Source organism: Macaca mulatta, chromosome 4 (assembly GCF_049350105.2).
Source record: "Macaca mulatta isolate MMU2019108-1 chromosome 4, T2T-MMU8v2.0, whole genome shotgun sequence".
Classification (NCBI taxonomy): Eukaryota; Metazoa; Chordata; class Mammalia; order Primates; family Cercopithecidae; genus Macaca; species Macaca mulatta.
In genome coordinates this window covers 179024362-179601077 of record NC_133409.1, presented here as the reverse complement: position 1 = coordinate 179601077, position 576716 = coordinate 179024362, and the positions used below count along the sequence as shown (strand labels likewise).

The 576716-nt window shown below is 43.7% G+C and overlaps 5 protein-coding genes, 7 long non-coding RNA genes and 7 pseudogenes across 39 annotated transcripts; 11 read left to right on the top strand and 8 right to left on the bottom strand.

The window, feature by feature from the left end:
• Positions 1–36698: 36698 nt before the first annotated feature.
• On the bottom strand, positions 36699–37095 carry LOC114677725 (mitochondrial import receptor subunit TOM5 homolog pseudogene; annotated as a pseudogene).
• Positions 37096–60689: 23594 nt separating this feature from the next.
• On the bottom strand, positions 60690–90422 carry PXDC1 (PX domain containing 1). Its single transcript, XM_015135486.3, has 5 exons — positions 89940–90422; positions 76841–76932; positions 75883–76000; positions 65639–65750; positions 60690–61820 (listed from the first exon to the last, which is right to left on the bottom strand). Exons 1-5 carry the CDS (start codon positions 90193–90195, stop codon positions 61703–61705), a joined length of 696 nt encoding a protein of 231 aa, XP_014990972.2. The 5' UTR covers positions 90196–90422; the 3' UTR covers positions 60690–61702.
• Positions 90423–131046: 40624 nt separating this feature from the next.
• Positions 131047–131400, bottom strand: LOC100428069 (small ribosomal subunit protein eS27 pseudogene; annotated as a pseudogene).
• Positions 131401–176348: 44948 nt separating this feature from the next.
• On the bottom strand, positions 176349–180040 carry LOC144340761 (uncharacterized). Of its 2 annotated transcripts, none has more exons than XR_013417079.1 (2): positions 179041–180040; positions 176349–177308 (listed from the first exon to the last, which is right to left on the bottom strand). It is a non-coding gene; the product is annotated as an uncharacterized LOC144340761 (long non-coding RNA). The 2 variants fall into 2 exon arrangements; XR_013417080.1 differs by having other exon boundaries at positions 176349–177482; positions 179041–179065.
• Positions 180041–190836: 10796 nt separating this feature from the next.
• FAM50B (family with sequence similarity 50 member B) lies at positions 190837–192731 on the top strand. The gene is given in 2 exon segments (NM_001267791.1): positions 190837–190929; positions 191229–192731. A coding segment is annotated over 1 exon segment (978 nt). The 5' UTR covers positions 190837–190929; positions 191229–191251; the 3' UTR covers positions 192230–192731.
• A 27391-nt stretch (positions 192732–220122) lies between these two features.
• Positions 220123–222654, top strand: LOC144340684 (uncharacterized). The gene is made up of 3 exons (XR_013416931.1): positions 220123–220570; positions 220663–220885; positions 221560–222654. It is a non-coding gene; the product is annotated as an uncharacterized LOC144340684 (long non-coding RNA).
• An 8623-nt stretch (positions 222655–231277) lies between these two features.
• On the bottom strand, positions 231278–380607 carry LOC144340585 (uncharacterized). 2 transcript variants are annotated; one of them, XR_013416853.1, is made up of 5 exons: positions 380477–380607; positions 293015–293165; positions 236359–236456; positions 234843–234983; positions 231278–233190 (listed from the first exon to the last, which is right to left on the bottom strand). It is a non-coding gene; the product is annotated as an uncharacterized LOC144340585 (long non-coding RNA). The 2 variants fall into 2 exon arrangements; XR_013416854.1 differs by lacking the exon at positions 231278–233190 and adding an exon at positions 233380–233894.
• Positions 256670–267438, bottom strand: LOC144340587 (uncharacterized). Its single transcript, XR_013416856.1, has 2 exons — positions 267264–267438; positions 256670–258137 (listed from the first exon to the last, which is right to left on the bottom strand). It is a non-coding gene; the product is annotated as an uncharacterized LOC144340587 (long non-coding RNA).
• LOC144340586 (uncharacterized) lies at positions 276744–294190 on the top strand. The gene is made up of 2 exons (XR_013416855.1): positions 276744–277540; positions 290230–294190. It is a non-coding gene; the product is annotated as an uncharacterized LOC144340586 (long non-coding RNA).
• On the top strand, positions 331567–335083 carry LOC144340584 (glutaredoxin-3 pseudogene; annotated as a pseudogene). Its single transcript, XR_013416852.1, has one exon. The product of XR_013416852.1 is annotated as a glutaredoxin-3 pseudogene (transcript).
• An 80-nt stretch (positions 380608–380687) lies between the features above and the next one.
• Positions 380688–424426, top strand: PRP4K (pre-mRNA processing factor kinase PRP4K). 15 transcript variants are annotated; one of them, XR_001444014.3, is made up of 21 exons: positions 380688–380853; positions 390877–392073; positions 396240–396413; positions 399651–399806; positions 401667–401748; positions 402992–403202; positions 406998–407071; positions 408440–408530; positions 409163–409310; positions 411045–411182; positions 412082–412235; positions 415636–415750; positions 416347–416498; positions 418163–418249; positions 419844–420117; positions 420447–420579; positions 421091–421136; positions 421651–421737; positions 421995–422067; positions 422507–422552; positions 424244–424426. XR_001444014.3 is itself a non-coding variant. In XM_015135488.3 (15 exons), the coding sequence occupies exons 1-15, from the start codon at positions 380813–380815 to the stop codon at positions 420045–420047; spliced, it is 3024 nt and encodes a 1007-aa protein (XP_014990974.1). In that variant the 5' UTR covers positions 380688–380812; the 3' UTR covers positions 420048–424426. The 15 variants fall into 15 exon arrangements, 1 of the variants encoding a protein (XP_014990974.1); XR_013416851.1 differs by lacking the exon at positions 420447–420579; XR_003729175.2 differs by lacking the exon at positions 421995–422067.
• A 3794-nt stretch (positions 424427–428220) lies between these two features.
• Positions 428221–439781, bottom strand: FAM217A (family with sequence similarity 217 member A). Of its 2 annotated transcripts, XM_028847866.2 has the most exons (6): positions 439261–439781; positions 437870–437963; positions 435098–435182; positions 433953–434027; positions 433795–433862; positions 428221–429760 (listed from the first exon to the last, which is right to left on the bottom strand). In XM_028847866.2, exons 2-6 carry the CDS (start codon positions 437914–437916, stop codon positions 428539–428541), a joined length of 1497 nt encoding a protein of 498 aa, XP_028703699.1. In that variant the 5' UTR covers positions 437917–437963; positions 439261–439781; the 3' UTR covers positions 428221–428538. The 2 variants fall into 2 exon arrangements, with proteins under 2 accessions (XP_028703699.1, XP_028703697.1); XM_028847864.2 differs by lacking the exon at positions 437870–437963 and having other exon boundaries at positions 439261–439395.
• On the top strand, positions 436905–436995 carry LOC114677919 (small nucleolar RNA U13; annotated as a pseudogene).
• TEX56P (testis expressed 56, pseudogene) lies at positions 439633–500561 on the top strand (annotated as a pseudogene). Of its 2 annotated transcripts, none has more exon segments than NR_199081.1 (5): positions 439633–440084; positions 458158–458356; positions 491757–491854; positions 499936–500156; positions 500280–500561. The product of NR_199081.1 is annotated as a testis expressed 56, pseudogene, transcript variant 2 (transcript).
• On the top strand, positions 469382–475281 carry LOC106997775 (sorting nexin-5 pseudogene; annotated as a pseudogene).
• ECI2 (enoyl-CoA delta isomerase 2) lies at positions 484480–505375 on the bottom strand. Of its 5 annotated transcripts, none has more exons than XM_078000987.1 (11): positions 505209–505375; positions 503324–503476; positions 500563–500661; positions 500167–500355; positions 497686–497755; positions 495968–496070; positions 495083–495203; positions 488589–488678; positions 486110–486253; positions 485001–485135; positions 484480–484802 (listed from the first exon to the last, which is right to left on the bottom strand). In XM_078000987.1, exons 2-10 carry the CDS (start codon positions 503429–503431, stop codon positions 485046–485048), a joined length of 1014 nt encoding a protein of 337 aa, XP_077857113.1. In that variant the 5' UTR covers positions 503432–503476; positions 505209–505375; the 3' UTR covers positions 484480–484802; positions 485001–485045. The 5 variants fall into 5 exon arrangements, with proteins under 5 accessions (XP_077857113.1, XP_077857111.1, XP_077857112.1 ...); XM_078000985.1 differs by having other exon boundaries at positions 503324–503486; positions 505312–505375; XM_078000986.1 differs by lacking the exon at positions 485001–485135.
• A 410-nt stretch (positions 505376–505785) lies between these two features.
• Positions 505786–550712, top strand: LOC106997776 (uncharacterized). 3 transcript variants are annotated; one of them, XR_013416847.1, is made up of 5 exons: positions 505786–505956; positions 507071–507115; positions 526911–527019; positions 533869–534110; positions 535532–536302. It is a non-coding gene; the product is annotated as an uncharacterized LOC106997776 (long non-coding RNA). The 3 variants fall into 3 exon arrangements; XR_013416849.1 differs by lacking the exon at positions 507071–507115 and having other exon boundaries at positions 505820–505956; XR_013416848.1 differs by lacking the exons at positions 505786–505956; positions 507071–507115; positions 526911–527019 and adding an exon at positions 549321–550712 and having other exon boundaries at positions 533834–534110; positions 535532–535677.
• LOC144340583 (uncharacterized) lies at positions 507497–519631 on the top strand. The gene is made up of 3 exons (XR_013416850.1): positions 507497–507831; positions 518400–518601; positions 519040–519631. It is a non-coding gene; the product is annotated as an uncharacterized LOC144340583 (long non-coding RNA).
• Positions 550713–561480: 10768 nt separating the features above from the next.
• Positions 561481–563958, top strand: LOC106997777 (N-alpha-acetyltransferase 40 pseudogene; annotated as a pseudogene). Its single transcript, XR_013416846.1, has one exon. The product of XR_013416846.1 is annotated as an N-alpha-acetyltransferase 40 pseudogene (transcript).
• The last annotated feature ends 12758 nt before the right edge of the window (positions 563959–576716 follow it).

Here is a 576716-nt window from a genome sequence, read left to right as displayed (position 1 = left end):
CAGTGCCCCACATACTGAGTCTTGGATGTGATGTGCTTTTACCTTGTATCTGCTCAGGTTTCCTGGACTCCTGTGCTTCCCGGGTCCACTAGAATTCTGTGCTCAGAGGGCATCCCGAGCGCCATGTGTGAAGGGGGTGGCCAGGACCGGGGACGTGCGTATTGCTCAGGTGCTGCTGTACTGTCCCACCAGGCTTACAAAAATCTCAGAGATGCGATTATGAAGATTTCAAGACAGCAACAACAGAGCATTAAACCAAGCACAGGGCTCTTCTGGGTGTGGGGCCTCTTGCAACTGGGCACGTCATGCATCCAAGAAGCCAGCCTTGAATTGTACAGAACAACTGAGAGACCAAAGAGAAGCCAGGTCAGCTCTGAACAGCCACAGGGCAGATGATGCCTTCCCCCAGAAATTCACCAACAGTGCATGAGGTGCCCATGAAGAGAGCCCACAAAACTGTCCTTACAGAGGAGTCCCGGCAGTTCAGAGACCATGCCCACCCCACACCTCCCCGCAAGCCTGGCCTCTCCACTGACCCCAGCCACTCTGGCCTTCAGGGAATGTGGTAACAGAGTCTGTGGGGCTGGTGGCCCTCAGATGTGCATGCTTCAAAAGAATGACTAGAAGACAAAAGTGAAAAAGAGGGAGAAACTCCGGCATCTTGAACTTTTGCTAAATAAATCAGCAAACGAATGACTGAAAGAGTGAACTATGTGATGTAATGGAGCCCTCGTGTAAAAATTAGTGATCAATATATCTGTTGGAGCTGTTTGCAAATTTTGAGAATCATCTCATGGAAAACAATGCAAGTGACAAAACTCTGGGAAAATCGAGGCTGTACAAAAAAGGGAGTATCACCTTAATATAATACTGTCTCAATGGCGGACTATTTCATCAAAAAATCCCAAGTATTGACTTGATTTTAAAATGTGGTGATCAAACTATTTGGGGACCTAAGGAGAGAGAGGCAGGCAAAAGAGAATTAAATAACCATCTAGGATAACACAAATAGAATATGTTTAACGTGGATGAATCAACAAATAGAAGAAAAAACATTTATTTGGACACATGAAGGTAATTAGCGAAATAAAATGATAAAGGAGTTAATATGTGTTTGAGCAGGTTTGGAAAGTGGGGATGGGTGAAGAAGAGACAGAAACCTATTGGTATCATTTTTATTTTTATTTAATTATTTTTTTGAGATGGAGTCTCGCTCTGTCACCCAGGCTGGAGTGCAGTGGTGTGATCTCTGCTCACTGTAACCTCCGCCTCCTGGGTTCAAGTCATTCTCCTGCCTCAGCCTCCCAAGTAGCTGGGATTACAGGTGCCTGCCATCATGACTAGCTAACTTCTGTATTTTCAGTAGAGACGGGGTTTCGTCATGTTGGCCAAGCTGGTCTTGAACTCCTGACCTCAGATAATCTGCCTGCGTCAGCCTCCCAAAGTTCTGGGATTACAGGCATTAGCCATGGCAACCGGCCCTGCAGTGGTGTTTCTAGAAGATGCAATCATTAGGACTCTCATGTCCTATGTTATCTGTCCTGAAATGCTTGAAACTTGTTTGCAATGAATTTTTGTATATTACTTCTGTAAACCAAAGAAGAATAAGATAACTAAAAAGAGAAAATCTCTGAAAGAACAGGAAAAAAAAAAGTGAGATATGAACACATGAACAGCATTCGGGGTGGCCCAGGTACGTAGTATCATGTTTAGAGTCCACTGCAATAGCCTGGTTTGTCTATCCCCAGCACCAGCAGGTGTTTTACAAAATGAGCCATCAATGTCCTAAACAGCGGAAAGTAGCTGTTTGAGGGTAGCTTTCATTAATATTTGATAAACACAAACCAGCTCCATTTCTGGCCAGGTGGTATGCTAGGTACAATGGAAGTAGTAAGATGCATCACAAATGATCTCCAGTATTAAATGGGGCGTGGTGTCACGGGAGAAGCTTCCCTTTCTTAGTGTCAGAACACTGATTTTCTTCGGAATGGCAGCACCCCCAGCTACAAGACCCATTTTCTAGTCTTTCTTATGCTAAGAAAGATTGCTTTAAGAGAGCTGATTTAGCCTAAAGAAGATATTTTTGTCCCCTCTCGTCTGCCACTCGGACATGGATATGATGGCTGGTGCTCCAGAAGCCATTTTAGACCATTAGGAAAGCTTGTGTCCAGAAGTCACAGATGGAAGAAGACAAAGGAAAGTGATAGGATTCTGTGTCCCTGATCACACCTTGGACGTACTTATGACTGATAAGTGAGATTGTTTTGCTTGTAAGAGCAATGTATTTCTATCCTGCTTCTACTATTGTTACTTAGAAGTTTTCTGCTGTCGGCCAAGTCTCAGCCTCAGTGATACTGAGGCAGGAAAATAGGGTCTGGATGCAGGAAACACAAGGCTGATTCACACTTCAGCTATGACAGGAAATATCCTCTCCACAGAGCATAGGCCATAGATGACTTTGTAACTTTACTTCATCCTCTTCATTTACATAGGGCATACCCCAAGTAGAGGGTATTTAAACTCCCCAAAATTCTGTAACAGGGCCCTTGAGCCCCTATGCTCAGGCCGGCTCCCACACTGTGGAGTGTACTTTCATTTTTAATAAATCCCTTCATTCCTTCCTTGCTTTGTTTGTGCATTATGTCCAATTCTTTGTTCAAGACGCCAAGAACCTGGGCACCCTCCACCGGCAATAATACTGTACCTTTTGCAGCTGCCCCTCACGCCCTGCCAGTTATGCCAGTCCTCTGAGGGTAGAGAGGCATCCAGACCAAGAAAAACACAGTTTCCAGTTTTCCTTTGGAAAAAAAAAATCTGAGGAAAAGCTTTGAACTGGAATGGGCATAAAATTATATTGTACCCCAGATGCCCATCCTGCAAAATAAGGGTAGCAGTGGAATAAGTTCCTCCTTTAATTTCCAACGGGAGATTATCCTGGAAAGTGTTTAGTCCCAATGGTGTCTCCTTCCTCATTGCTTATTCACAGCTCACCCACAGTGTATTAAGAGAAGGGGTGCGTGTGTGCGGGAAATGCTAACTCAGGTGGCATTCTGGCAAAACAAGATTAGGAGAGCAAATCTCTTGCAAAGGCAAGTCATGACGCTCTTCACAACCCGGTGTCAATGACGTCCAAGTCACCTTCAGGTGGCAGGCTCACCATGCTCAGATCACCTGCCGGTAACAGGACCCAGCTTCTGAGAGGTCCCTGGAACCTCCACAGCACCTGCTCTATGCTCAGCGACGCGATACCTGTGGAAGGACTGCCCAGGTGGCAGACACGGTCCCACTCTTCCTGAAGCAAACAAGTCATCTCCGTGGAAGTGGCTGTTCAGTATAGTAAGAGTCCAAGCTAATGCAGTGTCCTCAGGCCTCAGAAGCCCAGGGTGGAACAAAGTCGATACTTGCCTGGCACCCATTTCTCCCAGCCCCACTCCTGTTTCCCAGATGGGCTCTGCCTTGAAGCCAGCCCCTGGAGCCACCTCAGCTGTAGGCTGGGATCCACGGCCCGCAGGCTGCGGCGCAGGGCAAGATCTGACCTCCTGGAAACACTGCTGCACCAAGAGCACACAGCCCTGCGAGGCGCGTCCCCCGAGGGTTCCAGGCAGAATGGGTGGGCGTGGATGGGGTGAGAAGTGTGCAGGGGCTGAGGGCAGGGCCCCTCTACCACTGAGTGTCCCAAGCTGCCAGTTTGGCCTGGACTTGACAGTGAGCGCCTTCTCCACTGGCCCACGCCTCTTTCCCGTGTGTAGATCAAACGTGGTGTCTGAAATTGGTTGTGGTATAGACTCAAACCCTGGCCTCCATTTCCCTGCCTGAAGTCTTTGTCTCTCCTGGGCCTTTGTCTGTCAAACTCTTCCTTCCCTCCTTCCAGCCGCAAACAAAGCCCTCATTATCAGCTGCCTAAATTATGGCTGGAGGGAGCTGCAGCAGCAGTAATCAGAGGTCATCTCACTGGGCTCTGCCCCACTTGCCCAGCAAGGAAATAAATGAGCTTTCACTTCTCCCCACGGCCCAGAGCAAACCACTCCACATAAGGGGGTGATGACCATGTCTTAATCCTCTCGGAGCTCCTGTGTCTAAGAAGATGCCTGGCACACAGCTGGCTGCCGGGGAAAAAGGGAGGGAGGAGGGAGGAAGACAGGGAGGGAGCTCCTCCGATACTTAGTAACTTCTGTTTGGGGCCCTTGTGGAAACAGGCGCAGTGGACAACGAGGGGAAATAGAGGCAGAAACCCTGTGACCCGCCTGGCTCAATGGTAACCTGCAGATGGTCCTCTTAGGTGTGACAGATTGTCAGTGATCTCCTCTCATAGAATGACCTACGCTCCTTGGCCCTCCTCTTCTCTCATGCTAGTCCTGCAAAGTCCAGTACAGTAGTTGCTGGCCACCAGTTGTTATTCAAATTAACTGCTATGAAATGAAATTGAGAACTTAGCTCCTCCGTTGCTCCAGACACATCTCTAGTGCTTGCATGGGGCTAGCTACTATCGTACTGGTGCTATCTTATTTATGACAGAGATACACCTGACTGTATACTGAGGCCTGTGATAGTACACGCCAGAAACCATAGCACCATATGTAAAAGTGCATTGTCACAACAGGTTCACAAAGCCTTGTTTTGTCTTCTCCTTCCTAACTGCACAAGCGCGCTCCTTCGTTTTCACCCCAGAGAGGAAGGGTTGCAGAGGGAACAGGCCGTGCAGAGCACAGGGGAACTCGGCGGAAGTCAGCAGCCCAGGAGCAGTGCGGGCACAGGGGAACTCGACGGAAGTCAGCAGCCCAGGAGCAGTGCGGGCACCTGGCACAGAACATCCAGGCTGCGGGTCTCAAGTCGGCACTGCTGACATTTGGGGCATTAGTCGTGGGGACTGTCCTGTGCACTGTGGGATGTTTAGTCATCCCTGAACTCCCCACTGGGTGCCGGTAGCATTCTCCCTCCCCCGATTGTGACAGGCAGTAGTGTCTCAGACATTGCCAAACGTGCCCTGGGTGAGGACCACTGCCCTCCATGACCCCCTGAGCGATTCTCACAGCTCTTGTGGAGTTCAGCTCTGTGCCTCCTGCCCTGGACTCTTGCCTAAGACTCAGCCCCACATGTCCAACACAGACTCAGCTATTGAGCTGCGTTTAAATGTCCTCACGCCATCTCAGCACACAAACATTCTATTTTGCTTAGGGAAAATTTACCTTTTTACAGATTTTTTGCGTTGTTCATGATCACGCAGAAACATTTGATGTACCCATCTTTTGTTTCTTCCATTTTTCTCTTGAAAATTAAAATAAAATTGTTAATAACCTCATTTTTAAGTTGCAGTAGAATACACATAAAATTTACCATCTTAACCACTTGAATTTACAGTCCAATCATATTAAATATATTTAAATTGCATACACCATATCCAGAAAGCTTCATGTCTTGCAAAATTGACGCTCTGTACCCATTGAACACCAACTCCCCACTCCTTCCTCCCCTCAGCCACCATTCTACTTCAGTCTCTGTGAAGTTGTCTACTCTAGGAACCTCATGTAAGTGGAATCGTACAGTGTTTGTCTTTTTGTGTCTGGATTATTTCACTTAGCATAACATCCTCAAGGTTCATCCATGTTGTATCATGGGACGAGATTTCCCTCCTTTTTAGGGCTAAATAATATCCCATTATACATATGGACCACATTTGGTTTACTCTTTCATCTGTCAATGGACACTCGTGTGGCTTCCAGCTGTTGTCTATCATGAGCAATGCTGCTATGAACACAGATGTACGGGTACCTGTTTGAATCCCTGCTTTCAGTTCTTGTGAGTGTATACTCAAAAGTGGAGCTGTCGGATCCCATGATAATTCTATGTTGAATTTTTTGTGGAAGCACCATATTGTTTGCCACAGAGGCTGTGTATGACATTGCCATCAACAGTGCAGAAGGATCCCAGTTTCTCCACGTCCTCTCCAGCACTTGTGATTTTCTGTCCTTTGGTAGTAGCTGCCTTACTCCGTTCAGACTGCCATAATGGAATACCATAAACATGGGGTTTCCAGGATATTTGATTGGAGAAAATGCCTTATGATATCATTTGGTTGTGTCCCCACCCAAATCTCATCTTGAATTGTAGTTCTCATAATCCCCATGTGTCGTGGGAGGGACCCTGTGGGAGGTAATTGAATCATGGGAGTGGTTACCACCATGCTGCCCTCATGATAATAAGTGAGTTCTCATGAGATCTGTTGTTTTATAAGCATCTGGCATTTTCCCCTGCTTGTTCTCACTCTGTCCTGCCGCCCTATGAAGAAGGTGCCTGCTTCTCCTTTCCCTTCTGCTATGATTATAAGTTTCCTGAGGTTTCCGAAGCTGTGCAGAACTGTTAGCCAATTAAACCTCTTTCCTTTACAAATTATCCAGTCTTGAGCAGTTCTTTGTAACAGTGTAAGAACGGACTAATACACATTACAAGGAAATTTACAATTGTCCACCACACGCCAATGGAGGCAAAGACAAGCTGTCTGGGCCTGTTTTACACACCTGGAGTCAGGTGCCCAATGAGTCAGATGGGATGCGTTTGGTTACAAGAACCAGAACACCTTGTGGCAAAAACAACAAGGAAGACAGGGAAGATAGGTTATCACCCATGAAGAAGTCCAGACATGGGAGACCCAGAGTTGGTTGACTCAGTAGATTGACAAGTTCAAAAGTTCAGGTTTGTGTCTCAGCTTTGCCTGGTTTTCCTCTTGGGACTTCAGTTCTAGGCCCTGTCCTGTTGGTGAATTTCAGATTGGACACATAGTTTTACCAAAATGATGGGTATAGAGATAAAGGGGTTGAAATTTCAGACACATGACACACCTGGCCTACAAAATTCAGAGGAATACCCGCTTTGCTTCCTGGCTATCTTGGATCATGAGACAATTCTCCCCATGAATCCAGCCTGTCTCAGTAACCCACCTCAAACTTTCTCTGCAAGGAGGCAGGCTTCCTCGGACTATCAGCCCCTATTCATCAGATATAAGCTGTTCACTGACTGTGCGAGCTCAACTGCACTGTGTGGAAATTTGTGAGGGGCTTGGAAGCAAAAGCAACAATGACTCTTCCAACAAACAATTGTTGAGTGTCTACTCTGGATAATTCTGTGCTTGGTACTATGCACACAAAGATGCAGAAGATGTAATTGCGACCCTAGCTCAGAGATTACAGTTAACAAATGCTGGCTCCCTCTCCAGTCAGCTCCCCCACCTGGGATAGTCCGATGGATACAAACTGGGTAGATTCCTCTCCCAAATGGTCTATCAGTAGTTTGTCCCTGTGATCACCTCACTTTTGCCTCATATTGAATTCATGACAGATGATTGGTCTGGGAGAGGGTGAGAAGAAAGTGACATCTCTCCAATTTTTTAATGCAAGGTTACAAACACATTGAAAACAGTGTTATCTCCTTTGCACACCAGCTGTCAGGTGACAATGCAGGGCAGATCACTCCACGGGCCCCTAGGCATCTTCCTGTGACTGCCTCTGGCCAGAGCCCCTGGGTACCACCACTGCACAGAACGTGTCTTCAGATTTCTCCCCCTATTGGTATGTGTCAACTGCAGTCAGCCCCGTAAGTCTTGCCATGAAGTAGTTGCAAAACATGAATCTGGTTTATCTTATCTGTTGGTAGAAAAAAAAATCAGTGCATTGCTTGTTGGAGAAATTTCATCTTGTATGAGATCAGGGAGATAAGCATTTCAGTCCTTGTCTTCTGTCCATGTCTTCTTCTTTTTTTTTTTTTTTTTGCATCTTTTAATTTTTCCCTCAATGCACATGCAGGGAGGTACCTGTGCGGGTCCTTTAACTGCCATTCCATTTCTGTATCTGGAGTCCACAGTTGGAAGCAGAGAGGCAGGGAACCTTGTTTTAGATAAAGAAAGGGAAAAAATTCCCGTGAGAGCTCTCCCACCCTCCCAGAGTGTCACTCTCCCTTCCTAAGTGGAGGCAGGACATCTGTGTGGCAGATGTCTGCAGCCAATTACGTTTAGTCAGGGCAGGAGACCAAAAGGGCACCCTTTTCCTATCAGAGATCTAAAAGTGCACGAAAACCTCCTAATAATACATGCAGATCTTGCGGAGGTCCAAAACAAATGTGATGTGGGTTTTTAAATTTTGCTTTGTTTTGTTTTGTCTTACCTTATATATACTATTTAACCCTTAGCTGATGTGATGATCAAGTGACAGAAACCCTCCATCAGCAACCTGAGTAGCCAAGATTGATCCAGGCAACTGTCCCTGGGGAAGTGGCCTAAAGGGAGGTAAAAACACATTTCTTCCACTGTGCCCACAACCACAATCCAATAATGCAAACATCAACTCAAGAGACACATTAGAGGCATTTTACTTACATCCCTAACCAAGGCACCAATGTTATAAAGGATTTCAAAGTCAACCTTCCATACTTCTATCTATTCTTGCAATGGGTGTTACATTTACTGTGGTTCTTGTTCATTCTGGCAGTGCTTACTGACTGCTAAGTAGGTGCTCCTGTACTGTGTTAGAGATTATATTCTCAAAGCTCATGCACTTGAAGGGCTGACAGCATTTTACAGAGACAACATATAAACATATAAATACAGGGGCTGGGTGTAAGATAAGGTATAAAGAAGCTGTGACTCCTGCATCCCAGTCTGGGCCAGATGGGAGAGGCTTGACTGGGAAACATTTCCTGATGGAGCTGAGTAGACTATTTGGGACATCACCACCAACCCCCGGGGACTTTTTCCCTGTCCAAGTAAAAATTCCAAATATATAACTCCCCAAACTAGGAGAGGTCTCCAATTCACGTTACAGTGATACAGCCTGAATGGCATTCCCAGCTCTTGTTTACAAACACACACACACACACACACACACTCTACACATATGATACAAATTCTCATTTATACAACATTATTCCTCATAGTCCCCCTGGGAACCGCACAATTGTTGATGGTTCTTACTGCCAACTTCGGTTTCCCATAATTATTTTAATGCATTACGCTGTGCCTTCAGTTCTTCATCCATTTCCTCTGGCATAGCTCACACTAGCCCAGCAACATCCCTCCCTTTGCTCCCACCCTGACCTGCCACCCCCACCCTTCTCCTGCAAGGAGGCTGCTCTCTTCACTCAGACATGTCTTGTAAATGTCACAGGTACTATTTAGGGATTTTGAATGTGGGATCACTGAGAGTCCAAAAAACCTTCCCACCCTGAGTCCTTTTCAATCATTCAGGCAACTGTTAAGATTCCTACTGAGTCATATACTCCTTAATATCCCCCAGTTCCCAAAGAGCCACATGTCTCACCTCACCACTTGGATTCCTTTCATCAAGGCTATCTCTCTTCTAGGAGTCTACATGCAAATGTCCTCTCTTTCTGGACTCAGTACATTGGTGTAGATCTGAGATCACCAATATCTTTAATTCTTTTTCAAAGAATCTCCCACCTGCACCCGGATTACCGTCTTGGTCAATTTTCTGCTGCTATAACAGAATGTTACAGGTCAGGTAACTTTTACAGTTCTGGAGCTGGGAAGTCCTATATCAAGGTGCTGGCATCTGGTGAGGCCCTTCTTGCTGAATCATCCCATGGTGGAGGATCTCTTTTTCTCTTCTTATAAAGCTATGACTTTATAAGTCATGGAGGTCCTGCCCAGATGACCTTACCTAATTTTAATTACATCCTCAAAGGCCCCACCTCCAAAAAGCATCAACATATGAATTTGGAGATTAAGTTACCAACACTTGAAATCTGGGAGACACATTCAAACCATAGCAATCTCCCCAAAACTTTAGCCACTTATTTAGTTGGAAGGCGTCTGGTTGCAAGCAGCAGAAAATTCACCTATCAGTGGCCTAAAACAAAAAGACATATTTTTATTTATTAACAAGAAGTCCTGTCCTAGAGCGGGTGGCCCAGGCTTAGTTCCATCATGACTTTTTTCAAAGACTCAGGTCCAATTTTCCCATTTTTCCAACCTCAGAGGATGGGAGCTGCTCCCCACCTTGATCACAGAATCACCACTGGGGCTCTAAGCATTGGTTATTCACATGACAACACCCAAAGTTTGACCAATCTCCTTTCTCATCATGTAGGGAGAATTGTTGCCAAAGCCCCTTCCCTGCCCAGTGTACTTCACTTAGATTATATTGGCCAGAAGTGATTCACCTCCCCATGCCTAGGGTGATCACTGGCACACAGTGGTTGCCATGATTTATTTAGATAAATTACAGCTGATCCTCTGGGTTGAGCACATTGCCAGCTCCTCTTTCTGAAAATTGGGATTCTATGAGAAAATGAGAAGGGAGAATAACTGTCAGGAGGCAACCAATAATATTTGCCACAGTTGCTTTCTCAAAAAGTTATCTAAATATAGCAACATTGAACAAATCTAGTATATGACCTGAAGGCTTCATGTCCACTCTTTGCCACAGCATCTTTGTGGAAGACTAGGGCAGTTACCCATGTCCTGCAATTCCAACACTCTCCTAAAACATTCTCCACCCCTCTTCTCATCCCTACCCTTTAAGTGAAAGTTTTTTTAAAAGTCCACCTTTAAAAAATCATGAGTGTAATCCCAGCACTTTGGGATCACAAGGTCAGGAGATCAAGACCATCCTGGCTAACACTGTGAAACCCCGTCTCTACTAAAAAATACAAAAAATTAGCCAGGCACGGTGGCGGGCGCCTGTAGTCCCAGCTCCACAGGAGGCTGAGGCAGGAGAATGGCGTGAACCGGGGGTGCGGAGCTTGCAGTGAGTGGACATCGCGCCACTGCACTCCAACCTGGGTGACAGAGCGAGACTCTGTCTCAAAAAAAAAAAAAAAATCATGAGAATAAGAAAATAACATTTGGATTTGTTTAATAAAATCAGGGAAGATGATTGGCAGCATTGGTATAATTCTAACAATATTATTCTGATGGAGGATCCATTGACTTAGCCATCCTTATTTGGATATAACAGATACTCTGGCATGAACACAGTGTCTCCATATCTGTGTTAGTTAAATGCATTAGTGCAGTACTAGAGGTTGGCAAAATCTTTCCGGATTCAAGCATGTTGACTACCATCTCTGGCACCATGTGAAAGGTCTTTCCAGGAGAAGGCAGTGACTCTAGATCCTACTGGGACCTCCAGGAAGGGAACAACTAACTGTGCCCAGGGCTGGTCGGGAAAGGCTTCAGAGAAAAAGCTATGTGTTCCATTGATCTTGAAGGGTGAGCAGGAGTTCACTGCAGGTGAGAAAGAAAGAAGGGCATTCCGGGCTGAGGCACAAGACACAAGGACACCAAAGCACAAAGAGTGTAGCAGATTCTCGGCCAGAGCAGTCAGGAGATGTGAGTATCAGCCTGGGAAAAGAGGATCAAAAGAGGAGGCTGAGAAGGTGGATGGAAGGCAGATTCTGATGAGCCTTGGCACACTGTCATAGTCTGTGCTGCTATAACAAAATATCTGAGACTGGGTGATTTATAAAGAACAGAAACACACTTCTCATAGTTCTGGAGGCTGGCAAGTTCAAGATCAAGGCAGAGGCTTCTGGTGAGGACCTTCTTCCTTCATCCTCACATGGTGGAGGTGGAAGAGCTAGAGGGACTAATGCTGTGTCCTCACATGGCAGAAGAGCAAAGAGAGTGACCCGTGCCCGCAAGTTCTTTTATAACAGCACTAATTCCTTCATGAAGGCAGAGCCCTTACGGCGTGGCCATCTCCCCAAAAGGCCCACCACACAACACTGTTGCATTGGGGATTAAGTTTTCAGGACATGAATTTTTGAAGGGGACAAAAACATTCAAATCACAGCATATGCCAAGCTTGAACTTTAAATTACAAAGAATAGGAGCAATGAAAGATTCTTGAGAAAGTAAGAGACATAGCCAATCTGACCAGTCTTTTGCAGGCAGGAAGGTTAAGATGGATCGAGAGTCTCCAAGGTTCCATGATTATATGACCTGCTGAGGTCTGAAGAATTTATAGCATGCTGTTCATACTGTGTCCTGGTAAGAACTATTCCACTTAGTACATCATGGTAATTGTTTACAGGCTGAAACTAGTTGAAATTGCTTGTATTTGAGAAATCATTGGCCTTCCTGGGTTAATTTAAAAGCAAACAAAACAAAAAACATAACAGTGAAGTTATTAAACAGCATGACCAGCAAAGCTTAGAAAAAGTCATGCATAAAATCAATAAATTCTAATCTTGTATAAGTAACATATCCCTTCTGAATATTGGGTTAAAGGAGAGTTGGAGAGTGGTTTGGGGTCTACTATTAAGGTAATCATATAAAAATAGGTGTAGGGAAGTGGCTATCCATGCAAGAATAGTTGTATAAATGCAAATGCCTACTGATACGCAACACATAATTTTATGTACACCTCACAGTCCCGTGAAATGTTCACATTGTTTAAATTCCAGGACTCTGTGAAGCTGCACTTTAAAACATAGTACTTAAAAATGAAAAAGAACTAGCGGATTTCTTGCCACTCTGATAATCCAGGTTAGAGGTGGCGGACAGCTTCAGCCCTCAGGCAAGACTGATTGATTGAACTGCATGGGAAAAAATTCCAGGACCATGTTGGGATCAGAGGAGAGGAGTGTGATGGAGTAGAAGTGCTGGCAAAAGTGAGGAGAGCCAGGCATCCCCATGATCACCGTCCCTGCCCTCCCTGGCTGAAGCTGTACCCTGGATGGTAGGCTGAATCGTTACCTGATGGGTCAACGTAACTCCTCAAGTTCCAGATTTTACCCTATCATTGAAAAAGGAAAACTCCCAGCTCTCCAAATTTTCCAACCCCGTTAATCTAATGGACATTCCTTCAAAACCCTGCCACTCATTTCAAATCAGCAGAAAAAAAATAGGTCTGTCAAGTAGCAAAAGAATAATAATGATCAGTTATGGTACGCCTACTGGGTGCTGTGTGCCAGGTCCCAGGCTGAGCTCCTTACCTATGTCCTCCCATTCGACCTCATAGCAATCCTGCTATTAGAGTGGCATTATCCCCAATTTACAGGTAGGAAAAGATACCACGGAGCAGTTAAGGAAGTTGCCTAAGTCACACAGCTGAAGAGTGGTAGGGCCAGCAGAACACAGGTCTGCCCATCTGCAAAGCCTGGCCTTCCCTACTTCAGCACACTTCTCGAACGGGGCAGGAACAGCTGTTTCACTCACTGGGAAGCACGCAATTTAAAGGAAATACACTAAGAAGTCCTACTTCATAGCCCATGCCCAAAGTATGTCTCACTTTGACATGGAATCTTCTAGAATGTAACGCAGGGCCTTTGTCTGCCTTGCTTCTTTAGTGTCCTTGTCCCTAGGAGAGTCCCTGACATAAAATAAGCACAATTCTACCAGGAGTAAGGAATTCTTAGACCCAAACATGCCCCTGGCATAATTTTCTTCCTTTAGCTGAGAACACCACATTTGGCCACTTTTATCCCATGTCAGCCTTTGATTCAATTACAAGAAACGGTGTAGCCCAGTTTCCATAGAGAATTTTCTAGCTTAAAGCCCAACAAAGATGTAGCCTAATCCAGCCAGAGTCAGAGTGCACGGTAACCATCAGAACAGAACCTACCCCTTCCTTAGGTGTCACTGAGCCAGCTTAGAACAGAGACTGGCTGCCTCCAAGGTGCGAGGGACTGGCCACACACACAGCAGCAGGGAAGCCGGCGCCCCTGGGGTCTTTCCCGGCAAGTTTTATCATCACAGATCAGGAGTGGTCAAGAGACACAAGGCAGCTCAACCTGTTAGCGATTGTTGTCTGGTTTTACAGCTGCCATAAAACAAAACTGATGAAATTCAGCAAACATTCCCATCATGGAAGTCACCACCTCCACCTCAGGGCACTTGAGCAAGGGTGTGAGAGGTAGGAGGATAGGGCAGTGGGGATGGGAGAGGAGCAGGTCCGGGTCTGTGGAGGGTGGTCGTCAGGGTTGTGCTGATAAAGGAAGGAGAGGAAAGAGTTCAGCCTTGCAGACCTGGTGGTCCTGCTTGATTCAGCCTGGCCTCCTCCCCTGAGATGATTATTGGGTATACTTGCATCATTTTAAGCCCAACTCTCAACTCTAGGCCCTTGTCCTTCACTCTCCCTAGTCAGATTAAAGACTGGTTGAGTGCCAGGCACAGTGACTCAAGCCTGTAATCCCAGCACTTTGGGAGGCCGAGACGGGCGGATCACGAGGTCAGGAGCTCCAGACCATCCTGGCTAACACAGTGAAACCCTGTCTCTACTAAAACAAAAAAACAAAAAAACAAAAAAACAAAAAAAAAAAAACTAGCCGGGTGAGGTGGCGGGCGCCCGTAGTCCCGGCTACTCAGGAGGCTGAGGCAGGAGAATGGCGTAAACCCGGGAGACGGAGCTTGCAGTGAGCTGAGATGCGGCCACTGCACTCCAGCCTGGGTGACAGAGCGAGACTCCATCTCAAAAAAAAAAAAAGAGACTGGTTGAGAAGGGGACATTTGCAGCTTGCCGTGCAAGAGGCAGTGAGTGGCACACAGTACCAAGAGCAGGGTCTTTGGAAGGACCAGGGGCCTGTAGCTTCCCTCAAGGTGCAAAAGCTAGGGAGCCAGAGGGCAAAGTGAAATCCCAGCTCCCTGTTTGCTCACTCTGAGCTCAGTTTCCTCCTCTGTAAAATGGGGCTGTTTGAGGAATTAACAGAGAATTTAAAAATCACCACTAACTGTCTGTGTGATTTGGGACAGGTTGTTTAACTTCTGTCCCTCAACTTTTTTTTTGTCTGTACAATGGGGACAGTGACAATGCCTAGCTCACAGCATGAAGGTTAAGAGCTGGGTAACATGAATAAAAGGGCGTTGTAATTTATAGATCATTGCAGCCCTGTGGGGATGGGCATGTCCATCGAGAATCCTAAGGGATGACGCTCATTTCTCTGACCTTGGTTCCTCATTGTGCCCAGCCCTCCTTTCCTCCTGGACCCCTCAACTCCTGCCCTACAGCCAGGAGGTATGGGCCTTGCACAACCCCCCCAACATCCTGCACTGTCCCTCCTGCACACCACTCACATCTGGCCACCTCTGGCTCGCTCGGCATGGCAAAGGAGCAGGGAACAGACAGCGATGTTCCTCCAAAGTTTCTCTGTTGGGAGGTGTGGTGGCAAGGGGAGGGCTGTACCCTGTGCCTGAGGCCTGCGCCCTGAGTAAGGGAGTTGGGGAAAGGGCGCAGCAAACTCCTGACCATTGCTGGCTCGGTCAGGAAGTTTGTCCTCTGAGGACCGAGAACGTGCCTGGCCAGAGGGGCATGAGGGAGAGAACGAGGGACCACAGTGGCAACCTGGACACCTGTCAATCCCACGCTGCTGATGTCAATGGATTCCAGAGAGTTAATGAAAGAAGAAAAAACTCATTCAGCTTTTGGATAAAAATGTGAATAAATCACTGCCACCAATGAAGTTTGCTTATCACTTCCGGGTACTTACCATGTATACAAACATCTTGTTACTGAATTAATGATAACATAGGAGTTATTTCACCATGGCACTTAGATCCATGATTGTCCTGCCTGCCGATGCCCTGGCATGGCGTCATCTGTTCATTCAGGGGTGTGTGCAACCTTTAATGAGTTAGCAGATCTGAATGGCGTTTCTCAACTTTTTAGGCATTTGATTTCTAATCACCTACACCATGACATTTTAATACCACAGATATGCTACATATCTGTTTACACACTGTGTGTATATATACATATGATTTATACATTAAAAGATTAAGATCTTTTTTGCCCCCTGATGACCAATGCTCTTCTTCTTGTGGGGGTGATATTGTCCCCACTGAGAATGCATTATCTGTACAATGCTCACCAATGGCTGTTAACGTCTCCAAAAAAGAGACACCAGGCATTATGAGACTCCTTTTGGAAATCTTACGAAACAACAACAGCAGGGACACCCAACAATTAACTAAATCTGATCACGCTTCTAGATCTAGCTACCAGTTTACAGGAAAAAATGGAGCACTGAGGAATGTGTTCAATGGCACCACGGGGATGGAATCAGCCAGACTGTGGAAAACTCTATCAGGCAAACAACGTTTTTCCAACAGGTATACTGCAAGAGAAAAAATGGAGAGAAGGAGCCCATAGATTAAAGGACTGTAGAGACACATCAACTACCACCTGCTAGCATGCAACTGCAGTTTATGAGACCTAGTGGGATCTGATTCAGCCGAACTTTAAAAGTATGCATGAGCCAGAAAAAATAATATGAACACAGACTAAATGATGTTATTATAAAATTATTATTAATTTATAGGTGTAAAAATGATATTATTATCTTTTAAACATACATACTGAAATTGTAGTGAATAAAATTATTAAATCTAGAATTATTAAATCTAGGATTAGCTTTGAAATAATCCTGAAGGAGGGGGAAGTGTGTGGAGATATGGATAAAACACGATTGGGCATTGGTTGATCCTTGTTGAAGTTGAGTCTCGGACACATGAGGTTCATTATATGACTCTCTTTAATTTTGCACACTTTTGAAATGTTCTGTAATTAAAACTTAATGAAAAATAATTAGGTTGCCACCCAGCGGTGTCATCTGGGGGAGCCATCTGGACTCACCGACCACCTGCAGTGGATCCTTGCTGGAGATGGCGTCTGCTGTGAGCTCTTTTCTTCCCCTGTGCTGTCCTCACTGTGGCATTTAACTTGTGTGAAGAATCACCGTCATGACAGAGTCCCGGCAGAGGTTAAGCAGCCTTGCCACATAGGATTTATTCTGCAGGCCCCATTTGGACAAAGGCCAAGGTATTCATTTCTTTCCTTTCCCAGAAAAGCTCAAACTTCCTTTTCTTATTTGTCCCCTCCCTTGTCACAGTGGGAAGAGCTTGGGTTTTGGAGTCAGATCAGCTTGCGTCAATCTCAGCTTTGCAAGTGGGGTCTAGGGGTCGTGGGACCTTGTTTTGTAACTGCTGGAGCCTGGCTTCCCCATCTGTAAAATGTGGAATGTCAGTGAAAGAAGGCTCTCATTGCTACCGATCACACCCACTCTGGCTGGCTTTCAGAACCCTAGGAAAGGGTATGAGGTAGCCCTTGGAATTGTCCTAGGTATGTGTGAAAGAGCTGGGTTTGGAGGCTTCTCAGAGAGCAACTGTACTTGAATGACACTGCTAGACTATCCCGGTGAGGCTGTGCCGCCACATGGCTGGAACCTGCCGGCCTCTGGCACCCTCTCCAGGGCTGATTCTGTGGCTGCTTCCTTCTCCGTGGCCTCAGCATCTAAGAGGAAGACTCCTGGAGGTGTTGCGGATTGGCTGAGCTCAGGCCCCACACCAGCACCTAGATGCATGGGAGGAATCCAGGAACATGAGTTCGGACTTCCAACTCCGTAACAAATGAACTCCTGAGGTGGGGGAGACCCAAACACAGAGAGGATGTGCAAAAATGCAGGTAACCAATGACAGCAGGAAACGTCTGCCATAGACATGCGTCAGAGCCTTTCCAGGGCCTCCATGCCCCTCACAGACTGGGTAAATTTTGGTCCAAACACACCTTCCAGACCCCGTAGTGTCTTCAGCATCTCTCACTCTCTGGATGTTCCCAGATCTGACCTCCTTGGGTTCTCCAGACCACCACACCCCTGTGTCCTCTAACGCTCTCTCTGCTTTTATCACAAGACTCTGACTATGGAGCCCAGCCCCCTGGCAGTTTTGAATTGAAAAGAAAAACAGAAATCTACTTGCATTAAGAGTGGTGGTGGTGGAAGGCGCCTTCTATGTTCTCTTGTGCTCGCTCGCTCTCTTACTCTCGCTCGCTCTCTTACTCTCGCTCTCCCTCTTTCTCACCTACCTCTCCTCCAATTTCACCTGCAGAAGGTCCACTGTTCTCACTCTTGGGGAGTTCAGGGATCTACCTTCTAACCCAAGCATTTTTCAAGGCACAATTTCTGAATAAATGCAATTCTCTTCCTAGGTGGAAATTTAGTGACTACAATTTTCTGTATCTCACTACAGAGGACAATTGTGAGGGTTAAATTAAGTAATGATTATAAAGTACTTACAGCATTGCAGAGTCTCAGCAAATTATTGAAAGAAAACTTATCAAGTCCACTCAGTATGTGGGGAAAACAGGGTATTTGCGTGATTAGTATTACTGGGTGTCTTGGTTGCAAAAAGTTGGTGATGAGCTCCAGAAGGCCTGGGCTTCTGTCACATCATGAGATTTATGTGATATTTAGCAGCTCAGGGATGGCTCCTTCCAACTGAGCGAGAAGGAGCCTCTTTGTTTAGGGTGAAAGTAAACAGAACTCCTTGTCTTTAAATCAGTGAAGATGGAATGTTTTTAATGTCAACGTCGTTTGCTCTACCCTGCAAATGAACAGGAAAGTCAATCTGGCTAGTGAGCTCTGTCTGGATTTCGTAGGCTTCTATGAAAGGTGCTTGTGCTGTCTCTGGGCTACGGTGCGTGACTGCACGGAATTTCCCAGGGCTGGCCCCACTGAAGGGTCAGGCTTGTTTTGCCAGACCTTCTGGTTTCCACTTGATCCTTTTCTTCAAGATAACTCACCTATCCAGTGATAAACCTACAGCCCAGCTTCCGCCCTCTCAAAAGCAATTTGAATGCTCTGGAATCCTCTCTTCCAAGCTACCATAAAATCACTGTGAGGCTTGCAACACGAGGGAGACTTTCTCTCTAATATTCGTAAAAGATTTACCCCAAAGCGTTCCCATCTCATCTGGAGCTGTTCCCAACACACCCCTCCACCTTCTACTAACAAGCACTTGGATTCCTACAGAGAAATAGCCAGCATTGCCCCATGTTGGACAAATAGCAGAGTCAGCCTCAACCAGAGATAGGTCAGGCCACTAAGGAGGACGGAGGCTGGAACATTTGGAGGCAATGTCAGATCACTGTTGCTTTGCAATCCATTTCTCTGACAAGAATGTGAAGTGATTATTTTTAAAAATCACTCTTGTATTGCTTTCTTCATGATCAGGAATTTTAGAAAATGAAAATCTCAGCATAGAAAACTGTAACAGTCCTACACTCCCTTCCTCATAACCCTGCAACTCAGCATCTTCCCAGTTTAAGTTTAAACAAAAGAAAAGAGGGGGTGGGGGTGTTCTATTTCCTGAGAGCAATCCCTGGCCAGGCTGCAGACTGGCAGTTCTGCTTGCTCTGGTGCAGACTGGCATCTACCCTAGGGCTCAAAGAGATGGCTTCAGAGCCGATTACCACCCTGTACCAGCCACCACAGATGGCATTAGCTGACCCTAAGCTTGGAGCAGAATTCAAAGAAGTCTTTTTTCTGGGAGTGAGCTCCCAGAAGCTTGTGCTAATTGCAGGCACTGTGCCTTACAGGGGAAGACCCAGAGCTCTGGGACTAGGAGCACTTGGCCTTGGCCAACCCCAGCCTACTCAAAAGAGAGGTTGCTGCTAGCCTCACAGGGCCCAGAAGTTCAGTGCCTCTAGAGAACGCATCAGCCTCTGGTTGGAGATGAGAGGATTCCGAGATGTTCAAGGGTCTCTGGGGTCACAATGCACATTCTATTTACCCTGCAACCATTTTGAAAGGGTAAACCCTTCGTGTTAATTTATACAATGCCAGGGAGTTTGATACAAGTTCAGATGACTAAAGTATCTTCCTAATGTTTGTGCCTAGGGAACCTGTGAGGAACCTTGGGGATTCCTACGAGTATGCTTGGAATCATAGTACTGGGTAGTAATATGAATAGTAGCACTAGTAGTAGTAACAGCCACACCTGATGCTTGTGTAGAGATTGGAGGTACATAGAGGAGGCAGGGAATACTTAGGGTAGACTGCATCTTCTGTGAGCTGTAAATGAATCTCACTCATTGCTCAGTCTTCACAACTACTGCTTACCCAAGGGAGATGGAGAGAAGAAAGAGAAGCAGGGAGTAGCTACCTAGAAAGCGGTTAGGAGAAGTGACTTACTGTCTCTAAGTCAGCTTCCTCATCCATGAAAAGGGGTGATAACTATCTAACGGGGCTGTTGGGAGGATGAGATCAGGTAGGTGTGCATTCGTCTAACAGATATCTCTTATGTGTCAGGCGCTGTTCTGTACAGAAGCCCCTGACCTCATGAAGGCCATGTTCTAATAGGAATAAAAATGGTAACTCATCAGGAGGCATAGCTGTCTTAAGTGACTGAATGTTAAAATACATGAAGGAAAAAGTGATAAAAAATAAAAGGAGAAATAGAAAGTTCCAGGGTTGTGCTATGAAATTTGAGAACTCCCTTCTATATTGATAGAACAAATCAGGTTTTTAAAAAAATCAGTAAGGAGATAGAAGATTTTACCAACATTATCAACTATTCTAACCTAATCAATATGTACAAAACACTATACTGTATAGAATACATATTCTTTTCTTTCAAGTGCACATAGAATGTTCTCTAACTCAGATCCTATGCTGGTTGATTAAATAAGTCTTAAAAATTGTCCAAAGTTTGAAATTTTACAAGATATGTTCTCTGACTACCATAGAATTTAAACAGGGATCAGTAATAAAATATCCAGATTATCTTCCCAGATATCTGGAAATTAAAAATACATCTAAGGAACACACGGCTCAAAGGGAAAATCACAAATGAAACTAGAAAGTAACTTCTAACTGGATGATATGAAAACACCAGACATCAAAATTTCTGGGATGCAGCTACTGCAGTATGGAGAGGGAATTTTATAGCTTTAAAAGCCTATGTCAGAAAGGAAAAAAGGTTCAAAATCATGATCTAAGTTTCCACATTAAGAAGTTAGAACAAGAAAAGCAAGTTAAACTCAAAGTTAAGGAGAAACAAGGAAATAATCAGAAAAAATCTGAAATCAATGAAATAGAAGACAAAGATTGATAATAGAGAAAATTAACAAAACCAAAACTCATTATTTGAAAAGATTTATGAAGTTGATAAGGCCCTAGAAATGCTAATCAAGAAGAGAAAACACAAATGATCAATATCAGAAATGAAAGAGCAAGTAGCATTAGAATGATAATAAGGGAATGTAGACATTAGAATGATAATAAGGGGATGTAATGAATACCTTTATGCCAATAAAATGCATATCTCAGATAGAATGGAAATGTTTCTAGAACAAAACTAATAAAAACCATCTCAAGAAGGAATTGCACATATGAATACTCTATATATTTAAGGAATTTAATTCATAATCTAAAACCTTTCCTGAAAGAAAACTCTGGGCTCAGATAGTTTCACTGATAAATATTAAATTTTAAGGACTAAATAATACCTATCTGATATAATCTCTTAGAAAACAGAGAGAAAATTATTTCATTCTATTACTTTTTATGAGCCTGAAATAACCCTGATACCATACACAGACAAAGGCATTACAGGAAAAGAAACCTGCAGACCAGTATTCATCATGAACAGAAATGCAAATATCAACAATACAATATGAGCAGATGAAGTCTGGCAATGTATAAGAAAAGACAATTCACCATGACCAAGTGGGATGGAAATACAAGGTTGTTGCAACGTTTGAAAATCAATGCATGTAACTGACCACTCCAGCAGTATAAATGAGAAAAATTATATCATCACCTCAAAATTTAACACTGAAATATCGAACATTTTCTCCCTAAGACCAGAAACAAGCTAAAGATGTTGGTTCCTATATCTATTCAATGTTGTACTGAAGTCTTAGCAATGAAAAAAGACAAGAAAAAGAAATGAAGGACAAGCAGGGAAAGAAAAAGTAAAGCTATCATTTTTTGAAGATATAATTGTGTCTAGATCAATGTATGAAAATAATATTTTTATATTCTAGCAGGAATATTGAAAAAGTAATTTTAAAATACCATTAATAATAGCATCAAAAACATAAAATAAGGATACATTTAACAATATATGCACAAGACCTCTATGTAGACAATGACAAAATATTGCCAAGAGAAGTTAAAAATATCTAAATACATGGAGAAATGTATATGATATTCACAGACTGCTAGGATGTCCATTTCCCCAAACTCATTTATAGATAAGCACAATCCCAATTTCTTTTGCTAGAAATTGACAAGCAGATTCTGAAATTCATATGAAAATACTAATGATCTAGAATAGCCAGGACAATTTTGAAAAACATAAACAAAGTTGAAGGGCTTGCACTTCCTGATTGTAAAACTTACTATAAAGTTACAGTAATCAACACAGTATGGCACTGGCATAAGAATAGGTATATAAATCAACAGAACAGAATAGAATCCAGAAAAAGACTCATGCCTCTATGAGTAATTAATTTTTGATAAAGATACCAAGGTCATTCAATGGGGAAAGGGTAGTCTTTTCAACAACCATGGCTGAAAAAGTAGATATTCATATTTTAAAAATTGAACTACAACCCCTTTCTTATCCCATACAAAAAGTTAATTCTATGTGAATTATAGGCATAAAAATAAAAGATAAAACCATAAAACACCTAGAATAAAAACATAAGGCAAAATACTTGCAACATGGGCACAGGCAAAATTTTCTTACACAGGATGCAAAAAGCATTAGTCATACAGAAAAACAATTGATGAATTGGACTTTATCAAAATTAAAATTTTCTGCTCTCTGAAATATACTGTTAAGAAAATGAAACCTCAATCCACAGGGTAGGAGAAAATTATCTATCTATCCACCTATCTATCAGTCATCTATATCTGGGAAAGGGCTTGTATCCAGAAAGTGTAAAGAACTCTTACAATTCAATAAAAAGTAGATTCAATTTTTTCAAATAGGCAAAAGCCAATAGAGACACTTTGCAAAAGGAGTCAAATGACCAATATGAACATGAAAAGATGGTCAAGAAAACTAGTCATCCAGGAAATAAAAATTAAAACCACAGTGAGATACCATTTCACCCCCAATCACACGGCTGATACTAAAAAGATTGACAGTATCAAGTGTTGATGGGCTGTGGAGCAACTAGAACTCTTTCTGGGGAATATCCAGATGTAGGGAGAGTGTGAAGGCATTCCAGAGGCCCAGAAATAAGCTGGCCCCAAAAGATGAGGTGTTATATGTATTACTTTATTTTGGTCCACTACAACTGTTAAGAAGCAATTATTATTATTATTATTATTATTATTATTATTATTCCCTTCCTTTCAGATCAAGACACTAATGGACAGGAAGCTTAAGGAATTGCCAGATAACTGGCAGAGCAGCAAAGTGATCTCAGTCAGTCCTTTGTTCCCAACTCTGTACTGGTAACATCAGTGCTATAAACCCTTGACTCCAGATTTTACCCCCTGAGGTTCCCCTCATGGTGCTTGATGGGCAGCACAATTGCTGGTGGAGAGCTAGTGTTAGATTGTCAGGCCAGCCAGAGGAGCAGTTTCAGGGCTGGAGCTCCATTCTAGCAAAGTGTGACTCGACTGAAAGGCAACCATTTAAACAAACACCCATTCCAAATTGGGGCCTAATCAGGGCCAGGGCCTGTACTAGGAGTCAGGAACAGTACACGAATGATCTGTGCTCGCAGCAGGGCATTTAAATTGTACATAAGATGGACTGATAATGTAAACAACCATTCAAACAAAGTCAGAATGTGCTGAAAGATGAGCCAGGTCCGCACTGTCAGTGGTTCTCACCCTTGAGCATGCATTAGACTCACCTAAAGGAGGACTCTTGAAAATGCAGATGGCTGGGCCCCACCCCCCAGAGTTTCTGACTCAGCAGGTCTGGGGTGAGGCCTGAGAATCCGCGTTTCTAACAAGTTTCCAGGTGAAGATGCTGCTGCTGGTTCGGGGGCCTCATTTTGAGAACAGCTGGTGCAAATGAATGCCTCTTCACCCTGGTTGTCTATTAAATTAAAATCATGTAGGAGGCTTAGAAAAATAACTGGTGCTTGGGCCCAGACTAGACTAACTGAATCTATCTCTTGGGGATAGTGCTTTATCACTAGTAGTTTTTTAAAGCTTCTTAAGTGATTCTAATTTGAAATCAGGGTGGAGAACCACTGGGGCAGGTGCTACTTTGAGCAACCAGCTGTCTGGGTGGACTCAGGGCTGAGGGGTTTTTGGAATGCAACACATTGAATGTTAAAACTTGAACAGTCCCAAGCAAAAAAGGATGAAGTCACACCCTGGATGCTACAGAGGGAATGTCTAGGCCAGTCGGTGGTGCTCCTCCTCAGCTGACATGGATGTCACCTGGAAAGGATTAAATAATAATCAATCCTCCCAGAGATTGTAAATCAATTGAATTTTTCTGGGTACAGCTTGGCATCTGAACTTTTAAAAGCTGCCTAGGCAATTCTAGTGTGCAACCAAGGTTGAGAACCACTGGGCCAGAAGAAAGGAACAGGATGTTGGATTGAGCAATTAAGACTTTATTGGTGACCTAAGGTCAGCTTTAGAGAAGTGTTTTAAATACCAGTCGCTTTTCAGAGGCCAGGGTATAGAAATGTATGAGTATGGGGAGAAAGAGGAGACAGTCCATAAAAGACTCTTCTTTGAAAAGTCTGGCAGAAAGGAATAAGCATATTTGGGAAAAATTTCACCCTTCCTCCATGGGTAATATAAAAATTTCCACACATATGGATTTTCAGTTAAATCTAACAATTGCCATTTGGGATTTTGTAGTGGCTGGCACAGCACCCAGAACACAGTATGCTGGGGTCCTGGCTGCATGGGAGGGAGTGGCCTTTGTAGGTGACTCTCTTGCATCCATTCCCCTCTGCCCTCACTGGACAGCATCAGTGCAGTGTGGGGAACTGACTTTGCCTCCCCGAGTTGGGGGACTTTGAATAAACCAGGATAACGGTGGTTAACGAATCCCCCTTTCCAGTGTTGGGTTCAGGAATCCAGGCCTAAGGCAGTTCATAAATAGGATTCCCATTGCAACAGATACTGGTCAGAAGTGAGAGAGTAACCAAATGTCCCAGGCAGACGAAGAGAAGATCCTTGTTCTATGGTTGGAGGAAAGACATTCTCCCATTGAAGGTGAGCCAACATGTAGCTAGGAATGCCACCAGCTGCCAGTCAATACCTACAAGGGGGACACACCAGCCTGAGCTTGGACTGACACTGAGGACATCCAAAGAGAAACAGGGAGGAACACAGTTCTTAAGGACATCATTGACCCACTGGAAGTCTGCAAGCCTGCTTTACTGCCAGATTTCTGGTTGTATGAGCTAAGGAAGAGATTTTGCATTGGCTTTTCTATTATTTGCAGCTGAAGACAGCCAAATTGGTTTGTGCAGTCAGTGTAGGGTGCAGGGAAAAACAGCCCAGATACAGAGGTAGCTCTGTGAGGGCACCCTGCCTTCCCAATGACAGTGCACAAGATAGGGCCAGCTCGAATGTGGTCCAGGAAAGTCCTTGGTGCTGGAAAGGCCAATCTTGTGGAATACAGCACAACAGCAGGAAATTCAGGCAGTGGTGAAATATCAGGAGCTGGGTGGGATGCAGGTGTGTGCTGCATGCCCCAGATCTACACAGTAGGCACAGCCACTGAGTGACACAATCCAGCCCTGGGTGAGGGTGGAGGGTGGGGATTCTTGCAAGAGCTAGTAATTCCATGATGATATCTGCTGCAGTTTATTACAGCCTTGCCGTGTGTCAGATGCTGCTGAGTGCTCTACATACATTATAGGATTTTTCTTTTTTCTTTTTTCTTTTTTTTATTATACTTTAAGTTCCAGGGTACATGTGCACAATGTGCAGGTTTGATACATAGGTATACATGTGCCATGTTGGTTTGCTGTATCCATCAACTCATCATTTACATTAGGTATTTCTCCTAATGCTATCCCTCCCCCAGCCCCCTACCCCCTGACAGGCCCCCGTGTGTAATGTTCCCCACCCTGTGTCCAAGTGATCTCATTGTTCAATTCCCACCTATGAGTGAGAACATGCGGTGCTTAGTTTTCTGTCCTTGTGATAGTTTGCTGAGAATGATGGTTTCCAGCTTCATCCATGTCCCTGCAAAGGACATTAACTCATCCTTTTTTATGGCTGCATAGTATTCTGTGGTGTATATGTGCCACATTTTCTTAATCCAGTCTATCATTGATGGACATTTGGGTTGGTTCCAAGTCTTTGCTATTGTGAATAGTGCCACAATAAACATACATGTGCATGTGTCTTTATAGTAGCAAGATTTATAATGCTTTGGGTATATACCCAGTAATGGGATGGCTGGGTCAAAGGGTAATTCTAGTTCTAGATCCTTGAGGAATCGCCACACTGTCTCCATAATAATTGAACTAATTTACATTCCCACCAACAGTGTAAAAGCGTTCCTATTTCTCCACATCCTCTCCAGCATCTCTTGTTTCCTGACTTTTTAATGATCGCCATTCTAACTGGCATGAGATGGTATCTCATTGTGGTTTGGATTTGCATTTCTCTGATGATCAGTGATGATGAGCATTTTTTCATGTGTCTGTTGGCTGCATAGATGTCTTCTTTTGAGAAGTGTCTCTTCATATCCTTTGCCCACTTTTTGATGGGGTTGTTTGTTTTTTTCTTGTAAATTTGTTTGAGTTCTTTGTAGATTCTGGATATTAACCCTTTGTCAGATGGGTACATTGCAAAAATTTTCTCCCATTCTGTAGGTTGCCTGTTCACTCTGATGGTAGTTTCTTTTGCCGTGCAGAAACTCTTCAGTTTAATTAGATCCCATTTGTCTATTTTGGCTTTTGTTGCCATTGCTTTTGGTGTTTTAGTCATGAAGTCTAATGCCTATGTCCTGAATGGTATTGCCTAGGTTTTCTTCTAGGGTTTTTATGGTTTTAGGTCTAATATTTAAGTCTTTAATCCATCTTGAATTAATTTTTTATAAGGTATAAGGATGGGATCCAGTTTCAGCTTTCTACATATGGCTAGCCAGTTTTCCCAGCACCATTTATTAAATAGGGAATTGTTTCCCCATTTCTTGTTTTTGTCAGGTTTGTCAAAGATCAGATGGTTGTAGATGTGTGGTGTTATTTCTGAGGCCTTTGTTCTGTTTCATTGGTCTATATATCTGTTTTGGTACCAGTACCATGCTGTTTTGCTTACTGTAGCCTTGTAGTATAGTTCAAAGTCAGGTAGCGTGATGCCTCCAGCTTTGTTCTTTTGGCTTAGGATTGTCTTGGGATTGTGGGCTCTCTTTTGGTTCCATATGAACTTTAAAGTAGTTTTTTCCAATTCTGTGAAGAAAGTCATTGGTAGCTTGATGGGGATGGCATTGAATCTATACATTACTTTGGGCAGTATGGCCATTTTCACGATAATGATTCTTCCTATTCGTGAGCATGGAATATTCTTCCATTTCTTTGTGTCCTCTTTTATTTCACTGAGCAGTGGTTTGTAGTTCTCCTTGAAGAGGTCCTTCACATCCCTTGTAAGCTGAATTCCTAGGTATTTTATTCTCTTTGTAGCAATTATGAATGGGAGTTCACTTATGATTTGACTCTCTGTTTGTCTGTTAATGGTGTATAGGAAGGCTTGTGATTTTTGTACATTGATTTTGTATCCTGAGACTTTGCTGAAGTTGCTTATCAGCTTAAGGAGATTTTGGGCTGAGATGGTGGGGTTTTCTAAATATACAATCATGTCATCTGCAAACAGGGACAATTTGACTTCCTCTTTTCCTAATTGAATACCCTTTATTTCTTTCTCCTGCCTGATTGCCCTGGCCAGAACTTCCAACACTATGTTGAATAGGAGTGGTAAAAGAGGGCATTCTTGTCTTGTGCTGGTTTTCAAAGGGAATGCTCAAGTTTTTTCCCATTCAGTGTGATATTGGCTGTAGGTTTGTCATAAATGACTCTTATTATTTTGAGATATGTTCCATCAATACCTAGTTTATTGAGAGTTTTTAGCATGAAGGGCTGTTGAATTTTGTTGAAGGCCTTTTCTGCATCTATTGAGATAATCATGTGGTTTTTGTCATTAGTTCTGTTTATGTGATGGATTACATTTATTGATTTGCATATGTTGAACCAGCCTTGCATCCCAGGGATGAAGCTGATTTGTCTGCGGTGGATAAGCTTTTTGATGTGCTGCTGGATTCTCTTTGCCAGTATTTTATTGAGGATTTTCACATCAATATTCGTCAGGGATATTGGTCTAAAATTCTCTTTTTTTTGTTGTTGTTGTGTCTCTGCCAGGCTTTGTTATCAGGATTATTTTGGCCTCAGAAAATGAGTTAGGGAAGATCCCCTCTTTTTCTATTGATTGGAATAGTTTCAGAAGGAATGGTACCAGCTCCTCTTTGTACCTCTGGTAGAATTCGGCTGTGAATCCGTCTGGTCCTAGACTTTTTTTGGTTGGTAGGCTATTAATTATTGCCTCAATTTCAGAGCCTATTGTTGGTCTATTCAGGTATTCAACTTCTTCCTAGTTTAGTCTTGGGAGGGTATATGTGTCCAGGAATTTATCCATTTCTTCCTAGGTTTTCTAGTTTATTTGCATAGAGGTGTTTATAGTATTCTCTGACAGTAGTTTGTATTTCTGTGGGATCGGTGGTGATATCCCCTTTATCATTTTTTATTGTGTCTGTTTGATTCTTCTCCCTTTTCTTCTTTATTAGTCTTGCTAGTGGTCTATCAATTTTGTTGATCTTTTCAAAAACCAGCTCCTGAATTCATTGATTTTTTGAAAGGTTTTTGTGTCTCTCTTTCAGTTCTGCTCTGATCTTAGTTATTTCTTGCCTTCTGTTAGCTTTTGAATTTGTTTTCTCTTGCTTCTCTAGTTCTTTTAATTATGATGTTAGGGTGTAGATTTTAGATCTTTCCTGCTTTCTCTTGTGGTCGTTTAGTGCTATGAATTTCCCTCTAACCACTGCTTTAAATGTGTCCCAGAGATTCTGGTACGTTGTGTCGTTGTTCTCATTGGTTTCAAAGAATATCTTTATTTCTGCCTTCATTTGGTTACTTACCCAGTAGTCATTCAGGAGCAGGTTGTTCAGTTTCCATGTAGTTGTGCAGTTTTGAGTGAATTTCTTAATCCTGAGTTCTAATTTGATTGCACTGTGGTCTGAGAGACAGTTTGTTGTGATTTCTGTTCTTTTACATTTGCTGAGGAGTGCTTTACTTCCAATTATGTGGTCAGTTTTAGAATAAGTGTGATGTGATGCTGAGAAGAATGTATATTCTGTTGATTTGGGGTGGAGAGTTCCATAGATGTCTATTAGGTCTGCTTGTTGCAGAGCAGAGTTCAGGTCCTGGGTACCCTTGTTAACCTTCTGTCTTGTTGATCTAATATTGACAGTGGGGTGTTAAAGTCTCCCATTATTATTGTATGGGAGTCTAAGTCTCTTTGTAGGTCTCTAAGGACTTGCTTTATGAATCTGTGTGCTCCTGTATTGGATGCATATCTATTTAGGATAGTTAGCGCTTCTTGTTGAATTGATCCCTTTACCATTATGTAATGGTCTTCTTCATCTCTTTTGATCTTTGTTGGTTTAAAATCTGTTTTATCAGAGACTAGAATTGCAACTCCTACTTTTTTTTTTTTTTTTTTTTTTGCTTTCCATTTGCTTGGTAGATCTTCCTCCATCCCTTTATTTTGAGCCTATGTGTGTCTCTGCATGTGGATGGGTCTCCTGAACACAGCACCCTGATGGGTCTTGACTCTTTATCCAATTTGCCAGTCTGTGTCTTTTAATTGGGGTATTTAGCCCATTTACATTTAAGGTTAATATTGTTATGTGTGAATTTGATCCTGTCATTATGATGTTAGCTGGTTATTTTGCCCATTAATTGATGCAGTTTCTTTCAGAAACGAAGGTGGAGAGGAACCAGAAGACTGGAGGTAGACAGACATGAAGCTCACATTGAATCATGGAAACAATGCAGATACCATAGATTATGACCCAGTGGGCTCCATGTGCATCCTGGGAAAGCATTGATACTGATAACCAGATGAGCCATCTGTGAACGCTTAGAAGGGAAGAGGACATCATAGGTGGCCAACGCCCATTCACCCAAGAACAAGGGAGGCTGGACTGACCTCAGACCCTTTTTGGGTAATATTACTAAACAGATAGATTGGGGTGGATGGGGACATGGACATAGTGTATTTGGGTTTCTAGAAGACAAAGCTTCTCATTATGTCTTTATGAAGGACCCAGGACCTTGCCTGGATCAGCAAATACAGCAGGTATGACTGTTCAGGGTGAAGGTGAGGGTTGGTCTAAATGGCTTCTGAAGCTCTTATCAACCTTGAGATAACACATCTGCAGAATTAAAAGCATCCAAATAGAACAAATTTTGTTTGGTTACAGGTTTGTTTTTTGTTTTAAATCATCATTTCCACGTTGAATTTGTTTGCACACATTCTTCAGCCTTTGGGACCTCCAAAGATCAATGCGTATGACCCTGAAAGTTACAAAAGAAAGATCAAATTACTTTAAATTTACCTTTGGTGATAAGTATGTTTTGTGATATCTTTATGTTTTTGTAATTTAAAATGGTATATACTGCTGCAAAACAAAGTACCCCAGAACTTTGCAGCTTAAATAAACAAGCATTTGTTATCTCATAGTTTCTGTGAGTCAGGAATCCAGGAGCAGTTTATTGGGTAGTTCTGGCTCCAGGCCTCTCATGAGGTTGAAGTCACGATGTCAGCCAGGGCTGCAGTCACATCTGAAGGCCCAACTGCTGGGCAACCTGCTGCAGACAGCATCATTGTTGGCAGGCCTCAAGTCTTCACTGGTTGTTAGCCAGAGACTTTAATTCTTTTCTCCATGAACCTTTCCATTGACTGCCTCAGTGTCCTCATACAATAGCATCTGGCTTCCCCAAAGTGTGTGATATGAGAGAGACGGAAGCCACGGTCTTTCATAACCTAGTGTCGGAAGTGGCATTCCATTCCTCGTGCTGTATTCCATTGATCACAAAGACCAACCCCAGTAAAGTGAAGAAGGGAATTGCATAAGGGGTGAATGGCTTACCTGGATAGGAAGACAGGATGTGTTAGCCTGTTCCTCTTGGGAGCTAGCTAACACAACAGATAACAATGAACCGATGGATTCACTTAGCCATAGTACCTGATTTCAGGGTGTATTCTGTATGAATGGAAATTTAATTTGATTAAACCTGTGAAGGACATTAAAATATCATGGTGGCTTTTAATATAACAAATTGCCGGTAAGACATGGAGTGAATAAAGTTGCTATACATTGCACTGATTCCCATTTATTTACATGTCACAGCTTTGTTTCACTAAGGCAGACCCCTGGTTACCATGGCAACAGCTCAGAGGTAAATTTCCCTGAAGCACAAATGCCATGTGAGAAGCAAAATTAAGGAGACTTAGAACAAAGAGCAGAAAAAGTGTCTTTATTTTTGCAAGTAGGCCTGGTCAATTTAAAATTGTGCAAGAAAAGCCAAAGAGAGCCTCAAAAAGAGGTGATGCATAGCTTCATTTAAAAGAAACATTTTAAAAATGAGGGACTTGATAGAAAGTACTTCAAAACACACAGAGCACATGCATTATGCAGACATTTAAATACAAATCTGGGATGGGATGGGGAACAGAGAGGAAGTGGGAGGTGCTGGGCAGAGTTAGGGGTGAGGAGAAGAAACTGGGTCCAGAGCAGGTGTCCTGAATCAATTTGGTTCAGTGGTTTGTTCCTGGTGTGGCCCGTGGTTTCAGCTAAAAAGTTGCTCAGTTGGCCTCTCAGCCTCTCAGACACCTGCCCTCTTCCCAAAGCTGCTTTCAGCAATGTTAGCCTGTTATTTTGAGGCTCCCAAATAAGGACATTGTGCCTGTGGAAAACGTCAGAAATCTCAAAACAGACCTCCAAGTGCTCTTTCTTTGCTTGTTAATTTTATATAAGAAGAAAGGGAAAAAATCAACACAGTCCATGTAAAACACATTTTTAGGGAAACAAAGAAAAATGTGCCTTAGAAGTTCGAGGTAGGAACTTCTTCTAAATGCCAACTCAAGGCCTTCCTAGAGCAAGTGACTTCCCCATCCCCTGAGAATGATGTTCTGGTAGCAAGTGAAAAAAGAAGGCAACTAACAGTGTCTGGCATGTTCATTAAAATTTCCTGCTATCATTGTGAGTTTGTCATTTCCCCTGTGTAATTGGGTCCATTTTTGTTTTTATACTTAAGGCTGTGTTTCAAAGGTATACAGATTCACCACTTTCACATCTTCTGTTGGAGAGTTGCTGTGATCATTAATTAATAACTTCCTTTATCCTATTACTGCTTTTTGTCTATTCTAATTTTTCATATTAATTTTGCTATGTCATTTTTCTTTGAATTAGTAGTGGTCTTTCTGGATTATTAAATTTTTGGTGTGTTTCTTGCAAACATCAATTGGCTCAACTTTCTTTTTCATCCAATTTCAGAGTCTTTATTTAGAAATAGATTATTTTAATCTATTTACATTTATTGAATGACTATTATTTTTTGATTCGTTCTACCACCTACTTTTTTGTTTTCAATTTACCATGCCTTTTTCCTCTTATCCTTTTGTTCTTTTTTCCTTCCTTCTATTGTATTAAGTCTTCTTTTCTTCTATAATTTTTGAGGTTAAATATTTAGTCTCCATTCTTTTTGTAGTTATGACATTTTTGACGTATTCATAAATTTATATTTTAAATAAAGCAACAAGTTAATAAATATGTTTGTCTTACTTCTCAAAAAGGCAAGGACATCTAAGCCCCTTCCATCCCTCCCCTTCCATGTGTTATTAAGTATTAAAGTTTCATCATGTTTTAAACTTTCCCTCCAGAGTGAGTTATGATTAAAAGTTTAAGAGCCAATTTTATGTGAATCTACCAGCAGACTGTTTTGTGGATTCATGTCTTTTCTTGATGAAGTATATCCTTTAGTAGTTCTTTGAGCAAGAATTCAGAGAGTAGTCAAATCTCTTAGATTTTATTCATTTGAAATGTATTAATTTACCCTCCCTCTTGAATGATGGACTTGCTGGTTACAAAAGTTTAAGTTTTCAATTATCTTTCTTATCCCTTTGAAGATACCATTGTGTTGCTTTCTGACATTTGTAATTGCTAATGAGGAGCCTGATTGTGACTTTCTTCAAAAATTTATTTCACTAGTTTTTTCTTCAGTAAGTTTTAAGATTTTTTTTTCCTTGGCTTTCCGTAACTTCATCTGTGTTATTCTGCTTGTTAGTTTGTTTCCCTCGAAATTTGGCACAGCTTTTGATATAAGGAGTCCTGTCCTGAGTTCTAGAATCTCAGCTATTTTCTACTCGACCCTCGCTCCTCCTATTTATCTCTCTTTCCCCCGTCTAGAATTCCCATAGATTAATACTGGGTCTTCTCTTTCTATCCTCCACATCTTTTATTTTTATTTCTGTATTTTATATCTCTTATCACAAATGTGTTCTGTTTTGGATGATTTCTTCAACTATACCTTCCAGTTAATCAATTTTCTCTTCAGTTTCGTGTAAGCTATTGTTCAACCTGTGAAAAATTATTGTTTCAGTGACCACAATTTCTCTTTCTAGAATTTCTATTTGTCTAATTTTTAAGTCCAATGTTCTTTTCCTTTTTATGTTCTATTATAATCTATTTCTTCCTTTGTTTAAAAGTTATTTTCTGATTGCTCTGCTATCCATTGTTCTTTCTATATTTTTCTCCCATTTATTGTGCAGTTAGTTAACATTGTTGTACCAGTGTTTGATATTACTTCCTTATCTGCCTTGTAATTTTTGTCTGTGAGCTCATCTTCAATAGGAATACCTTTTGCAAAGGTCTCACAGGTACCCTGAGTTGCTAAGGGCTTCCTATGGGAATGTTTCCCCACTGCCTCTGAAACTGTTCCAGAACTGGAATCGTTTTCTGTTAGAGATCTTGACCCTGTATAGGTAGTGTTAAGAATTCTAGCCACATATCAACAATCAGCAGAAGTTATGGCTTCCAGTTTCTAACAATTGATTTAATTTTCACCAACAGCCCAGGGCCAGAGACCCGCTTCCTGATTGTATCACAGGTCATATTCAGAGTTTTCCTAGTCTCAATTCATATACAAAATTACATTGTTGTGTGGCTCCAGGTATCATGGAATAGCCTAGTTTCAGGAGTTCCTAAAACTTTGACCCTAATCCGTAACATCACAACCCCAGCTCCTATAATGTATTTCCAGTTTAGTTACATTTATGTGCCATACAATTTTGCCTCTCACTCAGTGAAGTAGATTTTCTACTTTTTTTCTGGTACCTGGCAGCTTTTTTACTTACTTTCAGCCCCTAAACCTGTTTTAAGAGTAAATCTATGGGGCCGGGCACGGTGGCTCACGCCTGTAATCCCAGCACTTTAGGAGGCCAAGGTGGGCGGATCACAAGGTCAGGAGATCGAGGGAGACCATCCTGGCTAACACGGTGAAACCCTGTCTCTACTAAAAGAAATACAAAAAAATTAGCCGGGCTTGGGGGCGGGCGCCTGTAGTCCCAGCTACTTGGGAAGCTGAGGCAGGAGAATGGCGGGAATCCAGGAGGCAGAGCTTGCCCTGAGCCAAGATCGCGCCACTGCACTCCAGCCTGGGCAACAGAGCAAGACTCTGTCTCAAAAAAAAAAAAAAAAAAAAAGAATAAATCTATGGGGTCAGGAGAGAGGCTCCCTGCAGCAGTTTATTCTGTCATCTTGAGTTTAAATCCCAAGAACAATGTTTTTACTTAGAGCTCATGTTTATCTGGGTTGCTTTTCAGAGGACATAAGGGGAACTTAAGAATCTCCTCAAATTACTTTTTAGGGCTGCCGCTGTTGGTAGCTTAGGAGTGAGAACAGATCAGAGAAGGACACAATCAATATGTTATATTAGGCTATTTTTCCTGTTCTCTTTATTATTTTTATAAAAATTGATTTTAGGGGCAAATATACGCTGAAGATATTGTGAAGAAACCCCTCAGAAACTCTGTATTTTATGCTTCTTAAAATGTATCTTAAAGTTTACGTGCTTAATGAACTTTAATTTTATACTTTCATAACTCCAAGCTTTTAAAAGGAGAACATAGAAATAATTTGGTGTTTACAAAGGAAATGACTGGGTGTATATTTTACTAATACAACACAAAGCTAAACTTCCGAACAGAAGAAGAGACAACATGGCTCAGTTATAACAACAATAATTTTTTTTTTTTTTTTTAATGAAGTCTTGCTCAGTTGCCCAGGCTGGAGTGCAGTGGTGCGACCTTGGCTCACTGCAACCTCCCCCACCCGGGTTCAAGCGATTCTCCTGCCTCAGCCTCCCGAGTTGCTGGGACCACAGGTGCGTGCCACCACACCCAGCCAATTTTTTGTATTTTTAGTATAGACAGGGTTTCACCGTGTTAGCCAGGATGGTTTTGATTTCCTGACCTCGTGATCCGCCTACCTCGGCCTCTCAAAGTGCTGGGATTACAGGCATGAGCCTCCGTGCTCAGCCCACAATAATAACTTTTAAAAGATTACAAGAAAAGAAAGGGAAAAGGCTAGAATAAACCCTATGGTGTTGGATTTATGAAGGTATCAGTATGAACTCACACTTTTTAAATATAAATATAAATAGAGGGATGAATATCAATGTGAATATGTATGGATTAGTATACATGCATTTACTTCTAGCTGTGTTTGCTTAAATGGCCTGAAAGCATTGACACCTCTGTAGCAACGAACACATCTAGTGCCCAGATCTTGGTTTCAAAATACCACTCTTCAATAAAAGAACCAAGAATCCATGGAGAAGTGGCTGATTCCAGAGCTGGGGCAGGGAATATACAATAAAAAGTGCCTGGAGTGTCTTGAAATGTCAAAAAATAAGGAAATGCTCAAAAAAGGATGACACTTCTCAAAAGGACACTGGAACTCCTTCAGGGAGCAACCAATGACCAAAGAGGAAACAATTTGAGCAACAAAATTATAACCCACAGAATAAAGTCAATATCCAGGAACCTATACTGATAAATACATAATTAAAGGAATAAATATTAGAGAAAGAAGAGACAGACAGCTCTTCCTTACAGAATTCCAATTAGTCAATTAGAAAGAATAAAGGAAACAGAAAAACACTCTTTGTGTGTTTTCTTTTTTCTTAATTGGTACATTCATTAAAAACCTAGACTAAGCCAGGAGTGGTGGCTCATGCCTGTAATCCCAGCACTTTGGGAGGCCAAGGGGTGTGGATCACAAGTTCTGGAGATTGAGACCATCCTGGCCAACATGATGAAACCCTGTCTCTACTAAAAATACAAAAATTAGCCAGGCGTGGTGGTGCACGCCTGTAGTCCCAGCTACTCAGGAGGCTGAGGTGGAAGAATTGCTTGAACCCAGGAGGCGGAGGTTCCAGTGAGCTGAGATCTGAGATCACGCCACTGCACTCCAGCCTGGGCAACAGAGTGAGACTCTGTAAAAAAAAAAACAAAAACAAAAACAAAACATAGACTAATAATCCTGTGTTTAAATAGCATTGTGGTTGTGTGCTGACTTCCATAAAACATGACTAATTGTAAGGGACTCCATAAATACACTTCGTACAGAAGTAAAAAGGTAAACAGAAATGACTGACAAAACAGTGCCATTTCAGACATAGTTCTCTTAATTATTAATACATGCTAGAAAATGGAGTTTGACATTATTTACAATTATACCAACATTTACAGAGGCCAAATGTCACAAGCATAATGGCACACCCTGACCACAAGATGCCTTTTCATACCTCTCAAATAGTTTTATATTTTAGCTGTAGTTTTATATTTTGGCTAAGAACAAGCTTAGCTGAGCCAAACTTGTTCTTAACAAGCAGAATTTTTATACCCAACCATTAAAGAGTCTCTTACAGTTTTCTGGGCCTATTTGCTTGCAAAGAGTTGTGGAAACTGTAACCAGGTTCTGCATATTATACATTCACACGTGATACTCAATCTTCATATGCTGTGCAATTTCTTTAAGATAAAAGGAATGATTTGCAGCAGGGCCACGTAGATGAGGAAGTTCCGTATGGAGGAGATCACATCCTCACACACCTTCCATTTCATCCCCTCTATATCCAGCTTCTGCACAAGGCCCTGGATCTGGAACATTGTGACTCTGACTCACCAGCCTTCAGCTGCCGCTGAAAATCACTCTTAGAACACCACAGTAATCGTTGCAGACATGATCTGCTGATGGATATCAACAAAATTGAGCCAAAGTTTCAGGGTAAATGGGATATTTGCATAGTCTCAAAGTATCTACCCCCGCCCTGGATTATTATTAATTACAAAGAGAAAGATACAAACTTTAGAATGGAGAAGCCCAGCAGACCTGACCTTAACCACGTTGGCAAAGTTAATACCAGTAATGAGGCATATTGATGTCACGTGCCCTTGGATATGATGGACTGAGGAGAGTGCGTTGCTTCTATGATGTTCTTTTCAGAAATGCATAACCTCAAAATAATGAAACCAAAAGATGAACTCAAATTGAGGGGAAAACCTACAATTCTTCAAAATCGCCAAGGTTATAAGAAACAAGGAAAGACTGAAGAGCCATCTGAGGCTGGAGGAGACCAAGGAGGCAAGGCCAAGTGCAAGGTGAAATCTTGGATTGGATCCTGGACCAGAAAAAAAAAAAAGGCATTAGCTGGAAAACTGGGAGAATATGAAAAATAACTATAGTTTAGTATTGTATCAGTGCTAATTTCATAGTTTTGGTCCCTGAACTCTGGGTACAGAGACATTAATGTTAGGGGAGTCTGGGTGAAGGGTGTACAGGAATTCTAAGAAATATTTTTAAAACTTTTATGTAAGTCTAAAATTATTTCAAACTGAAAAGTTTTTTTTTTTATGTTGGGAACATTCTAAATCTTGTCTTCTAGCTATTTTGAAATATAGAGTTGGCCCTTGAACAAGTGTTGAGCTGTGAAGGTCCACTTGTAAGTAGATCTTATTCCACCTCAGCCACCCCTGAGACAGCAAGACCCACTCCTCCTTGTCCACCTCCTCCTTATTGTACTCAATGTGAAGACGACAAAGGTCAAGACCTTTCTGATAGTCCATTTCCTCTTAATAAATAGTCAATGTATTTTTTCTTCCATATGATTTTCTTTGTTTTAGAAGCAGGGTCTTACTCTGTTGCCCAGGCTCAAGTGCAGTGGTGTGATCATAGCTCACTGCAGCTTCAAACTCCCAGCCTCAAGTGATCCTCTCACCTCAGCCTCTCAGGTAGCTAGAACTACAGGTGCATGCCACCACACCCAGCTAATTTATTTTAATTTTTGTAGAGTTTTGGTCTTGCTATGTTGCCCAGGCTGGCCTTAAACTCTTAGTCTCAAGTGATCCTCCCACCCCAGCTTCCTAAGGTGCTGGGATTAAAGTCATGAGTCACTGTGCCCCACCCTTATCATTTTCTTAATAACATTTTCTTTTTTCTAGTTCACTTTATTGTAAGAATACAGTACATAATACATAGATGAAATATGTGTTAATTGACTATTTACATTATCAGTAGAACTTCTTGTGAACAGTAGGCTATTGGTAGTTAATTTTCAGGGAAGTCAAAAGTTATTCACAGATTTTCAACTGCACGAGGGGGTTGGCCCTCCCACTACTCCCACGTTGTCCAAAGGTCAACTGTACCATAAATTCTTGTTAACTATAGTCACCCTACTGTGCTATCAAACCCTAGAATCTATTCCTTTTGTCTAACTGTATTTTGTACCCAATGTTCCCAGCACAAACGTGATAAATGTTTGAGGTGATGAATATTCCAATTACCCTGATTTGATCATTACACACTGTATGCATGTATCAAAAAAACCCCATGTATCCCATGAATACCTGCAACAATTATGCATCAATTTCAAAGTCATTTTTTTAAGGGAGGCAGAGTTTGTGGTTGTGAGGAAACTTCTGGTAGTGTGAAGCTAACCATGGGGGTTTAGGCTGCTGGTGGGAGGATGCACTGTGGCTGTGGGCTCCTCCTGCAGCTAGCTGCCCAGGCAGAGGGACGGCTCCTTCCTCCAGCTGGGGAACAACGGTGAGGAGTTATAAAGGGAAGAGCACTCATTAATACAGGATGAGTGAAAGAGCTATGGGATTGAAAAGACTCATTTGAGGTGTTAAAACTGAACGTGAAAATGGAGATGCATGATGAAGCTTCCGCAAATCCTACAATCTCCAAAAGGCCAGGTGGGGAGTGGGAGAGCAAGGAACCAGGGGAGAAAGAAAAGTGGAGGAGCGCATTTAGGAACACTGAAGGCTAAGTGATTAGAAAGAGCTCTTCCAGCCTGGGGAAAGGAAAAGGGGCCAAAGGATACTTTGAGAAAATGTGATTCAACTCATCAGTCATTACTCAATTATAGATGATCAGATAGAGATTGTAAGGTAACTGTTTCCATTTTAGTGTTCAAATATTTTAAATCTTGCTCTAAATTGAATATTACATTAAAAATTTTTTTTAGTTTTGTATATTTATAGACATTTTAAAAATGCCTATAGATAGTTGGTGCTCCTTCTAACCTCAGCAAAATAGGGACCCTCCCCGCATGATGGAGAGAGGGACCAAAAAGAAAACTCAAACGAAGACCCTCGCTTCACAGAAATGGCGTGTCTTTTTTCTCTGGAATAAAATAAGTAATTTCATGGGCCCATGAAATGCAAACAGGCTTCTGATGATTGTGGAATGGAATCTTATGCAAAAAAAAAGAAAAAAAAGAAAGAAAAAAAAGAGTCTTTCCCTGCAGCCAGCCAGTGTTTAGGCAGCACCTGCCACACACCCAGGACGGGGACAGCTGCCTTGGAGAATACGCAGATGGTGAGTTTTGCTCACCAGAAATAATGAATAAGAATTTCTTGGAGAAGAGCTTTCAGTGCTACTGAAGGCCTGCACATCCCAGGGAGCTTCCGCCACAAAGCCAGCAGCAAAAGCCCTGACGGTCCCCTCCAGTAGGGGAGAGATAGGCGGTGAGATGGAAGGGAAGCAAGAAGGGAATGAGGAGAGCAGGGAGGCAGTGGGAAATCATGGGATGGGGAAGAGGGAGAGATGCAGGGGCTGCCCAAGCCCCGGTATGGAACTTCGGAGGAGAGTAACATCCAGAGGAGGTTCTGAGATGCTTATTTGGTGGCACACTATGCAAACCCCTTGGATGAGGACCTCACTTTTAAAAAAGCCTGCAGCACAGTTCTTCACTATTCCTCTGGGCTTATGTTCCTTTGAATTCCACTTCCTGCAGAGATTGGACCTGAGCGGCACTAGCAATTCAGTGGGGTTACAAATAACGGCCTTGAAGTTTCTTCCAAATGGAATATTCTATGATCTTTGATTATTTCTAGACAACAAAGCCAGGGCTACAGAAGCAGATAAAATAAAGAATCAAGACCTGTACTGAACACTTAGAATCCCTACGTTCTGCTCTAGAAAGAGAGGGGAAGTATTGAGTGCTCTGAATTTTTTCCGTCTCCCATTGCCACACAGGATGCAATCATCCTCCCACCTCATGCTTTGCTGTTTTCATGACTAGACATCAGTTTTTTCTTTGACTTGACCATGAGCAGGGGATGATGGAAACATGAACTGAGCCTTTCAGGTGTTAATCAATTTATTTTAGAGAGCCTGGATTCCTCCCTTCAGAGCCCCTCCTCTTTCCCTTCTCAGGTCTAGTGATGCTCAGTAGGGACTAGGGCTTGTATTCCTACTCCCCTATCTACTGGGCACCAGCACTCTAACAAAAAAAATTTTTAAGCACTTCTCAGACTGCTAAACATGAGAGAGACAAATCTTACCACATTTTGTATTTTTGGCCCTTTTCCCTCAACTTAGCACTGAGTTCACACACCCCCCCCCCCGCCCGACTGCAGTTGAATGTTGAGTCATCCATTCCACTCATGCCCTTTTCCCAGACTTCATAAGACTCATGTTTCAGAGAAGCTTCCATGGAGCCAGAGCAGGCCTGATTCTACAAATCTTCCCAGTGGTGCCTTCCCAGCAGTTACTGAGATGATGTGAGAGACATGCTGGAAACATTTAAGACCATAGAGCATTTAAGGCCTTCTACAATCTGTCCCAATATACCTTTCCAGTCTTTAATTTTCCCCACTGACAGAGCAGGAGCCTCGCCATCTTGGACAAGCACCACCATTTTAAAGTTGCCCTTGATCAAAAACCACCTAAATCCAAAAGGCATCAGCCTAATGGCTAAGGTCAGCATGACCATAAACCACAAATGACATCTCTGACCAGAAACATTCCAACCCTAAGATAAATCCCTCCCTGACCAGGGACATGCCAGCCCTGAGATAATCTCCCCTCCTGCCGGAGAGATGTCAGCCCCAAGATAACCTCTCCTCCAACCAGAGACATTCCAACCTCACAATAAACTTCTCCACACAGAAACATTCCAAGCCTGTGATAAGCTCTTTCACCCTAAATCCAGCGAATACTCCTAGTCTGTAAGAGAGAGCGCTCCTGACCAAAATCAGCCAGATGCCCCTCTCAGGTTTATTCTCCAAAATAAACCTGTGTTTGACTGTTGAGCTGCTTTTCGTGTTTATTTTCTCTTTCTTTAACTCTTACACCCATTATTCATATATATAACTCTTACACCCATTATTCATATATAGAATATATACAAATCACATCTATCAATCAAAGCAAATACTACTTGCCAAGAATTGAGCTACATGCTAAGGTTACAGTGGAGCAAAAACAACAAAGTCCCTTTCTTCTTGAAGCTTATAGTCTATTGGATAAATACATATTAAATATTTAACTGTAAAAGCAATATATTTCAGATGTGAAAAGTGCTGTAAGAACTGTAATATAATTTAAAAATACATATATAGCCTTTCTCCTCAGTTGGTACACAGCTTCAAAAACCCTTGGAGTTTTCTGAATGGTGGGAATGTCTTTGTGATGCTAATGAGGTGATGCCCAGTGGGCCTCTACATAGCCTCAGTATGGGGGCTGGCCACCAGAAAGACTAACCATGTGATTATAGGGTTGCACTTTCAGCTACCCAACTTCCAGGGAATGGAGGCCTCAAGATCGAGTTCAACTATGTGGCCAATTGTTCAATCTATCATGCTTATATAATGAAACACCAATAAAAACTCTAGACACCAAAGCTCATTGGAACTTTCTGGTTGGTGAAGATGGTATTGAATAAATGGGCTTGCTGCTTGACACACATAGAAGCCAATACTATGGCACTAGCTTTTGAGAGAAGAAAAGCTTTATTGCAAGACCAGCCAGCAAGGAGACAGGAGATGCAGTTCACATCTATCTCACTGATTTGGGATCTGGGGCAAGTTTGAAGGGTTGAGAGGGCAAGAGAAAGGATTTAGGAATGTTGACTTGGCAGAGTCTGATGGGAGAGCTTCAAACAAACCATTTACAGTAAAGATTTTAGCCCCAGATCTTCTGGGCCAACAGATCCCTTTTGAAAGAGTTCCAGCATTCAGGTTCCAGTCATTTCCCAGTCTTTTGATTCCCCAGAGAGGAATCCTTGTACCAGGTGTTGTTAAAGGTCAAACCTTTTTCTATTGCACATCCCTGGCCTACATGACTTGAAGTTTTCATTCCGTTATGCCTACAAGGTGACTTGACGTCCTGTTATCAACAGAATAGGCCTAGTTTGGGCTGGTCCTGTGGTCACAAACACAGTAATGTGCTGGGAGGAAGAAGTACCTGGATTCCATGGGGAGAGGGCTTGGGTGCTCTGTGTCCTCTCCACCCCATCCTATGTATCTTTATTTGGCTGTTCCTCATCAGTATCATTTGTAATAAAACTATAATTATAAGCACAGTGCTTTCCTGATTTCTGTGAGTCACTCTAGTGAATTTTTGAGACTGAGTTGGGGATCGTGGGAACCCCTGAATTTGTAGCCAAGTCAAATAGAAGTGCAATTGGCCTGGGATCTCCAAAGTGCACCTGTCATCTGAAAGGGGTACAGTCTTATTGGGGTTGAGCCCTTTAATTTGGGGGCTCTGCACTAACTTTAGATGGTATCAGAATTGAACTGAATTGCGGACCACCCAGCTGGTGTCAGAGCATTGGTGCCAGAATGTAAGTGCATATAACAAGGGGGCTGTCTGGATGGAGGGATCAGGAAAGGTTTGAGGAGTGGCATTTAGGCTGAGACCCACTGATGAGCTTGAGAGGTTGGAGAATACATTTCTCTTCCATCCCCTTCATACTTCTTCCTTCCTGGTCTTGCACTTGGAATTCCCCTTGCCTCAGTCTACCTAATTTCTACCCATCCCTCCAGATCCAGCTTAAACCCACATCCCTATGCCTTCCCAGCTGAGGTTGAGCCCCAGTGTTCCCATCCTCACTTCTACTACCACGACTTTTTTGTCTGCTTCACCCACTTTGAAACGCATGGATTGTTGTTCTTTTGCTGCATCCATTTCGTCCAAAAAGTAAGCAACTTGGATTCAAAGTCCATGACTTCCACACCGTAATAATAATGAAGTTACAGTCACACACAGAGCTGGCAGCTACTGTGCGGCTTAACTTGCAGCAGGTCCTATCCTACACCCTTCCCATGGGTTGCCTCCTCTAACCCCTGTGATAAATTTATGAGGTGGACATTATTATCCCCATTTCAGAGGTAAGGAAACTGAGGCCAGGAGAGGCTAAATAACAGATTTCCATAGCTAGGGGAGAGAAAAGCTTTAATACTAGGGGCCTATTCATATTTTTTATGAGATGAGGGGCTCTACAGTTGTAAGCAGAGCTAACTCCTGTTTTTATCATTTTCGCTGCACTTTTCTGCATGATCAAAGTTGCGTAAAGGCAGTCCATGAAAATCTAAAATTTTGTTTCCAGGTAACAGGTAACAAGAAAAGGAGCTGTGAAATGTCAGCCCTTCTTCTGAGGGGTGAAGCCCCTGGCCCCACACCAGAAACTCTTTGGGCCTTTGCGCAGGTGTGAGTCAGCATGCACTGCACCCAGGGGCAGGGGTGAGGCACCTACACCCAGGTGCTAATGTCTTTCTTCATTGGCCACTCCTCATTCAACAACTAGGCATGAAGTGCCTTCTGGATGCTAGGGACAGGAGGCCCAACCTGAATACAACACGGCCTCTGCTGTTAAGGAGCTAGCAGTCCTTAGAGAGAATGAGGAGTAATGAGAGATTACAAATCCAGTGACAATCCCTTCAAGACAGCATGATGCCCATGCAGTGCCTCTGTGCAAATCAGGAAAAGGCACCCCCTCTGAGTGGACCCAGAGCTTGACAAGTAGGACTCTCGGAGTGAAGAGGTGTCCCCCAACCCCTGCCCCCAGGGGAGCACAGGGCTGACTGTCAGCCTCCTCAGCCCCCTTGGTCCCCACCTGCAGAGCACTGGTTTGGCAGAAGTGAGGGAGGTACCCGCACCCCTAACCCGGATTGGCCAAAATGGTCTGGGAGGGATGAGAGAGTGAGGAAGTTAAGAATGGAGCCCTGGAATCGGAGTCAGACTCAGGCTCAAATCCTCCCACCAACATGATCTCAAGCAAGCAAATTCACCGCTGAGCTCAATTTCTTCATTCAAAAATGAAAAAGTAGAAGAAGGTGATGATGACGTTGATGTTGCCCAACTCAAGGGTTATTCTGAAGATTAAAAGAGGAAATGCGTGTATAGTTCTCGGCACAGAGTATACTCTTAATAAACATTAGTTCTTGTTGTTTTTAATGAGCTGAGACCTGAAGGATCAATAACACAGGAAGCACGCATGGGGAGAGAGGGGGGCTCGAGTGTAAAGGGAATCTGAGCTGCTAAGGTGGGCCCCCTTCCTGGCCCTGCCATCAACCGCAGCTTTCCCTGACCAACTTCTGCAAGTTCCTCCCGTGTACCCCAGGCCTTCCAGTGTTACAATAGGTAGCTAGCCAGGCACGAGCAAGGCAGGAGAGGGCTCCCCAACACCCGCCCACCAGAAATGTCAGGTGATGGTTTGGCAGTTGCCACACTGCCTCTCTAAAAATGAGACTCGGCAGACAGCACCAGGGAAAGGCAATTTCCTGGTGGCCCACAGCTGTCACACTAAGGTGATAATTGGTTGCAGCCACCAGGGAAAGGCAATTTCCCAGTATATAAAAACACTTGAAATTGGGAGTCAGAAGCTTCCAGTAAAATCTCATGGATCTGGGGAGTGAGCTTGGACATGCGCATTAAGAGACATGACCTTCAGGGGCATTCCACCGGAAAGGTAAGAAAGTCTCAGACAAGCAGGTGTACAACTCTAGTCAACACACGGCACGTGCTCACCTCCCAGGCATAAAGAGGGCACCGCGTGCAGGCAGCCCACACGAAGAGAAAAATGAAGGGAAAGGGTCGCAAGATGCCGGAAAGGGGCTAGCGTATAAAGTCCCAGGATCAAGGTTAAATGGAGCACTTGGCTTCCAAGTCGCCTGCTGGGATCTCTTCCAAGTGTACTTTCTTTTCTTTCCTGCTCTAAAGCTTTTAAATAAACATCGACTCTGCTCTGAAACTTGCCTTGGTCTCTTTTTTCTACCTTATGCCCCTCAGTCAAATTCTTTTTTCTGAGGAGACGAGAGTTGAGGCTGCTGCAGACCCATATGGATTCTCCACCAGTAACTTGGATATTCGCCGCCCCAACACGAGGAAGGGACCTGCTGTCTTGTCTTCCAAGGATTTCTGCAAGGCTGATCCATCTTCCTCCCGATTCCCAGCATAAAGATGTTCCGTGCATTCTTAAGGTCTGCAATGCCCAAGGATTGAACTCAGCCAGCCCCATTGTGAGAGGCGAGAGGAGCAGTGCCCGGGGGCAGCTGGGCAGAGACAGGTCACTTCTACTTCCTCCCTTCTACTTCTTCCTCTTGGCCACCAGTCTCCTCCTACTTTAGTGCAGTAAGAACTCCTTCCAGGCTCCTTCCAGTGCACTTTTGTGAATTAAAATTCAGAAAAACACTCTGATACATCTGCTGAGTGTGTGTGCTTGTGTGTGTGTGTGTGCGTGTCCGTGTGCGCATCTGTGAGTACGTGTTCCTGGGAGTGTGCTTGCGTGTGCCTATCTTGTGTATATATCTGTGTGTCTGTGTGTGTACATCTGTGTCAGTGTGTGTGCATATCTGTGTGTCTTAGTATGTGTGTCTCTGTGTGTCTGAGTGTGTCTCTGTGTGTGTGCATAGAAAGCACAGGGTCAGAAATGAGGCAGGAGTCATTTATTTAAACACACACTTTTCTCCATTGATCCCAGGGTTAGTCCCCGGAGAGAGAGCACAGAGGGCACAGGGTTTGCAGGCAGGAAGCGGGTGACTGAGTGGACCCAAAATAAACCCTTGCACACGCAGCCAAATGATTTGCAACAAGGGTACCAAATCATTCAGTGGAAATAGGGCAGTCTTTTTACCAAATAATGCCGAGAAAACTGGATATTCATACACTGAAGAATAAATTTGAACCCTTTCCTTACATGATATACAAAAATTAACTCAAAATGGATCAGAAACATAAATATTAAAGCTAAAACTATAAAAAATCTACAGGAAAACATAGGAGAAAAGCTTCACAACACTGGCTTTGGCAATGATTTCTTGGGTATGACAACAAAAGTGCAAGTGACAGAAGAAAAAATGATCACTTGGACTTAAATAAGATTAAAAACTGTTGTCCATCAAAAGACACAGTGAAAGGGCAACCCATGGAATGGGAGAAAAAACTGCCAATCAAAAATATATAGAGCACTCCCACAATGCAACACAAAAAATCCAAGCAACCCAATTCAAAAATGGGCAAAGAACTTGCATAGACATTTCTCCAAAGAAGACACACAAACGGCCAATAAACACATGAAAAGAAGCGCTCGGCATCACTATCATTAGGGAGATGCAAATCAAAATGCAAGTCAAATCCATAATAAGCTATCACTTTATACCCATTAGGGTGGCTATTATTTAAACACAAACAAACAAAATGGAAAATAGCAAGTGCTGGCGAGGATGTGGAGAAATTGGAACCCTGGCGGATTACTAGCGGGAGTGTAAAATGGTGCCCGTTGCTGAGAAAAATAGTTTGGCAATTCCTCAAAAGTTAAACATAGAGTTACCACGTGATCCAGCAATTCCACTTGTGGGTATACACCCAAAAGAATTGAAAGGAGGGGCTCAAATAGATACTTTGTTCATAGCAGCTTTATTCACAACAGCTGAAAAGTGGAAACCCAACGATTCATCAGTGGAGGAGTAGATAAACAAAATGGAGTATATTCACACAATGGAATATGATTCAGCCTTAAAGAGGAAGGAAATCCTGTCACATGCCACAACACGAGGGAAACTTGAGAACGTTATGCTAAACCAGCCAGTCCCTGGAGAGACAAATACCATGTGATTGCACTCGTATGACGTACCCAGAGGAGTCGGGCTCACAGAGACAGAAAATAGAAGAGGGATTGCCAGGAGCTGGGGGAGGAGAATTGGGAGTTAGCGTTTAAGGGGTGCAGAGTTTCAGTTTGGGAAGATGGAAAAATTCCAGAGATGGATGGTGGCAATTGTTGCATAACATTATAAATGTACTTAAATGCCACTGGCCTTTAGACTTAAAAATGGTTTAAATGATTAATTTTATCTATATTTTACCAATGATATATACACATGTGTATACATTATACATATATGTGTATTTATACACATATATAGTCTGTATATATATACTACATTATACACATATATATGTCTGTGTATATATGTACTATTTATACACTACATTATACACATGTCTGTGTATGTATACTGTATATATACTATATATACTGTATATATACTATATATGTATATATACTGTACATATACTATATATACTGTATATATACTATATATACACATATATACATGTGTATACATGTAGATATACTTTTGTGTATATATACAAGTGTATGTATATATACAAGTGTATATATACACACATCTGTATATACATATATATATATATATGGTTTGATTTTGTTCTTTTATAGGTTGCACAGTTTCATCTCATTAGAATCCAGCTTGTGGCCACGGGAGTGCGTGTCCGAGGCCAGCAGAAGGCAGTGTGTCTGGAGGGCTAGAGCGCGAGGCGCTAAGGCTGCACTGTCAGCATGCCTGCAAGTGAGGAGGCACCATGAGGAACTATGAGGCCCTGGATGATGGAATGGAGGGTGGAGGAGCTGGAGCCTCAGAGACACTGGTGCTTGGGCAGGAGAGAGCTTTTGGTCTGCAAGTGGTAATGCACAGACCTTGGAGGACATGGAAAATTAGCAGCCTCTCCTGGAAGCGGTGAAAGGAAAGTGGGGTCCCCGGAGCAAGCCGGGCTCTGCCAGGGTGAGGGGGTGATGTGGGGCAGCAGAGCGTTCAGAGGCCCCAGAGAGGCTGCTCCCGCCATCCAGGTGGGACGTCTCCAAGGACTCCACATGGGTCTGGAGCCTGGGCTCCCTCTGCTTGGCTCTGCCGATTTTCAATTGCATGCACTCCTTGCTGGGATGAGAATGTATGCCAAATATCTGCTTCATGACTACTACCGAACACATTTCACAACGAGCGATCAAGAAGCAAACACAAAAGCAACCTTGGCAGAGCCATCCTCAATTCAAGATCAACATAGCCTGGCCTCGGAGCCCAGCCACACCCCAGGGACAAGCCCTAACAATCCTTCTCCTCCTGGTCCAGAAGGTGTTAGAGAAGTCACACCTGAAACCCAGAGTGCAGCCTAGAAGTCAAGGGTAAGTCAGGACTGAAGAAACCCCTCGCCCAGGCATGCATTAAATTAAATTGGGCAGAGCAGGAGGTCCTGTCTCTGCCAAACTCTGTCCACACGGGCTCTTGTTTTACTGGTGAACCCACGCGCTGCACCCCCTGATTCATCAGCTTGAATAATTAATCTATCTGTATGAACAATTAAGGCTCCGTGGAGACCTATCTCTGAGAAATCCTGTAGTCATGTGGCTTGTTCTTGCAGTGTGAGGAAGGAACCAGTAATTTTTTGACAAAGGTAGGTACAGTGGAAAACGCACATCCTGGCACCCAATCCCACCAAGAGCTGTTGAGGCAGTAGCCATCTGCCACCTACTCGTTTGCTCAATAACACAATTCCACCTCTTTATCATTCACAGGCCAGTCCTGGGCTACGTGGGGCTTCTGGCTTCCTGGATCCCAACTGCTGCAAAATCATCTAAATTCCACCTTTTTCAAGAAAAGCAAAGTTTGAGAGGGCTTTAATAAGGAGGAGGTGGACACTCAAAGTCCTTGGACAAAAGAGAAGACCTATTATGAGCCAGCCAACGTGGCACTTCACACTCATTGTTTGTTCTTTACAATGCACTCTTTTGTTTTTTCCTTTGACAGGGTCTCACACTGTCACCGAGGTTGGAGTGCGGTGTGCAGTGGTGCAATCATAGGTCTCTGCATCCTTGACCTCCTGGGCTCAAGTAATCCTCCAGCCTCCTGTGTAGCTAGGACTACAATGTGTATCACCGCCCTTGGATACTTTTAAAAAACGTTTTATAGAGATGGGGGTCCCACTATGTTGCCCAGGTTGGTCTCAAACCTCTGGCCTCAAGCCATCCCCCAGCCCTGGCATCCCAAAATGCTGGGATTGCAGGCCTGAGCCACTGTGCCCAGCCTCACTCACTCTTCTTGACCAATATAGGGAAGCAGGTAGTAAACTGAAGTGTCACCATGCTTGGGCCAGATTCCTTCTTGCCTCAGGGCCTTTGCACATGCTCTTCTCTCTCTGGCTGCTCTTCTCTACGTCCCACCCCCTCACTTATCCTCCTTCCACATTTCAGCGCTCAGTTAAGTCACTCACTCATGAAAGCCCCCGTGGACCTGCAGCCACATGGGTTTCTCCATGGTACATGCACTTACCTGGTCACAATCCCTGTTGTAACTAACCATTGCATTGCATGTCATTCCAGCTAGAATGTAAACCCCCTCAGGGTCAGGACCCTCATCTGACTTGTCTATAGCCCCAGAACCCATGCAGAGTATCTGCCCTACACCTGCTTGTGAGACCAGTGATTGAATGCAGGCAGAAGGAGAATTTAAACCCCTGTCTCTCAGACTTAAAGCCCAAATCCTTTTAATTTCCAGCAGAAGGAAGACAGTGGAGGTGGATGGACTTTGTGGTCATGATCACAGCTATCCAGTGGTTTTACAGAAACTAAAATCTCTGCACCTCCTTGAAAACTCCCAAAATCTTCAAGCAGGAGACGGTATGGTAGGCCGGGGGCTTCCCTCACATGCTTGGCTTTCCATCAAGTCCGTTCATAGAGGAAACTGGATTCTAACAAGTCCGCTTGTCATTTCATCACAGCTTTGCTAAGACAATTCAGGGTCCATATTCAACATTTTCAGGGTTGACTTCTGGGTAGGACCAGGCATTTTCCTTTATTGTGACACTGATTCCCCACCCTTCCTCTGCCCACAGGCTGAGTGCTGCAATCCTACCATCAGAGCCTGCTCTCTTGGTTTGAGATTTTGACCCCTAACAATGTTTTTAATACCCAGGGAAGAGACGACTCCTTGTACTACAATCAGGGGTTTGTACCTCAAGGTCAACAAACAGTGCGACAGCAGATTCACTGAGTTAAAGGCAGCGAGGAGCTGGGCTGTGAAGTCATTCTGCGTGTGAGTGCCTATGTCTGGGGGACGAGGGGGCCAGGCGGCATCTCAGCTCCTCCAAGAGGGACAGACAGCAGGGCCAACACCCACCAGGGAGGCTGCAATTCTACAGCACGCCCCAGGGCCTTTCTTCCACAAGTGTAAACAGTGATGCACAAAAGCTGGTTACTTTCAAAACAAACTGATCTTCAGCTGCTTTCTTCACCCTGTTTCTCTCCATCCCGGTCCTACGGTACATTCTTCAGATCCGTGCTGAGCGTTTTCATCTGAATTAGCCCTGAAGAGATGAGAAAAGTCTTACTGAGTCTGAGCAATGACCCGTCCAGCTCACCGCACCAGCGAGCACAGGGTGCCCACGGGAGGGCACGGTCTGCTCCAGCCTCAGAAACGAACAGGCCCTGGCTTTCCCTCTGAACCCAGTCACACACACGCGAGCTGTAAATCACGCAAACCCCTCTTACACTCACTTAGAAATATAAATTGGTATACATTAATATGAACAGCTTGCTTCATCTGTAAGGAAACAAATACAAGTTTTTCTAGACCAAACTCTAATATAGATTGCTCCAAAAATAGATCTCTAGTAACAGACTCTATCTTTGGTGGGCCACGTATCCTAGACACTGTGCTAACAGATTTATATCCTTTATCTCATTTAATTCCCATAATGATCCGGACAAGTATTCTCTCTGTCTTCAGTTGAGTAAACTGAGGCTCAGAGAGGTCATGTGACTGGCTCAGAGTTACATGGCTGTTTAGTGGTTTAGCCAGGTTTGCACTTGGGTCAGTTTGATCCCAAAGACTGTACAATGACTGTGCTCTAGTGCCGCCTTTGTGACTTACCACAGCAGCTCTGACACTTATTAATGCATAACTATAGGCCAGGTGCAGTGGCTCACGCCTGTAATCCCAGCACTTTGGGAGGGTGAGGTGGATCACCTGAGGTCAGGAGTTCAAGACCAGCCTGGCCAACATGATGAAACTCCATCTCTACTAAAAATACAAAAAATTAGCCAGGCACGGTGGCTCACGCTTATAATCACAGAACTTTGGGAGGCCGAGGCGGGCAAATCACCTGAGGTTAGGAGTTCAAGACCAGCCTGGCCAGCACGGTAAAACCTTGTCTCTACTAAAAACACAAAAAAGTTGGGCATGGTGGCGGGCAACTGTAATCCCAGTTACTCAGGAGGCTGAGGCAGGAGAATTGCTTGAACCCAGGAGGTGGCAGTTTCAGTGAGCCGAGATCATGCCACTGCACTCCAGCCTGGGCGACAAGAGCAAAACTTTGTCTCAAAAAATAATAATAATAATAAATAAAAATGAATAAATAAGCACATAACTATAAGGGAATAATTACAGCAATAATTACTTCACTACTGAAGTATAGTAACAATTACTAATAGCAAGCAAGTAACAACAGAATGGCACTTGGACCTATCTGGATGAGAGAATCAGGGAAGGGAGTGAACGCAGTCAATCATTGTTGCCAAGAGCAAGCTTGACCACTTTGTGTATGAGAAGGAAAACAGCCAGGCTTGCTAAAGAATTGGAGGTACTCCCGCCAACCTACCAAGGAAACCATAATCTAGGCCCTGCTCAATGTCGGTTTTTCAGATTAATTATCAAGAAGATAATAAAGTCAATGATAAACTCTAATCAAGCCTGTTAGATGCGCATGGTGGCATGTGCCTGTAGTCCCAGCTACTCAGAAGACTGAGGTGGGAAGATCGCTTGAGCCAAGGAGGTTGAGGCTGCAGTGAACTGTGATGGCACCACTGCACTCCAGCCTGGGCCACAGAGAGACACTGTCTCTTAAAAAAAAAAATTGTGAAAATATAACTTTGTAGAGATGTTCCAGTCAATTCATCTCCAAAACTGGCTTCTAGCTCACTGTAATAGAGCCAGCCACACAGAAAGGGTGGTGTGGGTTCTGAGCTCTGTGTGTGTGTGTGTGTGTGTGTGTGTGTGTGTGTGTGTGTGTGACGGGGAGAGGGGGAGAGACAGAGAGAGAGAGAGAGAGACAGAGAGAGAGAGGCGGAGAGAGAGAGAGAGAGAGACAGAGAGAGAGAGAGAGAAGGGAGGTACAGGTTTGTAAACCCAACATATGAAGTGATGAATCCATCAGGAGCCCCGCTCCTGGTTATGCCACATTGTACTTGATGGATGACGGGGCAACGGTTCTGGGGGCCGTGGGCTTGGAGAGGGCACACACTCCAGCATGAAATATGGGAGCAGGATCCCTGGCAGAAGAAAGGCTGGGCATCAGGGCTCCACACAGAACAAGGTGGGTCCAGGCCAGGCTCTACCCATCAGGTGCCGGGTGCTCCAGCAAAGCCAGTCCGAAGTCCAGCCTCCCCATGGCACAGGGCAGGGGCAGAGCAGAGCCAGTGCCCCCCCAGGCCTGTGTGGCTTCCGGGGATCCAGACCACAGCCCACCTGCTCAGTGGGGGAGCTCCTGCCATCTGGCTGCTGCCCATTGGATGAGCTGGGATCTTCCAAACCTCAACTGCCGCCTTGCTTCTGATGAGCCCAGAAGTTAAACACCCTGTCCTCCACAGTCCCCAGGGGAGCATGGCAGGGCCCCCCCTTATCCTTGGGTGCTGGCCCCAAATGTGTTCCTTGAACAAATAAGCCAGACCCAGAGAACTTGTCATGTACACTTCCTCATTCTTTCTTCTTCTCTTTCTGGCGAGTGGGAGGAGAAATTCCAGTGAAGGAGAGGAGCAAATACCCTCTCACAGCCGCCCGGGACGACTGAAAATCAAGCTGGGAAAGAATGAAGGGGTCATTTCCAGAGAAAATTCAGACTCCCTGGGGTACCCTGGGTGCTTTGGGAAAGGCGTCAGCCTGTTCCAGACACAAGGACACACTCGCTTAACGCGTGGTTGTTTCTCGCCTTCTGTGTGCAAGGCGTCTTTTCAGAGTAGGAATGCTGGCACTGAGCAGGACACACCAGGGCTCTGATCTCATTTAATAAGATCCAAGGGCCCCTGAAGGAGTTCCTGGGACTTTAAGCTGCTCAGCTCTTGTCTGGATGCCAATCACATGTCAAAGGAGTTTAGCTTAGAGAAAGAAGTTTCCAGGCCACATAACTCTAACTCTCAAATCTGAGTTGGAAGTGTGGAGTAGTCTCAGGGATAAACAGGCTGTGGATCCTGCCCCTGCAGCCAGAAGTGGATTTGAAGCTCAAACTCTCCGTGAGTTGATGCTATCTGCAGGCGAACCAGAGACTGAAATAGTCAGGGCCTCTTTCAACAGTGGTTAAGAAAATCCTCCAATGCCCCATCAGGTAGTTGGTCTTTGACGTACCTTCTCACTACCCTTGTTTTGGTGTAATTCCTTTTGTTTCTTTATTTTTCCTCCTTCCCTATCTGCTCCACCTTCTCCTCTTCCTTCTTGATACCGTGTTTTTGTGGGATTTCTTACATGTTAGCTGATGTCTATTCAGGACTGAGACAGCATCTTATGTGTCTCTGTATACACAGTGCCTTGTGCTGTGCTTGGAATGCAGTAGGTGCTCAGTAAAAGTCACTTCTCTTTCTCCTCCTCTTCCTGCCCCCTTTCAAGGGCTCTCCTTGGTTTCTCAGGCCTGCATGTGGATGACAACATCACGTCACAGAAACACTCATGCCTCAAGGGTTGCACAGTCACTGTCACCTCTCTGCCCACACTCTCAGAAGACTAATTTCATGGATTTTATTATAGACTTTTCTCCCCAAAATAGCAGGCTCCTGGGCTGACTCAGTCAAGTCAACTCCATTTATGAAATGAAAAATATAAATTAGATGAGAACAAGGGTCAAAAAGACTATTTTCGATGAGTCAAAATTTCTCCTCAGTCACCTGACTGTCCCAGCATGATTCTGAAGGCTGTGGCTTGGATGTGGTCTGTTTCCACTGAAACATGTTAGCAGCTGAAATTAGCAGAGATCAAACCTGTCCTGCTGGGTTGTGTGGAATGCCAGAGGGATACCTGGTCAGTGAAGGAAAGAAGACAGCTTTGGAAAATAAAAATCTGTGTTTAAAGCCAGAAAGCGAGGCCATTCCACATTCTGCATAGTCCTGCACCCAATCCTCATGGCTCCATCACCATTATGAGTGGTCTCTCTACAAAAGGCAAGAGCTTCACTGTAAGGAAGCTCATATTCCAGAACTGAAACTATTGTGATCAGCTGCTTCAAGGATCATCGCCACTTCTAGCACAGTCCCTTGCTTTATCAATAAACGGACTAGAGTGGTAACCCAAAATACTTACCACAGAGAATTAAGATTAGGCCTTTGTGGCCCACCATGGATTGGTTGTAGTAATGACCTGGATTTGTTCATGCCTCCCTGTATCCATGCCGTTGGGTAGTGTCTTACCACATGGACACTGGACTTGACTTGCTTCAGCCAATGGGATAGTACAAATGTGATGCAGAGGCTTGAAAAGCACTTGTGCAAGGGCGTTTGGTCTCTGACTGCTCTTGAACCATGAGTTGCCTTGTGAAAAAGCCTAGGCCAGCTAGATGGAGGCTGATTGATCACATGGAGCAGAAAGAAGAAAACCACCCGGCTGAGCACTCCCACCCTAGCTGTTCCTCAACAAGCCCAGCCAAGATCAGCCCAGCCTGGCCCCAAAGAGCAGAACCACCCAGCTAATCCCAATCCATATTGTAGGCCCAAAGAACCAGGAGCTGAATAAACAGCTGTTTAGCCATCCACTTTGGAGCTTGTCTCATACAGTAAAAGCTAACTGATAACAAGGGCTAATTTCTTTCACGTGACAATAGAAAGAACCACTACAAATCAATCAGGATCTCTATTCTGCAAATATATTCTCATGCATAAGAAATTTTTGCATATTCAGGTATCCTTTGCTTCTTATTTTGCAATGGCAAAATATTTGAAGTAATCTCACTTTCCATCAATAGAGACTTAATTGTATTCACACATGTTGCTGATGGGAATGCAAACTGGTATGACTCCTGCGGCAATTTGCAACATCTACCAAATTATAATCTACCCTTGGACCCAGAAATCCACTTTGGAAGAATTGCCCTATAAATATACCCACACATGTATTGTGAAAAGGTCATTCACTGAAGAATTGTTTGTATAATCATCAATAAAACACTGGAGACAGCCCACATGTCTATCAACAGGGAACTAGTCAGGGCATGTCCATAAAGAACCATTGTACAGAAGACAACCAAGAATGAGGAAGCTCTTTAAGAACAGATAGGAAAGAGCCTTAGGATAGCTTAGGAAAATAGCAAGGTATAGAGAAGTATACTTAAAATGCTAACTTTTATGTAAAAAAGTATAGAGTGAGAATATATATTTTCCATGTATACTTATATTTGCATAAAAACTCTTGATGTATAAATAAGAAATTAATAAAAGTGGTTCCCTGGGTGGGGGTAGGGGTTCTGGGAAATGAGCAGATGACTGATAGGAGGGAGAAGGAGAAGTTTTACTATACACCTTTTTATTCCAATCATGTCTTTGCCACCCTCACCACTCCACTAAAAATTGCTGTTGTGAAGGTCGACAGTGACTTCGGCTGGGTTCAAACCTGGCATTCTTTTCCCAGCCTCATCGTATGTATAATAACTATCTCTTATGCACTGATCCTTGGCTGTTCCTTGAAACACTTTCTTCATTTGGCTTCCAAGACTCCTCATTCTTCTCACTTTTCTCATATTCCCTGGCCCTTCTCACTCTCCTTTTATTATTATTTTACTTACTGATTCATAGGGGTTCTTTGAATAAGAAAGAGGAGTAGGAGCTCCTTGCACAGGAAGGAAATTAGCCCTTGTATCAGTTAGCATTTGCTGCGTAACACAAGCTCACATGTACCTCACTCTGCTCTGCTGGCACCTCTTAATGTTGGGGAGCTCTGGGGCTCAGTCCTCAGAACTCTTTTTCTTTCTATACCTGCTCTTGTGGTGATCAAGTCCATTCTCATGGCTTTACGTATTTCCTCTTCTGTTATGATCCTCCCAAATCTCCACCTCCAGATCTGTCCTTTCTTCTCGGACCCAGCATTTTGGGAGGCTGAGGCAGGAGGACTACTTGAGCCCAAGGGTTCTAGACTGTCATGGACAACATAGCAAGACCCTGTCTTTATTAAAATTTTTTAAAAATTAGCTGAGTATTGTGACACACACCTGTAGTCCCAGCTACTTGAGAGGCTGAGGTGGGAGGACCACTTGGGTCCAGGAGGTCGAGGCTGCAGTGAGCCATGATCACGCCATTGCACTCCAGCCTAGGCGACAGAGGGAAACCCTGTCATTAAAAAAATAAAATAAAATCATAATAAAAGATTGCTATTTGTATGTTATGTTCCAAAATTGACACTTAATTGATTAGAATAAATGATACATTCAAATTCTTTTTGAATAGAAAGAATAGATCTTGAATTTTGGCTGTAAGACCTGTCTAAATGTACTGAAGTGTCTAAGGAAGAATGTGTTAGAGGAAGGGCAGTTAGCCGCAGTAGCATTGCCAAAGCAAACTTGTTCATTGCCCATCAAGCACCATCTGGTGGAGAGGAAATCTAGACCATCCCAACCAACTTTGAGTGTCTAATCCAGCAGTCAACCATAATAGTTCCATCCAAGAGGACACAGTTAGAGCATGGAAATATAAGTGCCCTGTCTTCCCACCATCACACTTTTCCTGGAGAAATGTTTCCCTGGTGAGCTGGGACTCTTGAAGACTAGGAAGAGGGTCCTCCCTCCTAACCCACATCTGAACATTTCAGTCACACTATTGGCAAGGCACTCTGACATGAGAGATACTATGGCTTAGACTTCCATGGGTGAATTCGTTCCCGTTGTCTCTTCATTCAACTCAGAGATTTCCAATACACTCATTGCCTATGTCAAGTTTTCACTTGTTCACAGGGTGAAAGAAAAAGCATGGTATAGTCACTTTTAAAAATTGCTTATTTATTGTTTTTTGGGTTTTTTTTTTTTTTTTTTTTTTTGGTGTGAAAATGCCTTCTGGGAAAACTCCAAAGTCTTGGTACAATAATATTTCCAGTGGCATTAATGTAATTAATTCCCTCTATTACATTTTCTATATTAGCAGAGCCAGATTTAGATCATTATTTGACTTTTCCCACTTGTAGGGAGTAAATACTCTGACAGGACATGATTTCTAAGTATTCTGATTTTGGGGTCAGTTATTTCTATTGTAAATATATACATGGGCAGCTATTTTGGTGTTTAGACATCTACCTCAAGACTGTTTAACATGAGTGTGCCCGCAGGAGACAAGTTTGCTTTCAAGGTTACTCTCTGTAAGATCAAGAGCATCCCCTTGGCCTGTGGCAAATTCACTGTCCTTGGCCACCTCCCCACCACCCCTATCCTCACCTCCACCCCCAAAACAGACAGGAGTGAATAACAGAAAGTGTAATGCTTTGCCCAGAATAATAATAAAATTACACTTAATATATGATGTACTGCACATCAGCCAAGCCCTTTAGAAGCAAAACTCATCAAGTTTGAGCAGATCATCTATTTCCAAAGTGCTTCAGGTAGACAAGATAGATAAACAGACGAAGATACAGATATAGCTTCAAGACACGTTATTATTGACCATAAATGTTAAATTATATAGACTCCAGAGGAATTCTTTTAGCTATTGTCTAAAAAGTGTATGCTTACATTTGTTTGGCATTTGCATGAAGAAATATTGGCAGGATATACCAGAAACTAATCCATTTTGAGGGGTAGAATAAGGACAGGAAGCAGAGTGATACTTTCTACAAAACCTTTCAAAGCTTTTTAATTTTTGGACTGCAGAAATATATCACCCACTCAAATTTTTAAAAGGAACATTTACATCTACACATAGCCTTGTTCATGTTGGAAGGCCTTTGGCATGAAGCATATGGGCATGCCACGTTTGGTTTTCTCTGTGTTCCCGCAAAAGATAAAATCAAACCTCTCCATCAACCAGGGGTCCACAGGGATTGGTGTGTGTCATCACCATGGTTTCTGGTTTCTGTATTTGATGCTTTGACATGATGGGGTCTTGCTGACCCTGGACTGCCCCTCCAGGAATTAGCCAGTTCCTAGAGATGATAAAGGACTCATCTGCTAGTTTGCTTGGCACAGGCACACCAATCCATCCAGAGCCCACATCCAACCACCCTTACTGGCTTCCACACTCTGGGCCACCATCCATCTGCCCTAATCACCCCAGGACCAGATACAAGATGACTAGGTACAGCCCCTATTCCCCAGAGTCTGCTGAAATTATCAAACTGGCCAATCTTGAAGACTGCTTAGTCTGCCTGCCTATCTCCTCCCCACAGAAACCACAGTAAAGACTCTTGCTATGCCTTCCCCTGCTCCTTCTGCCTCCTGACCTACCCTGGTGCTTCTCACATGGTTCCCCAGGGCATATGTGGCCCCTTGACTTGGGATCTGCCTATATAGCAAACTGTCTTTTCAATGGCAGCTGCCTCCTCATCTGTTGGCTTTGCCATCCTGAAAAATAATAGTGTCTGCATTTTAAGTCCTTGGGCCTAGAGAAGAATACTGGTCTGCAGAAGGCACAGAGGACACGGGACAGAAATTTTAGTTGTAGTAAAAAGGCTTATAATTTGACAGAATGCTTCTAAAATGAAAGCCAAGAATGTGTTCTATCCCCAACAGGAGAAACTAGTGAAGGTTAGCACACATTTCTCAGGGCAGTTTGGCTGCCAACACCCCCGAGTATACTTCCATTAATAAATGTTACAGCCATGAGAATTGTATGCTTACGAATGAGCCCAGAGTCGACTCCGTTACCAGGTAGCTTATGCTCATGTGCCTCCCCGTGACGAGGGAAGTGCTGGAGAGTGTCAATTCTGGAGAAATCATCACAAGCGGGCCTAGGCAATGTTTACATTGTGCATTTTTCACTTTAGGCAGGCCTCATACATGAAAATGAGCATTTATTACAAAACAGACAAAGAAGGGATGATTCCTCAGCCCATGCACAGTGTATGCTGAAAGCGCTTTTCAGATGGGAAACTTAGGTGGCAACGGGAATTTGTTTGAATCGCCCAGTACTTCACAGGAGCCTCAGGTAGTAAGTGGAGGTTATGACAGCAGCCTTCACACAATTGTCAGTGACTAAGGGCAGTGTCCAAGCCACTGCAGCCAAGGGTGTCTTAGTTGCCAGAGCAGCACAAAGAGCCTGAGAGTGAATTAGGAGAGAAGCCGGTCCCCAGAGGAATGTGTGGGCAAGAATGAAAATTCACACATGAACCTCAAATGCTCTGGTATCGATTTTCTGAAATGACAGTTTAGAGGCTGAAAATTCACAATTCTTTCGCTTGGTCAAGTTCCTAATCTATTTTTGTTTATTTTTACGTATTTATGTATTTTTTGCCAACACCTCAAAATTGGGATATTTCACAAAGAAGAGTCAGATTTCTAGCTTTTACTGAAAAACTAGGAGATCTGGCCATACTGGGCCCATACTTGCAGGCAAAACCACCAGCTAAACTGAGCAGTGATAGCTGACCTCATTGCGCACAGACTGGGAACGGTAAAACTTCTTCAGTGAAGGCTGAACAGGGGATGGGGTTGGGGAGCCAAATTGGAGTCTTGACAGAGGAACACAGCCTGAGCAAGGAGGTGGCCAAAGAAGCTGCATCAGTGACCAAATGGCTGGAGAGAAGCAGCTCTGTGAAACGGATGAGACGAGCCCGTGAATCAATCCTTGAAAGTCAGATGGCATTGACTGAACACGCTGATGAATTCTAACCTTAGCTACCAAACAGGAAGCCTCATCCTTGCACAGAACCAAATTTGACGCATCAAGAAAAACAAGGCAAATGGTCAACCCCAGAGTGAGCCACCTACTAGCCTATTTGAAATGGAGATGGTTTAAACAACACAGCTGGAAGGCAGAGGGGAATGCAAAACCAAAGGAAAGTCCGTGTGCTTTGCAGCTGGGCCATCAAAGGGATTTCCTGTGGCTGCCAAAAAGAAAAATGGAGGAAAAGAAACAAACCCTAGGTCAACCCCCTTCTCCTTCCAAAATAAAACAAGCTGTGTGTCCATTTTTCAATCCGGGCAGATCGTTTCCCTGGGGTAAGAACACAGCACACTTTCTCACTCACGGAATGTGACAGGAAGAGGGGGAGGGGCCAGGCCCGAGGAGTCAGTATTTGGTTTCCACCCTGTCCCAAGGCAGGGGACAGAAAGAACCATGCCGTTATACACAAACATCTTGGACAGACCAAAGTAGAGTCATAGATTTTATTTAATTAAAATAGATTAAAAACAGACTGTGTAAAAGAATTAGAATTCTCAATAATTTACTATTATTTACATTAGCAAATGTCGGTCGTTAGTAGACACTGAGCAGAGAAGCCTGAAGAACGGGGATCCTCTCCTGTGGGCAGGGGAGCCCCAGCTTCCCTCTTGAGTCCCATCCTTTCAAGTTCATTATGGCAACTCCGTCAACAAGCACTCCGGGGTGGTGTGGCTGCAGCACCGGGACCTGCGCTGAAGGCCCAGAGACCTAGCAGGTGGGGAAGAAATTTCTTTCCTCTGGGAAGAACCACCAGTGCTCAGTCCAAGCTCACATGGGCATCTGGTCAGCAATGCCTTCCCCGCCCTGCAGCTAATACCCCCCACTGTGCTGGGCCTTCTGCAAACACTCCTGGGGTTGACCCAAAGCCAGTTTCCAGATAGAAGATAAAAAGCAAAAAAAAAAAAAAAAAAAAAAGCCACACATCCCAGTTCTCAGAGAAATCCTGGATTACTAAACATCCCCTGCCTGTAGCATCTGGAACGGGCAACTTGCCAAAATCTCCCTCTAGACGATTTTGTGTGTTTGCCGTGGGAGGGAACGGTGGGGAGTCAGGGTGGCCGGGGGGGCGCTAGGCCACTTGACCAGGAGGGATGCACCTCCCAGGGAGCAGTAACAGTGAGAGCGAGCCCTGCAGGAACTGTCCCCGCCCCAGCAGTGTGCAGCCCTGTGGGCACCAAGCGGGGAGTGAGGACCCTCAGAACACAGGCCCTGTGGCCTCCGGCCATGACCTCAGCTTGCTGGAGATTCTGTGGTCAGCCTGGCCCACTAGGAGCCCCTGCTGCCCCACCTGCAGGACAGCTAGGCCTCCTGGCATCCGTGGGGCCTGGGACATCTGGGAGGTCCAGGGTTGGGGCAGCAGCTGTGACCATGGGGGCCAGCACAGTGGACAGCATCAGAGCTGGCAGTGAACAGCTGAGGTGGGGGAGGCCTGATAGAGAGGTTCAGTCCAAAATGTCTGTCTCGAAGGGCACCAGGTGGTAATACGACAGGTTGGTGACGTAGGCTGCTGGGTCATCCCCGTCCTCCAGCTCTGAGGGAAACTCACTGCCATTCTCAAATCTGAAATTAGAGAAAACAGAAGTGAGGGCTGGCTCATTGTTGGGATCAACACCAAATACCCGCCAGGCCTGTGAGCATGGCTTTCAATGCCCATAAGTAAGTGTGCAAAAAATCACAGCTACAAATTAACTGGTGAGCTGGCTCCTACTCTGAGACTGCCAGAGCTTCTGGTTTCCACTGCCTTGGAGACTGCTGTCTGTATTTGCTTAGACAACCCTTAGCGAGGCCTTCATCCATTCCTTCATTCACGGAGTGCTGATTTGCACCTCTTGTTCTGTGCCCAGCACCGCGGCAGGCTACAGGATCGGCAGTGAACAAGGCAGGCGGGGTCCGTCCTCAGGGAAGAGGCGCCTGCCTGGTGCTGGGCCCTGGGGACAGCTCAGAAAGGAGTGGTCACGGGCTCACAGCCTGACCACAGCCAAGTTGGCACATGGCGGCATAGGAGGCTGCGGAGGGAACAGGAGGCTGGAGAAGAGCCGGCGAGGCGCGTGGAGGTCGCAGGGACAGATACCTTCTAGCGGGGAAGCCTGCATGCGGGTACGTGTTTCATTCGGGCTCTGGCAGATGAGAAGCATCCGAATGTGGGGGACTTACATGGGGTGTGGAGAACCAAGGGAAGAATACAAACCCCAAACATAAGGGGACGAAAAGCCCGCAATACTGACTCCCCACACACTGGAACTGTTTCTACTCCCTCCGCAGCCCAGGCATGACCTCCTACATTACAAAAAGAGACTCCAAGTCTTAAAAAACGCGTAACAAAGAGAAAAGCACAAGAAGGACATTCTCCCCAGGAAGGGGGACAGAGCCGTGCTGCTTGTGGGATCTCCCTCAACCTATGAATCAGCCCAAACCCAGCAGGCTGCGTGGGAGTGTGGACAGAGGCAAGGGGCCGCCTTGCCCTCCTGGGAGTCACCTCAGGGCTGCCTCCTGTGCCGCCCCTAGTGCCTGAAGGTGGCCCTGGCCAGTGACAACTGTGGGAACTCAGCCATATCTGCAAAGCTTTGCCATGGCCAAGATTATCGCACAGTCCAGGCCCCTGGCCGGACACACAACAAGGCAGGGTGAGCACATGTTCCCCCAAACCTAGTACGTTGTGCGTATCCCGCTGACCTCAAGGGACAGGGCTGTGAAGACAGCTTTAAGGTGTGTGGATAAGAAGGCTGAGGTTGCAGAGGAGGCCTCCCCTCTGACTCCACGGCCAGGCCTGGGGTGTGTTGTCAGCCCCTGCCTCGGCTTCCCTGTGCTCACGGTCCTGGCAACATGAGGCTGGAACAGAGGCCGTGGCACAAAGAGCCCTAGCTGTGGGTGGGAAAGCTACGGGGGCTCACGGAGACAGAGCAGCTCTCTAACTTCATCCCAGGGAATGAAATCTCTTCCCCAGACCAGGGCTGGATGGAAACCCAACGGGGAGCCTTGGGTGTGCTGAAAGGCTCAAGCCAGGCGAGGGGCAGAGCCACAGCCCACCTCAAACAGTGTCCCACAACCTGCCCATCCTCCCCGCCCAGATCACAGGATGACCCTGAGGACATGAGGAAGGAGGGGCACTGGGATGCTCAGGGAAAAGAGAGTCACAGGGCTGAAGCTCCCTGAGGTCCCCACACAACCGCCCAGTGCCTCGGATGACTTCCCAGAAGCTGGGCAATCCCTTCACCAGCTGAGACTGTCACCGGCAGAGTCCCAGAAGCCCCCACTGGCCCCATCTCTATCAGATACAACCATTTTCTGAGTGCAGGGGGGTCTCTGGGCCCCGGCACTGGTGCCCACTTGCCCCTGGGGCCAGACTGGGGGCAGCCTGCCAAGACTCTGCTGAGGGGGCCCTGCCATGGGCCCAGCAGCACTGAGCTCACAGACTCGGGCCAGATGGTCAGCCTCGGGTGCCAGGGAGGACAGCCGTGCAGGGAGGTGAAGCCTCCAGTTCACAAACGGCATCTCTCTGCGCCCTTGGTTGCTGTCAACTCCCCACCCGACAGCGGAGGCCGTATAGTAACAGATCGTCCCTGCAGACACTGGAGCTGGACCATTGTCAACTCCACTGCACTGCCCGAGATTGAGCAGCCAGAGAGAGGCCCGGCAAGCGAGTCAGAACTCCCTCCAAATGCTCCCCTGAGCCCCAGGCGTTTCTTTGTTAGGCTTTCCCGGGATCGTGGAGATTTTCTCGGCCCTCTCTCCCTGTGAACCAGGAGTCCCGGAGCAGGTGGCCGCCTATTCAAGACCTGTCATTCCTGTCCACACACAGCCCGGGGCTGCCGCTAGAGCCACACCCCTGGCCCGGCTTTCTTCTCTCGTGCGTTTCTCCTCAGCTCCAGCCCGCTCACAGTTGAACCTGCCTCCTCAATCTGGCCTCATTCCAGGGTGCCGAGGGCCTCTTGCAGATAGAAAGGGGTCCCCTTGGAAGCACTGGAGACTCAGAGCCTGCACAACTGGTGACGAGAAAGGGTCTCCATCTGTCTTCTCCCCCAAGACAGTGCCTGGCCAGTAACTACCCCTGCCAAGCTAATAGGCCTCTTTCTTTCACCCGTGATTACACCCCGCCTTGTACCTCCACGGTGCCAGCCTGTTGGCATGGGGGACCCACAGGGAATGAGTGAATGAGCTATGTACAGTGGGGTCAGGGCAAGGGACACAAAGGGGCAAAGCAGGTCAGGAAAGCTGTGGCCTTGGCCCCACCGGGACAGCCTCTGCCACCAGCAGTTCATGACCCTGGGAAGGATTCTCGCACCGTCTACCTGAGAGACACACTGGTCAAGGTGGGAGTCTGTTAGCAGGAGCCAGTCCCACAAGCCTGACAGGGACCCCCCACCCCCCGCCCCCCGCCATGCTCAGTCATGGAGCAGGGATTCAGCAGAGGAGGCCCAGGCCACCGGCTGGAGCCCAGGTTCATGCTAGGGTCACAGCCCTGCAGCCCACAGGCCCGGATGTGGGTCTCGGCACATGTGGCCCATCTAGTTCTAGTTTCAATCTGCTGCTGTGGAGGGCTAGCAAATGGGTGGGGCAAGACCCGGGCCATCCCCAGGCTATCTCATTCCTGGGCCCACAGGGAGACTCTGCAGCCAGAGCTGCCTCTGTGGGGCTCTCAAGCGGGATGTTTTACACTCATCATCTGTGGTCTTCAACACAGCCCATGCTGAGACAGCAGAATGGCCCCGCGAAGGTAAGAGAAGTCAGGAAAGTTTAAATAACTTTCTGAGCTCAGTAGCAGCCTGGATTTGGCTATGTCAGGAAACAGAGGCCAGGCTGTCTGGGGACCTGGTGTCCCTGTAATTCACCATGAAGATGCCTGGAGAAGAGCCAAGGCTAAGGTGCTGCGCCTCACAGTGCCCCCAGTGTCGGGCTCTCTGGAGCATGTGTTACAGTCAAACCAGAGACAGAAAGAGCGGAGAAGACAGCGGTGGCTTTGGCTGTCCAGCCTCAGTAATCCAACACATCCTACACCTTCAGCACAGGGCCAGGCGGCCAAGAGGCAAACATGTCCCCATCCCAGGGAATCAGGACCACTGAGTGTGAGGCATGTGGCCCTCCTGGCCCTGGAGACAGCATCACACCCTTTAGGGCCCCACACAAACCAGGCCCCTAGCCCTGCAATGTCTCCTAAATGCCCCTCAGAGCCAGCAACTCCGTCCTCCACAGATTTACTAATCAAGATCTTACCAGACTCTAGGAAAGGCAAACTTTTAAAATCAGTGTCCAAATGCAGGCAGGAACTGCTGGGTGGCTCTGGGTACCCACTTCCTTCCAATAAGAACAGTGAGCCCCCATCCCACAAGGCAAACAGCTCAGGACAGTCTATGAAACAATATTCCAATCAGCGTACTTACAAATGCTCTGTTGGGTCCATGCCCAGGTGCTGGTCTCTTCCATTTGGTATACTGTGGTCAATAACTATTGTTTCGGTATTTGCTAAACAAAATCCATTGGACCTCATGATTTCTGAAAATCAAAGCAACAAGGTGAGTTCTCAGGAGGGTTCGGTGCTTGAGGTTTTGGAGCTTGGGGCTTACCCCCATCCCCCTACTTTCTCCTCCACCTGTTGCCCGTGCCTCGCTTCCACACTGTAAGAGAATGCTGTGCACCCAAGACCCATTCAGAGCTCTGCCCCACAAAGTCAGGGAAGAGGTCAACCCCTCAGAAGCCAGGCCTGCTGTGGGTCTCTCCCCTTACAAAGATGCTCTGGCTGCCTGAGCTCTCTCTCCACATGCCCTTCGCTGTGGGCTTAAAGCTAGAGTACAAAGAAGGAGTACTGGGCTCGAATCTGTGAGTCTGCACGTGAGAGCAGATCCATGGCACAGTGACGCGTGGCTCTGCCCAGGGTACCTCGCCTTGCTGAGCTCTCACTGTGGCTGAGACAGGAGTAACAATATTGACGGCCTGGGTGGTTGTTCTGATTGCGTGAAATAGGTCTGCGTTTTATTTTATTTTTATTTCAATAGTTTTGGGGGCACAGGTGGGTCTTGGTTACATGGATAAGTTCTTTAGTGGTGATTTCTGAGATTTGGTGGCTCCATCTTTTATCCCTCACCCCACGTCCCCAAACTCCATGATATCATTCCCATGCCTTGGCATCCTCATAGCTTAGCTCCCACTTCTAAGTGAGAATATACAGTATTGGTTGCCCATTCCTGAGTTACTTCTCAGTGTGCATTTTAAATCAAAGGGTGACTTTCACTGTTTTGCTGCATATAAATGTAATGATTTATGTAAATGATTTTTTTTTTCCAAATAAGCACAGATTTGGGTAATTTAGAAAAGCCAACAAAGAAAAACGACTTCCTACGTCCACACTGGCTGCATGGCGTGAGCTAGAGAGGGTGGGAGTCTGCGCTCGTCCTCGGCTGGAGGGGCTGGAACGGAGGATGAGGAGCCAGGACAATGAGCTCCATGGCCTTGGGACTCAGTTTCCTCCAATGGAAAATTTCAAAGTTGTATTAATCTCTGAGGATCCTTCTCACTCTGAAATCCCAGGAACTCCTGGATCTCATCATGCCATCTGGTCCACCCAGGCATAAAAAGCACGAGTGGTGGACTGTCTGCTGTAGCATTCGTTCGTATTTTCTGAGGGACCGCGTTTCCGTCCCCTCGCTCGGCAGATGAGACCTGGTAGCCATGGCCAGTTCTTGGCACCAAAGTCCTCCAGCTGCCCGTGAGGCTGCTCATCTCCGAACCTCAGTTCTAAGACCTGGACCACAGTCATCTGTTCTTTTGCATCAGAACCTCTATGCACCCCATCATGAAAGCCCTGCCTAAAATCTACTCCAAATTCCTGGTGCCTTCCCAAATCCAAGGGATTATCTTATTCCCATTCGGGGCACAGCTCCCAACAGCCCTCCCCTCCCCCGGCACGCCACACCCAACAGGAACATCGCTCACTGCCCGATCGGATGCCTTAGTTGCTTGGGGGACTGTTTTCCTTTATTTTTTCTTACACGTTACCACAATTTAGACTGGTTTATTCCTGCGTATGGATTTGCTTTTTTTGTGTGACTGAAATAAGTCACTTGCTGTTTAATCTTTCTAGGTATTTGGTTCTCAGTTCTTTGAACTGTTTTCCAAATGAAGAGAATTAGGGAAATTACACAAAAATGAGGAAAGAAAAACACATTTCCTCCTCACCCCCCATAGGATCAAGATGTCGATTCATCAGTCAGATTCATCAAGTCATTGCTAAAATTCTGCCTGCCTCTCTGGAGAAGGGGCCACTGGTGTTTCATGGGGACATCAGTCCTCAGCTCTTCCCTGCCCTCCTCCCTGTACCACTGCTAGGGCTGCAGGTCCTGAGAAGGAGCTCTACGAAGCAAAGAGGAATCAGTGCCCAAACTCTGGGATCAGCCACACTTCCAGGTGCCAAAGGGGCGAACGAGGATGCTTACCAAAGCCTCACTGAACAGGCGGACTGTGGAAACTGCTACATCCTAACAAGATAAACTAAGAGTCCCTCGCCTCTCTATCTAAAATGGGTGGCAGCACAGAACCACTCCCTTTATTGTTTTTATTAACTCTGACCCAAATCTGTCTTTCATGGGAAGCACATAAAACCTCAGAGCAACCTCCATACAGCCAGCTGACAGCCCCTCCCCTTTCTCCCACCCCTTTTGCAAAGGGAATTTGGTTGGGTGGTGGCCTACGAGTTAAAACAAATGTCACTGCTGCAAATCACTTCTGAATAAAATTCTGAAGAGGTATTTTACATGCCTAATCTTTCCTAAATGTGAAGTTTGGAGCTCTATAAAATGGGAGTCTTTACCAGTCTCCCAAAAAATAAATTTGTAAGAAATCATTCCTTAATTGCCTGTGACAAGGAGCCTCGTGCACATACACGTGGTTTAATTATTTGCAAGGCTGGCTGGGCCCTGGAGAACACCAAGGTATGTCTGGTGCCTCCTGCATGGACCTTGCTGTCTCAGGCCCGGCCCCGAGAGGGACTTCGCTTAGACTCTCATATTTCACTAAAGATGGTCCCTGAGAAGCTCCGGTTCCCTCCTGGATCCCGCCTCTGCTCTCAGCCCCAGAACCTCAGAAAACCTTGGGGTAAGCCAGGCTACACAGCTGGCAGGTGTGCAGCAACCTTTGCAACATTTATTTACAACTCGGGTTCAGAAAGGGATGGTTTATTGAAAAGCAAATTGTCTTAAAACCTAGGGAATGTACCCAGTTTTCATATGCCTGTGCTAGTTGAAAACGGAGCACAGATTCTATAACAGTTTACATTTTTATTTATTTGGTCACTTTAACAAAACAGTCCTAAGAAAAGCTGTACAAATTAGAACAGGTCCACAGTTTAAAAAAAGAAGGAAAAGCGTTTAGCTCTAGCAAGCCTCTAATTGTAGGGACCACTGGTTCAAGGAGATCATCTTGCTAAGCCTGTAGTCTGTGCCCCGTTTCAACCACGGACAGCAGATGTTTAAATGGGAGTTGACCTCCTGGGTCAGTTTTCACAAGAGGATGGTGTAGACCATGACTTTGTTCCTTCAAGCAAAAGGCTTCATTGAGATTCATTGCTACGGGACCAGGGAGCCTGACGTGTAACAAAGTCCACTGGTAACTTGCCATGTGCCTTCGACCAGAGCACTAGCAAGGATGGTGTGTCTGCAGTGTGGACAGAGCACTAGCAAGTTTGGCGTGTCTGCAGTGTGCACAGAGCACTAGCAAGTATGGTGTGTCTGCAGTGTGGAATGCTGGCTCCTCCGGAGGCATAAGCAGGTAGGAAAGCACACAGACGGTGCAGCTGGGGAAGGCTCTGCTGCTTACGCCTGCAGAGCAGGTGACTTCTTGCTCAGTTTCCTCATCTGTACGATGGAAATAAAGGTATCCACTCCAAAGGCCATTATGCAGACTGACTGAGATGATGTATGTCAAGAATCTAGCAAATGCTGAGGGCTCGGTGAAGAGTCCTGAGTAGTCTATCATGATCATTCAGTCCCCTTTTATGAACTGGCTAACGGGGCTACCCCATACAGTAAAAATAAGGTTGACGTTATACAGAAGCCAGATTAATGAGAAACAGTGTTCTATTTCCAGGCCCCCTAAACCTAAATAATCAGATTTTGTGGCTGAAATTGATGAGTCCAAGAGCCGTATCAAGGCTGAGGCCCGCATTTCCTCACAGCTATTATGATCATCGTGAGTATGTCCTCACATCCATTATGATATAAATAAAAAAGAACGGAAGAAAATGTTGTAATTCCAGAAAAATTGTAGCATCTGAGCCGCTCTTCACACATACAATGTGAATGTCTTAGGAGTCAGCTTAGTATCTACGGCAAGAATCTTTGACCGATGTAGCCATTTTAACCACATACATGAGTGATTCCATGAAATAGTTCACTTTCAAGCTATTTTTTTACACTCGTATTTTTCCAAATGAAAACAGCCCTGCCCTTCCATGGAAATTGACATTGGCACAACACCGTTAACTAAAGGAAAGACCTCCTTCACTCGAATTTCAACAGTTTTTCCACCAATGCTCCTCTTTTCCGTGCGGGCCCCAATCCAGGATCTCTTGTTGCAATGTGTTGCTCTGTCTTGGTCTTCTACGACCTCTGACGGTTCCTCCATCTTTCCTTGTCTCTCATGACCATAACACTTTAAGAGAGGACTGAGCTATTTTAGCAAATGTCCCTCGATTTGGGTTTGTTGGCAGTTTCAGAGTGATTCGATCGAGGTGATGCATTTTTGGCAGGAATCCCACACAGTGACACTGCATGAGACCTGGAGTGGCATATGGGCGTGGGGGTGATGCCGACAGGTCCTGCTGCTGGTGAGGCTGCTGTGGAGTGCCTGGTGAGGAGGCTTCTGCCAGCTGTTTCCACAGTGAAGTTACCACCTTTCCCTTTGTAGTTAATAATTGAGGGAGGATGCCTCGAGGCTATGCAAATCCTGTTTCTCCTCAAAGTTTCACTCATGAATCTTTGCATCTGTCAGTCAATGGATCTTCTTTGCACCAATGACCAGTGTGTCTATTTGCCTGATGGCAATTTTTCTGTTTTTTAGATGCAGCTATGTTTTCATAGCCCCACAAATGTGTCGCGACCCCTCACTTCAATAACTCTATTCCTTTTCTCAGCAGACACGCAGTCTCAGCCGTGAAAGCATTCACACTATAGCCTTCCTCCCTTTCACCTCCTCTCTCCCACTGTATTTCCAATGCACTCCAGCAACGGAACAAAACCCAAAGCAGTGTCCCTTTATTAACTGGCTAACTGGGCTACCCCTACACAGTAACACTAAGGTTGAGATTGGCCAGAAGCCAGATTAATGAAAAATAAAATTGTGATGCATTTCCAGGCCTCTTAAACCTGAATGGTCGGATTTTTGTGGCTGAGATTGACGAGCCCAAGTTGCCAGATCGAAGCTGAGGTTTGCATTTCCTTTTACATCGCACAGCTGCAGCCACGGGGCAGAACGCTCTAGATTCCTGCTTTCTTACATTTGATAAGCCTTGGGACAAAGCATGATTAGCGCTGCACTGGTTGGAAGGATTGCCAAGGGCTGCAGTCCATGCTGACTGTCCTCACCGTGGCCCCAGGATGTGCAAACGGTCGCCGCGACTGCTAGCACCAGGCGCCATCTAGTGGAACTCCTAACAACTAAACTGTCCTAGAAAAGGCACTTGGCGCCTGCAGGTCCCCATCGCCAGCCTAAATCGAGAGCAGAGACGGTCACAGGGCCTGTCCCCCATGGCACCGCCTCCCTACACGTATGTCAGTGGCATAAGAAATGGAGGAGGAAGGTGGATGCGGGCTCTCGGCTGGGAATGAATGAAATTCACCAGGACAGCAGTGGACAGGCGGGTTTGCACGAAGGACCCTGCAGGGCCACAGTTCATGCAACAGCTGGCCAGTCCACCCGCAGGAGGCTGAGGCTCTGGAGTGGAGGCGACAAAATCAAAAGGCTAGCATGGGCTAGGCTCTGAATGCCCAGAATGACCAAGGACTTGGGCTTGATTGTGAGAGTGAGCTTTTAAGACAGTTAATGAGCCAGATGCAGTGACTCATGTTTGTAATCCCAGCACTTTGGGAGGCTGAGGCGGGCAGATCACAAGGTCGGGAGATCAAGACCATCCTGGCGAACACGGTGAAACCCCGTCTCTACTAAAAATACAAAAAAAAATTAGCCGGGCGTGGTGGCGGGCGCCTGTAGTCCCAGCTACTCAGGAGGTTGAGGCAGGAGAATAGTGTGAACCCGGGAGGCGGAGCTTGCAGTGAGCTGAGATCGCGTCACTGCACTCCAGCCTGGGCGACAGAACAAGACACTGTCTCAAAAAAAAAAAAAAAGAAAGAAAAAACAAAAAGACAGTTAATGAGCCTTAGAGGTCAGAGCTTTGGGATGACTGGCTCAGTCCTCGGGTTCATGTCCTGGAGAAAGGTGGAGGCATGAGAGAAAGCCATGTGGACAGTCTCAGGTGATGCCAGGGCTCTCTGGACCTCGTGCCTCAGCCTGGGGACCCACAGATCCAGAAACATGCCAAATATGGGACGAAGACTGAGAACATGATGTGCCTATGTGTGAGCCATTTTCTCAAAGGGATGTTGGGGCTATTTATTGTCAATAGTAATTTCATTAAAAAGCATTCCTGAAGGGAGGTATCTGCCATGGTGTGGGTGGGCGTGTCACCTCACCACTGGCACGTTAAGCAGCTCTAGATTAAGAAGCTCCCTTAGACACAGTGAGGGGCTGGCTAGACTGGGAACAGAGATCGGAGGGTCTGGGGGGTTCAGAGAGGGAACATCAGACTCGGTGACCGGCAGAGCAAAGGAAGAGGAGGAAACACCCAGGGCACTTGAGGCCTCAGGTCTGCAAGGTACAAGAGGCCAAGCTGCCTGCCGCCTCCTGCAGCAGCACCTCCAGGCCCCAGACTTTGCACTGAGACTGTCAGCCACAGGCTGGTGCAGACTCCACGGTTAGGCAGCCCCAGATGTTCGAACGTATTCTGTGCTGAGCCAAAGTCATCCACAGTTACTTCTACCCACAGGCCCAGTGCCAGCCCCCACGTGACCCCTTCCTGTGGCTGCCCGCCAACACCTGAGGGTGGCATCCCCTGCCTCCTAGCTGCCCTTCCACATTTCCTTCCATTCTTTTGACCCCTGTCCAGCAGACACTCTTCTCTAGATACAATAATTCGTCTTGCCGCATCCCAGGGACAGTCTTGACTTGCATAAGGAGGCCAGGACCCCTGCCTTCCTAGACCTGGACACTGCACCCCCATCACACACGGAAGGCCACAAACAGCAGTGGCTGAAACCTGTCCTCAGCCCTTGCAAAAAGGCAAACAAAACATACTTTCAACTGCAACATGAGACTCTACGTTTCTCCCTGTTATATTTTGTCTCACTATGCTCGTCCCTTAGGGTACACGTGGGCCGTGTGTTCATCCACATCACTAATAGAAACAGGAGGCCAGGGCGGGCTGCAGCACGTGCCAGGCACTGTGCCTCAGGAGCTTCTGCATCAGAGGTGGCTCCAGGGAGCTCTAATCTGTCCCTCTCACTTGGGGGCCAGCACCTCCCACAAGGCAAGGCACTAGGAGGACTCTGTCGCTCCTCGATCTCTGGGTTGCCCAAACAGAGCAAAACAAACCAAAACAGAGACATTGGTGCTAGGACTCTCCCCACTCTGACTAAAGAACCAGGTTTCCCCATGCTCCATAATACAAAATGCAAAACCCAGAGCAATAGACAATTAGGACTCCAGAGCCCTCTGTGAGCCCTCTGAGATGAGGCTCCACAGACACCCAGCCAGGATAAAGGACTCAGCCATCCTCAGTCTCCCATAAAGGTTCTGGAGACCCACTGCCAGCTAAAACCGGGCTCCTGTACTCACTGCTCTTGTCTAAGGGCACATAGGAAGCTATTTTAGGGAGATATCAAAAACAGTATACCACCGAAAGCGATCTACAAATTCAATGCAATCCCCATCAAAATACAAATGACATTCTTCACAGGAATAGAAAAAAATCAATCCTAGCCAGGCATGGTGGCTAACACCTAATAATCCCAGCACTTTGGGAGGCCAAGACAGATGAATAACTTGAGCTCAGGAGTTTGAAACCAGCTTGGAAAACATGGCAAAACCTCATCTCTACAAAAAATACAAAAATTAGCCTGGCATGGTGGGGCACCCCTATAGGCCCAGCTACTTGGGAGGCTGAGGCAGGAGGATCACTTGAGCTGTAACTGCACCACTGCACTCCAGCCTGGGCAACAGGGGGAGAACCTGTCTCAAAACAAAACAAAACCAACAAACAAAACAACAACAACAAAAATGAGCAAAACAATCCTAAAATGCATATGGAACCACAAAAGATCCCAAATAGCCAAAGCAATCTTTTTTTTTTTTTTTTTTTAAGACAGAGTCTCACTCTGTCACCCAGGCTGGAGTGCAGTGGCGCAATCTTGGCTCACTGCAAGCTCTGCCTTCTAAGTTTATGCCATTCTACTGCCTCAGCCTCCTGAGTAGCTGGGACTACAGGCGCCCACCAGCACACCCAACTAATTTTTTGTATTTTTAGTAGAGATGGGGTTTCACCGTGTTTAGCCAGGATACTCTCGATCTCCTGACCTCATGATCCACCCGCCTTGGCCTCCCAAAGTGCTGGGATTACAGAAGTGAGCCACTGCACCTGGCCAGCCAAAGCAATCTTGAGCAAAGCCAGAGGCATTACACTACACAACTTCAAAATATATGACAGAGCTACAATAACCAAAACAGCATGGTACTGGCATAAAAAAACACATAGATCAATGGAACAGAATAGAGAACACAGAAATAAATCGATATACTTGCAGCCAAATGATTTTTGACAAAGGTGCCAAGAACACACAATGGAAACCACCGAAGTATCTATCAACCAATGAATGAGTAAAGGAAATGTGGTACATATGCACAACGGAATACTATTCTGCCATTAAAAAGAATGAAATGCTGTCATTTGTGGCAACATGAACCAGCCTGTAGGCATTATATTAAGTGAAATAAGCTAGGCACAGAAAGACAAATGTCACAAGATCTCACCCATATGTGGAATCTAGAGAAGGGGAGATCATAGAAGCAGCAAGTAGAACAGTGGTTACCAGAAGAGGGAGGGGCCAGGGGCAGACAGGGAGATACTGGTCAGTGAGCACAAAGTGACAGTGGGAGGAATAAGCTGTGCTGTGCTACTACTGTACAGTAGGGTGACTGGGGTTAACAGTACTGCTTTGTGTATTTCAAAATAGCTAGAAGAGAGGATTTTGCATGTTCTCACCACAAAGAAAAGATGAATGTTTGAGATAATGGAAATGCTAAATACTCTGACTTGATTTTTATACGATATACACATGTATCGAAACATCACACTTTACCCCATAAATATGTACAATAATTATGTGTCAGTAAAAACAAACAAAAAAGTAAAAAACAAAACAAAGCAGCAGCCACAGACAGGGTCAGGCATGCCACCACCCTGCACACACACAATCCTATTAATATCTACAAACCCATCTTCCACTCCAGGTTCCAGAACCTGCCCACCCCACCCAGTTCTCCCAAACACACGATTCGGAATCCCACCTGTGCTGTGGTCAGTATCAGCAAGGTCACATTCACAGCCAACAGCATCAATCACCTATCCCCATTGTCCTCTGGTGTCCCCAATTCCTTCTGAGTCAGCTCTGGGCTCAGACCCCCTCTCATCCACTCTTCTCCCTTGACATCCTTCTGAGTCCTCCATCCCTCCATCTCCCCTGCTTCCTCCACCATTCAGAAACGGAATGATGGACAAAGGCCCCCTGCTCTCCTTCCTGCAGACCACAGCGTCATGGAGGTGCTCTCCTTTGGCTGAGCCATGTCTCCTCTCATGAGTCCCCCCTTCCCTCCCTGTCCACCAGGCAGACCATGGCAAGACCACACGCAACTGTCACCTCTTATGTCACAAGGTGACTGCCACTTGCTTGGGAAAATCCAGTCCTAGAGACTCCCAGGACAGAGCTCTTATCCCTACAAAATCCTCCTCAGCAGCCTTTGCCGAAATAGTGCTGCAAAAAACAAATCTAGTGTTCTCATGACACCTGCAACCCAGATCTTAGTAAGTCACCAAACTTGGACTGGCCAAGAGGTCCCAGATTCCCCTTCCTTCCTTCCTGCGCCAGGAGCCACAATCCCACATCCACACTAAGGACACCTAAAGCCTGTGCGTCCCTTTGGTTACGGATGCCCCTAAAAGCAAGAATCAAATTCAACGCCACGTGACACGGGCTGTCTCGCTTCAGCAGGCTGAACAGTGGATTCCAGTAGTTTGCTTCAAACTCTATCATCAATGTGTCTGTTCATCGTTATACCGTTTCTGAAGTGAGCTCCAATTTACACGCCAAACAAACCCCTGAGGACGCAGCAGGAGTAGAAACCAAAGGAGGAAGCACACTGCTTAGGGGGATCAGGCAACAGCCTCTCCCTGTGCGTTCCCATTTCTCTCCGATTGTCTTTCTGGAAAAGCGTGGCCCAGCCGCAGAGACAGCCAACCGTGAGGGTTTCTGTGAAGCCTCAGCCTCAACAGCAGCCCCTCCCCCCACACCTCCCTTGCGGCTCTTACCTGATATTTTGACTGGACTTTGAAAGCTGGGTTGAATTTTATGTACATTATCATTTTTTAACACCTGATCCAGAGGAGATCTTTCGAAGAAAGTGAGCACAACTTCTGATCTAGAATACTGGGGAGAAATACAGGGATTACTAAACATGAACAACCTCCATATGTTGGCCCTGTCTGTCTACCAAGAGAGGGGCCCTGCTTGTCCGCAGAGGTGGCCCGTGTGATGCAAACGCCCCGGGAATGTCCAGATGCTCCCACAGCTGGACGCAGGGGCGGGGCTGCCATCACTGCACAGCCCTCATGTGCTCATGACCCAGGCAGCGGGAAGGCAAGGCCTCAGCGACCGAGGTAGTGGAGGGAATCATGGCTCCGATGTGCCAGTTTCACTCATGCCTCCCTCCATCTATAGTCCACTGTAGGCTGTGTCCATTCTCCCCATTTGCCAGAAAGAAACGGAAGCTGCCAGGAGCTAAGGAGGTCTGCCTGGCGCTCGAGTCCAGGTTTTTAACCACCACTCACGACAAAGCCCACAGGCTTACGTGGAAAGGGAGCTGATGGTCAAATCCGCGTGCAACGTGCCTCACTGTGCTGACACCAACATTCCGCTTGGTTTCCACATGTCTGTTCTAAAATCCCCTGAGCGAGACGGGGGATTCTGAGCAGAGGCAGAAAGCAAAGTCCCCTGCAGCCAGAGAGGCCCCACGCCCGCCTACTCATGCCTCCTCGCATCCCTCATTTTCACTCTTTCCCCAGGGAGGAAATACCGGGGCCACTGGAGCCCACAAAAGCCTTCCTTCTCCTGATTACACCTGCACACCTCCATCCCCGTCCCCATCGCCTGGTACTTCCGGGGTGGGAACAACACGGCTAAGTGAGATGGAGCAAGCAAGTCAACTCTCTGGAGGGACGGCCAGCGCCTCCCACCTCCCTGCCCAGCCCGGGTCCTGGCCGCACTCACTTTACAGGGCATGCTTATGATCGTCTTCAGCAACTTCTCCACCTCGTTAAGCCTGGTCTCTATGTCGTGGGCTTCCTTTATGGCAACCAGTCCTAGAATTGAGACAGAAATGCTCAAAGTCAGAAAAGCACACCAGGAAATAGCTTCCCAATTCAATACACAACAGGTGCCCACGAACCGCCGGGGTCGTCCTCTGTGATGAGACGTCGGGAACGTTCATTCAGCCTTATGCACCTATAGCCCCATCCTGGAAGTCCTGCTCTAAGCCTCATGCAATGTTTCACCTACCCAGTGACCCGTTAAGTCTGTGCTGGAGTCGGTACTGTCAATCTGAAAAGGGGATGGGAGGTGTAAGACCCCTCCAAGTGGGGCAGCCTGGTAAACTCCATAATCACCCCGGTCACAGCCAGAGCTCAGCCCAGGGCGAATCAGGCCCCACTGCATGGTGGCTACAGCCAGGGGTGCTGGCCCAGGACCGCCCCACCCCCAATGACACAGGGAAGACTCACTCTGCCGGCCCCGGCTGCTCAGATCGCAGACCCCTGGAAATGGAGCCCCTGTTTAGACCAGTTATTTACATGCCACGTTCACAAGGAAAAAAGTCAGATCTCTGCCTGGAGAAAACCAAAGTGGACATGACTCATGCCACTTTCCAGGAATCTAAGCCTCTGCGATTCTCACAGTCACCACATGCCCGAGTGGCTGTGAAGCAGTACAATATTTTATTTTTAAAATACCATAGCTGGAGGCATGAAGACGCAGGTGCTTTTCTATCTCCCCATGAGAAGCGCAGAGCAGAAGCCTTCCCATCACAGGTTCTATCCCTCAGCTTTGCAGGGATGGGGAAGTAGGTGCCCAAGGACACTGGCGTCTCCCCCACACTTGTGTGACTGAGGCTGATGCAAATGTGCCTGTGAGCGGCGATTAAACCACAAAGGCTTAAGTCCCAGAACTATTAATGGCAAAAACCGTGATTACTGCAATTACTTTTGCACCAACCTAGTATTACTGGTCATGGAGACTAGGTTTTTCAGAAGTTCTGGTCTGATTTTGTTTTACGGGGAAAAGCCTGCTCAGTTTTCAAGCAATTCATTGGATAGGTCTATAAAAGAGATAAAAATAATTTCTTTAACTTTCTGACTGAAATTAAGAGGTCCCAGAGCATAGAGTCCATGGAAACTCCCACCAGGGCTCCCCAGACATAGGTCAAAGGCACTTCTGAAAGAGTGGGCTACCGCAGGGGCACCCCCGTAACCGGGGTCAGTGGAGACCAGGAACCTTCTCCCCACTTCCTCAAGCACGTGCCAGGTGCCTCTTCGCCTGGCTCACCTGGAATCCCTGCTCGGCAGTGGGGCTGTCTGATCCTGCTCCCTCCACTGACCTCAGCCACACTGGCCCAGGCGGCCAGCTGTGCAGGGCACAAGGGTCCAAGAGGGGCAGGGTCCGTGGTCTGTGACTCAGCCACTGGAGAACCCTGGGGCCTCTGTCCATGTGGCCTGTGCCTATGCCCAAAGGAAGGGACTAGATAACCCTCTGCCGTCTTCCCCAGCCTCACCCCACCTCCCCACGTGCCCGGGCAAGCGGAGCGGAGAAAGAAGAAAAAGAGAAAACAACCAAAGTACCAGACTCTCTGGATGCCTCCACCCCAAGCCCTGCATTCCCTGCATAGAATTTCAAATATTTATATACCGCAATTTACCTAGAATTTCAAATATTTATATACTACAAGAAGTATATATGCACCACTCTTTCAACCAAAATGCTTTGATCCCCTGCTTGCTAAGGGAAGTGTACCAAGGAAAAGACAGCCAGTTCAAAATTCTTAAAAAGTTGTTTTTAAAGAGAAGATAATTATATAACTCATTCCCACAAAGTGCTTCTTTATTCTAAGACAAGTAAAACTGCTGTTATATTTCAACTTTTATTACAACTACAATACTAGTTTTCGGTTGATCAAATGAATGACACAGTAGTTGTATTCACTTTACAAGATTAGCTTCTTGCATAGTCAATGTATCCAGCATATGTATACCCATTTCATAGGACAGAAAGCATGATCTAACAATTTACAGGTATTACAGAGGTTTATAATGCTTGTATCTTTGCTTTGCTGACATATCTTTGGCTACATCTTTGATTTAATTAATGTGCAGCTCTTGGTTGGGTTGATAACCTCCAAGGGTAACATTAGGGAGATAAATATATTTTGCGGTACACTGATCTCCTTTTAGTATGGCCAAACTTAGCAAATAAGAACATGATGCCTAATTAAATATGAATTTCAGATAAACAATGGATAATGCAATAGCAGGGACAGACTTACACTAAAAACATATTTGCTGTTTATTTGACATTCAAACTTAACTTTGAGTCTGGTATTTTATCTGTCTACGCTATCTTCTTTATGACCCATCTTCCAGACTAAACTACAGAAAGGCAAGTGTACCTGGTCAGGCCTCTGGAAACTATGTTAGGATTTCAGCTGGGCATGCAGACCCTTCATGACCTGATCCTAGCCCACCTATCTCAGCAGCTCTGTGCCCTGTGAAACACACCCTTAAGCCAACCCCGAGAAACAGGGCCTCGCTGCCCAACAGCCTCTGGGCGAGCTGTCCGCCAGCCTCCTCCACCTCCAGGCTCACGATGGGGCAAAGCCCACTTAGGCAAAAGCCACCTGCTCTGTGACAATGGGACTGGGTCCTGCCTGTGGGCTCAGAAGGTCCATCCCACCTTCTACAGCCTCTTGCTCCTCTGCAATGACTGTGCCTTCACCTGGGGGTCTCTCCAGAGACTAGTGGGAGCCATAGGGCAGGAGGTACCTCAGGCTCATCTCCCTGTGACCAGCAACCAGCACAGTGTCTGGCCCACGCAAGGGATACGATGTTCGTTGGCTGTGCTGGCAGAATACACTTGCGTCAGATGAGGCAGAAGTGGACAGGTGTTAGTCAGTCTTCTGTGTGTGCTCCAGCTGCCCTGGGGCAGCCCCCAGTCTCAGTCTTCAGCCTGACCCCAGGCAGAACCGACCAGCAGGCTCTTCGGTCACCAGCCTTGAAGGAGAGTCTCGAGGGCCAAGTGGCACTAAAACTGCTGAGCCACGCTGGTTTGATTTTATTTGTGGAAATGTGCAGAACCACATTGCTTCCCTTCACCTGTTTTTATGTTTCTGAATGGAAGCCAAGTTGTCTTCCTTGGCTATGTAAACATGCTTAACAGCCAAACAAAAGGAGTCTGATAAAATTTAGATGGAGAAAGTGAAGAGCTGGAATCCCTCCCTGCAAGCACAGAAATGATGGCTGCTTATTTTTTAAGCTCTAGGCTTTTAGTTAGGGGCACATCCATTATTTAATTCCCCATTCCAGCTCCCGGTGGCAACCAAGCTGGCAATGTGGATCACCTTTCTCAGGACACCGTGGTCCTTTCTCCACGGAGACAGTTCACCTGAATGACAACAAGCACTGGTCCTTTCCCCAGGAGGGGCCGCAGCTGATTCAAGAAGTGATGAATTCTGCTGCACTGACTGAAACCCAGCTGACTGACAGCAGCACAGCTGGGCTGCGGCTGCTCCAGCTGCTGCCACCAGAGCTCCAGAGCACAGCAGCAAGAATGCAGAGCAGGGCGCCTTGAACAGCAAGGGCCTCCCCGCCCCCAGTGAAGACGTGGCACCAGCAAGAGACCACAGACAGCCTGGCCTTCTTAAAATGCCACAGCTCCCATTTCCCAACTCCCCTTCGATTGTTTTTAAAATGTTTTAAATACACTAAACGGATGGGTGTATTTAATGTGGAAGGAATACACTTTTTTTAAAAAAACTGTACAACTGTCCAGCGCAAAAATGAAAGAAATCTTCATCTTGCAATTCCTGATTGTTTCATACTCACTAAGGTCTCTCAGTTTCACAGCTGGAAACCTCAGACTCCTGCTGCCAGCATGCCAAATTACGAACACTCAAATGTATAAAGAAAAAGCTCTGAGCAGAATCCATGTTGAAAGACACTGCCTGATTCTCCAGGGACAGATGAGAAGAACTATGCGTTTAAGAAGTACTGCTTCCCCCGAAGCAAACTATTGTGTGCATCTGCGCTTCTTTCTATCCTGCCTGTTGTACTCTTCCTTTGTTACTCAAGTGCTTTGGCTTCCAATGGCTAGTGGAACTTCTCCAAATGTTGTCACCTGTTTACCATAAGCAATGATTTGAAAACTGGTTTTCAAAACTACACTTAATACAATAACAAGATTATCTAAAACTTTTGGTTTTTATATTCCAAATATTGTTGATGGCATGACAATTCTGTGGGGTTCCTGTCCGACTTAGCTTTACTGTCTGAGACGGCACGGATGAATACGGCAGGCGGGTTGAGAGGGCTGCCTATTCTCGTGAGCCTTAAAACGGAAGCAGAGCCTCTTGATTCGGCTCTTTCAGGACTGGCCAGCAGGGGGCACGCGCACTCTGCGGAAAAACCACGATGGCCTTCACTGCAACGCACGCTTAAGGAAGTCAGCCTCAGAGCTCACAGCCCCGGAAACTATTCTAATTTCTGATAAAGAATCACTAACACAACTTTAACTTCTAAAATTTCATCCTACCCAATTTGTGACATCGGAATTTCATCCAGATGTAGCCAAACAATTAAGAATTTGAAACCAAAAAATTGGTAGCACGATAAGTGGGCCAACTGGACACACATTTGGGGGCCAAGTATCAGCAGGTGTCTGCCAGCGTCACTTTTCTTCCTAAAGGAGTTTGGCCTCGAAAGTTGGAAACACAGCGTTGTATCTGTCAATTTGGGGATTAGCTGCTTTGTGCAAACACAAACACCTGATTTGTTCTTGGAATCAGAACGGAACGCACTGGAGTCAGCACAAAGATCTGACAGTGAGAGCCAACATTAACAAACGCGGCTTCTGAATCGCACAAACCTGGGTCCACAGTCCTACTTTTTTGGGAAGTGGAGGCTTCGGGCTCAGCACTTGTGGTAACTGACCCAGCTTCCTCCAGGGAGGACCTTGGCCATCTGACCCTGGCGGGAGAGCTTCCTGCTGCTGCAATTCTGAAACTAAAGGCAGGACGCTGCTCGGGTGCGCGGGGAGGTCGAGCATTAAAGAGTGTCCACTACCCAAAGAACAAGCCTCTCTGAGTACTCAGAGGACACGTTCCCATACGCACACAACAGACAGCCCCGGGGAAATGCTCTGCAAAGTGAACTTTCAAACTGAGTCAAACCATAAATTACATTTATATTGTTTCTTTTCCATTTAACAAATGTGCCCATCAGCACACTACACAGATGCAGGGGTGAGGGGGGACGCAGCCTCATCTTGTGTGCTGCACAGGAGACACATTCTTTAAAGGTTGAGTATAACATACATTTTGGAAACTAAATATCTCAAATGTTTTAGGAAAACCTTTAAAACTTCCTAAGTACCTGTTTTCTAAATAGGCAGTCAATACTGAAGAAGCAGCGAGCTAAGAACTGACTAGCGGGTTATTCGATGCATAACTAAGCATCCCAAGGAAGTTCTAACTGTCTGGGAACCTGAGGCTGCTCTTCACTCTCCGAGACTCACGCTTCCACCTGCGCAGTGTCATGCGGTGTAACTGTACAAGGAGAGCCAGCTTGCAGCTGTGTGGACACGAGGACAGAAGGCCTCCCTGCGCACCTCCACCCTGCGATGCACCAGGGGCGCCCAGCGGCTGGTCCAGTCACCTCTCCTCTACATCTTTCCAGGAGCGAAAAGCTGAGCTGAGAACGCAGGAGGAAGAGATGGAAGTGGCTGAGGAAAAACAGAACCCGGAGGACCCAAGCTGGGGGCTGAGGGAAGCCTGTCTCCCTCCCTCTGCAGCAGCAGCTGCCTCCTGTACCTTCGGGGTGACTCCTAGAGTGAACGGGAAGGAAGTGTTTGACTTAACCTTACTGAGCTCTGCTCTGCTCTTCCCATAATCCTGCCTTCTCTAGGCCTTTTCATGATTCTCCCCACCAAAAGCCAAATCCCCTTCCTAAATTTTAGACTCAACATTCTCCAACAGCCATCCACTTAGCCAGTCCATCCTGCAGCATCACAGGCACCCAGCGGGGGCAGTCCACTCAGGCAGGAAAGACGCACTTTGTTCGCTCTTCCCAAAGCACCCACGGCTCCTCTTCCACCAGGCTGGGGATACCATGGCTAACAAGATGGGATCCCGGCCTCCCAGCACGTCATGCTAGCCAGGAGAGCCAACAGGAGGCAAACGCAGACCACAAAGTGTCCCCTACCTGGCAAATCCGGGTGCTAGGAGGATGCACAGCAGGGGCAGGAGGCGACCTGAAGGGTGAGGAGATATAAGGGTGAAAGGGGTTGTGGAAAGCGGGAGTGAGATGGGGAAGGTGAAGGGCAGGGGTGGGGAGAGCTGAGACCAGAAAAGGACAAGCAGGGTCTCACAAATCCTGTGAAAGGGTTTGCCCATGAGGGGCAAGGAGGCAATGGCTTCCCATAGAGGTTCTGGCCACAAGAACTCTGTGCACTTGGCAATTCTTATTTATTTATTTATATTTATTTATTTAATTAATTTTATTTTATTTTACTTTTTTGAGACAAAGTCTCAGTCTTGTTGCCCAGGCTGGAGTGCAGTGGTGCGATCTCAGCTCACTGCAACCTCCGCTTCCAGGGTTCAAGCGATTCTCCTGCCTTAGCCTCCTGAGTAGCTGGGACTACAGGCATGCGCGCTACCATGCCTGGCTAATTTTTCTATCTTTAGTAGAAACGGGGTATCACCATGTTGGCCAGGCTGGTCTCAAATTCCTGACCTCAAGTGATCTACCTGCCTCGGCCTCCCAAAATGCTGGGATTACAGGCATGAGTCACCACAGCCAGCAATTCTTTCTTAGGATCAAGCCTGGATCTTAGGATCTTTCTTAGGCACTCCAAGCTTGGTCCACACCCAGCACCAATTCTAGTTTCTGGACCAGCAAGGCCACAGGCCCAGTCCGTAGGGATCCCACTGAAGTTCGGTGGTGAGCCCCGCTTTGTGGGCTCTCTCTTTAGCCAGGGCAGGGGTATTCTCCCAGAGGGAATGGGGGGCCACACCCAGAAGAGGGTGGGCACATGAGTGGGCCGCTACTCTCAGGAGCCAGCCTCCAGCACTCTCCCGCAGACCACTGTCATCAAGGGGACACGGCAAGTGCTGGGGCAAAGAGCAGAGGGTCCCAACGCCAGCAGCCCATATGTGTCCGGCTTGGTGCCGGGCACTCTACAGATACTATTGCTTTCGGTACTCACAACCACCCTGCGTGCAGATATTATTACTGCTATAGCATCAACAGTGCACCCAAGGCTTGAGGAACCGAGCCACTTGCCTGGAGTGACATGCAGGTGGCAAAGCCAGCATCCAATCCCCTAACCCCACCTGTCTGGGTCTAAAGCCAGTGCTTTCAGCCTGAGCCTGACCTCTCCTATTAAGGCCTGGCCATGTTCCCAGGTGGGGGGATCCCTGAGCCTCACCCTTCTCACTGTAATTGAGCAGTGTCCCAGGTGGCTAACCCCTCCTACCATGACCCAGCTGTGTCTCAGGTGGGTGATCCAGCAATCTGGCAGGGCCTTGATCTTCTATGATGAGACTGAGAGCTGCCACCTGTCAAAGTCTGAACTGCAAGCTCTTCCCTCCCCCTGCATCCCCTATCCACCATGTGTTTTCTGCTGAGTCTACATTGCACATCAGCAAAGTTTCCTAAAAATGGGAAGAAACCCTTGCAGGTGTAAGTTGGTAAAAGAGCTATGTGGTCTGTCTCATGTCCCCACTCCCTGTGGGACGGGGCAAGAGGGGGCACGGCTAAAGGTGTCTGTCTGCAGAAGAATGTCACCACACGTGGTGTACGCTCAGCTCCTCTCGCCACCAAGCAGGGAGCTCAGATCAAGGTGCTCCTGAGCTGAGTCCCTGGCCTGTTCTGTGAGGAAGCTGCGCTTTTCAGTGCCAAATGCCACCGTGAAAGGCAGTAGCCCTGGAAGCAGGTCTGTCTGTGGAACTGTCCAGTCTCCAGCTGGGAAGTGATCTCAGGTGTCGCCTGGGGCCCAGGGGCTCAGTCTGAGATCTGTCAGGGGCAGCAAACCAAACGCAGCCCAGTGGCCATTTGCGGAAAAGAGGATCCCAGGTACAGCAGGACGGGGGAAGCAGAGGGGGCGGCGGGGTTTGGGCTTGGGAAAGAAAAGCAAAGCAGAAGGAAGAAAGAGGAAGAGGAGGCTGCGTGAAGGTGGGTGGCCCCACGGGAGTCCTGGCAGGGCACCCCCAGTGCAGGGTGACTTGGTCAGGTCAAGAGAGTCAAAAATAGGTCTGAGTCAGAAAAGAAGATCCAAGTCCCCTGAGAAGTGGAACTGCCCCTCTGGGTGGGCAGAACGGCGCAGGTGAATTCTGCATGGGGTGGAGCTGTGGCTGAAGGCAAAGCGCAGGCCCACCCAGCACCCCACTTGCAAGGGTCCACTGGGTGGGGCAGAGATGGTGCCTCTGTGACCCTGCTCTGCTGCCCGGGACTGGTGTGGCCCATGATCATTTTTTAGCCACTGTCACTAAGAAAGTAAACCCTGTGGCTTTGCAGTTGGCCATCGGGTAACACAGGATCCTCCCTTATCTTTCAGGGTAACACAGGGCTTCTCCCCTCACTGTCTACCTGAGAACAGCAAGAGCAGGTTCAGGCCATGGGATCAAAGCACGCATCTTCCTAGAGCTGTCAGGGATGTGGGAGTCTGGTGGTCGCATCTGTGTCCAGCCCTTTTCTGGTAATGTCCCAGATGCCAGTCCCCTGGTACTCAGATCTCAAGTCTAAGAAGACAGTCTCCTAGCATGCAGGTAAGATGAACGTCTTTGGTGACAAAGGTGAGCACAGGGAGGTACATTAGTACCCCATGGGCTCGTGGGCTCGTGATCATGGCCTTACTAAAAGAAAATGCTAAAATGCCACCTCCCAAGCTGCCCTCCTGAGCCACCTCCTCCCCCATGCCAGTTCCTCCTGTCGACTCCCCCATGGCAGCAAATGGCAATCCTGCCAGTCCAGCACCTCAGACTGAAAACTCTGGGGTCATCCGCACACTCCTCCGCACCCCACGTCTGGCCTTGCAGTGCCCCTGTGACTCCCCCTCAATACAAATCAGCGTTTGCTCACTTCTCCCACCTGTTCTGCTGCACCACGCCCCAGCACCTGCCTCCCCGCCTCCCCTACTCTTTCTCAGGACAGCAGCCCGAGTTGGAGTCAGGCCAAATCACGTCTCTGCTCAGAGCCCTCTCTGAATAACAGCCCAAATGTGACCACGACCTGCCTCTCTCCCTTCTTGACCAACACTCTCCACACCAGCCACTACACCTCCTCACACCCCAAATCCACCAGGCACACGCCGGACTCAGTGCCTTTGCACCTGCTCTTCCACTGCCTAGAATCGACTTCCCCAGGCACCCAATGGCTTGATCCCCACTTTCATTCAGTTCTCTATTCAAAGGTCACTTGTCCTTGATCACCCTGTCTAAATGCAAAACCCCTCCACTGCTCCTGCAAGTCGGAGCCCCTTTCTTTGCTTACTTATTTTTTCTTTTGAACATGTATCACTCTCTAATATATTTTGCTACTTGTTTATCTTGTTTACTATTGGATTTCTCCCAACCAGAATATAAGAATCATGAGGACAGGGATGTTCTCGGTCTCTTGTTCACTGTTGTGCCACCATCAGCTACACATGTGGTAGGCACTATGCAGATATTTGATGGAATAAATGTAAAACCAAAATGTTGATAGTACAGCCACTAAGCATCAAAGATCACCTGACTACTCAGGAACACAATCTGCTGCTGCAGTGGCGACCTGGTTGACTCAGACATCACAAAGCCTGAAACTATAGAAACAATGATCAAAAAAGTCCAGGAGCCTCAAACTGCCAATAAGGAAATTCAACATGCTTATGTTTTAAAGCATAAACCTTCCTAGGTGTGAGACATGTAAATAAAGGGTGACCCTGAACCATGTTAGGTATCACACAGAGAGGATTTAAATGAAAGACGGGCACACCGGAAAACAGAAGAACGGAACACCTTGGTAACCTGGCGACAATACCCCCAGGAAACAGCCAGCTCCCTCCCCTAGGGCCGGGGTACAAGAAAGGGAGAGGGGGCATCTCCAATCCAGATGGAGAAGAAGGTCGGGTGGGAGAGCTGGAGTGCGAGGAAAGGGGCTAGAGGACAGAAGCTGGGCAAGTCCTGAGGTCAGCCTGGTCCGACCTCACCCAAACAGAAGGCCAGGAGAGTGCACTAGTGAGCACTTTGCCTCCACCCCAGGCAGGGTTGACACATCCCTGCAGATGTGGCACTGTGACACATACAAGGCCCAGGGATGGCCTCCAAGCACCACTCCACAGTGTGTGTGCAGAGAGAGAAAAAGCACATTCACCCCCACCGCAATAGTCAAGGGACAAAGAAAAGGGTTCAGCATCCCTTTAATTGCTAGCAGATTCAAAGCTGCAAGCGGGGCCAAGGCTCCCGCACCCTCCAAGGGCGTGCAGTCAGACACTTCCAAGAGTCACCAGCCCACTGCCAACAGAAGCTCAGAAATCCAGATTTCCTCACAAATCTCTTAAATGGAACTAGAGAATGCAAATCTAACTCATCCCAGAAACAGTTCAATACATGTAAACTGGGGAATCTGATAGGGAATTATGCAGAGAAGAGCTGGCATTGCAGCACAGCAGAGCACACACACCTGGCTGCCTTTTGTGTTGATAGTTTGTATATCCAGACAATCTTTTTATGCAAATAATAAATCTGCATGGAAATAAGGTGCAATCTGCTCTTACATTACTGGGATATATTTTACTTGGTGAACAATTTCCCTGGACTTAAAAGGATCAAAGAAAGGGAAAGGACTTTCCTGGCGCTGCACAACAAAACCTAGGTGTGCTGGGCAGGGACCGGCTAACTGTCCCTCAGAAAACCAAGGACTAGAATGGAGGTAGGGCTTACGGTCCTGGCTCTGGTCCCAGGCTCCCCTCTTCACCCTCTCCAGGGGGAGCCAGACTGTCCCCAGCAGAGGCAGCAGCTCCAACAGTTCCATGGTGTGCTGTTAGAATGCCCTTTACACCCAGCCGCTGGGCCTCACACTCACCACCCACCAGCCCTGCCACCATCACTCTGACCCCTATTTCTGATCTGTGTTCCCCTTGAGGTACTTGGAGGTAGCTATCATATCCCTTCTGAGTCTTTTCTCCGCGGTAATCTCTCGCGTCTTTAACCTTTCTTCACTCTTTGGACACACTGTTGCGTGTCCACACACCTTGTGAACGCATAACGGACCCAGCACAACTCAGGTGAGAGCAAAAGAGGCGGAGTCAGCGTGTGTGCGGCGCAAGTGGAATTCCTCACACGCCCCTCCCTCCTGCTCCAGGTGAGCTACTTCCACCCGCGTGGATGCGAAACCACACCCTCTTTCCACCGTCTGGCCCAACCCCTGCCAGAAGCGGCTGATGCGATGGTAAGGATGACAACTGGCATTTATGGAGAACCTGCTCTTGTTAGACCCTCTACCATGCCTTTCAGTCCTCACAAACGTCAGAGACCACAGGTAGAAAGCTATAGGTGGGGAGTCCCACGGGGAGCCCGCTGCAACCAGCCTGCCTGGGGTCACGGAGCTCAGACGCCTGACCACAGTGAGGCTCAAGGACTCCAGTGTGTTTAAGCCTCGTTCCAGGAAAGGTCATTGAATAAACCGCTGTTCCTTCACGATGCTTTCCTGATTTGGGCATTCATTTGTTAAATTTAAAATATCATAACAAACAGCAAATCCAAAGAAAACTGCTTCGATGCTTGAAATAACACCCAACTGTCTGGAGAACAGCTATGAATGTGAGGCTCTGGGGAGCAGAGGGAAGCCTGAAGGGCGGGCCTTCTCGCTCAGGGCCCCAACTGGCTGGCTGTGGGAGCCCTTCCAAAGGATGTGTCATGAGAACCGAGCTAATTATCCACGTAATTCACACACTGGGGTTGGGGCCATCACCAGGGAAAAGCAGACGTTATCTCAAGACCGCAGACAGACAGCAGGCTGGGGAGACTGCGACGGGCCACCCTCTGCTTCAGTAACTTGGCCCCAGGCTTTCAGGAGGTCTCCGCTTAGAGAAGGATTGAAGGAAGGCTGCTGGGCCACTGTCCCCATGCTCGGAGCTACAGGTGGTCACACGTGTCCGGCGGGGGGGACAGGGGTGCTGCTCGGAAGTCCTCCACTCTTCCCGCCCCTTCTACTCTCCTGGCCCTCCCAGGCGGCCCCCCTCCCCGGCCTGCTCCCTCCACCCCGCATTCTTCCGTCTCAACTCCAGCCCCTCTCTCTTGCGTCCTCCCCGCTTCCACCCCCTCAGCTTGGCCTCCAAAAGAAAGCTCGGGCAGAGCCGTAGGAAAAGGGAAGCCACCGCGGTTTCTGAAAACAAGAATTCCCGCGAGCCAGGACGGTCACAAGGCCGGGGAGGAGGCGGCGCAGCTGATCAAACTCGAATGGGGACCAGCCCTGGTCGCGGTGCGGGGGGGCCCTGGCTGTCCGCGGCAGCCGCGGGCGGGGCGGCCCCTCCGAGGAGGGACGGAAGGGCTGCGTGGCACCTCGTGCTCGAAGACCAGGGGTGCGCCCTCCGCGGGGAGAACTCAGGGGCGGCTGCCAGACCCGACGCGACCCCCGGCTAGGACCCTGCAGTTAACTGCTCCCAGACGCCTTCCCAGTGCGCCCGCCCGCCCGCCGGCCCTCGGGAGGTACTGGGCAGGGGCTAGGGCCGGGCTGACCCTGGGAGCCGCTCAGCCCCTGGCGCCCCCGCCCTCCTCGGAAGTGACTCGTCCTCGGGGAGAGTCCGGCTCCCGCCCTGCCGGCCTCGGCCCCTTTCCCGCCCCATTTGGCTCCTCCGCCGGGGGCGCCCCCAGGCCGGGCAGGCCGGCTCCGCGTCCCCCTAACCCCGCCGCCCGGGCACCCCTCGTCTGCGGGCGCGGGGTCCAAGTGTGCCCTGTCCAGCGTGGGCAGGAGGGAGAAGTCGCAATCTCGGTTGAAGTCTCTCCCCGCCTCCTTCGTGCACTTCAAGGTAGCCTCGGCCCCGCGCCCCCCCCGCGTCCCCGGCCCCGCACCTTGCCGCAGCGGCCCCCGCGCCAGCTCCGACCGGTCCTCGGGGAAGGCGTCGCGCAGGCGCTGCCACAGGCGACCCAGGTCCGCGAGGCTGCGATGCAGGTAGAGCACGCTGCGGTCCGACCACTCCGTGCGGATCTCGAAGAACTCCTCCTCGTCGCCGCGCCGGCTGACGATGAGCCTGCGGATGCCGTTCACCCAGCAGCCACGCACGAACATGTTCACGAGCGACGTGCCCTCAAACACCGCCGAGGCCATGTCGCACGCATGCCCCCTCCAAGGGCGCCCCGGCCCCGCCGCCCGCCCGGCCGCAGGAGGCGCGCCCTGGCCGGGGTCGTCCCGGGTACGTCCGTGGCCGGGGTAGTCCGGGGCGCGTCCGGGGCAGGAGTCGTCCGCGGTGCGTCCGGGCCCGGGGTCGTCCGGGGTCGGCCCGGCACTCCAGGAGGCTGCGTGCGGCCCGCGTTCGGGGCGGCGCGGCGGCGAGTGGCTCGGGCCGGCCGGGCGCGGCTTTATAAGGCGCTTCCCATCGCGGGCGGCGCGGTAGTCGACGTCGAGGCCAGGCCGCGTCCGCCTCCCGCCCGCCTCCCGCGGAACGGGCGCCGCGGGCCGCCCTGGAAAGGAAGAGGTCTGGCTGGCCGCGCCCCCGCCGCCTCCGCAGAGACCGCGCTGCTGCGGCCACGGGAACCCCCGGAGCCGAGAGCGGGGCCGAGCCCCGAGCGCCCGCCCCCGCCTCGCGCCCCCCGCGCCTCCTCCCTCGCGGCCCCGGAGCCGCAGGTCGGTGACTGGACCAGCCGGGAAGGGAGGCGGGGCGGGCCCTGCCTGCCAGGCGCTAGGCGCCGACTTTTTTCTCTTTCCGTTTCGCGATCCTCGGGACCTCCCAGGGCTGGGAGCTGCGCGCCCCACCCGGCCCGCAAGGGGATGGCAACTACCGGGGGTCCGGAGGCGGGGCTGCGAGTGTCGGGGCGGAGGGCGCGGGCTGGGCCGAGCGCCGCCCCGACCAGGGCCCAGGCCAGGCCGGCCCGCCCCGGGTCCCCTCCGTGCCCCGCGTCCCCTCCGTGCCCCGCGTCCCCTCCGTGCCCCGCGTCCCCTCCGTGCCCCGCGTCCTTGCCCTCGCGTCCCCGCCCCGCGTCCTCCCGCGCATTCCGGTCATGCCTCAGCCGCCCCAAGGCCCGGGACGCGGCCGGACAGACCGCGGGGCAGCCCTCGGAGAAGTCGGAAGAGGAGAGAAAACAGGGATGAGAAAGTCTCCTGGGAAAGAGCGCCCTGGGAAGCCGGACGCCGTGGGTGCGCTTGAGGGGCCTCAGGAGTGGACGTGGGGAAACCACCCGCCCTGAAAACTGACTCAGCGGCGCGTTACTGAGGCGGTTCCTGTTGGAAGAGAATTAATAGCACTTGAGAATTACAAGTTAGTTCCAGAAATGAATCCAGTGACCTTACAGCGTGTAGGCAGGGGTGGGAGAGCCAGGGCGAGCCCCTCACCTCACCCCACCCCCGCCCCGGCAGCGCTCTGGAAAGCCTCTTAAAGCCCAGCCCTGTGCAGAAACGTTGGAGGCCCAAGGCAGGTGGCCTGCCTGGACTCAGTCCCGACCCAGATGTCCACCCAGGTCCCTACCATTCGGTCCCACCTGCCTTGACTCAGTCCCGACCCGGATGACCCTCACCACCACGACCAGCTTTTATTCCGACTGTGCCGGTGACTTGCAGATAGCATAGCTTCAAAGTTCTTCACCTGGTCTGGGACGGTGAACAGGTCAAGATGGAGAGTGTCAAGAGACTTTGCTTTGTCTATGATGTTCTTATATACATTTGTTAATTAAATGAACGCATATGTTTCCTGTGTAATTTTGTATAGGGGAATAGGGGCCGTGGGAACTGGAAGTAAACAGTGTGTCAGCAGCGCTTGATTCTAGGTGGTGGGAATAAGTGCCGTTGCAGCCACAGGACCAGCCCAAACGAGGCTTACTCTGTTTATAACAAAATGTTGAGTTACCTTGCAGGTGTAACAGAGCCAAAAACTCTTAAGTCACAAAGCCCAGGCATGCACCCTAGAAAAAGGTTTGATGTCTAACAAACATCCAGAACCGACTGTTCCTCTCCTTGGAACGAAGAAGACTGGGACATGACTGGAACCCGAACATTTGAACTCTCAGAAGGGAAGGGTCTCTTGGCCCAGAAGATAGGGGCTAAAATCCAACTCAACATACCTTGCCATAAATGGCCAAAGTTGAAGGCCTTCAAACAGATCCTGCCAAGCCAACATTTCTAAGTCCTTTCCTTTGCCCTCTGCTTCCTTAAAACTTGTCCCAGACCCCAAATCAGGGAGGAAGATTTGAACCTGCCTCCTGTCTCCTTGCTGGCTGGTCTTGCAATAAAACCTTTCTTTTCTCAAAAGCCAGTACCCTGGTATTGGCTTCTGTGTACATTGATTGAGCAGTGAGCCTGAGGTAGGAAAATAGGGTCATGAGGCAGGGAATATAAGGCCAATTCACACTTCAGCTATAACAGGAAATATCCACTCCATAGGGCGTATGCTGTAAATGACTTTGTAACTTTACTTCATCCTCTCCATTTACAGAGCATAAGCAAAGTAACCAATGGAATCATCTAGGGGGTATTTAAACTTCCAAAACTTCTGTAACGGGGCCTCTGAGCCCCTATGTTCCAGCCGCTCCCATGCTGTGGAATGTACTTTCATTTTCAATAAATCTCTTCATTCCTTCCTTGCTTTGTGCGTTTTGTCCACTTCTTTGTTCAAGATGCCAAGAACCTGGACATCCTCCACCAGTGACAAGCCCATTTGCTTAATAAGATTATTATTTTCTTCTCAGTATTTTTTATTACTTATTTTCTGAAAGTGCCAGGAAGAGGAGAGCAGGCAGGGACCACCCCAAAAGAGGCCACCTGTGGTATCATGGTGACCTCTAACCCCAGCCCCCAAAAATATGAAAGTGATGACGACTCTTATGAAGTGTTGGATTTAACTGAGTATGCAAGAAGACATCAGCGGTGGAATCGAGTGTTTGGCCGCAGTTGGAGACCTATGGTGTTATAGAAAAATACTCAGTAGCTCCCCAGATCGGAATGTGTGGTGTGACAGGCTGGTATGCAGGATTTTTGCTCCCGAAAGTTGGGAAGCTTGCAGCAACTGCGGTGACTTCCAGATTGACTGGAAGAGAATTGAAAGAGATGTACGCAAAGCAAAAAGACATACTAAAGACTGGGCGTGGTGGCTCATGCCTGTAATCCCAGCACTTTGGGAGGCCGAGGCGTGTGGATCACGAGGTCAGGAGATCGAGACCATCCTGGCCAGCATGGTGAAACTCTGTCTCTATTAAAAATACAAAAATTAGCCGGGCATGGTGGTGGGCGCCTGTAATCCCAGCTACTTGGGAGGCTGAGGCAGGAGAGTCACTTGAACCCGGGAGGCAGAAGTTCCAATGAGCCGAGATCGCGCCACTGCACTCCAGCCTAGTGACAAAGCGAGACTCCATCTCAAAAAAAAAAAAAAAAAAAAAGACAGACTAAGAAATGAGCAAGTAAAGCAGCACCTGAAATCAACAATACAATTGAAGAAGCAACTGAATTTATCAAACAGAACTTTGTGACATCCAGTGGATTTGTGGGAGGCTTTTTGCTAAGACTTGCATTTTAAGGACATGGATGGTCTACCATAGTAGACTCAGCTGTGAGAAGTGGCGGCAACACGGTGTCCTCTCTCAACGGTACGTGCTGCCGAATCTCAGACGAACAACTAGCTGGACGATACTGAACTCGCAACTTAGCATTTTGCCATCTGGAGCCTGGCAAATGGGTATTTGCTGTAAAACAACTTATATGGTATGTGAACAGCAGTAGTTCTGAGCAAAACGTGGCTTTTATCATTTTTTAAAAATTGCTTCTCTTTAGAATTAGCCTGTAAAATAACACCATTGGTTGTAGATATGGAGAGAAAAGAAACAGCTACATTTATTGCCTGGTGAAATATTAATCCCTTTTTGTTTAAATAAGACGTTCTGGCTTGGCACGGTGGCTAACACCTGTAATCCCAACACTTTGGTAGGCCAAGGAGGGAGAATCACCTGAGGTCAGGAGTTTGAGACCAGCCTGGCCAACATAGTGAAACCCTGTCTCTACTGAGAATACAAAACAATGAGCTGAGTGTGGTGGAGGGTGCCTGTAATCCCAGCTACTCAGGAGGCTCAGGCACAAGACTCGCTTGAACCCAGGAGTCAGAGGTTGCAATGAGCCAAGGTTGCACCACTGCACTCCAGCCTGGGTGGCAGAGTGAGACCCTGTCTCAAAAAATAAATAAATAAATAAATAAGATGTTCTTCATTGTGGTTTACGGTATAATGACAATAATTTTAAAATTTGTATTACAGCTTCAATATTAGGACTGACATTTTTTTAAAGATATGTTTGCAATAAATTCAAGAACTGCAATGGCCCTTTGTGGAAAGCTTTAGAAATGATATAATTATTAAAGATATTAAATAGACAAAAGTAATTTTCTTTTTTTTTTTTTTTTTTTGAGACGGAGTCTCGCTCTGTCACCCAGGCTGGAGTGCAGTGGCCGGATCTCAGCTCACTGCAAGCTCCACCTCCCGGGTTCCCGCCATTCTCCTGCCTCAGCCTCCGGAGTAGCTGAGACTCCAGGCGCCGCCACCTCACCCGGCTAGTTTTTTTGTATTTTTTAGTAGAGACGGGGTTTCACCGTGTTAGCCAGGATGGTCTTGATCTCCTGACCTCGTGATCCGCCCGTCTCGGCCTCCCAAAGTGCTGGGATTACAGGCGTCAGCCACCGCGCCCGGCCAAAAGATAATTTTCTAATAACGATGGTGCTGAAAGAAGCTCTGAAGGGAGTGTTAGAACTTCTGACTACTTCTAACTATTGGTCCTGCCCAGCTGCTGATTAACTCCAATCGTATAGTCGCAAACTGCTCACTTGACATTTCTTTGCCTCCATTTGCCTTTCTATGAAATGGGAATTTAAAACAAAAATTAAAAAGCCCACGACTGTTGTGAGGACAAATAAAATGGTACATGGCAGAAAGTGTGCAGTAAACAACCTTTGAGGACTTGTGTTATATAAATGTCGGTAACAGATACAGAGGAGACGAGTGGTTTCGGGTTGTAAATCCAGCTGATGCGCTAGTTCATTGCAGGAGGCTACAAAATAGAATGTGCAAATGGAGAACAAAGAGGAGCTCTCTGGGTCACCTGCCCATCTTCCAAGCCTGGTTTAGAATTACAAAGGTGTAGCCAAGAAGGAGCCCTGTTGTAGGTAAGAGCTTTGGAAACCAGATACTTCAATCTGATTAATAAGAGTAAATAATGAGAACAAAAGACTTCATGAAACCCAAGGCCTTTTCTTCCCAGGCGGTGTTGGGGTGTCCTGTTTATTTTTCTTCGGAGGTGGTTTTGTTTGGATTTAGATTTTTTTTTTAGGTTCGCTGTATTCTCCCTGGCCCTCAAAGTGAACAGCAAGACAATGCAAAAGCCCGGAGGCATCCCTCCAGGTCTCCCTCTGTGACCTACTCATCTGGCATCTTGACAGCACAATAGGGAACTTGGTGCTGCTATAGTCTGAAAAATGAGATTAACTTCTAGAGCCAGGAGGTGAGCAGTGAGCGTGGGGTGGGAGAGGAGGTGCTCGCCCCAGGGCTCCCTAACCCCACAGGTTCCACTATTTGCAACCCCCACTCCTACCCCACCTACTTTACCTCCCCCGGCCCCTAAAGGGAGAGCTAAAGAGGGTTTTGTTTTTTTTTTTAAATCACTATCTGTGCTTGCAAAGAGTATGGAGCCTCATGTGATCGACAAGCTGTTCACAGGAGCACCATGATTTGCATGTTGAGTTCTGCCTCACCAGTTGTTCTAGACACGGTTAGATAGTTCATAGAGCATCCTGCAAAACTGCAGCTCTTGGCCGGGCGCGGTGGCTCAAGCCTGTAATCCCAGCACTTTGGGAGGCCGAGGCAGGCAGATCACGAGGTCAAGAGATCAAGACCATCCTGGCCAACATGGTGAGACCCCCGTCTCTACTAAAAATACAAAAATTAGCTGGGTGTGGTGATGCGCGCCTGTAGTCCCAGCTACTTGAGAGGCTGAGGCAGGTGAATCGCTTGAACCTGGGAGGCAGAGGTTGCGGTGAGCAGAGATCACACCACTGCACTCCAGTCTGGCGACAGAGCAAGACTCAAGTCTCAAAAACAAAACAAAACAAAACAAAAAACCCTGCAGCTCTTCTCTGTTTCTCTTCAAAACAAAAGGGATGGGACCTCAGAGTTCTGAATGTTTTCAGATACAGTCACTGATTTGATCCCCACAATAGCCCAAGGGGACAGGGAGGAGATCCTTGTTTCTTAGCAGATTCAAGAAACAAGGCTCCAAGAGGGTCTGGAGAGGCCCCTGGTGGAGGGCTAGTCCCACACCAAGGCCCTGCTTGGCCAGGCCCCTGCACATCCACTCACTGGTCTGGCCCGGGTTCCAGCACACTGGTGTTCCCGGTTTCCAGCGGTCCTGTGCCTTCCCTGGAGACCTGCTCACAGGCCCTTGGTGGGGAATGCCTGCCACTCCTGCCCTGGACTGCTCATTCCCATTCTTCCTTTAGACCGTGCTTTTCAAACCCTCCGGTGCCTATGAATTTCCTGGGAACTTGTTACAAAGTAAATTATGATTCAGGAGGCCTGGGTAGAGCCTGAGATTCTGCATTTCTGAAGGGCTGTCAGAGCTCATGACCGCCGCCGGCCACTCTGAGCAGCAAGGCTGATCCTAGCGCAAGCCTCGCTTGGTCTGGGATGTGTCAGGAGATACTATTATACCGTCTCCTGGTGCCCTGCATTGGTTCATAATTATAATGAGTGTTTGTTATGTTTTCCTGGCTGGGGTGTAATCTCCACAAGGTTAGGGACTAGAGAACTGTCTCATTCCTATTTGTATTCCCAGTGCCTAGCACAGTGCCTGACACATGATAAATGCTCACTAAATACTTATCAAATGGATAACTGAGTGAAAGATGAGAGCCAACACTGGTCTTCCCACGGGAACAATGCTGTCCCTTGATCTTGTGAAGGGACAGTAATGGGACATTGGGGAAAATTTCACAACCCATCATCAAATCCAGATTTTACTGGAGGCTCATATCCTAGGCCGAAACCATCTTAAAAGGGGTCAAACTAAAACGTTCATGGTGATTATCTCTCAAGAATGGGATTACTGACTTTTCTTTTTCTTTGTGCACTTTTTGTGTTTTCCAAATTCAATGCAATGAACAAGCACTAGTGCAATAATTTGGAAATTCATCTAAGCAAATTCTTCTCTGAATTATCTCCATGGTCACTTCTCTTTTGTCACTGCAGATGAACTATCTGTGTGGCCACGGCCCATCACTTGTACTCACTCTGTCTCTGTTTCCTCAACTACAAGGAAAGGGGGACTGCAGATGACCACCGAGACTGTCAGCAATGTGAATTCTCTATGAATGTTTTTATCTGTGTATTCCTTCTCAACCTAGCTACTCCAAAGCAATCCCAGCCTCATTCTTCACTATCTCATTTCTGCAAGTTCTTGCCAATGTGAATTAGGTTTCATGCTGCCGGCTCTCTAAGGATGGAATTTGTGACTCAAGGCCTGAGCTGCCACTGAGCTATTTGCTAAATTTAAGTTGCCATTTTTGAACACCCAGACTCCTAAGAATCAATGTGAAAACCCAAGCTGATCAGCGTTAGTCACAGCACCAAATAATCCTATGGATTGGGGGGTGGAGGGCGGGTCACTGGAGTTGTATGCTTTTCACATACTGGCATTCCAGTAAACATTCTTATAAACATATAAGCTGTGAGGTTATTCAGCAAACAGCCTATGGACAGTCACAGCGTTTGTACCTCCTCCACAACCCACTGTATTTTCCCTAATGGTATGAATGCATAAATACATAAAGTGATTTAACATTATTTTAGGAGCTGAAGTTAAACATTTTTTTTTACATTTGTTAGCACATTGAGACATTCACTCAGCCTACTTTCTGTAGGCTATCATGGGCAGAGTTAGTGAGCTTGTTTGTGGAAACTATGTAGGAAAAATAAGGAAAGTTTGGAGTTCAAATCTGAAATATTTTGAGATCAACATTGACTTGAGACGTAGTGACATAATGCTTGCCCATAATATTTATACTGGAGCTCTCTCTTACGTTACGACAAACATGGGATTCCTTTGTATGGTTAGATTAAATAAGAGATCATTATTACACTTTGATTCAGCATTGTGTTATACTCTGAATAGAAATAAAATTTCTGTGCCTGAACTTTGTTCTGACATGTTTTGAGCAGACATCAGTCTTTATATTCACCAGTAATATAAACCCCCAACAAGTAATATAACTTTAAAAATTTTACCACATGGATAGAGACATAGCTATTAATATGTAGATACAGATGTGTCTTATTTAATTCCACAAAATAATTAAGATGACTTGCCAAAATATATATACAATAAAAAATGCATGAATTAGAATTTAAAGCCTGGGAAAATGTGGAAGACAAAAAGGAGCTGAGGAAAACTGGTCCACGGATAAGCACGACATTGAAGTGCGTTGTTACTAAATGTGGGTGGCGAATGGCTCCCCTCCAACGCTTCCTGACTGAGAGTTAAACTCCAAAAACTTCACTTGACCTGCAAGGCTTCTACATAGCCTCCGCCTCACGCTGTCCCCCCAATCTTCCGTCTCATCCCTCACACCCCTACATTCTCTAGTCCACTCCTCCTAGATATGCCAGGTGGGTCCTAAGGTCAGGAGTTCAAGACCAGCCTGACCAATATGGTGAAACCCTGTCTCTACTAAAAATACAAGCAGTAGCTGGGTATGGTGGCGGGCACCTATAGTCCCAGCTACTCAGGAGGCTGAGACAGGAGAATCGCTTGAACCTGGAGGGGGCAGAGGTTGCAGTGAGCCAAGATCATGCCACTGCACTCCAGCATGGGTGACAGAGCCAGCCCAAAACTTTGCCCTGCGTCCTCCCAAATGACTCCCTCCCTGATCTCTGCTGGAATCCACCACCTCCTCAGAGAGGCCGTTCTTGGCCACCCACCTGAAAGCTCACTCCCACCCCTGCCCATCATCTCTTTCTCCATGCGTTTTGTGTTTCTTCAGAGTGCGCGCCGTGATACGTGTACTATGACCTGTCTCCTCACTAGCATGTAACATGCGTTTTGTGTTTCTTCAGAGTGCGCGCCGTGATACATGTACTACGACCTGTCTCCTCACTAGCATGTAACATGCGTTTTGTGTTTCTTCAGAGTGCGCGCCGTGATACGTGTACTATGACCTGTCTCCTCACTAGCATGTAACATGCGTTTTGTGTTTCTTCAGAGTTTGCGCCATGATACGTGTACTATGACCTGTCTCCTCACTAGCATGTAAATCCTGTGAGAGGAGGGCCTGCTTCTGTTCTGTAGACTGCTGTGTCCTGAGAGCAGCAAATGGTGAAGTTCCTGTTCTCTGGCCAGGGGAAGTGCAGGTATCTTGTTGGTTGAAGGCGTATCCACGTGGTGTTTTTTTTTTTCTTTTTTTGAAACGGAGTCTGGCTCTGTTGCCCAGGCTGGAGTGCAGTGGTGTGATCTCGGCTCACTGCAACCTCCGCCTCCCGAGTTGAAGGAAGTCTCCTGTCTCAGTCTCCCAAGTAGCTGGGACTATAGGTGCCCACCACCATGCCCAGCTAATTTTTGTATTGTTCAGGCTGGTCTCGAACTCCTGGCCTCAGGCGATCTGCCTGCCTCAGCCTCCCAAAGTGCTGGGATTACAGGTGTAAGCCACCGCATCTGGCCTCCAGGTGCTTTTAAAAGTAGCAACTGAGCACTCGGATTGTAGGATGGACATCCTTTCACGTAAAAATTCTTGTCTGAGTCTGATAATCCTCACAACATCTGAGGAACATCTTACGTCTATTTGGTGATGGGATGAGGAGAATCTGCAACTGAAATTTCCGGTAGACTGGGAGCTGTTCCAATGCATGAACAGCAGAACATGAAGACTCCAACATCATCGGCCGTAAAGTTGCTCCACCGTGATCTGGGCTGGGAAAACTTCCAGGTAACATTTGCTAATTGTTGGCTATATGCCTATACATATAGACAGTTCACCAACATGGATTTCTAGTGATCCTGCCAGGTAAACTTTGTTCTCAAATTAAAATGCCTCCAAGTAACTGATTTTAGAAGTGCATGTACCAGCACGATACTTTCAGTATTAGAATAACCTCTCAAGTCCTGCTTTCTGACAACAGAGTGAAGCAAAGTGTCAGTGAGGTCACTCCTAGCACATAAAAATGAAGCTATATAATAAGCGGAGAGAATAATTCTTAGACCACTGGGAAAACTTAAATATAAACAGGATACAAATGATATTTCAGAAGTTTTGTTTATTTTCTTAAGTGCAATAATGGTATTTTGTAATGGAAATGTTCTTGTTTTTAGGCTTTGTATGCTGAAGTTCTCAGTCATGAAGTGTTGTGATGTTAAAAACTGTCTTTCAACTGGCTTCGCAATAAATAAGTAAATAAGTAGGTAAATATAGGAAGAATATATAGCAAAACATGAATAATTATTGTATCTAAGAAAAAAGGATTTAGGACTTTATTATACTATTCTGTCAACTTTTCTGAATATTTGAAAAATTTCCCGAGAAAAAGTTGGAGAAGGAGAATAATATTTATATTTCTACTCCTTTTAATAAGCAGATAATCTAAACATTGTTTCAAGAACCTGTTGTCTGCCTTGAGAAACCATTTATTTCTTTGTTTTATTTTATTTATTTATTTAGTTTTTTTTTTTTTTTTGAAACGGAGTCTCGCTCTGTCACCCAGGCTGGAGTGCAGTGGTGCAATCTCGGCTCACTGCAAGCTCCGCCTCCTGGGTTCACGCCGGTCTCCTGCCTCAGCCTCCCGAGTAGCTGGGACTACAGGTGCCCGCCACCACGCCCAGCTAATTTTTTGTATTTTTAGTAGAGATGGGGTTTCACCGTGTTAGCCAGGATGGTCTCCATCTCCTGACCTCGTGATCCGCCCGTCTCGGCCTCTCAAAGTGCTGGGATTACAGGCGTGAGCCACCACACCCAGCCGAGAAACCATTTATTTCTACTGACATTCTCACAATGATATTAAGGCTCAGATACTATTTAAGCATTAGTGGCTATGATTTTTTTTTATCAAGCACATTAAAATTAGCCCCAAACTAGTTATTATTCACTGAGTCAAAGGGCAAGAAAAAGAACCAAAATTAATCAACACTGTGTCTTTTATGTAATACAAGTTCATAGAGCCGTGAACTTGTAATATAACCTTATGGAAGTATCCACAGGGTGATGATGAGTGTGGCAGCAACTGTTTCTAAAGCCTCCTTATTCCTGAGATGCCCTGGCTTGTTGTACGCCCCTCACCAAAACACGCAACAGCCGCTCAGCAAATTAAGTCCAGAATATTGCATTTGATACCCAAATGCCCCAAGATAGATATTCAACTAAACTTTAATAGAATCACTTAACATTCAAGCTGAAAAGGACTTTAGTGATCTTTTAACTATAGTGAATGTTGGTTGTAAAATCATTAATGCCCTGTAGGGCATGGATGTTGTCCTGACTGTATTTGCATGAGTAGTATCACATAACACAGAGACTTTCTAGACTGGTACCCAGTTGTGATTTTATTCTATGGAGTGAGTGAAAAAGGGATTGAGGTCCTTCAGTATCATTCAAGGAGTTGTGAAGGGTGTTTTGGGTTGATGTCTACCTCATTTGGTATCCACTCATATCTGCGTGTCCAGCATCTTGTTCAGTTTTTGCAGCCTCAATCTGATCACATATTGAGCCACTCAGGACTAGGTGAGCAAGAGCTCTTGGTTCAGAAAACTAAGGCTGAATTCCATTGTCCCTTACCTGATGGAGCAGACAGGCTCCTGGAAAGATATGGTTTGACTAAATTTCTATACATTTATTTGAATGGACATGAATTTGTAGCAGGTGACATATTTCACCACTTAGCCTCACCCACATAAAGGGGCTTGGATTTGTCCCCAACAGCATTTCTGAATAGCAAGGACCAATGCTGTTTTGGAGGGAATTGTACGGTTTGAGCCATTCAAGGCAAGTAACATGAAGCCATTGTGAGGCAGCTCATCCAGGTGTTTGGGCAGAGATGGGCAATACCATCTATAGTCAGTGGGCAGCTGGGTGCTCTTGGAGGTCCTGGCCCAACGAGGACAGGACAAACAGCTTCTCACTGCCTGCAATACACGACCCACAGACATGGTTTGGCTTCCATGAGGTGGTGGTTGGTGTATGCTGGCTGCCAGTCGGCCTTCTCCATTCCCAAGTCCCTCCCCACCCATGTCCAATGCCACCCCTGCCACCATGTTCCCTTCCACACCCTCCTGGGGACTTTAGGCTTTTCATTTCCTCTCTTTCCAGGGCAAACTTCTTGTTTCCTCCCTCTGGTGGCCTTTCTGTTAGAATCTCAAGAGCATTATTGGAGGGTGGGAAACCCTGGCTTATCTCTCTTTGTATCACTGACATAATTTTAATTCTTCTTGAAGGTTAGGCTAAGGAATTGGGGGAAAATTTACGTCGCGATGATGTTTGAAGATATCTTACTACAAGTCAAGAGAACATTAGAGTCCCACGTCACCCTCCTTTCTAAAACAAATAATCGCGTCCTGATTCCCTTTTGGCTTTTGTATGTATTTATATTTTCACCCAGGTTTGCTTAGTACAGGTAAGGGCATTTCAGTGAAAGCCTCTATTTTACCCTTCTCTCCTTCTCTCCTTCTCTCCTCCTCTCCTTCTCTCCCCTCCTTCTCTCCTCCTCTCCTCCTCTCCTCCTCTCCTCCTCTCCTCCTCTCCTCCTCTCCTCCTCTCCTCCTCTCCTCCTCTCCTTCTCTCCTCCTCTCCTCCTCTCCTCCTCTCCTCCTCTCCTCCTCTCCTTCTCTCCTTCTCTCTAGTTGGCCAGAATATTTGCTTCCAAGTGCAGCCCAAATTACTTACCTTGGTTGTCTGTACCTCCCAAGTATTTCAGCTAATTGTGGAATTGCTGCTACTCGTTGTCTTGTGACTGTATATACCTCAGCCACGGGGCTTAAATTCTGCCCAAGCAAAAAGGGTTTGGTGAACTGAAACCAGAAAAAAGCTCAAGGCAATGGAACAAATGCCAATGTCTTGGTTCAAGGAGGGACTTTTACAGAATTACGTGCATTCGTACCCGTTGTTATGATGAATTGTTCTGACACTCATCCAGACAGAAGAATAATTGAAGTTCTTTTCCCAGGGGTTCTCTAACTCAAACACTCAAAATGACCTGACCTCAGCCCAGAGCAGAAGTCACAAGTCCAAGATTCAAAAAATAAGTAAATACATTAATAAGGAGATACAAACTGCTTTCCGAAAACATCCAATTTGGGTCAATGATTGATGAAGAACTAAGAATAACTGGAACATTTGCTTTTTCTTATTTTAAAAATAATTAAAGTTACTTATAAATGTTTACATAGACCTCTGAGCAAGGAGAGTGTGTGTGTGTGTGTGTGTGTGTGTGTGTGTGTGTGTGTGTGTGTGTGTAAGTTTATGCTTGAAGATCTTTGTTGCTCCTCCTACCCCCGTCCTCCTGTGTATATTCTAGAAACCAGTGCTAGTTCTGATGACCAACTTTGGGCTAAACCACAGCTATACTTTAGAAGCTATGCAATTGCAGACTACTCTGCAGATTTTGCTTTTTGTTAATAACCTATTTTAAAGTTCAGCAGACTGGCATCTCTTTTGATGCTGATTATACTCCTTCTAAAACTCCACTCCAAGTTCAGCGTCAGCAAATCCCATTCTGACGGTAAGTAAGACTGTTCTCTCAGTTTGCCAGTGCGCTGCATTTCAGAGACAGGCTCAACCCCAAAGTCACTGCTGTGGCAGAGCCCATGCCACGCCCTTCGGACCACAGTGACAGATGGTTTTGCTTAAAGACAATCCCTCTGAGATAGCTCGTCTACCCAGGCGGCTGTGTGGGCGTGCTTCGGGCTTGGAGCCAGCGCTCACATGCTCTCCACGGAGTTCACATCCATAACCACGCCCGCATGGAGTTTAAGTACTGTCTGGTCTTCAGAGGCCTTTATGTAACTTTGCATTCAGTGAAAACAGCTCTTAGTGATTAATTTTGCTGCTTTTGGCCCCTTTCAGGGAAACAGGTTTGACACATAGTCTGTATTTTTCAAAGTGAGAGAAAATGGAATTGAAAAGAGTGTTTTCTAATGAATTAATTCCAGTGATGTTGAGTCCAACATTAGAAGAAATGTAATTCCTCCCAGAATGCAACTGCACACATACTGCTGAATGATGTATAATAACTATTTTATTCCAAAAAGACTTTGAAGTGGCTTCCAAAAAACGAATGACATTAATAGCTAAGGATATTGGGGAGAAACTGGGCATAGCCGATGGATTTCACCTGCCTGTGGTTGTGGTGGTTCATTTTCCTGCATGAGGTGTAAGAAATGAGGAAGGATGACTGCCCAGGGGAAAATGACACTGAATCTGGGAATACCCCTCCTTCAAACCAGAGACTAACAGGAAAACAGACAGGCCGGCACACATTATTCAGACCATTCTCAAATGTTTAATAACTGTTTCATATAAATATCAAGTTAAACACATTTTAGTAAGGTGGGTGAACATATTTGCCCATATCCCAAATTATCCCAAATCAGACTCTCCACTGTACAAGAAGCGGGCAGTGTCTCCACCGCCGCCTGCTTCACAAGGTTTATTCCTTAATAGCCAGACTTGTCCACTGTTCTCAACTCCGAGCTGTGAGGCACAGTCTTTTCAAACAAAAGGCATTTCCAGGAACTCTTCTGTCTGAGGAAGGACGAACACACAGTTCTCTTAGTTGGGGAGCGTGGGAAGGAGGGAAGCAAAGGTGTGGGGGACTTTGGTATTCTCTCTTCTTAACCAGTACTTGGTGGGCATTCTCCCAGCCGTTCAGTGGAACAACAAAATGGCAGGAAAACAACACTTAAAAAAAGTTTCTGCTTGGGTGCGGTGGCTCATGCCTGTAATCCCAGCACTTTGGGAGAATGAAGTGGGTGGATCATGAGGTCAGGAGTTCGAGACCAGCCTAGCTAACATGGTGAGACACCCCCCCCCACCCACCCCACTAAAAATACAAAAGTTAGCCAGACGTGGTGGTGCACGCCTGTAATCCTAGCTACTCAGGAGGCTGAGGCAGGACAATTGCTTGAACCAGGGAGGCAGAGGTTGCAGTGAGCCGAGATCGCACCACTGCACTCCAGCCTGGGCAACAGAGCGAGACTCTGTCTCAGAAAAAAAAAAAAAAAAGTTTCTATGAAAACATGTTATGAATAAGCACACTTCCTAAGGAAATGAAACTTCTAAATACATCGGTAATTTTATTGGTGATCCGGAAGTTGTCTTTTTTTTTCGGTTTGCTAATTATAAATCCAGATGCAAAACCTATGACTATTTACCCAATTAAGCAGTTTTTTTACATTTTTTTTTATTTTTTTAAATATATAGATCCAACCGTAATAAAAACATATTCTGTAACTGTAAACAAAAATATATTATCTCCCTGCAAACGTTCCTCTTTATCCACATTTTTCCATCCGTTCACCACTCATTCCTTCAACATATTTTTATTACCAGGTAGCAAACAGAGTAAGAACTGCATCAATATGAGCAGAGAATACTTCTGTACTCTGACTGTTTCTTACATAAAGATAAACAAAGGCCAGGCGCTGTGGCTCACGCCTATAATCCCAGCACTTGGGAAGCCAAGGTGGGCGGATCGCCTGAGGTCAGGAGATCCAGACCAGCCTGGCCAACATGGTGAAACCTGGTCTCTACTAAAAATACAAAAATTAGCGGAGCGTGGTGACAGGCACCTGTAATCCCAGTTACTCGGGAGGCTGAGGCAGGAGAATTGCTTGAACCTGGGAGGTGGAGGTTGCAGTGAGCCGAGATCGCACCACTGCACTCCAGCCTGGGCAACAGAGGGAGATTCCATCTATTTAAAAAAAAAAAAAAAAGATAAATAAGTACTCTGTGCCTTGGGAAGTAACTAAGTGGTCAGGGTTTCTATTATCTTTTTGAAATTTAGATTTGTTAGCCTAAGAGATCATGAATCATCAGGCTCTTGGGGACTGCGGGAAAGGAAAGATGATATTCTAGAAACCAATCATCTCGTCATCGCTGATAAGTTCACACACCAATTTTTAATTCCGCCACAGTTTTGTTTTCAAAGTAGAAGAAATTTGTATAGGTTGGTGTAAAAGAAATTGTTGTTTTTGCCATTATTTTAGTAGCAAAAACCACAATTACTTTTGCACCAACCTAATAGTGTATTGTAAGCAACCACCACTACATCCCTGCCTGGGATCAATATGAGCTCTGCATAGTGTCTCCTAACACTCAGTGTGTACCCATGGTTTCTATCCCTTCTGGAGAATGCTACCTGGAGAATAAGGTTTGGGGTCACACCCAGACATCAGACCATTTGTTATTTTCCCCATTTTCTCACCCTTTTTTTTTTTTTTTTTTTTTTTTTTTTTTTTTTTTTTGAGACAGTCTTGCTCTGTCGCTCAGGCTGGAGTGCTATGGCACCATCTCAGTTCACTGCAACCTCCACCTTCCAGGTTCAAGCAATTCTCATGCCTCAGCATCCAAAGTAGCTGGGATTACAGGCAGGCGCCACCATGCCTGGCTACTTTTTGTATTTTTAGTAGAGATGGGGTTTCACCATGTTGGCCAGGCTGGTCTCAAACTCCCGACCTCCAGTGATCCATCCGCCTTGGCCTCCCAAAGTGCTGGGATTACAACCGTGAGCTACCGCACCCAGCCTCACCCATTTAAGGGGAAACTTGCTTCATGGTAATGAGCTTACTTACAGATTGAGTTCATAATATTAAAAAACACTTCGTAGAGATGAGATCTCCCTGTGTTGCCCAAACTGGAGTACAATGGCTATTTCCAGATACGTTGATACTGCACTGTGGCCTCAAACAATCCTCCCTCCTCAGCCTCCTGAGTAACTGGAACTACAAACTTGCACCAGCAAACCCAGGTGAGTTCACGATTTGAAAGGCACTGGTTTTAGACCTTCTTAGTAAATTTTAAATGGCACATTGGATTTATCATAGCAGATGACTCATGTTCTTCTTCTAAAATTCACTTACACATTTCTCGTGCTAGATTTTAGTCAGACTATAGACTAGAGAGAAAAAGTCATCAAGCACGGAACCACGGATATGTAACTTTATGAACAGGAATGTCCCAAACTCCCGATCAAATTCTTCTGATACAAAGAATCATCACCATGCAGCATACTTCTGCTGTAGGAATTGCTGCTGGAATATGCTAATCATTTTAAGCAGTGAAGAGCATTGTGTCTGAAAGGCAAGTAGAGATACTCAAACACAATCAAGTCTAACAATAGATTGAGAGGAACCATGCCTAACCACAAGGGATAAAGATGAAAACCACCATTTCATTCTTTCTCCTCCTTTTGACTTTATTGCTGCAGCTCAGTTTGCATCTTGAGCACCCTGGTTGCCCAGCAGCCAGGCGGGGTTCATTTGCATGTGTCTTCCCAGGTCTTCCCCTTCAACCTCTGCAAAGCCAGCCAGGCGGAGAGGGAGCAGACGCGTCCTTGGAGGGGAGCAATTCGGAAACAGCCACATCTTTTCTTTAAGGAAAAGGGAGGTCTCAAGATTACTTTCTTTCTATTTTTCATCACTTCTCTAATAGATGCACACTGTATTTGCATAACATTTATTTGCACTGGGAGTCCATCCCTGGCTTCCTGAAAGATACAGGAGGGCATTTGAATATGTATTTTATTCTCTGTGATGTCTGAGAGTTGAGCCTCTAATCTCATTACCAGCTCGTATGCTTCCAGTGAGTTATTCTATGGTCTTTAGAATTGTACCTCCAATTTGTAAGCCTAGCTAACAATTACATTTTCATCGTGGAAAGACGTTGAATAAAAGATTGCTTTCAGTGAGAATTAAATCAAAGATCTCAGCATGTGCAGCTCCCAACCCCCAACCTCACTTCTTTGCTCACTTAATAGAGGTTGGCAACATAAAACTCCCTTTCTCTAGAACATCATCTTCACACAGAAAATCCTGCAGAAACTATGTTAAAAACACAGCATTGTCTAGCCTTATTCACTAAATGCTCCAACTTGACCACCTCAAAAAAAAATAATAATTTCCAGGCTTGGAGAGAGTGTTTAATGATTGAAGGACCAGCCGAGTGAAATGACATGGGATCCCAGACTGGTGGGATTTATAAAGAATTGTCCATCCCTAAAAAAGCAGGAAAACATACAGGTAGGTAGTTTCACAAAATACAATAATTTCACTAAGACAGGTCAAAGACAGCCAAAATCACTCTTCAGAACCATTCTCAGCCTCTCTTTGGGTTCTCGGTTTATGTTTAGCTGCTTTGGGTTTAAATGCTTTGCCTAGATGATTTTATTTAATCCTTACGGTACTCTGAGGACATTGATTTTTTTTTTTTAATCCCCATTATACAGACAAGGAAACTGAGGTCAGTAACTTTCCAAGGTTATGTAATAGGAGACACATCTGAGAGAAGTAATTGGGTCTACTGCATTGCATCTTTAAGCCTCACCTGATCCTTCATTCATCCCTTTTGGTTCTTCTTGCCTTTACCCCAGCTTTCTAGGATCTTCCATGGCAGGACTACATTCAGATCTGGCCTCCTTCTACCTAGCCAGTTCCTTCCTCTGCCAGCAAACGTGCTATTCTGGCTTCTTTCTGCCCCCGGGACCTGCTTTCTAACAAGACGGGTGTTTCCCACACCAGGTTCATCATCAGAATCATCTGGGGTGCTTATTAAAAATAGAGGGGACTGGCCAGGCGCAGTGGCTCATGCCTGTAATCCCAGCAATTTGGGAGGCCAAGGCGGGTGGATTACTTGAGGTCAGAAGTTCAAGACCAGCCTAGCCAACAGGGTGAAACCCCGTCTCTACTAAAAATACAAAAATTAGCTGGGCATGGCGGCACATGCCTGTAATCCCAGCTACTGGGGAGGCTGGGGCAGGAGAATTGCTTGAACCCAGGAAGTGGAGGTTGCAGTGAGCCGAGATCACACCATTACACTCCAGCCTAGGTGAAGAAGCAAGACTCTGTCTCAAAAAAAACCAACCAACCAACCAACAAACAAACAAACAAAAATAGAGGGGCCTGGCATTTCTCTTGGATACTCTGTTTTGTGGGTTTGGGTGGAAACCCAAAGTCTCTGTTTAACAAGTTACTGTGTGATTCCAATAATCGAGTTAAAGGAAAGAGGCTGTTTCCCATAAGTGTTTGGTCTATGAACCTCTTTCACACAATGTATAATATGAAAAGTCTCCTTCAAAATAAAAAAGCATTATTTTTACATGCCATTGAGCACACCTCATCTTAATGTTAGTAGCTTATTTTAGATCAGTGTATTAAAGGATGTCTTACAAAGTGTTTCGAATGTAATATTAATGATGATTGTAATTTGTTTGATGCATTCTCACTTTTCTCATTTAATGGGTGGTTTGTGCTATTTAACCTACTTGAATGTTTATATGAGTGTGAGTCTGAATAACAAACAGAGGAGGATTCTCCGAAGACAATGAGTGTATTTAGGAACGGGCATCACAGTGCTGAATATGTGTGCCATGATAAGCGATGGGCATATTCAGGGAGGGACGGGAAGACAAGTGTTTTTAAGGGAAAATGAAGAGGATTACACAAGGTGTGTTGAAACAATTATCCTTGACTACATGGATCAATAACAAGGGTGGTATCAGTCCAAGGCAGTTGCTGAGCAGATTTCCTTGCAGAATTATTTTTTGTGTAAGATTGCAGTGGCTTGGTTTGGGCAGAGTTTTTTGTGATAATTTTTGTTACCAGACAATTGTGTATGAAAACTTTTCCTTCATGGTTTTACCCAGCTCCATTTTGTCAGGGTTTGACACAAGTGACTCCATCTTGATTCTGACAAATTTCACATTTTTTTCTTTCTTTCTTTTTTGAGACAGAGTCTCGCTCTGTCAACCAGGCTGGAGTGCAGTGGCATGATCTCAGCTCACTGCAACCTCTGCCACCTGGGTTCAAGAAATTCTCCTGCCTCAGTCTCCTGAGTAGCTGGGATTATAGGGATGCGCCACCACGCCCGGCTAATTTTGTATTTTTAGCAGAGACGGGGTTTCACCATGTTGGCCAGACTGGTCTTGAACTCCTGACCTCAGGTGATCCACCTGCCTCAGCCTCCCTAAGTGCTGGGATTACAGGTGTGAGCCACCGTGCCTGGCCTCTTTTTGTTTTTTTTTTTTTTCTTTTTTTGTTTTTTAGAGACAGGGTCTGGCTCTGTCACCCAGGCTGGAGTGTAGTGCTGCGAGCATAGCTCACTGCAGCCTCAAACTCCTGGGCTCAAGGGATCCTCCTGCCTCAGCCTCTTGAGTAGCTACAACCACATATGGCTGATTTTTGTTTTTGAATTTTTGTTGTCTAACTATGTTGCCCAGGCTGGCCTCCAACTCCTAGGCTCAAGAGATGTTTCCACCTTAGCCTCCCAAAGTGCTGGGATTACAGGCCTGAGCCACCGTGCCCCACTTTCACATGAGAAAGCACAATTCATTGACAAACCATTCTTAAAATGACCTGTTATATTGTGTTTGATGAGCAAACAACAAATGGTAAAATGCAGCTTGAAGTGAATCATCCTTAGGGCATCAAGAATGGGTCATAAACTCAGTTCTCTAAAATGTTCATATTTTGTCTGAAAGTGCTAAGAGAGATGTCTCTTGTGGAGTTTTATTTTTAATAAACAGAAAAGCAATTGGATAAAAGAATCACTATATTTTCTCTTTTAGACAAGATTTTGAGACACCAGAGACTGATGTCCTTTAAGAGTTTCAATTCAATGAATGCAATTGGTAAAATATTTGAGGAATACTTAATATAATCGGAAAATAACATAATCATTATTTTCTTCATAAATGTCAGCATTTCAAGTGCGTTATTTATTTAGCCAATGTCCATTTTGGGTATGAATTAATCCATATAAAACTAAGACTAAGAATAATGTCTGGACGATGATCACTTGAGGCCAGGAGTTCAAGACCAGACAAGACCCTGGGTCTTAAAAAAAAGACAAAAAGAATATAAAATTCTGTGACTGTCAGAAGTACTCCCCCTGTCTGTACTCAGCAAACTGAGTGGCAAAATCTGAGCCTTCCTCTGTTGAGGGCCACATGGCCTCACTCGTGAGTACTTACAGGCAGCAAGCTCTAAGGGGACAATCTTGAAATAATTATTGCATACATTTATTATTTTAAAATGAAAATGGAAGCAGGTACCATTGGCAGCTCAGTAATAGGAACTCTCTTGAAACAGTCTCATGAATGCAAGTGGAGAAACATAAAGAAGAGGACCCGCTGCTCTGTGGCTCCTGGCGTGTCAGTGAGGGGGTCTCAGTCCTGACCACCCCTTGGAATCATCTGGAGAGCTTTTAAAGAACTGATGCCCAGGTCCTACCCCAGACCATGGAACTCAAATCTTTGGTGGAAGCTTCGAGTGTCCGGCTTGAGCTTTGCAGGTGCCTCTAAGGTGCAGCTAGGGCTGAGAATCACAGCCACAACCAGAGGGAGGATTTCAGATGTGATGACAAGTTTAGTAGGGGAAGATATTTTAGGGACAATCAGGCCTTTCTAAGACTGTAAATTCCATCACAAGATTCCAGCCAACTCCCCTAGGCCTGCCCCTGCTTCAGTGTCTCCAAGAAGTCCACATTGCTGTGGATTGGCTTAAGGAGCACCCCCATGCCCAAAAAGCATTCTGCCTGAAGGGTTTTGGAAGCTTACCGCAAGTTACTTTTAGGAGCTATTTGCAAATGCAAGTTTATGGAGGCTCACACCCAAGTTACTAAGGACCACAACCCACATCACTCCCCATTCCATTCCCCAGTACAGGAGAGCTGTCAGATCCTGGTTCCGTATAGATTATAGGGGTTTCAAGCCCAGCTCACACCCTGCGCTAACCAGCCAGTACACGCAGATGAAGACGTGACCCCTGCCCTGGAAGACTCTTCATTCAGTCACAGATAGATAAATCAGGGATTACAGCTGATGTGATGAGTTGTAACCAAGATGGCGACTGTGAGCTAGTAGTCTCTGCATCAGTGTCTAGATCCTATGGGAACCTCACCCCTTCCTCCACTCCAAAGTTACAAGGGCAGAGAGCCCACCTTGGAACAATTTCCCCTTCTCTCCCTACACAGATGTATTATACTTCATATGTGTGTGCGTGTGTGCGCGTGTGTGTATATGTGCATGCATGTATATCTGCATATATGTGTGTGTGTGTGTGTTTGTATGTATGTGTGTATATGGGTATATGCATATGTGTGTATGCATATGTGTATGTGTGTATGTATGTGCGTATATATGTGTATGTGTGTGTGTGTGTATATGTTTTGTTGTTGCCTACAGAACAGATAAACACGACCACAAAATATTCCACTGAAAACGTCTTTTGACTGCAAGTGATAGTTTATTTCAAATAGTCCCTAAATGTGTCATCTTTGGAGAGGGCTGGGCTGTGGCGGGCTTTGTACTTCAGGCTGGGATGGCTTAGAGGTGTTATTCTGAACATCATAAGGGGCCAACAGGAGCGTGTGTGTGTGTGTATGTATGTGTGTGTTGAATATGTTGGGTGTATTGTTGTATGTGTCTTGTATATGTCGTGTGTGTTGTGTGTATGTTGTGTGTTATCGGGTTTGGTGTGTGTTTGTTGGATGTATTGTGGGTATTGTGTGTGTTGGGAATGTATGTGCTATGTGTGTGTTGGATACATGTGCTGTGCTTGTTGAATGGATTATGTCTTGTGTATATTGGGAAATGTGTGTTTTGGGGGTGTGTATGTTGCATTTGTGTGTTGGGTGAATTGTGTGTGTTGGGTATGTGTGTGTTTTGTGTGTGATGTGGTCCTGTTGGTGTGTGGTGTGTGTGTACTGGGGTATGCATGTTGGGGTGTAAGATATGTGTGTGGGTGGTGCGTTTGTTGCATATTGGATGTATGTTGCATATGTGTTGTGTGTATATGTGTTGGGTATGTGTGTGGTGTGTGTGTTGGGTGTGTATTGTGTGTGTTGGGTGTGTGTGTTGTGTGTGTGTTAGGTGTGTGTTGTGAATGTGTGTTGGTTATGTGTGTGTGTTGGGTTTGTGTTATGTGATGTGTGTATTGACTCTGTTGTGTGATGTGTTGTGTGTGTGTGTTGGATGTGTGTGTTGTGTGTGTTGGCTGTGTTCTGTTTGTTGCGTATGTGTATTCAGTATGTGTCATGGGTGTTGGATGTGTTATGTGTGTGTTGTGTGTGTATTGGGGGAGTGTATGTTGCAGGTGTGTGTTGGATGCATTGTGTGTGTTGGGTATGTGTGTGTTTTGTGTGTGATGTGGTCCTGTTGGTGTGTGGTGTGTGTGTATTGGGGTGTGCATGTTGGGGTGTAAGGTATGTGTGTGGGTGGTGCTTTTGTTGTGTATTGGATGTATGTTGCATATGTGTTGTGTGTATATGTGTTGGGTATGTGTATGTGTGGTGTGTGTGTTGGATGTGTATTGTGTGTGTTGGGTGTGTTGGGTGTATATTAGGTGTGTATTGTGAATGTGTGTTGGTTGTGTGTGCTGAGTATGTGTTGTGTGTATTGGCTGTGTTGTGTGTGTGTTGGATGTGTGTGTTGTGTGTGTTGGCTGTGTTGTGTTTGTTGTGTTTGTGTGTTGGGTATGCGTTGTGTGTGTTGGATGTGTTATGTGTGTGTTGTGTGTGTATGAGGTAGGTGTTGTGAGTTGTGCAAAGTGTGTTGCATGTGTGTTGGGTGTGTTGGATGTGTTGTGTGTGTATTGTGTATGTGTTGTGTGTGAGTTGTGTGGGTGTTGGGTGTGTGTGTTGTGGCTGTGTGTTATGTGTGTGTTGTGTGATGTGTTGATTGGGTTGTGTGTGTGTTGTGTGTGTTGGCTGTGTTGTGTACATGTTTTGTGTGTTGGGGTATGTGTTGTTGGGTATACAGTGTGTTTGTTGGATGTATTGTGTGTGAGTTGTGTGTGTTGCATGTGTGTGTTGTGGGTATGTGTTGGGTGTGTGTTGTGGGTGTGTGTTGGGTGTGTGTTGTGTATGTTGGCTGTGTTGTATTGTGTGTTGTGTGTTGGGATGTGTCTTGGGTATGTTGTGTGAATTGTGTGTATGTTGGGTGTGTATGTTGTGTGTGTTGGGTGTGTATGTTGTGTGTGTGTTGGATGTGTGTGTGCATACCCACCCTCTGTTGGGGTGGGTGAGGGTGGCAGGGGCAGACCTGTCCTGGTGGACACCTGGCAGTGGTGTGGAGGAGGCACTGCTGGGGACAGTCTCTGGCTGGGGCAGGAGAGCGGGCAGAGGCTGTGTACTCAGGGCATGGCAGTGGAAACAGAGGAGAGGGGCCAGGACAGGGAACAGGAAGATGCAGGGACCTGGGAGAAGCCCACAGGCAGGGGCTGTGAGATTGACTCGCCACTCTGCAGACACCTCTGACCCAAGTAGGGAGTGCAGGAGGGGATGTGGGAGACGTCGGTGAGTTTGTGTTTTTGCCTCTGCTGAGTTTGAGGCACTGAATATTTTTGCTCAAGAGAACTTGAAACTCAAGATTGTATTTAATTGTTTATTTAAAATGTCAAGAAAATACTAGTTAAAATATCATCTAGGAGAAATGAGTGGGAGGAAGAAATGTTTCAGAGGGACAGGAAGGGGCGACAGCATGGAGTGGGCTCCCCAACTGTGGGTCCCTGGAGGAGAAGATTTCTCTGTGGTGGTGCAAACCCCGGGGAAGCTGAGCCAAACCTGAGAGAAATGCATTGTGCCCGGGCCTTTCCTTCCTGGAGACACGCTGCCGGGCACCGAGGCTGTGGGTGGCTGGCGCTTCTATTCATGGGCCTACGGGGTGGTCGTTGTGAAGGACAGCGAGTGCCAGGGCTGTCCTCTAATGGAATTCTACATCTCGCCGTGTGCCGCTTTGTTCTACGCACAGAATTTCAGAGAGAGCCTTTTGTGTCAGCTCTTTTCCCTCCAAATAAATAGATCTATAAGTGGCAATTGCCAGCCACAGGAGAAATGGTTTCCAACTCCACCGCACCCCTCCCACTGCTGACAGCGAGTCAAGAAAAGCCACTTTTGTGTTGTTTTCTTTTTCCCACCACTAACATGTAATTTTCATGCAGCAGCTCAAGGTCCTTTCCAGGAAAACAAACTGAGATGAAATCAGCAAGGCTGTGTAACTACATGTATGACTAAATGCTGATAGACTCGGCATGTGCCAAGCGTTTGTTCATCTCACCCAAGGCTGCCTACCTGTGATGGAAATGTAGGTCTTTCTTTTTTTTTTTTTTTTTTTTTTTTTTTTGAGACGGAGTCTCGCTCTGTCGCCCAGGCTGAAGTGCAGTGGCACGATCTGGGCTCACTGCAAGCTCCGCCTCCCGGGTTTACGCCATTCTCCTGCCTCAGCCTCCCAAGTAGCTGGGACTATAGGTGCCCACCACCTCGCCCGGCTAGTTTTTTGTATTCTTTTGAGTAGAGACGGGGTTTCACCGTGTTAGCCAGGATGGTCTCGATCTCCTGACCTCGTGATCCGCCCGTCTCGGCCTCCCAAAGTGCTGGGATTACAGGCTTGAGCCACCGCACCCGGCCGGAAATGTAGGTCTTTCTTGACTGCAAATGCGGTATTTGTTCAAGTGAACCCACTTCAGCCGACAGGAAGAAAATTCCAACTCATAACTGAACTCATCTACCTTTGAAGCCACAGTCACATCAATTCGTTCATACTATTTTTACACAATTTCAGAGCATGTGCCCCTTATAAAGGGTGTATGTGTGTTGTATGTGTGTATGTGACAGTGGGTGTGTGTATAGAGTTTTATTCTTTATTCAGCCAAAGATTACGTATTTATTTATTTTTATTTATTTTTTTGACGGAGTTTCGCTCTTGTTGCCCAGGCTGGAGTGCAGTGGCACAATCTTGGCTCACTGCATCCTCCACCTCCTGGGTTTGAGCGATTCTCCTGCCTCAGCCTCCCAAGTAACTGGGATTACAGGTGTGCACCACCATGCCTGGCTAATTTTTGTATTTTTAGTAGATACAGGTTTTCACCATATTGTTCAGGCTGGTCTCAAACTCCTGACCTCAGGTGATCCACCCGCCTCAGCTTTCCAAAGTGCGGAGATTACAGGTGTGAACCCCTGCGCCCAGCCTACTTGATTTCTTAAACTTTCCACAGCTGGGGACACCAGCAGTCCTGTCCTGCCAAACCTGCTGAGATTTGCACAATCAATATAAGGCCCCAAAATGCCCAGGACTGCAGACTATGACGTTATCCCTCTCTTCCTAGCAACAGGACACTGAACACTGGTCCCCACCAGCCCCTGATGGCCTCTGCCATTTAAAAATTAGCATGAAAGGCAATATTGCGGTATCTAACAAATTGCACTCATTCATATCCTGATTAATTCTATAAACTGCTTTGCTGTGCTCTGCTTCAAATCCTGCATGTCCAAACCAGCCTGAAATTACTCAGGGTGTCTGCATTTGAAGGTAAACAGCGATGATTTCCTTCTTAAAGCACTAAGTAGGAATCCTTTGTGCCCTGCTTGGAAAAAGATCTCAACTTTGGCATGACCTGGAAAAATGCTGCATGTGAAGTGCCAGCCTCTCCAGGGCTGCTCAGCAGGGGCAACAGCCTGCCGTTTGGCTGGTGGCAGACTCCTTCCAATGCTCTGGGTCCAGACCACACTTGTTTGGACTGTCCTGGAGGAGAGGAGGCGTTAGGTAGAAAGCTTTCTTTCCCTACTGTCACGGACCTGGCACGCTCCTGTGCCCAGGAGGCTGCCGCCCACCATTTTTGCTTGTTGCCAGAGCTGCCTCACTGTTGCTGTGGGGGTGCTGAGCATCTGAATCTCATCTGCCAGGGTACCAGGGCTGATTTGACCAGGAAAGGGCCAAGAAGCACAGGTCGCTGTGCGCTGGCCCTGGAGATCTCCACGGTAATGGTGCTGTCTGCTTTTGTTTGTTCTTACCTGAAACTATCAACACAAATAGAACTTATACCACAAAATATTTAACAACATGCCAGGCACATGCACAGAAGGATTGGACTGGCCATTTGCTGAGATGCTGGAGCAGGTACCCAAGCTCTCTGCTGTGACAAGGTCACCCTTTAAATGTGGGCTCATGGAGAGATCTAGGGGTGCTGGGGAGGCGCCACGTGGCCAGTATCAACCGGTGTGAATGCACCACAATGTTTTCACGGTCTCCACAGCCTTACTGGGTGGGACATGGGAAATTTCAGCCCTGACTCTTACCAGGGCTGAAAAAAGAGGTTTGCTGAGCAACTGGAATGATCCAGGAGTTTGACAAAGAGAAGATGCAAAGTAAATTGAGCATGCTCTTACCTTTGTACACAGGTAGGGTGGAGGGATACGCGTGCCTTCCCTACCAGACACAGCAAGGCCAGCGCTGGGTGCAGACCCGACGCCCAGGGCCTCAGGTCATGGACAGCACACAGCCCAGTTGCACTCAGCTGAAGCCAGAGGGAGGGTGAGCCAACCGGGAAAGGGTTCCTTCAGTGCACCATTGGAAGGGGCCTTGAGTATCGGTGGGCCCAGCAGCAAGAAAAGCAAGGAAGAACATTTCAGAGGGGCGGATCTCATGGAGTGGAGACAGAACAGAGCGCACTGAGCTGATGGTGTGTAGACTTGTCTGCTTAGAGCATGAGGTGCCTGAGGTCGGGTGCACCAGAAGTAGACGCTGAGACATATATTCACAAGCAAGAGCTTTATCAAGGAATTAATCTTGGGGAGACCTACCTGTGAGAGAGTGGGGAGCAGGCCGGGGAAGGAGGCAGCACCTCAAGGCTGCAAGCTTGGGTGGAAGTCCTATGAAGGTGGCATCAGCCCCATGCTGCAGGAGCCGTGGACCACAGGGTGTGCAGAGTCCCAGCTTCTTACACCAGCACCTGCACTGGCAGTCAGTGTTAAAGGGCTCTGGGCGGGGAGTCTGAAAGAGGCAGGTGGGAGGAAGTGGAACCCCTGGCAACCCGGAGACCTGCTGGTGAGAGAAAAGCAAGGGAGAGAGAAAAGGAGAGTGAGTAGAAGCAATTTATATGCAGTTTTCCTGCCAGGATGGTGGGAAGCCAGGGTGCCACAGGGGTGAGCAGAGACTGGGGAGAAAAAATGATGATGCCAGTGTGGCATATGCAGATGTTGAGGTCTCTGGGGACACTGGGGCGAAGGCCGACACAGGGAGCTGGATGCAGGTCTGTGACTTACGAGAGGCCTCAGGCCCCAGAGCAGCACAACCGGAGCCACGGCAATGAAGAGGCCCCTTGGATAGGATTTCTGTGGATTCTCCAAACTCCTGGACACGCAGGGGCTCAGTGATCGACAACAGACAGCACCTCCAGGGAAGGGCTGAAGCAGGTGTCACTCTCACGCATTTGGAGGGACTGATCATGAGGAAGTCATTAAATGGTACACTATTAACAGCTGGTATTTACCAAGCCCTTCCAGTGTGCCCCGTGCCCTGCACCATGCCAAGACCGTCCTGCGTGCATGATCTGATTGTACCCCTCAGGGCTGGGTCTGCTACTATTACTCAAACTCTACAGCTGAGGAAAGCGAGGCATCGTCATCAAGGCCATATAGCAAATAAATGGATGAAACTTACTTTTTAATTTCCCAGTTTAATCAGTGGTCCCAGATATCATTCCTTTAGGGAAGCATTTCTACAGTGGCATATCACACAAGTGCTTCTCTAGCTGTTTAGCTGCACCTCCTGCCCTTTAAACCTAGTAAACATTCGCCTGCCTGCAAACGGTTCATATCTCCAGCTTGTCCCAAGAGCTGGGCTGTTCAATCTCCCTACAGCAAATCTCCCTACACAATTATTTAACAACCGTTCATTTGGGGACATTTACTCTGCCCTTTTCACCACATGAGGCAATCTGATTCATGGTATCTTGTAAACACTAGAAAAGAGCATTTTTACATATCTAAATGGCTCCTAAGTGCAGCCTGCGTCAGCACAAATGTATACTGAGAGGCCTCCAACGTGGGTCTTTGCTGTGTACATCATTTTCTGAGCTGTGTGTGAGAAGAGTTTCCTCATCCCTTCAAAGGACAATGGCCTGGCACTACCATTAGTTTCGTATAAACAAAACTATAGAGAAGGAAGATGTAGAAGAAAAATGGAGTAATTTCTGTATGGCACAACGGACGTGATACAGTAAGGCTGTGGTGGCCTGTTAGAGAAATGTACGTGCTGTGAAGCTTGCGTGGATGCCGAGTGCACTTTGTCTCGACCAAACAAGGCACGACGAATCTCAACATTCTGCCAAAGGACATGGCGACGTGGCGTGGTGGCAGGGTGTGGTTGAGTGACCACATATCTGGTTTGCCCGGAGCTGCCCAGGGCATGCCTGCCATCCCTCCCTGGACAATACAATGTAGAATCGCCTATCTTTTTGTTCCGATTAGGTCTCCCATGCCAAACAATCTCAGAGGACAGACCCTAACTTCCTGTCCAAAGTCTCCAAGCCACCCCTTCCCCAGACTTGGGGAATAATAGGCCAGATAAGTCTCCCAAGATATGAACATCTGAGCCCTCGCTTTGGACTAATTATGATGCTGTGGCCAGAAATTTTAAATATTCACACTGTGAACATTGACCCCAAAATCTGCACCCAAAATCTGTGAAAGAACGAAGCTGACTCCCCAAAATAAACACAAGTCGAATCTGTGGATGGGACCTGATGGCTGAGCAAGCTTAGTCAGAGGCTTAGTCATCTGATTTCAGGGCCCAAAGGTGTGTCTGGGTTGAAGAAGGCCTGAAAGGTCGGACTCTCTGCCAGTGTGGAAGGAGCTGGGGCAACAAAGGGGGCTGCCGTGATCACAAGGCGAATGGGGGAACCATGTGTTTCCTTTGCACTCGTGCATGGTAGTTTTTCGGGAGTGGGGTGCAGATTTTGGGTTGGAGAGACGGAGTGGGGATTCCTGATTCCAACCCCTCTAGGCTGCCCAGGAGTTCACCCTCAGGCTTCCTGGGAGCAGGTTTGCATACCACTCCCATGGTGCGTTGCCGTCCTCAGTTCCCGGTGCCACAGCCAGAGTCTGCACAAGTGGCATTCTGTTTCCTAATGCATCTTTAGCTCTCACGGATGCCTCGCCTTTGGTGGTCCCCCCAACAGATCCACGGCAGCATGTGCTGTGATGCCTGCCCACCCCCGCCCTCCTCCCAGGAAATTTCTAAAGAACTCCATCTGGCGTGCAGCAGCTTCGTGTTTGTTCCTTTTATAAATATGTTCTGTGGTGAAATTCAGGGTTAGGCTTTCTGATCACATGATCCGTCCTGACTTCACAGTCATCCGTTCTTTCTGGATCAATGACATCTAAGTACTTCCATGTTCTCCAGGAGCTAAATCACAGCGCCCAGCTTCTTGCTCTGCACATGGCTGGGCCTGGCTCCCAGGACTCTCTGTCCTCTGTGGCCTGGTTGTGAAAGCCACACAAGAACCCACTCAAGAGACCACGAGTGGGCAGGGGCCCCTCCCCGGGGCTGGGTGCAGGCCTGCATCCTGGCAAGGTATAAACAAATGGGCATCTCGACAGCCGAGCCAGGGCTGCTGAGTCTTTCTGATAGGCGTGTTTTTCATCATTGAGTCACCACTGGGTATGTTCAGGTGACCATCTCTATCGAGTCTCACTTCTGACCATATATGAGAATCCTGGAAGCTTTCCAGACTCCCAGTGCCTGGACTCTACCTAGTACCAAATCAGTCAGAATCTCTGGGCATCAGTACGTTTTTAAACCTCCCCAGGTGACACCCAGGAGCGGCCGGGCTTGAGCACCTGCTCTATGCCAGGACTTCTCACGCTGTAATGTGCACACCAATCACTGCATATCTTCTTCAAATGCACATCTTGACTCAGCAGGTCTGGGGAGGGGCGTGATTTCCACGTTTCTGACTCGCTCTCAGGAGAGGCTGGGGCCGTTGATCCAGGTGCCACATCTGGAGTGCAAGGGCACAAGTTCATCACAGTGTGGCAAACCATGGCGGGTTGGCCAGTTTCGTTGTTTTTGGTTAGGTGGATGAATTGTCCGGCCAGTTTTTGTAAAAAGAGTTTTCATTTTTGTTTGTGGTTTTTTGTTTGTTTGTTTTGTTTTGTTTTGAGACGGAGTCTCACTCTCTCGCCCAGGCAGGAGTGCAGTGGCCGGATCTCAGCTCACTGCAAGCTCCACCTCCCAGGTTTATGCCATTCTCCTGCCTCAGCCTCCCGAGTAGCTGGGACTACAGGCGCCCGCCACCTCGACTGGCTAGTTTTTTGTACTTTTTTTTTTTAGTAGAGACAGGATTTCACCGCGTTAGCCAGGATGGTCTCGATCTCCTGATCTCGTGATCCGCCCATCTCGGCCTCCCAAAGTGCTGGGATTACAGGCTTGAGCCACCGCGCCCGGCCATTTGTGTTTTTTTAAGACAGAGTTTTGCTCTTGTTGCCCAGGCTGGAGCGCAGTAGAGCGATCTCGGCTCACTGCAACCTCCGCCTCCCAGATTCGAGTGATTCTGGTGCCTTAGCCTCCTGAGTAGCTAGGTAGCATGTGCCACTATGCCTGGCTAATTTTTTAAATATTTTTAGTAGAGATGCGGTTTCGCCACGTTGGTCAGGCTGGTCTCGAACTCCTGACCTCAGGTGATCTGTCTGCCTCCGCCTCCCAAAGTGCTGGGATTACAGGCGTGAGCCACCATGCCCAGCTGTAAGAGTTTTATTGGCCGGACGCAGTGGCTCACACCTGTAATCTCAGCACTTTGGGAGGCCAAGGCAGGTGGATCACAAGGTCAGGAGATCAAGACCATCCTGGTGAACACACTGAAACTCCGTTTCTACTAAAAATACAAAAATTTAGCCGGGCGTGATGGCACGCGCCTGTAATCCCAGCTACTCAGGGGTCTGAGGCAGGAGAATTGCTTGAACCTGGAAGGCGGAGGCTGTAGTGAGCCAAGATCACACCACTGCATTCCAGCCTGGGTGACAGAGCGAGACCCTGTCTCAAAAAAAAAAAAAAAAAAAAAAAGGGAGGGAGTTTTAATGAGACACAGCCATATCCCACTCACACTACAAGGCAGGGATGCAACAGAGACTGCATGGCCTGAAAGTCTAAAATATTCAGTCTCTGGCACTTTACAGAAAAAGTTTGCTGGTTTAGAACTTGCTAGGATTGGCGCGTCTGTCACGAGCTCAGCAGCCTGCATGGGCAGCCCAGGTGGGTAGGCCTCCCCATCACAACTGGATGTGAGTCAGAGGGTCACGTTCCGTCATACAGAGCAGTGCCCAGTCTTTTCCCGTGACAGGTAGCACCGTTCATTCACCATAGTCACCCTCTGACCGGCAGCGGTGCTGTTGACTTTGTCATGCCAAGGAATATCCAGTTCCGAGCACCTTCTGTTGCGTGTCTAAGACGCTGTGGGAGCCTTTGGGAGGCAGGATGGTTTAAAATGGGGCAGAGTTCCTTATCACTTAGACGGACAGAAGGGTCAGGGTGGATTGTGACCTCCCAGTGATTGTCAGCTCTTCTGTCCTCCTTTCAAAGCTTTCGGACTTGAGGATACAGTTTCGCTCTGTGTCCCCGCCCAAATCTCCCCTCAAATTATAACCCCCATAATCCTCAAGTGGCAAGGGTGAGACCAGGTGGAGGTAACTGAATCATGGGGTCGTTTCCCCCACGTTGTTCTTGTGATAGTTAGTGAGCTCTCACGAGATCTGATGGTCTTCTAAGCGTCCGGCATTTCCCCCGCTTGCCCTCACTCTGTCCTGTCGCCCTCTGAAGAAGGTATAGACTTCTCCTTTGCCTCCTGCCATGATTGTAAGTTTCCTGAGGCCTCTCCAGCAATGCAGAACTGTGAGTCAACTACGCCTCTCTTCTTTATATTTATCTGGTCTCGGGTATTTCTTCACAGTAGTATGAGAACGGACTAATGTATTTGAGTTTGTGTGTGTGTGTGTTTAGAATTACCAAAAGAAGTAGGGAGATGGGGATGGTTTACATGTAATCTACTCCTCTTAAAGTTACTGGAGTGCAGTGGTGCAATCTCGGCTTCCTGCAACATCCGCCTCCTGGGTTCAAGCAGTCCTCCTGCTTCAGCCTCCCAAGTTGCTGGGCTTACAGGCGCCTGCCAGCACGCCCTGCTAATTTTTGCATTTTTAGTAGAGAGAGGGTTTCACCATGTTGGCCAGGCTGGTCTGGAACTCATGACCTCAGGTGATCCACCCACCTCGGCCTCCCAAAGTGCTGAGATTACAGGCGTGAACCACTGTGCCCAGCCCTGGCTGACCGTCTTAAATTGTGCAATTGATGGTCCGTAAAACTCCAATTATTTTGCTGTCATTTAAATTTTTTTACTATTTAAAAATTTCACATGTATAATTATAGATTGTATATTTGTTGAGAAAACGTATGTACACACAGTACTTGTAGTCAGAACATCCGGAAATAACCACCGTAGTGTTTTAGTGTGTATCACATTTCAGGTCGTTTCTACACATAAATATACCACATGCCACAGAGTGAACTTTGTCTCTAGCCTCAGCTTTCTTTATCTCTCAAGTGGGGGGATTCTGTCCTGCTTCATGGAGTTGTTGCTAGGATGAAATGAGCTCGTATCAGTAAAGTGCTGACAGCACTATACACTATGTACTAAGTTTTGGAAATGGAATTTCACTGTTTTATAGCCTGCTTACTAGGGTTTTGGGCCAGACATAAAATTTGTGCACCCCACTTTTGTCACAATCCACTGCAAAGAGCTGAACCTCAAAGTCACACCAAACTCCAGGAGACACGGAAAACATAGTGTCCTGGGCAGGCTGACCCAGCACAAGGCCAGGACTGCAGAGAAGGGGAGGCAGGTTTCGGTGGAGAGCTGATCTCTGCCCCAAGATATTTTACCATGTTTCTATGTAAGTGTTACTATTTTGCTCTTCGATATATGTGTGTTCTTTATAAATTAGTGATAGCAACCTTATGACTCATGTATATTGCAAGATTTTTCTTTGGTGTCACTTTTCACTTGCAAAAATCTTCTTTGGTGTCATTTTTCACTTTTAATTTTGTTCATGGAATTTCCTATTTTTATTTGTTGTTGTTGTTGTTTTAGACAGAGTCTCTCTCTGTCACCCAGGCTGGAGCGCAGTGGTGTGATCTCGGCTCCCTGCAACCTCTGCCTCCCAGGTTCAAGTGATTCTCCTGCCTCAGCCTCCTCAGTAGTTGGGATGAGAGGCGTATGCTACCACACCCAGCTAATTTTTGTATTTTTAGTAGAGACGGGGTTTTACCACATTGGCCAGGCTGGTCTTGAACTTCTGATCCCGAGTGATCCACCTGCCTCAGCCTCCCAAAGTGCTGAGATTACAGGCGTGAGTCACCATACCCAACTGGAATTTCCTATTTTTTGAAAAAACTTTTTGAAATATATTCACACATGTGACAAAGATGCATTAGAAAATAAAATCGCTCAGAATTCCACAGCTACAAATGACAACTGTGTTAACGTCTTAATGTAGTTGTGTGTGTTCCTTACACACTTGGGTTTATACTGTATATTCTGTAGATAATATTATATCCTGCTTTTTAATTTGATATTATATTGTGAGAATTTTCCCGTGGAGCTGGAATTTATTTAAAAACATACTTTTATGACTGCTTGTCACAGCAGATGTCGTGCCTCCGGTGATCCTGGGCTTACAGGTGGACTCTGCTTGGTTTCCTTAGGATTAATTTCTGAAAGAGAAATTACTTGTGTCAAGGACACACAGAGAATGATAAGTGTTTAAAGTGATGGTTATCCTAAATATTCTAATTTGATTATTACACATCATATGCACAAATCAAAATGTCACATGTACCTCATCAATATGTACAATTATTATGTATCAGTTAAAAACTGAATACACCGGGTTCTACTCATCATGGAGATTCAAGCCCTTGAGGAAGCTGCTTGAAGACTGTGTCTATAAAGAAATGGACCACCTTAAAAACCTGGTCAAGAAACCAAGTACTTTGAAATCCACCAGTTTTAGAGTCAGAGATAAACCCCTGTTTGAAATAAAGAGTTGTTTTCAAATGTATTATTTTTAGAAGAATTCAGAACATCTAAAACCAGGTTATGTTAGAAACCAAACTTACTTGGTCCTGTCAGACACCTTGATGATCCAGTTAACAAATATTCCTAAGCTATGCTTATGTGTTCAGTTCTATGCCAGAAACAGAGATATTAGACATAGCCTCGACTCTCAAGGAATGCATACTTTAGCTGTTAAACTGGGCAAAAAAGAAGAAATACATGAGAAGCTACATAAAAATATGTGTTTGATAAAATCTAAAGAAAGACACAGAGAGAAGCTGAGATGAGGGAGTAGCTGAGCCTCATTAGTGGCTGATCATTGAAGCAGGAATCAATCAACTTCTGCTTCTGAGGGGCCAACATGAGCATTCCGAAGGCAGCACTGACTCTAAAACAAGCCTCTATGCCCCGAAGAACTACACTGTGATGTCCAGCGGCCCGCAGGCTGTTGTTCCTTTAGGTTTGTTTTGAACTTCCCTTAAAGAATAAACATAAGAAGCAGGGCCTGGTGCACACCTGTCATCCCAGCTATTCAGGAGGCTGAGGCAGGAGGATGGCTTGAACCCAGGAGTTCCAAGATGCAGTGAGCTATGATTGTACCACTGCACTCCAATCTGGGCGACAGAGCAAGACCCTGCCTCTAAAAATGAAATTTTTTAGAAGCCATAAAAATTTCTCATTCGTTCGTCATAAAAATGAAGCCATGTAAATATGACTCTTGGAAAAGAGCAGACGTTAGTGTTCAACATGGTAGAATATGGGATCTTCCATAGAGTGGCTGATGCAGTGAAAAATATATACAATTGTGGTAGTCAGTTCTGCCCCTAACATTTGTGGGGTACCAGGCAAGAGTGCACTTGGAGGCCCACACACCATAGGTTTAAATATGTAAAAGTTGCTCGCCAAACTGACAAATATGTCCATATCCTCCTGCCTTTGCAAATATACCTTCATAATGACCTGAAGACAAGGTTCAAATGTAAAATTTTTGGGCACTTTGAGGTTAATAGCACATGTGTGTAGCAGTGCAGGACATGCCAGCTCCTGGCCTCTGGCCTGCCCCCTCCTCTTCTCACCCCAGCTCCTGAGTGGGCTCTCACGCACAGGCTTGGCCTGCTTAGACCACATGCCCAAGCTCTATGCATGACTCACAACAGCTGCCCGTCTTCACCCCTCAGGCCCAAGGGTGGTGTCACCTGCAGTATGGTGCTCCACAGGAAGACAGAGCCTAAGGAATCCCTTCATGCAGGACCTGCAAGTGAGAACAGAGCATCTTGGGCAGGAAATTTGGGGTCCCAGTTACCTGGAATGTGGTCTACAGAAAGACACACGAGCTCCAGGTGGGCACGTCCTCACTCCAGTGGGTAGGGGCTAGATTGGGGCCCTGTAAAGCCTGGGGCCAGGGCAGCGCTGCGTCTCACTGAGTCTGGGTCGGCCAAGAGCCACCATTTGTGGAATGCATTCTGTGCTGTTTTGTGTGCTTACCATGTGTTGTAATTTCCACGTCACAGAGTTTTCAGGGAGCTTGCTCAACTCAGCTAATAATGGCAGAGCCAGGATTCCATCACTGGACGGCCATCTGACTCCAGAATCCATGCTCTTCCTTGCACTGGTTTACCATTTCTCATTAAAGGCTGGGAAGCACTGGATTGGATTATCTCAGAGCCCACTCCCTTCCCAGTGATACTCTTCAGCTGTGTAAGCAGGGCAGGCCCAGCGTCACCACCTCTGCGAGGAGGTGGTGGTCCAGACAGCCTAAGTTTCAGACCTGCTGACTTACATTACACACACTCCAGACTAAGTTCTGTTACTAAACACTCCAAATCTGGGTTCGTTGATCATTTGTGAGCACAGGCTCATCTGAACTTCAGTCTTCATCTGAACTTTCTCCGGATGATCTCCCTGAGTAAATGGGAATGTTGAAATGACTCCGCCCAGGTGAACTTTTCTCTTATCCTCATGGAAATTATGTGGTTCTTTCCTGCTGCTGGCAACTCACAGTGTGGAGTAAACACATTCCCTTGGAAATGCTCTTAATTCTAGGTTTTCCAACATGAAAGTATTTTATCAAAATAATACTTAGTCTAAGCAGTGTTTTTTCTGAGTTTCAACATCTTAGCTCTATGGATCATATTTTGACTAGGGCTATGGCCCAGTGTTGATCCCATTCCTTCGTTGCTGGGTTTAGGAGCAGTAACTGAACTACTAGAAAGCCTTTTACACTTCCTCTATGCAGACCAGCTCGGGAACTTTGATAAAGAACCTTGGGAAAAGGCAACCATTGTAGGGCTCACAGCCCCTCAGCAATAAGGCTCAATAGCCCCCAACTGTGCCTGCATGCTGCAAAGGCACATAGGATAACATTTCCCTAAATCAAATTTATAACGTATTTTCTATCCCCAATATTACTCCCCTAAGACCTAGTTAACGGGCAAAGGACTGAGTACTGGATGGTAGGATTTGGGTCAGCTGGGTAACAACCTGGCACAGTTCTAAACAGTACGCCTGCAGGGGCAAGTTTCATTTGATGGTCCACAGAGGAGCGATTTCAGTATGCATGTGTTTCCCTGGGCAGTGGCAGGATGGGTTCCTGTTTACTGTTCTCATTTGTCCAGTTGTGAAAGAGTTAGTTTCATTCTTTTTGCTTGTTAACATCTTCAGCCCTGCAGCAACTAACCTCTGGGCTATTCAGATAGTCTTGTGAGGTGAGAGCAGCAAGAATCCAATGTGGTCATTTTTAAAATTTTAATCTTAATCTTCTTTCCTTTTAGAATACTATTCAGTAACAATTTAGAGCCGTAGACCAGCACGCCTTTAGCAGAATGACCTCATGACTCGGCATCCCAAGTTGTGAGTTCTAGTCTTGGTTGTGCCACTTCCTAACTTTCACTTTGTGCCTCAGTTTTGTTAATGGTCAATTGGAGATAGAAGTGTTTGCCTCGTGTGTGTGGAGAGATGGGCAGGCATCTGAGGACCATTTCGACAGTCACGAATGAGTTAACCAAGGTGACAGGAAGGTGAGCAAGACATGGCCCCTGCTCTCAATGGAAAATCAACATGTCAATGGCTAATGATGGCCTGGTGTGTGGGTGAAAGAAATTGAGACTTTGAAGTACTTTCCATGAAAAGTTATTATTAAGCATTAATAGAGTAGCTTGGAAGGTAAGATGAACCTAGCCAGTCTGGGACTCTCAGACGCTGAATTGGCCCAAGTTAATGCCAGGCACCAAGAACAGACTCACGGTTCATCTGATGGCAGCTTCTAGGGCTGAGCTTGTGAAACACAAATCTGTGTAGTCAAGGTTTTGCCTACTCTTTTTGGAGTTGTTCATAAGCATGGTACAAAAAAAAAAAAAAAAGATTCTGAGTTCAAATAAGTTTGAGCAATGCTGTATACTGCATGCCCCTTGACTATTAATCTTCCTTCCTTCCTTCCTTCCTTCCTTCCTTCCTTCCTTCCTTCCTTCCTTTCATAGAGTTTCACTCTTGTTGCCCAGGCTGGAGTGCAATGATGTGATCTCAGCTCACTGCAACCTCCACCTCCCCGGTTCAAGCAATTCTCCTGCCTCAGCCTCCCGAGTAGCTGGGATTACAGGCACCCACCACCACGCTTGGCGAATTTTTTATATTTTTAGTAGAGACGGCATTTCACCATGTTGGCCAGGCTGGTCTCGAACTCCTGGCCTCAGGTGATCTGCCCGCCTTAGCCTCCCAAAGTGCTAAGATTACAGGCATGAGTCACCACGCCCAGTCGACAATTTCTTATACACATTAACAGTTAAAGATTCTGGAAACTGGAAAGTTTGGCATTAAATAAATCTGTACTTTTGCTTACCTCTGTTTAATTTAAATTTGTGCATGCAAGACTTTTTCAATTCCCCTTCTATAATACCTCGGTGAGAAGTGTGCCAGAAGGCACCAGTTTGGGAAACGCTGAATGGTAAATGTTATGGGAAACATCTGAGGTGATTATAAGAGAGTCAGATAAGATTGTAGATATGTTGGCTCAAATTTATTTCTAGTAGTAAAAAAACAAAAACAACCTAAAGCACATGACCTACAGAACGTGGGTCAGTAAATCAAAACAAAAACGTACGTGATCATTGTATTATTCATGGTTTATGCAAGATGTAAATGTGCTAATCCATCCAGCACTCTATTTCAACTTTCTTATTACCTCACCTGAATATTTCTTACTGAAACCTGATATTTTATTTTAGAGCTAGATTTGAATCTGTTACTTTTACAAATTTGGGTGAGTCATGTGACCCATTTACTTCCGTCATTTAACATGAATGACAATACAGGACTATTTTGAGGATAAGGGACACTACCTGTAAAACCAGCTCCCCCGTGCATGGCACACAGCAGCTCCTTTGTAAGTCACTGCTCTCTTTTGCCCTCCAAATTGTTATTAAAAACATTTGTGGTGGCTTTATGCGAAGTCGGTAGGATTTTCAAAAGAAGCTGTTACTAATTGTCCAAGGCCGTTGTAGGATTTAGGGGGAATTTTTGTTTCACGCTTCTTCCATTTGTACAGGCAAAAAAGAAAAACATAAAATTGTTGACTTCTGGTGCCACTTCCTTCTTAACCTAGGAAGGGAGACTGTGGGTGTAAGTGTGAGCTCATCACGGAAAGCTGAAGTGGCATGGCTGCCATTGTGGCTGTGGCCCACTCTGGAGCTTGGGGAGAGTCTTCTGTCTGTGGTGGCTGGCTATGGCCAGGACTAATGTCATCCAATAGGCTCACTTCCTTCATCCAGTTTTTCATTTTACGTATATGCTTACGTAACTTGTGGTGGAAAATTTTTGCCAAAAACCCAGAGGGAAGTGGCAATCTACTTTTGTTCTTATGGTGTCTTTGTTCTACAGAATCTCCTTTTTGAAAAAGTTGAGACCATCCATCCATGCATCCATCCACCCACCCATTCATTCAACCGCCAGCAACATCCAACATCACCATTTACTAGCACACCTACTGTGGAGTAGGCTATAACGTTCCTACCCTCATGGAGCTTATTGTCCAGAAGTGGTGACTTTAGCACTCAATGGAGGGCCCACACATTGCTATCTGTAGGCAACCACGAGGGACATTTTCTTAAGTGAACAGCAGTCTGGTATACAGCATGACTAAATTGTAGCTCTTGTCTGAAAATCTCAAAATGCACTTTCAAGAGAATAAATGAATAAAAATTGGCTACCTATTAACCACTGCTGGTCACTTAGACTTTTTATCTCCATCTACCAAGCAAAGTCTTGAGTCTGAGATCCTCTGATACGTAAGAAGTGATCTCTGCTTTCAAACAGGTGCAATTGTCAGCTCACACTCACCATCCAAGACACGTGACTCTAATGCAATATGGTTTTGTTTTACAAGGCCTAAAGCCTTGAAAGATGCATTCACTAAAAAACAGTGAAAGTGTCCAGGCTTCTGGTCAATCCCTGTGGGAAAAACCCATGACCAGGACTCACTGTCGTCCTGAAACATTTCCTGATTAGGGTGTGATAAGTACAAACCTTCTGGATACAAGAAAAAAAAGACAGACCTGTGGCAACAGCAAAGGATGGTGGGTGCATTGAAGCGTCAGGCATGAAGTGCTTAGTTCCAGCAGCTATCTCATTTAATGCTCCCAATGACTCTATAAAGTTGGTTGTATTTCCCGAAGAGGAGACTGAGGCTCAGAGAGGTCAATTAATTGACCAAGAAACCAGTCCGGCTATATCTGCCTTCTAGTGTATTGCCCTTTTAAGCTGTGCTACATGGCATTCTGTTTGGAAGCTTGAATATGGCAGCAAAGGCATCTGATGGATTAGGCAATTGAGCTATTGTACCCCAATCCCCTAACTTCTCTACAGCTGCAGCCCTACTTTTTTTTTTTATCCAAAATGTGTTTATTGAGATGGTTTCCCACTCATCTTGATTCAGAGTGCTTTTAGTGCTGCTTCCTCCTAAAGGAACATCCTTCTGTAAGCCTTGCTTTTCCTTCTGTAGGCTGGCAGAGGACAGTGGAGCAGCCAACACACAAGACTACCGCTTGTACATGGCTAAAGACCGTGGTGATTTTATAGCATCCTGGGCATTTCACATCCATGAAGAAGGAATTGGGGCTCTGCACCAGGCGTTTCTTCTTGTGTTTCCTATTCTCCTCTTCTGGAAAGGAAGGAAGGAGATCCTTTGCGAGAGGCATGTTCTCGTGTGGGTAGGTTGTCACCGCCGGAAAGGCGTACCCCTACTTTTCTGCAGCAGCAATCATCTGTCTTCACCCCATGGGGTTGTGGATTAAGAAGCCTCCGGAGGCTCCCAGGTGGCTCTGTCCTTTACCAGCTGGGTGGCCATCGAGGAACCACTCCCAATCGTTATACCTCAGTTTCCTCAGTTTACCAAAAAGGAAATAATACTACACTAAAATGAAAACATAACAATAAGGAGCACTGGGATAGGAGGGGAGAAGCTTCAACCTGAGAGTAAAGACAGACCTGCATTTGAATCTAGTGTCTGCCATTTACAAGTTATGTGACCTTGGGGAAGCTCCTTAAATTCTTTAGTCTTCAATGTCCTCATCTGACAAATGGAAAAAACAACAATACCCTCGGGGTGTTTTGGCAAGGATTAAATGAATGTACGTAAACACCTAGCGCAGTGACTGGAAGGCTGTGATTACTCAATGAAGTTAGCTACTGTTATTACCCAGGTTGACCAACTCAGAGGGCTGTTGTGAAGATTACTCTATTGTGTTACTTATCATTAGTGGTGGCAGTGGTTGTGGTTGTAATGAGTGTTTACTATTAATATTTTTTTGTGTGTGGTTACATGCTTGAAGAAGGGCCAAATGACACAGCTGTATCTTACCCTGAAATATATAGATCTCAACCAAATATCCCTAGATCTCAGGAGCAAAAACTATGAGATAAGAGCAAGTTCACCAAGAGTGGCTGTTACAGGTGAAGTAAGCGTTTGAAGAAAATATTGGGCCTTCCCATAACACAGTTGATCCTCGCCCCCGGCCAGTGCTGGTACTCACCAGCATTTATTCACAGGCCAAGGATTTGTGTCAATCATTTTGGCTGGAAAAGTGTGCCAAAGAGACAATCGACATCAGGAAAAGAACAATGCAGGATGGTGGTGTTTGGGTAAGGCATCACAGAAGCTCCAGGCCCACAGCGGTCCCTGCTGGAACTCCCCTGGTGTGCTCAGCCCTCCAAAACCAGACAAAAATGCTCTGCAAGGAAATGAAGAAGTTCACAAAACAGGCTGGTCTCTCTCCACAATGGGTTTGCCAATTGTGGCCCGCATGGAGACCATTCCTTTTCCCATGCCCATGGCAGTCATCACTAACCAATGATGTTACTCTTTCCTGCTGAGCCCAGACAGAGTTTCAGAATCCTTCCCAACAAAGCACACCTGGCACATGCTACTGAAAGATCAGCATTTTCCTGCAGGATGAAGTCTAGTGGTAATCTCACTTCATAATATCCACCTAGCAGTCTTCCAGCAGTTCTAAAAATGGTGGCAACAGCAGGCCCTACTGGTTTCCTACTAACAGAGACTCACCTATTCTTGGTCTTTCTTGGCAGAGTCTACCTTGCACTATGGAGGCTGAAATGTCAAGTATTCCATTCACCAGTCTCCTCTGCAATTAGGAAGGTTACATGGCCTATTCCTGGTCAGTGAGATACAAGGGAACTCTTTCTATATCACTCTGGTGATCATATTTTTGCTGATAAAAAGAGATGTGCAAAGAGAAACATGACTCTTGGAACTTGCATATGTGAGGCTGTAATGTCTAGAGCTGTGGCCATCATCTCCTAACCATAAGGACCTAAGCCTAAAGGCAAAAGTCTGTGCTCTATGGATGGTGGAGCAAAAAGATAGAAGGCATCTGGATTTTTTTTTTTTTTTTTTTGAGATGGAATCTCACTCTGTTGCCCAGGCTGGAGTGCAGTGGCATGATCTTGGCTTACTGCAACCTCCACCTCCCAGGTTCAAGCGATTCTCCTGCCCCAGCCTTCTGTGTAGCTGGGAGTACAGGCATGCACAATCATGCACGGCTAATTTTTGTATTTTTAGTAGAGCTAGGGTTTCAGCATGTTTGCCAGGCTGGTCTCAAACTCCTGACCTTAGGTGATCCACCCGCCTTGACCTCCCAAAGTGCTGGGATTACAGGTGTGAGCCACTGTGCCCAGCTGGGATCTGGATCTTTAAGAATATTCTTTGTCACTAAATTTACCAAATTTGGAACCACCTACTCCTGGACTTCTCATTATGTGAGAAAATAAGCCATTCTTATTAGGTCAATTTTAGTTGGATATTTATTTATTTATTTTATTTTTTAAGATGGAGTCTCACTTTGTGGCATGCAGTGGCACGATCTTGGCTCACTGCAACCTCCACCTCGAGGGATTCAAGGGATTCTGCTGCCTCAGCCTCCCGAGTAGGTGGGATTACAGGCATGCACCACCATGCCTGGCTAATTTTTGTGTTTTAGTATAGACAGGGGTTTCACCATGTTAGCCAGGCTCATCCTGAACTCCTGACCTCAAGTGATCCACCTAGCTTGGCCTCCCAAAGTGCTGGGATTACAGGCGTGAGCCACTGTGCCCAGCCTAGTTGGGTATTTTATTACTTGCAGCCAGAAGCATTCTCACTTGATTTGAATTCGTTTTCTTATGTTTATGGAATCCGCTACCTTAAATAGCAGAGCACACTCCTGGTAGCAAAGCTATTGATGCCAATTGCTCACTTTTTCAGCTTCCTATGCAATTCAGAATGGGCGTATTATGTAAGCTCCACCAATCATATGCACCTATGCCAAGCCTTGCTTAAGAAGCTCATAGCATATAGAAATAGAGGTGGTACACAATCCGTGCTAGTGAAGGAGCCAGGAGCTATGTCCAGCTTCCGCAGGCAGTCTTGATAGCGGCTCTGGCTGCAGCTGCAGCTGGAGTCTGGTGATGTCCAATGTCAGGAGTGCCGCTAGTGTTGGCAATGCCCTGCGGCATCACTGGTGGCATTATTTGGAGTGGGTAGGGGAGGGATTTCCTGGGTGCGTTACTTCCAAGCCTGGCTCTCCATCCTACCAAGAGAATTTTTGAGCTTCTCAATGTCCTTTTAATCAATCCCCGTCTTGTTTAAAATAGCAAAATTGGTTTCTGTTGCTACAACTAAGAATCTTAACTGATAACTCATATCCAATGGCAACTATGGATGACACCATCTGAAAGAAGTCCTTCGTCAGCAAACTGCTCGCTTGCCATCTCATTTGAGTGCATAAACAGATACATCTCTAAGTCCTGGTGTGTAAAAAATTGGAACATTTTTACTTTTATTAATTTGGATTTCCATGGTGAGGAAGGTATAAACTTAACAAAATTGTTAAAAGAATCCTCCAGAAACACACATGAGACAATTTTTTCTATTTCCTGGAAGGAAACAGGAGCTTAGCCTCTGTCTTTTCTGCGGTTGCTCAGTGTCCACAGTGACGCAGTTACCATGGTAAGAGCTTCCTTTTGAAAGCATAGTGGAGTCAGCCCATTCAGAACGTGTTCTAGCAGGCATGTGATTCTTTCCTGCTTCCATAGACACCAGTTTCATTGTAGGCTCTGTGTATTGTTGTCTTCTTCCTGAGACCTTGGGTTGGGGCCAGCAGAGTAGGTTTTAATAACAGCTGTTTCTCTCCTGATTCTTTTTTGATTTCTTTGATACATGAGGCTGCGAGTGAAGACTTACATCACATGCCAAAGTGACGTGAGAGCCAGGAGCAGAACCAAACCTCCTCCTGGAAGATTCTGATGCTATTTAGGCCTTGAGGGTAGACCAGATGGCTGACACTGACCCTGGAGCTATTCAGTAGTCTGTAGATGAAAACTGCCATAGGCTCACTTGCCTCAGATCTTAATTTCCTGTTACTCTTCTCATCCTTAAACCCTTTCTTCTTTAGTTAGTCAATAATAATAATAATAATAATAATAGTAACCTTTAATTAGTACATACTATCAACCTTCCCACAAGCTATAGGCTTTATATACATTATTTCATTTAACCCTCCTATCTCCTCTGCCAGGTAAGTATTATTACCCCCATTTTACAGATGAGAAAACTGAGATGCAGAGGGGTTAAGAAGTTTACATAAGGTCCCTTTGAGAGGTTGACATTATTTGTGATCGTCTCCTATGTCCATGCTTTATTTCCTAGACAGACTCTTTGAAAGCAGGAACCAGGTAACGTTGATGAGTCTCACACCCACAGTGTTAGAATGCCCTGATTTGTATCATTGGCCTATTTCCATTGTGTAAATACGCCCATCATCACTCATTTCAAGCTACCAGTGTGAACTCACTGGGAGCAGATGTGCACAATGGGCTCCCACAAGCCAGGGAAAGCCAGCTATGGCACCTTGCTGGCCCCTGAGATATGCAAAGATATCTAAAGGGTCTAGCCCCAAACTCTGCTTGTCTGTTTGGGTAGGATTTTGGCTCTGGCATTCTCTAATAGTTAAAAGCATAGTACCTTGGAAGAGTTTGCTAATGAGGGTGGTGGATACTTCACCCAAATCTTACTCTGTGCCCTCTCAGGGTAGGACACTCAAGATTTGTGCCAGTCCCAAGGGGGACACACCCCTCTGCAGGAGGTGATGTTTAGGCAGAGGGAAGCTGTGTGACCCTTGGCATCCCTTCTAAATAAAAGCAAAACAGCTAAAACAAAGCCTTTTTGCTGTGATTTGGAGTAATAAGGTGAGGAATTTCTTCTAAGAATGATTAACCATAAAGGCATGCAAAATATGTCTGACCGAACACAAAGTTTAATGATATCGTATTCTTCCTGCCAACGACAGACCTTTTCATCATTCTCTTATGTCTGAGATGCTCTTGTTTAAATGAAAACAAAACTCCTCTTGTTTAAGATCTGATCACACTTACCACGCTTACCCTCACCAACAGGAAGGTGTTTTAAAATACTTACGGTAAGAGATGCTGGATTCTATGTTTCTAAAACAAGTGTGCTTAGAACAACAAGTAAATATGTACATTATGTGGTTAGGAGGGTAACGGATTTCTAGTTCTTAGTAAATCTCCAAAGAGTTCCAAATCTCTTAAGGTAATGAAATTGGAAATTATATTTGGCAGCTCAGTCATAGAATGGCCTCATAGGTACGCATGCTTAGATTAGAGAACTCATTCATTCTTTCAACAACATTTTATTGAATGTCTCTTAGGTGCAAGACACTCCGTAAGGGTCTGGGGATATAAAGAAGAGAAAAACCCAGGCCGATGACTGGGGATGAAGTGGCTAAGGGATGCTTCCAGGGGTTGGCAAACCACAGTCTGAGGGTATAAGCCAGCTGCAGCCTGGGGTTTACTGGAGCGTGGCCACACCCGCCACTTATGCATCTGCTGTGGCCACACCCACCACTTACGCATCCGCTGTGGCCACTTCAACTCAGGCACCCAGTTGAGTAGCAGCTGGGACAGAGACCGCTTGTCCACAAAGCTTAAAGTACTCACTGGCCCTTGAGAGAAAGAGTTTTGCAGCCTCTGGTCTGAGGAGGAGAGAGAATGTAGGCCCATGCTATGGTGCTACGGGGAGCAGAGATGAGGAGACAGAGTGGGATGAACTTTAGAAGGTAGAATCTGTCAGGCGGGGAGCAGAGTGTAGGACCAAGGATAATACCCAAGTTGTCAATGGGACTTGGAGGGAGAGCCCTCTGCTTCCAGGCCACTTCCTTCCCACCCCGTGAGCCCTGGGTACACAGCACGCCCAGCATTTCCTGCTTCCTAACAGAGCAAACTATTTATATGCTTCTCAAAAAATCCCTTTATTTAATGTGAATTTTTTTCTCAGAGGTCTTGGGACAGTAAGTCTAAAATGAACACCTCTCTTTTTAAAAGTAACAGTTTATTGGAATATTGTCAACTGCTTTATCTAATGCTGCCATAGCAATCAAGGTGAGGCCAGCCACTTAAAGAAAATAGAGCAATATTGAACTCGGTAAATTAAAACCTGTAATTGTGTTTTTCATCATCATTATCATGACTGTACTAATCCAAAATAAGGCACTATCGGATAATTAATCTTTCATAGATAAAAATTTAACAAAGCAGTAGCTAGGTTACTTGACAGTAAATCTTTGCTTTATTTCTTTATCTTGATTAGAGAAATAACGATGGGTTAGGCTAAAGGCAGGTGAATCAGTCTGCTAGGGGAAAGGTGACCTTGAGGATTTGTTAACTGTTAACCCACCCAGAGGTCCTAAATGTCACACACTTCATGAATTATGCCACAGGAAGCTCATCAGTGCCAAACAACCTTATTAATGACTATTTGACCCAACAAACATGACTGAGGCCCTCTGGGTGTAGGCACTGCTGTGCCCATGCCCTGCCCTGGGGTGGCAGAAATACCAACAAGACCAACCACTGCCCTTTAACGAGCTCACAAACCAGTGTGAGAGGACGGAGCTTCCATAGGTGTTCCAAGAAGTCAAATGTAATCCCTTTTTAGTAGAGGCGGAACCATCCTGACAGCTAGTGCTCTATCTTCCCATCACGTCTTCCCAATGCTCCTGCCAATAGCACCAAGAGTCTCCTCCTGCCTCCCTGGCCCTGCCCCCACTAAGTGATTTGAATGGAAGCTGCTGCCAAACACAGAGCTCTTTCCCATCCCCGGGCCCCACTCTGATGCCTCCGTCCTGCCCCTGGGCTCCTTGGTGAATGAAGTTTGATCCCTGCCTCCTGGCATCGCTGCTCTTCCCACAGTTTGGTTTTGAGACCCATGAATTGCCCATATTTGCATAAATTAGTTTGAAGTTTCTGGCCCTTGCAGAACAATCCTTATGAATAAGAATGTGGCCAAGAAAGCCCAGGAGAGGGAGCGGCCATTTCCAACCGGGGGCACTGGAGAGGGTTTCTGAGACAGAGGCGGAAGGGCGTGCCCAGCAGCAGGTACTGCTCATGCAAAGGCCAGGCAGGGTATGGCGGATTTGGGGAGCAAGGCCGTGGCTGATGCAATTGGTATCTATTTGCGGGAGAGAAGGAGGCCACGGCTGGAGAGGAAGAAGAAAAAGAAACACAATTTAAAAGCCAGAATATCTGTGATAAACTTAAACTCCCCAAGTCAGAGGTCAGGAGTGCCATCGTTTTAGCCCTCCTTGGGTACAAATTACTCTTCGAGCAAGTGGCAATCTTAGGGCAGCATTAGAGAGCAGAATGCCATGTTCCGCTGGTTTTTCTCTCTCCTGTCTGACCTCTCACTTCTTGGTATCTCTGTAATTAGGGCTTGCTTACCTGTTTCTGATTGCCGGTGTCAATGACAAGATATCTGGGAGGAATAAGCTGTTTAACATGCACTCTACTCTGAAATAGAGTATTTTTGTTGGGCTTTAATTTGCCTGTGGCTGCTGCTGACAAGTTTTAAAATGTATATTCTGGGTCTGGCCCTTGAAATATAGAAGCTACACGTGAAAGCCACATTTTGTGTGTGCTGCTCACAAATGAATGCACTCCATCCCTAAACGTGAAGACCTCTCAGATCTTTGAAAGAAATGGACTCTCTTTGTCTTTGTTAAAGCGGGAGATCTTAGTAAAAAAGTATTGCATAGGGCCGGGGGCGGTGGCTCACGCCTGTAATCCCAACACTTTGGGAGGCCGAGGCGGGCGGATCACGAGGTCAGGAGATCGAGACCATCCTGGCTAACACGGCGAAACCCCATCTCTACTAAAAATACAAAAAATTAGCCAGGCGTGGTGGCACATGCCTGTAGTCCCAGCTACTCGGGAGGCTGAGGCAGGAGAATCGCTTGAACCTGGGAGACAGAGGTTGAAGGGAGCCGAGATCGCACCCCTGCACTCCAGCCTGGGTGACAGAGCGAGCCTCCGTCTCAAAAAAAAAAAGAAAAAAAGAAAAAAGTAGCGCATACGTTTTGAAGGCAGCTTCTGAAAGTCTGAGCCTCCTACACGTGGCTACAACAAAATACAGAAGCCAGGAGCACACCTAGGACCTCTCTGCACTATTTTTGCATCTTCCCCTGAGTCTGTAATTAATTTCAAGATAAAAGTTTTTTTTAATGGGGCAGAGTCTGCAGTTAAATACATATGGGAACTGCCGGACACTGTATCAACTGCTAGAGACCCACAAACCACAGGACCATTCTAAAAGTTCTGAGAGGTCCTGCAGCAAAATAACAAGATCCTTTACTGGGAGTAACAACTTAGTGCCCCCTTTGATATGTTTAGCTACACGCTGCAGAATTGAATTGTTGGTTTTCTCAAAGAGGTCAGTTTTTGAGAGGCCAAAATCAAAGCCTGGAGAGGCCATGGGCAGAGATTAGAATTCACGCAAGGGTTCTTGGCTGCCTCTCCTGAGAAGTATGTTTGGAGACTGCCAGCCCTGCAGCGTGCCAGGCATGGAACCTCCACAGGCTCAGACACCTAGCATTCCTTCCCGTTATAAATGATGCTGTTGGTGAGGCCTGCAAACACTGGCCTGTAGTATCCTGGAGGTCAGAGGGGTGAGAGTGAGCCCAGCCCATGTGCAGGACAGTGAGGAGGCCAGAATGACCAGGGCAGAGAGGGCAACACGCTGGGAAAGTGACGGAAATAGGAATCCGTCCAGCGCTAATTGTGTACTATGCAGTGAGGCACTTGCAGGAATATGACAGCTGCTGGCCTTAAGCAGCCTAATTGACATCTAATTGGTTGGAAATATTGGGACAGATTAAGCCAGTACACAATGAACTATATTACAAAGGAGAATATGAATGCCCTAACATGCCACAAGGATCCAAAGAGAAGGAGTCATAATTGTTTGGGGCAGAACTATTCTAAGAGGCTCCTTGGAGGAAGTGGTGTTAAGGAGGGTCTTGAGGAATGAGTAGAATTTCAAAGGCATTGTCTGTATTGTATCAGCTCAGACTACTACCGACTGCAAGGAATGGAAACCCCAACTGACAGGGTTCACCCAGTTAAGCATTACTGCTGTTTGACCATATCATAGGAAGTCTGGAAGTCAAGGGACAGATCTTAAAAACAGGCTAAGAGATCAAAAGCCCACTCAAAAGATTATGTGCTGTGCAACTCCATTTATATGCCGTTCTAGAAAAGGCAAAGTGATAGTAACAGAAAATACAGAGCAGTGGTTGCCAGGGCCTGGCAAGGCGTAGTAGTGGAATGACTATAAAGGGGCACCGGGGACTTCTGGGGGGGTGATAGAAACTGAGAAAGAAAAGAAACCATTCCTCTGAGGAACGTGAGCCCCTTTAAATGGTCGGGTCCAGAAAGACACTGAAATGTGACAGCAGCCCCGTATGCTGGACATGCCCTATAGTGCAACAATGCATAGCCAATCACTAATCAATGTTATTTCTGTAAACCAATGAGAATTCCTAACAAACAGCTTTGGTAATTGGCCCCTCTCCTGATTCATCCTTTTTTCTTTTGAGACCAGAGTCTCTCTCTGTCGCCCAGGCTGGAGTGCAGTGGCGTGATCTTGGCCGACTGCAACCTCCACCTCCTGGGTTCAAGCGATTCTCCTGCCTCCACCTCCTGAGTAGCTGGGACTACAGGCGCCCACCACCACGCCCGGCTAATTTTTTGTATTTTTTGTAGAGACGGGATTTCACCGTGTTACCCAGGATGGTCTCAATCTCCTGACCTCGTTATCTGCCCTCCTTGGCCTCCCAAAGTGCTGGGATTACAGGCATGAGCCACCACACCCAGCCTGTCGTTTTTTAAAAAACAAAAGCAAGAATAAAACTCAAGCCTCTCTGTGTTCTCTGGAGCCTTTCTTAATGTGTCTGGGGCTGCAGTCCTCAACCTGGGCCCGGATAAATTCTCTATTAATTTTGCCTCAATTTCTTTCTTTAGGTCAACAGAACATTCTATATGTTGGTTGTGATGGTGGTGACATCACAGTACATTTGCCAAATCTATAGAACTGCACCTTTAAAATAGGGTAAATTTTTATATATCTCAATAAACCTATTTTTTATTTACAAAAGAATATGTATCCATTGGAAAAAAAAAAAAAAGAAAATGAAATAAAAATACAAAAAGCCCAAAAGAGGAACATTAGAATTCCCCCCTACCCCACAATGTTGAGGTCTATCCTTCCAGTATTTGCTATAATCTAATTGGGATTATGCTGTCCATGTTTTATAATCTTTTTTTAAAACTTAAGTTTTAGTGTCTTAGGAGTACCCCACCATGTGAATATACCGAAAGTTACTTAACCAGTCCCCATTTTAAGGGAATTCATCATTTCCTTTTTTTCCTGATACAAATAATCCTCTGCTGCATCAGTATCCATAAGATTAGGGTATCGTGCATAGACCCATAATGTTCCCTAGTTGGTGTATTTGGTGAAAAGGTGTGACACTTTTAGGACACTTTTTTTGAGACAGAGTCTTGCTGTGTCACCCAGGCTGGAGTGCAGTGACGTGATCTTGGCTCACTTCAACCTCTGCTTCCCAGGTTCAAGCGATTCTCATACCTCAGCCTCCCTTGTAGCTGGGATTACAGGTGTGCACCACTGTGCTTGGCTGATTTTTGTATTTTTAGTAGTAATGGGGGTTTTGCCATGTTGCCCACACTGGTCTCGAACTCCTGGCCTCAAGTGATCTGCCCGCCTCAGCCTCCCGAAATGCTAGGATTATAGGCATGAGCCACTGTGCCTGGCCCTTTTAGTGACTAAGACACACATGTCTTGGCACACGTGAGTGTCATATCATCCCTCTTGGGAGATTCTATTTTTAAGTCATTGCAACTCGTGAAGTCGCGTCTCAGGAATGCAGGAGCTGGGCGAGCTGTGGAATGTTACGTGAGGAATATGTCCAAGTTTCTTGAAAGTTTCACAAACTGCTTCTAAAGGCAATTTCAGAAGGAGGGATCTTCAGGGCTGCTCTGAAAAATCAACAAACTAGGTACACAGCTTCACAAGACGATGACCTCTTTGAAAAACAGTTCTCATGTAGACAGAGAAATCCCATACATTTGCTCTGTAGGAGAGGAAAAAAATAATTTTCTCTGCCCTCCTGAGTCTTAGCTGGGATGGACTCCTGTAACAAAAGACAGATTAGCAAGAGAAAAACAAGCAGACGCTTACTAACATGTGTGTCTCATAAGCACAGGGAGATACCCAGAGACATGAGTAACTCTCAAAGAGGTGGCTTAGAGTTCAGGCTGAAATACCATCTTCACCTGAAACAAAGAAGGCAGGGTGTAAGAGGAAGTTGTGAGGATGGACCGGGAAAAGCACAGGAAACAGGGTAAGGTTTGCCATACAAATTTAAACCTGTGCCTTCTCCACTGATGAGAGTCTCTTGATAATTTACAGCCATTTCTCCTCCTGGTGCTGAGAGGGGAGCACCCTTACAGATAGGGATTTCCATTACAGGTATACATTTCCCCTACAAAAGGGTAACTTCTCTGTTTTCAGAGCTTCTCCTGTGTCAGCAGTTTCTCAAAATAAGTCTTACGCCAAAAAGACATATTTTAGGGCAGCCTAGTCTGGTCTCCTACAGTCATGTTTTGATGGTGGTCTGTAGCCCCTTTGTTAATATGTCAGTATTAGATTGCTGTGCTTTCATCTTGGATAGGTGTGTCCATGTGTATTTTATATAGGAATGTGCACTGTGTATGAATTACTAATTTACATAACGACCATAGCACTTGTCCTCACGTGATGGGAAAGGGGTGCAGAATCTTCTGTATTCACCGGCACACCCTCATTATGACTCAGCACAGGGTACAGAACCCACCCGTGCAGGAACTGCTCATCTTACCTGCGAATCACTGGGCCTCACCGGGCTTGTGCCATCACCACCTGGGATGAGTAACCTGGGAGTTTTTTTTTTTTTTTTGTGACGGAGTCTTGCTCTTGTCACTCAGACTGGAGTGCAATGGAACTTTCTCAGCTCACTGCAACCTCTGCCTCCCGGGTTCAAGCAATTCTCCTGCCTCGGCCTCCTGGGGACTACAGGTGCGGGCCACCACGCCTGGCTAATTTTTGTATTTTTAGTAGACACAGGGTTTCGCCACGTTGGCCAGGCTGGTCTTGAACTCCTGACCTCGTGATTCACCTGCCTCGGCCTCCTAAAGTGCTGAGATTACAGGGGTGAACCACCGCGCCCAGCCCTTGGGAGTTTTAAACTCCTGCGTGTCAGCCCCAGGTGAGCTGTTTCAGGGCAGGGCTGCTTCTTCCCGGATACTTGGATTCATTTCCCGTGGCTGCTGTAACACGTTACCACCAACTTGGGTGCCTTAAAACAACAGAAATTTCTCATCTGGTATTTCTGGCTGTGAGAAGTCTAAACTCAGGGTGCTGGCAGGGCTGAATGTCCTCTGCAGGCTCTGGGGAAGGGTCTGCACCACGGGTGTCTCCCAGCTCCTGGGACCGCTGCCAGTCCCAGGCACTCAGCTTGCAGCTTCCTTGCTGCAGTCTCTGCCTCCGTCTTCACAGGCTGCCTTCCCTCTGGACGTGTCTACCTCTGTCTCTTCCCTTTGTATAAGGACATCCATCGGTCACATCGGATTAAGGGCCTGCACGACTCTAGTGTGACCTCAACTTGATAACATGGTCAAAAGCTTCATTTCCAAAGAAGGCTGTATTCACAGGGGCTAGGGGCTAGGGCTTCAACCTACCTTTTTAGGGGGACACCATCCAGCCCACAATAATGACTTTACTTTGTCTCAGCTAAGCCAGCTTCTCACGATTACTGTTCATAGCCAAGAAATATTATCATAAAACACACATTAAATGTCAGCCTCTATTTTTTTCTTTTTTCTTTCTTTCTTTCTTTCTTTTTTTTTTTTTTTAGACAGAGTCTTGCTCTGTCACCAGGCTGGAGTGCAGTGGCACGATCTCAGCTTACTTCAACCTCTGCCTCCCAGGTTCAAGTGATTCTCCTGCCTCAGCCTCCCAAGTAACAGGGATTACAGGTACACGCCACCACACCCAGCTAATTTTTGTATTTTTAGTAGAGACGAGGTTTCACCATGTTAGCCAGGATGGTCTCGATCTCTTGACCTTGTGATCTACCTGGCTCAGCCTCCCAAAGTGCTGGGATTACAGGCGTGAGCCACCGCACCCAGCCTGCCTCTTGATGGACTGTAAAAATCATTCATTCTCAGCTGGGGGCAATTTTCCCCTTAGGGGTATTTAGCAATATATGAAGACACTTTTGGTTGCCAGGATTGATTGGGAGTGGTCGTGGTGCTACTAGCTCTAGTGGGTAGAGGCCAAGGACATGCTCACCATCCTGTTATGTCCAGGACAGCACTCACAGCATGGAAGCATGTAGTCTAAAGCGCTGGTGGCACTGCAATTGAGAAACTGATGTTAACTCAAACATCCCACGTTGGTTAGCACTTCAACATATCTTGTAGGGGGACGTAGTTCAATCTATAACAGATCTCCCATTTAATTTTATTCTGGCCTTACCCCAAGTTAGACATCTGAATCATTACAGTGATGATAAATGGTTGCTCAAATGCAAGGCAGTTTTACTTGGGGGGCATGGATGAAAGCTAGATGTAACAGGAAATGAGAAGCCTCTATTTTAAATATTGAATCTGTGTTAAAATCTTTTTTTTTTTTTTTTTTTTTTGAGATGGAGTCTCACTCTGTCACCCAAGGCTGGAGTGCAATGGCGTGATCTCAGCTCACCGCAGCCTCCGCCTCCCAGGTTCAAGCAATTCTCCTGCCTCAACCTCCCGAGTAGCTAAGATTATAGGAGCGTGCCACCACAGCCAGCTAATTTTTTATGTTTTTTGGTAGAGACAGGGTCTCACCATGTTGGCCACGCTGGTCTTGAACTCCTGACCTCAAGTGATCCACCCGCCTTGGCCTCCCAAAGTACTGGGATTACAGGCCTGAGCCACCGCACCCGGCCTAAATATTGAATCTTAATCACTGATTTCTGTGAACCCCTGCAGCAAACAGAAACACTAACAGTGCTGGGAGCAGATGTGTAGAAAATGTCCAACATCGTGTTGTATAATTAGGAAATGCCACTTTATTAGAAAAAATGCCGTGTTCCGTGAAACTGGGGGCTGCTTCTCTTTGTTCACGGCAGTATCACCAGCTCTTAGAGTGGGGACTGACACACAGTAGGAGCTCAATAAATCCATTTTGGGTATTGGGGGAGGAATTTTGAGGAAAATCCTTACCTCAGAGGCTTCGCCCTTTACTACTCAGAACGGAAATGACTGCAGCTCCCTTTCCAGGACGTCATGGAAGTGGTGTTTACAAGCATGAATTGCTACATGTGCAGATGACAGAGCAGAAGCATGCACATGTATGAAGAGGACAAAGTATTACTCAGATCACACATGAACATACACATAATTAGACAGTGTCCACCTCTGTAAACCTCCTAAGAGAATAGTGAAGAGGACACAGGCCGAAAATGGGAAGTCTGAGCAGAAGGACCAGACAGTGCCTGAAGGAAGACGATCTGTACCAGTAAGAAGGGCTGTTGGTGAAGCCAGGACCAGGGTGCAGACAGGGGCTCAGGAGGCTCCACAGCCACCACCGCAGCCAAGGTGGTGCTCCGGGCCATGCCGTCTGTCTTCCAACTCCAGCTGGTCTGGAGTCCCTCTCCTCCACACCACACTGGGAGGTGGTCTCCTTTCTTCCTGCCCAGCACCTTTATGTTCTTTAACTCAAAAGGCGGTGGAAAGACAAGACAAGGGCCCTCAGAGAGACCTGGGGAACTCGGAAGCCTTTGACTTTGTTCTCAGTAATTCTTAGTCGGCCTTGGGTAAATCTGTCGGCAGCAAAGTCCAACACAGCAGAGATAACTTTCCCACTGTGTCAGGCGAGGCCTTTACGTGCTGCGTGTTTCAAAGCAGGGCTGGGACAATCCCTAGGAAGGCACGCAGGGGACAGCCCTGCCTCTCACAGCCTGTCCAGCAGCCCCCACTTGCTCCTTGGGCCCCCGTTGCTCACGCCAGCCGATGCCAGGTCTTAGGACACCCGCCCCCTTCCATTCTGTCACGTCTAAAGCGTCTGACCCAAACACTAACCTCCCCCGGAGTCAGGAAGACTCCGCTCTAGGGACACAGCTGACCACGGCCCAGGCAGGAGCGGCCGGTTCAATCTCGTGTCCTCTGGGCTGCAGTCTCTGCCTCAGCGGCTTCCTTGGAATCTCACCCTCCCAAGGGAGTCCCACCCCACGGGGGCTTCTGAGCCCCCTTAGACTCAGCAGGGCTCTAAAAACAGGGGCTGAAGCATATTAGAGTTTTGCTACAAGTAATAATAACAATAAATGTAACCCTAATTATGGGCCTACCACTGTTCTAAGAACTTTACACACAGCCGGGCGCGGTGGCTCATGCCTGTAATCCCAGCACTTTGGGAGGCCGAGGTGAGCAGATCACCTGAGGTCAGGAGTTCGAGACCAGCCTGGCCAACATGCTGAAACCCCGTCTCTACTAAAAATGCAAAAAATAGCTGGGCATGGTGGCAGATGCCTATAATCCCAGCTACTTAGGAGGCTGAGGCAGGAGAATTGCTTAAACCCAGGAGACAGAAATTGCAGTGAGCTGAGATCTCACCACTGCACTCCAGCCTGGGCAACAGAGCAAGACTGTCTCAAAACAAAAAAAAAAGAAAAGAACTTTACACACATAAATCCATGTCGTCCTCCCAATAACCCTGAGACAGGCTATATCAGCGCCCCACTTTTCAGATGAGGAAACTGAGGCAGATGTCAATTAAAGCACTACTTGACACAGCTAGCAATTAAATAGTGAAAAGATAATTAGTAAAAAGATAGATTAAATACATTTTTGTGGGTTCATTTGAAAAGTTAATCTTCCATTTGTGATACTGTTTCTACAGAAAATGCTTTTGAATTTCAAACAATTACTTCCTAAAAAACTTTGAACCAAGGTCAAGCCTAGGCCTTCATATCCATATTTTAATAGTGGTGTTTTGGGTTTTGAAGTACCTTGGCAAGAAGAGCCTTCCTTCTGCCCTTCAGCTCCTACCACACAGCCGCCACCTCCTCTCACACCACTCCCCTGTGTCTCCCCCACCCCACAGCCTGGACACACTTCCATTAGAAAGTACTTGAACTTTTTTTTTTTTTTAGATGGAGTCTCGCTTTGACGCCCAGGCTGGAGTGCAGTGGCATGATCTTGGCTCACTGGGTTCAAGCAATTCTCCTGCCTCCGCCTCCTAAGTAGCTGGGACTACAGGTGCATTCCATCATGCCCAGCTAATTTTTGTATTTTTTTAGTAGAGATGGGGTTTCACCATGTTAGCCAGGCTGGAGAACTTCGAGAACTCCTGACCTCACGTGATCCACCCACCTCGGCCTCCCAAAATGCTGGGATTACAGGCATGAGCCATCGCTCACACAGATACATCTTTGCAAGAGCAGATCTTAATGGAAGAAATTACCACAAAATTATCCCTAAAATTTGCCAAAATGATGAAGTAAGAATTAGTCCATTTTTTTACGATAGTAAGAAAGTCTGGAAGCCGCAGCATCTCCTTAGGAGTCATGAGTAGAATGAATGAACGCTTCGAGAGGGAAGCCGATGGCAGGATCCCAGGTGGATGGGGAGGGCGAAGGTGGATGAAAGTTGATTACAAACATGTCCAGTAGCGAGTGGGAGGGGGCAGCCTGAGCCAGGAATTCCCAAAAGGTTGAGGGAGTTGTACAGAAATGAGTGAAGGGTCAGAACCCAGTCGCTGGGTCAAATTATAGTATCGTCTCCTGTGTTCGAAAGTGTGATTCATTACTTTCAAAGGAGTGGCTAGAAGAGGCCGTCCTTCCACACAGCAGGGACCCAGTCTTCTTTATGGTAAAGAAGGGTTGGACATCACTCTTGGAGCCCTTTCAGCTTCGAGTCTGTGAGTCAGAAGAGTTTGTCTACGAGCAGACACTAGAACCAAGCCACATACAAACACATTTTCATAGTGTTTAGAGAATGTATTGCTTGCATATTACGGCTTCAAAGTCAAAATACAACTCCAAATGACAAACAATTTAGTAGAGTCATGAAAAAGCAAGTGAACCTGCTGTAGGATTGGCAACGCATTGAGGAGGCCAGCCTAGTGGGCTCTGGCAGGAGGAAGAGCTCAGCAGACAGGGCAGGGGGCAGCGTCTGTTCAGCACGATGCTATCTAGGGCTGACCAGAATGGCTTCATGAGGGTGCCTGGGTGTGCACGTGTGCGTGTGAGTACGTGAGTGTGTGTGCACACATGCTTGCTGCAGTTACTCACTATAGTGCTTGTTTTTGCCAAGTCCTTAGCTCCCGAGTTGCTGCCTGTGAAGCTGGTGCGGTCTGCAGATGAGTTTTCCCTGTTTGGGCTCCTGGAGGCTCCAGCTGTGCCAAGCTAGGGTATGGCCACTGGTGACTAAGCAGAGAAGCATGTGTCCAGCTGGGTGTGCCTCTCTGGGCAGCTGCAGAGAGAAGTAATAGGCTTCTTTGCCTGCAGGACAAGCCCCTTGTCAGTCTGCAAAGAAGTGGCTGGTTCCTCAGCCAGCCACAGGGAGACCCTGAGGCATAGAGAAGAACCTCTCCGACCCTGGGGAGCTGAGGGGATGTTCTGTAGCATCGCAGGGGAGATTATGCAGGCTGCCCACGCTGTACAACATGGCTACAGGGAACATACAGGGGGATTGGTTCCAGGACTCGATGCAGATACCAAACTATGGATGTTCAAGATGCTTATGAAACCACATAGTCTTTACATATATCCTATGCACATCTCCCATATATTTATTAATTTAATTTAATTTATTTACTTATTTATTGTTTTTATTTTTTAGAGAAGGATTTCACTCTATCCCCCAGGCTGGAGTACAGTGGTATGATCATAGCTCACTGCAGCCCCAATCTCCTGAGCTCAGGCAATCCTTCCACCTCTGCCTTCTGAGTAGCTGGGACTACAGGCCCACAGCACCAGGCTGGCCTAATTTTTGTACTTTTTGTGGAGACAGGATCTTGCTATGTTGCCCAGGCTTGTCTTGAACTCCTGGCCTCAAGTGATCCTCCTACCTTGGCCTCCCAAAGTGCTCTCCTGTATACTTTAAATCATCTCTAGAGTACTTCTAATACTTAACATAAATGCTATGCAAATAATTGTTATGCCATATTTTTTGTTTGTATTAATTTTATTGTATTGTTATTTTTATTTTTTTTCCCAAATATTTTGTATGTGCAGTCAGTTCAATCTGAGGATGTGGAACCTGCAGATTTAGAGGATGGACTCGACCTGTGTGGTCATCACCTGGACTGTTCAGCCCACTTCAGTGCATTGCTATGTGCCCCTTCCCAAAACCGATACTGGAGCCCTCCACCAGGCCACTTAGTCAAGGCTACAGCTTGACTCCCTGTGGCCAGGAGTCCCCAACTACCCACAGCCATGGGACAGGGGAGGACAAAGCAGGCCTTCTTGGCCTCACTGCCCACCCACATGTTCCTCAGCCCCCTGCAGCCACAGCTATCTGTGACCCCCACTTGCAGTCTCTGTGTTTATAGTCTTGATCTCAGCCTGGGGGACTTCATTCAAAACCCAGGCCCTTGGGCACGGTGGCTCACACCTGTAATCCCAGCACTTTGGGAGGCCAAGGCAGACAGATCACCTGAGGTCAGCAGTTCAAGACGAGCCTGGCCAACATGGCAAAACCCCATGTCTACTAAACCACAAAAAATAGCCAGGTGTGGTGGCACATGCCTGTAATCCCAGCTACCCGGGTGGCTGAGGCAGGAGAATCGTTTGAACCAGGGAGGTAGAGGTAGCAGTGGGTGGAGATTGTGCTACTGCACTGCAGCCTGGGAGACAAACAAACAACAACAACAACAACAAAATCAGGCCCTGAGTTTAGTAGCTGAGTCTTGCCTTGTTTCTTACACCTAAGTTCTCAGCCCTATTAACTGAGCTCCCAGGAAGTTTGCTCTTATCAGGGCTCCCAGAATGGACACCTTGTTCCCCAATGGCTTGTCTCATTACCCCTCAGTCTTCCCGGGATCTGGGTGGGGTCTCCTTTGCCACTGCTGGGCTTTCCTGTATAACTTGCTGCCCCTGGCACCTCTGCCTCCACCCCAAGTCATAGCTTTCGCTGTGGCCTGCCCTCCGTGGTGTGAACACTGCCCGCTCATGGTCCCCGGGTGTTCTCCTGCATCTCCCTCCTGGTCCCCAGGTGTTCTCCTGCGTCCTGCTCCAGCTCAACTCTTCCACTGCCCTCTTTTGCCACGCTCCGGGGCAATGCCAGACTTGTCACCAGTTGCTATGGTCTGAACGTGTCCCTTTAAGTTCCTGTGTGGGAAATTTAATCCCCAATGCAACAATGTGAGAAGCTACAGCCTTTTGGGAGGTGTTTGTGTCACAATGGCTTCGCCCTCATGGATGGATTAATGTGGCTCTAAAAAGGGCTTATGGGAGTGGTTTCACTCTCTCTTCCCCTTTCACCTTCTCCCATATGAGGACATGCAAGAAGGCTCTCACCAGATGTCACCGCCTTGATTTGGGACTTTCTAGCCTCCAGAAGAATGAAGAAGTAATGTTCTGTTTTTTAAAAATTACCCAGTCTCAGGTATTCTGTTTTAGAGCACAAAAGACTAAGACACTGGCATTCGTCATGCTACCATACCCTCCATGTGGCTCCTAGCCCAGGCTGTCCATGATGCAGCCCTGTGATACCTTGGGATGCAGGGTCACCCTGCCATCACTATGTGTGCCAGCCCTCCAGCTGGCTACTTTCTGGGTTCCTCCATCAGTCAGGCAGGAACTTCAGCATGTCCTGCCTATGATGCGGGAGCTGCAGAACACTTGGTGGGTGCTACACTCTGGCCCTCCCTTCTACCCACCATGCTGCCTCACCCTACTTCCTGCAACTGTGGGCACTCAGCCAGTGTTTCAGCACATTGGGCTGCTATAACAAATTACCATGGAATGGGTGGCTTATAAACAACAGAAAGTGATTGCTCACTGTGCTAGAGGCTGGGAAGTGCAAGGTCAAGGTGCTGGGAGATTCTCCAGGTTCTGGTGGTCAGAAATCTGAGATCAGGGCTGCCAGCATGGTTGAGTTTTGGCGAGGGCCCTCTTTGTGGCTTGTAGGTGGTCATGTTCTTGCTGTGCCCTCAAATATTGGGGGACTGGGAAGCAGGAAGAGAGAGCACAATCTCCAGTATGCATTCTTATAAGAGCACTAAATCCCATCATGGGAACTCTACCTGCATGCCTCATCTAACCCTGATTGTCTTTCAAAGGCCCCATCTCCAAACACCATCGCACTGGGGGTTAGGGCTTCAATGTGTGAATTTTAGGGGGATACATGCAGTTCATAACAAATATCTACCTTGCAGGGTTGTTGTGAGAATTGAAGAGAGAGTGCCTCAGCCTGGCGCAGTGCCTAACGCCTGTAATCCAAGTACTTTGGGAGGCTGAGGCAGGAGGATCACTTGAGGTCAGGAGTTCGAGACCAACCTGGCCAACATGGTGAAACCCTGTCTCTACCAAAAATATAAAAAAATTAGCCGAGTGTGGTGGCGCACGCCTGTAATCCAAACTCCTCGGGAGGCTGAGGCAGGAGAATCACTTGAACCTGGGAGGTGGAGGTTGCAGTGAGCTGAGATTACGCCGCTGCAGTCCAGCCTGGCGATAGAGCAAGACCCTGTCTCACAAAAAAAAAAAAAAAAAAGAGAGAGAGAGAGAGCGAGAGATAGTGCCTCTCTTATAGTGGGCAGTGCCTTCCTCCAGCCATCGGTAAGTGAATATAGCACATAGAATTTAGCTCCACTGGACTCAAGTAGCCATCAATAGGGGACTAGATAAACAAGCATGTTAAACTAGCTAAATAAACTCAATGTGACAGAATAAGGAGTAACGGGCCGGGGGCGGTGCCTCAAGCCTGTAATCCCAGCACTTTGGGAGGCAGAAACCGGTGGATCACGAGGTCAGGAGATCGAGACCATCCTGGCTAACATGGTGAAACCCCATCTCTACTAAAAAAATACAAAAAAAACCTAGCCAGGCGAGGTGGCAGGCGCCTGTAGTCCCAGCTACTCGGGAGGCTGAGGCAGGAGAATGGCGTAAACCTGAGAGGCGGAGCTTGCAGTGAGCCGAGATCCGGCCACTGCACTCCAACCTGGGCGACAGAGCGAGACTCCATCTAAAAAAAAAAAAAAGGAAATGAAGTAACGAATTCCAATGGTACCAACATGGAGCCATCTTCAGTATACAGCTTCAAGCTAGCAAGGAAAGATACAGAATGCCACACATAGGAAGCCACTTTTGTGTACAAAAGGGTGGGAAACAAGAACACGTGTTTGTATTTGCTTGTGCTTCAATGAGGGGAAATGGGAGAGACTGATAAAAGTCATTACCTGTAAGAGAACAGCAGTGAGAAAGAAACGAGTAAGAGCAATTCTCAAGTTACAGCTTTTAGAACATCTGGGTTTTGAATCATGATATATTTCTATATAAAACATTAAATTACAACAGATGAACAAGTAAAAGGTTTTCTGCATTCCAACATCCACTGTGCGTAGGGGCAGGGCCTGGAGATGGTTGAAGCATTTTACCGGTGTGGAAATTGAACCCAGAGGGTCCCAGGACTTACCTAAAATCACACCGTGGGTGGCAGGATGAGAATCCTCATCTACTGACTCCTGCGGCGGGGGCCTCTCCCCGTCTTACCTTTCCATGGTTGAGGCTCTGTATTCACTCCAGGGCTTACTCAGATGGAGTGGAGAAAAGATAAATTAATCCCCTCTAATTTCTCACTATCGGGAAACTTCCAGAAACCAGGGATATAGGAATAGGAAAAATATAAGTTCCCTCCTGCCTAACAGATACAATCACAGGGTTTCATGAATGGCTCTCCACCTTTGCATGGCGTCGCCGTCGAGGGAGAGGCCCCCAGAGTCACCTGCCCTCGCTGGTCCAACCGAGCGCACAGGATACGGCTGCTTCCTCCCTGGCTGCTTTCCTCTGGTGACTCAGCAGGAGAGCTCCTGAAATAGCAGCCCTTGGGTAGAGGAGCTCGGGGAAGCCCTGGTGGTCTGGGGGAAGCACTCTTGTCACTGTCCCAGAGATAGCGCTCCCAAAATGTGTTTTCACCTTCCGGCCAGTGGGGCACTCCAACCCATGGGGTTTTAGGATGACAGGAAATTTGCATTGGAAAGTGCCTGAGAAATCTCTAGACCAGTGCTCCTCAAATCTAAAGTGTGCAGAATCGCGTGGGGTCTTGTTACAAGGCAGAATCTGAGTCGGTAGGTCCAGGGTGTGGCCTGAGATCCTGCATTTCTAACACGCTCCCAGGTGAGGCCCTCCTGCTGGTCTTTCACAATTTATGGAAGAAGGAAAGGAAGTCCCAAGAGACACAGAGGCTCCACCAACGTTCTCATGTCCCATCTCCTACCTTTCTGTGAAGGGGATACTTTTCCTGCCGAGTCACCATGCCTTGAATTTGGACCCTTTTTAAAGGAAAAACGAAAACCGTGGTCGCTGGCCCCCAAGATTATGTCTTATTCTCAGTCTTTATAGATTACAGACTTTTAATCTACTCAAGTCTTTTTCTACACCTTTGGCTGGGTGTTCGTGAGCTCCCATGATGCAGCAGGGAGTGAGGTCCTGCCTGGGAACAGGTCCTGCCTGGCCATGCGAGGGTGGGAGTGGGGCAATCGGCTGCCTTGGGGATGCAGGGCACTGGGGACATGGGGAACAGGGGTCCCACCGCCGCCACTGCTGCTCCTGCAGCCACTTTTGCTGCCACGGTCCCCTGCCCTGCCCCTGCCCCCGCTTCAGCCATGATGGCAGTAGCAGCTCTAGACGGCCCACCCACCACTGCCATTACCAGCACTTTGGAGGCCAAAGCAGGAGGATCACTTGCAGCCAGGAGTTCGAGACCCACCTGAGCAACATAGGGAGACTGTTGTCTCTACAAAAGTAAAAATTTTAAAATTAACCAGGGATAGTGGCACAGGACTGTAGTCTCAGCTGCTAGGGAGGCTGAGGAACAAAAATCGCGTAAAACCATGACTTAGAGGCCGAAGTGAGTGAGCTATGATTACACCACTGCACTGCAACCTGGATGACAGGGTGAGCTCCCGTCTCAAAAAAAGCAAAAAAGAAAGAACTTGATAGATAAATGCGTAGACAGATGACAGATACAAGCTGCCAAGCAGAGAAAAGCGTCTCTCCTTGTTGGAGTTGAAACGGGAGAGCAGGCATGAGGATTCGTAGAACCGAAAACTCGTGGAAGCAAGAGTAGAATGGTGGTCACAGTCTCAAGTAGCTAGGAGGAATAAGTTCAATTTTTTTTAGATTGATTGCATAGTGTGGTGAATATACTTAATAACTGAGCACTGTACATTTCAGTATCACTAAAAGAGTTCATCTCAAACGTTCTCATCACAAAAAGTGCCAAATATTTGAGGTGATGGATGGTAATTAGCTAGATTTAATCATTTCACATTGTATTCAGAATCATCTCATTACTTTGTGTCCCATAAATACATAAAACTACAGTTTGTCAAAAATAATTTTAAAATTTTTTAAAAGAAAAGCAGGAGACTCAACACGGCAATTGTATGGCCTTGATTCACCCCAGATCTTCCCCTCCAGAAACCTCCACAGCACTCAGCATCTGAAGGCCGCAGAAGCTGACCACTGCCGCATGCCCCAGCTCAGCCCTGCCTTGCAGCCGAACTGTGCCAGCCACAAAAGCAAGTGAGAACCAACCAGACATCCCAAGTGCTCACTGGACCAGGCAGTTCCTCTGCGAGTCCATCAGTGACTTCCAAATCTTGGACTAGGCCGTGCTCCTCGCAGCCCCACAGAGGAAACTAGAATGCCCACTGATAGATTCCTAAAGCTGGAAACCAGAAACTGAAGCCAACCCTCAAAACTCATAGACTCTCAGAGCCGGAGGGAGGGGAGGCCACAGTGAGGTGGCATGATTTCTCCTAGGTCACAGAGTGCAGATCGTGCTGCTGCTGCATAGCTCACTGTTTCAGTCACATACCAGTCCAGGTCGCTTCAGGATGAGGCCCCGAATTATCAAATATCTTGTAAGTGGATGAGCCCTGGTTTTGAGTCTAGTACTAATGTTTTGTTTGTTTGTTATTTGTTTGTTTGAGATGGAGTTTCACTCTTTTTGCCTAGACTGAAGTACAGTGGTGCAATCTCGGCTCACTGCAACCTCTGCCTCCCGGGTTCAAGTGATTCTCCTGCCTCAGACTCTAGAGTAACTGGGATTACAGGCGCCCACCACCACGCCTGGTTAATTTTTGTATTTTTAGTCGAGACGGGGTTTCACCATGTTGGCCAGTCTGGTCTCGAACTCCTGACCTCATGATCCACCCGCCTTGGCCTCCCAAAGTGCTAGGATTACAGGCATGAGCCACCATGCCCGGCCGTGAACTAATGTTTTATTGTGTGCTTAATAAATACTTGTCAAGTGAATGAGTGCTTGAATAAACCAATAATTCACACACCCCTGCATTCTAAAACTCTAAACAAATTCGATTTATGAGTCTACAAGGTTCCAATAGATTTGGTTTTAATATATTAAAATGTATCAAGTTCTCCTGCCCTCAAGCTAAAGGAGCATAGAGAGATTGTCCTTAATAGGCGTTAGGGATGGCAGCCCCCACTTTCTGCCAATGGGGCCATGTGTGGGATGGAGAGGGTGTGGGTGGACAGGAAGTAGCTGGAGAACCAATGGGCTTAGGCCTTACCTGTCATCGGACTTAAAACTAAATGACACAAACGAAACTTCATGGTGTGAGTGTATTCATCTGCTGAATGTCAAATGCAAACATTTATAATATATCACAGTTTCGATAACATTGTTTTGGCGTATCTTCCAGTTTTAAATATATCAGGGCAGTACATTCATTGCACCTGTGCCTGCGCTTACACACATGCACACGTGAGATCCAACCCTAACACTTCTGGCCTTGCTCTGAAATGCCCAAGAGCTTCCTGCTTTCTGGGTCTTGACAGTCTTGTTTATCAGGATCTCTTCCTATGTCCCGCAAGGAAGCAACTGCTGCTGGCCACAATGTCTGTAATCAAAGCTAAGTCAGGATCTGCTGGCTAGAAACAGAAGCAGTCATGTGACTGCTAAAAAACATATGACGGCGGGGCAGGGCTCATGGCTGTAATCCCAGCATTTTGGGAGGTCAAGGCAGGAGGATAGCTTGAGTCCAAGAGTTTGAGACCAGCCCAGGCAATATAGTGAGACCCTATCTCTACAAAAAAGAAAAAAAAAATAGCCAGGTGTGGTGACATATACCTGTGGTCCCAGCTACTAGGGGGGCTGAGGCAGGAGGATTGCTTGAGCCAGAATTTCAGTGCTTCAGTGAGCTTAGATCTTGTCACAGGACACCAGCTTGGGTGACAGCAAGACCCCACCGGAAAAAAAAAGTCTTGATATGCTGAGATACACACACACACGTGTAATATGCTGTGATATATACATACACACACATATATGTGTATATCATATGTATATTACACGAATATATGCTTGTGTCTATCACAGCTTATCAGGACTTGGATAGGTCTTGGACATCTCCTAATCACGGCCGTTTCATTTTACAGGACAGATCCAAAGAGAGTGCGTAAGTTTCCCAGGTCTAACTGCTGGCTTGTGATAAGATCTGGTCTCCAGAGGGATTTTTTGATCATAATTTGGTGTCTTCAATTGTTAGGAAGACAGAATTAGAACCAGGGAAAAGCACATCACATTCCCAGGAAGATTGTACTTATTTTTCATTTGTATCAAATATCAAATCGTTGAGAGCAATCTTTGCTAATATAGCCATCCTTGTGGAATTGCCCAAATACACGATAAACCAACCATCAGAAGCTTTTGCCACAGTATGCATGGGGAAGAACACGTCAGATCCACTTACTGGCTCTGGAGGCTTCATGGGTATCCCTCTTACCTTTTAAGCTTCATTTTTCTCGTCTGTAAAGTGGGGCTGACAAAAGTGCTTAAGGTTTGGGCCAGGTGCAGTGGCTCACACCTGTAATCCCAGCACTTTAGGAGGCCGAAGTGGGTGGATCACCTGAGGTCAGGAGTTCAAGACCAGCCTGGCCAACATGGCGGAACCCTGTCTCTACTAAAAATAGAAAAATTAGCCAGGTGTAATAGTGGGCGCCTGTAATCCCAGCTGCTCAGACAGGAGGCAGGAGAATCGCTTGAACCTGGAAGGCGGAGGTTGCAGTGAGCACCACTGCACTGAGATTGTGCCACTGCACTCCAGCCTGGGTGATAGAGCGAGACTGAGTCTCAAAAAAAAAAAAAAAAAAAAAGTACTTAAGGTTTGTTATGAGAATTAAGTGAAACTATGCATGTAAAGGCACTTAGCATAGTTTCTGACACATCTTCAATGTTAAGTAAATATTAGCAGAGGTTATTATTGTATTGTTGCTGCTGCTTTTGTTATTATACAGATGAATCCACTTCTCACGTAGGTGCCCTTCCCTCTCTCCCACCTGACCCTTCCCTCTTAGGAGGGGTCTCTTGTCCCCACTCCCTGAGTCTCTGTGGCTCTCAATATTTATTACCAACCACCTGCTTAAAATTACTGACTCTCTTGTACCCCATGATTTGAGGTTTTGTCTGCCAAAATATATTTATTAAGAAATAATTCCTTTTCCAAGGTCTAGTAGGATAAAAATGGTCACAAATTCTTTCTCCATTCTCTGAATCCATGACTTGATTTCATAGTAGAATATGGTGGAGGTGATGCTGTGTGACTTCCAGACAGGACCCAAAAGGCCTTGCGGCTTCCACTGGTGCTCTCTTGGAATGTTGCTATTGCACATAAGAAGCCTGGATTAGCCTGCTGGAAAGCCAGTTAACAGCCCCAGCTGACTCTCGGCCATGGGAGTGAAGGTGTCTTAGACCAGGCCCGGTAGGCCCTCCAGATGACTTTAGCCATGTGAGTGACCCCAGATAAAACTGGTAGAAGAACCACCCAGTTGAGCCCAGATCACAGAGCAGAATCTTTAGCAAATAAATGATATTTGCTTTATGTGACTAAACGTTGGTATGGTGTGGCGTACCAGGCCGCAATGATACATCACAGAAATTGTTTCTGGAAGTGAGATACTGGCATTAAAAAGAAAAAAAAAACAACTGCATGTACGTGACATCATCTTTGGGAATAGTTAGGCTGAGTTTGGAAAAGTGAGGAGGCTCTTAGCAACAGTTGGAGAAATGACAGACAGACTGTTCATGGAGGGTGAAAAACCAGTGAGGAGATTCTTATTTCAGGTTGGAAAAAAGGCAACACACGTTATATCGTGGCAGAACAACTGGGAAAATGTCACCTGTGGTAACTTAGAAAACAAAAAACGTATTTATGAAATTTGTAGCTCTGGTTAAGTATATCTCTAACACAGAACATTGAGAGCCTTATGAATGTTTTTAGCAGAATATAAGACACTGCAAAAGAGAAATGAGCTAAGATGAAACTGTTGAGTTTGCAAACAGAATTTAGAAGAACTATAGAGGGCTCAGGACTTAGTGGGTTAGAAAGTAGAATTCAGCTAAACTTTAGGGCATTGTCTCAGAGTGGCCTGACATGAACAAATAGAAAGAAATCTGTCTCAAAACCAATGTATAGTGTGGCTTTTGGGGCATGGAATGTATCCTATGTGATTCATGGGAAACCTACACAGTCTTAAAAGAGTTGTCCTGGTGAAGGTACCACCAGCCCAGACTAAAAGAAAACAAGACAGATCACATATAAAAGAGAACTCCAGACTCCCAAATTTCTTTCTTTTTTTTTTTTTTTTTTTCATGACAGAGTCTTGTTCTGTCATCTAAGCTGGAGTACAGTGGTTCAGTCATAGCTAACTGCAGCCTCAGACTCCCGGGCTCAAGAGATCCTCTTACCTTAGCCTTCCAAGTAGCTGGAACTAAAGACACATGCCACTGTGCCTGGCTAACTTTTTTTTTAATTTGGTAGAGATAGGGTCTCACTCTGTTGCCCAGGCTTGTCTCAAATTCCTGGCCTCAAGCAATCCTCCCACCTTGGCATCCCAAATTTCTTTTCTTTTTTTTTTTTTTTTTTTTTTTTGAGATGGAGTCTTGCTCTGTCGCCCAGGCTGGAGTGCAGTGGCTGGATCTCAGCTCACTGTGAGCTCCGCCTCCCGGGTTTACGCCATTCTCCTGCCTCAGCCTCCCGAGTAGCTGGGACTACAGGTGCCCGCCACCTTGCCCGGCTAGTTTTTTGTATTTTTTAGTAGAGACGGGGTTTCCCCATGTTAGCCAGGGTGGTCTCGATCTCCTGACCTCGTGATCTGCCCGTCTCGGCCTCCCAAAGTGCTGGGATTACAGGCTTGAGCCACCGCGCCCAGCCGGCATCTCAAATTTCTATGAGCAGGCAGCAGACTTGAGAAAGGCACTAAGTTTCAACCCTAGACTTGTTATTATAGAGAAGGAAGGACCTCTTGGAAAGTAGTTAAGACCTCAGAGGGCTGAGCCATGAGCCACTGAGAGCAGTGGACTAGAGAGCCACTTCCAGAGAGCAGAACTAGGCCCCAGCTAAGGATCGGCCCTGACCACCATGGTGGATTTCACAATTTCTGCGTACTCGCGATTGCCAAGAGCCGCTTGTCTTTCCCCTCTTCAATTGTGAGTGCTTACTGCAATTACCCTGGCCCTGTTTCCCCACTATGTGTGTGGGGGGGCAGGGAATTTGTCCTTTTAGTTCACAAGCCTCCAGATTGTAAATGAAAAAGTATCTGAGATGAGTCTCAATCAATTGAGAAGGTTATTTTGCCAAGGATAAGGACGTACCCGTGACACAGCTTCAGGAGACCCTAATGACACGTGCCCAGAGTGGTCAGGGTACAGCTTGGTTTTATACACTTTAGGGAGACATGAGACATCAATCAATACGTGTAAGATGTACACTGGTTCAATCTAGAAAGACAGGACAACTCAAAGCACGGGCTTCCAGGTCATGGGTAGATTTAAAGATCTTCTGATTGGCAATTTGTTGAAAAAGTTATTATCTAAAGACCTGAAATCAATACAAAGGAAGGTTTGGGTTAAAATAATTAGGAGTTGTAGAGACAAAAGTTTTATCATGCAGATGAAGGCTCCAAGTAGCAGACCAGAGAAAATAGATGGTAAGTGTTTCTTATCAGACTTAAAAGAGTCTGTTCTGTCCGTCTTCAGGTCTGTGTTAGTGTTTGTGAAACATATCTGACCCTTACTTTCCATCATGGCCTGAATTGGTTTTCCAGGTTAACTTTGGAATGCACTTGGTTGAGAGGAGGGTCCATCAGTCAGTTGGGGGGTTGGTTAGGATTTTATCCAGAGAAATTGTACCCTTCCACGATACTCTCCTATATCTGCACCTGCTCCAGGGCATGAGATGACAGATTCTGAGCCCATTTCCACAATGGGATGACCACGCCCTCGTCAGTGGTCTTGGGATGGGCGAGTGCATTTTGCCAGGGGAAATGACGTAAATAATGATGGCCATAGGGTGAAATAGGACAGGTTAAAAATAGCCACAAATTCTTAGCAGCTCCTCCCTTCAAGAGATAAAGTTTATTTCTCCACCCCTTGAATCTGGCCTGGGCTTTTGACTTTCTTTAAGGAATAGAATGTGCTGGAAGTGACATTGTGCAGCTTTGGAGCAAAGCTGTAAGAGAGCTGCAGCTTCCACTCTTGCTCTCGTAGAATGCAGATGCTGCTGCCGCCGCCACTGTTTATGAAACTTAAGCTCACCTGGCCACGCGGAGGAGAGTCAGGGCTCCCTAGAGGACCCCCCCCAGCTGAACAACACCACGGCTGACCCCCAGACATGTGAATGAGGCCACTGCAGACCATCCAGGCCTAACTGACCCACCAGGTAACTACAGCCACGAGCGTGACCCCAGCCCAATTAATTTCAGCCCAAATTGCTGAATCACAAGATTGTGAGCAAATACATGGTTATTTTAAGCTACTAAGTTACCGATCGCTTTGTTACATGGAAATAGATCATTAAGATGTAGGAAAATAACCAGTTATCACAGGTAATATATTTTTTAATGCAAAAAAACAGGATATTGCTGCTAGCCTGTGAATAATTTTACTTCACTTGCCCCTGCTCCTCTTCCTATCTGTGGATGCTACAGACTCAGACTGAGGAGAGCACAGGAGGGAGTCATCATCTTCACTCTGCTACTTCAGTTTCCCAAGGTGTTTCTGATGTGGGCTTAAGACACCACCTTTCCCTTCACCCCCATATAGATCTGGAAGCTTAAGGATCTACCCTGATTCTCAAACTTTGCAGCATATTAGAAGCAGCCCTCTAAAGCTGTGCTTCTGAAATCTGACTGTTCAGGCGAATCACCCAGGGGCCTTGTGGGTGTGGATTCTGACTGCATGTTGTGGGCTGGCCTGAGAGTCTGCCTTTCTCACAGGTACCCAGGTGATGCCCTGCTGGGGTCCATGAACAACACTGGGAGTAGAAAGCGGGCAGGGGGAATGACTGAAACACACAACAGCGGGGCTCAGCCTCGGCTGTGTTGAAACGGCCTCTGGAGTGTCATAAGATGTTGATATCTTGCCCACATTCCCAGAAATTCTGACTTAATTGGTCTGGGTGTGGCCAGGGACAGGATTTCTAAGTGTTCCCTTGGTGATTCCCACGTGCAGCCCAGGCTGAGGCCCCTGCTCTGAACGATGAGTCCTGGCTCTTTGGAAAGGTCCCCACCCAGGCAGCCAGCTCTCACCACGTCTGCAAAGACTGTGCTAGACCCCCAGTAAGTGAGCTCTTTTAACCCCTTCAGCGCACGTGGAGCCAGAGGACTGCTGGAGAGCAGTGAGTGGTGACAGCCACAGCCTGGGCTCCCAGCAAAGCAGGGCACAGGGAGGAGGCACGGAAGGGCTGACCACAGCTGTGTGGTTGGTCACAGGGCTGAGCCTGCCTCAGCCTCGCCTTCCTCACCTGTGAATAGAGTCTTCAGGCCACCTTTGTGGGGTTGTCCGCCAAGTACCTGACCCAGGCTACAGACCCCATAAATGGGAGCTATTATCCATAAACAGGGCATCCGTAGACCTGAGCAGCCAGTTGTGGAGAAGTTGAGAGCAGCTGATGTCTGGGATTCACATTCGCCAGTGTGAAAAACCCGCATGGGAAGCGATCCCTTCTGGTCAATGCGAGACCCTGCCGTTTTCTGTGAGGGTTCACTGTTATCATTACCTACTGCTGCCCTGCCGTGAAGTCAGGGCCAGAATGGCTTCATTTTAAAGACTCAGACAGTGAAAACCGAAGTATTTTAGAATGTAATGTCTTCTTCAGAAGGTAATCTTTCTGTGTTTTGAGGTGAGAGAATGTCATTTAAAAAAAATAAAAGCAGGCCGGGCATGATGGCTTATGCCTGTAATCCCAGCACTTTGGGAGGCCGAGGCGGACGGATCATGAGGTAAAGAGTTCGAGACCAGACTGGCCAATATGGTGAAACCCCATCTCCACTAAAAATACAAAAATTAGCTGAGCCTGGTGGCGCGTGCCTGTAATCCCAGCTACTCGAGAGGCTGAGACAGGAGAATCACTTGAACCTGGGAGGTGGAAGTTGCAGTGAGCCGAGATCACGCCACTGCACTCCAGCCTGGGGCTCAGCAAGACTCTGTCTCAGAAAATAAATAAATAAGCAAACAAAAAAAAAATGGAGTATGCTTTATTATATAATGGAGTATACTGAATAAACCCCATGCCACGTCGACCTGAAACTAGTTAAAGACCGGGGATTTATTTGTTCATATTAAAAAGGCAACTTTGTGTACAATTCTTGGGAGGTTTGACTTTCCTCTGCTGCTCATGAAATATGGGGGGATGTTTGTCTCTTAGGCAAGACAGTTCCAGCATCCAGGAGGATGGGGAGGGCAGAGGAGGGTGTTGTGGTGTTTGCGGGGTGGTGGTGGCCCTATGAGTGTGGCAGGAAAACAGGTGAAGGGAGACAAAGAGGCAGACGATTCCAACGGGACCATCCAGAGTCCAGGGGATGTGGCTCCTGTACCCCAGCACCCCACACAGAGCCTTCTCACAATACCGTCTTCTTTCTTTTCTGCTCTCTTCCTTCCTTTCTCCCCCAAGACCTATACTGTTCAAATTACAAAAGTACCAAATATTGCATTCATCTGAAAGTGAAAAATGAACCTCCTCTTTCTACCCAAGTCCATGAACAGTGGTTCTTATGGTTTAGTATGCAGAAGAACCACTTGGGGAGCTTGTAAGTAAGCCAGGATTCCTGTGACCCATGCCCAGAGGGTCTGATTTACCAGGTCTGAATTAGGGTCTTAATTGTTAACAGCCCTTAGCCCCCAGCAGTGATTCTGATGTTAGTGACCTTTGAATTCCGCTTTAAGGTGTGTTGCCGGGAGCTGGCTGGTGCTGGCTGCTAGGGGTAGGGTGTGTATCCTTTCTTTCTTTCTTTTGAGACAGAGTTTTGCTCTTGTTGCCCAGGCTGGAGTGCAATGGTGCGATCTCACTCACTGCAACCTCTGCCTCCCAGGTTCAAGCGATTCTCCTGCTTCAGCCTCCCAAGTAGCTGGGATTACAGGCACCCACTACCATGCCTGGCTAATTTTTGTATTTTTAGTAGAGATGGGGTTTCACCATGTTGGCCAGGCTGGTCTCGAACTCCCAACCTCAGGTGATCCGCCCACCTCAGCCTCCCAAAGTGCTGGGATTACAGGCGTGAGCCACCATGCCCAGCCGGGTGTGTGTCCTTTCATATTTAGCCATGCTGACCTGGAGCACATGCGACCTGGTGCTGTGTGACCTGGAGCGCACACACACGGGACTACATTGCATGTGATACGTAGTTCTCCCTGTCTGGCCATGGACCATAAGCCAGAGCCCATCTGTTATAAAACCTGCATTTGACTAGACAAATTAAGAGTAGGATTAGAGACTCCTCATACACTGCTTTCTGCAATACCAACCCATCTATTCTTGCTGTCTGAAAAAACCTGCCCACACAGAGTCAAACAAAGCCACCCCTCATTGCCAGTGATAGGCTAGAGTTCTGGCTGCTCTTTATCTGCAGCTGGCAATAGATTAGGCTTCCTGCTACCCTACAAATAGCCTTTAACCTATTCCCTTGTGGTAATTAATATTTTGTGGTGAGCCAATACCTGCACAGGCATGTTCCGTGCCTGACCGGTCTGAATACCAGGATTCATTCCCTAACAGAGCCAACTGCATGGCCCCAGGGACTGAGTTCTATTGTGGAAAGAGTAAAGGTCGTGACGCCAAGTAGGCCTGAGTTCAACTGGGTGCCCCTTTCACCAACTGAATGCATGTGGTCAAGTCAATTAACTGTACACAGAACCTCAATTTTTCACCTGTTGAATGGATATAGCAAGGCTTTGCTTACAGTAATGGTCATGAGGGTTAAATGAAATGACACAGAAAGAACTTTACCCACAGTAAGCTTTCAACAAATTCACTCATTTGGCAAATATTTATTGGGTGCCTGTCTCTTGCACCCTGATGGATTGCTAGCCAGACTCTACTTCCCTTGGCCGTAGCAGTGCTGGACTGGGCCCTGGAGTGTGGTGTGGCGGTGAGCAAACAGAGACAAATATCCCTGTTGATGGAGCTCATGGTCTGATGGGAGCCGTCATTACTATCATTATTGTTCCGTGGTCATCTGTTGCTCTAAGACTGTAAATTGACTCGATCTTTGTGAAGGAAGGAAGTGAGGCAGCTAAGCGGGATTAGGAGGCGGGACACTCAGGAGACTTGTCTTGCACAGAGAATATGGATGTGCTCCAACCTTATTGGAATCCATCACAGTCGGGATGTTGACAAATTCAGGTTTCCATATACAACTCTTTAGATAAATGGCTAAATATAAGCCTGTCCTATACCATAGTAGTCAATCCTTAAAGAGGAAGCAAGACAGATCCCCTTGCCTGTGCTCGTCTTTCTTAGTTGGGGAAATAATGAAGGGGCGGCCCTGGGTTCCCATCAACAAACTTGAAACCAGCCTGCTGAAGTTTGCTGACCACATGGTCAATGAGATTCTGAAACCAAGTAATGTATTGTAGACGGATGTTTCCTGGAACCACATGGTTTGTTTTGTTTTATTGCATAAATTTCGAAGTATTTAACATGTAGCCAAGAAATTGTGTTCAGAAAATTGCAAAAGAAAACCCAACAGAATAAGGCCTCCAGAAAAAACAAAAAACAACAACAACAACAAAAAAAAACACATGTTTTTAGGGTAATGAAAGCCAGGAAAAATAATTAATAGTTATTAAATCAATTTTGAATTAGATTGTTATTTCAATTCCTTGTGTGAATGACTAAATTATAAGCTAGTCACAAGTGATAGAAAAACTGTGAATGGAAAGCCAGTTCCAAATTCAGTACGTTTAGATGTTCTGTTATATTCAACGTGCTGATAAAGCCCTTGATGGAAAGAAATATATATATATATATTCCCCAAGTTTAGTACGCAGAAGAACCACCTGGGAAGCTTGTAAATAAGGCAGGATTCCTGCGACCCATCCCCAGAGGATGAGAGTTTTAGTAAAACCAAGTTTTACTAAAAGAAAATTCATTTCTTCCCACTAAAATGTGGAATAATGTAAAAATTTGAATATTGGCTTGAAGAAGGGCTACCTTTGTAGCTGCCCCGCAACGCTCATGGCTGGGTTGAGGTTCTGGACAGTCTGTGTGGGATAAGGTCTCAACAGATGGGGTTGAGACGCCCATTCACTTGGTATTTCTGAAAATGTAATCTAGTGTGTGTGCACTTGTTTATTATTTAAAATCACATTTATTGGCCAGGCGCAGTGGCTCATACCTGTAATCCTAGCACTTTAGGAGGCCGAGACAGGTGGATCACCTGAGGTCAGGAGTTTGAAACCAGCCTGGCCAACATGGTAAAACCCCATCTCTACTAAAAATACAAAAATTAGCCAGGGGTGGTGCATGCCTGTAATCCCGTCTACTCGGGAAGCAGAGGCAGGAGAATCGCTTGAACCTGGGAGGTGGAGGTTTCAGTGAATCGAGATGGCGCCACTTCACTCCAGCCTGGGCAACAAGAATGAAACTCCGTCTCAAAAAAAAAAAAAAAAAAAAACATTTATTCAGCACCAATTCTATGGTACAAATTAGATGCAAAAATGAGCTGGCCTTGCCCTGCACTCACAGAACCTGCAGACAAGGAGACAGGGAACTAGAAGTCGGTGTGGTCCTGCAGGACCCTCTGAAATCTAACCCAACTGCATGACCCAGCAAAGGCTGCAGGAAAACTAAGAACAGAGGCAGCCCTGCTGATGCATTATTTAGCCAGAGTGCCCTCCCCACAGCCGCCAGCCAAGCATGTGTTCTGCCAAGAAGAGACAATTAGGTGGCCACACTGTGGCAGGGCAGACAGCTCTTGCAGCTCTGCATGAAATGGGCACTGAGGTGAGCGAGTACCTCCCTCTCCTGTTTTAGACCAAGGATCAGTCAACTTGTTCTGTAAAGCATCAGATAGTAACTGTTTTGATGTGTGTGTGCTGTGAGGTGTGTGCTGCAACGCCCCCCACCGCTCTGTCATGGTAGTATGAGGGCAGCCGCAGGCACAGCTCACGAGGGGCGGCTGTGTTCAGTAGGACCGCGTTCATAGACGGAAGCCAGCAGCGACCCACAGGCCCTCAGGCTGCATTTGCAGACCCCTACTTGAGAGCCAGGCCAGGCCAAATTCCCAGGTGCCCTTTATTCAGGGGGAACTATGTAAACATCAAGAGACTATTTTCCAGAACTCGTTTAAAAAAAAATCTCAAGCACATAAAAAGCACGTTGTGCTTCTCGGTGTTTGTTTTTAAGAAGTGTTTTTCCACAGGTATTTTCACTGAAGGGTTTTGTTTCTTCTTTCAAGTCTCCTGGTGCTTCTTGGCGACAGAGTCTACATACCGACATTTCACCCTTTCCTCACCCTTGAGAGTAAGACTTCCAAGATTAAGTTTATTGTACTCGGGAGCTGGCCAAGCAACCACATAGCTCCTGTCTCCTGCCTCCATATCCTCAAAGCAGTGCCAGCTGCATTTTTCCAGGCCCGGACAGCATGCCAGAGGGGCGACGTCACAGCCTGGGCAGCCAGGCCTCCGTTTCCTGTTTCTTTCCTCCTGAAAGACACATGAATCATATCAGCTTTATCATTTGACTCGGAGCTCATTTCCCTGTTCCACAAATGCCTGGAGTTAGAGACAGTGAGAGCCAAGTGTAATCAAAACACGAAGTCCTGAGTTGCTTTCTCCCCTTAAGAATGGAATACGTGTTCTCCCATCTCAAAAAAAAGCACATCAGCTGGCTTAATTTGGAGTCTTCTGGCCTGAGCACTTGGCTCCTGGGTCAGATACTGGTGATCTCATCTGAAAAGCTGGGCCCTGCCTGTGCCCAAGGCAGGTGAGGTCCCAGCCGTGGTGGCAGCAAGGCCCTTGTGTGCATCCACCCCTGGCACACGGGGACTCTGTGCTTAGGGGCAGGGTTCTCCTACAAGTAACCCTAGCCGAGTGTGAATGTAGACAGCAATCTGTGATCACATCGCAACCTTTCCCTGGGCGTCTCACCATCCTTGCTCTGGGGTGAAAGGGCTAATAGGAAAGGAAATGTCTAACAAATAATTTGGACACATGAATTTGAAACTAAAATATCAATGACTTGTAAATACAAGGAAGGGACTGGATGGGTCACAGGCAGGAGCTATCCAGATATTGCTCTTACCTGCTCACAAACACATATTGCTAAATTTATTGAACACTTACTGCCTGATAGACCCAGCTTTAAAAAGGATTTTACCTGCACTAACTCATTTCATCTTCACAACAATGCTGCAAGGTAGATAGAATTGTTGCAGTTTTACAGATGAGGACACTCAGGTCCCAGGAGGTATCTTGCCTAAGGTCCCACAGCTAGCTAAGGTCAGAACCCCAGACTGATGGCAAGGATTCTGAACAACTGTGAGTGTATGTGTGCTGTGCAATCTAAGAGAATAACATGATAATAAGCAGATCCATTATTAAAAATGCATGTGTGTGTTTCAGAAACTCCCTGTGTATTTTAGTATAATCATATTTGGCATGATGAGATTAGACATTTATGTTTATGAGAGCCACACTAATGAAAATATACAACTGGCCAGGCATAGTGGGTCATGCCTGTAATCCCAGCACTTTGGGAGTCCAAGGTGGGTGGATCATGAGGTCAGGATTTCAAGACCAGTCTGGCCAAGATGGTGACACCCTGTCTCTACTAAAACTACAAAAATTGGCCAGGCACAGTGGCTTCCGCCTGTAATCCCAGCACCTTGGGAGGCCAAGGCAGGCAGATTACCTGAGGTCAGAAGTTCGAGACCAGCCTGGCCAACATAGTGAAACCCTATCTCTACTGAAAATACAAAAATTAGCCGGGCGTGGTGGCACACGCCTGTAATGCCAGCTACTCGGGAGGCTGAGGTAGGAGAATTGCTTGAATCCAGGAGGCAGAGGTTGCAGTGAGCCAAGATCGCACCACTGCACTCCAGCCTGGCCAACAGAGCGAGACTCTGTCTCAAAAAATAAAAATAAAAATAAAAAATTAGCCGGGCATGGTAGCAGGTGTCTGTAATCCCAGTTACTTGGGAGGCTGAGGCAGGAGAATCGCTTGAGCCCAGGCAGCAGAGGTTACAGTCAGCCGAGATCAGCCACTGCACTCCAGCCTGGGCACCAGAGTGAGACTCCATCTCAAAAAAAAAAAAGAAAAAAGAAAATGTACAACTCAATATATACATTCTCTAACTGTGAATGCATGCAAATATTACTATTTCACGCTCCTGGATCCTCTGTGTCCCAGGTTGGGATCTGCATCCCTGGCTGGTCCCAGAACAGACCTCTGCAACTGTAGATGTTATCACTTCATAGGCTGGTCTTCTTGGGCTACAATGTTACTTTGACCAAGTAATGCTAAACGTTTTCTAAAAACGTTGGTTAGGCCAGTCTTACCCACATTTATCTGGCTTTTCTGCATCTTCTTTAAAAATAGTTTGAAAAAGTTTGTGAAAATTGAATTCTGATTCTCCCAGCATTTGTCTAACTAAGGGGAGGAGGTGTTTATTGGCCTGGAGAGTTGCAGAGGTCAGACAGTAGCTTGTCTTAATTAAAGTACTATGGGTCCCCCCTCAATTGACCAATTAGCCTAGTGAACTCTGAGTTTCATCGTCCCATTCCATCTGCTTCTCTGACAGCTGTTCCGTATCCTCTCAGGGAAGTAATCTGTGTTTAATTTTGACTTTAAATGAGAAACTGAAATTCACAAGCGTATGTTTTGTACCTATTTTGTATTATGGCAAAATACCCATAATGAAATTTATCATCAACTATTTTTAAGTGTACAGTTCAGTGGTATTAAGTTCGTTTACATTGTTTTGCAACCGTCACCTCCATCCATCTCCAGAACTTTCTCGTCTTCCCAAACTGAAACTCTGTCCCAATTAAATAATAACTCCCATCCCCCACTCCTCTAACCCCTGCTAACCATCCTTTTACTCTCTGTCTCTGCCAATTTGGTTACTCTAGGCACCTCATATAAGTAGAATCATACAACATTTGTCCTTTTGTGATTTGCTTATTTCACTGAGCATAATGTCCTCAAGGTTCATCCATGTTGTCACACATGTCGAAGTGTCCTTCTTTTTAAGACTGAATAATATTCCATTGTGCAGCTGAACCACATTTTGCTTATCTCTTCATCTGTGGATGGACACTTGTGTTGCTTCCACCTTTCGGCTGTTGTGAATATGCTGCCATGAACACGGGTGGGCAAATACCTGGTTGAGTCCTTGCTTTCAATTATTTTGGGTATATACCTAGAAGCGGAATTGCTGAAATTGTAATTCTATTTCTAATTTTTTGAGGAACACCATACTCCGGTGTTTATTCTTTTTAAGGGCTACATAGAATGACCAAAATTATGGTTAAGTCTAAAAGAAAGATAAAAATAAACCTAGGTTTCATGACAAATTTGAAGTAATTCACCAATGGGACTGCAGTTTTGCCTTTTCTTTCTCATTCATCTACTTACTTGAGAAGTTTTTTTTACAAGCTTTCTTCTCTTTAAGGATCCAAAGTAAGGTCTAGTATTTTTAGCAGATAATGGGTATTATATTAAAGAGTAAATAGGAAAGGAAGAAAGCTGTATGAGATGCGCTGTTTGGAGAAGATTCTGAAAGAGCTGAGTTTATTGCTCGACTCTCCATCTCCCTGGCGTATTCACCAAAACTGCACTATAGTCTTTCATATGTGCAGCCATTTGTTCCCTCGACAGGCATGAAGCTTCTGCCATCTGCTCCGGGACCGTGCAGCATAACACTTATTCTTCACCGTCTTGTTCTGTAGATACCTGCGTTCGTGTCTTACTGCTCCAACCCACACAGTGCATGCTTGAGCAACCCCAAGAATCGGATGGTGAGCAAGATGAGTGTGAGGGCTTCTGTGGGCTGGTGAGGCCCTGGAGACCTACAGAGCTCAGAGCTTATCTAAGGGGCAACCACTCATCCCTCCTGGCTACTTATTGCCCTGTGGGAATGCAAGTCCAATTTTCCAGATCTTCCTAATTTCCAGGAAAAACAAGATATCCAGCTTCAAATGTAAAATCTTCCAGTTTTAAATTTTAGCCACTTATTCAGAAAAAAAATTAAACATGGCACAGGCCAAATAAAAGCATATTTGCAGATCCCTGCAGCTGGAGAGCCATGAGCTTTGACCTCTGCACTCATTGAAACTCTCTCCTGGAAGCCTCAGGACATATCTGAGAAGCATCTTGTTTTCCCCGCGGTGTCTATCAAGGGGGAAAGAATGAAAGAAGAAATGGAGGTAGAGGTGGATCTCCAGGAAGCTAATGAAGCCATGGCTTCTTGGCTCCTTCTTTTCCTGGGGCCTTGTGTTTTGTAATGTTTTCCTTGATTAGGATTGCTGTGCCTTTCCACTCTGGCTTCCCCTTGTCTAGTGTGGCGAAACTACAAAGGGAAAGTTGAGTTGAGGAAACATTCGGTTTGAGTTGAGAGGGGTGTATTTTTGTGGTTAGCACAAGTAGTGCCTTCAGCTGCAGCAAGGCTGCTCCCCTCTGGCCATTGTCTGGCATAAGGTGAGAAGTTTCGGGGGCCAAATGATTGGATGCACCCAGAGCCCAAGCCCCAGATTCCATGCCATATCTGGGATCCTGGAATTTCCTGCCCACACCTGGAGCCTGCATCAGAGCCTGCTTGGGGCCCTCATCTCTACTTACCTTTCTAAGGACAACACACTTCACTGCTGGTGAGTTTACTGATACTCCAAGAGGTGGCCAACTGTGGCGACTGTCTACAGGGAGTGTGGATATAACTCGGGTCTGCATACATGTGAGGCCTGGCAAGGCGCAAAGTGCAGGATGGAGCCTGGGGTGGGTAAAGGAGGTGAGGGGCCAGGCTTCCATGGGAATTCTAAATCCAAACCTGGCCTTTAAGCTCATTTTAAGGGCATAGTTTTCATAGAAGGAGTAGAGAACACCTTTACTTAACCATTCATTAGCGTTCTTTATGCTATTTAAAGCCTTTGCACATTTAGACATTTGGTCTATATAGGCCATTTGTACTCAAGCCCAGGGCATCAGAAATATTAGAAGTGCACCTGGGTCATAGTGATTTTGCCCATAGTTGTTTTTGTCACTACTGCTGTGTAAGTAATGCTCCAAAACTTAGTGGCATGAAACAATCATTTTATTATGCTCATGGATTTTGTGGGACAGAAATTTGGACAGGGCACAGCTTGTCCCTGCTCAGCAACTTCTGGGAAGCTGGGAAGACTCCACGATGGGGGTGACCCTACTGACAGGGGCTGGAATCAAACGGAGGCATCCACACTCATGGCTGGTGGTTGACGCTGGCTGCCAGTGGGGATTGTAGCTAGGGCTGTCAGCTGCATCCCCTAAACATAGCCCAGGCTTCCTCAAAGCTTGGGGGCTGCAGAGAAGTTACACTTCTTCTATGAGAGTCAGAACACCAAAGAAGTATTCCGGGGACCAAAGCCATAGCCACATCACGTTTGTGATCTTGCATTCTACTGGTTACAACCAAGTCACAGTCGCACCCGGATTCAAGAGAAGGAGAAGTAGACCCACCTCTCAATGTGGGGAGTATCAAAGCATTTTGGGGGGGCCATGTGTTAACCACCACACAGGTTAAAATATTGCCAGCCATCGTGGTGTTGGATATATATCTATATATATCTTCCAGGAATATATCTAATGGCAATTCAAAGAGCATTTCAAGGATATTTGAAATTCTCTGAAATTTTATAGTTACACTTGAAAGAAACTTAGTAAAGGTTTTCCTCGTATTTGACAAAAATTCTAAAATTTATGTCACTACCAGTCATGAATTGTTTTAGTCATGAATTTTCAAAGCTGAAACTTTTCTGAAACATTAACAACAAAAATTGTTTTTCATCAAACGTGCTATAGGAAAGACTGACTTCTATCTTTCTACTCTCTATAGAAAATATCACAAAGGTGTTACCATGTGGAGAGGTGATGAGGAGTGTGCTACCCAAAAAGCGGTGTTTCAGGCTCTTGTATAATCACATGAACATCTTTAATAAGATTCTGGATACAAGAATTTAAGTAGTAATTAGTCTCAAAAAAAAAAACAAAGAAACCAACATGGGTAAGAGCAGTCCAGGAAAACTTCATGGAAGCTGAAAGAAATGGAATTTCAGTGGAGAGAATGGAGGCTGGGGGCAGGACTGAGTCAACTGGTCAACCAATGTTGGCAGTTACACCTGATATCAGTTCTGATTGGCTCGGTCTCCACCCTCATTGGTTAGTGCCTGCCATAGCAGTTGGTAAATGTTTTGCATATCATCCCTGCCTGTTAGAGTGAAGAATATTAGCAAAGGCACCGAGAAGGAATAATCGTGGCCTGTTTATCAAACGGTAAGGAAATTAGACTGGCTTGAGTCCATCTGGGGGCAGCTGTGGGAAGTACAGCTGTTTAATTAGAGTAAAGCCTATTGTGAAGCGTGTTGAATGTCAAGCAAAGGAATTCATACATATTCCTGGAAGCAGTGGGGAGTCATGAACCTTTCAGTAAAATACTAACAACTTTTAAAATTTTGTTTTAGAAAGACTACTGCAGTAGTTGAATGAGGAGAAACTAGGAAGACATTTTCAGAAGGTAGTTGTAATATTTCAAGTAAGAATGATCAGACATGAACTAAGTGCAGAGGAATTTGGGTTTGTGTGTGTATATCACCTCCTTAACTCGAGTTTTGTATTATTAGCTTGTAATGGATCATGTATGGAAGACCTCTCGTGCCCCACTTAAAATGTTCTTGTCCCCGCTCCTCCCAGCCACTGCTGCAGTGAACAGTTTATCCAACCAGCTTCACGCAGCAGCACACTGAGAATGCCTCTTCTCACTGCCTGTCCCTGGCTTCTCAGATGCAGTGGCTGGCTGGGGTGTCTCAGGCAACCCATGGGGCACTCACTCATATACCCCAAAAATGTGGGGTAACAACATCCTGTGAAAGAACCGTCTTCACTGGGGATGGGAGCTCTTGAGTCAATGCTTCTCCTGTTCTCCCCACCGCACAGTTCTGAGACACACTCCAGAGACACATTTCCCTGGGGGAACCCAGGCTAAGAGAGAACAGGATCCTCCTCATTCTTTGGTGCCACCATAATGGAACCTCACATGCTGTTCTGCCCACAGTAGGAGCTTCAAATCTTCATGACTCACCCTTATGTTGAATAGCTAGTGTCTCCTTTGACCTTTTTAATCTTTCTTTTTTTAGTCTGAGACAGAGTCTCGCTCGGTCTCACCCAGGCTGGAGTACAGTGGTGCATGATCTCGGCTCACTGCAGCCTCCACCTCCCAGGTTCATGTCTCAGCCCCTGAGTAGCTGGGACTACAGGCATGTGCCATCACACCCAGCTAATTTTGTATTTTTACTTGAGACGAGGTTTCACCATGTTGGCCAGGCTGGTCTTGAACTCCTGGCCTCAGGTGATTCACCCACCTTGGCCTCCCAAAGTGCTGGGATTACAGGCATGAGCCACTGCACCTGGCAACCTTTTTAATTTTTAAAAACAGATTTGTAGAACTGACTCGGTCCCATATACTCTGTAGTAGTTTTAAGCCTGTAGGGTGGTAATTTAGGATACTGGCAAGAGCAGAGAATTTAGAATCATAAGATCTAGATTTGAGCCTCACTACCAACTAGATGAGTGACCAAGGGCAAGACATATACCTCTTGCAGTCTTCAGTATCCTCGTCTGTAAGATAGGTGTGTTAGTAGTTACCGATCTTCACAATGTTCTTGTATCAAGCAGGACCATGCGTGTGTGGTGAGCATTTGCTAATTTCAGCGCTCAGCTTCCATTTTCCCTTCCTCTTGGTTATGTGATTCCAGTTTTTGTTTGGATGGCTATCACCTTTCCCCAGGGCATCCTATGTTTTACCACCATTCTCCTCTCTACCCCCAGCTTTAGGGTAGGCCCTAAATAAAATATTTTTAATCTAAAGGGACTATTCATCATTTCCCTGGCTATATTGATTTTAAAAAGCAAGAAGAAATTTACTGGCAGATCTGATCACCCTTCTGAGGGAGCAATCAAGTAAGACAGCATGTAGCCCCTGGAGATTGCTAGAAATCATCATGTGGCCCTAAGGAGTGCCAGCCTAAAAATGAAGCAGAAAGAGGGATGGTGAGATTACTGAACTTTTGAGTCAAGTCACATCCAAAGCCCATGTGACCTCTGATCTTTTCAGATAAATGAGTTATTAAATATTTTATTGAAACCAGTGTAAATCAGGCTTTCTCTTATCAGGGACAGAAAGACTCTCAACTGATAGAGTATATAAGCAAGCTTTGTAACTTGCAAATGAATATAAAACATTTTTAAAATTATTTTTCCACTGTGAATCAGCAAGAATACCTGTGACCCATGGGGCAGGTTGAGAAAAATTTCTAAGCTTTTATTTTAATTTAGTACCCTTTTTTGGAGAAAATTGGAACCGACTGACAGTATGTTCAGAACTAGATCCCAACAAGAATAATTACATATGTAAAAAGAAACAGGCATTTTAAAACCTATACAACTGAGCAAGTTGTGTGTGACACTGAGTGAGAATATGATATATTCTTATATTCAAGTATGTATAAAATTCACAAGTCATAAAAGTAAAGACTGTTAGATTTGGCTACATAAATATACAAAAACTTATATATGGCAAAAAAAAGAAAGAAAGAAAGAAAGAGAAATAAAAGAAAAGAAAAAAGAAACCCACAGAGTTTAATGTGAGTAATGAACTGAGGGAAATTTTTGGAGCTTATATGAAAGATCAGTTGATAGCCTCAACATACAAAGAGTTCTTATAAATCAATAAGAAAACAATCTTAATTGGTAAAAGATTTTATCATAAAATTTGAAGAACATATGAAAAGATGCTAAAGTTAAGATCAAAGTCAAGGGCTATCAGGTTTAAAAAGGTTACTAATAATTATATACATCAAGTTCTAGGCACTATAAGAATTATCTCACAGAGATGCATATACAAGAATGATCATTATAGAGTTAAAAAATAAAAACCAATGTTTAACAATAAAAACTGGTAAAATATATTTTGATATAATCTTATATTGAAATATATGTTGGAACCATTAAAAAAGATCAGGTAGGCCGGGCACGGTGGCTCAAGCCTATAATCCCAGCGCTTTGGGAGGCCGAGACAGGCAGATCACGAGGTTGGGAGATCGAGATCATCCTGGCTAACACGGTGAAACCCCGTCTCTACTAAAATAATACAAAAAACTAGCCGGGTGAGGTGGTGGGCGCCTGTAGTCCCAGGCTACTGGGGAGGCTGAGGCAGGAGATGGCATAAACCCGGGAGGCGGAGCTTGCAGTGAGCTGAGATCTGGCCTCTGCACTCCAGCCCGGGCAACAGAGCGAGACTCCGTCTCAAAATAAAAAGATCAGGTAGGCCTTTTGGTGTTACCATGGAAAGAAGTGTGCTATATTGTTTGAGGATATTAAACAACATACAGAATGATCCTATTTATATTAAAATATACATTAACATATGCATTAAAAGTCTGAAGGTAAATGCCAACAATTAACAATGGTTATATCTCAGGTATAGAATTGCATAGAGGCCGTTTTATGTAAAGCTTTCACAAAATTCAAGCAGTACAAAAATATTTTTATTTTAAAATAAATAAGTAAGGAGATATCAGAGAGAAATTCAGTTTGGGTAATCTGTGACCCCTTGAAGGTAGAATGCGTTCCTCTAGTCCTGGGTTTCTGCATGTCAGTGACGTGCCCAGCAGGTGACAGTCCTGTTGTGTTAGGGAAGGGTGGAAGGAAGGAGGAGGAGGAGCATGAGAGAAGAAAATATTTTCCCCAACCAGGAAACTAGAAATTTCACAGGGAGCTCCAGGGGAGCATAAGGAGTTGCATTTCTAGCATTCACTGTCCTAGAGTTGGCTCCTTGAAGCCTGTGCAGTTGCCATTGCTGTTTTGCCAGGTTCTGGCTGTAAGGCCCAGTGACTGCCTCCTTCCCCACTATTGCCCAACCCAGGGTTTCTGGTAACTGATCTCATCCCTCCTCTGCCCTTTGGACTTGACTTTGGACTAATTTGACAACACATCAGTCAGCCCCATTATGAACAGCTAAAGTCTGATGTGATCCATGAGATTAGGACCTGAGATGAGTTGGCATCTCTTCACTTCCACCCCCGCCAGAAGAAACTGGAGTTTGGAGTCTCTAGATAAGAAGCCACAGGAGGAACGACACAAACAAGCTTTGGGCTCCCTTGTTTCATGTCTTGTGATCAACTTAGATGAGTTATGAGAAAGTTCTCTTGGCTGAATCCTAGCCTTGCACAACTCAAAAGGATCAGAAATTCTCAGTGTGTAATTCTTTAGATAAAAAATGAAGCTTAGAAAACTTATGTAACTTCCTCTAAGCCCATAACAAATTTGCAGTAATGCCAACATGAGAACCCAATTCTCCCCGACACTGTGGACTCCCGACCTCAGGCGCGGCTATTTCCACTCTGCATGCCATGTCTTTGGCTGCTGCATTTCCAGCTGCAGGATTCCAGAGCTTCAGGGATTTGTGAAGAGTGAACTTTGACACCTTCACTCAAAATAGAGAATTGAAAACGAAAATGTAGCATTGAATGCTTTTACTGTAATGCCTAGTGTTGTCAATGTCAGTAGTATTGCAGTGTCATATCATCGATGTGACATTTGTTCATTCATCTGTTCATTCATTCATCAACATTTCTGAGCATGTACATCAGGCCAGGCCCTGCAGCAGAAAAAAAATAAAATAAAACCACACAGCAATAGCAAAGGGGCCATATAACCCAGCAATAATTTTAAGCCTTACATCCCTATTCAGTCAGTCTGGTCCTGTCCCCTAGACCCCTGGCCTTTGGTCTTGGCAATCCTTGTATAGAGAATTACCATATCATTGCACAACACTCAGTTTACTGGAGACCCTCTAGCAACATTCAATTGCAATCAACTCTTGGAGGCAAACCCTGTGAATGTGGTAGCTGTGTATGGTGGTTGCATCGATGTTCTCAAGGATAAAATGCAGGAAGCTTTCACTTTTTACATTTCATCTGCCACTGGAATCTGAGTATACTTAGCATCACTCACAGTAAGTTCTTCCAGGGAAAACAGTATGCACCACCTAGCAGACACCAAGACCCAATCTTAATACCTTGAACAATTATAGATAATCCCACTGACTCAGTTAAAGACCCAGCAAGTTAATTTTGGTTACAAAGATAACATGGCTGTGTGTTAGTAGACTCTCAAACTATTATATCTTAGGAACAGTGTGTCTGAAAATGGGCTTTTTTTGTGCCAGAATGGCTATCTGTACATGTTTTGAGGAAGCATTTGGGGAAGCCTGAAGGCGCAATGCTGTTGGTGTCATGATCACTGACACCATTGACAGCCAGTTATATTGCACATGTGGCCCAGCATGTGCCGAGGAGCCTGAGTCTACTGAAGGACACTATGTATTGAAGCCAAGGGCAGAGGGAGGCATGCTACGGTCCCTGAGATCATCTTCAGCACTCTGAAGGGTAATAATCCTCTGCCTCCACCATAGATTTGCATTATCAAGAGAAGATACAGGTTTCTCATCGGCTTTTGGAAAATCTGGGTGACAGACTAGTCTGATGTCTTAAAAAAAGAATGTTGAAGTCCAACATTTAGATGGAAAGAAAAGGATACTAAACCTCACATCTTACATAAAAACTAACTCAAACTGGACCACAGATCTAAATGGAAAATGTAAACTATAAAACTTTTGGAAGAAATCATCAGAGAAAATGTTTGTGGCCTTGGTGTAGGCAAAGAATTCCTACATAAGATATCAAAAGCATGATCCATAAATGAGTAACTGATAAATTGAAGTTCATCAAAATTAAAAATTTTACTCTGCAAAAGACAAGAGAATAAAAAGAGAAGCTAGATCGGTAGAAATTATTGCAAATCACATGCCTGATGAAAGACTTGTACTCAGAATACAATATAAACTTTCAAACCTCAGTAGTAAGAAAACAAACAACCCAATTAGAAAATGAACAAAAGATCTGAACAGACATTTTACTAAAGAAGATGTATGATAGGAAGTAAGCACATGAAAAAATGCTCAACATCACTTGCCACTTGGTAAATGCAAATTAAAACCACAATGAGATGCCACTACATACCTATTAAGTAGAATGACCAAAAAATATATGTATAAAAAACAACTCATAATATCCAGCATCTTAGCTCATTTTATGTTGCTATAATAAAATACCAGAGACTGGGTAATTTACAAAGAACAGAAATTTATTTCTTACAGTTCTGGAGGATGGGAAGTCTAAGTGAGGGCATCTGGCATCTGGTGAGGGCCTTCTTGCTGCATCACAAGATGGCAGAAGACATCACAGAGAGAGAGGGGCCCACAAGAGAGAGCTGAACTGGCTTTTATAACAGACCCTCCCTTGTGATAACTAACCAACTCCCATGGTAACCCATTAATCCATTAGCCCATTAATCAATTAATTCATGAAATGATTAATCCATTCATGACACAGAGCCCTCATGACCCAATCGCTTCTCAAAGGTTCCACCTCTCAACATTGCCACACTGGGACCAAGTTTCCAACACATAAACTTTTAGAGGACTTTAAAACCATAGCACTAAGTGCTGACAAGAATGCAGAGGAACTGGAACTCATATATTTCTGAGAATGACAACTGGTACAGTCCCTGTAGAAAACAGTTTAGTAGATTTTATTAACTTAAACAAAGACTTATCATATAACCTAGTAATCCTATTCATAGGTATAGAAATGAAAACAGAAAAAACAGAAGCTGCGACTGGGACTGGTAGTGCATGCCTTGGCAGGCCAAGGCAAGAGGATTACTTCAGGCCAGGAGTTTGAGGTTGCAGTGAGCTATGATTGCACCACTGCACTCCAGCCTGGGCAACAGAGCAAGACCCCATCTTTTTTAAGAAAACTAAAAAAAACAAAAGCTAGAAAGAACCCAATGTCCTTCAAGAAGTTAAGGAATAAACTGTGGTGCTTCCATACAATGGAACACTACTCAGCAACAAAAAGGAATGAACTGGCTGGCATGGTGGCTCACTCCTGTAATCCCAGCACTTTGGGAGGCCAAGGTGGGCAGATCACCTGAGGTCAGGAGTTTGAGACCAACCTGGACAACATGGTGAAACCCTGTCTCTACTAAAAATACAAAAATGGTACGGGCGTGGTGGCTCACACCTATAATCCCAGCACTTTGGGAGGCCAGGGCAGGCAGATCATGAGGTCAGGAGATCGACACCATCCTGGTCAAAATGGTGAAACCCCATCTCTACTAAAATACAAAAAAATTAGCGGGCATGGTGGTGGGCGCCTGTAATCCCAGCTACTTCGGAGGCTGAGGCATGAGAATTGCTTGAACCTGGGAGACAGAGGTTGCAGTGAGCTGAGATCACACCACTGCACTCCAGCCTGGGTGACAGAGCAAGACTCCATCTCAAAAAAAAAAAAAAAGAAGAAGAAGAAGGAATGAACTACTACTGATACATGCAACAAGATGGATGACAATCAAATGCATTATATTGGAGTGAAATAACCCTGACTTGAAATTCACATATTGTATGATTCCATGATGTGACATTCTGGAAAAGGCAAAAAATATGGGTATGCATCAGAGTCTGTCTATGTTGCTATAAATATCTGAGATTGGGTGATTTATAAAGAAAAGGGGTCTATTTGGTTCACAGTTCCACAAGCGGTACAAGAAGCATGGCATGAGCATCTGCTTCTGGGGAAGCCTCAGGCTGCTTCCACTCAAGCAGAAGGCAAAAGGGAGCTGGTATGTGCCAAGGTCACATGGTGAGAGGGGATGCAAAAGGAGAGAGAGGGAGCTGCCAGTCTCTTTTTAACAACCAACTTTCTTAGAAGCTAACAAGAGCTCCCTCACCTCCTCACCCAGAGAGAACACTCATCTATTCATGAGGGATCCACCCCCACAGCCCAAACATCTCCACTAGGTTCCTCCTCCCACATTGGGATCAAATGTCAACATGAGGTTTGGGGAGTCAAATATCCAAACTAAATGGTGTGGAAGGTATATCAGTGGTTGCCAGGGGCAGCCATGGGGAAAGAGTGTGACTCAAAGGGATAATACAAGGAGTTTTCTGGGATGACAGAACCATTCTGTTCCTACTTGCAGTGGGGATCACATGATTTTATGTGTGTTAAAACTCATAGAACTGTATACCAAAAATATTGCTATATTTTGCTATATTTCGATTTTGTTAAAATATTCTGTGAAGAGTATTTCGTGGCAAGACTTCAGCAATACCTCACATATACTCCCATAGGAGAGCAACAGCAGTCATTGACAAAGCATCCTCCCTCCCTCCCATACCCCAGGTTAAACTATTAATATCAACCAAGACACTGGGACATGCTAGCCAGGAAGTCATAGGCCAAGGGTTTCTTCTGAATAAACGGCAACACGACAAAACATAGGATCAGGAGCGGTGGCGCAAGCCTGTAATCCCTGCAGTTTGGGAGGCCAAGACAGGTGGATCAGGAGTTTGAGACCAGCCTGGCCAACATGATGAAACCCTATCTTTATTAAAAATACAAAAAATTAGCCGGGCATTGTGTGGGGGGTGCCTGTAATCCCAGCTACCCGGGAGACTGAAGCGGGAAAATCACTTGAATCCGAGAGGCAGAGGTTGCAGTGAGCCGAGATCGTGCCACTGCACTCCAGCCTGGGCAACAAGAGCAAATCTCCTCAAAAAAACAAAACCACAGCGTATAGTCAGGGCTGTGGAGTCACAGCATGTAACAGTCATAGAGTCTAGGATCTAACCAGCTGGTGTGTTGCGCCTGCCCCGCCTCCAACGAACAGAGCCGAGCACCACTCAAATACCGGAACATGTTCTTTGGACCCCAGCAGGCAGAATGCCCCACGCTGGAGCATCAGCAAATGAGCTCACAGGGTGCAGTGGGTGCTTCTGAAGCTCAGGTCAGCTGGAATAAATAACGGATTTTCCGCCACGTGTGCACTGAACAGCACCTTTGAAATCAAAGTGAAAGATGAGCATGATTTAGACCTTGCCAAAAATTACAGGTGTCCAGGCATTTGTCAACACATAACTATACACCAAAAAGAGCAAATGGTGCTGCTGTACGTACATTTAAAAATGAATGGGAAAAAAAAGCTTTAGGGAGCTAGCTAAAAGCCTAGCTCAAAGTGTAACTAGGGATAAATGTTAAGCAACTGGCTCATGTCTTTTTATTTATTTGGCCCCAAATTAAAGCAATGAATGGCAAGAATATATACCATGAAGTTGTTGCTTCTTTTGTGATTTCTTACTGCAATCAATGGTGCTTCTCACAAAAAATACAAGTCTGCAGATAGTTAAAAGATGGAGAGGGTGGACCGTAGGTCTGACCTGTTAGGAGCCGCAGCAAGAATTGTCCTGTTTATACATTGCACAAGTGTCCTGTCACTGGGGCAGTATCTTCCATGTTTACAAGCTGTTTAAAGAATAAACCCTAACAGTGATGAGCCAAGTAAAATACAGACTGGCAACCACAGATGATAACGCAACTCCCCTGGGGCTGGCGGGTCCCTGGAGGATCACGATAGCTCTGGGAAAATTACTAAGCAGTCTGGTTTTCCATGAAGCCGGGGATGTGAGTGGGTTTATCAAAAGCTCCGGGGTGCTCCAAGGTGGTGGTTCCCTGGGCAGGCAGTCACAGTCACAGGGGAGACCTCAGAGGGGCGTTCTCTACAAAAGGGCTGAAAGTGAAGGGAACAAATTTACGTAGAGTCAAACAGCACATTCTGTCTCTGTTGATTGTTATAATGTTGTCAGACACAACATAAATAACTGATGAACATATTAACACCATAAATGAGATAACACCCAGCACCTCTCTGATTTGTTTTGTCTTCAGGGTTCCCCAAGAGTGCTTGGACCTTCGCTTGCTTACCCAAAGTCAATGCTAGGTTCAGGTATTTTCTAAAGCCCTTTCCTATCTTAGAATTTCAATTCCTGAACTTAATTAGATAATCGTTCATCATCTGCTTCAAGCGCCAAGAAGTTGTTATCTCAGGGTGGCCTCCCTCTACCAGTCTCGTTATCCAGGAATCCTGCAGTAGTCATCCTGGAAAGCAGATCCAGGAACAGCCTTGCCTGCCGCAAACCCGGCTGTCCCTCGGCCTGCTGGCCCCTGTGTGATGTTCTGCCGGGTGCTGAGTGTTGGCTGTGAGCATGTGCACTGTGGCCATCCCTGAGCCCAGTCAAAGGTCCAGCAGAGCAGCAGCTGCTGCCCCAGCAGAGGAGCGCTTCACCCAGGATCACTCCAACTGGGGAGGAAATAAAAGTTTCAAGGCAATCATTGATCCCACCGTTGTTCCCTTCCCGGGACCTGAACCACCTGCTTTCAGTCTGACAAAGGAAGAAGAGCACAGAGGTGTTTAGATACCAATCATCTTTGCTAAGGACAGTATTGAAAACAATAGGAGAGGACTGCCAGAGAGCCAGAGTTGGCTTCGACACACATTTTTAAATTGCCTCTGTGGGCTGCAGCTGTGAAATGTAGTGTGAGAAGCCACATCCATAGCACTTTCCAAAAAAAGAAGAATGGTCCTGGAAAAACTGGCCAGTGTCATATTGTGATGCTTTCTACATGTTTCTACAGAAAACAACGCTTTCCTCTTCTACGTTCCTTTAAGAGGACAGTGGGAGGGGGGACATTCCTGAGACATTTAGTACATATGCTATTCCAGGCAGGCTTCCGACTTTTTTTTTTCTCAGACTCTTTTCTATGTAGGTTTGAGCTCCTAGCCACTCAGCCCCTGCCTTCTGTCATGCCCCTCATTTCCCTGGTGACACTTCTAAAAGCTGTCCCTCAGGTGATGCTTTGCCACTTCAAAACAAAAGATGTACTGCCCTGTGAAAGAGCATCAGAGCTTCTCTCTGTTTCTGCCCTTCTCCTAGAAGATGCGTCTGGGACCCTCGCTACCTTCACCCAGCTACAGTAAGCCCCATACTGGCGAAAACACCCCCTGATTTTATTTTTGAGAAAATTGTAAAAGCCATAAAAGCATACTATGAAAATAACACTTGCCGTACGTTTCTAAGGAATACTTTTCATCAAGTGAAGGACTCTTCTGGGTCTAGTTCGCAATTAATATTTTGCCTGCAGGGATTGAGATGTTATTAGTGTGGTAGGTTACACACACAGAGATTCTACTGTTAAGCTGCCTTTGAGAAAGGCCTATTTGGTCTGTTTTCATGTATGTATTCATAAACTGCTCAATTCCATTTGTTAATATTTTGTTTGGGCATTTTGCCATTCTATTTGTAATTAGGATTGGCCTGTACTTTAATTTCTTGCATTTTTCCTATCTGGCTTAGAAACTGACGACATCTATAATACCCTCTTCTTCAAATGACCTGGCCAGACATTTCAGTCTATCATAAGAAAAACTGAATCTTCATCCACCGAAACAAAAAGTCAGTAGATAAAATTTAAAATGGATTAGTCACAAAATAGTGATGTAAGAATTATTGGAAAATAAGGAGGTAAATACCAGAAGCAGCCACTGAAAGGACTGGAGGTGGCTGCTTCCAGGGAAGAGAAAAATGGACAGGAAACTGCTTGCTTTTTCGTTTGTGAAAATAACCCTTCTAGGATTGCTTTTCTTTTTAAACCAAGAATATAAAACCAGGTTCCATTCTTTTAAACCGTTTTATCAAACATGTATTACGTTGATACAAATGAAAGAGAAAATTTAGGTCTTACAGCTCAGAGACATTTATGGTGCAGAATTGATTTTGAAATTGTGACATCTCTTAGGTTTCGTTTCTCTCTCTCGTGGTCTGGGTTTTTTCCCCCGGGGAACACATACGGAAGTTATAGGTTGCTTGTTCAAGCTTTTCCCTTCCAGTGTATTTTGTACTTCCCTATCTCTGAACATGTGAGGGTTCTTCCCGTTAACCCTACCTGATTGCAGGCTTTCCACCAATCAAAGTTTGGAAGACATTTTTAAACCCTTTATTAGAAAGCATGCAACAATATTATTTAGGTATCGTTTGAAGGACTTCCGGTCTTGTGGTGGAATTCTGAATTCCTGCACTAGTTCTTTTTTGGCACCTGGTTGATGTGAGGTGCCGTGGCTTTGCTTTGACAACTGGTTCAGGATACTGTGGTGGTGTTGGAGGGATCACTGAGTGGAGATGCTATCGGGGCACACCCTACACCCAAGCCAGGCCCACCATCATTTCAAGGCTGACTCTGGAGAGGACAGTATACCTGCCACTCGTAGGATGATCCGTTTAAAATAGAATTCAGACTGGTGGAAAGTAACGTGAAAACCGATCATGACAAAAGGTGTTTTCTGGGCGGCGTTGTTATTTTTGCTTGTATTGAAAACTAAGTTCTTTTTTCTCCTGTTAAAACGTTTAAGTTTTAGTTTTGTGAGATTTTTAAAACGTTGCTGCTGTTTGCATATTTTAGTTTGTGACTAAGCCTGGAGGAGGGCACATTTTTTTCTAAATTAGTTTGTATATTTAATCAGCATTTCTGAGTCACTAGAACAGAATGCTGCTCCCTCCCCTCTGCTGTATTGTTCCTATTGATACTTTTATTAGTAGTAGTATTTTTACAATAGAATGTACCACATTTATTTAAATCAATGACTATGATGATTATATAAAAACAAGAATACCGGGCGCGGTGGCTTATGCCTGTAATCCTAGAGCTTTGGGAGGCTGAGGAGGGCAGATAGACTGAGGTCAGGAGTTCAAGACCAGCCTGATCAACATGGTGAAACCCCGTCTCTACTAAAAATACAAAAATTAGCCAGGCATGGTGGTGGGTGCCTGTAATCCAAACTATTCGGGAGGTTGAGGCAGGAGAATCACTTGAACCCGGGAGGCAGAGGTTGCAGTGAGCAGAGATCGCGCTATTGCACTACTCCAGCCTGGGAGACAGAGCGAGACGCCATCTCAAAAAAAAAAAAAAAAAAAAAAACCTTAAATGAAAAAAGTCATCAAATGGGATGCAAAGTTTGATTAAAATTGCTAAATATATACAGATCTATGTGCACATAAAATATTGGAAGGGAACTCTCAAACATTAATAGTTATGTTACTTTTATATTCATGTTGAGTGAACTTTTTATTTATTTACATTTCTTTTCAAACTTGTTTGTAATATGCCTATTTCCTCCTTTATGACAAAACCTATTTAAAAAACAAACCCATGTGGTGGCTCACACCTGTAATCTCAGCACTTTGAGAGGCCGAGGCGGGCAGATCATGAGGTCAGGAGATCAAGACCATCTTGGAGAACATGGTGAAACCCTGTCTCTACTAAAAATACAAAAAGAAAAACATACCCGGGCGTGGTGGTGGGCGCCTTTAGTCCCAGCTACTCAGGAGGCTGAGGCAGGAGAATGGTGTGAACTAGGGAGGTGGAGCTTGCAGTGAGCCGAGATTGCACCACTGCACTCTATCCTAGGCGACAGAGCAAGACTTTGTCTCGAAAGAAAGAAAGAAAGAAAGAAAGAAAGAAAGAAAGAAAGAAAGAAAGAAAGAAAGAAAGAAAGAAAGAAAGAAAGAAAGAAAGAAAGAAAGAAAGAATAAAAACAAACCACAATGTCTGAATCAGGTAAGAATAACTAGAACAATCATTCTTCTTTGTTATATTTATTCTTCTTTCTTAAAGTTTCACCATTTGTGTGGGCTCAGGTCCTTGACCTCATTTTGTTGATAAAATTTAAGAGCTTAAAGCAGTAGCTTTTAGTTTGGTGGATACTTTTCACTGAGAATTAAGGCCGAAAGAGGAAGTTACCATCTTGGAACTTAGGGGAAAATTCTAAAGAACAGGATATCAGACTTTTAGGATAAATCTTCTTTCTAGTTGTTTTTCTTGTTAAACTTTGCAGAGAATTTGAGGCTCAACCTTTTAATTTTGGGAGCTGGCTATGGTATTTGGAGGCCGTGATTGAGTTCAGGAGGTGGATGCTGGATAATGGGAGAGTGGATGATAAGGTTTAGGGATGATACTGACGTTCAAGTTCTGATTCGATTAGAGAAAGAGTGAATATAACATCTGTGGCCAAACTATGGTCGATTGAATTAAAGTTTAGCAGGTTGGATCATTTAATTGAAAAAAGAGGTGGCGAGGCTATCTTATTTATGTTAAGTGTAATAAAGGTAATTATATGGGAAACCTGAGAGAGGAGACTATTGGTAACTTTGTCCATCTGTGGTTGGTGATGGTGATGGTGGGTGCTCGAGGCTTCCTCTTGGAGATATTTGTGCTGATCTTTAGATATAGCACAGCAAAAGGCAGGACTTTCTAGAAAGAGTATGTCCAAAGGTAACAGTTATGAAAGGGCATCTTTTTTTTTTTTTTTTTTAGATGAAGTCTTGCTGGGTCACCAGGCAGGAGTGCAGTGGCACGATCTTGGCTCACTGCAACCTCCACGTCCTGGATTGAAGCGATTCTCCTGCCTCAGCCTCGCAAGTAGCTGGGACTACAGGCACTCACCACCACGCCCAGCTAATTTTTTTGTATTTTTAGTAGACACAGGGTTTCACCATGTTGGCCGGGATGGTCTCAATCTCTTGACCTCGTGATCCACCCGCCTCAGCCTCCCAAAGTGCTGGGATTACAGGTGTGAGCCACTGCACCTGGCCCGAAAGGGCATCTTCTATTCAGGTGCAGTGAAAAAGCTGGGTGAGTGCTGCATGGGTCCACCTATTAGAGACCTTAGAGGACAAAGTGATTCTGATGTGGCTCTTACAAGAGAAATTGGAGTTTTTCAAGTAGGAGAGTAATGTTATCAGATTCATTTTTTATGAAGATATTTTTATGAAGATACATTGTATAGAAGTTAGACAAGAACAAGAATACAGGCATGCCTCGGAGATATTGTGAGTTCAGTTCCAGATCACCACAAAGACAGTCACACAAATTTTTTAATTTTCGAGTGCATATAAAAGTTATGTTTATACTATACTGCAGTCAGTGTGCAGTAGCATTTTGTCTAAGAAAATAATGTGCATAATTTCATTACAATGCTTAATTGCTAAATAATGCTAATGATCCTTTGAGCCTTCAGTGAGCTGTGCTCTATTTGCTGGTGGAATATCTTGCCTCAGTGTTGATGGTTGCTGACTGATCCGGGTGGTGGTTGCCAAAGGCTGGGCCTGTGGCAATTTCTTAAAATAAATCAACACTGAAGTTTGTCACATTGATTGATTCTTCCTTTTGTGAAAAATTTCTTTGTAGCATATAATGCTGTTTGAATCAACTTCTTCCAAACTTCTGTTAATGTTGATATTTTACCTCCTCCCAAAAACTGTGAATGTCCTTAATGGAACCTACAGTGGTAAATGCCTTCCAGAAAAATTTCAAATTTACTTTGCCCAGATCCATGAGAGAAATCATTATCTACAGCAGCTACAACCTTTGAAAACGTATTTCTTAAATAATAAGACTTAAAAGTCAAAATTACTCCTTGATCTATGGGTTGCAGAATGGATGTTGCGTTAGCAAGCACGAAATCAACTTTAATCTCCTTGTGCATCTCCATCAAGCTCTTAGGTGACCAAGTGCATTGTTAACGAGCAGTACTCTTGAAAGGGATCATCAGAGCAGTAAGTCTCAGCACTGGACTTAAATATATTCAGTAAACCATGCTGTAAACAGATGTGCTGTCCTCCAGGCTTTGTTGTTCCATTTATAGAGCACAGGCACGGTAGATTTAGCATAATTCTTAAGGGCCCTAAGATTTTCAGAACAGTAAATGAGCATTGGCTTCAACTGAAAGTCTCCAGCTACACTAACCCCTAGCAAGAGAGTCAACCTGTCCTTTGAAGCTATGAAGCCAGGCATTGACTTCTCCTTTCTAGCTATAAAAGTCCTAAATGGCATCTTCTTCCAATAGAAGGCTATTTTGTCTACATTGAAAATCTATTGTTTAGGGTAGCCTCCTTCATCAATGCTGTTAGCTAGATCTTCTGGATAACTTGCTGCAGCTTCTCTATCAGCACTTGCTGCTTCACGTTGCACTTTGTTATGGAGATGACTTCTTTCCTCAACCTCATGAACTAACTTCTGCTACCTTCAGACTTTTCTTCTGAAGCTTCCTCACCTCTCTCAGCTTCACAGAATTGAAGAGACTTAGGGCCTTGCCCTGGATTAGGCTTTGGTTTAAGGGAAGGTTGTGACTGGTTTGATCTTCTATCCAGACCACTAGAACTTTCTCCATATGAGCAATAAGGCTGTTTTGCTTTCTTATCATTCATATGTTTACCAGGAAAGCGCTTTTAGTTTCCTTCAAGATTTTTTTCCTTTGCATTCATAATTTAGCTAACTGTTTGGCAAAAGAGGCCTAGCTTTTGGCCTATCCTGGCTTTTGACATACTTTCCTCACTGAGCTGAATCATTTCTAGCCTTTGATTTAAAGTGAGAGACGTGTGACACTTCTTTTCACTTGAACACTGAGAGGCCATTGTAGGGTTATGAATTAGCCTAATTTCAATATTGTTGTGTCTCAGGGACTAGGGAAGCCTGGGGAGAGGAAGAGAGATGAAGGAGCAGCCAGTCAGTGGAGCAGTCAGAACATACATAACATTTATCAGTCAAATCAGTAAATGTCTTTGTCTTCCACGTGCACACTTCGGAGTGCCCCCAAACAATTACAGTAACCTCACAGAACGATGATCACAGATCACCATAGCAGATAGCCTAATGAAAAAGTCTGAAATATTGCAAGAATTACCAAAATGTGACACAGGAACACGAAGTGAGTACATGCTGTTGGAAAAATGGAGAAAGTAGGCACTTGATGCTGCATCGCCACAAATCTTCAATCTGTAAAAACAAAAACAAAACACACAGTATCCCAGAGCTCAATAAAATAAGATATTCTTGTATTCTGGTGATGAGGCAACAATGAGAAGGCTTCAGATTTTTTTAAAATGCTAATTTCCTAGATTAAGGCAAGTGGTGGGAAATGGGAGAAAAAGGAAAGTGTGAAAGGCTCTTCTGCAATCGATTTCATGTGAAGGAACGTCATTCCAGGAAAAGGCCTAGGTTTCTGGCTTGGACAATTTGATGAGTGCTCACACCCGCTATTCTCCTCTGGATACGTGGGTGCCATAGGTAACTATCATATGATTCACGCTTCTTGGTAAGGTTATGCTCACAGGCATTGTTGCTGTTAGACGGGAGTAGGCTGAACTGCAGTGTGTATTTCACAACCAGCTTTTCCAAACTAGGTCCCAGGAAGCACTGGTTTCAGCGAGTATTCCCAGATCTCCTGCAGGGGAGAAACGATCACACAACATGAACTGGTCTGCCCTGCCCTTGGAGAGTTGCAGTGGAAACTGGCATGTTAAAGGCTCACAGTAAAGACACTGCTATACTTTAACTCAGTTTCCCATGGTTATTAGAGCTTAGAACCCGGGGGGAAACTGCTGCATAGAAGAGGTCTAACAAGCTGAGTGCAGGTTTTGTCATGAAATTGGGGGGTGAGTAGGGTTCCATTATCAAAGAACGGTTGTTATGTTAGGGCCATAAGAAAGAATTACAAGCAGTGGTGTGCAGGTAACGTTCATGAGACGGCCACAGTGGGGTAGCATCAGAGGCGGGAGGAGACGCGGGAGGAGGAGGGTTGGAGAGCAGGGGCTGCAGCCTTGCGAGGCGGTTGCAAGCCTCTCTGGGTGACCACAGCAGCTTGCGCAGCGCCCACATTGCTTCTGCGTGTTTACAACTGGGCACGAGAAGGCTCAGCAAGCACGCACCGCTGGTGCGGGCCCTCCCTGCCCACAGCATGAAAACAGGAGCTCCGGCCAGCATTGGCTGGGCAGGGCCAGAGGCGCCTCCTCCAGGCTCCTCCCCGCGCTGGCCCGCCCCACAGGAGCACCGCCCCCGCCAGGAGCCAGGCGCTCTCCCGAGGGCCCGCCTCTCCGCCAGGGGGCGAGCCGCCTCCACTTCCTGTTTCCGCAGCCGCCCTACCAGGAGCCTGGCGCTCTCCTCAGGGCCCGCCTCCCCGCCAGGGGGCGCACCGCTTCCACTTCCTGTGTCCGTGGCTGTCGCGAGAGCCCGGGACGGGTGGGCCTTTGCTCGTGGGTGGTTCTCGTGGAGGTCAACTCCCGCGTGTCTCCGCTCGGCAGGGTGCTTGGGCAGGTAAGGGTTCGCTCAGTAGCCCAACCCTCTCTGTATGCAGCTCCCCAAATTCAGCGCAGCGCTCAGGCATGGCAGCCACCAGTTACGTGGGGCCATTTGCATTTGCATTTATTGAGGTCAAAGAAAAGGCTGGAAATTGGTGCGTGGTGACACCGTCAGGTTGGTGACCCTAGCAGGTCGGCCCAGCCCCTAAACGCTTCCATCACTGCCGAAAGCCCTGTGAGGAGGCGCAGAGCTTTGCATTTCCCGCAGTTGCACGGGCCCCTCTCTACTTGCCCCGTTTTTCCTCTTTGCTGCAGAGCCCAGCGGGTAGGCGGGGGCCATGGCGCAGTACAAGGGCACCATGCGCGAGGCGGGCCGTGCCATGCACCTCCTCAAGAAGCGCGAGAAGCAGCGGGAGCAGATGGAGGTGCTGAAGCAGCGCATCGCCGAGGAGACCATCCTCAAGTCGCAGGTGGACAAGAAGTTCTCGGCGCACTACGATGCCGTGGAGGCCGAGCTGAAGTCCAGCACGGTGGGCCTGGTGACCCTGAACGACATGAAGGCCCGGCAGGAGGCCCTGATCAGGGAGCGCGAGCGGCAGCTGGCCAAGCGCCAGCAGCTGGAGGAGCAGCGGCTGCAGCAGGAGCGGCTGCGGGAGCAGGAGCACCGGCGCGAGCGCAAGCGTAAGATCTCCTGCCTGTCCTTCGCGCTCGACGACCTCGATGACCAGGCGGACGCGGCCGAGGCCAGGCGCGCCGGAAACCTGGGCAAGAACCCCGACGTGGACACCAGCTTCCTGCCCGACCGCGACCGCGAGGAGGAGGAGAACCGGCTCCGGGAGGAGCTGCGCCAAGAGTGGGAGGCGCAGCGCGAGAAAGTGAAGGACGAGGAGATGGAGGTCACCTTCAGCTACTGGGACGGCTCGGGCCACCGGCGCACGGTGCGTGTGCGCAAGGGCAACACGGTGCAGCAGTTCCTGAAGAAGGCGCTGCAGGGGCTGCGCAAGGACTTCCTGGAGCTGCGCTCCGCGGGCGTGGAGCAGCTCATGTTCATCAAGGAGGACCTCATCCTGCCGCACTACCACACCTTCTATGACTTCATCATCGCCAAGGCAAGGGGCAAGAGCGGGCCGCTCTTCAACTTCGATGTGCACGACGACGTGCGCCTGCTCAGCGACGCCACCATGGAGAAGGACGAGTCGCACGCGGGCAAGGTGGTGCTGCGGAGCTGGTACGAGAAGAACAAGCACATCTTCCCCGCCAGCCGCTGGGAGGCCTACGACCCCGAGAAGAAGTGGGACAAGTACACCATCCGCTGACACCCGCCCGCCAGAGCAGAAACCGGGGGAGACACTCCTTTCTATGCCCCGCCACCAGTCACTTGATTTCCTGACCTTGATTTCTTCCCCCGAATTTAATAAAGACAGAGGGTTCTCATGATTCATATTGGTTGTCCTATTGCTGATGTTATGCTTTGGTTGTTTGGTTGGTCCTTTTCTGAGTATTTTAGTGTCCCTACCTGGATTTGCTGCATTGCTCTGCTGAGCTGTATTGAAACCATGTCTGGGCCCACTGTGAGACAGAAATTAGAAGAGGAGGCACATTTTTTACCTCATGGTTATGAGCATGGTCTTGGGGGCCACAGTGACTGAGTTTGATTCCCGACGCAGCTTCCTCCTTGCTGTGTAGTTTTGGGTAAGCTTATTAAACCCCCATGCCTCACTTTGGTCACCTGTAAAAGGAAATAACAAGAGCACTTACTTTAAAAAATGGATGTGAGGTTTGAGTTAATATTTGTAAAACACGTAGCACTTAATAAATGTTTTTTGTTATTATTATGGTTTTGGTTAATTTATTTAAAAGACTTCAGTGACCTAGTTCAGAACCATTTGAGGGCAAAGGTGGACCTGCCCATTACCGGTCCCAGGATCAGCAGTTGCCAGCAGGAGGGGGCTTGCAAAGGTTGGGGAGCAACCCCCCTCTAGTTGCCTTTAGCTGGGTTGTTTAGCCCAGAAGTTAGGAGGACAGAGCTAATGCAAGTAGCCTGCAGGGTGAGTATCATTGATTTTCCTTTTGCTCCAATATGACTCCAAAGGGCACAGTTGCAGATCCTGTCTTTATTGAAAACGTTTGTATTTTATTCATTGTGAATTATTTATGTTAATTTTGATTTTTAAAAATATTGTATTCAGGCCGGGTGTGGTGGCTCACGCCTGTAATCCTAGCATTTTGAGAGGCCAAGGTTTGTGGATCACCTGAGGTCAAGAGTTCGGGACCAGCCTGACCAACATGGTAAAACCCCGTCTCTACTAAAAATAAAAAAACTGTGCCTGTAATCCTAGCTACTTGGGAGGCTGAGGCAGGAGAATCGCTTGAACCTGGGAGGCAGAAGTTGCAGTGAGCCGAGATTGTCCCACTTCACTCCAGGCTGGGTGAAAGAGTGAAACTCCATCTCAAATATATATGTGTGTGTGTGTGTGTGTGTGTGTGTGTGTGTACACACACACACACATACATACGTGTGTGTATATATATACACACACATATATAGTATTCAAATATTATTTGGTTTACTGAGTATTTGGGCATCTCCTTCCCCTTAACCTTAATGCCCAAGGTGGGTGCCTCACTCACCCTGGTCCCAGCCCTGAGTATAAGAGGGACATTTCTTAGAGTTCTTGCCTCAGCCCATGAGCAAGAACTTCCACTGAAACATTAGCCCTCTAGGGCAATGGGTCCCAATGGCTGTCCCGTTGGGTCATCAGGGAAGCTTTTAAACTTACCAATTCAAAGGTCACACCCAGAGCCAGACCTTGGGGTCAGAAGTGGACATCAGTGTTTTGAAGCTCCCCAGCTATTTGGTTGGCGAACAAATGTTCTATGGCTGCCTTCTCTCCACCTCTTATGAACTCCTCCCCCTGAGTTTAGGTGCAAGTAGGGTCAGGGCCCAGGACAGGCTCTTGGCTCTGAACACGTCATTAGTGTGTGAAGCAGATTCTTCCTACCTGGAGTAAGACCCTTGGACCAGCAGCATTGGCACTTGGGAGCTTGCTAGAAAAGCAAGACAGAAAAGCAGAATCTCAGGCCCCACCGCAGACCTACTGAATCAACGTGTATTCCAGCAGATCCCCAGGTGAGCCACAGGAACACGAAGCTTTCTGGAAACTGGCTGGCTGGATGTCTGCTCTTCAGTCTGCCCTTCCAACACAGCAGATCAAGACCTAAACTTGAGGGTGCAGACAGTAGAACCCCACATCTTTGGTTACTGGTCTAAGCCATGTTCTCCAATCTAGTTTTCATTTAAAAGTTAGTATGCTGCTGGGCACAGTGGCTCACACCTGTAAAAATCCCAGCACTTTGGGAGGCTGAGGTGAGTGGATCACCTGAGGTCAGGAGTTCAAGATCAGCCTGACCAATGTGGTGAAACCCTGTCTCTACTAAAACTATAAAACAGCCAGGCGCGGTGGCGGGCACCCGCAATCCCAGCTACTCAGGAGGTTGAGGCAGGAGAATCGCTTGAACCTGGGGGGCGGAGGTTGCAGTGAGCCAAGATTGTGCCACTGTACTCCAGCCTGGGCTACAGAGCAAGACTTCGTCTCAAAAAAAAAAAAAAAAAAAAAAAAAAAAAAAAGGTTGGTATGCTGACTACAATCTAAATCCTGCCTTATTTCTTAATTGTTTTGGTGTTACTTAGACCTAGGTTCAACTGCACATTACAAAATACACAAAGCACCTGTAGTTTAAGCAAGCCTATTTCTCTGCTTCAAAGAAGTCTAGAGGTTAAAGTTGGCCATAACATCAAGGACCCAGGCTGCTTCTACCTTGTTTCATCATATGTGTCTTCCATATCCATGGTTACTTCATAATCCAAGATGGCAGCTCCAGCTTTAACCATCACATCTACATCCTGGAAAACAGAAGGTAAGGGGAGAAAGAAAGTTCAAAAGACTTAAAACAGCTGTCTCTCAAGGAAGAGTCCTATAAGCCAACAAACACTATAGTGGTTGCCGAAACTTGGTCACCTGGCCACACCTAGCTGCATGGGAAGCTGGGAGATATAGTCCTTATCTGGGAAGCCAAGTTCTATTACTATGGGAAAAAATAGCAGAAATCGCGGGATAAATACAGTTTCTGATATAGTCTATCCCTTTTGCTACAAAAAAATCCAAGTGTATCCTTTCCCCACACATAGCACACTCAGTCCTAATGCAAAAAAGACCACCACGAGGGCCCAGTAGTTACATGTGGGGAGAGGTACAGGCCTCTCCTTCAAGTCTGAATGTGGCTCTTTCTCATCTAGCTACTTATAAACTAAAGAATAAGCAATCTGTCCTCTCACATACCTGATATGCAATGGTGAAACAAATACAAACATTAGGAAAAGGGGATGCAAAGCATCAGCAAGAGCCAGTTCTCTGGCAACTGTCAGATTCTGCTGGGAGGTATTGCAAAGACCCTCTGTCTGCCTTGGAGGTATCATCCCTTGGTTGCCCTGGGTCCACTGGGAGGAACTCCCCAGTTCATTGTCCCTCATACCCTCTGGCTTTGCCCTCCTGGTCCTCCATGACCACATCCAAGCCCCATTTGGCAGAGCTGCAGATCTTTTGTTGCCTGCTTCCTGCTGATGCAGATTTGGGAACCAGAGATTGCTTTCATAGGTTTTTCAGTCTAGGCTAATGGGGTTTTTTTGATAATTTCAATCCTCTCAAAAACTTAGATGGATTTCTAGTCAGTTCCATGTGCAATGAATTAATCCCAGCCAAAGTTATTTTCTAGACATGATGGTAAGTATGAAACTCTGGTTTTTACTTGCTGGCTTCTGAACTCGCTCCACCCCACTCCCTAAAGTTAATGAGGGATACCTTAAAACAATAGACTGGGGTGGGAGGATGACCCCATTAGTGTCCTCTCAGCTTTATATGGCACCCAGCATCAATCTTATCTCCTGCTGAGGCTGTAGCTTTGAAGCCACTTATGGTAACTTCAGTTGGGTGTAATGAAGCATTTGGCATATTATGTCATGCAGAACTCCAGACTTGGACTGAAGTCTGTAGCTGGCTGGGCAAGGCTGTCTCTCCCAGCACTGCTGGCAGACAAGTTAGCTCATGCCCACATGCATGTCACTCAGGTCACTGCTGAAAGCAAGGAGAAATAGCCAACACACAACAACCTTCTGAAATTTTTCTAAGAATTCCCTATCATTGCAGCCATGGTGGGTACCTGGCCGGCCTTGCATGCACAGCAAGAGACAGGGTGACCAAATACGCCTGGGATGAGCCAGCAGCTTCTGTCACAGATGGATCCCAGGGGAGGAAGGGGTCAAGTGCATCCTCAGACTCCCAGGTATGCCAGATTACTTGACATGCCATATTTCACCAGTCATCAGAGCAACCCCCTGAGATTGCTGGCACCATTTGTCTGATGAAGAAATTGGATCTCAATGGGCCGAAGTCACTGAAACGGGGTCACACAATTTTAGAAGTGGGAATTTGTTGTATAAAAAGAACTATATTTGGTCTTTGTCCCAGGTTCCTGGTACAGAGCTCCTTAACCCCTTGGAATTTTCCTGAGTGATAGGAGTGTCTTTTGGTATTCATAACAAACTCCTTCCAATGACACCTGTGTTTACCCTAATGAGGTAACCTAGGGTGGGGCCCCTAGTTAGCTTCAGAATAGGGATGCTTACCAGTAGAACAGTGACTAGAGGATTGGAACTTTCAGCCCCACCCACCAACCTCCAAGACAATTGGGGAGGGAGTGGGAGTCTAGAGGTGACACTCTTCAAAAACTCTTTTTTTTTTTGAGACAGAGTCTCACTCTGTCGCCCAGGCTGGAGTGCAGTGGCATGATCTGGGCTCACTGCAAGCTCTATCTCCCGGGTTCACACCATTCTCCTGCCTCAGCCTCCTGAGTCGCTGGGACTACAGGTGCCCGCCACCACACCCGGCTAATTTTTTGTATTTTTAGGAGAGACAGGTTTCACCATGTGAGCCAGGATGGTCTCCATCTCCTGACCTCGTGATCTGTCCACCTCGGCCTCCCAAAGTGCTGGGATTACAGGCATGAGCCACTGCACCCAGCACACTCTTCAAAAACTCTTGAACAACAAGATATGATGAGCTTCTGGGTAGTGAATGGATCTCTGTGCAGGGAGGGTGGTGTACCTTAACTCGACAAAGGGTCAAAGCTTCTACACTCAGGACCCTTCTGGACCTTGCCCTATGCACCTCTTCATCTATATCCTTTGTAATATTCTTTAAAATAAATCAGGAAATGTAAGTTGTTATCCCTGAGTTCTGAGAGCTGCTCTAGCAAGTAGGGTCATGGAAACTCCCAATTTATAGCCAGTTGATCAGAAGTACAGGAGGCTCAGACACAATTGGTGTATGAAGCAGGGGCAGTCTTGCGAGACTGGGCCCTTAATTTGTGGGATTGAAGCCATCCTCACAGAGTTAACTGGAATTCTGGAGAGAATTCCTATTATAATAAGCATTAATCAGACTGCAATTTGACCCACTGCCTTGTAACCGAAAGGCATTAGATACTGATCATGTGTATCCCCATTGTTCCTATATGTATCATTTTTGACGCTAAACTCCTAAAGCGTTTGTTTAAGTATCGCTTAAGATGTCTTTCACATCCTGAATCCCAGCAAAACACCTGATGCCAACCAGTTTGGAGACCCACAAAGGAATGGAATCGGCACGAGAATACCGTTTCTTCATTTCCCTGTCCCATAATTTCAACCTGCACTCTTTGACCAATCAACAATCTCCACACTCTGGCCCACCACAAAACGCTTAAAAATCCTAGTCCCAAACTCCTTGGAGAGATGGATGTGAGGTTTCCTCTTTTCTATTTGTTTGCCAGCCCTACAATGAAATCTCTCTACTGCAACCTGGTATGTCAGCATATTGACACCACCTCGCACATCAGGCAGCGGACCTATTATGGTTACAGGATCTGATGCTAACAACAGGCAGATAGTGTCAGAATTGAACTGAATTGTAGGACACCCACAGTTGGTGTCAGAGAATTGATCACAGTAGGAAAAAACTCACAATCTGATGTCAGAAGTGTTCTGTGTGAGAGCATAGGCACAGTCTTTTCTCAGAGACTTGAACCCAAACCTGTTTGTCTTCAGCATCTGTGATTTGTAACTGCATGTTTATTCACTGTCATTAAGCATGCACATTGTCTAAAGATATAGTGCTACAGGCTCCTGGGAAAAGCAGCAGTCTCCTTTTCTCCTTCTCACTTCCAGTTCCCCGAAGGTAACTACTTATCAATAGATCCTCTAGCAATTTACCTCTGCATCTCTAAACAACATGTGTATCTTGCTGCTACTTGAGTTTTCAGTTTCAGGCATTACCTTTGGACTTCCTATTATAGATGACAAGAATTTAGCATCCTTTCTCCCCTCTACTTCTCTATCAAGCCTACCACACATGTGAACACTCTCCACCACCCATCCTTCCAGTATAAGTAAAAAGTAATTTTGATTCAATCAATATTAATGTGCTTGCAATATTATGATCATATACATGCTGCATAGTATATTATAAACAATCTTTTGTCATTTCTGGAATTAATTTATTGTTCACAGCCACTCTTATTGGTCTGTGTATTATTGGCCAACTGCACATTCTTCAGTTTGCAGAATCTTGCAAAAAAACTAGTAGGAGTGAACATTCAATATACGGCAGGAACTATTCTAAGCACTTCAACTGTATACATCTTTTTTACCTTTTATTTTATTTAGTTTTTAGAGACAGTGTCTCACTCTGTCACTCAGGCCGGAAGGCAGTGGTGTGATCATGGCTCACTGCAGCCTTGACCTCTCAGGCTTAAGCCATTCTCCCACCTCACCCTCTCAAGTAGCTGGCACTGCAGGTGCATGCCATTTCACCTATTTAATTTTTTTATTCTTTGTAGAGACATACAGTCTTGCCATGTTGCCCTGGCTGGTTTTGAATGCCTGGCCTCAAGTACTCCTCCCACCTCAACCTCCCTAAGTGCTGGGATTACTGGTATGAGCAACTGTACCCAGCCCACTTCAACTATTTTAATTAATTTCATCCTTATTCATGTCCTATGAAACAGGTGCTTTTATTCCCACTCTACATATGAGAAACAAAGAGACTTAAGTAATCTCCTCAAAGTTATACAACTAGTAAATGCAGAGCTGGGATTCAAACTGTGATACTTCACTGCTTCCATTTTTGTACACAGCCCTGAATTTTGGGGGATTCAACCATTTTGGTGACCATAGGGAACTCTCTAGAATGAACATGCTATTTTTTCTGCCAGGCATACATTCCCTGAATTTTTTTTTTTTTTTTTTTTTTTTTTTTTTTTTTTTGGAGGACTTCCACATTACCTCTACTGTTGCTCCATGTGGCTTAGGAGGTAGGGCTATTACTCCCACTTTTACTCTGTGTACCATCTTTGGGCTTAGCATCCACTTTGTCATCTTCCTGGTCAGCTTTTTTGTGTGATGCTAGGAAAGGGCACTAATCCCATCAAGGGGGCCCCACCCTCATGACCTCATCTAACCCTCAATTACCTCCCAAAGGCCCCATCTCCAAATACTGTCACATAGTGGGTTAGGGCTTTAACATATGAAGTTGGTGGAAACACAATCCAGTTCATAGCCCTTGCCAGTGGCTGCAGGGGTTTGGGTCATGGAGCCCACGGGAGGATTTTCAGCAAGAAGGAGGTCAGTTATCCACAGGGGCCCCAACACCAGGCAACATTGAGCAGGGGATAGTGCTGGTGAGGCATATCACGGGGCAAAAGGGCACTTTTGGTACAGATTTGAAAAGCTATTTCTACCTTGAGTAGTTTCCAAATAAAATGGAAAAACCTGGACAAATAATGCCCGGCACCATTAGCATGTGGCGTGAGCTGACAACTGAACGAACCAGAGAGTCCCAGGATGTGAACACACAAGAGGCCCTGAGAGCCATCCCCAGAGTTCCCAAATGCTGCTCCGTGGCATTTTCAAAGGTCTCTGGAGAAATGAGAACCAGAAGAATGATGAGACAAGTTTTTATAACACTAAGGGTGTTTTCCCATTTAAGGGAATAAAATTTATGTTGTGTTTTCTCATTTTTATATCTTTTTATTTGGTACTAAAGTTTTCTTATAATGAAATTATAGTTATTGTAGATGCTAAGCATTTTTTCTTTAATAATTTTATTTGGCCATAGTAAAAAATGATCACCCCTGGAAGTTCCTGTTATCACTGGCATCTCAACATCCGGAAACCCCTGAATGAGTCCAGCTTTTTAATTTAACAGAACAGAAGTCAGGCCCCTGGCAGGGAAGTGTCTTGCCCAAGGTCACAAAGCTGGTTAGCAAATACGGGCATTGGACCTGAGAACTTGATGCCCATGCTCCCTCCTGCCCTCCTCCCCTTCTCAGGGGCACTGCACTGGTATAATATGAGGAACACTGGGTGTTCCTCATGTGATTGGTGAGATTTCTGATGACCCGTAAAACTCATGAGGAGAATAAAAGTCTCGTGTTGACATCAGCGACCAAGGGAGCCCATCACCTGCAGTCCTGAGGCCGTACCTGTTAAGGAGTCCTGCTCTGCTCTCCTAACACCTGCATTCACCATTGGGTACTGCCGTGTTCCCTCCCTTTGCCAACTAGAAAGTCTCTGATTTGTTTTCAGCTGCTTTTGTGGGATGGACAAGGCAATCCTCATGCAATGAAGGCAAAATAACGTTGGCTTAAAGACTGCCCACTCTGAACATCTTCCTATATTATTATTGTGGAAAAACCCCACATAGAGATGAGCTCTCAGGAACATCACAAAATCTCCCATGTTCTCAAAAAACCATGATTAATTAAGCTACTTCAGAAAATACTGATAGACTGACAGACCCCTAACTAGCCTGACACAAGCAGATACCACTATATTGATCCGGGGGGCTTGGGGATCAAGATCTTATTTGTATTTTTCCTGATTCCTCAGAATGAGGGACAGGGGTTTTATGTTCTTAGCTGGAGGACTGCAGCAGGGAAAGGCATTTCCTATGGACTCATGTATTTTTGCCAAGTAAATGCCATAGTAAATAATATTACACAGAAAAAAGAAAAGTTAGATTTTTCTCATACCTAATTCAAGCTGGAAATTTATTTTTCTCCAATTTATTGCCTTCAGACCAGCAAGTCAGACTTTTTGAGAAACATGTGTATATGTAGATGAACATGAATATATGTGTATGTGTGTATGTATATGAATGTGTACATGACTATGAATGTACATATGAATATATGTATATAAATATGTGCATGTATATGCGTATACACACACTCACACATATTTCAATCTCCAGGAGAAACTTGAACGGCTCCAGGGATCACCATAGAGATCACCAGAGATCTCCAGGAGAAACTTCACAGGCTTCAGGGATCACCATAGAACTGAATGTGTTTAATTAGGGCAGTGTTACAAAGCAGTTATGACTGATGAGCTGGAGAGACTGAAGTCACTAAGAAAGCAGCAGGATTTAATCCCACTTGTGGGAACCAGTCTCCATGAGGGCCCCCAGTGATTCTTTTTTTTTTTTTTTTTTCTTTTTTGAGATGGAGTCTGGCTCTCTTGCCCAGGCTGGAGTGCAGTGGCGCAATCTCGGCTCACTGCAAGCTCCGCCTCCCGGGTTCACGCCATTCTCCTGCCTCAGCCTCCCGAGTAGCTGGAACTACAGGCGCCCGCCACCACGCCTGGCTAAATTTTTTTTGTATTTTTAGTAGAGACAGTGTTTCACCATGTTAGCCAGGATGTTCTCAATCTCCTGACCTTGTGATCCACCCGCCTCGGCCTCCCAAAGTCCCCCAGTGATTCTTTGTTGGTTCCATGCCCTATGTAATCACTAGGACATGGATGAGATGACAGCATGTAACATACGATACAAGGTCATGAAAGGCACTGTACCTTTCATGTACCACCTTGCTCTCCTGGATCACTCATTCTGGAGGAAGCCAGCTTCCCTATCATGAGAACACTCAGACAGCTGGAAAGGGCCACATGGCAAGGAACAAGGAATAAAGGCCACGTGCTACCAGTCAACAAAAACTGGGCACCAGTCCTGGAATCAGATCCTCCAGCCCCATCATGCTTTCAGATGACTGCAGCCCCAGCCAGCAACTCAACTCCTCTCATGAGCAAACCCATCTGTATATAATTAATATATATGTATTAACTGAGACATATTTCACATGCCATAGAACACATCCAAAGTACGTAGTTCAATGGTTGTTAGTATATTCACAAAGTTGTGCAGACATTACCACAATCTAATTTTGGAACATTTTTATCACTGCAAAAACAAATCCTCTACCCATCACCAGACACTCCCCATTTTCACTCTCCTCCCCAGCTCTAGGAAAACAGTAATTATTTTGTTTCTATAGATTTGCTTATTCTCACCATTTCACATTAATGGAATCGTTTACTATGTGGCCTTTTGTGTCTTGTTTCTGTCACTTAATATGACATTTTCATGTTTACCCATATGGTAGCATGTATCAGGGTTTCCTTCCCTTTTATGGCCAGATAACATTCTAGCAGATACAACACATTTTGATTATCCTTCATTCACTAGTTATAGGACATTTGGGTTGCTTCCAATTTTTGGCTTTTATGAATAATGCTGCTAATGAAGATTTGTGTTCAAGTTTTGGTACATAAATATTATTTCATTTCTCTTGGGTATATCCCTAGGAGTGGAATTGCTGGGTCATATGGTAACTGTATGTGTAATCTTTTGAGGAATTGCAAGTCTGTGTTCCAAAGCAGCTGCACTATTTTACATTTCTAGCAGTATTGTATGAGGCTTTCAAATTATCAGTTTCCTCACCAGTAGTGTATGAGGCTTTCAAATTCTCTGCTTCCTGAATTCTGCTCATTCACCAACACTAATTATTATTATCCATCTTTTTTATTATAGCCATCCTTGTGGCTGTGAAGCAGTATCTTGTGGTTTTGATTTTCATTTTCCTGATGGTTACTGATGTTGAGCATCCTTCAATATGCTTATTGATCATTTGTATATCTTCTCTGGAGAAATTTTTATTTATATCCTTTGTCCACTTTTTAATGAGATTACTTGTGCTTTTGTTATTGACTCATAAAATGTCTTTATATATTATAGATACAAGTGCCATATCAAATATATGATTTACAAATATTCTCACATTCTATGTGTTGTCTTTTTCTTCATGGTATTCTATGAGCACAAAAGTTTATAATTTTAATGTAATCCTATATATATATATTTTTCTTCTTTTGTTGCTTGTGCTTTTGGTATCATATCTAAAAAAATATTGCCTAGCTCCAGGTCATGAAGAATATACTCCTATTTTCCTTGAAGAGTTTTATAGTTTTACCTTTTACATTTATGTCTTTGATCCATTTTGAGGTTTTTTTTTTTTTTTTTTGTATATGGTGGGAGGTAATTGTCTGATCTCATTCTTCTGCATATGTGTATCTGTTTGTTCCAGCACCATTTGTTGAAAAGACTTTTCTTTCCCCATTGGATGGTCTTGGCATCCTTATCAATAATTTGGGTTTGTTTCACATAGGTTTATTTCTAGACTCTCATTTCTATCCCATTGATCTATATTGCTATCCTTATGCCACAACTACACTGTCTTGATTACTGGTGTTTTGTAGTAAGCTTTGAAATAAAGAAGTGTGTGTCCTACAACTTTGTTCTTCTTTTTCAAAGCAATAAATTCCTAGTTTATAAGTTTATCGAAGAATGCCTTTATTTAATCTTCAATTTTAAAAGATAGTTTTGCTGGATGTAAGATTCTTGATTCACAGGTTTGAATTTTTTGTTTTTCCCATCACTTTGAATACAGCCTTCTGGCTTCTTACTTTTGATGGGGAATCAGCATATTGAGGATTAAGTCAATTAATTTTATTTGAGTTCCTTTGCCTGTGATGTGTCATTTTTCTCTTGTGGCTTTCAAGATTGTCTCTTTATTGCTGGCTTTCAATGTTTTGATTATGATATATCTGGGTGTGGCTCTGTTTTAACCCTACTTAGAATTAATTGTATTCCTTGGATGTATAGATTAATTCTTTTTAAGGAATTTGGGGTGTTTTCAACCATCATTTCTTCAGACACATTTTCCGTTCCTTTCTTTCCTTTCCTTCTGGTACATCCAGTATGCATATGTTGGTGTGCTTAACGGCGTCCCACGTTGCTCTGAGGTTCCGTTTATTTTTTATTTTTGTTTCTCCAATTCATAATCTTTATTGATCTATCTTCAGGTTTGCTTATACTTTCTTCTGCCAGCTCAGATCTATTTTTGAGCCTCTCTAGTAAATTTTTCTTTTTTTTTTTTTTTTTTTTTTTTTTTTTTTTTTTTTTGAGACGGAGTCTCGCTCTGTCGCCCAGGCTGGAGTGCAGTGGCGCGATCTCGGCTCACTGCAAGCTCCGCCTCCTGGGTTCACGCCATTCTCCTGCCTCAGCCTCCCGAGTAGCTGGGACTTCAGGCGCCCACAACCGCGCCCGGCTAATTTTTTTTGTATTTTTAGTAGAGACGGGGTTTCACCGTGGTCTCGATCTCCTGACCTTGTGATCCGCCCGCCTCGGCCTCCCAAAGTGCTGGGATTACAGGCGTGAGCCACCGCGCCCGGCCTCTAGTAAATTTTTCATTTCAATTATCATGCTTTGCAACTCCAGAATTTTTATTTCATTCAGTTTTATAACTTCAATCTCTTTATATTTTCTATTTGGTGAGGTATTACCATGATACCCTCCTTTAGTTCTTTGGCCATGGTCTCCCTTAGTTCTTTGAACATGTTTATAATAATTGCTTTGAAGTCTTTGTTACGCCCAATGTCTGCACACTTCACGGGCAATTTCTATTGTTTGCTTTGCTGTCCTGTGTATGGGTCACACTTTCCTGTTCCTTTGTGTGTGTTTTTTTTTTTTTTAGACAGAGTCTTGCTCTGTCACCCAGGCTGGGGTACATTGGCATGATCCCAGCTCATTGCAACCTCTGCCTCCTGGGTTCAAGCAATTCTCCTGCCTCCGCCCCCTGAGGAGCTAGGATTACAGGCATGCACCACCATGCCCAGCTCATTCTTTTTTTTTTTTTTTTTTGGTATTTTTAGTAGAGATGGGTTTTGCCATGTTGCCAGGCTGGTCTCCAACTCCTGACCTCAAGTGATCCGCCCATGTCGGCCTCCCAAAGTGCTAGGATTACAGGCATGAACCACTGTGCCTGGCCTCTTTGTGTGTCTGATAACTTTCATCAAATAGTGAACATTTTAATTAATATATTGTAGCAACTCTAAATACTGATTTCTCTCCCTGTGGGGATTGTGTATTTGTTCGGTGTCTTGCCTTGACTAGTTCAGTGAAGTCTAGTCTCCTCCATTGTGCAGCCTCGGATGTCTCTACCCAAACATTTTCCCTCTCAATTTTCTCTGTACGCCTGTGGTTTTCTGTGGGTCACCCCGGGTCAGCTCAGATGGTTAGTCAGTCTCTGATTTGTCAGAGGTTGTACTTAAGCCCCGGAACCTGTCAGGTTTGCACCACTGGATCTGTGTGTGGCTTCGAGACTGCTTTCACTGTTCAGGGAGTTTGTGAGTTTGCCTCGTGTTCAGCCAAGGAATAGCAGCTCAGAAGTTCCTCTTCATTCACCCTTCAGAGGACTCAGCTCAGGGCAAGCACACAGAGCTCCTGACCACCTGGGAGGACTGTGGGTTTAGCTGGGATCCCTTTGGTTGTCTCTTTCTTTGATCTCCGCATTCAGTTTCTGGCTAGTCTGCCCCTATTGGTATCACACCCAGTTGTTAATCTCCGCTAATTGCTAGTTGATTGTTCTATTGTTTTCAATAGTTACCTGGGGCCTTAAATTGCTCAATAGTCTAATCCAATTAAAGTAGAGCCCCTTGGCAAGGACGGTGTGTTGTGAGTCTTGAAACTGGCTCCAACGCTTTCCTTGGCAGAAACTTTGCACTATGGAGCCGGAGCTGGAGATGCAGGATGACAGGGACCCGGCAGCCCTACCTGGGTCGTCTTTACCAAGAAGGGGCTGCGTGTGTCTGGGAGGTGAGAGCTTGCGCCATGACAGCTCAGTATAGATCTTCTGTGAGCCACAGCTGGGGGCGGGGAAATGAAGGATAGAACTTACCAATATTCACCAGCTACCAAATCTACCGGAAATAGTTCTTTCACCTCCAGAAGCTGGAAGAGATGGAAGCTGCCGAGCCCACCAGAGCAGTTCTCCCACAACACAGTGCTGGAGGGAAGGGGAGACTGCATTTTTTACCAGTCCCACCCAGATCCTTTCTCTGTAGGGGTGGGAAAACAGACTCCACTACCTGGCGGCCACCACCATTCAGTATAGGATTTCTGCAGCATGGAGCTCTGGGAAATACATCTACCGATATTCAACGCCTGTGGAATCCACTGGGAATAGCTCTTCTACCCCAAGGAACTGGGGGAGATGGAAGCTGCCACTCAGCTTTCAAATTCTTTGGAGCAGCTCCTCTGCAACACAAAGCTATGGTGATGAGGGGAAGCGCTAGCTCAAAGGATAGCCTCCCCCTGTTCTTACTGTGTTTACGCAGGTTTGCTTTGTTGTAAGCACTTTGATCCATCTTCAGAGATTTTGGCTAATCCGATTTTGCTCACTTTGATTAGCTTAATAGCTGTCCTTCTGGGAGAGAACTTTCCCTAAGTTCCTCGCACTGCTGCTCTGCTCCAAGGTACGTTTTTAAGTAGGAAAAAAAGCCTGTGAGGAAAAGCAATGTATATAATGTGCCACTATTTGTAAAAAAGGACAGAGGGAGAATGATAGATATATTCACTCATATTATGCTTAGAATATCTCTGAAAGGATATACAAGATTCTGGAAGCCACTGTCTGGTTCTGAGGAGTGGAATAGGATGGCTAGGAAGCCACTGTCTGGTTCTGAGGAGTGGAATAGGATGGCTAGGAAGCCACTGTCTGGTTCTGAGGAGTGGAATAGGATGGCTTGGAAGCCACTGTCTGGTTCTGAGGAGTGGAATAGGATGGCTTGGAAGCCACTGTCTGGTTCTGAGGAGTGGAATAGGATGGCTAGGAAGCCACTGTCTGGTTCTGAGGAGTGGAATAGGATGGCTAGGAAGCCACTGTCTGGTTCTGAGGAGTGGAATAGGATGGCTAGGAAGCCACTGTCTGGTTCTGGGGAGTGGAATAGGATGGCTAGGAAGCCACTGTCTGGTTCTGGGGAGTGGAATAGGATGGCTATGAAGCCACTGTCTGGTTCTGGGGAGTGGAATAGGATGCCTAGGAAGCCACTGTCTGGTTCTGAGGAGTGGAATAGGATGGCTAGGAAGCCACTGTCTGGTTCTGGGGAGTGGAATAGGATGGCTAGGAAGCCACTGTCTGGTTCTGGGGAGTGGAATAGGATGGCTTGGAAGCCACTGTCTGGTTCTGAGGAGTGGAATAGGATGGCTAGGAAGCCACTGTCTGGTTCTGGGGAGTGGAATAGGATGGCTAGGAAGCCACTGTCTGGTTCTGGGGAGTGGAATAGGATGGCTTGGAAGCCACTGTCTGGTTCTGAGGAGTGGAATAGGATGGCTAGGAAGCCACTGTCTGGTTCTGAGGAGTGGAATAGGATGGCTAGGAAGCCACTGTCTGGTTCTGGGGAGTGGAATAGGATGGCTTGGAAGCCACTGTCTGGTTCTGAGGAGTGGAATAGGATGGCTTGGAAGCCACTGTCTGGTTCTGGGGAGTGGAATAGGATGGCTAGGAAGCCACTGTCTGGTTCTGGGGAGTGGAATAGGATGGCTAGGAAGCCACTGTCTGGTTCTGGGGAGTGGAATAGGATGGCTAGGAAGCCACTGTCTGGTTCTGGGGAGTGGAATAGGATGGCTTGGAAGCCACTGCCTGGTTCTGGGGAGTGGAATAGGATGGCTAGGAAGCCACTGTCTGGTTCTGGGGAGTGGAATAGGATGGCTAGGAAGCCACTGTCTGGTTCTGAGGAGTGGAATAGGATGGCTAGGAAGCCACTCTCTGGTTCTGGGGAGTGGAATAGGATGGCTAGGAAGCCACGGTCTGGTTCTGGGGAGTGGAATAGGATGGCTTGGAAGCCACTGTCTGGTTCTGGGGAGTGGAATAGGATGGCTGGGAAGCCACTGTCTGGTTCTGAGGAGTGGAATAGGATGGCTGGGAAGCCACTGTCTGGTTCTGGGGAGTGGAATAGGATGGCTGGGAAGCCACTGTCTGGTTCTGAGGAGTGGAATAGGATGGCTGGGAAGCCACTGTCTGGTTCTGAGGAGTGGAATAGGATGGCTGGGAAGCCACTGTCTGGTTCTGAGGAGTGGAATACGATGGCTAGGAAGCCACTGTCTGGTTCTGGGGAGTGGAATAGGATGGCTTGGAAGCCACTGTCTGGTTCTGAGGAGTGGAATAGGATGGCTAGGAAGCCACTGTCTGGTTCTGAGGAGTGGAATAGGATGGCTAGGAAGCCACTGTCTGGTTCCGGGGAGTGGAATAGGATGGCTTGGAAGCCACTGTCTGGTTCTGGGGAGTGGAATAGGATGGCTAGGAAGCCACTGTCTGGTTCTGGGGAGTGGAATAGGATGGCTAGGAAGCCACTGTCTGGTTCTGAGGAGTGGAATAGGATGGCTAGGAAGCCACTGTCTGGTTCTGGGGAGTGGAATAGGATGGCTAGGAAGCCACTGTCTGGTTCTGAGGAGTGGAATAGGATGGCTTGGAAGCCACTGTCTGGTTCTGGGGAGTGGAATAGGATGGCTAGGAAGCCACTGTCTGGTTCTGGGGAGTGGAATAGGATGGCTAGGAAGCCACTGTCTGGTTCTGGGGAGTGGAATAGGATGGCTAGGAAGCCACTGTCTGGTTCTGGGGAGTGGAATAGGATGGCTTGGAAGCCACTGTCTGGTTCTGGGGAGTGGAATAGGATGGCTAGGAAGCCACTGTCTGGTTCTGGGGAGTGGAATAGGATGGCTAGGAAGCCACTGTCTGGTTCTGGGGAGTGGAATAGGATGGCTTGGAAGCCACTGTCTGGTTCTGGGGAGTGGAATAGGATGGCTTGGAAGCCACTGTCTGGTTCTGGGGAGTGGAATAGGATGGCTTGGAAGCCACTGTCTGGTTCTGAGGAGTGGAATAGGATGGCTTGGAAGCCACTGTCTGGTTCTGGGGAGTGGAATAGGATGGCTAGGAAGCCAGTGTCTGGTTCTGGGGAGTGGAATAGGATGGCTTGGAAGCCACTGTCTGGTTCTGGGGAGTGGAATAGGATGGCTTGGAAGCCACTGTCTGGTTCTGGGGAGTGGAATAGGATGGCTAGGAAGCCACTGTCTGGTTCTGAGGAGTGGAATAGGATGGCTTGGAAGCCACTGTCTGGTTCTGGGGAGTGGAATAGGATGGCTAGGAAGCCACTGTCTGGTTCTGGGGAGTGGAATAGGATGGCTAGGAAGCCACTGTCTGGTTCTGGGGAGTGGAATAGGATGGCTTGGAAGCCACTGTCTGGTTCTGGGGAGTGGAATAGGATGGCAGGGAAGCCACTGTCTGGTTCTGAGGAGTGGAATAGGATGGCTGGGAAGCCACTGTCTGGTTCTGAGGAGTGGAATAGGATGGCTGGGAAGCCACTGTCTGGTTCTGAGGAGTGGAATAGGATGGCTGGGAAGCCACTGTCTGGTTCTGAGGAGTGGAATACGATGGCTAGGAAGCCACTGTCTGGTTCTGGGGAGTGGAATAGGATGGCATGGAAGCCACTGTCTGGTTCTGAGGAGTGGAATAGGATGGCTAGGAAGCCACTGTCTGGTTCTGGGGAGTAGAATAGGATGGCTAGGAAGCCACTGTCTGGTTCTGGGGAGTGGAATAGGATGGCTTGGAAGCCACTGTCTGGTTCTGGGGAGTGGAATAGGATGGCTAGGAAGCCACTGTCTGGTTCTGGGGAGTGGAATAGGATGGCTAGGAAGCCACTGTCTGGTTCTGGGGAGTGGAATAGGATGGCTTGGAAGCCACTGTCTGGTTCTGGGGAGTGGAATAGGATGGCTAGGAAGCCACTGTCTGGTTCTGGGGAGTGGAATAGGATGGCTAGGAAGCCACTGTCTGGTTCTGGGGAGTGGAATAGGATGGCTTGGAAGCCACTGTCTGGTTCTGAGGAGTGGAATAGGATGGCTTGGAAGCCACTGTCTGGTTCTGGGGAGTGGAATAGGATGGCTTGGAAGCCACTGTCTGGTTCTGGGGAGTGGAATAGGATGGCTTGGAAGCCACTGTCTGGTTCTGGGGAGTGGAATAGGATGGCTAGGAAGCCACTGTCTGGTTCTGGGGAGTGGAATAGGATGGCTTGGAAGCCACTGTCTGGTTCTGGGGAGTGGAATAGGATGGCTGGGAAGCCACTGTCTGGTTCTGGGGAGTGGAATAGGATGGCTGGGAAGCCACTGTCTGGTTCTGAGGAGTGGAATAGGATGGCTGGGAAGCCACTGTCTGGTTCTGAGGAGTGGAATACGATGGCTGGGAAGCCACTCTCTGGTTCTGGGGAGTGGAATAGGATGGCTTGGAAGCCACTGTCTGGTTCTGAGGAGTGGAATAGGATGGCTAGGAAGCCACTGTCTGGTTCTGAGGAGTGGAATAGGATGGCTAGGAAGCCACTGTCTGGTTCTGGGGAGTGGAATAGGATGGCTTGGAAGCCACTGTCTGGTTCTGGGGAGTGGAATAGGATGGCTAGGAAGCCACTGTCTGGTTCTGGGGAGTGGAATAGGATGGCTAGGAAGCCACTGTCTGGTTCTGGGGAGTGGAATAGGATGGCTTGGAAGCCACTGTCTGGTTCTGGGGAGTGGAATAGGATGGCTTGGAAGCCACTGTCTGGTTCTGGGGAGTGGAATAGGATGGCTAGGAGACACTGTCTGGTTCTGGGGAGTGGAATAGGATGGCTTGGAAGCCACTGTCTGGTTCTGGGGAGTGGAATAGGATGGCTTGGAAGCCACTGTCTGGTTCCGGGGAGTGGAATAGGATGGCTTGGAAGCCACTGTCTGGTTCCGGGGAGTGGAATAGGATGGCTGGGAGACACTGTCTGGTTCTGGGGAGTGGAATAGGATGGCTAGGAAGCCACTGTCTGGTTCTGGGGAGTGGAATAGGATGGCTGGGAAGCCACTGTCTGGTTCTGGGGAGTGGAATAGGATGGCTTGGAAGCCACTGTCTGGTTCCGGGGAGTGGAATAGGATGGCTGGGAGACACTGTCTGGTTCTGGGGAGTGGAATAGGATGGCTAGGAAGCCACTGTCTGGTTCTGGGGAGTGGAATAGGATGGCTAGGAAGCCACTGTCTGGTTCTGGGGAGTGGAATAGGATGGCTAGGAAGCCACTGTCTGGTTCTGGGGAGTGGAATAGGATGGCTGGGAAGCCACTGTCTGGTTCTGGGGAGTGGAATAGGATGGCTGGGAAGCCACTGTCTGGTTCTGGGGAGTGGAATAGGATGGCTTGGAAGCCACTGTCTGGTTCTGGGGAGTGGAATAGGATGGCTGGGAAGCCACTGTCTGGTTCTGGGGAGTGGAATAGGATGGCTGGGAAGCCACTGTCTGGTTCTGGGGAGTGGAATAGGATGGCTGGGAAGCCACTGTCTGGTTCTGGGGAGTGGAATAGGATGGCTGGGAAGCCACTGTCTGGTTCTGGGGAGTGGAATAGGATGGCTGGGAAGCCACTGTCTGGTTCTGAGGAGTGGAATACGATGGCTGGGACGCCACTGTCTGGTTCTGGGGAGTGGAATAGGATGGCTTGGAAGCCACTGTCTGGTTCTGAGGAGTGGAATAGGATGGCTAGGAAGCCACTGTCTGGTTCTGAGGAGTGGAATAGGATGGCTAGGAAGCCACTGTCTGGTTCTGGGGAGTGGAATAGGATGGCTTGGAAGCCACTGTCTGGTTCTGGGGAGTGGAATAGGATGGCTAGGAAGCCACTGTCTGGTTCTGGGGAGTGGAATAGGATGGCTAGGAAGCCACTGTCTGGTTCTGGGGAGTGGAATAGGATGGCTTGGAAGCCACTGTCTGGTTCTGGGGAGTGGAATAGGATGGCTAGGAAGCCACTGTCTGGTTCTGGGGAGTGGAATAGGATGGCTAGGAAGCCACTGTCTGGTTCTGGGGAGTGGAATAGGATGGCTTGGAAGCCACTGTCTGGTTCTGAGGAGTGGAATAGGATGGCTTGGAAGCCACTGTCTGGTTCTGGGGAGTGGAATAGGATGGCTTGGAAGCCACTGTCTGGTTCTGAGGAGTGGAATAGGATGGCTTGGAAGCCACTGTCTGGTTCTGGGGAGTGGAATAGGATGGCTAGGAAGCCACTGTCTGGTTCTGGGGAGTGGAATAGGATGGCTGGGAAGCCACTGTCTGGTTCTGGGGAGTGGATAGGATGGCTGGGAAGCCACTGTCTGGTTCTGAGGAGTGGAATAGGATGGCTGGGAAGGCACTGTCTGGTTCTGAGGAGTGGAATAGGATGGCTGGGAAGCCACTGTCTGGTTCTGAGGAGTGGAATAGGATGGCTGGGAAGCCACTGTCTGGTTCTGAGGAGTGGAATAGGATGGCTGGGAAGCCACTGTCTGGTTCTGAGGAGTGGAATACGATGGCTGGGAAGCCACTGTCTGGTTCTGGGGAGTGGAATAGGATGGCTTGGATGCCACTGTCTGGTTCTGAGGAGTGGAATAGGATGGCTAGGAAGCCACTGTCTGGTTCTGAGGAGTGGAATAGGATGGCTAGGAAGCCACTGTCTGGTTCTGGGGAGTGGAATAGGATGGCTTGGAAGCCACTGTCTGGTTCTGGGGAGTGGAATAGGATGGCTAGGAAGCCACTGTCTGGTTCTGGGGAGTGGAATAGGATGGTTAGGAAGCCACTGTCTGGTTCTGGGGAGTGGAATAGGATGGCTTGGAAGCCACTGTCTGGTTCTGGGGAGTGGAATAGGATGGCTTGGAAGCCACTGTCTGGTTCTGGGGAGTGGAATAGGATGGCTAGGAGACACTGTCTGGTTCTGGGGAGTGGAATAGGATGGCTTGGAAGCCACTGTCTGGTTCCGGGGAGTGGAATAGGATGGCTTGGAAGCCACTGTCTGGTTCCGGGGAGTGGAATAGGATGGCTTGGAAGCCACTGTCTGGTTCCGGGGAGTGGAATAGGATGGCTGGGAGACACTGTCTGGTTCTGGGGAGTGGAATAGGATGGCTAGGAAGCCACTGTCTGGTTCTGGGGAGTGGAATAGGATGGCTAGGAAGCCACTGTCTGGTTCTGGGGAGTGGAATAGGATGGCTAGGAAGCCACTGTCTGGTTCTGGGGAGTGGAATAGGATGGCTAGGAAGCCAGTCTGGTTCCGGGGAGTGGAATAGGATGGCTGGGAGACACTGTCTGGTTCTGGGGAGTGGAATAGGATGGCTAGGAAGCCACTGTCTGGTTCTGGGGAGTGGAATAGGATGGCTAGGAAGCCACTGTCTGGTTCTGGGGAGTGGAATAGGATGGCTAGGAAGCCACTGTCTGGTTCCGGGGAGTGGAATAGGATGGCTGGGAGACACTGTCTGGTTCTGGGGAGTGGAATAGGATGGCTAGGAAGCCACTGTCTGGTTCTGGGGAGTGGAATAGGATGGCTAGGAAGCCACTGTCTGGTTCTGGGGAGTGGAATAGGATGGCTAGGAAGCCACTGTCTGGTTCTGGGGAGTGGAATAGGATGGCTGGGAGACACTGTCTGGTTCTGGGGAGTGGAATAGGATGGCTGGGAGACACTGTCTGGTTCTGGGGAGTGGAATAGGATGGCTGGGAGACACTGTCTGGTTCTGGGGAGTGGAATAGGATGGCTAGGAAGCCACTGTCTGGTTCTGGGGAGTGGAATAGGATGGCTAGGAAGCCACTGTCTGGTTCTGGGGAGTGGAATAGGATGGCTGGGAGACACTGTCTGGTTCTGGGGAGTGGAATAGGATGGCTGGGAGACACTGTCTGGTTCTGGGGAGTGGAATAGGATGGCTAGGAGACAGGCATGAGAAAGAGACTGCCCCCAGTATATCCAGCTGTACCTTTTGAATTGTGAACCATGCAAATGTGTTACCCATTAGAATATGAAACTATAATTAAAATTTTGAGGCCGGGCACAGTGGCTCACGCCTGTAATCCCAGCACTTTGGGAGGCCGAGTCAGGATGATCACAAGGTCAAGAGGTCAAGACCATCCTGGCTAACATGGTGAAACCCCATCTCTACTAAAACAAACAAACAAAACCCAAAAAATTAACTGGGCATGGTGGAATGTGCCTGTAGTCCCAGCTACTCAGGAGACTGAGGCAGGAGAATCCCTTGAACCCCGGAGGTGGAGCTTGCAGTAAGCCGAGATCGTGCCACTGCACTCCAGCCTGGGCAACAGGGAGAGACTCCATCTCAAAAATAAATAAATAAATAAATACAATGTGAACTGATTTTTTTAAAAAACCACAAAAAGTATCCTAAGTAACAAGAGCTTGATTTTCAAGGAGGAGATTGAGGACTTCAAGAGGTATGGGTAGATTATTTTAAATATTTTTGATTATTTTTAAATGGGCAAACAGAAGAGTAATTCATATAATAAAATAGAATCAGACCATTATAATACTCAGACCATTAATAGAATAAAATGAAATAGTTAAATAAAGAGACCTTCCCAATTATCAGATCAGGGCTAACCTCTCCACAGTTTGTCCTTGAGGGAGAAGACCTTAAGTCAGGTAAAGCTATAAGCTTTATATAAGTTCCAGTCAATTTCCATGACTTAGATGAGGAATACCTGACGGAATTTTAGAATAAACATTTTATTTGACCCATGACAGGGTTGAAGTTTTGGTCCCTTTCCTCTGAGAAAGCTCTCTGACCCATGTGAGTTTGCCCCCATGCTCCCCAGCAAACTTCAAAGCCAACATACTGAGAAACATGGGTAAAGTGATCCCTGTCAAGCTCCACCCTGCCAAGAAAAATATCCCAGAACACTATTTCTCTAAAATAATGAGTGTTGACATGATTTACCCTGTGTATTATTTTTTAGGGTCACTTTTAGACAATATAGTAGGGTATACAACCATTAATCAATTTCCTATTTGGGGGCATGAGAATACTTTCTAATTTTAACCTATTAAGAAGGAAATTGAAATGTCCACCTGATAGTCAAGTCTTTAGAAATATCTATCACTACGTATTTAGAATAAATTTTTGGAGCAGAGTTGCTCAGAACAAAAGATATAGAGATATTAGGAATTTTTAATAAACATTACCCAGTTACTTTCTGCAGCATATTAAATTCTCCAAAGACAGTCACAATACATCTCTCATCCTACACACGCTTCTGCAGTGCAGTGTGGACTTGTTCCTCCTCTGTCAAAACGTGTTCCTCTCCACCTGCTTTGGTGGACCTTGTGACTGCTTTGAGCAATGCAATATGGTGGAAGTGATGCTGTGCCCATGGATGTAACTTTTAATTGGCCTGTCAGCTTCCACTTCCTGCCCCTTGGAAAATGTGCCTTAAAAAGGCACACTCTCTTAAAAACTAGCCATTTTGCTGAAAAATGGCAAGTTACATGCAGAGGCTATGTGTAGATGTCTCACTTGAGCCCAACCTGAGCTCCCAGCCCACAGCCAGTGCCAACTGCCAGCTATAACCATGTATGTGACCCATCTGAGATGTGCGAGTCCAGATGAGCCACTAGATGACTCCAGTCCCAGCCAACAACATGCATAGCAGAAGAACCATCCAGCTAAGCCCAATGGACCCACAGAATCATAAGAAGGAATAAAGTGGTTGGTGAATATTGTTTTAGGCCACTGAGTTTGGGGTTCGTTTGTTACATAGCAATCAATAACTCAGCACTCTCCAAAAACACTGCTTCAATTTATATTCTCATCAGCAGTGTGTAAAAATGTTTCTTTCCCCAAATGCATGCCCACTCTTGGTATGTTTTTTCATCTTTGCAATGTAATGGGTGAACACTGCTTCTTAATATTGGGTTTGGGCCAGGCACAGTGGCTCACGCCTGTTATCCCAGCACTTTGGGAGGCCGAGGCGGGCAGATCACAAGGTCAGGAGTTCAATACCAGCCTGGCCAATATGGTGAACCCCTGTCTCTACTAAAAATACAAAAATTAGCCAGGCATGGTGGTGCGAGCCTGTAGTCCCAAATACTCAAGAGGCTGAGGCAGAAGAATCACTTGAACTAGGGAGGCAGAGGTTGCAGTGAGTCGAGATCGCACTACTGCACTCTAACCTGGTGACAGAGCGAGAATTCGTGTATATATATATATATATATATATATATATATATATATATATAAAGTATATATAAAGATTATCAGGCTAGACAAAACAGCTTCTGACTGGTTTTGGTAGCACTCCCCCTTATTAGAGTGTGAAGACGCACACCCAGAAAGAAGTCACTAATATCATGACAGTGTTTTGTTAATTTATTTATTTTTCTTTCCTTTTTCTTTTCTTTTTTTTTTTTTCTTTCTTCCAGACAGAATTTAGCTCTCTTTGCCCAGGTTGGTGTACAGTGGCATGCTATCGGCTCACTGCAACCTCCACCTTCCTGGTTCAAGCGATTCTCCTGCCTCAGCCTCCAGGCACACACCACCATGCCCAGCTGATTTTTGTATTTTTAGTGGAGATGGGGTTTTGCCATGTTGGCCAGGCTGGCCTCGAACTCCTGACCTCAGGTGATCTGCCTGCCTTGGCCTCCCAAAGTGTTGGGATTACAGGCGTGAGCCACTGCGCCTGTCCTATTTTGTTAATTTCTAAGTAAATGACACAGATAATATGCTCCTTGTCTGTGCCAGGAAGGAGCAGATTTAGTGGCAGGCAGAGCAGGGAGAAGCGGCACACAGGTGGACGCTCAGCTTCTCACTTGCAGGAGCAGCAGAGTAAACTCGCTTAGGAGCACGGTATCCATGGAGGGAAAGATGCTGACTGAGCCGCACAGTCATTGCCAGCCTGTGTAGAAGACACAGAAAATCATGGTGGACCACAGTTCTTCCTTCTTGGCCCTGTGTTGTCTTTTTTCCGACTCCACTTCTGACACCAAATGTGTGGGCTTTTCCATAGCACAATCCGTGCTTCAGTGCCAAGGGTGTAGCTGCCCTTCCTTTGCTTCTGGAACTAACTTCCGGGAGTTAGCAGAGACCCCACAGGGTGGGGGCGCAGCCCCATTAGACAGCTCCCGCCTCACACTCCTGCTGCAAATGAATGGCCTGGGCTCCGATGCTTCTATTTGGTGAATACAGATCTGAGTGTTCCCATGACACTCCCCTTCAGGCTTGATAATTCACTCACAGAACTCAGGAAAACGCTTTACTTGCATTTACCAGTTTGTTGTAAAGGGTGCAAGGAGGAACCGCTAAATAGAAGAGACGCACAAGATGAGTGATGAGAGGGGCCAGCATGGGCTTCCTGACCCTCTCTGGGTGCGCCACCCTTGCACCTCTGTGTTCACCACCCCAGAAGCAAACCGCATGGTTCAGGGATTTGGGGAAGTTTCATTATGCGGGTACAATTGATTAAATCCTTGGCTGTTGGTGATTAAAAATCTCTCGCTCCTCTCCGTTCCTTGAAGGTCAGGATTGGAGCTGAAAATTCCCCCTTTCTAATCACATGGTTGATTCCGCTGTCAACGAGCCCCCAACAGGAGTCACCTCCATAGCATAAACTCAGGTGTGATGAAAGAGGCTCATTATAAACAACAAAAAACACTCCCATCACTCAGGAAATTCCAAGCTCTGTGCCAGGAACTGGGGGAAAAGACCAAATATGTATCCCTTCTTGTTCCACAGTCCCGTATAAGCAACATCTACCTAAGCCACTGGCTTCTAAATCTGTCTGGCCATGACTCTTAAATACATTTTATATCCCAGCCAAGTACACAGTCACCACCTACACATATCTATGTATGTGCATAAAACTGTATGTATGTTTCATAAAACTGAAACCAGATTTCATGTAAGTTCTAGTAAATCATACTCACCCTTACCATATACAATAGACCAATATTTTCAATTCAGTTCATTCATTCCTATTCCATTCCGTTTCTTCATCTTCCTTTACATTTTAAATGCTGGCTTCAGCCCACAAAACTGATTTCTCAACCCACTAATGCATCCCAAGCCACAGTTCAGAAAACACTGTGTTCTCCATGCCAAGACTCACAATCTCTCCTCTCTGAGACTTTACAAAGCAAAGAGGGACAGGAAGACACCCTCTGCAGAGGCAAGCAGCCCCCTGGACCAGCAGGAAAAGACATGAGCATGAGAGGTAAAGAGAACAGAGCTCGGTGAGCACCAAACCCTCCAGAACCAGAGCAGGTGATGGCAAAGGCAAGCCTCCACCCCTTTCAGACAGGTTTCTCCTTGCCAAACTGCTGAAGGCGTGTTGTTCAGGCAGCCTCTTGTTTCCAATGGTGCCCAGCGACTGTCTTGGCCCCACACCTGCTCTCGAGTTTGTTCTTGAGTCTCTGTGGAACCCTCGGCCAGTTGCACTTCTGCCCGAGGCCCTGGGCTCGTCCTGAAAAGGCCAACTTCACAGAGGCAGTGGCCTCACCTCCTGACACTCCAGAGCCAACGAGTTGACCGTTACAGAGGTCTCTAACCAAACTAGGGAGTTAGTCAGAAAAGAGAGTTCTGCCTCAGCAGTGGAAAAGGGATCTGTGTGGCTTCATTCTGACTAGAAGCAGCAAAATCCTGTTCCAGAAAGGCTGGCAGCGGGCTTTGTTCTTAGAGATGTTCGCAGCCCATGAGTCTGGAGACAGATGTTCTTTGTTATTCTATGAAACCGTATGGCTTTTTACGCGTTCTTTCTTCTTCCCTGGGTTAAATTGCTGTGGCATTGTCTCACTTCTTTTAACGGGCCGTGTCTAACATCTGTGTGATGAAAATGCTCATCTGAGGGCTTGTGGAGCTTGAATAGCCTCCAGGCTGCCGGGGACTTGCCGCCCCATGTAGGAGGGAGAGAGGCAGGGCATTGCTGGAGCGCAAATTAGGTCAATTCACGGAGCACAGGAAATTAGCGATGCAATCGGTGTTTAGAGGAAGAGAATTCTGACTTAACTCTCCTGGAATGTGGTTTAACCTGGACTCAATTTGCCTCCTCTAGAACTTGTATATAATTTTTAGATGATATTTATAGGGTTTTGTTTTTCATATTATAAGTTCAATACATGCTTAGAAAGAAATAAATCACTCATAATGCTACTACTCAGAATAAACCACTGTTATTATTTTGATTTTTTTTTCTCCCAGTCATTTTTGTCCCAGGTATGTATGTGTATGTAACTTGACATATATTTTTGTCATTAAACTTTATATAAGTTTATATGCAATGTTGAAAATCTATCTTTTAAATTTACCATTATATTAACACGTTAAAGGGCAAATACCTCTTTTGTAACATCTGTCCCCTCCTATCACTCTAGCCACCTTTAATGCTTCCAAATGCCTAAATGCCACCTCTCCATGTAGAGACAGCTTTGCTTCTGTCTCTCCATCATGAGGCAGCCTTCAAACAGGAAGAAATCAGGACACTAAGGTTCTCTGAAGCCATGCTCTAGACCCACCAGAGGCTAACAGGAGAGAATGACGTGGCATTCAAACTGAGCCTTTGTGTGACTTTGAAGAGTGTTCAGGATTTCACCTGGGCCAGATAATGGGCATGAGATCAGTTCCTTCTATGTTTCTAGGAACTGAGGGCCTGGAACTGCCTTGAAAGCCAGTGCAAAGCAATCTCCTCCTGCATAAGCGGCGATCTTATGATTGGAGCTACGGGATAGGCACATCTCTCTCTCCTGTTGCCAGAAGGACCCATCTATAAAGCCCACACTAGAAAAGGCCATTTGCAGAGAGAAAAAGGAGCAGGTACCTAGAGCGGGCCACAGTCTGCACACAGGAACCTGCCTGATGGGAAACCTGGGGACTGGATGAGGATGCAGCAGGCCTACTGAGGATTCCTTCCCAGAACGGTATCCCCCAAGAGCCCTTGTTTCCTGCTGATGCTGACCTCGGGTGCAGTGTGTTCCTGCCTCTTAAGTCTCCTCTACAACTGCATCCCCCGGGCCCCACCAGCCCCAGTCCACACCCTTCTGACTCAATAAATGCAAATATTTAACCAGGAGATAAGGGCCTTGGTCTGCTTGACACGTTAGTTTTGTTTTTTAAAGACAGATATGTCTTTCAAGACAGCACATTTCTGACTGTATCAGCCATCTAATGCCACTGATAATATCTGATGTTGTAGGCTACAAAGTGACAGAGTTAAATACTTTGATCTTCCAAACCCCCTTCCGTCTTTGCCCAATCGTTTCCTTCTTTGCTTCTTTGTGCTAAATATTAACTGGGTCAGATGGATCATTCTGATCTGTGTTACTCAGTAAAGATTCAAGTCCCGCCTTCAGATGGAAAGTCCAAAGAAGCCAAGATGAATCTCAAGTTCAATTATAAATAACTAGCAAAAAAGGGAAAGGAAATGAGATCAAACTTTAGTCATTTTCTTCAGGACAGTTTTCTCTTCTTTTTCATTGTGTACCGTTTCACATCATGAGAATTTCTGTTGCAAATCAGATCCAGTTCTGCCTTTGAAAGAGGCACCAAAATACAGCTCGTGGGAAGAAGCAGCGTCTCACCTATGAGGATGAACTTGAGGACCAGCTGGTGGCTGAGGTGGGAGGATTGCTTGAGTATGGGGGTCTGAGATCAGCTTGGGCAACGTAGCTGAGAATTTAGTGCATTGTTCTTCTTCTTCTTTTTAATAGATAGTCTCCCTCCGTCGCCCAGACTGGAGTGCAGTGGCACCATCATAGCTCACTGCAGCCTTGAACTCCTAGGCTCAAGCGATGCTCCCACCTCAGCCTCCTGTGCAGCTCCCCACCCCAAGATGCCTAAACTTTGGTGGGCATGAATCACAGGGGGAGCTCCCCAAAATCTACAATTCTGCCAGGTTCTCACCCTAAGATGCTCAGTCCAGAAGAACTCCAGGTGATCCTACTGAAAATGAGTGGGGCCCAGTCTTTGAGAAACATTGTGGCAAATAAGAGCAGAAAAGCACTGCCTTTAGCAGCCCATTAGCCTCAGTGAGGACAGAAAGGGGGTTGAGAGGTGGAGATATGTAGGCAGTAATACAGACCTCTCATTTAAGAAGTTAGTGGGCCAGGCATGGTGGCTCATGCCTGTAATCCCCACACTTTGGGAGGCCAAGGTGGGAGGATCACGAGGTCAGGAGTTCGAGACCTGACTGGCCAACATGGTGAAACCCCGTCTCCCTCTGTTGCCTAGGCTGGAGTGCAGTGGTGCAATCATAGCTCACTGCAGCCTTGAATTCCTGGGCCCAAGCAATGCTCCCACCTGAGTGGGTCCCCACTGCAAGATGCTTAGTCCAGAAAACTACAGACGTGCACCACCATGCCCAGCTAATTTTTAAAACTTTTTTTTTTGGTATAGATAGGGTCTTGCTATGTTGCCCAGGCTGATTGCCAGCTCCCGGACTCAAGCAATCTTCTCACCTTAGCCTCCCAAAGCGCTAGGAGTACAGGTGTGAGCCTCTATACCTAGCCCTAGTGCATTGTTCTTGATGTTTGTTTTGTATTATATACGATGTGTGTGTATGTATATGTATATATCTATAATTTCATAAATGTATATTTTTCTTCCAGAAAATTCGGACAATAGAGATAAGCAGAAAGGGGAAAAAAGGCACTGGTAGTCCTCCCACTCGAAGACTTAGCTCCAAGAGTGCCCGACAGCTCCTGCTTCCCAGCAGTCACGGCCTTGTGTTGCACCCTCCCACACGGGGTCAGGGATGGCTGATGGTATATGATGAACGTGAGCAAAGGTAACTTCTGAGGCTAGATCATGAATGACACTGCAGCTTCCACCTGTAACCAGGGTTTTCAACAGCCGTTCTGTTAACGCTTTGGACCAGATAGTTATTTATTGTGGTGGCTGTTCTGCACATTGTAAGATGTTTAGCAGCCTCCTGGCCTACGCATCAGATGTCAGTAGCACCCTTTGCTCAACAGTAAACATAAAATAATGTCTCCAGGCTTTGCCAAATGTCCTCAGGATGAGGGAGTGTAATAGTCTGTTCTCACATTACTATAAAGAAATACCTGGGACTGGGTAATTTATAAGAAAAGAGGTTCAATTGGCCCATAGTTCTGCAGGTACAGGAACTGGGGAGCATGGCAGCATCTGCTTCTGGGGGGCCTCAGGGAGCTTTTACTCATGGTGGACAGCAAAGCAGGAGCAGGCACGAAACATGGTAAAAGCGGGAGCAAGAAGGCGGGAGACACCACGCACTTTTAAGCCAGATCTCATGAGAACTCACTACCATGAGCAGGGCCCCAAAGGATGGTGCTAAACCATTCATGAGAAATCCACCGGGATGGCAATTTGTCATGAGATTTGGACGTGGACACGGATCCACACCATATTAGGGGGCAAAACTGCTCCCAGCTGAGAACCACAGACCTAGACTCTTGGCTTGCAAGCTCAGGGGAAAACAGCCAGCATGCTATGGCAACAAGCAGCACAGTGAAGAAGAGCACGTGGAGAGGAGCTGAGGTCTCCAGACAGCCACTGGCACCCGCTGGCTGCCATCGTGAGGGTGTCGTCTGCAGAGTGGACCCTTTTGCCCCGCTAAGCCTCCAAGTAACTGCCAGCTTCATGAGACACCCCGAGACACTCCCACATTCCTAACCGGTGGAAACTGTGCGAGATAATAAATAATGATTATGCTTTAAAAGCCACTAAGTTCATGGGTAATTTGCTTAATTGACTTCTTTGTTGAGTAATTACTCTTGTTGTTTGAATACTGAGTCCGAATTCCTTTTCCTTCTTTGGGAACATTTCTCTAGGGTCTAGGTCAAAGAGTGAAAAATGAGATCAGCAGGATTGTTTACTTATCACATAAAATCATCCTGCAGAATTAAATTATTTGTAACATTTCAATTAGTGGATGGAGAATATGTTGCAAACACCAGCCACTGAGGTGTCTGGTGGAACAAGAGAGGCTGGCCCCAGAGTGAGCCACAGCCACAGCGTTCTAAGTTTTGTGAACTGCGCTCCTGTCTCCAAAGCCATAAGATCATCATTTTTAGGAACCAGCTCCTCTTTGTCTGGTCGGGTCCATGGATGAATTAATAATACATTTTAGAGGATCTCAGTCTTTGTTCAGCCACATGTAATGAGTAAACTGAGGAATAGCAGACTCAAGTGAATTATGTGAATTCAGATTGATTATACATGGGTCTGACCTTACCATTCACAAAACCAGATCTTGATGGTTATTTCCCAACCAGGCTGAACGCACTGCTCCTGCAGTGAGGCGTGGATTGAGATGGGACGTCAACTTTGCCAATCCCTAGAGCGATTCACTGGAGCCCGCTGCTGTGGCTGCTCCCGCTGCTCTGGATTAAACTGTGGGGCCAGTTGGTCCTGACATTTTGGAAAGATAGCTTGGGGTCTTTGTTGTTGTGTTTAAATATATATATATATATATATCATTTGACAGTGGAGTAAATTCCCTGCATCTCCCTTTATGGGCAACGGTGAACAGAAAGGGCTTTTCAGCTTTGGTTTTTAATATTGTCAACAAAAATGTATGATTCTATTCCTCACTGTTGTCAACAAACATGAAGATTATTCCATTAGCAAACTGTCTGCTGATTTTAGAATTACTAAAATCCAGTTATCCAGTTCTACAGATATAAATGTTATGCCAATGATCATTTATTATGGGAGAGAAAACCAGGAACTAGGGAGCAAAGAACTATAGATTCTAATTTCCTTTGTTTGTTTTTAAAGTTCTACCAGCCAAGAGATTTCCTCAAGTATTTATTTGAGGAAAAGGACAGAGAGGAAAGGAAGGGGAATTTTTAAAATAGTACTTTGGAATCTCCTGGTATGAGCAGGGCACACTGCCAGACTCTTAGCTTATATTTTCTCATTAGCTTTCACTAAGGAGGCAGTGGTCATTCTTCCCAGTTTCAGATGAGGAAACTGAGGCATTCACAGCTTCAGGAACTGTCCAGATTTCTGAATGATTGAAGCAGGATTTGCCCCTAGGTCTGCCTTGTTCCTAACTGCGATGTTAAACCAAGTGGATGATGTTCCTTTCTGTATTGATTAAAGCTCTTGACCGCAAACAACTGAAAATGACTCGGGCAAAGATAAGCAGAAAGGAATTGATTGGAAAGAGGGGTGGATGAGGAGTATTCAAGGATGTGAGTGTGGTTCGTGGAATCAATAGAAGACCGAAGGACCAAGCTTGGGAACCAGCAGAGACGAGGGAGCTGTGAAACCCAATGACACAGCAACAACCTCCGCCAGGACTGGTTCAGCTTCTGAGAGTAACCTTGGCCCTTGCTCCCAGCCCTTGCCCAAAAGTCAGAGTCCAGACGGGCAAAATGAAGGGCCAGGCTCGGGGCTCATGCCCACACCTGTGGATATATCCCTCCAGGAAGGAGGATGGCCTGACCCCCTCTGCTTCTATCTTGGGAGAGAGGCCTCTGAATTCACCCTCCCACCAAGGCCTCTTATATATAGTAGGAGAAAATTGGAGTCACCGTACCAGGCGGTAAAGCACAGCAAATGTCCATCCAGCTCTTGAAATCTAAATGTCTTCTTTATGGAAAAACTGCAGAGGTGCAATGTAAGCTTGACAAGTCTACCTGGGATTGGATGTGTGTTTCTGCCTAGAAGGGACTGCGTCTGCCTTGATATCCCCCAGATTTTGGTTCAGAGTGAATGTCCCAGTACATATCCTCTGAATGAAGAAATGAATTTTGCCCACTGTTTCTCTGACTACTTCATTCACTGACATTCCACTTACAGTTCTGGGCAAATCAGACATACTTAGCTCTCTTTACAGAGTTAAAATAATATAAACAGGGAGGAAGAAAACGACGTAGGGTTCTCAGGCAGGGTTGTGACCAAATGCATTTAGTGCATAAACAATAAAGTTCCAGATCACCCTATGGGTCACACTTTCCTTCAGAAATTTTGCAAATTATGTTTGTTTGTTTGTTTGTTTAAGGATAATGTATCATCATCAAGATTTATATATATGTGTGTGTGTGTGTGTGTGTGTGTGTGTATTTTGAGACAAAGTCTCATTCTGTCGCCCAGGCTAGAGTGCAGTGGTGTGATCTCGGCTCACGCCTCCCGGGTTCAAGCAATTCTCCTGCCTCACCCTCCCGAGTAGCTGGGGCTACAAAAAATCACCACGCCCAGCTAATTTTTTGTGTTTTTGGTAGAGATGAGGTTTCACTGTGTTAGCCAGGACGGTCTTGATCTCCTGACCTTGTGATTTGCCTGCCTCAGCCTCCCAAAGTGCTGAGATTACAGGTGTGAGACACTGTGCCTGGCCAAGATTAAATAATTTTTCAAACAATATATATCCTCACCATTTTTGCATATTACCTTTAACTTATTCCAGTACATCAATATTTAGCATAGTTATCAGCAGAGAATACCTACTTCCTATGTATTTTTTCATAAAATTATAAAATGTCTTGTGTTTCAAAATAGACTTTGTAATTATAACTTTAATGATGACATAATATTCCATGATCTTGATGTACCATCATTTACTAAGCCATTTCCTGACTGTTGGACATCTGGTCTGTATGAATCAGGCTTTTAATAAGATATGACTTGTGAGAAGATCTAGAATATTGTCAACAGATGGCTTATGAAAGTGCCTTTGATATTACAGTACATCTATTTATGATTCTGTAGTAAATAAAATGTAACTAGGACTGCTCCCAAATTGGGCAGTGATGTGGGCGGTACACATACACACAGAATTTCAGGCACCTAGGGTGAGATACGAAACTCAAAAGGATGAAATTCAAAATGTAAGTGAGAGAAAAAAGGCCGAATAGAGTCAGATACACAGATAAAGATATTTTACTCGGTATCGTGTTAGAAATTCCATGCATCAGGAATTTCAGACTGCTGAATCCATAGTTCTATTTAGCTTTGAAATCTTGGTATTTGAATGTGCCTTCCACATTTTATATCCTTTATACTGCTAGTCTTTCTCAGTTTCTCCCTAAGATTATTTTAAGTTCATATTCTGAAATTACAGGGATGAAAGGTAGGAAGGGAAAGTCGTGTGGTAAGGGATTTTCCCCAGTTACAGAAAAAAAGAAATAGGGAATCGCAGCGGCAGATTTTGACTTATGGGATGGTGAAGGTATGTGAAGCAGCTTAAAGAGGAATAGAAAAAAGGAAAGAACGATTTCTGTAGTCTGTGTTATTAGGAATAACAGAGCTACATCTGCTGCTTACACTTCATGCCAGACACATTCTCTGAGGCGCTGGGACTACATCTTGGCTCTTCAGGGCTGAAGTTGTCTTTTCGTAAGAACCAGATTTGCACCCCCGCCCACTGTTTCCAGTAAAGCAATGGGGCAAATCCCACCTCCCTGGAATGTTCTGTTCCGGCAGCTGGAGTGACAAACTGCGGAATATTATTCACACGGCGTTGGCTCTGATCAGAACAAATGTTTCTTCATTTATCGTCCCTCTCTTTGCTGATGATCCTGCTTGACTTTGCATCCACCCTGAAAATTTACCCAAGCTTTTGTACGATGAGAAGGTACTATCTGCTAGAAAACATTTTTTATAGAGCACTTTATTCTAAGACAGCCACTGGCAGTTCATGCAACTGTACAAAACCCAAGTCCTGGCTCCACGCAGGGCCATGCCGGGGCTTCATCCTAGGTCCTTTCAAATGTCTCTTGGAGAATGTTTCTGTAATAGGAAATGCACACTTATTTCTCAGGGCTTTATCTGCACTGTTTAAATGACAGTTCTCTTCAACCACTACAGTAAGAAAGTGATCAAATTCTATCATGCAAATGAATATACTTAATTATGTAGAAGTATATTTTTGTTACATAACAGTAATTACTCTAATAACAAATCAATAAGCTAGTAGATTTCCAAACAGGTTTCAAGATTTCTAAGAGGCAGACTAAAGGTGATTACAGTTCTCTTTACTAACATATACATCATGATATTATAATAATGATAAGTATAAAATTAACCCAATTTCTGCGATTCATTTATTACTCGACGGATATTTGAGTATTTTTACTGAAATATATTTTAGTATTTGTTATGCCAGGCACCATTCCAAGCAGGGAGATCTAGCAGGATGTAAAGGGCAAGGCCCTGCTCTCGTGGAGATCACAGTCTCGTGCAGGAAGATGGCTAATAAGTAAATGAGACATGCTCAAGGTAATTACATATGTTTGCATTAAAAATCTTTTAATAGAGATTTAACATTATTTCATCTGGTCCTTTCAAAAACCCTGGAAGGTAGATTACGAAGAGATTACCAGTGTGTAGAAAAGTTGTAAGAACAGTACAAAAAGCTCCCTTTTCCCCTTCACCTAGACGTTCCAATTGTTAATATTGTTATCAACTGTGTAGTTAATTGTTCATAATTGTTAATAACACTACATTGCTTCATCACCTTCTCTCTATATATACATATATATCAAATATATATGTATGTCAGTGTATGTATATATGTGAGTGTGTGTGTGTGTATATATATATAGTCAGGATATGTCACCTATCTCATACAAGGGGTTGTATATATATACGCTGACATATATTGGCTATATATACCCTGACATTGTGCCTGGGTGGCTTATAAACAACAGAAATGTGTTTCTCACAGTTCTGGAGGCTGGAAGTCCAAGATTAAGGTGTCAGCAGGTTCAGTGTCTGGTGAGGGCCTGCCCTCTTCTTCATAGACCGCACCTTCTCCCTGCATCCTCACGTAGAGGAAGGGGAAGCTCCTTCAGGCCACTTGTGTAAGGGCACTAATCCCATGCATGAGGGTGCCACTCACCTCCCAAAGGCCCCACCTCCTAATACCATCACCTTGGTGATTAGGTTTCAACAGATGACTTTTTGGGAGACAGAACCTTTAGACCATAGCAGTGCCCTCATCCCTAAATATCCCACTGTGTACCTCCTAAAAACAAGGACACTCTTTGTCACCCCAACACAAGACTGTCCAAGTCAGGAAATGAACACAGATACAGCACAGCCATCCAATCCACAGACCTGGTTCAAATTCCACCAAGGGTCCACCAGCCTTTCCTGTGCAGGCTGTGAGACAGCACGCCTTGCACTGAGCTTCTGGTCACCTCAGTCTGTTCCCATACGGAACAGCCCCCAGTCTTTTTCTGCCTCTGTGCCCTTGGCACAGGAGCACAGGTCCTTCATCCCATGGGCTGAGACCCCCCGGCACTCAAGGCTGTAATACCACCGAGGAGATGCTGTGTCCTTCTTCATGCATCAAACCATGAGGCGCACGGTGCCACCTGTCCTACCTGAGATGGTCTCACCTTAATTACGCAGTCAAGCTGTGTCTGCCGCCTCCCCCTTGCATTTGGTAGTGGTTTGTAGGAAGGTAGTCCAATGTTTTGCCAACATCCTGTTTCTCATCAAACCTCCACACACCAGGGACACCCACATGGATCAACAACTACTGTTACTGTTGCCTAAGAGTGACTATCTATTTCCATCATTCCCTCTGCATTTACTAGTTGGCATTCTACTACAAGGAAGAGCTTTTCCTTCTCCTCATTTGTTTATTTATTGAATTAATTTTTTTTAATGAGTATGGATTCATGGATTCCTATCTCATACAATGTATTGTAATCCAATTATTTATTTTGATGCTTAAATCATTCTAAAATCGGCCTGTGAGAGCCCCCTCGAGCCCCCAGTTAAAGGGCCTATTAGGTCAGGCTCATCCTGGGAATTCTCCCTTTTGATTGACTCCAAGTAAACTGATTAGGGATCTTAATTATACCTGCAAAATCCCTTTATCTTTCCCTTATAACTAATCTAATTACAGGAATGAAATACCTGCCTCTTTTTGATATATCCCCATTATTCTTATTATTCTTGGGTCCTTCTTTGCTATCTGGCACAAAAATATGTTCCCGAATTCTCTTGGACTTTCCCCACCCCTGTGCTGGAATCGACCGTTTCTCCAACCAAGGCCTGAGTGCTGGCTGTGTTTGTGCCTGCCACATTGTCATTGCTTCTAGGCCCTTCCAGCTGACAGACATAGCAGGTATGTGCATGTATATATGTACACACACATATATACACACACATAGATATGCATACATGCACACACATCTGTAACAATTCTCTAACTCTGGGTATATGTAAGATACAGATATGCAGCTCATGAATTTATACCTCTATGTCTAATTTCAGTTCGATACCTCAAGGTTCTTTCCAGTCTCCTCCATCCCTCAGCCTTACCTGACAAAGAAGGTGAAGAGTCCTGGGGACGCGGGAGGAGCCTGTCTAGAGGGGTTGGTTAGGGGGGGCCTCCTTGAGGAGCTGAGCCTGGGTGAGGACACACAGTGGAGAGGATTCCAGGCAGAGGAGCAGCAAGCACAAAGCGTCAGGAGTCAGGGAAGGGTCAGGGTGGCCGTTGTGTGCTGAGCAGGCCGAGAGTCTGCTGGTGATGCCTAGTGAGGTGAGAAGGCATTGGAGGATTTCAAGGAAGGGTGTGACATGATGTGCTTTGTATTTTAAGCCGTCACTCCGGCTGCAATGCCAAGCATCGATTGTGAGAGGACAGGGGTGAAGGAGAGCACAGTGCGTGCTTGCCCTTGTAAGCCATGGACTCATTCACCCCACAGCCAGCTCCCGAAACTAGGGTGGCTAGGCACGTCAACAGTGCTTACCCACTCACTTATTTCTACTCTGGGCAGGGCCTGTTAGGTGATGTGAAGGATGTGGCTTCACAGGGACACAAAGTCCATCCTCCCTGTCCTAGCCTCTGGGTCAGTTCTTGCATGTTCCTGCATGATTAGTAATAAACAACTGTGGGCACCTCAGAGATGTTTGACAGGACCGGCACTCCAGTTTGGTCCTGGCATTTTACAGGCATAGAAACTGAGAAGTCATGTGACTGCCCGTGGTCGCAGTTACTGACCACATCCGCTTGGTACTGCTTTCCCGCATACGGTTCACTGTTTCACAGCTCCAGGCACACACAGCTCAGCTAGCTCCCTCCTCCCTGGCACGCATCTCTATGGACACAAACAATGAGAATTGCATGCCTGACTGTGTGAAAAGAGGTCTGTCCCTTTGCACCCACACTTGGAAGTTTGTGCGCTGCATTAAAGCGCGCTGTTTAACCCATGCCTTTGTCTCCTATGAGAGGAGAACGTGTTTTGTAGGACGCAGCTCTGATTTCCCTGGGGCTCTTCCACTGGATCCCCTCAGTTTGATATTAATTTAGTCAAATAAAACAAGGTCACCTGCACCTTGTCCCCCACACAGTGCTTTCCCTCCATGGATGGATACCTTTGGCCTCTTTCCCCTGTGCAGAGCAGCTGCCGAGGTGCACTGGATACATGGACAATATCTGCCTATATTGCAGCAGATGCTGAGCATCAACACCCCAGTGACCACCGGGGCTACAGTTATCTTCTACTGCTGTCTAACAAATGACCACAAACTTAGCCACTTCCAGCAATCCAAACTTCCTAACTCACAGTTCCCATGGGCCAGGGATCCAAGCACACATCAGTGGGGTCTCCTGCAGGGTCTCACCAGGCTCAAATTCTCATGTTGCCCAGGGCTGCAATTCTCTCTGAGGCACAGACTCCCCTTCCAAGCTCCCTGGCTGTCAGTAGAATTCAGGTCCTTGTGGTTGGAGGATGCAGGATCTGAGCTCCTAGGGCAACCTGCAGTTCCCTGCCCAGTGGCCCTCTCCATAACATGCAAATCTTTGGGGCCAAGGGAGGTGGTTTCTGCTGCTTCAACTCTCTCCTCAGGAAGCCCCCAGGTAAAGGGTCTAGTTAGGGCAGGTTCACCTTGGGAAATCTCCCTTTTGCTTAACTCCAAGTTAACTGATTAGGTACCTTAATTATACCTGCAAAATCCCTTTATCTTTCCATTATAAGTAACCTAATCACAGGAGTGAAATACCATCAAGTCCTGTCCACACTCAAGGGGAGATTCTAGAGAACATGCTCCAGGAGAAGGACTTGTGGGGCCATCTTAGAGTTTGCCTAATTGAATTACTTATTCCTGCTACCTTACTTTTTAAAATTTGAAAAAATCATGTTAAAATACACAGGACATAAAATTTACCACCTTAACCATTCAGAAGTGTACGGTTCAGTGGCATTGAGTCCATTCAAAGTGTTGTGCAGCCATCACCACCATTTATCTCCAGGACTTTTTCATCATCCCAAATGGAAACTCTGTACCCATTAAACACCAACTCCCCATTCTCCTTCCCTCAGCCCCTGGTGACCCCCTAGCCCCAGTGTTTTGTGTACTTGTTTTCTCCAACACATATGGTGGCAGGAGAATTCTCAGATAAAACTACAGATTCTTCTGCCTCACTTCTCACACTTGTGATTTTATCAACCTAGAGTTTCTTGAGCAACTCAAAATAAATATGCATCTGGGCTTGTTCTTCAAAAGACTTGTGTAGCCAATCCCTACTAGGCTGGGACTGTGAGCTCTAGCTGGCCCCTGTGCTAGGCAGAATAGAGAGGAAAAGTCAGATGTTGGAAACAGGTCGTGCTGCTTTGCCGCGATCAGCTCGGTCATGGAGACCCTAACCCAGCTAGAGGAATTAAAGACACACACACAGAAATATGGCATGTGAGGTAGGGAATCAGGGATCTCACAGCCTTCAGAGCTGAGAGCCTTGAACAGAGATTTACCCACATATTTATTGACAGCAAGCCAGTGACTGGCATTGTTTCTATAGATTATAGATTAACTAAAAGTATTCCTTATGGGAAACAAAGGGATGGGCCGAAATAAAGGGATGGGTTTGGCTAGTTATCTGCAGCAGGAGCATGTCCTTAAGGCACAGATCGCTCATGCTACTGTTTGTGGTTTAAGAATGACTTTAAGCGGTTTTCCACCTTGGGTCGGCCAGGTGTTCCTTGCCCTCATTACGGTAAACCCACAAACCCACAGCCTTCCAGCGTGGGCGTCATGGTCATCACGAGCATGTCACAGTGCTGCAGAGACTTTGTTTCTGGCCAGTTTTGGGGCCAGTTTATGGCCAGATTTTGGGGGCCTGTTCCCAACACTGCTTGATCTCATACTCTCTACAACCTCACACATAGCGTGCACTGAAAGCAAACTCACCAAGTCAGCAGTATGGTACATTTCCTTTAATTTAGTAAAGGAACTGAGTCCAGACTAAATGAGGAACCTCATGCCTCTCTGGTGTCTCAATTTCCCACCTAACTAACGGGATCCGCAAAGTCAACATTTTAAAAAAATCACATGCTCCTTGTACAGACAGAAGGAACATACCAGAAGAACCTGGACAGGTTTTAATACTTTGAGAATTAATGTCCCAACTGCACCAAAAAAAGATAATTCTGCAGTCTTTTTGGAAGCTTCTCTCCTCATAAATCTGTTGTTTTTTAATGGGGTGATGAACATTGATTCTAGGGTTTCTAATAGAAACAGTAGGTCATAGGTACAATTTTGCTCCTTTCACTCTGGGAGTCTTAGGCACAGCTGTGTCCAAAGGGAATTTGCTTCCCTTTATTTGGGTTTGCATGGATGTTGTATTTTTGTGCATTGCAGATTTCCACAGCTTTGTTAGCAAGGCATAATTATTTCCAGACAAGATGCTGGCTCAGATGACTGCCTCATCCTTAATGTGGCTTTTGAGTTTCGCAAGAGGCAAACCCAGAGCTTTCCTCCCTGTGCCTTCTGTGCATCCTGGTAACGTGGCAAAGAGAAATTACAACTAGGAAAGAAGTCGTCATTTTAGGCGATTATAAAGCATTCCCAGAATAAAATAATTTGTTCAAATTCCAAACCCACATGTGTAGAAACTATAATTTTTTTTTTTTTTTTTTTTGAGACAGAGCCTCACTCTATTGCCCAGGCTGGAGTGCAATGGCGTGATCTCGGCTCACTGCAACCTCCACCTCCTGGGTTCAAGTGATTCTCCTGCCTCAGCTTCCCAAGTAGCTGGGATTACACGCGTGCGCTACCACGCCTGGCTAATTTTTTATATCTTTAGCAGAGACAGGGTATCACCACGTTGGCCAGGCTGATCTCAAATTCCTGACCTCATGATCCGCCCACCTCAGCCTTCCAAAGTGCTGGGATTACAGCTGTGAGCCACCGCGCCCGGCCAAAACTGCGTGGATGGCAACTTTCTTCCACAAACAGAATAAGGGGTGATTGTGCCAACGGCTTCTGCTCTTGAAATATACCTGGGTCTGGAGGCAAGCCTGCAATGATAGAACATTCAGCAGCCCATCTGTGTGTGAAAAGCCTGCAGGTAAGAGTGCCATACGGCAAAGAATGAGCAAACTGGAGAAACACTAATGCATTTCCATTCCCCAGCCCTCCGAAAACCCACAAAGAGAAGTTCAGCTGGGCAGCTAGAGCTTGCTGGGAACCAGGGAGTCCACTGAGTGACCATAACCACTGAAGAGCTTGTATTTGCATTGGCTTTCCTTAGAGATTTGGTTTTAAACAGCAAAACAAATACAAATTCAAGAGACTTCTTGCTTTAAAAAAAGCAGGGGGGGGGAAGGTGGTATTTATATTGCCGCGTCAATATTTTTAATGTACTTTAAGATGAAAGAAAAGTCCATTACAATAGGGAATAATAACCAGTCCCTAAAGATCTGTTTGCAGCTCTTTTCACTTCCTCCAGAGTGAAAGAAATTCCAGTTTCATGATGTCACTGCCTTAGCCAGATCTTTCTGAGGATGCAGCTGTTCAGATGGATGCGGGTTCTGTGTGTGCAGTTTCCTCCTGTGTTTCCCAGAGGCGAATGGGGAGGACGGGCCATGGCAACATTCAACAAGCTGGCCTCACCCAGCACACACACACCTGCCATCTCTGCAGTTCTGACCTTGGCTGGCCTCCCTCCACTGTCCAGCTTTGAGCCTCATCTTCATCTTCGAGCAGTGGCTGGAAGTTACAGCTGCAGCAAATGTGCAGAATATGAAAAGAATTCAGAATAGAATTAGACCAGGAATGATGTTAAATCCAGCCGTGTGCTCCAGAGACCCGGCAAGGTTGCAGGCATCTCTAAGTGAACAGAAGCAGGTAACATATGACTGAATGTAGGGGCCAGGACTAGGAGCTGACCTGTTCGCAAGACAGTGACTTAGCAAGTACAAAATCAATAAAAATCATCCTGACCTCTCTACTTCTAACTCCCGTGTCCAAGCTAACATCCCTGCTCATGATGCAACCTCAGCTAGCTGGTAAGGAGGCCCCAAAAATTCACTCGGAAATTCAACTCCAAATTTATTCTGAATCTTTTTTTAGTGGGAAAAGGACTTGTAATCCCGAAAAGAGACAGCATTAAGTGTAAAAATGATGAAGATGAATCAAATCTATTTCTGATATTTTGGGGTTAGGAGGTAATCTGTGGATATTTGGCCTTTTCCTTATTTGTTATGTTTAAGAGGATTTTGTGTGCTGGAGTGTCAGTCAAACTTGTAATTCTAACTTAAAATGTGGAGTTAAAAAGTTGATGTAGAGTATAATTTTATGTTGATATTTTAAGAGTATATGAAATGTATTATATGTCTAGATTTTGTTATATTTACAGGAATTATTACTTAAGTACTTGGGAAGATTTTGTTGTTGTTGTTAATCAGACAATTAAGGAAGTCAAATGATTACATTTACAAAGTCTGTTCAAAAAGTTTAATGCAATTTGTGTTTGTTGATGGGACCAAAGTTAATCAAAGGCTCTCTTTAAAAAGTATTAAATATTACTATATTAATTTTTAAAAACAATATTTGCAGGTTGAACGGCATGTATAAATGACATGAAGAACACTGCCAATGTGTTAATTAGACAACATTTTAAATATTCACCAATTCTTATTATAAGAGTATTTCTTTCAAGGTACTTTACCAAATATCATTTTCTTTCATTGAAAGGATTGCTTCAGCCTTGACTGATGTGCACATGCTCATAACAGAGGCGAAGGGCAGTAGAGTGAAGGCCCAAGGCTGTCCCTGGTTAGCCTGTGGACTCGAGTCTCAGTTTTCTCATCTGTAAAATGGCATAATAATAAATATATCATGCAGCCAACTGCAAGGACGGGATGAAATGTTGTGGGTAAAGAAAGCCCCCGCCAACTACCTGGCCCAAGGCAGGCACCCCACAGACAGTGCTTGTGCTTGTCACCTCACTGTGAGACGTACAGTAACAGTCATGTAGTACTCTTTTTCTCTGAGCCATTGTTTTATTGGATTATATTGACAATTTATATCGTAAGGAAATCTCCCAGAGTGACCCTGTTAAGATGTCAGAAATATCATAGCACATGTCAGCTTGAAGCCCTCTAATGGCTTCGTCTTGGTCAGAAGAGGAGCCGAGGTCAGACTGTGGCCTCCAGGTCCCTCAGCAGATGGCTCAGCGCTTTCCTGGGACATACTAGGCCCTTCCATGGCAGGTCTTTGTGACAGCTGTTCCCTCTGCCTGGAAGCTCTTCCTCAAGAATTCTGCATGACTCACCTCTTCCACTTTCAGGCCTCTGTTTGAATGTCACCTGAGCCCCCTTTTTAAAACTGCACCCCACCCAACAGACTAATCCCAGGAATAAGTGCATCCCTTGTGTCAAAAGGGGTGGTCTGAAAGCTTAAGAAATGGTAAAAGGATTCTCCTCATGGTTTATACTTTGTTGCTAGGCTACAATTTTTTTTTTTTTTTTTGAGACAGAGTTTCGCTGCTATTGCCCAGGCTGGAGTGCAATAGCGCAATGTCGGCTCCCTGCAACCTCCGCCTCCAAGGTTCAAGCGATTCTCCTGCCTCAGCCTCCCAAGTAGCTGGGATTACAGGCACCTGCCACCACACCTGGCTAATTTTTTGTATTTTTAGTAGAGACGGAGTTTCACCATGTTCCCCAGGCTGGTCTCAAACTCTTGACCTCAGGTGATCCACCCACTTCGGCCTCCCAAAGTGCTGGGATTACAGGTGTGAGCCACCATGCCCAGCCTTTTTTTTTTTTTTTTTTTTTTTTTTGGAGACAGAGTTTTGCTCTTGTTGCCCAGGCCAGAGTGCAATGGCGCGATCTTGGCTCACTACAACCTCCGCCTCCCAAGTTCAAGGGATTCTCCTGCCTCAGCCTCCTGTGTAGCTGGGATTATAGGCGCCCACCACCACGCCCAGCTAATTTTTGTATTTTTAGTAGAGATGGGGTTTCACCATCCTGGCCAGCCACCGCACCCGGCCCGCAATTTGTTTTTAAGTCTTCTTACAATGTTCAGAGACCAAAGATCTTTCTCTTGCAAATTGACAATCGTTTTGCTGCTGTGTTCCTAACAGCTAAAACAGTGCCTGGCACCCAGAAACAACCAAGGATTTGAATGAAGGAGTGGGCCAAGACTCAGGCAACGTAGGTTTTTATCCCAATTCTGAGACTTGCCTGCTTTGTGACCTTGTAGAAATCATGACCTTCTCGAGTCTTCATTTCCTCCTCTCCAAAATGGACCTAACAATCTGTCTCCCGTTGTCTCGATGGGACTGTAGGCGGGATTAATGGAGATGTAAGTGCACATGTACTATAAGGCCCTGCAGAAACATGACAGATTATTGTCATTAGTTGGGGACATTTGCAAAGATTGCCTACATGCATACTGTTTTAAATGTTTTTGAATTGGGAATTGTCTACCCTGTGGCCTTTGTATGAAATGAGATTGCTACATCAAGTATGACAAACATGTCCAGCACCATCGAGTGTTTAGCCCTGTGGCACCACATGAGGAAGGGGGAAGGATGGCCCATTGCAAATTTTCTCAAGACTGGTGAAAATTGGGGTCAACTGGAAGATTCTGGAGATCTATCAATGAGGCCAGATTAGCATCATTGGAATTTGCCTCATCATCCTATAAATGCCTGGGCGGCATCCTCTTGGAAGGATTGTACTGAAGGAAAGAGACTTGATAAAGTACATTACTTCTGATAATACAACAATCCCATGAGTAAGTGCACTCCCTGTGTCCAAGGGGTGGTAAAAAGACTTCCAAAGGAGTCTCCTCATGGTTTATATTGGGTACCTCAGTCTGCAATTTTTTTTAACTCCTCTCATGAAGTTCAGAGACCAAGAATCTTTCTCATGAAGTTCAGAGACCAAGAATCCATCTCCAATTAGCAGATTGACACTGCTAATCACAAGCAAGCCCAGGCTTGTGTTCAGAGACAAAGTCAGTGTGACCGGTGACTGTTACAGTAATACAAAATAATGGTGCCGGGTGCGGTGGCTCACGCCTGTAATCCCAGCACTCTGGGAGGCTGAGGCGGGCGGATCACAAGGTCAGGAGATCGAGAGTATCCTGCCTAACACGGTGAAATCCCGTCTCTACTAAAAATACAAAAATTAGCCGGGCGTGGTGGCGGGCGTCTGTAGTCCCAGCTACTTGGGAGGCTGAGGCAGGAGAATGGCGTGAACCTGGGAGACGGAGCTTGCAGTGAGCTGAGATTGTACCACTGCACTCCAGCCTGGGTGACAGAGCGAGACTCCATCTCAAAATAATAATAATAATCATCATCATCATCATCATCATCATCATCATGGCAGCAGTCCCACTAGCCGAGGCCAGCATTGAATAGGGCAAGTTACTCAAACAGGTCACCCTAGCGACCACTCCAAATGCCTGTGCTTAAACTAACTTAGGGAGCCCGGTTTTGCAGGATGTGCAACCACGTTGTGCCCCCTAGGGCTCACCAGACTTCAGTACCTAATCATGTACCTCACCATGGCCCAGGTTCCCAGGGAAATAAAACATGTAAGTTGCCCATACAGGAAACGGAAGTCATCCTCATTGCTCTGCAGATTTAAAAATTACAAACTTCATTAGCAGGAGCTAAGAACAAGAGACGAGTGCCATCTTGTGGAGAGACCCACAGACACGCATGGAGTTGCACCCCAAATTCTCTCCCAGAGCAAGCATTCCCCAAACTCACCCCCCTTAAAGACCTCCTGAGTCAAATGCACTTGAGCACAGAGTTCACAGTGCTCTTTCAACTTTTTCAAAAGAGCAACAGTTTAACAGCTAATCACCCTAAGCTCCCTCACAGCAGCCTGAGGCCTACGGAAGCTCTCCAGGGAGGCTGCACCATGCTGTCCTCCCATCACTGGGCAGCCCATCTCCTCAAGTTGTTGGCCTCCCAGTTGGTAGAAGAGAGAGGGTAATGGTCCTTTTGCTCATGCAGCCTCTCCCCTACTTCAATGCCCACCATTTGGTTTCATGCGAGAACCTTCATTACATATTACACACCACACAGGCGCTGGGGATACCAAAATAACAATGACAGGCTGGCACGGAGTCAGGTAAACAGACATGTAAGTGACAAGTGCTGTGACTGTGCAGAGCAACAGGGCAGAGAGCTGAAGAAGGAGGGAGAGAAGTCCTGGGGTTCTGTCTACAGAGCAGCCTTCACTGAGGGTGCACGACTGCCCCCCGTGTTCCCTGGGGCCCTAGCACTCCTCTGAGTGCTAGCTGGAGCAGGAGCTGTGGCCACGTTGACCAAGACCATCCTCGAGGGGAACCTCTGCCCTCCTTGGCGAGGCTGGCCTGGGTGTGGACACTGCTTTTCCTCTTAGTTCTTCTGAGGCGAGGTTTTCCAGTAGAAATGTTTACTAGGCAACTAAAGGAAAAAACAAAAGCAAACAATGAAATACAGGGGTATGTAAAGGCTAGCTTGCAAGCAAAGGTGCCACACCCCGACATGACAGACACTAAACTCCAGCACAGGCCGGCCTGGCCACGGTGGCTTCTTAGCATGTGAATCTCTTTGCCATCTTCACCTCACATGTGTCCAGGGGCACGAGGCCAAGCTGCCAACAAGCCCAGTGAAGGTAGACTGGTCTCACGAGACACACAGCCTACTGAGACCTGCAGTACATTCCAGAAGCTGCTTCCTTCATAAATCCTGCTCTCGACGGGCTCATGGCATCCACACCCCGGCTTCCACTGCGGTCTACCCATCCTGGCCATGAAAGTGGAAGATCTTACAGTTGTTGGTTTTGTTGTCATTGTTTTTAAGGTCAGTGGACATTTGAGTTGTGTCTGAATTTGGCAAAGATTTATTTTGATTATGCTGGTATAAAATCTGTTTTCTAATCTATTTTATTTCTCAATCTCATCTCAAGGGGAGATATTGTGAAATATATATTTGTTCTTCATCCCCTGTTGCCTGGCATACAACTCCTAAAATCCTTGGAATCTCCAAATGTCTTTCTATAATTGACTTTTATGATGTCTTTTCATATGCTAATAATTGACTGATGGCTGGGCTCCCAGACAGTTTAAGGATGGGACTGTTCTCCAGAAAGACCAAGGCAGGATCAGCACTTCCAGCTCCAACCCTCAACGTCCAAGGAGTGGAGGGAGCTGGAGGTTAAGCTGATTACCAATGGCCAATGGTTTTGTCAATCATGCCTACATAATGAAGCATCCATAAACGGTCCAAAGGAACAGAATTTGGAGAGCTTCCAGGCAGCTCATCAGGTGGAGGTTCCTGGAGGGTAGCAAACCCCTTCCCCCATACCTTGCCCTACACATCTCTTCTTCTGTATCCTTTGTAACGTCCTTTGAGTAAACTGGTAAATGCATTTCTCTGAGTTCTGTGGGCCACTCCAGCAAATTAATCAAACCCAGAGAGGGGATTGTGGGAACCCCAACTTGAAGCTAACAGGTCAGAAGTTCTGGACGGCCAGAATTGCGACTAGTGATTGGGGATAAGGAGGGCGGCCTTGGAGACTGAGCCCTGTGAGATCCCACACTATCTCCAGATGGACAGCATCCTAGTTGAATTAGACAACACCCAGCTGGTGTCTGTCCCCTGAAGAACTGCTTGCTTGTTTGCAGCTGGGGAGAAATCTCCCGCATTTGTTCACAGAAGTCTTCATCTGCGTTGATCGTTGTGTTGTTGAGTGAGAAAATAGGAGAAAGCACTTTGAGCTTGTGTGTTTTTTCCACACTAACACCGTGAAAAATGAAAATGAAATCCTGTGCCTCTCAACCAACTGAACCAATCCCCTCTTGGCCAGGGGTATCCCAGGGAAATGAAAACTGAGTTCCCCACCATGACAGTTGGGAGGTCGGACACGCCCCTGCTAACCGCCCTTAGGCTTTCTTCCCTAAGGTTAAACAGAAACCAGCCCTTCTGAAAGACCACCCAGATATCAACGAACCGCCTACCTCTGCACCTCTTTTGAAGTCTGGACGAAACAGCCCATCAGTGTTCCTTCCAGAGAAGAGACCGCCAACCACAGAGTGGTTCCGGCTGGTCTACAGAGGATGCACAGAGAGGGATTTTGTGTCCCCTCTTCGTCTTTTGATGTCATAGGGCGAATACTCCACCCATCATGTTGACGCTGCCATTTTTTTGAATGTGGAGAGGCATAGTGCCCGGTTGCGCATGCGCAGGTTACCTCACTCATAAATATTTATGAACTTCCTGTAGCTTATTGAATATGTATATTTGGCCACGATGCTCAGCATAACTTCCTTATTCTTCCCACCCTTGAAGTGTCTGTTTCTGGATTCTGGCCGGAGGCTATGCTTTCTGCCTGTCAGAATGGCCACCTGGCAGGCTGCGACCCTTTATAAGAAACGAAGCTCTCCTTTCCGAATTTATGAACCTTGTTATTCTTCCACTGACACTCCTCTTCATCTGGACTTCATTGGGACCCATAAATTTAGTCTGGGGCAACTGGAAATACAAGGAAGCAATGCTGAATTCTAGAAGTTATGCTTGAGATTGTATTCACTTAGTGAAAATATAGGGCAGAATCTGGAAGTAAAGTGGTACTCTCAGTACAGTGAGTAGTCCACAAGCCATCTAAACAAGGGGTCACGGTTCTAGTTTTGGAACAAGGCATGAGTCTGAATCCCAGCTCTGCTTTTCTAGCTGTGCCTGACTAGTGCAAGCCACTTTGCCATGTGAGCATCTTAGTCCACCCACACCATATAACAGAGCACCGTAGACTGGGTGGCTTCTAAACAACAGTCATTTATTTCCCCCAGTTCTGGAGGCTACAAGTCCAAGATCAAGGTGCCGGTGGATCTGGTGTCCGGTGAGGGCTACTCACACATTCTTGCTATGTCTTCACGTGGTGAAAGAGGCACACTAGCTTAGGGGAGAGAATTCACCCTTCCCATACCCTTTGGCCTCTCCTTCTTCCAGTATGTGAGGACAGCAACAAAGTGCCACCCTGGAAGCCGAGAGCAGCCCTCACCAGGCATCGAATCTGCTGGTGCCATGATCTTGGGCTTCCCAGCTTCCAGAACTGGGAGAAGTAAATTTCTATTATTTGTAAATTACCCAGTCTCAGATACTTTGTTATAGCAGCACAGATGGGCTAAGACACCAGGCTAGAGAACAAGGTTTCTCAAAAGTGTGGTTTCTGTCCCACATCAGTAAAAGCCACCCGGGCTCCTTGTGGAAGATATAGATTTCCAGGCCCCATCCAAGAATTTTGAAGCCAAATAGCCAGAGTTAGGCCCCAAATCTGCATTTTGAAGACGTGCTCACTGATGCACATGTGCACCAAATTTGGGGTCTGTTTCAGAGGGAAGGCAACAAGTTTGCAGCCTGTGAGTTCTAAGTCCTGCAGCACATCACTCTGGACCCTGTGACCCCAGGGAAACACAAGTAAATCACTCATCACTTCTTCCACTCACTGACAATAAAAATAGTTCTTGTGGGCTGGGCACAGTGGCTCAGGCTTGTAATCCCAGCACTTTGGGAGGCTAAGGTGGGCGGATCACTTGAGGTCAGGAGTTCCAAACCAGCCTGGCCAACGTGGCAAAACCCTGTCTCTACTAAAAATACAAAAATTAGCCAGGCATGGTGGCATGTGCCTGCAATCCCAGCTACTCAGGAGGCTGAGACAGGAGAATCACTTGATCCCAGAAGGCGGAGGTTGCAGTGAGCCGAGATCGCACCACTGCACTCCAGCCTGGGCGACAGGGCAAGGCTCTCTTACAAAAAAAATAAATAGTTCTTGTGAAAAACAGTTGGAAAAAAAAATCTTTTAAAACACTTTGTACCTGCACATAAGCTGTGCTCACTACTGATGCCAACCCCAAAAGACAGAAACATCCAGAACCCAGAGTTGATGTGGAAGGCAGGGGAGAGGGAGTAGACAAGGCTCCAACCGTCTCCCTACGGCAGCCACGACAGCCAGGCCCTTAGCTGTCAGATGCACCAGGGTGACCTGGAAGACTTGGTTTGAACAAAGGGCTTCTTTTGTTTTTAACCTACTTTCTGTGATAAATGACCATCTTTAGTTTCCTAAAATAAATCTACATTAGCGCCGAGTTGACAAAAATGCCCTGGTTGGGCAACATTGTGGAGCAGCAGATTTTGCTGTTAAGGCCGTACCTGCCTCCGCACCTGTTCTCAGTGCAGCTCTGCTCGCTAAATACCTGTCTCAGGACATTTTCTGCTCTATAAGTTACTCTATTATGTCTAAATTTAACTTCCTGTATTGTCCGTTTCAAGGGAATTTGTATTTGAAGCCTAATCTTTTGCTGCGGAATACAATTGCAAGAGGAAATATTTTCTCCCATGTCAGGATTCCATGCAGGGCCCCCGAAGACAACACTATTAGCCCATTTTCTAGGACAGAAACCATTTCCACCCAGAAAGTTCTTTGTGGTAGAAGGTTAAGCAATGTTTTAGTGATTCAAAAATCAAATCTAGGCAGGACTATTCCTCTGTGGCATTGTCACGTGTGGTCACTTCTGTAGATTGTATCCCTAAAATCACTCCCACCCTTTCCCCCCTTTGCCTTGCTTTGTTCTAGAAGCTGAAAATCCAAAATCCTCCATTTCTCAGAGTCTTGCAGCCAGGGGCTGGTGGGGATGGGGGAGAATACGACAGTTCTGTCTAGTAAGATGCAGGTGGAAATCCCTAGAGTGGCTGTCCCTCCCCGAAAAAGAAGGGAAATACCCTTCTATAGGAAAGCACTTTCTTTTTCCACTGTATACTCTCCATTTCTTTCGCCTGGAATGCAGTTGTGACTATTGGCAGAACAGCAGCTGTCTTGTGACTGTGAGAGAAAAAATACTGAAAGGAAACCCAATCAGCTCAGGATGAGAAGAGGAAAACACACCGTGAGACTCAGTCCCTGAGGCCTCTTGGAGCAGCTGCAAAAGTTCTGGCCTGTCCTCCTAGAGGCTCCTTTTGTGAGACAATGAACCTTGTCTGTTTTAGGCCAGTCTTGGGGAGGGCTTCTGTGACCTAACACACTTTCCTGGCCAATAAGCAAGACTTGACATTTTCTACTGTGGTTTGTCTCATTTTTTCTCTAGGCAGTAAAATGATAGATCTTCAAGGGGTTGAGGCACAGACATCCCCTTCCATCCACTTCTGTGTAGACCAGCTGTGCCATGAGGTCTATAGCCCTGATGGAGGTGTAAACATCCGTGTGGCTCTGACACTCTTAAACTAGAATGCTTCTTGGATTTGCCGTAAAACAGCTAAAAGAATGACAGGTGAAGTCGTAAGTACATGCTACGTGCTGAGCATTATTCTAAGTGCTGTACAATCAGTATTAACTCATTTAATCTTCTCAACACCCCCTAAGATGTATTATTTATTAATCCCAGTTTACATATAGATATTTAAAGCTCAGAGAGTTTAAGCAACTTGTCTAAAATCACACAACTGGTGGAACCAAGCACAGGCCCAAGCTGGCAGCCTGGTCTCCTAATCCTGGTGTGTCTGGAGTTGGCTCCTTCTGGTGGGTCTCCTCAGTCTGGCTGACTTCAAGAATTAAGCCGGGGACCTTCTCAGTGAGTGTTATAGCTCTTACAGGTGGTGCACACCCAAATAGTCAGCAGCAGCAAGATTTATTGCTAAGAGTGAAAGAACAAAGATTCCACAGCATGAAAGGGGACCCCAGCGGGTTACCACCACTGGCTCTGGTGACCAGCTTTTATTTCCTTATTTGGCATCACCCACATCCTGCTGATTGGTCCATTTTACAGAGAGCTGAGTGGTCCATTTTACAGAGTGCTGATTGGTCCATTTTTACAGAATTCTGATTGGTGCATTTTCAATCCTCCGGCTAGATACAGAGCGCTGATTGGTGCATTTACAATCCCCTAGCTAGACAGAAAAGTTCTCCAAGTCCCCACCTGACCCAGAAGCCCAGCTGGTTTCACTTCTCACTGGTACTTTCTGTCAACCAGAGTCAAATAATTTTTTCCAACCAACCAGGCAACTCACAAAATCAGTGAGTTCCTGGGGTATAATTTTCAGGCATCAGGCTTCCAGAGGTCAGAATTCTGGCCAGCCGTGATATTCTCCCTCCAGTGAAGAGCCCTCCGGACCTGCTCCATAGCCAGGGCAGGACCTGCCTCCCAGCAGAGCAGAGGTGACCTTGTCAGGAGCACGAGAAATGATCTTCAGACTGGGGGGCCCACCGTCCCCCAGGTTTCCTGCCTGTCTTTCCTGCAGGTCTCAAAATCTATCTTGAACAAACGCTTACATCATTTATTTTTAAATAAAAAAGAACCACTCTTGGGAGAAGGTAGTGCTTGGTTTTTTCTTCTTGGCAGAGTTCATTCCAGAGCCTGTATGAAGGCCTAGATTCTGTGTGTTTGGTTTTGTTATCTCTGTGCCCTACTAGAGTTTTATTTAAGGTTGCAAAGCCACAGTGCCTATGAATTAGACTTCCATACATTTTCTTTTCATACTTCATCTGAAAAGGAAATAATATCAATTGCATGCTTACTACGTGATGAAACTGACTAAGCAGATCTTACAATTGCACACTATATCTAGAGCTGTTACGTCTTCTGTTAAGATTCCCACCCCACCTGGGGAATAAAAGCAATTTTTACAAAGTTAACGTGAAAAAGATAAAAATTCATTTTTGCTTCATTCTGAAATCTCCAGCTGGCAATGGAGAGAAGATCAAATTGTTTTAGTCAGCTGTGGCTCCCTCCTCCTTTTTGAAGAGCACTAAATATGCGTGCTTAGTTAGGTCCATTGTTTTGTAAAATCACATCTATTTGCTCTGCTATTGTCGCCGTGAAGCGTGAATATAGCATGCTGCCTGCTGGGCTGGAAATACACACGTCGCGCCAATCCCGTACTTCATTTATGATCTATTATTCTCCATTATTCCTGCAGAGCTTCTGATTGCATTTCTATTAATCGTTCTAATTTGCTCTTCATTATGTTATTTGCCATTCAGCGTTGGGCCTCTACTCGGTTGGCTTCCAGTGTTTAGTAACTTATGTTGAGCTGCAGCTTTCTTTAGACTGGTGCTGCCTGAGAACGCAGACACCCAGTATCTTTGCTGCCTCCGAAAGGGGCCCGCAGAGGCCTCATGTGCCCATCTCATGTGTATGGCCAACAGGTTAGGGCCCTTTACTTACAATCTAGTATGCATCCCTCGTCCGCAGCTATTTACTAAATATCCACTGGCTGCCAGGCCTGTGCCAGGTGCTGGGATAATGAGCCTGCAGGAGCTGAAGCCTGGGGTGGGAAGTGGGCCAGGAGCCCAGGGCACATCCCCGAGTAGACCCTACAGGACCCTGTGCCAGTTAGGACGCGTTGAACTGCAAGTGATGGAAACTCGCCTTCAATGGAGCAAAGGTCAGGGGAAGCCGACCATTTCCTGAAACAAAAGTCAGGAGATAAGGCTCTCCAGGGCTCATGCCCGTGAAAGTCAGGACTCAGGATCATTTTCACCTTTCTGCTCCTTCGCCCTGCTCGCCCACCCCGCCTTCCCCCACCCTGCATTCCACCTTCTCCCTGTGCTTACAAGGTAGCTGAAGGAGTTTTAAGTGACACGTCCAGACACAACGGTTTCACAGAAACAAGATAGGGGTTGACATTTCTTTGTATCTCTTGTTAAAAGTGAAGAAATCTTTCCTAGGAACACCCCAGCAGCCTATCCCTTGGGTCTTGTTGGACAAAATCACATCATAGGCTCATGTTTAAACCAACCACTGGCAAGTTATATGAGCTGGCCACAATTGGCTGGGGCCCATCGGGAGCTTGAAGAGTGGATGAGGCAGTCTCCCCTAAACCTGAGGCTGCACAGGGGAGATGAAATAGCTAAACAAAATCAAGGCTGTATTAGGAAGCAGAAAAGGAGAGTGTCATGGTCTAAATGTTTGTGTCCCTCCAAAACGTATGTGTTGAAACCTAACCCCCAATGCAATAGTATTCAGAGGTGGGACTTCAGGAGATGATTAGGTCATAACAGCTTCGCCCTTATGAATGGGAGTTAAGGAGAGCCGAGGGAGTGTTTGCGCCTTTGATCATGTGAAGACAGAGCAAGTAGTAGCTCTCACCAGACACCAGATCTGCTGGCACCTTGACCTTGGGTTTCCCAACTTCCAGAACTGTAAGCAATAAATTTCTGTTGTTTACAAATTACCTAAATTACAAATTAGGTATTTTGTTCTAGCAGCACAAATGGAGTAAGACAGAGAGGTGATGGATGTTGAGTAAGTTACCAAAAACATCTCATTACTTTCTCTCCACCTACAGTAATGGTTCTTCTAAATTTAAAAAAAAAAAAAAAATCTTTTTTTTTTTTTTTTTTTTTTTGAGACAGAGTCTCACTCTGTTTCTGTCACCCAGGCTGGAGTGCAGTGGTGTGATCTTGGCTTACTGCAACCTTCACCTCCCGGGTTCAGGTGATTCTGCTGCCTCAGCCTCCCAAGTAGCTGGGACTACAGGCACCCGATACCATGCCTGGCTAATTTTTGTATTTTTAGTAGAGATGGGGTTTCACCATATTGACCAGGCTGGTCTCGAACTCCTGACCTCGTGATCCGCCCGCCTCGGCCTCCCAAAGTGCTGGCATTACAGGCGTGAGCACTTGCGCCCGACCAAAAAGAAAGATTCTTAAATGGGTGTGGACTTTACTATTTTTATAATAATGTTCTTTTGTGGGTAGTTCTTTTATAACTATAAAACAAAAACTGATTTAAAAATTAAGGACAAAGTTACAAAACCAATGAAAATTAAGTTGTCAAAATTACAGTTATGGACAAGTGGCATTGTTTTGCTGAAATCAATAGCCACTCCCAACATAAATAAGTTGCTATAGCAGCTGCTGTATCAGTGTGTGTCTCACGATCATTCAGCATCCTTTCCACTGTCCCTTCATTCATGCTTCTGTGCAGTTTTCTTGAAACTGCAGTGCCACTTAGTTTTCCTGGGCATGAACTCAGCCTACACCTGTCCCCTTCTCTTTGGCCAGTGAAAATGACTGTAGTTATTCATGTTCACAGAGTACATTTCAGTTATTGTTATTATTATTGTTGTTGTTTTGAGACAAAGTCACACTCTATCACCCAGGCTGGAGTCAGTGGCACAATCATAGCTCACTGCAGCCACAAGCTCCAAGGCTCAAGTGATCCTCCTGCCTCAGCCTCCAAAGTAGGTGGGACTACAGGTACACATTGCCATGCCCAGTTAATTTTTAAAAAAATATTTTTGTAGAGATGAGGTCTCACTCTGTTGCCTAGGCTGATCTCAAACTCCTGGGCTCAACTGATCCTCTTACCTCAGCCTCCCAAATCGTTGGGATTACAGGTATGAGCCACTGTGCCTGGCCCATAGCAGCATTTATAATAGCAAAAACAACTAGACATCACCCAAATGTTAATTGACTAAATAAATTGTGGTGTATTTAATATAATGGAATACTATACAATGATGAGAATTAATTAACCACAGCTATACTCCAAAATACGGCTTCATTTTAGAAGCATAATGTTTGACAAAAAGTGAATCACAAAGAGCAATGTACAATATACCCCTTTTTCTAGAACTCAAAGCAGATACATTGCCACCCTCGGGCCTTGGCATTGGTCATTTCCTGTACGCGGAGCATTCGTCTCCCACACTTCTGCATAGCTTATTCCTTTACCTCCCTCAGATCTTTGCTAAAATGACACCACTGACCCTTCTGTGTAAAATCATAATCCTAGTGTATGCAATCCCTCTCACTTCCCTCTACTTTCTCTATTTTCCACAACACACCATAGCGCCATCAGCTTCTAACAGCATCTGCTATATTTATCTTGTGGATGGTTTACTGACGGTCTCCCCAGGTAGAAACACACGTTCTACGAGAGCAAGGCTCTTTGTTTTGTTCAGGTATATCTTAAGTGGCTAGAACCCCACTTACACAAAACAGGCACTCCATACATATATATATACACACACACACATATATATACACACATACACACACACACACACACACACACACACACACATATATATATATATATATTTTTTTTTTTTTTTACAGTCTCGCTCTGTCACCCAGGCTGGAGTGGAGTGCACTGGTGCGATCTTGGCTTACTGCAACCTCCACCTCTGGGGTTCAAGTGATTCTCCTGCCTCAGCCTTCTGAGCAGCTGGGATTACAGGCGCCCACCAACACACCCAGTTAATTTTTGTATTTTTAATAGAGACAGGGTTTCAACATCTTGGCCAGGCTGGTCTCGAACTCCTGACCTCAAGTGATCTGCCTGCCTCGGCCTCCTAAAGTGCTGGGATTACAGGCGTGAGCCACCGCGCCTGGCCTCAACACATATTTTTACTGTCTTCCTGCCTGCCGCTTCTACCTCACTGCCTCAGCTTAGTGTCTTATTAAGACTACACATGGTTGTTATACCACATGTATTCAGGAGCAGTTGACAAAATGTAACTTTTGCCTGGTGGCCTCCAGAAATTTACCCATCCATTTATTCATTCACCTGAACCACACTTGTGTGAATAAAGCAGACAAATAGGTGATGAGGCCATAAAGAAGTTCCTCGTGGCATGGGATCTGGCCAGTCCCTTACACATGAGAAGCTGTCACTGAGGGCCCTTCTGAATGAGGTCATCATAGATGATGTCTACACAACCACACATAACTTTCATCACTACATACAAAAAAGCCATTATGTTACATCGCTAAGGCTGCCTCCTGCTGAAAGTGACCACTTGAGCATCAGTAAGAATACAAATAGCAATGGAACAGAACACATTCCTATGTTTAAATCCATTTCTTCATACCGATACTCAAAACCGAGAGCAACATTGACTACAACAAATTGAGACAGGATTGTTCCCTTGACCTTGACACCCTTTGTAGGCAGGAACTAGAGTGGCTCATTTCACTCAGCCCGCTGCTGGCCACTCCTCGCGAGAGGGAGTGTGTGAGCAGGTGAGCTGAGCGGTGGGACTGGAAGGAACAAATGCTGGAAACAGCTGGTCGCTCCTCTCTCATGGGAGCAGACTCTGCGCAGGCCCTGCGGCAGCAGCCAAGCCCTTGCCCTCTCGGCACCCAGGTTCTTGTCTGGTGTCCAGGAAGAATTAGGTCACAGGAACAGATTGAAGCATAGTGTTTGTGGAGGATTTTATTGGTCAATAGATGTGGCTCTTAGCAGAATGGGGAATTGGAAACGGGGTGGTGTGGGAAGAAGGTGCTCTTTCCCTGAAGCTGCACCGTCTGAAGTTAGCCACGTCAATCTGCAGTCTCTGGCGCTCAGCCGCTTGTATCCCCGACCCTCAGCAGCTTGCATCCCTGACTGCTTGCATCAGCCACTTGTGTTGCTCTGCCAGCCGAAGTCTTTTTATGGGCACAGGATAGAGGCATGGCAGGCCAAAAAGGCAACATTTGGGTGGAAAATGGGGTCAGCTGTTTTCACTTAGGGCTGCAGTTCCAGGCCCAAGGGTGGGGGTTTAGCCAGGAGCCCAGCCATTCTGTATCAAAATCACTGATTGGAGGAGACTAGGAAACCCACTTGTTTTAAAAATTGGTCAGTAAGGGAAAAGAATCCAGCATGTATCTGACTTTATATAAATCGTACCTTATATCATCACATAGTTGATGAGGGAAAGCTTCTCTTTATAGAAGTATTCCAGCAAACAAAATAAAGGAAAAAATGATTTAAAAATTAGAAAATCACCATTTTGCCACCTCTGATGAAATAACCTATGGTAATCATGGGCAACAACCAAGCATAAGGGTCCTGCAGCTGAGGTACACACAGCATCTGTGAAGCATTCTTGACAAAGACATGGAACCCGAGATCTAACTACCAGAAATACAGAGGACAGAGACACACGTTCAAAGATCCCACACAAATGCAATTAGCAAATTTCAGGTTCTACAGGACAAACATTGTATTTCTTTAACAGACACATTTTTCAGATCCCTGGGGTCCAGGTCCAGCCCATGCTGCAGTCCGAGGGGAGTGAGTGGATGAACAGAAAGAACACCTGGGGGGCTGTAGGCAGGTGAATATGGTTTTATTCAGTGACCGCTTTCATTAACAACTTTTTCACACTAGCTCTTTCATGAGCAGCTTCTCTCACATTGTCAGCTCTTATCTCAGCTGTTTGCTCCGGCTCTTCAGCTCCTGCTGCCCCCACATCTGCAGCTGCACGGACAGCTCTGCCTTGCCTTCAGGGTCAGCAGCTTCACTTTCTCTGGGCACCAGCGCGAGCCGAGCTGTGGCTCCGCTGTGTCCATCTGCAGGACGGACAGCTCCGGTTCTCTCTCTGGGAACCAGGGTGCCCGCCATGTTAAGTCATGTTGAGGCAGGCTGAGCCCCAAGAGCCAAGAGCCTCTGTACAGCGTCACCAGGACAGTCACACCTTTTACAGACAATAGTGGCTCAGAGTCAAGTACGAACTTACACAAACGGGTTATATAACAAGTGGGGGTATGTGCTAGCATGCGAAACTCACTGAGTCATGCAGGCCTGGATATCCGCCTCGGCCTATTCTTTGACCAAAGCACATCCATGTACCTCACAACATTCCAAACAGGTGGCAAGAAAGAGAAACAGTAGAGATTAGAAGAGACTTCAGAACACAAGAATCATCGCAGTGATTTTACCTGCTCTGGTGAAGTCCTGATTGTGCCAGTTGAAACAAACTGTTAAAAAACTTTATCAGATAATCAGCAAAACTGGAAAATTCAATAACTATCTGATAACATTATGTAATTATTGTTCATTATTTTGATATTAAGGTTATTTTGTAAAGAGCTTTACTATTTTAGAGAGGCATACTGAAATATTTATGGACAAAATGATGCCATGTCTGGGATTTGCTTCAAAACGACCCAGGTGGGGGACAGTACAGATGAAAAATGATTGGGTATGAGGTGACAATTGTTAAACTGGATGATGAATACAGGAGGATTATGCTACACTATTTCCCTTCTCAATATTTATAAAAATTTAATGAATTTTCCATAATGAAGTTTATCTCCTAAGAATTTTTATCTGTAGGCTAATTAGTGGATATGTTCCACTCAGTGCAAATCTACACCAGTGGTTTGGGTGAGACTAGCCAGCCTGTCTCGGTTCTGCTTCCAATTCTGGGTCAAAGATTCACTGGCAAACATCCACAAAATAAGCAAAAGTCAATGCAACACTTTGTTAAGCATGAAAGACGCATGAGAAATCATTTTTACCATGAATATCTCACCATCAGTTTGCAGGCAAGAGACGACAGGAATATGTACATGTCAGTGGTGACATCATCCATACACCATCAGCTAGTGATTTTACACAATACCAAGTGAGGCCACCTCTGTCACTCAGGGTGACACACAACCCTCTTACCATATCCAAGTTTCAAGAAGCTCTGCTGATCAAATGGGCCATCTCCCTGCTCACGATCCCTCTCTCTATCTAGTTAATTCTAATAGCAGGCTTGTATTAGGTTAAATTATATTGCAAATTGACCAGAAAATTCTGACTTCCATTGAAACGTTGAAATAAGCATTCCCATTGTTTTCACCAAGAGTTACTCCATTGCCCTCTGTGTCTCCTTCAGGGATCAGCACAAATGAAATAGACATGGACACCTCCCAGGAAGGACTTGAGGACAGCGGGAGGCCCTCTCTCCAGTCATGGTTCTGACAGCACCAGGCAGGCTGGGAAGGGCACCTCTGCTGAACAACGGTGTGCTCAAGTCTGCATGATTTCATTCTTTTGAGTCCCACATCCACTTCACCTTGTTTTAAAGGATGATGGTGTAAATAAGAGCTACAGTAGCAGCCACAGAGGGAAAGCAGGGTGGAAATGCATTGTGGACAGTTCTCTAAAGTAAAAATAAATAAGAACTCTATGTCCTTGAATACATCCTCTCTTCTCTCATGTGCCCTGCACTTCCATAGGCTGGCAATTTGTGCTTGGAAAGACAATCAGCCCAGCCATGGAGTGTCTGACTCCCCTGGTGCCATTTTCGGAGGAAGCCAGTGGACAGGGGGCCACTCCCACATGAGGGCTTGGATCTCTGATGGAACCTGACTCTGAGGATTTGATAGTTGTTTCCTCTCATCCTTATTTGTTCCCTTTCTTAGAACATCCCTTGCAAAAGTTCAGGGCATTTGCAACTGCTGTGAAGTGAGCATTTGAAAGACGAGATGCCTCACATTGCCAGAAATGGTCCCTGGTCTCCCACCAAATACACTGACCTTGGCGATGGTCACCCTCATGTTGACCTGAACCTAGGAGTGGAGGGAAAAGTGGAGGAAAAACTTGTCCCTTGTCATAGTAAGACACGTCTATGGAGAGAGGGGGCTTCAGCCCTGCCCTCGGGAACATGATTGTGCTCATGCCTCCATTCTCCAAGCTGTGGCATGAGCTCACTCATCCTCAGCAAATGCTGCAGCCCCTCCTGCCCTCACGCCCTGCAGATGGGACTCAGCTCAGGGCAGGGCTGCAGGAGGCAATAGGGAGTTTCCCTTGTGGTATCATCTCAGCCAGGGGTGAAACCCAAGGAAATCTTAAGGATTTCCAGAGCTGCCATTAATTATATCATGCTTATTCCTTAGATTCCTGAGTTCAGTTATCCTTGATCCGTTTAACAGACTTTAACTGAATACTTGCTGAGGACCAAGCAGTGCGCTAGGTGTTATTTGCTCACAATCCATTTAACAGTCTTTAACTGAGTAGCTGCTGAGGACCACGCACTGTGCTAGGTGCTATTTGCTCACAATCCGTTTAACAGACTTTAACTGAGTAGCTGCTGAGGACCAAGCACTGCGCTAGGTGTTATTTGCTCACAGCTGATTTCTTTCTAAAGCTGACCTAAAGGATGTCTTGGCACTGTGGGAAGCTCTCTACTTCTTTCACTTCTGTTTTTTCCACTGTTTCTTAATATAGGAGGTCACATACGGCACAGGTGGCTGTCGGTATAGGTCTGCTTTCAAAAATCAGCTCCCTGCTCAGCTGGGCTAGGATTGAAGGGTTTTGCCCAGTTAGAATGTTCCTTTACTTCCATCTTCAGTCAGGAGAACACAGCCCTCCCTCCGTCCTTGGCAATTCGCCTGCAGCAGAATTACAACCCCCTCCCCAGCCACCACCACTTCCTCCAGGAAGCAGCTGATGGCTCTGGGGCCATTGTATCTTCTAGACAGGGAACTGCTACCAGCCTGCAAAATCAACCCGAGAATACAAAAAGCCAGTTCAGAGACGCTGCTATTGAAACTCAGTTTCTGTTCCTGTCGTTTCCTAACTTTTCTGAGCAGGTACTATCAGGCCTTAGTTTTCTCCTGCATGCCATACCAATGCCTACAACATTTCTTGCTTGCATCATTCATTGGACCCCTAGCACAATATGGTTCAATTTTGTTCTGGATCTGTTCTGATTCCCAGACTAGATTTTCAGGGAGTGAGGCTGGTGGCAGGTCTGGTGCAGAGTAGAAGGGGTGGTGAGAATTTCACTTCCGCAGGCATAGTTTCACTTGGCACAGAGAACTCTTTTTCAGCCAAACCCTTAAGGATCATCTTGTTTTGATAAACCTTATTTTTGTTTTAGAAACAAAAACATAGCTCGTGGGGCGAAGCCAAGAGTAAGACTCTGAAAACAAAATTGTCCTGTTTAATACACTTCCTCAAAGTCCCTGACAGTGAAAGACTAAAAGACCCCAGACAAAGGTTGGGCGCGGTGGCTCACACCTGTAATCCCAGCACTTTGGGAGGCTGAGGCAGGCGGATCACGAGGTCAGGAGATGGAGACCATCCTGGCTAACACGGTGAAACCCCATCTCTACTGAAAATACAAAAAATTAGCCGGGCATGGTGGTGTGTGCCTGTAGTCCCAGCTACTCAGGAGGCTGAGGCAGGAGAATCACTTGAACCCGGGAGGCAGAGGTTGCAGTGAGCCAAGATCAAGCCACTGCACTCCAGCCTGGGCAACAGAGCGAGACTCTATCTCAACAACAACAACAACAACAACAAAAACCCAGACCAAACAAACAAACAAAATGACAGGCAAGGTTCCACTTGGGAAAGAGGCACTGGGAAGTTCCTGCCGGCAAGGAGAGCAGAGGGCGTTTAACAACCGTGGCTTTGATTGCAAGGATATGTGAGCTTCATCTTTTTTGGGTTTTTTTTGTTTTGTTTTTTGAGACGGAGTCTCGCTCTGTCGCCCAGGCTGGAGTGCAGTGGCGCGATCTCGGCTCACTGCAAGCTCCGCCTCCCGGGTTCACGCCATTCTCCTGCCTCAGCCTCCCGAGTAGCTGGGACTACAGGCGCCCGCCACCACGCCCGGCTAGTTTTTTGTATTTTTAGTAGAGACGGGGTTTCACCGTGGTCTCGATCTCCTGACCTCGTGATCCGCCCGCCTCGGCCTCCCAAAGTGCTGGGATTACAGGCGTGAGCCACCGCGCCCGGCAGAGCTTCATCTTTAGGAGGTTTTCGGGTGCAGTAATGTAGCCACCTCCATCCCTCCCACGCATGCCCCAATTTCTCACACCTTGAGGTGGGAGGTATCCCTTCTGAAGGAGACACAAATTCAGGAAAATAATGCAGTGAGACATCAGTAATCTGGGACAAGGATTCCGAAACGAGAAGCTAGAGGCGACTGGGAGGAACCTTAACACGCCCCTTTCTCCCCTGGAAATTTGGGAAGGAGCCTGGCTTTCCCAGTATTTGTGAAATGGGGGTTTGGGAGCTTTATTTACATTTCAAAGGTCTTAGTGATCCCAGGCCCAGGACCTAATGCAGCAAAAAGGGCCCTGAATTAACTTGGGTTGCTACAAAGATGCTGGTTGTAAATGGGGCAAAAACAAAATGAAGAACCTGCATAAAAATCTGTGTGTCTCTTTGCAGCCTAGAGTGTGGCTGGTAAATGAGGTCTTTTTTCATTTGGTACCATAAATAACACATTCAGGAAGATTCCATCAACTGAGTCCTGTGGAAATACTGGCCTCAGAATTAGCAACACTGAGTTCATTGTGTGGTGGTGTTAATATCCATCCAGCGGATTTTATTAATCACACCTCACAAAGGGCTCCCTATTTGCCAAGAGGCTGATACAAAGATGCAGGTCGCAGGAACTAATGCCATGGTTTGCTATTTGTTTTTCTTTTCCACGTAATTACTTTTCACAACAATTTTCATTATAAAAATAACATAGTCACAAAAAATGGCCAAAGCAACTGTGAAGTTTTCAATCTATTTCTTTGCAGTTTTTCATTGTTTATCATTTTTAAATTAAAAGATGTTTTATAAGAATGATGGTTTCCAGCTGCATCCATGTCCCTACAAAGGACACAAACTCATCCTTTTTTATGGCTGCATAGTATTCCATGGTGTATATGTGCCACATTTTCTTAATCCAGTCTGTCACTGATGGACATTTGGGTTGATTCCAAGTCTTTGCTATTGTGAATAGTGCCGCAATAAACATACGTGTGCGTGTGTCTTTATAGCAGCATGATTTATAATCCTTTGGGTATATACCCAGTAATGGGATGGCTGGGTCATATGGTACATCTAGTTCTAGATCCTTGAGGAATCGCCATACTGTTTTCCATAATGGTTGAACTAGTTTACAATCCCACCAACAGTGTAAAAGTGTTCCTATCACAAGAACAGAAAACCAAACACTGCATGTTCTCACTCATAGGTGGGAACTGAACAATGAGATCACTTGGACTTGGGAAGGGGAACATCACACACCGGGGCCTATCATGGGGAGGGGGAGGGGGAGGGGGAGGGGGAGGGGGAGGGGGAGGGGGAGGGGGAGGGGGAGGGGGAGGGGGGAGGGGGGAGGGGGAGGGGAGAGGGGGGAGGGGGGAGGGGGGAGGGGGGAGGGGGAGGGGGAGGGGGGAGGGGGGAGGGATTGCATTGGGAGTTATACCTGATGTAAATGACAAGTTGATGGGTGCTGACGAGTTGATGGTTGCAGCACACCAACATGGCACAAGTATACATATGTAACAAACCTGCACGTTATGCACATGTACCCTAGAACTCAAAGTATAATAATAAATAAATAAATAAATAAACAATAAAAAAAAAGAAAAGAAAAAGGAAAAAAAAATTAAAAAAAAACAAAAAAAAAGATGTTTTATAAATTGTTTGTAAAGATAGAATCTTGCTATGTTGCCCAGGCTGGTCTTCAAGCAATCCTTCTGCCTCGGCCCCCCCGCAAAATGCTGGAATGACAGGGGTGAGCCACCACATCTGACCTCATTGTTTAATTTTCTAAAAATTATGAAACCATTCAAACACACAGAAAACAGCACAACAGACACCTAAATACTCACCACTAAAATAAAAAATATGCTTGCATTTTACTGTATAACTACAGTGCTCTCTCTCCCTTTCAAATAACCCAAACATGACAAATACAGCAAAAGCCCCCACCCCGGGGTCGTCTCCTCCCACATGAACCCACATTTAGCGGCGACCACTGTGCTGAATTCAGTGTGCCACAGTCCTGGGTCTGATTTTGTACTTTTACTGCATTATTACATGAATCCATAAATATCTACTGTTGTTTTGAGTGTTTTTGAAATGTTCATAAGTGATAACTTCCTACTGTATCTGTTTGCTCTTCATTTTTCCTTTCAACATCACTAAGTCTCTCATTTTAACTGCTGCGTTGACTGAATAAAACAGTTTATTCATTCCTCTGCTGAAGGAGGGCTAAGTCGCGGCTACTCTGTTGCTATTACAAACGGTTTTGCTCAGACCTTTTCCTGGGACTCCTTGTGTAGACATGAATGACTGGATCCTGGAGTATGCACACTTCAGCATTAGTGGAAATGGACAGGCTTTTCTCTTAAGTGCTCATATCATGTATCTTCCCATCTTTCTTTTCTGAGTTCCATTTCCCCCTGAAAGAAGGCAGTCAGTAATTTGGAAAAAAATTACAGAACAAGAAGCTGGATGTTGCTGGGAGAAATCTAAAAAAAACCAAAACAGCCGCCTCCTCCATGGAAATACAGGGAAGGCTGCTGCTGTCTCTCCCAGCAACTGTGAAATGGGGCTTTGAGGAGCTTTTTTACATGCAAAGGGCAGCAGCTACCCAGATGGCCCCTCGAGGAGGCCGACCGGATGTGCCCTCCTGCAGGCCTGGGGCCTCATCCTCACCAGCCCTCGGCAACAGCAGCCGTTCATTTTTCCAATTAAGGGGAGGGTGAGCGGTCTGTTCGTGTGTTTATTGGCCCTTCAGCTTCTTCTCTTCTTCGGCTTCCTCTTCTTCACATCACATCACTCCCCATGGGACTGTTTGTCCCGCGTTGATTATCGTGTGGGCAGTGGCCAACGCGTCCTGCTCCTGGTAGGACAGCCACCCTGCTGGCACACCAGCGGGACACGTGTGTTTCAGTTGTCTCTGTCTGGACAGTGTGCCCCTGCCAATTCCCACCAGCACGAACTGTCTCCAAATGGAAAAGAGTGCTGGGGAGGCCGGACCCGGCTAAGATAAAGGAAAGCAAAGATAAAGGGAAGCTGTCTTCTGTCGGGGGACCCTGTGCCAGTTTGTCAAGACTTAGCCAAGGTCTTGTCTGGGTGAAGGAGATCCGAGCTGACTTTGAAGTTGAGAAGATGCAGGGGCATTATAAATGAACACCTCTTGGGGTCAAGGTGGGTGGAAAATAGGACTGTGGGCACGAAGGGCCCCAGAGGTAGGCCAGGATGCGGGGAGGGCCCCTGAGACAGGCTCCAGGGAGGTGTCCGTAAAGCGGCTCGGTCTGGCCCCAGGTCAAGGTCCACCCTGGGAGGCGGGAAGGCTCTTCGTTTTCACTGTTAGCGCTCCCTGTTCTTTGCCAGCCCACATACCCATCAGAGCGTGCTCTGTGGTCCACACTCTTTCAGGAGTTTTCTTCTCCTCCGTCCCCCACGTGCCACCGTGGAGGCCAGCAGGTCTCTCAGTGACTTTCTGCATGGCACCCTTGTTTCTTGTTTCCTGCACACAGAGAATGACCTCAGCATTTCAGCTTTACGCAAGGGTCTCCTACTAGACTGCATCTTCGACATTTTTAAAATTGCTTAGTATTACATAAACAAATGCTTATAAAATAATTGGGTGCATCTTCAAATCTATAATACAGTAATCTTATTTGCAAATTTTTAAAAAAATGAAGTAATTAGTTCAGAGCCTGTGGACAGAGGTGAGCGAAGGAAACGCGCCAGAGGCTTTTATAAATGCTTCTTGGTTTATGCATTGGTTGGCTGCGTCTGACCTTATACCCCACAGATTTGGATTCTCAACTGATCCGCTTTACACTTGAGGACTAAGATCTGATTTTTTTATCTTGCCCAAATTCCTATCTAAGGGCTCTGGGGAGTCATGCCCTACAAACCATAAATTCTCATCAGATGGGTTTTATTTGACCCTGTATATAGTGACTTACTTTCCAATCTGACTGGCATAACAAGGAAGAAAATCAAAATGTTTTACCCCCAAATACATTTCCTTGCCATACCTTGAAATTGTCCTGCAAAGTCTCTTGTGGGAAAAATCCACATTCTATAGAGAATCCCCTTCCCCCTTTGTTTTCCTTCATTTCTTTCCAGACCCAGGAGATAATCAACTAAGAGCCAGGTACCCTTTTAGGTCTTATAAGAAACATTTACAACCTGCTCTCTCTCTGAAGTCTGCTCTCTGAGAGATTCCTCTGAACAATAAAACTTGGTGTCCACAATCCTTTATCTTAACCTGAACGTTCCTTTCCATTAATTCCAGACCTTCAAATAAACTCTACCAATTGTCAACCAGAAAATGCTTAAATTTACCTATAGCCTAGAAGCCCCCCCGCCCGACTTTGAGTTGTCCTGCTTTTTCTGAACCAAACCAATGCGTTTCTTAAATGTATTTGATTGATGTCTCATCCCTTTCTAAAATATACAAAACCAAGCTGTACCTCAACCACCTTGGGCACATGTCCTCAGGACCTCCTGAGGGCTGTGTTACAGGCCATGGTCACTCATATTTGGCTCAGAATAAATCTCTTCAAATACGTTAGTTTAACTCTTTTCGTCAACACACTGAATGTCAGCCTCAGGTGAGCAGTGTTTCAGTGAGGCGTTACTATACAGCTTGGTGTACAAACTCACTTAAGCAATTACTGATATTTTACCTGACATAATTTTTATCATTATATGAAGTGGTAAAAGAGAGCGGAAGCTGGATTGCCCTGGGAGCACATTTCAGAGTGGAGTGGGGAGCTAAGAGGATCCTAGTTCACCTTCTACCTTTAGACCAGCTCAACTCCAAAGGCCAAAGGCCCGAAGACCCTCTCATTCACACTCGATTTGAAAATTCCTTTCCAAAGTAATTTTCTTCCACTTGCCGTTCTTCGAGTGCAAACTACAGATTTGAATACAACCCCACACTTCAGCAATCCCACGTTCAGAAACGTGCAGGAACCTCACAGACACGCTGTTGCATGAGTCCATTCAAATGATGTTCACAGATAAGTAAAATCAGTGTCCAGTACTAGAGGGCAGAGTGAGCACCCTCGTGGGAGCGTAGTGACTAGAAGTGGACTAAAAGGGCACATCTGGGGTGCCGGCAGTGTTCTGGTTCCTAATCCGGTGCTTGCCACCCTCCTGTGTTCACTTTCTGAAAATTCTTTGGGCTGAACCCTCAGGATGAGTGCGCTTTTCTCTATGAATGTTGTGGTCAATTAAAGGCTTATCAAAAGAAATACAGTGAATCAAAAGCACCTTGAAAACCTAACCAAAGTTTTTCAAGATCGTTCCCAAAGAGATTCATCGAGGGAGGGAATGAGTAAAGAAGATGAACGAATGCAAATGATGCCGCTGCTGAAGCTGCTGGTAGTCAGATGGCTGGGGAGGGTGACAGTACGGGTTCTCCATGACAGCATTGCCAGCCAGAGTCTTCATGGACCCATCGGTCACCATCTCTTGGGTTGGCCTGCCATGTAAACGGGCTTGTGTGCTCAGTCCCAACTCAGCTTTCTCATTTTCCAACAGCGCTCATGCTTCTGTCATCCACGGCTTCCTTCCACGGCGGCGTCCTTAATGCACTTCTATGGTGCCCCTTTAGCAAACGCTCAGAGGGAACGTTGAAAATCAGGTCAGCTGTTTCCAAGGACACCTGGTGGCTTTTTTCCTAGCCCCTGAGCTCTGCTTAGCTGCAGGAAGAGACAAGAAGGGGCGGCACCAGCCCCACAGGCACAAGGATTGCTTAGGAGAGCCCAAGGCTTCCACTCTCCACCAGGGCTGTGAGTCTCTCACTGCGCCGCTGGTGAGGCAGCTCCAAGTGACTCAGGAAGACACTCCTGGGCTGCCCAAAGCATTTTAGGGGGGCTTACCCAGCCTACAACAGGTGTAGCTGCCGGGCGACCCAGCCTGGGAGTCCTCAGGGCCAGGCCCTATGCTGTCTCCAGACACAAGGAGACATTTGAGACTGCCAGGGTAACTAACTGAAGCTCAGCTGAAGGAAGCTGACAGCATTGCCAGCCAGAGTCTTTATGGACCCGTCGGTCACCATCTCTTGGGTTGGTCTGCCATGTAAACGGGCTTGTGTGCAAACACACACACCTATTCACCTGCTTCCCATGGGGATTTAGTGGAAAGCTCTGTGGATTCTTTCTCCCACTTACAAAGCCGCCTGTGTGCAGACGAGTGGACCTGGAGATCTGATGATTTACACTGGGACCAGCCCGGGGCAGGGAAAGCGGATCCAGGGACCCAGCTGCCCCTGAAAGAAAGGCTGTGTTTGCAGTGCTTGGGGAACATGTATGCATCTTTGTTTTGGGGACAAGGAAGGGAAAGTGACTTGCAAGGAGCCCTATTGCCTAAGGCTTAGGGAAAAAACTGAGATTCGTTTTCCTGTTTCCAAGGAAAGAAAAAATCCATCAAGCAAATGATTCAAGGTTCCCCTCCCACACGCTCCCTGGATAAATTACAGGATGGTGGTTTATTTTATTCTATTTTATTTTATTTTATTTTATTTTATTTTATTTTTGAGACGGAGTCTCGCTGTGTCACCCAGGCTGGAGTGCAGTGGCGCGATCTCGGCTCACTGCAAGCTCCGTCTCCCGGGCTCACGCCATTCTCCTGCCTCAGCCTCCCAAGTAGCTGGGACTACAGGCGTCTGCCACCATGCCTGGCTAATTTTTTGTATTTTTATTAGAGATGGGGTTTCACCGTGTTAGCCAGGATGGTCTCAATCTCCTGACCTTGTGATCTGCCCGCCTCGGCCTTACAAAGTGCTGGGATTACAGGTGTGAGCCACCGCGTCTGGCCAGGATGGCGGTTTATATGCAGTATTGGGCCTGGCTCCTGAGCCACATTGAGTTACTTATTAAGCACCACTACCTCAGTGGGATCAAATAGTCCTGTAAATAACAACCTCATAGCCAGTTACTGACATCAACTCCATCCACAGGCTTTGGGAAACTATTTCCAGTCACATCAGCATATTTCCTTTTAATATCTCAGGAAAAGGTGTGAAACTGCTCATTCCCAGCTCATATGACATTGACCAGTAATAGAAAGATATTGCTTTGCTCTGCATGTGGCAGAATGTGGTCCCCTCTGGGCCTGCCCAGCCAGCTCTGTGCTACCGAGCACCAGTCCTGAGTGCACAGCCGGTCTCTAGCCTGTGAAGACTGTCTTTTGTTTGGAGCCTGGAGCTTTTCCAGGCAGTTACGCCCCAGAATGACCAGGGGGCGCTTGCTTTGAGTGGTGGGAATTTTCTCCTTTGTTTGAAGGAAGGGTCCTACTGTTTTCTCTGAGGACGGCTGCTGCCTTGGAGATAGGCTTCTTGCTTCTTAACAGCTAAGCAGTTGGAAAAAAACCAACTATTTCTTGCTTTCACAGCAGTGTGTCTTCTCCGGGAAATTCAAAGCATAATTCTTGCCAACAGTCCTGGATACCTGACGCCCTGCAACCCCTCCGTGGTCGTGCAGAGGCTGAATGCTCCCTGAAGCACAACAATCCTTTCCTAACTCCCTTCCACCCACCACCGCAGGTGGCCAACTACTTTAACAGTCCATAACTCAACCATTTCTGCAAAAACTACAGCTGTTTGGAATTTCCGTGTTTAACCCACATGAATTTGAAATATCTTCTCCAGACAAGGGAGCTCTTTCCTCCGTCAGTGTGTGTGTGATAGGAATGGCCTGAGACATGGAGTCGGAAGCCCTAGGTCCCAGTTCTGGCCCCACCGTGAACCAGCTGATTTCTCTGAACCATTGTCTCCATATCTGTAAAACATGCATCCCCAAAAATGCCTAATTCAGAGAGGGCAATGGATAAAAAACATACTTGAAAAGGTATGGGAGAATGCGCCTTATAAATTCTAAAACCAAAATATGATATTACCAACCCGTGAAACTTGGCCAGAAAGATGAAACCTGTTCTTATGATGAGTTTAACAAATGGATTACTGTGATTTTTATGGACCTGTTAATATGGTTTCCACAATAATGAATAGCCAGCAGAAATTGATACACAATCAAATAATTATTGATTGGCTGTGCAGTGAGCCAGGGAAAGAAAGTGGCAAAAATTTTTCTTGATTTATAAAGAAAAAATAAGGGAAGAAGAAAAGATGGATGACCTTAAGACAAACATAAGAACCTAACAGAAAGAATATGCGCAACTTGGACTAGAACCAATAGCTGGAAAATGAGTGACAGGAAGCAAGCTCACCCGCTGCATTCTCATCTGGGTCACAGTGGAAAGGAATGTCTTCTGCCTCTTCACTCTCCCTCTCTGTCTGTGACTCCTGTTGTCCACTGGGAAAACAAGTGCTTTAGGGCAAGAACTTTCTCAACACTGGAGCCCAGCGCCCAAATCCATGGCTGGCAGGAGCTGGACTTCAGTGGCCAGTGGTTGAAAGATCTGCAGGGAACTCTTGAGAAAGGGCATAGAGTGGCCTCAGACACCTCCAGTATCTCCTATTCGTGGGGGTCCCTGCTCTCCCAAATGGCTCAGATGTTTCAGTCTAACTTTAACCAGGAGACATAAGAGGAATGTTCTGGAAGCCATTCAGCAATGTCCACAATGTCTGGCAGGATGAGCACATCTGTCTGCTACTAGAAGGAAATGCCCCCAGAGTTTGCTGACCTGAACCCAGATACCAAGTCAACCCAGGTCTTGTCCCATCAAGTTGACATCCGTTCCACATGGATCAATGTTTGCAAGTCTCCTCTCTCTCTCTGCTCTCGCTCTCTCTTCTTCCTTCCTCCACATTACTTACAGTCTTTTCTAGCCATCAGTTCTCCTGGAGGGTCCTGGCTCCACCTGGATGTCTACAGCAAGGTCCTAGAGGTCCTGCTGAATTTGCTTTTCCCTTCCTCTCCTTGTGGCAGGGCAGCAGCAGGAGAGCTATGGATGTTCTCCTGCTATGCTGATGCTACTCCTAGCATAACTCCAAGTTTCTGTTTCAACCCCATCTTTCTGCACACTCCTCTCCCTGCTAGGTGCAAAGAGGGGGAAAGAAAACAATCTCTCCCTATGCACTTTAAACACTCCCTGTGCTGTGTCACCAGACTTTATCACCCTTCAAGCACTAGTGAGTCACTTTTTGAGGCAGGGCCCCCGCGCTAATGTCCACAGGATCCCGAAGCAGAGATGCTGCCAAATTCACCTCCCCTGGTGGCTCACTGCCAAGGCGAAACAGGAGCTGTCTTTTTTTAGAGGTCTTTAAAAATAGTGTAGGAGGCCAGGGGTACATTAAGTGACCTCTGGAGGTCCAGTCTGGGCTCAGGAAGTTCTGACAAATTCAAAAATGTATGTTTTAAGAGACTCGGGGGGCTTTACACAATGAGGCCCTTTTTAGCCTTTGCTGCTGCAGGCTGATGGGCTGAATTAATCACTGTTCCTCTAATCGACTAAGGAAAATGGCCTTTCCTTCAAAAACAGCTGTCAGCAATGACTATAAATTGGTTCATTTTATGCAGAAAGATGCCCCGTGATAGGCTGTCAGCTAAATGAATGCTTACTTCGATGTGACTTGAACCAGAATGTTGGAAGTGGCAATACATGAATGGAACAAAACAAGACAATAAAGAAGCATCTCCACAGTCACACCGAGGCATCATGAAGGATATACAAGGAGTACACTTTGAGACTGACAAGCAAAAATCATAATCTTAACAATGTTGTCTAATGTTTAGTGAGCACTTATAATGTCCTAGGCTCTACACTAAGTCTGTCATTTGTCTTATTCCACCTACCATCAAAATATGTCCGAGCAGGAGTGTTTGCTATTGAGACCTGCCGGAACATTGTCAAAATCATAGGCCCGAAGAGCCTCGCTTGAAAGCATGCGGCACTCTAGGAGAGGGGCCTGGAAAGGCACAAATCAGAGAGACAAACAAATCGGTGGCAAAAGCCACCTTGGTCTGAAGCTGGCCTTTGGAGAAAAGGCTCTCCACGTGCTATAATAGGTCTTTAGACAATTTCAGACCCACCAGGTCTCTGGCAGAGCTTAGAGGCTAAAATTTTGTTTAAAAATAAACAAAAGCAGTTTGCCTTAAGTAGGCAAATGGAAAGGGAGATTTTTTACTTGCAAATAAGGAAATGATATTTAGTAATTTCCTAAGCATCGGTCTGTCCTATGTTTTGCTTTAGGGACCTATAACATTCCTCAGTGCTTGCCAATCTCTAGTTTGGAAGCCAAAAGACACTACCTCATAGGCAGTGAGTCGGCAAGTGAGAGTGGGTGGGAGGCCAAGGGAGTGAGAAAAGGTGGAAAGGGCTGGACAGACTTCAAATCCAAGCTCTGTCACTGACAAGCTTCAAGACTTTGGAAAAATTACATTAACTCCTTAGCCTACCTCCTAATCTGTAACACAGACGCAACGAATGCTACCTTGCAGAGTCACTATGTGCATGAGATAATGAATATACATTATTCATTGCCCACGGATGTGCCTACTACATAGTCAAGATTAACTCATGGTAGCTATTATTTAAAAGGACCACTGGACCCAACTTCAACATTGACTCTAAAGCTACAGTAATGAAGGCAGTGTGGTTTTGGTGAAAGAATAGAGAAAAAGATCAATGGAACAAAATAGAAAACCTGGAAATAGACTTACATAAATATAGTCAGCTGATCTTCAATAAAGGAACAAAGACATTTCAATGGAACAAAGATCATCTTTTCAACGAATAGAACTGGAACAACTTGTCCACAAAAAGTCAAACTCTGTAAATATTTGAGGAGATTTATTCTGAGCCAAATATGAGTGACTAATGGCTTATGGCATAGCCCTCAGGAGATCCTGAGAACATGTGCCCAAGGTGGGGTCAGGGTGCAGCTTTGTTTTATACATGTTATTTTATTTTATTTTTTTTTTATTTAATAAAGTTTTATTTTTCCAAATGTACAGTTGGTTGGACCTGTCCATGCGTCTTCACCAGCAGCTGGAGCATCCCCGCCCTTAGTATTTCTGGTGTAAATTACTTGAACTCTGTGCTTTGAAACCAGTTTGATAAGTCCTTTACTAAGGAGCTCCTGAAGGGCTGCTCTGGCCAGGGAACCTCAAACCTTTAGTCTCTTAGAGACCACAGCTGGAGCTGTAAGTTTATAGATGGGAATTTCCTTACAGTTTGTAATAAGTAGCATTGTCAAACAAGACTAAGTTATTGAGCTTGTCCCAAACTTTACCTTTGGACCACTTCTTTGTTTTGGCCTTGCCCCAGGATTTGTTCACTGGGTCTTTGTCTTTCTTGCCCGACTTTTTGGCGTCTTTCTTCTTGTCGTCCTTGGGTGCCCTTGTGAAGCTCAGAGAGCAGCGGAGAACCGATTTTGTACATTTTATGAGACAAAAGACATCAATCAAATACATATAACACATACACTGATTCAGTCCAGAAAGGCAGGACAATGGGAAGCTGAAGGGCTTCCAGGTCATAGGTAGATTCAAAAATTTTCTGATTGGCAATTGGTTGAAAGAGTCAAGTTACTGTCTGAAGACTTAGGAATGTCTGGGTTAAGATAAGGGGTTGTGGAAACCAAGGTTTTATTACACAGATGAAGCCTTCCGGTAGCAGGCTTCAGAGAGAATAGATTGTGTTTCTCATCAGACTTAAAGAATCTGTTCTACTAGTAATTTCAAAAGGGAGGAGGATGTAATGAGGCATGTCTGACCCCCCCTTCCCATCATGGCTTGAACTTGTTTTTCAGGTTATCTTTCGAATACCCTTGCTAAGAGGAGGGGTCCATTCAGATGGTTTGGGGGCTTAGAATTTTGTTTTCGGTTTATAAACTGGATGTTCACATGCATATATATTTAACTATATATATATAAAACTATATATGTAACTATATAACTATATATATGTAACTATATATATAACTATATGTAACTCTATATATAACTCTATATAACTGTATATGTAACTCTCTCTCTCTCTATATATATATATATAGTATTTGCACCCTTCACAAAAACTAACTCCAAATAGATCGGAGACCTAACTGTAAAATGAAAAACTAAAAAACTCCTAAAAAGTAACATCAGAGAGAATCCAGATGATCATGATTCTTCAATGACTTCTTAGATACAACACCAAAAGCACAATCCATGAAAGAAAATATTGATAAGTTGTACTTCATTAAAATTAACACTTCAGTTCTGTGACAGCCACCATTAAGAAAATGTGAAAACCAGCAATAGAGTGTGCAGTGAATTTCTTTCATTTCATGTTACCTCAATATCCATTTTGAATATAAGTGGACGTTCTCATACAGGAAGCAGGGCTCAACCACCTTTGATGTGGTTTCCAGTTCTCCACCTCCTCCCAGTTCCTCAAGGTGCTTGATCCAAATACCTGCCCCAACCAACCACCTCCTGGTGACTACCTCCTTATAGGACAGCTAGATACAACCTGCTTGACGCACTCCACTGACCGCCACATTCTGCATAGACAACACAGATATTCCACAGTGACCGCCTCTCCATCGCAGTAGGACTCCAGAATTCATGCCTCTACTTGCTGTGAAGCCACCAGTTTGAACTCCCCATGAGAAACCTGCCCGTTTCACACCTTAGACTTGAATAAAGCCTGGCCCACAGTCCCTCCCCATACCTCTCTTGCTCACCACATGCTGGTTGAGTGTGTGTGTCCAGGATGGCTTCCCCGTTTCCCTTGGCCCTGTGAGGCATGCTCGTCTGTTCTCTCTGGGACCTGTAAGTAATACAGTGCTCCTGGTATTTCGTGTGTTTTATTGAGCTGCCTCCTCTGTGTCTCACCTGATTAACACACCCAAACCTAACTTCTTTCCTGGTTAGGGCTCTCCTAGATAGTGGCTATGTTCACAGGAATAAACTGGACACAGGTCTGACCAGAGTCCCGAGGGAGTCTGCCAGTATAAACAGGTTTGTTGTGTGAGAAGGACACCTGCTCACAGATCAGACACTTAGGCATTAGGCCGTCTGCCAGGATAAAGAAGTACCCCTCCTCCAAAAGGCACATTGTAAACATCCACAACCAAATCTGCTGGAGCCCCATTAGGATGGGGCTAGAATTTATAGCCACTCTACAGAGAGAGACTTCAAGACCAAATTAGAAAAAAGTACATATTTTTTTCTGGAGAAAAATTTGCAAAATGCATATCTGATACAGGACTGTTATCCAAAATACGCAAACCAAACAAACAAAAATGATTAAGACTTAACATTAAGAAAACAACCCAATTATAAAATTGGGAACAAATCTGAACTTATTTCTCACCAAAAAAGATATAGAGATAGAAAATAATCATATGAAAAGATGCTCAGCATCATCTGTCCTTAGCAACTGAAAACTAAAACAATGACATACAGCTATACACCTATTAGAATGGCTAAAATGCGAACTCTAACACCAGCAAATGCTGGAGAGAATGTGATGCAACAGGAACTTTCAATCATTGCTGGTGAGAATGCAAAATAGTACAATCACTTAGAAGGTCATTTGGCAGGTTCTTATAAAACTAAACATTCTTACAAGCAGTCATGTTCTTTGATACTTACTTAGTGAAGTTGAAAACTTAGGTCCACATAAAAACCTGCACATGGATGTTTATAGTAGCTTTATTTCTAATTGCCCAAACTTGGAGGAAACCAAAACGTTCTTTAGTAGGTAAATTAATAAATAAACTGTGGTACTTTCAGACAATGAAATATTATCCATTGCTAAAAGAAGTGAGCTGTCAAATCATTGTTGGGAACAGGCCCCCCAAAATCTGGCCATAAACTGGCCCCAAAACTGGTCATAAACAAAATCTCTGCAGCACTGTGACATGCTCGTGATGGCCATGACAACCACGCTGGAAGGGAAGGTTCTGGGTTTGCAGGAATGAGGGCAAGGAACACCTGGCCCACCCAGGGCGGAAAACAGCTTAAAATCATTCTTAAACCGCAAACAACAGCATGAACGATCTGTACCTTAGGGACATGCTCCTGCTGCAGATAACTAGCCCAACCCATCCCTTTATTTTGGCCCATCCGTTCGTTTCCCATAAGGAATACTTGTAGTTAATCTATAATCTATAGAAACAATGCTTATCACTGGCTTCCTGTCAATAAATACATGGGTAAATCTCTATTCGAGGCTCTCAGCTCTGAAGGCTGTGAGACCCCTGATTTCCCACTCCACGCCTATATATTTCTGTGTGTGTGTCTTTAATTCCTCTGGTGCCACTGGATTAAGGTCTCCCTGGACCAAGCTGGTCTCGGCAACCATGAAAAGACATGGTGGCAACTTAAATGCATATTAGAAGTGAAGTAAGCAAATTTGAAAAGACTATATCCTGTACAATTTCTGCTACAGGAGATTTCTGTAAAAGGCAAAACTATGGACACAGTAAAATAATCGGTGATTGCCCAGGGTTAGAGGAGAGGGAAGACACAGAGGATTTTTAGGTAAGTGAAACTAATCTGTATGATACCATAATGGTGGATACATGTGTGACATAAGAAGAAACTTATACAATCGTACATCACTGAATGACAGGGATAGCTTCCAGGAAATGTGTTGTTAGGCAATTTCATTGTTCACACATCATAGAGTGTAGACGCACAAACCTAGATGGTATAGCCCACTACACAACTAGGCTATGGTAATGAAAGGAGTCAAATTCTGTAAAATATTTGAAGAGATTTATTCTGAGCCAAACGTGAGTGACCATGGCCCGTGACACAGCCCAGAAGATCCTGAGAACATATGCCCAAGGTTGTCAGGCGACAGCTTGGTTTTATACATTTCATAATGAGACGTGAGACATCAACCAATACCTGTGAGTCATACATTGGTTTGGTCTGGAAAGGTAGGACCACTCAAAGGTGGGGGACAACTTGAAAGCAGGTGAACTTTCAGGTCACAGGTGGATTCAAAGATTTTCTAAAGTTTACCTAAAGACCTGGAATCAACAGAAGGGAGTATCCGGGATAAGATAAGGGGTTGTGGAGACCAAGGTTCTTATTATGCAGATGAAGCCTCCACACCTCCAGGCAGCAGGTTTCAGAGAGAATAGATTGCAAGTGTTTTATTATCACACTTAAAAAGATACCAGACTCATCAGGCACAGTGGCTCATGCCTGTAATCCCAATACTTTGGGAGGCTGAGGTGGGCAGATCACCTGAGGTCAGGAGTTAGAGACCAGCCTGACCAACATGGAGAAAACCCGTCTCTACTAAAAATACAAAGTTAGCCGGGTATGGTGGTGGACACCTGTAATCCCAGCTACTCGGGAGGCTGAGGCAGGAGAATCACTTGAACCCAGGAGGCGGAGATTGCAGTGAACCGAGATTGCAGTGAACTGAGATTGCACCATTGCACTCTAGCCTGGGCAACAGAGTGAAACTCCATCTCAAAATAATAATAATAATAATAAGAAGAAGAAGAAGAAGGTACCAGACTCTTAGTTAATTCTCTCCTAGATCAGGAAAAGACCTGGAAAAGGAGGAGGATTCTTTACAGAATATAGATTTTCCCTATAAGAGACAACTTTTCAGGGCCATTTCAAAATATATCAAAGAAACATATTTTGGGAGAAAATACTTTGATTTCTTTCAGGGCCTGCTATCTGTCATGTTGGTATCTTATTGCTACAGAGTCTGTTTTGTCAGTTGCAAAGTCTCTATTTTAATGTCAATGCTGGCCAGCTGCACCTGAATCCCAAAGGGAGAAAGGTGTAATGAGGCATGTACAACTCCCGCTTCCCATCATGGCCTGAACTAGTGTTTCAGATTTACTTTAGAATGCCCTTGGCCGAGAGGAGGAGTCCATTCCGTTGGCTGGGATTGCTTAGAATTTTACATTTGGTTTACAGTTACGTGGTAGAGCCTATTGCTCCTAGACTGCAAACCTGTATGTTAGAGGTGGCAAATATCTGATTTACCGATGTCAAATCCATACGGAGCAACCTCAATTCTTGCCTCCTCAGAAGGAAGAATTCAACTGAGGGGCATAAGGCAGAAAAAGAGACCGAGGTAAGTTTCAGAGACGGAGTGGAAGTTCGTTAAAATGCTTTAGAGTAGCAAAGAAAGGAAAGTACCCTTGGAAGAGATCCAGGCGGACAGTTTGAAGGTCAAGTGTGGCATTTGACTTTCTGACCTGGGGTTTTATACGTTGGCACACTTACAGGAAGCACACACCTTTCTCTCTGTGGGATTCAGGTGCAGCTGGCCGGCATTAACATTAAAACAGAGACTTTGCAAACGACAAAACACACTCTGTAGCAATAACATAGCAACGTGACAGATAGCAGGCCCTGAAAGAAATCAAATGTCTTGCATCCCTTTTCCATGGTTCCGCCCTTAGCGTGGGCTGCCTGCCTGTGTGGTAACCTGCTAATACTTGGGAGGTGAGCATGCTCAGTGTGTTTACTGCAGTTGTGTGCATGCTCGCCTGAGGCTTGCTTCCCTTTCCTGACAGAATGTCCCCGGAAGGTCCTACTCCACCATTTTGTCTCTTAATGTGCATGCCTGAGCCTACTCACTGAATTCCTGAGCTGCCAATTACCAATTTCAAGTATTTTTTATCTATTGTGAAATTGCCTCTCCCTGGTGCCTGTGACCAATTATCACTCTAGTGTGACAATTGTGGGCCATCAGGAAATTGCCACTCCCTGGCTCCAGCTGCTAATTATTATTTTTAGAGAGGCGTTGTGACAACTGCCTGACCATCACCTGATGGTCGCTTGGCATTCCTGGTGGGTTGGGGGAGGGAGCCCTCTCCTGCCCCGCTCATGCCCGGCTCCTGCCCTGCTCATGCCTGGCTAACTACCTACCGTAACATGTATAGCATGTTACTGTGCTGAATACTGTAGTCGATTATAACACAATGGTGAGTATTTGCATATCCAGACATAGAAAAGGTAATGGGTTGGTCCTGAATGGTTCAACACCTACAACAACTACATCACTAGATGACAGAAAATTTTCAGCTCCATTACAATCTTATGGTATTGTTGCAGGACCTTTTCTTAGTTCAGCTAAAGACAGGGTTCTTTGTCCCACGGCCATAAAAATTCAGGCTTGCAAACAATTTGAATGGTGAGTAAGACGGGTTTTATTGGATGAAAAGGAAGGAAAGGGGAAACGGGACTCTCCCTAGGCCAGAATCCCTAGGCTAGCGCACTTCCCGCTTGCGGCTTGAATCCCAGGTTCCACACAGGAAGAGGAGGGGCCAGGCTCCTCCCCACTGCAAAGGGAGCAAACTTTGTGGGGCTCCAGCCCAGTGCGTAGGCTGATTGGAGTTTCTCCAGGGACCCCCTCCCACCTGGCTGTCTCAGGATCACTATGGTGTATGTGGTCCGTTGTTGAACTAAACATCCTTTTCTTTTGAGAGGTCTTGCTCCATTACCCAGGCTGGAGTGTAGTGGTGCAATCTTGGCTCACTGCAACCTCTGCCTTTGGGGTTCAAGTGATCTTCCTACCTCAGTCTCCTGAGTAGCTGGGACTACAGGCGCTCACCACCACACCCAACTAATTTTTGTATTTTTTGTAGAGACAAGGTTTCACTGTGTTGCCTAAGATGGTCTTGAACTCCTGGCCTCAAGCAATTCACCCACTTCGGCCTCCCAAAGTGTTGGGATTATAGACATGAGCCACTATGCCCAGCCTTGACGTAAACATCCTGTGCACTGAACGACTATACTTACTCTCTGCCCCCATTTCCTGGCACACAGCTCCTAAAGCCCTGGAATCCCAGAGTGATCAAAGTCTTTTGTATATTAATGAAGTGACTGGTGACTGGGGGCTCCTGGATAGCCTCAGGATGGGGGCAGGTCTCCAGGGGAACCAGCCAGGCGATGAGAGGTTTGGAATTTTTAGCCCACCGACCAGTCCTGGGAGTAGAGAGGGGCTGAGAGTTGAGTGCATCACCAACGGCCAATGACTTGATCACGTGTGTGTACGGATGCCTTCATCAAAAGTAAAAAAAAAATGGGGTTCTGAGAGCTTTCAGGTGGGTGAACATGTGGAGGGGGCTCACCTGAAGAAGGCGCGGAAGCTCCTTGACCCTTTCCCCATGTGCTGCTGTGTGCATCTCCATCTGGCTGTTGGATCCTTTTACAGTAAACAGGTACTCTAGTAGTTCTGTGAGCTACTCTAGCAAATTTGCAAACTTGAGGAGGGGATAGAGGCAACTTCTGATTTACAGGCAGAAGCTTGGAAGCACAGGTGACAGTCTGGACGTGCCTCTGGCATCTGAAGTAGGGGAGCATTCCTGTGGGACTGAGCACTTAACCTGTGGGGTCCGCACCAAATCTAAGTAGACAGTTTCTGAAGTCAATTGAGTTGTAGGATGCTCCAAAACCTCACACATTTGATGGCCAGAAGTAATCTGTGAGTGTAGATAGAAAAATACAGTTTTTCCTTACAATGTGTCATATAAATTTGTCCAAACCCATAGAAAGTACCACATACAGAGTGAACCCTAACATGAACTATGGACTTGGGGGGATGATAATGATGATGATGTGTTCATGGAGGGTCATCAAGTGTAGCAAACGCATCACATGGTGCAAGGCGTTGATGGTGGGGGAGGCTGTGCCTGTGTGGAGGCTGTGGGTGTATGGCCTATCTCCATTCCCTCCTCTCCATTTTGCTGTGAACTGAAAACTTTTCTTTCTTTTTTTTTTTTTTTTGAGACAAGGCCTCACTCTGTCGCCCAGGCGGGAGTGCAGTGGTGCCATCTTAGCTCACTGTCACCTCCACCTCCCAGGTTCAAGCCATTCTCCTGCCTCGGCCTCCTGAGTAGCTGGGATTACAGGCATGTGCCACCATACCCAGCTCATTTTTGTATTTTGTAGAGATAGGGTTTCGCCATGTTGCCCAGGCTGGTCTCAAACTCCTGGCCTCAAGTGATCCACCTGCCTCGGCCTCCCAAAGTGCTGGGATTATAGCCGTGAGCCACTATGCCTGGCCCCTAAAACTTTTCTAAAAAATAAAGAAGAAAAAAGAAAAACAGAGTCAGCAGGTTCCCGCAGCTTGGGTGAGGGAGCACTTCCTCTATGAAGGCTCTCCCGCTCTGCAGCCAGGCAGCCTCCTTCCCCATCAAAAGCAACCCGTGATGCCCAAGGGGAGGTCAGTGAAGCTGGGGGGACAGCAGAGGATGGGCCCAAGGGTAATGGGATGAGACTGTCAGACACACCTGTTCCTGCAAAAGTGGAAGTTAAGCCACAAAAGGCTGCCAGAAAGGATAACTCTTCAGACAAAAAATTTGGAACAAAAGGTAAAATGGAAGCAAAAGAACGAAGTGGCCAACCAGGACACTGAAGAAGACTCACCTATAAAAACAGAGAGAGTGAAAACTAGTAGAGTCCAGCCTCGGAGGAAAGACAGAAGGAAGCCAAATCTGATTAACATCCTGTACTAAGTCTTATCCGTTGACTTCAGTCTGCCGTATTTTTGAATTCAGAGAAATCGGTTTCCAGCTGTTGTATAAATGTTAGCTTCTAGAATTCTAGAAATACATTTTTTAGGAAAGAAGGAATTACACATCATCTTTTTAAAAAACATATGTAGATAAGTGGAAATGTCCATTTTTTGAAGATGCGAAATTAAGTGCTGGTTGTTTTTCTGCAACAGCCAGAAAATAGTGGGATGTTGAAATCAGGGAGGGTTGCATGTTTGGATGTTATATTAATAATTCCATAAGTTGGTGGGAAGAGAGTTTTTGTATCCTATAATACTACAAAAGAGAAATGGCAATTTGGAGTCACACATGAATTTATATGTTGAAAACATTTTAAATTCCTTAATTTCTGTTTCCACGTTGGTTGTCTGTAGAGCAGAAAACTGCCCCCTGATCTTGGCTTCCCTGGCAGAACTGGGTGCCCTCTGGGACAGATTTGGTTATGGTAGTCCAGTTTGTCCTAGTAATTTTGTTAATGTGCTGTGAAGGATTGAGATTTTTTTTTTTTTTTTTTTTTTTTAGATGGAGTTTTGCTCTTGCTGTCCAGGCTAGAGTGCAATGGCACAATCTCAGCTCACTGCAACCTCCACCTCCTGGATTCAAGTGATTCTGCTGCCTCAGCATCCGGAGTAGTTGGGATTACAGCCATGCACCACCATGCCTGGCTAATTTTGTATTTTTTTAGTAGAGACAGGGTTTCTCCATGTTGGTCAAGCTGGTCTCGAACTCCCGACCTCAAATGATCTTCCTGCCTCGGCCTCCCAAAGTGCTGGGATTACAGGCATGAGCCACCATGCCCAGCCGGATTGAGATTTTTGAGCATATAGTGTATATGGTGCTAAATTGTCAATTAGTGCGATTTACTGTCTAAGAGCTTATTACTAGCAGAAGATATTGGTTGTTGTTAACGTCCTCATAAGGACGAATTGCCTTTAAATTTTAAGCAAGAAAGTGCCTGGAATAACTGCAGAAAGAATTATAGCTACAAGGCTTTTAGAGTGTCAGTATCTATATTAATAATTGTGTGCCGAATGTTCATAATGTCTGAGTACTGATGCTCAAACAAAAACTAATAAAATCTCAATTATGAAAAGAAAATTTAAAACTGCCTCAAAAATATAAAACCAAGGGTGAGGCGCGGTGTCTCACACCTGTAATCCCAGCACTTTGGGAGGCCTAGGTGAGTGGATCACTTGAGGTCAGGAGTTTGAGACTAGCCTGGCCAACATGGTGAAAACCCATCTCCACTAAAAACACAAAAACTAGCTGAGCATGTTGGCATGTGCATGAAATCCCAGCTACTAGGGAGGCTTAGGGACGATAATTGCTTGAAGCTGGGAGGCAGAGGTTGCTGTGAGCTCAGATTGTGCCACTGCACTCCAGCCTGGGTGACAGATTAAGACTCTGTCTCTAAATAAATGAATAAATAAATAAATAAGAAACGAAATAAAACCAGGAAATAGTAAATAAAATGTGTGCAAGACTTGTATACTAAAAACTACAAGAAAATCCTGAGAGAAATTTCAGAAGACTTAAGTAATTGAAGATAATATCATATTCTTGAATTAAGACTTAATATTGTTAAGATATTAATTCCCTCAAAAATGACCTCTCAAAATGTTCAGTGCAATCTCAACCAAAATCCCAGCAGGCATTTAAATAGAAATGCATAAGCCGATTCTAAAATTTATATGGAAATGCAAAGGACCAAGAATAGCAAAAGCAATTTTGGAAAAGAAAGTTGAAGGACTTATCCTACCTGGTTTGAAGACTTCAAGATAGTGTGGATAGAAATGCCAATCTCCATTGTGTCTAAATATAGTGTCCAAAAATAGACTCTAACATATATAGTCAATTTATTTTTTACAAAGGTACTTGGTCAAATAATTCAATGAGGAAACGACAGACTTTGCAACAAATAGTGCCAAAAATAAATAAACGAGAGCCTTGTCGCTAATATCATATACAAATATTAACTCAGAATGCATCATAGGCCTAAAAGTAAGAGCTAAAACTATAAAACTTCTGCAAGAGAACAGAGAAGAAAGTCTTTGTGGCCTCATTGAATTAGGCGAAGATTTCTTAGTGAAAGCACATGCCGTTAAATTTTTTAAAAATTAAGTAGATTTCAAAAAAATTAAAAACTTTTGCTCTTCAAAACATACCATTTAGAAAATGAAAAGACAAGCCACAGACCAGGAGAAAATACAGCCAATTCTCATTGTGGTCTATAAAGTTATTGTTATGGTGTGTAAAGTCATTGCAAACACTGAATTAGCAAATAATGAAATATTGCTCCTAAGAGAAATACAGGGTTAGGTTCCTTCGAGTCTCTGGTTACAGTATGAACGTTAACTGATCAATGTAACCTTGTTTGTGTGTTTCCGTTTCACAAGACAGAACATGCCTTGTTTAACATATGGTTGATTCATTAACATTGCACTCACAGCCAATAGCCCTGTAACTCACGCCCACACAAATCTTATCTACCACACAATATTTCATCCACAAGGTACATCACAGCCTCTTGCACTTAGGGACACTAGAAAGCACTTCAGGGCCATGGTTCATGCCTGTAATCCCAGCACTTTGGGAGGCTGGTGGGTGAATCACCTGAGGTCAGGAGTTCGAGACCAGCCTGGCCAACATAGTGAAAACCTGTCTCCACTAAAAATACAAAAATTAGCTGGGCATGGTGGCATGCACCTGTAGTCCCAGCTACTCAGGAGGCTGAGGGAGGAGAGTTGCTTGAACTTGGGAGGTGGAGGTTGCAGTGAGCCGAGATCACACCACTGTACTCCAGCCTGGGTGACAAAGGAAGACTCCATCTCAAAACAAAACAAAACAAAACCCCAACAAAACAGAAAGCACAGTTTACATAGGGACCGTTTGAGATAGAAAATCACCAACAAAAAGCACACAAATGTGGAAAACGAGGCACTGAATAGTCAGTGGAAAGGACTCTTGCTTACACTACGAGCACTGGAGCAGCAAGGCAGAGCATCGCCTTGTTCAGCCTCAGCTAAGAGCACAAACATCGAGACTCACGTTTTCAGCCACTCTGTGTATGTGTGTAAATGACCACAATAAAACCGTGAGCATTGACTTGGGGCTTACAAGCACATTTTATCAAAGAGGCAAATTTGCAAACACAGGATCTGAGAATCACGAGGACGGCGGTAAGGCTAGAGAAGCAGATAAGGGCTGCTCTGGGTGAAAGGCCGGCTCTTGTCCCAGAAGCTGTGGACTGCCACTGGAGTGTTTTAAGCAAGGGGGTGGCTTGATCTGTGTTGCAGGAACAGCACCTTTTCTCAGCTTAAAGTGTGGCTTGAAGAGAGGAAGATGGGAGACTGGTTAGGAGATGGCTGTATCCAGGCGAGGATGAGGGTGGGTGAACCGAGCCAGGGGTAGAGGTCCTCGGAGGAGCGGATCTGAGACCCCTGGGAGTCTCGGGTCCTGGCAACGAGGCGGTGGTGAGTGGTGAGGGGGAGGCATTGAGGACAGCGCCCGGGTCCCTGGCTGGGGCACATGCTGGGGTGTAGGACAGTGGTCAAGGGCCCTAGCCTTGGAGTCAGACACCCCTGATTTTAAATCCAGTCTCCACCACTGGAGGGCTGTGTGGCTTAGACATGCTCCTCCACTTCCCTAAGCCTCAGTTCGTTTCCTTCCCCCTCCCTCCCTTCTTTCTTTCCTTCCCTCCTTCCTTCCTTCTTTCCTTCCTTCCTTCTTTCCTTCCTTCCTTCCTTCCTTCCTTTCTTTTTCTTTCTTTTTCTTTTTCTTTCCTCTCTTTCTTTCTGTCTCTCTCTCTCTCTTTCTTTCTTCCCTTTCCTTTTTTTTTTTTTTTTTTTGACAGAGTCTCACTCTTGTCGCCCAGACTGGTGCAATGGTGAGATCTAGGCTCACTGCAGCCTCTGCCTCCCTGGTTCAAGCGATTCTCCTGCCTCGGCCTCCTGAGTAGCTGGGATTACAGGTGCCTGCCACCATGCCCAGCTAATTTTTGTATTTTTAGCAGAGACAGGGTTTCACCATGTTGGCCAGGCTGGTCTCGAACTCTTGACCTCAAGTGATCCACCTCCTTGGCTGGGATTACAGGTATGAGCCACCGTGCCCGGCCTAGTTGTTTCATCTCTAGTATAAAGATTCCGTGTGGCAGGAAGAACACACCCCCTGGAGTTATTCTGAGATTGAAATGAGTGCTGGTGCTTTTCACCTGAACAAGGAAAACGGGGAGAGAAGCAGTATGTGGGGTGGGAGGGACAAGGAGAGGAGTCTGTCTGGGCGTGGGGAGTTGGAGCTGCCTGGACACCCATGGACAAATATCCTGAGGCCGTCTGATGTTTCCCGGGGCCGCGGGGGTGGGGGGAGTGGGAAGCTGGGGTGGAGACACAGACTTGGGCATTGCCAGCAGTGCCAGGATCACAGGCCGGGGTAAAGCCTGCATTGTTCCCACGTTTCAGAAGAGGAAGGGAAGGAGGTCTAGGAAGAGCAGCAGGATGAGGAAGAGGAGGAAAAGCAGGAGGCTGTGGAGGGACGGGAGGAGGGGAGGAGGAGTTCCAGGAGGGAGTGGCCGAGGTGACTGTTCTGAAAGCATGGACTGGAAGCCGCAGCGGATTTGGGCTGCAAGGAACCTGAGAGATCTTTCAGTCTAATCCTCTTTTAGTCTCCATCCCGTCCGGATGAAGACAGCAAGATTCAAAAGTAAGGTTAGTTGTACTGTGACTTTACAGCAGGATACCTTAACTCCTAATTCATAATAAAACTACAGACATTCTCAGTTCAAAATTCTTCCTGTTCAGTCACACTGGACCTTCTCCTAGCTTGACAGAATGGTTGAGATGTTATTGAATTTTTGGAACTGCTAACCTTCCACAGTGTGGTCAAGCTGTGCTTCTGAAATATATTTTTATTGCACATTTAACAAAGCTTGTTCTAAATAATAACTCCAAAAACAAAAGAAGTCAAAACTCACTAAAGCATACTTTTAATTTTAATATATATAAATTACACTTCAACAGAACTGAGTTTTAAAAACAGACGAGTTTAGCTACTCACACTAAGAAGTAATTATTTACTAAATTATTTTGTATGTGAAGATCAGAGGAATAAAAATATTTCAGTGTTCAAACTCGATCCTTCTTACAGCATTGAGGGAAATACTTATTCCTTATTCCATCTTGTTTTCCCTTACTATAAAACCAGAAAAATATCATCGTGCAAGACTGCTAATTGTTAATTCACATGTGTGAAATTGTTGAGAAATATTGTCTGGAGGCTGGGCGTGGTGGCTCACTCCTGTAATCCCAGAACTTTGGGAGGCCAAGGCAGGTGGATCACCTAAGGTCAGGAGTTCCAGACCAGCCTGGCCAACATGGTGAAACCTCGTCTCTACTAATAATACAAAAATTAGCCAGGCATGGTGGTGCATGCCTGTAATTCCAGCTACTCAGGAGTGTGAGGCAGGAGAATCGCTTGAACCCAGGAGGCGGAGGTTGCAGTGAGCCGAGATCATGCCACTGCACTCCAGCCTGGGCGACAAGAGTGAAACTCTACCTCCAAAAAACAAGAAAAAAAGAAATATTGTTTGGAAAGTATTACCTTACTACATTTATAAACATGAAGCTGCATTTTTTGTATGTTTTTTGTTGTTGTGTTTGTTTCTTTTGAGACACAGTTTCACTCTGTCGGCCAGGCTGGAATGCAGTGGCGCAAATCTTGGCTCACTGCAAGCTCTGCCTTCCGGGTTCACGCCATTCTCCTGCCTCAGCCTCCCGAGTAGCTGGGACTACAGGTGCGTGCCACCATGCCCAGCTAATTTTTGTATTATTAGTAGGAATGGGGTTTCAGCATGTTGACCAGGCTGGTCTCGAATTACCTGACCTCAAGTGATTCACCCACCTCGGCCTTCCAAGGTGCTGGGATTACAGGCATGAACCACCACGCCTGGCTAAAGTTGCATTTTTACAGCCAAGTTGGAATTACAAATTATAGCCCATTTGAAAACGCATACGAATATATGCATATATATACAACAATGGGAAAAGAAAGCCACAATTGTGAAAGAGCAAAATGGAAAAACGTCTTTCATATAAGATTGAGTATTCCAGCTGATCAATACATAATAAAAATGTTTTGTGACTGATTCTTTTTTTTTTTTACTGAGTTAACGTCATTTACACTCTGCCCACGTCAGATAAAATTGTATATGATGTAAATAGCAGAAAATTAGAACAGCTGCTGGCTTTTTTTCCCAGTTAATAAAAAGAACCAAATGAAAAAGTTGTTTGAAAATAAGCCATTTCATTTATTCAAAAGTTACTTTTGCTTCAGGGATCCAGGAAATTTGATTATAGAGCTTTGCACTTCTAGAAGAAACAGTTGTAAATCAAGGTGTCTCAACCTCAGCATTATTGAGGTTTGGGGCACCTGGATAACTCTGTTGTGGGGGCTGTCTTGTGCGCTGTGGGAGGTTTAGCAGCCTCCCTAGCCTCCACCCACTAGATACCAGCAGCACCCCCTCTAAATTTGTGACAACCAAATGTCTCTGGGGACAACGTCACTCCCAGTTGAGAAACACTCCTATAAATAGCATGTCCATGCTCAGGTGGGTGCAGTTTTACACGTGTTGGGGACAGGCCCATCTGTGCCGAGCCTGACCGGCACCATGAAATCCCTGATTAGGAGTGATCGAATATAAACGTTTCCAACAATCCAGTTTTGCCCAGATGGGCAATGAATTCTGCTGCAAATAGGTTTTAAATTATATGCCTTAATTCAGGTGTAAGTGGTTAATAGAGTGGAAGGCTGTTTGCCAATTAAAATATCTGTGGCTAAGGCTGGAGCTCTACATGCAGATCCTCTAGCCAATTACCATGGGCTGTGTGATTGGTGATAGGCAAGCAAGTGAAGCCTATAGGTTGCAGGGCTTGTATTAGCCAAATCTGGTGGCATGTGACAAATCTCAGCATTTGTCATGACGAGTTGAAACAATGGCCTCCTTGGTGAGTTTGGGCCTCTGGATTACAAACCAGTGAAAGCACCTAGACTAAGAGTAATGGGACCAACAGTCCATAGTGCCTGTAGTGTGCACATGCACTGGGCATATTTTTTATTTACTTTTTTGGGTGGTGGTAGAAGTTTTAGTTTCAAATGGGTCCCCTATCGGATGAGCAACTGCCTGGCCCCAGGGACACCATGGCTCAGGGGTCCCAGGAGAGTGTGTGCCCTGGGCCTGGTCTCCATCCTTATGGGATGGAGGGTAAGAATGAAAATGTATGATGATGAGGGAAATGATAATTAAAGAGTCTCATATATAATGAGTCCTTACATACAGGAAGAAGACACATATTCCCCTTTCTATAGAAGAAAGGAAGATGGGAAAGATTTTTCTTTAAGTTGGTGTAAGGTGTGAGTTGGCTGAGTGGCTTGAATTAAGAGAAATTAAAGTCTGGGGCAAGACGGAGACCCACTTTCCAGGCTGAAACTTGAAAAGGACTCGTTTGAGGAGACTGTTGTATCTCTCAGTCAAAGCAGCTATCTGGGGACTTATCGGGGATGTGAAATGTCTATGGAATGCCTTTTTCAAGAGCCCAGTATGCTTTGAGAAGTGTAATGCACGCCTTGGTCACTAACAGTAATGTCTGTAACTCGGAAGGAGATCAGGAGTGTCCTGGCAAGACCTTGCACTGTGGCCTCAGGACATGAGAAACGTGTGGTTTTGATTTACATTTTGGGAATATGTCAGGCAAGAGATTCCAAGAGTTTTTTACCCGGAAAGGGACAACTTCTAGGCAGTGGCCCAAGAATTTGCAATGTCTGTGGAGATGGGGCCAGTCAGGGCACCCCTGACCGCCTTGAGCTGTCTCATCCATTATTGGGGACATCCTGGATAAAGGATGGAAAGCAGCTACATTCCATGGAGCACCATGTTTTTTATGATGGAGGGTCACAAGTTCAAGGTCCGTGAGAACCTCTCTCTGTTTCCAAGACAGTCCAGGGCCGGGCGTGGTGGCTCACGCATGTAATCCCAGCACTTTGGGGAGCCAAGGCAGGAGGATTACTTGAGCCTGGAGTTCAAGACCAGCCTGGGCAATGTGGTAAAACCCAGTCTCTACCAGCATGGTGGTGCGCATCTGTAGTCCCAGCTACTGGGGAGGCTGTGGTGGAAGGATCACTTCAGCCCAGGAGGTTGAGGCTGTAGTGAACCGTGATGGTGCCACTGCATTCCAGCCTGGGCGACAGAGAGAAGCCTTGTAAAAAAACAAAACAAAACAAAACAAAACAAAAAAAAAACATTGCATTAGCCGCGCATTTGTTTTAATGGAGTATAGCACAAGGCTGAAAGGGGTAGTTTCCTGCATCAGAAGCCTCTGGGCAACTTATGGCCATTGCAGGTGGTCCAGAGACTACGGGAGAGGGAGGAGAAGAGGTTGCCAAAGCCTTTGTAGTGAAAGAATCTTGGAGGCACTAATAGGACTGCCCATTGATTTTAATCTGCACAGATTTTAGAGGCTTCTTTTGGTGAAAGCCCCATTTAAGGTGGACTGCTTTGTAAGTAGCAGCAGCAGTGAAGTTCAGGAAAATGTGTAAACATGAAATATGTTGCCAGCAGACCCCGAAAGGACTAGATGTTGGTCTTGTTTGCGTTAATGAGTGTGTCCAATGAATGGCCCGGGCAGAGGAAGGCATTAATGTCATGTCACACCTGTGCTCCTGGGTGAAAATCGATGTAGCTGAGACCGTGTCTGCCAAGAACGTGCACGGTGGCGAAGCTGTGTGCCCTGTGGTGTGCTGTGTCCTTTCAGAGGTGAAGGCAGCCTGTGGCGGAGAGGCTGTGAAAAGAGGCAGCGTGCAGAACATATTAGCCAAATCCATAATATGAAAATATTTCCCGGTTGCTGATTGGATGGGGTCAGTTATTTTAATAAAACTGAGTAATGTGCATGAGGGCTAATGGATGGGACTGCAGGATTAAGGTTGGAGTCATCACTGTGAGGTGTTATTTATTTTTTCTAGGTTCAAGAACTGGCAACGTTTGGTCGGGCACGGTGGCTCACGCCTGTTGTCCCAGCACTTTGGGAGGCTGAGGTAGGCGGATCACCTGAGGTCAGGAGTTCGAGTCCAGCCTGGCCAACACAATGAAACCCCATCTCTACTAAAAATACAAAATTAGCCAGGTATGGTGGTGCATGCCTGTAATCCCAGCTACTCAGGAGGCTGAGGCAGGAGAATCACTTCAACCCGGGAGACGGAGGTTGCAGCGAGCTGAGATCGCGCCATTGCACTCCAGCCTGGGTAACAGAGTGAGACCCCGTCTCAAAAAAAAAGGAGAACTGGCAAAGTTAAGAACAGGGCTGTTAAATGGAGAAACTTTGGGGATAATCATCTCTTTATTAATTAGATTTTATATAATAAGTTTTAATCCTTGAAGGCCCTGTTTTAATTTACATTGGGCCTTATTAACTATTTTCCCTGAGAACCTGTAGGGTCTATTGTGTCAAGCCAATTTGTAAGTGCCGAAGACTTAATTTTAATTTATTATTCTTTGTGTTGGAGCAACTATGCGCAATCTGAGATATTTTAGGGCAATGGCTACTTTGACTACGGGAAATTTAGGCAAGGCTACAGTTAAAGTGAGGCATACCTAATTTTCCCCTATTTTATATTCAGTGACTTTTCTAAGATTATAGGAGTACACCATTATTAAGTTTTTTTGTTTTTTGTGGTTTTTTTTAAGATAGAGTCTCGCTCTGTCACCAGGCTGGAGTGCAGTGGCGCGATCTTGGCTCACTGCAACCTCCGCCTCCTGGGTTCAAGTGATTCTCATGCCTCAACATCCTGAGTAGCTGGGATTACAGGCGCCTGCCACCACACCCAGCTAATTTTTGTATTTTTGGTAGAGACAGGGTTTCACTGTGTTGGCCAGGATGGTCTTGATCTCCTCACCTCGTGATCCACCCGCCTCAGCCTCCCAAAATGCTGGGATTACAGTCGTGAGCCACCGTGCCCGGCCACCATGATTAAATTTAATAGGATTCCAAGATATAACCATAATTGAATCCACAGTTTGGATGATGCCATGAAGTTTTGTCAATTGGCTTGTGTTAGCCAATGTTCCAGTTAATTTAGAACCTATGTTGTAGAGGCACAGAAGCCAGTTAGTCCCACCTGTTTGTTGTTACATAAAACAAATTGCAGCCTCCACCTCCCAGGTTCAAGCATTTTTCCTGCCTGAGCCCCCCGAGTAGCTGGGACTACGGGCGTGTTACCACGCCTGACTAATTTTTGTATTTTTAGTAGAGATGGGGTTTCACCATGTTGGCTAGACTGGTCTTGAACTCCTGACCTCAGTTGATCCACCGTCCTTGGCCTCCCAAAGTGCTGGGATTACAGGTGTGAGCCACCACACCCGGCCTAGTTGTTTCATCTCTAATATGAAGATTCCATGTGATAGGAATAACACATTATTATTATTATTTGAGATGCAGTCTCGTTCTGTCACCCAGGCTAGAGTACAGTGGTGCCATCTTAGCTCACTGCAACCTCTGCCTCCCAGATTCAAGTGATTCTTGTGCCTCAGCCTCCTGAATAGCTGGAACCACAGGCGTGCGCCATCATGCCTGGTTAATTTTTGTATTTTCGGTAGAGATGGGGTTTCACCATGTTGCACAGGCTGGTCTAGAGCTCCTGAGCTCAAGAGATCCATCTGCCTTGGCTTCCAAAAGTGCTGGGATTATAGGCATGAGCCACTGCACCCTGCCAAATTATTGTAACATATAAATCTTGGATTTCCACATATGTATACACACATGCATGTGTACCCATGCACACACACACACAGTAACTTGTTAGAGCTTAGGAAGGGCAGGAATAAAGTGTTCTCTTTTTGTTTGTTTGTTCTTTGAGATGGGATCTCATTGTGTTACCCAGGTTGGACTCCAACTCCTGGCCTCGAGCAATCCACCTGCCTCAGCCTGGGAGCTGAAGCTCCCTTTTAAAAACTAAACATTGCGCTACGGGTCTCCCAGAGTGTGAGCTCTTGTACCCCCCGTTGAGGGATGAATCGGGGCAGCATCAAGGCAAGCGACAATACAGGAGACTAGGGCCAGACAACATCTTTTGTGGGGTGCTATGGCCCCCACGGTGGATGCCCCTACACTGTCTCCATGTGTGGCTCACTTGTGAGGAGCTCGGAAGCCCATCCTCCTTCAAGTCCACAGAGCGGGATGGAAGGTCCAGGAAAATAGCAGCTCAGTGTCCCCACCTCTTGTCAGTGCTGCCTGGTTGCCTGGTCAGTCCTGTGCCAGGCACACAGGGAAGTCACACCTCGCTCCCTTCAGACGCATCTTTCGTGAACTCAGTCAGTGCCAAAAACGAGTGCCCCCGGGATCACTGTCCTGAAACTTAGGCAAGTCACTCAGCTCAGGCCAGGACTCAAGTTTTGAGCTCTGAATTGAGAGTGCAAGAACAGCAGGAAGCACATGCGGCACCTTCCCAGGCTGTCACTGCCCTCTGGTGGCCCCAATGGACAGGCCCCGGAGCCGTCTAGTGGCATATCATTCCAGTTCCAGCCCAAATAGCTCATTCACTCTGTACATTGTTTTATTTCTTTCCTTTTTTTTTTTTTTTTTTCTTTTTTTGAGACACAGTCTTGCTCTCTCACCCAGGCTGGAGTGCAATAGCTCGGTCTCGGCTCACAGCAGCCTCTGCCTCCCAGGTTCCAGTGATTCTCCTGCCTCAGCCTCCGAGGTAGCTGGGATTACAGGCTCCTGCCACCACAACTAGCTAATTTTTGTATTTTTAGTAGAGACGGGGTTTCACCATGTTGGCCAGGCTGGTCTCGAACTCCTGACCTCAGCTGATCCACCGGCCTCAGCCTCCCAAACTGCTAGCATTACAGGCATGAGTCATCGTGCCTGGACTAAATGTATAAATATTTTTTATAAATTCATGTTTTTATAAATTTACATTTATAAATATTTTTTTCTTCAAAAATAAACCTTAGCTCACTGTAACTTTTTTACTTTATAAACTTTTTTACGTTTTTTAACTTTTGATTGTTAAAACACAAACACATTGTACAGCTATACAAAAAAAATTCTTTGTCGAGACAGGGTGTCACTCTGTTACTCAGGCTGGAGTGCAGTGGTGCAGTCTCGGTTCACTGCAGCCTTGACCTCCCAGGCTCAAGCAATCCTCCTGCCTCAGCCTCCCAAGGAGCTGGGTCACAGATGCATACCATCACACTGGGCTAATTTTATTTTTTCTAGAGACAAAGCCTCACTATGTTGCCCAGGCTGGTCTCAAACTTCGGTCCTCAAGCGATCCTCCAGCCTCAGTCTCTCAAAGCATTGGAATTACAGGTGTGAGCCACCGTGACTGGCCTCCTATGTTATCTTTTAGAGTTTGATAGTTTGATATTTTACATTTAGGTCTGTGATCCATCTTGAGTTAAGTTTTAGAAAGGGTATAGGGTCTGTGTCTAAGGTCTTTTTTGTATGTGGATGTCCAGTTGATCCAGTATCATTAGTTGAAAAGAATATCTTTGCTCCACTGAATTGCCTTTGCTCCTTTGTCAAAGACAAGTTGACTCTATTATGTGGATCTATTTCTAGGATCTCGATTGTATGTCATAGATCTATTTCACTAATCTTTCATCAATATTATACTGTCTTGATTATTGTAACTTTATAGTAAATCTTGAAGTTGTATAGTATTATTTCTCTGACTTTATTATTCTCTTTCAATAATTTTGTTGACTATTCTGGGTCATTTGCCTTTCCATATAAGCCCTAGAATCAGTTTGTTGATATCTACAATATAACTTGCTGGGATTTGACTGGGATTGTGTAGAATCTGTAGATCGGGTCTGGAAAAACTGAAATCTTGCCAATGTTGAGTTTTTCTATTCACAAACATGGATTATTTCTCCACTTATTTAGATCTCTTTTGATGTCTTTCAACAGACTTTTGTAGTTTTCTTCATATAGATCTTGTAGTTGGTTTGTTAGATTTGTACCTAAATCTTTCTTTCTTTTTGGTGCTAATTTAAATGACAATTTGTTTTAAATTTCAAATTTCAGTTGTTCATTATTGGTATGCAGGAAGGCCATTGATATTTTGATATTAATCTTGTATCCTGCAGGCTTACTATAATTGCTCAGCAGTTTTAGGACTTCTCTTGATCCTTTTGCATTTTCTACGTAGACAGTCATGCAATGTACAAAAAAAAGATGGTTTTGTTTCTTCCTTTCCAATCTATTTACAATTGGCTCTTCATATATGTGGGTTCTGCATCCTCGAATTCAACCAACCATGGAGCAAAATATTTGGGAAAAGACAATTTTAAAACTACAACTTAAAAAACAATACAGCATAACTATTTTCATAGCATTTTTAGGTAGTATAATCTAGAGGTAATTTAAAGTTTGTGGGAGGATGTACTTAGGTTACATGCAAATACGACACCATTTTATATAAGGAACTTAAGTTCGATTTGGGTATGAAAGTCAGGTTCCTGGAATCAATCCTCCATAGACACCCAGGGACAGTGGTGCCTCTTCTTACCTTTTCTTGTTTTATTGTGTAAGCTAGGACATCGCAACAATGTTGAGTCTAAATGGTGTGAGAAGGGATGTCCTTGCCTTATTCCTGATGTTACCAGGAAAGCATCTACTTTCTCACCCTTAGTATGAGGTTAGCTGTAGGGTTTTGGTAAATATTTCTTATCAAATTAAGGAAATTACACTTTGTTCCTGGTTTGTGGAGTTTGTTTGTTTTTAGTCATGAATGAGTGTTGAATTTTATCAAATACTTTTTCTGCATCTATTGATATGATCATACAGTTTTTTTATTCTTTAGCATGTTAACATGACAGATTGCATTAATTGACCTTCAAATGGTGAACCAGGCTTGCATGCCTGAAATAAATTCCACTGGGTCATGCTGTATGATCTTTTTAATACATTGCTGGATTTGATTCACTAATATTTTGTTGAGGATTATTCTGTCTATGTTCATCAGTGATATTGGTCTATAGTTTTCCTTTCTTGTAATGTTTTTGGTTTTTATATTAGGGTAATACTGGCTTCGTAGGATGACTTAGGAATTATTCTTTTTTCTTTTATATTCTAGAAAAGATTGTAGAGAATTGGTATAATTTCTTCCTTACATGTTGGTAGAATTCACCAGTGAATCTATTTGGGCCTGCTGCTTTCTGTTTTGGAAGTTTTTTTGTTTTGTTTTGTTTGTTTTTTTGAGACAGGGTTTCACTCTCACCCAGGCTGAGTGCAGTGGCACTATCATGGGTCCCTACAGTTTCAACTTCCCAGGCTCAAGCGATCCTCCTACCTCAGCCTTGCGAGTAGCTGGGACTGCAGGCACATGTCACCACGTCCAGCTAATTTTTTTAGTTAGTATGGAGACAGGGTCTCACTATGTTGCCCAGGTTGGTCTTGAACTCCTGGACTCAAGGGATCCTCCTGCCTTGGCCTCCCAAAGTGCTATAATTACAGGTGTGAGCCACCATGCCCAGCTGGAAGCTTATTGATTCAAATTTAGCAGATTTAGTTCTATTTAGATTACCTATGTCTCTTCTGAGAGTTTAGATTTGTGTCTTACAAGGAATTGATCCATTTTATCTAGGCTATCAAATGTGTGGATGTAGAGTTGTTCATAATAATCTTTCATTATCCCTTTAATGTTCATGGCATCACAATGGCCCATCTTTATTTTCTGATGTTAGTATTGTTTCTACTGTCTTTCTTCCTTAGTCTAGCTAAAGGTTTATCAAGTTTATTGATCTTTTCAAAGAATCAACTTTGGGGTTGATTTTCTGCTTTCCATTTCATTGATTTCTGTTCTAATTTTTATTATTTCTTTTTGTCTGCTTATTTGGATTTCTCTTCTAATTTTCATTTTATTATTTTTCTTTTCATTTGCTTATTTTGGATTTCTCTTTTTCTAGTTTCCTAAGGTAAATCGGAAACTGGATTATTGATTTAGATATATCTTTTTTCTCATATCTTCATTCACTGCTACGAATTTCCCCCAATCACTATTTTTACTGCATTCCACAAATTTTGAAAGTTGTATTTGTGTTTTTATTTAATTCAAAATACTTTTAAACTTCTCTTGGGACCTATTCCTTTACCCATGTGTTATTCAGAAGTGTATTGTTTAATCTCCAACTATTTTGGGATTTTCAGACTATCTTTTTTTTTTTTTTAATTTTAATTTCATTGTGGTCTTACAGCAAACTTTGTATGATTTCTAGTCTTATAAATTTGTTAAGGTATGTTTTATGGCCCAGAGTGTGATGTATCCTGTTGAATGAGCTGCATGAATTTGAGAAGAATGCTTACCCTGCTGTTGTTAGATAAATTGTCTACAATGTCAATTACAACCAGTTGATTGATGGTTCTGCTCAGTACAACTATGACCTCACTGATATTCTGCCTGTTAGATTTGTCAATTACTGATATACTGGTGTTGAAGGCTCCAGCTATAACATGGAATTCATATATTTTTCATTGTATTCTATCTGTTTTTGCTTTATATTTTGATGCTTTGCTGCTCGGTGAATATACATTAAGAATTATTTTGTCCTCTTGGAGAACTGACCCCTTTATAGCCATATGATATCACCTAAACTCAACATAAGAGACATAGCTTCATACTGGGACACCTAACAGTGAGCCAAATGGTGCTACCAATACAGAAGCAGCATAAAATACATCTCACTTATGGGACTTAAAATCTACTTCACAATACAAAACTCAAAAAAAAAAAAAAAAAAAAAGAACACACAAGGCAGTGCCTAATCAAGCAGGTCCCAGAGACATTCAAAGAAGGGGAAGTCACAGAAGGAGGAAAGTGAGATCTTAGTGGATGGATAAGACAATGGGCAATGGCAGGGCAATGCGCACAGTCCATTCAGAGACACCGGAAATTTCATTCTACAGTTTACTCACGTTTATCATTTTGAACTATCATTCTGGTGTTGGGAGAAAGCGACCTAAGGTAGGGCAGTGATTTATTTTAAAAATAAGTATGCTACAATAGCTTTGAAACATTGGACCAGGCAGTCTACCCCAAATTACAAAATCATTACCTATCAATTTGTTTATGAATTTATTGGTAGCCACACATTTTTTTTTTTTTCTAGAAACAAAGTTCCACGGAGTGTTTGGATATCAATCAGGCTACAGTATAACTGAAACTCTATTACCCTAGAAACACCCTGCCACACAGGACGGGACCATTTTGGAAAGCTGTGAAGACTAGACCGCCCTCTAACTTCTCAGCCAGGACACCGTCTCTGTTCAAGACCAATGGCGCTGGATTTCACCATGGTTGCCCTCCACAGCAAAGGTTGGCTGGCGAAGGTTTATGCGGCCATGTCGGGGGACAGCAGTGGAGAAAGAAGAGCTCATTAGCACAGAACTGAGATCATCTGCAAGAAGTAAACTTCTCCGTTAATGGTAGTCAGGTTCACAGGAGAAGGTTCTAGGCCCTAAGGCCACAGTGGAAAGGTAGTCACCTGGAGAACAAGTTGTTCTTACTACAAAAATGCCAAAATTAGACAGGCGTGGTGGTGTGTACCTGTAATCCCAGCTACTCGGGAGGCTGAGTCAGAAGAGTCGCTGCAAACTGGGAGGCAGAGGTTGCAGTGAGCCAAGATTGCGCCACTGCACTCCAGCCTAGGTGACAGAGTGAGACTCTGTCTCAAAAATAAAAATAAAAATAAAAAGTAAAAAAAAGATCAGTATTTTAAGGTGACTGCACAGAGTGGCTTGAATTTCGAAGACTCTTGTACTGTCTGAGAACAAATCCCTCCTGTCCCCTGCCCAACCTCTGAAGAGGTAACATTTCCCCAAATGCTACTGAAAGTCAGCTATACACATCAGTGGTGAGCATGTCATTTCAATAATGTGCAGGATAATATCAATGCCCAGTGGAACCCATCAGGTGGGATTCAACACAGGGCCAGTGGCAGAGCAGGTTGAGCTGCTCCCCTCCCCATAGTTTCCACTCTCAAGTGAGGCAGGTCTAGTCACTTCAGGATACAGGGTAAGAAAGGAGGGAAAGGTAGACTCGGCTGCGGCAGGCAGTCATGCAGGCCAAACACTGCAAACCCTAAGGGCAATCTCAGATAACCTACAAACCTACAACGTGGCATTTTTTATGTGTTCTTCTCTTCATCAACCAACAACTACGTAAATTTCTTACTGAATGACAGAATACATGTGGAATAATAACTGCCCACCTTAGCACAGTGCCTATTGAATGAAAGACCGTAAATTAACATTAGGTTCTTTTCTTTCTTTGTGTTTTTTGGGGCAGGTGGGGAGTAGGGGTTAACTTCGCCAACTGTTATAAAGGTACAATCTCCCTGGAATTTGTCGGCTAAGCTATCACTCCAGCATAAGGAATCAGGGCTGGAAGCAGCTATTGCCAGCTGCATTTGTGAGCGGCCTACGCTGATTTACCATTATCATGATGATGACTTTACAGATCTATTCAGTATTTTATGTATTTAATGCCTTTAATGCTGGGTTGGGCTACAATAGTGATTAGCTGCACTAATTAGTTGAATTCATAGAGAAATATTTGGAGTTAGCTATGAGAGGATCGTATGTAAATTAATGCTAACTGTATGTAAATAGGTTTCTAATTCCTCTAGGAAAAAAAATCCACAACACAACTGCCTCATGCTCCCCACACCCCACTCTGACCATCTGATGACACCGTCACATGGAGATGCCATTCATGACGATGGAGCAAACCCTGCTGCTCTGAGGGCATTGGGTTGCCTGGATGGCCACCAGGCTCACTGGTGTTCCTGAAGAGGGTGGAGGGAGAAGTCTGCTGCTCCTGGAACTCGAAGCTTTGACCAAGGTGACACAGGAGGGAGGAAAGGAGGTGACACAGGAGGGAGGAAAGGAGGTGACACAGGAGGGAGGAAAGGAGCCGGCTGTTTCTCTAACTCTGAGCCCCAGGCCACTTAGTCTCTAATCCTGGCTGGTGCCAGTCAGGGCGGGAGACCAGACCTGCCCTGGCTAAATACCTGCTGGTGGATCTCAGAGCAGGGATGCTGAGCCCTGGGGACAGCAGCCACATGGGCCAGGCTCTGTCCGCAGAGCTGACACAACCGCCATGTGCTGGACGTTAATGATTTGCTTCAGGGAAAGACAAAGTGGATGCTGCTCACCAAGTGTCAGGGCCCCTGCACTAGAATCTGTGACTGTTCTACCCGGAACAGAAGAAATGTTCTTTCAGTCACTAGCCGGGTACCCTGGGTTTGCCCTGGGGCTGCGCATAAGCTCTGCATCCAGTGAGTTGCACATCAGAGAGAGCAGGAGGCAGAGCAGGCTCCACTGATGGCACGGGAAATGAATAACACTGCACTCAGCCATCCTGGGCCTGTCTCCTTTGGGGTTTGTCCGTTTATCTTAGGATGAGTAAGAAGAACTTCCCATGTCAGAAAAAGAGTGTGCATATTCTAAACTGTCATCACACATTGCCAAACAGTCTTATGAAAGTGTTGTCTATGAATGCTCCCACCAGTAATATATGAGGAGGTGCTTTTCCCAGTCTCTCATGGGCATAGAGCATGATGTGGGTTTTCCCATCTCTGCCAATCTGATGCTTAAAAATATATGCTTTTTTTTTCATTTACAGTAATGTTTAAAATATTTTCATGTTATTACATTTTTTATTTTTAAAAACTGCTTATTCTTAACATTTTTCATACTAAAATGTTAATCACATATATTGCATATATTGAAAAATTTTGAATATTTATTTTTCCTACTTGATTGTGGTGCTTAATCATTGAGAAAAATAACCATTTGAAAATTTTTATCACAAAGCATAGATTGTGGCTGTTTCCTAAACAAGTGGGCAATTTTTTTAATGGTTAGCTGCAAATGAATGCAAAATAGTTCTACCTGATACTTGTTGAGGAGCCCGTTGCTCGAGCTGAAGGAAGATTACCGAGCACTCCAATAAACTAGCAAGGTGCTTGGGGCTCCTGCTCTTCAGCCACTGAGTGATCCTTTGTGCTTGAAGCTTGGAGGCTGCACACAGCTGAAACCGGACCTGCACAGACGGGCAGAGGAGGCAGCTAAGCTCTGGGAACCATGCCAGTCCCTGCTGCCACTGGATGGCAGGAGGGGGCAGTACTCAGCATGCCCGCTGGGTGCACTTAGCCCCAGGGAGCAAAATCAGTGATGGTCACTCTGGCAATTTCCTTATCTGCACTTTTCAAGCTGGGAATAGATTTGCTTCAGGTGCTCTGGCTCCCAGGATGTCAGCAGCCCCTTTGACTCAGAAAAATAAAACCGATTTGAGAAGCACCGACCAGAGCTCCCAGCTTGCAAGGGGATGAGGGATCCAGAAGGAGCTGCTCTGTCGTGCGTCTGTGGAGTAGCCAAGCAACCATCAGCCATTCCCTCCTAACTAAAAACAATGAATAATTCTGCCTCTCCTATACTCTGGCCTGCCCAAATGTTCAGGGGACAATGTCAGAGTGTAATTTTGATCATGGCCATTTCAAGGCATTTGAAGTGGGATTTGTTGCTGGGTTGGGCCACCATGAACTTGCACGTTCACCTCATGAGGCCTGGCCTCAGAGATGACAGTATTCAGCCTCAAGAGGAGCCTGCAGTTCGCCCACAGTCTTCCCAGTATATCCCTTCCATGGGGATGCAAGACAGTAAGGAGCTAAACAGAACGCACTGTCTGAATGGGGAACCTGCATGCTGGGGTTCTTTTGTGCCTGAGCCCCCTCCTTCTATGGACAGACCTGTGAGTATTACATGCACAATGACAGCTGTAGGTGTGAGCCCCATGACACCCGGCCGTCCAAGAAGTGTTCCCTGTATAAATGCTGACATGGACAGATCCACTGCTTGCCCCAGGCATTTCTACCTGGGTGTGATGGCCTTGTGATGGACAAGCAGCTCAAGGACCAGGACTCCAGAACTACCACTGTCTGCATGCACCACTTTTATGCTGGCATCTACCTTTCTATACAAAGTTGCTATTAATCAACATTTACCTTTTTCTGCAAATACAAGTTTAGATATCACGCAAATTTCATGACCAGTAAAGGCTGCTGCTCCCATATTCTGACTGAAAGATATCGTTTGTTAGTTGCCTTAAAATAATGAACACCTTTCCATAAAAGTCTCTAACACTTCCTTACAGTACCAACTACTTCTTACCTCTGCCCTGCCTCCTCCTGAGAAATTACTTAAAAAAAAAAAAAAAAAGAGGCCAGGTGCGGTCACTCACACCTATAATCCCAGCATTTTGGGAGACCGAGGCAGGTGGATCACCTGAGGTCAGGACTTCAGGACCAGCCTGGCTAACACAGTGAAAGCCCATCTCTACTAAAAATACAAAATTAGCCGGGTGTGGTGGCGGGTGCCTGTAGTCCCAACTACTTGGGAGACTGAGCCAGGAGAATCGCTTGAACCTGGGAGGCAGAGGTTGCAGTGAGCTGAGATCGTACCACTGTACTCCAGCCTGGGTGACAGAGTGAGACCATCTCAAAAAAAAAAAAAAAAAAGGAAAAAGAAAGAAAGTCAGTCATATCTACATCATGTCTGAGTCTAGTGTTTCTTGATATATGTAATTCTACCAAGGTCTTCTAACAATTCTTTTAAGCAATTGAATTATATCTTCAGATTATTAAAGGCTAATCCTAATGTGGAACTGAGGATAAAGTTTGAGTAGAGTTGATCAAAGTCAACTAATATCATCTCTTTTTAAAGGAAGGAGCCAGAAGTGCTGAGGTAAGGCAAGTTCATCTGCATGACGAGACTGGATAGGAAAGAGGAAGCACGTGGGAGAAATAGATTGGAAAAGACAAAGTGGATCACCTGATTCATGATTATGTGGGTGTAGAGAAGCAAGTTACAAGGTTAATTGACGGGCAAGTTTCTATCATCTGTAGAAAGTTACCTAAGACAGGACTTCCCTTTTTGCTCAAGGCATTGTAAAATAAAATGAAGTCTTCTTGGAAAAAATTTTACCTCAATTTTCCCAATGAGACTACTTAAAAACTTATGTTTCTTCCAAAGAATGTAATTATTTTAACTGTTGTAGAAGAGAGAAAATGTGCACAATATTTAGCTGTAACTAGGTGATAAAAACTATATATTGTAAACCCCTTTTAAAATTATTATTATTATTTTTTGAGACGGAGTCTCACTCTGTCACCAGGCTGGAGTGCAGTGGTGCAATCTCGGCTCACTGTAACCTCCTCCTTCCAGGTTCAAGCCATTCCCTTGCCTCAGCCTCCAAGCAGCTGGGACTACAGTCGTGCACCACTACGCCCATCTAATTTTTTGTATTTTAGTAGAGACAGGGTTTCACCATGTTGGCCAGGATGTTCTTGATCTCCTGACCTCATTATCTGCCTGCCTTGGCCTCCCAAAGTGCTGGGATTACAGGCATGAGCCACCGCACCAGGCATAAAACCCTTTTTATAAAAAAAAAATTATGTATATGAATATGTACAGTAAAAATGGGAAATACATTGAGAAAAAGGTAGAAAGACTGAACAAAACTAAAAAGAACCATTTTTAACACTGAAAACCATTTTTGATAAATGGTGAAATTTCTCAAAATCTCCCCCCATGAGGTACATAGGAAGTTCAAGGAACCAGATGTTTCCCAGAGCTTGCTAACAAACTCCTTCGTGCAGCAGGGAAGGCATGTCTCTCAACGTGACGCTCTCAGGAGGCAGGGGTGAGACAGAGGAGGGATGGGAGCTGTTCTTGGTGGAGAGCCATATGACTCTCCCTGCACACGGTGACACTGGTGCACTTCTTCCTAGAAGGGGACTGAGACTCGGGGGCTGCCAGCCGAGCCCGGAAAGGCTCGAGTCCATTGTTCATTTCATCAAGTTGTGGTAGTAAACAGCTGGGTTTCCTCAAACGCTGGCCACAGTTTATTGTATACTTATGTTGGAAGTCCCTGAATGCGTACTCTTCACATATTGGTAAATGGAATTTTATTTCACCAAAATTGCTCAACGCTTCCATCGCCCGCATGTTAAGAAAACTTGCAGAAGCAGAACAAAAACTGAGAAAGGGAAAGGAGGATGGTTGAGAGGTGGGAGGATACACATTTTCCCAGAATAGTAGGATGGAATTGAATTGTAACAAACGCTTTGGTAGAAAATCATAGTGTCTTCCCCACCACAATCCCTAAAAAGAGCAGCAACTGCCAGGAAAGGGAGGAGAAAGATGGAATAGGCTATAAATTAATCAGCAAAGAGAATAAAGCAAACTACCAACCAGTTTCAAGCAGGTGAAATGTATATTCTTGTTCTTCTGAGTAACTGTACAATCTGTATACTAGAATCTCTCACTGCAGAACCAGGAGCAGCTGTGAAAAGTCCTTGGTGAAGCCAGTTTCCTTCCAGCCTATCCCTCAGGCCCAGCAGGGATGAATTTTCCCACCAGGTCATTCCACTCTGTCCTTTCAGGTGGTGGCAGGAACCCTGGTAAGGTTCTGGATGGAAGCTGCTTTCCATCCTGGATATTTATATTTTAACAGAAACTCATGATGAAAAGTCTTCAAGACTTAAAAGCATAAGTCACTAATTGTGTAATTTGGGGTATAAGGAAAGTAGTAGGAGTTTTTTTCATCATCTCTTGATTGCAAAAATAGCCCCCATCTTTATAGGGCCAACCCTCAGTATCTCTATTTTGCAAAGGAGGGTAAGTCCAAGACATCATAAAAGACAAGTTTATGTGCCATAATGCTTGGTCCAACTGGTCTGTCTCACTTTAAATGACCCAGTAGGTCTTCAAAATAAAAATTTAGAGAACACAGAGAAACTACCTTGAAAGAAAAAATTTCACAGATTAGAGAAAAAAAACCTTCTAGAATTTTCACATTGTATAACAAATTATATGCCTTATTCTACCTTCATGGGTATACCATAGGTACTTTTGATTTTCAGCTCAAAAAAGCGTAGCTACTTTAAAGAAAAAAAACAGAAACAGAATTTTTTAAAAGCTGATAAACATAATACACCAGTGGCTCCCAAGGAAAAAGCTTTCAAACAAAATAGTCCCTTTTGGTGGGAACTGTAGAAGAGGGGAGCTGTCGCTATGAAATGATGGAACTAATCCAGAACAATGTACATTTTTATACTGACGAGTTTAATCAGATGCTCAGAAACACTCACTCGAAAATCAAACTCTCATCATCATCCCTGGAAGCATTTCTTAGAACTTTCTCCTTGCACACAAGTTTTTGCTTTCAGAAACAGCAGATAAAACCCAAAATGAGACAAATAGCAGACAGAGGAGATGAACGCTACAGGTGCTGAAAGGGAATGAGAGCCCAGAGGTCACATCTCTCAAAACCCCGCTCTGCCAGGGCCTCTTCCCTGGCACATAACCCACGCAACAAGTGCCGGGTGACCTTCACCTTACTCCTGCGCCACCAAAACCAAAAGAAACAACTCAAAGAGAGAGAAGGGATACGTGCTAAAGCTTTAATTCTCGTTTAAAGCAAGCAAAGCATCTAAGTGTAAATTTAAACAATGGAAAAACAAATCCATTTACCTCCTGCCAAAACATTCATCATTAATGAGAAGATGCTCTATGCTTCCTAATCCATCACCAGGGAAAACCACTGTTCACTGTGGTCTGTAACCAACCTTCCTGTCATAGACAAACACGCATTTGTTTTTATAAAATAGGGATTTCTTTTGTATTTTTATATCTCACTTTTTTTTTTCTTTTGAGACGAAGTCTAACTCTGTCACCCAGGCTGGAATGCAATGATGTGGTCTCAGCTCACTGCAACCTCTGCCCGCGGGTTCAAGCGATTCTCCCACCTCAGCCTCCCGAGTAGCTGGGACTATAGGCGTGTGCCACCACACCCAGCTAATTTTTGTATTTTAGTAGAGACGGGGTTTCACTATGTTAGACAGGCTGGTCTCTAACTCCTGACCTAGTGATCTGCCTGCCTCGGCCTCCCAAAGTGCTGGGATTACAGGCGTGAGCCACCGTGCCCGGCCTATATCCCACTTTTTAAACACCCAGTGTTATTGTACTCATCTTATGAATCTTTGAAACAATTTTGTTTCTTCCTTTTTCTTTTCTTTTCTTTTTTTTTTTTTTTTGAGACAGGGTCTCACTCCTCACTCTGTCACCCAGGCAGGACTGCAGTGGCATTATCATGGCTCACTGCAGCCTCCATCTCCCAGGCCCAAGTGATCCTCCTGCCCCAGCCTTGAGTAGCTGAGACTAACGGCAGGTGCCACCACACCTGGCTAATTTTTGTATTATTTGTAGAGACATGATTATGTTGCCCAGGCTTGTCTCAAATTCCTGGGCTCAAGTAATCCTCCCACCTTAGCCTCCCAAAGTGCTGTTATTACAAGCATGAGCTACTGTGCCCAGCCCTGAAACAATTTCAGTGTTGCATAATATTAAAGAAAAGAACCTATCACCATTTATTTTACCATTTTCCTATGGGACATTTAGGTTGCTTCTCGTGTAAATTTATATTTATTTATGTAATTAATTGATGAACATTCATCTGCTTCACAAGATTGTAAAGCCTTGTGTTTGTTTTCAGTCACCAATATTTCTCTTTCCATAGCAAAACTGAAAACATGCCAGTTGATGATAGTGTCTGGTGAATGAGGGATTGAATCTACACTTTAATTTTTGCCTGTCATCAGCCTCATCCACAAAACAGTTCTGATTCTCACCTCAGCCATACATAGTTGTCTCTCTCTCCTAAAATTCCCCTGTAGTTCTTTTCTGTGTGTGTGCCTCCCTCATAGAGGAAAGACACTGAGCACGATTATGTGCCAGGCCCTGTGCCAGTCATATTCAAGGAGAAAGTGCCTGAAGGGTGGTATCACAGCCTGAAGGACAGGCAAAAAAAAAAAAAAAAAACCTGCCACAACATGTTCAATCAAGGACCCTTCCAGAATGCTCCAGTGTCCCCACTAAGCAGTCTGGCTCTGGAAAAAGCTCCAGAGTCCCATCTGAAATGAGATCTCCGTCCCCTCTGGGGATTGTCTGAGAGGACAGAAGCCTGGAGTGCACAGCAGCTCAGGGCGTCTGTCACAGCGGCTGAGCCCTGGGCAGGGAGACGCGAGGCAGCTGCTGAGGGTGGGGGCGCCGGAGTGAGTTCCACACAGCTCTGACTTTCACGGAGGGTGTCAGCAGAACTGTGTGATGTATCTACAAGGAGAAGAAAAGGAGAGTGAGAAGCCATTAGCCGGTTCTGGAGAAAGAGAGGAGAAAGTAGTATTGCGTTGTTAACAGACTGTACTTATTCTCAGATGTAACTAACTGTCCAAAATAAAGACATCATTACACATAAAAATTGCAAGGCAGAAATAGATGTGTGAATGTTCACTCACTCAAGTGCACAGAAGTCTCTATTTTCCTCCCTCTTAAATGACACTTTTAAAACTCATGGATTTCTCTGATTTATTTGTTTTTATTTTTATTTTTTTGAGATGGAAGTCTCGCTCTATTGTCCAGGCTGGAGTGCAGCCTCCGCCTCCTAGGTTCAAGCAGTTCTCCTGCCTCAGCCTCCCTAGCAGCTGAGATCACAGGCGTACGCTACCACGCTCGGTTAATTTTTGTATTTTTAGTAGAGATGGGGTTTTGCCATGATGGCCAGGCTGGTTTCAAACTCCTGACCTCAAGTGATCCACCCACCTTGGCCTCCCAAAGTGCTGGGATTACAGTCGTGAGCCACTGTGCCCGGCTGTTTCTCTGATTTTTAAACCTCACATATGGGAGGTACTGAAATCCACAAGGTTTGAACACCAAGAGTTCATTGAAAATAATATTTGTTTTCCTCCACACCACAAATTGTGATTATCCTCCAGTTTGTGTGTGTGTGTGTCTTAACACATGGTGAGAAAGTAACGAGCAGGCATCAAGTTAATTTTGACTAAGGATTCCAGGAACAGCTACTTCACTTCCTAAGGACAGTCAATGCATGAGGGATGTGGGAGGAAGGGAGGAGGGGATGGTAGCTGGAAGGTCCCACATTTAACCAGATTTGATTTTAGAGACAACAAAACCTTTCAAAAGTTAAATAACTATGTGATAGATTTTCTATATGGATGCAAAATAATTCTAGGATATGAGCTAAACACACAAGAAACCTACCAAAAGGAGATGAAGTAGGTTCCACAAAGCTTAGTGTTTTTGTCCTTCCCTCCAGCTGCCTCTAGCTTGTGTCGATCTCTCAGAAGACGGGGTCTTCAGGGAGCCCCAGACCTGTTAGATGAGCCAGGCAGTATCCGTGCCCCTGGAGCACTGGTAAGGCATTTCCCAAGGTGCATCCAATTTCCCCAGATGCACAGTTGAAAAGCTGCCCAAACCTTCTAGAAACCTGTGGACTTTTCCCCTTTTCAGCTTCACAATGGACATTTGCATCTCTGAACAAAGATTACCCTGGGACCTATTTATCTAGTGGCAAGCACCTTGTGTCCTACAGAACATCTTCTGGAAAGCACCATGTTTGTGCATCTGAAATCTTCTTAATCAGGGTCTGTGTTTCAGGCAACCCAGTAAGGTAAGTGAAGCGTGCTTTCTGCCTCTGTTGGTCCCCAACAGCCTGGAACTTATTTCCTCTGCCCTACCTTTCCAGGTAAATAAGTACTGTTTTTTCATCCCAGCACTTTAGGAGGCCGAGGCGGCTGGATCACCTGAGGTCAGGAGTTTGAGACCAGCCTGACCAACATGGTAAAACTCCATCTCCACTAAAAATACAAAAAAAAAAAAAAAAAATTTGCTAGGTATGGTGGTGCATGCCTGTAATCCCAGTTGCTGGGGAGGCTGAGGCAGGAGAATCGCTTGAATTTGGGAGGCAGAGGTTGCAGTGAGCTGAGATTGCACCATTGAACCCAGGAGGCGGAGGTTGCAGTGAGCTGCAATCACACCATTGCACTGCAGCCTGGACAATAAGAGCGAAAATCTGTCTTCAAAAAAAAAAAGAAAGAAAAAAAAGTGCTATTTTTACCACCCGCTCAGCCCTGTGCTCACTGCTGAAATGCACTTTTGCTGACTTTCTCAGTGCCAGGTCTCTGAAAATCTGCCTATCCTCTTCCTTGGCCCGCTAACTTCCACCATCCAGCCATTCAGTTATCACTCCCTGTAGGAACCTAACTTCCCTCCTCACACTAAATTAAGTGGCCCCTCTGTACTTATCTCCACCATTCAACAAAGAAAACACAGAGCTACTGCTTCATCACTTGCATGGATGCTAGGCATGGAAAGGTGCTGAATAAATACTTGGGACTAAATCTCCGAATACACACGTGTGCTTGCTCCTCGAGGACAAGTATTCCATTTTACTTATCTAGCTCTAGCACCATGCAAGTGTACAGGAGCTGCCCAATAAACACAATTGCTGGACAAATACTTGTTGAACATATTATAGACACAGCCAGCTCCTACCATCTCCTCTGGAGTCAAAACATTCATTGCTTCAGTAAGTTAATTTATACATCCATCTTCTCCTGCCCTCAAACATCAATGTGCCTAGTTCTTAGTCCTTCAGACTTCGGAACTTACACCTACTCCGTCCCCCCTGCCCTGAACCCTGGCCAGCTCTCAGGCCTTTGGCCTTGCTCTGGAAGTTACACCATTGGCTCCCTGGTTCTCAGGCCTTTGGATGAGAACTGAATTACAGTGCTGGCTTTCCTGGTTCTCCAGAGTGCACACAGCAGAAAGTGGGACTTCTCGGCCTCTGTAATTGTATGAACCAGTTCCCATAATAAATTTTCTCTATCTATCTATCTATCTATCTATCTATCTATCTATCTATCTATCTATCCATCTATCCATCCATCCATCCCAGTGGTTCTGTTTCTCCAGGGAACCCTGACTAATACAGTACCCATTTCTGTAGCTCCCTGAAGTTCTATCCAGTAAAAGGCAGGGACTCAGTGACCAGAACATAGAGAATGACTCCCAGGCTGCACACGGCCGCCAAAGGGCCGTTGTACTTTTGGTCCCCAAAGAGTTGTGAAGCCGTATAAGGGGGCCTGCCACAGAGGGTATCTAGCTTGCACCAGAGAAGCACTCATCCCTGAAGCCAACGTCAGCAACCTTGACATTCAGGTCAGCACCCAAAAGCAGGTCTCTGGTTTTAGTTCGCTTCTGGTGGCAGTGCTGCACAGCAGATGCTATCTGGTGGAATTTGCCTTGGGACACTCTCTTTCATCTGGTCGTGGTCCGGTAAGTACAGAAGACCTCTCCTCCACTAGCGTTCGCCACGACCAGGTGATGTTTTCTTGGGCACCTCCCATAGTTTCCCTATGTTGGGGTGATTCAAGGCTTTCATACTCTGGACTTTGAGGGGCCATCTCTGGAGGCTGGAGAAGCTCTGCTGACTCGTGTTAGTGGCCTTCACAGCCACTCTGGTCCCAGTCAGGATGTGCTGGCCAATGTCACCCTGGCAAAGCTGCCTTGGCCAATGATCTAGAGATGTTGAAATTCTCTAACAATGGCTCCTTATGAGATCATAGTAAGATATGGGCCAATCATGACTGGGGATAATCCACAGTGATTTTCTCACTTTTTCATCTCAAGAAGGCTTTACTCTCTTAAAAGAAAGGAGGTGGGACCCCAAAGGGCTTATTTTAATGAGTACTATAAAAATCAATATTTACCTTATTAGAAATTTAACCTGAGGGATGCTTCAGTGCCTTTCTATTTCTAGTCTGAAAAACTATAATATTTGGCTTTTAAACAGCTCATAATGTCTACACTTAAAATAATTTAACTCTTTTTTCTTTAAACTCTGAATGACTGGTCTCAAATGATGCCAGACCTTTCCTGGCATCATGACACTGTAATGAAAATGTTCCCTTTGCTTAAGACACAATAAGGTACCTTGTTAACATCTATAGAGCTGAGGAGAAGATAGCTTTTACCATATTTTCATTTTATTTTTTAGTAGAGCTGGCATCTCACTATGCTCCTAAGCTGGTCTCAAACTCCTGAACTCAAGTGATCCTCCCACCTAGGCCTTCCTAAGTTCTGGGATTACAGGTGTGAGCCACCACGTCTGGCCCCGTTTCTTATTTACAGGCTTGCCAGGTCATTTGCACTACATTCCTCCCTTTCATGAGTCAGAGAACTCACTATGTCCACTGCAGTTCTTTACACATAGAGTTTCCAGCTATGAGTCAAGAAAACAAGTTTATTTCCTTTTTAAGCCAAATATTCAGCATTTTTCATATTCATATTATGCAGCATAGATGGAGATCTGAGTGCTGAACATGGCACCAGGACCTCAGGGGAGGGAATGAGGAAGCCCTTCATTTATTCCTTCTCTAAGTCTCTCCTTTTTTTTTTTTTTTTTTTTTTGACAGTCTCACTCTGTCACCCAGGCTGGAGTACAGTGGCGCGATCTCAGCTAACTGCAACCTCCACCTCCTGGGTTCAAGTGATTCTCTTGCCTCATCCTCCTAAGTAGCTGGGATTACAAACATGCATGACCACATCTGGCTAATTTTTATATTTTTAGTAGAGACGGGGTTTCATCATGTTGGCCAGGCTGGTCTCGAACTCCTGACCTCAGGTGATCCGCCTGCCTCTGCCTCCCAAAGTGCTGGGATACAGGTATGAGCCACTGTGCCTGGCTTCTAAGTCTCTTTTTTGATGAAGTTTCAATTTTTTGACCTATAGCATCTTCCTTCTCTCTAAATAACTTTTAGTATTTCTTGGCAGGCAGATCTACTGGTGATAAATTTCCTCAATTTTTGTCTGAGAAAGTCTTTATTTCTCCTTTACTTTTAAAAAATTGATGTAAAATAATCGTATAATAATTGTACATATTTATGGGATACACAGTGATGTTTCAATGCATATAATGCGTAATGAGCAAATCAAGATAATTAGCATATTCATCATATCGACCTCCTTCACTTTTAAGGGATAATTTTACTGGATACAGAATTCTAAGTTGGTGAGTTTTTTCTTGCTTGCTTGTATGGTTTTTGAAGAGAAGTCTCATGTAGTTTTTATCCTTGTCCTTTTACAGATAAGGTGTTTTATTTCCTCTGGGTTCTTTCAAGGTTTTCTCTTTGATTTTCCTGTAGTGTGACTATGATATATGTAAGTGCATATAACCTGCTCAGTGTTCTCTGTTTCCTGGATCCTTCGTTTGGTGTCTATCATTAATTTTAGAAAATTATCAGCCATTATTACTTCAAATATTTCTTCTCTTCCCTTCTTTCTTCCCCTTTTGGTATTCCCACTATGCATGTCTTTTTAAACTCTCCCACAGTTTTTGCATATTCTGTTCTATGGCTTTCATTCTTTTTTCTCTTTGTTTTCAGTTTGAGAAGTTTCTATTGAGGTATCTTCAAGCTTACTGATTTTTTTCCTCAGCCATTTTCGAGCTACTGACGAACCCATCAAAGGCATTTTAAAATTTCTGTTAGAGTGTTTTTGACTTGTAGCATTTCCTTTTGATCTTTTCTTGAGTTTTCGTAACAGCACAATGGGTTCATCTTGCTCACTCCCCAGAAAGCCAAGATCAGTGAGAACAACAGGTATTGCAGAAGTAAGAGTTTAATTATTGCAGAGCCAGCCAGACAAGGACAGGGAGAGGTATCTCAAATCAGTCCCTCCAAGAATTTGGAGACGAGGGGTTTTTTTAATGGTACTTTGCCAGGCAGGGGGCTGGGAAACTGCAACATTGAGGAAATCGCAGAATTGTTTAGAACTGTCTTTATACAGCAGGGAGGGAGACTCAGGATCAGGTAGGTGGCAGCTCTTGGTCCACCAAAGTGCTAAATCTGAAAAATGTCTTGAAGACCAGTTCCCCTTCAGTTTCACAACAGCTATGTTATCTGTAGGAGTAGTTGGGAAATTTATAAATCTTGCAACCCTGGGTTCCATGACTCTGGGTCAGATGCAACTTATGGAAAAACAAGCTGAATGATGACTGGTCACCGTTTAACTCTGCCTCTTCTTTAGCAAAATTCAACACCCTACAAAGAATGCTAACTTTGTCTTATGAATGTGGCTTCGGCCTCCAAACAAGGAGATGGGTAGTTTTCCTTTCCTCAGAGTTGAGCTATAAACAAAATTCCTCTCATAGTTATCTTGGCCTCTATAATAGATGAAGCAAAAAACCAATTTAGCCCGTGAGGCTAGAAGCAAGATGGAGTTAGTCATGTTACATTTCTCTCCTTATAATTCTGCAAAGGCAGTTTCATTTTCTTCTCTCTGCTTACATTGCCCATCTGTTCTTTCATATGATCCACTTTTTCCACTAGAGCCCTTAGCCTATTATTCACAGTTACTTTAAATTTCTGGTCTGGTAATTCTGGTCTGATAATTCCAGAATCTCAGCCATAACTGAGTCTGGCTCTGATGCTTGTTCGTCTCTTCAAGCTGTGTTGTTTCACCTGTTTGTGTGTCATCATTTTTTGTTGAATGCTAGATATGACTGGGTAAAAAGAACTGAGGCAAGTATGCCTTTAGTGTGAAGCTGCTTCTCTGGCTGGGAGTTAAGCTGTCTACAGTTTGCTCTCGCTCTAGGTGTTAGAGGCTAAAATCTCCTCTGATCCTCTTCTGTTGTCTTTGGGTTTTCCCGGAGACTTCTAAGGTCTAAAATTTGCATTTCTGTCTGCTGTACTCTCGTGTTGCAAGAGCCCTATTCATGTGGTGCTGAGGTGTGGAGGGCAGGGAAGTGTTCTGTAGACCTATGATTAGGTCTCAATGTTGCAGAGCCTGTGCCTTGGGCTGCTTCTCAGCCAACCAGTACCCTTCTCTATCCCTGCTTAGGTGAGACAGGACGGCTAGAAGGGGCTGGAGTTGGCTGTTTCCCATCCCGTGGGTCTGCCAGGCTGTGGAAAACCATAAGGCAGTTAGCCTCCACGATACAGCTTCCCTTGAGGGAGGGATTTTGCTAAGACACAATGTCCTGGATGTATACTTTGTACAATGGTTACTTTTTCCCTTCCCTGTGGACATCAGGAGAGAGCCTTTCTCTGGTGTTCTCTCTGAGCACCTGGTGGGGGCTCCCCTGGAGTTAGGCTTATGAAAGTGTGGGCCCCCTATAAGGGACCTTCTTAATGTCGACATTTCAAGCTCGTGTACACTGAGCTTCCAGCAATTTGGCAATTGTCGTTTAGTTTTTCTTTCCCTGGTCCTGGCTCCAGTGGCCTCTGCTCCTGGTAAGCTATGATTAGCTGTATTCACCTGCTTCTCCAAAAAGGTAGTGGTTTGCCCTGTGACCTCAATTATCTGATAAACCTAAAAAAAAAAGTTGATTTTTAGTTTGTTCAGCTTTTTTCTTGTGAGGACAGGAGTGACAAGTTCCAAGCTGAAAACCAGAAGTCTCATCTGGATTCTTTTCAAGATTTTTTTTCCTATTACAAATAATGATGACATGCACATCTGAAACCAGCCCCATTGGTCCATAGAACTAATACGTGTGGATTTTTGAATAAACATAGAAATTCATCCTCCCTGATCTTAAAATTTCAAACTTATATTTGTCCCATCTGAGTTCCTTCCTCAGGAAACTGACCCTCAGACAAGGAACTGAAACTCCTCAGATGACCGCATCCAGACAATGAGATGCCAGACTCCTCGTCCATCATGATTGCTTCCTTACCCCTTCCTAATGCCTCTTTTCCTGCCTTCCTCACTATATAAAACCCCCAATTTTAGTTGGTCAAGGAGACAGATTTGAGACTAACTTATTTTTCTTCTTGCTGTAGCACTCAGTTGACACCTCCTTCCCTGGCAATACTCTTCTCAGTGATTGACTTTCTGTGCTGTCAGAAGCAGGCCCTAGACCAAACCCCAGATGCTCCATAACAATTATTGTACATGTCTTTTCTGATGCATACATTTCTGTTACCCCAGGAGTAAAATACATAGGTCCTGAATATGCTAATTTTAAAATCTAATAGCTGACACCGCACACAATATACTACCTTCAGCACTAAATAAGAGTTACTGCTCCATATCCTCACCAACACTTAAAATTCTCAGTCTTTTTTATTTAGTTATCCTGGAGGATGTGTGGTGGTATTCCATTTGTTTTTTTTGTTTTTATGTTTGTTTGTTTTTCTGAGACAAGAGTTTTGCTCTGTCACCTAGGCTGGAGTGCAGTGGCGTGATCTTGGCTCACTGCAACCTCTACCTTCCAGGTTCGAGCGATTCTCATGCCTCAGCCTCCCCATGTAGCTGGGATTACAGGTGCCTGCCACCACACCCAGCTAGTTTTTGTATTTTCAGTAGAGACAGGGTTTTGCCATGTTGGCCAGGCTGGTCTTGAACTGCTGACCTCAAGTGATCTTCCCGCCTTGGCCTCCTGAAATGTTGGGATTACAGGCAGGAGCCACTGCACCTGGCCTCGTTGATTTTAATTTGGTATCTTTTCACTTTTTCATCAGATATTTTTTTCTTGCTGATTCATAGCGTTCTTTGCATATTCTGGATGTAAGCCCTTTGTCAGTTACATGTGTCGTATCTACTCCCACTCTGTTACTTACCTCTTCACTTTCTTAGTGGTGTCTTCTGATAAAAAGGAATTCTGTTTTCTTCTAACTTTTATTTTAGGTTCAGGGGTACACGTGCAGGTTTGTTACATTAGGTAAATTCGTGTCATGGGGGGTTGTTGTGCAGATTATTTTGTCACCCAGGTATTAAGCTTAGTACCCATTAATTATTTTTCCTGATCTTCTCCCTTCTCCCACCCTCCACCCTCTGAGGTCCCAGTGTCTTTTGCTCCCCTCTTTGTGTGCATATGCTCTCATCGTTTAGCTCCCACTTATAAGTGAGAACATGAAGTATTTGATTTTCTGTCCTGCATTAGTTTGCTAAGGATAATGATCTCCAGCTCCATTCATGTTCCTGCAAAAGACATGATCTAGTTCTATTTTTATGGCTACATAGTATTCCATGGTGGATATGCACCACATTTTCTTTATCCAGTCTACCATTGATGGGTTAGGTTGATTCCATGTCTTTGCTATTGTGAATGGTGCTGCAACGAACATACGTGTGCATGTGTCTTTACGATAGAAAGACTTCTATTCCTTTGGGTATATACCCAGTAATGGGATTGCTGGGTTGGATGGTATTTCTGTTTTTAAGTCTTTGAAGAATTGCTACACTGTTTTCCACAATGGTTGGTCTAATTTACATACCTACCAATGGCATATAATTGTTCCTTTTTCTCCTCAACCCTGCCAGCATTTGTTATTTTTTGACTTTTTAATAATAGTAATTTTGACTGGTGTGAGATGGTATCTCATTGTGGTTTTGATTTGCATTTCTCTAATGATCAGTGATGTTAAGCTTTCTTTCATATGCCAACATATGAAACAGATACTTTTGAAAAGTATCTATTCATGTATTTTGTCCACTTTTTAATGGGTTTGTTTGATTTTTATTTGTTAATTTATTTAAGTTGCTTATAGATATTGGTTATTAAATCTTTGTCAGATGCATAGTTTGCAAAAATTTTCTCCCGTTCTGTAGGTTGCCTGTTTACTCTGTTGTTTTCCTTCGCTGTGCAGAAGCTTTTTTGTTTAATTAGATCCCATTTGTCAATTTTTGCTGCTGTCGCAATTGCTTTTGGTGTCTTCGTCGTGAAATATTTGCCCATTGCCATGTATAGAATGGTATTACCTAGGTTGTCTTCCAGGGCTTTTATAGTTTGGGGTTGTTACATTTAAGTCTTTAATCCATCTTGAGTTGATTTTTGTATGTGGTGTAAGGAAGGGGTCCAGTTTCAATCTTTTGCATATGGTTAGCAAGTTATCCCAGCACAATTTATGGAATAGAGAATCCTTTCCTCACTGCCTGTTTTTGTCTGCTTTGTCAAAGATCAGATGGTTGTAGGTGTGCAGCCTGCAGCCTTATTTCTGGGCTTTCTATTCTGCTCCATTGGTCTGTGTATCTGTATTTGTACCAATATACCATGCTGTTTTGGTTGCTGTGGCCCTGTAGTATAGTTGAAATCACATAGCATGATACGTCCAGCTTTGTTGTTTTGTTTTTGTTTTTGTTTTTTGGGGTTTTTTTTGCTTTGGATAGCCTTAGCTACTTGGGCTCTTTTTCAGTTCCATATGAATTTTAAAAGTTTTTTCTAGTTCTGTGAAGAATGTCATTGGTAGTTTGATAGGAATAGCAATGAATCTATAAATTGCTTTGGGCAGTATGGTCCTTTTAATAATATTGATTCTTCCTATCCTTGAGCACAGAATATTTTTCCATTTGTGTCATCTCTGACTTCTTTGAGCAGCATTTTGTAGTTCTCCTTGTAGAGCTCTTTCACCTCCCTGGTTACCTGTCTTCCCAGGTATTTTGTGTGTGTGTGCCAATTGCGAATGGGATTGCATTCCTGATTTGGCTCTTGGCTTGACTGTTGTTAGTGTATAGGAATGCTAGTGATTTTAGTACATTGATTTTGTATTCTGAGACTTTGTTGAAGTTGTTTATCAGCTTAAGGAGCTTTTGGGCTGAGACTATAGGGTTTTCTAGATATAAAATCATGTCATCTACAAACAGGGACAGTTTGACTTCTCTTCCTATTTGGATGCCCTTTATTTCTTTCTCTTGCCTGGTTGCTCTGGCTAGTTCTTCCAATACAATGTTGAATAGGAATGGTGAGAGTAGGCATCCTTCTCTTATGCCAGTTGTCAAGGGGAATGATTCCAGCTTTTCCCCATTCAGTATTATGTTGGCTGTAGGTTTATCATAGATGGCTCTTATTATTTTGAGATATGTTCCCTCAATACCTCGTTTATTGAGTTTTTAACATGAAAGGGTATTGAATTTTATCAACAGCCTATTCTGCATATATTGAGATAATCATGTGGTTTTTGTCTTTAGTTCTGTTTATGTGATAAGTCACATTTATTGATTTGAGTATGTTAAACCAATCTTTTACCCCAGGGATAAACCCTACTTGATCGTGATGATAAGCTTCTTGATGTCCCGTTGGATTTGGTTTGCCTGTGTTTTGTTGAGGATTTTTGCATGGATGTTCATCAAGAATACTGGCCTTAAGCTTTATTTTTTTGTGGTGTCTTTGCCAGGTTTTGGTGTCTGAATAATGTTAGCCTCATAGAAAAAGTTAGTGAGGCGTCCCTCCTCCTCAATTTTTTGGAATAGTTTCAGTAGGAATGATATCGCCTCTTCTTATACATCTGGTAGAATTTGGCTGTGAATCTATCTTGGACTGGTCTTTTTGTAGATAGTAGGCTATTTATTACTGATTTAATTTCAGAGCTCATTATTGGTCTGTTCAGGGATTCAATTTCTTCCTGGTTTCGTCTTGAGAGGGTGTATGTCTCCAGGAGTTTATCCACTTATTCTAGATTTTCTAGTTTGTATGCACAGAAGTGATAAACAGGAATTCTTTTTTTTTTTTTTTGAGACGGAGTCTCGCTCTGTCACCCAGGCTGGAGTACAGTGGCCGGATCTCAGCTCACTGCAAGCTCGATAAACAGGAATTCTTAATTTGAATGTAGTCCAATTCGCCAATCTCTTTCTTTGTAAGTGCTGTTTTTTTGTGATCTGTTTAAGAAATCTTTCTCTAACTCGATATTATAAAAATAATGTATCTTCTCTTATGAAAGTGCTATTTGTGAAACATTCTTTTTTTTTTTTTTTTTTTGAGATGGAGTCTCTGTCTTCCAGGCTGGAGTGCAGTGGTGCAATCTTGGCTGACTGCAACCTCCACTTCCTTGGTTCAAGCGATTCTTGTACTTCATTCAGCCTTCTGAGTGGCTGGCACCACAGATGCACCGCCACACCGCTGATTTTTGTATTTTTAGTAGAGACAGAGTTTTGCCATGTTGGCCAGGCTGGTCTCAAACTACTGGACTCAAGCAATCTGCCTGCTTCTGCCTCCCAAACTTTTGGAATTACAGGCATGAGCCCCTGTGGCCCACCTAAACATTTATTTTTAAAGTTACTTTCTGAAATTGATTATTGTAGATGGTATATGTTCCAAGGTTTTCTTTTTTTTATGCAGTTGTTCAAATGACTTTGCACCACTAATTTTTTAAATGTATTTTTTTCACTAGTCTACCATACTTTCTTTTCTCTTTCTTTCTTTTTTTTTTTTTTTTTTTAGCCGGAGTGTTGCTCTTATTGCTCAGGCTGGAGTACAATGGCACGATCTCAGCTCACTGCAACCTCCACCTCCTGGATTCAAGTGATTCTCCTACCTCAGCCTCCCGAGTAGCTGGGATTACAGGTGCTTGCCACCATGCCCGGCTAATTTTTTGTATTTTTAGTAGAGACGGGGTTTCACCATGTTGGCCATGCTGGTCTTGAACTCCTGACCTCCGGTGATCCACCTGCTTTGGCCTCCCAAAGTGCTGGGATTACAGGCATGAGCCACCGTGCCCGGCTTACTCTGTGTGTGTGTGTGTGTGTGTGTGTGTGTGTGTGTGTGTGTGTGTATATATATATATATATTTTTTTTTTTTTTTTTTTTGAGACAGAGTCTCGGTCTGTCGCCTAGGCTGGAGTACAGTGGCACAATCTCGACTCACTGCAACGTCTGCTTCCCGAGTTCAAGCAATTTTCCTGCCTCAGCCTTTTGAGTAGGTGGGATTACAGGCACCCACCACCATGCCTGTCTAATTGTTGTATCTTTTAGTAGGGATGAGGTTTCGCCATGTCAGCCTGGCTGGTCTTGAACTCCTGACCTCACGTGATCAGCCCACCTCAGCCTCCCAAAGTGCTGGGATTACATGCATGAGCCACCGTGCCCAGCCAATACTTTATTTGTCATAGATCACACACCTACATATATGTGGCTCTGTTTTTGGACTCTGATATTTTCCATTGCTCTCTTTTCTATTCTTGTTTCAACTTTACTGTCTTAATTCCTGTGGCTTTATATTAAGTCTTAGTTTCTCTCGAGTGCTTTATTTTTTAGTTCTTTAAGGATGTCTTGGGTTTTCTTGGCCTTTTGCATCTTGTATAAATTTTAGAATCAGGTTGCTAATTTGCTGAGAGTAGCAAGAAAGAATGCCCCATTTATGGCTTTGTACTTTGAGGATTTTAATGGGTTGGTTGCAAGGAACTACTTTGTGAGCAGTGATTAATCTGCCTCAGATAAAGTAAATCAGAGCTGGAAGTAGGGCAGGGTCCTTCATGCTAGCCTGGGGCTGCATAACTGAATGAACACTGGCTGAGGCAACAATGGGTCTTTTGTGATGAAAACTGGTACCTACTTAGGCTATGGGACCTGAGGTTTCATCATATATCACTGGGTTTATTAAAGCTTACAAGTGATCTAATAATTAACATGTCAGCTACTAGTTATTTGTTGAGTGTTTTTCCTTTTTAGTCAGGGAAAATGAGAGTGAGGGAAAAGGAAAAGGAAAAGGAAGCAACCCCAAGGGGCAACAAGACCATTAATTATTACAAACATCAATAGGACACAACTGATCCCCTGTCACTCAGGCTGGAGTGCGGTGGCACCATCACAGCTCACTGCAGCCTCGAATTCCCAGTCTCGAATGATCCTCCCACCTCAGCCTTCTGAGTAGCTGGGACCACAGGTGCACACCATTATGCCCTGCCAATTTTTAAGTTTGTTACAGAGATAAGGTCTCCCTGTGTTTCCCAGACTGGTCTTGAACTCCTGGCCTCAAGCGATCCCCTGCCTTGGCCTCCTAAAGTGCTGAGATTACAGGCATGAGCCACCATGCCTGACCCAAATGGATAGTTTAGTTGCATAAGGTCTTTCCTTCATAATCTAATTAGAAAACTTTGGGGCAGGACTCCAAGACTTACTTTTGACCCTCCTTCCACTCCTTACCCTACTCTTCATTGTTCTAAAACATGGAAAAACAGGTTGGTTACATATACTATTTAAGTTCCGTGAAAGCAGGAAATATGTCTATCTGGTTCACTGATGTATCTCCAGGGCTTAGAACAGTGCCTGGTGCGTAGCTGATTCTCAATAAATATCAGTGGAATAAATACAATGTTCCACATTGCCTTGCTTCAAACTTCTAAAAAAATTAATAATCGCTTCTAACTAACCGTGACTTCTGGTAAGCTTCATACCAGTTGCCCTTGTAGTGTTACGTATTTGTTTTTAAAACAGCAATTCATTTATCTAGGTTTATAAAAAAATGAAAATAAACACTATGTTGTGAGGCCCCACTTGTTCAGTGTCCAGTGATATCAAACAACATTAAATTCTAACCATAAATTATTTTGATAATGTTTGTAAACACTCTGTTAGCCAAATGTGTCTATTAATCAGGCTTTGCAAGCTTACCCCAAACATTTGGAGCAGGTCAAAGAAACAAGCCAACTAGACAAGACTTTTCAATACTGGGGCAAGGACATGCTTCAGAGACCTAGATCACAGGGTTGAAGGGCACCCTCCTAGGAAACACCCCCCACCCCACCTTTTCAGGCATCAGTTTCTGCCTCTGTTGATTCAGAGAAGAGCTCCTAGTGGTGTGACTCAAACAGGCCCTCTGAGAAAGTAGACTGTGTCTTCTCACTGTCCGGGCTCAAGGAGGAGGTGCTGGGCCCAAGGGCAGCTCATTTAGAGGGTGGATCCTTTATCAGAAGAGGAACTGATGTGAGATCTCAACTCAGCAAGAAGGAGAGTGACTATCTGAAGCAATGGGATGCTTTCTTTGTGGGAATTTGAATTTGAGATGAAGGGGATGAGAGCTTGCCACTCCATAAGATGCGGCTTTGGCATAAACATTGCTTCCCTGAAGGAAATTGAGAAACAGCAGACACAAGATAAGCTCTCTATCTGCCCCCTTTCTGCCTAAAAGCAGAACATAAATTCCCTTTGTGAAGATATTCCCCTTGCCCTCTCCCACATCAGGAAGAGATGATGCTTACCAGACACCAATCTGAATCTGCATGAGCAAACTTTATTAACGTAACACTTACGTCCCATCATCTCCCCCAAATATTTACCTTCCCACAGTTTCCCGCTCCTAGCCCAAGCACTTCCGTTTTTTCACTTCTCCACAAATTTCCTGTCCTTTGTTAACATGGTATAGAAGCTCTCAGCCCTAACCACATTTTGGGTTTTCACTTCCTTTTGTGTGAGACCTTCCTGTGCACGTGTAAAAATTAAAATGTTAACATATAATTTGTGTGCCTTTTCTCTGTTAACCTGTCTTTTGTCAGTTTAAATTGCAGAGTCCCAAGCACTGAACCTAAGAGGATACACGAAAAAGTTTTCCCCCTGCAGAGACCTGTAGAAGTCTCTGTTGACGCTTGTTAGCACGGGCAGAGGTGTAAGACAAGGGAGAGAGTAGTGGTAGAAGTAACGAGTCAGGACAAGCCCTGGCGAAAAGGCTGCACTTGCTGGGTTTCCATAGCAGCAGCCTCAGCTCCAGAAGCGGCAAACTCCTGCCGACAGAGAGACAGCTAGTTAGTGGTTCTCGGAGCTGCTATCAGAAAGTCGAGCCCAGCGCTGTCTGTGAATGACCCTCCTTTCAGACCCCACATAGGTTGGTGAGGGTGTTTCTGCTCTTTCCCCTCTGAAATGGTTTGGTGGTGTCCCCACCCAAATTTCATCTTGAACTGTCGCTCCTATAATTCAAGATTATGTGGGAGGGGCCCGGGAGGAGATAATTGAATCATGGGGGCAGTTTCCCCCATACCGCTGTCATGGTAGCGAGTCCTACAAGAGCTGATGGTTTTATAAGGGGAAACCCCTTTTGCTTGGCTCTGATATTCTCTTGCTGCTGCCATGTAAGAAGTACCTGTCACCCTCCACCATAATTGTGAGACCTCCCAGCCATTAAACCTCTTTTTCTCAATAAATTACCCAGTCTCGGGTATGTCTTTATCAGCAGTGAGAAAATGGACTAATATATACCTTCCTACCTCCTTAGCTAACCTGGAAAAGGCTTATTAATATCTGCGTACATTAAGATCTCTCTGGCTCCAGTGTTCTATAATTAGACTGAGCATGGTAAAAACTCATTAATTCAGACTGCTTCATCCACATTTCTAGTTATTTCATTTAGACTAAACTGAAGTTTAACTTTGCTCAGCAAGATTTTATTATAGATAGCTCAAATTTTTAAACAGGGGTCAGAGGAATTGTTTAAAATATTTAAGGGAACAAGCTGTTAATTTTATATATTAATTTCACACTATTTTATCTACTTATTAAAAGCTTGTATCTCAGAAAGCCTCAATTAAGTAGCATGAATAAATATTGTTTTTAGACCTTTTTTCAACACACATTTACTGATCCTTTCTATGGGCCAGGCTTTGTGCTAAGTACCAGAACATAAAAACATGGAATTGAGCCGGGCGCGGTGGCTCAAGCCTGTAATCCCAGCACTTTGGGAGGCTGAGACGGGCGGATCACAAGGTCAGGAGATCGAGACCATCCTGGCTAACACGGTGAAACCCCGTCTCTACTAAAAAATACAAAAAACTAGCCGGGCGAGGTGGCGGGTGCCTGTAGTCCCAGCTACTCGGGAGGCTGAGGCAGGAGAATGGCGTGAACCCGGGAGGCGGAGCTTGCAGTGAGCTGAGATCCGGCCACTGCACTCCAGCCCGGGTGACAGAGCGAGACTCCATCTCAAAAAAAAAAAAAAAAAAAAAAAAACCAAAAACATGGAATTGATCAAATAGGCATGATACTATACATTAATTTAAATAATAAAATAAAAGTGTAACATAGGACATAGGATATATCTTGCAGTGTTGGTTTTTGCTAGCTCCCAATACATGTCTATATGTACACACATAGACAAATATACATATATACACATATGTGTGTGTAGATAGAAAGGCCTGCCCTGAAGCAGCTCAGAGGCTGGTGGGGGAGGTGCAGGAGTGTGCGGCTGATCTCACTGCTGTGATGCGCACTGAGCCAGACGTGTGTGCCGGGCGTGTCACCTGGCGCCGAAGGGGAGATTCTCAGCCGCCCTAGGGGAGACTTCCTGGGCATCACGGGGGCTGCGGCTTAAAGGATGGATCTGGGTAACTAGACAGAGAGGAGAGGGCACCCCAGGAAAAGCAACTTCAGGCAACTACAGAGAGTTCAACTTCAGGCAACTACAGGAGCCCCCAGGGCAGAGATAGTGGGAAGCACAGCCGATTCTTGTGATTCGAGGTAGTTATGTCCTGTGAACGTGCCTCAAACCCAGAACTAATGAATACTGAGCTACTTCTCCTGGGGAAAGCGAGGTTGGGTTCTGTGAGCTTCTGGTCACAACGTTTTCATCAGCTAAAACACCATTTGTGTTACGTAGGTTTGTTTATCAACATCCTAGTAGAACACGCAGGTCTCGTCAGCACTGAGAACCTGCCCTTCCACATAACCCTTTTCCTGGATAGCACTCAGAGGGTGTTTTCACAACTCTCCCGCAGCCTCCTGATCTGCAGAACCCGCCTCGCCTGCAGGTTTAGCCTTTTTCACATTGTATCGCCTTCTGGAACATGGGAGCCAGTCAGCGCTAGCTAAGAAGGGCTTAACATTGTCCTGACTGTAAACTTCTTTGGCTTTCAGTCTCACAACACTTTTTTGATTTAATCAGACATTGTCTCACAAATCCACAAATGTAACAGCTTTTCCATTTTTTCCATAGTTTTGTCGCCTACTATAGATGCTACTTTAGCACTTTCTGGCAGGAAGAGGTGATTTGCCTCGATGTACCTGGCTGTTGATTCATTAACACTGAACTTATTGCCAACAGCACTGAAACTCACGCTGAAGGCAGCTCATGCAGCACAGGTATTGTCTCCACAGGCACATCGCAGCCTCCTGCACTCAGAGACAGTAGACAGCACTTCAGCGCTGTGCCCGGGGACATTTCAAACAGCAGAATCACCAACAAGAGTACAGAAACGCAAAAGCATGGCTCTATGTAGGGGCAGAATGGACATTTGTTTACGGTTTGAGAGCTGGAACAAGAAGGCAGAGCATCGTCCTATACAGCCTCAGCTGAGATTTTGCACATGGAGTAATTCAAATGTTTCACCACTCTGTGCGTGTCTGCAAATGACCACAAAAGTGCTGTGAGTGCTGATTTGGGGGTGTTGTTTTGGAAACTCTCGGGTGGGCCTAGTCAACCAGCTCCCCCAGGGGGACTTCTCCCTTTCCATCTGATTCATGTTAAAGATGCGTATTCAGCACCATCAGCTGCTCAGCTTACTCTCACAGCACTCTTCTTCTAAGAGAGGTAACAGGACAGGCTGGTGGCACGGGCCAGACACAGTCAGGGGTTGGATGATCACCTGACCAGGAGGGTCCCCATCTAGGGACCATTCTCAGAGTTGAGAGGATTCGTTCTCCTTTCTTATACCTGTATTCAGTCTGCATCAGTCACCAGGTATTTCTTTCGTAGAGTTTAAGCTAGTCCTGTAAGTGTCAGATTTGTTGTAAGATTTATGAGAGCTGCATCTGTGCTGAGATGATCTCATCTCCTGGAAATCCAGGGCCAGGACTGGAAACGCCTGGGCCAGACTGCATCACACTGCTATGTGACACATAGTGTCAGCCCTGTGAAATGTCTGAGTGCGCCTATGGCTATCACTGACCATACAGTCACAATACGTCTCTTATAGTATCCTACATGGAGTTATAAAAAATTTTTAGTGAATAGGTGATTTCAAAAATATGGAATCCAAAAATAATGATGGTCAACTATATTTGCAAATCATTTATCTGAAAAGGAATGTATCCAGAACATAGAAAGAACTCTTACAAGATCAATAAGAAGATAAATAACCTGATTTTTTAAATTTGGCAAAAGATTTGAACGGATATGTTACCAAAGACAATATATGAATGACAAATAAGATACTCAAAATCAATAGGGAAATGCAAATGAAAACTACAACAAGATAGGACTACATGCTCAATAAAGTGGCTAAAATTAATTTGACTGAAAACACCAAGTATTTTCGAGGCTGTGGAACACCTGGAAGCCTCACCCATGCTGGCGGGAGTTTAAAATGGTAAATGGTATGGCCACTCTGCAAAACAGTTTGCAGTGTCTTACAAAACTAAACATAAACCTATTATGTGACTCAGAAACACTCCTAGGAATTTACATGAGAGAAATGAACACATGTAACCACACAATGACTTGTGTATCAATGTTCATAGCAGCTTTATTCAAATAGCCAAAACACTGAAATGAGTGTTCTTCAACTGGCAAATGGAAAAACAAAGTGTATATATTCATACAATGGAATACTACTCAGCAGTAAAAGGAGAAAACTGCTGACACCTGCAGCAATGCGTGATGAATCTCAGAAGCATTATGCTAAGTGACGGCAGCCAGACCTAAAAGATTACATATGCCATGATCTCATTTTATGAAATTGTACAAAAATCAAAACTAAAAGAACATAAAGTAGATCAGTGATTGCCAGAGGCCAGGGAGTGGAGGAAGAGAATGAGGGCAAAGCAGCAGAAGGAAATTTCCCAAGGTAGTGGAAATAGTCTATGTGTTGATTATGGTGGTGGCTACTCCACCATGTACATTTGCCAAAAAGAACAAATTGTACGGCTTAAAATGTAACACCTCAATTAAGACGCTTAAAAACCAAAAATATTGCTATGAGCAAAAGAAACAAAAATCAATACTAAAGCAAAACAAACAAAACAAAGACTTAAGCATATAAAGCTTTATAGATTTATAAGAGAAAAACCAACAGCCACCCAATTTTGGAAGCTGGAAAGCAGATGGGCAAGTGGTAACTGACTTGGCAGACCCAAGAAAGCTATTCCCAAGTCAGCTCCAAGATAAGCTGGACAACAGCTTGATTCTCATTGCCTGAAGGATCAGATACTGGCAGATCCAGGCATCTCTTGTAGGGGTAAAAATGGGGTCCAAAACAGGAAGATTGGCACAAAGTCTATTTGAGTAGCAGCATGACACCCAGACGTAGGGTTGCCAGATAATATGGGATACTCAGTTAAATTTGAATTTCAGATAAGGAATGAATAACTTTTTGAGTGTAAGTGTGTCCCAAATATTGCATGAGGCATACTTACATTAAACAATTACTTGTTATCTGACACTTAAATGTAAGTGAGTACCTACATTTTGATTTGCTAAGTCTGTTGACCCTGCCCAGATGGCCTCTCCTACTTTGGCAGAAGTGTGGAGATAATAAAACAGTGTTGCGCAAGCACAGTTGAGTTTGAAGATACTAGATGGAAAACAAGAGAAACGATGGGAAGTTTCTCTAATTGATGTCTAGATCTTCAACAACTTCCCAGAGAACTGAGAGCCCGGCCTATTATCTCCAGGTTGAAGTCTGGAAGATTCTTCCCTGGGGAAGATGACCAGCTCAAGGCAAAAGACCTACAAATACTGACTTTGGAAATTCTCCAATGAAATGACTCTATTAGGCGAGCCTGCAGTGAAGACCATAGTTGACAAACTTCCCATGCACACAGAATTGTCAATCAGCTTCACAGGCTCCACTCTTACAGAGGAAGACAGCCTGGAGCACCAGATGTGCGACAGCCAACATGAAAGCCACACACACACAGGAAACAAAGTAAGAGATCTTTTTGCCTAGTTAGTGTTTGGTGTTTGCTATGGTCTGAATGTCTGTGTCCCCCCCCCACAATTCTAATGTTGAAATCCTAACCCCTAACATGATTATATACAGAGGATAATCCCCTTCTTTCCCCCTCTCCCCTTTTTTTTTTTTTTGGAGACAGAGTCGTGCTCTGTAAACCAAGCTGGAGTGCAGTGGTGCAATCTTGGCTCACTGCAACCTCCACCTCCTGGGTTCAAGCAATTCTCTTGCTTCAGCCTCCAGAGTAGCTGGGACTACAGGTGCACACCACCAGGCCTGGCTAATTTTTGTATGTATTAGTAGAGACGGGTTTCACCATGTTGCCCAGGGTGGTCTTGAACTCCTGACCCCAGGCAATCTGCCTATCTCAGCCTCCCAAGGTGCTAAGATTGCAGGTGTGATCCACCACACCTGGCCAATCCCTTTCTTTTGAGAGGTGATTAGATTATGAGGGCAAAGCCTTCATCAATGGGATTAGTGCTCTTACAAAATAGACCCAAGGAAGCTCATCTGCGCTTCCACTATGTGGAGACACAGCTAGAAGGTGTGTCCACTATTGTTATAAGTAGATAGACAGGCATGAGCAGGAAAGGAGACGGCTCTCCCCCACCACCCACTAGGAATGCTGCTTGATGGTTCGACAATCATTGCATTGCCTCTTTAAAAACAATAATTGGGCAGCGCCAGGGAGAGGTCATTTCCTGATGGTTCACACCTGTTGACATAAAACTGTTAATTGAAAGCAGACCCCAAGGAGAAGCAACTTCCTGGACATGCACATTAAGACATAAAAATGGCAAAGTACGATGTTCCAGGTACATGCTACCATTAAAGAAAGAAAGCCTCAGATGGGCAACACATCTAACTCTCCAAACATGCTCCCTAATACAGCTTCTAGGAAGAGCAGAAGAGTTGTGGTAATGTATGTAACACGTTATTGACAGTACATATGTTGATTCCAAGGAAATGCTGGCTAAGCGATTCTAGTGCTAAAATTACAGGTGTGAGCCACCGCACCCGGCCCTTTGTTTCACTTTTCTCATGCACTTAGGTAGGGGAAAAAATTACTGGCTAAGTTGATCAAGAGAATCTGGAGCCAAAATCAGTATTCAAGGGAACCTTAATTTCTGAAAAACCAATTTCCTTCTGGTTTATAAATGAATAAGAATTAGGCCCCAGAAACAGCAAAGTCTTACAGAAATGGCAAAATCTCACTCAAGATAACTTAACACTGGGATGTTCCAAATGAACAACATTGCAGCAGAAGCTTCAAGAAAGATTTCAATATTTTTATTTAGAGGCTTTACAAAAGGCAAATAAAAAGCTTGAGTGATTGATTAAAAAAATTAAATCTGCTAACCTTTTGGCTTAGCTACTAACCCACCCCAAAAGTGGAAAGAAATTTATCCTAGCTAAGGTGTTTGTAAGGTAAGCCCTCAGGTAAAACAGCCTTGCTTCTTTTTCAGATCTACCCATGCTACGTCCAGGCATACAATTTTTTGGAGGGCCCTATTTCTTAATGGACTCCACCCATTACCCTGAATTCAGTAATTTTAGCTAAGAAACAGTAGCTAAATTAAAAAGAATACCCTATTGAATTAAAATACACCTTTCTAGAATTTAATTGGCTATCTTGAAACTCTTACCATTCTTTTAAATTTACATAATAAGTAATACCTTTGTTTAAGGTGCTTTTCTGGCCATCTTGTCTTAAGTGAACTTTTATTTGAGCAGGTTTTTTTCCCCTTGGTTTGAGCAAATGATGATACAATATTTAGGCCTAAAGTCTTAGCTCTGTGCTTATGAGATATAAATTTTTTTGTTACATCTAAGAGTTAGCCCTTAACAATTGCTTAGAGCAATGAAACCGTAATTGGAAGACTAATAGACCGAATGGGGAAAAGAAAAAGTATTTAAAAGTTAGCAAATGAAAATCCCTTATGAGAGCTATAAAATCTGCTTCTACGTGTTAGCATGTCTGTATCTGTTATGTGTATGTGATATTTGGCAAACAAAGCTAGTTTTTAAATTGTTGGTAAAATAAAAATGGTTTCAAAATTAGCGTTAAATATATCTAGATACTTGCTTGATTAGACTGTGAGCTTATGTCTTTGGTTCAGAGTCTCTGGATTCAGGTGTCTGGGTAGATAGCCATGAAGAGGTCTCGACCAGCAGCTACAAGCCAGAATCGAGCCCAATATGGCTCCTTCTTCCTCTGCTTTCCCTGTTTTGCCTCCTGGCTATTTTGGGAGGGGCTGGGTCCTCCAGGTATAGTCCTCACAGCTCTGTCTTCTGTCCTGATGGATCCAGACCAACCCTGACCTTCACAGTCCTCCTGGGTGCCACGTGGCTACTTGAGACCTGGAATTATTGGGGGAAGGCATTAGGGAAGCTATCTGTGTCACAATTTTGAAATTCTTTTCAGTAATTTAAAATCTTAAGAGTCATGTTGGCCAGGCGCGGTGGCTCAAGCCTGTAATCCCAGCACTTTGGGAGGCCGAGAGGGGCGGATCACGAGATCAGGAGATCGAGACCATCCTGGCGAACACGGTGAAACCCCGTCTCTACTAAAAAATACAAAAAACTAGCCGGGCGAGGTGGCGGGCGCCTGTAGTCCCAGCTACTCGGGAGGCTGAGGCAGGAGAATGGCGTGAACCCGGGAGGCGGAGCTTGCAGTGAGCTGAGATCCCGCCACTGCACTCTAGCCTGGGCGACAGAGCAAGACTCCGTCTCAAAAAAAAAAAAGAAAAAAAAGAGTCATGTTATGTTAAATTAAGTAATAAATAATCATAAAATGTCTGAGTCATTTGTAAGTTAAGATATTAGAGTATTTAAGTCTATATGCCCTGACATGCTATTTTTAGATGGTATAGAAAAGGTAAATATATTTAAATCTGTTAATAAATAACACTTTGAAAAACTATTTTTATTTTTGTTTTTTTTTTTTTTTTTGAGATGGAGTTTCACTCTTGTTGCCCAGGCTGGAGTGTGATGGCGCGATCTCGGCTAACCACAACCTCCACCTCCCGGGTTCAAGTGATTCTCCTGTCTCAGCCTCCCTAGTAGCTGGGATTACAGGCATGTGCCACCACACCCGGCTAATTTTGCATTTTTAGTAGAGATGGGGTTTCTCCATATTGGTTAGGCTGGTCTCGAACTTCCGATCTCCGGTGATCTGCCTACCTTGGCCTCCCAAAGTGCTGGGATTACAGGCATGAGCCACCGCAGCCAGCCTTGAAGAACTATTTTTCTATAAAATTATAAAATTGCCGGGCGCGGTGGCTCAAGCCTGTAATCCCAGCACTTTGGGAGGCCAAGACGGGCGGATCACTAGGTCAGGAGATCGAGACCATCCTGGCTAACATGGTGAAACCCCGTCTCTACTAAAAAATACAAAAAACTAGCCGGGCGAGGTGGCGGGCGCCTGTAGTCCCAGCTACTCAGGAGGCTGAGACAGGAGAATGGCCCGAACCCGGGAGGCAGAGCTTGCAGTGAGCTGAGATCCAGCCACTGCACTCCAGCCTGGGCGACAGAGCGAGACTCCGTCTCAAAAAACAAAACAAAACAAAAAATTATAAAATGGTTTTTATCACAAATACTAATATAAAACAGTTCAAAATTACTTTCTAGGGTTTTCACTAGAAATTAGAGTTACAAATAGTTAAAAACTACTAGATGTGAAATAAACAATTCTGTATACAGACTATACACACAAAAGCAAAATACGCATTTGATGAGGAAAGTTATAAAGGCATAAAAACGTGTGTTAAAAATTTTGTATGGGGCTGGCCATAGTGGCTCACGCCTGTAATCCCAGCACTTTGGGAGGCAGAGGCGAGTGGATCACCTGAGGTCAGGAGTTTGAGACCAGCCTGACCAATATGGTGAAACCCCATCTCTACTAAAAATCCAAAAATTAGCTGAGCATGGTGGTGAGCACCTGTAATCCCAGCTACTGGGGCGGCTGAGGCAGGAGAATTGCTTGAACCTGGGTGGCGGAGATTGCAGTGAGTCGAGATTGTGCCACTGCACTCCAACCTGGGCAACGGAGTGAGACTCCATCTCAAAAAGAAAAAAAAAAATTTTTGTCTGGTTTAAAGTTGCTTGAAGGTTTCAAATTGAAGGAATAAAGAAAATAGATAAAATATAGAAAGTTGGAAAAATGTAAAACAAAAGGTTTATAGAAATCTTATGATTAAAAATGACAGCTTTTATAAATTTTGAGGTTTTATTTAAATTAGTTTTAGTATTGATAATACACTAATTAAAATTAAAATTTGGTTTTCTCTTTTGAACAAAAATTTTGTGTAGTATTAATAAGACAGCAAAATATTTCTGTTCACTTTTTTTTTTGAGATGGAGTCTCACTCTGTTGCCCAGGCTGGAGTGGAGTGGTGTGATCTCGGCTCACTGCAAGCTTTGCCTCCCAGGTTCATGTCATTCTCCTGCCTCAGCCTCCCGAGTAGCTGGGACTACAGGCGTCCGCCACCACGCCCGGCTAATTTTTTGCATTTTTAGTACAGTCGGGGTTTCACCGTGTTAGCCAGGATGGTCTCGATCTCCTGACTTAGTGATCTGCCCGCCTTGGCCTCCCAAAGTGCTGGGATTACAGGTGTGAGCCACGGCGCCCGGCCTTTTGTTCACCTTTTGAGTTAACTGCAAAAAGAAAAAAAAAAGGAAAGAGGAAAAATAAAGAGACAGATTCTGTCTCATGCTGTCTTAGGTCTTCTGATTGAAAACTGAGTCTCCTTTATCAAAGACTGCAGGTTTTTGTTTTTAAAATTTTTTAAATTATCACTGGTTAAATGAATGACTATTATTTTACAGTGACCTGTGATCCTATTTTGGTCAAGTATTTTAAACCTTTGACATATGTGGCAGGCTTCCCAAAATCAAATTTCAGCTTCAGAATTAACTATTTTTTGACATCTAACTTTGGGATGCTGCAGAGGGCCCCTGAAGTATCCGAAACAGACCTAAACAGGTTTATTTGACATGTGAAGTTACATGGGAAGCATTGTCAGATAAGAAATAATGTTTAACCTTCTTCAGATTGTCTTTTAATAAATGTTATTAATATTAATATATGTTCCAAAATTGTATAGGACTTCTAAAATTCTAATATGTCTGCGTATGTGCTATCAATCATAATTATGATTATATTATTATAGACCAGAGAAATAACCAAATTTTCTTGTCAATTGTGTCTTTAACTATGGCTATTTAACTATTGCTATTTAAAGCATTTTAAAGCATTTCCAGCTGGGCGAGGTGTCGCACGCATGTAATCCCAGCACTTTGGGAGGCTGAGGCGGATGGACCACCTGAGGTCAGGAGTTCAAGACCAGCCTGGCCAACCTGGTAAACCCTGTCTCTACTAAAGATACAAAAATTAGTCGGGAGTGGTGGCGAGTGCCTGTAATCCCAGCTCCTCAGGAGGATGAGGCAGGAGAATCACTAGAGCCTGGGAGGCAGAGGTTGCAGTGAGCAGAGATCATGCCACTGCACTCCAGCCTGGATGACAGAGAAAGACTCCATCTCCAAAAAATAAATAAAATACAAGCTTTAGAGTGGAATGAAAGAAATTAAAGTACACGGCCGGGCACGGTGGCTCAAGCCTGTAATCCCAGCACTTTGGGAGGCCGAGACGGGCGGATCACGAGGTCAGGAGATCGAGACCAGCCTGGCTAACATGGTGAAACCCCGTCTCTACTAAAAATACAAAAAACTAGCCGGGCGAGGTGGCGGGCGCCTGTAGTCCCAGCTATTTGGGAGGCTGAGGCAGGAGAATGGCGTAAACCTGGGAGGCAGAGCTTGTAGTGAGCTGAGATCCGGCCACTGCACTCCAGCCTGGGTGACAGAGCGAGACTCTGTCTCAAAAAAAAAAAAAAAGAAATTAAAGTACACTTGGAAAAGGGCTAGTGGGTGACCTGAGGGATCAAGTGTGTAGTCTGACCTTTGACTTAGGGTCTTATATGTTGGCATGCTTCTGGGATTGCATTACTTCTCCCCCATCCTTTCCTTGGGGTCGGCTCTCCACATGTACAGTGGCCTGCTGGCCCTTGGGAGGGGCCACATGCACAGTGTGTTTACTGAAGTTGTGTGCATGCTCTTGAGGTGTCCTTCCCTTACCAGTTGAGCGTTCCTAGAGGAAGGTCACGCACCAGTTAAACATCACCATTTTGCCTTTCAACGTGCGTGTGTGAGCCCACTCGCCCAACTCCTGAGATCTTATCAGGAAGCGGCTGCTCACCAGTTTCAGGTGTTTTCTATCTACTGGGAGGTGTGTTTCCCTGGCGCTGGCTGCAACCAATTATTATTTTAAAGAAACAGTGTAACAACCTCCGACCATTGCCTGATGGTCACCTGACATTCCTGGGAGTGCTGCGGCTTCTCCTGCCCTGCTCATGTCTGACTAGCTACCTACTGTAACACTTCGATGGATTATATTCAGAGGTTCATTAGCTACTGAGGCATTTCCCTGCCTCTCCATCTCTAGAACTCACAGTGTATGCTTTATGTTGCCAGCAAGGCCATCATTGTCAGTTGCTCAACCAAAACAGAAACTGGCTAACCTGCTCTTAAGTGCAGTTCCCTAATGAATCAATCACCCCAATGATTGCCCCTGGGACCTCTTCTCACACCTTTTAGGACATGCCCTCCACTTTCACAGAAGGTCTCTCCCCCACCTGTTTTGGATAAAGTTCCCTCTAGACTCATTGCTCTATAAATGTGAGCCTGTTTGCTTTCCATCTTTCAGAAATTTCTTAGTTTCTAGCAAGCCGATAGCACTCTTTCTCACTTTCCAGTGCACTGAGAGGTTACTAAAGTATAACTTTTTTTCTTCAGCCATTCCAAGAAATTTTGGTTGATAAGGAAGGTAGATATCATGATTTGTAAATTCCCTTACTTACGTAGAAAACAATTTAGAATGCTACAGATCCTTGGGATCACCACTAAGAATATCCCATTATAGAGACGATTATAGAGACGGGTACACTCTGCAGTAAATCAGGTGGTGCCATTATGAAGTTCTGTTAAAAATAACAAGTTCCAGAAAACCAAATACTACATGTTCTCACTTATAAGTGGGAGCTGAATGATGAGAACACATAGACACATCGCGGGGAGTAACACACACTGGGGTCTGTTGGAGGGTTGGAAGTAGGAGGAGGGAGAGCATTAAGAAGAACAGCTGATGAATGCTGGGCTTAGTACCTAGGTAATGGGATGATTTGTGCAGCAAACCACCATGGCACACGTTTACCTATGTAACAAACCTGCACATCCTGCACATGTACCCCTGAACTTAAAAGTTTGAAAAAAAGTTTCATAGGAGCTGTACTGGCATTTGTTTTTAATTGACAAGGTTTCTTTGCATCATTTGACTTTAATATTTTCCAGGATAAATTTATCTATTTCCTGTCAACATGCTACAGAATATAGATAGTCACCAACTTACGACGGTTTGACTTATGATTTTTTTTTCACCTTATGATGGGATTATTGGGGTATTAAATGCAGGTGTTTTTGTTTTTTCTCACTTTTTAAAAAGTTTTTCTTAATGTAGTTTTGACTTACCATGTTTCAACTTATGGTGGATTTACTGGGACAAACGCCATAGTAAGCTGTTGAAGCATAGGGGCGGACAACAAAGAATTTGTCCAACTGCTTAAGCAGATTTCAGTTATCTTTTGACAGAGAGAAAACAAAACAAAACTCATTCTAACTGCATTAGCCACACACATATTAAAGTATTTTGTGTCATCAAGAACATAATCCAATGTCTTAAAATGTGTGCAAACTAACAAATTTACCTCTTCCCATATGGTACCTAAAGCATTTTGTCTTCTAACTAGCATAAATTAATACCTGTTGACTTAGGGTAGCCATATAATTTATCATCCAAATGAGAACACTTTGAGAATAAAAGTAGGTGCTATTGATAATCACTCTTAGAATAGAGCCATAAACTAGGACTGTCTCAGACAAACCAGGATGTATGGTCACCCTAAACATGACCCAGCACCTTTGAAACACCTGAGAAGAACAGTCTAATGTGTATGTTACATGCTCGTTTTTCCCTGTGCTCTTTCCACCAGCGTAATTAGATAGACTAATGAAGAGCAAACATTTTGCACAGGGCCAATTCAGAAAACATGACAATTTCCTTCCACTTAGTAGTCCTATCAAATCTCATGGCAGGGTAAGGGGATACTTTTACAATTGGAATTATCTATTTAAATAAAAGAATGTCAAATATAAAAGTTGGCCCTATCTTTTTAGCCAGATTTGAGGACTGTATCCTGGAGGCAGCTTTCTTGTTTTCCATTGCTTTTTATTCATACAAGAGTGTAGAGTTCTTGTGCATTATCTCATTGCTTCCTTGAAATAAATTAATCAAGGTAAGTGTTATGACATTTCCAATCTACTGAACGGGAAAAACAGTAAGCAGAGAAGTCAGACTTTTTGTAATTCGATGGAAAAACATACTTGATTGCTGTGCATGTTTTTACTTATCTAATTTTTTAGCAAAATAAATTTTTATGTCAATTGGCCCTTTATATTTTGTGAATTGCCTGTTAATGTCCTTTCCCATGTGGGTATTAATTTCTCCTATACTTTTCTCTGATGTTTGATTTTTTTATCCAAGTAAGAAATGTATCTAATTTTAAAAGCCCAACGGCACTCTAATGACTGTGAGAAAAATATCAGTCCCTGTTGTACTCTTCCTTTCCCAACTCCATTTTCACTTCCTAGAGACAACTCTTTCGTCAGCATTTGTGGCTGTTTCTTTCTTTTTTGAGACACAGTCTCGCTCTGTCGCCCAGGCTGGAGTGTACTGGTGCGATCTTGGCTCACTGCAACCTCTGCCTTCCAGGTTCAAGCGATTCTCCTGACTCAGTCTCCTGAGTAGCTGGGATTACAGGCTCCTGCCACCATGCCTATTTTTTTGTATCTTTAGTAGAGACGAGGTTTCACCATGTTGGCCAGGCTGGTCTCAAACTCCTGACCTCAGATGATCCACCCACCTCGGCCTCCCAAAGTGCTGGGATTATAGGCATAAGCCACCGTGCCCGGCCATTTTTAGCTGTTTCTTCTGATATTTACCTCCACATTTCTAAGTAATATTCTTTAATTTCTATTTCTTGCTGATTTTAAATATTATATGCTGACTTCTGATGAAGCATAAGAATTTAGTACTCTTATAAAACATCACACACCTTACCTACTTACAAGAACTCTTTTAGTACGGTTGTATCCCAATTCTTTATTAAACTGATATCTAATACTTACATTGTTATGACTATATAAATACTGAGGACTATGCTCTGACTTTTTATCTTGCCCAAATTCCTATCTAAGGGGTCTAGGGAGTCACGCCCTACAAACCATAAATTCTCATCAGTGGGTTTTATTTAACTCTATATATATCATGACTTACTCTCCAACCTGACTCTGGCAGAACATTGGGAGACAAGAAATAAAATAAAAATATTTTACCCCAAAACATGTTTCTTTGCCATATCTCAAAATGGCCCTAGAAAGCTGTCCTTCCTGAGGGAAAATGTGCATCTGTAAAGAATCTCTGTGGCCACGGTGGCTCACACCTATGATCCCAGCACTGTGGGAGGCGGGGCGGGTGGATCACCTGAGGTCAGGAGTTTGAGACCAGCCTGGCCAACATGGTGAAACCCCATCTCTATTAAAAATACAAAAATTAGATGGCTGTGGTGGAGCATGTCTGTAATCCCAGCTACTTGGGAGACTGAGGTAAGAGGATCACTTGAACCCGGGAGGCGGAGGTTGCAGTGAGCCGAGATCAAGCTGTTGCACTCCAGCCTGGGTGACAACAGCGAAACTGCGTCTCAAAAAAAAAGCACCTTTTAAAGATCTGGATAGGAAACATTTGCCATTTATTGTCTCTAAAGGCAGCCACTGTAAGACTTCAAAAGAACCTTAGTCTCCACAGTCTTATCTTAACCTGAACATTTCCTTTCTATGGATCCCAGGTCTTTAAACAAACTCAGCCAATTGTCAAGCAGAAAATGTTTAAATTTACCTATAGCCTGGATATCCCCACTCCAGCTTTGAGTTGTCCCCGCTTTCTGGACCAAACCAATGTATTTATTGAATGTATTTGATTGATGTCTCATGCCTCCCTAAAATGTATAAAACCAAGCTGCACTCCGACCACCTTGGGCGCATGTTCTCAGGATCTCCTGAGGGCTGTGTCACAGGCTATGGTCACTCATATTTAGCTCAGAATAAATCTCTTCAAATATTGTACAGTTTGACTCTTTTTGTTGACAATACCATTCACTGATGAGCTACGTAATACAGTATGGTTGTATTTCCCTTTCTTGTACATTTGTTTTTTCCAGGAGTTAAAAATTATCGCATTTTTTCATTTGCTTCATTTTCTAGGTACTATTACTAATTTTTCCTAAACTCTCTGAGAGAGCTGAAGAACTCCTTTTAATGTGGGGGAATGCATCAGGTAATCCACTGATCCCACATATGTTTGTTTCCCTGGGCCACGTCTCCCCAACAGATTTTTTTTTTTTGAGACGGAGTCTTGCTCTGTCCCAGGCCGAAGTGCAGTGGCACAATCTTGGCTCACTGCAACCTCTACCTCCCAGGTTCAGGTGATTCTCCTGCCTCAGCCTTCCAAGTAGCTGGGATTACAGGTGCGTGCCACCATGCCTGGCTAATTTTTTTGTTTTTTAGTAGAGACAGGGTTTCACCATGTTGGCCAGGCTGGTCTCGAACTCCTGACTTCGTGATCTGCCAGCCTTGGCCTCCCAAAATGCTGGGATTACAGGCATGAGCCACTGTGCCCGGCCTTCCCCAACAGCTTTCTATCCTGCTGCCCAGCCTTGCCTGGCCCTTGGGCCCATTGCACAACTTCCATACTGGAAATTCACTCAACCATCATCCTGTGAATTCTCTTCTCTCCTGCATTGGCTTCCTTGTTTTCCAAATCCCTTCGGTTTCTTGGGTTCTTAGGCTCATTTTCTAATTTTAATGTTGCATATCCTTTAATTGCTTCATGACGGAAGTAGACATAAGATCCTGAAACTTTTCACGTCTGTAAATGTCTTTGTTTTACCCTCACCATTGATTAAGCTGGATACAGAATTCTGTCTTAGAAATCAATTTCCCTCAGAATTATAAAGGCCTGGCTTCATTTTCATCTAGATTGTTACTGTTGATACATTCAATGCCATGCTGACTTCTCATTCTCTATATGCAATCTTTTATTCTCTCTGGAAGCTTTTAGAATCTTGTCATTTTATGTATTCTGTCATCTTCCTTCTTTTAAGAGACAGATCTCACTACTTTGCCCAAGCTGGTCTTGAACTCCTGGACTCACACAATCCACCTGCCTCAGCCTCCTAAGCAGCTGGGACTACAGGTGTGCACCATCATGCTCTGCCTACACATTCTGTGGATAAGGAAATTAATATAAAATTAGGATCTTTCATGACTATTGGAAGAGCTGAAGGAGCAGAGGTCACTGGATCTGTCACCAAAAATCAGAGAAATCTATGCTAAACATCTCAGTCTGAATCACTGAGGAGAGGTGGTTCTCAAAAGCTTACTGAAATTCTCGGGAATCTCTGAGAAGCTTCCACCAATTATTCTCTCAAGAGTTTGCAGGGAAGCCACCGTGAAGCTCTTGCCTACCTGCGCATTTAGCTGCAACTGATTCACTTCCATCTTCCAAATCTTATACAAGTTTCTCTCATGAGCATACTCTAACCAAAAATCACATAGAAAAGGAAACCATTCTGGAAAATGTAGCTCTCAGCCTTAAAAATGAGTGAGAATTGTGCTGAGTTAACACCAGGTAATCCAGCACAGTCTACTCCTTCATCAGCTCAGCATCCATACACCCTATTTTTAATCTTTAACTTCTAAATAAAGATACTAGCAACATTATGCTTTTACATTATATGATTCAATTATTTTTCATACAACCAACCCTAAAAAAAGAAACCCAGAGTTCCACTTTATCCATCTGTGAATAAATGTTTATCTTCTGATTCACAGTCTTATCTTGCTATCCTATAACCTAAAACTGAACCATAGAGGTAACCATGATTCATACACTGATACTATTAGAGGGTATTGGAATGGGAGAGAAAGCAAAGAAAAATATCAGTTTATATATACAAATGTCCATATCTAAGCAATACAGAAAATATCTCTAATGACTACAGTACTTGTTTCTGGAACTGGTCACATGGCCATAATTGGTATTTATAATTCCCTTCTCCCACCACTCATTTCCTATCACACTCGTCCCCAGCAAGCACTCAGCCAGTCTTTTTTTTTTTTTTTTGAGACAGAGCCTTCCTTTGTCATTCAGAATGGAGTGCAGTGGCGTGATCTCGGCTCACTGCAACCTCCGCCTCCTTGGGTTCACGCCATTCTCCTGCCTCAGCCTCCTGAGTAGCTGGGACTAAAGGCGCCCGCCACCGCGCCCGGCTGAGTGTTTTGTATTTTTTTAGTAGAGACGGGGTTTCACTGTGTTAGCCAGGACGGTCTCGATCTCCTGACCTCGTGATCTGCCCATCTCGGCCTTCCAAAGTGCTAGGATTACAGGTGTGAGCCATTGTGCCCGGCCCAATCAGTTTTTTAATTTGTTTTTTGGTCTAGTATGATGACCTCAATCTTCATTCTTGAAATTTCTGTGCGACCCTGTTCCGCTTGTTCTGGTTGCTATAGTTTTCTCTAACTTTTACTACAGAGCATGGGAGTGTCAGGAGATTACCAGGAGGATCTCCTGGAGCTCGGGTACTTCTTGCCTCCATTGTGCAGTAGCGAACCAATTTACCCTTGATAATCAAGATCAGTTATCCCATCTAGCACAGAAACCATTTTATTTGTCTGACAAAGTGACCAGATGACAGTCTCAGACTCCTGTTAAATGGACCCACCATTGTGTTCCCCGGTGGAAGTATTCCTGCCCTGGAAACCCAGACCTGCAAACTAGCAGAGTTTAATGTTGTGGGAATAAAAAGCCAAAACTTTGGTAGATCATTAGATGTACAGTGAAAGACACTATTCCTTGATTTTTAAAACTTCGTATCTTTGCTATGGGGGAAACTACATTATAAACTGGCCACTGATAGAGAGTATGTTCTGCATCTCATCGGGTACTAAATCAGCTCCACAAAGTGATTTTGCCAACTGGCACCATAACTGAATTTTCAAAAGCCCATTCTGCCACTCTATCAAGCCAAGCTTCAGGATGATGGCAAACATGGTAAGACCAGCAAATTCCAAATAAAGGCATTAACAACATGATGCTTTCGTGAGCACATTGCTGCACTTCATTTGCTGTGAAATGAGTTCCTTGTCAGAAGCACAGCTAGGAAGAGTGCCGCTACCATGCATTAGGTATTCCGTGAGTCCAGACATGACCATTTTGGAGGAACCATTGTGGACAGGAAGGCAATCCATCTCCAGTGAGAACAAAGCGGTGCTCTTGGCAGGATGGAAATGGTCCACGTTACTTAAACTGTTGATTCCCCCAAATAACAGTGCTACATCATGGGCTCAATGTTGGTCTCTGCTGTTGGCAGGCAGGGCACCCTGCAGGAGCCGTACTCAAATCAGACGTTCACCGAGCCTAAGCTCAGCTCCATCCCTGCCACCTTTGGAACAGAATTCTGGGAAATACAGTTCCCAACCTCAGAAGAAAGGTGGTGTCATCAGGTTGACAAGAGACAATCCAGCACAGGTGTTCTCCTTGCCTCTCAGTGTTCTGAAAGGTCATTCCGGTGAGGTGGGCCTTTCTGCATCACTGCAGTGGGCAGTCGGGAAGCCCCTTCTGCACAAAAGCACGCGTTCTCAAGTTGGTGTCGATTTTTATTATTTTAGTTTCTTCTCCTTTGTTTACTCTGTTCTCTCTGGAATTCTTAATATTATCACGCACCTCTGAATTGATTCTCTAATTTTCTTATCTTTCCCCTTCCCTTCTCTCCTTCTGTCCTCCACACTGTCTTTTTTGTTCTTTCTGGGATATGTGATTGACTTTATCTTCCAAAGTATCTGTTTATTTATTTGAAGATTTTTAAAGCTTTTTATTTTGAAATAATTACAGATTCACAGGAAATATTATTTCAAAATGCAAAGAAATGTACTGGGATGTCTCATGCACCCTTCCCCCAGACTCCCTCGCTGTTAACATCCTGAACAACTATAGTACAATATCACAACTGAAAAATTGAAATTGGTGGTGGTGGCGGCATGGTGGCAAGGGCAGCTGAGGCGGCTGCAGCAGCAGTAGAAGAGGTCAGCTCAGCCGGGCAGTTTGAAGAGCTGCTGCACCTCAAAGCCAAGTCCCTCTTTGTGGCCCACTTCTGGGCACCACAGGTTCCACAATGTGCACAGATGAACGAAGTTATGGCAGAGTTAGCTAAAGAACACCCTCAAGTTTCATTTGTGAAGTTGGAAGCTGAAGGTGTCCTGAAGTATCTGAAAAATATGAAATTAGCTCTGTTCCCACTGTTCCGTTTTTCAATAATTCTCAAAAAATTGACTGATTAGATGGTGCACATGTCCCAGAGTTGACCAAAAAAGTTCAGCGACATGCATCTAGTGGCTCCTTCCCAGCCAGCACTGATGAACATCTCAAAGCAGATCGCAATCTGCGCTTGAAGAAATTGACTCATGCTGCCCGCTGCATGCTGTTTATGAAAGGGACTCCTCAAGACCCACGCTGTGGTTTCAGCGAGCAGATGGTGGAAATTCTTCACAAGCATGTTTAGTTTAGCAGTTCTCATGTCTTCTCAGATGAAGAGGTTTGGCAGGGGCTCAAAGCCTATTCCAATTGGCCTACCTATCCTCAGCTCCACGTTTCTGGAGAGCTCATATAATTAAGGAGCTACAACCATCTGAAGAACTAGATACAATTTGTCCCAAAGCCCCCAAATTAGAGGAAAGGCTCAAAGTGCTGACAAATAAAGCTTCTGTGATGCTCTTTATGAAAGGAAACAAACAGGAAGCAAAATGTGGATTCAGCAAACAAATTCTGGAAATACTAAATAGAACTGGGGTTGAATGTGAAACATTCGATATATTGGAGGATAAAGGAGTTCAGCAAGGATTAAAAGCTTATTCAAATTGGCCAGCATACCCTCAGCTGTATGTGAAAGGGGAGCTGGTGGGAAGATTGGATATCGTGAAGGAGCTGAAAGAAAATGGTGAATTGCTGCCTATACTGAGAGGAGAAAATTAATAAATCTTAAACTTGGTGCCCAGCTATTGCAAGAAATACTTAATTACATTGGGAGCAGTTCATGATTTAGTCCTCAGAAATGGGCTAGGAATAGAAAAATCCTGCTTACTCAGTTACATGTTTTTTGTATTTCACAACGTTGTGCTAAATACAAGTATGTTACATTTTTTTCCCACCAAAAATAGAATGCAATAAACATCCTCAAATTATTAACAATAATTATATAAGAAAAGTGTATCTTTACAGCAATATTAAACATACAGCTACTATAAAAAAATTGAAAATGGTACAATCTACAGAGTTCATTCAGATTTCACAAGTTACACATGCCCGCGTGTGTTTGTGTGTGTGCTTGGCATAACTTTTTGCAATTTTATCACTTGTGTTGTCTTGGATAGCCACCATCAAAATCAAGATACACAACAGTACCATAGCCGTAAGAGTCCTGCATGTTACCACTCAATCAACATATCCATTCCCTCTTCCCTCATTCCTAATCCCTGACAACCACTAATATGTTCTCCATTTCTAAAATTGTGTTGTTTCATAAATGTTACATAGATAAAATCATGCAACCTTCCTTTTTTTTTATGATTAGCCTTTTTTCACTCAGCATAATTTCTTCTAAGCTATGTGTGTGTTAACACTTTATCTGTTTTTACTGTTAGTATTTGCACAGTATAAATGTACTACAATTTGTTTAATCACTCACCCACTGAAGAACATCTGGGTAGTTTCCAGTTTGGAACTATTATAAATAAAACTGCTATGAACATTTGCATATCTATTTATTTATCTTACTTTCTACCATATTATTTATTTCCAAAAGCTCTTTCTTGTTCTCTCATTGTTTACTATAGCACCTTCTTTTTGTTTTATGGGTTTAATATCTTTCCTTATCTTTGCAGATTTTAATTATAATTTTAAAACAAATGTTTTCTTTTTATTCTTTTTTTTTTTTTTTGAGACGGAGTTTTGCTCTGCCGCCCAGGCTGCAGTGCAGTGGCGTGATCTCGGCTCACTGCAAGCTGTGCATCCTGGGTTTATGCCATTCTCCTGCCTCAGCCTCCTGAGTAACTGGGACTACAGGCGCCCACCACCACGCCCAGCTGAGCTTTTTGTATTTTTTTAGTAAAGATGGGGTTTTACCATGTTAGCAAGGATGGTCTCGATCTCCTGACGTTGTGATCCACCCATCTCAGCCTCCCAAAGTGCCGGGATTACAGGTGTGAGCCACTGGGCCCAGCCTTTTTTTTTTTTTTTTTTTTTTTTGAGACAGGATCTCACTCCATTGCCCAGGCTGGAGTGCAGTGGCGTGATTGTGGCTCACTGCAACCTCCGCCTCCTGGGTTCAAGCGATCCTCCCACCTCAGCCTCTCTAGCAGCTGGGACTACAGATGCATGCCACCACACCCAGCTAATTTTTGTATTTTTTAGTAGAGATGGGTTTCACTAGGTTGGCCAGGCTGGTCTCAAACTCCTGACCTCAGGTGATCGCCCACCCTGGCCTCCCAGTGCTGGGATTACAGGCGTGAGCCACCGCACCCGGCCTTTAAAACAAATATTTTCTTCTATTCGTTGCATTGTCTCTGTTCCCTATGGGTTCCTCTGCTTCTGATTTATTAAGAGTCTGTTCTTCATGTGAACACTTCCCTCAAATATCTGATGAATCTTGCTTATGCATTTATGTTTAAGAGTGAGGCGCTATAGAGTTTATTCCTCACCAATGAGGCTAGCTTCACTGGTGAGGAAATTGGGCAGTTTAGTAGTCAGGGTGAAGTAGGCTATGTTGTGGTAACAAACAACCCCCAAATCTCAGTGGCTCAGCATAATAAGAAATGTTTGTTTCTCACTAATGTCACAGTCCAATGTGGCCTCCACAGAGGTGGAAGAAAGAGCATGAGTGACTGTTTAAAGCCTGAGACAACAGCTCATTCACTACGGAATCTCTGCAGAGCCCCTCCAGGCTTGGAGCCGGGGCAAGGAGGAAGCAAGGCTGGAGACGGCAGCTGTGATGGGGGCAGTCAGGGTTAGCAATTGGGATTATGCCCATGTTTCTGTCAAAAATTGAAGATTCTGGTGAAAGACAGTAGGTCTCTTTGCCACAGCTTCAGGTTTTTCAGACCATGCTTTGTAGGTTTTTTTTTGTTGTTTTGTTTTTTTGAGACAGAATCTCGCTCTGTCGGCCAGGCTACGGTGCGGTGGCACGATCTTGGCTTACTGCAACCCCCGCCTCCTGGGTTCAAGCAATTCTCCTGCCTCAGCCTCCCGAGAAGCTGGGATTTACAGGCGTGTGCCACTACGCCTGGCTAATTTTTGTATTTTTAGTAGAGACAGGGTTTCACCATGTTGGCCAGGCTGGTCTCGAACTCCTGACCTCAGGTGATCTGCCTGCCTCAGCCTCCCAAAGTGCTGGGATTACAGGCATGAACCACCATGCCCGGCCCATGCTTTATAGTTTTATGTCAACCAGGGCATCATTTTCAGATGAATGTGAATGTGTTTTGAGTGGCCTGGTTTTGGCTCCCAGTCATCTCCTTATTAACTTATCCTCAAATGTGAACAGATATCCAGGAAATCACCAGGCATTTGAGAAATATTCTCAACATGAAAGAGAGACACTATGGTAAATAAGCAGAAAAAATGATCATGGAGAAAATCTGGCAAATACTGAAAACGTAAAACTCTAACATCATCAAAGAGATTAGTGGAGATCATAAGTAGTGATAAATCACCAAGGTGGTGCTAAACAGAATCAGATACCAAAAAACAGCTTTTGCAAGTTAAAAAATATATAATTCTAAGGAGGAAATGTGGGAGAAATGTTGTGTAAATATGTCAGAAAGAAAAACGAAAGTACAAAGACATGGAAAATATGTTTAAAAGAGATACAATACTGGGCTGGGTGCAGTGGCTCATGCCTGTAAATCCCAGCACTCTGGGAGGCTGAGGTGGACAGATCACGAGGTCAGGAGATGAAGACCATCCTGGCAAGCACGGTGAAACCCCGCCTCTACTAAAAAATACAAAAAAATTAGCCGGGTGTGGTGGCAGGCACCTGTAGTCCCAGCTACTCAGGTGGCTGAAGCAGGAGAATGGCATGAACCCGGGAGGTGGAACTTGCAGTGAGCCGAGATCACGCCACTACACTCCAGCCTGGGCGACAGAGCAAGACTCAGTTTCAAAAAAAAAGAGATACAATACTCAATCTAGGAAGTACACTATTTGACTAACAGTGAAAGGAAGATATTTTCAAAGGGGTGATGGAAAATAATTTCCCAGAGCTGAAATACGTCAACCTCCAGACTGAGTGATCCCAAGGAATTCTAGCACAATGAATGGGAAAGAAGTGCAAGTAGACACATCACGGTAAAATTTCAGAACTCAAGGAGGAAGAAAAATCAGACCACCTTCCAGAAACAAACCAATTCACATATAAAGTGGCAAGCATGCAACTTACATCAGGCTACAGCACACCACTGGCTACTAAAAGATACTGAAGAGTCTTTAAATTCTGGGGGGAAATTGTTTTCAATCCAGGCTTTCATATATAGCAAAATTACTAGAGGAGTTTGAGGGTAGAATAGATATTTTTAGACACATGAGGGATCAGAAGATGGACTTGCTCACACACCCTTTCCTAAGAATTTGAGGATGTGCTCCAGAAAAAATATTGGGTGTAGTACAGGAAAGGAAAAAGACACGGGATCCAGGAAATGAATTTTTATCCAGGAAGGCAAGGAAAGAAATGGTCAAATGACTGCTGTGTCTGGAGACTGGTCAGTGGACACTGGAGGTAGGCAGCCAAATAAATGGAGAGTTGAGAGACCTGCCCTACCCTTGAGAAGTAACTTTAGGCAATGATAAGAGAAGAGACTACAAGTCCTGAAAAGGTGATTACAAACTCCAGGAAAACTAAAATATAAACTGGTTATTGACTCTAAACTTTTAGAATCAACATACAAAGCACAAAATATTTTGTTGTGATAGAACAGTAAAATTATCACAACAAAAACAAAAACAAAAACAAAAAAAAACCAGATGACAGAAGTTGTGATTCAGGATGGAGGACAGCTGAAAGGGAAAGATACAGGAACTAATGTTTTTATTTTATTCTTTAATTTATTTATGAAAACAAATTTTTAGAAACATTAGGGTCTTGTTCTGACACCAGGCAGCAGTGCAATGGCGCAATCACAGCTGACTGCAGCCTCAAACACTGGTACTCAAGTGATCCTCCTGCCTCAGCTTCCTGAGTAGCTGAGACTACAGGCACGTGCCCCAACACCCAGCTAATTTTTAAATTGTTGTGATTATTTTGTAGAGACAGAGTCTCCTTATGTTGCCCAGGTTGGTCTCACACTCCTGGGCTCAGGCAGTTCTCCCGCTTCGTACTCCCAATGTGTTAGTACTACAGGCCTGAGCCAACATGTCCAACCTATTTTTCTTTAAATCCTCACTTTAAAAAGAAGTCAACAGTTGATGAAACCAAGTTGATGAAAAGTAAAGGTATAAGATTACAAAGATTAAAAAATAGAGATGCTAAGAATAATAATATGACTGCATTGAGAGTATGAGGTAAATCCTCATCTCTCAGAGCAGAAAGCCCCAGTAAAAATGATTAATATGGATAAAGCAAAATATCACAGCAAACACACGTCATCATTGGAAGCTATGGAAATAACTATGAGAGGACATAACCCAAAAATATTTAAAGTATTTATGTCTGTGGAGCTGTGAATACTGGCAGGGAAGACTGGGGCCTTTCTGTACTGATAGGTATTTCTTAAACCCTTGATTATATGTTAATTTTATTAAAGGAATACATAAATTTGAAATTAAAAACAAGGATATGATGAGCATCCACCTGAGTTGCCCATGTCTGAGAAAAAGCACTGCTGAAGATGTCATGCACTGTATCAGGAAATCAGTGTTTCCTATGCAAATCATCAAATGCCAAATCCCTCCTATTGAGTCTTGTATTAGTCTGTTCTTACGCTGCTGTAAAAAGCTGCCCAACACTGGGTAATTCACAAAGGAAAGAGGTTTAATTGGCTCACAGCTGTGCATGGAGGCCTTAGGAAACTTACAGTTACGGCACAAGGAGAAGCAAATATGTCCTTCACATGGCATCAGGAGAGAGAAGTGCCAGCAGAAGAAATGCCAGACACGTACAAAACCAAAGATCTCATGAGACTCGTTATCATGAGAACAGCATGGGGGAACTGCCCCCACGATCTAATCACCTCCCACGAGGTCTCTTCCCCCAACACGTGGGGATTACAACTCCAATTCCAGTTCAGGATGAGATTTGGGTGGGGACACAGAGCCAGACCATATCAAGTCCTAAGGAAATTTGTTTCTGAAGAATGGGCATGTCTTCTTTTGTCACATGATGAAAACTTCGTTCCACAATGTATTTTCTTTACGCCTTGTTAAAAAACTGAAATATTAAATGAGCAGTCAGTCGTAAGAAACAGCTTCTCTCAGGTGCCTGGCGACATTTATTGTCTCAGATTTTTTCTATGCTTTCACTCATTTGTTCCTTGTTTACTTTATATGGTTAAATCACATTATTTGTCTTTTGGAATTGGCTACGTGTTCTGCATGTTAATCTTTTCTCTGCTATATATGTTGCAAATATTTTCTCCAAGTTTATTATCTTTTAACTTTAAGGCACAAGAAATTTTTATAAAGTCAGAATTATCTGTCTTATTTGTTATGGTTCCTGTGTTCTATGTTTTAAGGAGATGTATTTGACAAATTAATATACTAAGGCCCAAGGAGATGGCATAAACTGTCTAAGATCAGAGAGCTACTCAGGACAGAGCCAGGACTAGATCTTATTGAATGCTCTTTGATTTACACTCCATTTTCCTACTGCAAAGTATTCACATGTAAATTATCTTAGTAAAAAACCCACAGGATTTGCATTCTATCATAAAGATACATGCACTTGTCTATTTATTGCAGTACTATTCACAATAGCAAAGACAGGGATTCAACCTAAATGCCCATCAACAAGTAGACTGGATAAAGAAAATGCAGTACATATATACCATGGAATACTATGCAGCCATAAAAAAGAATATGTCCTTTACAGGAACATGGATGGAACTGGAGGCCATTATCCTTAGAAAACTAACACAGCAACAGAAAACCAAATATTGCATGTTCTTATTTACAAGTGGGAGCTAAATGATGAGAACACGTGGATTGAAAAAGGGGAACAACAGACACTGGGACCTACTTGAGGGAGGAAAATGGGAGATGGGAGAGGCTCAGGGAAAAAAACTGACGGGCACTATGCTTAGTACCTGGGTGACAAAATAATCTGTACACTAAACCCCCGAGTCATGAGTTTACCTGTGTAACAAACCTGCACATGTACCCTGAATTTTTAAAATAAAAGTTAAACATTAAACACACACACGCACAGATTTGGAGTCGGAGAATCTAGGTTTATTCCAGTTCCAACACTTACTGCTCTGTGATCTTGAGCAAGATGATTTACTGCTAATGAAACTTCATAGGCTCCTCTTCAAATGGGAATCATGATAACAGCAATTTTCTCTAGTTGTTACAAAAAAACCCACCATATACATCATAAAGTGTTGAACAAATGGTTTTTTATTTTTTATTTATTTATTTTTTGAGACGGAGTCTCGCTCTGTCGCCCAGGCTGGGGTGCAGTGGCCAGATCTCAGCTCACTGCAAGCTCCGCCTCCCGGGTTCACACCATTCTCCTGCCTCAGCCTCCCGAGTAGCTGGGACTACAGGCGCCCACCACCGCGCCCGGCTAGTTTTTTGTATTTTTTAGTAGAGACGGGGTTTCACCGTGTTAGCCAGGATGGTCTCGATCTCCTGACCTCATGATCCGCCCTTCTCGGCCTCCCAAAATGCTGGGATTACAGGCTTGAGCCACTGCGCCCGGCTGGTTTTTTATTTTTAAAAAACTTTATTAAAGAGATAGTTTGGGGCATTCTTTCTTTACATTATTTAAAAATGACAATATCCTTCTATAAGTTTGAAATATAAGTTTTAAAAATCATTTCTAAATATCTTTAGCACCCCACTATTCTTAATGTTCACTGCCATGTTACATGAAATTTACATAATCTAGTTTAGAATCAGCATTACTGGGAAAAAGACAATGTTCCTATGTAAATTCTATTATGTATAATAAAATATATATATGCTACTGTTTATGAGAAGGGTCAATAGGATAAAGAAACTTTCAAAAAATTATATACACATACACAAATACACAAGAACATTTTATATTCATTATTCAATAATCCTTAGAATGACGACAATGCTTATATGTAATAAATATTTTTTACAATTTCACTCTAGAACGGATTACAAGTAAATTTATCTGCCACATATAAGAATCTATTTACTTATGTTATAGCAACATCTCTTTTCTAAAATAAAAACCTGGCAAATACTCAGCTTGATCATCTGCATTATACAACAGAATTTACTCTGAATGACTTTTTGATCATTTGCAAAAAATTCAATTGAATGTTAATGGATAAAGATATTATATCACTGTTGGCAGTATTTGTAAAAATGTGCTTATGGCTCTGAAAGCAATTCCTGAAAATAAGTATTAAATGTTTTGAGAGACTTCAGAATTGTTAGAAAAAGTTAAGCTTCAGTTGGTGTTTATTGCATGTAAGTATGTTGACATATGTTTTCCTGAGGCAAGTGGCTTATTCTAGATATATACGTTGGTATATTCATTGAAAATTAGATTTATTATGTTACAAAATGTGACTAAAAGTCCATTTAAAGGGCACATGTCTCATCTTTTGGTTCTAACGTGAAGCCAAATGAGGACAGGCACATGATTCAGTTTATACAACAAGAAAATGGCCCCAAAGTGGAGGAAGCCACACGTCAGCAGCTCAGCCCCACTCCGTACAATCCAAGCACATTCAACAAGTGATATGGTTTGGCTGTGTCCCCACCCAAATCTCATCTTGAATTGTAACTCCCATGATGTGGGAGGAACCCGGTGGGAGGTGATTTAATTATGGGGGTGGGTCTTTCCTGCGCTGTTCTCCTGATAGTGAATGAATGAGTCTCATGAGATCTGATGGTTTTTATAAATGGGGGTTTCTCTGCAGAAGCTCTCTTTTTGCCTCCTGCCATCCACATAAGATGTGACTTGCTCCTCCTTGTCTTCTACTATGATTTTGAGGCCTCCTCAGCCATGTGGAATTGTAAGTCCAATAAACCTCTTTCTTCTGTAAATTGCCCAGTCTCAGATGTCTTCAGCAGCAGCGTGAAAACGGACTAATACAACAAGTAAATCACTGAACATTTAAACCCAGCAGTTCTCTTTTTTCAAACTTCTCCCCTTGATTTTGTGTCAGCCCTGCCTGTGCTATGCTTTGTTGGGGTAAGCAAGCCCTGCATAAATGTTCTTTCCTGAGAGTGAAAAAAACATGCTATAATAAGAAAGGAGAGATGGAGAAGATGAAATAGGAAAACAAAAAAAGGCTTTGTGTAGAGTTGACCTGCATTTCACTCACTGAATAACATCACAGGATATAGATGTTGGTCATGAAACAAATATGCTTTAGTTGCATACAGCTTAGAAACCTACATTATTTAATACCTTCATCAGAGGAGTATTAAACTCTAGCTTGAATGTTAACATAACAAAAGTTAGGACATGTTCTATACCTGAAACTTTTCCCAATGTACTAAGATCTAAATCTTGAGCCAGTCTGCAAGCATAAAGCTAAATAATGCATCCCATTAATCAGTAAAATACTCACTGGTGTCTTTATCAAAATTTGTATTTTCCCTCATTGATTGATTCACATGAAGTGAAACTTGTTCTGCTTAACTAAAATGATGCTACTGTACCTTTTAAAGAAAACGAATTAAAGGTTTTATGTTCATGAAAGCACAAATGTGACAAAATAAACTATGCTGACACTGTCAAAATCATGAACATTACAGATATGCCCGAATGATCACAGAGATAACTTTTTTTTTTTTTTTTTTTGAGACGGAGTCTCGCTCTTTCGCCCAGGCTGGAGTGCAGTGGCGCGATCTCAGCTCACTGCAGCCTCCGCCTCCCGGGTTCACGCCATTCTCCTGCCTCAGCCTCCTGAGTAGCTGGGACTACAGGTGCCGCCACCGTGCATGGCTAATGTTTTGTATTTTTAGTAGAGACGGGGTTTCACCGTGTTAGCCAGGATGGTCTCGATCTCCTGACCTCGTGATCCGCCTGCCTTGGCCTCCTAAAGTGCTGGGATTATAGGCGTGAACCACCGCGCCCAGCCAGAGGTTAAGTATTTTTGAAGCCCAAAGGCCTACGTATAAATTTCCTGCTAAATATCTATTCTATTTACTAGTCCAAAACACAATGTCAGATTTTCTAAGAGAAAATGATAAAGAGTATACTTTGATATCCTCTCTCCTTCAAGATTTTAAAATAACAATGTGTTTATGGGGTAGTTTCTGACCATGCACATAGATTCCTGTTTATGGCCAAGTTTCTAGTATTGTGGTAATAAGCAAGCTTTAACTACCATACAAAGAGAAGAAATCATTCCATCACAAAATCTCAATGTCATTGAAAACTTTAAATCAAAACTGAAGAATATTAAAATTGACAATATTTACAATTCATCGTTTTTCTAGTTTCTAACACAACTGGGGTGCCATTTTTTTTCTATTCATTTTTGCTATAAGGAATATATATTTTTCCAAAGAAAAATTTTTTTTTCAGCATTTTTCTTGGTCACTCTTTTGCATGCAATTATTTTAGGTGGCCAAAAAGTGCTAAAATTTTTAATTTCTCTTCTTCCAAGTATCTTTGTAAGTGTCTCTCTTATCACTTAAGAAGGAAAACTGACTGGGTGCAGTGGCTCACACCTATAATTCCAACACTTTGGGAGACCAAGGTGGGAGGACCACTTGAAGCCAGGAGTGCAAGACCAGCCGTGGCAACACAGCGAGACCTCTCCCTTTCTCAAAAAAAAAAAAAAGGAACACTGATGCTTTTTCTTTAAAAAATGACAACAACAACAACAAAACAACTTTATGCTCAGGTACCTACAGTCAAATAAACAGATAAAATTAACTAAATTATTAGATCCCACTTTATCTGTGCCATGGCTATGTTATCACCGTATTGCCCCATCTCCCACTAGAGGAAGAATACTTTCCTCATATCCATTTTCTCTTGCCAAAAAAAAAAAAAAAACCTAACTAGGTTTGAGATAAATTTTATTTTCAACTTTTATTAGCCTTTAAGCTAATTTCTAATTTAAAATGAATTACCCACTGGAGTACTTTACCTTTACATCTGGAAGCTATATGCGTTGGGCCCACTGAAAGAAACAACAGCCAGTGGTGAGTCTACATTTTGTAAGAATGAGATACGATTAAAGCAACCTACACTTCTTTGCTGGAAATTAGTGCCCTCCTGTAAAGACAGCAATGGATTCAAAATCAAGAACCAAGCATTAAAAGATCAACAAGTCGCAGCTGTTTGAATTTTCCCTTCCTCTCCTTATGTTCTTTACAGCTCTATTCACTATTGTGTTGTTGTTCAAAAAGCTACACAAAGGCCGGGCACAGTGCTTCACACCCGTAATCCTAGCACTTTGGGAGGCTGAGGCAGGCGGATCACCAGGTCAAGAGATCAAGACCATCCTGGCCAACATGGTGAAACTCCCGTCTCTACTAAAAAGACAAAAATTAGCTGGGCATGGTGGTGGCACGTGCCTGTAGTCCCAGCTACTCGGGAGGCTGAGGCAGGAGAATCACTTGAACCCGGGAGGCGGAGATTGCAGTGAGCCAAGATCGTACCACTGCACTCCAGCCTGGCAACAGAGACTCTGTCTCAAAAAACAAACAAACAAACTAAAAACAAACAAAAAACCAAAGCTACACAAAAGCTACTTATAAATTACTGTTTGTAAGTGACCTCTGTGTTTGATTCTATTGCACAATCCCTATTTTTCCTTTTTTTTAAGAGTTGGGATCTTGCTCTGTCACCCAAGCTGGAGGGCAGTGGCATGATTATGGCTCACTGTACCCTCAAACACCTAGGCTCAAGTGATCCTCCCCGCCCAGCCTCCATAGTAGCTGGGACTATATGCATGTGCCAGCATGCACAGCTAACAATCCCCATTTTTAAACTTCACCTCTGGCTCTTAAATGCCATCATCCTGATCTCCAATCACAACCTTCTAGCTCTCTAGTTTTCTTCATCCATCTACCTTGTATCTCCACTGAGACCATCTTCTCCTGTTTGGTCCTTTCATTTCTGCCCTCTCTAGTCTAGACCTCACTGTGAGTCACTCTGATCACTCTCTGAAATGGCAGGCTCTATTATTACCCCATTTTCCTTTGCTTTCCACTTTCCTTTGATTTCCACCAAAATCATCTTTATCCACATTATTAAGTAAAGCTGGAAAAAAAAAAAAAAAAAAAAAGCACTCCACTGAAGATCTGGTGTCACCCCAAACGTATGGCTCCAGCCTCAGTTCAGTTTTCCACATTGCTTGCAGAAATCCCTTCACTTTTCTGCAGTTTCTCCTGTCATTCCCATGGTAGCTTTTGCATTCCCACTGCCCCTTCTCACATTTCAGTAGATGAGAATAGAAATCATAGGAGGCAAACTTCCTCAGCCTCCAGCCAACCGAAGAAACTCCATTTACATCCTGCTTCCTGTGACAGAGAAGGATGGACCCTACCCGCTATCTAAATCTTTCCAAAGCACCCTGGGCTCTGGCTCATGCTTCATGCTTCTGGGTCGCTCTCTAACTCCGCATGTAAGTCCACTTTACTGTCCTAAGGAAAGCCCTCCTGCATCCTGGCTTTCCTTAGGCTGCCGTGCATTCTCCTGCCTTTCACTCCAGGTTCGTTCAAGAAGCAGGCTGCATTTCATGAATGCCTTCTTTAGGTTGCCTTCTCTGCAGCCAACACACTGCAAAAAGGCCCCATCACCAATGCAGTGAGAGTGCTCTCGAGAAGGCCACCACACTCCTCACTGCCATACCAAAAAGTATTTCTCCAAGACTTTTCTTTCTGGACTCTTCACTAAGACTTTCCCTCTGGCTTCTGTGGCAACCTTCTCCCCTGCTTAGGCCTTCTGTGATGAAGTGCTGACGCTGAAGACGGAACAGCCACCCAGAGCAAGACAGGGGATCTTTCCAGGTAGCTGCAATGGTCTGAAAACAGTGTTGTCACGTTACTTTTCTTCTTGCTGACTTCTCAGTAGTTACTCCTTTCCTGAGAGCCTCTATCAGTTTGCCTTTCTACCTAGTTCAGACTCTTGAAGTTGCTGGACTAATGTCACTGGTGGTTTGGGACTGGTGTCAGGTGGTTTCCACTGTTCCTGTTTGTTGTAACCAAAATGATCCTCTTGAGCCCTTTTCTCCCTCATGTTCCTTGTATATGTGAAAGAGCACTGCTGTCCCTACTGTTACTCAAGCCAGACATGCAGACATTAGTTCCAATTCCCTAACGTGTGTCACCCAGACCTTCTGTCTTTTAAATTGCTCACAGTAGCATCCAGTAGACTATTAAAATAGCGGAGCGTAAGCTGGGTTAAAAGGGAGCTGTAGACATAAATCTTCACGCATAGAAACAACAGCTAAAACTGAGATAGTTTTCTCCTCAAGGAAAACCAGGGGAAATGGCCACAAAGATCCTTGAGGGAAAAAGGCCTGATTTACAGAAAATCAGATCTTTTTCTGATTTTTCTGATTACTGTACAAAATCAGTAAAGAAACAGAAGTAAAGAAAAAACAAAGTTTTAAAGAAGGTTTAATTAACAGCATCAAATACGGTCCCATGTGCAAGGAAAGTAAAGAGAAAAAAATGTAACTGCAATTATAAAAAAAAAAAATCAATGAATTTATTTTGAGAGATCAGCTGCTGCAGTATGATGGGGACTGGATGTCAGAATATAGAAATCAAATGGAAAATGATTATGAGGAAATGGTGGAGACTGCCATGAAGAACTCACCCATGGGGGAAAACAACAACAACAACAAGAGAGAGAGAGAGAGAGTTAGAACCTAGCAAGTTCTAAGCCAGCGAACAGCAAGGGGAGCTGGGTGAAGGTATAGCTGTTATAATATTCACCTTGTTAAACTCTTATATCTAACAACCTGTCTATAGATTTATTTTGGTTTTCCATTAAAATAGTCATAAATCACCCTCTTTTTCCAATATAGGAGTCCAAAGGATATTCAGAAGTAAAGGGAAAATGCTAATATTGTCCAGAAAGGTAGCTGAAAAGTGCACATTTATCTATCTCCTTTACCCAAAATGCACGGAAATGAACCAAAAGTAAAGAAGAAAACCATCTGGGTTGAAACTAGGAAATGAACATAATCGCATATTGAAGACCCGGAAAAATACCTGCAAACTATAAGGGAATCTGGGCCAAGCAAAAGAACTACAAGTTGGCATTTATCTATTCTGAGTAGAATGCTAATTTGAAAACTAAGTGAGAGGGCTTAGAAGCACCATGCAAACTTGAACAGAAGACTGAAGGCCCTCAAAGAAATGAAAAGCACCTAGCAGAGGAACATGTGTACACCCAGAGTATCACAACAGAGCAGAAAGTGGGATTGCAAGACCAAGTCATCTTTATCCTTTCTGACCCAGAGTTCTAATCAGGAACACTCCCCAGGATTATTGGGCCTGGGCCTAGGGCATGGTGGCGGGGAACAAGGCCAGTGTTTAAGAGGATATGCTCTAGTTTTAGGAAGAAAGTACTTGGAGACAGCATATGGGACTATCCACAGTCTGTTATTACCCATGCAGTTTCTAAGGGTAAACAAATAATAAACTGCCAATGCTAATCTCTCCAGCACAAGTTCTAAGGGTACTAATGTAGCCCCTAAGTAACTAAAGAGAAAGATAAATCCACATTGTTCCTAGACAGCATTTCTTGGATGGAATTTCCTTCCTCTTCCTCTCTTCCTTCTTCCTTTAAGAACTAGGTATTAAACACGTGGTATGTACCAGGCATTGCGCTAGACACTGGCAATCCACATACAAAACAGGGCCTAGTGGGGAAAAGACAAGTTAAAGTTATACAAGTGTACTAAGTAAGATAGGAGAGATGTTCGAGGCGCTACACCAACATCTCACAGATAGCCTTATCGTAGTCCCGAAGTTTCAAATGAATAATGAGGACAAAAGAGCCAACAAGGGACCTGCGAATTAAGTACATCAAAAAATGGCAGTGGACATGAGCATGATAAACAAAAGCCAGTGAATGCTAAGCTTTGGAAGAATTATCTCAGGGAAGAGAAGACACAAATCAGCAAAGTCTTACAAGTCTTTTGATGTGCAAGCCTTCTCCTGTGTTAAATCTGTAATGGTCCCTTGTGGCATACTGGGATTTAACTCTAGCTGTTGGTCTATATACAGTGGAAGTGGTTGGGGATGTATAGAGGAGTATTTACTTGTTCTTGCAATGTAACTTTCTCATATAAAAAAGTGTATTAGGGACAGGCGCAGTGGCTCACGTCTGTAATCCCAGCACTTTGGGAGGGTGAGGAGGGCGAATCATGAAGTCAGGAGCTCAAGACCAGCCTGGCCAACATGGTGAAACCCCGTCTCTACTAAAAATACAAAAAATTAGCTGGGGGTCGTGGTGGGCGCCTGTAATCCCAGCTACTTGGGAGGCTGAGGCAGGAGAATTGCTTGAACCAGGGAGGCAGAGGTTGCACTGAGCCGAGATTATGCCACTGCACTCCACAGCCCAGCTGAGTGAGACTCCGTCTCAAAAAAAAAAAAAAAAAGTGTATCGATTTCTTCTGGCCGCCATAACAAAGTGGCTTAAACAACAGAAATGTATTGTTTCACAGTTCTGGAGGCTGGGAATCAAAGATCAAGGTGTTGGGGGCAGGGTGAGCTCTTTCTGGGGACTGTGAGGCAAGGATCCGTTTCAGGCCTCTCTCCTTGGCTTGTAGAGAGCCATTTTTTCCGTGTCCCTCTACATTTACGCATATCTCCATGTACAAGTTTCTCCTTTTTTTTTTTTTTTGAGACGGAGTCGTGTTCTGTCACCAGGCTGGAATGCAGTGGCACGATCTCGGTTCACTGCAACCTCCAACTCCCTGGTTCAAGCGATTCTCCTGCCTCAGCCTCCCGAGTAGCTGGGATCACAGGCACGCGCCACCACGCCCAGCTAATTTTTGTATTTTTAGTAGAGACGGGGTTTCACCATGTTGGCCAGGATGGTCTCATCTCCTGACCTCATGATCCGCCTGCCTGTGCCTCCCAAAGTGTTGGGATTACAGACGTGAGCCACCGCGCCTGGCCAGTTGCTCCTTTCTCTAAGCACAGCAGTCACACTGGATTAGGGCCCATCCATAACGGTAACCGAACAGAGGGTTGGTTGCTTGCTGCCTGCGGAGTCCAATTAACAAGAGCGAGGTCTGGCACAAAGAAAGCGGTTTCTTCCGAAGCCAGCCTGGGGAACTGTAGTGAACGTCAGTCGCGCCTTTACATGTGCCCTTTGGCTCCCAGAGCAGAAAGTGGGCACTTATGGAAGGCCAGGGAGGGAGTGAGCACGGGCGAGGGGTCCCCCTGCTGGCCCAGCACCTTAACTACTGGGTAGCTGAGTTGGTGCCTTCCTGGGCAGAAGTTGTAGAAGTGGCCAAGCGGGCGTGCTTTTGACATGCCCTCCTGGTGGGTGGGAGTTCCGAGGCAGGCATGCTTTGGGGGCATAAGCCGCGGGAAAGGAGAGAGGAGAAAAGAAGAGAAAATAATTAAAAAATAAACTCTGAAAAAATGAGAGTACTCAGTTACATAATGACCTCATTTTAACTTGATTCCCTCTTCACAGACCTTATCCCTAAATAAGGCTGTATTCTGTAAATCAAAAATAAAATTCTAAGACCCCTCAGTCATCTGAATGGACTCCTCCTCTCTGCCAGGGCATTCCAAAGTTAACCTGAAAAACGGGTTCAGGTCACGATGGAGATGGGGGTGGGTGTCGGACATGGCTCATTATACCGTCCCCACTTTTGGAATTCAGAGTCAACCAGCATTTAACAGCAACACAGACCGTATGTCTAATAAGAAACATTTAGTCTATTCTCTCTGAGGCTGCTACCTGGAGGCTTCATTTGCATAATTTAAAAGTTGATCTCCACAATCCCTCTCGTAACCCAGACATTCTATTGATAACTCTTTCAACCAATTGCCTATCAGAAAATTTTAAAACCTACCTATGACCTGGAACTGCCCCCCACCCTCCGTCTTTCAGTTGTGCCACCTTTCCAGACCAAATCCATGTGTATCTTACATGTATTTGATTGATGTCTCATGTCTCCCTAAAATGTATAGAACTAGGCTAATCCCCAACCACCGTGGGCACATGTTCTCAGGATCTCCTGAGGGCTGTGTCACGGGCATTGGCCACTCATATTTGGCTGAGAACAAATCTCTTCAAGTATTTTACAAAGTTTGACTCTTTTCATCAACAATGCTGAGGTGATGGGGGTCAAGACTCCAACATATGAATTTGGTGAAGCAAGGGACACAATTCAACTCATAACAAGTAGTTACATGTTTTTAAAGGAGAGGTAAAGCACAAGAAAACATATTTGGTCTTTGTGCCAGTTCCAGGTACATAGCTTCTAAAACCCTTGGAATCTCCTGTGTGATAAGATTATCTTCTGTATGATAATGAGCTGACTGGTGGCTGGGGGTGCCTGGAGAGCCTTAGGATGAGGGCGGATTGATGAAAGACCTAGGCATCTTTAGAGGCTGGAACTTCTAGCCCCACTCCCAATCTCTTGGGAGGGGAGAAAGGACTGAAGGTTGAGTTAATCACCAATGGCCAATGACTTAATCAATCAAGTCCACATAATAAATCCTCCATAAAAACCCCTAAAGAACAGAGTTTGGAGAGCTTCTGGGTTGAAAACTTGGAGGTACTGAGGGCTGGCGCACCCACAGAGGGCGTAAAAGCTCTCTCCCCTTCTCCCTATACCTTCCCTTCTGCATTTTTTCCATTTGGCAGTTCCTCAGCAGTATCTTTTTCTTTTCTTTTCTTTCTCTTTTTTGAGACAGGGCCCTTCTGTTGCCCAGGCTGGAGTGCAATGATAACATCATAGCTCACTGGAGTCTCAAACTCCTGGGCTCAAGTAATCCTCCTGTTAGCAGTGGCAAATCCATGAGTCTGCAGCAACCTCAATTCTCGCCTCCTCAGAAGAAAGAATTCGACTGAGCTGAGATCCAGCCACTGCACTCCAGCCTGGGCGACAGAGCGAGACTCCGTCTCCAAAAAAAAAAAAAAAGAATTCGACTGAAGGGCATAAGGCAGAGAGAGAGATGGGGGTAAGTTTTAAAGCAGGAGTGAAAGTTTATTAAAAAGTTTTAGAGCAGGAACGAAAGAACGTAAGGTACACTTGGAAGATAGCCAAGCAGGAGTCTTGAGGAGTTCAAGTGCCCAGTATGACCTTTGACTTGGGGTTTTATCTGCTGGCATTCTGTATGTGCGGTGGCCTGCCAGCACTTGGGAGGGGGCCAATGCACAGTGTGTTTACCGAAGTTGAACAAATGCACATTGAGGTGGTCTTCCCTACAAGTTGAGTGTTCCTACAGGAAGGTCATATACCCGTTAAACTCTGCCATTTTGCCTTTTAGTGCACATGCTTGAGCCCACTCACCCAACTCCTGAGATCATACTGGGAAGCTGCTAATCACGTTTCAGGTGTTTTCTATCTGTTGCGAGACTGCCTTTCCCTAGCTCTGGCTGCAACCAATTATTATTTTAAAGAGACAGTTAACAACCACCTGACCATCACCTGATGGTTGCCTAACATTCCTGGTGGTGGAAGGGCCCTCTCTGCCCTGCTCATGTCTAACTACCTGTTCTAATACTCCCACCTCAACCTCCCAAGTTACTGAGACTACAGGTGTGAGCCACCGTGCCAGGTCTGAGCTGTCATCTTTTATAATAAAATAGTAATAATCAGTGCTTTAGGGCTTTCCTGAGTTCTCTGAGGCATTCTAGCAAATTATGGAAACTGAGGGGAAGGGGCCATGGGAACCCCCAAATCTGTAGTCACCTGGGCAGAAATGTGGATCACCTGGGCACCCCATGTACAGCTGACATCTGAAGTAAGGAAGTATTGTGGGACTGAGCCTTTAACTTGTAGGGTTGGATGCTAATGCAGGCAGATAGTATCAAAATTTAATTGAATTACTGGACATCAGTTTATGTCTAGAGAATTGGAGAAGTGGCTGGCGTTAGAATGTAGACATCACACATTTGGTGTCAGGAGAAAAACACCCTCGGGAGGATTAGGAGCAAGGAAAGCCTTCTTTGACAAGCAGAGGAGGCTCAAGGCATTGAGTTCAGAGTACTCCATGGAGTCAAGGAGGTCTCCGAATCCTTTGGAGTGTCCCCATCCCAAGTCCCCATTAGGACTTCACTTACACGACCTGGTGACTAACTGATAGAGTAACTGAACAACCCTACAAATCAATTTTTGAGTTTGGCTTTCAATTACTTCAGCCTTAGGGTTTTCTGGTATTCTTGGTTTTGTCTTCAGAAATAAAAAAATAAACAACATAGACTTGAAGGACTTTAATAGCACATAAAAAAAATAAATTGAATTAAAAAGAGTGAGAAAGGATTGAAAAAGACTAGAACAATCTTTATCAGAGAATTATTAACCATGTTAAGGGCCAGGCGCGGTGGCTCACGCCTGTGATCCTAGCACCTGGGGAGGCTGAGGCAGGTGGGTCACCTGAGGTCAGGAGTTCAAGACCAGCCTGGCCAACATGGTGAAACCTTGACTCTACTAAAAATACAAAAATTAGCTGGGCGTAGTGGCAGGTGCCTGTAATCTCAGCTACTTGGGAGGCAGAGTGAGGCAGGAGAATCTCTTGAACACAGGAGGCAGATATTGCAGCGAGCCAAGACTGCACCATTGCACTCCAGCCTGGGCAGTAAGAGCAAAATTCCATGTCAATGGAAAATCAGAATCTGTAGACATGATATTACAAATAGTAAGATGGTTTAACAAGGTGGACAGGTATAAGGTTGTTATACAAAAGTCAACTGCACTTCTTTATACCAGAAGGGAGTCCAGATACAGACTCAAATATACAGGACATATTAGTGTATGATAAAGGTGTCATCTCAAATTATGGGGAAAAGATTATTCAGTAAAGGTGTTGGGACCTTTGGGGAAAAAAATATACATCTGCATCGTACACAAATTGCTGTCAGATATACCAAAGACTTAAAAAGAAATGAAATATAAAAGTATTACAAGGAAAAAAAAACGTATCATGTGGGACTAGGAAAGGGCTTTATAATCATGGCGGAAAACCTAGACACCATATGGAATGATTAACAATTTAAAACTTCATTATAACATAACAAGCAAAATCAAAGCAAAAACCCTCCACAAAGTTAAGAGATAAAAGACCATCCGGGAGGTGGGGGATTATCACAGTTTGTGGTGTGCCTTTTGTTGTGACTGAGCTCTGTTTGAATGCCACTTCTAAAACTGTGGAGCAGGCATAGTGGCTCATGGCTGTAATCCTAGCACTTTGGGAGGCTGAGGCAGGCAGATCACTTGAGCTCAGGAATTCAAGACCAGGCCTGGGCAACATGGTGAAACCCTGCCTCTACAAAAAATTAGCCGGGTGTGGTGACAGGCACCTATAATCTCATCTACTCAGGAGACTGAGGCACGAGAATTGCTTGAACTTAGGAGGCAGAGTTTGCACTGAGCCGGGATCGTGCCACAGCACTACAGCCTGGGTGACAGAGAGACACCCTGTCTCAAAATAAAAATAAAATAAAACTAACTGTAAATTTGGGAAAATTCCTTAACCTCTCTGAACCCATTTTCCTTGTGTGAAAATGAAAAGAATACATTCCCCAAAATTAATGTGACGATTAAATGGAATAATGTATGTAAAGTATTTAGCACAGAGCCTAACATGTAGCAAGCATTCAATAAATGCAGGGGAGAAGACCTGCAATACTTGACAAAAACATTTATTATCAATTTATTTAAAAAGAATGTTTTAAAAAGGGTAAAATATGTGAACAGTCAGCTTAAATAAGTAGAAATAACAGTGATTAATAATCACATTAAAAAGTGCATAACTGGCCGGGCGTGGTGGCTCATGCCTGTAATCCCAGCACTTTGGGAGGCCGAGCCGGGATATCACCTGAGGTCAGGAATTCCAAACCAGCTGGTCCAACATGGTGAAACACCATTACTGAAAATACAAAACTTAGCCGGGCGTGGTGGCAGGCGCCTGTAATCCCAGTTACTTGATAATCGCCTGAACCTGGGAGGCGGAGGTTGCAGTGGGATGAGATTGCGTCACTGCACTCCAGCCTGGTGACAGAGTAAGACTCCGTCTCAAAAAACAAACAAACAAAAGTACATAACTTCTCAAATAGAAATTTAAAATAAAAGAACAAGATATATGACTATTTCTTAGGCAATAATTTAAAATTTAAAAAATTGATAATGTCTGAGCTAGTAAGAATGCAGTGAATCACTCTTTTACATTTTATTAAGAGTATACATTGGTATACGTTTTAAGGTAATTTGTTGGTACTTGTTAAAATGTAAATGTTCACATTTGCTTGCCCTCACAGTTTAATTTCTAAGATTTTTTCCTACTGAAATACTGATTTAAGGAAGCAAAATACATAGTATTTGCAAAGATGGCTAAAGAAAAAACAAAACTACAAAAAATAAAGTATATCTACAAATGCAATTATGGAGATTCAAAATATGTACAAAAATTAGTTGTATGTATGTATAGTATGAGCCCTTTATTGTAAAAAACAATAGTAATTATGACATACATGTTAATGTGTTCATAGAAAAATAATCTATGTCTAGAGGTTAAGATTATGGTTGTTTCACTTTTAATATATTTTTATGTTTAAGCTAGAAGCTTCTATAAATTAATAGTAATTTTATATTAGCAATAATTTACAACTGAAACACTTTAGAAGGGTATCAAAGTATGAGAAGTGGTTTTCTCAGGAGGAAGAGAAATGGCATCTGATGTTCCAGCAGAATGGAAACAGACACCACGCTGTCAGAATCACCACTTGACAAGCTGTCTGCACAACAATAGTTAAGATGCAAATTAAACTTTTCATATACTGTATTCATTGAGAAATGTAGTGTAAATTTACCATTTAAGAAAAAAGCTGCACTACTTCTCCATAATTTAGGCCTTCCATTAATCCTGAGAAGGAGGTCCCTCTCTTACTCCCTCTTCTTACTTGAAATTGACTCGTGAGTGTAAATTCAAGCATGTCTGTGCAAATGCTCTGCAATGTTCAAAGAAAAGTGCTAGATCATGGGCATCTTTACCCTAGGTTTGTGTGGAGCAGCAATAAGCATGCAAGCTGTTCCAAGGAAAAGTTAATCTTACTGCTCCATGTCAGAAAAAGTTCATGTTTATTTTACTATTCCAACATGAAAGTTTATATTTAAAAAACTGAAAACTAATTTTAAATACAGCAGTCTTTCTGCATATAGTATTAATTATTCACGTGTGTGCAAATTCTGCCCAGAGCTTCGATTTAGTTTTGTTCCCAAAACAGTCTCTCCCTTCATACACTGTACCCCTAAATTCATCCAACATGGAGTTTAGACTATTAACGTAATGTAGGCCAATCCCTGTTTAATTTGCCAATCCAAGTCTTTCATTCCTAATCTTAAAAGTGCTTCATTTTTAAAAACCACTGGAGGAAGTAAATGCATGGAAATGGAACTTGCCCAACAGTTTCATGTGTAGGCAGATACAAAAGACATCTGTGTAGTAGTAATCCAGGAATCAGATTACTCTATTTGTCCTTGTTTTTTCAAGGATGGTAGAAGGAATGGGTGTAACCATGGAAATGTTCCTTCCAAAAACACAAATCTTAAACAAAACCCATAAGCCTAGAAACATCAAAAAACCCAGGAACTCTAGCTTCCAACAGAGAATTAAACATCACCATGACACAGAGTAGCTAAAAAGAGATCCTTTCCAAAACAGAGAGAAAGTGCTACAAAAACACAGCCTTTTGAAATTTTATCCCAGGCAAGATGCCTTTTATTCCGTAAAATAAAACACTTGTCAGCAATAACAGAAATGAAATGTGTATTTAAAATTTTCTTTAGAAGGACTATTATTCAGTAGCTCAATTCAGTCACTTCAGATAATTGTGGTGTGGCATTTAAATCCTAAATTAAAGCTCTTCCTCTACTAGTTGACATGGAAGTAATTCTGTGGAGGCTCTTGGTCTAAACTTAGCTGGAAACAACTAAAATTTGGATAAATTCATATAAAAACAACAGTCTCCTTTGCCAAAGAAGCTGGAATATGGACTGACAATATTGAAATAAATTAAAACAAATGTTTATCATATCCTATCATGCGCTAAGCACTTTCAAGTGCTAGGCAAACAGCTGCCAGCAAAAATAGATGAGAACTCTGTAATTTTATAGAACTTGTGAAAATAATTCAAAATCAAAGCTATTGGAACTTTATTTTGAGCCTTAAAGGAATGTGATTATACGACCTGAGTCACTAACAGGCAGCTGTAACCTTTATTTCCCTAATTATGGATTAGCCTTGAATAAACCTGAATAGACTCAGGTGAGCCACTGCACCTGGCTTTGAGAATTTCGATAAAAGAAAGGAGGTGTGCCTGAAACTTCAACAGTAAAAGAGATAAATTAAAGGCCAATCATGGAGAGGTTTACAGGCCACAGTAAGGAGATGGAATATTTTTATGAGTAACGAGAAAACATTAATGGATTTTTGCTTTGACAAATTAAAGCGGGATATTCTTCATCTACTGGTTGAAATAGGGGTAATCCTATAGAGGACATGGATCCCTCTTGGTCTAAACTTAACTAGAAACAACTAAAATTTGACAAATTCATAAAAAGACAACAATCTATTTTGCCAAAGAGGCCAGAGTATGAACTGACAACGCTGAAATGTTGTTTTGGGAGAAAAGGAATAGAAGCAGAGAGAATGGATTGGAAATGACAATAAGGAAGCTTTCGAACAGCCAAGCGTTCACTTTCCTTCAACCAAAATTAATTAGTCTAGGAAAATAACATCATTGGATGTTGCCAGCCCATGAGGCCAGCCCATGGATCAGGCATGGGCTGGCCTCAGTGCTTAATCGTTATTTTAAACTGTGGTGGCAACAGATCTCACCAGTTGAGAATTAAAGAAAATTTCTACTCCTAGGGCCAAAAATAGACAACTTGGAAAGTTACAAGAAGTTCACAGCCATTTCATAAATGCTCAAAAAAACAAACAAAAAAAAAAAAAAAAGAAAAAAGAAAAGACAGGAACACATTCTAAAGGTTTGGGTAAAAAATCTGCAAGAATTACTTGCTTTTTTGGCTGGGTGTGGTGACTCACGCCTGTAATCCCAGCACTTTGGGAGGCCGAGACAGGTGAATCACTTGAGCTCAGGAGTTCAAGACTAGCCTGGACAACATGGCGAAAACCCGTCTCTACTAAAAACACAAAAATTAGCTGGGCGTGTTGGTGCGCACCTATAATCCCAGCACTTTGGGGAACCCAAATGGGTGGATTACTTGCGCTCAGGAGTTCAGGACCAACCTGGCCAACATGGCAAAACCCCATCTCTACTAAAAATACAAAAATCAGCCAGGCTTGGTAGCACATGCCTGTAATTTCAGCTACTTGGAAGGCCGAGGCAAGAGAATTGCTTGAACCCATAAGGGGAAGTTGCAGTGAGCCAAGATCGCGCCACTGCACTCCAGCTCGGGTGATAGAGACCCAAACTCAATTTAAAAAAAAAACAATTTGCCAGGCGCGGTGGCTCACGCCTGTAATCCCAGCACTTTGGGAGGCTGAGGCGGGCAGATCACCTCAAGTCAGGAGTTCGAGACCAGCCTCAACATGGAGAAACACCGTCTCTACTAAAATACAAAATTAGCTGGGCATGGTGGTGCATGCCTGTAATCCCAGCTACTCCAGAGGTGAGGCAGGAGAATTGCTTGAACCTGGGAGGTTGTGGTGAGCGAAGATCATGCCATTGCACTCCAGCCTGAGCAACAAGAGCGAAACTCTGTCTCAAAAAAAAAAAAAATTGTTTTAACAAAACCAAGCAAGCCCGATTATAAAAAATTACCCATATCATGTGGAATATTGAAAATGGAAATATGAAAAAATATGAAAAATTATATGGGTGTGTTAGAAATGGATTAGTGAAGAAAGAATGCGAAGAAACATAAGAGAACAGTATGGGAGGATGGTGAAGTCTAATACACTATTGTCTTACAGGAAAAAGGTTTTCATATTCAAAAGAGGAATGGATTGAATGTCTCAATTTAAAGTGATATCAAACAATTCCAACTAAAAGGCATGGTTTCTGGTCTATGAGAAGAAAAAGTCTACATTCAAGTATGCTTGGTGTATAAATTAGATTTTTATATGTCAAACCACTGTTCTAGTAAATACATATTATATTAATGCAGTGATAATTCCAGGGACCAATTTCCCATGAAAGCCTGTGTCTTCCTGAAGACATAACGTGTCAAAGAAGTCTGCTGGAAGACTTAAAAATATATAAACATATATATATATATATATATATATGTAACAGAAAAATACTTTCTAATAAGCACACGAAATATTATTACCAACAATGTGGTATGATACATTTAAGAATGATATCCAAAATGTTAACCATTGGTATGGGCACTGATCAATCAGAAAGCAGGCTGGCCACAGCACTAGAGCAGGATCCTGGAGGCCCCCGATGGGACAGGCGTTAACCCTTTAGTTGCTGGGGAGTGTGACGGTGAGGAGATCCAATGGGAAGGCATTCAGAGGGCTCAGGGCACCACCATTTACTAAACAGTGTGGAAGTCTTTCCATATTTTAGCAACCAGCATTGCTATTCCAGAAGTGTGGAAGATACTAGCAGAGCATCCGTCCTGAGCGTGTCCACATAATACTCTGCAGGCACTACGTCTATTAATATGTAATGGCATCGAGTCATCCATGATACATTATTACATGAATGAGGTAGATTACATAACAGCGTGTATATTCTGACCCTTTAAGTTCGTTGGCATGTGTGCAGGAACAGATAGGACTGAGAAGATTCATAGCCTCCCGTAGGATGTGGGGGATTTTTATTTTTTCTTATTATATTTTCTAAACTTCTCACAATATAAACACAAGTTAAAATATTATACTTAGAATACAGTATTATACTATTTTTGAAATTATGATAACTGGTACAAAAATACGAAAAGGGGAGTATTTACCAGTAAGGAAGCTCGGATTCAAAGGAAGCAAGAATGTGTAATTGTTCTCCCTATTTTTATTACAAATAACAACACTCTCATAGAACATAGCACTGTACTCCTACATCAACTCATTAAGACACTAGGATCTGAATAAACCTGAAAGTTGTATGTCACTTCTGTAGAACCATGGGATTTTACACCAAGAAAGACTCTCAGAAGATCACATCTGTGCTGTGGTCAGGCAGGCTTCTGTTCAGACATCCTTGGAAGCGTATTAATCCTGCCCTCTGCTGGGTTTGTTAAAATTCAAGGATCTGCCTTTAGCTGACAACACACGATATTTCCACTCTAGATTCCTGGCAAAAAGAATAAATCAAATTCTTTGCTAGTCTATCCTCATCAAAAGTTTAGTCTCAAAACACATACTCATGGAGGACTGCTCAGAAGAAGAGAGCCCATCCGTTCACTGAATCGATGTATAATCTATCCTTCGATCATGCCGTACAACTGAAGAGTCACACTTCAGAAATCGTAAGATAATGGTTTCAGCCGGGCAGGATGGCTCATGTCTGTAATCTCAACACTTTGGGGGACTGAGCCAGGAAGACTGATTGCTTAAGGCCAGGAGTTTGAGACCAGCCTGGGCAACAAAGCAAGACCTTGTCTCTACAAAAAATAAAAACAAAGAAATTAGCCAGGCATGGTGGTGTGTGCCTATAGTCCCGCCTACTTGGGAGGTTGAGGCAGGAGGATCCCTTGAGCCCAAGAGTTTCAGGATACAGTGAGCCACTGCACTCCAGCCTGGCTGACAGAGCAAGACACTGTCTCAAAATAGTAATAATAATAATAATGGTTTCTCATATATTTGTCCTGTGAAAAAAAAAGCTTCATACTATTTTTGGGGGCTGTTTTGAAACATAGTGTTCACAACATTGTATGGAATCAATTTTATAAATATCTGAAGATTTTTTTCTAGGCCCAATTTCTGAGAAAGGTGTACTTCCCCTGAGTAACTGCTTTGCTTTTATCGTACGTATCCTAAGTCTTGCAAATAACCATGCTTCCTTTTATCTGTTTGACTGCTGGGAAGCTCTAAAACAATTTGGGGCCTATCTTATGACATGTATTTTGTGTATTAACCTTAGTAGGTGGCTTTCAATAGCACATTGGTTCAGAGCATGAAATCCAGAGCTCTGTAATTTACTAGCCATGTGACCTTTGGGGAGTCACTTAACTCTGTGACTAAGATTTCTCAATGGTTAAATAGGATAATACCTATGTAATAGGATTGTTTTGAGAACTAAATAAGTAAATAAATGTAAAGCACTTTGAACAGTGCCTAGTACATAGTAAACACTATTACTAAGCCACTTTTTTTTTTCTGTGAAGAAACTGATACTGACCACACAATCATCTCTTTCCAATAAAAGTAAGGTAGCTTTCTAATATACAACACTCACTCATATTTTTGAAAAGCCAGGGGAAATAAGTAACTTTATTTATATCCACTGCATTTGGATATAAGTTTCAAAATTTTTTCAGAGCTTTCTATTAGCCAAAGGGGTTGGGAGGGGGCATGGCAGGGAGAAACACAAAGATTCATTGTACACACAAATAAAAAAGAACTTGCTAACGAAAAGTGCAGAAAATGGGACAGTTAATTTTATTTCCTTCCTTCTCTTTCCTCCTCCTTCCCTCTGTCTCCTTTCCCCGCACTGCTATATGTCTTTCTTACTTCCTTTCTTTCCTGCCTAGCTACATGGCAGACACAGATGAAAGCAACAAATCTGTTTTATGAGCTACAAAGAATGCAAAAATGACCAGAGGAAAATAACCTGCTTTCATTATTATCATTTTATGACTTCCCATTTATCACAGAGCTGCTTGAATCAACTAATTTTACTAACTTAAAAATATAAAATAAACAGATGTTTTATCATAACCATCACAACTGAAGAGACAATGCATTTGTAACAGTTAATGACTTATCCATGAATTTTTCTCCTTTGGAAAGCCTGAAATGGCAAAGAAAGATATACAATCCAGTTTCTTTTTTTTTTTTTTTTTAAGTATGAATTCCAGCATTAAAAGTTATCTAGTGAAAAATGACCTTCCTAATTTCACATCAATAGCCAAATCTAAATGGAATTTGAGACAACAAATTTAAAAATGTCTGGTATGCTCAATTATGGCTCAATGTGCTGTTGAACACGTTGCTGGAGATCACTGTGTCATTTGGGGGCACATGTTTCTACAGGATTTAAATCATTTTTGTAGAGGTGAACAAAACCCAGAAACTTGGATATTTTTAAAAAGTATCTGTCAGCCAGGCGCGGTGGCTCATGCGTGTAATCTCAGCACTTTGGGAGGCCCAGGCAGGCGGATTGCGTAAGCCCAGGAGTTCAAGACCAGCCTGGGCAACATGGTGAAATGCCATCTCTACAAAAAAATACAAAAATTTGCTGGGTGTGGTGGCCCAAGGCTGTAGTTCCAGCTCTTCAGGAGGCTGGGGCAGGAAGATCTCTTGAGCCCAACAGGTGGAGGTTGCAGTGAGCTGAGATCATGCCACTGCATTCCAGTTTGGGCAACAGAGTGAGACTGCCTCAAATTATAAAAAAAAAAAAGTATTTGTCAAACATTGTTGAACAAAAGTTACAACAAAAGAGTTATTAATCAGCAAACTCCTTTAAAATTTACACTTCCAATGCATTCTTCATATTATAGTTAACTGTACCTTCCTCATTTTATAGTTAAGACAGTTTACGACAAACTTCTCTAGTGATTTTAGACAAGAGGCTTGAGAATATACATTAAGAACAAAAGGAATGAAAACGGAGAAGGGTTTCCAAGTAATGCAAATAATGGACTGTGGTAGACAAATATAAATGTTCAGATCCCACTTCAAGAAAGGATTTGCTGCCCAGCTGAAGGGATGGAGTCAGCTGTCAGCAACTTCAGTGTCTGCTTCAGCTGCAGAAAGCTACCTTGCTCCGGGCAGCCCACGTCAGGCCACTGAGCAAGGAGTGGGGTTTAAAAGCATGGCCATTCAACAAGATATGGGACAACTCTGACAAGCAATATGAACCCCAGAGAGACTTGTGGGCCAGCATCACAGCTCTACTTCTTGCTCTCCCCAATCCTACTTCTTCACTTCTCCTTTTAAAGGTGCTGATCCCTAAAAATAATCTTATATTCCAAACTCAGTGTCTGTTTATGGAAAACCTAACCTGTGACAGTGGTCCATCTTATATTATTAAGTAGGAAAAGGAAGCTCTAAAATAGTATGTGTCATATAAAGTGGTCCCAGTTTTTAAAAAATGAACATTGACATACACACAGGAAAAAGTATTAGATATTTTTACATTACATTTTAACTGTAGTTAACACTGGAAGAGTAGGATCATGGGTAACTTTCTCTTACTTTATACCTTTGGAAAAGATACAGGCGTAGCTAGGCGCAGACAACCTGAGTTTCAATTTTCAGGTAAAGATATTAACTCCACGAACACATATTCACTTGGGATGGGTTACACTATGCTCTGGTAACACGCTTTCCCTAAAACAACAAAGGCTTATTTCTCATTGGTGCTTTGTTCTACGTTCTACATTTCTTCATTCTGGTATCCTGGCTGATAGAGAATGTCCATCTGTCAGTCTCATGGCAGAAGGAACAGGTAACACAGTGAGCATGTGCTGCCTCGTAAAACTTCTGCTCAGAAATGCCACACAGAATTTCCACTCATATATTTGTTCCTTAAATCAAGTTACACGATGTTGCCTGAATTCAAGTAAACAGGAATGAATAATCCTCCTGTAGTGAAGAGCACAGAATACAGTCGAAAAGTAACACAATCAACCACAGAACTTAAACAAATTACTTATACCTCTTTCTTAAGCTGTTAAGTGCAGATAATAGTACTACCTCAGCTAGTGAAAAGGAATGAGAATACAGTCATTCTCTGGTATCTGTGAGAGATTGGTTCTAGGACCTCCCAAGAATACCAAAATTTGCAGATACCAAAATCCTTGGATGCTAAAGTCTCTGATATAAAAATGGCATAGTATTTGCATATAACCTATGCACATCTCCAGCATATTTTAAATAATCTCTAGATTACTTATAATACCTAATACAGTGTAAATGCTATGTAAATAGTTACACTGTATTGTTTAGGGAATGACAAGAAAAAAAGTATGTACATGTTCAGTACAGATGCCATTTCCCCCGATATTTTAAAGCCACAGTTGGTTGAATCCACAAATGTGGAACCCAGAGAAACAGAAGGCTGACTATACTTACAAGCATTTATCCCACTGGATGATATGTAATAAGCACCAAGTGTTTCTTGTTACTATACGTATTGTTACTTTAAAATTTTTATGAATGTGTTACTTTTATAATTTATTTATTCTGCAAGTATTTACCAAGCATCTCTGTATCAAGCACCTTTCAAGGCTGTGCAAACAAAAGAGATGAAATCTCTGCTATTCATGGAGGGCAGGACAGATAGAGGCAGGCAGACAATCTGAACAAAATGAGCTTTCCAGAAAGCTGCAAAACTGGAGGCAGAGGTACCTGGCAACACTGAGCACTGAAATCTCCTTTCTTTTGCATGATTCCATTTATATGAAAGGTCCAGAACAGGCAAATTTCTAGGGACAGAAAGTAGATTAGCAGTTGCCTAGGGCTGGGTGAGGGGATAGGAACAACTGGGCTGGGAGCAGATGGGGAGTGAATGACTGCTCATGAGTCCAGAGTTGCTTTTTGAAGTAATAAAAATATGCTAAAATTGATTATGGTGATTGTTACACAACTCTGTGAATATACTAAAAACCACTCAATTAAAAGTAAAGGCAGTAATTAAAATTCTAGGGTTTATTTTTTTACTTTTTACAGTTAGTCTTTTTATAAAATGAAGTATATTTTCTATGACTTAGTATCACTAGTTCTTTATAACTATCAAACTTGACCTTGAAAGAAAATTTGGTATCTACTTAATAGTTAAAAGTTATGAAAAAAATAAACATTACCAAGTTGGATTTATCCAAGGAATACAAGGATAGGCTTAGTATGAGAAAAATCTATAAATTTGGCCCATTACAATAACAGATAGAGAAAAATCATAATTATTATAATAAATGCAGATAAAGCATTTGATAAAATTCAACATTAAATGCATAATAAAATGTCTTAGAAAAAATAAGAGATTTCCATAGTGTATCTAAGTAACCTACAGTAAACATCATCCTAAATGAAAATAAAAGCATTCCTTTTACAAATCAAAAAATAAATAATACTAAATTAAAGGTTCTAATAGCACATGAAATAATAAACTGAATTCAAAATGATACAGAAGAATAAACAAAATTAACTTTATTTGTAGATGATATGATTTTTGTAGAAAACCAAAAATGTACAATTTATTAGAAATGAGAATTTAAGAAAGTGAATATAAAATTATTGTCAAATGCATTTCTTTATACTAATGACAAATACCTGAAAATGTAGTTAAAAAGAAGACAGCATTTTCAATCATCTTAGAGAATACCAAGTACCTAGGAGTAAATATAATAACAAATATGCAAGATCTCTAAGTGAAAACTACAAAAAGACATTAGGAGACATTAAATAAAGACCTGAATAAATGGAGAAATATACCATGTTTGTGCACAAGAGGATTCAATATTGTAATTAGTTGACCTATAGATTTAACATAATTACAATCAAAATTCCAACAGATCTTTTTCATGCATGATGTAAAGCTAATTCTTTAAAAAAGCATGAACAATAAGGATTTTTTTTAAAGCCAGGAAATTTCTGAAGACACTAGAAGAAGTTGCCCTATCAGATATAAAGACCTACTATGAAGCTGTGGTAATTAAGGCTTAATAAAACAAATTGGACAAATCAACTGAATTAAATAGGAAACCACAACAGACCCACACATCGATGGGACTTTGGCTATGCCGGAAGAAACACATGATATTGATGGGAAAATTAGGAACTATTCAATAAGTGGAGGTGAAAAAAATGATTATACATTTAGTTAAAGGTGAAAATTAGAGTTCTGTCTCATACAAGATATAAGATCCAAATCCAAATGTATTAAAAACTGTAATGCCAAAAACAAAACGTAAAGTCTTTTAGTAGAAAGCACACATGAAAATATTTTAGACTAATGGAAGAATTTTAAAAATTTAAACAATACATGAAAAGCACTAACTACAAAACACAAATGATATACATTGACTTTTAAAATAAAAAATTTTTTGGCTGGGATGGCGGCTCACGCCTGTAATCCCAGCACTTTGGGAGGCCAAAGGAGCAGATCACAAGGTCAGGAGTTTGAGACCAGCCTGGTCAACATGGTGAAATCCCATCTCTACTAAAAATACAAAAAATGAGCCAGGCATGGTGGCCCATGCCTGTAATCCCAGCTACTCGGGAGGCTAAGGCAGGAGAACTGCTTGAACCAAGGAGGTGTAGGTTGCAGTGAGCCAAGATCGTGCCATTGAACTCCAGCCCGGGTGACAGAGCAAGGCTGTGTCTCTGGAAAAAAAAAAAATTAAAAATTTTTTGTTCATCAAAATGTATTTTCAGGCCAGGCTTGGTGGCTCATGCCTGTAATTCCAACACTTTGGGAGGCCGAGGCGGGTGGATCACCTGAGGTCGGGAGTTTGAGACCACCAGGGCAACACAGTGAAGTCCCGTCTCTATTAAAAATACAAAAATTAGCCAGGCATGGTGGCAGGCCCCTGTAATCCCAGCTAGTCAGGAGGCTGAGGCATGAGAATTGCCTGAACCTGCGAGGCAGAGGTTGCAGTGAGCCAAAATCGTGCCACTGCACTCCGGCCTGGGCAACACAGCCAGGCTGTCTTGTGGGGTGGGGAAACAATTTCAACACAGCGTATGTTTAATTGGTTTGATAAATTGTATGAACAAATAATTGGTCAGTACATAGATATGTATGTTAACTAAAAATGTAAGTAGCTACCGAAAGTAGTGACCTATATTTTTCTTTATGAGACTTTAGTAAGAGTTTAACTTAAATAAATAGAATATACCTAAGGCTGGTAGATGGTGGTTTTTCTAGCTCCACCTTTTAACTGTTCTTAGCCTCTTCAGGACACAAATTTTATTTTGTTTATGAAAACCATGTGAAGTGGCATTGTTGTTATCCCTTGCCCTCCTTGCTCAGAAAGACTGAGTAGTCCTTCTAGATCACGAAGCGAGTTAAGTTTTGCTTCCGGGATTTAAAGCCTGACAACTGACTGGAGGGCCAAGACCTAATCACTAGGCTATCACAGATACCACAGTCCATGTGAGATAATCTATATACTAAAAACCGCATCAGACCACATAACAGACAGGCTAGACACTAAGTAAAATTGTAACCGTGCCCTCTGTTTGCCCTTACTCTTAGAAGATTTCTATTAAGTTTGCAATATGAGGCAATCTCTGCTATGACTTCATGATAAGGAAAAAATCATGCTGGTCCTTTGCTGCCCTCTTATGGAAGATGTACATAGATATACAAAAAAGTCAGCAACTGCAGTCTAACCTTGCCACCATAACTAAACTATTTCAGGTGTACCTAGCTTTACCTGATAGATAAGATTCTAGAACAATGCAACTGGTACATAAGAGGTACTCAATGAATGTGTGGAACTGAAATGAAAGCTTTCTCTCTCTTTGATATGCACCAAGAGCTTGATCTTATGAAAATCCTATGATAAATTATTTAAACGACGAATCACCCTCCAATTGTTGTGGTATACAGATCTGTAGATATATTTATTTAAAATTATAAAATGTTATCATGTAGCCAATTTATCCACAATAAAGGTATGAATAAAATAATAATCTAAAATGTCAGTTTAATCACTTGTTTGAAGCACCTTTGTCTCTTTTTAAGGCCAAAATCTGACAAATAATCTAAGTGAATGGTTTGCGTTTCTTCTAATTTCTTGCTCTTTATTTAATCTCTGTTTGTTGTGACCATAATTTCTCTTAGGAGAGACTAAGTGTCTTGAACTCTGAGGCAGGCCTAAACAACTCAAAACAAACCCTATGAAGAGCAATACTCCAAGTTTTAATGCAGGTAAATCGTTCTCTCCCTATCCACGGCAGTTTTGACAAGGCTGTGAACGATTAAACACTAAAACTGATAATCTTATGAAGTCAAAACAGTGAGTGATTTTTGCAGCTGAACAGCAATGATAATTATTTCACTAAGTCATGGATGGTCTGACATGGATGAGCTTATGCAAGAGGACTTCTCCAGGCTCTCTACAAGAATGGAATGTTTAGATCCTTAGAATTAGACCTCACCTGGCTCTCTTCACCAGTACAAAAGGCTATGTACATCACTGAGACGTGTGATATATATCATTCCTAAATATTGGGTAGCTATCACAATTTTTAAAAAAAGTATCAAAAAATATTGCCTAGATCCCCCAGTAGCTTTATCACAGAACATGCTAATTCTTCAAAGGCTTTACTAATTCATGTCTTCCTCCCTGTGTTCCATATTACACTAGTTCAGGTTCTTATAATTTTACGTTCATTCATCAAACACTATTTCTTGAGCACCTATTATTATGTGTAAGCACTGTGTTAGCAGGTAGGCCAGAGTGACAAACAAAACAGACATGGTCTAATCTCACAGAGTTTATAGTCTAATAAGAAAACAAATAAACAGGCTGGGTGCGGTGGCTCACGCCTGCAATCTCAGCACCTTGGGAGGCCGAGGCGGGCAGATCACCTGAGGTCGGGAGTTTGCGACCAGCCTGACCAACATGGAGAAACCCTGTCTCTACTAAAAATACAAAATTAGCTGGGGTGGTGGCGCATGCCTGTAATTCCAGCTACTTGGGAGGCTGAGGCAGGAGAATCGCTTGAACCTGGAATGTGGAGGTTGTGGTGAGCCAATATCGCGCCATTGCACTGCAGCCTGGCAACAGAGTGAAACTGCATCTCAAACAAAACAAAACAAAACACATAGGAAAGAAAGAGAAACAGACACCAAACAAACAGGCAAATAAATATACTGACAAACAGTCCAACAAGGTTTTATCAGGGAAAATAACAGGCTCCTTTAAGAAAGTTATAGAAAAAAACAGGTCCTAATTTATATAGGGACCAGAGGGAAAGCTGTTATTTAGATACGGGCTATCTGTGGGACTGACATTTAAGCCAACACTTGAAAAATAAGTCATGGTGATCAAGAGGAAGAGTGAGAACAGAGAAATTCAGGCAGCAGAAATATCAAAAACCCTAAGCTTTAATGTAGGAAAAAGCATTGCATGTTTTAGGATTAACATGAGGGCCAGTGTGGCTGAAAGTCTAAACTGAAAAATAGGTGAGGCTTAAATTATCCAGGCTTTACAGGCCATATTAAGAAGTTTGACTTTTATTTGATTTTTATTCCAAGTAATACAGTACCAAGTATATGATTTCCCAGTAAGTATTTTGGAAATTATTTTATTCATCATTTGGAAAATACAATCCTAAGAACAGATCTGCATTATATAAAGATAGTATGTATTCTAGAATTCTGAATCCTTTTTTAAAAAATTATTTTTATGTATTTATTTCTGACACAGGTCTCACTCTGTCACCCAGGCTGGGGTGCAGTGATGCAATCACAGCTTACTCCTGGGCTCAAGTGATCCTCCCACCTCAGCCTCCTAAGTAGCTGGGACTATAGGCATGCTTCACCATGCCCAAATTCTGAATCCTTTACTGGAATCTCACCTTTCATCCAGTCACAAGGACCCCCCCTGGGCTTCAATACTGCACTTGTCCCACTTCCTGACCTGAAGACACACCTAGCAATACCACTTCCTCTCCTACAGTAAGGCTAGCACTTTCTGGGGCCCAAACCTAGCCTAGTTATGACACCTAAACACAAACTAAGCCACAAGTTATATATCCAGTCACAGCCAGTACCAAGGAGCCCTGGACCCTTTCTAATCCTTCCTATGTCAATGGCTAACCAAAGACCAATTTCATCAAAGAAGTTTTATAACATGATTTACTAATTAACGCATAACAAAGAATAAACCTGTTTTTGAAAGCAAATTCTAAAAGTGAAATTTGCAACTATATGGATATTGTTAGCAAAAATATGTCTATACTACATTTGTCCCATTTTAAAAATTGAATATGCATTTATTTAGAAAATATCTTGGCCAGGCACGGTGGCTCACGCCTGTAATCCCAGCACTATAAGAGGCCGAGGCAGGCAGATCATGAGGTCAGGAGATCAAGACTATCCTGACCAACATGGGGAAACCCTGTCTCTACTAAAAATACAAAAAATTAGCCGGGCGTGGTGGTGGACGCCTGTAGTCCCAGCTACTCAGGAGGCTGAGGCAGGAGAATGGCGTGAATCCAGGAGGCAGAGCTTGCAGTGAGCCGAGATCATGCCACTGCACTCCAGCCTGGGTGACAGAGCAAGACTCCGTCTCAAAAAAAAAAAAAAAAGAAAGAAACTATCTCCTAAATACAAACTGTATCCTAGACATATTTTCAAAATGCAGAAGCACACAATAGAAACTAAAGTTATTTTTCGTTAAAAATTGAAATTTATATTAGCAAATAATAGGTTTATTATTGATATTTTAAATGAATTAATAAAAATTTTTACATTTCTCAATGTTAATAGATTACAACAAGTATTAGTAGGTATTATCTTCACAAATAAAAGCTCTTCAATCATTTTTAAGGCCATAAAGGGGTCCTCAGACCAAAGTGTTTGAGAACCACTGTCACTGGTTCAGGAAGAGACTAAAAACAGGAAAGAAAGTTAGGAAGATGGTTTTGTAGGCATGCTTGCCCGTTTTAGTATACCTATAAAGGGAATGAATCACATTTGAGACAACATGAATTAAGGACATTAACATTCCTAAATATTAATAGCTAAAGATTTGTGGTATCTCTCTTATTATATATTCAAAATAAAACATTAAGCCATAGAACAAATGTGAAGAAACGCAACATATCTCTAAGATTTTCTGATTTCAATGATCTTTTTGAAATATCAAATAACACAACCTTCCACCCACGCCATACGTTTTTAGATTCTCTTGTTTTGATGATACCCAAAACATGTGCTCATTGTAAATACTGGGCAAACGGGCTCCTTGCAACTCTAAGTGACATCCATTAACCAGCACCAGCATCCCACGGGAACTTGCTGGAATTGCAAAAGGGAAGACCTCACCCCAGACCTACTAAATCAGAATCCACATTTTAGCAAGATTCCCTAGATGATTTTGTATACAGTGGACTTTGAGAAACACTGGACTAACTAATACAGTCGTTTAGGAATTTGTTATTGATAAATGTTAGATCCATAGAAAAGAAAGTTTAAAGGACTTACAGGATAGATGGTGATTATAAAGTTATGAAATGACCCTTTGATACTGTATTCAATTCTCTGGCACATGAAATTGATATTTTGTGATACACATAGTAAAATTCTCCAGCTTTCACAGAATGTATAAAACATAATAAACAGATTTCCAGGATCTATGTAATGAATTTTTAGAATCCATGCTTATGTTATTAACTATGTTAAAAATTCATTAGAGAACCTTTGCTTCCTGCTATATGGAATAGCAGGAACCAGACTTAACCTGCTTAATAAACAGAAAACTAGACAAAATATAAAATCAACTGTGTCAGATGCTGGACAACAGATAGCACAGAACTATGATCCCTAGGAGTAGAGAAGCAAATGAAGAGAGCCCTAAAACTACTACAGCTTTTGGCCTGAATGCCATTACAAACTGCAGAAGAGGGAAGAGAATTTCAAGTAGATCACAGTAGTGCAGATAAATTGAGGTATTTAGAGGTCAGTCTTCTGAGAGTCTGAAGTAACTGAAAGTTGCAGGGCAGGGGCCTGGAGAGGTGGGAGACAGACAGAAAAAATGTGAACAGGGGTGTGATTTTACATGAGGCTGCAAAAAGAAGAATTATGTGACTATGAGCTGGATGGTTCCAGTACTGCACATATAACTGAATGTGACAAGCACAGACAAGGATGCCCACACTTATCACTTATATTCAACATAGTACTAGAAATCCTAGCCACAGCAATTAGGCAAGGAAAAGAAATAAAAGGCATCCAAATCAGAAAGGAAGAAGTAAAATTGTCTCTGCAGGTGACATGATCTTATATACAGAAAACCCTAAATACGCCACTAAAAACTGTTAGAATGAATAAATGAATCCAGTAACATTTCAGGATACAAAATCAACATATAAAAATCAGTTACACTTCACCAACAGTGAAGTATCCAAGAAAGAAATTAAGAAAGCAATCCCATTTACAATAGCATCAAAAGGAATAAAATACTTAGGAATAAGTTTTACCAAGGAGGGGAAAGACGTGTACACTAAAAGCTATAATACATATATGAAAGAACTGGAGATGACACAAATAAATGGAAAACTATCCCACGTTCAGGATTAGAAGAATCATTATTGTCAAAACGTCTGCAATACACAAAGTAGTCTACAGATTCAATGCAATCTCTAGCAAAACTCCAATGACACTTTTCAAAGGGGGAAAAAAATCCTAACATCCATACAGAACCCAAAAGACCCATAATATCTAAAATGATCTTGAGCAAGAAGAACTAAGCTGGCAGCATCACACTTCTTTATTTCAAATTTTATTACAAAGCTACGGTAATCAAAACTGCATGGTACTGGCATAAAAGCAGACATATAGACCAATGGAACAGAATAGGAATCCCAGAAATAAATGCACATTTATGTGGTCAACTAATAATCAACAAAGGTGTCAAAAGCACACAATAAAGAAAGGACAGTCTCTTTAACAAATGGTGTTGAAAAAGCTAGATAACCACATGCCAAGAAATGAAATCGGGTCCTTATCTTACCCCATCCACAAAAGCCAATTCAAAATGGTTAAAAGAGGCCAGGCGCGGTGGCTCTTGCCTGTAATCCTCGTCCTTTGGGAGGCTGAGGCGGTGGATCATTTGAGGTCAGGAGTTCAAGACCAGCCTGGCCAACATGGTGAAACCCCATTTCTATTAAAAATACAAAAATTAGCTGGGTGCAGTGACCCGTGCCTGTAATCCCACCTACTCGGGAGGCTGAGGCATGAGAATCGCTTGAACCCGGGAAGTGGAGGTTGCAGTGAGCCAAGATCATACACCACCACACTCCAGCCTGGGCAACAGAGCGAGACTCTGTCTCAAAGAAAAAAAAAAGTGAAAAGACTTAAATGTAAGACATGAAACTATAAAACTGGAAGAAAACAGTGGAAAAGCTCCATGACATTAGTTTTGGCAATAATTTTTTTTGTTTTGTAAATGACACCAAAAGCACAGGCAACAAAAGCAAAAATAGGCAAATGGTACTAAATCAAACAAAAAAGCTCCTGCACAGCAAAGGAAACAACAAAATGAAAAGGCAATCCACAGAATGGGAGAAAATACTGAAAAACATTGTGTCTAAAAAGGGGTTAATATCCAAAATATATAAGGAACTCATACAAAGAACTCATGGCTGTAATCCTAGCACTTCTGGGAGGCCAGAGCTGGAGGATCACTTGAGGCCAGGAGTTAGAGACCAGCCTGAGCAGCATAGTGAGACTCTGTCTCTATACAAAATTTAAAAATTAGCTGGATGTGGTGATGTGTGCCAATAGACCTTGTTACTCAGGAGGCTGATGTGCAGAAAATACAAAAATTAGCCAGGCCTGGTGGCATGCGCCTGTAGTTCCAGCTACTCAGGAGGTTGAGGTGGAAGGATCACTTTGAGTCCAGGAGTTTGAGGCTACAGTGAGATATATTCATGACACTGTACTCCAGCAGCCTGGGCAACAGAGCAAGACGCTGTTACCAAAAAAAAAAGAGAGAAAAAAGAAAATAAGCTTACTCCAGATAGTAATGAATCCACAAGAAAAAGAAACAAAAAACCTGAAATTATAAATAAGGTTACTACAACAAAAGCTACAAATATATACTTGGTTTCCTTTGTTCATTTTCTTTACATGATGTAAAAGTAATAATTGTAGTAATGTATTGTTGAGTTTGTAACAGCTATAAGATATAACATGTACAACAACAAAACCACAAAAAAAAACAGGGACATGGAATAAAAGTATATTGGAGTAATCTCACTGCAATTAAGTGAGTATAAATCCGAAGCTGATTCTAATAAGTTAACCTATAATTGTACGGTAAGCTCTAGTGCACCACTAAAGTCTCTAAAAAGACTTAAGACTGAAAAAATCACTCAAGAAATTAAAATGCTACATTAGAAGATACTCACTTGATGCAAAACAAAGCAGTAAAGGAGAGACAGAGGAAAAGAAAAAGACATAAGATATAAGGAAAACAAAAACAAGATGGCATACATAAATCCAACTATATCAACAACATTAACTGTGAATGATTTAACAATTGGATCAAAAGGCAGAAATTATCAGATTAAGAAAAACAAGATCCGTCCAGGCGCAGTGGCTCATGCCTGTAATCCAAGCACTGTGGGAGGCCGAGGCAGGCGGACCACAAGATCAGGAGTTTGGGACCAGCCTGGCCAACATGGTGATACCCCGTATCTACTAAAAATACAAAAATCAGCTGGGCGTGGTGGCGGGCGCCTGTAATCCCAGCTACTGGGGAGGCTGAGGTGGGAGAGTCGTCTGAACCCGGGAGGTGGAGGTTGCAGTGAGCCAAGATCACGCCATTGTACTCCAGCCTAGGCAGCAGGGTGAACTCTGTCTCAAAAAACAAAAACAAAAACAAGATCCAACTATATAAAGTCTACAGGAGACACATTTTAGATTCAATGGTGCGAAGCATGTAAATAGCAATCACTTGAGAACTGAAATAGCTACATTAATATCAGATAAAATAGACTTTAAAACAATGCTACTAGAGAAAAAGAGAAACACTTTCTAATGATAAAAGGATAAACCCATAAAGAAGATATAACAATTTACAAGGATACATGCACCTAGTAACAGAGAATATATGTAGCAAAAACTGACAGAAATGAAGGGACAAATTGATACCTCAAGAATAGAAGATGAAGTCTTTAATACTCCTGTTCCAGCTAGTTAGACTCCACAACAGGTAACATGACTGAAACAGAACTCTGTTTAGTTTCCCCCCACCTGCAGTCTCTATCTTGGTAAGCAGCAGCTGTATCTGTTTAATTGCCCAAACCAAAATTCTTTAAGTCACTTTCTCTTGAATTCCACATCCCATTAGTGCATCTTATAACCTCTCCCTTCCAAATATATTCAGAACCCAATCATTTTTCCCTACTCACACCCTGATCTAAACTACCATCATCTCTCACAGAGATTACTTAAATACTCTCCTAATTGGATTCCATCTTCCTCCCCTGGTCTCTTACAGTCTATCTCCATACTGCAGCCAAATGAACCTTCGTTTAAAACAAATCAGGTCACTCCTCAATCCTGAACTTACTCTGTCCAGTAAACTTTTCTTTCAAAATAATTTTTATTTTTATTTTATAGAGATGGGGTCTCCCTGTGTTGCCCAGGCTGGCTCGAACTCCGGGGCTCAAGGGATCCTTCCACCTCAGCCTCCCAAAGTGACAGAATTACAGGCCCTAGCCACTATGCCCAACCTGCCCAGTACACTTTTAATGAAATCTGAATCCTACAAACTCCTTTTCCTGCATTACTTCCTACTCCCTTAATCACCCCACTCTCATCGCACTGGCCTCTGCCATTTTCAGCAAGTTACTAAGCCCAATTTATAATATAATTCTATTTTTAAAAAACACTACAGGCCCAGCACAGTGGCTCATGCCTGTAATCCCAGCACTTTGGGAGGCTGAGGAGAGTGGATCACGAGGTCAGGAGTTCGAGATCAGCCTGGCCAAGATGGTGAAACCTCGTCTCTACTAAAAATATAAAAATTAGCAGGGCATGGCGGCGGGCGCCTGTAATTCCACCTACTCAGGAGGCTGAGGCAGGAGAATTGCTTGAACCCGTGAGGCGGAGATTACAGTGAGCCGAGATCGCACCACTGCACTCTAGTCGGGGCGACAGAGCAAGACTCTGTTCCAATAAATAAATAAATAAATAAATAAAACCACTACATATAGATGCATAAAAAAGATTGCCCAAAATGCGACTATTCACCTATGGTTAGCAGGATTATACATTTTAATTTTTTAAATGTTTCCCTATTGTGAAAAATTATTTCTAATTCATGTGTTACTTATAATAAAATATATGAAAAGCTGTGTATCAAACACACAATATATTGTATGAAATATATGAAAAGCTGTGTATCAAACACAGAATATATTGTATAAAATATATGAAAAGCTGTGTATCAAACCCCATACCCCTACTGTGGTATTTAAGTATATTCAAAATCTGGAAATAAATCATACATGTCACCAAAAAATCACAACAAAAGAAAATCTGCCTACAGTAATAGCATTTACTAACAAGACATGCTGCAGGCACTTTCCCTCATTATTTCATTTTACTGTAATAATTCTGGGCAATCAGAATCATTATCCCCATGTTACTGTGTAAAATGAGGCTCAAAAAAGTTAAATTGTTTGAAATTGCCCAGTAAGTTGTGACGCCCAGGTCTGCCTGACTTGAATGCTCACGTTCTAAATACTAATCTAGCCACTGCCTCATCATATAGTAGTTACATGCAATAGTGCAGTTGAAATAACCTAGACATACAATAACAAAGGAAAAAGAGTGTAGTTATAAAAATGCTTACTGAAACGAGAATTATGTATGTAAAAATTGGGGGACATGTTACATGAAAGAGTAAATATCACATTCTATACCTGAGTATAAGAATATTTGACATTTCACATGGAAAAAAGCCAAAATAAACCAGTATGTTCAAGTTGGTTCAGTATGGGTAATGGAACTCTGGGTGATTTTCATTGTTTTGCTTTATCCTTTGGTTTGCACCAAAATTGCTTCAATACTAACAACAACAACAAAAACAAACTACGTTCTCATAAAGTTTGTTTTATAACAAGGAAAATTCTGCCCAGTGTTCCAAACACCTCAAAGTTCCAAGTCCAGGTCTAAACCGGAGCCGTAAGTATTCTCTGAAAAGCGATCTACTCTTAATTGACATCTGGCGACTCTACATGGACCAACGGCTTCCTCCGCAGGATGCTATGATCTATTATTTTGCTTGCAGCCTACGGAAGAATGAGCCTATTACGAGCTTATTGAGATTGATGATTGCACAGTGTAGCTTGAAAGGTCCAAAGTAATCAGTCTCAACGGGAGAAACAAAACTCAAAATTATTTTCCAAGTATTTCGAGAACATGTCCCTTATCTGGAAGTAATACTTAAAAGGAAGCAAGCAAAGACGGTAAGAGAAAGTCACAAAGGCAAGCTCGCGCCCGAAGCCTGCCTCGGGCCGGTACACTTGTGTGTGGCGTGGCGGCGGCGGCCATGCGCCAGGCGCTGTGGTTTTCACGGTCGCGTCAGCAAGCAGGGCCGACCTCCGCTTTATCGGACAGCATCAACGCAGGATCCGGGGCGCGGCGGCGACAGGGCCCCGAGGCGGATGCCCGGGCTAGGACTCTGGCGCCTACTTACTCCTCCGCCAGCCCAGCGGCTCCGGAAAACGACCTCACAGGAATGGCGGCAAGAGCGCCGCTGCCAGCACGGGCTGAGGAGAGCGAGCCTGGGGCTCCGGGCCCAGGGATGAGACGCTCTGGCTGGGAGGCAAGGAGCACCGACACCGACACCGACGGATAGAAGCCGGTGGCCCTCAGCTTGAGCAGGCGGCTTCGGGGCGGGGACAGAAGGGACCAAGGCCCACCGCGGGCCACAGATTCTCCCACGCCTCCGCGATGCACCCCCACGATAACGCAAGTACGCATGCGCCTCCCCAGCTGCCGCTGGGAAGAGCGCCCTCCGAGAGCCCCGCCCCCTCCAAGGATTTCCGGGGAGGCGGGTGCCGCTACTGAGTTGCCCCTTTTGCTCCTCGGCTCAAAAGGCGCATGCCCGGGGCCGGTTTCCGTTGCAAAAGTTCCTGAATTTGGGGAGGAAGAGCAGCAAGATTGAAATATTGGGCATAAGTTTGTTGCTTCATAAACATTTGGTGAATGAATAAACGGATACGCCGATGTTTGCTTTAATTGTAACTCCCCCTTCCAAAGGTCTCAGTCTTTCAAAACTACAACAGTAATATAGTTTTAGGTGTGTCCTTGACAAATCTATTTCATTCCCCAGGTAGCACCTTGCAACTGAACTTGGTGAGAATTTTTTCAAGGAAATTTTTGCCAGCATCGATTTTTGAAACTTAGTTTTTACCATGCTCTTTAAAAAAAAAGACTTGGTTTGTTCAAATACCAACTTTAGTCACAATCTGGCTTCAGCGCCTATTGTTCCGGCCCCATATATCCTTCCCCACTCTCAGGATGCTTCATCTCCACGTAAAGCATAACTGCAATATACATAGGGCAGAAGGAGACCTGGGAGATAATACTGTGGTTGTAGAAACTGAGACCAGCTTGAGCTCTCGACAACAAGAGATACAGCGAAAACAAGGCATTTATTTATAATAGGCTCCTGCAAACAAGGAAAAATAAGGCATTTTCCGATTGGAACGTAGTGCTCTACTACCGCTACTCAACAAACATTTGAATGCCAAAGAGTTGTGAGGGTGGGTGCTCTATAAGTGGATACTAAGCGAGGTTATATTCTTGTAGGAAGCAGCCTGATAAGAAAATAGCAGATTTTCGAGTCAGATTTTAGTTCAAAAATCAGCTTGGTACTTGGGAACTCAATCATCAAAAGCAAATTACCTTACCTCTTAGTGTCAGTTTGTTCATGTGTAAAACATGTTAATAGTACCTGATCCAATCTTTTGCCTTCAAGTATATCACTGTTTCCAAGATGAGATCTCTCACAGTTCTACTACATACACTGTTAATTTTAACATTATTTATTTAAAAATAGTTTACTAAGTTTATTTCATTTATTTACTTATTTTATTTGAGACGGAGTTTTTGCTTTTGTTGCCCAGGCTGGAGTGCAATGGCGCGACCTCGGCTCACTGAAACCTCCGCCTCCCGGGTTCAAGCGATTCTGTCTCAGCCTCCCGAGTAGCTGGAACTATAGGCGCCACCACGCCGGCTGATTTTTTGTATTTTTAGTAGAGACAGGGTTTCGCTATGTTGGCCAGGCTGGACTCGAACTCTTGAGCTCAGGCAATCCGCCCGCCTCGGCCTCCCAAAGTGCTAGAGGATTGCAGGCCTGAGCCACCGCGCCTGGCCCTAACATTTCAAAACGTTGGGAATTCAGGCAGCAAGAGACATTTTGTAAGAACATTTGAAACCCTTCTCCCCTGGAAATCAAGAGATATGTATGGAGCCTGGAGATTCCGAACTCAATTTTCTAGGACAAAGGCAAACTAAGATGATTACAAGAATGAAAGTGATCGTCACGCTGCTTCTAGGTTCCAAAGTATGGATATATATATATATTTTTTAATGGAATCTTGCCCTGTTGCCCAGGCTGGAGCGCAGTGGCGTGATCTCAGTGCAACCTCCGCCTCTCGGGTTCAAGCGATTCTCAACTGCCTCAGCCTCCCGAGTAGCTGGAATTGATTATAGGCGCGCGCCACCACGCCCGGCTAAATTGTTTGTATTTTTAACAGAGACAGGGTTTCACCATGTTGGCCAGGCTAGTATCGAACTCCTGGCCTCAGGTGATCCGCCCACCTCGGCCTCCGAAGGTGCTGGGATTACAGGCGTGAGCCACAGCGCCAGGCCGAGAAATTTTTTTTAAAGAGGAATTAAAGAACCTAATTGGTATTGAGAGCTCTCCAAGAACCAGTAAATGTTTTCCCTACAATATTCCATTCTACCCCATTACTGCAGCGTCGTTATAGAAAAAAACAAAATCACATAAAGCAACTTGGGCCAAAAAACATTACACGTTCCAATTACGGAAACAACGAACTGAACGACTCCTGAATCATGTCACCCTTGAACTATGTAAAAGTTGAAAAGATGTGTCAAATACAGTAACAGTTCCACATTAAAAGATATTTACGTCGAGGTACAACCCTAATTTACAGTATTTTAAAACGCCTTTCTACACCCTTTCCGGGGAAGCTAATGCCACTTCAGCTGAGCTATCTAGCGAGATGGTTAAGCATTTACTGTGTCTCTTAACACCGACCAGGGAAAAATCATCAATTCGTTTGCCCGAGTTTATGAGAATTTTCACCCAACTTCCAGTCTCCATAGCCAATCAGTTCTTGGAACCGCATACCCGATGCCGACATCCCTCTCTTGTTGGCTCCCCTCGTCAGCAGGCTTCGATAACTAAACGTCCATTTCTAGCACTGACGAAAGAGCTCAAGCTTGACACGGCCCTCAATCCTCAGCAGCACCGCCCACCATGCTCCCGGAAGTTACGACACTACGCCCTGCGCCAGTCCCGGGACGCAAGGTTTCATATCCGGATTCTTAGCGCGGACTCAGAACCCCGCTCTTCCCTACGCGGTCAGCACATGCGCGGCAGCTCTTTTCCTTCTTCTTCCACTTCCACTACCTTCCACCGTCCGGGAGTCGCCGCCACCGCCGCCGAGGAGTCAGGAAGTTCAAGATGGCCGCCGCGGAGACCCAGTCGCTGCGGGAGCAGACAGAGTAAGTAGTCTCTGTGAGTGGGCCAGAGGCTGGAGCCCGGGGACGGCCGAGTGGGAGCTGCACGGGCGGGCGGGAAAGTTCGGGCCTAACGGCGAGAGTCAAACTTTGCCTTTTCCGGCGCGATTCGTTGTGGGGTGGGAGGCATGGGGAGCAGGCGGCCTTCGAGCTTCCTTCTCTCAGAGGCCGCGGCTGCTGGGGTGAAGGCGGCCGCGGCCTGCAGCGCGTCGTTGCCCCGGGAGGCGTAGGCGCGAGCGGCCTCTACAGGTCCGGTGCGCGTGGCGGCAGTGAGGTCGCGCTTTCCCATTCCTCCCTTGGGGACCCATCTAAGCTCCCTGGCCGCGGCTCTTAGCGGCATCGGTGTTGGGGACACGAGGGTCAGTGGCAGCAGGCGGGGCAAGCCCAAGTTTTTTCTTCCTCTTGCGGTACCCCCAGTCGTCCTTTTACTGGTGTCAGTTTAGGACCTGAAAGCAGAGCGCGGAGGTGGTGGGGTCACACTCTCTGGCCATCCCAGAGCTAGTCTGTGGCTAGCAGGATACTTGATCTCGTCACCTTGTATTCTTTAGTCCAGCAGTCACCCAGTATTGTTTTGTTTTGTTTTGTGTTTTTGAGTGCCTGCCGGCAGCTTTTTTTTTTTTTTACCAACTTGCAAACTTGAGGCAAAGTGAGATAGAGTCTTTGGTTTTGAGGCCTGGCATTTTTTTTTTGTTTTTTTTGCTTGAGTTTATAACCCTTTAGGAGGACGAGTGGAAGGAGTAGTGGGAATTGCTAGCTACTGCCAAACCACTTTATATCTATAATTAAGCTAATATAAGAATCCATGCGGCCAAATGAAAAATGAAAAAAAAAAAAAATACGTGTGTATGCTGCAAGGTTAACCATTGGTTAACTAAAAGCAGTATTTTGCTCTTCATGTCTATGTTAGGAAAACTCAAACAAGAACCATAATAGAGAGAATGGATTTTACGGCAATGTTCCTATAGCGACCGTTTTTTTTGCATCTGCACTGTCTCATCTGTTTCCAGCCATTTTAGAAAGAGGTATAGTCTCCCAGCAAGTTGTGACTGAGCGATAGGAGAAATCTTTGCCACCAGACAACCTGACACTTAATTGCTGTACGTCCAGTTTTGGGCTCTTCAATCATCTGCATTACTCAGCTAGGCGGAAAAACGGAATTTTTAACTAAGGGCTTTTCAAAACTGCTGTATTATTTTTATAATTTGCCTTAGCAGAGAACAAATGGATTCTGAAGTTTTAAACTAGCTTTAACCTCTTACTGTTTCTCACCGAGTTCATTGTGTGGCACAGTTACAGTGTTTATGCCAATACAGTGCAGATCTCGTGCTATGTGGTTACATTTTCTACTAATCTGAAAATTTCTGTAGTATTATGTCCATTTATTTGATTTTAGGGATGTTTGAGATTCATTTCGAGGAGTGGGTTAGTCATTTTATTCGCATACTGTTTTCAAATAATATTAGACTTAATAATTTAAAAAATACATATTCAGGCCTCTACTGTATGAATAACAGAGATAGTCTTTAATTTCCCTTCCCTTCCCCACAGAACACTTGGTGTAAATGGAATATTTGGTCTGTATATGTCTCACTTTCAGTAGTTTGAAAGTATTTAACAAAGACGATAACCATTTGGTATGAAAGCAAACACTGTGCCTGGTGCTCACAGTGAGTCCTTGAATATAGTGTCTACAGCAGTTCTTTAGAGAACACTTGAATAGTTTACAGTTATATGGAATCTATTCAAAATAGAAAATTTAGAAAGAATAAATATAAAAAGTAGCTTTTAAGCTTCCTGAAGGCTTTAATTCTTTTAACAACCCTATAGAGGTAGATGCTTTTATTTTCCTGTTTTAAAGATGATGAAACTGAAACACAGAGAAATTGAGTAACTTGCTCAAGGTCACCCTAAGTGGCACACCCATTTAAACTCAGGCAGTCTGGTTCTAAAGCCCTGCTGCTAACTATTGAACTGTCTGGCCTCCCACTGTACAATGTGGCTTCTTTTTAAATTGCTTTTCAAGTATGAAATTATTTTTATTTTTTCCACTGTCCCAGAAAGATCCATTTTTTGATGTGATGTGTCTAATTTATTGAGACCTAATTTCTCAAACCTGATTTGGCAAAGCAGGGACCAGAGGGAAGGTTTTAAGACTAGTTAGTCTTTTGGACCCATTCTGATTTTTATATCTACATTAATTCTTTTTATTCATTTTATTTATTTTTGAAACATGAGCTCTTGTCACCCAGGCTGGAGTACAGTGACACTATCATGGCTCACTGTAGCCTCAACCTCAAGTGATCCTCCTACCCCAGCCTCCGGAGTAGCTGGGACCACAGGTATGCAACACCACGCTCAACTAATTTTTTTTTTTTTTTTTTGAGACAGAGTCTCACTTTGTCTCCAGGCTAGATTGCAATGGTATGATATTGGCTCACTGAAACCTTGGACTCTGGTTCAAGCAATTCTCCTGCCGCAGCCTCCCGAGTAGCTGGGATTACAGGCATGTACCAACACGCCCTGCTAATTTTTGTATTTTTAGCAGAGACAGGGTTTCACCTTGTTGGCCAGGATGGTCTCAATCTCCTGACTGCGTGATCCACCCGCCTCAGCCTCCCAAAGCTCTGGGATTACAGGCGTGAGCTACCGTGCCCGGCCATGCCTAGCTAATTTTTAAATATTTTTGTAGAGGCAGAGTCTTCCCATGTTGCCCAGGCTGTTCTTGAACTACTGGGCTCAAGTGCTGCAGGTACTAGGGAGTCTGAGGCAGGAGGATCATTTGAGCCTAGGAGTTTGAATCCAGCCCAGGCAACATAGCCAGACCCAGTTTCTTAAAAGATGTATACATTTTAACTTGTCAGAGAAATAGGCTTAATTACTTTCCTGGTAAAGTAGCAGTGGCGTTCACTTTGCTCATCACTAAAAAAAATTTGTAAAGAACTGTCTAGCTTAAAAACGGCTTTATTCGTACACAAATTTAAATCAATCAGTTCTCTGTGTCTCTATATTTTGAATGCCTACCAAATAAATTCACTAAGACTATTATTCTTTGGAAAAAAATGTGAAAGAGGAAGTTAAAATAACACTGGTGGTTGGTGATTGGTGACTATTTTATTTTATTTTATTTTATTTTATTTTATTTTATTTGTTTGAGACCGAGTCTCTGTTGCCCAGGCTGGAGATCTCGGCTCACTACAACTGCTGCCTCCCGGGTTCAAGTGATTCTCCTGTCCCTGTCTTCTGAGTAGCTGCGATTACAGGCGTGTAATTACAGGCACACACCACCACGCCCTGCTAATTTTTGTATTTTTAGTAGAGACAGGATTTCATCATGTCGGCCAGGCTGGTCTCGAACGCCTGACCTCAGGTGATCCGTCAGTCTCGGCCTCACAAAGTGTTGGGATTACAGGTGTGAGCCTCTGCACCTGACTGTGACTATATTATTTTAAAGGCGTTCCATGATTTTCATTCATTGTTCTGGATGCCTCAAGACTTGACTTTTTTAAAAGGTAAAACTTAATAAAGCAAATATACAAATACTGTTAAGTACCCCCATGTTATGTGCACTTCTCATTCACCTTTGCTTCCAAATAATGTGATCCGAAGAATGTATCCACTCAATAGGTTCTCAATAAATATTTATTTTGTGATAAACCTGTTGTGACCAAGTTGGTATACACATCCACTTGGCTAAATGTGGGATGTTAAATTGTAAAATGGTAATGTTAAAGCGTAAATTCATATAAATGAAATGTATATGGCCTATATTTATTGTCAGTATAAAGTATCCAAGAGGACCACTAGGTATCTTAACAGGAAAACTTTTTCTTGAGCTTTATAAGAAAGTCATTGATAATAAACCTAATTTAGCTATTTTAGCACAAGCCCATTGTATGTAATACATTATGCCATTGACTCAATCTTTCAAGTTTCCCAGATTGACCTGGTCAGACTTTAGTTGTTACTTTTAGTGACATTTGCATTGAGAGATGAGCTGAGACTGGTAAAGATCCATTGTATGCCTAGCCCCTGTAAAGAAAACGCTATAATTAAGGTTAACCTAATTGTACCAAGCTGGTAACATTTTTAGCAGGAACCTACTCATTATTTCTTGAGATAATACTCATTAATTTACAATGGAAACTAGTCACTCATGGAAATGACCCTTCTACAGTGATACTGGTCATCAGGATGTATGTCTGATTCCCAGAAGCTCTAGGAGCTAGATTTTTTTTTTTTTTTTTTTTTTGATAGAAGTTGATTCCTCTATGGGTAAACTCTTGAGAATTTTTAGTGAAACTCCTAAGATTTTTGTAACTTGTTAGCATTAGAAAAGATAAGGGTTCAAAAAACTGATTTTCCTTTGGGAGGGGTTGATGAGATATAAGTAATTTTGAATATCACTCATTCAAAAATAGGTGTGTGCTATGTGTGTGCACTGTGTGAGGCACTGGAGATAAAACTGAGCAAAGCAAAATCTTAACTTTCACTAAGAGTCTGTAATAGATAATGTAAACCATCTTTAAGCAACTTCTATATGTTTTTTGTTTGTTTGTTTTTGAGACAGAGTTTTGCTCTTGTTGCCCAGGCTGCAGTGCAATGGCGTGATCTCAGCTCACCACAACCTCCGCCTCCCAGGTTCAAACAATTCTCCTGCCTCAGCCTCCCGAGTAGCTGGGATTACAGGCATGCGCCACCATGCCTAGCTAATTTTTTTGTATTTTTAGTAGAGATGGGGTTTCTCCATGTTGGTCAGGCTGGTCTTGAGCTTTGGACCTCAGATGATCCCCCTACCTCAGCCTGCCAAAGTGCTAGGATTACAGGTGTGAGCCACTGTGCCCAGCTTTTTTTGTTTGTTTGTTTGTTTGTTTTTTGAGATGGAGTCTTGTTCGCCACCCAGGCTGGAGTGCAGTGGCACAATCTTGAGTCACTGCTGCCTTCGCCTCCCAGGTTCAAGCACTTCTCCTGCCTCAGCCTCCGGAATAGCTGGGATTACAGGCATCCGCCATTATACCTGGTTAGTTTTTTGTATTTTTGTAGAGACAGTTTCACCATGTTGGCCAGGCTGGTCTTGAACTCCTGACCTCAAGTGATCTGCCTGCTTCAGCCTCCCAAAGTTCTGGGTTTATAGGTGTGAGCCACTGTGCCTGACCTTATGTTATTCTAAATATATAATTGACACAAACAATACTTACTGAGCACCTGCTATAGATTAGATAATCTAGGCCCTTAGACACAGAACAGTGAACTAAAATGAAAATTCTGCTCATAGAGTGCTTACAATATGATAGGGAGAGACAAACAATAATTATATTAGTGGTAACAGTTGCTTTGGAGAAAAATGTTAAGCACAGAAGGAGAGTATGTGTGCAGTGCGGTGGTTTTGCATTTAAAATAGATTGATCAGGAAAACTTGTTTGAGAAAGTGACGTTTAAGCAAAGACCTAAGGTAGGCAAAGGTAGCCAGGAATGCATGTATCTGGGGAAAGCGTTCCTGGCAGGAGAAACAGGTACCACGTACCTGAGATGTGAGTATGCCTATTGAAGGAGCATGGTGTGGCTGGAGCAGGGTGACCGTGGGAGAAGAGTGTTAGGTTTAGAGTGTTGGGGATTTTGGGGCTGTAAGTATAGGACCTTTTGCTCTGAATGAGGTAGAAAGCAATAAAGTTTCACAAAGAATAGTGACATAATCTGACTTCTAAAGCATCTTAATCAAATGGAAGATCTTTTGACTGACTTGGAATACTGGCCTTCTCACTGGTTTGTTGTATGTGTGACCTCAGGCAAGTCCCTTGAACCTCAGAAGTCTCAAATGGGGAGAAATTTCTTGAACACCTAGTGTGACAGCCTTTTATACTATGAACTCCTTTAATTTTCGTAAGCCCTATGATTTGTCAGTACTATTTCCCCATGTTTTACAGTTGAGGAAACTGAGGCACAGAAGAGCAACTTGCCTAAGCTTACAATAGCTTTGTCATGTTGGAGGCAGCATTTAAACCAGGTACTTTGACTCCAGAATCTATGCTCTTTGATGCTGTTCCTTAAAATAACATTCTTATTAGCAGCCCTTTCAGCTCCACAGGATTTTTGTAAATAAATATATTTATCTAGCATCTATACAATAATAATAGCTTATTTGGGGGTGGAGGGGACTTGGTCTGTGCTAGGCACTGTCATAAGCATTTAGCATCTATTCACTGTGTAAACTTCATAACACCTTTTCAGGTAGGTACTATTATTTTCTCCATCATGTAGATGAGATGCCTGAGGATCACTTGCCAAGACCGCACAACTAGTAAGTAATGGAACTGGGGTTTGAACCCAGGCAGTCTGGCTCCAGAGACGCTTAACCACTCGACTATCCTTTGTCTTGAGGACAGTCTTGAGTTAAAACTCAAAACTTTAGGTAATTTTGAATTTGAGCTTAGTGACTAGAATTTTGTACTTTGGGCACTAGATTTTATATGCCTAAAGGTAATTCTCAATCTTTAAAGACTCTCCTACCTTCATAACTTGAATTAGCCTAAATTTTTCTCAGACTTTTCCCCCTGTAAGTCAAGGTTCAGGAAAAAGACACCTTCTGGATTATGGGATGAGAGATTTCTGGGGGAAAAGGATGAGAATATAGCCTGTATAAAGAACAAAGTTAAAATGCGTTGGAATCTTTTTTACTGAAATCTATGTGACTTCTTTCCCTTCCATAATAAAGCAATGATGGTGTTTTGTTTTTTTGTTTTTGAGATGGGGTCTTCCTTTGTTGCCCAGGCTGGAGTGCAGTGGCGTGGTACTGCAGCCTTTTACTCCTGGGCTCAAGTGCTACCCTCCTAGGTTCAAGTGATCCTCCCTCAGCCTTTTGAGTAGCTGGGACTATAAGCACATGCTACCACACCCAGTTAATTTAAATTTTTTGGTAGAGATAGAGTCTCGCCGTGGTGCCTAGGTGGTCTTGAATTTTCCTGGGCTCAAGGAATCCTCCCACCTCAGCCTCCCAAAGTGTGGGGTTACAAATGTGAACCACTGCACAGAGCCTGGTGTTGTTTTTTTAATACCAAGATACTGCACTTCTTCCAATTCTTTGAGAAAAATTAATGATCCAGAGAACACTACTTTATCTGTCCTGTGTCTTCTCATACTCCATTAGAGAGAAGTCAACCCAAATTAAAACCTGACTTTCACCAGAGAATGTAGCTTCTCCTGCACATCTCTTAAATACCTTTTCCTGCCAGAAATGGAAGTTGGCAATGTGACATCCAAAAATCAAAGTTCTTTGAGTATGATACCCTGTAGTGGCTGTGTGTTTTTCACTCCCCCTCATTGCTGTCAACTAATTAATAACTTCTCAGTCATACCACCATTCTCTCTGTCCCCCACCCCTTCTCCCAGCAAGTTTGTTCAAGACTGTGAGACCTGGCTAGACAACCTACTTTTGCAGTTCGTGGACCTCTGTGACTCCAGTGAACCTTTAATTCTCTCTCAACCACCCACTCCTAGAATCATATACTATTTTGTCATCTCCTAGACTTTGTCTACTTGGAATCTTTTTTTTTTTTTTAAGAGATGGAAAGTTCTCTCTGTTGCCCAGGCTGGAGTGCAATGGTACAATCATAGGTCATTGCAGCTGCAAACTCCTGGGCTCAAGTGGTCTTCCACCTCAGCCTCCTGAGTAGCTGGGACTACGGTTGTGCACCACCGCACCTGGCTCCACTTGGAATCTTAACCTCAATGCCTTTCACAACACTGATCTACTTGAAGTTTGCTATATATAACTGCCTTTCTCACCGTCTTTCTCTATCTGAAATGCCCCTTTTTCCCTTTTTGTTAATTCCTTACTCATTCTCTAGGGCAGTGTTACTCAACGTGTTTTTTGTTGTTGTTGTTGTTGTTGTTTAAGACAGGGTCTTGCTCTGTCGCCCAGGCTGGAGTGCAGTGGCGCCATCATGGCTCGTTGCAGCCTTGACCTCCCAGGCTCAAGTAATCCTCCCACCTCAGCCCTCTGAGTAGCTGGGACTACAGGTTCGCGCTGCCACACCTAGCTCATGTTTTTGATTTTTAGTAGAGATGAGGTCTCACTATGTTGCCCAGGCTTGTCTTGAACTCCTGGGTTCAAGTGATTCTCCCACCTTGGCCTTCCATAGTGCTGGGATTACAGACCTGAGCCATTGTGCCTGGGCTAACCTTTATTTTTTAATCCCTGTCCTTTCTCAGTAAATATTTCTTCTGTCCTCCGAAAGTCCCTGCTTAACAAATTGGTTTCTTTCTGTGATCTATAAAACGCTGTCCCTGACTGTTCTCAAAATGAGTTTAGGTGATCCTTCAGGGTTCCCATAATGCCCCTATTCGTGTCTTCATCATTGCACTTCTCCAGTATTTGATGGTTATGTACCACCAGATACTAATTTCTTTGAGGGAGGCAAATCCTGGTTTTGGGTGCTGTGTCACCCAGGCTGGAGTGTAATGGCATGATCTCGGCTCACTGCAACCTCTGCCTCCCAGGTTCAAGCGATTCTCCTGCCTCAGCCTCCTGAGTAGCTGGGATTACAGGCACGTGCCACTATGCCTGGCTAATTTTTGTATTTTTGGTAGAGACGGGGTTTCACCATGTTAGTCAGGCTGGTCTTGAATTCCTGACCTCAGGTGATCCGCCCATCTCAGCTTCCCAAAGTGCTGGGATTACAGACGGGAGCCACTGCACCTGGCTTGTACATCTGTTTTCCTGCCACTTGGCTTAATGCTTACTTGTAGTTGGTGAGGTTTTTTCAAATGTTAAAGAGATTCTAAGTAGACTGATGAATTCTTAGGTTGAAAGGATAAACTTACTAAAAGTATAGGAGTATATAATATGAAGACCTGACAAAATAAACCATAGCTTCCTCCAAAAATAGTATGATGGCCTGAATCTAGATAATTTAAGGCCACTCTTGGTCTGATATTCTAGGATGATGGTTTATTATGGAGTAACTTTTAAAGAGAACGTTAAATAATGCTTTTGACCCAGTATTTAACCTGGGGTTGTTAAACACCAAAGACTTGATAAAATAATTTAGAATCATAAACTCTTTAACTCCGCGTAAGCCAAACATTTAAGCACAGAATCCCCCACTTTATTATTTATTTCCAAAGCATCTGTTAACGTGAATGTATTTTGGGAAACTGAGTTCTCATTTGAAATTCAGAGAGATTAAATCACTTGCTGAATGAATATTGGGTTGAACTATATTAAATTGCTGATATTAGACTTGTTGACTTACAAAAGGCCCTTCCATGTGGTTCAACCGAATGTCATATGATTGCTTAGTGGCAACTACAAATCTAGAGTCCTAACTTCTGGTTTAGTTCTCTTTGAAGATTTAACTTTTGAGGATGTGTTTATACTGTCACCTTTATCAGTATCAGCTACCAGTGCACACTGATTGAGTGCTTATTTTGGGTATAGCTCAGTATTGGCTCTAGAGTTTTGTTTTGTTTTTAAGGTATAAGATGAAATCCGCTCAAAACAAGTGACCTGGTGGGTTTATTGTAGCAACACCAAGTTTTATGAATTTCAAGTGGAGAAAGAGATTAATCTTCCAGTGTATGTTAATAGTTATTAGTCTTCCTAAAAAAGAAAATGGGCCCTTTGATTGTTAATGTGTGAGAAATGTTGGTTTAAAAATTAAGTTACTGAGTGGCTCCTTGAACTAAATCAATGTTAATGAGGTTTTGCTGTGCCTGGTTTGTTTTTCCCTTTTTCTCTAACCTGTAATTTTTAAGCTCGCTCCATTAGGGATTTCCTCTAATACTTCTGGTGAGTTCAACCATTAGAAACACAATAAAGTTGTGTCACTATCCAACTCAGTTCTTGCATAGACCTTCTTTGAAATAAAATGTGTGAAGCTGTTCTGAAAAAATTTTAGTGACTGACTTCATGTATTACATTGAGATGTATTTTCTCATTACTGTTATTTTGTTATAACTCTTTGAATACTTGATAAATGATATGATTTTAAAGTGTGTTTGATATATTTATAGGATGGAAGATGCTAATTCTGAAAAGAGTGTAAATGAAGAAAATGGAGAAGTATCAGAAGACCAGTCTCAAAATAAGCACAGTCGTCACAAAAAAAAGAAGCATAAACACAGAAGTAAACATAAGAAACATAAACATTCCTCAGAAGAAGACAAGGATAAAAAACATAAACATAAGCATAAACACAAGAAACACAAAAGAAAAGAGGTTATCGATGCTTCTGATAAAGAGGGTATGTCTCCAGCAAAAAGAACTAAACTTGATGATTTAGCTTTGCTAGAAGACTTGGAAAAACAGAGAGCCTTGATTAAGGCCGAACTTGATAATGAGTTAATGGAAGGAAAGGTCCAATCTGGTATGGGGCTCATTTTGCAAGGTTATGAGTCTGGCTCTGAAGAAGAGGGGGAGATTCATGAGAAGGCAAGAAATGGAAATAGGTCTAGTACTAGATCTTCAAGTACAAAGGGGAAACTTGAACTTGTGGACAATAAAAATACTACAAAAAAACGAAGTAAAAGCAGATCCAAAGAACGGACTAGACATAGGTCTGATAAAAAGAAAAGTAAGGGGGGTATTGAAATCGTTAAAGAGAAAACAACTAGGAGCAAGTCAAAGGAGAGAAAAAAATCTAAAAGCCCATCCAAAAGAAGTAAGTCTCAAGATCAAGCAAGGAAATCAAAATCCCCTATCCTTAGAAGGCGATCTCAAGAGAAAATTGGTAAGGCCAGATCTCCTACTGATGATAAGGTTAAAATTGAAGATAAAAGTAAATCAAAAGATAGGAAAAAATCCCCAATTGTAAATGAAAGTAGAAGTCGCGATCGATGTAAAAAATCCAGATCCCCAATTGATTTAAGAGGTAAATCCAAAGACGGAAGGTCACGGTCCAAAGAGAGAAAATCAAAACGGTCTGAAACTGATAAAGAAAAGAAGCCAATTAAATCTCCCTCTAAAGATGCTTCATCTGGGAAGGAAAATAGGTCACCCAGTAGAAGACCTGGTCGTAGTCCTAAAAGAAGAAGTTTGTCTCCAAAACCACGTGATAAATCAAGAAGAAGCAGGTCTCCACTTTTAAATGATAGAAGATCGAAGCAGAGCAAATCTCCCTCTCGAACACTGTCTCCTGGTAGAAGAGCCAAGAGCCGATCCTTAGAAAGAAAACGAAGAGAACCGGAGAGAAGACGACTTTCTTCTCCCAGGTAACGTTTACAAAATGTTAAAGCTTTTTACCAATGCATGAGATTTTACACGGAAAACTAGAACTTGTGGACAATTAAAAATGAAGTAGTAAGTAAAAATAAAAATAAATGAAGTAGTGACGAGTTTCATAATTTTAAGTAATCCAGTCCATTAACCATGTTAATATTTGCACTTTTGTCAATGGGTATTGTAATTATAGGTGTTTAACAAATACTGAGCTTGATGATAGAATTGGGTTTTTTTTCACATTGTTGATTTAATACCTAGTTTGCTAAGGCACTCCTTTCAATCCATGTAATTTGGCTGATAAATCTTCATTGGGAGCGTGCAGAGAGAGGATTATTACTTCATTGAACAGTGATAGGCTGAAACTTTTTGAAAAGGGGGAAAGGTAATCAGTTTAACAATTGTGTTCTGTTCATTTTCTTGTATTTGCATGAGTTTTAAATTTTAACAGTATAAATAAAAACCAATACCAACATTTTTTGGTCCCCAAGGTATAATTAAAATGGAAAATTTTGTAATACATATAATCTCATTGTTGACAAGTAGTCCTCTTAAGCTTAAGAAGAATAGTATAAAAAATTATTTTCTACTATTTGAATAATATATTGTCTTAGTTCTTATAAATCCTCATGTGATTATCTTAACTCATCAGGTGAAGGGGCTCTCATACCTAATTTATAAATGGAGAAATAGAATCAGAGAATTTATATAATTTACCTAGGATCATAGAACGGAAGTATTTGCAGGGAGGAGGAGTGTTTGTACCACTTAAACTACTTTAGAAACTGATTTCTTAATATCTTTTATATTTAATATTTACATATTATGAAATTGCCAGCCAGGTTTTGCTTATTAAAAGAATATTGGCTTATACTGTGTAAGGATGTTATTAATTCCTAGCCATTTACTGTGTTCATATTAATATTTTCTGTGAATGGGTATAAATACAAACTGACCCTGAAAGTGAAGTCATCATATTTTCAGAGAAATTTCAAATTTAATTTCCAAGTGCTATGTCTTAAGAGAGTCTTGTTGGCACTGTAATTAAATAGCCCCTTTTTCCTTTGGCTTCCTGGATGGAGGCAGTTATTAGTTTTACTGATTCTGTTATCTCAAGTGCTTCTTAATTATCCTGGTGGTCTTTCAGTTTGCTTTCAGTTTGAAGAGCAAATTCTGAGGAGTTTATATTAAAGACTAGAGCTGAGTATTTGAAACAAAATTTATTTTTAATTACAGAAGTGGTGCATACTTATTAAAGAGAAATCCAAATAAGCCTGTAAATTGGCTCCCTTTTCATTTCTCCAGTACTACTCCTTAGAAATTTATGTTCTCTTAGCTCTTTCATTGCACAGACAATAACATGGATATGAGGGATTTTTTTTTGTTTTGTTTATGAAACTGGAGTCATTCATATTCACATGTGGCTTTTTTCAGGAAACATTTCTGTGACAAAACATAGAGATTCTGTTTCATTCTGCCTAACAGCAACTGGTATTTCAATGTAGATGTATTACAGTATCATTCTCCTGTTGAAACTGATGAAAAATTTAGGCTGGTTCCAATTTTTCACTATTATATGCAAAGATGTCCATTGGTTATGTGTGAGGTTTATTTATAGAATAGATTCATAAAAGTGGACTTGCAAAGTCTCAGGGTATGTATATTTACATTTTAGAAAGTTATTGCTAAATTTCCATCCAGGAAAGTTAGATCAATTTCTACTTCTTTGACTACGTAAACTGCCCTTTTTCCTAAAACTTTATTAGGAAAGTTTAGGAAGATCTTTATTACCAGGATACCATATAGTATTTTGTCACCCTTAAAACAAAAAAACCCCAAAAATTGTTTTAATCGAAATTTCTTAGATGGCTAGTGAGGATGAACATGTTTATTTTCTTTATTTTTCTTTCTTTTTTTTTTTTTTTTTGAGACGGAGTCTCGCTCTTTTGCCTGTCTGGAGTGCAGTGGTGCAGTCTCGGCTCACTGCAACCTCCGCTTCCTGGGTTCAAGCAGTTCTCCTTCCTCAGCCTCCCCAAGTAGCTGGGACTATAGGCGCGTGCCACCATACCCTGCTAATTTTTTTTTTTTTTTTTGCATTTTTAGTAGAGACGAGGTTTCCCCATGTTGGCCAGGCTGTTCTCGAACTCTTGACCTCAAGTGATCGCCTGCCTTGGTCTCCCAAAATGTTGGAATTACAGGCATGAGCCACTGTGCCTGGCCCGTTTACATTTTTTAACTGGTCTTTGAGATTGCGCGTGTGGGCGAGCAGATTAAATAAGAGTTTCCTCAGATGACCCTATCAAGAAAGCACTACCAAGAAGTAAGCACTGCAGATCTGAGTCAAAGTCTACCTTGCTCATTTTGGCTGGATCAGAGAAAGATTCTTGGGTTCTGTATACTGTGCTGAAACATGCAAGACAGGTTGTGTTTTTAGGTTTTTATTAAATGAGGAAGGCTGGGTGCAATGGCTCACGCCTGTAGTCCAGCGCTTTGGGGAGGCTGGGACAGGTGGATCACCTGAGGTCGGGAGTTCGAGACCAGCTTGACCGACATGGAGAAATCCTGTCTCTACTAAAAATACAAAATTAGCTGGGTGTGATGGCTCATGCCTGTAATCCCAGCTACTCGAGGCTGAGGCAGGAGAATCGCTTGAAGCTGGGAGATGGAGGTTGCAGTGAGCCGAGATCACACCATTGCACTACAGCCTGGACAACAAGAACTAAACTCCGTCTCAAAAAATAATAATAAATTAGGAAAATACTGTAATGTTATTATTTGATTATGTAGACAAACCTATTTACAGTCTGACTGTTCAGATTAAATAGTTGTGTCCAAACCTGGAATAACATTAAGAAATGTTCAAAACCTGTTTTGAAAAATTAAGCTGTAGAAAGGCCTGTTGTAATACAAATATCACATTAAACGAGTAAAACTCACTGAAAGGTACTTCTGTGATAAGTATTGAAAAGTTGGGTTTTTGTGGGGTTTTTTGGGGAGGCTGGAGGCAAGGTCACACTCTTGTCATCCAGGCTGGAGTGCAGTGGCATTATCTCTGCTCACTGCAGCTTCTGCCTCCCAGACTCACGCCATCCTCCCACTTGAGCCTCCCTAGTAGTTGGGACTATCTTCACATGCCACCACACTTGTCTAATTTTTATATTTTTTGTAGAGATAGGGTTTCGCCATGTTACCCAGGCTGGTCTCAAACTCCTGAGCTTAAGTGATCCGTCTGCCTCAGCTTCCCAAAGTGCTGGGATTACGAGTGTGAGCCACCACACCTAGCTATTGTTTTTGGTTTTTTGAGACAAGTTCTCACTCTGTCACTTGGGCTGCAATGGCACAAACACAGCTACTGCAGCCTCAACCTCGTGGGCTCAGGTGATCCTCCCTCAGCCTCTGAAAGTGCTGGGATTACAAGTGTGAACCACTGTGCCTGGCCTATTATACTTGACATTAAAAATAAGATTTTTGGCCAGGCATGGTGGCTCACGCCTGTAACCTCAGCACTTTTGGAGGCCAAGGGAGAACCACTTGAGGCCAGGAGTTCGAGACCAACCTGGGCAACACAGCGAGACCCCCATCACTACAAAACAAAATTAGTCAGGTGTGGTGGCATACCCTTAACGGTTCCAGCTACTCAGGGCGGGCTGAAATGGAAGGATTGCCTGAGCCTGGGAGGTCAAGGCTGCAGTGACCCATGTTCGCGCCACTGCACTCCAGTCTAGGTGACAGAGTTAGACCCTGTCTCAAAAAAAAAAAAAAAAAGAAGAGATCCTTAATTGGAGAAATGTCAAAATGTAGAAAGAAAAAGTCTTCAATGGAAATGGGATATTTGAGTAAATGGAATATTATACTCACGTGGGCAGGTTTTATTTGGGTTGTTTATTTGAAATTAGAATCAGTAACTTTACTGGTATGAATAACCTTTAGTAATTCTTCAAATTGTGGGACCAGAGGAAATAAGACCTTTCATTGTTTGCCTGCAATAACACTAAAATGTCATTGTGGCCATCTGAGTAAGTTTTGTTACAAAACACATTAATTAGAGTTCACTCTCTTTAGGCTAGTGTGCCTTTTCTTACAGATATTCCTTGCATATAGAAAAAAAATCATTTACTTTGATTTATTTTTCTTTTAACTTGCATTTGATCCCCTTAAGAACACGACCTCGAGATGATATCCTCAGTAGACGTGAAAGATCAAAAGATGCCAGCCCCATCAATAGATGGTCTCCAACCCGAAGAAGAAGTAGGTCTCCCATTAGAAGGAGGTCTCGTTCCCCACTCAGACGTAGCAGGTCTCCAAGAAGAAGAAGCAGGTCTCCTCGGAGAAGGTAAAGACATTTCATCCTTGTGATTCATTAAACTCTGAATGTTTTTAAACCACCCATGAGCTCAGTTGGTAGGTTTTCTTTTGACCAGTTTTCTCTGAAAAATCGTAGTTGTGTTCCCAGTTTCCTTTTACCAGCAGTCTTTACACGTGGGTTTTCTTTTATATCGTTTCCTTTGAATTTTAACCAAATCATTACTCATTTAAGATGCAATAAAATTAATCTTTTAAGAGTAGGACTTTTTTCTCTCTTTTATGAGAGATAAATATTAAATGAGCCAGGCTTAGGGATTTTTTTTTTTTTTAACTGGCAAGGTAGATCATATAGTAGTAAATATGTAGTCCAGTTTCTTATCATTTTATATTAATTTTGCATATTGATAGTTACTGTAGACTTTGGCCAAGGCCTATTTAATTTGCCATAGAAACCACTTTATCTGAAGCATATGTAATCAGTAGTAGGTTAAAAAGGTGGTTTATAAAGCAGGGAATCATTTTTTAAAATTCATACATACATGAAATATTTTGATATAAAACATAAATGGGTATTTGTTCGCCCATCTTTTAACATTTTTAATTGAAGTAATAAATGAATGTAATTCTTAAAAAACAAAGGCTTATATTGTAGTCATCTCTACATATCTCTCAGAATTTTTGTATGCTGTATTCCTAGAAGTGGAAATGCATGGTCTGAGTACACTCTGGACAATGAGGGGTTTTATTTATTTGTTTTTTTTTTAGACAAAGTCTCACTCTGTTGCCCAGGCTGGAGTGCAATGGCGCAATCTCACTGCAACCTCCACCTCCCGAGTTCAAGCAATTCTTCTGCCTCAGCCTCTCAAGTAGCTGGGACTACAGAGGTGCGCGTGCCACCATGCCCGGCTAAATTTTTTTTTTTTTTTTTTGTATTTTTTTAAATAGAGGTGGAGTTTCACCATGTTGGTCAGGCTGGTCTCAAACTCCTGACCCCAAGTGATCCGCCCGTCTCTGCCTCCTGAAGTGCGGGGATTAGAAGCATGAGCTGCTGCACGCAGCCACAATGAGGGTTTTTAATACCCCCCCTCACCCATGTTTCTCTTTTGCCTATTTTCATCACACGTTTTTGTTCTTCTAGAGTCAGTATAATCATTGTGATCATGTATGTATTCATTGCTGGGCAAATAGTTGGGGGAGGAGGGCAGAGAGGACCTGCCTTCTGAGACGGCTAGTCTGCTGGCTCCAAGCTCATCTTACGACTTGCTTTTTTCTCTCTCCCCTTTTTATAAAAAATTTCTTGTGTTCTGAAATTTTATTATGTGCCTCTGTATGTGGATCTTTATCCCCATTTATTTTCCTAATTACTAGATAGGGCCTTTAAAGCAGGGAGTTTATGGCCTTCTGGGAAATGTTTGTGCTTTGTTTTGTTTTCTTTCTGTTTTTTTCCAATTGGACCTTCTGTATTGCTCCGTATATTAATGTTTTATTCTTTTTTTCCAGAAATAGTTTTTCTTATCTCTCAGACAATAGCGAGGTTATTTTGTGCGATTTTTGTTCTTTATAGTTTTCTTTGCTATATTTTGTTTCTTCCCACATTCCTTTTACTGCATGTTTACCTTTCATTTGAAGACTTTTCTCACACAGCTGGACCCTTCATTGCTGCCTATTCTGACTTAATATTTTGGTACTCAGAAAGCTGAATGGGATTTTTCTTCTATTGTGACAGTGTAGAACTTGTCGGCTAGTGGTTATCACTTCAGAGTAATTAGATATTTTTGGATATCAGTGACTGTAGATGTATTGTCTTAGGCTATGAGTTTTCCAGAATCCTTTCATCTCCTCCTGGGAAATAGACCTGGCTACCAGTAGAGTTCTCTTTCTTCATAATGTAAGCTTCCTTATAATCCCTCCATTTTTGGTGTGTGCCTCTCAGCATCTGGAATGGCCAACGCTTCCCTAGAAAGTAAATCTTAAGTGTTCTGCTAGAATGCGAAGGGAGTGGTTGACGTTTTCCACTGAGTTGGGGAGGGAAGTCTGGCTGTTTATAAAGGCTTTCAACCAATTCTGTCTTCAGCTCTTACCTCACACCATCTTGCGGAGGATAGGGAGTCTCCAATTCCTGAGGCTTTCTGGGAGTGTTGTGACGTGTTCTGTTTCTGATTTACCTTGTGTGTTCATGTTGGACCAATATTCAGCTCGATTTGATCTGTTACTATTCTTTACTCCAATTTGCACATTCCAAGGTTTTCTTCTCATCTCTGCTATCATATCTCTTGACATTCTCCTTGCCTGAGGGTTTTCCTCCCCTCCCCACTCCACCCCACTCCCCCCCTGCCCTCCCTTCTTTCTCTTTTCTCTCTCCCCTCTCCCCTCTTCTCTTTTCTCTTCTTTCTTGAGATAGGATCTTGCTCTGTTGCCCAGGCTGGAGTGCAGTGGTGCAGTCACGACTCACTGCAGCGTCAACCTCCTGGGCTCAAGGAATCCTCTCAAGAAGCTGGGAGTATAGGCATGTGCCACCACACCCAGCTGATTTTTTTGCATGTTTTGTGGAGACGGGGTTTCGCCTTGTTGCCCAGGTTGGTCTCAAACTCCCGAGCTCTGCCTGTCTTGGCCTCCCAAAGTGCTGAGATTATATGTGTGCACCACTGCACCTGGCCCCCAGTTTTTTTGTTTTTGTTTTTGTTTTTGTAAGTACTCGTTTGCTCTCATTTTAGTAAGATTTCTTTAAGTTGAGCTCGTTGAAACATACATATAACTTACATAAAGTAAAATGCTTTTTAGTGTAAAGTTGTGTGTATTTTGACAGACACATAAGTCACACTCAAGTTAGAGAATGTTTTCATCACTCCAAGTTCCCTTTTGCCCCTTTTCGGTGTCTCCCTTCACTCCAGTGCTTGTGTACACAACACTGATGCTCTGAGAGTACAAAGCAACAGTAGGTATTTATCCCCATAGAGCTTACATTTAAGTTCAAGTTCATATCCATGGGAATAATTTCTTAGTTCAGAACTTGATAAGGAATGGTTGTGTTTTGGTTATCTTCAGCTAAGCTGATTATCTCAGTCTGATGTTCTGTTCTTTTTCTTAAAATTTTCAAACGGCCTTTTTAAAAAATAGACTATATTTTTAGAAGAGTGTTAGGTTTACAGCAAAATTGAGTAGAAAGTAGAATTTCTATATATCCCCTGTGCCCACACATGCATGCCTTTTCCCACTTTGACATTTAAAAAAATGTATACCTGTCTTTTTCTTCTCCTTTAAATAGGGACAGAGGTCGGAGGAGCAGATCACGCTTGAGAAGGCGGTCTCGATCACGGGGTGGTCGTAGACGAAGGAGCAGAAGCAAAGTAAAGGAAGATAAATTTAAAGGAAGTCTTTCTGAAGGAATGAAAGTTGAGCAGGAATCTTCGTCTGACGATAAGTAAGAATAGAACTTTCCCATAACTTTGTTTTTCCAGTTTAGAGAAGTCTTATTTGGCCTGGAAATTGTTAAATAATTTCCACCTAAATATTATTATAAGTGGCTCCATTGATTTGGCTCTGAATTTAAAAGTTAGTCTTTTGTGAATATTGTGTAGGTTGTATCAGAGTTAGTAAGTGGTTTTCTGAATTTAGGTGTTTCAGCTTTGGCTGGAGTGAATATTGGGCCTTCATTTTATTGTGAGCCTACCCTTTGTTTTTATTATGAACACTAATAAAATGCAGAGCCAAAGTTACCAGATTTTGGGAGGAATTTTCTATAAAAGTTTAGGTTTTTTTTTGGTTTTTTTTGTTTTTTTGGTTTTTTTGAGACAGTGTCTCTCTCTGTCACCCAGGTTGGAGTACAGTGGTGTGATCTTCGCTTGCTGCAAACTCCGCCTCCCGGGTTCACGCCATTCTCCTGCCTTAGCCTCCCAAGTAACTGGGACTACAGGCGCCCACCACCTAGCCCAGCTAATTTTTTCTATTTTTAATACAGACGAGGTTTCACCGTGTTAACCAGGATGGTCTCATCTCCTGACCTCGTGATCTGCCCGCCTTGGCCTCCCAAAGTACTGGGATTACAGGTGTGAGCCACCGCGCCCGGCCAAAGTTTAGACCTTTGAGTTTGCGTTAGATGATACATACTTTGCAATTGAGGCTATTTTGTGGTGGGTGTCCTTGTTACAATGTGAAAATGTAGAAGCATTTCAAGTGCCTGTTACAATTGTGGGGACATTTTTCCCTGTCTCTACAAAAAATACAAAAATTAGCCAGGCCTGGTGGCACACGCCTGTAGTCAGGAGGCTGAGGTGGGAGGATCGCTTGACTCTGGGGGGAGGAGGTTGCAGTGAGCTGTGGTCACACCACAGCACTCCAGCCTGAGCAAAAAGAGTGAGACCCTGTCTCAAAAAACAAAAATAAATAAAATGCAAACTTAATTGTGTAAGTGGAATATCTCAAAAATAAATGGGACAAATCTAGAGCCATTTTCAACAGGAGGTTATTTGCCTCCCTGGGGACATGTCTGAGGACATTTCTTCTTGTGATTGTTGGCTAGAGGCCAGGGATACTGCATTCTACAATGCACAGGATAACCACCCCCGACACACACACACACACACACAACTATCCATATCCGAAAATAAATCATGCTAAGGATGAAAACCCTGATTAAAACCAGGTGATTAAGAAAGTTGGATTGGGGAAGGGCATTCTACATAGATTCTGATATAATCAGAGTGTAGTTTGCCTATTCTGCAGCAAACATTCAACAAGTAGGATCATTGAAAACGTTGCACTGGGAAGGATCATAAAGATTGTGGAGGTTGGTGTTTGAGGGATAGGTGCGGAGGGTTGAGGGTAGTTTTTCGGAGTAGAGCCACATTCCCCTTAAGATTATTTGCATGTGCATTTTTGATAGAGAAATACGGCTATTGCTTTCTTGAGCTTTTAGGCAGTTCTGACATCCAGAAAAGGTAGCAATTTACTTATCTTACCCTTGCCGTGAGAAAACTAAGGCTAGAGAGGTAAAGTGACTTCACTAAGGTCATGGAAAAACTAGTGGTAACTTTTGTAAACCTGGAGTTATTTCTTTTATTCCCAATTTTGGTGCCATGAAATAGATGAGAAGAAAACTGAGACAAAGTTAGGTTACTTCCCTGCATTCGAAACCAGGCAGTTAACTGAGATGGTTTGGAAATAAGGGTAATATGACTTAAAACTTTTGCTCTAACTTACTGATACCTACATTTTCCTGTCTTTAAAATGTAGAAGGGGTATGGTTTTAGAATCTCTAAGGGTGTTTGAATTTTTCTTTAAGCCTTGAAGACTTTGATGTAGAGGAAGAAGATGAAGAAGCCCTGATAGAACAGAGAAGAATCCAAAGGCAGGCAATTGTTCAGGTATGTGATTTTAATGAAAAATAATCATTGTTGTAAAATAAAGATTTTTTTGCTTTAACAAAAAAGTAACATCAATAACAGTTTAACAGGTCCTTAGAAAAGGAGAGTATATATAAAATTATCTTTGTGAGATTTGAAAAAATGATCATTTTTTTAGTTACTATAACTGAGATGGTTGCTCTGTTGGTTATACATAGAATTCTGGTTGTTTATACATATAATTCTGATATAAACCTCTTCTGTAATACATAAGAATTTGAGGTTTGCTTTCTTTTTAAGTTAATGAAGACGTATGAGTGTAGAATAAACTGGAGGAATTTTATTTAACAAAAAATTATGCATGTTACTATGAATGAAGTAAATATTTTAATATCTAGTAATGGCAAGTTTTATAATGTGAATGTGGTAGTATAAATGAAACATTTGAAAAATGATTTTAAGACTAGAGCCAGATGATGAAGAAGATTGGGTGGGGAAAGAATGTTGTACAAAGATTTTGATATAGTCATTTAATTATAAGGTTTGCTGACTTGGAAGTTTGTCAGCTCTTCCTCAGAAGAGAAAAGGAGAAAACAGCTGTGGCAGCTTACCTAAACATACATAGCAAACCGTAAATCAGGTAATAGTATGCCACGTTGGAGTGAAGGACAGAACTTGCATTACCAGAAAGGAAGTAGGGCAAAACTAATTCCAGAGGAAGCTTACTTTTCTGGGACACTGGTAAAATTGTAGTTAATAAACGGATATCCCTGAAGATGTGGATGAATCTTTTTTTGTTCTTGCTCAGGTCCACAACCCCTTACCTCCAACCCTTGGGGCCATATGTGCTTCAGAACTCAGACATTTTGAGTTTTAGAAAGGTGTTATGGTGCATCTATTTTGTGCCATCAGTGGGGTCTGCAGTGGACCCCATAATCAAACACATTAGTATTTCTACAGTGAGGCATCCTATAATAGTCACACTGGGGAGAAAATAAGACAATAAATGTTATCTCATCTGATAAGGTGAAGTGTTGCCACCTGATGAATGTGTACCAAAGAAAAACTTTTTCAGATTTTTGTGAATTTAGAAATTACATAAGGGATTGTGGATTTGATTGAACCCCAAGATATAAATACTTTTTGGTTTGTTACATTATTCGATACATTCTCTTAACTTTTCACTGCAGCAACTCTTAGCAATGAATGTATTTGGATAGCATCCGATTTTATGAAAGTATTATTTTCTGTATTGTTATTACAGAAATATAAATACCTTGCTGAAGATAGCAATATGTCTGTGCCATCTGAACCAAGCAGCCCCCAGAGCAGTACGAGAACACGATCACCATCTCCAGATGACATTCTGGAGCGAGTAGCTGCTGATGTTAAAGAGTATGAACGGGAAAATGTTGATACATTTGAGGCCTCAGTGAAAGCCAAGCATAATCTAATGACAGTTGAACAGAATAATGGTGAGTGAGATAGAGTTTTGTCCTGGCAATGCTTTTCTCTGAATTTTTAGCTCTATAACTTTATAATAAGGGACCTTATTTGGGGTGGGATTGGGAAAAGTAAAAGGAATTAGACATGTTGCTTCTGCTAAATATTGCAGTAATATAATATTAAATATGTCCTTACAAATGTTCTCTATAAATGTGTTTTTATTAGTTCACATATCCTGAATAGTATACTGAACTCCCGCATGTTCATTACCTTTTGTTTTGCTTGCTGTTTTTTTTTTTGTTGTTGTTGAGACGGAGTCTCACGCTGTTGCCCAGGCTGGAGTGCAGTGGCGCGATCTCGGCTCACTGCAAGCTCCGCCTCCCGGGTTCCCGCCATTCTCCTGCCTCAGCCTCCTGAGTAGCTGGGCCTACAGGCGCCCGCCACCGCGCCCGGCTAATTTTTTGTATTTTTAGTAGAGACGGGGTTTCACTGTGGTCTCGATCTCCTGACCTTGTGATCTGCCCGCCTCGGCCTCCCAAAGTGCTGGGATTACAGGCTTGAGCCACCGCGCCCGGCCGTTTTGCTTGCTGTTTTAAAGTAAATCCAATTATGATTTTATTCCCTCGTAAGTACTTGTCTGTATCTCTATCAGTTAAGAAGATTAATGTTTAAAAACATTAAATAAAAGAAGTTTCCACTTTTTGGTTACCCCAAAAGATAGTTTGTACAGGAAAGACAGGGTAAATACATGTTTATTATTTACTTTATTTACCAGTTTTTAGAATAGAGTTGGTGCCCTAGCAACCTCCAGCAATATCTAATGAGATATTGACTGTTGTGTTAGGTGTTCATTGTTTGGTGTCATTATGTGCTTGATCTGTTTCTTTTTTTTTTTTTTTTTTTGAGACGGAGTCTCGCTCTGCTGCCCAGGCTGGAGTGCAGTGGCCGGATCTCAGCTCACTGCAAGCTCCGCCTCCCGGGTTTACGCCATTCTCCTGCCTCAGCCTCCCGAATAGCTGGGACTACAGGCGCCCGCCACGTCGCCCGGCTAGTTTTTTGTATTTTTTTAGTAGAGACGGGGTTTCACCATGTTAACCAGGATGGTCTCTATCTCCCGACCTCGTGATCCACCCGTCTCGGCCTCCCAAAGTGCTGGGATTACAGGCTTGAGCCACCGTGCCCGGCCCTGCTTGATCTGTTTCTATCTGGTGCTGTTATTTTTTCTTTCTGAAGCTCAGATTGGTCTAACTGGATTGGGGAAAGGAGCCCTTTTTCAGTTGATTTCTCACGTCCTTTTGGCCTAGTCCTTTAGTATTGAATATAGCTTTCTTACTTTGTAGAACAGGGACCAGCAAGCTTTTTGTCTAAGAGGTTAGGTAGTAAATAGTTGAGCCTTTAGTAGGTATATTGGCCTTTTCTTCTATAGTTCCATATAGTGAACTTGTTGGGGGGCAGAACCTGCCACAGATAGTACATTGATGAATGGGCATAGCTGTGTTCCCGAAAAAACTTTGAAACTGAAATTTGAATTTCATCTAATTTTCACTTGCCACAAAGTATTCTGTTCCCCCCCCCCGAACACTTACAAATGTAAAAATAGGCCATACAGAAAGAAGCAGCCGGCTGGATTTCGCCCACAGTCTGTATATAGTTTACCGACTCCCGTTCTAGCAAGATGCCACAGGTTTATCTTGTGCATGTCTTGCCCAGAGCAGAATCAGCTATTTCTCCAAGTATCCCTGGCTCCTTTTAATAGGAAATGCCTTTTAGACATCACAGGACACTTACTAGTGTCTGTTATTTCTGGGCCTTTTCACTGGACAAAGTTAGGAAGTAGATACTCTTTTGGAAAGGAGGAGCTTACACAGATACTGCCGATTTAAAATTGAGATTATAGGCCGGGCGCGGTGGCTCAAGCCTGTAATCCCAGCACTTTGGGAGGCCGAGGTGGGTGGATCACGAGGTCAGGAGATCGAGACTATCCTGGCTAACATGGTGAAACCCCGTCTCTACTAAAAATACAAAAAACTAGCCGGGCGTGGTGGCGGGCGCCTGTAGTCTCAGCTACTTGGGAGGCTGAGGCGGGAGAATGGCGTGAACCCGGGAGGCGGAGCTTGCAGTGAGCCGAGATCACGCCACTGCACTCCAGCCTGGGAGACACAGCAAGACTCCGTCTCAAAAAAAAAAAAAAAAAAAATAATAAAATAAAATAAAATAAAATTGAGATTATAGGGGCTTATTAATTTAAGATTTTATATTTCTGTCTTATTACAGTGAAAAATTTAGTTCTTAACATGATTACTGATAGGTTATCTTGAAACATAAGACATCAGTATGATTATTGTTACTAAATGTACTAACAGTGGCTTAAAATTTCAGTGGTTCTTTTTGTTTTTAGAATACATTCTAAGGTGTATAGGCACAATTTTCTGTCTTTTAAAATCATTTGAAATCTCTGTATGGTATGCCACAAATTTGACAGGTTTAGGTTTATTGTCATTTGCTTTTGATTTTTAGGAGTCATCTTTTTTTTCTTGATAACACGTTTGTCTTTCATTATTGCATGTATGTGTGTATGTTGTATTCTTCCTACACACACAAAACCAAACTACACATACTTAGATCAGTATGCTTTTCCTCACTCCTTTTTATAGGCTATGCCATAGTTTATTCAGTCAGACTTCTAATGATATTTGAATTGTGTCCAGTTTTTGGCTATTCATTGGGTACTGATTATTATGGCATTGTGCATTAAGTCATTCTTTAATTCTTGGCCACTGTGTTTTAGGATAGTTCCCTAGAAGTGGGATTGCTGGGTCAGAAGAGGGAGTAAATATATAATTTTGCTATATATTACCAAATTTCAGTCTTTTATAAGGGTTATACCATTTTGTCATCTTTCTGAGTGCTTGTTTATCCAGAGCCTTGTTAACAGAGTGTTGTTGTACTTTTGGATGTTTAGCTACTAGTATCAGAGGTCAGAAAATGATACCTCATTGTAGTTTTAATTTGCATTTTCCTTAATGTAAGTGGTAATGAGCATGCGTTCATATGGTTAAAGCTACTGGATTTTTTTTTCTAGAAACTCCTTTTATTTTTTAGCCAAGTTTTGTATGGGATTGTTGGACTTTTTAAGGGAGAGATACATAGAGATTTAGATCTATAGTGGAAATACTAACCTCTTGGGATTTAAGGTGCAAATGAATAACGTTTTTTAAAGGTGAGCTTTTATTTTAATATAAAGTCATTGCTTAGCTATAAGCTTATTCATTTAAACTAAGAATAGAGAAAGTTAACATTAGGTCTTTCGACTTTTTTTTGAACCAGAGTCTAATTCTGTCACCCAGGCTGGAGTGCAGTGGTGCAATCTCAGCTCACCGCAACCTCCTTCTCCCGAGTTCAAGCAATTCCCCTGCCTCAGCCTCCCAAGTAGCTGGGATTACAGGCACCTGCCACCATGCCTAACTAATTTTTGTATTTTTAGTAGAGATGGGGTTTCGCCTTGTTGGCCAGGCTGGTCTCAAACTCCTGGCCTCAGGTGTTCCACCCACCTCGGCCTCCCAAAGTGCTGGGATTACAGGCGTGAGCCGCCATGCCCGGCCAGTCTTTCAACTTTCTGAAATGCACTCTGTTCCTAAAAAGTAAATACCTCTATGTATCTTAAATGTTAATAAAGTGATTCTAAATTGAATACTATTGGGAAACTGATGTGCAAGAGGGCAAAAAAGTTTGAATTACTATTAATGACTTTCCATTCATTTATTTTATTTTGTGTTTTAAATCGTCTCTTCACTTTTCAAACATTAATGCTGATTTCCTTTAAGGTTCATCTCAGAAGAAGTTGTTGGCACCTGATATGTTTACAGAATCTGATGATATGTTTGCTGCGTATTTTGATGTAAGTAATTTTAAATCAACTGTTAAACAGAAAAAAATACAATAAATATATGGGTGTGTACATACATACAGAGAAAGAAGGATAAAAGAAATAAATATTTTGAGCAGTGTGGGTGAAAGGTGTCTGAAAACTCTACTAGTTTTGCATCTTAAAATCTAAAATTAATGTCATTTTAAGACAGGTATGGCAGAACAATTTGAGAGCTTTATAAAAGTCAAACACCAAATGATAAACATGTAGTTATTTGTACAGTATTGTGTATTTAAATACATACACATACATATGGTAGTTAGGTGAGACAAGGAGATACCAATATTTTCTAGGTCTATTAGAATAGACTCTACTTTGGGGCCTCTATATTGTATTAACAGGTAATTGAGAACTTAAAGATTTGGAGTTTAATAGAATTTATTGAAGAATTGGAAATGTTACATGGAGTAGATTAAGAAATTTTGGTGACTTTGCCATTTTTTTCTTAAATTTTTATCGATGCATTATGTTGGGAAAGTCTTAAACTATAAACATGGTCAAACTTGGGGACATTTTCAATATAATTTTCAAAGGACCTGAGAAATAAGAGGCCTTTATAAGAGAGGGTAGAGAAGATAAACATAACAGGGAAAGTAAAAATGTGGTAAGATAATCATGTATGTGTATGTATATATACACACACACACACAGAGCAACAGGAGCACCAACATATAGATGAATTAGGAGAGAATGAAATGAGTATTGACCCAATTTTGGTGTCAGTACTCATTGCTTGGTTGATATTGAAGGATCTTCTGGGCATCACGGAGAGTAAGGTGCAGTAAAGAATCATCAGAAGTACCACATATTCTTATTTTTCAATTTTCCACATAGTGTCAACTAGTGCAGCCAGTGACTTAACATTTCATGCATGTATGGGAAGAACACAAATGATACAACAGCTATAGAAAATTGTATCTGGTTTTGAGTTTTCTTTTTTTTCTCTTTTGTTTTGAGATAGGGTCTCATTCTGTCCCAGACTAAAGTGCAGAGTACAGTAATTAGTGAGATCATGGCTCACTGCAGCCTTGAATTCCTGTGCTCAAGTGATCTTCCTGTCTCAGCCTACCAAGTAGGTGGGACTACAAACACAAGCCACTACACCGGGCCTTTTTTTTTTTTTTTTTTTTTTTTTCCCTGAGTGTTATTTTGAATCAAGATACTTTGGTCTCATGTTTCAGCTATGTTGGATTTACATAAGTGATAGTAAGAGTTTATTTAATTTGGAGTAAAATGCTTTTATTAAATTATATCTGGTGTTACCCTTTTGTGTTTAAAAGAAGTGCTTTAAATGTCTGACAAGTGGGTAAACTGTTCACGTTGCCTCTTTAATTTCAGAGTGCTCGTCTTCGGGCCGCTGGCATTGGAAAAGATTTCAAAGAGAATCCCAACCTCAGAGATAACTGGACCGATGCAGAAGGCTATTATCGTAAGTTCACATTTTATATTAACTTTAGAGTTCATTGTAACACCTTGCAAAAAAGCATGCTGCTTGATGCAATCACAGATTATTGGAGAACTCTGAAAAATCACATCACAGTGCCATCCTTAAAAAGTGTAGCACATGCAACAGCTGCATGAACTGATGTGTATTCTGTAAGCAGCCCAGAGGCATCACAAATGGAGGTGAGGTAAAGTCTTGATGTACAACCTAAATCTATTCAAAGTTATTTTCAGCCATGAGATAGTCTTCCAGAAGGAAGGGGTACGTCACTTACTCGTCTTGATCTGAAACGAAGAAAAACAACAAACAGAAAACTTTGGATGCCAGTCTTGCAGTATTTGTCATGCAGGACTACAATTAGAAAAACTTACTCAGTGTTAAAATTGTCAGCAGTTGATAGGACAACAGAAACTCTTCTAGTGATCTGAAGTGGGCATGCAGCTTCTAACCACACTCTGATAGAGTGATCAGTGGAGGCATGGCTTTGATTCTTCCTTGTGTCTAGGAAACCAAATAGTAGAGATTTAACACAATTTTAAAGTGATTGCACTGTGTTTCCTCCTTTCTGATTCTATTTATTATAGTCAGAATTCTAATTTTTTAATTTCCTTTTTTAGGTGTGAACATAGGTGAAGTCCTAGATAAACGTTACAATGTGTATGGCTACACTGGGCAAGGTGTATTCAGTAATGTTGTACGAGCCAGAGATAATGCAAGAGCCAACCAAGAAGTGGCTGTAAAGATCATCAGAAACAATGAGCTCATGTAAGTTGAGAAGACGTGGGAGGAAACCTTTAACAGTACAGATATTACAGATGAACATGTTTTCAAACTATTTTTTTAAAGTGATACATGATACAATGTGTAAAACAAGTATTGCAATTATAAAGTAATGGAAACAGTTTTTTTTGACTGGATTTTAAAATTATAGCCATATGTTATATGTACTAGAACAATAGACTGATTATTTTTAATTCATTTCAGTGCATTGTAGTACCTACTATACGCACTGATAACAACTTAAACTCATTCTCTCTATTACCTGTCTTATGCCATCCTTTGCTTTATTTTAAGACGAGTAGAGAAATGAAAAGATCATACTGATTAGCTGTCACTAAGGTGACTTGCAAAAAAGTGAAAATTTATCCGAGTGATGAGAATCTGTCTTTTTTTAATTTGTTCCTGTTTTCCTCCAATAGAATAGTTAATTGCCATACCTGTATGTTTTAATTCCACACACTGAGCTGGTATTAAAATGAACTTAATGTTTTTGAAATGTTAGAAATAAGTGTTAAGTTTAGGTTGCCCTAGGCTTAGAAAGGGCCTTGTTTTGATGGGAAGCCCCAACTTCTATATTTAGCCCCTCACCATAAAATGTAGCTTGTTGACAAATTGTAACAAGAATTTCCTCAGATAACCAAGTGTTAAAATTTGATAAGGCGTCCATTACTACGTTCTGTTTTGGTTTGTTTTTTTGCTTTTTTTTTTTTTTTGAGACGGGGTTTTGCTCTGTCACCCAGGCTGGAGTGCAGTGCCATGATCTCGGCTCACTGCAACCTCTGCCTCCTGGGTTCAAGGAATTTTCCTTAATCAGCCTCCTGAGTAGCTGGGATTACAGGTACCTGCCACCATGCCCAGCTAATTTTTATATTTTCAGTAGAGACAGGGTTTCGCCACAGTGGCCAGGCTGGTCTTGAGTTCCTGACCTCAAGTGATCCACCTGCCTCGGCCTCCCAAAGTGCTGAGATCACAGGTATGAGCCTCTGCACCCGGCCGATTACTGCATTCTTAAAGGAACCAAGACTAGTGTGCAGTGTGGTTTCGTTTTTGTTAAAAATAATGTCAAGATGTGGGTTATTTTTTTATTTATTTATTTTTTTGAGATGGAGTTTTGCTCTTGTTGCCCAGGCTGGCGTGCAATGGTGCGATCTCAGCTCAACTGCAAACCCTCCATCTCCCAGATTCAAGTACTTCTCCTGCCTCAGCCTCCCAAGTACCTGGGATTATAGGCGCCCGCCACCACCCTTGGCTAATTTTTGTATTTTTAGTAGAGACAGGGTTTCACCATGTTGACCAGGCTGATCTTGAACTCCTGACCTCAAGTGATCCACCCGCCTCCGCCTCCCAAAGTGCTGGGATTACAGGCATGAGCCACTGCGCCTGGCCTGTTTTGAGATAAAATATACAATATTGATATTCCTTCAGGCAAAATCAAAATTTAAAAAAAAAATAAAGATGGGTTTGTTCCTCAATGTTTCTGTTTTGTGCATTTGATTATTTTGGAAATTAACTATGATAATGATAGTTGACTAAATACAAAGTATTATGTGAATGATATATAGAGACATCATTTCTCAGTAGATTTATTAGTACTTAAAAATACACAGACTCCTCCCACACATCACCTGATCATCATACTGGGACTAGCAAATATATTATGTAGTGCTCCTAAATTCTATATATATTCAATTTTAACCCTTTTTTTTTTTTTTTTTTAAGGCAAAAGACTGGTTTAAAAGAACTAGAATTCTTGAAAAAACTTAATGATGCTGATCCTGATGACAAATTTCATTGTCTGCGACTCTTCAGGCACTTCTATCACAAACAGCATCTTTGTCTCGTATTCGAGCCTCTAAGGTACAATGTCAAAACCTATACATTACATTGAAAATTTAACTTCTTCATCTTTACCATCTCATTTTGGATAAATGCTGTGACAGATTTTCTGGGTATTTGATTTATTTTATCCACACAGCTCTGGTTTTATTGTTTAACTTTTGGTTAACAGCTGGTCTTTGTTGTTGTTGTTGAGACAGTCTCACTCCGTTGCTCAGCCTGGAGTACAGTGGTGCAGTCTCGGCTCACTGCAACCTCCGCCTCCCGAGTTCAAGTGATTCTCGTGCCTCAGCCACCCAAATAGCTGGGATTACAGGTGCACACCACTACACCGGGCTAATTTTTGTATTTTTAGTACAGACAGGGTTTCACCATCTTGGCCCGGCTGGTCTTGAACTCCTGACCTCAATTGATCTGCCCACCTTGCCCTCCCAGAGTGTTGGTGTTACAGATGTGAGCCATCGTAATCCCAGCTAGTCTTTTGAATCATGAATCTACAAACGTTAGTTGACTATACTGTACACCAGGCACTACTCTCATGGAGCCCATAGGTCAACAGAGAGAGTCTCTTAAAATGAAATATTTCAAGGAATTTTTATCTTCAACAGTATGGCTTTGTTGTGTTTTCAAATGTGAATCTATTCTGAAATCGAAATGGGAGTTTTACCTTGCCTATCTTTCTTCCTACTTATTTAGAAAATTGAATTTATTGGGAAACTGTGTTATATACATACAATTTGATACGCTCTCTTTTCAGTATAAAATAATTTATCAAATGTGGGGACGGTTCTTAGGTATTTTTATTGTTTGTATTCTGCACTTGATTGTACTTTACGCTTGCAAATGTTTTTGCCTTTTTATATTTCCATTTTGCATTTTAACTCCTATTTTGTTTTTTGTGTTTTATTTTCTCCTAAAAGTATGAACTTACGAGAGGTGTTAAAAAAATATGGTAAAGATGTTGGTCTTCATATTAAAGCTGTAAGATCCTATAGTCAGCAGTTGTTCCTGGCATTGAAACTCCTTAAAAGATGCAACATCCTACATGCAGATATCAAGCCAGACAATATCCTGGTAAGTCAAACAGTCAAGCTGCACTGTGCATCTTATACATATCTTAATAGCAATATGATTATTATGAGAAATGACAGAAGCATAGTTCAGTATATTAATCACCTATTTCAAGTGACTAATAATTTTTATCTTTCTTGGAAATCGGACAGTGAAATTTTATTGACAAGTATGAAGAAAAAGGAAATGTGCAGTTGTCCGTTTTTTCTCTTTTGATTGATGGATTTAAAGGATGCACCAATCCTGGAATTCTTTAATGTAGTAATAATGAGTTTCTTCTGTTATCTTAAAAAAATGCTGCACATGTTGCTGTTTTGAAATAAAGAGTGTTCCTGCTCTTCTGTTTGCTAATTTTATAGCTCCCCAAGCTGTGGCTCCTGGGGGCCCAAACACAATAAAGCTCAGTTGTGGTTAGGTATTCTATTTAAAGGCATCGCTTTTGAAGTTTTTTTATTTTATTTTTAAACTTTTAAGTTCAGGGTTACGTGTGCAGGCTTGTTACACAGGTAAACTTGTGTCATGGAGGGTTTGTAGCCATTTTTCCTGATTCTCCCACCTCTCACCCTCCAGCCTCTGACGGACCCCAGTGTGTATCGTTCCCCTGTGTGTCCGTGTGTTCTCACCTTTTGCAATCTTCATCCTCTTCCACTAATGACCTCTGGTGGTGATGTGCAGATTCCACAATGTATATGTTTTTGAAATTTTGAAATACATACATATTATAGTGATGGGATTAATGTACACACACACACTCCTCCCCTCCCCGGCCCCATTACTTCACCCTCTTTTGTGGCCTTCAGTTTGGGTCGTGTTCACAAATTGGAGAATTCCAGCTTATCTTCTGGTAACATTCTGCATTTCATTTTTTTAAAATGGGTTCTTTTTATCAACTCTCCTACAGTTGATGCCTAGGAGAGATCCTGAAGGGTGTTCTTTATTGGGAACTGTTGGAGCTATAACAAAATAAATACTTTTTATTTTTTCTTTTGTTTTGTTTTGAGGCAAGGTCTTGTTCTGACACCCAGGCTAGAGTGCAGTGATGCCATAGTGGCTCACTGTAACCTCGAACTCCTAGGCCCAAGCAGGTCTCCTGCCTCAGCCTCCCCAGTAGCTGGGACTGCCCACAGGCATATGCTACTACGACTGCCTAATTTAAAAAAATTTTTTTAGAGATGAGTTCTTGCTGTATTGTCCTGGCTGGTCTCAAACCCCTGGGCTCAAGCAGTCCTCCTGCTGCAGCCTCCCAAAGTGCTGGGATTATAGGTGTGAGCTACCATACTTGGCCAAAATAAATTCTTTAAAAAATGGTGATCTCATTGAAGTTTAAGGACTTTTTATCAATAACTAAGCTCTTCATATTTCTCTTTTTCTTTTTTCTTAATATCTTAAAATATTTCCTTCCAGACAGCCACATTAGTAGTGAGGTGCATTCCATTTTTATATTTGGTCTGAATTATTATTGTATTGTATATCTAATGTAACTTGGAGTTAAGGGAGCTGAGTAATTACATTGAAATGGTAAGTGCATTAAAAATGAATTGTAAATTTGTGTGGCCAATTTCATAGTTGATTTTTACCTCAATTTTTTTTTTCTTTTTTTATGAGACGGAATCTCACTCTGTCACCAGGCTGGAGTGCAGTGGCGCGATCTTGGCTCACTGCAACCTCCGACTCCCTGGTTCAAGCGATTCTCATGCCTCAGCCTCCCGAGTAGCTGGGATTACAGGCAGATGCCACCACGCCCAGCTAGTTTTTGTATTTTAGTAGAGACAGTTTCACCATGTTGGCCGGGATGGTCTTGATTTCCTTAACCTCGTGATCTGCCCGCCTTGGCCTCCCAAAGTGCCAGGATTACAAGCGTGAGCCACCATGCCTGGCCGATTTTTCGTTTTTTAATTGTGAAATACATGGTTCATGTCAAAGAATATACAAAACATGTACAATTTAAAAGGTCATTTACAGTGAGCATCTTTGTAACCATTGTGGAGGTTAAAGAATAACACATTTGCCAGTGTCATAGAAGAAGCTCTTGTTTTTAAAAGCTAATGCTAAACTAGTATAGGTTTTCACATACATTTAAGAAATGTTTTCCCTTTTTCCTGGGGAAGGGAAAAATAGACCTCAGTGACGGAGCTGATTTTTGTTAATGGAAGTCCAAAGCCTTTAGCTCGTGATTTCAGGCATCAGTGTGGTTTTTAAGTACCACATTCCTCATGGCAGGAGTAGAAGTTGTGTAGCAAACTGAAGTGCATATGAGTATGGATACCCTGCTGTTATTTAAGGCATTTTAGCCAGCCCAAGAGTTCCACTGATAAGATTCTAATTTTAAAATGTTTAAGTTTTCTGTGGGTATTGAAACTGCTTAAGTAGCTGAATTCAACTTATACTTTAAAAAGTTTTAAAAGAACTTTTCTATTTTAAGTTGCTTTTCTGATTCCCAAGACGAAAAGAATGGTAATCAATGTGGGAGTTAAAAATAATCATTTCTGTTCCTATTAATAGCTTAACTCTGGGTATCATTTATAATAGTCCAGTCTCCCCACAGAGACTGCCTAAGGCTAAAGTGTTATGCTGCTTTGGGGTGGGAGCAGTAGGCCAAGTTCAAGTCCCAACTCGGAATTTGTGTGTGTCTCTTTTGAAGGGGGGAAGGGACTCTGGAATATGAATTATCTTCACTTGTTAATCCTGAACATGCTTCTGACTCATGAGTGGCAGCAGTCATGGGAGCAACTCCAGCCTTTCTCAGCAGATGTCACTATTACTGTGTATGTTGAAGTATTTACAAAGGAAAAAAGAAACAAATGACTAATATAGAGTTCGTGTTTATCAGTTTTGCCAGATGTATTTAACATTTTCTTGACTAATACCTTCTTTATATTTAAGGGCTAATATTTTTTAGACTTGAAGTGATTGCTAAATTTGGGATGATATAGCAGCTTCGGATGAAGAATGTTTTGTTTTTGTCCAAGTTTAATTTGAATCACCCTTCTGCTTTCATTGCCATCGTAATTCTCTGGCAACTGAAAGTTAACTTAAATATGAGTCCTTAGTAATAAAACTTTATTCAGGTATTCAGGGTCTTTTTAGAAGATGCTTTGCTTCATAAAATTAGCTTTTTCTCTCAGTACCCCACCCTTTTAAAAATGCAGTTGTTAAAATTAATGTACTTTGTGGTATCCATGTCCTCACTGAAAAACAGTTTCTACTCATTGTAATGAATATTTGATACATATTAACTTTTCATAGGAAATTGAATTAAAAATAAATAGAAAAGGAACTTTTAAATGAGTGTCTTTGTTGTCAGTATTGGAATTAATATAACTTTTCAAAGCCAATAATTTTTATTTATTTGTATTAATTATTCCTGGCTTGAATTAAATTCCGTTGAAAAAATGTTTTGCAGGTTAATGAATCAAAAACTATTTTAAAGCTTTGCGATTTTGGGTCGGCTTCACATGTTGCGGATAATGACATAACACCTTATCTTGTCAGTAGATTTTATCGTGCTCCTGAAATCAGTAAGTTTCTTAATGTTCTTTGACCTGGGCCATCATATGTGGTGGAAACCGCATACTTAATGTCTAAGCACTGTTTTCCATCACACTTCAGCAGCTGCACGAGTTCATTCCTGAGGAAGGGAACCGTAGCAAGTTCATCCTCCTCAGGTGGAATGAAGGTAGTTGTGACAGGAGTCTTGATCATGTCGGGAAAGAGTAGCAAAACAGTTGTGGAAAATCCTCGACTTTAGAAGACTGCTCTTGATTATTCAAGGTCTGATTATCACATTTATGGATTGTATGGGACCTTTGTTTTTTCCTGTTGCCTTGGTTGAGGCTGATTAGCACCTCCACCAAAGGTGAAATGAGAAAAGAGAAGAAATACATATTTTCTTTTGCCCTTTAAGTTCCTCCCCCACACCTCCATTTTTTAAGGTTTTTAAGTTTGAGTCTCTATTAAGAATTAGTGGGAAAGAACACAAAACTAATTGTCAAACTAAGGCATTAAGATTGTGATTATAGTCCAAGCTAAGGTAGCCCCTCATTAGTGGAAATAAAAATTAATAGCAGTCAGTTTTCCTTGTCTTCATATATTAAAACTTTGATTTTGTTTTCAGTTATAGGTAAAAGCTATGACTATGGCATAGATATGTGGTCTGTAGGTTGCACCTTATACGAACTCTATACTGGAAAAATTTTATTCCCTGGCAAAACCAATAACCATATGCTGAAGCTTGCGATGGATCTCAAAGGAAAGATGCCAAATAAGGTAAGACATTAGCATGAGCTTCTTTAAGGTCTTAGTTTCTTATAAACTGACAGATTGCTGATACTTGCTCACCACTGGTGAAATATAAAACAACAATTTCAGAAAGGTGGGTAGATGGCTATCATGATTTCTTAGGGTCTTTCCCTTTTCTGGTGTTTCAGTTAGTGGTTCTAATCAGCCGAGAGCTAAGGATAAGAGAACTTTTTCAATGATGGACAGAGAGCAGCAATATTTTGGGAATGCACCTTTATTGGTAAAAGTTTCAAAATGTTTGGAAGATAGAATAGAAAAAGATGTAGATCGAGTTAGGTTAAATATAAGAAAGTGCTTAGTGGTCAGAGAATGAATAGGTGAATATTAGATAACTTTAAGAGGAACTTGATGTTAATTAATTAATTAAAGATTGGAGGTTATTTGAGAAAGGTACCAAGAAAATTTATTTAATATCTTTCTAACTCACCCTTGATACTTCAGCTATAATACTAGTTTCTGTTTAACATGAAGCAAGAATTTAAGCATCTATTAAAGTGTCTGAGGGCCATAACTTAGCTTTTTATTTTATTATTATTTTTGGGTTTTTTGGAGAAGGAGTCTTGCTCTGTTACTCAGGCTGGAGTGCAGTGGGGCGATCTTGGCGCACTGCAGGCTCCGCCTCCCGGGTTCACACTATTCTCCTGCCTCAGCCTCCCGAGTAGCTGGGACTACAGGCGCCCACCACCACACCCGGCTAATTTTTTGTATTTTTGGTAGAGATAGGGTTTCACAGTGTTAGCCAGGATGGTCTCGATCTCCTGACCTTGTGATCCGCCTGCCTCAGCCTCCCAAAGTGTATATAGGCCACCGCACCCTGCCATAACTTAGCTTTTTAAGATTTCAGCCTATTTGCTGAATTTCTAAAAGATTTACACGTTTTTCGTAAAGGTCAGAAGCCTGTATGGCTTTTATTTTTTATTTTTTTTTTATTTTTGAGACTGGATCTTGCTCTGTGTCCCAGACTGGAGTACAGTTATAGCTCACTGCAGCCTCGAACCAAACCCCTGGGCTCAAGCAATTCTCCTGCCTCAGTCTCCAGTGTAGCTGGGACTACAGGCATGTGCCACCACACGCAGCTAATTTATTTAATAATTTTTTTGTGGAGGTGGAGTTCTGCTATGTTGACCAGGCTGATTTTTACATATTGTCCAAATTCTATTATGTTGGACTTTTTTTAGAATAAGTTACATAAAAATGAGCTATGTTGGTATTAATTGTAATGAAGTCTGACCTGTATCATATTAGGGCTGTTGGAACGTAATTTGTAAAGTGGCATTAGGTTACCTAACTGCCAAGGAGAAAAAAACCTTAGTTCTGTAATATTTTTAGGAACAAATAATTTAAAGTCTTTGTTGACTCTCCAATTTTAAATAGTGAAAGCACAATTTGATGTTATAATTGTTTTAAGTCGCTGCCTGGACAAATATAATTTCATGTTATTAAGTGGTTTTAGGTAGACCATTTGTATTTGCTTTTCCAAAGATTTTAATGAATTCCTGGGATCAAGGGAATCTGAGATCAAACAAACCTACAGAGACTAAATACTTATTTGACTTATTGTATTTTAAATTGTTAGTAGGCCAGACTGTTTCATAATAGTTCAAAACCCAAGTTTTTGTTTTGTTTTGTAGATGATTCGAAAAGGTGTGTTCAAAGATCAGCATTTTGATCAAAATCTCAACTTCATGTACATAGAAGTTGATAAAGTAACAGAGAGGGTAAGTGTTTTAAATGCAGCATTCAGTAGTTATTTTATTGCTAATTAATTGAGTACTAAGTCATACTAGGAGCTGGTGAATTTAAAAAAAAAAAACACACACACACAAAAGTAAATATTTCCTTTTTGCTGTTGACCAATTCCTAAATAAAACACATTAGGCCATGGAAAAGATGAAGGGATTTTAAAATGTTTTTCTAGCATAATGAATTTGTTTTTATTTTAGGTCATATTTAGGCCCTCGTCACATCTTCTTTGGATTACTTTCTTGGTCTGGCTTCCCATCCAGCTTTCTTACTGCTGCTGGAGTGATGTTTCTGAAAACAAATCTGATCATGTTCCTGTCCCTGCCTAAAAACCTTTGTTGGCTCCCTGTTACCTTTGAAATAATAAAATTTAAGTTCCTCAGAATGACAAATCCAACTTCCTTCGGTTTTGAAACCTCTCTTCAGTGGACTCAGAACCCCCACCCTTCCACATTTGGCCAGAAGGCATGCTGGTTCAGACCTTCCTGCCTTTGCTAACAGACCTCCCTGAGCTTAGTCATTTCCTGTGCTGCCTCACCCCCAACCCCCTAAGAAATTTATCTTCAAGCCTCAGCTGAAATACACATTCTGTATGAGCCTTTCGAAAACTCCCAGATTGAAGTAATGATTTCCTTTTTTTTTGTCCCATTATTATGTATGTCCCTGTCTTTGCTGGAGCTCTTAATAACACTTCATGGTATCAACTTATTCGCATGTCTGTCACTTACCACTACAGGGTAGGGAAAGTACAATGCAAACAGCAAATGCTTATTGTTAATTTTCATTGCTAACTTTGAGTTGACCTTTTTTTTTTTTTTTTTTTGAGACTGAGTCTCGCTCTCTGTCATCCAGGCTGGAGTGCAGTGGCACGATCTTGCCTCACTGCAACCTCCGCCTCCTGGGTTCAAGCAATTCTCATGCCTCAGCCTCCTGAGTAGCTGGAATTACAGTTGTGTGCCACTATGCCTGGCTAATTTTTGTATTTTTAGTAGAGGCAGGTTTTGCCATGTTGCCCAGGCGGTCTCGAATTCCTGGGTTCAAGCGATCCCCCTACCTTGGGCTTCCAAAGTGCTGGGATTGCGTGAACCACCACACCTGGCCCAGAGTTGACGTCAACTTTTTAATTTTTTTGGTTACCTTTTAAAAAGATGTAGAGCATAGAGGAAACCACAGCAAAGTTTTAAATGAATAGATGATGATGATACACAGTCATGCATCGCATAACCACAGCATACACTCACACACACCTAGGTACGTAGTATGGCCTTTTGCTTCCAGACCTGAACCGTAAGTTGGTGGACTGAATACTATAGGCACTTTCATAAGTGGTAAGTGTATGTGTGTATCTAAACAGAAAAAGGAGAGCAAAAATATGGTATTCCAATCTAAGGGACCACTGTCACATATGCAGTCTGTCATTGTCCAAAATGTTGTTATGCACTATGTATATATTTTTTAATATATGTATATTTTTAATATTTTGTATAGACTGACCCCAAAACAATCTGATTTAAGTTATATATGCTTAGTAACTTATTTAGAGATACGCATTTTAAAAATTATTTTTAGGAGAAAGTTACTGTTATGAGCACCATTAATCCAACTAAGGACCTGTTGGCTGACTTGATTGGGTGCCAGAGACTTCCTGAAGACCAACGTAAGAAAGTACACCAGCTAAAGGACTTGTTGGACCAGATTCTGATGTTGGACCCAGCTAAACGAATTAGCATCAACCAGGCCCTACAGCATGCCTTCATCCAGGAAAAAATTTAAACAAGATGAAGAAACTCCAAGGGTTTGAGTAAATACAAAGACTGAAGAAATTTCACAGCAGTTTATTAATGTATATAAACTTATAAATATTTCTCCAGCAAATTTGAGGAAGCATGATATATTTGAATTAACACCAAGGGTGATATTTCTTTTAGAAATGTTAGTTAATCTGTTTTGTGTCTTACGTGAAATTTCACTGTAGAACTGTTTTAAATTGCCAAGACTGCACAAAATTACAGTGCTAATGTATATGGTTGCAGTTCACATAAAGACAAAAGCATCTGTTATAAAATGAGTAGTAATATTGGGTGGTTGATTTGTTTTTAGCAGACTTGGCTTCATTTTGGTCTTGAGATAAAATGGCCAGCATAAATGCTGTTTATATTCACGTTTTCCTAGGTGTGTGTGTGCAGGCCACAGCAGCATGCCCTTGGTGTAGTCAGTGCCGAAAGGGGTCTGTTCCTTCTTGAGCCTGCCTGCAGGGATGGTCTCCTTTTAAAGCAGGTTGTGTGCAGCATTCAGTACACTGAAGGTAAGCTAAACCATCAACATCTCTGGTGTTTTAAGATGTTATTTTTTTGGAACAACTGACAAATGAGGGATGTTAGCTTTGTGGCAGAATTCCCTGCATGTGTGATAACTGATCTTGTTTTATTTTTTGGCATTGCAACTGTGGCATAGTTACAATTTCTGTTTGTTCATCACATTTAAAATTGGAAGAGAACGCGCTTGATGGATAGAGCGCCTTCAGTGTACTGTTTCTTATTAACTTTACTTTTTTAAAATCAACTTGCTATAGACTTTATATACATTTTGTTAAATATAGTTCCTAGTGACATAGAAACAATGCGTAGTTTTCATTTACTAATTACAGATGTTGAGGCCTAATTCTGAAAGTCCTCATATTTAAAGGCTAGATAGACAACGTAATGAAATTTTTAACTATTTGTATGTCATTTTGAAAGTGTACTGCTTTATGGTAAAAGTGTTTTTCATTTGTTCATTGTTTTCATTATTTGTGATCATGTTGTCTTTCAATACAGGCATAAACCTTCCACTCTTGAACAAAGCAGCTGCTTTTTAAAAGCGGTAATTGCTTCTTTACCTTTTATTTCTTTTGTAAATGAAGCTTTTCTTTAAGAATGTGACTTTAAAGTGTTGTCTATTGCATAAAACAGTTGACACTCACTTCTTGTAAAGTGAAGATTGTTCTACTGCATGTGAAGTGGACCATGCAGATTCTGTATGTTCTCAGTATGCATCACTAGATAATAAAGTCTTTTGTGAACAAGGCATTTGTAGCCATTTTTAAAAGTTTTTGTCTTCAGTGCTGGTAAGTCAGGTAAACCATAAATAGTTATTAAAAGCAACCTTTTGTTTTTTTCCTGAAAGTTTTTAATTGAAAGTATTATTAGTTAAAGATGTAAACCTAGCCAAAATTATCAGTTTATTAATAATTAGGATCCTAATTATTTCAAAAAATCCTACAAATATTGTCAGCTTTCAGTGTAGTGAGATTATTCCTGTAGGTTATGGGGTATAATTCAGGATTTAACTAATGTTTCTGCTATTTTCTCACTTTTCCTTTTGATGGTGCGGAAAGAGAAAAAGGAAAACGGGGCACAGGCCATTCAACGCCTTCTCCAAGGGGTCTGATTTGCTGAGACACCAGCTTCACCTTCTTAACAAGGTTATTTCTGACAGCATGTGTAGATAAACATTTAGCAACAATTTAAGACAAAATCGTGTAAATCAACTTGGTTTTGCAACACAAAGGAATTTGTATTATTAACATGGTAGAAGAGAATTTTTCAGAAATATATGTAATCTTTTCTGTTTGGGGGGTAAAATTATTGCTTGTCTCCCTGAGGAATATGGAAAATAATCAGATTTTAGGGGTATAAATAATATTTTTAAATTGTAAATGGGATTTTTTTATTCACCCAGGCACCTAATTACAACAAGCATGCACATTTTGGTGCATTCAAGAATGGAAAATCAGAATAGCAGCATTCTTCTGGTGGGTTTTGCTCCATTTAAAGACATGAAATGAACTACAGCCAGGAAGGTGATAGATGATATAATAAGCCACCTCTGAACCTACACTCCGTCTCTTCACGGTTTAGACTTACTAAAATAAATGCAAGGTGATTTTCATCTTCAGGTAGAGTGAAGCCTTTTAAATAAGGCGTCACAGGTGCAGCTATTCTACCTTAATGAAACGGGTAGTGATTTTCCCACCATTATTTATTTTGGTGATAATATGCTGCATATTCAAGTCTTTTGTAGTTATTTTCACCCAAAGTAGTTGACAATTTGATGCTTCTGGTGATGTTTATGGCTTCATTTTATATAATTTTTTAAGTAAGTTCCACTAGAAACAGTTCATCTTATACCTTCAAAACTATTACCTGTTCTTTAAAAACGAAGTTGCTTGTTACTTGTTCTTTGTGTTTTAGGTGCAGCTCAGTGGAAGATGATGACAACCAGAAGACATGAGCTAAGGTTTCTGTCCTATAAAAGATTTATTAAAAAACAATCCTTCATTTAGTTTTTGTCTAATTTTTTAGTTTTCAGCATTATGATTTGGGTTTTATTGGTGTTTGGTATTTAGAATAGTGGTGCTATTGTGGTGTTCATCTGTAAAGTGCTTGTTTTATCATACTTCCTGCCTCTCCCCCTCCCCCAGTTTCTTCTTCCCTAAAATAAAAATAGTGGTCAACTTTAGTAATGTAAAAGGCTCTTGGATGCTGAGATTCCACATTAACACATGGTTGTCAAAATTGGATCTTCAGGATCTTAGAAAAACAGCAACCACCAGAATAGCATATATCTAAAAGTAGTCTTCAGCTTTAGGCAGATGCAAAAGAATAGAAACTGGAATATTAAGAATACTGTTCAACTCCTTTAGTATCTATTCCCCAACTTACCCTTTAGGAACCTCATTATTAACCAGTGTTCCAGTCTTAAAGTAGACAAAATACTCAGAGCCATTGGTTTTATTATTTTTTTTTTTAAGGGAAATGAAGATGATACTGTGGGTTTTTTATGCCCCAATGTAGCATATCTAGACTACCTATTTGAAAGGAACCCTATAAACTGTCTTATGTTCGTATACATGATTTTCTTACACTCTGTAATTTGGCTGAGGTGCAATTTGGAACTTTGCAAGACCTACTAGATTGAATTTCTTTAGTGAATGCTCCTTAATAAATTTGCATTCATCTTTTAGAGTAGCTGTATAGTTTTCAAATGCTATCTGCCATAAAGTTTTTGCCATATTATACTTTATGGCAAACATGGTATCAAGTGATTGTCAGACTTGAGGACTCATAAAAGTCTTAGGTATGGACTACTATTCAAAGATGCTACAGTTTTTTCTAGGGTTGGGAGAATAGTTGAGATCTAGAAAGCATAGACATTTTTTACACTCTGGATAGACTTTATTCTTGAAGGTCATCAGAAATGAGGTTGGAATTTCGAGGTTTTGAGCAGGGGGAGCATCTTATATTCACCCTTAAATTGTTATTAATGCATCCCGTTTTCTTCATTCCCCAATAGCTATCTCATTTCACTGTCTCAAAATTTTGTTTTAAAATAATAGAAATGTTTTGCCATTATTAAGTACCACTTTATTCCTAACAAAAATAAGTACTCAGGACTTTTTTTCAATATGAAATATTTATGTAATGTTTTATGGTATGTGGTAGAGGAAGTGAAATGTAATGTTCTCAGTTTTGTTCCATATTTGCATTCCTTTTATGCTTTACCTGTATTTTATCATTTGTAAGCAGAACTCTAGCTATATGGATAGAAATGAAATCTCTGAGATGAAACAAAGGAATCACACATGATAAAATTTAGGCAAATTAGTTAAGAAATGGCCCTTTTGAATGTTGAAGATAGGAAAGCAGCCATATATTCAAATGTAATTTTCCTCCTTTAGTTATAATGACATCTTTTCCAATTGGGCTTCATAAATGTGTTTCTTTCTTAATAGTATCCTATTTCCAGCATATATTCAACATGAATTTTATCATTCTCCTCCTAATGGAATGTCTTCCTTATAGAAATGTTCATGACAAATTCATTTGTTTTTTACATGTCAATAATGTATGCTAAATTAAAATGTTTTCCAGTTATTCTGATAGATGTCATTATGGCATCCTTAATTTTTCTTCTCCTTCTGTATATAGGGGAAGGGACTGTTCTGAAGAACCTTTCCATTTAGTGATCAAGATATGGAAGCTGATTTCTGAAAATGCTCAGTGTATATTCTAATTATTTGTGGTACCATTTGAACTGTAACTTGCATTTTAGCAGCGCATGTTTCTAATTGACTTACTGGGAAACTGAATAAAATATGCCTCTTATTATCATATTGTCTCCTGGTTTTTTTCTTTGCTTGAGTTCAGATTTTCCTCACAAACATCAAAACATTTTCAGAGCATTAGGTGCAGTGTACACCAAAGGGTGTGTTATATTCATGTTCCTGTTACATACGTTTCTGCTTTGGTTTTCCTAGTAATGGAAACATAGATAAGTAATGAGCCAACTCCCTTTTTTATAACGATAAACAAATTGGTTCATTGCCCATATGATAGCTTGACAAATCTTGGGCTCTTATCCTCCGTCTACCTACTCTTTATTTTCTTCTTTGAAGGAACTGTTTTCGGCTTTTCAAAATAGTGAGTAAAATAAGACAGTGTAGTTTGTGAATCTTAGTGCATGCAAAGCAGGATTGGAGGAAGGCAGTCAGAATGACCTTGTAGAATGCACTCACCCACCCACCCTGTCGGAGCTAACCATCACAGAGTGGCAGGTAGAAGCTAGTCTGGTTGAATCCGGGCTAAGAAATGGTCAGATGGCACTGGCTCTGGATAGTCTTCATGTAAAGGCCCCAGTTATAATTTTCCTGGACTGCATAACCATCTAAAGTGGCTATGAGGTTATCATATCTGATATATTTTAGGGAAAATAGTGTGCAGGATGTATTGGTTGAGGACCTTTCACACATACTTTTTTTCTTTTTTTCTTTTTTTTTTTTGAGATGGAGTCTGTTGCCCAGGCTGGACTGCAGTGGCATGATTTCGGCGCACTGCAACTTCTGCCTCTTGGCTTCAAGTGATTCTCCTGCCTCAGCCTCCCAAATAGCTGGGATTACAGGTGCCTGCCCCCACGCCCCGTTAATTTTTGTATTTTTAGTAGAGACAGGGTTTCACCATGTTGGCCAGGCTGGTCTTGAACTCCTGACCTCAGGTGAGCCACCACACTCGGCCACACATACTTTAATTAGAAAGATTCAACCTCATGAAGATCCTGTGAGCTGAGAACCATCAATGACTGGAGAGCTAAACATGGGAATTTATGAGCAAACCAAGTCTAAGTTTTCCTGAACAGAATTTACATGTGTGTTATAAACTGCCAAATGTTTTCTTCTTCAAAGATAATAGTGGACGTTGACTTCCACCAAGTATGAAAAATAGCCAAATATTTTGTATTCATGTCTCCAGTTTTGTCCACTTCATACGTGGACAAGTGGGTCCAACTTCACCTGTTGGAACCAGGTATTTTTCCCCCGTCAGTCTACAGAGTAAAGGAGATGATACATCTCTAATCCCTACAAAACTTGCACTTCTGGTCCCAGTCCCATCTCCATGCCCATTCCCACTGCTAGTCTCACTGGAAGGGTTTGTATCTGTTGCACCATACCATTTCCGTGTGCTTTGGCACATGCCTTGCAAGAAACAGGACGTTGTTAGGAATTACCGTTCCTGCACCTAACTAATGCTAAGGACGTCCATTCTCACGATGGTCTGCCCTCCTGTGTCATTCTTTCTTCCCTAATTATTTTGTGAATAATTGTATATGCCAGGCACTTTGGCTGCTAGTCATTTAACCCTCACATGATTATTACATGAGATAAAGACAGTCTACCCACTTTACACATCAGAAAAATGAAGCGAGAGAGGTTAAGGAAACTGCTGAAGGTGTCAGAGGTGTTCAGTGGCAAGAGTCGGTTTGAATTTAGACAGCCTGGAGACAGAGCTAGTGCTTGTAACCACTATGTCATGCATGACAATTGGTAGTCAAGTACTACCTGCCAGGATACAGTAGCCAGCAAAACAGGCATGTCCTTTCTGAAGGTTTTACAAATACAAATTACATCATGACCCTCGGGGTGAGGGGAAGAATCCAGGTTGCTAAGGAAAGTAGAAATGAGAATGTAAACAGCGGGCTTGTCGAAAAGGTTCAGTACACAAGTTAGAAGGAATTGTAAGAATTAAAGATGGTTTGTGGGAAACGGGTCATTGAGAGTTGGAATTTAGTGAAAATGTAAGTCTACTTTGGCATATACTTTTATGAGAGGGATATTATACCACTTTGGATTAATGAGACTGATTGGGATACATACAGGTAAAATTTCATTATGCAATTGTTTGTTTTCTATTGCTGTGCTATTTGATTCTAGAAAATTCTTTGAAATTAAACTAAAAACTAAGCATGCTCTCTGTGACCCCTGCCTCTAAGAAAACTTTGAGCCTTAAGCTACTAAAGCTGGAAAAGCTACAGTTGTTCTCTTCAGCATTTATTTGAATTATCCATTAATTCACTCATCCCTAACTCAAATATTCCATCTCATTTGGAGGGATGATACCCAAAGATTTAGTGGCTGTCTTTGTATGTGGGGTTATGGGGGGAGAGGCCTTTTTTTTTTTTCCTTTTTTTTTTTTTTTTCTTAGACGGAGTCTTGTTCTGTCGCCCAGGCGGTGGCTGTGGGCGATGTCAGCTCACTGCAACCTCCACCTCCCAGGTTCAAGCAATTCTGTCTCAGCCTCCCAAGTAGCTGGGATTACAGGTACCTGCCACCACGCCTGGCTAATTTTTGTATTTTTAGTAGAGACAGGGTTTCACCATCTTGGCCAGGCTGGTCTTGAACTCCTGACCTCATGATCCACCCACCTCAGCCTCCCAAAGTGCTGGGATTACAGGTGTGAGCTGCTGTGCCCAGCTGCCTTTTACTTTTCATTTGGTACCTTTGGGTAATGGTTGAAGTTTTAATCGTGTATTTTTTAAAGTTTTAGAAAAATTAATTTTAATTCACCAACCATCCACTTAAAACCCAAACACAGTATATCCCCAAATATCTGAACCCCTGATTTATGTATGTTACATCAATCCTTTCATCACATCTTTCAAAGTATGATCCAAGAACCACCTGCATTAAAATCACCTAGAATGTTTGTTTATAGTGTGTGTCCATGGGTCCCACTTCCAAAGACTGTGTTTCAGAGGGCCTGCAATAGAAGCTAGGACTCTATTTTGTTTCCTTGATTCTTAGGGGCAGTAAGTTTGTCAGTCATGTAGTTTTCCTTTTTCACTAGTTAATGAGTTATGTGTTGGCTGAATGAATTTCAACTAACCAGCCTTAAGACTTCCAGCAGTGGCCGGGCGCGGTGGCTCAAGCCTGTAATCCCAGCACTTTGGGAGGCCGAGGCGGGCGGATCACAAGGTCAGGAGATCGAGACCACAGTGATACCCCGTCTCTACTAAAAATACAAAAAATTAGCCGGGCGCGGTGGCGGGCGCCTGTAGTCCCAGCTACTCAGGAGGCTGAGGCAGGAGAATGGCGGGAACCCGGGAGGCGGAGCTTGCAGTGAGCCGAGATCGCGCCACTGCACTCCAGCCTGGGCAACAGCGTGAGACTCCGTCTCAAAAAAAAAAAAAAAAAAAAGACTTCCAGCAGTGCAGAGCCTGGAAAAAATTCTAGTAACATGACATTTTGGCTGCTCTGTGAACAGTGATCTTACCCATTTTTTTCTTCAACATTTAAAAAATACTGGGTCTGAGTGGAAGAGGGTTATTTCATGCCTAAACCTATAGTTGGGCCCCAAAGAGAACAATCTTTCATGTATATGACAAAGAAAGGCCGGGGACATAGAAAATTTCTAAGGATTTGGGAGGAGCTAGGGGGATCTAGAGGATCTTGTACATTAATAGAACAACAACTTCTTTAGCTTTTAAGGGCTAAGTAAATGCCCAAAGGATAGGTCAAAATGATAGATCTGTGGAGATGAGGGCACAAGAAAAAAAAAAAAATGATACCAGAGTGGGAAAGACCTTTTAAAAAATCAACTCATGACTACATAACAAGAACTATAGCTGCAATAAGTCAATTATACCATTTATTGATGGAATGAGGCTGGAAAACAATCACTGAAAAAACAATAGCCTTTTGAATAGAATAGTCTACTAAGTGAACCATTTATTTGAAACACAACATGCAAATATGTCAGTATAGAAGCCTGTGGGTTTATATATAGACATCTCAGCAGTGCTCTTCACAAGTTCCACTCCATATCACATCAAGCAACCGTTTGGTGATTTTGGGGGATTGTTAACAGTACCTGTGTCTTGGAATAATTAACCATATCTTAGTTGGGCTTCTTAGAATAGATCTGTTCACACTGAGATGTGTGAAAGAAAAGAGTTATTTTTGTTCAATGGGTGAGCAGCACTTATCCTTAGCAATAAGGGAAGGTGACAAACAGTTTAGCTTCTGAATAGAGAACGGTCTATTCAACACTGTATTTTGTCGGTAAAGTTTCTTTTTGGTCCCAAAGTTTCTCTTCGGTGCCTTAATTTCTTCCTTCTGATTTTCGGGAAAAGACAGAGGTATAGGTGAAACTGGCATTAGAGACCTCGATGGCAGACATCTTGTGGAGACCATTTTAAGCAGTGATTGAGTTGTTTGGCCAGTAGTAGGCTTGGATGAAAGTTCTTGGCATGGATTTAAAATATAACTTTTGGGATTCTTATAAGTTTCAGTCAATTGTTTTGTGGTGGAAGAACTTTTTAGAGGCGGTGGTCTAGTATTCCATTTATATTTGCCAGCATTGCTCCAATTCCATTTTAAAGCATTTTGCTCAAGTTTGCAAGAACCAGAGTTGTTTTTACTTCTTTCTTGACTTTTATCTACACAAGGTATCTGAAGACTCAAAGAGTCACAAAGTTTTAGCTGTCTCGCTTTTGGTGTAGCTTTGGAGGAAGAGGGTCGTTCAGTTACTGCTGGAGTACAGAAAGTCGCTGGTAGTCTTGGCCTCTCTTTTTGAATAGTCATATGTTGTAATCGTTCTAGTTCCAGTAAACGAGTTATCAAGTGTTCAATAGAGCTTTCTGCAGGTTCCACTGTTGCTTTCCAATTGTCAGATTTGGAGAGGGCTAAATTGTGCAAGTCTAGAGTACTGAAAGCAGGAGGGAGAAAATCAGGATATGGAAATACTTCATTTGGCTCCTCGGTGAAAGGTTCCTCAACATTTTTTATTGTTTCTGGCTTCAAGTTCAGGTCCACCTTTTTAAAAGAGCTAAGTAAAGTATCATTTGCTTTCTCATTTTCTGATAAGTCACTTTCATCTGTTAAATTTTCTTCCACACTGCTGCTTCCGTGTTTCAAATTCCAATTTGCAGCAGGTAACGTTTCACCATCGTTGTTTTCTATAGTTGAACATGAACTAAATTGAATCTCATTTCTGTTGTTGAAAAAGTCTCCATCAGCATGGGGCCAGCAGAGACCTAGTGGCACCGGCAGTCCAGGGTAAGGACCAACCTGCTCATCAGCTGAAGTGCTTGTGAATGGGTGGCTCAGAGTGAAGACCCTGATAGGATTACTGGTTACATTAAAGCCAGTTTCCACTGAAGATTTTTTGAATTCCCTTTAAAAAATAATTCAATGAATGGTTTATTGACTAGAATTAAAATGCTATGAAAATGATAAGGTTAAGTACCCTTTATCAAAGGCTGGTTAATGTGTAGCTCCCAATGGCATATGTGGATCTAGCTACCTGTAACAGAAATATGTTAGTTTCCAAAAATGCTCTAATATACAACTACATAAATTTTTTAAAATATAGATTAAAATATTAACTAGGCATCCCTTTGTGCAAGCACAGGTGACTAGATTATGACACCTAAAATGGCTAACTGTGGCTGTGGATAGACAATAGGTTAAAGGTGGATAACTATATGTTTGCCGATAGTGTACATGCAATTGTTAGGTTTGAAAATGAGGATATCTAACTCAAACTGAAATTAAAATGAAATGTTTATTGATCCAGAATTAGATAAAAGGAAACTCAAAGAATGTAATTATGTTACTTTAAAAAGCCTTCTATGTTAGCCACTGTGGTTTGTAAAAATTACTGTAACAAAAAAGGAAGCGAACAATGTCTATCAAAAATTATCCCAGATATAGTCCCTAGTAATTTTCATGTAATGATGCTCTTCTATTTTAGGAGTAATTCTAGGTATTATGGTAAAATGAAAACTACAAAAAAGCCATAGAATACTGAGTTTCTAGTTAGTTTTTATTTTTTAAAGATAACTAGAAATACTGAGATTGAAAGATTTGATGCATTAGTTGACATATAGGCTTGATATCCTCTTGCTTCTTTTTAAGCCAGTTGACATTAAAGATAACAAAATAATCTGGAAAAGTTTTGAAAAATACTTTCGAGGCCAGGCGCAGTAGCTCACACCTGTAATCCCAACACTTTGGGAGGCCAAGGCAGGCAGATTGCTTGCACCTGGGATTCTGAGACCAGGCTGAGCAACACGGCAAAATTCATCTCTACAAAAAATGAGCTGGGCATGGAGGCACGCGCCTGTAGTCCCTGCTCCTCCAGAGGCTGAGCTGGGAAGACCGCTTCAGCCTCAGAGGTGGAGGCTGCAGTAAACCACGACTGCACCACTACACCCCAGCCTGGGTGACAGAATGAGGCCCTGTTGCAAAAAAAAAAGAAAAAGAAAAAGAAAAAATACTCATTTAGCTAAATACTAGGTATACTGCCTTGCCTTTGAAAAACCACAGGAAAATCACTTTAAATCTACAAGTGTTAATAGACACGTACATGTAGTATGAAGAGTGTGAAATCCGGAAGGGGAGGGCCTAGGTTTGAAGCCCTTTGCTATCAGTGAGTGAGCAAAATGGAAATGATAATACCTACCTTGAAGGTAGTCTGAGAAGCAAGAGAATTTATATGAATGTGCTGTGCAAAATGTTAAACACTAAGATATTACTTTTATTCTTTTTACTTGTTGATGGTATATTGAGGAGAAAAATCTTTCATTGATACCAAACCTCCATTTCTGCAACATTATTTTTTTTTTTTTTTTTTTTTTTTTTGAGACGGAGTCTCGCTCTGTCACCCGAGCTGGAGTACAGTGGCCGGATCTCAGCTCACTGCAAGCTCCGCCTCCCGGGTTTACGCCATTCTCCTGCCTCAGCCTCCCAAGTAGCTGGGACTACAGGCGCCCGCCACCTCGCCCGGCTAGTTTTTTGTATTTTTTAGTAGAGATGGGGTTTCACCGTGTTAGCCAGGATGGTCTCGATCTCCTGACCTCGTGATCCGCCCGTCTCGGCCTCCCAAAGTGCTGGGATTACAGGCTTGAGCCACCACGCCCGGCCATTTCTGCAACATTATTAAACCTATCCAGTATTAATAGCAAATGCCCGTCAAACACATTGTTCTGTTCAGTCCTCACGACCTCATGAGATAGGCACTTTTATTTTCCACCTTGAACAGATAAGGAAGCGGGGGTGTAGAGTGGCTAAGGTCACACATCTAGGAAGTGGGAGAGCTGGAAGTGACTCCACGTGGTGGACTCCCATGCCCCTGGTCCTAACCACTGCATTCTACTGCCTCCATTTGTTCACTCCTCTGCTACTGTGATAAAATTCAATTCACTTCGTTTGACCGCTTATCTTGAAATACGTTTTCCCAGCTGAGGTTTTTTCTCATAAAAATAGCCTTTTTTATCCCCATCAGCACCAACATTGCTTTAGGTCATCAGTCACCACAACTGCCATAGAACTTGATTTCCCCATTGAATTTTAACATAGAGTGAACTTCACCCCAGGCCTCACAGAGGTAAAACCCTCTGACTAGGACATGGCTGATAGCACGCGAACCACTCTCCTGCTAAACTACACAGAAGAGCCCTGAAACTCAGGACCGTGAGCAAAGACGCTGTGTGAAGTGCCACAAAGCGGTCCTCAGTAAGCGTTCATTTCCAAATACTAGTAACCTGGCTTTCTGAGAAGCCTTCTAGCTAGTCCTAATGCAAGGCAAAGTTTAAGAATCAAAAAATAAGAATTAAAAGTCAGGAGCCGGGCACGGTGGCTCATGCCTGTAATCCCAGCACTTTGGGAGGCCGAGGTGGGTGAATCACGAGGTCAGGAGTTCAAGACCAGCCTGGCCAAGGTGGTAAAACCCCGTCTCTACTAAAAATACAAAAATTAAACAGGCGTGGTGGTGGGCACCTGTAATCCTAGCTACTTGGGAGGCTGAGGCAGAGAATTGCTTGAACCTGGAAGGCGGAGGTTGCAGTGAGCTGAGATCGTGCCATTGCACTCCAGCCTGGGCAACAAGAGCAAAACTTTGTCTAAAAAAAAAAATAAAAAAATAAAAAAGATTTAAAACTCAGGTAAGGTTGGGTGCAGCAAACCACCATACCTATGTAACAAACCTGCAAGTTCTGCACATGTATCCCAGAACTTAAAAAAGTATACTAATAAATTAAAAAGCAGCCTGGCGTGGTGGCTCACACCTGTAATCCCAGAACTTTGGGAGGCCAAGGTGGGTGGATCACCTGAGGTCGGGAGTTCGAGACCAGCCTGACTACATGGAGAAACCCCGTCTCTACTAAAAATACAAAATTAGCTGGGCATGGTGGCCCATGCCTGAAATCCCAGTTACTCAGGAGGCTGAGGAAAGAGAATCACTTGAACCCAGGAGGCAGAGGTTGCGATGAGCCGAGATCATACCTTTGCATTCCAGCCTGGGCAACAAGAGTGAAACTCCATCTCAAAAAAAACAAAAAAAAAAAACAAAAAAAAACCTCAGGTAAGGTCTGAGAAGCGATAAACTGTAATGTCTATGAGCCTGAGCCAGGTTACTTTCATATCCTGGTTCCACCTTTCTTTCTTTTTTTTTTTTTTTTTTTTTGAGACGGAGTCTCGCTCTGTCGCCCAGGCTGGAGTGCAGTAGCCGGATCTCAGCTCACTGCAAGCTCCGCCTCCCGGGTTTACGCCATTCTCCTGCCTCAGCCTCCCAAGTAGCTGGGACTACAGGCGCCCGCCACCTCGCCCGGCTAATTTTTTTGTATTTTTAGTAGAGACGGGGTTTCATTGTGTTAGCCAGGATGGTCTCGATCTCCTGACCTCGTGATCCGCCCGTCTCGGCCTCCCAAAGTGCTGGGATTACAGGCTTGAGCCACCGCGCCCGGCCTCCACCTTTCATTAATATTGTGCGACTCTGAGCAAGTTACTTGTCACCATGCCTCAAGCGTCCTCAACTGTAAAACAGGGATGATGATAACTGCCTTCCTTACATGGTCAGCTGTGAGTTACATGAACTACTACATACAAGGAATTAACATAGTCCCTGGAATGCAATACTACTTTCCTATTACAGTTCCTGTTGCTTTCAACAGGAAGCCCATACTTTATCCATCTAAAATCTTCATTGTCAGAACATAGTAAAACTCTTGATTCCCACCTATTCTAATTGTCTGGTGGTATTTGCAGCCACTTCCTGTTTTAGGGTGGATTTCTATCATTGCCCACTATTCCCACAGAATACTATTTTCTTCTGGTGGTTCATGGTCCTTGTATTCCAAGTAGTTATCTCATGTGTATTTTAAATTTATTTCAGTAATTTAGGGTGTTACAAAATAACTATTCGCTTACCTCTTCTCTATGGTACTTCCTTCATTAAGAGCACAATTCCATAATTGAAAGATCCCTTGTTTACTATTCTGATGACAGAAAAATAATGGGAAATCGTTTAGTAGCTGCATATATTTTTAAAATGTAATATTTTAAGGGTATGATGAATCAAATCCCACCTGTGTACTTTTTTGAGTATGTGCCGACAAATTAGGTTCTGGCATCGGCTGCTCCACTGGAATTTCCAAATAGTTCTATAAGGCAGCAGAAGACTTTTAAACATAATATATCTCTGTTCCCTATTCTTGTTCTAACAATGTACAGCTCTTGTTCTAATCAAGGAATACATGGTAAAATTGAATGATACTTTGTTTATATATAAAGAAATATTTTGTTTTTACTGATTTCAGCAAAAATTAGTATAACCTATTTATTACAAATACCAACTAAACTGTTAATAAGACTTGAATATCATTAAGATTGTCTTTATTTTGCAGTTAAATGTTTTATGTTCTGATCAAAAAGGATAAACAAAAAGATTAATTTTCCACTACTTCAGAACAAGATATTGGTCATTTCAACTACTTCAAGACTTTTTGTTTTTGTTGCTGAGACAGGGTCTCCTTCTGTCACCCAGGCTGGAGTACAGGGGCACAATCTTGGCTCACTGAAACCTCCATTTCCTGGGCTCAAGCGATCCTCCTGCTGAGCTCAGCCTCTCGAGTAGCTGGGACTACACGCATGTGCCACCATGCTCGGCTAATTTTTTTTTTGGTAGAGATGGGGTTTCACCATATTGCCCAGGCTGGTCTCAAACTCCTGACCTCAAGTGATCCACTTGCCTCAGCCTCCCAAAGTGCTGGGATTACAGACGTGAGCCACTGCACCCAGCCTGCTTCAAGACATTTTAAAGGACAGGACTACTTCCTTTTTGACAATAACTAAAAAAGACGATACTCAATTTTCATTTATAGTATTGTTATACTGAAAAATACTTAATATGACAAAATATTAATGTAATAACCAATTTGAAACTCTGTAAAATATTTGACTTTGACTTGTGTGAAGAACTCTACAGAAATGAAATTTAAAGTTTAACTTTCAGGAAGGAAATTTTTTTTAAAGAACATACTTATAATTTTAAAATAGTATGTTTTATGAATACTTTAAAACCAAACATTTATCCTTACCTTGTTAATTTTGCCTGAAATGTGTATAAAAAATGACAATTAATAGTTACATAAAACTGATTATATTCAAAACAAACCCCCTTTAAATATGAGTGATTCTTTCAGTATAAGTATACACATCTACGATTTCTTACCACCTGCTGCTCTATCCCTTCCAGCTGGGAGGATTTTGTTTTCAGGAACAGGCACTTCTGAATCCAAATTCCAGTGAGATAAGTTCTAAAACAATATTTGTTTTAGGATAAACTTAACATTAAGAAAACATAAAAACCTCAATCATGTCACACGTTCTTTGGGTAAAGTATGACAAAAGGCACAAAGCTTCGTGACTCTCACCCCTCATTATAAAGAACTTCTCAGCATCTTTGAGGAGAAAGCAATTTTCTCTTAACCAAGCCCTTATCAGCTTGATAACACCTATTGTTGAGGAATTAGAAAGGCTTTTACAATAATTTGTGGTTTCATTCACATTTTGTTAAAAATAATAACACACAGGTTTTCAAAATTGATTTTTAAAATGGAATAAAATGTCCTGTTCAGTGTGTCTCTGGAACACAATTGTGCATTAATCAAACTTTCTATATCTGAGTATCAGATCTAAAAGCCTATAAAAAGCTGGGTCTGGTGGCTCATGCCTGTAATCCTAGCACTTTGGGAGGCCGGGGCAGGTCAGGATCACCTGAGGTCTGGAGTTCGAGACCAGCCTGGCCAACATGGTGAAACCCTGTCTCCAATAAAAATACAAAAATCAGCCGGGTGTGGTGGCACACACCTGTAATCCCAGCTATTTGGGAGGCTGAGGCAGGAGAATCGCTTGAACCCAGGAGGTGGAAGTTGCGGTGAGCTGCAATCACACCACTGCCCTCCAGCCTGGGCCATAGAGTGAGACTGTCTCAAAATAAATAAATAAATAAACAAATAAATAAAATTTAAAAAATGAAAGCATATAAAAATCTTTCCATCAACCACAGGAAGTCTGTAACCCTCACATTATATTCAACACTAACCAGCCCACTACTCATTCTGGCTTCCAGATGTGGAGAAACACTTACGAAATATTCAAAAGAAAGCCAAAAATCAAAAGGGAAATGTACTAACAACAGAGTATTTATGTTCCAGACAAGGTGCAGAGCACTACGGAGGAAAATGTGGCAGGTGTGTACAAGACTGTAACAATTTATTCTGGAAAACAGAAAGTGAAGAGGTGATTAGTTTATAAGAAAGTAAATTTTTAGGAATGAACCCAATTGTTTTCTGTCTCAAAAAAGCATTGTAAATGAAACTCTAAGCAAATGAAATGTTAGGTATTATTAGATACAATCTCTTCATTAAGGAGGAACAGAGAGAAATAAGCTTCAAAACAGCATGAGGATTTAATTTATCCACAAAGAGATATCTCCTGATGGGAAGGGTAGTTGAACATTGGAAGGGAGGCTGCAGATTATCTTTATCTACAGATTTATGAAAAATATAATACAACTAATACTCTGCTCTCTGGCATGATATGTACAAGGGCTAATCTCTACATGAGAATCATCACCTGGGGAGGTTTTTAAAAATAATTGTTGAGAAAAAAAAAATCCTGATTTTAAAGAATGACGGTGAGGGCCGGGCGCGGTGGCTCAAGCCCGTAATCCCAGCATTTTGGGAGGCCGAGGCGGGCAGATCACCTCAAGTCAGGAGTTCTAGACCAGCCTGGCCAACTTGGTGAAACCCCATCTCTACTAAAAATACAAAAATTAGCTGGGTGTGGTGGCGGGCGCCTGTAATCCCAGCTACTGGGGGGCTGAGGGGAGAATCGCTTGAACCCGAGAGGCAGAAGTTGCAGTGAGCTGCGATAGTGCCACTGCACTCCAGCCTGGGTGACAGAGTGAGACTCCGTCTCCAAAAAAGGAAAAAAAAAAAGAATGAGGGTGAGGCCCAGTTATTTGTATTTAAAAGATCCTTTTGTAGTTCACAGCATGATGACTGGGTTTTTACGTTCATGTGTGAGATGTGCCCCTTCAAACCTTTTTACGATATCTGGTGGATTTTTAAGCTTTTTTCAGCTATATAAATCCTGGTACTCTTGTATGAAATGAACATGTGAAAGAAACATCCTCAGTTGATGAAACTGTGTTGTTGCAATTATAAAATAAAATGAATGTAACCAGGCCAGGCATGGGTAGGTCACACCTGTAATCCCAGCACTTTGGGCAGCCAAGGCGGGTGGATCACTTGAGGTCAGGAGTTCCAGACCAGCCTGGCCAACATGTGTCTACTGAAAATATAAAAACTAGCCGGCGTGGTGGCACATGCGTGTAGTCCCAGCTACTCGGGAGGCCGAGGCAGGAGAATCGCTTGAACCTGGGAGATGGAGGCTGCAGTGAGCCGAGATCCTGCCACAGCACTGCAGCCTGGGAGACAGAGGAAGACTGCCTTGTCTCCAAAACAAACAAACAAAAACCAAAAACAACAAAAAAAATTAACATAACCAAATTGATCAACTGGTAAAGAAGGCTCATTAACTAAACATGAAGTCTGACAGTGTGCAAATTTCTTAAGAGTTGGGACTTGATTATGCTTTGTGATATCCCACCTGCCTTACCAATATTTTTCACAAAGGGCGTGTGTGTGAAAACAAAGGAAGTGAGCACTGCCTGGTGGATAACAAGGTAGCACCTTTAATGAAGCAAAATTGCAACTTGAAATGTTTGGCATTTGGAGAAGAGCTGGCTAATTTTTCCTTTGTTAAAAGAAATAGAAAATTTCCATTTGCCGTTCCAAACGTGCCAAAAGGAAAACACAGGATAAACTGCCCACGATGCAAAAGCAGCAAGGACATCACTGCAAGAAAACTCCAAGGGAGTTGTCTTAGCAACAGGAGCCGCTGCCCAAACACTCAAGTTCAACAGCGCCTGCCATACCTCCTGAGAGACGTTTGACACACGTAGGCTGTTACCACAGGTCTCATTTCTTCTCCCCATTTTGTTGTAGCTGCTGCTCTGTTTCCTTAAAATCCTATACAGATTGTGGGACAGGCACATGTATGAGTAAGGGTCAACATTTATAAAAAAGAAGAAGTGTGAGTTTGATTTCCCATCTAAAGGAGGTAAGAGAATGCTTAGAAAGCAGAAGAGAGGGGCTAGGCGAGCAGGGTGAGGGTGACAGTACCAAACCAACCAAAAACAAGGGGCAAGCCTGACTCAAAAGGAGCACAGACAACAGCAAACTAGCAGATCTCAGAACAAGATGAGGAAATTCGGATCAGAGGTGAGAAAGTAAATAACCAGCTAAGAAGATGAAATACAAATTGGAACAAACTATGGTGAATTATCCAGAACTTAGAAAACAGGGGCACAAAGTCTCCTTTTAATCATTCAAAACAATTGCTCCATTTGAAAGCAGGATTGAACCCTTACAACTAGGCCAGGCAAGCACCTCGTGCATATTTCAGAGACACCAGATCGCCCCCAGGACCAAACTATATTTTCCACACCAATGAGTCAAGGTACCTAAAACGTTTTAACCCACTGCCGTTTAAAGTAAAAGAATTAGAGAACTCTAAGGTAACAAGCAAAAAAGTCACTGCATTAAGGTATGGCTATCTGGAAAGAATAACTTTTTTTTTTTTTTTTTTTGAGACAGTCTCACTTTGTTGCCCAGGCTGGAGTGCAGTGGCGCGATCTCGGCTCACTGCAACCTCTGCCTCCCGGGTTCAAGCCACCATGTTGGCCAGGCTGGTCTTGAACTCCTGACCTCGTGATACACCCGCCTCAGCCTCCCAAAGTGCTGGGATTACAGGCGTGAACCACTGCGCCTGGCCAAGAATTACAAATTAAAGCCACCGCACTAATCGGTCTATCTGCTAATCGTTTACAATTGATTGTCCCCTACTTAAAAGTGTAGGAAGAAATGGGAGATTTAGTTTAGGTCGGTTTTCAGCCAACGCCGGTATTGGTCCACCGGGTGTGTGCATGCCAGACACTGGGTTTGAATGCAGGAGGAAGGCGTGGCTGAGCAGGTGGCGCTGCCTGGGGCCACTGGGGGTGTGTCAAGGAGGAGGGCATCCAGTTCCTGGACAAGGCCACCGCACCCGAGGGACGGCCCTGGGGACAAAGGACGCCTTGGGTACTGCGAGCTGGGGGACAGGAGCTTTAGGGGCTGGAGTGCGTGAAGGCGCGTGTCTCAGGGAGCTGCGAGGCCCCCGGGAAGAGGAATCGCCTTTTCCTCCTGAGCTGTGGCTGGACTGGGTGGGGAGCCCAGTTCCAGGGGTAGCAGGAGGGGGTGCGGGATTCCCCGGTGCCGGGTCTCTTACCCCACCTCGCCGAAGGCCCCAGTGTCCTCCCCGGCGTTCTCTCCTGGTGCGCCGCCCCGAGGCCCCAGCGCCTCCGCGTGCGTGGCTGACGGCTTGGAGGGCGCCCCCTCTGCCTCGGGCTTCCTGCAGCGGGGGACAGAGAGGGCGGCGGGCAGCCTCGAGCGCAGCCGGGTCGGCGGTGTAGGGACTGCGAAGCCCGCGGGCCGGCGCAGGGGTGGGAGTCGGGCCCAGGGCCCAGGCGGGGCCCAGAGAGACCTGCGGGCGCCGGGGCCGGGGCTGCGGCTCCGCGGGCTTCCCCACCGGCCGGGTCTCCCGGCAACTACCAGAGAGCGGGGGCGCCCCGGGAGGCCTCGCGTTCCACCAGGTCCACCGGTATTCGCGGGCCGCGGGGTCGCCGGTGGCCGCCCAGGCGCAGAGCCTCTCGGGGGTCACCCGGCTGCCGAGCCCGCGGGACGCACGCCGCCGCCAGGGGAGGACGACCAGCCTCAGGCCCTGTCCCTGCGCCCCGCACGGCCCCCTCTGGGGCTGCGCAGCCCACTCGGCCAGCCTGGCCTGGAGAGGCCGCCCCGGGCCTCGCAGGAAAGCCTGAGCCTCCCGGGCCTTCTCTGACTTTCCCCTCGGCGTCCTGGACCTTCTGGGGCCTTCCTGGGCCTCCTCGGGCTTCCTTGACCCTCCCCGGGCCTTTCCGGAGGCCTCCAGGCCCTTCCCTGGGCCTTTCCAGGCTGAACTCTCTGCAAGATGGCCAGTAGGCCTCTGGGACCCGGGGCCTGGCCCGCCCGCCTCAACTCCCACCGCCTGCTCACATCAAGCCAGGAGCACCGCCCGTACGTAGCCCTCCAGACTACGCTAAAATATAAAGGTTATATCTATGCTTCTACAATATATTAATTAACATAGAAGAGGCATCCTTGTTGACACCAAGCCCATCAGGTCAGTTTCAGGTCCGTCGTCGGCCTTTCAATAGGAAGAACAAAAGACGATTTTTTCCTTTTTTCATGTAGAGGATACATTTAAATCACAGAGCCCAATTTTGTACCCCTAAGTGCGTATCTCTTATTACAGCTCCATGAAATAAGTGGAGGGGTGGGGGAAGAATATCTGTATATCTAGTTAGATATATCTACATAGCTATCTCCCCCACCTTTTGATATAGAGAAAAATTTAAAACAAAATTAATTCTATATGTAAGTACAGCAAATGAATACTAAATATCATATGGGGGGATGAGATCACGGCCATGCCCCTTTGAGAATCTCCCCATAAAAATGCGCTTATATACCACATGTTGAACACAATTTCAAGGGTTTCTCAGGTTCTTTGATCCCTGACTCCTGACTCTTTCCTCTGCATTTCCATTTTCTCCTCAGAAAGACCTTCCCTTTAAAGAAACCCTTCCCACCTACCACCTGCCTTACTCTACTTCATGACACCCTGTTTTTAGTTTCTTCTTTGTACTCCTCAGAATGTTGCTGTTTACTTGTTTGTTTTTGTATTGCCTGTCTCTCCCCTGTAGAATATCAGACTCCATGTGGGCAGGGGCCTTGCCTGTCTAGTTCATTTCTACATCCCCAACCCTTTAAAACTGTGCTGGGCACATAGAAGCACAGTCATAGAAACACAATCGATGTAAGTGAATGGACAAGATTTGCGCAGGCCTCATTCCTTGCAGGCTCCTTGGAGGTTTCCCTTCTAGGCCCTCTCTTCCTTCGGCTGTTTTCCATACTGCTGCTCTAAAATACAGACCTGCTCAACTGCCTCCTAATGCCTGAAGAAGGAAACCCAAATTCTGCAGCCATCCTTTAGGTATCTGCTCATCATCTTCCCAGCGCCCACTTCATGTCAAGCACATCGGACATTTTACAATTTTCCTAAACCCTCTCCTCCAGGGCATATATCGTTGTTACTCTTCCTGTAATAGTACCTCCTTTTTATCTCCTTTTTTTTTTGAGCTGGCTAAATTCTAGTCATACGGTTCAAACTCACAAGTCATTTTTCCTAATTGTTCAGGAAGAGTAAATTGCTAAAAAACATACAGAAAAAAAAAAAAAGAAAAAGAAAACAAAAGTAAGTTGCTATCTCCTCCAAGATCCCTACTTGGTTATATTATAATGATTTATTTACAGTCCCTTAGTTACATTATAATTATTCATTTACAAGATCTCAATCACTTTCTTTTCAACATCTTGAAGGTGATATCTGCCCATATTCTATCTAACAGAGTGCCTGGCATGTAGTAGGTAAGGCACTCAATAAATGTTTGAATTGATTTAATTATTGCAAAAATAGTATTCTCTGAAATGTATGGTGTGGTGACTATATGCCAGGCATAGTGCTGAATATTTTATATGGATTAACCAATGTATATGCCTAATAATCCAATGAAGCAAGTACCACTAGTTATTCCTATTTTATTTTCTTTCTTTCTTTCTTTCTTTTTTTTTTTTTTTAAGACAGAGACTTGCTCTGTCACCCAGGCTGGAGTGCAATATGTGATCTCGGCTCATGGCAACCTCTGCCTCCCAGGTTCAAGCAATTCTCCTGCCTCAGCCTCCCTAGTTCCCTAGTAGTTGGGATTACAGGCACCTGCCACCATGCCCGGCTAATTTTTTGTATTTTTAGTAGAGAGGGGTTTCGCCATGTTGGCCAGGCTGGTCTCGAACTCCTGACCTCAGGTGGTCTGCCAGGCTCAGCCTCCCAAAATGCTGGGATTATAGGCATGAGCCACTGAGCCCAGCCTAGTTATTCCTATTTTATAATTGAGTAACCTGAGCCTTAGATGTATTATGTAATGTTTCCCAATTTACAATTACTAGAAAAATTGTGAATAGGGGTAAATATTGGGGTTCATGTATTTCCAGCTATTGCTTTCTACAAATATATCTAGCTGGGAAATGTTCCCCGTTCTTGAGACAGAAATTATGTGTGCGTGTGTGTGAATTCCACATATCTGGCTTACACATTTCCCATCTTCCTTGCTTTATGTTTCTGTTCATGCCTTTTTTCTGTTATTTCAGAACTCAAACTGATTCCTGATCCCTTAGAGTCCTTCTGAGATTTGTCATCCATAAATGCATCCTCTAAGATTCTTTCTTTTCCTTAACAGAACTTACTCTTAAAAACATTCCTTTCATATTATCACCCCCACTCAACTGGTCTTCCTTTCTCTGGAGACTTTCAAATGCTTTGACATCAGCATCAAAATCATGGCTGGCCCTTCCCTCATTGCTAAATGTGCACGGCCGTGGTGGTGTGAAATATGAAAGCAGCAACTTGGAAATGGTGCCCTCTCCAAACCCTTGGGTGTGGTCTGGCTCTGGCCCAGTGTAGGGGGTTGGACAGTGGGTCATTTTCTACAGCAGCTCAGACCCAGCTTAACATCAATCCCAAGGCCAAGAAAATGCACCTTCTTTCTGTTGAGGCTCAGAAAACAGTTCCCCAAAATGAAGCCTTAGGAAATAGCCTCAGAAGCAAAAGTTTTTCTCTGACCTTTTTCTGCCTGCCTGTCTCTCAGTCCTACTCTCCCTCCAAGGCTAGCCTGAGAAACTAGAATCCCTCTTTTCCAATGCAAGTTACAGAAATCAGAATGCTTTTTTCCCAAAGCCAGCCATGAAACCTAAAAATATTACTCTAATTTTCCCTTTGCCTTTCTGTGTAAAAACTGGCCATAAGGAAATTATCTGACCTAGCTTGTTTGACTGTAGGTCATAAGACTCCCATTCCAGGCCGGGCGCGGTGGCTCAAGCCTGTAATCCCAGCACTTTGGGAGGCCGAGACGGGCGGATCACGAGGTCAGGAGATCGAGACCATCCTGGCGAACACAGTGAAACCCCGTCTCTACTAAAAAAATACAAAAAACTAGCCGGGCGAGGTGGCGGGCGCCTGTAGTCTCAGCCACTCAGGAGGCTGAGGCAGGAGAATGGCGTAAACCCGGGAGGCGGAGCTTGCAGTGAGCTGAGATCCGGCCACTGCACCCCAGCCTGGGCGACAGAGCGAGACTCCGTCTCAAAAAAACAAACAAACAAAAAAGACTCCCATTCCAGAGAGTGCCCTGCCCCATACCCAGAAGGAAGGAACACTGCTCAGAGAGGCCAAGAAGAATCTAGAGAGCCAGGCCTTGCTGGGTTCATCCGCTCAGGCTATTAGCATTAGATCAAACCGTTTTTGTCCAATCGTATTTTTACACAGCTGTCCATACTTTGTTGAACCTAAGCATAAAACTGGAAACTCTCCCCTCTATTTCTGAATTTTCATTCTGTACACTCCCATGTATAACACATGCTAAATAAATCTGTATGCCTTTTCCCCAGTTACTCTGCCTTTTGCAAGTTGATTTTTCAGCAAATCTTCAGAGGGCCAAACCCTTGGCCCCTGCACATCCAGCCATCTTATGGCCATTCCCAGGATTCAGATTTTAGTGGTAGCCTCAGCTTCCCTTACTTTAAATCTGCACCTCTTTAGCTGATCCTGAGTGAAACCATTCTTTCATAAACACAATAGGATGAGGCAGATGCTCTCTATCTCAGGCATTTAGCAAACTCTTGCGTTAATTACAAGCGAGGCGGGCTAAGGAGACAAAGGCAAGCCTTGGGTCAGTCACTTAGTAGTCCAGTAAGCACGGCTTGCTGCCCACCTGAGTTTCTCCTCCTGTAACAAAGGCGATGACATTGACTACCACGTAACTACTTTGGAAAGCACCTTGAGATAACATTGCTTTCCATTGTCCTGAATTATGCAAAGATATGTCAGTAGCAACATTACTTAGATTCTAATTATTCTGGAGGGAAAAGGCTTCGATTTCAGTCTACCTCCTTCAGTATCTTTCACCTTTTGATATTACCCATGCATTTGTCCTCATCTTCCTTTGCTGTTCCCTTTGGAATTGCCAAGGTCATGGCTGGTCATGTACAGCAGAGTCTTTTTTTTTTTTTCCTTTTTGAGACAGAGTCCCACTCTGTTGCCCAGGGTGGAGTGCAATGGCGCAATCTCAGCTCACTGCAACCTCTGCCTCCTGGGTTCAAGTAATTCTCCTGTCTCAGCCTCCCACGTTGCTGGGACTACAGGCGCATGCCACCACGCCTGGCTAATTTTTTTATATTTATGGTAGAGACAGGGTTTCACCATATTGGTCAGGCTGGTCTCAAACTCCTGACCTCAGGTGGTCCACCCATGTTGGCCTCTCAAAGTGCTAGGATTACAGCTGTGAGCCACTGTGCCCAGCCTATAGCAGAATCTTGTTCAATATATTATGTAACATTTTTTGAACATTAGGACAATATTTTCTAAATAATATGCAGTTTTGTTCTCAAATAAGATGCTAAGTCAATGGGAAACATTCCATTTCAATTATGAGCAATTTGTATTTAGCATACGGTTTAGCAATCTAGTCTTTTTTTTGTTTTTGCTTTTTGAGCAACTGCTTTGTCTTTCAGTAGTGGCCAATTTATCCTGATTTACAACTCGATTCTATGAGCATTCATCTTAAATATACCTTCTTGTGTTTGTATAATTCCTTTTTAAGAAATATCTATGCAAATATTTCTAATTTGAAGTTTTAAAAATTAACCTTTACCACTCTGCTCCCATAGCGATGTACTATTTGGGAGGCCAGTGTTTTGTTGCAAATAGTTAAGAAATATTGTTTAAAAACTATTTATTCCTAGAACGTATGATAGTGATGTATATGAACATATTTCCAAAAGGAAGCAAAATAAACACATCAATCACTGAATTTCACATCTGCATATGTTGCAGCTAGTGCTTCTGAATAAATTCTCAATCATATATTTTCTCCTTTGTTTTGATTTAAGACTTGATTTCTGCAATTTGAATTGCTTCATAAGCCTTTCTATTTTTCAGATACCTATACTCTGTAACTCTATTTTCCTAGCCTTATATCACAAATTCACTTTAAGTTTTGGTTAACGTTTCAGTGTCAGAACTTACTTTCTGGTGCCAGGAAAGGTGTAACTTGAAGTCCCTTTCTGGTCGTCAGACCCCTCCCACCTCATTTGTTGTGAACGGAACACTTTCTTTAGAATGCTTTCCTTAAAAAACTTGGAGATAATCTTCTCTCTTTGAACATTACTGAACACCTTGCCTTCTGGAAGCCAGCTGATCTTGTCACACCCACCATGGCAGGGGGGAAGAAGAAGGTATTCAGGAGACACAGAAACCCTCTTAGGAACAGAAAAAGGAATGGCGTTTACCTGAAAGTCATGAATAAAAGATCAGCCTAACTAGAAAAACAACCCAGAGTCATGCAGCTGCTGCGCTGCGGGATCAATTTAGTTAATAACACGCTGCTAGCACCTCTGTGGGCTGCTGGCCCGGCATAGCAGCTCTCATCACAACAACAAAAGACTTGGGAGAAAATAATAATATGTTAAAAGTCCAGTTTTGAAAAGGTAAATATATTAGCCACTGAATAATAGAATTGGAAGTAAGAGGAATACAAAACAAAATACAAAATGAAAGCATTTGTTCCATCCAGGAATATTAGTACCATGGGCTGAGGCCTGGTTGGCGCAGATCAAGATCACACAGCTGATTAGCAGCAGAATATTTGCCAGGCGTCATTCATGACACGTCTCTCCTAAACAGTGTTCTTTAATCACACCGTAATTAGAGAAAATGAATGAGACTGATTCCTAGAAGTGTTATTCATTGTAAATATATATATATGTGTGTGTAAAAAATATATATCCATCTGATAGTTTATTTAAAAACAAAATTTAATAATTGTGACCTACTTCAGATTTCAACCAAGGTCAGCATGCATCAGATAACTATAAACATTCCATCAGTTGCAATGGAATAGTCATTGAGAGCATTGACTAAGAACATATGAGTCAATTTACATGAAGTGTAAGGAATTACATTTTAGTACATCACTTCCTTGGCATATTGAATTACTTAAAACATGGTTTGTTGTTTGCTATTTATATAAATGAAGGTTTAGAGGAATGCACTCAGCTTTGCTTGGAAGAAAGAAGCCGGGGATATGTCTTCCGGCTGCCAGAATATTCTACCCCACTTCTCCCCACCAAAAACACCTGTAAAATTATGAGAATCACATTGAATTCAAGTGGTTCTTGTTAGTTATATAACATATTTTAAATATGTACTTGCATTTAAAGTATTTTTTTTTAAGTTCGACTTTTTGAGTTTGCAAGTTGAAAGTTAAGAGATGGAATAGGTCAGACATAGTGGCTTGTGCCTGTAATCACAGCACTCTGGGAGGCTGAGGCAAGAGGATTGCTTGAGGTCAGGAGTTTGGGACCAGCCAGGGCAACATAGAGAGACCCTATCTCTACAAAATAAAAATAATAAAAATTAGCTGGGCGTAGTGGTGCACACCTATAGACTCAGCTACTTGTGAGGCTGAGGTGGGAGGATTGCTTGAGCCCCGGAGGTCGAGGCTACAGTGAGCTGTGACCACACCACTGCACTGCAGCATGGGCCACAGAGAGCAAAATTCGGTCTCAAAAAGAAAGAGAAAGAAAGGGAAGGGAAGGGAGGGAAGGGGGAGGAGAGGGGAGGGGAAGGGAAAAAAGAAAGAAAAGAAAGCCGGGTGAGGTGGCTCAGGCCTATAACCCAGCACTTTGGGAGGCCAAGGTGGGCGGCTCACCTGAGGTCGGGAGTTCAAGACCAGCCTGACCAACATGGAGAAACTCCATCTCTACTAAAAATACAAAATTAGCTGGGCGTGGTGGTGCATGCCTGTAATCCCAGCTACTTGGGAGGCCAACGCAGGAGAATTGCTTGAACCTGGGAGGCAGAGGTTGCGGTGAGCCGAGATCACGCCATTACACTCCTGCCTGGGCAACAAGAGCAAAACTCCATCTCAAAAAAAAAAAAATACATCTATAGATCTATATGTATGCATATATGAATGGAATTTTATATTTGCCGCTCTGGCCACTAATGTGTCATATGGTATAATAATGATGCTTTAATAGTCTTGGCCAAATGTTTTTAAGGTTGGTGAAAAGCTGGTCCAAGCTCCCAGATTTGCCATAGCATGCTAGGCTTACACGCCTTCTCTGCTTCTCACCAACCTGCAATGTGCTTCTCTAGCTGGTTCATGAAGAGTAGAACAATTACGGGGAACCTGGCTCCTGGTAAAGCATGCTGAAATCTAAAAGTAGCTGTAACAAACTCTATTATTTGCATTTTTGTTCTAAATCTGATAGTAGTTCTTAGCCGCTTCTATCTTGCGCTGGGCTGTGCTATCAGGTGTGGTGATTTAAGATTATTTAATACTTCTATTGTTCTGTGCGTTTTGGTCTACAATGAAGAATGGCTTCTTACCGGGAAAGCTCCAGTTGAGCATTTGTTTACTTTGTTTTCTTGGTATTAGTTTGGATAAGAACATAAGAAGCAGTTTGGCTTCTTACCTGTGTTAATCTGGGCATTTGCTCAGTTTTGGACGATGAGGCTCTTTCCTCGGTTATGCTGAGGACTGCACTGATGTAACCACTCTCTCTTTGGGCCTGGTAGGTCTGTGGAGCCTTAATTAGGTACATACTGGGAGCAAGGCTTCTACAAAGTACCAGATGGGAAAATATCACCGGATATGCGCGCCCCCACTTTCCCCTCTTCCTTTTAGCAAAGCTCTCAGTTTTCCCCAGAAATGGTCCATGTCCAGACACAAGACTGGAGTTTCTGCCAAAAATCCCTGAATGGCTTGGCAGGATATTTTCAATGGGCTGGTTTTGTCTGCTTTGAAAACGTAGGACGAGCACTCAGGGTTCCGGACCAATGCCTGGGCCATTGTGACTCTCAGAATGCGAGGCAGTAAGAGATCTCAAAGCATCTTTGAGATGGAGGAAAGCTTGCCAGGAGAACAATTGCACATCCCTCCACTCCTCATGTTCTCAGTTTGTTCTTCTCTGTGATGCAACCGGTATCATGAGAACAGCCAGCAGCAGCTCCAGCATGATGAAATTTTCACTCCTTGACAAGTGTAAGAAGCCGAAAAACTATGCCCAGCCAGAAGTTTTGTGTCACACGTTTGACACACTGTCTAACCTCCACAAGCTGCTTCCTAATCACCTAATGGAGACGCTTTATTCATACAGGAGTGAAGAGGACAAGAAAAAATGTATGTGGGTGGAGGGTGGGCATGAGTTCTTTTCAGTAAGCATACACTTTATCTTGATACAAACTGCCTCTACTTTAAGCCGTAAGTAAGAACTTTTACTCTTTATTTTACTTAGTTTCTTTTTATGATTTTTTGAGATGGGGCTCTCGCTTTATCCCCCAGGCTGGAGTGCAGGAGTGCAATAATCATGGCTCACCACAGCTTCAAACTCCTGGGCTCATGTGATCCTCCACCTCGACCTCCCCAGTAGCTGGGACTACAGGTGCATTGCCACCACAATGTCTAATTTTTAAATTTTGGTAGAGATGCCCCCAGCCCCCCACACCGCCATGTTGCCTGGGCTGGTCTCAAACTCCCAAGCTCAAGTGATCCGCCCGCCTTTGCCTTCAAAGTGCTGGAATTCGAGGTGGGATCCCCTGCACCCGGTCAGAACTCGTTCTTTACATTGTCGGGGTGATTGGTCCTCTAGACACATGTCCCCATCCATGGGCTTCCAAGCTTATTCCAGAATATACTCATGTGCTGATTATCCATTGCTTCTTCATGTTCCTTTTGCATAAATAGTCTTTTGTGAGCCAAGTTAGGCCTGACCCTCTTCTTTTTTTTTTTGAGACAGAGTTTGTCTCTGTCACACAGGCTGGAGTGCAGTGGCGCAATCTCAGCTTACTGCAAGCTCCGCTTCCTGGGTTCATGCCATTCTCCTGCCTCAGGCACCTGAGTAGCTGGGACTACAGGTGCCTGCCACCACATCCGGCTAGTTTTTTTTTTTTTTTTTTTTTGTATATTTAGTAGAGACGGGTTTTCACTGAATTAGCCAGGATGGTCTCGATCTCCTGACCTCGTGATCTGCCTGCCTCAGCCTCCCAAAGTGCTGGGATTACAGGCGTGAGCCACTGCACACGGCCAGGCCTGACCCTCTTCTTTAGGCAAAGCTTACCTGTGGGAAAATGGAAAGGGTACTGAGAGGGAAATGCTGCTCAATTTACAATTTAAGCTTTATATTTGATTTTAAGATTAGGGAGAGAACTTCCACGTGGAAAGAGGGCAGGCTTTGAACTTTGTTCCTTTGCTCTGTTTCCTGCTAGTCCTTCCTCCTATGGCCATGATTGCACCGCGAAGAAGCTGGATATTTTCTTTTCTCCTGGGGATTATAAGCAACCTGTACTTTGTGCAGTTTGGAGTGGCCTGCCACTCCTGAAATTCTGTCGGGGTCATTGATAATGGGGCCAATTTGCAGCATTGGGTGGAGTCTGCTTCCTAAATTGTTCCTGCTTAAGTGGAAGACAAAGGTAGAGGCAGCCACCTGTGCTCATGAACTTAGAAAACAAAATAGCAGCTGCCACAGAGATTAAGATGCAATTCCGAAGCCAGGAGCCGTAGCTCACGCCTGTAATCCCAGCACTTTGGGAGGCCAAGATGGGCAGATCACCTGAGATCAGGAGTTCAAGACCAGCCTGGCCAACATGGTGAAACCCCATCTCAATTAAAAATACAAAAAGCAGTCGGACGTGGTGATGGGTGCCTGTAATCCCAACTACTCGGGAGGCTGAGGCAGGAGAATCGCTTGAACCTTGGAAGTGGAGGTTGCAGTGAGCCGAGATCGTGCCATTGCACTCCAGCCTGGGCGACAAGAGCGAGACTCCGCTCAAAAAAAAACAAAAATAACAACAAATACTATAGACTGGGTAGCTTATAAACAGAAAAATTTATTTCTCATAGTTCTGGTGGCTGGGAAGTCTAAAATCAAGGCAGATACCATGTTTGGAGACAACTTTCTGGTTCATAGATGGCACCTTCTTGCTGCGTCTTCATGTAGTGGAAGGGGCTGGGGTGGGTATCTCTCTCAGGCCTAGTTTATAAGGCACCGCCCCCATGACCTGATCACCTCTTAAAGGCCTACCCACCATGTAATACCGTCACCTTGGAGGTTAGGATTTAACATATGAATTTTGAGGGGCATGAACATTCAGACCATAGCACCGCCTTCCCCAGCTTTTGTAAGATTCACTTCCATCCTATTTCAACGGAAATTGCATCATCTTTTGACGGAAACCCTCCTGAGCTCCTCCTATTCAAGCAGGCGCCAAACGACTACAGCTGACCCTTGAACAACTCATCTGAACTGTGCAGGTCCACTTATGGTGTGGCAGGAGATTAAAGAAAAATAAAATCAACAAAAAAAAGAAATAAACTTTCCTGGATTAGGCTGACTTTTCCCAAAGGCAGCAACAGGCACAGCCCAGACCCAGAAAAAGTTTTAGTCATACTATCTAATGTGCTCCGGAAACTCCCAGCACTCCCTCAACACAGGGAGAAGAAAATTAAATTTTCCTTTGTTTTATGGAATAAGTTTATAGATTCCTGTTCTCTGTAAATAGTAACTTAAAGTAATTCTGTTTTGTCTAAGCAGTAGAGTGAAGGTCATGAGCCTCTAAATAGGCCTGAGTTGTGGCCACCTGGGCGCCATAATGAAGGTTATAGGGTAAGCCCATGCCTAGGCAAAATCTAGGTAACAGACATTGGGTTGCTTGGCAACGGTCATGTGTAATCCTGAGTTATGAACCTGTTACAACTTAATTAACTGTCTTTATCCTGCCTCTCTATCCCTGCTTTCACGCCACTGTAAGCTTGCTTCAAGCTAGCCCACCCCCTTTTATGAAGTATAAAAGTCAAGTACTGTCTTTGTTCTGCGCCCAGTCTTTGGACGTTAAATCTGCTGGGTCTAAGTGCACTCGATAATAAACATATCCTTCTGTATACACCCCAAGGTCTCTCTCTGGTCCTCCTGATCCCGCAACAATAGGTGGATTTTTTTCAATAAATATATTGGAAATTTTTTTGAAGATTTGCCACAATTTGAAAAAATTTGTAGACCAATCATATAGTCCAGAAATAAAAAAAATTAAGAAAAAATTAGGGTGGTGGGCATGGTGGCTCATGCCTGTAATTCCAGCACTTTGGGAGGCTGAGGCGGGTGGATCATTTGAGGTAAGGAGTTCGAGACCAGTCTGACTAACATGGTGAAACCCTCTCTTTACTAAAAACACAAAATTAGGCAGGTGTGGTGGTACACGCCTGTAATCCCAGCTACTTGGGAGGCTGAGGTAGGAGAATTGCTTGAACTTGGGAGGTGGAGTTTGCAGCGAGCTGAGATTGTGTCACTGCACTCCAGCCTGGGCAACAGAGTGAGACTCAAAAAAAAAAAAAAAGAGAGAAAAAGGAATGTCGTGACTGCATAGAATATATGTAGATACTAGTCTACTTTATCATTTACTACCATAAAATGTACACAAACCTATTAGGAAAAGTTAAAATTTATAAAAACTTACACAAGCACTTACAGACTGTATTTGGTGTCATTCACAGTCAAGGGAAATGTAAATGAGAATAAAGATGCAGTATTAGGCCAGGCACAGTGGCTCATGCCTGTAATCCCAGCACTTTGGGAGTCCGAGGGGGTAGATCACCTGAGGGCAGGAGTTCAAGACCAGCCTGGCCAACATGTTGAAACCCAGTGTCTACTAAAAATACAAAAAGTAGCCAGGTGTGGTGGTTGGCACCCATAATCCCAGCTACTCAGGAGGCTGAGGCAGGAGACTCTCGAAGACAGGAGGCAGATACTGCAGTGAGCTGAGATCATGCCATTGCACTCTAGCTTGGGCAACAAGAACAAAACTCCACCTCAAAAAAAAAAAAAAAAAAAAAAGATGCAGTATTAAATCCTAACTGTAGAAAAGTAACTGTAGCAATACCGTAGTGCTGTAGTAATTTCATAGCCACCTCCCGTTGCTCTTGCTGTGAGGTCAAGTGGTGTGAATAGCCTCTTAAAATGCCATGTGATGCCAGTCATCTCTGTGTGAGCAGCTCATCTCTCTAGTAAATTACATATCACAGTAAAGTGATTTTACAGTTCTCATGCATTTTTTGTGTGTTTAGTGCAATACCATAAAACTTGAATAACACCATGAGACACACACAAAGTGCCATTAGTGATGCTGGAAGTACTCCCAAGAAGCAGAGAAAAATCAGGATGTTATAAGAAAAAGTTGAGTTGCTTGATATGTACTGTATATTGAATAGTTGCCTGCCACTTCAGACAGACAATTTTTCTTGTAAACAGATGGTGTAAGCTTATAGTATTGATAAATACAGTGGTGTCAATGTATTTCTTTTCCTTATTATTTTCTTTTCTTTTTTTTTTTTTTTTTTTGTGAGACAGAGTCTTGCTCTGTCTCCCAGGCTGGAGTGCAGTGGTGCTATCTCGGCTCACTGCAACCTCCACCTCCCGGTTTCAAGTGATTCCCTGTCTCAGCCTCCCAAGTAGCTGGGATTACAGGCACCTGCTACCATGCCCGGCTAATTTTTGTATTTTTAGTAGAGATGGGGTTTCACCATGTTGGTCAGGCTGGTCTTGAACTCCTGACCTCAAGCAATCCACCCGCCTCGGCCTCCCAAAGTGCTGGGATTACAGGCATGAGCCATTGCGCCTGGCCATGATTTTCTTAATAACATTTTTTTGCTTACTTTAAGAATGTGAGGTATGATGCATATAACATTTACAATATGTGTTAATCAACTGTTTATGTTAACAGTAAGGCTTCCGGTCAACAGTAGGCTATTAGTAAAAAAAAAAAAAAAAAAAAAAAAAAAAACAGTAGGCTATTAGTAAAAGTTTTGAGTGAATCAAAAGTCAAAAAAGTAGCTGGATGTGGTGGCGTGGTACAGGTGCTAGACTACCACGCTCAACGACTCGGAAGGCTGTGGCAGGAGGATCGCTTGAGCCCAGGAGTTCGAGACCAGCCCGGGCAACATAGCAAGACTTTTTTTTTTTTTTTTTTTTTTTTTTTTTGCGATGGAGTTTTGCTCTTGTTGCCCAGGCTGGAGTGCAATGGTGCAATCTCGGCTCACCGCGACCTCCACCTCCCGCGTTCAAGCAATTCTCTGTCTCAGCCTCTCGAGTAGCTGGGATTACAGGCATGCGCTACCACTCTCGGCTAATTTTTGTATTTTTAGTAAAGACGGGGTTTCACCATGTTGGCCAAATGGTCTCGATCTCTTGACCTTGTGATCCACCCGCCTCGGCCTCCCAAAGTGCTGGGATTACAGGCGTGAGCCACCGAGTCCAGCCAAGACTCTTTAACAAAAGAAACTTATATGCTTATTTTCAACTGGGCAGGGGTCAGAGCCCCTAACCTCCATGTTGTTCAAGGGTCAACTGTATTTTCTAAGGGGTTTACATTTTTATTTATTTAGTTAGTTATTTAGTTAGTTTCTTTAGTTTTTTTTTTTTTTTTTTTTTTTTTGAGACGGAGTCTCGCTCTGTCACCCAGGCTGGAGTGCAGTGGTGTGATCTCGGCTAACTGCAACCTCCGCCTCCCGGGTTCACGCCATTCTCCGGCCTCAGCCTCCCGAGTAGCTGGGATTACAGGCATGTGCCACCACACCTGGCTAATTTTTGAATTTTAGTAGACACAGGGTTTTGCCATGTTGGCCAGGTTGGTCTCAAACTCCTGACCTCAAGTGATCCACCCACCTCGGCTTCCCAAAGTGCTGGGATTCCAGGCATGAGCCACTAAGCCCAGCTGGCGTTTACATTTAGCTCATAGAAAATCTGTGCCCTTGCTCCCCATACCTTCACCCGGTTAATGAAAGCACAGTTGGCTTCCAACACTGCCCTCTTTTCTCTGTGGCCACAGGCAGCTGTGATCCCAGCCACTCACCGTTATGTTTCCAGGTGTTATGGGCTCAACAAAATACATAGATGTCCCTCAACAACATATATTGTCTCTCAACAAGACACATGGAAGTCCTAACTCCCAGGGGCCCAGAATGTGACTAGATTTGGAAATAGGGTCTTTACAGGGTGCAGAAGTCATTAAACTTAGATGAGGTCATAATAAGTATAGAGAGGGTTCTTCATCCAGTATGACTGGTGTCCTTATAAGAAGAAAGAAACACCTCTTGTGACAGTAGAGACAGAGATGGGAGCGATACATCCACAGTCCAGGAATACCAAGGATTGCAGGCAGACTCCAGAAACTAGGAAGAGACAAAGACAGATTCTCCCCTCAAGGCTTCAGCATGGCCTTGCTGCCACCTTGATTTCTGACTTCCGGCCTCCTGAATTGTAAAACAATGAATTTGTTGTTTCAAGCGACCCCCTTTGTGGTACTGTTAGGACGGCCGTAGGAGACTGACGCACCAGTGTTAGGAGACATAGTCCCATTCCCCAGGTACTTCTCTAAAGTCCCCTTAAAGCCAAGAGCAGGAAGGGGAATGACATAGTACACAGCACTGCCCCAACTCTGTGCCTAAAGAAATCCTCAAGTGCCTTAAGGAATCCTGAATGAATGCTCCGTTTTTTCACATATGGATGGATGTCTTGTGCATGAATAGGTGTCTGGCACCTACTCGAGTTTTCTCAGACTTTGGGGCCTTGGAGGAAACAGACCCAACAGAAAAAGGTATATTTTCACATCCTGTTACATGTACATGTCCTTCAACTTAGCAATTCCACTTCTAGTTATTATCCTACAGAAATAACTTGTACCTGAGCACAAAAATAGACAAACATGGCCATGCACTGAAATATTGTCTATAATAGTCAGAAATTTAAACAACCTATGACATCCAGTAGCTGAATAATTAAATGAAGGCATATATCCATACAGTGGAATACTGTTAAAAAGAAGGTTGACATTAACATATCTCCAGTACATATTATAGAGTTTTAATAAGCTGCAAAGGAAGATACACAGTATGGATCCATGTATGCCAAAAGAAAACTCTACATGTGTACATATATATGTGTGTCTATAAATGCATAGAAGAGAGTTTTGAAGGAGACTTAGGAAATTCAGGACAGCGGCTACCTCCAGAGAAAGGATAGAGCTTGGAGAAGGAAAACGAAGCAAAACTTCCCCTTTTTACTGTGTAGACTTTGCTGAGTTGTTTCATTTTAATTATTCCAATGGAAACCTTTTACTTTTGTAATTAAAATGCAACATTAACATTGAAAAATGCAGTAATTATTTATGTGAAGTTGGAGAAATGGGTTTCGATTTTCTAGAGACATTCCCATTCTATGTAGATTTAGATTTTGTCTCCGTAGCTTCCCAATGTAGACGGCGATAGACGTCCATACAAGTTTAGCAGCTGGTAATTCCTGCCATGTGCAACTGCCAAGCAGCAGCGGGGTGCCTTTGTTTCAGAGGTATTTGGGTGCAGTGATTCTTTGCTATGGTTGGAAGCCAGTTTAAGGAGGTTCATGCGGCTGAGGTGAATGGCATTAAGGGGTAAGAAATGACCCCTCAGAGTCCTGAGTTTGTGCCTTCAGGGACCTGGCCTCAGGCTGAGTCCAGTCAGTCATTGGGAACACATTGGCCTTTGAGGTGTTGAATTCATCACTAAAAGTTTGCTCCAGCCGGGCGCGGTGGCTCAAGCCTGTAATCCCAGCACTTTGGAAGGCCGAGGCGGGCGGATCACAAGGTCAGGAGATCGAGACCACAGTGAAACCCCGTCTCTACTAAAAATACAAAAAATTAGCCGGGCGCGGTGGCGGGCGCGTGTAGTCCCAGCTACTCAGGAGGCTGAGGCAGGAGAATGGCGGGAACCCGGGAGGCGGAGCTTGCAGTGAGCCGAGATCGCGCCACTGCACTCCAGCCTGGGCGACAGAGCGAGACTCCGCCTCAAAAAAATAAAAATAAAAAAATAAAAAAAAATAAAAGTTTGCTCCATTGCCAAGATGCCATTTCCAAACATATAGTGATTTCCTTGCATATGCATCCTGTAGACATGGCCCTATTTCTCTGACTTTCATCCATCAGACCAAGAATTTAAACATGGAGACTGCTGTCTTGCTGCTGCTGGGTCGAAAGCCTTCCTTCCAGAAGAAATTTCTTTTGACCTTAAAAATAGGTTTTGTTCCTTTTCCTGTCAATCTCCTCTTCACCTGAAGGATGCTTTGCCTATATTACTCTATACTGGTTACCCAGAAATGATTACGTGAAGAAAGAAAGAAAAAGAACTAAACACCCATAATTAAAACAAAAAACAAAAAACAACCCCAGGTTTTTCTTTTGTATTTTAAATATAAAGTTAACTTCGGGTGGCTGAGGCAGGAGGATCACTTGAAGCTGGGAATGAGATGAACCTAGGCAACAAAATGAGACCCCCATCTCTGCAAATAGTAACAAAAATTAGCTGGGTGTGGTGGTGCATGCCTGTAGTCCCAGCTGCTGAGGAGGCTGAGGTCAGAGGATTGCTTGAGCACAGGAGGTCGAGGCTGGAATGAGGTATGATTGCACCACCGCACTCCATCGTGGAGCTCTCACGGAGGTGCTGGCTGACCAGGGAGGGATGCTATTCCATTTCTGATAACACAGGATCTAAGCCCCTCTGGTATTGAGTTCATCTCCAAGCAGCTCTACCATGCGCTGTAACTGTGCCACTGGCCATCCAGAGTTCCTACAGCAGGCTGCAACAATCCAAACCTCAAGTCTCAGTTATTGGAACACCCAAAAGAAGGAAGGCATTTCCCACTGACATAGCTGAAAATAGACACACTTATTTTTTTTTTTTTTTTTTTTTTTTTTTTTGCGACGGAGTCTCACGCTGTTGCCCAGGCTGGAGTGCAGTGGCACGATCTCGGCTCACTGCAAGCTCCGCCTCCCGGGTTCACGCCATTCTCCTGCCTCAGCCTCCTGAGTAGCTGGGACTACAGGCGCCCGCCACCACGCCCGGCTAATTTTTTGTATTTTTTAGTAGAGACGGGGTTTCACTGTGGTCTCGATCTCCTGACCTTGTGATCCGCCCGCCTCGGCCTCCCAAAGTGCTGGGATTACAGGCTTGAGCCACCGCGCCCGGCCCGCAAAATAGACACACTTATAACAGAGCGAGAAAAAACAGTTCATTTCTGGCCAGAAATGAATTTTGTGGAATCAAAAAGAACAGTAAGTTACACTCCCACATCCTAACTGACAGAGCATGCTGTTGTTTTCAGTTCCATCCATGTTGTAACCCTTGCTCAGGCAAAATCACCAGTAAAAGGGGGCCCCAAGTTACGTGGCCTGACAATAATGTTAACATTCACTCTATTTCTTCCGGGAAGCTTCAAAATGTGCATCTCCAATTAAGTATGCAATTAAAGGGAAAATAAGAATCACAATAATAATAATAATTGTATGTAACTTGCCCTTAGTTTGAGAATGCACACATAACCAACTCTATTTGTGTGGTCCCAGCCTGCCTGCTTGTTTGCTTGTTTGTTCATTCTTTTTTATTTTTTTATTCTTTTTGAGACGGAGTTTCGCTCTGTCGCCCAGGCTGGAGTGCAGTGGCCGGATCTCAGCTCACTGCAAGCTCCGCCTCCTGGGTTCACACCATTCTCCTGCCTCAGCCTCCCGAGTAGCTGGGACTACAGGCGCCTGCCACCACGCCCGGCTAATTTTTTATATTTGTAGTAGAGACGGGGTTTCACCATGTTAACCAGGATGGTCTCGATCTCCTGACCTCATGATCCGCCCGCCTCAGCCTCCCAAGTGCTAGGATTACAGGCGTGAGCCACCATGCCTGGCCTTGTTCATTCTTTTATTTACTTACAATGTATCTGCTAGATGTCTAGGACCAGGCTAAGATCTAAATGGTGCCCAGTAATATTGTTGGAATAAAGGAATGACAAAGCTAAATAGGGATTATCAAGCTGCATATATATGTTTTCAAATCTGCCTTGTTAACTCTTGCTATGCAAAGATGGAGAGGAACATTGAATGTATTAATGCTTATTCTATTACCAGGTGAGAATCCTGAGCTCTCTGGCTTGGAAAGAATCTTAGCAAGACATGAATTGCCAAAAGAGATTAATCTGACCCCAAAGCCGAACAGAATGCCCCTGTGGAAAAGAAAAATCATCAACAATGTAACTGACGGGTGGAAGAAATGTCACTTGCTGACGAGAAACACGAAAGAGCCTCCAATGTCCACCATAGTTGTCAGGTAGACTCTGATTTCTGCTTTACGTGGATATATTTAGGGCCACACAGGGTGATCACAAAATCTCTACATGCCTTAGCTAAAAAATGATAAGCACTGCTCTATATAAAAGCACATAGGCCCCATTTTTACCCACCCCCAAGCTGCTAGAGGAGCCCTTACTGGGAGTAAACTCATGGAGATGGGAGCAGGAGTGTGGGTCCTCCATGGCCCATTGCAGTCTAGAATAGTGAGCAGAAATCTAGCAAGAACAGAGTGCGAAACTTGGAGAGAAACCCAACCAGTGAGCTGTGGGGCTTTTTGGCTGCATAAGTTGTGAAGCAACTTGGTTTTTCATGCCCACCGTTGGCATGACCAGGGGCTAGGATACCATAGCAGGATGTAGTGGAGCTTTGGCTTTATCCCTGGCCTGCCAGATTTTACGTGGAGAGAACTGGAGCACCACTGGACAGTCTTAACAAGAGGACTGGCATGATCTGACTCAAATCCTCTCTGGCCTCCCAAGGATTGCGTGGGTGGAGGAGAGCGGTTGGGAGATTTTACAGATCTACAGGCAAGGGATGGTGGCCCAGGTGGTAAGAGTGGGGATGTGGAGTTGGTTGGATCCTGGTGCTCAAAGTCATAAGCTTCGGTTCCTTGACAAATTATCTTTTTTGGTGCACTTCTTTGCCTGCTTATGCCAGATAGATGGTGTTTCTATATTTGTTTCTTTTCTTTTCTTTTTTTTTTTGAGACTGAGTCTCACACTGTCACCCAAGCTGGAGTGCAGTGGTGCTATCTCAGCTCACCGTAACCTCTGCCTCCCAGGTTCCAGTGATTCTCCTGCCTTAGCCTCCTGAGTAGCTGGGATTACAGGCAGGTGCCACCACACCGGGCTAATTTTTTTTGGTATTTTTGGTGGAAATGGGGTTTCGCCATGTTGGCCAGGCTAGTCTCAAACTCCTGACCTTAGCTGATATGCCCACTTGGCCTCTGAAAAGTGCTGGGATTACAGGCGTGAGCCACCATGCCTGGTCTATATTTGTTTCTTTCATATTGCTGCATGTATTGCTGTACAATGCAATGATGCCTACACTTTTTACATAGTAGGTATTCAAGCAATTTTGCCAGGTTGACAGGGTAAATGTATATGTTGCTACAAAGACAGGATCAGTTCTGATTTGAAGGTAACATAACCGGGAGACAGTCCCAGCTCATGAATTTGCCTGAACTGGAAGCTTCCGCTGGGATCATTGCCCTGGTGAAATAGAGTCCTTGTCTACATTTTTTTCAGTGTCCTCGGTGGCATAATTTGCCAATTTGATTTAAATATTCGTAGCCGAAGAAGGCAAAGATGTATTATAAAAGAAGGTGGTCAGTGGAACCATGGTATTTTCTGGACAATGCAAAGACACTACATTTTTGTCCAGAATTAGGTAAAGGATATATAAAGTGATGATATCTGATTACTCAAGTGAAGATTATTTGACCTTGCTTTGGAAGCCTGATGTGATTTGGCTCTGTCCCCACCCAAATCCCATTTTGAACTGTAATCCCCACATGTTGGAGGAGGGGCTTGGTGGGAGGCAACTGGGTCATGGGGACAGATTTCCTGCGTGCTGTTCTCGTGATAGTGAGTGAGTTCTCAGGAGATCTGTTGGTTTTAAAGTGTGGCACCTCCCCACTCGCTCCCTCTCTCTCTCCTGCTCCTTCACGGTAAGATGTGCCTGGCTTCACCTTTGCTTTCTGCCCTGATTGTAAGTTTCCTGAGGCTTCCCAGTCATGCTTCCTGTTAAACCTGTGGATCTACGATTCAATGAAACCTCTTTTCTTCATAAATTACCCAGTCTCAGGTAGTTCTTTATAGCAATGTGAAGACAGAATAACACAAGGCCTATTTTTAAAAATCCAAGTTTCACAACCATAGAAAGTTTATACACCTCAGTTTTAGGTCCTGATGTCTTCATTTGAAGTTATAGATCTTTACATCCTAGTTTGGTTTCTGAAAATATAGCTAGAGTATCAGAACACAGGAAATGATACTCTTTTTTTTTTAAACATTTTATTCTACAAACATTTATTTGCTTTCCTTAAAAGCAGGGACTGTCGGCCTATCTTATTTATTTTTGTATTCCTAGTGTTACAGGTTGGAGTCTCAAGTGCTGAGACAGAAATAAGAATGCAAAAGGTTTCCTGGGAGTGGTGTTGTATCAAAGTGGAAGTGGGAAAACAGTATTGGGCAGGGATTCAAGAGGTGGAGAAACAGGCTTCGCCTCAGTGGAAGGAGCTGCAAAGTCGTGTTGCAGGGGGCTTGGGTACAGGAAAGGTTGGAGGATTAGGCCCATTTTGCAATCAATCAATCATGAACCTTGTTGTGGTTGCTATGACTCCAGATTCCTGAAGGATCTGCTGAATTAATTGTTCTAGTTCTGAGGATGCCTCCTGGCATTAATGATTCTTCCCCTGTTACCTGGTAACATGGTAAATATCATCATTTGATAACTTTATCATTCTTAATTCTTTGTGACTTAACTGACACCCTTGAGTGAATTCATTCTTTAGCCAAAGCAAGCCTGACTATTATTAAGAATCATCAATAATAGCTTTGTCCTTAAAACTAGAACTACCATATGACCCAGCAATCCCACTACTAGGTATGAACCCAAAGGAAAGTAAATCAGTATGTCAAAGAGCTGTCTGCCCTCCCATGTGCATTGCAGCACTATTCACAACAGCCAAGACATGAAATCAACCTAGCTTTCCATCAACAGATGAATGAATTAAAAATGTGGTGTTTATACACAAAAGAATACTTTTTAGCATAAAAAGGAACGAAATCCTGTCATACGAGGCAACATGGATGAGTCTAGAGGACATTATAGTAAGTGAAATAAACAAGGCACGGAAAGACAAACTTCACACTGTTCTCACTCATTTGTGAACGCTAAAAATTAAAACAATTGTATTCATGGCGGTAGAGAGTAGAAGAATGGCTTCTAGAGGCTGAGAAGGGTAGTGGGGGCAGTGAGAAGAAGTGGGGAAGAATACTGCCTGCTCTCATTCATATGTGGAAGCTAAAATTGCTGATATCACAGAAGTAGAGAGTTGAATAGTGGTTGCCAGAGGTTGAGAAGGGTAACAGCGAGGGGTGGATAGCCAGAGGTTGGTTACCGGATACAAAAGTACAGCTAGACAGGAGGAATAAGTTCTGGTGTTCTATAACACTGTAGGGTGGTTATAGCCAACAATCATTTTTTTTTGTTGTTTATTTTCAAATAGCTAGAAGAGGATATCTTGACTGTTCCCAACACAAAGAAATGAAAATTATTTGAGGTGATGATATGCTCATTACCTTGATTTGATCATTACACATTGTAAACATGCATCAAAACATCACACTGTAGCCCATAAATATGTGCAATTATTATGTCAATTTAATAGAAGAATAGCTTTGTTTTTATCTAAGAACTACTGAACACTACTGATTCATGTCCTTGACCACCTGTAAAATGGTGCTACTAATACCTCGTGTTGTATCAGAGTTGTGACACTGATAGAGCAATGACTGTGAAATTGAGTTTTGACAAGTATGAAGTACTACTTGAATGCATTGTACAGTATTTTCACATGTTAGATTGAGCCAACTGTAGGTCCTAACCTTGAACCTGCCCTGGCCAACATTTGCTCAGTTTATGCTGTTAATCCCCCCACTAGCACAGAGAGGATAAGGCCTCTCTCTCACATGGCAATAGCAGTTTTAGGGCCACAAAACAGGCAGACCATACATGAGGCCTGTTGATTTTGACAAAGTTCCTTCAGTGCTATGCTATGTAAACAAATCAGCAGGCACAAAAGCCAGGAGTCCCGGGACCATGCTGGTAAACAGATTTTCTAAGTCTAGAGCTGCAGATGGTGGTGTCTTATCCCTGTTGGTGAAGCTGGCAGGATTCCAACCCCCAGCTCTATAATACTGTAAATCCCTACTGGGTACTGCATGTAAATTATAATTACTTGTAAACTGTATTTACTGGCTCAATATGCCATATTTATATGAACTCTAGGGCTTAATTTTTTTTTTTTCTCTTGGTAAGTGTGACAAAAGCAGTACTTGAACAGAAGAGGGCTGTTTGTGCCATATGAGAACTTTAGTTTAGATTCCGTAATGTTTTGTTGCATCAGTGTGGTAGCAACTGAAGACGGGAGCTAGTAGTCAATGGGTTTTACTTTGCCCACCTCTCTGCCATAGACATTTGCAATTTATCCTGACTTGGGGCCACTCCTCCTGTATATTGTACTTACCATGTTATAGTGTCTGCGTTGATTTGCTACTCCACTTGTGGGCTGTGTAAACATTTAAGAAAAACGTTTAATGTTTCCTTTTTTTTTTTTTTTTTGAGATGGAGTCTCGCTCTTGTCACCCAGGCTGGAGTGCAATGGCACAATCTTGGCTCACTGCAAACTCTGGCTCCCAGGTTCAAGCGATTCTCCTCCTTGGCCTCCCGAGTAGCTGGGGTTACAGGCGTGCACCACCACACCCAGCTAATTTTTGTATTTTTAGTTAGAGACGGGGTTTTGCCATGTTGGTCAGGCTGGTCTCGAACTCCTGACCTCAGGAGATCCTCCAGCCTCAGCCTCACAAAGTGTTGGGATTACTGGCATGAGCCACTATGCCTGGCCATTTTTCTTTTCTTTTTTTTTTTTTTTTTGAGATAGTGTCTTGTTCTATCACCTGGGCTAGAGTGCAGTGGCATGATCTCGGCTCACTGCAACTTTTGCTTCTCAGGTTCAAGCAATTCTCCTGCCTCAGCCTCCCGAGTACCTGTGATTATAGGCATGCGCCACCACACCTGGTTAATTTTTTTTTTTTTTTTTTTTTGAGACAGAGTCTGGGTCTCGCTCTGTTGCCCAGGCTGGAGTGCAGCGGCATGATCTCAGCTCACTGCAACCTTCTCCTCCCAGGTTTAAGCGATTCTTCTGCCTCAGACTCCTGAGTAGCTGGGACCACACCCAGCTAATTTCTGTGTTGGTAGAGACAGGATTTCACCATGTTGGCCAGGCTGGTCTCAAACTCCTGACCTCGTGATCCACCTGCCTCGACCTCCCAAAATGTTGGGATTACAGGCGTGAGCCACTGCACCTGGCCACATTTAATGTTTTCTAAACTAATATCATAAGATAAATTAAAAATATAACTGACTCTATGTGGCCGAACGAAAGGCTCTCGCATCTCTTTTCCCTCTCTTTTGTTACTGGCTCCTTCAACCGAGACAGGACACATATGCTCTGAGAGCTGGAAGAACTCTTGGCACAGCCACGTGGTCCTTGTGAAATGAAAAAGAAACTGAGTCCAGGAGAAACAGATGCTTTCTCAGGGGCGCACATGTAGGAGTGGCAGAGCAAGGACTAGAGCCCCCCTTGAGCATGTTGGGTTCCTAGTCTACTCTGATTCACCAACATTGATACGCCCATCAAGGTTCTTGGGTGTATCTACAGGCTAAACTTGCACTGATGGACATTCCATGTGATGGTTTAATTTATGTGTCAGCTTGGCTAGGCCACAGTATCCAGCTGTTTGGTCAAACACCAGTAAAGATGTTGCTGTAGGTCTGGCACAGTGGCTCACGCCTATAAACCCAGCACTTTGGGAGGCCGAGGTGGGCAGATCATCTGAGGTCAGGAGTTCGCGACCAGCCTGGCCAACATGGAGAAACCCCCATCTCTACTAAAAACACAAAATTAGCTGGGCATGGTGGCACATGCCTATAATCCCAGCTACTCGGGAGGCTGAGGCAGAAGAATCACTTGAACCCAGGAGGCGGAGGTTGTGGTGAGCCGAGATCGCACCATTGCACTCCAGCCTGGGCAGCAAGAGTGAAACTTCGTCTCAAAAACAAACAAACCAATATGTTGCTGTAAAAATGTTTTTCAGATGAGATAAGCATTTAAATCAACAGACTTTGAAAAAAGCAGATTACCTTCCATAATGTGGATGGGCCTCATTCAATCAATTAAAGGCTATAAGAGAAAAGGCTGAGGTCCCCTGAAGGGGAAGGAATTCTGCCTCCAGAGGGCCTTTGCACTCAGGACTGCAGCATTGACCCCTGTTCCAATTTCCAGGCTGTTGACCAGTCCTAAAAATGTCAACACTTGTCGGCCTCAATTGCATGAGCCGATTCCTTAAAATCTTTTCCTTTCTCCCTGTTTTTCTCTCTCCATTTAGATATAGATAGATAAGTATATTCTACTGGTTTTGTCTCTCTGGAGAACCCTTACACATTCCATACATTCAGCATTTGTGGAATTCCAAAGGGACTTAAGTACAGTTTTTTGCATAGTTTAAGAAGAATGAGCTCACTACGGAAATTAATCATATAGACTGATGATTGAGAAGTGTGCATTTGTAAAGAAAGAAAGGACTCTGTTGTGACACCTCCCTCCTCCATGACCCGCATTGTCCACCTGGAGGCAGCAGCAGTCCCCTGGGCACAGTGGGGAGGCGGAGACTAACTAGCAGCCTCAGGATAATGCTTTGTAATGAGATATCTCAGATCTGACTGAGGAAGTGTGCAGGAAGGTCTCGGAGGTGTCACAGAAAACCAGGGCTGGACAGAAGTTACAGTTGTGAAGGCAACTTTATTTTTAAAAACTATTGCAACAGGGGAAGAGAGATACCAGGTATAAAACTTTGCTCCATTTCGAACACACCAGGGATTAGGGGGAATGTATAGCCAAGGAGCAGGATGAAAAATTGCTAAGAGGAGACATCAAGGCTGGGGGAAATTCTGGCTGAATCAGCCTCGCAGAATTCCTGCTGAAGGCAGGCCAGGGTGATCAGACACCAAGGATGGGGACTGAAGAATTTTGATCAAATATTGAGGGTGATTGGGTACTGAGGGTGGGGGATTCTTGCTAAACTGTCTTGGCAGTGTTATTTGCTAAAACTGGATTTAACAAGGCAGTGAACATGGGCCTAGGAGAAGGTTGCGAAGCCTGACTAGAATTTGCCCAAGCAAAGGGTCTTTGTCAGAGGAAGCCATTCATTGCCAACCTTCTAGTGGCTCGGAACTCTGGCTGCATATGAGCGTCACCCGTGCCTGCTGGCCCATCCAGACCAACTGAACCATCATCTCAGGGTCGGTGGCCAAGCCTTGCTGTTTTCAGAGTGCTCCCCAGGTGAGATGATAATGCACAGCCAGCGGTGAGAACCACTGAGCGCTTCCAAGTCAGCAGGAAATCATCTGTGATGTGTAGAGTCTGATATTTTTAGCATTTCACAAGTAATCACAGCTGGCCTGACCACTTGCAGGGAAAAGTAAGCCTGGAAAAATACTTTTCTACCCTCAAGGCCATTAATGAGAATAAAGGGGTCCCACAAAAATGGGAAGAATGATCCAGGAAAAAAAAACCTAGAAACAGAGTCCTGATGACCTGGGACATCAAATTAACATCACAAGTGTTTGAGAAAATAAAATACAGAAGGAGAAAGAAGGACTCTGAAAGACTAGATCCCGATAAAAAGAGTGTTCCCCCTAGAAGCGGGGCCAGAAATCCTGCAGCAGTAGCCGCAAGCCAATCTACATGGAAAGGCAGGAAAACAATGCTTGGGTGCCTGGGTACAAGGGAACCGAGACAAGTTTGGAGAAAAAGACCCGGCATATGGTGTGGAACCTCATTCTGGGGACTTGTCACTGGATTTTATGTATGAATGGAGGTGATTGGGCTGGTCATGTGTTATCCCTCTGGAATTTAGAGGCAGGTCTTAGCAAATACTTGCTGACACTTCCTACCCCTGCTGACTTTCACACATCCCTGCTGATTTCAATGGAAGGGCCGCCTGTGTGTTCTGATCTTGGGGAGCATCATTCCATGCCCCTACTAGAAAAGATGTCTCAAACGTTTTCTGTGATGTGACTGGTTCACATCTTCTGCTTACTTTACATTTTCTTTGCCTTATGAAGTTGTGAGAGCTTTTTTCGTATTTTCAATATAAAATTCTTTGATACAAGCATTGCAAATATTTTATCCCAGATGGTGGCTTGCCTTTCATTATTTCATGATAATACAGAAGAACAAAGGTTTTACATTCTCAATTCATCAATTTTTTTTCTTTTACAGTTTTTGCATTTTATGTTCTAAGAATCCTTTGAAAAGTCCAAGGTTGCCAAGATTTGCTCCTATATTTCCTTATTGAAGTTTTGGAGTTTTAAGCTTTAAATTTAGGTTGGTAGGCCATTTTACTTTATTTTTGTATACGTTTTGATATTCATTGGTTTGATGTTAATTTCTGTTTTCTATTTGGCTATCTAGTTGATCCATTGGCATGTATTGAAAAGATTTTCCTGGCCGGGTGCGGTGGCTCACACCTGTAATCTCAGCACTTTAGGAGGCCGATGCAGGCGGATCACAAGGTCAGGAGATTGAGACCCTCCTGGCTAACACGGTGAAACCCCGTCTCTACTAAAAATACAAAAAATTAGCTGGGCGTGGTGGCAGGTGCCTGTAGTCCCAGCTACTCAGGAGGCTGAGGCAGGAGAATGGCATGAACCTGGGAGGCAGAGCTTGCAGTGAGCCAAGATTGCGCCACTGCACTCCAGCCTAGGTGACAGAGCAAGACTCCATCTCACAAAAAAAAAAAAAAAAGAAAAGAAAGGAAAGAAAAAGAGAAAGAAAAGATTTTCCTTTCCCTATTGAATTGTTTTGGCACTTTTTTTTTTTTTTTTTTTTGCAAGATTTAATAGAGTGAAAACAGAGCTCCCACACAAAGGGAGGAGATCCAAAGGGGTAGCCATTGCCTAGGTTTATATCCTAATCATTGTCCCTTCCCCTGTGCTCTCAGGCGATAGATGATTGGCTCTTTTTTACCTCCTGTTATAGCCTAATTAGCATTTTAGTGAGCTCTCTTTACTACCTGACTGGTTGGGTATGAGCTAAGTTGCAAGCCCTGTGTTTAAAAGTGGATGTGGTCACCTTCCCAGCTAGGTTTAGGGATTCTTAGTCGGCCTAGGAAATCCAGCTAGTCCTGTCTCTTAGTCCCCCCTCTCAACAGGAAAACCCAAGTGCTGTTGGTGAGGTTGGCCGACGACCACTCTAACTGCTTCCTGGTGAATTAGGTCATGCATTGAGATTTCCTCAGGAGGAGTGCCTTTGATGTCATCAACATCAGAGCATGGGCTAGCAGGCCGGTCCAGGGGTCCACAGTAGATGTTAGTCACGGGCTGCCTCTGGGGCTCCATTTGAAGAACCATTTGTAGTTTTACAGCTTCAATTCTGGAAGAGACAAACTTAACAAGAAGGTTAAAGATACAGGGATTGAAATGTATGGCCTGCAGTGCACGGGATTATTCCTTTGGCACATTTCACAGGCCCTGACTATCTGCTTGATAGTTTTGAAAAGGCCTGGTCCAGTAAATAATAATTTGGCCATCTGATGGGTGCTATCAATGCCTAAGTGAAAGGTCTGGTGAAGGGTTTTAAGTAATTTCCATTGGTTAGCTTCAGGCAAAAATATTTTTCCTTCTTCAGTGGCTAGCCATCCTGAGGGGAGGAAACTATGTCCTCATAAGGTTCCCCATTCTATTTCTCCTGCTGAGTACTGGGGCTTGGGTTCCCCTTCTCCTATGTTCAGGTGTATAATGGCCCCCGCTTTTGCTAGAATGTCTCTCCCTAACAAGGAAGTGGGGCTTTCAGGCATAATTAGAAAAGCATGTGAAAAGAATAAAGTTCCCCAGTTACAACTTAGTGCCTGGGAGAAGTATCTAGTGACTGGCTGTCCTAGGACCCCTCAGATAGTGACAGATCTGGAGGACAGTTGCCCGGGACAGGAGGGTAAGATGGAGAAGGCCATGCCAGTGTCCAGGAGACAGTTAACCTCCTGGCCCTCAATGGTCAAGCATACCCGGGGCTCTGTGAGGGTGATGGCATGGGCTGGCGCTTGCCCCAGGCACCCTCAGACCTGCTGCTGGATCATCTGGTTAGTGGCTTCTGACTCAGAGGACCTTCGTCCCCTGGGGCAGTGGGCCTTCCAGTGATTCCCTTGACATAAGGGACATGGACAAGTGGGGGGGCTTATTTCTTTTCGGACAATCTTTTTTAAAGTGTCCTTGTAGAGCGCACTGGAAGCAAGCCCTATTGGGCATTCGATTTGCCCAGACTGTCCGTGTTCCAGAGCCTCCAATGTCCGCTTGCCTGAGGGCCATGACTAACGCGGTGACCTTTTTCTTATCTCGTTTGTCATATTCCACCTGCTCCTCCTGATCTCTATCATAAAAAAACCGAGGTTGCCAAGTTCAGTAGGGTTTCTAAATTTTGTTCCTGGCCTAAAGCGGACTTTTGAAGTTTTTTTCTAATGTCTACAGCTCACTGAGTGATAAACTTATCCTTTAAGATTAGTTGGCCTTCCACTCCAGCCTGGGTGACAGAGAAAGACTCTATCTGCCAAAAACAAAAAAAGTGCTCAAGGAGGCAGTTTTCAGCCCTTGATTATTAATTCTTGGCTGCAGGAACAGAGTCTTAACTGATTTTAAAGGAGATTTCCATGCATTTTGTCCTGCCAGGCAGACTGAAGAACCTGTCCAAATGATGATTTCTTAATCATAAAACAAAATTAGTATCAAAGCTTATATTTAGAAATGTTCTGTTCATTCAAAATTAGAGTCCTTGATTATCCTTTAGGATTAGGAAAAAATTCCTTTGGAATACTGGAGACTTTATAATCTTGACGGCTAATTGTTGGTGCCTAGCATTCGTTGTACTAGTTTTAGGCCAACATTGAAGCAGTATAAACACTGTTGTGCTCGGAATGATTGTCTGTAATGGATAAACTGAACAAATGATTGCCATCAAAGTGAACACGCAACTCTCAGGAAGATACCTCATTCTAAACGGCCAGAAGAAATAAGGAAGGTTAAGAAAAAACAGGAGTTGACGCTTAAGTAGCCCCACAGGTGTGGAGTGGTTGTCTCCTGTGAACCAGCAAGAGTAGAATAAGGCCCCAACTAGAAAACATCACTGCTGAGACAAGAGGCTGTTGAGCTCCCGCCTCTGCTTCAGATTCCAACTGCTCCTACGAAGCCTGACTTTGATGGTCCTCAAGAGACGATGCAGAAACTGGGAGAAGGTGAAGGGTCTATGACCAAAGAAGAATTTGCCAAGATGATACAAGAACTGGAAGCTGAGTATCTCGATGTTTTTAAGAAGACTGTGTCCTCCCATGAAGTCTTTCTTCAATGGCTTTCATCTAGCCCTGTTCTCAGTAAAGATCGCCACTTCCATGTTTTCCTAGAATATGATCAGGATCTAAGTGTTAGGTGGAAAAATACTAAAGGGATGTTTGGAGGCTTCTTCAAAAGTGTGGTGAAAAGTGCTGAAGTCCTTTTTACTGGAGTTAAGGAGGTAGATGACTTCTTTGAGCAAGAGAAGAACTTCCTTATTAACTATTACAATAGGATCAAAGATTCTTGTGTGAAAGCTGACAAAATGACCAGATCTCATAAAAATGTTACCGATGACTGTATTCACACTGCAGCCTGCTTACATAACCTGGCTTTAGAAGAGCCCACAGTCATCAAAAAGTACCTATTGAAGGTTGCTGAGCTATTTGAGAAACTTAGGAGAGTAGAGGGTTGAGTTTCATCAGATGAAGATTTGAAGCTAACAGAGCTCCTCTGATACTACACGCTCAACATCGAAGTTGCTAAGGATCTCTTATACAGACGCACCAAAGCCCTCATTGACTATGATAACTCAAACGAATCTCTGGATAAGGTCCGGTTAAAGAGCAAAGACATCAAGCTGGCTGAGGCACATCAGCAGGAGTGCTGCCAGAAATTTGAACAACCTTCCAAATCTCCAAAAGAAGAACTGATAAATTTCAAACGGAAAGGAGTGGCAGCATTTAGAAAGAATCTACTTGAAACATCTGAACTGGAAATAAAACATGCCAGGAGACAGGGTTTCACCATTTTGGCCAGGCTGGACTTGAACTCCTGACCTCGGGCGATCCACCTGCCTTGGCCTCCCAAAGTGCTGGGATTACAGGTGTGAGCCACGGCTCCCAGTCCTAATTTCTAGCAACTTTTATGCAATCTTTCCAAGGCCCTCACCTTCATAAAACAATGCACTGACATAGTGTCTAAGAAGTTACAGTAAGCAGGATCACATTTAGGAGCAAGCAGGTGAGGGCAGAGGTGCTGGAGCGAATGTCAGCTCTTTGGCTGGTGGCCTTACCCACGGAGGGAGAGGAGCTCTCCCGCATGAAATTGGGATGAGTGGTATGTTGCAGTTCGTCTGGGATTTAATGAAGAGAAGGGCCAGCTTGCTCTGGCTGACTTTAAATCTCCTGTGAAAAGCTATGTTGGTGGACTTGCGTCATTACAGGTATATGGCAAGTTTTAATAATTCGTTGGTCTGCCTTGACTTTTTTCCCCACAGAACAATGTCTCCTTTTTGCAAAGCTGTATTGACTTGTTCAAGAATAACTGATACGCCTTCACTCAGAAGAAAAGAAATGAATGTTAAAGAAAGCCAAGCATCACTTGCACTTAAATCATTACCACGAAAGATTTATTAGCCTCAACTTTAATTTAAAATTATGTGAATAAATATTTTTATTCTACAAATCTAAAAGAAAAGATTAGCTGGCCTTCAGTAGAGTCAGGTGTCAGAGAGGTGTGCTTCCTCACTGCCTCCCTTAGTCTCTCCAGAAAGGCAGTGGGATTTTCTTCCTTTCCCTGTGTTATACTGGACATCACTGAATAATTCATAGGCTTCTTCCTAGTTTTCCTTAGTCCTTCTAGCACACAAATTAGCAAATGTCTGTGGCACCAATCTCCATGTTCTGATTCTGCGTCCCAATGAGGGTCCACACTGGGAACTGCCTGCTGGCCTGTGGGGAATTGTTCTCTTTCCTCTCTTGTCATCCTATCATTGACCTGACTTAGATACTAGAGATTGGCAAACTCTCAGGCTGCAGTTATGGCGGCGCTTCTCTCATATGCGGTTAGTGTCTGATCTAGCATTAACATTATATTTCTCCATGTCAGATAAAAGGATTATCCTAACCCTTGTAAAACATCAATATAGCCATCAAGGTTATCTGAGAATTTACCTAGCTCTATTTTAATTTGCTTCAAGTCTGACAGGGAAAAAGGTGCGTACACTCTGACTGGGCCGAATTCTCCAGAGTACATCTTAGGGGCATTTTACCTTGGGGGGGAATGTTTCCCATCCGATAAAAGAACATAGGGATTCCAGCACCCCTAGTCATTTTCTGATGTGCATGAGTCCTAGAGCATCCTCTACGGTCCTAATACTTATTCCTTTCCAGGGTGCGTAACCACCCATGGACCTCTGCTTATTGGATTAGTTACACTCACCAATGAAGCAGTCCTGCAACTGTTTTCCCGCCTTTCTTGATCACAGAGAACGAGGCCCAGGCTGCTGGATTCTAGTGGTCCTTTACCAGCATGCCCAACATTGCCTTTGTTCTCAGAGGTGAGTTCTGGAGCTGGGCTGGGTTCCTGAGTATTTCATAACAACCCAGCTGCCCCATCAAGATGCATTCCCATAAACAACAATTCTTATGCAAATTCATTTCAGAGAGGGTGTAGGTAACCTTTTGAGTCAGGATTGAGATAGAGACTTTTTGATTCTGTAAGTACTTTAAGGCTTGGCTGAGTGCAAACAGCTTGCACTTTTGAGCAGAACAATTATCAGGCAATTCTCCTAACTCTGCTTCCAAGAGTCTCCCTGTCAATTACTGAATACCCATTGTGGTTTTTTTCTCAATCACCTGGGAGGAACCATCTATTGTTCTGTCTTGAAGGGAGTTCCTCCTAGGTCTGGTTGGACCTTTGTATGGTAATTAAGATTTAAATCCCCTGTTAGGAAATCTGCTGGGTTAAGGGAATTTTCACTGGTTAATGTTAAATCACCTTTTTCTAAGAGAATAGCCCCATACTTTAAGATTTGAGTTAGTAAGCTACCTTTTTGCTTTTTTGACTTAGGATAATTCTGAACTGGTGAGGTGTGCTCAAAATGACATTTCCTCTAAGAGTTACTTTTCTGCTTTCTTCTGTTAGCAAAGCAGTTGCCACTACAGATTGAATGCATTTGGACCATCCGCGGGTTTCTGGGTTAAGGATTTTTGATAGGAAGTTTACTGGTTGTCAGTGGTCTCAGTGTTTTCAGGCTACACCCTTGTTTACGCTGACAACAAAGTAGTATTGGAGTGTTACAGGGTCATGGAGAAGGCAACAAGGTAGTATTGGAGTGTTATAGGGTCACGGAGAAGACCTTCAATTATCAATTATAGGTTTTACATTTACGCTGACTTTTAAAGGAATAGGGCATGCTGTTTTTTCTTTTTTTTTTTTTTTTTTTTTTTTTTTTTTTTTTTTTTGAGACGGAGTCTCGCTCTGTCGCCCGGGTTGGAGTGCAGTGGCCGGATCTCAGCTCACTGCAAGCTCCGCCTCCCGGGTTCACGCCATTCTCCTGCCTCAGCCTCCCGAGTAGCTGGGACTACAGGCGCCCGCCACCTCCCCCGGCTAGTTTTTTGTAGTTTTTAGTAGAGACGGGGTTTCACTGTGTTAGCCAGGATGGTCTCGATCTCCTGACCTCGTGATCCGCCCGTCTCAGCCTCCCAAAGTGCTGGGATTACAGGCTTGAGCCACCGCGCCCGGCCTTGTTTTTTCTTTACTACTTCTATCTTTTTCTTTCTCTCACTCTCTTTTGTCTCTTTTCTCTCTCTCTGTCTCTCTCTGTCTCTTCTCTCCTTGACTTACTCAATTTGCTTTCATTCTGATCTATTATATTGTCTTAGACCCAGTTCCAATTGTTAAAGTACTGGGTCATCAGTTCTAAGGCCCTGGCAAGCGTGGTGGGCAATGGGTCTCACATAACTGCCCATATCTAGAGCAGTATGCCTAAATTGGGAGGGACACCAGGGAAAAGACTCCCTGGGTTCATAGCCTAGATGCCTAAGGACACAGCATAGAGCTTCCTTAGATCCCTTTGGAGATAAAACTTGCTCTAATACTTGGGAGAGGAAGTGAAGGTCTCAAGCATTAGTACCTAGGAGACAGAGATCGGAGGAAGTAGATTCAGAGGTAAGGAGAATTTCGGGGCTATACTTTCAAGAAATTCGTGGTTGGGACCCAGGAGGTATGGGTCAGAAGGAAAAGTAGGGGCACACACATGGGAGACTGTTGAGTAGAGGCTTCGGCTGTGCCATGATCTCAACCAGCTAACGCCAGGAGTTCGGGATGACAGCTTTCTGCCTCTAGTTGGCCCTGGGCTTCCCCAGGAAAATTGAAAGCGGAAGCTGGTTCCAGGCAGACCAACGCTCCCAACCTAGAAGGTTTGGGGGTTGTTAGAAAGTGCTTCCCCAGACAGCCTCCCACCTGAATCTTAAGTCTGGTGGCCACACTAATAGTTTTTAACTGGCCGACAGGTGCCCAGTATTTTCCTCCAATTTTAAGGAAGGACAGAATAGCAAGCGAAAGTGGTCCAATATTACTCACCGCTTTGGAGAGTCCCTTCGTGGTCGCCAAAATGTTACCAGGGAGTCCTTGTTCTTAGAGCTCCCAAGATGGTGGCAGGCTGCTTCCAAGATGGCAGCAAGCTTCTTGTTCTCTGACCAGGGGTTCTTGGCCTCACAGATTCCAAGGAATGCAATCTTGGGCCATATGGTGAGAGGTATAGCTCTATTAGAAGAGAACCGTGGAACCCAGCGACTACTGTTTAGCTCAATTAGAATGAACCTGGGCACTTAGCCATGCAGGAACAATGACAAGCCTTTAGCCCGATTAGGAGTGGCAATGGGTGCCTTGCTGGATCAGGAGCACAGCGGACACCCTGCCATATTCGGAAGGGTGGAAGTCAGTGGCAGGTCTGCGATGGTGGCAGACAGCAGTGGTGGACAGCGAGCCAAAGCTCAGCTCGAGCCATGACAAATACGGACCAGAAGAGTGTGCAGTTGCAAGATTTAATATAGTGGAAACAGAGCTCCCATACAAAGGGAGGACACCCAAAGGGGGTTGGCCCCCCCCTTTTTTGAGATGGAGTCTCGCTCTGTCACCCAGGCTGGAGTGCAGTGGTGCGATCTTGACTCACTCCACCTCTGCCTCCCGGGTTCAAGCAATTCTTCTGTGTCAGCCTCCAGAGTAGCTGGGTTTACAGGTGCCTACTACCACACCCAACTAAGTTTTGTATTTTTAGTAGAGACTGGGTTTCACCATGTTTGGCCAGGCTGGTCTCGAACTCACTTGAGAGTGATCCATCCACCTTGGCCTCTCAAAGTGCTGGGATTACAGGCATGAGCCACTGTACCCGGCCTGCTTTGGCACATTCATAAAAAATGATTTTCCACATATATTTGAGTGTATTTCTGGATCCTATTTTGCTCCATTTATCTATATGTCTTTGCCCAAACAAGACTTTCTTACTGTGGCCAGGTCCTGAAATGAGGTAGTGTTAGGCATCTGACTTTGATCTTCTGCTTTAAAAATTGCTTTGATTATTCTAGGTTCTTTGCATTGCCATAAACATTTAGAACCAATTTGTTAGTTTCTACAAAAAGACTACTAGAATTTGTAGTCTTTTGGGATTGAGTTGAATCAGGATCAATAGGGAAGACCTTCCATCTTAATAATATTGAGACTTTCAACATGGACAGGATATATTTGCCCTTTGGTTAGGTCTTCTTTAATGTCTCCTAACAATGTTTTGTAGTTCAGTGACGAAGTCTTAGATATTTTTTGTTATATTTATTACTAGCACAGGGGTAAAAGGAGCTTTCCTTTTTCCCTCTGAAGGTTGATGAAAGCAGTCTGCTAAACTCAACAACAGACAAATTAACAGGAGAAAAGGCATACAGATTTATGAAGGTGCAAGTGCATGGGAGTCACACAAGTTATGAAAATTCAAAGAAGGGCCAGGTGGTTAATGACTAAATGCCCCCTTCATAGAGGAGAGGAAGGTGGGGGATGTAAGGAATTTTAGAGGAAAAGTAAATTATATTTAGGGGAGATGACTGGGCCCAAAAAAGAGACAATAGCCTGGGACAGAGTCCCTCTGAGCTCTGGGAGAGATGGCGACAAGTTATGGGAAGGTGAGGGGTGGAACTGCACCATGAACAGTTTGCCTTATGCAGATAAAGTCTCTCAGAAGAGCCCTCAGAAGAGTACATGAAAAGTCTGTCTAGGTGGGTGTGGTGACAACCTTTATTTTTTCTTTGGTGATTAATCTTTCCTCATTAATGAGAGTTCAGACATAATATTAAAGGCAATTGTTTTTCTTTGAGAATAACTTCCCTCAGTCAGATACGGGAACTTTAGAGAGAGCCCCTCCCTGCACTTGTGGGAAGAAACAAGGGAAGGTTAGAGAGACCTTGGTTTGGAGGCCTTCCATTTAATCCAAAGCATTCAACATGCCAAAGTGCCATACTCTAGAGTATCATTTTCTGAGCCTCGACACTAGGTATTTTATAGTTTATAGCACCACTGTAAATGAAAAATATGAAATATAAGGGTACAATTGATTTTTGTTTATTATCGTAGTATACTGCAAACTTGTACATTAATGTATTACATCTGGTAGCTATTTTTTAGATTCTCTGGGATTTCTCTTTTATTGTGATAAGAACACTTTACATGAGGACTTAAAACTCTCAACAATTTTTAAGCACGTAATACATTATTGTGGACAGTGTTGTAAACAGATATTTAGAGCTTATTCATTTGATTACGTGAAACTTTAAGCCGGTTGATTATTAACTCGCATTTCCCCCTCCCACAAGGCCCTGGTAACCATCATTCCACTCTTTGATTCTATGATTTTGACTGTTTTAGATGCCTCATATAAACGGAATCATGCATTATTTCTGTGACTGGCTTATTTCACTTAGCATGTCCTCAAGGTGAGTCTACGTTGTCACATATTACAGAATTTCTGTCTTTTAAAAGGCTGACAAGTATTTCAGTGTATATATATACCACATTTTCTTTTTTTTTTTTTTTTTTTTTTGAGACGGAGTCTCGCTGTGTCGCCCAGGCTGGAGTGCAGTGGCCGGATCTCAGCTCACTGCAAGCTCTGCCTCCCGGGTTTTTACGCCATTCTCCTGCCTCAGCCTCCCGAGTAGCCGGGACTACAGGCGCCCGCCACCTCGCCCGGCTAGTTTTTTGTATTTTTTAGTAGAGACGGGGTTTCACCATGTTAGCCAGGATGGTCTCGAACTCCTGACCTCGTGATCCACCCGTCTCGGCCTCCCAAAGTGCTGGGATTACAGGCTTGAGCCACCGCGCCCGGCCCACATTTTCTTTATCCACTTCTCTGTCAAACATTTACATTTTTCCCATACTTTGGCTATTGTGAATGGTGCTTCAATGAATATAGAGGTGTTAATGTCTCTTCAAGATTTTGATTTCAATTCTTTTGGATAAATACCCAGAAGTGAGATTGCTGGATCATATAATTCCTTGGGATTTTTTTTATGTAAATAGTCATATTATCTGCAAATACAGAAACATTTTTACATCTTCCTTTCCATTCTTTATTCTTTTATTTCCTTTCTTTGCCTTATTGCAATGACTAAGATTTTCAGCACAGTGTTGAACAGATGTGGTAAAAGCAGACATCTTTCATTTTTTTCTCAATCTCACAGAAAAAACAATTCAGTGTTTTGTTTACTCTAAGTTTCTGCGGATTCCTTTTATAAGTTTGAGAAAATTCCCTACTGCTTCTAGTTGTTTTTATTACACATGAATGTAGAATTTTGTCAAATGCTTTCTCTGTATCTATGAATAATGTGTTTCTTTTATTCTATTAATATGGTGAATTGCATTGCTTTTTAAAAAATATTTCTTACAGTAAAATGTGCATAACATAAGATTTACCATTTTAAGTGCTTCAGTGTAATTAAGTTAGTGGCATTAAGTACATTCCCATTGTTATGCAACCATCATCACTATCCTTCTCTAGAACATTTTCATCATCCCATAATGAAACTGTTTCTCCTTTAAACAATAATTTCCTACTCCTTTATCTTCTCAGCACCTTGTAACCATTATTCTATTTTCTGACTGTATGAATTTGCCTATTGAATCATACAATATTTGTCCTTTTGTGTCTGGCTTATTTCACTTGGCATAACGTCTTCAAGGTTCATCTATGTTGTAGCATGTATCAGAGTTTTATTCTTTTTTAAGGCTGATAATATTTCATTCTACATATAGACTACATTTTGTTTATCCATTCATCTGTTGATGGATACTTGGCTTGTTTTTACTTTTCTATCTTGTGAATAATGCTTTGTATGCAAATATCTGTTCAAGTCTCTGCTAGTCAGTTATTTGGGGTATATTCTCTGCTATGGTTTAAATGTCTTCTCCAAAACTTATGTTGAAATTTAATTGCCATGTGATGTATTGAAAGGTGAGACCTTTAAGGCGTGATTAGGTCATGAAGGTTCTGCTCTCATGAGGGGATGAATGCCATTATTGTGGAAGTGGGTTAGTATGTCAGAAAGTCAACCTCCTTTTTCTGTTTCACATGTGTGGTTCCTTGACATGCTATGCCTTTTGCCATGATATGATGCAATAAGAAGACCCTTACCAGATGTGGCCTCTCAATCTTGGATTCCCAGGCTCCAGAACCATGAGCCAAATAAATACATTTTCTTTATAAATTACTCAGTTTGTGGTATTCTGTCATAGCAACAAAAATGCACTAAGACATACCCAGAAGTGGAATTGAGGGATCGTATGGTAATTATGCCTATTTGGGGTTCCTTAAGATTCCATATGCATTTTAGAATACATTTTATATATCTGCAAACACATTGTTGGGATCTTGATAGAATTTCATTAAATGTGCAAATCACTTTGGGTAGTGTTAATATCTCAATAATACTAAGCCTTTTAATCCATGAACATGTGAAGTCTTCCCATTTATTTATGTCTTCTGTAATTTATTTCAGTAATTTTTTCTAGTTTTCACACAGTCTTTTGCCTCATTGGATAAACTGATTCCTAAACTTGGTTATTTTTGATGTTATAAATTGAATGGTTTTTCTCAATTTCCTTTTTGGAATGTTCATTGCTAGTATTTATTTATCTTTAATCTTTATTTTTTTTCTTCTTTCTGCTAGTTTTGGTTTTAGTTTGTTCTTTTTCTAGTTTTTTATGGTGTAAATCTAGGTTATTTGAAATCTTTCTTTTTTCTTAATGTGTTTGCAGCTGCAAATTTCCATTTTAGCACTGCTTTCACATCCTCCCATAAGTTTTGGTTTGTAGTGTTTTCATTCATGTCAAGATATTTTAAATTTTTTCTTTGTGATTTTTCTTGACCCATTGGTTATTTAAAAGTGTGTTATTTAATTTCTACATACTTGTGAATTGTCCAGGTTTTTGCTGTTAACTTCTAGTTTCATTTCATTGTGATCAGAAATGATATTTCATATTTCAATTTTTAATCTATTAAGATGTCCTATGGCTTAACGTATGATCTTTCTTGGAAAATGCTCCATGTGCACTTAAAAAATACATATTCTGTTGTCATTAAGTGCAGTGTACTGTACGTGTCTGTTGGGTCCAGTTGGTCTATAGTATTTTTCAAGTCCTATGTACCCCTATGATCTTCTGCCTGGTTCTCTATCCACTGAAGAAAGTGGAGGTATTGAAGTTTTCTACTATTATTGCAGAGCCATTTATTCTTCAATTTTGTCAATGTCTGCTTCATACAGTTTGGAGCTCTAATATTTAGTGTATATGTTTATAATTGTCATATCTTCTTGGTAAATTGAACCTTTTAGCATTATATTATGTCTTTCTTTGTCTCTTTTAACAGTTTTTTACTTAAAGTCTATTTTATCAATTGTATAGCCATTTCTGCTGTCTCTTTATTACTATTGGCATGGAATATCTTTTTAATCCTTACACTTTCACCCTACTCATATCCTCAGATCTAAAGTGAGACTCTTTTAGACAGTATACAGTTGATTCTGGTTTTATATCCACTCTGCCAACTTATGATTTTTGATATGTTTTCAATCCAATTATATTTAAAGTAATTGCTAAGAAAGCAATTACTTTTGCCATTTTGTTTTCTCGGTCCCTTACAGCTTTTTTTCTCCCTCATTTCCTTGATTACTGCCTTCCTTCCTTTATGTTTAAAGTTGTTGTAATGGCACATTTTGATTCCTTTCTCACTTCTGCTTGTGTATATTTTCTTGGTGTTTACCTTGGGCATTACATATAATATCCTAGAGTTATGATGATCTATATTAATTGATACCAACTTAACTTCAGTTGCATATAAAAACTCTACTTCCTTAAAGCTCTTCTCCCCTTATGTTATTGATGTCACAAATTATACCATTTAATATTATATACTCATTAACATAGATTCATAATTATTTTATGCAATTGTCTCTTAAATACTATAGAAAATCCAAAGTGGAGCTATAAACAAAAATTACATTCATACTGTTTTTATATTTGTTCATATTTTTACCTTTACTGGAGAACTTTATATTTTCATATGTCTTCCAGTTACCATCTAGCATTATTTCATTTCAAACTGAAGGACTTCTTTTAACATTTCTTGTAGGGCAGGTGTAGTAATAATAAACTCCCTCAGCTTTTGTTTTTATGGGAATGTCTTAATTTCTCCCTCATTTTTGAAGAAATATTTTACCAGGTATAGAATTCTCAGTTGACAGTTGTTTGTTTGTTTTTTTTTTAATTTTCAGCACTTTAAATATATCATCCCACTGCCTCTAATCTCCAAGGTTGTTACTGAAATAATACACTGATAGTCTTATTGCAGATCTCTTGTACATAATGAGTAACTTTTCTCTTGATACCTTCCAAGATTCTCTTTATCTGGCACTTTTGCCAGCTTTGATTATGTATTTCCGTATGGGTCTCTTTAGGTTTGTCCTACTTGAAGACCATTGAGCTTGGATTTGTATATCCATGTCTTTCCTCACATTTGGCATGTTTTCAGCTATTATTTATTCAAATAGTCGCTCTTCTCATTTTTCTCACCTCCTTCTGGGACTCCCATTATGCATATCTTGGTCAGCGTGATGGCATCTCATAAGTCCCTAAGCCTCTGTTCACTGTATTTTTCTTCTGTATGCTTCTCAAATGCAATAATTTCAAATGAGCTGATTTCAAATTTGCTTATTCTTTCTTCTACTTGAGTTTGCTGTTGAACTCCTCTAATAAAATTTTCAAATCAGTTATTGTACTTTTCAGCTCAAGAATTGTTTTTTATGATTTCTATCTTTGTTGATATTCTCATTTTGTTCATATGCTTTCCTTTCTTTGGTTCTTTGTTCATGTTTTTATTTAGTTCTGGGAGTATATTTGACAGTTGTGGGGTTTTTTTGTTGTTGTTTGTTGTTTTGAAACAGAGTCTCACTCTGTTGCCCAGGCTGGAGTGCAGTCATGTGATCTTGGCTCACCACAACCTCTGCCTCCTGGGTTCCAGTGATTCTCATGCCTCAGCCTCCTGAGTAGCTGGGATTACAGGTGTGCAGTAATCATGCCCCAATTTTTTTGTATTTTTAGTAGAGATGGGGTTTCACTATGTTGGCCAGGCTAGTTTCAAACTCCTGGCCTCAAGTGATCTGACTGCCTTGGCCTCCCAAAGTGCTGGGATTACAGGCATGAGCCATTGCACCTGGCCGACAGTTGTTTTAAAGTCTAGTAAGCCTGATGCCTGTGTTTCTTCCAGAACTGTTTCTGGAGATGTATTTTTTTCATTTGAATGGGCCATCTTTTCCTGGTTCTTTACATGCCTTATGATCTCTTTTTGAAAATTGGGTATTTAAAAAAAATGTGGCCACTCTCCCAGTCTTTGCAGACTGGCATGTAAGACCTCACTAATTTGTGAGCCCATGAGACCTTCACTAATCTGAGATTAGTCCAGGTCTTCTCGGGTATTTTCTAGGCATGCTTCCTTCCAGTGAATGTGTTTGTGGCGCCCCCTCCCCATCACAGGTGATTTTAAAGGTTTTCATTTCCTAAAGTCTCACTGCAGCTCTTTCTTAGGGCCTTAGATACTCTATTGTATTCTTCTGTTTGTAATCTCCTGCCCTCAGAAGCCCACAGGGCAGCAATCCCTGTGTAGTTTTCATGTGCTGCATTGCTCACCACTGCCTTCTGTGGCTTCCAGCCTGAAATCAAAACTATTTGCTGTTTCCTGTCTGATATCTGAGTTGGACATTATAGACACCAGTTCCACAGGCAGCCCACAGACAGGCCAGGATGTTGCAACAAGTTTCACTCTGCTCCTGTCCTGAGGGAGGGAACAGGGGATTGGGCCAGTTGCCTCTGACTGCACCACACAGGGAAGAGGGTAAGAGCAAATATTACAAAAATTCCTGTGGGGAAAAGAAAGAGAGATCAGACTGTTACTATGTCTATAGACACAGGAGAGATCAGACTGTTACTGTGTCTATAGACACAGTAGAGATCAGTCTGATCTCTCTTTCTTTTCCCCACATTTCCTCCTTTTCTTTTCACACAGTAACAGTCTGATCTCTCTTTCTTTTCCCCACAAATTCCTACTTTTTTTTTTTTTTTTAAGATGGAGTCTCACTCTGTCACCCAGGCTGGAATATAGTGGCACAATCTCGGCTCATAGTAACCTCCACCTCCCAGGTTCAAGCGATTCTTCTGCCTCAGCCTCCTGAGTAGCTGGGACTACAGGTGTGTGCCATAAAGCCTGGCTAATTTTTTATATTTTTAGTACAGATGGGGTTTCACCGTGTTGGCCAGGCTGGTCTCGGACTCCCAACCTTGTGATCCGCCTGCCTCGGCCTCTCAAAGTGCTTGGATTACAGGCATGAGCCACTGCGCCCTGCCAGTTCCTACCATTTTTAAGGTGACTTTCTTGATTGGGCATTCACTTGTTTGCTGGAGGTATCTGACTAGTTTCCAGAACTCATAAAGTTATTTTAGTCAGTCTGTATTTATTTGATGTTTCCGTGGGAGTATGAGGGCTTAGAACTTCCTCTTTCATCATCTTGCTGATATCACTGTTAATTCATTTTTTCCTTGTGTTTCCTTATCTCTGTTCTTCATATTAAATTCTATTGATATATCTTCAAGGTTCACTGACTCCTTCCTTTTTCATCTACTTTGCATCTAGTGAGTCTCTTCAGTTAATTTTTATTTTTTACATTTTTAGTTCTAAATTTTGTTTGGTTCTCTTTTCAACATTTCTCTTTTGAAAATTCATATATTTTAAAATCATTTCTAGTGTATTTTTCTTGACCTCATGGGATGTAGTAATAAGAACTATAAGACTGTGTGTAAAAATTCCAAAGTCCAGGTCATCTCAGGATTGACATGTGCAGATTGTCTATTTCACCCAAGTGTTCACATTCCCATGTTTGTTTCTATGTCACATAATTTTGTAAATATTCTTCTTAGGGCCTTAGATATTCTATTGTATGGATGGATTGTGGATCCATATGACATAATAGAGAAGCAACTGCACAGGGATCCCAGGATCTACAAGGTATAATATTTACTATATTGTGGCATTGGATGGAAGTTATGTTTTTGTGGATCATGTGACAATCATCTGGAAAATGCTGTTTTTGTTTTGGCAAGAAATCAATCTGGTTAGATTGACTACAAGCGGTCTTGATCTTCTGTGGGTGGTGGTTAAAATCCCAGTACACTTCACAAAGCCTTTGCTCTGCTGGTTTGAGTCTGTCTCACTTATGAATCAGACTTATCCGGGTTCATACGCAGAATTAGAACTTCTTTCTCTCTGCTCTGGGATTCTCTTCTTGCTTTCACTCTTTAGCCCCCAGAGGGCCCTTTTTCTTTTCAAGGTGTTTTTGTTTTCCTCAGCTTCTATTTGGCTGGCCACTCCATGGTCATCACAGCACTGCTCCACAATAGGGCTGTGCCTTTGAGGCAAAAGTATTAGGTTGGTGCAAAAGTAATTGCAGTTTTTGCCATTACTTCTAACACCATGCTCAGGAGATAGATTCCAGCAATTGTGTCTATTTCTTGTAATCTGGGAAACGTATCCTTGTGTAGTTGCTTCTCTGTATTTTGACACCCTTCCACAATCCACCTGCTTTTGATTAATTTCAGCATGCTCAAGTAGTTCTTTTTCATATTTCATGTAGAGATTTTAGTTGTAATTTGTGGGAGGAATGGCCAGTAGTTGGCTTGTGCTGCCACTGTGGAATGAAAACTCTGCCTGGGTTTTTATCTTCATTTTGACATTTACCAGAAATTTGACTCTGGAGAAGCTAATCTCTATGTCTCGGGATGCCTACTTGAAAATGAGTAGTAGCAACAGACCTCATTTTTAATTTTTGGCATTGCTTTTGGTGGATAAAATATGATAATGGACATTAAGCACTAGTAACTGCTCAATCGAAACTAATGCTTATTTCTATTCTATTTTTGATAAAACTGAACATTTTGGATTACAATTACTGGAATAAACAATTTAGAACTAAAAAGTTAAGAGATTTGGTGAGTTAGCTAACTTTGACCTTGAAGGAAAGGTCAAACGGAAGACTAGGAAAAGCAAAATATCCCATCCTCTTCTGTAGCCCTTGGAATTACACCCTCAGTCCTTGTCAAGTGATAGCTATGAAATCAAGACAGGATGTTGCAAGGTCAATCAAGGGAGCTTGCAGGTATGCCTTCCATAAACCACCACATGAAACAACGGGACTCTCTAACAAATAAGAAAACAATTACTGATGCAGAGCATTGCTTTCCAATGAAATGACCCAATTTTCCCTTCATGCCTCTTTATTAAATTGTCCAAAAAAAAAAAAAACCCAACTAAGATTCTTGTTTTCTAGTAATACATTATTCCTTCCATTTTGCTCCCTTGCTAGATGGCTGAAAAAGAACATGCAACCCACCGAAGACCTCAAGTCAGTGATCTGTAGGCTGTCCGCATTTGGCCCAATTCAGTCAGTCACTGTTTGTGGACGTCAAAGTGCTATAGTGGCATTCAAAGACATGACTTCAGCCTGTAATGCTGTGAGTGCTTTTCAAAGTAGGACCCCAGGCACCATGTTCCAGTGTTCCTGGCAACAACGATTCATGTCAAAAGACGTAAGTCTCTCTACTACCAAAAACTTATGTGAATTCTTAAGCTTGTTTTACAAAATTTTTATTCATCAGGGCCGTAGTGAAATATCATCATTGTAACTGATATTTTAGTACTGCAAAAGGCACAATGAAGCTTATTTAGTTCAAGTACTAGAAATCAGAGGTAACAGCACATCCTTCCTTGGACATGCTTTACTCCGCTGTAGTGGTCATCACAGTTTTGATTTTCTGGATAAGAAGTTCACCACCGCATTCATGCATTCATCTGACAGCCATCTTCCCTGAAGGACACTGCATTCTTCAGCATTAACAGCATGTAGTTTTTCTTTCTCTCTATTCCTGATTATCTCTTTTGAAATTCTCATGGCCTGGAAAAACAAAACCAACAATAAGGTGAAGAGTTCATCTAGGCTTGAGGTGGTGGCTCATGCCTGTCATCCCAGCACTTTGGGAGGCCGCAGCAGGCAGATCAGTTGAGGTCAGGAGTTCAAGGCCAGCCTGGCCAAAATGGTGAAATCCCATCTCTACTAAAAATACAAAAATTAGATGGTTGTGATGGTACATGCCTGTGATGGTACATGCCTGTGATCCCAGCTACTCAGGAGGCTGAGTCAAGAGAAACGCTTGAACCCGGGAGGCAGAGGTTGCAGTGATCTGAGATTGCACCATTGCACTCCAGCCTGGGTGACAAGAGTGAGACTCTGTCTCAAAAAGAAAAAAAAAAAAGTTAATCTAACAGGAGTGGGATTACTCTATGATTCTGGTTCTTGTTTCTCCCATGTTCATTTAATGAATCCTGTTAAATCTTTTTTTTTCCTGAGACACAGTCTCACTCTGTCGCCCAGGCTGGAGTGCAGTGGTGCAATCTTGGCTCACTACAACCTCCACCTCGCTGGTTCAAGCAATTCTCCCTGCCTCAGCATCCAGAGCAGTTGGGATTACAGGCACCCACCACCATGCCTGGCTAATTTTTGTATATATTTTTTTTAATAGAGATGGGGTTTTGCCATGTTGGTCAGGCTGTTCTTGCACTCCTGACCTCAGGTGATCTGCCCTTCTCTGCCTACCAAAGTACTGAGACTACAGGTGTGAGCCACCATTCTCGGCCCTAATGCTGCTAAATCTTAAGCTGCATGTATAATATAAGACAGGGCTTCTTGAAATTCAGTGTGCATATAAATCACTTCAGTAGGTGTGGGGCAGACCTGTGATAACACATTTCCAAAAAGCCTCAGGTAGCTGCTCAAGCATCTGGTTCCAGGACTACATTTTGAATAGCAAGAATATAAAAGCAGTCACTCAGTCACTACCACATATAAAAACAAAAGTGCTACACAATAAGACTCTCCTAAAGTAGCTAATCCACGCTTCTCACCTGGATTCCAAAGGAAAAGTACTCAGCAAATACTGCCTAGCATCCTGCTCAAGCAATCCCCATACAGAATTGCCCCTCCGTCCCCACACAGAAATGGAAGGTCTATTTGATAAGTTTTGTAAAAATCAGTACTGTATTTCCAACATTACTACAGTTATTTCTTAATCCCAAATTTCGATGTGCTTAGAGGTAACTGAAGATGTGTCTTGTGTTTTTTATGACTTATTCTCTGAAGGCAAATACATTTTTCTCTTAGGAAATCATTTTCAAGGTTCTTACAAGTAAAAGATAAATACTAACATTTGGGGGAAGCTTTGCAAATGCCTTCAGCCTGGTCCAGACTTCTTTCTGAAAAGTGCTATCAGGGAAAACTTCAGTAACAAGTCCTTGAGCACATGCTTCTCCTGCTGTTAACTTCTTTCCAAAAACAAGCATCTCTGTTGCCTGAAATGAAAAGCAAGAAGCAAGGTTAAGACAGTAACTTAATAAAACAAGGCTTCCGTTAACTGCTTTCAGGAGGCTGAGAGAGATTTACTCATAGTCTTTTTTTTTTTTATTTTTTTATTTTTTTGAGGCAGAGTCTCGCTCTGTCGCCCAGGCTGGAGTGCAGTGGCGCGATCTCGGCTCACTGCAAGCTCCGCCTCCCGGGTTCCCGCCATTCTCCTGCCTCAGCCTCCCGAGTAGCTGGGACTACAGGCGCCGCCACCACGCCCGGCTAATTTTTTTTTGTATTTTTAGTGAAGATGGGGTTTCATTGTGTTAGCCAGGATGGTCTCGATCTCCTGACCTTGTGATCCGCCCGTCTCGGCCTCCCAAAGTGCTGGGATTACAGGCTTGAGCCACCGCGCCCGGCCTACTCATGGTCTTTTGAGGTTGCTGGTATTTCTCAGTAAGGGAGAAGCTGATGACCTCGGTAGGCAATGGTCTGCAAACTGTGTGCGGAGACGGGCTCCCGGGAAGGTCTGTAAGGGCTGCTGCTTCTGTGTGTGTCGTTGTTGGAGGGGCAAGATCAGGGGGCCCAGGGCAGAAATGACCTGAAGCAGATGCTTGATTCTACAACCCACAGCAACTGTGATTTTCCATTTTATACACTATAAACTACTATTATTATTATTATTATTTTTTTTTTTTGAGACGGAGTCTCACTCTATCCCCAGGCTGGAGTGCAGTGGCCGGATCTCAGCTCACTGCAAGCTCCGCCTCCCGGGTTCCCGCCATTCTCCTGCCTCAGCCTCCTGAGTAGCTGGGACTACAGGCGCCGCCACCTCGCCCGGCTAATTTTTTGTATTTTTAGTAGAGACAGGGTTTCACTGTGTTAGCCAGGATGGTCTCGATCTCCTGACCTCATGATCCGCCCGTCTCGGCCTCCCAAAGTGCTGGGATTACAGGCTTGAGCCACCGCGCCCGGCCCTATAAACTATTATTTTAAAGAGGCAAAAAGGAAAGAAAAATCACGGTCATTGGGTCAACCTTTAGAAACTTTCAAAATTCCATTCTCTGGAAACTCTACCCAGTGATCTGGCTCTGAGAGTTTTCTTTACCTGCACTGGTACTCAAATTCGTTCTATTTGACTGAAGGAAAGTAAAGACTTACAGTTACGCTTCTGAAAAAACTGAAGACATTAAGCGGATATCCTCTCTACATCTGCAATTTCTTTTCCAGAAAAGGAATGCTCTTCTTTTTTTTGAGACAGGGTCTCACTCTGTTGCCCAGGCTGGAGTGCAGTGGCACGATCTTGGCTCACTACAACCTCCGCCTCCTGAGTTCAAATGATTCTCCTGCCTCAGCCTCTTGAGTAGCTGGAATTACAGGTGCCCGCCACCATGCCCGGCTAATTTTTGTATTTTTAGTAGAGACGGGGTTTCACTATGTTGGCCAGGCTGGTCTTGAACTCTTGATCTCAAGTGATCCACCAACCTCGGCCTCCCAAAGTGCTAGGATTACAGGTGTGAGCCACTGCACCCGGCCAAGGAATGCTCTAATTAGTTAAATGCTGTAAGACTTGTAGAGTCAGTTCTGCCCCCTTCCCAAGTTCAATTCAGGGTCTGTGATAGCCTAATGAGAGTAAAAACATACAAGTTTTTAACAAAATCCTAATACGCAATGAAAACAGGCTCAATTCCCGCTGCCCCACTTTGAGATCTTGAAGAATATTTGCCAATTCCTTTTCCTATAACTCAGCTTCCAGTCTTGTCACAATCCCCTTTAAGTCATGCCACAGGGCATTGGCAACAAGGAAACACAGTGAAAGACCTGAGCGGCCACCTAACCAGCCTGGGAGAGAATACACCTGTGAGGCAGGCCGAGGGAGGGGCTGCTGTGATTGGGAGTGGCTCTGGCAGCAGTGAGCCCCCAAAACCTCCCATCTGTTGGTACTTACCATAACTCTGAAAATGAAGACATCATCATGTTTCTCCTTAGGAGACACTGGTCATCCATAAAGGAACCGAGTGGCCTCCAAACTCAGGGGACCAAGGGAGGCTGGCACAGCCCTGGTCCTTCAAGGGACTAATACCACACAGCTGCAAGGCGGAGGTGTTGTGCTGCTTGCAATGCAGCTAGCACTAAGCAGCCAGCTGAAAGAGGATCCCAGTTCCGGGAGTTGCAGAGAGAATGTCTAATTTTCCTGCATCGCAGATACTTCCCATAGCCTGATTCCTCCACTGGTAAAACTCTTAGAGTTGAAGAGCAAATAATTAGCTTCTCTTTTGTCCGTATCAGCAAGGGAAAGAACGGAGAGACCCATACAATTTTATTTTTAAACATTCCAAAAGTTACCTTGGCTGGGCTCATTATCTTCGGAAAAGTGTAAGACGAGCATCCTTCTGGACTTTGGCCGAGGTGACTAAATGGTGTATGAAATGTTGCCTGCAGGGGCAGGAGAGAAAGAAAACCATCCTTCCATGTGTGATTTTTTTTTTGTTTTCTGAGACAGAGTTTCGCTCTTCTGCCCAGGCTGCAGTGAAGTGGCGTGATCTCGGCTCACTGCAACCTCCGCCCCTCGGGTTCAAGCGATTCTCCTGCCTCAGCCTCCCACGTAGCTAGGATTACAGGCATGTGCTGCCATGCCTGGCTCATTTTTGTATTTTTAGTAGAGACGGGGTTTTGCCATGTTGGCCAGGCTGGTTTCAAACTTCTGACCTCAGGTGATCCACCCGCCTCGGCCTCCCAAAGTGCTAGGATTACAGGTGTGAGCCACCGCACCTGGTTTCATGTGTTATTTTAAAAAATCACGATTTGCTTATAACTTCATAATACTTAATACTTATTTAAAAATTAAGATTATGTGGTTAATATGCACACACAATTCACCATTTAAAAGTGTATAGTTGGATGAGTTTTAACAAATACAGACTTATGTAGCCACCACCGCTATTGAGATGTGGAACATTTCAACCACCCCGAAAGGTTCCGGGGGCCCTTCTATAGTCAGTCCCTCCCTCCCACCCACAGGCAACCGCTAATCTGTTTTCTCTCCCCACAGTTCTGACTTTTACAGAATGTTGTGTAAGTGGAATCCTACATTCTGTAGCCTTTTGAGTCTGACTTCTGAGAGTCACCATGCTGTTGTATAAGTAGTTTGTTCCTTGCTATTTCTGAGTAGTATTCCTTTGTATGGAGGTACAATAATATGTTTATCATTCACCAGTTAATGCCACTGGTGTTGTTTCTAGTATTCAAATAGTTGTACCATTTCACATTGCCACCAGCAATGTGTGAAAGGCTACTATGAAGAAGGCTGCCATGAAAAACAAGTTGAACACCTTAAATATACATAGTCGTGTGTTGCTTAACAATGGGGATATGTTCTGAGAAATGCCTAATTAGGCAATTTTGTCATTGTGCCAACATCATGGAGTATACTTACACATACTTGGACACTACAGCCTGCTGCACACCTAGCTATGTGGTCCAGCCTACTGCTTCCAGGCTACCAACTTGGACAGCATGTTATTATACTTAATACTCTAGGCAGTTATAACAAATGGCATTTGTGTATCTAAATATATCAAACATAGAAAAGGTAGGCCGGGTGTGGTGGCTCACCCCTGTAATCCCAGCACTTTGGGAGGTGGAGGTGGGCAAATCACCTGAGGTCAGGAGTTCGAGACCAGCCTGGCCAACATAGTGAAACCCCATCTCTACTAAAAAATACAAAAATTAGCCTGGTGTGGTGGTGTGCACCTTGAATCCCAGCTACTCGGGAGGCTGAGGCACAAGAATTGCTTGAACCTGGGAGGAGGAGGGTGCAGTGAGCTGAGATCATGCCACTGCACTCTAGCCTGGGTGACAGTGAAAAAAAAAAAAGGTATAGTAAAATATGGTGTTACAATCTTAGGGGACCACCGTTTTACATGCAGTTTGTCATTGACTGAAATGTAGTTATGCCGCACCTGACTGTACAATTCTTATTTGTCAATTATACCTCAATGAAACTGAAAAAAAATTAAAAAATAAAAATGTTCAGATAATTTTAACAAAAAGGTAGTTAGGAACACTTGTGTACAGGTCACTGGGTGAAAACTGAGTGTTTGCAATTATCACAGGTAAATACCTAAGTGGTGGAATGGCTGGGCTGTGTGGTAAATGTATATTTAGCTTAGAAGCTGCTAAACTGTTTTCTAGAGTGGTTGTACCATGTGACATTCCCACCAGCAATGTATGAAAGTTCCTATTGCTCTACATCCTCACCAAACCTAGTTATTAAAAGTCTTCTTCATTTTAACCATGCTAGTAGGTGTGTAGTGGGGTCTCACTGTGGTTTTAATTTACGTGTCCCTAACCATTAATGGTATGAAGTCTTTTACCATGTACTTATTAGACATATGTATATTTTCTTTGGTGAAGCAACTGTTAAGATATTTTGTTCACTATTTTTTAAGTTAGGCTGTTTACTTTCTTATTATATAGTTGTAAGATGCACATTCAGGTTGCAAGTCTTTTATTAGAGCATCAGGCAAATCTTTTCTCCTGCTCTGTGGCTTATCTTTTCATTTTCTCAGTGGTTTCTCTCATATGGTTTTAATAGCCCTTTACATTTCATTTTGTCTAACCTATTCATTCCTCACCATTGCCCATTTTTATTTTAGCTTTATAGACAAACTTTAAAAAATACTGTAGAGAGATCAGCTTTTGTTACATGAGTTGAAAAACTGTTTCCAGGCCGGGCGCGGTGGCTCAAGCCTGTAATCCCAGCACTTTGGGAGGCCGAGGCGGGCGGATCACGAGGTCAGGAGATCGAGACCATCCTGGCTGACACGGTGAAACCCCGTCTCTACTAAAAAAATACAAAAAACTAGCCGGGCGAGGTGGCGGGCGCCTGTAGTCCCAGCTACTCGGGAGGCTGAGGCAGGAGAATGGCGTGAACCCGGGAGGCGGAGCTTGCAGTGAGCTGAGATCCGGCCACTGCACTCCAGCCTGGGTGGCAGAGCGAGACTCCGTCTCAAAAAAAGAAAAAAAAAAAAAAAAAGAAAAACTGTTTCCTCAATCTATCATTTGTCTTGATTTTGCCCCAGTGGTTTTTTGATTGGCTTTAACTACTGGAATTAATTCCATATTGGTTATTTAGTATATAGTCATTTTTAGTTTTTTTCATTTTTTTTACATTTAAGAAACATTTTTGTTTCTTGATGAGTAAATTATGAAAGAATGTTAATTTAAAATTTATAATATGTATTTAGATGATAAGAATATCTAAATTTATCTAAATTTTCATATTTAACTTCAAAATTTGGCCATATGTATCTAAATTTTATCTAACTTCAATACTAAGAATATTTAGATTTCATTTCCTATAACCAGACACGGTGTTATTTTTAATGCATAATTGTTAGAAGATATAAATCTATAATGTATGCTATGCAGCATATAAATAAAAATAATCAAAAAATCAAAATATTTTAAAAAGTTTGTTAATGTCATGTATCTTCTTTTTTTATCCAAAAGAAAACTTATTCAAAAAAATGTACCCAGAAGACACAGCCTAAGGAATGTAAGCAGGAAACTGAGAAAACTGCCAACAACAGCTAAAGGGACACAAACAGGTACATGCCAAGTTGCCAATAAGCAGCATTTAAAATGCTTATTTTCAGAAAGAGAGCAGAAGATGGAGTTAAGGGTTTAGGCTCTGGCATCAGACTACTTAGTGACTTTGGGAAGGTTTCTTGCCCTCTCTGGGCCACAGTTTTCTCATTTGTAAAATGGGAACCAATCCTTCTTTTTTTGAGATGGAGTCTCGCTCTGTCGCCCAGCCTTGAGTGCAGTGGCACAATCTCGGCTCACCGCAACCTCTGTCTCCCGGGTTCAAGCGATTCTCCTGCTTCTGCCTCCTGAGCAGTTGGAATTACAGGCATGTGCCATGACACCCAACTCATTTTTGTAGTTTTAGTAGAGACGGGGCTTCACCATGTTGGCCAGGCTGGCCTCAAACTCCTGACCTCAAGTGATACACCTGCCTTGGCCTCCCAAAATGCTGAGATTACAGGCATCAGCCACCATGCCCAGCCTAGATTGTAAAAATTATTTTTGCCACATTGGAGGAGAATGTTTGTTTTTATAGACAGGGTCTCACTCTGTTGCCCAGCCTTGAGTGCAGTGATGTGATCTTAGTTCACTGCCACCTCTGCCTCCTGGGTTGAAGCAATTCTCTTGCCTCAGCCTCCCAAGTAGCTGGGACAATAGGCGCCCACCACCATGCCTGGCTAATTTTTGTATTTTTAGTAGAGATGGGTTTTCTCCACATTGGCCAGGCTGGTCTTGAACTCCCGACCTCAGGTGATCCACTTGCCTTGGCCTCCTAAAGTGCTGGGATTACAGGTGTGAGCCACTGCACCCCGCCAAGTCCTTCTTTCATAGGGCTGTTCTGTACATTATGTGAATATGTATGCATGTATGCGTATACTTATAATAAATACAATGCATGTAACAGAGTGCCTAAACAGTGACCACTCAAAGATTTATCAGTTATGATTTCTACCTTTTTCTTAACTCATACAGGAAATGTATCATTTGCTGACAGAGCTAATAGGCATTAGTAACGATTGCCCACAGTACAAAATAGATAAAATGTACTAATTAATATTTTGGTTATATGGGTTAAATATTAACCCATCATTTAATATATTTATTCTTGAAGCCAATAATGATAAATCCTATAAAACGATTTTTTCTACAGCCTTTTCCTTTAGCATATTTCCATTATTTTATTTATTTTTTGCTTATATATTTTTTTGAGATGGAGTCTCGCTCTGTCACCCAGCTTGGAATGCTGTGGTACGATCTTGGCTCACTGCAACCTCCACCTCCTGGGTTCAAGCAATTCTCCTGCCTCAGCCTCCAATGTAGCTGGGCTTACAGACACCTGCCACCAAGCCCTGCTAATTTTTATATTTTTAGTAGAGATGGTGTTTCACAATGTTGGCCAGGCTGGTCTTCAACTCCTGACCTCAGGTGATCTGCCCACCTCAATTTCCTTTATTTTAAATTGATGCTTGGTTTATTAGATTGGGTAAACTTTTATCAGCAGATACTATTTGACAAATAAATTTTACTTTTGGCCAAATTTTTAAACATTTAATATACATATGCAATATACATTATAATATATAGACTAGATACGTTTTATATATATTATGTATGTATCTTCTCTGATTTCAACATTATAATTTATATCATAAGATGGAAGTCATCAAAATTTTTAAAAGGATGATGTAGGCCAGGCTCGGTGGTTCACACCTGTACTCCCAGCACTTCGGGAGGCCAAGGCGGGCGAATCACTTGAGGTCAGGAGTTCGAGACCAGCCTGGCCAACACGGTGAAACCCTGTCTCTACTAAAAATACAAAAAAATTAGCTGGGTGTGGTGGCGTGCACCTGTAATCCCAGCTGCTCAGGAGGCTGAGTGGGAGAATCGCTTGAAGCCGGTAGGTGGTGGCTGCAGTGAACCAAGATCGTGCGGCTGCACTCCAGCTTGGGTGACAGACTGAGACTTCCATCTCTTAAAAAAAAAAAAAAGATGTATATTGAAAGTAATTTTCAATTCAGTGGGAGAATCAGAACAAGATTCAAATACACTATTTGCCCTCCAAGTATTAAAGAAAGAGATCCCCAATTTTAGGTCAGGAGCTATTGACCCAGTCCCTGTTAAAAGCAGGTCGATGACTAATCAGTCACATAACACAAGACTGTGAACGGAGACATTGATCTCTGCCTCTGAACAGAAACCTCCACCTACAAAGGTTGGGCAGCCTGGCACCTAGAATCTCATTTGCTGTTTTTTGTGGGAAAATTATTCTTAAGAATTAGGTCTGTCAATACATCCAATCTGGTTCAATGGAATCCAGCAAAAGAAAATTCAAAGAATTAAGGATGCTATTATATGGTCCTGTGTATCAGTGGGGAAAATTACCTCTGAACAAAACTAGAAATCTCTTCAGTGGTAAAAACCATGTTTCCTAGAAGGCTGTAATCAGCACATTTTACCATCACATAAGCATAAGTCACTGGAACAATCTGATGCCCTAAAGGTGGTTATTAGGTGCTTGTAATGATAAAAACTGGAAACAGCCTAGGGTTCCAGCAGGCAGGGACTGGTTAAACAAGATAAGTTAATAACCCAAATGTTAGGACTGGTTATCTCTAGGTGGTAAAATAAGGAGTGATTTTTACCTTGTAGCTTTTCTTGGTACTTTTTCATATCTTTCAAAATTTTATTTTCTACTATGACATATATATTACTACTATAGTAAAACTAAAAACTAAAATCTATATAATGCAATGGTGAACACAAGGCTGAATTGTGTTCTGGGCAAGGAACTTCTCAGAGCTTCAGTTTTCTTATCTGCAAAGGGAGTGAGAGTAGATAATGCTCACAGTTCCTTCTCATTCTAAAATTCTAAATCCATTTACTCAGTAAAAAGGATTAAATAATCCCTTCCACAACCTGCAAAGATGCTGTTCCTCCCTCCCATAACAAATTTTCCAGTGTCTCCTGAATATTTCAGAGTAACATGAAAACTGAGTACCTGTTGTGGAACTTGATTAGAATCTACAACAATCAGAGTTGGAACAATGTTTACAACAAAATGCAAGTTAATAATGAAGGAAAAATAAAATCAGTCAAATTAGACTAATGCTTTGGGAAAAATCTAAATTCAGTTAATTCTACCACAAACAACATGTAACCTGCTTATGACTGGCAATGCTGAAGGAGGATTCAAAGGCTCCCGTCTCGTGTTGCTTGCCTGACCTCTTGCTTTCTGGGAGCTGACTTACCCTGTCAGATGCATACACGGCATCGAATAACCCAAGGAGGGTGACGGAGATGCCCACAGCTGGACCATTGACCACTGCAATCAGAGGCTTAGGAAAATCTATAAAACAGCCCACAAATTCCCTACAGAAATGGAAACACAAAATCATGAAATGTGCCAAAGCAGCATGACTGAAGCAAGGGCAAGACGGTCTGACTCTGAGATAAAGCCTTTTGTCAGGCTGGGTATTTCCACTGCCACCACCGGCAGCGCCTCCCTGTCCTGCCACTTCCCTGATCTTCCGCACCAGATTCATCCAGGGCATCCATTTGAATGGCAGTGGATGGAAGACCAACCGGAGAGACCTACAGGTCAACCCTGGTTTGAATCCTGTATTCTGGACAGCGAGTTCAGGGCTGTAAACCAGCCGCAGTCTTAGAGATGAGGTTAGGTGACTGAGCACACGCTGCAATATCACAGCAAGTGGGAATGGCAGATTTGGCAGGAAAAAAGAGGAAAGCTCCATGACGTCCTCCTGTGTTTTATAAGACTCCTCCGCGTCTCCTACTTTCAGCATTCATGGAAATCGCCCATTCCGCTGGCTGGATGAGAATTTGCCACATTCCTCTACCTCAATGCAAGATAATTTTGTTTACAACTATAGCTCACTCTTATGTTTTCCAGTCAAATCTCATGAGACCAGCAGGATGAACAGGTAACAGAGGTCAAAGACAGAGAATGAATGCCCACCTATGGATGGAGGCAGTTTAGAGAAATATGCTTGTCCAAAGTCACAATTAACTGCACTGACACAGAGAAGTAGATATTTCACTTTTGCTCAACTAACTACCACTTTGATGACTAAGAACGGGCGCTCTGGGATCACAGGAAGGTCGGTTACTCTTACCTCAGTAAGATGGCACCATTTTTAGCTTTCTCCTCTACTCCACCAGGGGGAATATCAGTGAAGTTAGTCAGGTCGTTCCCACTACTGTAATAGTCACCATTTCCTATAAGTAAGAAAATCAACAGATCCCTCATTCATTCATCCTGTAATTCTTGAGTATCTACTGCATGGAAAACTCTATGGTTAGACACGGGAAATACACTGGAGAACCAGCGATGGTTCCTGCCCTAACTTACCAACTAGTGAGTACACGGGACACTGATCTATAAAAACACACAGATAAATGTAGCTAATGCCACTGCTGAAATAGAGGTGCATCATGAAATGAGGGTATGTACCAGGAGGGCTGGTCTAATCAGGGAGTTCAGGAAAGAACTTTCCTAAGGAAGGGACAACTGAATTGAGATCTGTGCAAAGGCTCTTCAGAGAGGTTATCCCCAGTGTAGATGAAATAAGAGCCACTGTAGCTGACTCAGAGAAAGCCAGGGGGAAGTTGGTGCAGGGTGTGCACTGGCAGAATAGACCTGACGGTGCTTCGTAGATCCCATGAGGAAGTTTTTTCCTTTATTCTAAGAGCCATTGAAAGTGTGCTTCTGAGTGTGCGTGTTTAATTAAAGTATAATTTATGTATAATAAAACAACCAGTTCTTAAATGTTCGTTTAGTTGTTTTAATATTTTTAAATACCCACAAGATCACCATCCAAAACAAGATACAGAACATCTCCGTCACCCCAGAAGTTTCCCGTAGGCTCCTTTCTAGCCATCCCACCTGCTCCAAGGCAATCACTTTCTGACTTCAATTTCCACAGAGAAGAACTTCTGCCTGCTGTAGAACTTTCTACAAATGGACTCATATAAATATGTGAACTCCTGTCTTTATTTTGCTGAACTGCGTTTTAAATATGCATCCATGTTCTTGTATCATTTATTCTATTTTATTGCTGAGTACTCCATTGTACAAATAGTCAACAATTTGTTTATTTATCCGTGTGTTTTTGAACATTTGAGTTGTTTTCTGGTTTTGGCAGTTATAAATCAGGTTACCATGAGTGCGCCTGTAAAAGTCTTTTTGTGGACATTATGTGTCTTAATTTATGTTGGGTAATTGCAAAGAAGTGGATATCTGTGGGTTTTTAAAAATATTTTTTGTGTATTTATAAACCAGAGTATGACAGTACTGGAAAAGAACTTAGAGTTTTAATTATTTATTTATTTTTTGAGACAGAGTCTCGCTCTGTCGCCCAGGCTGGAGTGCAGTACTCTGACCACCTCCTACTCTGCCCACACTAGATAAGCCTTAGCACCTCCTCTGAGTTCCCTGCTGCTTCGTACTTTCTACCCTCCTCCTCTTTTGAACATGATAGTCCTCTGTTAATTCCAAAAGCTCCAGGACTATTTCTTTCTTGTTCCCTTTTGGAAAAAAAGTGGTTCGCGATCTCGCCTCACTGCAACCTCCACCTTCCGGGTTCAAGTGATTATCCTGCCTCAGCCTCCTGAGTAGCTGGGATTGCAGGTGTGTGCCATCACGCTTGGCTAATTTTTGTATTTTTAGCAGAGATGGGGTTTCACCATGTTAGTCGGGCTGGTCTCGAACTCCTGATCTCGTGAGCCATCCGCCTCGGCCCCCGGGTCTCAGAGCTTTTTAACTCAATTTCCTATCTATTAAGACGCCCCTCAAAATAGGAATTTAATTAGGATGTCTGAGAAAATCTGTTACCTGTTAAAACAGTGATGGCTGAGTCATCCTTGCTGGCAGCTTTAAGTGCATGCATAATTTCATGATACATCTGTGTAATGGGAAGACAAGGAAAAGAAAAGAACTCTGAACACAGGAATCATCCATCAATGGATTCACTAAATGTCAGGCTGGAAGCCTGCTCTCAGCAAAGTGCCTAACATTTATTTTGGTTGTATTTTATCACCAAAAAAGGTGGACCGATACACCTGAAAGAATTTTCATTCCTTTTACAATTACTTGGTGCATATTATGTACCTGGTGCTATGGTAGGAGCTGCTGGCTATAAACCACTTTTTTTCCAAAAGGGAACGAGAAAGAAATAGTCCTTGAGCTTTTGGAATTAACAGAGGACTATCATATTGAAATGAGGAGAGGGGTGGAAAGCCTGAAGCAGCAGGGAACTCAGAGCAGGTGCTGAGGCCTATCTAGAGTGGGCAGAGTGAGAGGTGGTCAGAGAAAACTTTCTACAAAGCAACGTCTCTGTTGTGACCTCAAGGAAGCCCCTGGCAGTCTGGGAAGTGTCTGGCTGGAATTTTCAAGACACTGTAATGGTATTCAAGGAAGGGGCCGCAAAATTTTAAATCAGCAACATTTCTGAAAATCTTGGACATGCAACTATATAGCTTTTAATGCATTTAAAACAGGTGCAATTTCAATCTTAGATGAGATTTCAGTGTGTGAAAGAATGAAGAGGCCTGATACTTATAGATATAAATACACTGCAAAAGAAACATGGACTTCACATAAAACAGCTGGCCCTCTGTATCCACGGGTTCCACATCCATACATTCAACCAATCACAGATCAAAAATATCTAGAAAACAATTCTGTGTCTATACTGAACATGTACAGACTTTTTCTCTTATCATTAGTCTCTAAACAATAAGGTATAACAACTATTTTAATAGAGCATTTACATTGTATGCAGTATTATAAGTACTCTAGAGATGATTTAAAGTATATGAAAGTGTATATAGAGGTTATATGCAAATATTACGCCTTTTTATGGGTGACTACAGGTTCCGCGGATTTTGGTGTCCATAAGGAGGTCCTGGAACCAATCCCCATCAGATACCAAGGGATGACTGTACATGAATAAGCATCTAAGCATTTCTCCTGAGGGAAGTGATAAGGAACTCACTCCATCATTATTATAGTTATAACACAACACAGCAGGGCAACTGGTGAGACCAGGATTAGAAGATGGATTATCAGGGTTTCTTTTTTTTTTTTGAGATGGAGTCTCACTGCGAGGCCCAGACTAGAGTGCAATAGCGTGATCTCAGCTCAACCACCACCTCCCCAGTTCAAGAGATTCTCCTGCCCCAGCCTCCCCAGTAGCTGGGACTATAGGCGGGCACCACCACGCCCAGCTAATTTTTTGTATTTTTAGTAGAGATGGGGTTTCACCATGTTGGCCAGGCTGGTCTTGAACTCTTGACTTCAAATGATCTGCCCACCTTGGCCTCCCAAAATGCTGGGATTACAGGGGTGAGCCACCACGACTGGCTATCAGGGTTTCAATTTAGGTTTTGCTGCTTATTTGTTATGTGAACTTGAGCAAGTTACTTCTTAATCTAATTATCTTATTATTAAGAAATGATAACAGTAGGCTCCTTGTGAGGATTAAATAAACATCTGTGTAGAGAGTGCTGGCACTCATTAGGCACTCTGTACAGAGCAGCTGTGATTACCATAGCTGTAGAGAAATGAGTCAGGGCAAAGTGGAAATAAAGTTTGAGCATTAAATGCTTTATGAGTTGAATGACATATATCCCACTTTAGGAAATTCTGAAGATGATTTTAAAGTGAGTATGCTCTTTCTGCCACAATGGAGGTTACTGACCCAACAGCTATAGTCCTCTCAAATTTTAGTCCCAGTGGAGCACCAAGCATCCAATTAATTCCCTATAATTTTTTTCAAGGAGAAGGGGCTAAAGTGGTTATTTTATTATCATTCTAGTTCAATGAGAGATTCAAAGACTAAAGTTGCCGAGTGAAGCAGCTACTTTAAAGCCGAGTTGAGTAATGATTTAAGATAAAGTCCTTCTCTCCTTTCTCCCTATACTTGTAAAAAATGAAGCCCCCATGCAAGCAGAAAGACTTACTTTCACGTCTAAGTGACATGAAGATACTTCTGGGAGCAGTCTACACCAACATAGATGGCTTCTATGCGAATTCTCTCACAGTAACATGTTTCATTTATATTATTTGTGCTTCCATCATTAGGAAAATCACGGTGCCTTTTGGGTATATCAGAACCTACCTGAAGTTCACAAACTCTAAACAATGAACGCTCGACTCTGTTGTATGAAGTAGCCACAATTACCAACCTTCCTGCACAAATCAAACAAGACATACCATAAAATAGGAATGATGCTGAAACTCTACAGCTTTTGCGTGAAACACATAGAAGAAGAAAAGAAAAACAGGACAAACTCCGAGGGCAGGTAACATTACCTCCACGTTCAGGGCATTTTTCTTTGTGGGCCGGTTTAACATGATCTTTGTGATGCCATCTTCGGAGGTCACCATCAGAGTTTCATACCCAGTTGATTTCCTGTCTGTTCCAGGCTCCACCTGACTAGAGGATTCCAATGAAGAACTCAAACTGGACACCAAATCCACATAGTTCTGCCTGGCAGTTTCCTGAATGGAAGATGACAAACAGCCTCAGTCCATGGTCAATGAATAAGCACGTTGAGAAAGTTACTAGACTAATAACTAGCATCTTGCAATGAAGAAAGAATAGAAGCACATCAAGATCTTGAAGGCTCCATTTATAATGGCTTAATGAGAAGCACCAAACTTCTTTAGAATGACAGCAAATAAAAGCAGAGTAACTAGTAAATTCACCTTGGGCAGGCTGCCAAGGGCATTCCATGCATCCCATTTGGCCTTGTTGATCAAGTCAAATACACCTGGTTTGGGCATGTTACAAGGTCCTTCAGTGGCCTGTGAAAAGGAGAGGGGCAATATAGTCAAGTGACCATGTAAACTGGATCCCTAAATATTTAAGACCCATAAAATCCACAGGCGCATGAATGCCTCCCCCAAATCCTTTCACAGGGTATGTAAATTGATCTGAATTCTCCCCTCCAGTCTTTTTGGTGTTATTGCCAAAAATGCACAAACAACAGAAAAAAGACTGGAAATAAATAACTGCCTGTCTATGAAAATAAAGGTTTTGGGGAAGTACTTTCTAAAAAAATCTAATGATTCATTAGTTTTATATTGGTAATCATATTTTCCACAATCAATCAAAATATTCAAGCAAACAATCTTTAAAAGGAACTAGTCAACAAATATTTGGAAACCGACAGCATATTCCAAAAGCCCATCTAAAGGTACAAAAAGTCACCACGAATTCAGTGGTGGACTTTTGGTACCTGGGCAACGAAACTGCAGCTGAGGGGCTAGGGTGGGGCTGTCAGAGCCACTGATTCTTAGGAAACTTAACTGAAAAACATGTAAGTAAAATGCAAAAAGGAATTAAATTTTATTTTTGAGGCTAGACGGAGTGGGTATTTTGAGATGAATAATTATATCCCATTCAGCTACTTTTCAGAAATGGCAATTCAAAATTCCACTTAAAATTTTAAAATTTTATAATACAGTTAGCTAAAAGAGGAAAGAAGAAAGAGTCTTTGGAAAACAGGCCGGGAGGCTCACACCTGTAATCCCAACACTTTGGGAGGCGGAGGTGGGTGGATCACCTGAGGTCAGGCGTTCGAGACCAGCCTGACCAATATGGTGAAACCCCATCTCTACTAAAAATACAAAAATTAGCCAGGCATGGTGGCGAGTTCCTGTAATTCCAGCTACTCGGGAGGCTAAGGCAGGAGGATTGCTTGAACCTGGGAGGTGGAGGCTGCAGTGAGCTGAGATGGTGCCACTGCACTCCACCCTGGGTGACAAAGCAAAACTGTCTCAAAAAAAAAAAAAGAAAAAGGCAGTAAAGGAGGCTATGAATTTCTTTAGATAGAGATAGTGTCATCTGGCAAGAGTTAGCCAACCTAGAAGTTAGAGGGAACACAGCCCACAGCATAAGGGCTTGCCCTTGTCTCCTGACTGTCCTCAATGCTACCACCGACTGCAAGGCTGGAGGGCGCCCAAGACCACCCTCAGGTGCAATAATTTACTAGAAAGACACCCAGAACTCACTGCAAGTTGTTAAACGCACAGTTAGTAGTTTATTAAGGGAAAGGATAGAGATGAGAATCATCCAAGGGATGGAGGATTGGGGTAGTAGCAAACGTGGAGTTTCCACTGTCCTTTCCCCATGGAGTCAGGACAGGGCACCTCTCCCCGAACTGATGTGACAGGGAGTCCTGCCAACCAGAGACGCTCAGCTCATCAGTCTCAGTGTCCAGAGTTTTCAGTTGGGCTCCATCACCTGTGCCTGACTGTATAACCTGAAGCCCCCACCCTAAATCACATTGTTAAGACAATCCAGGCAAATAAAGACACTCCTATCAGGCTTTAGAGATTCACTTCCCAGAAGCTAAGGACAAAGCCACACGTCCTTTGGGACAAGGTTAAATTTTTTTACTATACACACCCATATGAAAGAGAAGCTCATACCCATCATAGCACAGAAAAACAGATAACACAGGAGCCCAGAGAGGCAGATACGTCGGGGAAGTCTTTGGCATTGAAACTTCAAAGCTTTAGGTTTTACATTTTGTTATAAACATTTCCAAACATACCAAAGTAGAATACGATAATGAATTCCCAATACCCATCATCCAGTTTCAACAACGATCAAATTGCCTTACTTGCTTCATCTCTCTCTCTTTTCTTTTTTTCTTTTTTTGACAGAGTTTTTGCTCTGTCACTCAGGCTGGAGTGTAGTGGCGCAATCTTGGCTCACTGCAACCTGATTCAAGCGATTCTCCTGCCTCAGTTTCCCAAGTAGCTGGGATTACAGGTGCACGCCACTACGTCCAGCTAATTTTTGTATTTTTAGTAGAGACGAGGTTTAACCATGTTGGCCAGGCTGGTCTCAAACTCCTGACCTTAAGGGATCTGCCCGCCTCAGCCTCCCAAAGTGCTGGGATTACAGAAGTGAGCCACCATGCCTGGCCTCATCTATCCCTTTCTTTCTTTTTTTGCTTAGAGAACTTCAACTATCCATTGTTTCACCCCTATATCCTTTAGTATGCACTTCTTAAAAATATCAACATTTTCTTATATAACCTTGACACCATTAACAATGATTTCTAGGTATCTTCTAACACTCTGACCTTATTCAAAACTTCCCCAATTATCTTAAAAATACCTTTTTCAATTGATTTATTCTAATCAAGAGCTAAATAAGGTCTACAAATGTGAATATTATATCTCGTAAGTCTCTTTTACTCTGGCATGACACTGAGGCACTTTGTGCCTTGATAATATTTCAAGGTCTAATATTAAAAAACTTGCGCGCATATACATACATACATATATATACACACACACACACATATATATATACACACACACACACACACACACTTAAGAGGGAGCAAGACAAACCCAAAATATTAAGGCTACATTTTAGTAAACACACAGTTTATCTACTTAAGGAGTCATTTGCCTAAAATTATTTAAATGTCAGACCGTAGGCATTTACCTGCTTATACAGTGAGTAGAGTTTTAGCTTCACTTCATTTCCTGGATCCTTCTTCAAGAGTTTCACTTGATTCATTGCATTTTCAAAGTCCTTCTGACTGGCTCTCATTGCTGTTCTATTCAGGTGCAGCTGAACTACTGGGAAACTAATGACCTGCAGAGAACTACAATTAGGCAGACTGATTTCTATATGTTCCCAACCCTCACATTTCTGCAGCCTGATTTCTAATTGTTCCCAACCCATACATACTAAAATGCTATGTTTGTCCATATTTTCTTTATACTTGCCTCTGCAAACTGGCTGCAAATAATTGGCTGTAAGGATTCCAAGATAGTAACTCAATACGGAAGCTAACAGTACTAACTTTAAATAAATGGAAAAGTAAATAACCATCCAGGGAAGTATTTGTAAGCAATTTAAGATAAAAACAGCCAGAACAGGAATACCATGTAAATTTTGCCAAAAGCAAGAAGTGAAGCGCATGCAAGACAGTGAACAGCAAGAGACCAAAAAGCTAAAGTGCACAGAATTTTGTAACGTGTCCCAAAGTCCTGAAACAGCCTCTGCACTCACTGATAAGCCATAAACTATATCAGGTCAATTCTTGTCTCTTTGCTGGAAAACCGGTTTCCAACATACACACAGGTGGAAGGAAGGGAGAATGGATGTGAATATACAAGAAATATTCAAAAGGGCATAGGAACAGTTGCTGGCATTCCAGACAGAGCCACAGCCTTCTCAGCAGATGGGAGGGAATCTACCTGCAGTGGAAGGGAGTCAGTGAAGGAGGAGGCTCAGCAGGCGTGCCTCCTTTTGTGGGGATGTTTAACCAGCCAGCCAGGAACAGAGCAGAAACAGTAACCACCGCGGGGTGACGAGCAGGTTTTTAAGCACACATAGTGAGCGGGGGTGGGGTGGCAAACTTCAATGCACAGGACTCAGGCAGGCCACAAGCAAAAAATGGATGTTCACGACGATGACCCGGAATAGTAGAGTTAATGGCATCAAAGATGATTAAAATAATACAGGTTACAAAGCCCAAACCTCACACACAAACACAATTACGTAACTCGAAAATGGTACAATGAACTCTAGGTTCAAACTTTGGACTATTAGTAACTGATTCAGTAAGATCAGCCTACAGTAAGTTTTATATTAAAATGATTTTCTGTAAAGGGAAAAACTGCATCTTATATGGCAAATTCCAAGTAGAAAACGAAAGAAAAATTTAAAATGTCCACAAAAAGAAGAAACGTCAAGTTTCCACAAAATGTGGAACAAATTATTTATTTTTAAATAAAGCGTGAGTTTTAAAAACAAATAGCAAAAACACGACCATTTAAGAAATACATAAAGTCGGGAAAATCACTAATAATTTTACCACTTCAAGGCCACCACCGTGTTTCGGTTTTGTTCCCTACACACAGATTCGTGCGGGGTTCCCGGGACCCCTGGGACGTGGAGCGTGCTGCTTAGCCGTGACTGCGTACCCGGCCATTTCACTTTATAGCATACGAGTTCTCCAAAGGGCAAAGAGTGTTAAGTCCACACGAGTGGTAACGGCTTGCGTTTACCTCGCTTTTAGCAAGCAACGCTTTGCACCCCAGAGGCAGCCCGGCTGGGAAGTGCAGGCCCGGGTGTCCGGGGAACCACCGTGCCCAGCTGGGGCGGCTCACCCGCCCGGAGTCCGGCCCCCGGAGGATGGGAGTGTGCGCGAACGCAGGCGGAGACCTCGGGGACTGCGGACAGAGAACCATAGCCCTGACCTCCCGACGCGCCCATCCTGACCCCTCTGGGCCCATCGGTGCAGGAGGGCGCGCGAGTGAGGTGGTTATCCTTTAGTACTGCCTCCCTGGAAAACCAGCAAAGAAAGTCCTGTTGCCACCTAGACAATAGGGAAGGAGGGTCTTCCAACGGCGATGACCTTCGCCTGGACAGCGGTATCCTGCGGGAGACCTTGGGCCGGGAGGCCGGGGCTCCAAGCTTACCTCGGACACCAACGCTGTGCAAGTCTCCAGGCCAAGTGCGCCATCGCTACCCGGTGGGCGGCTCAGGGGCGGGGCCGGGGCTCGGGGGCGGGGCCTGGGCTCGCGGGCTGCGGAGGTTTGGGGGTGGGGCCGGGGCTTGGGTGCGGGGCGGGGCCGAGAGCAGAGCCCAGGCAGGAGCCTGGGGCATGGGCGGGGCCAGGGTTGGGGCGGGGCCAGGCTGAGAACGTAGCCTGGCCGCTTTCGGCGTCAGTAGCCCGTGGGCGGCTCTGGGGCTGCGGGGGCTCGGGGGTGGGGCCGGGGGTAGGGGCGTGGGCGGGGCGGGGTCTCTAGGCGGTCAGGATCCGGGACTGAGATGCGGGGGCGGAGCCAGAGCGAGGCGAGGTATCACCCGGGAGTGGAGGAAGGGCGCGGGGTGCGGGGACGGTGATCCGGGGAGGACCTACGCGGCGCGTGGGGCGGGGCACAAATGCTCCCGGGCCTGGCTCGGAGGAACTGCGAGCTGGAGGCGCGGCTGTTCTCTGGGCGGACCTCAGCAATGCGAACCCTGCCGTTGCCGGAGCACTGAGTGCCCTTCCCGGAGTCCCGCGGAGCCTGGCGAGGAGGGGTCGCTGCATCCCGAGGGCCAGCCGTGAGCCGGGAGATGGGGTAACAATTGAGGGCGTATGCTTAAGAGCAGCTAGGTCATGCACCCCCAAATCGAAGATTTGCAGACCTGGTAGGACACCTGGGAATCAGAAGTGATTTTTGGAGTATGCAACTTTTTAGTGTCAGTTAAGAGTTCGTGGATATTTTTGAGTTCTGCTGAGGCATATGCAAAGTATTTTCTTTGGGGAAGAATTCTTAAGAGTTGGAAGGGCCTTGGCTGTGTCACCTTGTCCAGTTCCCAGAGAACCAAAAAACAAAACAGAACAAAACAAAACCACCCCTCTAAATTCTGTGCCCAAGTTGTCCTATCCAAGCATGCCTAGGCGTTTTAGTATTAGGTAGCTGACACTTGTGGACCATCGATAGTGAGCCAGGCTAATTGTAAGTCTTTGGACAACCCTGTAAGGAAAACGATATTGCCCTTTTGAGCTGATGTGGAAATTGCCCTGTTGAGCATATTGCCCTGTTGAGCTGATGTGGGAACTGAGACCCAGAAAGATTAACCTGGTGAATTCCCCAAAGACATGAGGCTTGCAGGTGAGCAGAATCCAAGTCTCAAGTAACTTTAGCAGTAAGTTTCATCAGATAGATCTGGCTAATAGTGTAGGTAGGGCAACACCGAAAGTCAAGTAGAACAATTTGGGCTTATCCCAAAGCCTTTCTCCAGATATATTTTTTTGTTTTTTTGTTTTTGTTTTTGAGATGGAGTTTCCCTCTTGTTGCATAGGCTGCAGTGTGATGTCACAATCTTGGCTCACTGTAACCTCCACCTCCGGGTTCAAGTGAGTCTCCTGTCTCCGGCTCCCGAGTAGTTGGGATTACAGGCATGCGCCACCAGGCCTGGCTAAATTTTTTGTATTTAGTAGAGATTGGTCAGACTGGTCTCAAACTCCTGACCTCAGGTGATTCACCCGCCTCGGCCTCCCAAACTGTTGGGATTACAGGCGTGAATCACCACACCCGGCCTCTCCAGATATTACAGAGTGGTAGTTGGTAGGCAGAGCTGCCTCTCTCAGAGACCCTGACTCTCTCCAAGGCTGTTAGGTGACCCTCAGAGGTAATGGAAATGCAGTAATCAGATATTGCAGATAATACAAGACTCACTCATTTCCAGAAGATGAAACGGCTGTCGTGGAAATATTTTTAAAATCTCGTACTGGTAAGCATATTTTGATAGTGAAACCTTTTGCAATACAAACTACTCTCAGGCTTATTCCTACCACAGAAAAGAGTGGGGTGTGGGAAATGAGCTTATCTTTTTCAAAGTATAATTTTAAAGATATAGAAAGAGCATGTGTCAGAGATTTACTTAGCTCATTAATTAGGGAACCAACAGGGTGCTAAAGAAGAGGTTAAAAGACTAGTTAATATAGTCCATGTAAAAAAAAATGCTGGAATGGATTGCAAAGTTAGAGACAAAACTGGTTAATATCCTACAGAGCAATAAAACCATGACCTCGGGAGGAATGTTTTTCCTATTGGGTAAATCATTTGCACCTCTACCAGCTGTCATTTACTAAAGTCCCATTATATCCAGCATTTGAGAAAAAGAGAAGAGACAGACATTCCTGGCAGAGGGTCATCTTGCGTCCATGTTTGGTTTAGTAAACTGTTAAGAGGTCTCCAGACTATGCCTTGTAAACATGGCTGCCATGGACCCGTGGGTGGGAGGGCCAGTTGCAGCAAAAGGGAACCATTGTGATTTGGGTAAATGCTCCACCTGAGCTTGAAGATCTTTGTATCTGTGCTAAGGAGTTTGGATTCCGTGCCGAGCGCAAGCAGAGAGCCATTGAAGATACAATTGGCATGCCCAGCTATCCAGTTCTCCGTGAAATCCTGGACTCCAGATATATCTTCAGGGTGTAATGCTTCTGGGTAAGAGTACGAAAGGCAGAAGCTCAGTCAAGACCTCTCTAAAGCGCTCATCTTCACCCTGTTATATAACCAGCTTCCTCTGGCGCTTATGAAAACCTCGGGGAGGGGGTCCTCCAGTCTGGTTAGATCCTGTCTAACCTGTGTATAGGGAAAAAAACCGAAACATGGTGGTGGCCTTAAAGTGGTAGAATTGCAGGGGACTGATGCTGCCTAGGAGGGCCGTTGATGTTCTTTGGGTTCAGAGAATCTCAGACTCTCTTAGCAGGTGCCCAGGAGATGTTGTCTCCGGCTGTAATGAATCTTTCGGGTCAGGGTATCAGCTTCACAAGGTTGTGCTCAGTGGTAGTGAGGATGTTTCTTTTCTGAGATCACAGAGTAGATTATATCGGAGTAGAATGTTACATGATGACTCTGGCAGTCATGATAATTTTTATTTTTATTTCCAATATTTGCATCATCAGATACTGTTATTACAGCATATACAAAGTCTGTCGCGTTCAGTCTTGAGGAACTATTCTGATACACACTGTCCAATTAACAGTGCAAGCTAGAAATCTGGAAGAGTCTTTGATTCCCTTACCTCACTGACACCTCACATCTATCATTCACCAAATACTAGTGATTCTGTCTCCTAAATATATATTTTTTAATTCCCCCCTCATCTCATATCCCTCTACATGGTCTTAATTCATGCCCTCATTGATGTTGAGATTACTGTTACCTGGATTCCTGTAGCAGCCACTTCCCAGTGTTGCTAATTTAGTACCATCTCTGCAATCCGTTCTCTCCCTGCTTCCTGGCTGGTCTCCCTAAATTTTAAATCTTACACCCCACACAATTCTCCCCGGTCTCTCCCCAAGACTGAACATCTCTTAGTGAGTCCCCTTTGCCCGCTAAACAAACCCAAGCTCCTTAGCACTGGCAAATAAGGCCCACAAGATTTCCCCTGCCTACCTTCTCAGGCACCTCTTTCCAGCCCACACATTAACTTCCCATTTCAGGTGAACTTGGGATGCCCAGTTTCTCTGGGTTTCCAGGTTCTCTCATTCCAGGCACTGGCATATCCAGGAATCTCCTCTGACCCACCCACTGGTTACTTCTCTTCTGAGCTCCTGCAGTCTCCTGGGCATTTCTTTCTTCTGGCCCCTATGTCACTGTGTTTTATGTCTGATTAGTAATCTGTTTTATTACAAGGGGCATATCCTGGGAAGAATTCTACCCTATATTCAACCCCATTTCTCATTTCCAGACACACTGCTTGACAGAAAATACTGTACTCTGTGAAGGTTTGTTGGATGATGGATGAGCTGTTGAAAGTTTCCTTCTAGAGCGTGCTTTTCCACATTTGATAATACGTTGTGAGTCAGTTGCTACCTTTTTATTAAGTTGTCAGAAGGTGTTAACATGAGTGTTTTTGTGGTTTGTGTGTTTTGTTGCTTTTCCAGTGAGTGGTAGCTAAAGGAAAGGACTTTGACTATGGCCAAGTTCCTGTGCCGAAATGAACCGGGAAAAGTGGTACGAAGGAAACTATGGTATTATTTAACTATAAGTTTCTGGGTGAAAAATCTATCATAGCTTTTTCCATTAGTCATTAAAATGATTAGTCCATGTTCGACGTTCTGTATCATAATTGTTTCCTGCTTTAGTTGGATGACAGCTTGAGATAAATTAAACCTGTAATCCTCTTTTCTTCTTCCTAGCTAGACTTTGTATTGCCTTCCTACACAACCTTATATGTCAGAGATATTAAAAATAATATGCTGGAATATTACCTGCTTTGGGGCATTTTTCTTATTTCCCATCGTTATAATTTAGAGAAGAAAGTCATTTCAAAAGTAAACGTTTGACTCATTTTATCACCTCTGTCTAAGTGCTTTACACCTGCGTGATTTGTTCATTCATGCAAGGCTCTTTTATCCACTCTTTCTGTATGTTGCACAAGCATTAACCTGACCTTGTATTTGAGGATTACTTTTCAACTATCCTTCTGTAGCAAAAGTCATTTTTGGAGGACACTCCCTCTGAAAATGATTGGAACTGATAGATACACTGTGTAAGAAATGGCTGTTTTTTCCTGGAGTCATTCCATTTTTTTCTTGTTTATACTACAGTTTAAATAAATTTACCTGTCCTAATGAATACATAAGAAGAAGAGCAATACCTACAATTTAGTCAACCACAGAGAGCCACAAAGACAATTATATGTATTCAGCACAATGTTATATAATTTACATGCATTTAAGGGCTGAGAAGAATGTTCCAGAATGGCATCCCTGGTTCGTAGACGCAGATGGTGTCCTTATTGACTCAGCAGAGGTGCTCCTGCCTTCTCCATGCCGTATAAGAAAGAAGTACATTTAAAATTTCACCCACAAATCACCAGCTTGACTTCAAATAAGGTTGGAAAAACATAGTCAATCCTTATTTTTTATTTTTGCAGTTTGTGTATTTGAGAATTTGCCTACTTGCTAAAATTTATTTGTAAACTTTATTTTTTATTTATCTTTTTTGTTTGTTTGTTTGTTTTGAGATGGAGTCTTGCTGTCTCTCCCAGGTTGGAGCGTGGTGGCATGATCTCGGCTCTCTGCAGCCCCTGCCTCCTGGGTTCAAGTGATTCTCTAGCCTCAGCCTCTGGAGTAGTTGGGACTACAGGCATGCACCGTTATGCCTGTCTAATTTTTTTGTATTTTTAGTAGGGATGGAATTTCACCATGTTGGCCAGGCTGATCTTGAACTCCTGACCTCAGGTGATCCACCAGCCTCGGCCTCCTAAAGTGCTGGGATTACAGGTGTGAGCCACTGCACCCGGCCTATTTGTAAACTTTAAATCAATACTCATGGGGCATCTGCAACATGTCCAGAGTGTTGGAAAATTTGACTTGCCTGAAGCACGTATTCACGGCTGAGGTCAAACAAGGTGACCTTCTGCCTTCTTCTTTCAACTGTCATACTGTAAACAAATGTCCTTATTGGGATTTACTTAGTGCCACATATTTTCATATTTTTGTGCTTTTTTTGTGGGTGTGTGATTTGCTATTTAAAATGGCCTGCAAGCTTAATGCTAAATTGCTATCTAGTATAAAAGCAATAAGGCTGTGATGTGCCTCATAGAGAAAATGTGAGATAGACTTCATTCAGGCCTGAGTTTATAATGCTGTTAGCAAATTCAGTATTATTGAATCAACTATATGTATATGTGTGTATGTGTGTGTGTGTGTGTATATATATATATATTATTATTTTTTTAAATGATGTGTCTTTCAACAGAAACACACATCAGATAAGCTTATGTATTGACTGGTTGATGAAAATATAACAAGAGACTCAAAGGAAACTAATCCTGTATTACCCCTAGAAACAATGGTTCAGTATTGACTTATTCAGTGTTTGCTATGACTTTAGAAAATCTAATTATCATGAATAATGAGAATTAACTGTATATGCAGCTGTCTTAGGTTAGGGTGTCCCAGAAGCAGACCCCAAGAGAGGAGTTTATTTGGGGACTGATTCCAGGAAACCTTGGTGTAAGAGTAGAGAATTAAAAGAGGCAGGGAAAGGCAGGCATTAAAGGGTAAAATCATCAAGCAAGTTACCTCTGTGGACAACTGACACTCAATTCTACTGTAGTATCCTGGGCGCCAGTGAAGAACATGTGCCTCAGGTGTCCTTCCTGAAGGGAGGAAAGGTAAGGTATTTCTAAGTATTTGGGGATTTTTTTTTTTTTTTTAATGAGACAGAGTCTCACACTGTCACCCAGGCTAGAGTGCAGTGGAGCGATCTCGGCTCACTGCAGTCCCCGCCTCCTGAGTTCAAGCCATTGTCCTGCCTCAACCTCCCAAGTTGCTGGGACTACAGGTGCCTGCCACCACGCCCAGCTAATTTTTTGTATTTTTAGTAGAGATGGGGTTTGACTGTGTTAGCCAGGCTGGTCTCAAACTCCTGACCTCGTGATCCGCCCACCTTGGCCTCCCAAAGTGCTGGGATTACAGGTGTGAGCCACCATGCCCGGCCGTATTTGGGGATTTTTCATGATCTTTCTCTTATTTCTAGTTTAATTCCACTGTATTCCAAGAACATTCTTTGTATGAATTCAATTCTTTTAAATTTGTTAAAGTGGTTTTATATCCAGTAGTATGTGGCCTATCGTGGTGAACATTCCATGTGTCGTCACAAGAGTGTGCATCCTATCATTCATTGTCACTTACTGATTTTGTGTCTCCTTGTTCCATAAATTACTGAGAGAGGAATGTTGATGTCACCATATGTAATAGTAAATGTGACTATTTCTCTGTTCAGTTCAATCAGTTTTTGCTTCATGCATTTTGGAGCTCTGTTGTTAGGTGGCTACAAACTGATGACTGTATGTCTTCTTGATGAATTGACCTTTATTATTTTGTACTGTCCCTTTTTATCCCTGGTAAGTAATTTTCCTTTATATGAAGTCTATTTTTTATATTAATGTAGACAACACAGCTTTCTTTGGATTAGTGTTTGCGTGGTTTATCTGTTTTCATTCTTTGACTTTTAATATATGTGTATCATTATATTTAAAGTAGGTTTCTTGTAGACAACATATAGTTGTTAGTTTTTTTTAAAAAAAATCCAATCTGACAATCTTTGTTTTTTAAATGATATATTTAGACCATTTACATTTAATATGATTATTGATATTATTAGATATAGACCTCCTATTTTGTTATTTTTCTGTTTGTTGTTGCTCTTCTCTTCTCCTTCCTTACCTTCTTTGAATTATTTTTAGTATTCCATTTTAATTTATCCATTAGGGTAGTTTTCAAAAATTTTTTAATTAATTATTTATTTATTTATTTTTGCTTTATGTCTGTATTAGTCCATTCTCACACTGCTATAAAGAACTACCTGAACTGTAATCCCAGCACTCTGGGAGGCTGAGGCAGGTGGATCTCTTGAGCTCAGGAGTTTGAGACCAGCCTGGGCAACATGGTGAAACCCCATCTCTACAAAAAATACAAAAAAATCAGCTAGACATGGTGGCACATGCCTGTACTCCCAGCTATTCAGGCGACTGAGGTGGAGGATTGATTGGGCCCAGGAGGCAGAGGTTGAGCTGAGATTGTGGCACTGCATTCCAGCCTGGGAGACAGAGCAAGACTCTGTAGAACAATACAAAGCAAAACAAAACAACAACAACAACAAAAACCTCAAACCAACAATCTGCCTGGGACTGGGGAATTTATAAAGAAAAGAGATTTAATTGACTCATGGTTCTGCAGGTTGTAGAGGAAACATGGCTGGGGAGGCCTCGGGAAACTTACAGTTATGGCAGAAGGTGAAGGAGAAGTTGGTACATCTTCACATGGCAGAGCAGGAGAGAGAGAATGAAGGGTGAAGAACTACACACTTTTAAACAACCAGATCTCTTGAGAACTAATTCACTATCACAGTGATAGCAAGGGAAACATCTGCCTCCATAATCCAGTCACCTCCCACTAGGCCCCATCTTCAACACATGGGGATTACAGTTCGACATGAGATTTGGGTGGGGACACAGAGCCAAACCATATCAATCTCTTTGTATTTTTTTCCAGTGGTTGTTCCAAAGAATATATAATATTATGATATTATATATATACACACATATACACATATATGTATGTTTGTGAATATATATACACACATACATACATATATATAGTTTATCTGGATTTAATATTTAACAACTTCAAGTAAAATGTTGAAGACTGGTAACCATATAGGTTTCTTCACCCTCCCTGTTTATGTTATAGTTGTCATCTGTATTACATTTGGATACATTGACACCCTCCCAAACAGTGTTACAATTTTTGCTTTCAAACTTCATACATAGTTTCAATAACTTAGAAAAGTATTATTTAACCAGCTATTTATCATTTCTACTGTTTTTTATTCATTCCTGAAGTTTCAGATTTTCTTCTAGGAACATTTTTCTTCCACATTAGCTTCCTTTAGGAATTTTTCTTAGATACATTGGCAATGAATTCTCTTTGTTTTCCTTCATCTGAGAATATCCTTATTTTACATTCATTCCTGGAGGATATTTTCATTGGATATAGGATTCTGAGTTGACACTTTTTTTCTTTTAGCACTTTAAAGATTTTACTCCACTGCCTTTATGGTTTCTAATGAGGAATCATTAGTATTCACTAGTATTTGAGTTGTTGGTCTCCTTTGCAAAATATATCATTTTGCTATGGCTGCTTTCTAGATATTTATCTTTGGTTTTCAGCAGTTTAATTTTGATGTGTGTTAGCATGGTTTTCTTTGAGTTTATTTTGTTTGGTTTTTCTAGACTTCTTGAATCTATGCATTTATGTCTTTTGCCATATTTGAGGAATTTCTGTTCCTTGTTTTGTCAAATATTTTGTCTGTCCTGATATCTTTCATCTCTTGTTCAGGGACTCCACTGATACTGAGATTGTCCCACAAGTTCCTGTGGCTATTTACCTACTTTTAATCCTTTTTCTCTTTGTTTTACAGAAAGGTAATTTTTATTGATCTATCTTTAAATTCACCGACATCATTCTCTCTCATTTCAATTCTGTTATTGAGCCCACTTAGTGCATTTTTAAATTTCAGGTATTCTGTTTTTCAATTCTCAAATTTCTATTTGGCTTTTTAAAAACTGGTTTCTCTTTCTTTGCTGACTACTCATGTCTTTCTTTTATATTTGGAAGTGCTTACATTCACCTCATAGAGGAAGGTCATAATGACTGCTTTACATTACTGACCCCTATGCATTTAGTCTCTTGCACTTGACTCCTTGCATTTTTTTATGCCTCCAGTGAACCTGTTTTGGGACTCCACTTGTCCATTGGACTTCCCCACCCAGAGAAATAGTTGAAAACTATGTGGTAGTAAAAGACATTAACTTATGTATTGCAGCCTATGTCAGATCATGTAGATTAAACAAAAAATTAGTTCCTTTTCCGACCTCTCCCTAAAGCCATCACAATGCCAACTCTCCAGAGGCAACCATTTGCAACACTTTTAGTTATTTTTAAATGATAAAAATTCAAATGCAGTGATTCTAAAAGTATGGTCCAGTGGTTTCTGGAAGTCTCTAAAACCTTTTAGTTAGGATTCCCTAAATGGGGATCAAAGTTGAGGTAAAAACTAGATATTGTTTAGACCATTTACATTTAATGTAATTATCATATGTTTGAATTTAGGTCTTCCATTTTATTATTTGTGTTTTCTTCCTGTCCGTCTTCTCTTTCCTGCCTTTTGTATTATTTGAACTTTTTTGTTTTTAGCATTCCATCTGAATTTATTTTGATTTTAACCATATCTTTTCATATAACATTTTTAGTGGTTGCTCTAGGGATTTAAAAAAATACAAACTTTAACACTTTAATGGCAATTTATAATCAGCATTTTACCAATTTAATTGGAATGTGTAAAACTTACCACTAGGTTTCGTTACCTTTCTCTTTTATGTATTACATCTGCACACATTGAAAACTTCATCAGACAATGTTATACCCTGTGCTTTCAAACATCAGATATGTTTTAAAGTACTCAAAAAGAGAATAGTCTATTATATTTACCCAGATACTTACCATTTCTGGTGTTCCCTTTTATTACTGAAGTTCTGAGATTTCTTCTTGGATCATTTCCTTTCAGCCTGAAAAACTTATCTAGCAAATCTCTTAAGTAGGTACACTGGTCATGAATTCTCTTAGTTTTCCTTCATCTAAGAATGTATTTATTTCACAGAATTCTGAGTTTATAGCTCTTTCTTTCTCTTTCTTTTTCTTTCTTTCTTTCTTTCTTTCTTTCTTTGTTCCTTTCTTTCCTTCCTTCCTTCCTTCCTTCCCTCTTTCTTTCTTTCTTTCTTTCTTTCTTTCTTTCTTTCTTTCTTTCTTTCTTTCTTTCTTTCTTTCTTTCTTTCTTTCTTTCTCTACTTTAAAATGTTGTTGTGCTTCCTTGTCTCCATAGTTTTTGATGAAAAATCTATAGTTATTCAAATTGAAAATCCTCTATTTGCAATGCACTGTTTTTCTGTGGCTGCTTTAAAACTTTTTTCATTCTTTTTATTTTTCAAAAATTTCATTGTGACTCATCTGTGCATAATTTTATTCGTGTTTATCCTGTTTAAAGTTCAGTCAACTTTTTAAATCTGTAGGTTATATCCTTTGCCAAACTTGGGAAGTCTTCAGCCATTGGTTTTTCAAACTTTTTTTCAGCACTGCACTCTTTCTCTTGTCCTCTAAAACTCCAGCGACACAAACATTAGAACTTTTATTATTGTTTTATGTGTACCTGAAGTTCTGCTAGATTTTTTTCAACGCTTTTTCCCTCTTTTTTTGATGTATCTTCAAGTTCACTGTTTCCTCTGTCACATCCTTTGTGGTATTGAACCCATCTAATGTGTGGTTTTCTTAATATTGGTTATTATACTTTCAACTCTAAAATTTCTAATTTTTGTCCTGTATATCTTCTGTTTCTTTAATGATACCTTGTATTTTTGTTTTTTCTTCAAGAGTCTTCAAGATTGCTCATTCAAGCATTTTAAAAACTTTGTCGGGTACTTCCAACGTTGGTGTCATCATGGCACTGGCATCTGTTGATTGACTTTTCCCATACATGTTGAGGTTTTCATGGTTCTTTATATGCTGAATACTATTTGAGTGTACCCTGAACATTTTGATTATTATATTTAAGACTTCAGGTTTTGTTTAAATCCTACAGAAGATGTTGACATTTTTGTTTTGGCAGGTGCTTGACCTGGTTAAGTTCAGGCCTCACATTTCAACCCATCTTCTCTGAGCTGCAATTCCAATGTTAGTTCAATTTTCAAAGCCTTTCAATGCTACTCAGATCATTCCCAAGTGGGTGCCCCCTGTGAGTGCCCCCTACCCAAGAGGTCAGACTGGAACCTGGGGAGACCTGTCTCTTAATCTCAGTTCTCAAAGTCTTTTGAATGCCAATTAGGATCAGATTTATACATGCTCAGGCCAGGGGTTAGCCAGGAGTTCATAAACCTCTTTATGGAGTTCCTTTCCCAGACAATCTTATTTTATATATATATATATATATATATATATATATATATATATATTTTTTTTTTTTTTACTTCTCTGGGGATAATGCTGTATGCTTTCCCAAATTCCTCTCTCTGCTCTCTCCTTAGCACCTCTGGTTCCCTGAGGCTTTATTTTATGGTTGTCCAGCCAGTAACTACCCACTTCTGTGACTGCCTTACAGCAGTGAGGGGAGAGAGAGGGCGGGAGAGAGAGGAAGAGAGAGAGGCGACAGGGTTCGTGCCACCTTCTTGGAGCTGAGTTCTGCTGAACTGAGAGCAAGCTTTCTCTGCCTTAGAGCTGTAGCTCCTGCGGATGCCTGTTGCTGGCCTTTTTCACTGCTGCACCGAGCCTGCTGTGGGCTTGCCTGAGGGTTGGGGCACCAGAGAATGGAGAAAAAGGAGAGAAAAAAATACTGAGGGATTTCCCACACACTCTCTGTCCCTTAAAAGACTACAGCTCCTACCATGCCATAATTAGCTAAAACTTCCACTTTCTGGAAGAACTGTCATTTTCTTACAACTCTTCACTTTCTTTCAACTTTCATCGCCAGCGTAAACACTAGGCTGTCTTTGGGTGCTGTTTCCATTAAAGAAGTGAAACTTTTCTCACTGTATGACGGTTGCTGAGTGTGCTAAGGGAAGCAGAGGAAAACAGGACTGCCTCTCCCTGGGGAGACTGGAGGTGGGCAGGCCCACCGATTGGCTAAGCGGCTCAGAGTAGCATCTGCTACTAAAATCGGGCCCCAGAAAAATTATCCGTTGTGCCATAATCATGTAGCCTTTGGAAATCCTTGAGGAAACTCAAAATAGTGAATGTTAAATTAAAAAATGACAGAGTTCCATTTGATTATCATTCTTGAGAAGTAATTTCACTATGATCTGTCAAGAAACATCTGTAAGAGATTCAGCCATAATGTGTTAAGGAGAAGGTTAGAAATCTAGGGAAAAGCTCCTATCATTTTATAGTTTCTTTGGGGATTGAAATGGTCTACTGAAGCAGGCCTCAAACTAGTGTGTCTAGAAATGGGATGTCTTCACCTGGGATGGGGTAGTTGCCCTTGAGCCACATGACCCAGGCATAATTATAGATTTTCAGGAGTGGAAGGGACTTGAGATGCTATCTGACCAAACCAAACCTTCTGTTTTTACAGAGGAAGAAACTAAAGCCAACATGTGAAGTAAGAACCTGTCAAGGGTCATATTAGGTCACATCAGGTCACATCCTAGCCCTGTGTTGGCATCTTTTCCCTCTGTGCTGCCTGATACGCCTGGGAGATGCCCTCTGTCCTGCTTCCCACTAGGGCTACACTGATATGTGAGTCCTTTGGGGGCAAAAATCACCCATTTTGGGAATTTTGGAAGCAGAACGAAAGTGGCAGTGTTCTGATGGTTTTGATTAAAGATACAGAGAGGTATGTGGGTCTCTTGCAGACATAAAGAACTCTCTTCTGAATCGGAGGGTCCCCCCAAGACACTGGAGCTACAATGTAATGGAACAGTTCAAGTCAAGTCTTTGTTTTGGCAGGTCAAACAGTGTAAACTTTGCTGGAAGGAACCTTACTCAGAGGGCCAATCACCTGCTTCTCTAGAGTTCTCAAGGTCTCCTGTGAGCGCCAGGTTGAGCTGCAGAAAGCCAGGACCAGCTCACTGAACAGAGAAATGGACATGAAGGTGCCCAGTCTGCAGATGGTTTCCATCCTGAAGAGTGATGGGCCCGAGGGGGACTGGTATGCAGTCATTCATTCAACAATTATGCTCCTACTCTGTGCAGTGTTGGGGATACAGTGCTGAGCACAGACAGACCTAGTTTCTGTCCTTTGCAGATTTCAGTGAAGGATAGGAGGTAGACATTGATGCAACAAGCACACAAGTAAATGTAAGACCATGCAGTGATAAAAACCATGGAGGAAGGGCCCATGCAGGGGCAGAAAACAGAGGAAGGGGCTGGTGGAGCAGCTCTTCTAGCTCAAGGCTGAGTGGTATAGACTGTAGCTACTGCATGATCTGAACATGTCTTAAGGAGGGTATCCCCAAAGCAGGCTCATTGGGAGGTACTGTGGAGTGCTGGTTTATTGTAGTTGCCATGTGTTTATGAGTAATGGAATCCTAGAATTAGAAGGAACTTTGGTCACCTTCTAATTCAATATTCATCTTTCTCAATCCAGGAAACATCTCTACAGCATCCCTAACTGGAGGTTGATCCATTCATTTCCAGACACAGAGAACGGAGTCAAATTCTGCTGTTTTCCATAGGCACTATTTTAGTACGACTTCTTTTTTTTTCTTTTTTATTATACTTTAAGTTCTAGGGTACATGTGCACAACGTGCAGGTTTGTTACATATGTATACGTGTGCCATGTTGGTGTGCTGCACCCATTAACTCATCATTTACATTAGGTATATCTTATAATGCTATCCCTCCCCCTCCCCCCACCTCACAACAGGCCCCAGTGTGTGATGTTCCCCTTCCTGTGTCCAAGTGTTCTCATTGTTCAATTCCCACCTGTGAGTGAGAACATGTGGTGGTTGCTTTTCTGTCCTTGCGATAGTTTGCTCAGAATGATGGTTTCTAGCTGCATCCATGTCCCTACAAAGGACATGAACTCATCCTTTTTTATGACTGCGTAGTATTCCATGGTGTATATGTGCCATATTTTCTTAATCCAGTCTGTCATTGATGGACATTTAGGTTGGTTCCAGGTCTTTGCTGTTGTGAATAGTGCCGCAATAAACATATGTGTGCATGTGTCTTTAGAGCAGCATGATTTATAATCCTTTGGGTATATACCCAGTAATGGGATGGCTGGGTCAAATGGTATTTCTAGTTCAAGATCCTTGAAGAATCGCCGCATTGTTTTCCACAATGGTTGAACTAGTTTACAGTCCCACCAGCAGTGTAAAAGTGTTCCTATTTCTCCACATCCTCTCCAGCACCTGTTGTTTCCTGACTTTAATGATCGCCATTCTAACTGGCGTGAGATGGTATCTCATTGTGGTTTTGATTTGTATTTCTCTGATGGCTAGTGATGATGAGCATTTTTTCTCTTCGGGCACAAGGCAGGAAGTTGGGGACAATATATTTGTCTGCACCAAGGCAGCCTGAGAATAGAGAAGTGAATACTCCTGGGGGTATTCTATATTATTCACTTAATATTCTAAGTGAATACTCTAGGGGTGCCTGAGACATGGAGCTATGAAAGTACACATTCACAAAAGGACCAGTTTTAAAACTAGATTATCTCTACTATTCAGGAACACCAAGGAAAGGCCACACAAGGGGGACAAAGTGCATCTGAGATCTAGGAAATTTCCCTGTTGACCACATATTGATAATGATGTATTAAAATCAATTCTATACTGTGGGGTACTTATTTTGACATTAATAGATACTATGGTGGTTTGACATAGTTGATGCCCGGAGGAAAAGCCCCACACTCACCTACATCAAAGTGAAGCCTGAGTCAGCTGCCTCCCCTCCCCCATCCCTTCCAAAGCCAATGGTTGAAAGTCACAGAAGTACCTCTGCTGCCACCTAGTGACGACAATGTGAATACAACTACACAGCCTCCTGGGAAAGAAGTTTTGAAGCATGTTTACCTCTTCCAAAGGAAACCTGTAATTCCCTCCGAGTGCTCTGTTGACTACAATTTTAAAAAATATATATGTATTTTAAAACTCTATAAACTCTTATGCATCTCCCTTTTTAAGAATCTAACCTGTAATGGATGTAGCCTCACTTTCAAGAACCTGAAACCTATGCCCCCAAATCAGGGGGTAGAACAGACAAGCTTAACAGCAGTGCCTAAAAATGCTGCTAAATTTATCTTTAAAATGCCTGTGGTTCCTTAGCACTTGAATTCCGTTGTGCCTCTGGGTATAGTCACCTGGATGTTAGGGGCTGTGAAAATTCAGCCCTCAGTTGGTGGTCAGTGGGTTTTCCCTTTAAGTGGTTTCTGAAAGGATTAAAAAGAAAAAAAAAGCTTGAAATTCTGATGTCTGGATGATGTTTCCAGTTTTGTGGAAGAATAAAAGAAAAGGGACATGACATTCTGGCTCCCTGGGGGCAGTGACTGTGTCTTATTAATCTCTGTGCCCATTGTACCAACACCAGTCAGTCACAGCATGTACTCAGCCAATGCTGATGAACGCAGAGAAGCAAGGGACTGGCATGCTCTTGACCCCTTATAAGGGCTGCGTCGATGGCCAGGGTTCAATGGGAACTTTCTGGTACAGTCTCGCTCTGCCACTCTTTCCAATTAAATGCAGCATAATTGGAGGCCTCACGTTCTCCTAGACGGGTTGAGGTGGGCATTGGGGGCAGAAAGGCTCACATAAGGCCTGAGCATGGAGTTTTCTGCCCAACACAGTTGTGCCATTGCAGCCCACCTCCTCCTTCCCTTTCCTTCCACACCACGGCATGGCAGGTGCAGAAACCATGCTGGGATTGAGGCCCTAGAGGCTGACTACAGGTCTCGGGGGCAAAACATCTGGGCAACACAGCTGAAGATGAGCCAAGTATATGTATCAGAGTTCTCTAGAGAAACAGAACCAACAGGATAGAGAGATGCAGAGAGAGAGAGACAGAGAGAGATTTAAGTAACTAGAGATTTAAGTAACTGACCCATAAAATCATGGAGGCTTGGCAAGTCCAAAATCTGCAAGGTGGTCTGGCACATTGGAGACTCAAGGAAGAGTGGCAGGTGGAGTTCAAAGGCTGGCTGCTGGCAGAATTCCTTTCTGCTCAGGCGAAGTTGGTCTCTGTTCTATGAAGATCTCCAACTGTTGGGATGAGGCCCACCCATATTATGAAGGGTCATTTGCTTTACTCAACATCTACTCATCTAAATGTTAATCTCATTGAAAAAAACTCACAGAAACATCCAGAATACCGTTTGACCAAATGTTTGGACAATGCAGCCTAACCAAGTTAACATGCAAAATTAACTGTCACAGCAAGACACCAGGGAAGCATTAGAAGATGTTAGCAGCTGTCAGTGAAATGAGAGCCCTCAGGTGGACGACAGCCATCCATCGGGCAAGAGCGCGGGGCAGCTGGAAGGGCCCTCGCCTCCCGTTTGCTTTCTGCTCTTCACAGCTGATGGATAGAAGAATTTTCTCAGCACATTTTCCGGGAGGAGTTTAGCACCACCATTTCTTGAAAACAGATGTCTGCAGGGATGTGTGTGTGTGCCTGTGAGTGTGAAGTCCAGAGCCTGGGACTGAGAACAGCAAGGGGAACAGGTGGCCACGGGGGAGTTTCCAGATTGCCGATTTAAGATACGCTCCCTGGGCTGCGCTGGTGTTGGTCGTGAGAGCGATCGGGGTTTGTGCAACGTCTGAGCTTTCTATCAACTTATGGTTTAATCAATTTGCTGTTTACTCCAGCTATTTGCAACCTCTCCTCAGTTACTTGGTGTTCAGCAGTGTAATGTATCTTCCTGTGTGAATATGAACATACTTATTTAGTGGAAACAAACTGAAAGGAATTGTGGAGGAAGAATTTTTTGGTTAAGTTTATGTTTTCATGATGTAAAAATTAAAGACATTTGAAGAGTTGAGTATGTCAGTTTTGGGAATGCAAGAGAATGACTTCAGGACTGCCATAATATTTAAAATGGCCTCTACTCTTTCTTTCCACCTAAGTCTCATAGCAAAAGAGGAAATTTACTTCAGTCTCTTACTGTCTGTAGCAGAATATTATCATACTGTATTCCTATGTTCACTTATCTGTGCTGGATTGTGAGTCCTTACAGAGAGAAATTGTTATGTGCTATATTCCCAACACCTGCACGTTATAGGTGGCCACTAAATGCTTGATTAATAAATGAATGAGGGAATAATATTATTATTTTTTGCTGTTATTTATAACCGGGAGTGAGTAGGATTTGGATTATTAAGACCCTGGGAAGCCTCGTAAGAACCTCAGACTCAACGTGTCCAAAAATGTGCTTACCTTGTACCGCTCCCCTCCAACACACCCTTAGCCATCAAGTCAGAAATCCCCTTATCCTTTGGCTGCCCTCCCCCACCCATTTTCCACTTTCAGCCATCAAGTCCTAGGATTCTCCCCTTCAGCAGTTCTTAGTCTTTTCCTGCCCCCACCTCCTTCCTGAACGCCTCACTCACCACCTAGATCCTAAAGCGGCTTCCAGTAGCTCAGCCTCCTCCCATCCAGTTCCATCTCTGCCAGAGATCTTTTAAAAATGCAAATCTCATTATGTCTCTTTCCTGCCTCAAACCTCCCAGTGGTTCTCCCGTCTGTCAGGAGAGGGTACAGACTGTGGCCTGGCTCAGGAAGTTCTTTGAGGTCAACCCCTGCCTACTCATCTTGCTAACTCTTGTGACTCTCTGACACTGGGCTTTTGCTCCAATCATATAAGCAACTGTATTTCCGTAAAATTGCAATGTTCTTCTCTACCTCCTCACTTAACTAATTTTCACTTTACTGATCATTTCTTGTTTTACTATCAGCATCTCTTTCTCCTTATTCTTCAGGGAACGTTTCTCTCCACCATCCTGTGCAACACTGTGGGGGTGTCAGTAACACCCTCTGTCCTCTCCTGGCCAAAGGAAAGGGGTGTCATTCAGCCCAGGCCCCTGGATCCTCATCTCAGGATTTGGAAATGTGACTGAAGTGACATAAGGAAAGAAACGAAGTGTGAGGAGCTCATTCAGCCAGCTCTGCAGCTCCAGCTGGGTTACCTGTGAGTCTTGCTGGCCAGATCCCTTGATTTGCTGTGACTCCTGCCTTTGTCGAGTCTGTCTTCATAGATTCATTCTAATGTGGTTCCATTTTGCCTGAGTTGGCCAGAGCCAGATTCTGTGCTGTAATAAAAAAAACCCAAATCAACACACCTCTCACTCTCCACAATGCAGCTTCTGGAAGTTTCCAGATGCCCCAGCCTGATTGAGAATTCTCTCTCCTCTGCTCTCAAAGTCCCTTTGGGTGCTTCTACCAAAGCACTGACAGTGTGATTCTGATTTGATCGCTGGTGTCTGAGAGCTTTGAATGTCTTGCTGGTGCCCAGCACCATTCCTGCCTCATAATTGGCATGTGATAAATGCTTATTACATTCCCTCCTCAAAATAAACACGAAAGACAATCCAGAGAGCACAGCTTCACAGAAATCACAGAAGGAAATTGATGTTTATAGAGACGGAATACAAATTTTTAAAACAATGTTAACGAAAATCTTGAAAATTAGACATTCTCTTGTTTAAACAACGTAAACTGAACAAACTCAGCTTGTTTTGGTGCCTCTGTGAGTACTCTCGGTTGCTCTGGGCTGGTGTGCGATGCTGCCCAGGACTTCCTCACATCCTCATCTTCTGTACCCAGTGGCCCGCAAGCCACGTTACACTTGGTGGGTGAAAAGGTTTGGATTTGTGTCCCCGCCCAAATCTCATGTCAAATTGTAATTCCTAATGTTGGAAGAGGGGCCTGGTGGGAGATGACTGGATCATGAGGGCAGAGTTCCTCCTTGCTGTCCTCTTGGTAGTGAGTTCTCACAAGATCTGGTTGTTTAAAAGTGTGTAGCACCTCCCGCTTCGCTCTCTTCCTCCTGCTCCCACCATGTAGGACCTGGCCTCCTTTCCCTTCGCCTTCCGCCATGATTGAAAGTTTTCAGATGCCTCCCCAGCCATGCTTCCTGTACGGCCTGTGGAACCGTGAGTCAATTAAACCTCTTTTCTTCATAAATCACCCTGGCTCAGGTATGTCCTTATAGCGATGTGAGAACGGACTCATACAGTGGGGCTGTAGCCTCTTTCCTTGGTATTATCTCGTATTTTTCAATGTTTCTTTGATGCATGTTTTAATAAATGTGAATTGAAAGCATGTCATGGGACAGGCACTGGATTATGTCTTAGAAATGCCAAGATGCACAGCCACAGTTGTTTTCCCCAGGGTGGTACAGGTGAGGAGGGGAATCAAAAATATAGGCTAGAGATAGGTGCCTGTGCTGGGTGATGGGGGCATGTCGGTAGGGTACCTGATCCACTGGGGCTACAGAAAGTTTTCTGGAGGTGTCACCTGAGATGAGCCTTGGGGAAAATGGGCATTATCCAGGTGAAGAAGGATTTTCTGAGTCTTCTGGACATCTGTGTTACGAGACACCCGGCTTCTCTCTTCTCCTGGGAACACGGATCGTGCTTCTACTGCATGGCACTCCTGGGAGCTGCTGCATTCATGGCATGCTCTCCCCTGCCCCCACAGCTCACTGGTGTTATGGGTGTGCTAAGTGGCAAAAGTGAGCATTCAGGTGGGCACACTGCCACACTGAGCCTGGAGAATCTTCCCCCAGAATGCTTTGAATTATTAGTGAAACAGAGAGTTTCTTTCTGGCAGTAAGAGCAATAGAATGTGAGATTCACGAGTTGGCCTTGGTGTTTCTCGCCTTTGGAGAAAGCTGTCCCGCAGAGAGGGAGAGTGCAGGCCTCTGAAGAGAGGCACAGATAGAGATGAGGAGTCCTGGGGGGATCTGGACCCTGACTGCAGTTATCCCTGAGACCCAAACACATCCTCGTTCTTCTCACAGCTTGCTGGTCCACCCTTCCCTGGATCCCACAATGCATTCTAATACCTTCCAATAATAATTTTTTTTTCTCTTTTGAGAGAAAGTCTCATCCTGTTGCCCAGGCTGCAGTGGCAGAATCTTGGCTCATTGAAACCTCCACCTGCTGGGTTCAAGTGATTCTTGTGCCTCATCCTCCCGAGTAGTTCGGATTACAGGCATGCACCACCACGCCTGGTTAATTTTTGTAATTTTAGTAGAGACGAGGTTTCATCATGTTGGCCAGGAATGTCTCAAACTCCTGGCCCCAGTCTCCCAAAGTGCTGGGATTACAGGTGTGAGCCACCACGCCCGGCAAACTCATAATTATTTAATCAAGAATTTATAGTAAATAAATTCCTAAGAAATAGCTTAAGCTATTCTTTGTGGGGTTTCTGTCATCCATAACCAAAAAAAATTTAGATAAATGTAGTGTCCTCATCTCTGGGGCGTCACTTGCCACGAGTCAGTAAGTGCTGGAGGACAAGCTCCCTTGCTTAGAAAACTAGGTTGCATTACAGAGGAATTGGTTTAAGGAACAATGCTTGAGGTTTCTAAGCAGATGGATTTAGAAATCTGAATGATGAAAGCATGTTGAGAATATTAAGAACATTGGAGGCAGTAATCATGCAGTCTAGATCATGTAAAGACCATCAAAGGACGGGTTATTAGATGCTAGGTCAGATGCCTGTGCCTTTCCTTCAGTCCACGCACCAACCACCCCGTAGGAACCTCCTTCTCTGCCCTTCTATCTTCTTGAGCCCTGTCACCTCTGTTCTCAGCCTGCCCTTGGCCTTGCATTAGTACATCGACCTCCTTCAGATCAGAGCTGTCTGCTATGAACTCAGTTCTTAACGTCGACCTATTTCTCTGGTATAGCCGTTAATGACCTGCTTGCATTTTTCCTAGTACAGTCATCCTTTGGTATCCATTGGGGATTGGTTCCAGGACCACCTCATGGATACCAAAATCTGCGGATGCTCAAGTCTCTGATAAAAAATGGCATAGTATGTGCATATAACCTATGTAATCCTCCCATGTATTTTAAATCCTTTCTAGCTTATTTCTAATACTGAATACAGTCCCTCCACATTACTTCATTCATGTGGATTCAGTGGAGTACTCGGCATGCAGTAAATTCAGGTTTTGCTTTTTGGTACTTTGTGAAAACATTGTTTTCTGCATATTTTCTAACTGTGGTTGGTTGAATCTATGGATGTGGAACCTGCAGATACAGAGGGCCAACTGCATGTGACGGCTCTCTCAAGTGTGTTTTACCTTTTTGTGTCCAAGTTGAAAACTTGAAGGGCCCCCTGAGCCACAAGAGGGCTCAATCAAGTGAAGGAGTTACTGAAAGACCAGCCAGATGGCACTCATTGGCTGGAAGGCCTGTAAGGATTTAAAGGAATTCTTCTTGACTTTTAGGATTTAAAAATGTTCTTCTTCACTTTTAGGATTTAAAGGAATTCTTCTTGACTTTTAGGAATAGCAGAGGCCCACCAGGCCCTGGGCAGAAGGAATGATAATAAAACTTCTGAAAAGTGAAATGGAAAAATAGCTGAAAGGGAAACATTTCAGGTTCCCGACTGTGGGTAAGTATAAGGCAAGGGATGGCGGTGTCTAGGTGACTGCTGGGGACAAATCCTAGTGGGATTGTCATCCAAGTCCTTGATTATCCCAAGATGGGTGTGGTCTGGGAGAAATGAGACTTAGATTAGTCAATGTTTTGGTATTTTTTCCCCATGCATCCCAGAAAGAGCAGCTACTCCCAAAGCTAGAGCTCAGCCCTGAGTCCTAGTTAGTGACAACGTTCAACAAAGGCAGCGGTCCCAGTCCTGATGGTGGGAATGACGCCCGGTCTAATTTCAATACCAATATCGATGCTAGTTGTCCTTGAACTTTGCCCTCCCACTCCAAGCCTCTCAGGGAAACTACAAGGGTCAGGGAAACAGCAGGTGTTCAAGACACTCATTTCAAAGTGCCAAGTCGACAGGTTTTCAGTGGTGACATTTACCCAGATGGAAGCGTGTGGCCATGGACACCCCGGTTCCTTTTCAGTGTCTTGTAGGAAAACGTTAAAAGGTTTCTCACGTGCTTGGAAAGGTTATCTGGAAAAGCACCTTAATGGATAAAACGAGGAATAACAGAGATACTGACCCAGCCACTTGCCCTCTATTTTCCTCAACACTTTTAAGTTGTGGGCAGTCTTATCTGATTCCAGTACACAGCGAAGTTCATTCTTTTCCTGCTGTAAGAAATTTGGAGGAGAGCGCAGAGACAAGCTATTTTCGATGACAAGCCTTTTAAATATAGAGCCAGCTCTCCCTTTTCTGAGGTGGGAGGAGCCCAGGCTGGACTATTCTCGGGCTAGAGTGCAAATGCAGGCTTTGTGCTCATTCACCCCTTGGTTGTCAGCAGCCTTGACCTCCAACCCAGAAGCCAGGGGCCTGCCACAGGAAAGCAGGGAGGTCTCCTCTTGGGTGACGGCCCTCAGCAGCACTGAGCAGTGGCAAGGCTGGAAGACGGCAGCTGGAGGGAAACAGAGGCCGCTGAAACAGCCTGGGTGTCTCTCAAATGGAATAAATCCTGGAATTAACAAAATGTTGGTGCTAGAATAGGTTATAAAAAGCTGAATAATGCTGAAATGCTGAATAATAAGTGATCACCACGAAAAAAGTCAGTAAAACAGATTCCAAAAGTCTCCACAGAAGCCTTAAACGAGGTGGGACAGACAGTGTGAGCTCATCCTCACCAAGGGTCTGCAGCCTGAATCGGGTTGAAAGAAAATCGGTCTCCACGCAGCTCTGGCTGCAGGAAGCCGGATAGTTCAATATTGATGAAATCTAGACGTAATGGCTCCAAGTGACAAAATCCCTTCTAGTTTCCAAGGGAAAGGGAAGCTCCTTCACTTGACTGAGCCCTCTTGTGGCTCAGGGGGCCCTTCTCTCAGCTTGGACACAAAAAGGCAAAACACACTTCAGAGAGTCGTCATATGCCGTCAGTCATACGCTCCAAGTGACAAAATCCCTTCTAATTTCCAAGCAGGCCATGAGAAAATCTATAGAACATGTTTCCAGTATAGATAAGGGCATATTTCAAAATTATTATTTAAATTACAGACAGGCTTATCTCTTGCAATGTTGAGACTGGAGTGTAGAGGGTGCAGGAACATAAAAGGCCAGAGGCAGCTGTGGAAGCTGCCTTCATTGCAGGGGATAACCCTCTGTGTCCTGGGGTTTATCTATCAAGAATGGCAGGTGACTGCCTGCATCTCTGCAGGCTCGAGTGCGATTGGAGGCTTTGTGCCTGCTCACCCTTGGTTGTGAGCAGCCTGGACCTCCAACCGGGAAACCAGTGGGGCTGCAACAAATGACATGAGAGCCATTCGGGAGACACCGCGCGTGGGAAGGAGGCTGAGAGAGCAACAGTGGGGACCCAGGGTCCCCGAATCCTCGGACCAGAAGCCAACTCAATCCACAGGCCTTCAGCAGAGTTATCCAGGGAGAATGCATGAGTGGATGCCCGAGGCCAAATCTCCGTTTATTACTTTGTGGCTTTGGCTCCAACCCTGTGAGTAGCCCCTGGCCTGGGCCTGCTGAGTCCCAGTCAGTAATTGTGAGTCCCAGTCAACAACTCAGCAAATCGGCTTTTAATGAATCTGGCCTTTGGTGAGTTTGGTCGTTTGGTAGATTGGTTTTTGAAGCATTGATTTTTGGAGGAATGAGCAGGAACCCTCCAGGGCCTGCCTCACAGTCCAGTGAACGCAGTTGAGGTAGGAAAGGGTAGATGGACAGAGCAGCGCTGCTCAGCCTCTGTGAGCTGGCATTGAAAAGTGCTGTGTGGCAGGTGGGCAGAATTTTCCCGAGCCCTCTGTGCCCTGCGATCTTCCACCCGCGAGGCAGGGCTGGGCTGCTGCACGAGTCAGTGGGCAAATCTGCAGGTGAGAAGACGGCTTTTGGGAAATGACACCATGAGGGTGTTGGGGACAAGAAGAAAAGAGACTGTTTTGAATGGCCACTGGGAGTGGGAGGGTTCAGACCGAGCACGCTGTGTCTCCACTGCTGTGGTGGGTATGTGGTGAGTCACCTGTGGCCCTGCTCCACATCCGTGCATTTGCTGTCCTTTGCTTGACAAGACCATCATTATCTGAGATAATTTGGCTGCCCAAGCTTCCCCTAAGGGAAAAGCCTCCTCTGGCCGGATGGGCCCTGCCAGGCTTGTCTGAGCTCCCTGACTGCTGTCTGTGTGGGCTCCCACTAGCTGGCCTTGGTATTGATTCTGCTGCTCCACCTGCCATCACTGCCATGTACTCCTACGTGGATGTTTGCCACTGGATCGCCTCTTCACCTACCAGTTCTCTTCTATTTGTTCTGGGGTTTGTTGCTGTCATTTTCTTTGCAAAGAGATGTTTTGTATTCCCAAAAGCCTACATTTCCCCCACTCATTCCTCCTCTCATCCGGTAAAGTTCAGACACTTCCAGTTAAAAGATTCTCCCGCTTATACAGCTGATGAGTTGATGACGGGCAGGAAGATGGCTTTCTCTGTTCCTCTTCTTTCTCCTTTGTAAAATCATGGCAATAGATTCATGTCATCTTTACATTCCTGTTTTTGTTTTATAGTCATCCCGGTATCCAGAGGGGACTGGTCCCAGGACCTTCAGGATAGCAATATCTGCTGATGCTCAAGTCCCTGATACAAAATGATGTTGCATGTGCAGATAACCTGTGTGCATCCTCTCTTATGTTGCGTGCACCTCTAGATTACCTATAATACTTAATACAACATAATGCTATGGAAGTATTGTTTTCTATTTGCTTTTTTTTTTTTTTTTTTGAGACAGAGCCTTGCTTTTTCACCAGTCTGGAGTGCAGTGGTGCAATTTTGGCTCACTGCAACCTCTGCCTCCTGGGTTCAAGCGATTCTCCTGCCCCAGCCTCCTGAGTAGCTGGGAATGCAGGCACCTGCCACCACACCTGGCTAATTTTTGTATTTTCAGTAGTGATGGGGTTTTGCCATTTTGGCAAGGCTGGTCTCGAACTCCTGACCTCATGTGATCCGCCCGCCTCAGCCTCTCAAATTGCTGGGATTACAGGTTTGGGCCACCGCACCCAGCCTGCATCATTTTTTAGTGTTGTATTATTTTTATTCTTTGAATATTTTTGATCTGGGGTTGGTGGAACCTGCGGATGCACAAGCCGTGGATGCACAACCCAAGGATAGAGAGAGCCAACGGTGCCTTTGTTTTTAAGCGGCTTCATGGAAGTGCGATGGGCTGTTTTAACCAGACTGCCTTGGATGAGGTATGATGCCAGACACAGATTATGGGAAAGGAAACAGAAAGTGTTACAGGTTGTATGAGCACAGGAGGGCTGCCTGAGGGAAGCACTGGGGTTGGTCAGAAGGCAGAAAGAGGGGGGCTGTGAGCAAGCACCCTTCTTGTGGTTTCTCCTGGAAGGAACAGGCGAGGCAGGGCTAGCATGCTTAGGATTGACCAGTTGGAATAATTTCAGGGCTCTGTGGTATATGGGCTATCCTTGGTTGTCTGGTACTCAGCCTTGGGTTAATTAGGGAAGAGGAATAGTGGCCTGGAGGGTTAGGGCCCATTAAGGGAGTTGGTTGGGGTGTGGAATTAAATGAGCTGCTCAAGAAAGGGAAATGACAGGCCTCTAGCTAGGGCCTAAAAACTGGATCAAGGGCCAGGCGTGGTGGCTCACGCCTGTAATTCCAACACTTTGGGAGGTTGAGGCGGGCGGATCACGAGGTCAAGAGATTGAGACCATCCTGGCCAACATGGTGAAACCCTGTCTCTCCTAAAAATTCAAAAATTAGCTTGACGTGGTGGCACGTGTCTGTAGTTCCAAGTATTCGGGAGGCTGAGGCAGGAAAATCTCTTGAACCTGGGAGGTGGAGGTTGTGGTGAGCCAAGATCATGCCACTGCACTCCAGTCTGGAGTTGTCTCAAACAAAACAAAACAAAACAAAACAGCAACAACAAAAAAACCCAAAAAACAAAAAACAACAAAACATAAAACCCAAAAAACTGGATAGCATTTTAAAAGACTGAATGACATTAACATACAGTAAACTACATCTTTAAATTGTACAATTCAGTGATGTTTATTTCTGTAAACACCTGTGAAACCATCACCACAACCAAGATAATGAACACATCCATCACCCCCAAAGGTTTCCTCATTCCTCCTGGGAATATTCCCTCCCCAAGCAACTACTGGTCAGCCCTCTATCACTTTAGATGAGTTGGCATTTTCTAATTTTTTTTTTTTTCTTTTTGAGACAGAATCTCACTGTGTCACCCAGGCTTGAGTGCAGTGGCACAATCTCGGCTCACTGCAGCCTCGACCTTCCAGGTTCAAGCGATTCTCGTGCCTCAGCCATCTGAGTAGCTGGGACTACAAGTGTGTTCCACCATGCCTGGCTAATTTTTATATTTTAGTAGAGATGGGGTTTTACCATTTTGGCTAGACTGGTCTCGAACTCCTGTCCTTAAGTGACCCTCCAATCTCAGCCTTCAAAAATGCTGGGATTACAGGCATGAGCCACCGTGCCTGGCCCCTAAAATTTTGTATGAATGAAATAATACAGCATGTAGCCTCTTTTGTTTGGCTTCTTTCACTCAGCATTATGATTTTGAGATTCTACTATATTTTTACATGTATCAATAATTTATTTCTTTTTATTGTTGAGTAATATTCATTTATGGATACTATACTGCTGTGTGTTTATCCATCAAACTATTGATGAACATTTGGGTTGTTTTCAGTTTTGGCTGTTATTACAAATAAAGTTGCTATGAACATTCATGTACACTTGTGCATAGGTTGAATGACTGGGTTATATGGTATGTGTATGTTTCATCTTTTTAGAAAAAAACTGTCTTCCAAAGTGGTTGTACCATATTACATTCTCACCAACAGTGTATAGGAACTTTAGTTGCCCATGTTTTTGCCATCACTTAGTATGGTTAGTCTTTTATCCATTCTAGTGGGAGTAAAGTGGCATCTTATTGTAGTTTTAATATGCAGTTGCCTAATGACTTTGGATAATGATCATGTTTTTAATGTGTTTATTTGTCATCAATCTACTTTGTTGAAGTGTATGTTCAAATCTTTTGGGTATTTTTTTCTTATTGATTTACTTTAATTCTTATTATTGAGTTGTAAGGGCTCTTTATATAATCTAGATACAAGTCCTTTGATGCATATGTTTTGTAAATATTTTCTCACAATCTCTGTCTTTTTTACTTTTATATTCATAACCTTTAGAAGGGCAAACATTTTAACTTTGATGATGTCAAACTTGTTTTCTGTTTCATACTTTGTGCTTGTTGTTTCATATTTAAGAAACCTTTGCCAAAACCAAGGTCAGTAAGGTTTTCTCTTCTATTTTCTTCTAGAAATTTTATAGTTTTAACTCTGACATTTAGGTGTACAAATGGGTCCATGCTCCATTTCCAGTTAATTTTTGCATACGGTATCAGGTAAAGGTTGATTCTTTGGCATGTGACTATCTCATTGTTCTAGCACCATATGTTGAAAAGACTATTCTTTCCTCATTGAATTTCCTTGGTACTATTGTCAAAGTCATTTTGACAATTAACCATATATATCTTAATCTATTTCTGAGATCCTCTGTTCTAGTCATGAGTTTGTCTGTCTTTATATTAAAACTACAATATCTTCATTATTGTATATTTATAATAAGGCTTGAAATTAGGTAGAATGAGTCCTCTAACTTGGTTCTTTCTTGGTAAAATTGTTTTGACTGTTCTACATCATAATCCTTGGATCCATTGTTTTAATGACCGAGGGATTGCAATATTTTTTAATGTGTATTAGGGCTAATCCCATCAGGATTAGCCCTAACCACTAGCTCTTAACCACTCTGAACAAGCGGCTGATCCTGAGTGGGCAGAGGTGTCTCCCAACCCCATTTCCGGCTCTTACCCACTCAACTCATGCATTGCCTGGATTTGCCTGTCCCCAGGTGGGGTCTGGGGAAGCAGCCCTTAGGGCAGAGCAGAGTGTGTAGAAGGTGCAAAGAAGCAGCCTGCTCTTTTCTCATGGGGAGTTTTGGACCGGGAGATGCCTGCTGAGTAGCCTGTGTGCCAGCTTCCAAAAGGAAAGATACAGTCAAATTCTGCCTCGAGTTCTCAAGCTCTGAACGTTTCAGACATAAAAACAGTTGTTTTGAGAACGACGGTGAATCACAGGGGGAAAGGGTGGGAGAAGTTCCCATGGCTTTTCTTTGAAATTTCTTCACAGCAGCATGACAGCATTTATATAAAAAGAGAGTTTATTGGCAGGTTCTGGAAGAGAGGGGGAAAAACAATGTTGTTATTTCAGGCTGCCAGTGATCTCACATGTATCTGGTGTCTTTTCTTCAAGGATTACAAAATACTGTACAAATGTTACATTTCCAGACAGTTATTAATCCTTCCAGCACCCCTGTGAAATGAAGAATACGGACTGGTTTGGATGAATGCAAGCGGCCTCCCACCTAGGCTCACTCATCCCCAAACTGAACAATGAATGATGGTGGAATTCATTCGTACGTGCTCATGGGCGATTGATGAGCTCTCCAGAGCTCTTACCCAAGAACACCTGTCATCCACATGGGTCTGAATCCTGGTCATCCAGAAGGCTCTTGTTAACAGGCACACAGGTATTTCTCTTACAAACTTAAACATTTTTTGAGAAAGACATCCTGCAACTTCTGTAGGTAATCCCGTTCAGATAGAAATATTTGTTTTTTTCCCTAAAAAAACTCTTTTTCTTTTATGTACAGCTATGCACCTATATGTAAATTTAATACATTTATAAATTGTCTCTCAGTAGAAAGGAGGAGTAATTCAATTATTTTCATTATAAAAGCCACAGGCCCAGCTGGGGGGCTCATGCCTGTAATTCCAGCACTCCCGGAAGCCAAGGCAGGAGGATGGCTTGAACCCAGATGTTCAAGACCAGCCTGGGCAATATAGTGAGACCTTGTCTCTACAAAAACCTTAAATAATTAGCTTTGTGGGTGGTGTGTGCCTGTACTCATAGAAATTAGGAGGCTGAGGCAGGAGGATTGCTTGAGCCTGAGGGGTAGAGGTTGCAGTGAGCCCAGAATGTGCCACTGCACTACAGCCTGGGCAACAGAGTGGGACATTGTCTCATTAAATAAATAAATAAATAAAATAGCTATATAAAAGCCATAGAATTATAGGGCAAAAGGGAAATTTGAAATCATCTTATTTTATTTTGTTTGGTGAGTGAGGCCATTGATACACAGATGAGTGGCACCTGTGGCCCATAAACTGAAAGTCAGGTCTAGAGCCAAGCTTTCTGGAGTCCCTGTCTAGAGCTCTTTCCACTGCGTGGCATAGACACAGCACACATACCCCAACTTCCCACATTCCTGTCCATGGCAGACATCCACAGTCAATCCCAGCACGGCCTCCGCTCAAGGTCGCTTCTTCCTTCAGAGATCCAGGCAGCCATTTACCTCAGTGGGAGTCCACACAAGCAGAGTGGCTGTGGTGAGCACAGGCTTTAGGGCCAGATACACAGAGTGGAATCCTGTGTTATGTCATTAATCACTGGGGAATTAGACAAAACTACTCAATCTTTGTGCGTCTCAGTTTCCTCATTTATGAAATGGGGGATTGTAAACCTTGAAAGAGCCATTCCTTCAAGATGAATCCTGAGTGGGTGACTGGGCCTAAATTCAGTAAGAGCCAAGTGACCATTTGCTGACCAGAGGTCACATATGTGTTCTGAGTTCCATGAAAACCTGCATGTCTGCATAACTTTGGGACTTTCATAGTTGCCTGTTCCTATTTATGTTGCCTGAACCAACCAATAGGCTGTGACCTACATCAACCAATCAGAGCGAGTAAACGTCAAACAATCGTAACTACACAAATTTAAATGTTTCATGTGTATATGTGGACTACAGCGGGAACCTGGGTCGGAACGTCCTCCATAAAAGTCAAATTTCCCATTGTTCTCTGGACCGCACCTGCATTTTACATGAAAGCTGTGTTTGGTATGAAAACTGTTTACTGGAATAAAGTCTCTTTCCTCTAAATTCCTTTTCAGAGAGCTTTGGTTCACATTCTTTGGAATCAGAAGTGGAATTCGAGCAACACCAATTCTTCTCTTGACGCTGTCCTGAACCAACACATTGAGATCTGCAAGGGTCCTTTGAGTTCAGTTGTCTTCTCAGAGATGCCAGGAAGCCTCAGGTAAGCCCTTGAATTCAGACCTCCCACGCCTTTTTTTTTTTTTTTTGAGACAGAGTTTCACTCTTGTCGCCCAGGCTGGAGTGCAGTCGCACGATCTCGGCTCACTGCAACCTCCGCCTCCTAGGTTCAAGTGATTCTTGTGCCTCAGCCTCCAAAGTAGCTGGGATTACAGGCATGCGCCACCATGCCCAGCTAACTTTTGTATTTTTAGTAGAGATGGGGTTTCACCATGTTGGTCAGGCTGGTCTCAAACTCCTGACCTCAGGTGATCCACCTGCCTTGGCTTCCCGAAGTGCTGGGATTACAGGCGTGAACCGCTGTGCCTGGCTCCTCCCATGCTTTTGATCTAAGCCTCAGAACCTTTATTAAACCTCCTCAGCCAGTCTTCTTCATCTGGATCCTGAAACAGACCTCCCCGGGAAGGGGGGGCCTCTCCATCTGGTTTGCCTAAGTGGCCTCTTCATAAGGTTGCAGACCCAGCTGTTCCATCAGGTTTTGTGAGGACACTCTAAGGTGCACTAGAGGGATGGCTTCATCAGGTTAGTGCAATGCGTAACCCGTGATTTCTGTCTTTCCCTGCTGATCGGCTGCCCTCTGGCACTCCAGCTGGCTTTATGAGCAAAAATTATGGTCCAGAGAGTTGTAATTTTCTAGGTCTCTGGACAAAAATTACCTGAGATGATTTAAAAACTTTATTGGCCAAGATGGGGTTCCTTTGAAATTCGAAAACTTGCCTGTCTGTGCTCACAATTAGAACAAAGAAAATACGGAACTTCCCAGAGACAATGAAAAGCCTTTTGCAGTTGGGACTTTTAAAGTTTCGAATAAAATCAAGAGCTACTGTGCTTCCCTTAAAGAAAGTAATTCCAAATTAGGCAAACATCTTAATGACTTAAAAAGAGATTAGCACGTGGGAGACTGAAAGTAAAGCTGCAGAAAAGCCTCTCTAAGACCGTTCCGCTAGCTCACCTTTCCTGTCACCTCGTCTGTCTTCGGCATCTTTTACAGGGGCCTCTGCTCTGTCTTTCACTCCCTCCTTCCTCTCACACTTTCTGAATTCCTCTTTTTCTCTTCTGACATTTCCACCGCCTCCAGACTCAGCCCCCCCCTTTATTTTTTATTTTATTTTTTATTTTTTTTTTGAGACGGAGTCTCGCTCTGTCGCCCAGGCTGGGGTGCAGTGGCCGGATCTCAGCTCACTGCAAGCTCCGCCTCCCGGGTTCCCGCCATTCTCCTGCCTCAGCCTCCCGAGTAGCTGGGACTACAGGCGCCCGCCACCTCGCCCGGCTAGTTTTTTGTATTTTTTTTTTAGTAGAGACTGGGTTTCACTGTGTTAGCCAGGATGGTCTCGATCTTCTGACCTCGTGATCCACCCGTCTCGGCCTCCCAAAGTGCTGGGATTACAGGCTTGAGCCACTGCGCCCGGCCAGACTCAGCCCCTTTTAAGGCCCAAACAATGAGGAGTAGAGGTCGGCAAATTCCATGCTCCTTAGTCGGTGTCAGAACTTCTGACCCTAGTAAAACATTTCCCTAGTCCCTTGAAGACTAACTTCCTTGAATTTGAGTAACATTGTAGCCTAATCATCAGGGCTTATCAATCTTTATCAGCTGTTACCTGCTGAATGGGAAAGACCCTTTGAGAACTTTAAGCAGACTGGTGCCCAAGGGTTTGATAAGGCACAGAAACAGGATACCAAATTACTAAAAGCCATTCCCCTACTTTTTCCCCATCAGATAAACTGGAAAGCCATACAGTGTTATACACACAAAAACGATGACACTGTCCTTGATTGTTTTGATAAATTTGAACAGACTTTCCAACAAAATTTGGAGATCAAATATTTAAATGACGAAACAATTTATTTAATTCCATTTTTGCGTGTGTGGCTGGTCTTTCGGAAGCCCTCAGTACCCTGGTAAAACATCATGACCTTAACTGGGCTGTAAAGTAACCTTATGAAATGGCCCCTGTGGCCAATTCATTATCCAAAACTTTAGAAAAGACTAAATCTAGGGCTACTTGAGCATTAGACTGTCAACCGCTAAGTTAATGGTCCTTCAGTTACAACAGTTAGCAAGGGACACCTCAAACATGCCCATTCCTCAAAACCAAAATTAGAAAAAAAAAAAAGTGGGTTTTCAGAAGATGTTCCAGACATTTTAAAAAGGATTGCCCCAAATACAAATGATGGCTGCAATTAAATCTTGATAAAGTCGCTGGTCCTCTACCCTCAAGCAGGACAAGGGGTGCTCCAGGGACATTCTGGGAATAGAGCTCTAGTTGACACTGAGCCACCCTATCCTTAACCCTGATACTCTGGAGTGTCCCTGCCAGAGTTCTGAACTCATCTGGATGGTTGCAGGAGCCGACAAACCTGTGATGGTTCCTAAATCTCTATCCCTCCAACTGGGGGGTCCTGACTGACAATCATTGATTTTCGTGTGTTCCATTGGCTCCCATACAATACACCTCCTGGAAAGGAACTCCTTAGAAGCCTATCAAGCCCACGTTTCCTTGTCTTGAACCAGGGGAATAACGCTTGAATTGACAGCCCTGAGCTCAGCAGTAGAGTTAGAAAATGGAGACTAAGTTAGAAATCACATAACTAAATTGGTCTCCAGGATATGATATTTTGGCCTTCAGCTGGTTATTTTGAAAAGATTTCTAAAATTTCTCTAGGCTCATCTTTATTTTTCCTCATAAAATCCTGTGATAAATTCCTATAATTTTATGTTTTCTTGGAACCCATTGTGATCCTCCTTGAAAAAGCTTAGATTCTCTCAGCTATTTGACATGTAAATTGCTACCCTGTTTTCTCTAAAACTCAGTGAGGGCTTTGGCCATGTGAGACATAAATTTTAACCTGTTCCATTTACAGAGACACAGTTTGAATCCAACCATCCTTTTAAACAAGTAAGTTACACCTAACACATGGCTAAAATTTTAAAATTAAAGCTATACAATCTTTATTTGTCTCCGTATATATTTTTATGTGTAGAGGTGTATGCACGTCTGTTCGTATATTGTCTACATAATACCAAGTTGATTTTGTTTGTTCGTTTTTGTTGAGCCACCGTGCCTGGCCCCAAATTGACTTAAATAAATGTGAGTATTCATAAATTAAGTAAATAAATCCAAATGCTTTTCAAGTTTATGTGACTTTAGTCAACTTTTGGCAGCTAACACTAGTTTAATACTGTTTGCTTAATAAAAGTAACCAGATCTTCTGAGTTATCAGCAAAATATGCGTGTATTTAACGTTAAGATTCTTGCTTTCATGATATGTGCCTAACAGACAAGTAATATAAAAATAGTTAATAGAAAATTTAACTTGAGATGATGGCTAGAATTGTCTAATGTCTCATGGAATTTTCCAAATTGTTAAGAATGAATACATTAAGGCTGGGTGCGGTGGCTCACGCCTGTAATGCCTGCACTTTGGGAGGCTGAGGCAGGCGGATCATGAGGTCAGGAGCTCTAGACCAGCCTGACCAACGTGGTGAGACCCTGTCTCTACTAAAAATACAAAAATTAGCCAGGCGTGGTGGCGGGTACCCGTAGTCCCAGCTACCAGGAGGCTGAGGCAGGAAAATCAATTGAACCCAGGAGGTGGAGGTTGCAGTGAACTAAGATTGCGCCACTGCACTCCAGCCTGGACAACAGAGCGAAACTCTATCTCAAAAAAAACAAAACAAAAAAAAATTGCGGCCGGGCGCGGTGGCTCAAGCCTGTAATCCCAGCACTTTGGGAGGCCGAGATGGGCGGATCACGAGGTCAGGAGATCGAGAGACGATCCCGGCTAACACGGTGAAACCCCGTCTCTACTAAAAAATACAAAAAAATAGCCGGGCGAGGTGGCGGGCGCCTGTAGTCCCAGCTACTCGGGAGGCTGAGGCAGGAGAATGGCGTAAACCCGGGAGGCGGAGCTTGCAGTGAGCTGAGATCCGGCCACTGCACTCCAGCCTGGGTGACAGAGCAAGACTCCGTCTCAAAAAAAAAAAAAAAAAAAAAAAAATTGCAAGAGGTTTTGATTTTTAATTCTGAAATCTGTTTTTTAACAGCCACCCTCTGAACTACAACAGTTTCTATTCCTGCCACATTTCTTCCTGAGATCTATCTAATTTCTCAAGTTTCAGGTTAGAAATGCAGCTCTTCGGCTGGGTGCAGTGGCTCACACCTATAATCCCCGCATTTTGGGAGACCAAGGCGAGCCGATCACCTGAGGTCAGGAGTTCGAGACCAGCCTGGCCAACATGGTGAAACCCTGCCTCCACTAAAAATACAAAAATTAGCCGGGTATGGGGGTGTGCACCTGTAATCCCAGCTACTCAGGAGGCTGAGGCAGGAGAATCACTTGAACCTGAGAGGTGGAGGTTGCAGTGAGGCGAGATTGCACCATTACAGTCCCACCTGGGCGACAGAGCAAGACTCCGTCTCAAAAAAAACCAAAAACCAAAAAACAAAAAGAAATGCATTTCTTCTTTCTAACCTTGAAAAGGTCTATCTTTTTCCTTGGCTGGGGTAATATCTTTTTTCTTCAACCTTTTCTTCGGCTACTGTAACTTTTTTTCTCCCGTTCTAACTCTGCTGTTATGGCCTGATGCTGAAATGTTTACCTTGAAGGTCTAGAGAAGCAATGTTCCCTTCAATGTAACTTGATTCTGTATTCTTGGGTTTTCTTGATGTGTCTGAGTTGTTCCATGTAGCCAGGAATCTTCCCATGCTTTTACTAAGAGCCATGAGTTTCCCTGCTCAAGGTACTAGTTTTCTTGTTTACATCTTTCTATAATATGAGTACATTCTTAACCCTGGACACACTCTTCCTGTGTCTGATTAAATTCAAATACCAGGTTAACTTTCAGTTTATCTAAAAAACCTACAGGAGGTTTTTTCTTTACCTTTTAGGTAACTGACCTAGAAAACAAAGACTCTGTGTTTACTAAGATAATTTCCTGTGTTTTATGTTATCTTTATTGAATTTTTGGTTACTTAGGAAAACTAATAGCTACTTGGGAGGCTGAGGCAGGAGGATCACTTGAGCCTAGGAGTTTGAGGCTGCAGCAAACACACCACTGTACTCCAGCCTGGGTGACAGATCGAGACCCTGTCTCTAAAAAAAAAGGAAAACTGGCCAGGTACGGTGGCTCACTCCTGGAATCCCAGCACTTTAGGAGGCTGAGGCAGGTGGATCACTTGCGGTCAGGAGTTCGAGACTGGCCTGGCCAACATGGCGAAACCCCGTCTCTACTAAAAATACAAAAATTAGCTGGGCATGGTGGCACACATTTATAATTCCAGCTATTTGGGAGGCTGAGCTCAGCAGAAGAATCGCTTGAACCCGGGAGGTGGAGGTTGCAGTGAGCCAAGATCATGCCATTGCACTCCGGCCTGGGCTACAACAATGAAACACTGAAGCTCTGTCTCAAAAAAAAAAAAGAAAACTGAGCTTTAAAAGGTTAGAGTTTTTATATCCATGTAACATTCTTTATTGCTTTTTAAGTCTTTTTATTATCACTCTGGTTAAATGAATAACTACTATTTAGTAGTGACTTGTGATTCTCTTTTGATCAAGTATTTTGAACCTTTTTACATATTTGGTGGGTTTCCCCCAGGAACAAGATTCTAAATTAAGTATTTTTGACCTAAAATTAACTTTAGGATTTCCCAGTAGGATCTCTGGAGAGCATCAAATAATGTATTTTTCATCTTGTAGAGATATTAAATGATTAGACTTATTGGGCAAGTCACGTGGGAAGCATTATCAAACAAGAAATAGTGTTCAATTTCCTTTAAGTTATATTTGTGTAATGCATTATTAATATATGTTCCAAAATCGTATGTGATTCCTAAGATTCTGATCTGTTATATGTACTATCAGTCATGATTTTGATTATTATTAGCTCGTATGTGACAGAAATAATCAAATTTCTTTCTCAATTGCATCTTTATGGCCATTCTAAGTCTTATGTAATCCACTGACAATTACGGTTTTACTTTTATTCTTCTAAAAAAGCTATTTATAATCAGTTACAGTCCAAAAATTTGCTGCTTCATCAAGGAAATTCATGGAAAAGACACCAAGTTAAGAATTCCCTCCAGCCTCACTGGAAGGGGACCCTATCAGGTACTTTTAACCAGCCTGTGTGCTGCTAAATTACAGGGCATTGAGTCATGGATCCATATTTCTCATTTAAAAAGAAGGCTCTTGATCCTTCTACCAAGTGAACCTCCCAACTGGTCACTGATATCAAACTCAAGTTAATCAAACTACAGCCACCGGGACAAGAAGACAACATCTGAGGTAGACTGCTTTCTCCCAAGATACCAGAGCAGGCCTGTATAACCTCTTTCTTATCTTGAGCTAACATGCCTAGTCCTTATGTTTACTTTGTAATTATTTTAATTATCACAGCTTTGAGAATCTTGTGCATCCTGGGTGTCTTATGCCACTCTGGGGTAATTCCATATATTCCACTGTTTAGACACACCATGGGACTCATTGCCTTGCTGGACTCTTTATAATCCCCTCTTTTTACACCATGCCTTACTTCTTCCTTTTCCTTTCTTTCTTGACTCTGCTTTCCAGTTCTTCCTACTCATGGGAAGATAATGCCTAGATACAGCAATCCCAATCCCTTGCCTCTGCAGGCAAAAGCTAACTGAGCATTGGATACGCCGCCTTTCCCCCTGCTGAATTCATTGGAGGAAACAGGAATCCTATAATTATCCTAGTGACCAGCTTCCTTAATGTAGTGCTCAGTTGCTTGGTACCCCTGTTTGATCCACTGACTGTTGACTATTGGGTCCATATTCATGCTCCTGAGGTTCATCCTTGTTTTCTCCTCACTGGTATATCCCATAAATACCTTCCTGTTACCCTACCTTGCATTTCCTCCCCTTCTTCTGAATACTCACCACCACTTCTACTCTATATCTTGCAAAATCCCATAGAAACAGAACACTTAGTAAGACTCCTCTCTGCAGAATATACCAAAAAAAGCTTAAGAGTCTCCTCCATGGTTCCCCAAATCTACCGGTTGGATCATACCACTGTGTCATTACCTAAGACAGGTACTTGGTTTGACCACATACCCTCTTTTGCCTGTAAACAGCTCCTTGAATTTTCATAACCTCTCAGAATAATTATGTGCCCCTTCAGGCTGTGTTTTTGGCTGCAACTACGTCATCCAAAAAGATTTTTTCTACCCCTGCCTCAGGTCCCGAGAAAACACAGGCATTTACTTTCCGGGTCAAGTCGTTGCTCCTGTCACCGTTATTAATTCTGTAACTCAGGGAATATAGACTCTACCTCCCAGGGCCAAAAGAGCTCTACCAATAACTGATGACTATGCTGGTGAGAACCCCTCAGATTATAAAGATGGTAGCTGTGGATACCCTCAAGGATGTGATTTACCTGGTGGGCTTAACCCTAGTGAAGGATCTAAATGGGAAAGGATTCTCGGGTCCTGGCTTGGGCTAGACCCTGCTTAGAATGAATATAGGATCAGAAACCTTTCCTGCAGTTAGCAGAATTGCCCACTCCACTGCCTCTACCATCAGGGCACAACAGAGATTTCTAGATTCCCTTGCCCATGTGATCCTGCACAACCACATTGCATTAGACTGTCTCCTCATGGCATGTGGTGGTGTTTATGCTGTCACTAACACTTCCTGTTGCACCTGGGTAAATACTTCCAGTCAGGTTGAATTAGAAACATCTGAGATCCAAAGTTGGCCAAATCCTACAGCTGGCCGTCTGAAAAGGACACCTTCAGAAAGCCTCCTGGCTGGGCTTACTGCATTAGAATTCCAATTTCCAGATATTTTCATCCGTCTTCTTCTGGTATAGGATTCCTTCTGTGTTCTATCCTACAAATCGTAGTGAATCTCCTTGGACTAAGCACTTGGCTCCCCTTTAAAATCGTTCTAGTCTGCTTTAACAGATGCCTGCAAGAGACCCTCACCAGGATCGTGCTGACCCAACACCTTGAGACTTTAGACTCGTTCCAGCTGGAAACTGAAGCCAAGTTAAGCCAAGAGATGTTAATTCAAATTTAACGGGTGCCTGAGTGCCTCTCGTAAGTAAATGGCTCTAGTTGCTCAGTCGGTCACTGCATTGTCAAAGGATTTCTGCACGGGACTAGAAGAATCTGGAACAGGTTGCCAGCCACTCTAGCAGGATGATGGGATGCAACCAACCTAATCAATCATCAGTGCTATCTGATAGCACTATTGATAAACAGGGAGGGGGGTGGATTTGAACCTTGAAAGAGCCAGTCCCTCAGATGAATCCTGAGTGGTTAATAGCCTAAATTCAAGAGCCAAGTGGCCATTTGCTTACTAGAGGTCACACACATACTAGGAGTTCCTGGAAAACCTGCATCTCTGCTTAACTTAGGGGCTTTCATAGCTGCCTGTTCATGTTTGTGCTGCCTGAGCCAACCAATAGGCTGTGACCTATGTCAACCAATCAGAACTCAGCAAATGTTGATCAATCAGAACTCACCAAACATCAACCGGTCAGAACTAAGCAAGCCTGAATCCTTTATTTGACTAAGTGGACCTGAGTGGGAACCTGGATGGGATCTTTCACTATAAAAGAAAAACCTTTCGTTTGTTTTCTGGGACGTACCTTCATTTTACACTGAAGGCTGTGTCTCTTCAGTTTGCCAACTGTTAGGGGAATAAAGTCTCTTTCCTCTAAATTCCCTTTCAGAAAACTTTTGTTCACAGGATAATAGTCATACCCATCCCATTGGTCCAAGCTGAGGATTAGCTGCGTCGAATCATGTAAAACAGTTCATTTAGGTAGGTGCTCAGGACTTGTTGGCTGTGATTTTGATAATGATCACAGCAGCGATGCTAATGACAACTCCTTTGTGTCATCCTACTGTACCATACTTCCACGTCACACCTGAAGTCTAATGGGTAATACTATACATTCGTTCATTCTCATATATGCACCTAAGGATGGTATGGCTTTGCTCTTTTATCCTGCCGTGCTTTTCCTCAGCGCCTTGAAATTGGATCCACTGGTATGCCCCACTTTCTGGTTGAGGCTGAATCCAAACTCTAATACCTATATCACTCTGGGCTGTATTATGGGTTGCATTGTGTCCCCCCTCCCCAAATTCATACATTGAAGTCCTAACCCCCATGACCTCAGAATGTGACCTTGTCTGAATATAGGGTTACTGTAAATATAGGGTTAATTCATTAATGTGATGAATTAAGTTAAAATAAGGTCATACTGAAATAGGGTGGGTCATTAATCCAAATATGACAGGTGTTCTTATGAGAAAGTGGAATTTGGACATGAAGACAGAACACACACACACACTCAGAGAGAGACAGAGAGAGAGAGAAAGAGAGAGAGACGGAGAGAGAGAGAAAAAGAGACAGAGAGAGAGAGAGAGAGCAATCACGTGAAGATTGCAGTTATGCTGCCACAAGCCAAGGAACTACCAGAATCTAGGAGAGGTGCCTGCAACAGATCCTTCTCTAGCACCTTCAGAGGGAGCATGGCTCTTCTGACACCTTGATCTTGAACTTCTAGCCTCCAGAACGGTGAGACGATAAATTGCTGTTGTTTATATGCTCTGTTTGTGGTACTTTGTTACAGCAGCTGTAGGAAACTAACACAGGGTGTAATGAATTGATGACTCTGGGCACAGTTCCCAGGGGTTTGGTTGCAATGGCTGGGCTCCCTGAGTTACCCCCAAGTCTCTCGCTGCCAGGAATCCTAGAGCTTGGACCCTAGAGAGATCCCCCAGTGTCCCATGTTGGCTTTTTCTGAACTCATTGAGGGCAGATGGGTTACTTGCCTAACATCTAGTTTCTCCTGGTAAGATTGAAGCCTCACCTATCCTCAGCTTAAGTGATGCTTCCTGAAACCAGACCCTGCTTGGGCGTCTACAGCCTGAAAGGCAGAGCCTCTTGTGTATGTGAAATGTGATTGTCTGTTGCTGGGCTTCTAGGTGCGAAACCTCTGCCCGGCTTCCACACGTGCCCACCCACACTCTGTGCCCATGCCTGCCCATCAGACTTGTACACTGACCACTTCGGAAATGAGTGCCTGGCTTGCCCTTATGGACACTGTTTGGATCACTTGTTGCTCTGTTCGGGCCCAGCAGTGTCACTTCTGCCAGGCCCCAGCTTGGAGCTCCCTGAGCTCTGATTTCATTGCTGAGCAACCTGTAACAGTTCCCTCAGGAGTTCACAGAAAACAATTATGACCTCAGATAAATAAAATATTCTGCTTAATAATAAACTGGATCTTTTAACTGTTAAAAATATTCATTGTAGAAAAATCAGGAGAAAAAAGAAAGAAAACTAATGACTTATAATCACATTACTTAGAGACACTGTTACTATTTTGGTTTATGTTCTAGAACTTTTTCTCATTTCACTCATTGTTTAGTTACTTGATTTTTATTTTATCAAAGTAATATCAACACAGAGTTGGAAAAACTCAAATAGTTCTAACAGGCTTTTGTAAAATGCAATGGTTCCATCTCTCCCTTCCCCAATCCCTCCACATTTCTCTTCCACTCTAAGGACAAGCACTTTCAATTATTTTATCTGTCTCTTCTGGCCCTTACACATCTAATTGTTTCCAAAATTTAGACATTATCTACTGACTTCCTATTGTAGCAAATGAAGATTTAGCTTTCTTACAATGTCTCCGTCTCTGAATCCCTTTCCTTATCCTGCCAACATAGTCATTCCACATTATTGGAGACAATATTCAGAATATTAATATACGTATACAAATAATCTTCACAGCTGAAGGTTGGAGTGTGACATTTCCTTCTTTTTGTTTCTTTTCCTGAAAGTAACAATGGCCCATGTCTTTAGTTAGTTTTCTTTGTGCTCATTGCTCATTCTTTGCACACATCTCACAGCCCACAGTGTAATTTTCCTCGAGCTGACTTGCATCAGGGAATCCATTAATCCCATTTTTCTTCCCTGAAGCCATCCCTTAGAAGCTTCCATTCTCTTCCCTGTGCTGCTAGCTTCCTGGGATCCCTGGGCAGCTCTAATCCTGGGATTTCTGTTTGCTCTAATTCTTGGAATTCCCCTTATCTTTGTCCTGTGCTGTATTTCTGTTTTTCTGGATCTCATGCCTTTTTTTCTTTTGTACAGGTAATGCCATTGTGAACATTAATGTTTATGTCTTTTAGTGTACATGTGTGTGCTTTTCTGTTGGGTTGATATGTAGAAAGGGGATTTCTGGGTCTTAGGGGATGGGTTTTTCCAGTTTTAGTTGATACTGCCAGTTTTCCAAAGTAACTGCACCAATTTATGCTCCTCCTGTCAGTTTCATTGGCCCCACATCCTCACCAGTACTTGATATTTTTGGTTTTAAAATATGAGCCATTCTAATTGGGTGCATATTGTTATTTCATTGCAATTTTAATTTGCATCTCTTGATGACTTATGATGATATATGTTTCTGGTCATTTGTATATCTTGTTCAGAGAGTGCCTATTTAAGTTTCTGTCCATTTTTCTATTGGCTTATCTGTCATTTTCTTACTAATTAATAATTGTTTTTTCTGGATAAAAATTTTAAAAATCAGATACATCATTGTAAATTTTTTCTGCCTTTTGATGACATGCTTTTTCACAATGTACACAAATTCTTCACTTTTCTAATTCATTAATCTTTTCCTTTAGGGATGATTTTTAAACATGTCTTATTTAATAAGTCTTTGTCTACTCAAGGGTCATGAAGATATCTCCTTATTTTATTTTTAAGAAGCTTTATTTGTGTTACCTCTGAGATTTAGATTTACCAGATTTAAAAAAATTCTCCCTGGGCCTGATTTTGTGTATGGTGTGAGGTAGTGGCCCAGGTTGATCTTTTTCCATAAATATATGCAATATTAAAGAGTTTGTAAATGATTGACATTGCTTCTTCCTAATTAGTCTGGAAGACTTCACTGATGTATTTTCTGGAGTTTTCATTTCATTGTATTCTGCCATTGTTGGAATAGTATTCTGTAGGTGCCAATCTGGTCATGTTAATTGTGTTGTTTAGAGCATCTACATTTTTACTGATTGTATTTTTGTCTGCATGTTCTACTAGTTTCAGAGACTGTGTCAAAATCTCCTACTTTTTTTTTTTTTTTTGCTTAGTTTTATTTCTTTTTTAGTTTCAACAGTTTGCATTTGTGTATTTTTTTGGTTTCACTAATTTCTTCTTTATGTATTTTGAAGCTATGTTATTGGATGCATATGATTTAGAATTGGTAGAAGTGATATCTTCATGGTGATCCGAGCACTTCTTCATTACATTGTGATCCTCCTCATTTCTTGTGGTGTTTCTTGCTTTAAAGTTGACTTTGATTGTAACATAACTACAAGGCACTCTTGAAAACAGTATGTAGTTCACATAGTGATGGTAGAAGCATAAAAGGCAAGATCGTAACTGCCCAATGGGCTCACCTTGCCTGCTGCCTAGACTGAGCCAATGTATCAAGACAGGGGAATTGCAATAGAGAAAGAGTTATTCACACAGAGCCGGCTGTATGGGAGAACAGAGTTTTATTATTACTCAAATCAGTCTCCCTGAGCATTTGGGGAGCAGAGTTTTTAAGGACAACTTGGTGGGTGTGTGGGAAGCCAGTGAGTCAGGAGTGCTGATTGGTCAGAGATGAAATCATAGGGAGTTGAAGCTGTCTTCTTGTGATGAGTCAGTTCCTGGATAAGGGGCCGCAAGATCAGATGAACCAGTTTATTGATCTAAGTGGTGCCATCAAGTGCAGGGTCTGCAAAATATCTCAAGCATTGATCTTAGGAGCAATTTAGGGCGGGTCAGAATCTTGTAGCTTCCAGCTGCATGATTCCTAAATGATAGTTTCTAATCTTATGGCTACTCTCAGTCCTACAAAAGCAATCTAGTCCCCAGGCAAAAAGAAGGTCTGCTTTGGGAAAGGGCTCTTATGATCTTTATTTTAAACTATAAACTAAGTTTCTCCCAAAGTTAGTTCAGCCTACACCCAGAATGAACAAGCACAGCTTGCAGGTTAGAAGAAGATGGAGTTGGTTAAATTAGATCTCTTTTGCTGTCTCAGTCATAATTTTGCAAAGGTGGTGTCAAGATCAGTTATGAGTTTTAAGCCTCTAGTCACATCACATCTACCTATAACTGATTGGCCAAAGCAAGCCACATGGCTGAGTTGAAAATCAAGGAGCAGGGAAATGTACTTCTCCTCAAGTGTGAGGATGTTCAGTTACATAAGAAAGGGAGTGAGGAAGAATCAGCCCTTATTTCAAGCATCTCTGTTGTTCTTATCTTGTAAGATTAAAAAAAATTTTAACTACTCATTTCCTGGGATTGTGGAAGGAGGAAGAATTATATATCCAATCTCTCATTTTAACTCAAAATATTACTTTTTTCTTGAGAGATTCTCATCTACTAATGTCATTATGTGATGCACTTCAAATGTCAAGTTTTATCTCTATTAGTTTTCTATTGCCATGTAACAAATCACCACAAATTTAGCATCTTTAAACAATATGCGTTTATAAATTCACTATTTTCATGAGTCAGGAGTCTGAGCACAGCTCCTCTGGATGTTTGCATAGGGTGTTGGCCAGTATGCATTCTCATGTGGTGCATGTTGTTCTCTTCTAAGTTCACGTGCTTGCTGGAAGATCAGTTCCGTCATATCTTAGGACAAGGCCCAGCTTGGATACCTCTCCACTTGCAAGGGGACAACAATGAAGAGAATCCAGAATCCAATACTTGGCCCTGTCTTTGCCCTCTGGGATACTGCAGGTGCTGAGAAGATTTCAGCAGCTGCAGGTCCTGGGGGAAAAATCCAACTGTAGAAATAAAACAGCAATTGAAGAGCATGAAGACAGAGAAGATGTATCCTGGGGGTTCTCACCCAGTATGATAAAGGGCCTTGCAGGGGGACAAACAGGACAATGGGAAACTCAGGAGAAGGTGATATTCAGAAGCCCCAGACAACACAGAGGGGAAGCCTGATAGTCACAATAGCTATAGTCTAATAACAGCTAACACCTAATGAGTCCTTCAGTGACAGGCAATGTATTGATATGCACTTTCCATCCCTATGTATTTACTCCTCACAATAAGCCTAGGAGGTAGCTGGCATTACAATCTTCATTCCCAAATGAGGAAGCTGTGGTCCAGAGAAGTAAAGTAACTTGCTCAACATCACAGAGCTCTGTTAAATAAAGTTTATGGGAGGCCATTGAATTGGACTGAATTCCTGCACTAGGCCCCAACAGACCTACCCCAAATAGAGTTACTCATACTATGGTTCCACATCACCAAACCAGATGCTAAGCTGTTTACTTGTAAAGTCTGATCTTTTGAGAAATCAGAAGAGATATGATAGCCCCACCTCACTAAGCCACCAAGACTCTCTGTAAGGAAAGTAACTTTGAAATGACAAGTCCACCTTATGTTCCTTGTTTCGGCTTTCTTCAGCCTTTTCTGCCTATGAAGCCTGCCCTCCATGCTCAGCTCAGTTGAGCTCCCTTCTATTTTGTGGGCTGGATGCTGTCTGGTTCATGAATCACTAATAATTGTCTGTTAGATCTTTTAATCTCAATTTGTTGAAAGTTGGTTCTTTGACAGCTTGTAAGTAGGAATAGAAACCCAGAATAAAACCTAAAATGTTCTTGCCCAAATCTGGCTCATGAGCAACACCCAGTAGGATCTATGAGCAGATGAGGTCCCCTAGAGAGATAAAAGCTGTCAGGCCCCAGTGAGAGGTGAAGCTGGCTGCGCTTCTGGGTTGGGTAGGGACTTGGAGAACTTTTATGTCTAGCTAAAGGATTGTAAATGCACCAATCAGCGCTCTGTGTTTAGCTAAAGGTTTGTAAACACACCAATCAGCACTCTGTAAAATGGACCAATCAGCAGGACAGGGGTGGGGCCAAATGAGGGAATAAAAGCTGGCCACCTGAGCCAGCAGCGGCAACCCGCTGGGGTCCCCTTCCATGCTGTGGAAGCTTTGTTCTTTCGCTCTTCACAATAAATCTTGCTGCTGCTCACTCTTTGGGTCTGCACTGCCTTTATGAGCTGTAACACTCACTGTGAAGGTCTGCGGTTTCACTCCTGTAGTCAGTGAGACCATGAACCCACTGGGAGAAACAAACGACTCCGGATGTGTCACCTTTAAGAGCTGTAACACTCACTGCAAAGGTGTGCAGCTTCACTCCTGAAGGCAGTGAGACCACGAACCCACTGGAAGGAAGAAACAACTCCGGACACACCACCTTTAAGAGCTGTAACACTCACTGTGAAGGTCTGCGGCTTCACTCCTGAAGTCAAGTGAGACCACAAACCCACCAGAAGGAAGAAACTCTGGGTACATCAGAATATCTGAAGCAACAAACTCCAGACACAGCATCTTTAAGAACTGTAACACTCGGCTGGGCATGGCGGCTCACACCTGTAATCCCAGCACTTTGGGAGGCCAAGGTGGGTGGATCACGAGGTCAGGAGATTGAGGCCATCTTGGCTAACATGGTGAAACCCTGTCTCTACTAAAAATACAAAAAATTAGCTGGGTGTGGTGGCAGGCACCTGTGGTCCCAGCTATTTGGGAAGCTGAGGCAGAAGAATGGCATGAACCCCGGAGGTGGAACTTGCAGTGAGCCGAGATGGTGCTACTGCACTCCAGCCTGGGCCACAGAATGAGACTCCATCTCGAAACAAAACAAAACAAAACAAAACAAACAAACAAAAAAACTGTAACACTCACCGTGGGGATCCAAGGCTTCATTCTTGAAGTCAGCGAGACCAAGAACCCACGGGAAGGAACCAGTTCTGGACACATTTTGGCTACCCAAATGGGACAATCACCAAGCGATGAGTACCATTGGACCCCTTTCACTTGCTATTCTGTCCTATTTTTCCTTAGAATTCGGTGGCTAAATACTGGGCACCTGTCAGCCAGTTAAAAGTGACTAGCATGGCCACTGGACTAAAGACACGGGTGTCAGGCTTTCTGGGAAAGGGCTCTCTAACAACCCCCGACTCTTTGGGAGTGGGAGAGTTGGTTTGCCTGGAACCAGCTTCTGCTTTTCCTGTACTTCTGGGCTGAGCCAAGGGTCAACAGAGAGGAAAGCCATACAACTCTGGGGTCCCAACAACAGGTTGGTTGACCCTGCAGTCATGAGCAGAACTCTCAAAGTCATGTTGTCCAAGCGAGACTCACCCATCTATCCTATCTATCCTGACTCTTGCCTCCTGGGTCCTAGTGCCTGTCATATAATCTTCCTCTCCCCTCTCTTCTCCTTGGCTAGTCCCACTTCTAAAAACCACTGCCTGTCTCTGGTGCTTTTCTAGTTTTTCCTATAAGAATGATTTCTAGTATAAACTTCAGTACTGTTACTTTCTTTAGGCACCTGGGCTCACCAATCAGAAAGACATAATTTTTGCCCAAAGCCCTGTTGGGGCAGGGGGACTATCTGGAATTCTAGGATCCCTCCTCAGACAAGCAGGCCTAACAGAAACTATTCCTGAAGCTAGGATATGGGGAGCTTCAGAAATGATATCCTTCTTATTCAAGTGAGGAAAAAAGGCGTCACTCTTCCAACCCTGGAGATCCCTTCCCTCACTCAGGGTATGGCCCTCCACTTCATTTTTGGGGCATAACATCTTTATAGAACAGGAGTAAAGTCCCAGTACTAACAGGAGAATGCTTAGGACTCTAACAGGTTTTCGAGAATGAGTTGGTAAGGGCCAGTAAATCCTATTTTTCTCAGTCCTCCTTGTGGTCTAGGAGGAAAACTAGTGTTTCTGCTGCTGCGTTGGTGAGTGCAACTATTCTGATCAGCAGGGTCCAAGGACCATTGCGGGTTCTTGGGCAGGAGGTGTTTCTGCTGCTGCGTTGGTGAGTGCAACTATTCTGATCAGCAGGGTCCAAGGACCATTGTGGGTTCTTGGGCAGGGGGAGAAACAAAACAAACCAAAACCGCGGGCAGTTTTGTCTTCCAGATGGGAAACACTCAGGCATCAACAGGCTGACCCTTGAAATGCATCCTAAGCCATTGGGACCAATTTGACCCACAAACCCTGAAAAAGAGGTGGCTCATTTTTTTTCTGCACTATGACCTGGCCCCAGTATTCTCTCTCTGATGGGGAAAAATGGCCACTTGAGGGAAGTATAAATTACAATACTAGCCTGCAGCTTGACCTTTTCTGTAAGAGGGAAGGTAAATGGAATGAAATGCCTTGTGTCGGAGCTTTCTTTTCATTGAAGAAGAATACACAACTATGCAAAGCTTGGAATTTGCATCCCACAGGAGAAACTCTCAGCTTACCCCCATAGCCTAGCCTCCCTATAGCCCCACTTCCTAGTAATAATAAGCCTCCTCTAATCTCCCCCTCCCAGAAGGAAATAAGCAGAGAAATCTCCAAGGGACCACAACCCCCCCCCCCCAGGCTATTGGTTATGTCCCCTTCAAGCTGTAGGGGGAGGGGAATTTGGCCCAACTCAGGTACATGTCCCCTTCTCCCTCTCTGATTTAAAGAAGATCAAGGCAGACCTGGGGAAGTTTTCAGATGATCCTGATAGGTACATAGATGTCCTACAGGGTCTAGGGCAAACCTTCTATCTCACTTGGAGAGATGTCAGGCTATTGTTAGATCAAACCCTGGCCTTTAATGAAAAGAATGTGGCTTTAGCTGCAGCCCGAGAGTTTGGAGATACTTGGTATCTTAGTCAAGTAAATGATAGAATGACAGCTGAAGACAGGGACAAATTCCCTACCGGTCAGCAAGCCATCCCAAGTATGTATCCCCACTGGGACCTCAGTTCAGATCGTGGGGACTGGAGTCATAAGCATGTGTTGACCTGTGTTCTAGAAGGACTAAGGAGAATTAGGAAAGAGCCCATGAATTATTCAATGATGTCCACCATAACTCAGGGAAAGGAAGATAATCCTTCGGCCTTCCTTGAGTGGCTAAGGGAGTTCTTAAGAAAATATACTCCCCTGTCACCCGACTCCTTCAAGGGTCATTTGATCCTAAAAGATAAGTTTATTACCCAATCAGCCATAGATATTAGGAGAAAGCTCCAGAAGAAAGCCCTGGGCCCTGAACAAAACCTGGAGGTATTATTAAACCTGGAAACCTTGGTGTTCTATAATAGGGACCAAGAGGAAAAGGCCCAAAAGGAAAAGTGAGATAAGAGAAAGGCTGCAGCCTTAGTTGTGGCCCTCAGACAAACAAACCTTGGTGGTTCAGAGAGGACAGAAAATGGAGCAGGCCAATCACCCGTTAAGGCTTGTTATCAGTGTGGCTTACAAGGACACTTTAAAAAAGATTGTCCAATGAGAAACAAGCCACCCCCTCGTCCATGTCTGCTATGCTGAGGTAATCACTGGAAGGCACACTGCCCCAGAGTACAATGGTTCTCTGGGCCAGAAGCCCCCAGCCGGATGATCCAACAAGAGGACTGAAGGTGCCCGGGGCAAACGCCAGCTCATGTCATCCACACTGAGCCCCAGGTATGTTTAACCATTGAGGGCCAGGAAATTGACTTCCTCCTGGACACTGGCTTGGCCTTCTCAGTGTTAATCTCCTGTCCCGGACGACTGTCCTTAAGGTCCACTACCATCTGAAGAATTCTGGAGCAGCCTGTAACCAGGTATTTCTCCCACCTCCTCAGTTGTAACTGGGAGACTTTGCTCTTTTCACATGCCCTTCTTGTTATGCCTGAAAGTCCCACACCCTTATTAGGAAGGGATATATTAGCCAAAGCTGGAGCTATTATCTACATGAATATGGGGAACAAGTTACCCATTTGTTGTCTCCTGCTTGAGGAGGGAATCGACCCTGAAATCTGGGCATTGGAAGGACAATTTGGAAGGGCAATTTTGCCTGTCCAGTCCAAATCAGGCTAAAAGATCCCACCACTTTTCCTTATCAAGGCAATATCCCTTAAGGCCTGAAGCTCATAAAGGATTACAGGATATTGTTAAACACTTAAAAGCTCAAGGCTTAGTAAGGAAATGCAGCAGTCCCTGCAACACCCCGATTCTAAGAGTACAAAAACCGAATGGTTAGTGGAGACTAGTGCAAGATCTTAGGCTCGTCAGTGAGGCATTAATTCCTCTATATCCAGTTGTACCCAACCCCTATACCCTGTTCTCAAATACCAGAGGAAGCAGAATGGTTCACGGTTCTGCACCTCAAGGATGCCTTCTTCTGTATTGCCCTGCACTCTGACTCCTAGTTTCTCTTTGCCTTTGAGGATCCCACAGACCACACATCCCAACTTATGTGGACAGTCTTGCCCCAAGGATTTAGGGATAACCCTCATCTGTTTGGTCAGGCACTGGCCCAAGATCTAGGCCACTTCAGGTCCAGGCAGTCTGGTCCTTCAGTACGTGGATGATTTACTTTTGGCTACCGGTTCAGAAACCTCATGCCAGGAGGCTACTCTAGATCTCTTGAACTTTCTAGTTAATCAAGGGTACAAGGCATCTAGGTTGAAGGTCCAGCTTTGCTACAGCTGGTCAAATATTTAGGCCTAATCTTAGCCAGAGGGACCAGGGCCCTCAGCAAGGAACAAATACAGCCTGTGCTGGCTTATCCTTGCCCTGAGACATGAAAACAGTTGTGGGAGTTCCTTGGAATCACCGACTTTTGCTGACTATGGATCCCCAGATACAGTTAGATAGCCAGGCCCCTCTATACTCTAATCAAGGAGACCCAGAGGGCAAATACTCATCTAGTAGAATGGAAACCGGGGGCAGAAACAGCCTTCAAAACCTTAAAGCAGGCCCTAGTACAAGCTCCAGCTTTAAGCCTTCCCATAAGACAAAACTTCTTTTTATACATCACAGAGAGAACAGGTATAGCTCTTGGAGTCCTTACTCAGACTCGTGGGACAACCCCACAACCAGTGGCATACCTCAGTAAGGAAATTCATGTAGAAGCAAAAGGCTGGCCTCACTGTTTACGGGTAGTTGCAGCGGTGGTCGTCTTAGTGTCAGAGGCTATCAAAATAATACAAGGAAAGGATCTCACTGTCTGGACTACTCGTGATGTAAATGCATACTAGGTGCCAAAGGAAGTTTATGGCTATCAGACAGCTGCCTACTTAGATACCAGGCACTACTCCTTGAGGGACCAGTGCTTCAAATACATACGTGCGTGGCCCTCAACCCTGCCACTTTTCTCCCAGAGGACGGGGAACCAATCGAGCGTGACTGCCACCAAATTATAGTCCAGACTTATGCTGCCCGAGATGATCTCTTAGAAGTCCCCTTAGCTAATCCTGACCTTAACCTATATACCAATGGAAGTTCATTTGTGGAGAATGGGATACGAAGGGCAGGTTATGCCATAGTTAGTGATGTAACCTTACTTGAAAGTAAGCCTCTTCCCCCTGGGACTAGCACCCAGTTAGCAGAACTAGTGGCACGTACCCAAGCCTTAGAACTGGGAAAGGGAAAAAGAATAAATGTGTATACAGATAGCAAGTATACTTATCTAATCCTACATGCGCACGCTGCAATATGGAAAGAAAGGGAGTTCCTAACCTCTGGGGGAACCCCCATTAAATACCACTAGGAAATTATGGAGTTATTGCACGCAGTGCAAAAACCCAAGGAGGTGGCAGTCTTACAATGCCAAAGCCATCAGAAAGGTGAAGGAGAAAAAGCAGAAGGAAACTGTCAGGCAGATGCTGAGGCCAAAATTGCTGCCAGGTGGAAACTCCCATTAGAAATACCTATGGAAGGACCCTTGGTATGGAAAACCCCCTCCAAGAGATTAAGCTCCAGTATTCCCCAACTGAAACAGAATGGGGACTTTCATGGGGGCATAGTTTTCTCCCCTTGGGGTGGTTAATGACAAAAGAAGGAAAGGTACTTATATCTGAAGCCAACCAGTGGAAAATACTTAAAACCCTCCACCAAACTTTTCATATGGGTATTGAAAACACTCATCAAAGGGCCAAATCGCTATTTACAGGGCCACATCTCCTCTGGACCATCCGACAGGTAGTCAAAGCCTGTGAGGTGTGCCAAAGGAATAATCCCTTGGTCCATTGTAAGACCCCCTCTAGGGGACAAAGAATAGGTCACTATCCTGGAGAGGACTGGCAGTTAGACTTCCCCCATATGCCTAAGTCAAAGGGATTTCAATACTTGTTGGTCTATGCTGATACCTTTACAAATTGGATAGAAGCTTTCCCCTGCAAGATAGAGAAGGCTCAGGAAGTGATTAAAGTCCTAATTCATGAAATAATTCCTACATTTGGGCTTCTCCAAAGCTTACAGAGCAACAATGGTCTGGCTTTTGAAGCCACAATAACTCAGGGAATTTCCAGGGTGCTAGGGATACAATATCATCTTCACTGCACCTGAAGGCCACAACCCTCAGGGAAGGTCGAGAAGGCAAATGAAACACTCAAGAGGCGCTTAAGGAAACTTACACAAGAAACTCATCTCCCATGGCCCACTCTTTCGCCCATGGCCTTGTTGAGAATCTCCTCACAAAATAGGGCTTAGTCCATATGAAATGCTGTATGGACAACCTTATCTCACAAATGACCTCTTACTTGATCAGGAAATGGCCAACTTGGTCAAAGATATAACTTCTTTGGCAAAATATCAATGAAACCTTAAAAACCTACCTGAAGGATGTCACAGAGAAAAGGGAACAGAGTTGTTTCAACCAGGAGATCTAGTGTTTTTTCAAATCTCTCCCCTCTGCCTCACCATCTATGGACTCTTTGTGGGAAGGACCATACTCGGTAATCCCCTCTACCCCCACTACAGTTAAGGTGGCAGGAGTGGAATCTTGGACTCATCACACCCAAGTTAAACTTTGGACACCCCCTGAGGAACCTACAGGACCGTCAGCTCAGGAGTCCCAAGATCAGCCAGACCAGCCTCGATACACCTGTGAACCATTGGAGGACTCGCATCTCCTATTTTGGAAGGAAACATCCCAGACTAAAAAGGCTCCTACCAATGATCCTGAAGAAAAACCCCTTCCTCCTTAAAAAAGATAAGTGAAAACTTACAAAATCTTTATCTTTAACACCTCTCCTTACCCCTTTAATGGAATCCTTCTGCTATTTCATCATATTATTAAGTAGCACACTAACCACACTCTTTGCGATAGGACAATATACTGTAGCTCCTGCTGGGATGAAAATCCTAATCACATCAATCTTCTTTCTATCTTCCTTCCTTCCAACAGCAATTTACCCCTACCTTTAACTCAGACTGGATAAAATGATCTCGTCGTCCAGAGCACCCTCTTTAACCTTCCTATTTAGTCTTTGCCTATCTATCCCTCCTCCTTCCTTGGTTACCTTATAAAATTATCCCTCCCCTTCCACTAGCTCCTTATTACCTCTACAAGACTCTCAACTTAACCCACTCTCTGTTAAACCAGTCCATTCCTTCCCTGGCAAATGACCGTTGGCTTTGTATCTCTCGATCAACTTCTTACGTTGCCACTCCCATTCTCGCAAAAAACTGGGTCTTTACCAAATTAACCTACCACCCTCATTATGAAGGAAAAGACCCTTTCCGACTTCTAAATATGCAATCATTAGCCAACTTCCCCATCTCTGATAGGACCAAGAATACCCTAACAGGACGTGCAATCCAACTTTTACATTCTTACATTTCCAACCTCACCTATTACACAAGCAATGAAAAGTCCATACATGGCCCTGTAACTACGAATACCATCATAACTTTCCAAGCCCCTTTATGCATCCAATGTAACCTGTTATCAGGCCTGCCCCTGGGTCACCTACTACCCCATCAGTGTAATTACTCCCTACAATTTCAAGCCCTAACTGATCATAGTAACTTCCGAGTCACCCAAACAGCTCCATTCAGATGGCTTGTCCACTTCTCAGGGCCCCCCAAAATCATCGCCTCCTCCCTGCTTAACAAACAGTCCAGGTTTTGTAATGGCAAACATACTCCCAGCATGACCATTCACCCCTGAACCCCCTGCAGCAGCGCCCCCACCACTAGTGAATGCCTTCTAATCCCCTCTTTCAGTCACTCTCTCAAATAGTTCCTAGTAGATACAAATTTTTTTTTCTCCAATGAGAAAATAGAACACAGGGAGCCACTCAGTTTGCTTCCAACATGCCTTTCCAGCCGCTCACTGGAGCTACCTTGGCAAGTACTCTAGGAGTATGGGAAAATGAAAACAACAAACTCTCACACCTTTTTAACATATACAACCAGTTCTGTCTACCCAGCCAAGATATATTCTTCTTATGTGGAATGTTGACCTATATCTGCCTCCCCACTAACTGGACAGGCACCTGCACCTTAGTCTTTCTAAGTCCCAACATTAACATTGCCCCAGGAAATCAGACCCTGTCAGTACCTCTCAAAGCTCAAGTCCGTCAGCACAGAGCCATACAACTAACACCCCTACTTACAGGGTTAGGAATGGCTACTGCTACAGGAACCGGAATAGCCAGTTTATCTACTTCATTATCCTACTACTACACACTCTCAAAGGATTTCTCAGAAAGTTTGCAAGAAATAACAAAATCTATCCTTACTCTACAATCCCAAATAGACTCTTTGGCAGCAGTCACTCTCCAAAGCCACTGAGGCCTAGACCTCCTCACGGCTGAGAAAGGAGGACTCTGCACCTTCTTAGGGGAAGAGTGTTGTTTTTACACTAAACAGTCAGGGATAGTACAAGATGCTGCCCAGTGTTTACAGGAAAAGGCTTCTGAAATCAGACAATGCCTTTCAAACTCTTATACCAACCTCTGGAGTTGGGCAACATGGCTTCTCCGCTTTCTAGGTCCCATGGCAGCCATCTTGCTATTACTTGCTGTTGGGCCCTGTATTTTTAACCTCCTTGTCAAATTTGTTTCCTCTAGAATTGAGGCCATCAAGCTACACATGGTCTTACAAATGGAAGAGCTCAACTAACAACTTCTACCAAGGACCCCTGGACAGACCCACTGGCCCTTTCACTGGCCTAGAGAGTTTCCCTCTGGAGGACACTACAACTGCAGGGCCCCTTCTTTGCCCCTATCCAGCAGGAAGTAGCTAAAGCGGTCATTGCCCAATTCCCAACAGCAGTTGGGGTGTCCTGTTTAGAGGGGGGATTGAGAGGTGAAGCCAGCTGGGCTTCTGGGTTGGGTGGGGACTTGGGAGAACTTTTATGTCTAGCTAAAGGATTGTAAATGCACCAATCAGCACTCTGTGTCTAGCTAAAGGTTTGTAAATACAGCAATTAGCACTCTGTAAAACAGACCAATCAGCACTCTGTAAAATGGACCAATCAGCAGGACATGGATGGGGCCAAATAAGGGAATAAAAGCTGGCCACTCCCAGTGGAGACCTGCTTGGGTCCCCTTCCATGCTGTGGAAGCTTTGTTCTTTCGCTCTTCACAATAAATCTTGCTGCTGCTCACTCTTTGGGTCCGCACTACCTTTATGAGCTGTAACACTCACTGCGAACATCTGCAGCTTCACTCCTGAAGTCAGGGAGACCATGAACCTACCAGAAGGAAGAAACTCTGGACACATCTGAACATCTGAAGGAACAAACTCCAGACACACCATCTTTAAGAACTGTAACACTCACCGTGAGGGTCTGCAGCTTCATTCTTGAAGTCAGCGAGACCAAGAACCCACTGGAAGGAACTGATTCCAGACACACCAGGGTGCCTGGCAGGGTCTCAATTACAAACAAGACAGCTTTCAGACTTTGGGAACATGTGCTGGGCTGTGGTGACAGCAAAGTGAACTTGTTGTTGAGCACCATGATATTGGAAAAAGGCTTTCAAAATTCTGCTTGGGGTAAGAATTGCCTCAGAGTTTGGAAAAGCCCTGAGTTGTTAGGGGAACAAAAATGGTGTCACGAGGAGGAAGAAGGGATAAGATTAAGGCAGGAACTGATGGTTTAAATGTTCCCAGTCGTGAGGTCTTGGAGTTTTCTTACCCTGAGGGCTTGGGTGACTCCAGCCCCTAAGCCTAGCGTGGAGTAGAGGTAGTCAGGAGCAGCACCATTCCAATTCTGCCTTGTGGGCTGCTCATAAGGACAACAATTGCCAATGCTACTCTTGTTTAAATTGAGACACTCCCTTATGAACTCTTCATCTCTTTAGCCAGACTCTTATTTTTTCTTCAATACACATTCCCTAAATAAAAAACATAAAGTGATTAAAAAAAACTGAGGTTGAAGGTTGGAACTGAGCTTCTTTGAGAATGCTCTTCCTATATTGTTAATTTTAATTTTTTTTTTTTTTGAGACGGAGTCGCTGTTGCTCAGGCTGGAGTGCAGTTGTGCGATCCTGGTGCAGTGGCACGATCCCGGTTCACGGCAACCTTCATCTCCCTGGTTCAAGCTATTCTCCTACTTCCACCTCCTGGGTGCTGGGATTACAGGCGTGAGCCACTGCTTCTGGCCAGAGAATGCTCTTTCTGTAGAGTAGCTTGGTGTAAAGAAGAGGACTGTGGCTTCAGAAAAAGGCAGACTTCGGTTTAGATCCTGGCTCTGCTCCCTGGTACTCACCAGAAACTTATGAAGCGCCTTAACTCCCTGGTTATCACTTACCTCTCCGTGAAATAAAGATAAGGATAAACTACAATAATTATATATAATTCTATAGTCTTGCAAAACAAAAAAAGTTATAAATAATTAAATCATAATATAATTTATAAACAAAATTATATAATAAACTTCTACATCCAGTCCGCCCTCTATAGCCACAGGCCCTCTTATCCTGCATCCATTAGTTTAACCAACGTGGCCCGCGAGGGGGCGCGAGTGGGCACCAGGGCCCAGTGGGAAGGGGGCCGGGAGCCCGCAAGGCGCAAGCGCAGTGCAGAACCCCTCCATTTTGTCTTCACCGCAGCCGCAGCCACAGCCGCAGGCCGTGCGCGCCAGCCTGCAAATGTTTGAGGGAGGAGCTGAGCGTCGCCATCTCCGCTGTGGGGAGAAAGTCCAGCAAAGCCAAGGAGAAGAAACAGAAGTGGCTGGGGGAGCCAACAGCCATGGATGCTGTTTGTGCCAAAGGGGATGCCATCAACAGGCTTGGAGACCTTCTGGAGGCTTTCCTGCTGTTGAGGAAATCTGATTGAAACCGGATTGAATGTCACCATTGAGTATAGGCGAGGGTCTGGACTGCAGCCAGCCACCATGGATTGGGCCTTGGACCTGACCAAAAGCGATGTATGAGCAGACCATGTATGAGCAGAGGGAATGGGGCTGGAAGGACAGAGAGTAAGACCCAGGCTGGTACCTCGTCGCTTGGGAATGCAGTTACTTACTATTGCCTTTTCTTTGACGTGGACTGCAGGGGATGAAGTCCTGCATGGGAAGCAAGGTGTGGCGGAAAGGCCTGGGGGAATTTCCTCCTACAGAGCCTGCAGCTCATGGCCCACAGCACACAGATGAAGGAGGTTATGTTAATGGTGTTCAGGCACAACCATGGCCCCTACCAGTTCTTCAGAGAAGCCTGCAATTTGAAATTGATGACTCTTGCCCCAGCATGTCTGGTTGCTGTGGGGAGGACTGCTCCTATAAGATCCTGAGCTGCAGAACCAAGTTTGGGGACAGCCAGCATGCCCATGCAGGTAGGCACTGTGGTGGCTGCTGCCACTGACCTCCCAGAGCTACTTGCAAATCACAGTACTCTCTTCTAAGGTCTGTCGTCTCTCTCTTGGTCTCACCATTTGCCAGGTGCCCTCAGAGCTGTGGCCTCCTCAGCCCTGCACCTGTCGGGCTGCACCCCGAGAACGCAGAACCCTGGGAGAAGTGGTATGAGCTGCTCCTCCTCCTCTCTCCTGGGAGACCGGAGTGCTAGGAGAGAATGAAGAGGAGAGGGAAGAGTGGGTGGAGGCCTGGCCGTGAAGCTCATCCTCACATAGTGAGGCTCCTGGGCCCTGGGGTGGAGGTTCTCCCACTTCTCTGCAGCTCCTAGATAACTGGCAAACTCCCCTGCCCTACACATAAACACTTGGGAAAGTGGAATGTTTATGTTCACTTTTATGAAAATCTTGGAGTCCTGGGTCTGTGGTTTGGAGCCCCAAAGAGGAACGCATTGGGTGTAACATCTGGGCATAGAGAGAGGCTTCAGAGAGACTAAGGTTTTCGCAGGTGGAATGCTCTGATGGAGACTGTGGGAAGAGCTTTTGTGCCAAGATGCAGGGAAGTGAGGAAAGCTCTTTCCTGCTGTTTTTATGGATCCATGGAGTGGACTCAGCTTGGGACCAGCAGCCTCTGGGCGGAAGGCTGGCTCTGTCATCATGCTGTCAGTATGAGAAAGGCTGAAAGAACCAGGAATGAGGTGTTATATGGGACCCGCCATGGGGATAACTGCTTCTCTAGGCTCTTGGATGTTGCTGCATTCTAAGCTTAACATCTTGGTTTCATGGCAGTGACTTGAGGTTTTTATTCATAGAAGAAAACCAGAGGTTCTGCTTGTTTCTCTCTGCCAGTCCCCACCATTCATTCTCCTCTGCTTCTTGCCCGTAACCCAGATACCTCTGTTCTTAGTCTCCAGGGGAGAATAACATCAGGGGCCCCCTCATCTTCTCCCAGAGCTATCAGCACCAAGAGATTAGAGATGCCTTTTCCTCTCATCTCTTGGTGCTGATAGCTGAGGGTAAGAGCATCCCTTCCCACCACCACCCTCCCTCTTCAGAGAGCCCCCAGACAGCAGCAGTCCCCCTGCCCTCACTCTCCAGCCTTGCCCCTTACTGCCTCAGTGAGGCATTAGTGCCACTGCCATGACCCAGCCAGGCCATAGTTAAAGCTGCAGCAGAAATGCCTCTTAGTGGCCAAAATAGCTGCTTTTCTTTCTGAGGTCACACTGTGGCTGCAGCAGGGGGAGAAGGCCTTCCTCTAATAGGATAAAGAGGCTGCAGCCTCAGAACTAATACTCATCACGATCTCGAGGCCTTGTTCCCCTTCCAGGGAAGAAAAAACAAATCCTTATCAAGGAAAAATCACCCAACACTTCCCCTTGGACATCCCTGAGTTCTGCTTTGGGGAGTATCGTAAAGGTTCTAGCCTTCATGAAATTGCTGTCCTGGAGATCTGTTGGTCTCTCTGACCTCAGCATCTGCTCACATCTCACCCTCTGCTCAACTCAGGCAGTCTATTCTGGTAGATCTCCCCAGAGTGGTCCTTGATTCTCACCCGGATTCCTACTTGTGCAGAGGCCTGCATACACAGGGCCTCCCTCACCCAGTCTGGTCCCTGTATATAAAGAAAGATATATATATATATTTTCTTTAGCAACTTATCACTGGAATCAAAGGGAAAAAGTCATCTCTTTTTGTATTGGTTGTATTTGTATGTCAAAAAAAGACACTTGGTTAAAAAAAATTTCAACCGATGTGGATTGAAAGTATTATTTTTCTAAGTAGAAAGCCAGGCACAGTGGCTCACACCTATGATCTCAGCACTTTAAGAGGCCAAGGCAGGTGGATTGCTTGAGTCCAGGAGTTTGAGACCAGCCTGGGCAACATGACAAAACCCCTTCTCTACTAAAAATACAAAAATTAGCCAGGCGTGGCAGTGCACATCTGTAGTTCCAGCTACTCAGGAGGCTGAGATGGGAGAACCACTTGAGCTGGGAGGTAGGCAGTGAGCTGAGATTGCACCACTGCATTCCAGCCTGGGTGACAGAGTGAGACTCCATTTTAAAAAAGAAAAAAAACAAAAAACAAAAAACAAAAACAAAGCAAAAAGGTTGGTTGAGTCTCTACTGAACATGTATAGACTTTTTTCTTGTCACTTTTTTTCTTATCTCCCAAACGATACAGTATAACAACTATTTACAAAGCATTTAGATTCTATTAGATCTTAACACTCATCTAGGAGATGGTTTAAAGTACGTAGGAGGATTGCATGGGTTGTACGCAAAGATTTTATGCAAATACGATACCATTTTCTATAGGAACTTGAGCATTCTTGTATTTTAGTATCCACAGGGGTCCTAGAACCAATAACCCATGGATACTGAGGAATGACTATAATATATAATTACATGTATAATAATTGCTAAGAGGAGTCATATTAGCTGTTATCATTTGGCTACTTATTAATAATTTTATAAATTAGAAGATTAACTTTTTCCAGGCTTAGCAAATAAACCTGATTTACATTGATCTGCTTTTGGAGATTAAGAATGATCTTTGGCAAGGTTTTAGACATGCATACCAGGGACCTTCATAATTGACAATAATAGTGACATTTTTGTGGGTAATAACCCACAAAACCACTATGGTAGACTGCTCTAGACTTCATAGCTGCTGCTTATGACTTACTGATACTTTATCTTTTACATTTTAAACTATGAAATATTTCAGACACTTCCCAAAACACAAAAATAATAGACACTTATATGAAGGGTCTACAGAAGGTTCATGGAAAATGAGTATTATGAAAAAGCTATGCATGGATTTCAAAATTGTTTTGCACCAAAGTAAACTGAAACTAACTTGTAATATGTCTGAACAGGATCTAGTTTGAGGCACTAAAAAGAATAAGACATCAGTTTGAAAATAGCACCTATCAGAGCAATATGAATTCTGCTAAAATTGATGCAAGACCAAACATCAAATTTATGGTGAAGCTTGAGTGGAAGAATAGTGAAATCACTGATGATTTAAGACAATCATAATGAAGATAATGCCCCAAAGAAGTGAGCAGTTTACAAACAGATAACTCATTTCAAGAGAGGACAAGAATGTTGAAGATGAAGGTCCCAGCAGCAGACCATCTACGTCAAGTTTTGAAGGGGATTTAATGGCAGAAACAATAGCCAATGCCATAGACATCTCAGTTGGTTCAACTTACACAATTTTGACTGAAAAATTAAAATTGAGCAAACTTTCCACTTGACGGATGCCAAAACCATTGCACCCAGATCAGTTGCAAACAAGAGAAGAGCTTTCAATAGAAATTTTAAATTAGTGGGATCAAGATCCTGAAGCATTCCTTCAAAGAATTAGAACAGGAAATGAAACATAGCTTTCATTGCAATCCTGAGGATAAGGCACAATCGAAGCAATGGCTACCAGGAGGAGGAAGTGCTTCAGCCAAAGTAAAAGCAGACCAGTCAAGAGCAAAGGCCATGGCAAAAGATTTTCTGGATGCTCAAGGAATTTTGCTTTTTTATTTTCTGGAGGGCAATAAAATGATAATATCTATTTATTATGAGAGTGTGTTGAGAAAGTTAGCCAAAGCTTTAGCAGAAAAATGCCCAGGAAAGCTTTACCAGAGAGTCCTCCACCATGACAATGCTCCTGCTCATTCCTTTCATCACACAAGGGCAATTTTGTGAGTTTTACTAGGAAGTCAGTAGGTGTCCACCCTACAGTCCTTATTTGGGTCCTTCTGACGTCTTTTTGTTTCCTAATCTTAAAGTTTTAAAAGGCACCTAGTTTTCTTCAGTTAATAAGGTAAGAAAGACTGCATTGACATGGTTAAATTCCCAGGACCCTCGCTTCTTTAGGGAGGAAGTAAATGGCTGACATCATCACTTACAAAAGTGTCTTGACCTTGATGGAGCTTATACTGAAAAGAAGTGTGTTTTTTTTTTTTTTTTAAGTTTTTAACCTTTTAATTTCATTTTTTCCATGAACTTTCTGAAGTCGCCCCATATGCCCACCGCTGATGTTAAATGTATATTTTTTGCCACATTTTTAGATCCTTTTAAGAAGCATTAAAATATTTCTAAACATTGTTTTGGCTCTTTTATATCCATAAACAATTACACCATTTGCTTGATTTGTTTAAAAAATTTAAATAGATGGTATAATGATATATAATCTAAATATACTTTGCAAATTATAATTTTTTCACTCTATGCATTTGAAACTTAATCATGTTCACATACATATAACTTCCTCGGTCATTTTAATTGCCGAACAGTATTTTTCATACAATCCAATGTGGTTTATTTATCTATTCCTCCTTGAGTATGAATAGATAAATTACTTTTTCTTTTGGTTTATTTATGTATTCCTCCTACTCATGGACATTTAGATCCTCTCTTCCTCCCTACTTTCTACCTCTTTTTCTCCTTCCTTTTCTTTGCTTTTGTGTTGTGCACAGCAATGGTTATCCTCTTGGATGTCTCCTGGACTACGTGTGTAAGAGTTTCCCCTGGGATGTTTCTTTACACGTGGAATTGCTCAGTTACAGAGCACCTTAACTTCACTGTTCATCCTCACCTCACGGCTACCGCGAAACTGCTTTCCAGAGGGATTGTTTCCATTCACTCTCCCAGAAGCCATATATGGAAAGTTTCACTTCTCCACATTCTTGCTAATGCTTTATGTTATCTGACATTAATTTCTGCCCATCTGATAGGTGTGCCATGTTATTTTATTGTCATTTTAATTTTCATTTCCTTGAGTTTTATTGAAGTGGAACATTAAAAAATGTAATTATTAGACACTGATTTTCTCCATGAATCTTGTTTATATCCTTTGCACATTTACCACCTGGCTCATTGCCTTCTTCTTATCAACTAAAAGGATAACTGTATATTCTAGATATTAATCTTTTACCATATTTGTTGGCTGCCAATAACTTCATTAAATCTGTAGGCTGATTTTTTTCAGGCTGCTTATGATTCCTTTATTATATGTATTTATTATGGTAAAAACACATAACATTAAATTTATCATCTTAACTATTTAAAAATTTTTAATATTTGTGGATACATAGTAGGTAGATATATTTCTGGGGTACATGAGATGTTTTGATACAGGTGTGCAATGCATAATACTCACATCATGGAAAATGGGGTATCCATCACTTCAAGCATTTATCCTTTGTGTTACAAACCATCCAATTATACTCTTTTATTTATTTTTAAATGTACAGTTAAATTATTTTGACTATAATCACACTGCTGTGCAATCAAATACTAGGTATTATTCTTTCTGTCAAACTATTTTTTGGTACCCATTTTACCATTTTTAAGTTTACAGTTCAGTAAGGTTAAGTAGAGTCACACTGTTATGAAATGGATCTCTAGAACTTTTTCTAGACATTTTAATTTTTGAGAAAGTCAAATTAATATGTATTTTTTCTTTATTGTTTTTGATCTTAATCCTTTAAGAAACCCTTCAATATCTGGAGGTCACAGATATTTGCCCATAATTTTTTAACATTTTTTTTCTCTTTTTTTTTTTTACATCTAGCTCTTTAATCCATCTGAACTTCATTTTGCATATGGTGTGAGATAGGGAACTAATTTTATCTTTTGCCATATGGGTAGTCATTTGTCTCAACATCATTTATTGAAGAGTTCATTGTTTTTCTCACTTGTTTGTAGGGTTACCACTTTCATACACCAAATGTAACATACATGTAGTCTACCTTATCATTGTGTTCCTGATGACTTCCAACTGCCATTATTTTAGCTCTTTGCCTGGGGACTTTTACAGAACCACAGAGGCTAAAAGTGCTGGGATTCAGCATCCCATGGGAGCAGCTCATAACAAAAGCCAAAGAAGAGTTGGCTCATGAAATCACAGCTCCCGCCTCCTCAGGTAGGGTAATTCTGAGAAAAAATTTAGACCTTTTCCCCAAGTTTTCCCATGGGAAATAGTTCCATAGCCCATTGTTGTAGCTGGCTCAGCTATTTCACCCTTTACAGGCTACTCCCTCCCCGTTTCACTTTCCTGCAACTCCCAAATAATCTCTATTCTGTTCCATTGTTCTATTTGTCTTCCTTTGAGGCACTCAACTTTTTTTTTTTTTTTAAATGTCCGCAGGCTGGAGTGTAGTGGTGTAGTCATAGCTCACTGCCACCTTAAACTCCCAGGCTCAAACAATCCTCCTGTCTCAGCCTCCCAAGTGGCTGAGACTACTGGTGCATGCTACCATGCCTGGCTAATTTTTAAATTTTTTGTAGAGATGGGGTCTCACTCTGTTGCCCAGGCTGGTCTCAAACTCCTGACCTTAAACAATCCTCCCACCTCAGTCTCTCAAAGTGCTGGGATTACATGCATGAGCCACCATGCCCGGCCTGAGGCATTCAGCTTTTTAAAGTCATTGAAGTCATTCAGCTTTTTAAAGTGTCACATAGCAGGTTGACATATGAACAGACCTCCAAAACCCTCCAGTGACCCTGAACTTTGTCTTCTGCTGTGTACTGTCACATCTTAGCCTTAGCATTCTGCCCTTGTTTTGATTCTCCTGGCTCCTGCCTCCATATTCATGTCACCTGGTCCCTTACCCTCACACTCTACATAGCATCTTTTTCCTCCTGTGACTTAAGACCTGCTTCACTCGAGATAATGTGGATTTTCCTTCCTGCTGTGGTCTTTAGCTCCTTGCTTAACTGTCACACAAACCTGTCCATCATGAAAAAAATGAAACAAAACTGGAGAAGGAAAAGAGTGCAGATAATCAGTTGTTATTTACATGGTGCCCCTTAGGGTCCTTCTTGGGTTTTATTGCACCTTGAAGAAAAAGTTGCACTTCTGTAGCAAAGTGAGGAACTATGCATTGATTTTACAATCTACTTAGTTGATTTCATGATTAGTTATTTTCATGTACTTTTCTACTTTTCTATCAGTCTGAAAGGTTCTGTGTTCCCTTCACCTTCCACTCCTATACTTCACTGAAGCAATGTGGCCTAGAACTTTCTGATCAGTCATTCTTCAGATCAGAGCATGGGGGAACAATGTGGGAGAAAAACATTCAGAGGTCGCTCGGCTAATTATCTCTTGTTCCTTTGGAGGGATTAAAAATTCATTTCAGAGCTCCCTGTATATTTCTTATAATCATGTCATGACTTGAGTATAATTCTTATTTCAGTTGTAAGTGTAATCATTGTCAACTAATACTTTTATTGTCTACTTAAAGTCTCGAGTTTTTTAAAAAATATATTGCTATGAGAATTATTATATGTAATGTCTGGATTCTACAGACCCTACCTCAACAATTATAGTTAAAAATACTGAAGTCCCAAGCAAGCAAAACCAGGAAAATAGCCTTCACATAGATTTCTTATCTTAGTACTTTGTATTTCTGTCTGTCTGAGAGAACTGCACATTACTACAGTAGAGGTGAAAAATATAAAGAAAGAAGTGACCATACAATTACAGAAGGTGGTATTAATATCAGGGAGGGGCCCTGATACAGTGAAGGCTGGAAAAATTAAAGGTCAAGAAGAACCATCTAATACATCATTTGTTCCAGTTTTGAGCGTATTGGAAAGAGCTTATCCTTTAAGAACTCTGATTCTGTCCAATTTTTGCTTTCAGTTGTTTCTGAGCTCTACCATGTGATCTTTCTCTGCCCTGGATGTAGCTTAGGCTACAGAGAATATAGAGTAAGTTGTGACTCCAAACTGTGTGGTAAATCTGACAGAATCAGTCTTAAGCTTTTCTGTTAACTGTTTTTTTTTATAGGTGGTTATGTTGTTGTTTATCTGCAGTAAACATTATTCTTGACATAGACATACAGATTTTACTTATTTTATGTATGTATGCAAAGTTAACTTCAGTTTCATCCTCCTTCCTCCCCTCCCTCTCTCCCTCCCTCCCTCCTTCCCTTCCTTCCTTCCTTCGTTCCTTCGTTCCTTCGTTCCTTCCTTCCTTCCTTCCTTCCTTCCTTCCTTCCTTCCTTCCTTCCTTCCTTCCTTCCTCCCTCCCTCCCTCCCTCCCTCCCTCCCTCCCTCCTTTCTTCCATTCTGCTTATTTTTTTCTCGTTTGCACATTTTGCTGGAGAATCTGTTCATGTACCCTGCTTTCCCACAGTTGCTTTCAGACTTTTTTTTTTTTTTTTTTTGAGACAGTGTCTCTCTCTTTCTCTGTCACCCAAGCTCAAGTGCAGTGATACTGTCTCAGCTCACTACAATCACAACCTCCTAAGCTCAAGCGATCCTCCTACCTCGGCCTCACAAATAGCTGAGACTACAGGCACATGCCACCACACCTGGCTAATTTTTAAATTGTTTGTAGAGATGAGGTCTCACTATATTGCCTAGGCTGGTCTCGAACTCCTGGGCTCAAGGGATCCTCCCACCTCTGCCTCACAGTTGTGTGCCACTGTGCCTGGCCGTTTTAAGACTTTAAAAAAAATGATTTTCATCCTTTTTCCTGGGAAGGTCCTTGGGTACAATGTGATGTGTTATTTAAATCTAAACAGCCACCTGGCCAGCATTGTCCCTTTGAGTTTCCTCTATGGGGAGCTCATGGATCCCCTGTTTGAACTGTTCTGTGGCAGGCATAGCAGCGAGTGCCTAAGGGTGCAGAGCCAGGGGCCCTGTGGCTTTCCTAGCTCCCTTTCCTGTTCCTAGCGTTTTAAATTAAACTTTTATTCCAAGGAAGGGCCCTGATTCCAACCACATGAAGTGACTATTTTGGAAAGCCCTGTGGACGCCAAAGCATTGTAATTAAAGAGCAAGGGATTCCTTTTCAGATAATTGAAAGGTGGTGGCAGAGACCCAGGAGTTAAATACTTTTTAGGTCATGTTTGCACGTAGATTTTCCTCTTTAAACTTGTGCTTCTCGCCTGTGAACACTATTTTTCTGGAAGTCCAACAGCAGTTTTTGTAAGGGTTTGAAATAGTAGGTTTGCCTTCACCTGGGAAACTCTGCAGGCCATTGACAGATCCCATGGTGCCACAAGGAGTATCTGTGCAACTTTCTGAGCAAGTCTCATCTGCCTCCTGGGGTTCCACATGGCCATCAGGGGCCAACACTGTTAAATGCAAAACTCATGACTTTCTTGCTATCTTCTCCCTGAGGATGAGGGAGTAACTTCTCTTCTTTGTGCTCGCACACTACCCTGTTCCTGCCTCTATAAATAGCACTGGCCACACTGAGTTAGAATTACCCACTTGTCTCTCATTTCCCCAGGCCATATGGGCATACTCAGAGTTACCCATGGCACCACTCTCCAGGGAGCTCCAGCTTCTCTAAGCCCTTTTTTATCTTCCATTTACTCTGGGTTCTGATTTTGCCTTGCCTCTGCAGTCTTAAAAATGTTCTTGCTGTACAGTTCTTGACTTTCTGCTTTCTTATCAGCCCAAAGTGACAATTCTGTGGCCTCCAGTACCTACCCAGTGCCTGGCACAGAGTAGGCCTGCAATAAGTGTGACTGGCCAAATGAGAGTTCTGCTATTATCTTTATTACCATTTTCTTGCTCTTTTTTCCTCCAGTTATTACCAATGGGGTGATTTGGTGAGGGCCAGACTTTCCTTCCAAATTAATAAGTGCAACTCTTCTAAGAGTCAGGTGGCAAGAACTTTTGGCAGGAACAGTTCCTACACAGTAGTCAATATATTATTTCATTTATGCAGCCCCTGCTTCTAGCTGATTCCTATGAGATGGAATTTCTCAACAGTTGAAGGACATTTGGATAACACCACCTAAGGTCACTCCCAGAACTATCCCTCCATGCCAGTCTCATGGCTAGAGGGGAAGCCTTCATGAATGTGTTGGTCACGCAGGTTCATGGCAACAACAAAAATCTTCAAAAGGTTCTTCCCCTAAACTATGTATTACTAAGTCCTCAAATCTAGTAGGTTCAACTTTGCTTCACCTGTAAAACACACAGATGCTGGAGATAGAAGGATACCAAACCACTGTTTGAACTTACTGAATCTCAGCAATGGATGAATTGTCCCTAGAAGGCATGCTAAGAACCTGTAAGTTTATTGTAGCCAAATTTTGGTACAAACGTGTTTCAGTATCACCGTGGCAATATCTGCTCAATGAAATGGGCCCAGTAGTCCCATAGACAGTTGTTTTGGGATAAACATAGAAACTGACCTTTCTGCTGTTAAAGCTTGAAACTTGTATCTGTTTTATAAGTTCCTTCCTCAGGAAAGGACCTTCAGGAAGTATCAAAGAACTGAAACTCACCAGATCACTGCACCAGACACCTCCTTGCTCCACCCTAGTTCCTGTTTTCTTACACATTGTTACATTTCCTCCCTGCTCTATAAACCCCTAGTTTTGGTCAGTCAAGGAGATAGATTTGAGACTGAGCTCCCATCTCCTCGGCTGCAGCACCTGATTAAAGCCTTCTTCCTTGGCAATAGTTGGCATCTCAGTGATTGGCTTTCTGTGTAGTGAGAAGCAGGGCCTGGACCAAATCCCTGGAGTTTTGGTAACATCCACAGGACAATAATAAATGGTAATAAATAAATAAAATAAATAAAAACATTGTATATAGTAAACCACATGGTCATAGTTACTGTTGGAATGGGAGTGCAGAAAAGGCAGTTGAAGGAGGAAGCAAGACAAGAGATCAAAGAGGTAGAGTCAATTATATTAAAATCCAGTTAACTTTAATATAATAAATACATAAAAAATATAAAAATCAAGACTTGGAATTTGAGTGTTACAGATTTAGAACCTATTTGAGGTCCACTCCAGTTGACTATTTTATGCATAGTAAATTGAATTTTGATTTCTAAACTTTAGCCTCCTGACTTGTTAAAGTGCTCAGGCCTTACATGGTACATAGGGCTTAAAAAGTGAGGCTTAACTGATTTGGTGTCCAGAGTCCCCACTTTACCATTGTAAAGGCAAGTGTGTGGCTTTTTTCTAGGATACTTCCCCAAATTAGTAACATCTCTTGTGGACCCTTTTTTGAGAGTAAATACTGGTGCTCTAAGTCATTGTTTCTTTTCAGGGGGACTCGTGCAGATAAATAGGTCACACCAATAGCTGAGTGATCCCACAACCATCACCATCTTTGGTTATAAAATGATCTCCACATTTAGATTTTGAGCTCCTAGAGGGGAGGTCTCCAATATTCTTTTATTTTCTTTAATTTCTCAGCATCTTGCACATTGCAAGTGTATGGCTAGGTGGAAGCTTCACGAGTATTTATTAAATGATTGATCAGAGGAAACAAGGAGAGTAACTTCGTGTAACTGGAGTGGCTTGTTGAAAAGTGTGCCACCAATCCCTGTTCCTGTGTAGTAAACCTGTAATACATCCATGGCATTGCATCTTAAATTGTGGCTCCTACTGAATGGTACGTACATCCCAGGTAGACTTGGAGGCTTGGCTCACATGGCCTCTGCACCCCCTCTCATAGCTTCGTTTCTAATGTACCAAAGAGATTCTCTGAGAGTCTCCTTGTATCTTTGAAGACTGCTAGCTCTAAGGCATTTTTTTGGTTTTTGTCATGAAGGCAGTGAGGAATAGCCTTATTTTGAATAACTGTGACCCCTTGTGGGCATGTGTGGGGACTGCACCGCAACCTCTGTTCTAAGTAGTAGGCCGCATGCCTTGCTTGGGGCCACCTTGGCTCACTCTCCACTGACAAGTCTCAGACTAGTCTCCTCTCCTCCTACCACCCCACCCTGCCTCACCCACTGAAGACTGAGTGACCTGGAATAGGAGTATTCTAAATTGGAAGGCTTAATTCAGTGTGACAAGGCAACCCTATTAGTTCGCCTCTGCCTTGAGTTGGGATTTCAAATCTGTCCCTATGTCTACAGGATTGAACTGGCATGAAGTGCATTAGCGTCCCACTAGAGTTGGTGCAATTCTGCCTCAACTCTCTCTCCATCTCCCTTGGTGACTTCTTTACACCAGGAGGCAACCTGTCTTTATGGTTCTCCTTCAGCAAACACACACTTTTCTCCCCCAGAGACAGGTTTCCATGGAAACCAATCCAAAGGGGAACGTTCTGGAGAGGTAGTTTGTGGTGTAAGGTGTGGTGAAAACCACAAGAGGGGTGTGTGGAGAAGGCAGTTATGTCAGGATTATGTTAGAAATGTGAACAAAAATGTACTGAGGCAGTACGAAAGCACATTAAAATTTAAAAATGTTTTTAAATGTTGCTATTCCATGGGAGTGACACATCCTAGAGAAATCAGAAGGCCATAGAGTGCCCACTGTGTATGAGACATGATGCGAAGTGGAGGGAAGGACCCAGGTGGCAGATGTGACCTCACCTCAGGGAGTTTGCAGCCTCTTTGGAGAGGTGAGATGGGCACACTGGGCAATAGTACATCAAAGCAAAGAATGAATGGGACCCACACAACTGGAGAGGATGCAGCCATGACTCCTGCTGTAGGCCAATCATCTTACCTTTAGAAACCAATCTTTTTTTTTATTTGACTGCTCTATTATATTAAAACAAATAGGCTGAGTGTGGTGGCTCATATCTGTAGCCCAACATTTTGGGAGGCTGAGATGGGAGGATCGCTTGAGGCCAGAGTTCGAGAGCAGCCTGGACAACATGTGAAACCCCATCTCTAAAAATTTGTTTTAAAAAAATTAGCTGTGCGTGGTGGAATGCACCTGTGGTTCTAGCTACTCAGGTGGGAGTTCAAGACTGCATTGAGCTATGATTGCTCTACTACACTCTGGCCTGGGTGACAAAGTGAGACTTTATCTCTAAAACAGATGAATTAATAAATAAAATAAGCAGTTAGAAGAACATAATCTATACCGTGGTGAATTTAAGGAAACTCAATCTGTAGTCCCGAGTCTCAACCCTAATCAAAGGAAGATTTTAGTAAGGCATGCTTTTATAGTTTTGGAGATGATCCAGAAGAGTTAGATGAGTGGGACAGAGAGGAGACAATGGTTTGCAACCTTGGCTAAGCATGCAAATCACCAAGGGCGTTTTAAATACTACTGCTCCCTCCAGGTCTTGGAGATTCTGATTAGCTTGGTTTGAGTCCAGAGAGCATGGACATTGGAATTCTTAAAAATTTCCCAAATGATTCTAGTGTGCAGCCACGTTTTAGAACCATTGGAAGATCCCATTCCTAGCACCTTCCTCCTCCAGCTACTGCAAAACACACACACACACGCACTCACACACACACACACACAGACATACAGTTCCTACTCTTATAATTTTTATCTTTGCAGAAAATTGATTAAATATAAACAGAGTGGGACAGAGCTTTCAGTATACTCAAATTCAATAAGCACATACTTATGTTTAACATGCCAATAATGGCCTGGAGGTGTACCACTGTAATGGATTGTGGGAAGACTTCAAATAAGTTTCCACAACTCTAATGTGCCTCTAATTGTGCTCTAATGTGCCTCTAATGTGATTGCAGTAATGTGTCTCTGACCTTTGACACATTTCCTTCAGCCAGCTACAATTCTGACTTGGTGCCAATGTTAGTGGCGTGATGTCTGTGCCAAGGGTCGTGAAAGTAGAATCCGGTTTTCAGTGTCTGTTACAGCACATCACATGTCCCTAAGCCTGCTTTCTCTGTCTCAGTGTCTCTGTCACTGTCTTCTCTGTGCATCATCTTTATACCTCTGTTTCTTTTCTGAATTTCTGTGCAAAAGTCAAACACTTGGCAGAACAAGAATAACTTCTATTTTCTGACAAGGGCTAACTTGTTCCCAAATAGAAGTAATGTGCTTATTTTGTGTTTTCTGGTGGTAAAAATAGGAAAAGTGCTGCCTGATAAAACATCACCATGACATATAACATCCTTGTATTAGTCTGTTCTCATAGTGCTAATAAAGACATACCTGAAACTAGGTAATTAATGGGAAAAAAAAGAAGTTTAATTGACTCACAGTTCAGCATGGCTGGGGAGGCCTCAGGAAATTTACAATCATGGTGGAAAGGAAAGCAAACATATCCTTCTTCACATGGTGGCAGGAAGGAGAAGAATGAGAGCCAAGCAAAGGAGGAAGCCCCTTATAAAACCATTAGATCGCATGAGAACTTACTCACTATTATGATAATAGCATGTGGGAAGTTGTCCCATGGTTAAATTATCTCCCACTGAGTCCCTCCCATGACATGTGGGGATTATGGGAACTACAATTCAAGATAAGATTTGGGTGAGGACACAGCCAAACCATATCATAGTGCCCCTGGCCCCTCCCAAATCTCACATCCTTTCTACATTTCAAAACATAATCATGCCTTCCCGACAGTTCCCCAAAGTCTTGACTCATTCCAGCATTAACTCAAAAGTCCAAGTCCAAAGTCTCATTTGAGACAAGGAAAGTCCCTTCTGCCTACGAATCTCTAAAATCAAAAGCAAGTTAGTTACTTTCTAGACACAATAGGGGTACAGACATTGGGTAAATACACCCATTC

What these genes read in the sequence shown, in the direction of transcription:
- PXDC1 (XM_015135486.3), bottom strand. Translation starts at nt 90,195, where the DNA reads ATGGCCTCGGCGGTGTTTGAGGGCACGTCGCTCGTGAACATGTTCGTG. An exon ending in GCGGGGGCCGCTGCGGCAAG is followed by an intron (nt 76,933 to 89,939) that starts GTGCGGGGCCGG and finishes TCTCAATTCTAG; the next exon opens with GACTGGTTGCCATAAAGGAA. An exon ending in ATGGACCCAACAGAGCATTT is followed by an intron (nt 61,821 to 65,638) that starts GTAAGTACGCTG and finishes CTCTAATTTCAG; the next exon opens with ATTTGAGAATGGCAGTGAGT.
- PRP4K (XM_015135488.3), top strand. Translation starts at nt 380,813, where the DNA reads ATGGCCGCCGCGGAGACCCAGTCGCTGCGGGAGCAGACAGA. An exon ending in AGACGACTTTCTTCTCCCAG is followed by an intron (nt 392,074 to 396,239) that starts GTAACGTTTACA and finishes GATCCCCTTAAG; the next exon opens with AACACGACCTCGAGATGATA. An exon ending in TTGATAAAGTAACAGAGAGG is followed by an intron (nt 418,250 to 419,843) that starts GTAAGTGTTTTA and finishes AATTATTTTTAG; the next exon opens with GAGAAAGTTACTGTTATGAG.
- FAM217A (XM_028847866.2), bottom strand. Translation starts at nt 437,916, where the DNA reads ATGAGACCTGTGGTAACAGCCTACGTGTGTCAAACGTCTCTCAGGAG. An exon ending in AAGGGATAGAGCAGCAGGTG is followed by an intron (nt 434,028 to 435,097) that starts GTAAGAAATCGT and finishes GCTGCCTTATAG; the next exon opens with AACTATTTGGAAATTCCAGT. An exon ending in ATACTCAAAAAAGTACACAG is followed by an intron (nt 433,863 to 433,952) that starts GTGGGATTTGAT and finishes TTCTGTCATCAG; the next exon opens with AATAGTAAACAAGGGATCTT.
- ECI2 (XM_001094776.5), bottom strand. Translation starts at nt 505,355, where the DNA reads ATGGCGCACTTGGCCTGGAGACTTGCACAGCGTTGGTGTCCGAG. An exon ending in AGCCATCACTGTTTTAACAG is followed by an intron (nt 496,071 to 497,685) that starts GTAACAGATTTT and finishes TCTTACTTATAG; the next exon opens with GAAATGGTGACTATTACAGT. An exon ending in AATGGTGCCATCTTACTGAG is followed by an intron (nt 495,204 to 495,967) that starts GTAAGAGTAACC and finishes CCATTTCTGTAG; the next exon opens with GGAATTTGTGGGCTGTTTTA.